This window comes from Coturnix japonica, chromosome 5 (assembly GCF_054131305.1).
Source record: "Coturnix japonica strain WE chromosome 5, WE-NBRP24, whole genome shotgun sequence".
NCBI classification, from domain to species: Eukaryota; Metazoa; Chordata; class Aves; order Galliformes; family Phasianidae; genus Coturnix; species Coturnix japonica.
Window position 1 is genome coordinate 42363477 of NC_140667.1, and position 465469 is coordinate 42828945.

At 39.6% G+C, this 465469-nt stretch overlaps 12 protein-coding genes and 1 long non-coding RNA gene across 69 annotated transcripts; 2 read left to right on the top strand and 11 right to left on the bottom strand.

Moving 5' to 3' along the window:
• Nucleotides 1-2063: 2063 nt before the first annotated feature.
• Nucleotides 2064-60027, bottom strand: RPS6KA5 (ribosomal protein S6 kinase A5). Of its 6 annotated transcripts, none has more exons than XM_085549353.1 (18): nucleotides 59465-60023; nucleotides 48994-49065; nucleotides 38568-38786; nucleotides 35929-36044; nucleotides 35346-35453; nucleotides 24351-24478; nucleotides 23577-23660; nucleotides 20945-21048; nucleotides 18929-19079; nucleotides 17354-17515; nucleotides 16224-16349; nucleotides 15501-15634; nucleotides 12161-12254; nucleotides 10702-10872; nucleotides 7857-8048; nucleotides 7096-7255; nucleotides 6038-6201; nucleotides 2064-5089 (listed from the first exon to the last, which is right to left on the bottom strand). In XM_085549353.1, exons 6-18 carry the CDS (start codon nucleotides 24441-24443, stop codon nucleotides 4850-4852), a joined length of 1875 nt encoding a protein of 624 aa, XP_085405479.1. In that variant the 5' UTR covers nucleotides 24444-24478; nucleotides 35346-35453; nucleotides 35929-36044; nucleotides 38568-38786; nucleotides 48994-49065; nucleotides 59465-60023; the 3' UTR covers nucleotides 2064-4849. The 6 variants fall into 6 exon arrangements, 5 of the variants coding, with proteins under 5 accessions (XP_085405479.1, XP_085405478.1, XP_015720763.1 ...); XM_085549352.1 differs by lacking the exon at nucleotides 24351-24478 and adding an exon at nucleotides 41957-42044 and having other exon boundaries at nucleotides 59465-59984; XM_015865277.3 differs by lacking the exon at nucleotides 24351-24478 and having other exon boundaries at nucleotides 59465-60027.
• Nucleotides 60028-60408: 381 nt separating this feature from the next.
• Nucleotides 60409-97974, top strand: DGLUCY (D-glutamate cyclase). Of its 20 annotated transcripts, XM_015865280.3 has the most exons (16): nucleotides 60409-60486; nucleotides 61244-61365; nucleotides 64672-64899; nucleotides 71521-71597; nucleotides 78240-78348; nucleotides 81643-81802; nucleotides 82357-82558; nucleotides 83669-83819; nucleotides 84961-85083; nucleotides 86450-86647; nucleotides 88441-88701; nucleotides 89122-89221; nucleotides 91265-91413; nucleotides 92674-92793; nucleotides 94374-94525; nucleotides 97570-97974. In XM_015865280.3, the coding sequence occupies exons 5-16, from the start codon at nucleotides 78249-78251 to the stop codon at nucleotides 97711-97713; spliced, it is 1860 nt and encodes a 619-aa protein (XP_015720766.1). In that variant the 5' UTR covers nucleotides 60409-60486; nucleotides 61244-61365; nucleotides 64672-64899; nucleotides 71521-71597; nucleotides 78240-78248; the 3' UTR covers nucleotides 97714-97974. The 20 variants fall into 20 exon arrangements, with proteins under 20 accessions (XP_015720766.1, XP_015720765.1, XP_085405487.1 ...); XM_015865279.3 differs by lacking the exon at nucleotides 64672-64899; XM_085549361.1 differs by lacking the exon at nucleotides 64672-64899 and having other exon boundaries at nucleotides 82357-82543.
• LOC146760779 (uncharacterized) lies at nucleotides 67049-71524 on the bottom strand. Of its 2 annotated transcripts, none has more exons than XR_014946770.1 (3): nucleotides 70003-71524; nucleotides 67884-67982; nucleotides 67049-67721 (listed from the first exon to the last, which is right to left on the bottom strand). It is a non-coding gene; the product is annotated as an uncharacterized LOC146760779 (long non-coding RNA). The 2 variants fall into 2 exon arrangements; XR_014946769.1 differs by having other exon boundaries at nucleotides 67513-67721; nucleotides 70795-70891.
• A 2103-nt stretch (nucleotides 97975-100077) lies between the features above and the next one.
• Nucleotides 100078-115134, bottom strand: GPR68 (G protein-coupled receptor 68). The gene is made up of 4 exons (XM_015865287.3): nucleotides 114950-115134; nucleotides 114067-114206; nucleotides 104149-104285; nucleotides 100078-102452 (listed from the first exon to the last, which is right to left on the bottom strand). The coding sequence occupies exon 4, from the start codon at nucleotides 102310-102312 to the stop codon at nucleotides 101236-101238; it is 1077 nt and encodes a 358-aa protein (XP_015720773.1). The 5' UTR covers nucleotides 102313-102452; nucleotides 104149-104285; nucleotides 114067-114206; nucleotides 114950-115134; the 3' UTR covers nucleotides 100078-101235.
• A 6264-nt stretch (nucleotides 115135-121398) lies between these two features.
• On the bottom strand, nucleotides 121399-200281 carry CCDC88C (coiled-coil and HOOK domain protein 88C). Of its 9 annotated transcripts, XM_085549376.1 has the most exons (32): nucleotides 199756-199844; nucleotides 199526-199626; nucleotides 193058-193166; nucleotides 177610-177728; nucleotides 169517-169586; nucleotides 163789-163847; nucleotides 162128-162211; nucleotides 160709-160849; nucleotides 159786-159970; nucleotides 159125-159206; nucleotides 158577-158735; nucleotides 153852-153998; nucleotides 153108-153252; nucleotides 151642-151823; nucleotides 148250-148387; nucleotides 145814-146884; nucleotides 143861-143988; nucleotides 142838-142979; nucleotides 141214-141402; nucleotides 140694-140855; nucleotides 139969-140246; nucleotides 136812-136955; nucleotides 135157-135343; nucleotides 134780-134925; nucleotides 133958-134047; nucleotides 132379-132620; nucleotides 128458-128637; nucleotides 127981-128049; nucleotides 127118-127186; nucleotides 126069-126370; nucleotides 124904-125119; nucleotides 121399-123680 (listed from the first exon to the last, which is right to left on the bottom strand). In XM_085549376.1, exons 5-32 carry the CDS (start codon nucleotides 169560-169562, stop codon nucleotides 122667-122669), a joined length of 5997 nt encoding a protein of 1998 aa, XP_085405502.1. In that variant the 5' UTR covers nucleotides 169563-169586; nucleotides 177610-177728; nucleotides 193058-193166; nucleotides 199526-199626; nucleotides 199756-199844; the 3' UTR covers nucleotides 121399-122666. The 9 variants fall into 9 exon arrangements, with proteins under 9 accessions (XP_085405502.1, XP_015720757.1, XP_085405499.1 ...); XM_015865271.3 differs by lacking the exon at nucleotides 177610-177728 and having other exon boundaries at nucleotides 199756-200281; XM_085549373.1 differs by lacking the exons at nucleotides 148250-148387; nucleotides 177610-177728 and having other exon boundaries at nucleotides 199756-200281.
• A 4885-nt stretch (nucleotides 200282-205166) lies between these two features.
• On the bottom strand, nucleotides 205167-239017 carry PPP4R3A (protein phosphatase 4 regulatory subunit 3A). The gene is made up of 15 exons (XM_015865275.3): nucleotides 237969-239017; nucleotides 231920-231975; nucleotides 224651-224749; nucleotides 221737-222354; nucleotides 214000-214077; nucleotides 213781-213897; nucleotides 213160-213276; nucleotides 212086-212217; nucleotides 211891-211993; nucleotides 210845-211003; nucleotides 210481-210650; nucleotides 209433-209575; nucleotides 208021-208211; nucleotides 207312-207538; nucleotides 205167-206075 (listed from the first exon to the last, which is right to left on the bottom strand). The coding sequence occupies exons 1-15, from the start codon at nucleotides 238108-238110 to the stop codon at nucleotides 205962-205964; spliced, it is 2466 nt and encodes an 821-aa protein (XP_015720761.2). The 5' UTR covers nucleotides 238111-239017; the 3' UTR covers nucleotides 205167-205961.
• Nucleotides 239018-239972: 955 nt separating this feature from the next.
• On the bottom strand, nucleotides 239973-264476 carry LOC107315265 (uncharacterized). The gene is made up of 6 exons (XM_085549827.1): nucleotides 264215-264476; nucleotides 262833-262924; nucleotides 260709-260781; nucleotides 251217-251335; nucleotides 249180-249282; nucleotides 239973-240106 (listed from the first exon to the last, which is right to left on the bottom strand). Exons 1-5 carry the CDS (start codon nucleotides 264474-264476, stop codon nucleotides 249220-249222), a joined length of 609 nt encoding a protein of 202 aa, XP_085405953.1. The 3' UTR covers nucleotides 239973-240106; nucleotides 249180-249219.
• Nucleotides 264477-278573: 14097 nt separating this feature from the next.
• On the bottom strand, nucleotides 278574-315294 carry TC2N (tandem C2 domains, nuclear). 11 transcript variants are annotated; one of them, XM_015865342.2, is made up of 12 exons: nucleotides 315168-315294; nucleotides 292615-292741; nucleotides 291727-291960; nucleotides 288432-288596; nucleotides 286884-286975; nucleotides 286188-286263; nucleotides 285107-285207; nucleotides 284201-284317; nucleotides 283408-283599; nucleotides 281787-281901; nucleotides 281137-281336; nucleotides 278574-278780 (listed from the first exon to the last, which is right to left on the bottom strand). In XM_015865342.2, exons 2-12 carry the CDS (start codon nucleotides 292679-292681, stop codon nucleotides 278670-278672), a joined length of 1470 nt encoding a protein of 489 aa, XP_015720828.1. In that variant the 5' UTR covers nucleotides 292682-292741; nucleotides 315168-315294; the 3' UTR covers nucleotides 278574-278669. The 11 variants fall into 11 exon arrangements, with proteins under 11 accessions (XP_015720828.1, XP_085405510.1, XP_015720827.1 ...); XM_085549384.1 differs by lacking the exon at nucleotides 315168-315294 and adding an exon at nucleotides 305105-305636 and having other exon boundaries at nucleotides 291727-291957; XM_015865341.3 differs by lacking the exon at nucleotides 315168-315294 and adding an exon at nucleotides 305105-305563.
• A 2559-nt stretch (nucleotides 315295-317853) lies between these two features.
• FBLN5 (fibulin 5) lies at nucleotides 317854-359137 on the bottom strand. The gene is made up of 11 exons (XM_015865344.3): nucleotides 358943-359137; nucleotides 356785-356839; nucleotides 355070-355121; nucleotides 353768-354010; nucleotides 333470-333592; nucleotides 330506-330622; nucleotides 329493-329612; nucleotides 326695-326817; nucleotides 326033-326159; nucleotides 323256-323451; nucleotides 317854-322004 (listed from the first exon to the last, which is right to left on the bottom strand). Exons 1-11 carry the CDS (start codon nucleotides 358957-358959, stop codon nucleotides 321843-321845), a joined length of 1335 nt encoding a protein of 444 aa, XP_015720830.1. The 5' UTR covers nucleotides 358960-359137; the 3' UTR covers nucleotides 317854-321842.
• Nucleotides 359138-371565: 12428 nt separating this feature from the next.
• TRIP11 (thyroid hormone receptor interactor 11) lies at nucleotides 371566-399546 on the bottom strand. Its single transcript, XM_015865259.2, has 21 exons — nucleotides 399170-399546; nucleotides 396984-397060; nucleotides 395792-395902; nucleotides 394679-394954; nucleotides 393908-393976; nucleotides 393050-393215; nucleotides 391103-391462; nucleotides 390127-390167; nucleotides 389561-389656; nucleotides 388945-389151; nucleotides 385003-388032; nucleotides 384020-384160; nucleotides 383300-383493; nucleotides 381856-382019; nucleotides 381417-381520; nucleotides 380524-380623; nucleotides 376783-376864; nucleotides 375920-376034; nucleotides 375245-375367; nucleotides 374388-374535; nucleotides 371566-373688 (listed from the first exon to the last, which is right to left on the bottom strand). Exons 1-21 carry the CDS (start codon nucleotides 399306-399308, stop codon nucleotides 373480-373482), a joined length of 5952 nt encoding a protein of 1983 aa, XP_015720745.2. The 5' UTR covers nucleotides 399309-399546; the 3' UTR covers nucleotides 371566-373479.
• Nucleotides 399547-400844: 1298 nt separating this feature from the next.
• On the bottom strand, nucleotides 400845-412741 carry ATXN3 (ataxin 3). 10 transcript variants are annotated; one of them, XM_015865262.3, is made up of 12 exons: nucleotides 412693-412741; nucleotides 410787-410951; nucleotides 410200-410244; nucleotides 409118-409203; nucleotides 408616-408682; nucleotides 408227-408262; nucleotides 406274-406361; nucleotides 405892-406024; nucleotides 404763-404938; nucleotides 404220-404343; nucleotides 403399-403487; nucleotides 400845-402994 (listed from the first exon to the last, which is right to left on the bottom strand). In XM_015865262.3, the coding sequence occupies exons 1-12, from the start codon at nucleotides 412714-412716 to the stop codon at nucleotides 402900-402902; spliced, it is 1128 nt and encodes a 375-aa protein (XP_015720748.2). In that variant the 5' UTR covers nucleotides 412717-412741; the 3' UTR covers nucleotides 400845-402899. The 10 variants fall into 10 exon arrangements, 7 of the variants coding, with proteins under 7 accessions (XP_015720748.2, XP_015720751.2, XP_015720749.2 ...); XM_015865265.3 differs by having other exon boundaries at nucleotides 412537-412741; XR_014946771.1 differs by having other exon boundaries at nucleotides 402867-402994; nucleotides 404182-404343; nucleotides 412537-412741.
• A 257-nt stretch (nucleotides 412742-412998) lies between these two features.
• Nucleotides 412999-414980, bottom strand: NDUFB1 (NADH:ubiquinone oxidoreductase subunit B1). 4 transcript variants are annotated; one of them, XM_015865268.3, is made up of 3 exons: nucleotides 414923-414980; nucleotides 414169-414310; nucleotides 412999-413337 (listed from the first exon to the last, which is right to left on the bottom strand). In XM_015865268.3, the coding sequence occupies exons 2-3, from the start codon at nucleotides 414306-414308 to the stop codon at nucleotides 413301-413303; spliced, it is 177 nt and encodes a 58-aa protein (XP_015720754.1). In that variant the 5' UTR covers nucleotides 414309-414310; nucleotides 414923-414980; the 3' UTR covers nucleotides 412999-413300. The 4 variants fall into 4 exon arrangements, with proteins under 4 accessions (XP_015720754.1, XP_015720753.1, XP_085405515.1 ...); XM_015865267.3 differs by having other exon boundaries at nucleotides 414169-414313; XM_085549389.1 differs by having other exon boundaries at nucleotides 414724-414980.
• A 122-nt stretch (nucleotides 414981-415102) lies between these two features.
• Nucleotides 415103-428920, top strand: CPSF2 (cleavage and polyadenylation specific factor 2). 2 transcript variants are annotated; one of them, XM_015865261.2, is made up of 15 exons: nucleotides 415103-415193; nucleotides 415668-415853; nucleotides 416760-416919; nucleotides 417006-417111; nucleotides 417521-417650; nucleotides 418939-419054; nucleotides 419205-419392; nucleotides 419819-420109; nucleotides 421158-421258; nucleotides 421579-421779; nucleotides 422461-422613; nucleotides 423129-423354; nucleotides 424921-425220; nucleotides 426053-426187; nucleotides 426293-428920. In XM_015865261.2, the coding sequence occupies exons 2-15, from the start codon at nucleotides 415705-415707 to the stop codon at nucleotides 426383-426385; spliced, it is 2349 nt and encodes a 782-aa protein (XP_015720747.1). In that variant the 5' UTR covers nucleotides 415103-415193; nucleotides 415668-415704; the 3' UTR covers nucleotides 426386-428920. The 2 variants fall into 2 exon arrangements, with proteins under 2 accessions (XP_015720747.1, XP_015720746.1); XM_015865260.2 differs by having other exon boundaries at nucleotides 415103-415189.
• Nucleotides 428921-465469: the final 36549 nt, after the last annotated feature.

Below are 465469 nucleotides of genomic sequence, written 5' to 3' on the forward strand. Positions count from 1 at the left end.
AATTGATGTAATATATTAAGTTTTGCAGTGTTTCATTCCTACTTCAAAATCAATCAATCCCTTTTATTATCAGTGTTCACCAAGATGTCTCAGCTAAGTTGATAGAACACAGGCTGGCTGAGAGGTGATAACACCTGAACCAGGAGAAGATCAGAGCTGGGAGCCAAAAGGATCAGAAACAGCCCTAGGGGGGACAGGAGGCTGTTTTATTCAAATTCATATAATTCCAGGTGGCTTACATTTCTCTGCTCTTGTTGCGTCCACCCACATCAGACAAGACTGCTCCCACTGGTTTAAGAAATTAAGAGCATCACTACTTCCTGCCCTAGTACACAGTACTGGAATCATCCTGATTTCTAGACCTTCCTTCCTATGCAGGTGCTCTGAACTCCCACTATGTACTGAAAAAGTGATAGATAAAAATGACAGAGAGTGGGCGAGAGTTAGCCAATAGCTCTCCACTGTCATCTTTTACAGACTCCAGTGCCCTGTGGATCAAAGGAGCTCACTCAAAAGTACTTCTGACAGGTAAACAAAGATCAAGACGCTTCTACAGCAAAAGCATCCCAAAGGAAAGGAATGCAATGCTCTGCAATGTAAAATTCAGCACAGTGAAAGACTGTTGTACATGGGGAAAAAGAATGAAAACAGCAAGATTTGTTATAAAAATACCTGGAATTACATCGAGTGAATAACAAAAATCATGTCACCTGAAGCTTCTCATTATTAATTTCCCTTAACCTTCTTCCTCTTCTGCAGAAGTCCCCTTGTCTGCTCCTCTGAATCTGTATGAGTCAAGAATTCACACAGTAAGTAAAGTTATGTAAAGGTTCTCTTAAAACAAAAGGCCTATTACTTTCAATGGAGGCCTAGACTTGTGCAATACAGCATGAATCTACACACACATACATAATACATGCGCATACTGAAAACGTAAGAGACTTCTACAACACGTCATCAGAACTAATAAAACATATAAGAGAATCATGTGATTATTTCCTTTTATTTTTCTTAACAAGACAGCATTCTGCTCCTGGATGAGCACCAGGGATCATGGCTGTGCAGGTATTGTTATTTTGTTCCAAAAAGCAGCCACGGAAAAGGGCAGAGAGGATACATACATCAGCAATTGCCAACTCACAAGTTTCAAATCATTCTGATGCAATACTGTATTTTTATGCTCTCTCTCAAAACTGTCAATATAGTATTTTAATGAAGATATTTTCTGTAGCAGAAAACAATACAAATGCCAGATGCACAGATCATTCTACTAAGAAACAAACATTTCATTTGCTTTTCCTTATAAAAAGGGTAGAAACTTCACCATGTCAGAGGAACAGTAAAAATATTACCTTGTTTGTATTCCTCTAACACCTTTCCCATTAATATCTGCATTTCAAGAAATACTACAGAGAAATAGCTTTACCAACATAGTAGCTAGTACATTTAAGATTAATATAAACATCTTTACTGATAAGAAATTTGATCTTTCAAAGAAATCTCACAACATTGCTGAATGTGTCAAATCTGATAATAGTAAAGAAAGATCATTACTAGACATTAAGGTTTTTTGACACATAGCAGCACCTTAAATGAAATTCGAGTATAAACAGTTTACAGTCTAACACCTCTTTAAGACGGCAATAAAAAGTATTTGAAGTAATAATCAAGCTTAGCTTGTATACCTCAGATTTGAAATACTGGTATGAATATTAAAAATCTGGTCCATGTTTATCATACCTGGAGTGCCAGGCTGAGCAAGAGATTAAGCTGAAGAAAAGAACATCTTTCTGCCATGAGTAAATAGCCTCCTGCATCTGAACAAAAAGTGAACCCACTCTTGAGCTGCCTAGATTGCAAATCCAGTTTTATTCAGTGTAAACAGAATTTGTTTATGTAAAGATGCCTATCTATAAACCCAAGCAGCTTAGCATCCAATACAAAAGATCTGTTACCCAGAGGCAGTAGAAAGTCAGAGGTGATAATATTTCAGCTATCCCAGGTAACTGGTTAAAAGCAAAAGCGAATCAACAGCTAGGACTACTTACCCAGACCAAAAAACATCCTGTTTTTAATCTTTTATTAAATAACTACTGTTAGAGCACAAAGAAGAAAGAGAAATATTATTGAGTAAAAGTTGTATTTGATGCAAGTGACCTACTCTAATCATTTTAGACTCAATCTCTCAAAACCTGTGTGGGGGAAAAAAAAAACCCAGCACCAGACAACACAGCCATCATCTGCAACATACAGTTTCTTGTATGAATCTTCTTTTTCTCGTTTCATCAGTTTGTCAGGCATCAGCTTAAATTTCCCGAGAGAAAAACAAATGTACGATGCTTCCAACTTTGAAAAAGTTATTACACAAGGGTCACAATATTCCAGAGCTATTTGGCATCTAAGAGATTCTTTGCTACGCTTGAAAGAAATCAAACCCAAAATTGCGTTTTTGTTTTTCTCACTATGAAGACAATAAATTCCAAGAAATCCTCAAGGTATAAAATTTAAGAACAACCTTCTCTCCCTCCCTCAATTTACTTGTACTGACTACACAATAAGTATTAATTGTGGATTGTTGTTTTCGTATTTACAGCAAGTTTATTGGGGAGAGGGAAAGTATTCTTTTACAAATGAGCCATTTTCACTATTGAGATCACTTCCAAAAAGAGCATTCAGAAAGCAAACCTGAATATATTACATTGACAATTATTTTTCAATATTTTAACATCAGCCACTTAAAATCGGTTGTGTTATTAGCACATATACTGATCTTTAAATATACTACCTCTACATAAACAGTGCAAATCTCAATATTCACATCAACCTGAAATTAATGCTGCAATTACTGTTGACATTCACATCAAGAAAGTAGTAAACTATTTCACATGAGCAATTCCAAAACCTCAGAATGCCATTATTAATATCAAAGAAACACAGAACAAACATGTTGGGCTTCAAAGCCTTGTTTTGATACACACAATCCCTGTAAACATGGATGTATTGTATTTGTCAATACTGATATCTGATGCAATTCTATAAATAAAACCACTGATATAAACAATTCCTATATCTTTTTTCTTTTCTTTTTTTTTCTTTTTGCATAGGGTTCGTATTAATTTACTTTAGAGTAGAACAATCTGTTAACAAATTCCTCCTGTCAATTATTCTACCATCACAGAAATTTAGGATTTAATTAACTTTACACAATGATTCAATCTAACTTTAGTGGAAACTTACACATCTAAGCATTTGCAAAACTGGAGTTGTCTCTAGACATGGAGAATACGAGCAATAAAAGAGCTCTCCATAAATTTATAAAATATGCTGATTTAAAAGTTTATGCTGATGTTTCTGTAAGTCACATTTATGATTCCAAACAGTTATGTACATACTATACTATCACAGTAGGAAATACTTCACTGTAGAACACCACAGTGAACAAGTTGTGAAGCACAGTGTTCAATATAATTTCCCTTTAGTATTCCCAGTGCATAAGTTGTTAACATCTACACTACACACAAGGTGCCCAGGTCTAGTATTTGTTATATACAATGTAAAAGCGGGATAGAAAGAGTTTTGCAGTTTTAAGTAAGGAATGGAAACAGCGGATAATATACAGGGATTCACACCTGCAAAGTACAGAATTCTCCTTCACAATGACCACAGCCACCACATAATGCGGATTTCAGGTCACTCGATCCAATAAAACAGTGCTCAGCACCTTGTAGGAAGAGAAATCTGAGTGCACTTTATTATAAAACATCTCATTTTGATGTTATAAAGTGCAAAGAAGAAAACATATATTCTAATATTTTACAGTCACTATTACACTGATGTATTTGCACAATGCAAAATTCAAATAACTTGGTATATATTTGTATGGACCCTATAATAACAAATGCTGAAACCGAAGTTTTTGCATCTTTAAAAAAATCTCAGTATTTTAAAGTATTTGTGTAAATATAAAAAGAAAATATAAATTATAGTTAACTCTTGGAATAGACATTTTAACGCGTGACCATTTTTCAAACATTCAATATGAAATTTCGCTTTCTGTAATATCATGTTTTAGAATCTGTAAAACACTTTAAAAGTTATTAACTTCAAAAAGTAGAAACAAAGATTACTGTATCACAGTATTTGACATGTCACCTTATCAGACATCTTTTACTCCAGATGTTTTCTAAAAAATTAAATAAATAAAAAAAATCTTAGACATATTCTCAATTGTTTAAAACAAGAGATATGGAACAACTTTTTAAAGCAACCTAAGAGTTGCACAACACTTCATTCTGTTCTCAAAATTCAAATAAATGTCATAGAATGTCATCACAAATTTAAGAGGCCTTTGAGTACTTCACTTCTTTGGTGGATTGTACCAATCATTCCTTAGGTACAGGAAGAATCAAATGCTATGAGATTTTTCGCATAGCTGGACATAAGCAGAAGATTCAAGAGTTCTATGTTTTACAGAGCTTTCCTTTCTTTTAACAGTGGAGAAGAAACTGGGAGGAAGATTCTGATGCTGAGAAACAGCTTTCCTCCAAGCTGTACCAAGGGCAGAATAGCTCCTTACTATGAGGAGCCTGACTGCAGACTAGTAATTTATCCCAAGTGAATACAATGTTGGTTGTCATATAGTATTATACCATATCCAGTGATACCAAACTTAATGCTAAAAAGAAATGTACTGAAATATGAAGCTAAAAAGGTATGACTGAAATACATTATTAAAGCGGCGGACATATTTCTGTAGCCTGTAAGCCACAGGGAGGAAGGGTGGGAGAAGACAAAGGTACTGCTCAGTTTATAACCACACAGATCTTCAAGACAAAATATTCTCTGCTTTTCAGTCAGAGAACTGGAAGATAGTTTCTGGGTTATTGCTGTCTGTAGGGTTTGTTGGTTGCAGTGTCTTTGTTGGTGTAGTTTTACCATGAGAATGAGAGGAAGAAGAATGTGAACTTTCACTGGAGCTGCTACGCGTCTCTGTGCTTGTACTCGTTTTTTTCATTTTCCTTCTCTTTGCAAGAGGTGCCTTGTCAACATTCTGGAGGCAAAATCCTTCCCTTTTGTACTTGTTAAAGGCCTGTTTTAAAACAAAAGGTAGTTCTAATGTTTTTAAGATACTGAAGACATTTTATGGCTAATAAAACAATTATTATTTTAGTTATACCAGCAATTTTCATAGCCTTTACATATACTTAAAGGACAATTAGTCATTATCCGTATTTGAGTTATATGTGATATATTAACTGGCATTTTCCCCTTCCTGTTCTTCTAAGTTCAGAGACTAGTTTTGAGACTTTAACTACATTAAGATTACATTTTCAGGAAGTACAATTAGTTAAATAAAACTCTTTTAAGTAAATAAAACTCTTTTCCTTCAGCTCAAATTATTTTGCATTATTGAGACATCTCAAAGTAACTTTTCTTTTTCTCTGCTTAGTTATAAGTGCATACAAGTACTTCAGCACAGAAATGCTCAATTTCAGTTCATTTTCTGTAAAAGGAATAATGACAGTCAATACTATGCTTGTACAATACAGCTGAAATTCAAACTTATTTAGTAAACAAATATTGGTAGATGAGCAAGTCTACTTAAAGTATCCATGATACTTAAAATACAAATACATAATGTACAGACATATATAATCTTGATTTCGTAACTATAAGAAGGATAAGAATTCCAGTGACTTAAGCAGAAACTTTCTTCTCCCTTCTACAAAAGCTAGAAGGTCTTTCAATATATTTTTCTAAGAAACAGAATAGTTTTACAGATATTTTATTAGCAGTTGCCTCTCAACCCAAAAAACCTCATTTATACAAAAAAGTGAAAATTCATTTTTGTCTCATCATTTTTATTTTCACTGTACTTACTCATAAACGTTTGGTGCAGATGGAAAAAAAAAGCAATTATAAGGAATCACTGAATTACAAGGACAAACACATTTTTATTTAAGAAGAAAACCTACAGAAATCTAGATTAGCAAATTACATGATTTACTACATAACAAAAGATTATTTTAGAACTTACATGAAAAGTGGCTTTGACATACGTATGAACTGCAGCACCTGAAGAGCCCAAGTTATCAGGAGTCATTAGAGGGTTAGATGACAGCTGGCTGCCATCCTGAAGCCATTCGTTGTATCTCAGACTGGACATCTTAATTCTTTTGTTTGGATCCACTGTCAGAAGCCCTAATAGAAATATATTACATTCTCTTCACTTGTGAACTATTTGCCCTCTTTTAAGAGACAACGCATTGCTTTGATAACTAAGTCATGACAATATTTATCCCACATAGGCCAATGTTTATTCTAAATAAAGCTCACACAATGTTATGCCATCATTCACTGTAGCAGAACCATTAAAACCAAGAAATTGTTACATGTTTGATAACTCATCTCTTTTCACATGAATTCTAAAATAACAGGATTCAGTCACTTAAAACCTGTCTAGAATGAAATCCAAGAAAGCAATCCCCAGATTCTCAGCACAGTCCACTAAAATCTGAATCTGGATATGCCTACACTTTTGGCATGAAGACTCCTCCTAAGCCGGATTCTACACAGATTCACAACTTCATATTAGAATGCCTTAATTCGATGCCTAAAATGGTTAAAGGAAACACAAAGCATAGCAAATGCAAACAGAACAGCTCAGAAATACAGCAGTCTTGGCACACTTGTACAAAGACACAGTTGAAGGGAAAAGACAGTAATGCATTTATTTTCTGATAAAGCTCTACTTTTAAAATATGTATCTCACCAACAAACCTGGCATTTTCACATAACCAAAATACAACTATTTTTATTCTTTTAAAATTATTTTCAACTTTTCAAAACCTCTTCAGTTATTTCCTACCCCAGGAAATGAAAACATTAACCTTCTATTAACATCTTACTACATTAGAAAGCTATGCCCAGCATATGTAGAATTCTGAACCTCATTTTGATATGTCCGACTGTGAGCAAAACTCGTAGCTCAAGTTGTGCATTCTACTCTGTCAGGTTAGACAGCATTCAGGTAGCAGATAGTGCTATAAATGATACCTTTGGAAATAGAAAAACAAAGTATTCATGGTTACTTACCTTGAATTAACTCTTTGGCCTCTTCAGAAACATTTTTCCAAGCTTCCCCTTCAAAGGAAAATTCTCCCTTTTTTATTTTTTTCATAATTTCCAAAGCACTAGTACATGTTAAACTTTTGTCTTGAGACTGAAATGGTACCTGTCCTGATAACATCGTATACTGTCACAAGAACAAAATAATATTAACAAACAACATATTTATTGAAAACTATACATAGGCAGTTACTGCTGTTTCTACAGCATCACCAGCAGTATAAAATAGAACACTGACTAGCACATTTTCAAAGCTATAGAAAGCGCTAAACACACAAGACTATCAATTGAGCCCTTATAAGAAAAAGTATTTGTAAGTTACAGAAACCTCAGTCAAAACATGATGGTATTTGTACCAAGCTTACTTCTCTTGAAAACAGTTTTCTGTATTTTGCAGTACAGGCTGGTTCCTACTCTGAACCAAAACTCTCAGAAGACTATATGGATGCCTGTACAATCTAACAAGAATGTTTCTTTTTAAGAACCAGACTGTATTGAGTGTTTTTTTCAACTCCCAAAAATACTGAATTAAATTTACTACTTAGGAAAAAAAAAAAAAATAATCTCCACTCCCAGAAAATAACTGTTTTTGGAATCTATTATTTGAGCAGCATTACTTGAATGTACCATCTACCCAATACAAATCCAAAACTGTGCTGAATTCTTTGCATTTTACTAAACAGTAAATACGTATAATAAAATTATAAATTAAAAACCCATTCACTTACCAGAATGACTCCCAAACTCCAGAGATCGCAGGATTCATCATAACCATTGTGATTAAAGAGCTCTGGGGCAGCATAATGCAGAGTAAAACATGGAGTCTTCAGAGGCTGATTGTCAGGTGGTTTTAAACGAGCAAAGCCAAAATCAATTATTTTTATTTCTGAATTATCAGTTTCATCTGTAAACAACAAATTCTGAAAAGCAAACAATATAATTATTAGCATTAATTAGAAAATTGTTCAGAACAGCCTACTAGGTATTCTTCTACATTTATTACTACAGAACAGAACATCAAACAAAAGTAATAAAACTTGATTTCAGCTGTTCCCGAGAATTTCAGCTTTACATATGGAATACAGCATTTCAGCTTTGAAGAAAGACAAGCTGTCATCAGTTCAGGAGAAGATTTAAGATAATCTATTCTTTTCTCTGTGTGCACTTCTCAAGGGATATACAAGAGTGAGGCTTATGAAAAGTAGCTGAGGCAGAGATTAATTATTACTGATTTCTACTTCTCCTTGAACTTTTGAGAGAGCAGAGGAGAGCAAAGCTCTGCTGTTACCTTCACTGTTTGATCTCTTCAATGCTAGGAAAGCCTACAGCCATAAGTATTTTTCTAATTCAAAAGATCAATGATTGAACATGAAATAATTATTTTCAAACTCATTAATAAGAGGAGAGAAAAAAAAATCAATTCCTAGACTGCAAGAAAATCAACAAGGAGAACCTGAGAGCATTCATCATGGATAAAAGATGATATATGCTACATGCACTGTGGAAATTTCAATTTTAACAATATTGGTTTATAAAGATCTCTCTTGAGCTGAAAGTGAAATTGCTTATGTACAGAAAGAAAGATACAGTCCTAAGTTGGGTTGAGATTCCTTTATTGACTAGGTAAATAAACTGTACTTCACCAAAACCCCAAAGCTGCAGTCAACAGCACTTGCAGCTCACTGTAAGGAGACTGCTTTAGGCAGGTGGTTGCACTGAATGAACTCTAGAGCTCCCTTCCAATTCCTATAATTTTGTGGTTATGTCTTGGTATATTTTTTCCTAATATCCTTAGAGCCCAGTTCACAGATTATTGATTACTTCATGGGAAAAAAAAAATCCCTAAATCCTCTACTGATAGGTTTCAAGTGGTCACATATGCTCCATTAATTCTTCTGTAATTTCTGATTATTATTATTTTTTTTAATTCAGTACATACCCTCTATTGTGCAAAGCAATATATGTGGTCTAATTACTGCTGCTTAAACAGAAGAACCTTCCAGTCCACACTAGTAAAAAGAAGCCCCATCTTTATTGACACATAACCAGTTCCATTTTTTAAAAGCAGATTTACTAGTAACAGTTCAGATGCCAAAGCTGAACATCAAAACAAATCTGACTGGAGTTGTTAGAGCATCAGAGTTTTCTATATATCTTTTTATAGAAAGGTGCACTAACCACATCTATATTGGGAAAACTGCATATCCCATACTAAGTTCATGCCTGAATCTAAAATAGTAACTCTCAAAACAAAAAGCAGGAAGGAGAGGAAGGAGACAGGTTGGTTAAGTTCAACTCTGTAAAGGAAATGCATTCTATAAATTGTTTGCTAACCCTTCATTACTTGCACTTTCATGGCTTCTCTTCTTGAATATGATATGGAACCAAAGACTGCTTTAACTTACAACACGGCTGAAAGAAGCCCAGCTTTACAGAGTCAGGCCTTTAGATTCAAGTTGGCAATAAGAATAAAACTGGGAGAAAAGGAAGTGAAAATGGATTTCTATTTTTTGTTACTTCAACAAGGACTTGTTTCAAAAGCTGTTTGATTTCCTTGATGGTACAAGCAGAAACTTTTTCAAAAGTCATATTCCTAACTGATATATTAGAATTTCACAATAGCTCTTCTTTATTTCACTGCTTTTTCAGTACAGAGATGCTTTCAAACATAGGTTTAGCACTTAAATACCAACATCTAGAAGTTTACACTTAGAATTCTAACTACTATAAAAGGGATGCATCTGTAGAGTATTGGAATGCATGTTACAAAAAGGTGAAATGACAGCAGGAACCACAGATCATTTTTAAATCCGGATACAAATGTCGTAGCTATTTAATGATATATGCTGACTGTAATCACCAATACAATATAATGTCCTTGCTGGACAAACTAACATGAAACTACACCATCCCTAGGAGAAATTAAAAGCAAACAAAACAAAACAAAAACCACTAGAAGGAACAAACATTGTCTCTGGGAAACAGAACAAAACCAGTGGTCATCTGCATTATAGTAAACAAAACTGTCTTGAAGGCAAGATGCTGCAGCACAATACTGTTAATACTCAGAGCAATAATTCCTTAAAAATACATATGAAATAATATGATTTTTTCCTCTTCAGAAACTACTTAAGTCACTGAACACAAATCACGCATCTCCATTAGTCAGCTGTGCTAGACTGTATTTCACTTTGTGCTTAACTGGAGAATACGATGGTATCAGGGTGTAGCAGTTGCTTTCAAAAGAAGCCCCAGCAAGTGAATTAAGGTAACTAAATGAACATGAAAATGCACAAAGTAAGCAAGCAGCCCAGCTCTACTTATGAAGTGCTTCATACAGCAAGTATACTTACCCTTAGTATAAACTGTTCCCCAAATAGGTAAAGAATGTTTTCAAACATGTTATAGTGTACTTTTTCTTTCTAACAACACTCAAAATCTTTCCCAACAGTTACTTTTACCTAATAACAGAGAAATGCCTGTGGAAGGGATACCATTTTATAAAAATTAAGAAACAACTGCAGAAAAATTTAAGAGCTTAATACTGAAACATGTATAAGGAAGTCACTATACCTCAGGTTTCAGATCTCTATGGACTACTCCTACATCATGCATGTGGCTCACTGCTGAAACAAGTCTGCGCATAATATGACTGGCTTCTGTCTCACTGAAATGCTGCTTCTTCTGAATACGTTCAAGCAATTCTCCTCCTTTCAGTAATTCCATTACCAGAAAAGTGTGAAGCTAAAAACCATAGAGAAAAAGATGGGATATTAGAAATATACACATTAGCACACAATGACTGCAATTCAAATGTCTTTCAATTGAACAAATGGTATGCTTCTCAGAAAGCTTTACTGGGACCAGAAAGTGAAATCAGCATTCTCAAAAGTCAATTGGTGTTGGCCTGTGATGGCTACGAGCACTTCCTTCCCCTGAAATACAGTACCAATGTAACATTTGAAAGCCAAGAAAAGTGTGTTCAAGGGAACAGGTCAAAAAATAAAAATAAAAATCAATTTCACAGAAATATACAGGAAAGGAAATTGCACATTATTTGCATATTAAGGAGCAGAAGGATGGCTGTGTGTACAGAAAGCAGCAAGACTCCCTCAGAAGCACAATGTGTCTATTAGTTCTATTGCTAGTAGTACTTCTCAGATATCCTTCCTTGCAGTTTTTCTTTATGCCTTGAGAACAGCCAAAAGTTAGAAAGAATAAGGGTATTTTCACTAGCAAACTTTCTGTGGCTCACTAAACATAACTAAGTAACACTCTAAGGCTGGATTACTAATAAAGAATTTGATCAAAGTGACAGATTAAGTTAAAAACTGGAGTTTCTTTAGACAATTTGCAGAAATGTCAAGACCAGAAAATTTCTGGTCTTCAGAATATTGTGTTCCCAAGTAGGAAAGAATAGATAGGAATCAGAGTCCAGCACCACACAGGACCACCCAAAATTCAGACCACATGTCACAGACCACTGTCCAGATACTTCTTGAATTCTGACAAGCTCAGTGCTACGACCACTTCCCTGGGGAGCCTGTTCCAGTGCCTGACCATGCTCTTAGTGAAGAACCTTTTCCTAAGATCCAATCCGAATCACAGAATCATATCATAGAACAGCTTGGGATAGAAGGGACCTCAAGGACCATCAAATTCAACCTCTCTGGAAAAGACAAGGCCACCAGACACTAGATTAAGTACCCCCATCTAACCTGGCCTTAAACACCCCCAGGGACTGGGCATCCACAACCTCCCTGGTCAACCTGTGCCTAACCACTCACGAAGAAAAGAGCTTCCCTCTGACATCTAAATTTCCCTTCCTTACTTTTAAAACCATTCCCCACTGTCCTATCACTATCTGTGTAAAAAGTTGATTTCCCTCATGTTTATAAACTTCTGTTTTAAAATTTGACAAAAGCCCTAGGAAATAAGTTGTCTATGCAATAATAGTAAGCTTAACTTCTAGACACATTTGGAAAACACAAAGTAATGTGTTTGGCAAATGCTGATTATAGCTTCAAAATACCTGGTCATGATAAACTTCATGCAACTTCACTACGTTGGGGTGTCCTTCGCAGAGTTTCAGAGCTGTTATTTCTCTCTGGGTGTTTGCTTCCATCCTGAAAAAAATTAAGAAAACATTTTCCACCAATTTTACCAAGCAAGTTGCACATTCAAAGTGTAACACCTATTTTTTTTTTTTTTAATTGTTGGCTATTCAGGTGTTTGCTTTTTTTTTGTTTTTTTGTTTTTTAACATTACAACCCCTTGAATAGAATTAAAACCACATTCAAAAGAAGCTGAGCAAAATTATCCATGTAACCCTGCAAGTTAGGGCATTTAGGAAATGCCACACCCAAATCAAATGACTTTTTTGATGCAACTGCAAATTACTACAGGAAAAGCAGAAAACGTTTTACAAAACAGTTTCTATCTAAAACAAACCTTTCCCTTAGACCAGGCCAATTTGATTTCCCCTCTGATCCTACAAATATCTTTAAGCCCAGCTTTATCCTGAAGACTCAAATTAGTGCCCCAACTCTTTCCATTCATATAGAAGATGAATACTGCCACTCCTGCGTAGAAATAATAAGCTCATACTAGAAAAAAAATAAAACCTGTAACATGGTCTGTATAGAAGCTACGCAATACAAAGGAAATCCTAAACAGATGACTATAAAAATATGAAATAGAAGAAATAAGAGTCTTGCTCCAAAGTAAAAAATGATCTCACAATTTCCTTTGAAGTTCTTAAGTATCCATAGTCAAAAAATTTCAGCATGTTGAACACTACAACAACCCACATGAATAGTGACTGCGGAGAACACCACTTTGTTTTCCTTTAAATAGACACAATGACAATTTTAGGGCAAAAAAAGACATGAATATTTTTGTCAAAACTCTCTCCTTCTGAGTAAGAAAGGTTGGTCCTGTACTAACTTAGGGAATGGCCGAATAGATAACACAGGTAGCATCTCTCTCACCACACATTCTGCATTTCTGGTTGCATAAATGGTTCTGTGTTGTTGTTGTTATTTAATTAGGGTCAGAACCACAATGAGAATTTTGTACAGAAAAATTCTGTCTTTCTGCAGGCTGCAGAAAATCAAGAAGTAAACTAAGCTGTTTCACTTGTATCTCTGTTGATTTTCTTGTTTAAACTGGAAGTGATTTCAGGTCCTTGGCAAATTCAAAAACCATCTTAGATAATCGTTCCCTCCTAGGAACTACTAGGAGAAGGTGGATCTAGGAAACAGGCTAAAAGGGCTCAATGTAAAGTAAACAAATCTTTGAAATATGTGCCTGGACTTTTCTGAGTGTTTCCTTTCTATAAATGGTTTGCATCTCAGTTTTGTAGACAGACAGCATTATGAAAAAGAAATGGAAGCTCTGAAACAGTAACTCAGGGAAGCTTACAGGACCCTGCTGTTTCACTGGGGTTCAAGACAAACAGAAAAAAACATTAAAATGTTGGATAGGTCCAGCTGTACTAACAAAGCATGACCACTGAGGAATTATTCATTTTAGCCTTCATCCCAAGTACCTTGAATAGATTTGCCTAGGTGTAGGATTCAGGTTGTGTGTATCTTTGATGGACAGGAGTATAAGACTGTCTGACTTTAAGGCAAAGAAGTTATTAGAAACCTACTACACTTCTATCAGCAAGAGCTACTGTGTTTTTGAGAGCAATGTTATTTACAGTTTAACAGTTTCTTTTTCAAGGCTGGTTTGTGTCTTGTCATTTGGAGAACAGATTCACTGCTACCTCTAGAAACTACATAAACATGCTCTGCATCTGCTCACAGACTGCAACCCTGAAAAATGTTTGTACACAGACCACTCCTTACCTTCATTTAGCCTGGTCCACCAAGATGAAGGAAAAAGAGCAAAAGAACCTGTGAGTAACATCATTTAGGGATGTCATTCCTAAAAGTCTAGGCCTATGTGAAAAGTCAGTACTGATTCGATCATTGTTATCCAAAATCAATACTTCCATTATTTTAGGTGGATTTTTCCTTAAGATTAAGGAAGTGCTTCCTTACGATTAAGGAAATACTTTCCTTCAGAAGTACTGATCAGCAGCTCTGCATGCACCACAGAAAAAAAATTCTAAGTGCAGATTTATGATAGAAATTCAGATTAAAATATCCAATCTAGGTGTCTACTGCACGTATGAAGTCCCAACGTATCAAGAGAAATTCTGGTTAATGAAGCTTTCAGGGTGAACTATCCCACTCCAAAATATGCACTTCAAACAGGATTCAGTTGCCAAAGCATAGGAGAGCCTGGAAGATATCTACATAAAGATAGCAGTCACAAGACTGACTCAAACTGGAGGACTCACAGGACACCATTAGATTCTAAAATGGCACTGCATCAATACCTGTGTTTAGGTAAATTAATTCCACAATTGCCACCTGGTCATTTGAATCTCTCTGTATAGACCCCATTAACAGTTTTGATGATGTCACCACTAATCATAGCAGACCTCAAAACTGGCCCTCTTACACTTATCCCATGCAAAAAGAATGTGATCAAATGCTTAAGTCTAGTGGACATTTAATTCTATTCTCTGGAAAAGCACAGGTACAGTCAAATGCAAAGGACAAATAGACCACAATGAACTATCAATCTGTGAGTGGAATATCTGCACATTTCCCTTGTCTTTTCTGCCAGCACTGTACACCATGCTGGAACATATTTAACAATGAATACTGAGCAAAATGAAGCTAAAAGTATAGTCAGCCCCCGAAGAACCCCTTACTTCCCTCTGGGCAGAAAATGCCAGAGGCATCTACTCTGGAAGAAGCTCAGATGGAATCCATGAGCAAAGTCAATCAGCTGTCTCCACTGAAATGCTGCCTTCAGAGCATCCAGGAAACAGATGTAAAGCAAAACTCTACATTCTAATTATATTTTACACAGATTCATATTCAAATTAATTAGACCTACATATACTGCACATACTTTACAAAAACAACATCCTAGGCAAATCAGTTGAGTTGTCTAAGAAAGGGAGCTACCATAAACCTACACTTAGTTCTCTTAGTTCTAAAGACTGGAGGACCTTATATCCTTATCTGGTTTGGAGCAAAATTAGGGGTAGAACATAAGTACGAACCAGGAAAAAGCCCTTCTTCTTGCGTCCTCCCCAACAACAACAATATTTTCTTTCCAAAAACTCTCAGAATTTTTTAAAGGTCATAAAGTTACTACACATTTCTGTAGATACTGCAGAGGTATGTCAAAGAGAAAATTATTTTCAAGTTAATTTTCCACCTTCAAAAACGTAGCGAGCATTATTCTAATCCATGGGTGACAGTAAGCAAAGAAAATATTTTTATTGTCTTATAGAATATTTATACCTTTTGCTAATTATTTTTACTGCATACTCCTGGCTAGTTTTCTTGTGTAAGCACTTTCGACAAATGGAAAAACTTCCTTCTCCCAATGGTTTCTCTTTCAGATCCAGTTCATAATGTTGAAAAAATGGAGAATCCTGTTAGGAAACTGTCTGTATTTAGTTCTGCAGAATACTTTTAGTATACAGTCAAAGACAAAGAGTAAAGTTTTGTGAGAATTGTTACAATTTTAAATGTAGATGAAAAGCTCTCTCTTTTTGATAAAATATAAATCTTAATTTCTATTTTATAAAATGCATAAACTTTATTTTAACAATCAAAGAGTAAATCCTACGTTATTAAAAAAAAACAGTCTTTAAATAAAGCATCACTACTACAGCAACAGCTTAAGGTACAAAAGGTTCAGACAAACAGGATCAAAGAAGCTCGTACATACATTTATTCACAAAACTGTGCTAGTTCGACAACATCACAATAGTGTGTGTTCATCTAAGGTTATTATACTTGGTCTTCTGGAAAACTAGACAATCATCTCATTTTTTCAGACTAAACTTTAACCACTTTTTATAGTACCACATGCAAATTATATGCTTGGATCATCTGAGGAGCCATTACAGAGAAAAGATACACGCATAATGATTATTTTATAATCTGTAGCACAGCTTGTGATCACTGATATGTGGTTCCAAGTCAACCAAATTAATTTAGTCTTGATATTATTATTACCTTCATCATAGCACTTCTGGCAATAGTTGTAGTTCCAGGCCGCTCATCCCCCACATAAAACTGAACAGGATCTACTGTAGCTGCATTGCGTTTAAACAAAATAGAAGGTGCAACGAAAGAATATCCCTATTAAATTAGAGACATCAGAAAAGGACAGATCTTGAAAGTGTTGCACACTATAATTCTGCATACAAAACATTACAAGTTTCTAAAGAATTTAAAAGAAAAATTAAAACATACATAATATGACAAAGAAACTGTTAATTGGCTAATTGATGAGTAGTTGTTACCACATGTGACATGAGATGTCCTTCTGAAAGTAGTTATATGATTCTCCAAGCTTGTAGATAAAATAGCAACAATACAAAAATTCAGGGAAATAATCCTAGATTCTGTCTGCTTAGATTATTCTGCAGTGGTGATAAAAGTTCATAACTCAAACTAGCTGGCTTCCCAGAACACCCATAAGTTAAAGAGTGAAACAGTTTTTATGTTGTGACATAAGCAACAGACAGTCCTAAATGGCAAAACAAAATAAGCTTCAGGTTAGTGATATGCCCCATCTAGCCATAAAAAGAACAGCTGTGACTTCCACTGCAGGATGAGTCAGATATTAATATGACGTAACAAAGGCTTTTCAATAGTCAGTACAAATCATACAACTTCCAAAATATGACCATGTATTCTTTTACACTGAGCATTAAGTTGCTCGTAATTGGGGGTGGAGAAAACAGTGAACTGCCGGTGACCTCTGCAGTTTGTGTTCCAAATTTGAGGCCGCTCTTGAGCTGTTGGCCCATTTGACATTCAGACTCTGTAGTACAAGTAAAGATCATTCTTTAGTAGCATGGAGAAGAAGGTAAAGAAACCTGTGTTATTGATCTGTGTGTGGTAGTCCAGTAATTAGAGCACTCAAAGTAATTGAAAGACCTACTTTCAATTCTGCAGTTAGCTCCCACTAATTTTGCAGTCACTGAACAAACAGACCTGGGAACTGGCACTGGAAATTACACGGACAACTCCCAGTAAAGCAGAAGGTGGGAAAACCAAATCCAGCTTTAAACTTGGAATTCCTCAAGACATGATTTTTTTTAATTTTTTTTTTAAATGAATGCGAGTCCTTAAAATACCTGAAATATTTTTTCTGAAGTCTGTGGGGTTGCTGCAGGAGAATATGTTGGATCCATTTCTGTAAACTCTTCTGCAAAGTTACTGACATCCAACTCATCTCTGATTACTGGTTTAAATGGAGCTGGCACTTTTTTGGCAGCTAAATCATCCCAGTTTATATTCTAAACAAAAATAAATAAATAAAAAAAAAAGGAGAATAAGCTTGAACGAAATGAAAATTTAACACAAGCTGATCTTACAGAAATATCCAGAACCATACAGCCCTACTCACTAATTTCCACAAGAAAAAACATTTTAAGTTATACCTGGCTAAACTCCTAGGATATACTGTTTATATCACAAACAAATCTTAGCATAAGATGCCAGAAGCAAAGTTTCAATATTTATCAATATATTTTGGCAAATTTCTCCTGGCAAAGTTTAGGACTGATCAAATGCATGTTTAAGTATCATAAAAAAAGAATATATACAACAATGGAGATGAGCCAAACAGGTAGTTTGACAACCTTGGAATTTCTTTCTCTATTTCATGGGAAACATCACTTATTTTTGCAAGCCATACTTCAAGTATGTGGTATCTTAAACTTTACATTGCCGATTCCTATACTTGTTTACAAATCTCAGCCATCACAGCCCTAAGATGATGGGCTTAGTTGAACGCATGGCTACAGGTGGGGGGCATGGATATGGTACTTATGAAAAAATGATCCTATCGCTGTAAATGAATGGAGCAGAAATGAAATCAAAATCAGGAAGTACTGTATGAAAAAAAATAGGTGTCTTCTAAAATGAATGCTGAATAAAGGATTTTAATGCTATGGAGATATTTGTCAGATTCTTCACAAAGAGAAGGAAATACAGAAGACACAAGACTAAATTCAAAAGTTAAAAAGCCAATATGCTCATGCTGAATGTTATAATTACACAGAATGGATTTACTTGAAATATCCGATTTATACTATCAACTTTAAATACTACAAAATTTATACTAGTTAGAGATATATTTAACTTCATAATTACCAGCAAAATATGTATTTTTCAAAGAAAACACAAAATTTTAGCAGCAGCATACGGAACAGTGCAACTCTTGTACATAAGCACATTCCTGCATCATTGCTTAATATCACACTAAAATCTGAATTGAATTAAAATCTACTGAACAAGACTGAAGGTTTAAATAGGAAAAGGAAAACACAGAATAGGAGGTCATCACTAATGGTGAATTCCACCAGTATTCAAATCCTCCAGCAGCATCAGCACAAACTCACTTTTTTCCAAACAAAACAACACAAAATGTATAATTTAAGAGTTATTCATTAAATCTCCTGGTTTGAGTAATGTGCCTTTTGGCTCTTCAAATAGCTGTTAGAAACAAACTCAGAAGAAATCAGAAAAGCCGTCATGCCCTTGCTGTAGTGTGTACAAAAATCATATATATAAGCACATGAGTATTCTTATTAACTTAAATGTAATTAACACACTTGCAAGCTACTCCGTTACCAAAACAATGTAATTTCTTTTAACTTAGAATTCAAAACATAGAATAATGTGGGGAAAACACTTTATTTCTTCACCTGGAAAAAGGGATGCTGTTTGATTTCATCAGCATCAGTTGGACCACAACCTAGTCTCTTCTTGGGGTCTTTCATCAAAAGGCGCTGGATTATATCCTTAGACAGTGCACTCATTTCTTGTGGGTAGGGTGGCTCACTTTTTAATATTCTCCTATAAAACAAGCAAAAGATGAGTACATAATGTGTTAAGTGTTAAATCAACGTGTTATCTTATTTATGGTAGTGTTATGTACCTAGAGACAGAAGAATGGTAAATCTGAACATTCTTTTTTGTTGGTTTTTTTGGTTGGTTTTTTTGGCCACACGCAGGAATAAAATTTCAATATAAAATATAAATAATAAAATATCTGCGATTATTTCCTACCTTGGTAAAATAAGAGAAAGATGTGGATTCATTTAGAACAAGACTTTTTTCCCTAAACCCAGAAAAATGAAAGACCATAAGAAGAAATAAGAGGGTACGAAGAAACTCAATTCTCTAAGTCTACACTTAGGCAATAACATTTTTGCTTAGAAAACTGCCACCAATAAAGAAGCTTCTAACAGCTTGTATCTCTGTGTCAGTGCCAGTCATTTCATCACTACTAGCAACTACAGATATCTGATGACATTATCTGCAACTCAGTTTTTCATAAGTTTCGAGAGGAAATGAAACTAGAAAGATCAAAGATATCCATGGAGAGAAGTTGTGCAGTATAAACAAATATGTAGTATATACATCAACCAGAAAAGAACAGATACCAAAGGACAACATTAATATGTGGTCAGAAAAAGGTAGTAAACTTGCCACAACTAACGTCAGGTCAGAGATCAGTTTATTAGCTATGGATGCCAGCAGCCTTGCAACTTTGACTTTAATCATAAATTATCAGAAAAACAAGATATTGAAGAAGTCATAAGGACCTTCCAAAACAGCTGAACCCTGCACAACAAGCACCTAAGAAGTTTTCTTGTTTTGTGAACAAATTATATTTGTAAAGTTTTAATCAAGGCACTCTTAAAATAAAAATATGAACTTGGACTTCCAAGTCTCATTGAGACAAAGCAGAAGTGAGAAATCAACCGAACTCTCACATTCACATTCTTCCCCACTTTTGGAGGTGATCATATGGGTTTTCTGCTCTGATAGTTACAGAACACAAAATGCATATCTGCTCCTTCCAATGAATTTTCTAAGTTTATAACAGAAGTTAATAAACCTACATGGCTGATGTAACTTCTCTTAGCCACTTCAACTTCAGACTTCTCAGTAGAGTGTCAGAATCAAAGTAATCATATTCAAATAAGAGAGCGACCTTTGTTAGTCTGGAATTCCAAATTGATCTTAACAACCATCATTAATTTGTGCAATTTTAGCCCTCACCTCCTTCTGCTCCAACAGTACGCTAGTAATAGGAAATGCTTCCTTCTGGGAGAAAATTCACTAAGGTTTTTGGCGCAACCTTACTGTACTGTATTTAAATGCTCCAGTGATTTTATACAGGTACAGATTACCAAACACGAGGAAGCTGACAGTTGGTCAGGAAAACTTGATGCATAAAATATATTACTGGTATAGGTTATTTCATTTCCATGTGTCATTTTCACTTCTTCTCGGAACTCTAAGTATGGCTTAATATGATCCTACTCTTTGTTTCATATTATACACTAACAAAATAAATACTACCCATGGGAAAAAGGTGTGAGTAGAGTTCATGCTGATAATTTAAAGCTCTAAATGCAATGGAAGAGTCTATGAAGACATGACAAAAATTTCCCTAGCTAAATATTTTTCATTATGTATCAAGATGTTGAATGTGATAATTCCATTCACATATAATTTAATGTTTCATTTTATTTCCCTTAAAACTGTAAATATGCAACAGGGCTGGACAGCCACAACTGTGGGCTGCACTGTAGCTTAAATAAAGCTTTCATAAAGGTCAATTTTAGTTTTTTAACCTCAGCAGATCACTGAAATGATTTATCTGCTTTCAGATGACATTCTGTCATAGAATATGCTGCTTTGAATCTTACCTAGAAATCTCAGCTTGAGAATTCTTCTCTCCATCAACAGTAAAGGGTGATGCTCCAGTTAGCAATTCATACATAAGAACACCAACACTCCACCAATCAACAGCCTACAGAACAGCAAGAATTAAATTAAGATGCAGCAAAGTAAAATCATTATCAAAAGGAGGAAGAAAGCAAGGTAGCCAAAAAACAGCTAGCAAAAAGGACAGCACACCTATCTCTAGGAAGACAAACTTGGGCACAATAAAGCTTAAAGGACAGCAGTAATGACTGGATGGGTTTTCCATGCCAAAATAACTTGTAGCTGAGCAGAAAGCTTTCAAAATCAATTAATTTCTCAAGTTAAATCTTTCATTGGCTAATAAACATTTGGTCTGTTTTTCACCAGAATTAGATTTAACAAATGTGAAATAAGAGAAATGAAAGTAACAGAGGAACCAAAGGCTTACTAAGAATTAGCGGAACCGGAGCTTTTAGGAACTTTTGAAAAGCACTCTTTTCAAACAGCAACGTCTCAGTCAACCGTTAGTCGGGACACCTGAAAACGCCATTGAATTTCACCTTTCCATGGTAACGTGATCTTTTGGCTTCATATGTAATTGTATTATCCACATCTTTGACACCACTGAGCTTGTTTTTTGTTGTTTTTTTGCTTGTTGGTTTGTTTTTGTTGCTGTTGTTTTGGTTTTTTAGAAGCTGCATTTTAAAAAACATCTTTGGATCTATAATGACCTCCATAGCAATATTGCATCTGATTTTTCCTATTGCAATACTTGGAGCAGGCTACATAGTTTCAAGGATAGACAGTTATCTGGCAGTAGAAAGCAAAGTCTTCTAAAAGGAAAGAATTTTTTGAGGTAAAATGCTCAAATTACCTCTGTGCTCTCACATCCACTGTTGCTTTTGAAATTTTAAAAAATATATTTTAAAAGTAATTTTTTGTTTTTCATAAAAAATTGCTTTTCCTCTTTTGTAAGAAATGGAAGATCCACAGAATTCGAATCAATCTTAAAAATACCAGAGCACGTTTTTAAAACAAAGATAGCTATCTATTGGAGATCACAAGCAAAACCACTGATTTATCAGAAGCAGAACATACCAACGCAATCTCATTTTCTCTTTAAACTGGGTTTTAATTAAGCAGTCAATACAAAGTACTCTAAAAAACTTCTAACACTGTGCCACATAAAACCACCAAGGATGAACCAAGAATTTATGACGTTAACAATTACCAGCACATTCACAACTGAAAAAAAAAAATAAAAAAATCACCCTTATTTAGCAGTGGGCAATAGTTTGCCAAACTGCTGAGCCATTTCTTATAGCACATTATAAGCTCTGCTCTGTATCTCTTGTAAGTATCAAGTAGAACTAATCAAAGACAACAGAACAGAGATGGCTTTTGTAAGCACTTGTGAAAAAAAATCACAACTCAAGAGTGACTACTGCACTGCAGAGGAGCTCTGAAATAAGCATGATCAAACCAAGGGGAAATACAGAGTGCAGGAAATGGGCCTTCAATTCACACATCTGAAAATTTGTATTTTTAATAATGATCAAGCAAGCAGTACTGCAGAAAAAGATGCAAAGGCAACAGTGGAACAAAAAGTAGGTGCAAGACAGTGACTAAATGTAATGATAAGTCATGTTTTATTTCATGTTTAATAAAAGAATCAAGGAGGCAATCAATCTACTGTACTTCAAACTGCCAACACTTTGCTGAAGTACTGTGCCCACTACAGTGCAAATGCAGATAACAAGAGATGTAGAATGAACAGAGAGAGAAGAAAGGACCTTCTAAGGCAAAGTCAAACTGAGTTCAGTAATTTAGGAGAAGGAAATAGAGGGTGATGTAAATTTTTCCAGTGCTTAAATGGTCTACTGTAAGAAGAACTGCGATCAACTGTATTCAAGGACACCCAACAGAAAACAAATCAATCTACCACAAAACATCAAAGATTAGATATTCTCAAAAAATTTTCAGTGCACCAAGTAATTGGAATAATTTATCCTGAAATACTGTAGAACTCTGTCTGTGGAGTAGGGTTGGTGAAGGTCTCGTTTCAGATATCATCTGTGAATAATGGTCATCTTAAGCTTCGCCATTAATTACTGGCACTGTAATTCATATTAAAACTTGTGCCTCGAGCTAAACTGCATTTTTTTTTGGATAACCCAAGATCACTTCCTGACCATACGTTAATAACTCCCTTGAGATCTCTTGAAAGATAACGGACTTACCTGATGTACAATTAAAAAGTGTATCAGAATTAGTCACAAAGCAGTTGTTTTTTTCCACTCTAAACAGTTCAAGTAAAAGGAAGTAAGTATGAGTCAAACTTTTTTTTTTTGTCCTACTGTATGTTTAGGATAAAATATGAAGAGAAAAAAAGAGCCTCCATAGCTTTAGAAATACACCTTTTACTTTGATTAAAAACTAACTTTAGAATAAAAATAATTATATTGATGCTGTTAAATAAAGGCAATAATTAATTAATATTAGGACAACTTGAAATAATGCATATTTTTAAGTGAGGCACCATCTCATTCTATATCAAAAATAACTTCAAAAAGAAAACAGCATCAGCATTGCCCTAATATTTAACTTCTAAGTTCGTTACAACAAAGAGCATACCTTATCATGTCCTGTATCTCCTCCTCTTACGATATCTGGAGCCATGTATTCTATTGTTCCACAGAAAGAATATGCTCTCTCATTCTATTTAAAAAAAAAAAAAAAAAAGGAAGTAAAATATGTATCAAATAGTAATATTGTACAAATCATATGGGACAAATATGGCTAATCTTCCAAGAAGCTGGCAGCAATTCTTCTCCACATAGCTCAGAACTGCTAGCTAAACAATACATAGAGCTATATAACACAACACTATGGAATATTTAATCTTCTACCAAAACAAAAAAAAAACAAAAAACAAAAAAACCAAAACCAAAAAAAAAAACCATTGTAATATAAGCACACAAAAAAGTAATACGTTGCTATTTTAAAAATATTCCTCTAAATGATCCCTTTCATTTCAAAGCATAATACGGATATGTATTCTGAAGGCTGCAATATCAATACTCTAACAACAAGCAAAACCTTTAAGTTGAGTAATTCACTGTAAGCTGTACGATGTGACTAAATTATATAAAAGATTCTTCATGTTTCTCTTTTTTAGGAATTTATTATGACTTCTAAAAAAGTAATTCCCTTCTGCAACACACACAAAAACCCACAATATTCTCTCAAGAAGAGAACTGTTGAGGTGAGAGACAAGAGAGAAAAAGTGAAAGACAGAAAGAGCTGTGACTTTAATTTTATCCTATACACTCTAATTATTGTTCTGATTATGCTCAAAACTAAGCTGCTTTCACAGGCATGTATAATCATTCCCTGTTAGTGATTTACCTTTGAGGTCAACATGAGGTCATGCTGTACCTTGCTAATGACGAAAGCACATGTGTTTGGGCCATGCAACTTTGTTCCTCCCTTATCCTTCATGCTTCTAGCATTTTGGGGAGAGATCCTGACAGGTCCTTTAAAGAAGAGTGTTCAAAAAAGCAAATATTTCAAAAGTCAGGTTTTACATCTGTAGACTCAGATTTGGAGTTTAAAACAGGTGCTATTCAATGTACTGCACTAATGAGAGCAAGCGTCTAAAAATAGGAATAGTGCTCAGTTTTATTGTGAGGCATTAAAAAAATATATAAAAATCAGTCAACCAGCATATTTTTATACTTTGTTTATTAAAATACATATACTGTGACTGCTGGGGGTGCTTTGCTAAAATTCTGAACTTAAAGTAGTTCTGGGCCTCATTTGGTTCAAATATTAACTTAATAGACTGAGACAAAGTCATAAAAATGATAAACTTTCCATGATACTTTCTTTTTCACATAAGTATTATTTCTCTTCTAATATCTTTCTCAGTACCTGTTACCAACAAGAAACACCCAGAAGTGAAAACAAACTAAAAAGTAAGAAAACTCAACCCCTCATCCCAGCAGCAGCCAACAGGAAGCTATTAACGTAAAGCTCTGTTCACTCTTCCTTATACTCTGGGAGGAGAGGAGGGAGGAAGGGAAGGAAGAAAAAGGAAGGAGACTAAAAAGACAAAATGAAACATTTCTTCAAGTGCTACCTATCCAAAGAATAAAGACAACACAGCCACACCGAGCTTAGTGAAAACAATTTGTAATGTTTATACTTCAAGTAAATTGATGATTGCTATATCATTGAGTTAGCTGCAAATTCAATAGCCTATTCTTCAAAAATAGGGTTTTGTCTCCAGCGTGCACAGTAAAACTAGGTTTTGAGTCCCTGTGATGACAAGAAAGAGATTGGGGATGTATATATAAACGTATACAGTGGTACAGCAGAATGCTTAGTATCTCTCCAGTCTCTAGCACTGGGATACTCCTTGTGCTGTTAAGAAGGCTCACTGAAAACATCTCAAAACATACTAAATTATTTTATTACTGGTACTTTTTGAAGAACAATTACAACCCATCAAATAACAAATCATGAACAGGACTTCCAATTATATTTATTTTTTAGCTTTTTGTGTTATTCAAAAATAAGATATGCATTATTAAATAGTTATTATTTAACAAAATTTATAATTCAAGATGAAATACTGAGTCGCAAGAACAACACTTGAAAATTAGTTACTTCCTTCTTAAATTATTGTATAAGTTTTTGGGGTTTTTTTGCAGTCCCTTGCAAAATTCAATTTCCCAAATTAATTTTGAATGCTTCGCTAAGTGTATCCTTGTAAATCTTTACTTATAATTCAATTTCAATGTAACAGTGTCATACTGGAAGGGACAAAGAGTTTATTATAAATCAAAAACACTCTGGGATAAACTTTTAATGAGGTTCATAAAAATCCCAACTTCTTTTTCCCATGTATGTAAGTGGTTTTATCCTTTATAACTTGATTCCTTCCCAGTTTAACAGCAGTCTCCTGCTAAAACTCCAAGGCTGAACAGAGCCAAGAAAAGGAAAGCAGATGTTTATTAGAAGCAGATTCTAAGCAAAAAATTAGATAGAAAATTGACAAAGTTAAGTAAGAAGAAAAAAAAAAAAACAGCCACTGAGTGTTTTCTTCATAGTCAGTATTGATTTGCCATTAAAAACACTAACTTTCATATGTCAGAACCCCCTTCTGGAAACACCTTTTGACTGTTAAAAGGAGACAAGAAAGAAATAAATTGATATCAACTAGTCATCATTTCTCAGTTAACCATACACACATAATAAAAAGAAACCAAACTAAACCAAGGTGAGGATGGTGAGACACTGGAAATGGTTGCCCAGAGAGGCAGCAGATGCCCCTTCACTGTAAGCATTCAAGGCCAGGCTGGACAGGGCTTTGAACAACCTGGTCCAGTGGGAGATGTCTCTGCCTACAGCAAGGGGGATGGAACTACACAATCTCAAAGGTCCCTCCCAATCCAAACCATTATATAATTTGTTTGCTTGTTTCTTTATTAAGTTCAGCAGCATAGGGCACATTCCCCTAATTTCCTTGCAATCATTCTGCCTAATTTGAGTGTCCTAGAGAAGCAATAAAGGACACACTTTTAGCACCACATCTCCATGACTTCTGCAACATTTGCACTGCACATTCTACCAGAATATGCCTTTCTGCATCCTGTTTCCATTTTCCCTGATCAAAACAAGAAATAGCATATTTGCCTTCCAAACAGGAAACAAGGATAGCACTGAGCCACATAGTAACCAAGGCTGCTGTCCTAAAGGATAGAGAATTGGAACCCTGTGATTGGTCAAGATGGAGGTGGAATATGGGTTATCATTTGACCTGGGAAAGTAACTACAATGAAGAAAAAAAAAAAACCTTAAGTGCCACCAGAAGAATAGAGACCTTGAAAGATCGTGCTCTTGCTGACCATCATTTGGCCCTACTTTAAAATCAAGGAACACTAGGCAGGCATTAAAACTGCAAAAAGATCCAGAAGAGACAAGCATAAACGTTCTTCCCTACAGAAGGAGGGCTTGTGGCCTTTGGAGTCCTGTGATAAGCTCTCCAATCAAGAGAAATGGCAAACATTAAATCTGGCAAAAGCAGGAGGAAGAAACTCCAGTTCCCCACAGAGAATAACTGAACTAACCACTTCTGTCAAAATATACTCTACAACTGGAGAGTTTCTGAAGGGTGGAGGTGTAGAAACAACTCAGGTGTCTTAAAATAGTCATTCTCAGTTGCAGATATGCTTTACAACGTGCATCACTGCTCTAATAGACGCTTAGATCCTACAGCCCTGTGGCTTACTTTATTCACAACAGCCTTTGTGCAAACATACTTCAGCCGAAGGATTGGCCAGATATTCAGTGAAGCCACTCTTTTCAGCATTTACAATAACGACCCACTTCTCCAGCTGCATGAAAGGTCACCTTTGACAGAAAAACACAACAACAAAAAAGCCAGAAAAACAGATTCCTTCTGTTCTCCAGCTATTTCATGTGCTTTGCTTATAGCCAAGATGGACTTCTACTCCAAACATCAGCTGTGACACATTCTGAAGGCATACTGCATTCCTATGAGATATGAAAACTGAGACCTTAAGTGAATTTTCCAGTGTTTGTTGTTTTGTTTGTTTTACAAGAAAGCTAGTCTTCTAGACTTCTCCAAATATTCTTTAACACTATATGCTTAGTAACATCTTGCTAATAAAAAAAACTATGCAAGGACAGAGATGAAAGAGTTCTGTGCACTTGGCCCTCACTAGTAGATCTGTATGTAAAGCACAAAACATGGGTTATAGCTTGATTGTGAAAGTGATGTCAGTACCCTCAAGATCTGGCAAAAGAGCTTAGCTGCTACAGGATAATAATTTAAAGCAAAGCCTGATAAATTTCATGTGAACTGTCCATGATATAAATAAAATACTGAATTTGGAGGAAAAATTTCAATTCTATTAAAAATACTTGAAAGGAAGGGGCATGGTAATTTTACAGCTGATAAAAAGAATATGCTAATGAAACAGCAAAGACTAAATGAAATTTCACAAAATATACTGTTCATAGAGAAAGAAAAGTATTGCTGTGCAATGTAGTGTTTTATGTACCAGTTCTGCAACTGAAATCTGTACCTGAATAACATCAAGCAGGAAGGTGCAACAGAAGGGAACAAAGTAGCCTAGAAAGAAGCCAGCTGAAGGCATTGTAGATTGCTCTCAAGACTGGCTCTATACAAGTTTATTTGTTTTTAAATCTCCGATCCAGACAAGAATTACGTGTTGAGTTGTCATATTTGTTCAGTGTAGAAATAATAGAATTGCCATGTCTGCTTTGGATGTGTTCTCCCACAGATTTCAGCAACATTCCAATAGAATTCCTTGTCTTGTCCAAACTCGTTAGTTGGCAAGCTAAAATGCTTTGTTCTGACTTCACCATTATAAAGGTTTCAAAATGCTATGACCCAGCAAGACAAGACAAATTGTTACTGCTGTTCGAAGTACTCTGAAATTGCATAGCAAGTTTAAACAAAGTTTTTGAGTCTGAAATAAATAGTCTTTCCACTAAAAGTGAAAGTCAATCTCAAGAGATCACAAGATTTCTCTTACCAAGTCGATGAAAAACCAAGGAGATGAAAACCACAGTTTAGCTAAAGCCCTTCATATCTTTAGCAATCGCTAAGCAGTCACCTAGCAGATTATATCTCAAGTGAATGCATATACAGGGTAAGTTGTATGAGCAACTACTCATGCAAGTTTCAAATTCTTTTAAATACTTAGGGTGGTAGATCAGTAAAATTCATCACTCTTCCATGAATGTCTCTCACCTACGATAACATGGTAGCTGTTTGCATGTAATACATGCAACGACATGATTTAAAGTTTCAGGCCCATCTTTTTTGGAATTGTTTAATTTATAATCAAAGCAAACACCTTGTTTTGACTTTGTTTAGTGAAAAATCATTCTAGAAAATGCAAACTTGTAATCTTGATTGTTACAAATTGTATCGTTTCCAAGTCAAGGGGACTCTGATACTGAAAAACTCCTATAGGGAAGATAACAATGTTTCATTTTTGCAGTCAAGTTTCCTAGGAAAGTCCACCAGCCTCCCCTGAAAGAACTGAGAGACAGTTTCTCCCTCCTGCAGTGAGACTGGAGCATAGCATATCTCCTGGCATAGAAAATACAATATTTCCTTGATGTACAGAAAGTTACAAAATTGAAGGTATTCAGAAGGCTTCATCAGTTTTTTTTATAATACAATAAAGGCAACTTAACACAGAAGATTCTTCACAAAGAACTGGCTTCAGATTCTTCACGAAGAACTGGCTTTTCTTGGCATTTCTGATGTTGGCAGAAAGGCTACTATGAAACACACTGAATAACTGAATATCATCAGCCTTTAACAGCACTAATAAGAACCTGCAGCGGTCCCAGCAGTCTTTGGACAAACACTTGTAATTAATACCTGGCTAGGACCAGGTTCAGCATCTGTACCTCAGCTAGCGGTGGACAAATAAACCCAAATCAAGTTTGCATGTTACATTTCCAAAGAAACATCTCACTGAAGAGGATAAGGCAGTGAAACAAACACTAATTCCAAACCAAAAAACAGCAACAAGAGGTAGTGGTACTGGAAACATGTTAAGCAGGCAGCAAATCCTCTTGAAGAACAATGGTAATGCATTTCTGTGATGTTTCTACAATCTTTGTGTGTGTGTGTTTATCAGTATCAGTTTTAAAATAGTTTCAACTACAGCAGTACGGCCAATGGCTCCTTGCATCTCAAAGTTTTACCAATTTCTCAGTTAATCAGAAAAACAAACAAACAAACAAAAAAACATTTCAGATGAGCTACACAAACTAAATTTAGAGTTCTGCTTTCAAATGAGACGTGGAACTAGACTAATGAATGTCTCAAGCAAGAACAAGATTTGTTTGCCAGCAACTGCCATCAGAACAGACACTTCTAAGAAGCAGAGCAAGAACAGCTAAACCTACCAGTGAAGGTTCCACAAGCCAGGTAAGAAGTGCATCTTGTACAGCTGTGGTCCCAACACACATCCTAGTGCAAAACTAAGCTCTTATCAAGGAAGTGCTTTCACAGGTTTAGACCACAGCTATACCCACTTCTGAAACGCAATGCAATTGCACTTATGCAAAGAAATCTTTAAGCCAGTCACTAATGATGGATCTGTAAAGCAAATAACCAAGAGAAAAGAAATAAAGAATCACATTCTTGCAGGTTCAAAGATATTCAGAAACAGCACCTTATTGCGTGGGAGGAATGCAAGTATGCACCACTTTCAGCCTTAATGAACATTTTGTTCTGGATTCTTCTCAAAATTCCTTGTTTTGGATAACTTGTTTTCTATAACATCATCTTTTAATAAGAGAGTAAGAGTACCACAAGAGAGAATAAGAGAGTTGAAAGCAAAATCTGAAAAGAAATCCCTCTTGCTTCAAACAGAAGTGCAGTTACAAGGTATAAAAGAGAATTCATTCTGCAAAGAGCTCTACTAGCTCACTGTAAAGCCTTTGACAATTTTGTAAAAAGAGAATATAAATAAAAAAGCATACAAAATGCCCAAGACACGCACCTTTATTTCCCCTGCAAAGCAAGAACAGAATATTTTCCAAAGTTGACTGCCAACGTATTATTCTAGTATGTGATAGATGACAACAGTATGTTTCACACACAAGTCAAAATCCTCCCTCCCCCCCCAAAAAAAGCATCATTTTTAAGTGACGTATTACGACATATAAAACCATACACTGTTAATAGCAATTTGAGATTTTGGCATAAAAACCTAGACAATATATTTTGTGCTCCAGTCCTCTGCTTTACTATTTCATGCTAGAAAAGCATCAATACTTATGTGACAAGGGACAAATAGTCATCCAATCACTGATTAACTGGTTCTGCAATTAAGTGAGTCTTACCCTGCAGTTATGCAATTTCAGAGTGTTTTATATGTTATTCTACAATTCCTTATGCCTAATCTAAACCTCCTCTGGTACAACATGTGGCCATTTCTTCAGGTCCTGTTTGTTGCTTGGGAGAAGAGGCCAAGCCATTCCTCATCACAACCTCCCTTCAGGAAGATGTAGAGTGCAATGAGGTCTCTCCTGAGCCTCTTCTCCTCCAGACTAAACAATCCCAGCTCCTTCAGCTGCCCCTCATAAGACTTGTGCTCCAGACCCCTCACCAAATTTGTTACCCTTCTCTGGACACATTCCAGGGCCTCAGTGTCTTTCTTATAATGAGGGGTCCAAAACTGAACACAATACTTGAGGTGCAGCCTCACCAGGCTGAGCACAGGGGGATGATTAACTCTCTGCTCCTGCTGGCCACGCTATTTCTAATGCGGACCAGGATGCTGTTGGCCTTCTTGCCCACCTGGGCACACTGTCGGTTTGTGTTCAGCCAAGCATCGACCAACACCCCCAGGTCCCTTTCCTCTTCACAGTCATCCAGCCACTCATCCCCAAGCCGATAGCATTGCATAGGGTTACTGTGGTCAAACTGCAGGACCTTGCACTTGGCCTTGTTGAACCTCATCCCATTCACCTAATCCCAGTGATCCAGCTTATCTAGATCCTTCTGAAGGGCCCCCCTACCCTCAGGCAGAGGGTTAACTCCATTAACCACTACAAGTTGGGCATGGCCCTCCAGCCAGTTCCTTACCCAAAGAGGGATATACTCGTCCAGGCCACAGGCAGCCAGAGACAGTGACAAAGGCTTTGCTGAAGTCCAGGTAGACTGCATCAACAGCCTTTCCCTCACCTACCAGTCTGGTCATCCAGTCTTAGAAAGAAATAGGGGTGGTCAAGCAGGACCTGCCCTTCATGAACCCCTGCTGACTGGGCCTGAGTCCCGGGATGCCACACACGTGCTGTGTGATCTCACCCAAGATGATTTGCTCCATAACTTTCCCTGGTACCAAGGTCAGGCTGATGGGCCTGTAGTTCCCTGGATCCTCCTTACAGCCCTTCTTGTAGATGGGAATCATGTTGGCAAGCCCCCAGTCCTCTGGGACCTCTCCAAATAACCAGGAACGCTGGTAGATGGCAGAGAACAGATCGGCAATCACTTCCACCAACTCCCTCAGTAGAACCAAAAATTTTTACCTAGCACTATTTCATACCCTTTTCCAGAATAACAGTAGTAACGATAGACTGTCCTGATAGGATCTATGACCTGTATTAACTTCTGGGGACTAACTTGAGTATTCATTCTTTTATACATTTTCCTTTTTCAAGAATCAGTGAATAACTCCTTAATCAAAACACAAGCAGATACAGCAACTCATCAGCAGTACAGATTTTAACTTGTTTTTGCAATGGAGTAGTCAAGGTTCAGAGCATTCACTCTTTCCATGATCAGACATCATCACTTCAATTGGACAATTATGAAGATTTTAAAAATGAAGTGTACAGCTGATTTACCAGGCCATTCAAGTGAGTTCATACAGCACTAAAAGAAAATCAAGTTGTAGTCAGTTTCCCCACCATTCTTGACTACATCTGCAGTGCTCTAAGAATGCATATGAATCATCTAACAAAATCCACAGGGAGCTAACAATCTTTTCATTCTTTTTCTTTTAATGAAGTCTTTTAAGACTACATACTACTTTTTCTTCCAGAACAAAGCATTCACTCAACCAGCTAATAACTGAAAACAGCAATTCAACAATGAAGAGCATCTAACAGTTGCAACTATGTTTGCAACTCTGATCAAAAGATTTTTGGATGAGAAAGCAACTGTATATCTAAACTACTCACAGAACTGTATTACTATTCACACTAAGAATTATAAACATAACTACACAGGTATCCAACTGCCAAAAACCAGACAATTCAATCATTCCTCACAGAAAATATCTACCTTAGTAATTACTGAAGTATTTGTATTCTATGTACTCTCAGATACACTGTTTGAAGATTGACAGCCTTCAGTACTTACTACACAATATCCTTCATCTTTATTAAGTAAACACAAAAATTACAAAACAAGACTAAGGTAATGCAGAAGATGTGTATCAACACAGCAGACTTGAGCATTCCACTGCATTCCAGATGAAAACCATTGTTACAGGATTTAATTAACAAGAAAAAAATGCTAATTATGATGCATGATCCAATAAATTGCTACCACAATAATTCAGTGAATGTGTTCAGATTAAGCATCTATATGCACATCATTCTAAAACACTACATTTAAGATAGTTATGGAAGTGAAACTGTCAGAAAAATTATTAAAAATAAATTAGCACTTCAACAATAAATATTAAAATGAAGTCCAAAGTCGATGAGTGGGCTAAACTGATATTAACCAAATCAAAATAATTCCAGCATATAAGTAGAACTGTTAAGACAAAAATATATCAAAATGACTAAAATGACTAAAATTACGGTCAGTCATCCTAAATATTGATATACTGCCCAAGAAATAGGATGTCAAGTAACAAATCTCAGCATTCTTTTTAAAATTATTTGTTATGTTTTAAAACCCATAACACCAACATGATTGTACCTAAGCAGTAAGAGCTGAAGACATTTCAATACAAAATCTATTTCTCTTATATATTTTTTTCCTCAAGATGAATGATTTATAATAGCACAATCTGCAAATAAATGCTATATCCCACTTAAACACAAACTTAAACTACGATGTATTGAAGCAGAAGGCTAAAGCGTTTTCCCCCCTTCCAACCTTAAATCATCATTGCAGCTAAGACTGTACCCAATACAAAGTTATCATTCATTCCAATTTCTCCAGCCCTTACCTAAGCCCATTTTGCACTTAGATTAATCAAATTGTTTGTGTTCATGAAATATTAAGTATTGTTTAGATATCAGGAATCACTTCACATCTAAATAACTTGCCATGCTGAGCAATAAAAATAACAATAATAATCAACTTTTATTCAACTACTTTATTCAGGCCAAGTTGTTTCTTCTTGCATGAAAACAGAATGGATTTCAGTCAGAGAACATTAAATGACCAAGCAGCAAGACCGTATTAATTTAAATAATGGAGAAAAAGGAATCAGATTCACAGTGTGAGGAAAAGCTGCCAGGTATCCCTGTTGCTTATCCAAATCTTCACTTCATAGAATGGCCTGGGTTGAAAAGGACCATAAAGATGATCCAGTTTCAACCCCCCTGCCATGGGCAGGGTCACCAACCACTTCACTTTTTCTTGCATTGTTTATAAAGAACATCCTAAAGGTGAGCACAGATGAGAAGAAATCTTCTTAAAGCCACCTGTTTTGAGACTTCTAAAGATTCTGACTCAATATAATACATTTTTATCATAGGAAAGATTTCCACCTCATTCAACGCCTAGAGGACAACATAGTGTATTCCATCTCCTACACCTACTATATAGTATCTCTCAACTCTGAGCAGGCCCTACTCTCTTCTGTCACACCTTTTACTTTACTGTCATTCTCTGCTGAAAACTCTCTCTTCTTATTCCCTTGCTGGAAGCACACTGGTCTGACAAACTGCTGCTGCTAACTCTTTGTTGTGCTACTTGATCCTCTTCTTGGCTTCACTCTATAATTTAAGGGGAATATACTGACAGTATTTGTACTACTACTCTGCTTCAGAAACTAACATTTTAAGTCTTTTAAAATGTTGCCATCCAAACCCCACCAGGCTCAATTAGGAATTAAAATATTCTAGAGGAAACTACCAGCTACCTATTTTTAGAAAACCCCTTTGTTGCATCTAACAAAGACTTTCAAATTTGCAGTCCCATATTTCAACATCTCTGACACCTAAAGTGAAAGCCAGAAAAAATCTATTTTAAAATTCTCTCAACAGCAAAATCCTATGCAACTTTGACTCTCTGAAATCTAAAAAGAGTATTTGGAGATAAAACCATACCTTACAAATAATTAATGCCAACAGACAGTGATCACTGTGTTAGGCACTATGTATTTAGGAGATAAGCTTTTAACCTAAAAAGCTTGCAATTAAGCTTATCAAAGGTGACATGTATGTGAGAAAAATACAAGATAATAATACAACAATTATCATTAGCCTAAGTAAGAGTCATAGCATACCATTTGCCTAGTCACTGCAAAGTATTAGCACAGACAAACATTTTAGAAAGGCATCTAAGAATGACAACCTAAATGGCTTTTCTGACTTCCACCGATCTCCTTCTGCACGTAAAGGGCAGCACAAGGGAGCATGAAGACATTTCAGGGAAAACTAGAACAGATTAACGTGTCTAGAAACATTGGTAAGCCAAATTGAAAGCTTAAAATCCTGTAAACTGAGACTACTAGATAATGTTCTTTAAAAGACAATGTGGAGAAGACAATGCTACCATGATTGCAGGGAGACTGAATCTGATTGTGGTCATGCTGGATTCTGTATTCAACAACTGGAAACTCAAATACTCACCTCATCAGTAAGAAACTCCTTACTCAGACCAAAGTCTGTCAGCACCACATGGCCATCAGAATCCAGGAGAATATTCTCAAGTTTTATATCACGATATATAATTCCCAACTGCAAACAGAATTTAAATATTTCCAAATAAGTGCAACCACATCAAAGAGACACTTAATGCAGTTAAAGGTTAAGTAAATGAAATTCCCATTTCATTTTTCATTCCCAAAGAGCTTTTTCACTGCATCAAAACAGGGAGAACTGAACAACAGCACAACGCAAACACTGATCATGCTTACCATAAATTAGGTTTCCTGACAAATTCAACCATTTTATAGAGATTATTAAAAATTAACCATAATTTGTCAATAATGATTCTTTACACATAGGCAAGAATGTGTAATCTTCATCTGGTGCACATGAATACACATTTTATTAGAAAGTATATTTAATTACTCAATTAATTTATCCCATTTGTAAAACGTCTTTGCATTTAAGACTAAACAAATTATCCTGACTTTATATGGTGTGAAAGAACACAGATGTAGCACAAAATCAGCCTGCAGTATCTACTAAGAGGATAAACTCACTTTACCTTGTGAAGATGTTCAAGCGCCAAAACAATTTCCCCAATGTAAATTTGCACCTCATTTTCTGAGAATCTCTCTCTTTGTGAAAGATGAGTAAACAGTTCTCCTCCATTTATATAGTCTAAAATGTAGAGCAAAGAACACATACATTCACTTTCTGACAACTTAATTTCCTTATTAAATAACTTAGAGCACCAATTAATAATGTACTAAGATGTGCTGGGATCAGATGATTTTATTGTACCATTTCAACTGCAGTATTTCATTGGGCTGTACTATCCATAATTTCCTTGAGTGATAGAATAGTGCCAACTTAAATAAGCAGCAAAGCCATAAACTGAACCTCAACTATCCATTAGTTATAAAGATCTGTCATTTAGTTTGCAGAAATCTGTTTTTCAGTTTTTCAGGAAAAAAACCAACAATAACAGTGATACCTGTGAATATTTGTAAACCCTTATGAAATATTTAAGTCCAGCAAGTCACACTGACATTATAAAAGGCAATTCAAAAGAACAGCTATTGGGTGAAATAGTCAGCTATGAAGGTTAAAATCTGTAATTGCCTATAAATGGAATGAGAATAGCAAAACTTATTCAAGGAGATTATTTCCACATATATTCTCATCTGGAAATCACACTTCCATTATCTGCAGGACATGATGGGGTGGGTTTTCCCCACTCAGGGAGGAGGAAACAAAAACAACAGTTCTTCACTGTAACTCAAACCCACTTTAGACATAAACTCACTAATTCTAGCAGAGCACATTAAAGTCATTCATCATTTATCAATGTTGATCTGTTAGAACAGGTCCAGAAGAGGGCCATGAAGATGGGCAAAAGGCTGGAGCGCCTCTCCTGCAAAGATAAACTGATGCAACTGGGTTTGTTCAGCTTGGAGAACAGAAGGCTCCAGGAGATCTCACTGTAGCCTTCTGGCACTTATAAACAGGAAAAAGACTTCTGATGTGGCCTGACAGGTGTTTAAACTACGGGAAGGAAAGATTTAGATTAGAAGTTGGGAAAATTTTCACTCAGAGGGTTCTGAGGCACTGGAACAACCTGCCCAGAGAAGCTGTGGATGCCCCAATCCCTGGTGGCATTCAAGGCTAGGTTGGATAGAGCCCTGGGCAGCCCACTCTGGTGGGGGGCAGCTCTGATCACAGCAGTGGGTTGGTACTACATGCGCTTTAAGGTCCCTTTCAACCTAAGCTATTCTGTGATCATACTAGCTTGAAGTTCATCTAAAGACTTAAATCAGCTCCAAACCCTGGTTCTGGAGTGCTGTTAGAAATGCAACTGTATGCCTGCAATTGATTCAGATTAAATGCACGTGCCCAGTTAGTGCTATCTACTACATGATGTTCTTCGAAACTACCATGCTCCTTCCAATTTGACTCTAATGAGCACATAATCCCAACTTTCTAATTTTCCTTTAAGATGTCCTCACTTTCTTCTCACAACTCTAATTTTTGGAGAAAAAAAATCATAAAGGATAATCTATAAATACCACAATAACTGAAAATGATACCCTGAATATTGAAGGTTGACATGAAAAACCACAATGCTATTGGTGCATTTCCAGTTTCTGCTTTGTCTCTAGCATCCTTCAGCCTCTGATAATATTTTATATACGCTTTGGGGTCCTTATCAAAGGAATCTGTCAAAACCATTCTCACACTTTTCAACAAGAACCTAGCGAATACCTCATTTAAACTGAAATTCCTCAGGCAACAGTTTTATCCCACTGTAATATATGAAACTGTGTTAAGTATATAGAACACCTTCCTAAGAACTGACAGCTAGTGGGAGAGGATTCATACAACAAGCTTGCAAATGCTAGACAAATAGATGTGGAAAGCAAAGCGGCAAGGACAGAAGATCATTCTAATAATCTAACAAAAATTGTTATTTCATTACCAAGCATCTCTTGTAAATGGGCATTTAGAAAAGTTAAAGTAATTTACCAAAACAAAGTATAACTGTACAAAAGCAAGTAACAGATCAGAGTTAAAAACAGAACAAACTGAAATATGCAGAATGTTTGAACCAAGACGGCCCCAAAAATAAAGACACATTCACTTGTGCCACCTTGCCAATAACCTCTGTACTACATACACAATGGCATGATACAGAGAGAATAAAAAAATCATTTTAATGTTCACAAAAACATTTTCATTTGTAGTAGCAATTGGAGATTTTGCAGCAAACTAAAGCATGCTATAGTGGTTTAAAAAAAAAAAAACAAAAACAAAACAAAAAAACACCTAGAAGATGCCACTTCTGTATGCAGCAAAGCGCAAGAAAATGGTACTTTTAGTAATCTCTGTTTTAAGCAGTGACCATACCAGTAACTTACATGCAACAAAACTAGCATAACGCTTTTATTTTCCCCCCCCTTAAGTCACAGCAGAGGACTGAAGTTCAAACAGGAAAACCACAAATAAAGGCACTGTTGAAGGCAAACGGTATTTTACTTCCTATGCCCTCCCATACAACCTCCAAATACACAGTACTTAAGTCCACATAAAAAAAAAAAAAACAACAACCTAAAACCATTAAGGAGATATAAGGATAGATTATATATTTGATCATCATACTTTATTTTTCATTAATAAAATAGTTCAGTCCTGAAAAGTACTTACCTAAAATGAGATGAAGCTTTGTATCTGTCTGGAAGGCATAATGCAGTGTGACTAAAAATGGTGACTGCCTAATGTGTTCCAATACTTGTCGTTCTGTCCTTGTGTGCTCAGTTGTTTTGGCTTTTTGAACTATCGTTGCTTTCTTCAGTACTTTCATGGCATACAGCTTTCCAGCATCGTGGCCACTTACTTTCCTTACTAGGAACACTTTTCCATATGCTTAAAAGAGAAGAGCGGGAAGAGAAACAGTTAGACTACAAATCTGGCAGATATCTTTATCTTACTGCTGATTATTAACGTTTCACAATATTTCTCATTTGGTCCTTATTTCAATTATTCTTTATTATGCCAGCACCAAATTACCAAAAGCTCATTTTCAAAAAGCCAACATAGTATTGAGAACATCAGAAATTTAAGTCTGTTCTGGACCTAAAGGAGAAGAAGCCAGGGGAATGCTTTCAAAATCAGTTTCCTGCACACAAGCAGGAAAAAAAGTCACCAGGATCAAAAGACAGTCATTACAGTCATTCCAGACTCCTAAAGCACTGAATCTAAGTGTTCTGTTCACATATTGGTTAAAAAGACACACTACACTGGAGTAACTAGGAAGCAGCAAATACGGAGTTGTTTGTTGTTGTTTTTAAATCAAAATGTTCTTATAGATCAATAAATTTGATGTCTCTACAACACAAAGCTGTAAGAGTAGCAATTCAATTTAGCGCAAACATGAACAAGATAATATGTTAAAGAATCAAGTTACATTTGAAGATGTAATTATTACTTCTATTAATAAATTGCTTAAAGGAATCCTGAAGAAAGGAGCATAATACACCTGACTTATCTAGGTTTCTAAAGTACGTATGTCTCCTTAATCTTAAAAATCTTAAATCTTAAAAACATTACACAATTGCAGTTCAAAGAGGGGGGCTTCCCATCAATTAAGAACACATCAGCAACCCAAAAAATATTAAAAAAAAATAAAAAGGTTAAAAGTAAATATTCAGCTTTTGAGATGAAAAGAGGACACCACAAGAATTTGTCCTGCATGATTCAGTCATATCTAAACTAGAGTGAGGAAGTTAGTGCTAAGTACTACCACAGATATCAAAACTGACTGCTAAAACGGCAGAAACAATATCAAAATAATAAGTAGCTGAATAATAGCGCGGCAGATAAAATTCCAAGCCAGTAAATTAGTAATCCATGTGAAGTAAGATAATCATCAATTGGACATACTTTTCTAACTGTTAAAAATTAAAACTGCCATTACTATAGACACTACAATGACAAACTAGACCTCAATGGCTAGTGATAAGCCTAATGGCAAATAGCATGGGAGACATTTAGCACAGTACATACAGTACTAAAGGGGGAAAACCACACAGCACAAAACCAGAACTCTCTTCTGCTGCAGTATGAAATCTTCATGCATTCCCATCTCCAGTAATGCACACTATTTCAGACCTACTTTCTTCTGCCCCCAGAAATAAAAAGTACAGAAGTTCAAGTTGCAGAGACAAATTACACAGATTATTCTAAGTACAAATAGAACCGAACACAGTCGTCTTATTCAGCCTGACAAAAGTAGAATACTGGAGACGCTAAAAAGTTAATCCAAAAACCTGCAAGAGGGTAAGCAAAGAACTATTTTTCATTATTTCTACAAATAAGTTAAAAAAAAAAAAAATCATCAGGTATCAAAACTAAGAATCACACAGCACAAATATTCAAATAAGCTTTGAAATCTCTGCCGCATCATGTTACAGATGCCAGAAGCGTAGATGACTTCAAAAAGATTATATAAATCCTCAATGGAGAGGAATTTACAGAAAGTATTGCAGAACACACACAGTCTCCAGCTCAGGCAGGCCCCAAGCTGCAGCCTGCTACAGGCGCATGAACAAACCATCACTGCATGCCTCTCCATGTTCTTCCAGAGTCACGAGAGACAGAGCCCTGAGCCAGCAGGGTGTTTGGCATAACCCTTGAGGGGCCATTATCATCACATCACATTCCCAAAGAGAGCCCTGAAGCATCTCAAAGCTATAAATGCACTACATAGAATACAGCGTCCTGATGGGAGACACTGATCTTTAACCATGCTGCATAGCAGATACAGCTCCAAAAACAAAAGTGTGCAAACCTAGTTTTTTCCTAGATAGGTAAAAGTACTGATTTACCAAAAGAAATACTTCATTTTTATCTCTACTTGTTAAGAACAGCAGGAAAAAAAACAGAATAGGTTAATTTAAAGCCTTATCTGATACAGGTGATGGATATGAGACAGCAGGACATTTCCTCTGCTCCCCCCCCCCTCCCCCGCCCCAAAGACATTCAGTATTACACAGCACTACCCAGCTTCTGCTGCAGTTCTTCTGTAGTGAGCCTGTAAGTTGGACTCAGCATCCAAAGCTGGTCATCAAGAAACAGGACCTATAAGACCACCACAGGAAAAAGGGTATGGGCCGTAAATCCTCTCATGATGTACAGGGACAAATGATTTGAATCGAAGTTGTACGTATCACTTCTCACGTTATTCACCTATTTTCCAATACTGAATGCTGAATTATTTTTAGCATCTGAAAAAACAGGTACTACAATTGATAGGATTGCTTTTAAAGAAAACCAAACCAAACCCCAAACCAACACAACTGCTTCCACAAATGCTATTTACGTCTGTTTGAGTTACTACTCAAAAAAAAAGAAAATTAAGATATTTTCTCAACATCCAAAATCCAGCATGAAGAATGGCTTTAGCTTGTTTCTCAACTGCTTAAGGGAACAGGCCCAACTCTCACTGATTTCCAGCTGGAGCAAGATCTTTAACTTCCTTCTGTCTCTTTAAAAAGCACAGGCTACAGCAGTGTGACACAGAAGCTTACCTATGTTCCCAGGATACAACAGGTCTACCAGAAATGTTGGAGAATGTTAGGTTACATGAAATTAATTGAAAGCCTCTGCATTTTAACAGTTAGCTATATTTACTGATTGTACCTTAATGCATCTCAAGCGGCAGCACACCAGTATTGTATTAACCACATGCTTCTACAGCTTTAAATAAAGCGTATAAGAAAATTATCCAGTAAACGTATGAGCTACACAGAAGTCCCTAAAAACTATACCAGTGTTAACTTAAAAGAATCTGCAATACAGAGCTTTACCATGGTATACATTTCTTCAGGAATCTGAAAATGACTGACAGCACAACGAAGCTTCTCAATAGTTTCATGAGGATAAACCTTAAGTAGCACTATTTTAATCAAATGACTCATGACATATTCAACACCAGTGCCACCATAAGAAACCTACTTAAAAAAGACAGCACTGTTGCAGCCATGTGAGTGGCAGCAAGGAGAAGGTATGTGAGCTTATGGCAAGAATGCTCTTACCTGGTAATCTTATTTCAGAAAAGCTTTTTATCTCTCTCAAAGGACCACATTTTGTTGTTCATCCTCATAAAAATACTCGAGACGTATACTAATTTAAGGCAGAAATAGTTAGTCAGCAATACAGTCCCCACAGGGAATCACACATATGCAGACACCAAATATTTGATCCCAAAATTAATTAAAAATGTATTAAATTAGAGAAGAACTAAAAGACTACATGAAGTATGCATAAATAAACTGTATAGGACTGATTCTTATGGTTTATTAAGTGGAGCAAGACAAGTAATGAAGGTGATGGCACATTGATATGGATATCAGCCCTTATACAAACAGGGGTTAAGACTTCTTTTGATAAATACCTTTTTCACAAGTACATAGTCATACATACTACTGTATGTAACAATTCAGCAAGTAATTAGAATATTCATTTATTGAAAGCCAATGAACTAGAAACATTTTTGTTTCTGTCATAAAGCCATTACATCACGCCAGCTAATTCTAACACCAAAAAAAGAAAAGGAGCAATTCCTACTGTTTATAGCACACAATTGTTTTTGTGCTCTTTTAAATCCACTAAAACTTGATATTCATATACAGAAAAGCTTAAAGTAGTATTTTTTAAGTGCTAACACAAGGAACGCTTCTTAAATTACATTTTTACTGTCAGTGTAAGAACAAACATGATACAGCAGTAGCAAAAGGCTCAGAGGAACAAGATATCTAATATATGAATACATTTCACTATTCCTGTATGAACACGTGCCTTATGACCAATTTCCTCTGAACTTCTTGTTGTTGACAGTGCATAAATTAATATAATTAAACAATTCTGAGGCAGAACTCCTACTGCACAGAAACTTGTCCTCAGGCATTGAAAATCAGGATTCAGCAAAGACAGAATGGCATCCTGCTCTAGCAACTAAAAAAAAACAAATTGTAAGAAAAACAACAAAACAATAAAGAGCCAAGCAAAAACCTCAAAGATTGGACAACAGCATTATGAAGAAGCATCCTCAGTTCTCACTGTCCACCACTAAATAACCAAAGACAATGCATTCTCTGCCATCTTTCCTTAAATATCAGACACACAACAGTCTGTAATGGACTTTTCTCAACAATATTAAAAACAAGTTCCTTGTTCCATTAAGCAGCCAAGGGAACCACAGTAAATACGAAAGGTGAAAAGCGGTAAAGAGGGTAAGCTGCACCTTAGGAAGTACTACCTACCAACATGTTGCTTCTGTGGCATGTTCTCTTTGGATTTATTCGCTTCACTTTGCTTAACTTTAAAAAACTAAATGCTGTTCTGCTAAACAGGCATTGCATACTATGCCTAACTTTTTAGCTTTAATTTTTAATTCCCTTTCAGAAAGTTCTGAAATGAAATCTCTCATTAGTCAGATAATCTACCAGTGGATAAACTTCCCTCATTTAGCACTGTTACCAAAACCGAATTATTTTTTCCAAACCTTCTTTGAAGGCACTGCATGCTCCTGGAGTCTGATCAATTAACTGATAGCTGCCTGGATCATTTTTATACTGCCTTCTTGAAAGCAGGACTGTATTTATTATTCTTCTCCAATTAGGCTGAATGACTTCTGACTCATTAGTTTCAGTACAAATCTTTGCTACTCATCTCCAATTTCACATCCCAGTTCTTTCAGAATTCTCTGATGGATGAATGGGATTAAGCTGTCCACGCATCAGGTTCTTTAAGTGAACACTGTTCCTTTTTTTCAGTCTGCTCTTTCAATACAGCAAAATTATTTCCTACTTCTAAACCTAGTCTCCAGTCAGCCATCCCACTTTTCATTCTATATACCTGATAGCTGTCTGAAGTAAAATATCACTTTTAGTTCAGAATTATTTGCAGGCATTCTCTGATTCGGGCTCATTCTTCTGCGTGCAATAAACCCACATCTTTCTTCCTCTTCCTTTTAACCTTATGGAAGAAGAATTTGTTACATTTTCTCCAATATGATTTGAAAGATCCAACTTAATTTCACAATCCTAGCTTCATCTGAACACTCAGACCTCTCAGATGGAACTACAGTATTCCTTTCTCTCTAACAAGGTAATGAGCTGATTATCAAAATCTAACACTGTTCCTACCAACTTATTTTGAATTTATCAGATTTTAAATATTCTCACCATGCAAGCCTGAGATTGAATTCTTTATTTAGATCTTTTGTTTTCCTGGAGAGGCTTTACATCTAGATTTTTTTTTTTTGCTTATCTATCCATTTATTTAAGCATTTTATAATATCAATCATGACTTATAAATGAAAATCTTTGTATTTTCATTGCACCTTTTTAACCAGCTCAGTCAATTTACAGTAGTTAATTCCCTTGAGTTCTTGAAATGAATTTGGATATGTATTAATGATTAGCTAATTTTTTATTTATAGTGTTTAGCCACATAAAATTAATACACTTAAATTCTCATATGTTAGCGATTTCCATATAAGCATTTAATTCCAGATGATTACACAAATAAATATTTTATGTATGACAATTTTATTCTCATTCATCTTCACTGGGAAACTGTAGCTCATACGGCACACCAGATTATTAGGGCTCATGCTCAGCAGCCACGTGCATTCTCCCTTAAGCACAACTGACAGCCTGATTGAGAGTGGCACTTATTGAAATCAGAAGCAGAAACAGTAGAGCAGAAAAGGAAGGAATAATTATGTGTAGAAAAATGTATGACCCTGAACAATGCATTTCTTATTATTACTCTTTCTAATAAACATTTTAGAATGAAGTAAATAAGCCAAGCAGAAATGCATAAACCACTGCAGCCACCTACTATTGTCCCCTTCAGGGCTTTTTGAATTTCTTAGATTAACCTGACAGTTAGATTCTATTGACTGGACAGTTTTCCATGTCACAGGGAAAAAAAAGCTTTTAACTAGATAGGAAGAAGAGCTGGAAACACTAATTCAGTTGGCAGGAAACATGAAAATTCCACATCAGCGAGGTTGTACAGAAACAGATGAAGAAAAGGATTTAAATTAGGACAAAAAAGAAGCTGGAGTATCAAAATGTATATATTACATAGAATAAAGACAAGGCAGAGAAGTCAAGTAAACAGTAATTTGCTCCCAGAGTAGCAAGCATATTATTAATAGTTATATTAACAAGCATATTTCTGTGTTTATTTTGTCCCACTGATGTAATAGGTTACTGATTTCTATTACAAGTTTATTGTCATGATAGCTATTTAACACAATATAAAGGACTCCAATTTTCATTACAGGGCTACTAACTCAGGTTTCCTTGAATTTTCCTATCAGACCGAGGTGAAAAGAGATGGATGTATATGATTTTCTTCTAACACCAAGAAGTAAACTATAACCAGCACACTGCCAATTGTGCATGCAGAAGAACAAAGAGGCACCCAGGAATGCAAAAAGAAAGAAATGCAAATTAAAGAGAAAGTGTGAGATTATCCTAAGCCATAGCATGAAGAAACACTATTTTAAAAATAATTTATTGTATTTTTAACAAATAAACTCTATAAAAAAAACTTAAAAATCAAGATAAATTAACCTTTATTGCCATCATCTGAGAAAACACCACACCAAACCTATGTATGAACTACCATAATTACACATGCTTAAGCCTAGTGTAATTTAGCATATTTTGAGTCTCATCTTTACTTATTACTGTTGCCTCACACCAAAACATTTTAAAATATTGTAATTAGTTAAAAATAATATCTACAGATAACACTTAATATGTCTGGGAGGTTTCAATATATAGCATATATTGAATACATAATACATCTACAACACAGAGTAGTACATCAGCTACTTGGAAAACAGTGCACTCCGCTTAACTCCATAGAGAACAATTTCAAAACAGAAACTCAGCTCTCTTTCAGTATTAACTGTATTGCAGTAATACCTCAAAGCTCACATCAGGATAAGGCTTTTCAACTGCCAGAATAAAGATAGCTCTCGCCTAAAAATAGAGCAACAAGTAAACAGAAGCCATGAGATGCCCCTCTTCTTTTTTCTCCAATTTGTTCCCAAACACACAATAGTAGCTCTTTTGTCACTATGAATCAATTTGTCTAGTGACATCAACAACCACGCATGTCTTCAACTCCATAGAACTTACAAGTAAAAGAATAGAGCAGTTCCCAGAACTTTTCCTTCTCCCCCCACCCCCAAACAAAACAAAACAGCTCTGCCATCTCATCCATATTTTCACAGTGGCAAGTCACTAATGGAAAGACAAGGGCTGCTTGGACAAGTGCTTAGGTCCCAAGAGCCACCCTGCCACCACAATCACCCCACACCACTTGAATAATTGAAACACTTCAAATTTCTGAAAACTATCATTTCTCATCACCTTTCCCCCAGAAGTTAAAAGCCATCTAAATAACACCTACAGCTTGCACCTCAGCCGACAGGCAGTTAATCTTAGCAGAATGGCATTTTAGCTTCACCAGAATTAGGATGCCAACACACAGATAAAACTTGAATATACATTGAAGAAAACATCCTCCATACTTATTCTCATGGAATAAAAACCACAGAACAAATTAATTCTGACTTACTTTTCAATACAAAAGCATACAAACACCCTCTGATGACCCCTGATGAGCAATCCTAAGGATGACAGCAGAAATGCAGACGAGTAGTTTTGGACAACAGAGGCCACATATTAATTGAGGCTGACTCTTTTAGGGTGTAATTTAATGCTAGTCTCCAAAGACAGACTGCCATTCCGAACACTCCTGAAATGTTGTGATTATAGATAGTTTTCTTCATGCTCTTTACCATTCCCTCAAGCAAGCACATATTCTGGTACAAAGAACTGAAGTAAGAGCAGTCCTATTCATTTCTTCAATCTCGATCCAAGTATGAGAACAAGAAATTACAGGCCTGAACAGGACCCTCACAACTCCCAGTACAACACAGTTAAGATCTTGCAGCAAAGTTTGAATGCAAACAGTTGTTTAGATTATTTTATTAATAACAGCTTTGATAAAATAATCTCTCTGCTACAGACACTGCAAGGGAAAAAAGCAACGCATGATGCACAGGAGAAAAATACGTTAAGTAAGACAGCTAAATATACTGACTGACTGCATATCCACGGATATTTCACATGCAGCAGATACTCTGCAAGATCTACCACATTTGGATTTCCATGCTTAAGATGGAGTGCTTGAACAGCGATTCTCCTTAATAATAAAGAAATTCTAGAACTGCCTTATTTAAAAAAAAAATAATGCAGAGGGTTACAAAGGGGGTTTTATGTTATTATAATAACAGGACCAGAGTAGACTTGTAAAAGTTCTTAGTAGTTCTGTAATAGTAGCCCTGATACTCCCAAAAAAACCCAAACCCTCACAGTAGAGCACTTCAAGATCATATTAGACAACTGGCCAATTTCATACTCCAGCTTGTTCTGCTCTATTAATTCAATAAAGAGGAGACAGACTTTTCTGACCGTAACAATCAGAATTATGTTGAAAACTGAGATAATGTTTTGTTGACAATATTTAAATATTTAAAATGTTTAAAGAATATTTAAATATATAAATATATAATAAATACAAATCCATATAAATATATAATAAAAATATTTAAAGAAATGCCTAGCACTGGTATATCCCATTGTGAAATAACACACCACCCATTCAGAAACCTGCAAGAATGAGAGCAATATTTGCTTATTGCAATTCCCAGAATGCTTCTCAATAGGAACTGAAACATCCTCAGCAAGAATGCCTAGGTTACAGAATCTGCCAAGAACGATGCAAGTATGACTGACAGTGTGTTGGGGCAAGCAGTGAAAGGACCTCTTCAAGGCCACTACAGCCCTATTCCCAGGGATTCCACACCACGCAAACACTGAAATTTCAGATGGTCATTTTCTAGACAAAGAGAACTTGCTCCCCTAACCCTGATGATCTTAATATTTCTTAAGGACATATCTCAAGCTACTACTAAAATTACATATTAAAACAATGCAACATGGATTTCCTAAATAAAACACAGTGCTTCCTACAGAACATCCCTTCAAGGTACTCAAGGTATCCTTGGCTTTCTGAAGGCTGCATAGATCTTTCAGTCAGTTCTTGGCATAATCTGAAGCCCACTCAGAGCATGTTTCTGGAGCAACCTGACTACTAGAGCATGACAAAGACAGACAGATGTGCTGCCTTTGTGTTCTTCACATACACAAATATTCAAGTTTTCTTGTCCCCTATCACCAACTACTGAAATTGAACAGCAAGAGTTCAGTTGTGAAGCTTTTTAAGTTAAAAAACGAACAAACAAACCTTCAGAAGTAGAAAAATACAATAAAAATACAATGTCAGTGATCTAATGGCATAATAAATTTATAAAGAATCTGCATAATTTAAGAGTGATCATCAAAAATCTTTGCTCCTTTTATAGCAGTAATTTGTGCAATTATAGTGTCACTGCTAGCTGCTAATATGTAAATATGCTAGAAATAATAAAAGCCATCACATTTAGTCTGCATGCATGCCTGTGAACATCCTTTCAACAAAGGGGAAACAAAGTTTTAGGGCTGTCAACATTGGACACGTTGCTTACTACAGAAAGTAATCAATCCTACAGCATCCTACCAATCTCCAACATCATACTAAAGACCACAGTAAAACAGTGAGCATTTTCAATCTTACAAACTACTGGAACCTGACTACAACAGTTAAAGACAAGTAGAATCCATGTTAAAGCATACAGTTGGACTAGAAAATTCTACTCTATAGAAATCCATCAAAACAGAGTTGGAAAATTTAATGAAATTATCAAGTTCGTGTCTTCACTTAGATCAGATTTTTCACAAAGTGTATTAAACCTTTACAAGTTATTATTATTTTGAAAGCATATCTTCGGCAGATACTTCAAGCTGCAGTATCTGACCTCTAACTTTGCTCTATGTTTGCTGGAAATCAAAGCATCTTCATAAAGAATGTTCCAGTTACCAAAAACTACACCTAAGAGTAACGCTCCCAACATTCAGTTTATAACAACAATGCATCTTACCCCCAGTTCCAAGGACTTTCAAGAGTTCAAAGTTCTCAATGCCAACTTTCTCCGCATGGCCTGTCAAATTTGCTGAAGGAAAAAAACAAAACAAAACCACACATCAGATATGCAATACATTGAAACATCATATTCTCATAAGCTTCAGTAAAAATAAGTTAGCAGCTGAATGCATTAAAAGGACATTCCAGCAGCACACTGTACTATAGTTTGGAAAGTAAGGAAGAACAATATTTTTTGTCCTCATAGAACTCTCACTGAAACCCATCTAGTTCAAACTTCTGCTCAGGTGCCCATTAACAGCTCCAGTGGCCAATATCCACAACCTCCACTGGGCAAGCTGTTCCAGGCATTCATCCACACCAACAAGAACGTATTCTTTCACTAATACATAATAGGCATTTCTCATGTTTCAGAGGGTACCCATTATTTTTCACCCTACCAACATGCACCACTGAGAAACAACCAGAACTGCTTTCTGTGTAATCTTTAACTGTATACTTCCAGAAAGCAATCATATCTTTCCTTAATCCTAACATCCTAAATATTATCATGATCCTGGATTACATGGCATTTAAGGTGATGTAAACAGAGCTCCAATGACAATTCATTTATTTAACACAGAATTATTAAATGTACAAAGACACTTTGCTATGACTGAAAGGGCAAGACCTTGAATGTACATGGCCAACACATTTGGAAAAACCTAAGCTGAAACAAAGGTTTTTCACTGCCTGGGGAGTCTGGGAAAAAAGACTGTTGTACTATGGAGTACATGTTTGTACTCCATACCACTGAGGATATTTTGTCTAACATTTTTCTTAGCAGGGAAACAAAGAGCCCTATTTTTATTTTTTCACTAAGCTGATGAAAGAAAGTCTGAAGTAGCTCCAATTCTTTCCATCTCTCATTCCTACCATAATATTAGCCATCCACTTCTATTAACATGATGGCAGCACATGCAATAAAGCTGCTCAGTGAAATTATACAGATTAAAAGTAGGAAGCCAGAAAAGTAAAGAAGTTTGATTTTCCAAGCCAAGTTCAGCTCATGATCCACTTTTTAACAAGCAGCTGCATAAACAGTTTTACTAGCACAATTAGGGATGCAGTATCAAGAACCAGAAGCTGCGTACATGTCATGACTGCTAAAAGAAAACCTCATAGTAACTAAAGGCTGGTTTTAGGGGAAAAAACTAAACTTCAGAAAGACATCTCTCTGCAAAGAACGAGCAAGCATGAAAAAAACACCACAATAAATGAAAAAGAAAACTCACGACTTATTCCAACAATCCTAGGAATCTGTAAACACACACAAATGCATCCATCGGGGATAGGCTAACAGGGCTCTCATACAAAGCACTGGTGAAATCTCATCTGAAATACCATTTTCAATTCCTAACATCCATTTTCACAAGGGATTAATCAAGCTTGGAATAAGCACAAAACGCTTAAAATTAACAGAAGATCAAAAAAAAGCCTGAAAACTTTCAGGATTTCCTCTCTTGCATGAGTAGAAGTACATGACAACTGCAGATGTGAGCACATCTACAAGCTACCCTAATATTACATGTAATAAGAAACAAATCATAGAGAAATTATTCTTGAACTGATCACAAAAGTAGCTATTAAAGTACAAAAATACATGTGGTAGGCAAGATTTAGTGCCAGAACCATTTACAAGTCAGTGGATTAACATGCACCACATGAACTGAACAGAAGCTTGCCATACTATTAGCAGCAAGTGCTACATTGCAGTAATTGCTGACGTCAGCAGTATGGATACTGTACCCATCTACCAAGAGTGAGGCAGACCCAGACTGAGTATATATCTACATAGGTTGCTCTGGAAGTCACTGAAGAAATTCAAGACAGAACTTCTCTAGACTCCAGCTAAATGAATGCTGAACTCAGAACAGTTAGAACTTTTTCACTTTACCATCCTGATTTCAAACTTCCACTATGCAGTATTCCAGAAAGCTTTCTACCATCTCATACACTTGTAGTGCTGTCAGCAGAAGGCTTTTCAATTAAACACTCTTCTAGAATCCACAAGAGTCATTTAACAATGCCGTGTTCTTGGAACCATGTAAGAAAACAGAATGGAACACAAAGAAACACTGCATCTCCAGTGACATGCTGATGATCTGTAATGCTGGCTATAGTCTTAGAAATGGATAAAGTCCCAAACTCTGTTCATTAATCTGAGTTATACCTTAAACTCATTTTAATTTCCATTCCATATTAAATAACAGTAGTGAAATGTTTTCCACTGCCATGACATTAGGCAGTAAATAGATGAATGATAACTCATTTATGTACTTGTTACAATGTGAACCATTGTTTTGCACTGTGAACCACAGTTCTGCACTCTCCACTTAATCCCATTTTACTTCCATTTTGGACATTTAGTTGCTTTAGAAAACTGATGAAATGTCTTGAAAGTTATTGTAATCTCACTTTTACAACAGAAGTGGAAAAGAATATGGTGAAAAATATGCTTATGTGTGATAAGAACCCCCTCTCATTCTGTTGGCATTATACTGAAGAAAAAGGACATCCCTCAAGACCAGGCAGCCAAAGGTGCTGCGTAACACATGGAGGCATGAGAGGACACTAGGAATGTAGAGATTCCGAGAATGACTCCCCATAATGAAGGCAGCAATACTGTCCTCAATCTAAAATAAATCGAAACACTAATAATACATCTTCAGAGGTGCAGAATAAGATCAGTTCCTAAAGCACTCCTCCCAACACTGTCATGTCTGGTAACAGCCTCAGTCCCTCTAAAGTCATTACCCAACAACTGCAAGCTGAAGAGCTTGTAGTGCCCATGACATTCTTTCCAATGACATCACTAAAACAGCTCTTTATCACCACTTCCTGAAAGAAGAAGATGCAGCACTTTTTGACACCGAGATGTGGTGCGGCTTCCTCCAAAACTACAACTGCTATTTGATATCTCCTTGAACTGCTCTGAGGAGCACTGCTCCCAAACATCAGTTCTAACATTCACCACCACTCCTAAGGAATCCAAGTGTCCACTGCTGAAGACTTTCCAGAAGAACTGCTTTCAGCAATTAAAAGATAACTGTTCCAAAGAGTTCAAGAGTCCTTAAAGGGCGGTGACAAGAAGGCCTTCATAATCAATGACAGAACGGTGAGAAACCCGTCCCATCCCCAACTCATTGCCACGCTAGCATTACTAAGAGAACATGACCCAACAACTACCTGTACAACCCATACAAAGGTAGGAGTACAACAGGATGTACAGTCATCAGTGAGGCTCCTTCCAGCTGCAGTATCACAGCATCTTAGCATGAGCAATGATGCCATTCAGACACGGAAGCTGCAAACACAGCTCAATTTAAGAGTAAGTACAAGAAAAGCAGCTTTGAAAACAGAATTATTTCTCCATGCCCTTTTTCTTCATTAGCAGATCAGCACAAAGATAGGGAATCAGACTTGGAGATAAAGAAAGTACTGCCCAAGTCAGCAGGACAGCAGTTCCCAACAAACACCATGAAGCTACACATAGCACAGCAGTACAAATGATGCAAGCACAACAGCAAAAAAAACAAAAACAAAAAACAGACACATAGTAAGCTCACACAATACATTGAAGGAAACAAGCTATCTGCATAGGTACCCAATCAGGAAAAGTTCCTATTGACACATTTCCTACAGTACATAATTGACAGTATCTAGCATTGGGTCAACACAGCAAGGAGAACACAGAGCTGAAGGTGATGGCAAAATGCAACACATCAATCTAGAAACAAGGAAACTGACTAGAAGGAGAGGCCAGACAAAGGCCATCCATGAAAAACAAAGAGGAAACAATGGTGTTGGTCTCAATTATCACCTTTGATAAACACAAATGTCTAGAAAGACATGCACTGAGAAGGCAAACCACATGCAGAGACACCAAAGCATGAAGCAGAATACATTCTATTCTCAGCTCCCAGAAGCAGAGCAGTCTATTTGATTCTGGAATCAGGACAAAATGCTTCTATTTGATGGAGTACCTCCAGATGACAAAGGAATTAGCACTATCACCTACATTGCACTTGAACTTTGAGATGGCCCAGCGTGAACTGCGTAAGATAGTAGAGCTGAATGACTACTGACTTACTCAGAGCGAACAGGGCTGTTTTTCCTTAAGGTTAAGCAAAACTTGCATACTATTGGCAGAGGAAGGAGGGGAGAACAAAAAAAAGCAACCAATAACACAGTACATAACATAAGCTTCACAACTGCTATTCATTAGATGATAATAAAAACACATCTAGGATACTGTACTAGTTTTCTGTTATACACACATATATATATGAAATTACACCTTGGTTTGTAACTCGTTTCAACAACTGAGATCTGCTGTGAAGACAAGTGATCCCACAGTCATTCCAATCTGAAAGACTATCACCAACTAATAATTATCAGGCCACTGAACAAAAGTTCCATCTAATCAGTACAAGGAACCATCTTATAAACTTAAGATCAAATTCTCAAAGGGCAGCTATGAAAAACAGTTCTTGAGGTGATTTAAAAAAAGCAAAAATAAGACACAGACACAGTACAAACTCATGTTGAAGAAGGAAAACTGCAGCTTATGCTACTCTGAGCTCTAGAATTACAACTGAGATAACTGTGGTAACAACCATTCATCCACTATAACATCAGGTGTTTAAGAGATCATCTGAGCTGAAAAGTATTCAGGTTTTGAAAGTTGTTGATCCCAGTCCAGTAGGCCTGGAAACCAAAGCTTTGCACAGCCAAAGATGACAAAGATCTTCTGAAGTATTAGCTAAGTGTCAAACAGCATGTGGAAATTCAGAAGTACAAAATACTGCAGGAAAGACAACAGAAAGCAATCACTGCCACTATTATCATAGATTGAAGCCATAGAACTCTGAGACAACATAGTTGCTATTTGTATATCAGAAGCTGAAATAAATAAATAAATAAATGCGTTGATAACTGAGATTAATGACCCAAACTCACAGTAGTTTGGGCTGGAAAATGTTCCATGTTAAAATCCATTTGCATTCATCAGCAGAAGCTATTACAGAAGTGATTTTGCTATGAGGTCTGTCATTACTGTACGATGAATCACTATGAGGTCACCAAGATTCAGACCAGAAGCATCTCACGGTGAGCAAGCTCAACGTGCAATAACAATATACACCATGTAACAGCTAAGGAAAAAAAGTTAGGTAACATGATTGTAGAAACCTTATTCATTAACAAATACCAGAGTTGGAACAGCCAGATCCAAGAGATATCTAAAGACGATGCATGCCTTTTTAAACCAGAGATGATAACCAAGAACAAGGTATGAATGAAATCTGGCCTTCTCTATCAACAGAGATCAGCACACCACTTAAAACAAACAAATAAAAACACTCACCATAGCCCATGACTGAAGTGGGAACTCTTGAGACAGCGTTCAAGTAATAACATAGGTTAAGTATTAACAAAAAAGTAACTGAAGTTTTGGTGGAAGGTGTTTACATACTGGCTTTGACAAAAGGCAGGAAAGCTCAAGAATTATCTTCAGAACAATCCTCTTTCAGGTGAAACTTTCATGACTTTCATGACTAACTGTTCAAGCCAGCATAAAACATGTAATCCCAACGGATCCCAAAACAAGTACGACAACTGTAGTATAAAACCTCCATGAAGCAGGTCATCTGCCTATGGACAGAGGATGTCAGAAGCATGATTGTCTTCTAAGTGATCACAGAAGAGTTTGTACCTCATCATTAGGACTACAGAATGATACAAATAAAGAATGTTTACCAGAAAACAAATTACACCAAGCAATGAAGGAGATCCAACCAGAATATTTACATCAAGATCTGCAATGAAGGAGATCCAACCAGAATATTTACATCAAGATCTGCAAAGATCTCACCTAAGGTATACAGGCTCTTACAGAAGATTAATCAGCTCTGTCGAGTGCTTTCTGAACTGTTTCTTAAATAAGATCCTAAAGCGCAGTGATTCCACAAAGAGTAAAATTCAACCTCTAAGTGGTATTAAGGAATATTCATCAACTTCCTCTGTAAAAACTGCCCTTGTGTTTCCCACAGTAACAGTGTTTATATTTTAGTTCTCTAGAAAAGTTGGACTAAAGTAAAAACAATCAGAACTTTGAAACACTCAGTTATTAATATCTCTTGATATCTAAACAGCTTTCAGAACTAATAATCATACAAAGGCAGTTTCTTAAACCAAGTATCATTTTAAAAGTATCTGTAAGCTTCTTTAGGAATGTTTTCTTCTAAAAATAATTAAGAAATAATACTGTGGAGGTGCCAGGTGTGATGCCACAGCAAAGGCTGAATTTAACTCATGATTTCATCTCCTTTTTTAGGCACAGGAATCTCTCTTTACAACGCAATACGAACAAACAATAAGCTATCTTACAGCTACGTATAAACTCATTCTTCTTCAAGTTCTTATTCAAGAGAACTAAGAATTTGTAATATTAAATCCTTCAAACTGTTCTAAGCCTTTCATAACTTACAATTTGGTGTGAAACTATTAGACTCAAGTGGAAACTCCAAATTGTTCTGCCACTAGAACCCTGCAGCCCTTTACTAAATTACTTGTAGGCTTTGCTCACCTTTTCCCTTGCAAGTACGAACTAATGCAAGTTCCTCAGTCCAAAGTTTGTGACAAAAACACTAAGAATCCAGTATCCCCTTCAAAACAGATCTGCCAGAATGAAGAGAACAATAGCTTAAAGCAAATATGTCTATTGCCTATTGCTCATAAGTTTGCCTCAATATCCCAGCTTTGCTCATTTTTGCCTCACACCAGGCAATACAGTATGGTGAGATAGGCAGCCTCCCAGCTAGACACATGCAACAGAGGTTCAGAATCCTTTCTTCTTTTTTTCTTCTTCCCACAAAAAAAAAAATTAAAAAAATTAAATTTTTAAATCAAGATTTAGGAAAGAAGAAAGCAAGAAGAGGAAAATTTCTGTTAGCAGTTTAACTCCTTCTTGCCTTCCTATGTCACAGGTCTTTCCTCTGCCCATACCCTTCCCTGTGTAAATTATTCTCTAACAGGCTCTGCCTGGGAACAGAAAACGTTAAGAGGCGATTGTAATACTTTTTCCACTGTAAATAATACAAAGCTTCTTAGGTCTCCAAAAGAGATGCAAAATTCTGCCAATTCCAAGGTTAGTCTTTACGAATACAGCCTTTCCCCTTACACGGTACAAGAAATGGATCATACTGAAAAATTCGTTTCCTTATTATTTCCACAGGAGAGCTGCAGAGAGTCAAAGACAGTCGCCACTTCCTATCAGTTGACCTTTGGTATGTTTTTTTTTCCTCCTGCTTCCTGTCAAGAGAAGGGGATTCCACTTTCCCCACAAGCTCACTTCCTTCCCAATATAAGGGAAAGAAGACGGCAACTATTCTCAGGTGGCTGAGCTTTGAGTTTCTGTTGGTTTGTGTAACAGCCTCTTCAAAAGAAAAAAAAGAATTGGTTGCCAAATACATTAGGAAAAATAAAAAATAAAAATCAACATTAATTCTGATGTGTTCTAAAAGTCACCACTGTGTCTACAAAACAGCCAACCAAAAGTAATAATCACTAAGTATACGCATGCATACAGTTTATCTAGTAGTAAGTGGAAAATCTGATTCTATGCATCATTAAAATTAAACATACACGCACAGAGCAGTGCCCAAGCATTGCAGCCTAGCAAAGAACACAGCACCTCACAGGCAACCGAGTGCCACAGTTCCTTCCCTATCACAAGAACCCATCTATGTGATGATATTATTTTCTGCAACTGCTTTTTGCTCAAGCAATGGAAAATGAGTCTCAGTGCCCTAAGAATATAGGATATAAAATTAAAATTGACACTAGATGGCAAAAGATGAGATTATAATTTCAAACTGAAAGTTTAAAAGAAGTCAATCCATGACACGATAAGGCTAACAAGTAACTGTTGCTTGGTGCTAAGAAGAACCTCTACAGTGTAGAGATAACACTAAATGCCCTCTAGTTGTGCGTTCTCAAACACCAGCATACTGGCTTGGAGGTAAAAAGCACCTGTTTTATTCTCAAAGACACTAGTTTCATCTTACACCCAAGTTCTATAGTACGTTCACTTACTGACTTGACTGCAGTCAGTTCCAGTCTCCAACCTACTTCATGTTTTTAGAGCAATTACATGACCCAAGTAATTGCAAAGTGCAACTAGAGGTTCACCTGCACTGAGCTGATTTGAATACACAATTCCTCCTACTTTGAATGAGTTTCTGTTATCAAGAGGTTCAAGCAACAACTTCCACTACATGAAAAGGAGACACTCCCTTCTCAAAGAAGCCACTAATTTCTACCATAATAATACACTCTTCCGAAGCACACTGGAGACTGACCTCTTTTTCATCTGCCAACTACTTTTGATATGATACTCTCTAAATCATTCAATTAGTCACAGCGCTAGAAACATCAAAGGAAACACAAAGAGGAAGGGAATCCGGAATCTAAACAAATCACACATTAAGAGGATATTCATGGCACACAACCTCAGTGTTTTAGAGCAACAAAGATTCTTACAGCTACAATTCCCGCTATTAGGAATGCCCTCACCCTCTTTCCCAAATTGAAGTGAAAATAAATGATCGTGCTGTGCATTTTAGAACTGTGGCGGGTTGACCCCAGGCAGCAGCTAAACACCCACACAGCCAGATCGAGGGCAAAAAGAACTAAGAAAAGCATCCCAAGTATCCTAGAGGTTATAAATTATACATTTCTACACAAAAGAGCTGAGGGCAATTTTTCTCCTCAAATTCCCCTATCTTCGTGCATTGCGCAGACACAAGTTCTGAGACGATCTCTATGCCATGCATAGCAATGACACTATTGACATCTTCAGGAGTAGGAGTCTCCCAGGAGTACATGACAGAGCAGCTCCCTCCTCCACCCTAATGTTCCAGAAATAGACGAGCCATTGCTAGAAAGCATTTTTCAAAAAGCAGAGTTTTCTAGATACTTAATAAGAGGGAAAGCAACTGACTCCCATTAAACTGCATTTCGAAAGCTTACAAAAACACAAACAAGCCTGATCTTTCCTTAATTAAAAGTATCAGCGCTTCCTGAATGCATACAGCTTAAAAACCAAGATCAAACCGTGTATTATGCTGTTAGACAGCTCTTTGTCTAGTGTCACTGAACACATTTATTCTTCAAAGTATCTCTAAGTGACTGTCCCACAGGGATATGTGCTGTCTCAATGTCTATAAAAGAAATCTTCAAAGCTAGAGTCCTACATGGAATAATCGCAATCCACGTCCTTTTCCCCTACTTCTTTCTCCCCCACATACTGAAATCTAGCAATAACTAATGAGACAAATATGTATTCCACCATTTCTTTTTCTTGTTGTTGTTTCTGTTCTTCAAAGAAGGAAACCACAGCTTCTTTGCTTTCTGCAGGAAGAGCTTTTTTATTTTTTTAAGCTGCAGTGATAGCTGTGCTCCACTGGGGTACATCCACAGAGCCCCTGGATCAGCGTGACACCGGGACGGGGAGCTGAGCGGTACCGAGGGGACTCCAGCAATAGCACCTGCTGATCCCGAGCGGTGCAGCACAGGACACCAGCTACTTGAGCTGGGGGATGCTCTGCTCAAACTTTTAGGGTGAAAAGCATCCTACAGTCGCTTTTACTTACGGAAAAAAAAGCGAAACGGACGATGAGAGAAAGGGTGGTGGGTTAATAGCTGCGTTACACTGTTAATAAACACAGAGGATACATAAGCCGACTATGCGCTACACACACTTCCGAATACACAGCAAGTCCTGGATTTACTGTAACGTTCAAGTTGCCTGGAAACTTCAGAGGAGCACGAAGCCGCTGTTACAAATACATCTCCCGACATCTCCCGCAGCGCCGCGTACCCGCGGGGTCGGACACGGCCGCGGCCACGTGCGGGGCCGCAGCTCGGGGCCGCAGGAAGGGCCGCGCGGGGCCGGGCCTCACACCGAGCTGTCACCGAAACTACCGCGCCGAGGGCAGCGGAGGGCAGCCCCCCCTCCACGCTGACATTGCCATAAAAGTCAAAAACGCGATTAAGGAAAATCGCGACCCTTATCTGCAAACCTTCACCTCCTTCCAAAGAGTGCAGGAGCAGCGGGGAAGCGGGACGGGAGAGCCCAGCGCGTACAAGTGCGGCCCTAACACTTCTTCAGAAATACCCCGCTGCCATCACGCCCCTCCCCGACACCCCCGGCCCGGCCCCGCCGCCATACCCCACTATACCCCACTATACCCCGCCATACCCCACTATACCCCACTACACCCCGCCATACCCCACTACACCCCGCCATACCCCACTATACCCGGCCATACCCTCACCATACCCTACTATACCCCCCATACTCCCACTATACCCCCGCCATACACCATTATACCCCCACTATACCCCGCCATACCCCCCCTGCTCACCGTTTTTCAGCTCGTGTGTGACGGTGAGCATTGGCCGCTCGCTGCCCTGCGCCGATCCCGAGGGCCCCTCCATGTTCTCCCGGGAGGGCGCTCCCCCGCCTCGGCCGCTCCCCGCGGGGTGTGTGTGTGTGTGTGTGTGCGTGGAGGCGGGGGGCGGCTCCCGGCCCCGGGCGGATTTTATTTCCCGGGGACGCTCCGAGGAACGGGAGCCATAGGAGCACGGCGAGGGAGGGAAGGGAGGGGACTGTGCTCCCTCCGCCTTGAGGTGGGGAAGAAGGGCGGGGGGGGGCAGCAAACAGTTAGTAAAATACGGGGCGGCACACACGTAGGCTGCCCTCCCCCGGCCCTCAGACCCGGCCCATGTCCTTGCGGCTCCCCTCCCCCCCGCTCAGCGGTAGGAACGGACTGGAGTGGCTCCGCTCCCGGGATAGGCTGGGGATAGGCTCGGGATAGGCTGAGGATAGGCTGCCGCTGCTGCTGCCGCTGCTGCTGCTGCTGCTGCTGCGGCCGCCGCTCCCTCAGCGCCCCGTCCCCGCCCGCCCCGCGGCTGTTGGGCACTGAACGCTCCTTGCGCCGCCCCCCGCCCTTCCGCCGAGCGCCGCCTCCTCTGATTGGCCCAACGGCTGCGCCAACCGCTGGCCCCGCCCCCCCCGCCATGGCGCTACTCCCTCATCTTGTTTGTAAACATTCCCTCCCGCCTCTACTGGGGGCGGGCCTTGCGTTGCCTAGCGACAAAAGGAGCGCGCTGATTTGTGCACGAGGCTGTCAATCGCCTCCCTGCGCTGCGGGCCGATCCCATCGTATTGAGACGGGAGGGATGTGCAACTTCTCACTCGTCATGGAGGCGGGGGGAGCCGAGCCGCGCTTGGAGGGGGAAGCGGCCTCCGGGCGGCAATGAGCGGGGAGAGGACGCAGGGGAGGGAGGGAGGAGAGGCGGAGGGGTTGGCCTTCCACAAGAAGGCGTGTGCGGGCCCACACGGCACGGCTCGGATGGAGTCATGTTCGCTGCCCACCTCACGCCGGTACGTCCCTGGCACGGCAGCCGGGAGGAGGCGGGAAGGAGGGATGCGGGACTGTGGGGCTGTGGGGTTGTGGGGCTGTGGGGTTGTGGGGCTGTGGGGCTGTGGGGTTGTGGGGTTGTGGGGCTGTGGGGTTGTGGGGCTGTGGGGTTGTGGGGCTGTGGGGCTGTGGGGCTGTGGGGTTGTGGGGCTGTGGGGCTGTGGGGCTGTGGGGTTGTGGGGCTGTGGGGTTGTGGGGCTGTGGGGTTGTGGGGCTGTGGGGTTGTGGGGCTGTGGGGCTGTGGGGCTGTGGGGCTGTGGGGTTGTGGGGTTGTGGGGCTGTGGGGCTGTGGGGCTGTGGGGTTGTGGGGATGTGGGGTTGGGCCCACTTAGTTGGTGTGAACGCTGTTTCCCGGCCTAGCAGGGTGCAAGTTTGTAATGTGGTGTCACTTATAACAGCAGCATTCACACGTGAAATCTTAATTCTGGAATGGCAGTCATCGGTGAAATAAAATATCTAATGCTGATCATTCATTCATATTCCAGTATTTTATATTTCTTGGGGTGTGTTTGTATACACGGACATCTAACACTTGTGTGCTTGTATGTAGCTGTACACTTCCTGAGGAGAGACTGCACTGAGCTGTTTGAAGTCCATAAGAGATTTCCGCTGTCTTTCCACTTTTAACATTCTTCGAGCACCAAGTCTTGGTTTTAATCTTGTTTAGGTGGGATTTTTCCTTGTGGTTGTGGGTTTATGTGTGTGCACGTGTGTTTTCAGACCAAAAGTACATCGATTCGCTAACTTCTGTCACTCGATGTCAGAAGTGACATTGCCACGCCTCCATTGCAGATAGCAACTGTTTCATCATCACTCCCCTTACAGAAGAGAAAATAATGAAGGTACCAAATAAATGGGTGAAGTAAATTGTTACATGTTTTGCATCTTTGTAACCAGTGGCTCCTTCTAGCAGAGTGTAGACTTTCAAAGAGGGTTAACAGCTGCTGGTTATTCTTTGTCCCAGCTGTCACATCTTAGGGACTGGCACAGTGTCCTGCAGCCACTCTGTGCTTCCCAGGGGCCCTGGCAACCTCAGCAGAGACTGAAACCTGACTCCCCTCTGTTCTTTGCTAGCACGAAGCTCAGGGAGCTGGCAATAAATGCCATAGTTGCAAATGGTTACAGGTTTTCACAGCTTTACAGACTTTATCTGCTTACTTTCCTCACACTGAGATATTCCTTATTTCCTTCTAAATTTCAGTTTAAATGATTTAGCAACTTCAAATGGTGAGGCGATAACCCTAACAAATCTAACCAAGGTTCATGATCCATTATGGTAGATGCTGACTGTGCTTATAGCAAGACACAGTATTTGCTCTGTATATTTAGGTTCAGTTCTGTCTGGGCTTGGAAAAGAGTATTTCATGAGCTGAAAGTTTGTTATTGTCACTGAGGGATTCTCTGATTTGCTTGCACTTTTGCTTGTGCTATTTTACACATCAACACATGGAGCTTTTTACATACGTAACGGTATCGCCAATGTTTATATATATATATATATATATATATATATATATATATATATATATAAAATTTATTTATTTTGCAATAGGATTCTCCCATTTTCACAAAAAGAGCAAAACTGCCCATGTGAATGTTTGGAAAGAATCCCACCTCTTGGCATATATTATGACAGAAGGACTATGCCGACACTGAAATACAAAACCTCTTGTCTATTGCAGAAGTAGAAGAGTATGCATAAGATTTCATTTGAACTGAACTTTTGGGAGTAAGAGATAATAAAACCTGGTCTAATGCCTTGTTTAAGGGTAGACATACCTTTGAATGGTCCAGGCATAGCATGCTAATTTAATTAGCACCATCCCTTTTGTCTTCAAAGCAGCGTCACATGGTTTTCTGGCTTATAAGGGTAGGTAGGATTCACAGTAAATATACAGACTTTATCTGTACCAGTAAATGAAGCAGAGCAGGATTTGTCATCCAGGTGTCAGTGCAAGTAGCATGACATAGCATGGTATAGTTTGCATGTATACAGCTAAATTATTTACCCTTCGAAACAGGGTGGCCTTTTCCATACTGCCTGCTGGATTTAGACAGACTGTAAAGTTACTGAGCCACGCTCGCCTCCAGCTTGTATGAGGACATTGACTCAGGGAGTACTACTCAGGGGCCCAACTGTGCCATACCAGCAGTCAGAAGTATGGGCAGTTGTGTGCCAGCCCTCAGATTCTGCCTTTGTTCCATTAAAATCACCAGCACAGAGTCAGATGAGGGATGAAATGAGCTTGAGCCTGCAGCTAAAGCAGGCATGTGAAAGTGCAGAAACAATGATGGGCTATAGACCCACAGGGAGTACAGAATGGGAAATATAGAAATATACAGAAATATAATAGATTTCTTTATAGTCTGAAGAACTAAAACCACCCTTGCTATGTAAACTGTGCTTTTAGAAATGCTGCTCTGAGTGCAATTTAACTGACTGAAAATGTTATTTGCATTTTAAATAACCATTTAGGTCTGTGCAATGATACTGAACAAAAAATACTACTTGGCATAACTGTGTGTTCAATACATTACCTCTCCAGTGTTCAAAGGCAAAGAAATATTTGATGTAAAGACAATTAAAGACTACAATATAATGAGGAGTATGGTGTAGAAGTATTTTTTTTTACACAGTATTTTCAAGCCAAGTTGATATTCTTGTGTACAATAAGAGCATCCTGACAGATCAATCATCCAACAGTTCAGTGTTTGGGCTGAGGATGTGCTGTGAGTTTGGGAACATGGAGTAATAGAGTTCTAAAGATAGATGTCCCTTCCCCACCCCACAACACAACTGTTCAGAAAATATGTATATTCACTTACCATTCCTAATTGCAAAAGGAGAGAGGAAAAAAAAAATGCTGTGGGAAATACCCACATCACACAAAGATATAAGTGAAGAGTTCTTTAGAAGTGTCACAACATTTCCTCTTTGGTTCTAAAAGAGGTGGTATGCCAAGCTGCTTTGAGAGCTGGGGTGAAGTCTTCTGAGAGGAAATGTGAGAGAAAAAGAGAAGAAAATAGGTGCCATATCTGCCTACTTCCATGTTGTCGCTGCTTTATGGTCAAAAGGTACTTGATTTACTTACTTTCTGAAGTGGAGCTTCATACAAAAATGGTTGCTTATATGATGCTAAGAAGGCATCCAGCACTTTCTTGTGGGCACTGAATTGTTACAAGTGTTAGTGCTATTTTCAAAGTGCAAATGGTGGAAAACTGGATATGAAGTACTTCCTTTAATCAGGCCACTGAGAATATTTGCACAGCAAGAGAAAAAGAGGATTAAATTTTGAAAAGCGAGAAATAAATTTAAGGAAGGACTCCTCAAGAAAGAGCCATAACATGAAAGAGACTTTGGGTGAAATTCTAATAAGGTAATAGTACTAATTTGTAGTTTTATCTGTATTTAAGTGCTCTGTTGCTGTGTTTTAAATCTGCAATTGAACTTTTGTGCTTGCTAACTCTCAAAAAGTAGAGAAGGTAAATTTGCTGTTTAAAGCATTTTTTGCATGAAACTGCTCTGGCCAACAGTTTTATGTAAAACCACTTAATGTCATACCATGAAAGGAGAAGTTATGCTAAGCATCCAGGCCCAATCTTTCTTGTAACGGAAGTGGTACAGCTTTGTCAGGAAATGGATTGTTTCTTTAAAGAGTGAATGATAAGTGATGAAGAGATGTCACTGATTCTAGGGTTATATCTTGGTATCAAAATGTATTTCTGTGTTTAAACTTAAGTCCTCCTTCAGTTAGCAGTCATTTCCCCACTGAAAATTCATTTATTTTTTTCTTCAATTACAACACATCTACTTTTCCTAGCAACAGTTTAAAAAATGTAATTGCTAAGAATGCTTGTGAAAGAGAAATAATTAAAAATGTTACATTATTTGCTTTCCGATGTGGAAAAGGAAACTGTTTAAAAATGCAATGCTACCTATTAAAACAGAAGTAGAAGGTTGTTTCAATTTCTGATCTGCTTAAATGCTTAAGCTAGATAGGGGTAGAATTTCTGGTTAATACAAAGAGTTGTTTTTTGGGTCATAATCCTCACTGACAATTTTAAATCATTTTCAAGTTTGTCGTTAAAAGCATTAAAACTCTGAGTAATAGTGACTGCAGCGTAATTAAACCCCAAATCTTTTTCAGAAGACTCATGTGTGAATTCTTATGACTTGGAGATAGGGACTTTAAAAAGGAGAAGCTAATCAACATGATCTGAAAGCTCCAGATGAGGAAATTAAAACTTGTAACTCAGCACAGAGACCACAAGTACATCTTGATAGTTGCAGAAGCCACGCATCTGCTCTCCACCCCCAAAAAAGGAAGCAAAAGCTTGAGGGGGGAAAATAAGAGAATAACAGGCAAAGCTTAAAGGTATGCACTGTAGTTCTTAAAGAGATCCTACCAAAAAGGAGATAATGAGGGTAACTACTGCTAAATGAAGAGGGAAAGGCAGTTTATGAAAAGCATAAATGAAAATTAATACTATAATTTCCACTTTTTTTTTTCCTACTTACATATTTGAGCGTATTACATCTGTTTAATTGCCATAGAACTAAAAAGCAATTAGCAAAGTGACTAACACTGCAGAGATTCCTTAGTTACTTTTTTCTTTACCTTGACAGAAGTTACATGGTTATCGATTCTGAAACTACTCCTTTAAAGAGCTGTGTCTTTTAATTGAAATAGCAGAGATGGCTAAATAAAGAGAACTGTATTCCAGTAGAACTATTGAGTTCTTCAGAAAAAAAAGTGAAAAGCCTCTACCAGTTTCAGGTATTGTACTAGATGACTGGAGAAAAGCTCTCAGCTTAGTGTAATATATTGCAGTATAATACAATATAATATAATATAAGATGAGCAGCATTACAGATAAAAAAAAAAAGAGAAATCTCTTCAAAAGACACAGGAAATTGCTTTGATGAAAGATTTGAGAGATTACCATTAATTTTAAACAATTACCAAAAAATTAACTTCACTACATAAACAGCTGATAGACATGATTCTAATTATACGCAGCAGGTACAAAATACTATGGTGAAAAATCAGCTGATAAAGCAAATATCTGTAATAATAAATCAGAAATTTTCAATAGCTTTTTAAAAATAAATCTAAATAATCTTTAGAAAGAGGGAGAGTGAAGAATTGTTACCTATTATTTCCAGCATGAAATGATGTCTTTTCTGTTGGATCTGCCACTATTTCACATTCAAACCCAGAATGTGAAGCACAAGTCTCCTCACTTCATATTGCTCAGGGAAATGCTTGCTATAGGCAGGGGACATGAAGTTCAGTTCAAACTAGCAGTTCTTTAAGTTTTCAATAATCCACGTGCAGCCACACTTGCATTTTTCTCAGGGAAATGCTGGTTACCTAGAGATGGTAGAACTGCCAGCTTCAGTCATAGAGTCACCAAGGTTGGAAAAGTCCTCCAAGATCATCCAGCCCAAATATCCACCCACCACCAGTATTTCCCAACTAAACCACATCCCTCAGTACAACATCTAAACACTTATTGAACACCCCCAGGGACAGTGACACAACCTTCTCCCTGAGAAGCCTGCTCTAGCACCTGAGTACCCTTTGAGAGAATAAATTCTTCCTTATATCCAACCCGAATCTCCCCTGGGCATCAAACCTGAACACCCGTCTTTTCTGATGTAAACTGAAACGGTCGTTTGAAAGGACATTGGAGTTCCTGTAGGGCAGAAAGCATTTTGGATTCTATTTGTAAAATCCTCAAGATTCAACATTTGTATTTTCTCTAAAGTATTAAAATTCTGTTCACAGAAATGTCCCTTTGAACAATTTTCCTTTAGCTGTCATTTAGAAATTGTGTCTAAGGGTGAGGTTTGGCATCTTCTCGCTTAAACCTGTAACATTCAAAGCTACTTTTTTGTTGTGACTGCCTGGTAGTGTATCGATAGGTAACATTATAGCTATACAGATTACTGACACTGTAAATAACTCTGAACTACTTAATTACCCTAACCTCCAAGCATTTTCAAAGAATTACTGAAGAGTTACACTAATACCAAGTCTCTCTCCATTTTCAAAAGAACACATTTCTATTTAATCAGATTTAATCACACAAAATCCAACTACATTATTACAGAAACTCTACAGTAAGTGATTTGTTTCTTATTAAACTCAGTGCTGCCTTCCTACAGCTCTCGTAGGACACAGTGGATGTTTGCATTTCAAAATGTGAAATCAAGTGAGACGACCCCCACCAACTTTTGGCATTTTATTATCTCTTATTCTGTTTGCAATAAGCAGTGAAGATAGAGTATAACCTGGACTTAATCACTCGTTCTCTGAGCAACATGGATTTGCAGTGTGCCCTTATGTTGTCTTCTCATCAAAACATTTCTTTTGAGCAGGTAGTGAGAGGCAGTATTTTCCAATTTTTTTATTTTTTTTTTTATAGTAAATTAGTAAAACTGTTCCCCTATGTGACAGTATTTCTCTTTAAATAACTATATAATTGAAGACAGTGCACAAGTATGAGATATTCATTTGCTTCATAAATTACACAGAAATGTTTTCTGATAGCAAGTGTTAACAGAACAGAATTATGAATTGAATTGGTTTGGACATGGGCCCACAGAATTCACTGCAGTCCTGGAGTGTTATACTTTGATTATGAAGGATAGCTCTTCAAAAATCATGAATCACAGATAGATTCACAGAATCCCTCCCTTTTGACAAACAGAATGTTAATCCCTTATTTAATCTTGTTTTTCAGGTCAAACCAGTGCTGTTCTTTCTGGAGCCTTTTATGTACCCTTTCTGACTTCATAGAGCCCATGAAAGAGCTATCCTTCCTTCTCAAAGGCAACAGTTACCTAATCTTTCCTCTGCCTCTTTTTCTCTGCATTCTCACCCCTCTGCATTCTCGCCCCACCTGCACAACCCCAGGGAAATAGTCTTATTCTCCTCCCACCCCCAGAGACTTCCTGCATCTGCTATCACAGCAGCAACATTTGTCTTCAATTGTAGATCCAAGGATGTTATTGTCATAGTTCCAGGTGATTCTGGACATCACCACTGTTTTATTCCTATTAATGCTACTACCTGCCTGAGTTGAAGCTTCGCAGTGCATCCATCCTCTTACTGTAGATGAAGCTTTGGACTACAGCAATCTGTTTCAGTCCTGGTTATTTGACTGGTCTGTGATTTTGTAAACTTCATTCCTGTTGAGATTATTAAAAGTGACAAATGGAGAAATCATACAGTGTTATTAAAACAGAGCCCTCCCATGAATAACAATAAACCCAAAATATTTAAAGAAAGTCTAGCAATCCATCTTACTTAAAATCCTACTACCACCTGTTGACAGAACATCAGTTGCTTACTGTTGGCCGTTTGCTTGAGAATGGCTTTCCTCTTCTTGTCTTGCATCTTGCTATTAAGTCCACAGATTCATGCAATAAATATCTCAGCATTCAAGTTACCTACAACATTCATAAGCAATACTCATAAACAAAGAAGACATGTATCTATTCACATTTACTTAAAAATCTAAAGAAATAATTCTAAATTTTATTTGCTGTATGGTATTATATGTCAGAGACTCCCTTTGATGAAATTTTTCAATCTACAATTGAAAATGTAAACTTAGGGTTGTAGTCACAGTTCAGTGAAGATAAGAGATTACATCACACTGCAATAATGCTGAAGAGCTCTAGCTGAAGAGCCCTACCTGTAGACTGGCAGTCCTTTGTGCTACATCAAAAAGATGTTTCCCCAAATTTCTCATTCATGTAATATGATGAAAGTACAACTGAAAACTGGGGAAATTGATTTTTTCACTGACTCTGGCAGTTATAAGGCCAAATACTGATTCTCCATCAAAAGTGAAAGTCTTTTAGGAACTAAATGGTCCATCTATAAGCATAGAATCATAGAATCACCAGGGTTGGAAAAGACATCCAATATCATCCAGTCCAACCATCCGCATATCACAGATATTTCCCACTAAACCATGTCCCTCAGTACAATAACTACACATTTCTTGAATACCCCCAGGGTTTCCACCACCTCCCCAGGCAGCCCATTCCAGTGCCTGACAACTCTTCTGTGGGATAAGTCTATATTACAGTTTATTTATAAGAAGGACAATTGAGATCTGTGGGTTCTGAATTCAAGGTGGCTGAATTGATATGCATCTTTGTTAATAATCTTAGTATTTTTAATATATATATAGATTATATCCTAAACAGTGCCTGCTTAATATACATTGTTTTGCACACTTTCTTTTATATATTTAGTAGCTGTAGAAATGTTGTACTATTCCTTGAACACTAAGATATCCATTTTAAAGTGCATTGAACTAGCACCTTTGAAATAACTCTCTTTAATTAAGAGCAGTTTGCTTTGATGCAATCAACCATGAAATGAATGCATACATACACATGTTTAAATACTCATGCACATACATATGTGTGCATACATATGCACATGTATGTATATATGTATAGATATATGCATTCAGACATTTTTCTGTTGAGAGTTCAAAACCAAGTACTGATAGTAGCAGTTTCCTCCTTCAAAAGGAGTGGAAAATATTCTGTAATATTTTCCAGACCAAGGCTGCACCTGCTCAGAATGCTTAGTGATTTTACTTTCTAGTAATTGAAAAGAAAATGCATATTTATTATTAGATTACGACACCACAGACTTGTTAACTTTTATATATGGACTCATATTCTTTTATACCTTTTGGTAAATTGCATTTTGTATGTAAAATGTGTATAATGTATGCTTCTTCAATACTAATTATAATTTTTTATCAAGTGTTTTATCTTGTCCCATACACATGCATTTATAAAAAATTATGTAATACATTGCATATGTCTTCTGTCTTTAAATTAACTTTTCTCCCCTGGCACATCTTTTTTTGACTCAAGTTTATGTATAGTATATGGCTTGTTCTCAAAATCTTACATAGATTAAATCCAGTACAGTAGATGCATAAGCACCTCTTCTGTCCTTGAACTGAATAGGACTACTTATCTTTATTACTTATATTCACAGAAGTAATATAGGTTTGAGTGCTTACACTATAAACTCAGATACAAGGTTTTATATGCATATAACCTTTCTCTAAATAAATAAACAAATAATAGTAGTAGCTTAAATTTTGTTTTGTCCTTCTGTAATAAATACAGAAACAAGTCTCTGTTAAAAGAATTGAATTTTGGAACTAGAACATAGTAAGAAAAAATGTCTATACTTCAGGTCTTTTAAAAATGTAAAATGAGGCTATAGATACATAAGACATTTTCAGCTCTTAGTTTCTTACTCTTTGGTAATGAGCATCAAAATGATGACATTAACATCTCTTTCAAGTCAGCTAAGTGGTACTGCAGCATTATGAATCATCTCTGTAACACCAAGCTGCTTTTTAAAAGCACAGTTTTGTGGTGATAAAAGGTTTGAAGGTGACAAGCCTGCAGATCTTATTCTACTTACCCACAGAACATAGGGAAAGCTTCACTTCAAAACCATCTTTCTCCTAGACAGTACTTTGTCAGTCAGGCTATGCACAGGTAGAATATAAGTGTGTCTGCAGGTTCCTGGCTGCACCAAACAGAACATTAAGGGCAGTTTCCAGATCACCATGGCACACATAGTTATGAAATAGTACCACAGCTGTCAGGAACGTAGTAACGAAAACATAAAAATGGGACCATAACTTGTCTGAAACACTGTGGAGCCTTTCCAGTTGGAATGGATGCTGAAGAACAAAGCTGTCCAGGCATCCTTGATAATGCAAACTGCCATCCAATATGTGGGCAGTGTAGATCCTCCAAGATAAAATGATAGATACAAGATAAAATGATAAATACGAGATAAATACGTGAAACAGCTGCTGACAGCACTTCACCTACAGTTCCTCCTGGAATCTCCCTTGATATATTCTTGTACAGCCTCCCACTTACTGACCTGGTTACCCAAATGATGCTGTTTAAGCCAAGAGTTCCACATGGGAAGTTATGCTTGGTTTGTTTTGTTTTTTTGTTTTTTGGTTCTTCACAATACTTCTTGGTCTAAGAGTTTAAGGAATCAAGTGAAACAAACAAACAGCGTCTGTATCTCTCCATCAGAAATATTTCTAGAGGCAAAAATATTTATGATTGGTAGCTTGGTGGAGGTGAAGTTAACCAGAGTTTCCCCAGATCTAGCCTACTTAGACACTCACATTTCAAAAAGGTTCCCTTAATGTGAATACCTTGGCTACAGCGATTCCTTTAGTCATCATACCTGAGAAGTTCTCGATGAGGAGCTAGAGTTGCAAGGACTTCACAGCTGCCAGTAGACATGTGTGAAATGGCATAATCCTTGGAGTAATATGAATGACCTGTACAGCACAAGCATAGCACTGTTGTTGTTTTTTCGGGAACATGATACTATTTCTAGGGTGTGTAGAGAGCAGAACATCACTCACCTACTTACACCAGGATGGAATTCCTGGGAAGGAACAGGCACCCTGTCAGTGCTGTGATCATGCATGACATGACTGGGTGTAACCAAGGTGGTGGCATACTTACTTATCAAGATAAGTGCCTATGACTGTTGCTTTACAAACAAAGTAGTACAAGTACAAGTCATTGTACTTTGCCCTATGGACTTCCATTTTCATTCCATGTGAGTAAAACTAGAAGAAAAATTTACCTCACCTCAGGATTTTTTACCCAGCCAATGCTCATCCATTGCCTTGCTTCCAACATGCAGCATTCTGCTGGTTAGGGGAGAAGCTGGGATGAAAGACTGGCTTTTATGGCTAGTGAGGACAGCCCTCCTGTGTCCTCAAGCTACCTCAGCACCAGAAGAAGCCTGGATGAGGTACTCATGACTAGACAGCCTGGAGAATTGTGGAGCAATTTTGAATCTCTTCTGTAGTTCAGTGTAAATTGTGCAACTGTATTTAAATTCCACCCTTACGTGTGTTTTTGTGTTTGTTTGTTTGTTTGTTTCCATTTCTTGAAGTTGAATGAGCACTTTGTGTCATCTTAAATGAAAACAACCTCTGGCAGATCATTTGCTCTCTCTTCTTACTGCAGCTGGTAAGTATTCCTGTGAGCAAAGTCAAAGGCATGAAAATGGTATAATTAAAGCTTGGTAAAGGTTCTTGACTTCTCTTATGTGCATGTTTTACCCTGCTAAAGCTGCAGATAAATGTTCCAATGCTTGTTGGTCTCGTGGTTATGTAGGATAATGCAGGAGGTATGAAGGAACTAGATATGATCCAAGGAGTTGGAAGAGTGTATGAAGCCATGAGGAGGATATAAAACACCTCTTAGAAGTATATAAAAGCCTAAACAACACCAATCTTGTGTAGATTGTGTCCATGAAGGGGTAGGGCCTGAACTCTAGCCCCATACAGTGCTGTCTGACATAGCTGCTTTGAAACTGGTGGTTGCTTTCTGTTGCTTGTTTTTAATTTACTGGGAGAAACTAAACATTGCATATCAAGGATGCATTGATTCTCTTACCTGTTGCTCATCTTGACACAATCTGCAGGATCATGAGTGTAGAATATCTGCTTTAGGCAGCAGAGAAAACACTAATGGAAACTCATTTAAATTTCTATTTGTGATGGTTATTTAAGGTTCCTAAACTTCAAAGCCAAATACCCCGTGTTTCAAATGTAAAGTTAAATCTTAATTTGCTAGATGAACCACTGTCTGAAAATACACAAAGTATTTCCTCTTTGAAACTGCACACAGAGCTCTTCTGTGCTTTGAAATGATTCAAAGCAGATGAGGAGCAAAAGGATCATTAACGGGTTCTTCAGATAAAGCATTACAAATATAACTGTGAGACCTGTTGGAAAATGAGATGAAATAAATTTTCAGAGGAGTGTGTATGCTTTTCACAGAAGTCTTTTGGCAGAATTTCAGAGGAACTTCTTAATTAAGCAGCAGGTCTTTATAAGCCATGTTTACATTGAGAAACCTGTGTAACCATACTCATACTAGGGCAAGGCACAGTACACAAAGGTTTTTCATAGGTTATAATTAGTTTAGGTTACTTTCCATTATGCATCAGCAAAGGCAGCCCATGTGCTGGCTCATGTTTCAAGTGACCCTGCTGTTGCTGTTCCTGCAGCAGTAGCTTTGGGTGAGTTACCTGCTTGACAATGTCTAAAAAACCTACCCAACAGTGCCAAGTAGTGATCTCTGCACTTTTGTGGTCAGAGAACCTGTACACATCATCACCCATTCTAGTTACCAAATTTTAAGTTGAAAATAGGATAAAAGCTAGAGGAAAAATGCAGGACTATGTTCTGTAAGAGGCTTTGGTTATTTACAAAGCAAATCTCTATGCTTTGAAAAATTACTGTATTAAACCATATTCCTATGTATACCAGTACCACCAAAAGAGCAGACCTGTAACATCAGAAACTGTTATAAACTACTTTCCAGTCTTCAGACTGACTCATATGTTACTGCTATCAGCAGCACATTTTACAGGCTGTTGATTCTCAGGTGATTCATTTTTAAAATTACAGAAATACTGTATGTATATTTTATTTCATAAATTTTCTTGACACTTGAGAAGACAAAACAGTCACTCTGATGCTTCTGAAGAATATATTAATATGAATATAAATATGGTAACACCAAAGGAATAATTTTTTATCTGGAGTAGCTTAGCACAGCTGTATGGACAAACCCACTACATCTCAAAACTGAATCTTTCTGGCACTTAAAAGATGTTTTGCAGTTTTCCTGGGTAATGAGTAATTTACAGTGCAAATCTTGAAAGAATCTATACTCATATTTAAATTTAATATCTGCAAAACTTACAGATTTGTTTTCTTATTTTGAAAACCCCATGGAAATATAAAATTCTTTGCTTAACATGCATCCTTCTTCAGGCTACCAAAAGTGATTATAGTTGACAGATTGTAAGAATGCTTTATAAACTACAGTCTGGTCAAGAATTTAATGTGAAGATACAGAACTTTGCAGGGATATTTGATTATTCTGCTGACAAAAATCAGTGAGATACAATTGAGGAAATAGAAATAAAGCTATGCTTAATCCAAACCTATCATCAATATTAAGACAGCATACATATGCATTTATATATACGTATATATATATATATATGTACTGATGCTGATACTGAGATTCAGTGGAGTCTGCATCTCAAAAGTGTACAAATGCATTAGTGTATTTATTGTGCTGTGTTGTTTGTTTTAATTTACAGAGTTATATTACAGCATTTCAGAACAAGAATGTGGAAAATAAGTTCTAAGGATGAAAACTGAGAGAGTTTGAGGAGCAGCCAAGAAATACGGAGGGATGTAAACTGATAAGAGCGAGTGAGAGAAGAGGAAGCACTGAAGTTCTGAAGTTACCAGAAGATGCAGTCAGATAGAGCAAAGGAGCAAGATCTAGGAGGGTCAGACCAGCTTAGAGTTGTGAGACAGAGGTCTGAGCTCAGGGAGGAAAAATGCAGACAGAGGAACATTGTAGACAAAAGAAACAGGGTGAAAATAAGAAAGCGTAGGATGTACATACACTGGGGTGGTACCAGGAGATCACTATGTCCATCAAACAGGCCATGTGAAAGACAAGACTACTTCACTATTAAATCCAGTCCAAAACTGCATTTTTCTTGCTTCATGTTGGGTTGGAAATTATTTGGCAGATATGTGGATGCTGGTAACTTTTTCCAAGCGTAGGTGTAGAATATTTAACTATTACCTTGGTAAACAGTAACTAACCTTGTTACTAGATAAAACTAGTGAAACACTAAGTGAGCTGTCAGGGAAGGATACTCTACTAGAGAACACTGAGGTTTTTACTGAGATAAATAACACCCCTCTTGACATGCCTTTTACTTGCCATGAGTTGTGAGATGCAAAGGAAAAAGAGCACATTCCTTAGAGTGAATGATAGAACCAATTCTACTACACTTAGAACCCATTCTAATCATGTCACAAAGATGAGCACCTCACATTGCTCACAGTCACCTGTACCCAACAAGGGTGCTAAAAACTACATGCAAAAATGGTTAATGGCTTAGTGTTTCACTTGGCAAGAATTGATCACAGATTCTGTACTCAAGAATATTTTTTAAATCTAGCCCTCCTGAAAAACATTTTTGCCTATGGAATTGGTGCAGTCTGTAAATCATTGGGGCCCAGATAATCAGGTTGTATTTGATTGCCCAGCTCCACTGAAGTGAGTGGTGCTATACAGATGTATACTTAATCATAGAATCATCAAGGTTGGAAAAGGTCTTCATCCTGTCCAGCCATCCACCTACCACCAGTATTTCCCCACTAAATGATATTTTACATTAAACTCAGTAAAACCTCATCCAAGTCCTGTTTAGAACTTTTACCAAACCACCCTGATTATCACTGTGATGGAAAAAGAAGTTTTTTTTCCTGTATCCATGTATATTTTTTTAAAAACAATGTCATTTAAATAACAACATGCTTTCTACCTTCCTTGTCAAGATACAGGAGCACAGCTCATAATGTGGCAGTGTCCCCACACCAATAGAGGCTGCCATTTTAATGGCTAAATACAACAAAACATTTTAATAGTCATTTAGGTTCAGTATATAAAGCTAAAAATACACATGAAATATGAAGTTGTACTTCTAATATGAAACCATGTTTAATAAAACTTGGTTATTTAAAAGTGATCGTGACACCTCAGCGTCCTGGAGAAACACTGCATAGGATTCCCTCAGGCACAAACAGGCATTTCATAGGCCACGTTAGGATCTTAAAGGCTTTTTAACAGTAATCCTGCACCTTGTCTTATCCATACCATGATCCATCACATCTCTATGTGGTACCTGGTACTGTTGCTTGAAACTATTTCAGAACAAAATAAAAGGATTTGAAAAAGCTGGTTCAAGGAACAAGTGCTGGTTACTGATTAACAGCCCTACCAGGCCATTTAGTTAGCGAGCTATTCACAAGCCTCACAAAGACAATCTACACTTGTTAGACATTCTGATGGGACAAAGAGGAGAAAGTGCTGTAAGACCAAAATAATCTTAGTACTTTTCCCTTGTCATCCCAAACAGGCCATGGTCATTTTGTCCTCAAGCTCTTTTCCAGGTGGTCTTGGAGACGGTTGGGGAATCTAAACTTAAGTGTGCCCCCTAGCATAGGGAAGCAACATATTAAGCAGAAATTAGCCATTCCTGAGGACGTCAGATAGCGAAAGCTTCATTTTTACTGTAAGAATCTGTCAATTTTTATTGTCTCTCCAAGTTCAGTGACAAATAAATAAACAGAAACATCATCTATTACTGACATTATAGAGCAAATACGGTGATTTAAGTTATAGTTCAAGATTTTATCTTATAGGAGACTTTTCCAATAGTTTACAAAATCAAGACAGGGACTTCAGTGATCACAAATGGTTGTAGGGTGTGTTTTCTGTCTCATCTGATATAGGTGAGTCATCCTGCTTTTATACAAAGGTAATGTTTAAATTACTCACTTCCTAACCAGTTCATCAACAATAAATCTTGCTGTTTAGCTAGGGGCAGTGTTCACAGATTGAAACTACAAGGTCAAGAGTTTTCCTAATGTATTTAGAGCCAGCATTTTGGCACTACTGATAGTCACAGTCAAAAAGCTTGCTATGCACATACACCTTTATGAATCCAAAAGTTTTAGGTGCCTGAATGTTTGCTAATAAAATCCCATGGGCATTTTGATTTCTGCTACTCAGCATAAATTCCGTGCATTAAGGATCAGGCTTTCCCAACCTCACACTAGGGAATTTGTGGCAAAATACTGAGCTGAAGACAGCTTTTGTCCCAAACTAGTTTACTGAACTTCAGACTCTTTCAAATTCAAGTAAACTAGTAATTCTTAAGTTCTTAACATGTTTTCAAAGATTCTTAGAAATAAAGGATCTCTTTAATTCAACTGGCTGAGTGCACAATTCCAGTCTGGTGTTAGAAATTCTCTTTGCAGTAAAAATATTACAGGCATTTATAGGCCTGGATCAGAACTCAGCCACATTTCTCTATTCACATTCCTGTTGTCTTAAAAATATGCACTTGGAATTGTTCACAATTTTGCAGTGAAGGCTATTGTTTATTGGCATATAGATTGATATATAAAAGCAGAGAAGATGGGATGAGTCAGAGAGCAGTAAGCTGGAGTTCAAGAAAAAAGTGCAAGCTTATTTCTTTTGGCTGACAATGTTATATAAACATTTCAGAATTAAGAATTAAAGGTTTCTGAAGTCCAGATACAAAGCTTACTTAGCCCAACTTAACCTCTCAGAATTCTGCAAGCTTTGGGAAATAATTTGGACAGACAATCTATTATAAGAGCTTAATTTCACATCACTGCTCTTTCTTCAAGTTAATTAAGTATGAGTATGAGTTACTCAGAGGTACACATTTTCATTGTGAAGTGGCTCGAATGCATTCAGCCCCACTATGGAGTGAAACCTGTAATCATAGTAAAGTACAAAAAAAAAAAAATATGTGGATCTTTAACAGCAAAGTTAAGTCTTGCTGGAAGGTTGTAACATCTCTTTGCATATTAATTTACTGTCACCTTTTTAAAAAGTAGCACATATTCTATCATAGAATCATCGTAAAATCAAAGAATTGATCAAGTCAGAAAAGACCTTAAAAAACATTAAGTCCAACTGCAACATAATCATACTACCCTAACTGTAACAACACTCTGCTAAATCATGTCCCTGAGCAAAAGGGAATAATCATTACTGCTTCTCATGACTGACGTCAAGAATGGCTTCTCCTGAATTGAAGAAAAAACGGAGGATGGTAGTTTAGTTGCTTGGAGGATTGTTCAGTTTCTTTACTTAGAGTGAGCACATGGTTAGATAAACAAACACATCATCTCTGAATCAGGTCATGAAAAGCAGCAAAGGTTAAAATCGTAAGAAGACAAATAATTATTTTACTCTGAAATACATTTTACTACTTCTTTACAGTGGTACGGAAAATGCTTTTTGATTCTGGATAGTTCCAGTTCAGAAAAAAAAAAAAACATTTCAACTTTATCAATAATGTAGAATTACACATTTTTAATCTCCAATATAAGTCAAAAGAGTAAGATACTGTAACTAAGATACTTATCCCTACTCCTTCTCCAGATTGAATAAAGTGTGACTTAAACTTCTACATGTTGGTTTTCCCAGTGGAAGAATAGCCACAGGAGTATTCACTTCTACATAATGAATGTTTGAAAAATATAATAGATGTGGAATATATCAAAATGAAATTTTCTGAACATAGTTCTCCATTTACCACAAGGTTGCATCACTAATTGTGTGACAGCATTTTCAACAGAGAAGTAATATTGTAGATTGTAGCTTGGTAAGTTAATCCGTTCATATTTTGGCAGTTCTAAGGACATAGCAAATTTTGGAAGAGTGAATAGTCCAGAAAACAAAGATCTGTTTCTTACGTTACAGGCTAGTAAAACTGGGCTTTTTATCCAGAGTGTTAATGTGCACAGCTCTGGCAAACTTACTGAAAGATTCAGTTTGCATTTAATCAGAAAATGTCAATGAAGTAACCTTTTAACTTTACCTGTTGGGGTATAACTAAGGATTTCTGAGTGGTAACAATCTTTGTCTGGGGCAACAGGAGGAAATTTAAATTTAGTTCTCCAGCAATTTAAAATGTAAAAAATATAAAGAAGTTTAAAAATGTGTAACTAACGTCTTTCCATTAAGGCTGAACAGATGCTTTTGACTGGAGGATTGAAATCTCTCCTTCCTCAAGCACGGAGAATAATTCATTGCAAGAGAGTTCGCATTAGTAACATTTCTGGCATGGCAAAAGGTAAGGCAACATCACAGCTCTTTGTGGAAAGAGATTCTGTTTTGGATTCACAGCAATATCTTTACATATATTTTTTCTTTTCCTGTTCATGATGTTTACGGAGGAAAGTAGGACTCTCAAAAGCAATGAAGGAAATGAGAAGAAATGTCAAGCTGACTTACAATCTTAACTTGCTTGGGTGTTTTTAAAATCACATTGTATTCACCTGACATTTTGTTCTTAAATCACAAAGCTTTATTTGAGAAAATGCATCATCCTACACATGTGAAGTACTTGGACCTTGTTTTCAAAGCTGTAGTATGTTCTTCAGCTCTCCGTTATGTCAGTGAGAAATTATGGATGCAGAAATATCTGAAAAAAACTAAATCTGGCTTTCCTTACACACATTATCATCACATTTTTTAAGTCACATGATGTGTTCATCACAGACCTTACTTTAATTAGTACATAGAGATGTATGGTCACAGAAGCATTTTTCTGCTTCATTTGTTGCACTATACTTCTAAAGTAACTATTGCTTGTTACCTTTGCTGTCACCCACAAAATACATTAAAAACTCTTTTAAAATTTCTCTGAACTGGGACAACAATATGCTGAATTTATGCCTTAATTGATCAGCATGTCCTGCTTAACTAACACTGTTCAGGAATGTATCTATAATGATGGATACATAATGCAAGTATATACTTCGGCTGATACAAGAAGTGGAAAAATACCTTTTCATTATAAAAATAAAAAAGTCAGGATAGTTATCAGGAGGAAGAATAAAGTTATCTAAGAGCTGGTTAAAAAAACCTTCCTGACTGGAGTATTCCTGGAAGTTGCCTACAGATTCATTCTGGCAGAAGTGAATAGCATTTCAAATGCAGTGCTCTTCAAGTTGAATTCACTGACTAAAGCCATAATTTTAAGAATCTGTGAATATAATCAGCACAGAAGAAAATGCCTGTAGGTTTCACATGGGCAGCAGGGAATGAGGCTGTAGGGTAACTCAATGTAGTCTTTTATTCTGTGGTATATTTAGTATGTTTATTTAACAAAAATGAATTTCTGTATTTAGAAGAAGCTAATTCTGTATTTAGAAACTTTCGTTAGTAATAAAATGAATTTTTGTGCTGAGTAGTCCCAAAGGAGCAGTTTGTGGTCATGTTCAGTATGCAAATACATGCTGGCCTCAATTTAAGCCTTACTTTTACATTTTTTCCATCAGGAACAGCGTTTTATCTTTTGCTTTCTCAGTTAGCTTTGGTCAAAATTAGGATTTGGTTGATCTCTACAGGTTTTAAAGAAGATCATTGATTTCAGCTGCCTCTTGGATGACAGACTACCATAGCCTTTAGGAAAGGGGGAGCTTCTGCACAACCTCTCACTGGTCTGTCTGCTGTCTGACACAGTAATAACTTCCCAAGACACACTGATACACGTTGCAAAAAAAAAAAAAAAAAAAAAAGTCTTTAGAACCAGTTGCATGGAAATGGTCAGCACCTTTTCAAGTCAAAGTTGATTCTAAGTGAAGAAAGTGTAGCAGTTCTGTCCGATTTTTTAATTTGTGTGTGTGTGTTTTTAATTATTAATTAACAATGCCTAAGATTCAGTGTGACAGGCAACAGATTATTCAGGAGCTGTCTTTCTCTCCTGTTTAACTGCAGCTCAAGGTAAAATTCCATAGCAAACAAACTCTAAGTCAGGCATGTCCAACCTGCAGCTTATGGCTGGCTTGACACAGCTTGCACTACGGCCTTCCCCAGTCTGTGCCATCATGGCAGCAGCTCTGCCCCAGGTGCACACCCATAGGAAACATAGGTACTTTTTTTTCCCAAGACAAATAGTATGGCACTATACTTAATTTGTAAGGAAATAGTATCAGTTTTAAAAGATTGCAATTTGAAAAGACATGATCTGCAAAAACATGCTGTTCGATGCATGTCAAGAAATGCTTCCTACAGACAAAATAGCAGAAATGAAAACAAGCCTGGCACCTCAGCAAAACTCTTTTTTAAAAGGTTTAAACTCAAAGGGACTCTGTTAGAAAAGCTATTTACATTGTAGCAAATGTTATAGGGGGTTGGGGGGAAGTACCATTTACTTATGTTGAGTTTGGAAATATGGCAGAACCAATGTGCCCTGATAAAAACCAGATTTTTCTAGAACTACTTTGTATCTCCAGACTGCAAACAGGCAAACTGAAGAAACAGGAAAATCTATCAAAAGAACTTAGGAGTGTAAAGCTGCTAATTTTGAATGTGCTTTGACTATAGATGAAAGTACTGATGTTACGCGTATGGCTCAACCTGCCATTTGCATTACAGGTATTGATGATGAATATAATTTCACGTAAGAAATGGCTCCTTTGGTGCCATTAAAAGACGCAACTAAATCTCTTGATTTGAATGAAGCAGTAAAAATTACACTAAAGTGGTTTTCTTTAACCCCTGTCAACGTATCTGGTATTGCTACTGATGGTGCCCCAGCAATGGTTGCTTAAAAAGAGGGACTTTAAAACTTAATAGAACATGATAAAATCACCACTGGCAGATCATGTTTGATGAAATATCACTGCATTGTACATCAAGAAAATTTATGTGTGAAAGCTTCAAAAATGGTTAATGTCACGCAAATCATCATCAAAGATGTGAAATGTCATGAAGTCCAATAAACTGAATCATCACCAGTTCCAGGAGTTACAGATACTGATTATGAGGTCAACATTTACTTTTCTGAAAAAAGGCCAGGATAAAATGCTATATATAAATACATTCAACTCCAAGAGGAATTTGATGAAAGTCTGGTAAAGAGACATAGTACGACCTGCCTTAGCAGAGAAAAAACACCCCATGCTTTATAATCATGCCTTATTCGTGTCATTGCCTTTTGGCAGCATGTACATTTGTGAACCAGTGATCTTAAGGATGAAATACAGGAGGAGTAATATTTCACCAAAAATCTCTGAGGAGCACCTTGAGAGCTCACTGAGAACTGCAGCCGCTTTCATTGAACAAGACACTGATGGATTATATTAATGAAAGCAAGGCCAAATATCCCACTAGTTTATGTTTTTATTGCTGTTTTTTTATGTTTTAATTGAAAAATACATTTTGTTATTTATATACATTAACTCTGTTACATATTTTCTATGCGGCCCAAGACAATTTCTCTTCACTAAACTCAGGGAAGCCAAAATGTCAGAAATGCTGTAAGAAATGGGCTGCATATGGACACTGTACCAGAAGATTATTATCTTAAGGGTCACAACTTGCAGCTTGGCATTAGATTTTAAAATGAATAACTCTACAGTTCCAGGCTATACTCAGGCCAGAGTCGTGCTTTTGCACAAGTCCCTGGCTGATGACTTTGAGAAGTTCTGCCATGCAAACAGTGGAGCACTGCCACTGCTGTACAGAAGTAAACCAGGGGAATGGAAGTGTACTTCTCTGAGTAGCAATTCTGATACCAGGTAAGTACAGACTGACTCTGTTTCTCAAAGTTCTGCAGCGAGCGCTGATGGTGATTAGGAAAAAACAGTGTTTCAGGGAATAACCTGCTTATGCTTCTATACAATTTAAATGAGTGCATTTTCTTGGAGTTACACCTTTAAGTGAAAACTGCATGAATATAACAGGATAGAATCAGCCTGATCATTTTGTGCTTGAGAAATATATTGTCATAATAATCCATACTGCAAGTATTACTCTAAAGCAAAAAGGAACTTATATGAAATTTCTTACAATTCTTCAGTCTGAGCAGAATTAAATTGTAATGTTTTACCTCTCTTTTCTTTAGTATTAACACAGACATAGTGGTCATATGATATTTCTGAGGGTGTCCTGTTGTAAATAGTATTTTTTTTCCCCACTCTTTCTCAGAAAGAAATGAAGTGGATAAAGTAAGCTCTATCCTGCAGCCTTATTGTGTCTTAAAGTGAATAATTTAATAAAAATTTTGGATGATTTTTGTCATACACGTTTTCAAAAAGCATGATAAAGCTGTGGTAACTTCTTATTTCACCAGAACTGACCATCTGCAGTACAGAAAGTATGAATATGGGGCTTTTACTGGATCCCTAGAAAGTCTAAATGATTACGCTGAACAACTGAAGGACATGGTGGCTTTCTATTTAGGCTGCTGCAGCTTTAATTTTGAAAAAGTACTCCAAGCTGCTGGCATTCCTGAAAGAAATACTGAACAAAAACGTAACGTAAGTGTGTATAAGGTAAGGATACACAGACAGATGTAACCTTTCCATTATTTGTCTGTATTCATATTATGTGCCTACACTGATCACTCAGAATTGGAAGTTTTTCAACTCTGCACAATAGCTTGAATCAGATACTAGTGTTGAGTACATGAAAATATCTGATTAAATACACCCAGCATCAAATCAGAGCTTTTCTCAACTTCCTGCAAGGCTGACTTGGTATTTTATTCTTTTTCAGTCAGATTTTTCTCCCTGTGTGCCATGGCATCCATTTCATGTGAATTTAGTCCTAGTTTCCTTCTCAGTTTCAACTGATGACCCATGTACTATGCTGTTGCTCAACTTTAGTACAAGTCCCACTCTCTACAGCAGTTCTAGTTAGCAGCAGTATTATTTGTTATGAACCATCATAGTAACAGTTTGTTCTGCAAGTAGGAAGGTCATGTTTTGGATTTTTCCTGTGGCTTTAGAACGTGAAAATAAAGAACTATACAGTGCATTTATTCAGTGGCAGATGTAATTGTTATTAAAAAATTAACAAACATTTTATATGCTGTTGCTGACAACATCTCTCACTTATTCAAATGCAATTTTATATATCAGACATTTACTTCTAGTGACCTTGGCTGCTTTATTTCTGATTAGGTGTTTCAGCATCCCAGTGAACAAGGACAGTGAAGTCCATAGATCATTCCTAGAGGCACAAAAGATGGCTTTAATATGAAGAACTGGCAAGCTGCTTCTGCAGTAAAGGAATGCCAGTTAGCAGCCCTGACCCTCACGTGTTATTGTACATCACAATTTCTCTGAATTTCAGCAGAGAGAATGGATTCAAACCAGATTGATTTCTCACTATGATACTTCGTTAGTTTTTCATTTTCTATGTAGGATGTACAAAATGGTTTTCTGGCAATATTCTGAATACTCTGAGCTCATGCTGTATGTTGCGTGTACTGAGGCAAAAAACAAGTGGTACAGAGCATTTAGTGGTCTATATGAAGAAGCTTAATGGTGGTAGATTTCACTTCTGAATCTTAAAAGAAAAAAAAAATTAAATACTATTTGAAATGAATATTATTATCTGGTATAATTCTTCCAATACTTTTGGTTCTTATTAACTGTCAGACAGCTGTACCATGCTACAGTATTTCTACTTTTTGCTGCAACTTACTTGTCACAATGAGACCAGTTCCTGAAAGCAAATTGGAAGCAGCTGTGCTTGCAACATCTGCATTAAAAGAAACTCAAGGAGCACCAGTTCACATGGGTAACCCTGGTCAGTACTTTCCTTATTTTGTTCCCTGTGGGCTTTATTATCAATTGAAAAAATTAAACTAAAAATGGTGGAAGGGAAGCCATGGGAAGTGTTAAGACTAAAGTACCTGCCCTGCTATATTTTTATGTTCTAATTACTTTAATGGCTACAAACCTCAATTAGAGAAGAAAAAAAAGAAAAAGATATTTTTTGACTGAGTGGATTACACAGAATTCTTGGATAATGGCAGTTATATATCAAGAGAGCTTTGGGTTAGAAGTGTAGTTGCGTTTTTCTAAAATGTATGCAGTTTCATTTATATTTGAATGCTTTCTTGTTGTCAGGGATTCCAGAGACAGGGTAGAAAAGAGATTGACGGCACAGGGAGAAGTATGTGTGGATGTGTGTGAATGACAGAAATTTGTCAGTCAGTGGGCTCAGGAGCTGCATACACAGCCAGATCACATTCCGTGGCACGGAGAGTGATGCCACTGGTAATGGTACACTGCAGTAATGTATTTGGTCTTAGTGCTTAAATCAGAGGAATGGGTGATAATTCATTACTTTGAGTAGAGATTGGGTGAGGGTCTCCCCTGTGTATTTATTTTTAAAACTAAAAATAATAATAAAAAGAAAAATAGGTAAATGAGTGACCTAGAATACTGTGAGTAGGTGTTAAAGGAAAAGACAACTTAGTGAAAGGTGGCTGAGAGTGAGATGTACTTATCCAATCCAGAGAGGTAAAAGAATTCACATTTCTTTAGCTAAATAATGCAGGAAGCTAAGGGATCAGGACTTGTGTTCTAGAAAAAGCCTGTTTTGCATTGCACTAATTTATTCCTGCTTGCCACCATTGTAATTCTTATGTTGAGAGAAAAGATGCATAATATCTTGGGAACTCAGCATGCACACCTTGTTCACATTTTTCTACTATAAATGAACTGAACACATTTTTACTGATGTCATGTACAAAAAGGAGAAACAAGACAGCTCAGGTTCTGAGAACATACACTCAGGGCAAACTAAGTATGCCACTTCAGTGGAACTTGCCACTGCCATTATTCTCTCAGTATTATTGGGTAGGATTTGGGGTTCTCCTCTCAGCTTCTGTAATATTACTGCTTCCTGAAATCTATGATGAGTTTCTATTGATCAATGACAGGTCTGTTGGGAATACAAGATCTTTCCAAGCCAGACTATGGAGATCCAGTTCGCCTTCACCCTGGTGATATCCCAGTGTTTTGGGCCTGCAGTGTAACAGGAATAGAAGCAGTCATCAACTGCAGTATGTACTGTCTTTGGAAGCTTTTAAAATGATCCTTCAGGTTTTTTTTTTTTTGTTTTTTGTTTTTTTTTTGTGTGTGTGTGTATGAGAGGGAGAGGAAGGGAGAGAGGGAGAAAGAGGGGAGGGAGGGAGAGTTCTTATCCTGCCCTTTACCCAATCATTTACAGCAGATGTGAGTTTGAAGGGCAAAAAAACTCAACTAAGCCATAGTGACAGCATTATATTACTCCAAGTCATTGATCTATCAAAATCTAAGTCATTGTTAGCTTCACAAATGCGTTGTCTAGTCACATGGTTTGGTGAGGCATATAGAATCATAGAATCACCAAGGCTGGAAAAGACCTAAAAGATCACCCAGTTCAACTGTTCCATGTATGAAACCTCAATGACCACATTCTCTATTTTCCTTTAAATTGCTGCCCACATATTCCCAAAAGATCCAGCACAGAGCAAGCACATACCTTCTCCCTCTCCACCATCCTAACGAAGTAATGTTTTGCTTGCTTAAATACGCCTGCAGTGATTTATCCAAAAACATGCCCATTTTAGCAAAAAGTATGATGTAAGCCAAGTATCAAGACTTCCAAAATTAATATAAAGATATATAGATTTTCAGATTAGGAAGGTAATATGCTGTCAGATCTGAATAAACTTATTGCTCACCAGGGTTTTAGTGTTTCTCAAATTCCCTCTTCTAGTTCTCTAGCAAAGGGAACTTTTGCCATCATTCCTTGCCTGTTTATAGCTACCCTCTCTAGGTGGACAAGATGCTGTGTGAAGATTCAATTCCCATTTTTTTTAATCAAAAACTACTTGCCAGCAGGTAGTAGTTAATACAGTTTTGTCCTATAACTATTAAAATTACATTCAGAGGAATAGAGAGACATGGCAACAGTCTAGAACGTGGACAATTAATTGATTTCTACAGAAACAACATCACCAACACACTATGAAAATTTCAGTGTTAACTTGTTCTTAGCTCACGCAGTTTTCAGACTTGCTAATTCCTGACTGGTTTCCTTGAAGGGTACCAGTTGTCAGTTCCTGAATTGCCTCAGGCAGATACCAGAGATGGTAGTGTAGAAAAACCTGATCTCAACAACCCACATGAGCTTTTCAGAAGTGAAAGCATTTTTGTGTGTATATATATATATATATGCACATATTTCTTTCCTCAAAGTGTTTTTATTGCTGCAATGTATCTTAAAATATCACCTGTTTTATAAGTTTCATCAGACAGTTATTCTGTGTTGTTAAATAGCTTCTGATATTATGATACATTGCAATAACAAAGCATTGTTTATTCGCATGTTTAAACTGAAGTTTGTGGGGGCTTTTTGTTTTTGTTTTGTTTTGTCTGTTTTAGGATCTCCATTGGCTTTTACTCATTCTTTTGGCTGCACGTTTATTACTGACCTCAAGAATGACAAATTTACACTCAGATCCTCAAGAGAAGTCCCACAAGTCCATTGCATTTCACAAGATCCTTTGCATTACAGTATGGTGTCAACAGAAGCAGCAAAAAAGATAAAGACTCTAGAGGGCCTAATTGGAATAGATCCAGGTGAAAACAAAAAATCTCTTCCTTTAACAGATTGGTTATGAAGTAGATATGAATGACACTGTTTGTATAGCTATCTACAGATTTAAAGAATGAAATAAGAACATAAAGACAACTTTAATCTTTAAATATATGTATATTCATATATTTGTTAATATAACTTGGTGTTTTAATTTTCATGGTAATATTTAATACAGAGTTTGACCTAAACCATTCAACTTTATTGGTAAAGGAACGTGTAAGTATGATTACTGTATGCTCTCAAAGTACACAGAAGCTTTTCTGTTTACAGCAGACTAGAGCATCCACAGGGAATAAGAAATGTTTACTGAATAAATCTGAAATTGATATGTGAAGTACAGGGCATCTCAACAAGCTCATAGTGCTATGTACGCATTCACTGTTAAGTAAACAACATGTTTCTTTAATATATTCATGACTAATGTTTTCTTACGGGGATATTCTAGTAGTTGCATGTGTTTTTCAAGTATCCCTCTCTGATGGGTGGAATTACACGAAGCTCTGCTGACATATTTGTCACTGAGCTCTCTGTGATGGACCAAAGTGACCTGATCTCGAGAATGTTGAAAGATAGGACTGTGTGCAAATAAAAGAAGAGAATAAAGGACTAAAAGCCAAACAGAATAGCATAGCCATTCCTAAAATATGTATTGAATTAGGCACTTCTTTCTGCTGTAAATTCTGACTTCAGTTTACCATGAATTTTCTGAAATCCTTTACAGGCAGCAGTGGAAAGCAGCTAACAGACTGTTCTCCCCAGCTCAGGGTTTGGCTGCGTGAATATATTTGGGTCTGTTTATTTTTACTCACAAAGCCTTTCCTTTTATCCACTCTGGAGTTCAGCATGGCACAATGCCACGCTCTGGAGAAACATGAAACCTAACTTCAGAGCTAGCTCATTTTGTTGCTAAAAGAGTGCCTACATTGCTATAGTACTTTATCTCACTTGAAACACCACACTTCTCAGAGGCTAATATATCCCTCCTTCTATCCAAGTCCTGTTGAGAACTTTCTTCTGTGTCTAGCATTTACATTTTATCTATATGTTGCCTATATATTATGTAGGAGGAATTAAGAGAAAATGACAGAGGAAACTGGGTTCAACGATAGGAAAGAAGGAAAAAAGGGTGAGAAAGATTAAGATAAGAGGAGACTAGAAAACAATAGTGAAGACTTGCCTCTCATTATCAGCTCATGAATATCATGATTTCACCAAGCTGAATTGATTTGGGAATTAACTCTTTCCTGAGGGAGTAGAGTTAAGCGGAGATAAAGAACCGGCTTACTCATCTGAGGTTTGCATTGAACCTTCTGTAAAACATGGGAAGCTAAGTATTAATCTAGCCTCATTAGTTAGACATGGTCTGGCACGACTATAACCGGAGGGAAGGAGAGGGTGAAAAGAAGGAAAATAATATTCAATAAACTCTTCTTGGGGGGGGGGGGGAAGTTATTTACACCAGTACCTAGAAATGCTAGCATAGTAGTTTCCAAAACCCAGTTAACTGAAATTCTTAACCTGGAAGCACAGCTCTCTCCCCATTACTCATATCCTACACTTTCTTAGGTTTCCTGAGGAAATCAGCCCAATTCCTGCCTTGACCAGAGGTTTTTCTTTTTCTTCTTCCTATTTTTTTTTTCCTTCCCTTTCTCCCCATATTATGTCATTAAAGTACACTGATCCATCCAGACAGAAACTTCCAAAAGAGAGCGATGTTACAGAAGTCTACTGCTCTCTGAAATAAATTAATAAGTCTCTAAAAATACTTTCCTAGGCAATCGGGGCATTGCTCATTTACTCCACCCCGGGGAGCTGCTGAAGGCCTGCCTGTCCCTGTCCCATGCTCGGTCCGTGTTGATAACCACCGGGTTTCCCACCCACTTCAATTATGAGCCGCCGGAAGAGAACGACGGGCCCCCAGGAGCCCTTGCTATTGCGGCCATGTTGCAGGCCTTGGAGAAAGATGTAGCCATAGTAACAGATCAGAGAGCCATGGATCTGAATAAAAAGATTATTGAAGAGGCTGTGCAAATAGGTAAGAGACATTTTTCCAGTTCTGTCTTGCTAATTTGAGCCAAGGTTCACTTCAGTTAATCTCATTGTAACTTACTTCAGGATTTTTTTTTTCCTCCAGAGAACAAGCAAGCATTCATCCTGTGAGCTCAGATCAGCAGTGATATGATGTTCAGTTAAAGGCAGCTGGAAGCAAATTAATACTCAGGCACCTGGGTGGTGAGCCTGGGAGAGCCGCTTGGGAAGAATTCTGGATGTCTCTTCTTATTCTATAGCTTTCTATCCTAAGATCCCATTTAACAGTCCTAACATGTAAATTAGTTTAATTTAAAGCAAGGATGTAGAAAGGTTATCAAGAACTACATAAACATGTTGAGCCCTAAATATTCCACTCTCCTTTAAAATAAAAGTAGCATCTGAATTCTATTTTGTTTTCCTCCAGGCATCCTGAAGGAACCTGTCCCCTTACTGAGTTATCAAAGGGAAAGTGCCGATTCAGCTCTAACATTTTTGTGTGAGAGTGGGAATCCCAGAAGACCTAGGTAGGTTCATTCAGTATTTGAGAATGGGTCACACCTCTAACTGCATGGAGTGATAATAAAAACAATAGCCATGATCTAAGAAGGTGGCATCTTCGCAAGCCCTTAAGAAGCAGAATGAATAGAGCAAAGTTTGAATCAGAACACTTGTACTGGAGCACACATGGAGTACAGAATTCCACATTATTCTGAGATTACACATTTCTGGAATACAGAAGGAAACAATACTTAGAATGTATTATTAATAGTTGTTTTTTTGTTTTTTTTCTTGGGAAAAACAATTAAAAGCTTTTCAGCTGTTATTCCACAACAACACACATAGGCATTTGAATACTATATATAATGTTCCCAGTTTTTGGATCAGTGAAAAAATTGGGATGCTGAGAGGTGGAGTCGGAGAATGACCAGGGAAAAGAATATTTCTGCTTTCTAGAGCTTTGGTTCAAGTCTAAGAACTGGAGAATCAAATGCAATTTCATAAATCCCAGGCATTCTTAGCACTGTGAAAGTGGCTGTCCTATTGCCTTTAGGCAGCCCACACCAAAGTTATAGAAGCATGCACCAACTTCTGAACATCGATTTGAACTGTTTGCATATGTAGTGTTCAGTGTATAAAGTTGGGCAGAAATTCAGATGTATACAAGTGTGTGATTGATGTTAATGCACTGGAGAATTTTGCTAAGTAGTTCTATACACATTTCATTACTTTGTAAGCAACTAACATTTCCTTTAGATAGGCATATGCTGTTCATTTTCTACTGATCTTTCCTTTTGCTGCATTTTAACCCTGTCACCTTCATTTTTTTCTTCTCAATAAAAAAATCTTTCATCCTCGTATTTAGTTCATCGGTTTGTTCAGTTTATTCACATCCTGTTTCATTCTAAATCTGCTGCAACTTGAGGCCAGTCCCTTCAGTCCTATCACCAGTTTCATAAGAGAAGATGCCAACTCCCACCTCACCACAATCTCCCTTTGGGGATCTGTAGAGTGATAAGGCTTCCCTGAGCCTATCCTAGTTCCAGCTCCCTCATAAAACTCACACTCCAGACCTCTCACAGCTTTGTTGCCCTTCCCTGAACACACTCCAGGGCCTCAGTGTCTCTCTTGCAGTGAGGTGCAGGCTTAGTGCGCACTACAATTTCAGCTTGATACTGTCTTCCATTTTTATGCGCTGCTTTAAAAGCATTTAATTTTTCTTTTTTTTATAGCCAAGCATAATTTAATTACAACCAGCTTCTACTTCAATTGATCACAAATTCCCCCAAACCCTGAAGTAAGCATTTCTTAGAAGTTGACAACTAAACTGTTTAAGGTCTCCTCTGTCACAGTAGATGCTCCCACACAAATCATTAAATAATTCAATGGAAACAGTAACCTCTTGACAGTAAAGCTGCAGAAGGAAACTAAATAATTTAATTATAATATTAAGAGGCAGAATTAAGTACTAAAACTCTGCTTAAAGCTTTGGACATCTGCAGTACATCTGTGTCCTTTCACAAGCCAAAAACTGACATAGACTTCAAATAAATAAATCCCTCAAACCCACAGCCCCAAGATATAAAACACAAACAAAAAACTCCCTGACCAGATACAAGTGAACAATTTTCAAGTAATGTTCCTTAAGCAGAGACTACGTTTTTACTAATGAGGACTTAAATAATCATCTAATGGACTCTTTTTTGTTTTGTTTGAGAAAATAAATACATGCATAATCATTACCCACTTTAACATGAAACAGAGCAAGCCCATATGACATGAAACAGGCTGGCCCAAAGAAATATTCATTTGGAAGAGTCCATGAAAGTCTCTGTTTATTGTTAACAGACATGGTTTGAGGAAGTTGCATTAAATCTACAGATAAACTAGATTAAGCTCTGAAATAAACTGTAGAAAACTACACAGAGAAATAACAAAACAGTATCCAAGTTTTACCTCACATCTCAAATGGTTGCAAAGCAGAACTCAACACAACAGGAGAAGCAGCCAACAAAAATGTTTTAGGTGAGAATCACAGCTTTGACAGCTCTCTTCCTTTGTCTAATCAGATTTGATCACCTGATAGCAATAGAGCGTGCTGGGATGGCTGCTGATGGCAATTACTACAATGCCAGGAAAGTGAATATTAAACACCTAGTGGATCCCATAGATGAACTATTCTTAACTGCACAAACCATTCCAGGAATAACAACAACAGGTATGTATATGTCTGTGTTACAGTCTCAGAAGCAAAAGAAGCACAAAACAGGAACTTGTACTTACTGGTAGCGAAGCAGATGAGGAGACAGGCACTGAATAGCCAGAGGGCTATTACTTATAGCTTGAGGGCTACAGCTGTTCATTTGTGTCGAATTTAAAGAGGCATTGTTAGAGGAAGAACTACAGGCTCCCCTGAAAAGGTCCTCATAGAGGAGTTGATTTCAGAGTTACTTAAAGACAAATAAGTGGTCTCAGGTGTGTGTATTATCATTATGTGGGCATTATACACATCTGAGCAGGCTTACATACAATCCCCTAAGTCTAGTTTCTGACACTGACTTCATTCTGTATTTTATAGGTGAAAAGCAGCAGAGAAAGCTACTGAATTTTGAATTATTGTAACCAATTTATGGTTGTTCTACCTGTATTAAAATAGCAGCCTAGATACAGTCATCATTTATATTGCAATTAACAGTACATTCTCCTGAGCAGAGACTGCATGTGCCCATCTGGTGTAATAGGTCCTTTTCTCTAAGAAAACCTGATATAATCATCTTGAAAGGAGTGCAGTGTCCTCAGTGCTGCTGAGAGATAACTTTGAGTTTTACTTACAGAAGTTTAGGATAGAGTTATGGGAGATATTTATGCAGCTAAATTTATTGATTTTCAGCACTTTAAGCATAAATTATAAATATTCTACTTCTGTAACACGTATTATGCATAAGTTACATTTGAAATTCAAATGCCGTACATTGCAGTGAGGATTTGGAGCTCTTTGCGGTTCTGGAAATGGATATTCTTTTTTGTAGACATTAACTAGCATAAATTTGGGGATATTCCATTTAAATGAACAGGTAAAAGATTTATTTCCACTTAATTAATTGAATTCCTTTTCATTTTTTTTTATATGTTGGAAAGAGACTAATAGCAGTTTTTAAGCTGATAATTTGTGTTGTCCTCATCTCCAGGTCTCTCAGTGACAACAGCAGTATTCTGACATTACATAAAATTACTGACACTCAGGATTTCTGGAATATAAATACACCATATTTCTGCTTGACCAACAAAAATAGAGACACTGTTCTCTAAATGCATACTTTAGAAAAATTATAGAAACTTTTGGTGAAAAGGGATAAATCATCTCAGGTGGAGCTTTGAACACTCACAGAAACTCTCAGTAAAGATTCTGGCTGTTTGATAAATGGGATGTTATATGTTGGATTCATACTCATTTGATCTTTTTCTCTTCTTGATAAAGGTGTTGGAGATGGAGGAAATGAATTAGGAATGGGCAAGGTAAAAGATGCTGTGAAGAAGCACATAAAAAATGGAGATGTTATAGCTTGTGATGTTGCAGCTGACTTTGCTGTTGTAGCTGGTAAGGGATTTGTTGAGTGTGGGAGAGCTGTTGATGTTGTGAAGAGAACTGGAAAGAAAACGCCTATCTTTCCAACTGATCTACTTCAGCCCTTTCTTTGTGTGATGGTAACCAGTCTCTGTGTTGTGTCCATCTTCTGAACAGTTAAGCAACGACTGTACATGTAGGAATGACTGCAAACTGAGGATACTAAATCAAAAGTGCATTTAATTAGAAACAACTGGGCAAACCCACAGTACTCTTGAGAAACCACCTTAAACAAAATAACAGGGAAGGGTGAGCTGAGAATTTGAAAAAAAAGTCTGTGTGTATATGAATTTTTGGGGGTAACTGGTGAACATCTGAGGTGTGACTGTGTCTGGACAAAATCATCTGCATTGCTCTTACACAAGGAGATACATTCTTTCAGCAGCCATGCTTGTGCACATCTTACTGTACAACAGAAGTTGAATGTTATAGCTTAAAATTCTCTTCTAATATAACATCTGAAGCACTGTTAAATAAATTCCTCTATGAAGAGACATGTTCAGCAAGGACAGTGTATGCACTGAATGGTCCATGCTGTACTTGAACTCATGTTTCTAACCTGAGTTGGAACACCTGTGTTTCCAACATTGCAGAGGCTAAAACAGCAATTTTAGAGGGGAGATGTTGGGGAAATCCTTGTGATTTTTACCCTTGTCACACCCAGATCCTAAAAGCAAGCAAGGGGAATGTTCAGACATTTGAGAGGATGCACTGAAACATTCACTGCACCCTCAATGCGTCACTATGTGAGCTGAAACAACCTCCACAGCTCCTGAAAATCCGGCTGTTCTGCATCTCGGGGGGAGGTGTCAGAGAGAACTTCTCACTGCAGGCTTCAGATCTAACATTCTCCAGTACAGCCCCAACAAAGGAGCTGTGTAGTGATTTAATCACAGCTTGCAGACAGCTTGTGGATATTAACTACATTTGAATTAATGTCTTCTTGCACATGACATTTAAACAAAAGACATATTGAGACACAGACAACCATCAGTTCCACCAGGCCTTTATATATCATGAAACCGCTGAACTCTTTAACCAGATGTCATCTGCGACCAAAAAGGGGCTCTCTAGAATGGTGCAACATTGCACTAAGAAATCTGACTTAGTGAAAATCTTCACAGCTTTACCTCATCAAAAATCATCTGCTTCAGTGTTGTTAAAAGCAAAATACACCGAGCTGTAACACTGTTCCTCAAAAGCTCATGGATTTCACATAAACCAAACAAAACTGTTTTACAGACCATGCCCAAGTGAGTTTTTCTCTTGCTGGAAGACAAACTAGAGAGTAAGGTAGGGGAAAACTTGCAGAAATTCAGTCTGAAATACAAAAGAAAGCATTTTAACATCTTATCCAATTGTATCTTTCTACAATATATTTTCCAAATCATTGTCAATAGTTAATTCACATCCCAGTTCCATTACAGCATCACTGTGCGACTCAGTCAAAGTGCCTAATGACTTCTGAGGCGTAGGTATGTTTACAGTAACTCTTGTTTAATGTATTGTTATTTTCAACAGTCTGGTTTTGTGGTGCTTCCTTTGTTTTGCAGGCGTCTCTAACTGGGGTGGCTATGCCATTGCTTGTGCTCTGTATATTCTCAGCACCTGTGAAATACACGATTGCTACCTGAGGAGAGCTGTTGGGTTTTCACAGTTACCAAAGAAGACTGTCTGGCTGTCGGCTCTTCCATCAGTTACAAAGGTAAAGGTAGTTCATGAAAAGGATGTAAAACTGAAACTGATCCCGACTTTCAGCATAGCTGTATTTGCTATCCTTTGACTTTTAACAAAGTGTAAGGCAGCTCCAACATTAAATTAAGTATTTTTCATGGTATGCTTTTTCCATTTTCACCTCCTCATTTTCCCTTGAAGTTAACATATCCCAAATCTACTGTGATCAGATTTTCTGGTAATGAGATACTGCGATTAAATGGGATACTGTATACAGGAAATCCTTTTTTGCTTTTATTTTACAATGCTGTGCTGCTGATTGTTATTGATAATAATCCAATAATGAGCTGTTGAAAGTTCAGCACAAAATCTATTGAGATAAAATTAATGGAAATGGTTTTGTGGGAAGAAAGAAAATGACAAATTGTCCGACAAGAGGAGATTGTATCTTTCATTATAAATCATGCAACAGTAAACAGTGCAGAAGATTTCCTGAGCCTGAACACATTATTGTTCACCAACTCCATTAGTACAAAATAAGTAAATAAATAAACAAATCAGACCATTTTCAGCTGCTCTTTGCCCAGTGGTTTCCTTTAATGCTGCAAAAATTCCCTATTAGGATAAAAAGCACCATTGGTACCACCTTAACATTAGTATTTGTGTACTTGCCTAAGCACCAAGCTGCCTGCTTATAATATTTCATTTTTATTCCAAAATGGCATTCCATGCATGAAGCCCACAGACCATAACAACTAAATGAAGATGACTTTCCTAGAACACGTGTTATTTCTCTGCAGCCTTATCAAATTGCTCAGTTTGGATAAGACCTTAGATCATCAAGTCCAACAGCAACCTGACCATACTACCCTGCCTCTAATAACCCACTCCTAAATTGTGTCTCTCATGTTAAAACAATATCACAACCGCAACAGAACTCAGAACTGCAGTGCTCTCTATTCCTGCTCAACAGAACGTGAAGGTTATTCTATATTACTCTTTACATATATTTTACTGAGGGAAGCATTTGTGGTTTGCTGAGAACTTTATCAGCTCAAAACATCTTGACCAATGCAGCTTTACTTACCTTCCATGATTGTGGAGTTGAGCAATTGACAAGAACTGCATAGTACCTCTTTCAGAATTGTGATCTGCATGATCATGAGCCATATATAAAGGTGTCATTTGCTTTACTGTTCTTTATCAGTCTTTTCATTCACAAGACAGTTTTTCCATGAATTAAATACAAACTAACAAGTTATTTCTCTATGAATTTGTTGGGTTTGGATTATGGTGGAGTTCTTTCATTTATTTTTGGTTACCTTACTCCCAGTGTAAACATTTACTGATCAGAGGACAGCGAGCAAACTGCACTTTACAGACCACACTGCATGATGTGTATGTTTCTTACAAGTTCAACAGTAACATTTGCTGATAGGATACTACACCAAGAATAGTTACATAATGTTAAGTAAGCAAGACCATTTCCCCTGCCTAAGCAGGTCAAGGAGCTGGAGCTTGTAAATATGTAGGAGAAACAATTTGAAATTACAATGAAATTTTGCTTAACCACTTCAGAGGTCTCTTTTGTGACATGAGAGTGATATAACAGCTGAATTATTTCCGTATGGCTTAGAGGTTTTTGTGGAAAGAAAGAACCAACCAACCAACCATTTAATGTGAGAATATGAGACATTTTAGCATTACACATTTTTGGTCATTCATATTTATTCAGGATATAAAAGACATTCCTAATGTTATTGCATGGGAATATCTCATAAGAAGTACGTCAACCTATAGAACTGTCAATGACAAGAGTAGGGCTTTGTTTGGTAGTAACAATTTCCCTCAAAGCAGAGTCTCACACAAATGGAAGTAAAACTAAACAGAAAAGGCCTTCACACAAGAAATAGGCATTCTCAAGGAATAAGATATATACACATGTGTGTGGCTACATCAAGGTATTATGTAAGTTACTGAGGAATGGGATGGAAGGAAGCTGAGATGTGATTAGGCTATTTATTCTCCTTATATTTTTTTATTAAGAAAAATTAGAGGAATAATTATCTTTACAAGAGATGCTGAGATGGTATATAAGATTTTAATGGGCATATCTCATGTCAAATGAAAAGCAGAGTAGCAAAAATAACTGTTTTTGAATGTCTCTGAAGTTCTCATAGGTTACTGAAACAACAGACAATTTTCACACTGCTGCCTTAAAGGGCTTCTTGTCACAACATCATGGTAAATCAAACATGTATACACAAGTCATCTGTATAGCCCCCAAGGAAGGAAGGCATATGCAGTCACATTACCTGTTTGTTTTTTGTCAGTGTTCCCTGCAATTGCAATTGAATCAATTGAATCCCTTCATTGAAATTCAAGAGGAAGTTCAAAATTTTTTAGGGCTGATTTCATCCCTTCTTTGCATCCCATGATGATAACTTACCCGTAGGTCACTATCAAGGATTTAGTTCCCTCTGTGTACTTCTAACAGCTCAGTTTGGAACATGCTACATATCTGCTTACATTACTGTCAAGCAAGAAAATAACCATTATAAACACAAAATAGAGTTGCAGTTCTAAACATACCAAGTTAAACATCATTTCAAAGAATTCCAGGAAAGAGAACTTCAGGATATTTCTTCTCCCCAGCCCTTTCTTAAGGGTCCAGGATTCTGAAAATCAACAGAAAAGGAGTTCAGGAAGCAAAAGGCGCATTGGCACCACCCAATATGCAAGAAAGGAGACGGATCAGGCAGCCGGCTTAGATTCTGTTTGTAAGCTTTTTCCCTGACATACCCTTTTCCTCCTCTGTACTTTTGGTTTAGAGATGCCCCTGCAGCTTGTTGCACAGTGAAAACTACAGCAGGTAGTTTGGGTGGAGGTTTCTCTGATTCTTATTTGTGCAGTACTATAATGCTCCTTGAAGGAGTGTAGAAAAGAAGAAAGATGTCCGTAAAATAAATCCAGAGGGTGAGGTCAGAGTCTCCCCTGGGTTTAAAATAAAGGCCTCAATGAATGTTTTTGCCTGATATGGGATTTTAATTGTATGGTATTCATTTCTCTTTAAAGGAAGAGAAGCTTCTGAAAGCACTGGTGCAGCTTGGGGTCCGCAGTGGAGCATCTGCCAGCCTGGAAATGGAGGTGGACGCACTGCCCTTCTACAACATCCATTCAGACATGATTGAAAAACTACTGCAGGAGGTGCAACACTGACTGCTCCCTGCTGATTTCTACATCAGAAAAAGACAAGTCCGTGTCTTTTAAGTACTGGACTTTCATGTCTGGTGTCTTGTCAATGCACAACTACGTATTATTGCCTTGACAAAATTTCTGTGAAATGGGAGGAGCTACCACAATGATTCAGTCTAGCTTTCTTCCATGTGATTGTATAATGGATATTAACAGATATCACACACTAAGCAGCGATCTGGATTTTACAAAGAAATCTTCTCATTAAAATGAAATACAATTGCATTGCTGTTCCTGTTTTGCTAACCTCCTCACTGCGACAGGAAGTAAGTCTTGTAGCAACTTGGATTTAAAAATACGCTGTGGTGGGGAGAACAGCTGCAGTGGTGTGCTCAAAACAAAACAAAAACCAGAACGTGTTATGGCAGTAAAAATGGTTAAACAGCCCCTCTAGCACTGTCTTGTCACGGCGGTAGAAATGTGATGAGGTGAGGAGAGGGCTTTAATGAGAGTAAGGGCAGCCTTGCAGGCTTTCTGTGTGAAGGGAAGGCTGTACTGATCGCCTCCTTTATGTTAGAAGTTCACCACTTGTGAATTTTGTCCCTTTCTGCACAGTACAGAAATACTGCAGATATTTTACTCTTAGCAGGATACCATAAAGGAGTTAAATACACAGTGATAAAATATTAATGCTTATTAAAGTGCAATCAGAAATTAAAGAACATCTGCATTCAGTTTAAAACAAAATTGTGTAAATGAGCATTTAGACCAATTCCAGCTATAGAAATACAGCTCTCAGCAAGACTGTTGGAAGAACAACTAAACTGCAACTCAAAGGCCTACAAATGCTGAAGCAGAACATGACAAACAGTTGTGCCTTACACCCGGCTTACATCATTTAAAGATGTACTGTTACTTAAACTCCAGGTAAGTGCCTGTGCTGAAGACCTGACAGAGGTCAGCCCCCCAGCAGACAGCACAGGCTGTGCTTTGCAGTGTACTCTCAGACACCGATGCTCTACCTGCCATAAAGAGATGCCAGCAGTACAAAATGAAAGTACTGAGCTATCGTGCTTCAGCAGGAGCAGGACGGTGGGTCTGTTTGGCCGCTGCTGTTTCCAAAGGACAGGGGTACTTCAGCAGGTAGCAGCATCCTCTACCTACTTTTGTGTTCCTCCTTTTATGTAAGACAAGCATGTAACTCTTTGAGAATGAACAAGATCATTTTGTGCCACAACCACCAGCATTCATTTTTTGAGCTCCCCAAAGATACACAGCCCTTCAAGGCTTACAGCAGTTGGACATATACGAGAGAAAGAAACCTTAGTGCCAGAATGCTGATACACATTCAGACTTGCTCCCAGTGGTTACTTTACAGTGCATTACATCAGCTTCATCAGAGGAACTTGATTTAATTAAAATCAATTAATTAATTTTAAAAAGTTTTTGCTTTTTTCTTTCTAAAATATAACAAATTTTGCTAATAGTCAACGTGTGTGTGTGTTTTTAAAATCCTTTCTTCTGTGCCATCCCAAGCCCCGTATTCAATCCAATGGCAGCGTGCAGCCAATCTCCAGCAAGCCTTACTCTCATCATGTTCAGGTTGGAATAGAAAGGATCTGAGGGTTACACTCCTCCCCTGGTGGTTACAATTCCACAGCCTAAGCCAAGCTGTTACAATGTAGAAAGACTTAGACTGCAGAATGAGGTACTGATTTCACTGTCAGGGAAAACCAAACCAAACCAACAGCCCTCCCCTCCCCGGTCAGCAGGTTAGATGCTGCAACTGCAGCAGAACTCTGGGCCATCACATAAGTTTCCATCTGATTTTAAACCACAGCAGCTGACCAGAAGTGGACCACAACAAAGTACCGACTCAAGTAAGCCTTAATCTGTTAGATGACAATTGCATGTAATAGGGCACGCTCTGTATTCCAGCTGGTTTAAACAACAAGGGCAGCCATAAAGAAGTAAAGCACAAACAGCAAAACAAATATTTTATCTTTGAACAAACCATGTGTGTGCCTTGCAGCATGTCAGGTCACGGGAATCTGAGTGTTGGAGCTCCTCTTAGCAACGTACAAGCACGGACTGCAGCAGCCAGGAGCCCAGCTGGCACAGACAGCAGGGACTGGGGGAAACATTCACAGAAAGCAAAGCTAAACAGCACTGATAGTAAGAAGAAAAGTGTGTGTAATAAGGTAATTAATCCAGCATGGAGAGTGGTCTAAGTATAAAGAAATGTAAAAGAATTAAACAAACCAAATGTTAATCTAAGCAAACCTAATCCCCTCCTGGGAGTAGGGACATGAATCCCTTCTGCAACAGTGGGGAGGAGAGGAGCTGTAGTATCATGAATACAATCTGTGAACAAATACAGGAAGAGAATAATAAAACACCATTATTTAATAAACATATCTCCTAATTACTTTTAATATTGCACTTTCGGGGTGATTTCCAGAAAATTCTTAGAACATATTACCTTTTAAAAACCAATAACAAAGCTCTGTACAGCGACATACCTGAGAAACCCAATGTAGAAGGTCTGTCCAGAGAACATCTTGAAATTAAATATAAGTATGCCTATATACACATATACAGCTACATTTTGTCAACTTCAGGCTGCAGAAACAGAGAAACATTCAAAGAAAGGCTTGAAACCAGAGGAGAAGTGAAAGGCTTCATGGTGTAACAGCTGTAGACACCAGAAAGCACGGTAAGGTCAGAAAGAAGAAACAAAACTCTCATTCTTTAATAATGAATAATAAAAAAACAAACAAATCAATAAAAACTAGAGGAGATGATTCTAGAAACAACTAATATAAAGCACAGCAACCCCATCTGTAACTGCCATTATCTCCAGTTACTCCTGTATCTTTTTCTATCTAACCCAAAAAGCCACAGAGATCACTCGTACATCACATTTCTGATACTCCATTTACTCAATAAGGAGCACACCTTAGCTGTCGTATCTACTGTTGAAAACAGAGTTAAAGCAGAATCTACTTAAGAGTTCCACTGACAAACACGTTGTTATTTAATTGTCTGAAAGGTCTGTGCTGCACAAAACACACTAATTTAGAAGGATGCAATCAAAATCTTAGCAAGGTTTGCTAGAATTTAGGTGCAACTAAATTCACCTTTAAACACAGTGAAGTAAACACATGAGATGAAAGTGCCTCGTGTATTATGACCCTCCTGTTCTTTTCCAAATCAACAGCTTGATTTATTTATCCTCATCTAAGCCAAGAGATCCCATACCTCTGGAAGTCAATAGAAACCTTATGAGGAGATTTGACAATCAATGCACAAATTGAAGCTCTCATCTGATGCCGAGTTTCTGTGTCTGTTGTCCCAGAACATTCCGCATTACTTCATCAGCAGGTTGGCTCCTGCAACGGTTCTGCTCACCTTGAAACTTGCTGGAGGAGTTATTTCAGAGAGTAACTTTGGGATGTAAAACACAGTCGTAATACACAGATAAATCCAGTGGATACAAACAGTTACACAAGAAAGATTTTACATAAGTGCCCTTTTTGATGAATGCTATAGATGGCCTGTCCTAGCTGAGGAAGAGTCCTTTGTTCCAGGATCGCCCTGTGATTCTTGCAATAACCTTGGCTGATGCTCTTGTTGAGGCCTGTTGGGAGTTTCTGGAGCATTCAGCTGATAGGATTCCTTTGTCTCAGTCCTTAGACATCCTAAATGCCTTAAGCAAGAGTCTCGCATCTTGATGAAGTTCAAGTAAGTGCTTTCACTGGAAAAACAGTATAGTACTGGGTCAGCAACACAGTTAAATGTAGTCAGCAGGAGAGAAGTATGGTAAATGTTAAATATTTTACTAGCAAATGAGCAGTTGCTCTCAAACACACTGCGAACTACAAGTAGGATGTGGTACGGTCCAAAGCAAACTAAAAAAATGAAGACAGTGCTGGAAACCAAACGTTTAATTTGGAGTTTCTTCTTCTTTTGAGTGCCATGACTCCTGTGGACAACTCGTAAAATGCCACAGTAAGAGAAGGCCAGCAGAAAGAAAGGGAAAAGGAAGCCAGCAGAGAAGCGGTAGTAATTGATACTGTGCTCCCATTCTTTGATGGGGTAATGCTCAAAGCACACCACGTGGCTCTCAGCATCCATACTGATCTCCCCATGCACAAAGACAAATGAGCACGTCACTACTTCTTTGGTCCAAATAATGGCACTCACAATCATAGCAGCCTTCATTGTCCGAAACTGATGAAACCGAAAAGGGTGCACTACTGCCAGATAGCGGTCAATGGAGATGCAGCAGAGGAAGCCCACACTGATATAGATATTCTCATACAAGAGGATGCCACAGATTTTGCACAGCAGTTCATCATAGGTCCAATTGTCATGCTGTAAAACATACTGGATCCAGAAGGGCAAAGAAAATATGTAAAAAAGGTCTGCTATGGTCAGATTGCAAAGGTAGATTCCCAACTCATTTTTAGCCTTGATCTGTAAATACCCGTAGTATAGAGAAAGGCAGTTAGCTGGGAATCCTACGATGAATACAAATATGTACACTACAGGGGACAATGTCTGGTGAATATTATGATCAATAATGCACTTTTCGGTTGCATTCTCTGTGAAATTCAGCATCTTCTGCCTCTTCACATATGCCACTAATCAGTGTCCCAAATGAACGGATGTAGAACTTAATTTCATCCAGTTTCACGTATCACTTTTCATCCACAAAAACCTCAGGCTGAAGAGATGCCTTGCCGCAGGATGTTAATAACCTGGTGGTAAAACATATGAAAACCTTGAGGACGAATATAATTACCAAACCATCAGTTTTCAGCCTGATGCCTTTTCTAAATTTTCTTACAGTGCTTACCAGAAGATAAAGCCTGTCTGGGAAATGGCGATGTGTATCAGTGAGCCCTACGAGTGGGTTCTCTCAAAGAATTCCAAAGCGATTTACAAACATTTGTCACCTTAGCTTTACGAGTATCTGAACAGTGAAGAAATGTCATCTCTGTTTTGCAGATGAAACACAAAAGCAGTAATCTGATGGGATCAAAATGCTGTGGCAGAGCTGCAGCTCACTCAGACTGCCTCAGAGGATGCAGGGTGCAACAAAACCGCTGCTTTCTTACTTTCCATCTCTGGACTTTCTCTTCGGGTACAAAATATCGTGGTAAATGTAGCTCAGCCCATCAGGATGATGAAAGTGGAATTTTTAGCAGCTGCATTTACATTTAAGTGTAAACAGCAAGCTGTCTGTAGGAAAGACACCATAAAAATCTGCCTTAATGTATCCATGTATACAGAATATGCCATTATAGACTTCTTATTTGCCATAGGCTCTGAAAGCCAATCATTATTATTGGTATGTGTGATACATTCATTTCATCAGTGCTGAAAACAAACACAATTATTTTCACCTGAAGAATCTTTTGTGGTCCGCACACATACCTGTGCAGACCCTTTCCATACTATAGTATTTCTGCCTAAGGCATCTTTATAACACAACTGCTGACAAGAGGTTAGCACTCGGTTTGGTCAGGATTAGCGTTCAGCCTTCAGCCTGTCAGCTGTGATTAAACCCCAGACCAAATCCCTCTATCACCTCACATGATATGTTCCATCACTTTGGCACAAGACTGTGCCCCATGTTTAGGGGGGTGCATGTTTTGTGTGATGATGCAGACCAGTAGGATTCTTTCTTTTAACCACTGCCAGAAAATACACAGTTGTAGTGTACACCTGGGTGAGGTTAGCAACTTGCATACTCTTTGCAGAACTTCAGTTAATACAGATTCAAAAGCAGACTGCACTGTCAGGAATAGAGAAAAGCCCTGCTGTTTGTTTCCCATTCACAATTCTCATCATTTTTGTAATCATCACCTGTCCTCTGTGGGAACTAACAATTTTTTCCAAGGCAATCCTTATAGAAACATGGCCATGGTACAGTAAAATTACTGTTATCGGCAGCATTTGAGGATGTTACTGTAGAATAAATTCTTTTGTAAGTGTTGTAGTTCTGGTTTTGCTTCTCTGTGTGTATCAGGTTTTGTTTTTTAAAATAATGGTGGGCTTCAGACTCATAGAAATTGGAAAGGAAATCAATTCATTTAGGCTTTAAGGACTGACCAAACCTGCAAAGATGGACAGTGTTCAGCCTCAGTCAGCGTACTACAGCCCCCTGGAAGTCACGGCAAACTTAAGGAAAGAAGTGTATACTTAATCATTATAACTCTCCTTTGTTCTTTTCTCTTTCCTCTTTTTCTTGCCAACAAAAAGAATATCACCATATCAGAATATGGTTTAGGTGGATGGATTCCTGGAGTCTCAGGTAGCTTCAACCGCAACACGAAGGCCAGGTTAAGTTCCTCTCCCTTAAAACTTCTAACTTCACTGTTGGACACTATCTGCCTTAGTGCAAGCTCTGCTTCCCTTGTCTTTATACAGCCACCTCAGTGGTGCACCTACCTCAGAATCACCCCCTCCTCCACAGATTACACAACTGTTACTGCAGCTTTACCAGGCACAGCAGCAGAAATGTGAGCCAGACACAGGTTGTCCTGGTTTAGCTTGATGTTTGCTCCAAGAGATCGCCATAACCCTCCCTGCAGAATAACAATGATAATGTGAGCATTATCACACACATGCAGCAGAAAACAATGTGCAGATTTCCTAAAGCACTGTTACGCAGGGAGCATCCTCACTGACACCATCCCATGCACTATGCTTGTCTCAATGGCTGCATGAGGGCTGTGTGGTTTCTCCACCTATAGGAGGTGTGGCTTCATGCCTGAGAACAATGCAAGGATCCAGAGATAGGTTTGAAAGCCTTACTGTCCCCCTTTCCTTTTCCAATCCAGGGCTCAGGACAAGTGCAGTTGTATTTGAGACTGTATTTGTTAGAATTTCTGTATGATAATCTGATGACTTTGATATGTAAGAGTTTGTCTGAACAGAACAACTGGCATGCAAATGTACAGTGAAAAGAGCCTAAACGTCTGCAAGTCCTTCATCTAATCTAGCAACTAGAAGCATCCAGTCAGTGCCCACCTCCTGCTGATAAGGCCAACTTACAATAACTTGAAAGCTGACAATAATCTTCTAAAGGCAAAACTGTCTTTATGAGTTCACATTTCTTGAGCTCAGGTTTTGTTCTGCATTACCCCATAGGCCAATATGGGCCACAGGATGAGATAAAGCAGATGTGCTCCACAGTTGCACTGTTGTTTGTTTTGTTTTGCTTTGAAAATGCTTCTTTTTCTGTAAGAACTCAAAATGTTTTTATTAAATTAGGTTTATGTCACAAAGAATATGACTGTAAAATTCATATCTGTTCAGCTTAAATGTCTTGCCACCATACAGAACGTGAAAAACACAGAAAAAGTCTCATTGATACGATATTGTCCTAATATAATACACACTTTTGATTACAGCGATGTTTCCTGCTCCTAGAAGAAGCACTGCAGTGTGCTGTTGCAGAGCCAGGAAGAGAAAGCCGCCTGTTACATAAACAGAAGTCCAGATTCTTGTTTGCACAATAGCTGTTTTATGCTGCTCCGTGGAAGAAGCGAGCCTGGAAAATTCCTCCCTTGTTTCAGCCTCCACAGCGTGCAGGCTCTGGGACACCGCTGTGCCTTCTGACCAGTGACCAGATGGGAAATACAGTTTGCCTTTCCCCTTTTTTTCCCCTCAGTCCAAGTATGCTAACACAGCTCTGCACTGGCCAGGGAATGGAACTGCAAGCTTTCTCAGGACTGGTACCAAAACACAGTGATTGTGACACTCATCAGGTGGTTCAGAAGAGTGATCTTTAAGATCACCCTGTTACTAAGAATATAATACACAGTACCTAAGCAATGGGAAGCTCTAGGAAAGGTGATGCTGGGTGACAAAGAGGAGACAAATAGCTCCTGCATTGCTTATTAAGCTAGCTTGGGTAGTAGGATGAGAAAAATAAAGAAGTTGCACTAAGAAAAACATCTGGGCTGCAGATAATCATTAAGCTGAGAGCAGCTATGGCTGAGAACATGCAGGCATTCCATTTAGACAGCTTTAATATGGAAATAGTGCAGCTGTGTGGTTTTCTTTTTAAGAGCTTAGTTCATGTAACACCTTCAGTATCACAAGTCTGCAGACATTTCCTAGGAAGACTTATCTCTTTCCTATGCCCACCTTGTTCCCATGAATGGGGAGGATAATACGGTTGTGTACCTTCATGTCACAGTAGATCTCTTGCTGTCCCTCCACCTGTCACACATCACTAACAGACCTGAATCACCTGGCCTTCATAGCAGTACTTGGACCATGCTGCACATTTCAGAACCAGAATCTGAGATTTGGTTCAGATCATTACCTGGATAAACACTGGCCTTTAGACTCCCACATCAAATGGGCAGAGTTTGGCTGGCCCACGCATGAAGGTTTGTGGCATGAGGTGGAATGGGTGTAAGAGCTGTAGTAACAAAGCTGCTGTAGGGTCTGAGAGCAGGAAAATTGCAAAGCGTACTAAACATTACTTCCTGTCATGGTTTTGTAATTTTGTAATAAACAGAACATAGCCGTGCTTTTAGGGCTATTTTAAAAGAAGTTTTCTGCCTCTTCCCACTTCCTCCACATCAAGGAAGAGCTCACAATGGGGTGATGATCTGGTAGAGAGAGGGGAAAGAAGGACCAACCATTCCTTTGTATCTCCTTTCTTTCTGAAGTCTACTGTTGTATCTCAGTACTTGAGATAGCTAGCACACTTAGTGAAAATGCCCCTAAAACTGTAGAACAAAGTGGAAATTGGGGGCATGACTAAGGATGACTAAGGAAGTGGCACAGAAATGCTTGGATTAAACCAGAGGATTTGTGTAAAAGGGTCACAAGTGGAAAGAGCCATGAAAGGCAATAAAGGATGTTTCTGTTCCTTATTGGATAGAAAATCCAATTCAAACTGGAATATTCAAATGCTTTCTTCCATGAAAAAAACAAAAGGAAAAACCCATGAAATGGTCTCACATAAATTTCCCACAATTTCTCCTTACATTGAATTCCTTCCTAAACTTCACTTAGGACTCCGCACAACTCATTTGTACTTGTTAGCGTGTGAAGGGACTCTTCCAACAGGAATGTCTTCATACAACAATAACTATTCCTCTGAGCATTTGTTTCAGTGGGAGGAAACCAGAGCAGTATTCTAATAATTACAAATCACTTCACTTTTGTTGTTATTGTATGACTTCATTTATAAAGCTATTGTCAAAAAAGGAAGCCAGCAACATTTTTTCAGAACCCACATAAACAAAAGACCAATTAGTCACCAGTGTCCAGTTCTTCCTAACATAGACATGCAATTATTCACACATTGGGTAAATCACTCAACTTGCTCAAACTTTGATATCTTGGGAATACGTCTCAACTTCTTAATTTCTGTTTGCCAGCAAACTTCTCCAAGGTCTGAAGTAAGGTAGTTGCATTTCATTTCCAAAACTCTGGATCTGAACCACAGTGGTGATGCAGTTCAGGGCTTCATGCCTGTAAATGTCAGTAGGAACTGACAGTGCAGATTTGAGTGGCAGCTTCATGTCAAAATCCTTGATTTGTAAATCTTTCCTTTTTCTTACAGTGAACTCAATGCTTGATGAGAGCACTAGATTGGACATCAAAAGTGTATGACATTTTTTTATACACAATATTCCATTACAAAAATGTCAAACTACAGTATGAAGTGGGGACGCTCAAACATTGCAACACATCAGAAAATGTTTATTCCTTGTTTCTCTGGTAGTTAGTCACATCCTCCTCTATCTCTAACGTTGCCACCTCACACAGTCTCCTCCTGGAGAACATTCTAATTGCTTCGTTTGCTGCCTTACAGAACATCAGGTGTGTCATTGAATATTCTATGAAACAGCTGAAAAATGTGACATGCGCAGCCTAGTGTAAGCAGTATGGGTGGACTGATGCAAGGCAGCTAGAAGCCAATGGAGATAGTCCCTGTATATTAGAAAACGAATTAATTAAATTACTTCAATGACCTCAAAATTTAGTTTTGAACTCACTTCCCAATAGCAGTGGCATGGCGATGTAGTATAATCTCGCCAGTGCTCTGGCCCACAGATCACAAGGCTTTGTAAGAAATAGCTGAATCACTATAGACAAGAATCCTGTGTGTTCTACATTCAGCTTAATTCATAAGTCAAACAAACTTTTAATTAAGCAGGGAGCCACTTAGAAGGAACAGGGCTGAGCACTTCTGAATGGTGGTGAGGGAGCCAAAGTATCACCAGTAGGAATTCATGGCAACACAGCGCCCACAGGCAACACTGGGAGAGGTCACAGGGATGGACTTGTTGAAACACAACATTTACATTCCTGGAAAATGGCAATATGTCAGAAAACAAAAGAATCCCAGAATACCTGAGCAGGTTATCAGCCTAACCTAACCTTTGTTTTTTTGATTATAACACCGAGAATTCCCCTTAATTGATGTGCAAACTGCTGTATATGAGATATTACATATTATATCTGAAATGAGAAGTCATTAGGAAGGCAAATGCTATCTTACAGCAGAACACTAGGAATGATGAAGGGACTGCAGTGATCATATACTGAGTTGGAGTCAGCATTTTTGTAAAAATACAAGAAAACAAAGCAAATCACCCTGGATGTGTCAGCAGCTGTGGGTGCTACCTCTCTATCCTAAGCATCGTCGCAAGGCATTACGGAGCTGCTGGCTGTGGTAGGGGAAATGCAGGGGAATGGTCACTGGTCTAGGACTGTTTAGTCTAAAGAAGACCATAATGATGGCAAACAGCAAAAACCTTCCAGCATGTTAAAGACTGTCACAAAGAGGAAAGTGTGCCTTCTGTGGAAGCCTGAATGAGAGACTCAATTAAACATTGCTAAAAACTTTCTACTGACAAAGGTAAGTGGGTCAGCACTGGGACAGATGGTGCATGGGACAGAGGTCTTCAAGGTGGAGGTGTTAAAGTCTGGCAAACATCCTGAAGATGGTTCAGTTGATGCCCCCTTGAAGGCAAAGAAATGTCTGGAGAAATCTCAGACCCTCAGACCCAGATGAAATGAACATTTCATTTCATTTCTTTGCACCTTTGGAGGCCTGCCCATGTAAAGGACAAACAGGGGCAAGGAAGGCAGAAGGGACGACAGATTGTCACATATCTGACACTGGTTCATCTTCTCTCTCTAGGTTTGGGGACTTTTTTTTTAACCAAATGTAAGGCCCAAACAACTGGCTGAGCACAGGGAAGTGCTGCAAAGAAACTACATTTTGGAAAATCCCTATTTATGGTAATAAGAAGTTCACACAGTGTGTATTTTTGGTCAAGCAGTCCAACTAAAGACGGGGCGATGAATCACACAACGGGAATTAGTCATGCCACAGTTGCCTCAAGGAGCTGGCTCATAACTTTTAAAAATGACCCTCATCTGCCCCCTCCTTCCTGCTGCTAATGAGCAGCCAGGTGGGTGACGTGGCCACCGGGATCTCAGAGTTGAGCTGGCTCCTGCTCACAGGTCAGCTCCCCGGGGCTCCTGCATGGCTCATTTGAGTCCATGGCTGGGAGTGGGAGAGAACTCCTCATCACACCACTTTCTGCAGAAACATTTTCTCTCTCTGTTCCTCAGAGAACAGCTTCAAACCTTCCTTTTGCCCCAGCCAACACCTCAGGCAGCTCAGCCTCTTTCTCCTGCACATCTCTTTAGCACACAAACCAAACCTCCAACCTGCCTCTACTGCACAAGAAGGTGTCAAACAGGTAATGAGGAACTGCAAGCAGGAGGGTGGCCGATAGCCCTCAGTTTGTGGGCTGATCCTCCCTTAAATCAGGCAAGAGAAGCCAACACTGAGTAAGTCCTAAGGATTAGGAGACACAAAAGTCACGATCAACATGTAGAAGAACCAGTAAGGAATGAGAACTGGAACAACTGTATTGTAGGCTTGGGACTGAGAAATAGGAACTTCTTTCTTCTGAAGTAAATGGGTTCTGATTCATTTTACCTTCTACAGCCTAAGAGAAAATCCCCTAACTATTCTGACTCATTTTCCCAGACTGTATCCCTGTCCCTGCTAAGGCTACAGCCTCCCTGTCACCAGGGTTAAAGTATCAGCAGCAGGCTCTCTGTACCAATGTGTTATCAAAGAAAGGGGGAGGGGGTGCCAGCAACATGCAAGTGGTCCCACTATTGAGCTTCCCCAGCATCACCTACTGGCCACAGGGGAAAACTTGCTCAAAAACTAAGTTTGAGGCCAAATTTCCTTTCTGCTGACATTTTTTGATAATGCTACTGCCTCCAGACAGAAGAAGGTATAATTAAACCTAAATATCAAACTGATCTCATTAACAGAAAGAAATTTGTAAAACGAATCCCACTTTCAGTAACCAAACATTCATCTGTGCAATTGTTCTCCTCCCTCACTGCTCACTCAGGAGCAGCACTGATTTGCCAGCACTGCTGACAAGCAGTGACTTGGACCAGCAATGATCAGTGTTTGACTAATAACATTTGGCAAATAGCAAAGGCTGTCTGAGAGAAAAATGCGACTTGCCAAGTCTGACTGAAAGGTAATTGGAGCTCCGCTGTGTCTAAAGAGATTGAACAGATCTCCTTTCAACATTTTCATTGTTCCACACATCAGCAAATAATGATACATTCAATAAAGTCATCTCTCTTTTAAATTCTATTTTCTGCATTTATGATTCAGTACGTGATTCATTTTGTACAGCAAAAGTTTTGAGACAAGGAAAAGTGAGAAGCCATGGACAACATTTGGAGATTTTCCCCTCCCTTCCCTCATTTTTCTTTAACTCCATTCTCATTCTTCTGTTTGGATTTATTTTAACCAGGGATAAAATTCGTCACAGGATATGAGCCCATTCAATTCAAGCACCTCGCATCGCGTGCACTGTCGCTATTTAGGAACTGGAATAATTCCTCTATGCCTTTGTACTGTGCTTGTGTTTCTGGCTTACACTGGTTCCATTGTGTTTTGGATGTTTCTGTTCTCAGTCCAGCTGTAACCTAGCACACCATCCACCCTTCCCTGCACTGCTCCTAAGCTGTGCTCATTTCCTTTTACTGCTCTGTATTTCTTGCTTGGATCTTGGTTTGGGGGTTGGGGTAAGAGGGTGGCGTGCCTACATCTGTGTGTGTCTTCCAATAGTCCCCACCTAGCCTGGAGAGATTTAACTCTTCTAACGAGCCTTTTGCACTGCCTTTAACTCAGCTTCCCCCCCCCCTTTTTTTACATCTTCTTGGAGATCAGCCTAGTTTCCAGAAGATCCAAGTCAATATCTTCACATAAGATTTGTTCTGCAATGTTAATTCTCAGACTCTGATGATTTTGTAGAAGCAGGGTACCTTGGAGAAGATTTCCTTCTTTGTTCTTGCCCTCACCCCCCAGACGACCACTGAATACTTCTTTTTGTTGTTGTTTTTTTTAGCTTGAAGATACAGCGCTCCAGTACCCCAGTCCCCAATGGATGTATTATTCTAAACAAAGCTCTGGCATCTGTATCTGCAGGCTTCCTTATGTTTTCATTTCCTGAATTTCCATTTCCTCAATTCCCTTAATTTTCAAGTAAAAAACTCTTTTTAGTACTCACATGATTTTAAGCACTTGTGTCTTCCTTTCATTAAGATGTAAACAAAGCCTGGCCTTCTATTCTATTCCATTACTCCTGAACATCCCTATTTTGTCATGTGCATAAACTCTTCCTCCCCCTCTATTTTCTGTCATACCTTGATACTGCCCCTCCACACCCCATGTGGACTTGCACAGGGTGCAAGAAGCCTTCCCCAGCACCGTGCTGATGAATCTCTGTGCTACAGCACCCTGACCATGCAAACAATTTCTGTGAGGAGGGCTCCATAAGGAGGAATAGAATCCTCTACACTTTTGGGTGAGGCCATTGCTCCATCTTTCATGAGCAGAGCACTCTGAACCTCCTATTTGGTCTTTTTTCAGACACACCAGCTAAAGTTTCCGGTGAAGTGACAAACCAGACCTGCCTTTGCTGCCCAGTGGACCAACAGAGTACAGAGCATGGCTCCTAGTGATGAAGGGATCCCCCTGGATGCATCCCTCAGAGGACAAACTGCAATGTTGTCCTTAGCTGCTGCCGATTACTAAAACCTTTACTGAAAATCGTTGGCCAGTTTCTTCTAAACATTAAAGCTGCTCCGTGTCTTCTCAAAACCAAGTGCCATCAGCTGTTGGGGACAGCAGCTCTGCAAATGCTTTGGCTGGCACAGAAATTCATAACAACTGCTACAAGCCACTCAAAATAGTCCTTACAAGAAAAACAAATCTCTCAGAGGAAGCATTCTGCTAATTGTAAGGTAATCAGCCTCACAAGGCGGCACATCTGCACTTCTATTTCCACAGTTCTTCATTTAAAATTAATTATCAAAGTTGTATGAATGCCCTCTGAGTCCCAAGTAACAGACCAGTCACTGCACTGATACAAGAGCAGTAAGCAGCAATAGAGCCCCAGCAAAATGCAAACATATCTTGGGGTTAGATCTGGTAGCGGTGGCAAGGAAAATCTTTTCTTCTCCACAAGCTGTTCATATAGATGTCCAGGAAGCAGGATCACCTGGTTAACTGAGTGACAGCACCAACAGTGCTGCTTAGGAGAGCAAAACTGACACGGCTGCTTACACCTGTGCACACTTCATCCCATGTGACTCTGCTCCAGCACTGCTACGAAGCTCACAGCCTCCTTGGCCTCTGGCAGGGGCCGTGTTGCAGGCTCACAGGATGGGATGGCAGCTGCTGTGATGACAGCTCCCTATAGCTGGCTCAGCTGGGATGCATATATCCCACTGGTCTCTGATTTCCCCCTATTTCCCTTCACTGTCTGGGACTCCTTAGAGCCCCCAGGTCCCAGAAGGAATAAAGTCATTTTTTTCTCTGCCAGACACAAAGTGAATTAAATAAGCTGTACTGCAAATGCCAAATGAGATGAGTTCTTTTGACTGAGATACTGGAATCACCACAGCTTTCTTCATTTAAAACTATGATATTCAAATTTCAATGCTGCGATGCAGACATCATCACCTCCCAGCAGTGCCCACTATCACAGAACAAAACATTGGTCTGATTTGATAAAGCCAACACTTTTTCACGGTGTGCTACCCTAAGGCTCCTAAAACTCTGGGGATTTGCCTTCTGTTTTATTGTCTAAATGACAGCTTCATACACCAAACAAGATCTGGAAAGAGCTACCTTTGCCTTTTCCTTCATTTAACAGAGCTTACAGAAGCAGCATGGTGTGGGAAACAGCAGAATACTGGCGACAACATGGGGAGGTGAGAAGGGTAGGGCTGAGGACAGTACATTTGTTGTCTTCTCAGAAAAGGAAGACAGGAGTGTGCTACAGTGCAGAGGACTGACTGGCTGCTTAGTGGCTTCTTGACTACCAAATGTAAAAGAAGAAGTGGTCAAATGTCATACTCTGCTGGAGTCAGTGTGAATACAGGATGTCAGCGTGGAAAAAGTCACACTGGGGGCTGATTAACCGACTGCTCAGAATGTCCTGTAGTGCTCACACTGGCCGTGTCACGTCTTATGAGCCCTTGTGTAGCCATTTTTCCTCATCTCACAAATAGACAGCTATCAGAGGCAACCTACGATAACAAACATCTTTAGTACTATTTAAAAACAAAAACCTAGCAGTCTATTTTCTGATAGAATTGATTTCATCTCTCTAAACCTTCACATTCCAAGTTTCCCAAGCTGGGCTCTGAACATCAAGCAGGAAAAAGTGGCTTACTGTTTGTTAAGTACGTCAGTGGAGGACTTTTGAGATAGGAACGTACCCAGCTGTACACAGAACACCTACACACCAAGGTATGTGGTTTAGCAGTTTCCTGCAGCTAGACACAACTTCTGGGTTGTATCCTCAGGGGAAGTAAATTACTTAAATTCCTAATTACGCACTTAAAGCACTCGCTTCTTTGTATCTAGACAACTGACACACACTTAGTAACTGCTTTGAAAATGACCAGCAGATTTTATCTACTCCCTATTCCCCTGCAAACAGGAGAGACAGATTCTTGGTTTATCTTAACAACTCCTTTTCATCAATACAAGCTCTCCTTGCACCTATTTGAAAGTCTAAAAGGCTTCTCTAGAACAGCTTCTATTCCAGATTTTCTATCAGTGGGAACCTGCCCTGGAAATTTAGTTTCAAGTCATGAATTTTCAGCCATGGCATTTTGGTTGAGTGCTTGGGACTGCCTCATTGTTTTACTTTGCTTCACTTCTAACAGCCTAACCCAAAACTTGTTCTGCCACCATTTTAGGAGTCACAAGCTAGTATAACCAACGATGGAAAATCAATTTGCTTTTAAGAATAGGTGAAAAATGAAACTCACCTGTGAGCAGAGTTCAGGTTAAGATGCTTTTTCTGCAGTATGAAGAGCGCAAACGTTCCTTTCTCCTTTCTCATAGCTTCTGCTCAGGCTGCTGGAGGCTGTCCTCCTCCCAGCTGGGAGCACGGCTTGTCGGTGAAACACTGTTGGGAGGGAGGAGGAGATTATGCTTCATCTCCTCTGCTCTTTATGGTACAACTGTGAAGGAATCGAGTCAGCCCAGCCCAGCCTTCTCCTCCCTCACCCACTCATTCATAAATAAAAGAGATGACAGTGCCAAAGGCAGACGCTAAGTACAGAGATGACAACACATGCCGAGCAGTGCTCACACCCCTACCTACTGTCACAGGCACAGCACTACCATTGCAGCAGCTGGTTCAAAGCCCAGAGGCTGCCGAACACACACGCAGATGTTGCCTTGTGCAGACTGTTTACTATTGCAGAGTACACAGAGCATTACAAAGCACACAGAGCCTTAGTGTCGTTATTGGTGTTATTTATGTTAAGTTCCTCGATCTCTCCAGCCCTTTATGATGTCTGAACTCAGAGCTGATCTGTGCGTGAGGAGCTGCTGCTTTGAATGTGCAAAAGCAGGGGCTGGAAGGTGCTTCTCCTTCCTCCCTCACAACATGAGGAGGGCTGAGACATAAACAAACTAAAGGGATGTCCAAGGGCATTCAAGAATATCACTGCACATCCAGGAGCCAACCTGCTGCTAACTCACACTACTGCTCTTATTCCTGAAGCAGAGAAAGCTGCACCACAGAACATATATTAACCTGTTCATCATTCAACTTGAAATGCACTGTTCTTATAGAAACAGAGATGAATTACATCACTAAGACTGGAAACAAAACTTGAGGTTGGGAGCTGACACAGTACTCACCTGGCACCATGTACTGCTGTGCTGCTGGAGGGACATCAGTGGCTCAGTGTGGTGCCCCTCACATGGCTCCTGCAGGGAACCATGGGCTGCAGATCTGGAAAGCGGAGTCTTGGGCTGGGTCCTCCAAATGTTCTCTATTTCTATGCTGGTGGAATGCACAGAGGAACATAAGCAATGAAATGTTTAAAAAAAAAAAAAGGAAAAAACAAGGAGAGGATACAGTGACATTTACACAGCTTGGATGTGCTCCAGGAGTACCCATGGCTCACGTCAGAACTAGCAGCAAAAATAACTTCTCACTGCAAACACGCACAGGGCTCTGCAAGGTATGAAAGGCTACCAGATGGCAGAAGCCTTCCTCTGCCAGGGCCTCCGACTGAGCTAAAATCATCTACAGGGTTAAGGACCTCGCCGAGTTTCTGAGCAAAAAAATATGAAATACTCAATTGTGGCCTAGAAAAGCCACAAATATAGCACAGAGCTGCCCTCAGCAAGGCTCATTGTGCTCCTCACAGACAGGGAGAGATGCAGACAGCAAACCTGGCTGTATGGGTGAGGCACAGGGCCTGGGAACACAACCAGGGGCCGAACCTGTGCAGTACTGAAGGATATGAAGGCTTGGTGTCAAACTTAGCAGCACTGCCCAGTGCTCTCCCTGACTTGCATTCAGCCTTCAGAAAATCACACGGATTGGGATCTTTCAGGAAGCAAAGAAAAAGTCTCTGCCGGCAGTAAACCACCTGTGCTGCAGCTCAGGTCATGCTGAAATGTGAACACGCTGAGCTGTGTGTTAGATGTTGGATGCAAGCACTCAGAATACCCTGAAAGCTGAGCCATGGCCATCAGGTGCAATATGTGCCTGAAAAGGCAACACTGCAGAGGCCCAGATGGTAAATCAGGCCTTGCAAAGGGAACAGAAACAGGCACTTCCATCAGCCTCCTTTTCAGAAAATTACAGAGCAAAACAAACTCCAGGGAAATCGTGGTTTGGTTTACTTTCATCCAGTCACTACATTCTTCTTTCTTTAGCATGCAGGTGCTGCAGGACAGATTGCTGAAGTAAAAGAATTCGGTCATCTCCTCCTCCCTTGCTTCCAGGGTAGCAGAAGTGCTGCAGGGCATGGCTTCATCACACACAGTAGCACCTGGGGATCTATACAACACTCTAAAAGTGAAGAGAAATGACTGCTATGTAGCCTTTTATCCCTATAAATTATACAGCAGCTATTAGAGCTGAGGGTTTGGAGCTGTGCAATCTGAGAGATGGCTTCCCTGCACCCTACAGCTCCCTGAGGAGGGGAAGCAAAGGGAGGTTCTGGGCTCTGCGCCTGGAACCAATGGCTGGATGGGAACAGCTCAAAGCTGCTGAAACAAGGACCTGCCTCTGCTCTTCCCTCTACTGTTCTGGTACTATCTGGAGCCCACACAAACCTGTCTCTGAGCTGCTGAGGGGTGGCTGTACCACAAAGCCCGACATGGCAGCCGCCCGTGCAAGTGGGAGCACTGCTCCATATTTAACTGCAGCCCACACATCCTGCTTTCCCTGTCCTCCTCCTGCATTCTCTTTTTTCTTTTCTTGTCCCAGCCATTGCTTCATAACATGTTATTTTTAATTTCTCCCACAGGTCTCAGTTTTTGCTTGGACAGTCCCTGCAGAGCAGACGCAGCCCTCAGGCACACACTCCAGCTGCTTTGGGAAGACGTGTGGAACAGAATCCTAGAGCTGATCCAAAGAATGTGCCAACATGGTGACCTCAGCTCCAAGATGTCCTGGCGGAAAATGCCATAGCCTGACATACACCTCACAAACAACAAACCAGCTCCATCATCCAGGCCCCATTTCTACCTCCAAGAGGGACTGAAGACTGAGGTGATACGAATCTCCCACTGGCAACCAGAGATCTGCATGTTCTGGTTCACAATGCTGAACAATGAAACGATAAAAGAGAACTGAGGATGCAAGAATTTCTATTAAGGGCCATCAGAATGAATAAAAATGTTTGCCAAAACCTAGGAGGCAGAGGCAGTGACATTGTTTGTAGTCCTCACAGCTGCTCCAGAGTCCAAGCTGGAGCATCTGTTCTTGCTTTCTGTAGGGAGGCTGATGTTTTTCCCCAGATCTTATGCCACTGAAGACACACTGGCGTTGACGGGTGACCTTTCAACTCCTGCTTTTGTGAAGGACCCATGGGTGATTGTGGATACACTGGAGTTACCAGCTCACCTCACCTGGAATGTACGAGCAAACTTTCATTCAGATACATGAAAGGAGGTTGGTAAGATGAGGTGTTCCATCTGCCATTGCCTCAATGCAGTGTTCCTGAACTGATATTCCAAGGGGAAAATAGCCTTGTCTTCAGTAACTGCAGTAGACAATTCAAGTATGAATGTATACAGTACTCCAAGGTAATGGCTTCTTGCTCTCTGCAAAACATTACTAGAAAGAGATAACACTACAACCAGGCTGGAGCCACTGAACTGGCTTAATTTTTGCTTTTCTTCTCGCATTCTGTTTTAGCTCGTTAGCATTCATTTTCGAGATAAATACTGCCTGTTAAAGTCCAACAGGCCAAATCTGCCTAACACAGGAAGGAACATTCCTCTTCATTTTAGTTGCAAATCTTTAAGTTGGTGAAATTTGATCCTAATGAAGTCCTATGAGTACCTATTATCATGTTTTTCCCCCAGTTATGTAACAACTTTGCCGGAGCTCCTTGTACAGGACAGGGTGGGAGATCAGGATCTCCTGAGTGGGATTCTGCTAACATTGGTATGTTTGCTTAAGTAAACAAGGAAATGGATCCTCGCTCATGGGAGCTACATGTGGAAAACAATCCAGGAAGCCAAAAGAAGCAACAAAATTCTAAAAACAATGAAAATTATGTGGAAAAGTGTATTGTTAAAAGTACCTAAGGCTCAATAGAGGTTACTGCCTCAATATGCAAAATATAGTCCTTGTAAAATGCACCTATCAACTCATTAATAGTTTTAAGAGCCAACAAATTCCCAAAGAATGTTAATGATTGAATGTATCTGCCAGCCCTAAAATGTCTGCTCGTTCAAAACTGTTGTAAGATCTTACATAAAAACCCTGCTACAGCTTGTAGAATTCTACATTTATCTTGATGAAGAAGTCTTCGAAATATAACTCAGTAACTACGAACAAGTAAACTCTGAAATTCAGAACCAAGAACTGAGAACTTGGCTCCAGACTTCGTGCAAATGAGCATCTTGTGCACCACAAATGCCCACAATCTTTTGTAGCAGAGACTTGGCTAACGCTTGTCATGAACACATGGTGAAAAAGAGCAGTAAAAGTGAGCTAAAGAAGGATGTGGGGAACAGACACTATGAGAGGGCTGTGACTGCATTGTGTCCTATAAAGGGATATGAGGGAAGAAAAGCCCCTGAAATTAATGGCTCTGCAGGAATAGCTGAGGGGAAAAAACAAAAAGCATGAAGCAGGAGAGAGAAGGGAATGTTTGCATCAGCAGTTGGACAGAGAAATAGCTAAGGAAGCATCAGAAAGCACTGAGAACAGAAAGTGGGGTAGGATCAGTAATAAATATTGACTTCAAGGCTTGAGAATGTGACTGAAGCCTGGCAAGGGTGAAAAAGAATGGCAAGAAAAGAACAGCAAGAAAGTGCTAATTTATCCTTACTGATAGACCATGGAATCATAGAATGGCTTTGGTTAGAACGGACCTTAAGGATCATCTAGTTCTGATCACTCTGCAGTGCATTGGTTGCCCCCACCATGTCAGGCTGCTCAGGGCCCCATCCAGCCTGGTCTTGAATGCCTTCAGGAATGGGGCATCCACAGCTTCTATGGGCAGCCTGTGCCACTGCCTCACTGCCCTCTTGAGTAAAACGTTTCTTCCTAACATCTCACCTAAAATCTGTAAGAAAACAGGGTATGAAAAGGTGAATTAAGGAGTAGGAAATAATTAACAATAACGATGAGGTGAAGAGTAGAAAGGTCTGTCATACTGGAGAGAAGTCATGATGGAAGGAACATCACAGAGAAGATGGGCTGAGCCAGCTTGCAGCAGCTGGTTGCACCGCCTCAGCTGCAGGACAGGATGTAGCAAGAGGGCTCCTATATTTGCAGGTGGCATGCAAAGGGTTTCCTGCTAGTACATGCGTGATTCTTGTTGGCAGAAGTGGTTATTAGGAGCACACAAAACCATTAAAAAGATACTGTTCCCCATCAGACACACATTTCCCACTTCCTTTGAGCCCTTGCTATTCAGGTGCAAAAAACACTACAAAAGCAAGAAGTGGCAACTGCAGAGATCCTCAACAGTAGAGACACCAGGGCTGCATTGCACTCCTCAGTGTACATATCTGTGTGTCCATCAGATGCTGATTTAATCCTGTTTTGACAAGAGTGATCAAAACTAACACAGTGGAGGAATATCTTTACCTGAGTCAGAAGGCCTCATAGATTCTTGTTCAGATAAAACTGCAATTCTAAAACAATCAACACAGAAGTTCCCAAGATTTTCCCCTCAAAATCAATTTCCCTGTTGTCAGTGTTTCACCCACAGATGGACAGAGGGGTCCTACAGGAGCATTCTCAACACTGATGGGAATTTTCTGCCTCCATAGAAAACAGAGCTGCTGCAGCTCAGTGTTGCTGGGTGATGAGCAGCACAAACTCATCTGTAGATCAGGTATTTTGTGGGCTCCCAGCACACGTGTTTTGGGTAACTAGAAGAAGAAAAAAAAAGGCTCTATCAAAGATGTATTTTCATGGGTTTCACAAGAAACAGAAAATTTTAGTCAGGGATATTTAAAGCAGCAAAGAAGCTTTTCATATCCCATAACCCTCTGAGCTCTCTGCAGAATGGTAAAGCAATCAGGTTAGAAGTGCTGCAAAATGCTCACTTTGGTCCTTCCCAGTCATATTTTCCTACTTCTTGCAGAAAAACTCCCACTTCCCTCCAATGCTGAGATGCCTCAGCAGGTCCACAGGGGAGTTGTGTGTCCCCATCTGGAATACCCTTTTTGACCTTTCATGCTTTCCCCTTAGCATCATGTTCCCAAACACCAAGTGCTTGGCTTGGTGAAGAACCTCTTACACTTCCAGACTGTATCAACTACTGGAAAAAGTAGCTGACCCAACCTCACCTTGGTGAGGTCATCGTTGCTTTACAAGGTTCAGGGATTTTCACACAGAGAAGGTACACACACTGTTCCCTGTGCAGCAGCCCAGCTCCATTTGGGCTCTGATGGAGCCAGTTCCTGATGTTGGAGAGTAAAGGAAGCCTTTCCAAATTTGCTTGATAATAGTAGTTTAGTTCTCCCATAAAATACCTCATACCACAAATTAAAAGCATTGAAGTACCATATTAGACTGATCTGTCTGACTCCATAATGGCCTACAGCAACAGATTCCACCTACTGCTTCATCTCTCTTATTTGTCTTCTGGCAGCTTCATGTTTGAATCCCAGTTAACTGAGGTCAGGAAAGCTCTATTTCCTTCTCAACCAGCTGAAGAACATCTGATAGGAAGGAGGTTTCTGTAACAAGGTTTCTCTATGAAGGACGTGGGTTTCAGATTCCTTGATAAGATACCTCAGAACATGAGATTCCCCCCAGTACTTCACACAGCAGCTGTTTCTCTTACTGCAGGCAGATTACTGTTGTCATGCAGCACACAGTTTATTTCCTCACATTAAAGAGACATGCTGACTTCAGAGAAGGGGGTATTGCCAACAGCACAGGCCCTGGCCTTTCTCAGAAAGCCATCCACTATTGGCTCCTGCCCGAGTGGGATCTCCTTCCAACATGCAACCTCTAGTAGAAAATAGGCTATACAGGCTGCATACGTGGGCTGAGATACTCCATTTCCAAACACCATTACTTGAATTGTTATACGCAGAACCATTTGTGGCACTACTCAGCACAGATGACCAGCAATCCCCAGCCAGCAGGTCAGCATCAGCCTTTCCATCCAGAGCTGGGGCAGCCTGGCATGCACAGCTTCAGGCTCCTGAGCAGAGGTGTCCCCACTTCCCAAAGCTCAGCACACCACAGTCACCATTTCACCATCATTCCCCTTTCCTTCTTTTTAAAGGAAGAAGCCTGTGGTGCCTGGGTAGATCTGCTTCTGCCACTTCTCTCTTCCAGAGAAGCCCCTTCCCAGCTGCTCCCATCATCTCACACTACCTGGGAGGCACCACATCTATCAAAGAACAGTTCAAAACTGTTCGTTACTGTGAGCCGACTGCAAAACAGCAGCAGTTGTCACAGCAGGACAGTCTCCTGCCACAAAACTTTATGCTCCTGGGAGCCACAAAGCCTCAACATCATGTGCTTCAAGGAGCCGGAGGTGGGGAGACATGAATCAGTGCTGAGGCTTACAGGAAACACTGCAAACAGAGCTCCATCCAACACTGTGATCCTGGTACATTTTCCAAGGAGAAAAACAGAACAGCATCAATCCATGTTATTCAAATCTTTATTACAAACAATGTTGTAGTTTCCAGAATGGGATCACTACAGACCAGATAACAAAAACATCCCAAGCTGAATCGATTTCAGTTTTCACTAGATTAAATCAGAATCAGAAAAAGAAATATTACTGGGGTGAAGGGGAGGATTTAGTCTATTCCAAGATAAACAGCTTTACAAACGTGAAACAGAATTCAAGATACGCACTTCATCATATATACATAAGCAACTGATGACACTCTGGACAGAAACAAGTATCTTTCCTGGGCATAAATAGATTTAAAAGTATATTTCTTACACGTAATATAAAATTATTTTGCTTTCTATTCTGAGCAAAGTTCTTGGAGACAAACAGATTTCTAAGATGGAATCCCACATTTCATTTAGGATGTGGGGTGCCACACACACAGATGTAATAATACAATTTACACAGCATTCCTATACAATACTTGAGCTCCTTATATACATACTTACAAGTCACTTTTGTACATGAGATGTCACTCATAGAATTCAAACGACATCTCCCCTGAAAAGGCTGCATTAGTTCCAGTGTTTGCATATAAATTTCCAAAGCAGCACCACTTGGCTTTCAGAGATAAGGATCCACTGAGCTGCAGATCTATAGGGAAGGCAGTGGGGTGGTAACACTAGCCCTTCTCTGTTTATGCAACCCCAGTGGGGAAGGTGAGGATACAATCCTTGAATTCTATATGTTACCTCTATAAAAATGTGGCTAGGAGAATTCATTTCAACAGACTCATGATTAAAGCCACACTTTTGTTCTTCAGCTTTCTCTTTAAGCTACATAAGCCAAGCATCTGGTTATGCCTTCTGGGACCTTTTCAGTGCAGTTTAAGCTATTTATCAAAAGCGGAGCTGGTCTCAGCACATATCTATTACCAGTGAAACTCTTCTTTAATGCAGGTAGGAGGGGTGCACAGTGCAGCAGTGACAGAGGATCCTGCTACGCTGCTCCTATAGATGCTCAGCGTTTGTGAGCATCAGTTCCCAAGCTTGCTGTAGGACTGGATCAAGCTTTCATTGCATTTCAGGCACAACAGTGTCAAAAGATGGGCTGGGAGTTTTTTCCTTGTTTTTCTTAATCATGTTTTGTTAGAAAACAGTACCTGGAGAACATTCAGATCAGCATTTAGAACAGCATGCAGGTGATGTCTTTTAAGACCTGGCACAGCACCTAGATAAGGACTACCCAACATCAGCAGTGCTGAACATATATACTATGAGCTGCACCCCAGGTTACACACAGCCATACTCATACCAAACTGTCTGCTGATCCCCCTGGGGGTCTGAAGACCCAGGAGTGCTGCTGGAGCTGCTTCCCCTCACAGGCTCCTCTAAAACCCCACAGCTGCCATCTGGCACCTTGCCCTGGCACTTGGTAGGCAGAACATCACCCTGGCTTTGCCCTAGAGAAGCATTTCCCTCGGTGCTGGTGGAAACAGCTCTGGCAGGGCCTCCTGTGGCCACCTCTCCAGTACGAGAGGCTGGCTTAGGCTTGGTTTTAGAGGGAGTGTGTGGTGTGGGTGAGTAGTGTTGCCCAGGGTTCACTCGTTCCTGTTGCTGCACATTCAGATTGCTGGTGGATGCAGTAGGTGAGGCAGAAAATTGGTGGAAGGAGAGTGGTCTCTCATCCTTTGGTGGTGCCAAGGACAGGCGCCTTGCATCAAGCTGCCGACAACGAGAATCAACACCTTGCAAGGAACCTGCTGCCTTTGCTGACTGGGGCCTCTCTCGTAAGGTTGCCTGGGAGCTTGTTGGTACAGAAGCTCTTGAAGACTGACAGACAGAATCCTTGCCCCCACGCAAGTCTCCTACTGACTTCTGAGGGCTCTCCTGTCTATACGCCTCGGGGCCGGTGGCTCTGAGCAGATCTGCAGATGCTAAGCTGAACGCCCTGCTCAGTGACGTACTCCTCCTGCCAACAGACGCAGGCTGCTGCGGCTGCGCTGTCTGCCGCATACCGCTGGTGGGCTGCTGCTGTGGCATATGAGGAGGCTTCAGGGGCCCCTGGGAATTTGCCAGAGGCTCAGGTTCGACTTGTCTGAGGTTTGGCTTCATGTAGTTTCCAGGTTTAGCTGTTCTTCCTTCTTCACCAGTGATGGCCATCTTTACAGCTGGAGCAACATGACCAGTGGGCATCCTGGTAGCCTCCTTTCTTGACGGTTGAACCAGTGGGTTCCCAGTAGCTGCAGGCTCATTTGCTTTCTTAAAATAATCACTCAGCAAATCGTCTCTGTTACTGGAGGTGTCCTGTGAAAAAATACACACGTGCTACATTAATGACAACACTTTCTGTGCAAAGAAACAAGAAGAGCTCTTCATTCAATCTTCCTTCCCACTTATTTCAAGAGACTCAAACCCCCAGATTTTATATTTAAGTGTGGAATGGAAGATACAAATGCTTACAATGGATATAAATTCAAATAAAGGGATAACATGCTCATCATAAGTAATCGCGACAGCCTAGTTTGCCAGGTTAATTGTCATAAATCTGAGGAATTTTCACCTCACTAGCAACCTGGGAGGCAGCTTTTTTTGCTTCCCTTCACATCAGCCACCATTATCACTGTAACATCACTACTGAAATGGATGAAATCACCCATTGGTTTCAGCAGATATCTGTGATGTTCTGTCATCTTCCAGACTACAGTTCCTCTGGGTAACACTTTAGCATAATATTATGGATATAAAAAGAAGAAAAAGCCTGGCTAGCAACAGAAGTTTCATCACTTCTGCCTTGATTTTCCTCACCTCTCCCAGTCAATACATCACATATGTTAAAAGGTGCACGTACAACATAATGAAAAGTGCATTACAGAATGGAAAAATGACTGCTTGTCCATACCTAACTTGCAAACTTGAAGTCAGACAATTAACCTGGCAGTAGAAGAAAATGAGTATTGAATATTTCATGGGGATGGTCCATGCAAATCTAAAATAGTCACGTTTGATCAGCTGTCACTGGGCTATTAGTATGAGGCATCCTCATAATAGTTAAAGCACATGCTGTCTTCATGAAATACGCACTGAAAGAAGCTCATGAAACCTACTTCTTCACTCTTCTCTAGGGAGCACGTTAAAGCTTAATCTATTCATTTAATTAAAGTTCCAACCATTTCTTCCAGTCACAAAACTCATCTGCTGGAAGTGAACATGATCAACAGTAATAGCAGTTGAAACGCATCTGGAAGATTTCTATACTCAACTAAATGTTATGGTGTTAAGGTTATTTTTACTTCACTTTGAACTGCTGTTATGCACATTAACATTACAGAATTACCCATTCTCCAAAAACATGTGTGTTTATGAACAAGCAGTGGAAATATTTTACGAGCAAGTAATGCAAGTAATCTGACAGCCTTAGTCTTTAAGTAACAGCTGAGAGTTACAATATGCTTTTATAGGTATTAATATGCTAGCAAAAGCTGTGGTAAGTTGGAAGCTGTTGCCTTCATAGCAAGAACAATGGATACCCTGGGGATATACAGTGAAGTGGATCTCCTATTTCCCCTGTCTGTTCTGTGCCTCATGCTGTCGGGACATGAATGAATGAGGAGTGATTCGAGTGACTGCGAAGGTTCGTGACGGAGGGAAGGACATAGGGTGTAGCAAGAGGGATACAGGGCATCAGCTTCTAACAGAAATTGGTGCAATGAAATCATTTCACTCTCATCTAAACTGCGTTGACGCTGAAAAGGAACAAGGATAACAGGGTGAAAACAGAGACGTGGTCACGCAGGTATAGACAACAAAAATCACATTTAAAACATGTCTAAAAGCTATGAAATTTATTATAACTGAAGAATAGGAGGAATATTTAAGTATTGCTCTGAAGCTTCAAGGGCAAGAAATTACTGATGCCACCGAACAGTACAGCTCTGCTGATTTCAGTACTGTTACCAAGGCATTCATTAAACAGAAACACCCGTTCACTTACATTACCAGGGAATTGCTCTTAAGATATTAACATGCTTAACACTGCACCACTTCACTACTGCACAGTGTATCTGAGCAGTAAACAAATGCCATTAAAAAAAACCAACAACCTTCCTTTCTGTCCAAGCACTTTGCAGCGTAGCATATTCGTGCAGTGGCTGAACCAACAGAACAGCATCAGCCAGCACACAAGCATGGTGTAGATACTGGAATTTCCTTCAGCAAGAAAAATATCATCAAACGCAATGCTGGCCTTTTCAGATCAGGAGACTATTTCGTAACTGCATACTCTACTGAAAACTAATGATAGATCTCATTTCCAATTAGATTAAACAGCTGAAAATCACAGCAAAGTATCCATTGACAGGGAAGAATAGCTGGAATTCAAAATTGATGACATAATACATAAACTCAACAAGCATTTCCTTTTAAAAAGCTCCAGTCTGATACACAATAGTTGCAGTGAGTTATCTGTCTTGCTTGCCACAGCCAACGCAGCAGAATAAATCAACAAGTGCTGCCTAAAATTAATCAATTAATTGTTATTAACCAGTTACTTTTCAAGTTTCAATACTCAAAAATGATAGTTTCTCTGGAAGTCTCACACACATACAAACAAGGATCTCCTGTTTCCTGGTTTTTCTATGCCCTTATGCCCCTCAATCAGCTTTGAGCAGTTTAGTGGCACCGAGAAGAACTTACACTTGGTGGAGATAGTCTGTTACTCTCCTCCAGGAACTCTTCCAAGGTTACCATCTCACTGCCAGGTGAGGCAGAGCGCTGCCTGCCCGCGTAAGCCTGAGATGGAGTACTCTTCTGAGATGTATCATGAGACACTGAACCATTTCTGTGGAAGGAGGACTCATATCTGTTGCTAGGGTCTATGATGGCAGAAGCAGAGTGAAAGGGGTAGCGGTCTCGGAGCAAGGCTGGCACCTCCCTGCTTGGCACCATATCTTCACTGCTGAGGCTTTCAGTTCTACCATGGATATGATCTAAGGAACCTGTGAAAAATCATTAGTATCATTAGAGACAATCTTTCCCTTTGTTCAACAGATTTAATGAGGCAGGAACATTGCAACATAGGGCTATTTCCACATAGACTAGGTAGCATTTCTGTCATTACTTTCCCTTCCCACACAACTCACAAAAAATCAGGATTAGTAAACATCTTACAGTATTTTCTTTGAGCCCCTATGCTAAACAAGCACAGCTACTTGCCCAAAGAACAGGAGTAATACAGTTAATCTGTGAGGCCTCTTTGCCATCTCTGCGCCCATTGATCTTTCAGTCAAGACTATGTGATCTGAGAGCCAAAACCTGGCAGTGGGAAAGCTGGAAGTGGAATTTTCCACAATACTTGATCTCATTTACCCTTCAAATACTCAGAATTTTAGCAAGTCTGGCTGCACTGATTACAGTACAAGCTGTGTAGAGGAAGAAGAGCAGAGTTTTGTTGCTGTAAAAAGAACATGAAGAGTAGCCTGTTACTTCCCACAATACGATGCCAGTCAGTCTGAGGCAAAACTAGACTGCCTGCCTTAAAAGTCACCACTTGCCAGAATCAGACTTAGAAAAATACTTCTTGCCAGCAGTGTTTTGATTCCCAAGACAGCCATGTCCAGATTGTATAGTCATTACAATTTCAAAACAACAGTCTCCAAGTTTAATTGGATGGAAAACAGCACTTTGCACACAACTTCAAGTCATTTCACTTCCTGTTTGCTAGAACTCAGCTGTAAAAGCTTTACCTTTCAAATTGAGTGGTGAACTACTGCTGGATGCATTTCTACTGCTCTCTAGACTGCTTGGCCTGGACACTGAAAAACATGAAACAAGCATTTAACAAACAGCTCTGAAGTTCTTTTGATTTTGTACAATAGCTGGCTGCAGCCTGCCTTCTGAAATAGGACTCGTACAACCGAGTCGCTTTGAAAACATTAACAGTGTGATATACAGAGGATGAACAATGTAGAAACCATTCCCATTTTTCAGGTCGAGATGCTCAGGATGATTTTATTTTTCTCACTTTTAATTTTAAACTTTTAAACTTAAACTCACTTTTAAACACCAAAAAATACACTTTTATAACAACTATAAATATACTGACACAAATATTGAATAAGTTCATATGGTAAGCCGTCCATCTCTCAGTTCATTTCTTTGGAGGGAGTAGGTAATAAGCCTGCAAATGAAGTCTTGTACATATCTTTGAGCAAGCAGTGCTGCTGTTAGACCACCATTCCCACCACGCATTCTCTCTTTCCCCTCAATATATATATTTTAATTTATTTTTTATCTACTTCCTAACAACATCGTTCAGAAAGATCAGCAACAAATATGTACAGCATGCATTAAAGAGTCTGCTGTTGAGGCAAGGCAATTTGTTTCAATGTCAACATTACTTCTGAAAATTAATTCCAGAAAAACATCCATTAAAAGCTTCTCAAGAGAAAAGAACAAATGTTTAGACCCCAAATCCTCAAGCAGTTTTGCCTTACTGCATTGATACTACAGTATTTAACTAAAATGTTTGAGGATAGCTCACATGGATGTAAATAAAAGAAGTCTTAACTTAGAGGTTTTAGAGCACTTCTACATGCTACAAGCTTACCATGCTGTCTGGTGCTTGCAAACTCTACCTCAGGGGACTGTTCACATAGATTATCTTCTGAATTAGAGCCTAAAAATAACACAAATTGGTCAGAACATGAAAGATAGAAAGTAGCATTAAACACAAGAAGATCAATCCTTTAGGTCAGTCTCCAACAGTTTCTAGCAAAGTAAAAAACTGAGATGATCAAGTGGGTTTTAGAGCCAGTATTGGAAGAGCAGCCAATTTCTAACCACTGCTATGAGTCACTGGGCAGAGAACCACGGTACAACTCACTAACAGCCAAATGCAGCCTGTGGAGTTGATGGCATTAGAAGAGTAAAAAAAATTCTGTGTATGATCAATTAAACAGATAAAGTTGCAGTGAAGGATCTGTGCTCTTTTCTACACGAACATCAAGAGAAGCCAAGATTTACTCAAGAACAAAAAAGTAGCCTGACTTGTACAAACAGCGAGTAGATCAAATGCAGCGCACACCTTTTGGCCTGCTCGGGAGCCTGGAGATGGGGGTGGAAGTGTGCAGGTAAATAGCTGAGGTTGAACAAGTCCTGGGACCCAGCTCCACACAAGAGTGTCTGGTCACAGAGTCTGCTGAGATTTCAACACTATCACTGCCGCTCACATGATGGGAATTCCTCTTTTGTTTCAGATCCATCACTGAGGGGGGAGAAAGAGAAATAAAACAAGCAATTGAAAAATAACATTAGGAGATGTGTACTTATCTTCCCATACAAACAAGACAAGCAGGCACAAAGAAATTGCACAACAGAGGAGCGACGTTTGCAAGCCTACCCATAACCAGTTCTGTACTGAACAGCAAATTTCTGCCACCGGTTTTTCAATCATGTGTGCTCTCTGTAAAGTGTGGGAGTGACAAGGGCTGCTTAGTGCCAGTGGGAGGGTTGGTATTATACATGCAGAAGTTACTGTGAAATGAGGAAGAAAAGGAGCAAAGACACGAATGCAGAAAAAATAACTGAGGTGTGAAATTCCCATAATGTTATTCCTTACAGGTATATTTTGTAAGCACCTCAGTAATAAAAGAGAACAAGGATGGAGGGACTTGCTCAAAAGGAAAACATATTGATTTGGAAATTAACTATCATGATTTGCACATTAAGCTAACTGCTTTCAGGTTTAGATCTTTACTGTAGTAGCAGCATGGTCTCTTCAAGGCTAAAACTGCTGCTCTTCAATGCTCTGCTGCAGTGCCCTGTAGGTGGAATTCATGGGATCTTAGCGTGAGAACAACAAAAATGACCTCCTAGAAAATTACTTAAATTCAGAAAGCTGGCGACATCTTCCCTAGTGATGAGGTAGGTCACTCCATTTCTTGTAACGCTTTAAGGCACCCATAAAACAGAACAAAATTTAAGGCATTAACTACAGGAAGTAGCTTTAATGAGATGCAAGGTTTGAGGTTCTCACACATTTTTAAGGAATATGTTCCTAACTGATTGTGATTAGAAGCCGAAAACAGCAGATTGCAGCGGTCAAAACAAACTGGCAGACAAGAGAGAGTTCAAAGCGCAGAGTAGCAGCAAAGCCGTATTAGAGAAAGCAGACCAAGTTACTGTCATATCAGATGACTCCTGGAAGCTCACTTCAGAAAAAAATGTTCTATCTGACAGTCTGTGTGGGCTCCTTAACACGGGTCTGCACTTTCTCTCAGAACTGAAGTTGATGACACTCTTACTGGGGTCACCACTGGCTAAAGCTTGGCGTGCAAAACCACATTTCTAATTGACTTTGAAAATGCACTTAATGCCTTTCACAGATGCCAGAATTATTAATTGCCCTTGACAAAGACACTATAAAATCCCTAATTGGGTAGCAAGAAGCTTCTGCATCAGTGCTCTTGGCTGTGTCACTTCTAGGAGTTCGAAATTAAATGAGAGACAGATCCTTTAGGTTTCTGCTTGTATCCCCATCTATCACAGCACATTGCCTGTGCTGCACACATCTCCCTTTCCTAACACAGAGCAGGGATGGAAGCCACAGGTTTGTTTCAGAAGCTACCAGCTAATGACTACCACGCAGTAAGAACTCTATGCAACAAATCCACGATGAAGGTTATTTCCAACATTATTAAGAGAACAAATTTACTTTTCCAAAAGATGGAAACAGCAAAGATTTAAACTTTCTGCTCCATTCAAGATTAATTTCATAGCTCTGTGGTCTCCCCAAATAGCAGATTGGGATGCAAACATCAAGACACTTTGTGGGAAGAATTTTCCCAGTAGCTTCCACTCTATATTCAAAGTTAGGCTACTTATAAGAAGACAATGATGTTAAAAAAAATGCTATTATTAACCATTAGTTGTGCAGAGCATTGGAAAACTCTCAAAGTTCTGAAACTGGTTACATATTACATTTGCATTTTAGTAGGACTGTGACGTTGCAGAAAGCAAAGCAGCAGCAAATCAGTTCAACACTTCAACTGGACACGATGCAAGTACGTGACTGCGAGGAAATATCCAAGCGCACAGCAACTTCACTTATAACATGCACCACAGCCAATATACATACGCAAACTGTACGCCATGAGGTCCCCTAAAATTGTGCTGCATTGAAGAAATGATCCAGTGTGCAACAGTGATTCATCTTCTACAGGAAAACTTAAGTCCATGTTCACTAATCTGTGCTTGTATTTAGAGTACTGTAAAGGCATGCTGAGTGTTTCTATCAAGGTGTGTGTTCTTTTAAGGCACGTGGGTTTAAATGTTTGTCAGTAGTAAATGAAGATAAATACTAAAGAAAAGGTGTTAGATATATCCCAGTTCCGAGAAAGAAAGAGGCTCATTAGGAGAGGGCGGGATGTCGGAAGAAGACCAGAACCGGAGCCGACTAGAGAGAGACTGGTGATTCGATGGAGACTTAGGAGACTTTTCTTTATCCTTGCTTTTGCTTCTCAAAAAGGCAATCTTTCTGTGCTGCGCAGCTAAATTGTTATCACCCAGGTATCCCAAAAAGAAGAAGAAAAAAAAAAAGTGAAAAAAGCCCATGTACACAAAGCTTAAGTGTCTTTAAAACAGATTAAACACTGCACAACCAGTAAGAAATGACAAAGGATAAACAAAGACTAACACATCTATTTAGAGGACTCAGATTAATGCATACTTAACCACAGTGAAACTGACTCATCCTAATGCACAGATTAAGAAATATACATAAAACATAATCAACTTCATTAAGAAATAACTGTTAGAACCCCCACAATGATTTAATTAAAGGACAAAAATAAAAAATCAGACAGGTCTGTGTGCTCCTTGGTGATTACATACTCAAATCTCCTTGATGTTTTCTAGGCTTTAATACTGGTGCTCATCATCTCAACACCAGCATGTTTCACTTAAAGTCTCTGGGGCTTCATTCTTGACTTTATCTCCAGCACTTGGTGAAGGCCTTTTTAGTGGAAATCCAAGCCCAGATTTCCGGGTTGAACTTTAGATGCACACCACATACTTGTAGCATTTCCCAGAACCACGTGGATGATTTGGATCGTGCACCTTTTAAAGTGAATCAAAGGTCTCCAAGAATGGAGAAGAGGAAAGATAAAATCCAATCAAAACAACTACCCAGCAGATACCTGTAGTAGTACTACCTAAAACAGCAACTATACTCCTTGTCTCACCCCCACTTCTGTCTTTTCCACTTTCCAGGAGTGATGCAGGATATACAATGTAAGAATTAAGTTCAAAACTGCTTCCAGGAGGACAAAAAACTGTACCACAGAAACTGATAAAAGTGATCTCAATAGAATAACTAAAACTTGTTTTTGTATTTTCTTCAATGAAGACTCCAGTGTATTTACTTTGAGGAGCTGTCTTCCTGTATTCCCTGTCACTAGGAATAGCTGATCTACTACACAGAGTAACTCTCCCAGAGAGATCATTCTGTCTTTCTTATTCCTTTTAATGTTTCAAGAATTATTTCATCCTTTTACATTAAGAAATTAATTTGATCCCATGTCAAATCATTGCATCATCCTCCAAAATAATAAGATTACCATAAAAAGGCATTTTCTATGTGATTTCTTTTGCATGTGCGCCACCTCCTGGCAGCAGCTGTAGGACCAGCCTTATCTACTTGAACAACAGATGTTAATAAATATGACCATAAAATTACATGGATCAGCTTTAAACTGCTCAGCTGCAAAGTCCCCGTGAACAATTTTTATCATCTTATTCAGTAAAACACAACATAGTTAGGTCAACAATGTAACTGTACAAAAGCTGAAGGGAACAGAAGTGGATAAAAAAACAAATCAAGCACCAGTTTACTAAAAAAAGAGGCTTAAAATAATGTGATGCAGTATCAATATATCATTTTAAAAAATAGTTTAAAAAAGCACCAAAAACCTGTTTGGCTCATAAATTTGGGCTGAGCATTGCGTACCTTTAGTTGCAGAACCTCCAGGGTTCTCTCTTTCTTCCACAGAGTTTGACCCTTGAGAGGTATTATCCTGAGATTCTTGTGGATGTTTCAGTTTTTGTGAGGCAGATGGAGAGTTTACTGTCTCTGGGGATTCAGAACACCATGGAGGACTCTCTGTTGCTGGCTTCAACCTCTCCCTTGCAGACTCCTTCTTTGGCTTGATTAGTTTGACTAAGGCCCTGGCTCCAATCCAGTGGTTTTTCCTGATAAAGGAGGTTTAGTGAGCAGGATTCAAAAAAACACTACACAAAGTTTACAGCTGTGCTAAAGCCATCAAGCTTCTTTCTCATTTTTTTGTTGTCACGAACTGGTTGGGAAGATGGAGCGTGAATTTTTAGGATTCTCTCTTAAGGTCTAATTGTTCTACAGAAATATTTTTTCAGTATGAGATGAAAAAATAAACTGTTTCCTCTGATAGAAATCTAAATTACACACATGGACCTATACATGACATTTCAACTGCGAGAGGAGCTCTACTACAGTAAAAAGACCAAGAAGAAAAGAAATGAAAACTACTTTTTCATTTTTTCCCCTTTGCTAAAAGTATCAGTTTGATCTATGTACAGTGGAATTAGCTCATGTCTGTTTTGTTGTTAAGCAAGTCCTTTCTCTCTGATGGACTGCTTACATTCTGTGAAATGGAAGCTCTTGAAACTTGTGCTGCTGCTCAGTTGTGCATACAGAGTCCCTGCACCTGTCTGGGTTACTAATCCAGTGCTGGTCATGAAGCAGTTTCAAAACAAAGGCAAGAGACTGTTTTGTGTAAAACTGTCCCCCAGCAGGAGCTACAAGATACATCACCAACCATCATTCATCAGGATCTCATATCTCCCATCAATTCAGAGCTGTTGTGGCAGCAAATTACATATTTTGAGGCTAAAGCAAGAACTTGACCACCAGCTCAGCACTGTTATAGCACTAGGACTGAATGATCAGTCAATACTAAAGCTTCTTAGTCTCTCCTGTAGTCTTTCCTCCCATTCTACAAAACCACAAGAAGGATATCTTCAGTACATCTGTGTACAGTATTTCACTTAAGTTTCATACACCACAGGTCTTGGAAAAACACATGCGTATTTCTGTTGGAATCATTTTCTGTATTAAGGGCACAGAAATTTGTACCTTCTAATACACTCTTGCTGCTTTTAGTTATGGGCTTAATTCATCATGGAGGTCCTTAATATAACTACTGTGCTGCCATGCAGATGTAAAACAAAACCATCTCAGAAGAAATTCTACCTTCTCAAAAGCAAAATGATGAACATCTGCTTCTCAAGGCCTGTGGTATTCAACAGGGCAGAGTCTCTTTTCCAGTTAATACTGTTTCAGATTCCAGTACTAAGAGACAGAACCCCAATGTGAGGCACTGTAATCTGGGAATGGTTTGCAGAGTGAATGCAAAGAGAGAAGTGGAAATTATATCTCATCCTCAATTCAGATTAAATTCCGATGAATTCCAGTTATTCTTGTTATGAAGAAGCCTTTCTCATCCTAGCAAATCTGTACATCAATGGCAAAACTGAACAAAAACAGGACTTACTTTTTTGGAGTAGGATCATAAAACTTGTACTGATCCATTATTTTCTCTTCAAGTTTTTCCTTATGTCTCTTTAAGGCGTTTAGTTTATCACTGTGATAGGAAAAAGCATATTCTGAATTATCTGTATGAAATCAAGCATAAAAGGCCAAAGAGAGCAAAGAAACTGAAATATCCTCATGTCACATAAGCTCCAGAGCTCATTTGCTATATAGAAAGGTACATAAGTCTGTGTAGATTGCTAGTGAGTGAGCGACGTTTGTGCAATAAGCACAAAAGGTGGAAGAGTAACAGTAGATTTATGTTAGATTCCTCAGTAAACAACTGAAGAAGCTTTTTTGGCCAGTGGATGTTAGGATTAATTTAATTTCTTTTAAATTTGTTTGCTGATTGTTCATTCTTATTAACATTCCACTGACAAATCACTCACAGACATAGCTTTACTTAGGAAACCGAAACACAAAGCTAATAAGAATAGACTCTTGCTGCAACTCAGCCCTTCTTCAGGTTCTTCAAATTTCTTTGAGAAGTACCAATGGGTTTAGCATCCCAACTTCTACAGCTAAGTTTTCCACGTGCATTCATTTGAACTATTTGAAAAGAGCTGTACTTGTACAGATACCTCCTGAGTACCCTTTTGTGTAAGGCAATACAAAGCAATTTTGTAGCATATTCCCATTATAGAAAATCTTCTGAATATTCCCTTCAATAAGTAGGCATAAAGTAGATCTATCAGACTTTTGCTCTCCCTTTTTCTACTGATAGATGATTAGTATTCTATGGTTGTCTAAAACACTTTCTCAGGGTTCACAACTTGTTTCTTACATGTATTGTTTCTGTTCTTCATGATACTGATCCTTGTTCTCCATGTTCTGCTCCAGTAACATCTGATTCTGCTGGTTCAGCATCTGAATCTGACTTAGAAGATGATGATTCTCTTCTTCCAGATTTCCCTTGAGACGTGACAGCAGCTGTTAAACAAGACAGACAGGTGAATTTCTTCCTTACACTTGGCTTCTCTGTAGCAACAACACAACCAAGCAAACACAACAGCAGAGCAACCTAGGATACAAACTGATCAACTCTAGAGTATATAACAGCATGCCCATATAACAACATAGCTTGACTTTCCATACATTTATCAGAAATTTCAAACAACAGATGCAGAAATCCAGCAAGCGTACCTACCTATTGCTACTCACCTCACAGTGGTTATCCAGCTTGGTTAGAGAGATATCCATGGACTGGTGCTGTTCTTTCAGCTCATCATAGCGAGCCTGCCAACGATTCAGCTCTAGCTGAGAGTTGTTCAAGGAAGTTTTCAGTTCTTTAGTGTGTGAATGCAGCCCTTCATATTCTGCCTTTAGTTGGCTGTGCAAGAAATTCACCCTAAACATGAAAAAAACCAACAGGCTTGTGAAGAATGCTTCGTACAAAATGCCTCACATTCAAAGACCACATTTGAAGTGTGCAGCTGTCATCAAATCAAACATTAAGTTCTAATGACCCCTAAAAATACTGTTATTCTTGTCACATAAAAACAACTTTAATTAAGTTGTAGTAGCATTATAAAATATTTTTAATCAGCTACATCTTCCTCTCTTTCAGCACTGTAAATACCATTTTGCAATGTACTCCCTCATTCCTAGAAAAACTGGATTGAAACCAGAAGGCTCAAGGAAACGACGTCTGCAGGACTCAGCAGTGTACTAGGGTAAATTAAACTCGGACAACATACAAAACTTTTGTGACTGAACTGAAGGTTTAATGCTTAAACATGATTCAATCTGATGCTGTTTGAACTTGAAACCTTGGAGTAACAAGCTTTTTCTCAACAGGCCTTTGAGCGGTGTCACTGAATTGATTCTAACACTCAGAATTGAACAGGAATTGTAGAATTACAGAATATCTCAAGTTGGAAGGGACCCATAGGGATCATCAAGTCCCAGCTCCAAAAATGACCACCCAAAAACTGGACCACAATACTGAGGATGTTGTCCAGCCACTTCTTGAACTCTGGCAGCTGGAGGCTGCCCAGGGGAGCCTGTTTTAAAGCTCAATCGCAGTCTCAATGAAGAAAATGGATAAGCCAATGCCTGTCTCTAGCGCCATCATGATCATTCTTCAGGGCTATAATCAGATCCCCGTTCTCAAAAGCATAGATTCTGAACACTCCAAATAAAAGTGTATCACTTAACATCAGAAGGTCTAGGACAAACAGTTGTTCATTCTACTGTTACATTATGTTAGTTTTGGATGCTACCTCAACCAGTGAGTTTGGTACAAGTTCACAATCATGCAGCGATCATGTGAATCACTAAGTCCATTATTAATAACAAGGATTAAGTTTTTCTAGACTACCAACAAATGGCAGCTTTCTTTTGGCTGCAGAAAAGAATTAGCTACATTAACTCCCAGAACTAAAGAAAACTGTATAAAAGACATAATGTAGTTTTTTCTACAGGGGAAATAAAAAAGAGTAGAGACCATTTCAAATAACTCTACAGAGAGCTGTGGGTATTTGCAGTTCTGCTTAAAAACAGGTGCTGGAAGCAACTCAGTACAGAGGGATTTGCGAACAGGACCACAAGTGGAAGCATATTTTGAACAAGCAAAAGTCCCAGAATCAGATCATATATGAAGCACCTTTTTTTTTTCACAGTATCCACGAAGCTGATAACCTAAAACAAGTTAAACAAAATGAACAAATTATAAGACCAAACTGAGAAAAAAAATAACAGATGTGTTAACAAGAGTATTTTGGAGTTACAATTAATACAAAGCAGCAGCCAAAACGTGTATTTTGCATTGCTGACTTTTCAATGACAGTTACAGGAGTTTAGTGAGGGAGCCATACCTGTCCAGTTCCTCTCTCAGCTTCTGATTTTCCCCAGCAGTTATTGCATTTGATCTCCTTTCTTCTTGCAGGACCTCCCTCTCAGTTTTCAGAGCTAGTTCCAGCTCTTCCAGTTCTGCCTTCTGTTTCATTAAACTGTTGTATCTATGAAAGGCAAATAGCAGCTCTCTTATGCATTTTTCTTCATCTATTTTAGGATTAGTTAATAGGCAGCACAGCAGAAATTAGTATTACCTGTCTGTTCAGTTTTGTACAAATGTGTGTGCTCGAAAATTTACCAAGGCTGAATAATTCCACAGTATGCATGGAAACAGCTTTGTCCATAAGTCTGCAAAATATCCATCTCTGGATCATGGAATAACTGAGCACGGCACAGCATGGATTAGGTGGGCTCAGCTTCCCTGGAGCTGCTAAGCTGCCTGCATTCAGGAAACACTGTGCAGAATTTGAGGTGGATTGAGACCACTTTGTACACCTGGAAGCTGTGAGTAAATTTTTTTCCTCTTGTGGCCACACATACACAAGCAGAAACCACTGGAGACACTGGTACAGTGGATGCCAAATTCACCAGCACATTTTACTGTGTTAACGAATACAGGATATTGCCCCAAAGTATCCCTGGCAGATACACCTGCATCAGGCACAGAGAATCACCACTTCTGCATTTTAAAAACAGCAACTGAGTGACAAAGCATTGATAAAGCAGTTCCTGAACAGGAGTGAACAAGCATCACCTGCATATGTCTCCTCTGCCACTGCTGACTCTCATCTCAGCAGAGCACAGTCACTCTGCAGCCACTAAATCTTCAAAACAAAAACAAAAGCAGCAGACAGCACCAAACACACCGATTCCTGCCAGCTTGTTTTTCTTTCAGGCTACTATTTTCTTCCTCCCAGAGTCAAATTACAGCCTGTCCCAAATTCCAGCCCCATTGAAGGGCCGCACAGAAAAGTACCTGTCTCTCACACAAAAGCTGCTTTAGACTATTCATTCCCAGTGGCAGCATTGGAGTTTAATTATCTTTATTTTTACTCTTCATTCATTCAGCCTCAGGACATTTCAAATTCAATGTCTGTACAACAAATGGAAGAACCTGAATGCAAAGGAAGTTTTCACACTGAGCTCCAAGACGGATTTAAGAAAGATCGTGTTCCAATCTAGAGCCTGAGAAGACAAACTCCACTCTCTGTCTCTTAGCAGAGATTACCCTATCCACCTCTGTACAGCCAGAACATATTAATACAAATCCCTGCAATATGTAACTTTGCACAGCAGGGATTCTGCATTTCCAGCAAGATGATTTTTTCCAGCATCTCTGTCAGTTTGTCAGTTTACAGTCCTCTCCAGAGTAAGCCACATAGAAAAGCTCAAGTGTCTGCCAATCAATTGTCAATACTAAGTTATTAAGTCCCTTTAGTAATGAGCAATATGTAAATTATCTTAAAAATGCAGGCAGAAGAGGTCCAGCCTTTCTGTGCTCACTGCAGAAGAAATTGGTACTACTGGTAAATGGTCCTAACATACTAACCTGACATACTAAAGATACTTTTCCTTCTAAATCAAACCTACATCTCCATGGTTTACTGGGCTACATCAGGCATTTTGCTGCAGCTGAGGAAGCTTTCAAGAAGTTTGCTCAGGTTCAGAAAATATTCTGACTGTGTCAAGTATGACCTACATATGTAACCTCAGTGACCTTGGCTGTACACGAAGGTAGGAGTCCCAAAGCAAACTGAAGCTGCTTGTTTCTTCTGACTGACAGTCAAATGGAGATGCAGGCTGTCCTTCGGACAACTCACCCTGACAAGCCTCTTTGCAAGCTGACCTGCTGAAAAGGACACTACACTCTTAAAACTGCCAAAACAAACCTGCTTTGAGTATACAGGAGGTCACCATCTGTCTCTCACTGACAGTCATATCTCAGTAATGGAGTCCAAGTGGTTTACATTTACAATGGTGATTTGATCACTTATTTCTAGAGATAGCCTATTTTTAGAAGGCTGCTCTTTTCCTTAGGTCAGGACTGTTTAATATTTGGTACTCATCAATAAACGCTGTCTAACAAACCGCCCCTACACACTGTATTGTGATAATAGCCTGTATCAAAGAGAATCATTAATCAGTCTGAGAGATTTGGTAAGCAGGAACAGTGTCTGTGTAATCATTTACAGCTCATTTAGTTGACATCCAAGCAGCTGTCCTGTCACACAACCCTGGTGGACACTTTAATCACAGTAGGTTTACTACGGTTCTACAATACTTCTTTATCAAAATCTATTGCACATTATATTGTCCAGATCTGCTATATTCAGGAAGAAGTTTAGCACCAGGTTTAAATCCATTCTGAAGGATCAACACTGACTTACTATGAACTCAACTTGTGCTCCTGCACAGAAACTGAGTGTGAATACAGTTATTTTGAGGGCAAAAATATATAAAATATATTCAATATTTTGAGGTAGAGAGGCATTTTTGTAGTACTACAGTATTTATATTGTTCAACCCACAGACAACTGTCAGAAAACTGACTGTAACTAGTGACTAAATAATGAAGAGAACATTCTGATTTCACAGTTCAGCTGAAGGGCCTGAAGCTGAAACCTTAGACTGTAGAGATAGATGAAAATAAATAATACATCACTATCTCAGAGCTACCTCAACACAGGTTCCTTCGGAGAGCCTCCCCTGTCACGAGGTTGAATGTACACATAGTCTTCAATTATTTATTCTGTTCGCCAAGATACATGTAATCAGGTAATTACCCAGCTGACTTATAGATATATCACTGTATGACTACAAAAGATACTACCTGCTAGAACTAGAAAAATCTTTTAAGGCAGAACGTTGTTATAGCAAAGATCCTTAGCTGAAGGAAAGTAATTTAAGCTACTTCTAATCAAGCATCCCCAAGACCCAAACTCAGGTATGCTAGATATCATCAGTCACCCATGGCCTGCCACCATCAGAGGCCTGAAATCTACAGCTTTGCATGTATCCTCATCTTATCTCCTAATAACAGCAAGAATAGGAAAGCTCATTTTCAAAGGAAAAAGTTACTCTAATGGAACAGTAATTTCTCTTTATAATTGGAAGCCAACAATTAAGACTAAGACTGTAGCATGGGTGTATCCTACCTCTCCTGCACAGTGAACATACCTCTCTCCAAGACCTTTGTGTTCTAGGTCCAGGTTTTTGTGCAAGGTTTTCAGGCAGCTGTGCTGGTTTATTAGCAATTCATATTCTGTGGACTGATGTTCATGTAATGAAGCAAGGTGTTCGTGGTCTTGAAGCAGTGATTCATATTCGGCTTTAAGTTGCTCCTTCTGCTTCAGCAGGTTTTCATTTTCGTTCTCCTTGGCTGTTTGCTGATTCTGGAGTAAAGCATTCTGGGCCATCAACGAAGCACTCTGGGAGCTGAGGGTTGAATTTTCTACCTAAAGTTTCTCAAACAAAAAGCAAGCGTTACTTACACCTACTGGAACATGCAATAGAATCTGCTTTCCACCAACAACTTCAACACATTATCTGAAGTCTAAAAATTACCATCAGAACCCATAGCTACAATGCCACCTGGAGATAAATTGTGCCCACTTCCCGTTCCTTCCAAGGTCTTCTTCACAGATATAGCATTAACAGGAAAACAGCATATATGCTTTTATTTTAGTACAACTTCTGAAATAACATTGGTATTTTGGTATTTTGCTGCATTGTTACTTTATTCTAGAAATTTCTAAGTAACAACATTTATAATAAAAATAAATCCAGATAGTAGCTATAGAGTTAATTTCCCTTCTAGCTTGGAGAAATTCAGGTCTCAATCTAAGCTCCACCTTCTGGAACTCATCTTTACATCTTGCATAGAAGTTCAAAGCTATTCTGACCTGCAGTTTGGCTGTCTGCGTCTGCAGGGCAGTATTGTGTTCCTGAAGGAACATGTTTTGCTTCTGTAGTGTCAAGATCTGATTGTTGAAGGAGACATTCTGTGTTTCCAAATGCTTCAGCTGTTCTTTAAGTAGCTGCTTCTCAGTATGCAGGGCTGCATTCTGAAAGAGAGATAGGATTGAAGGGGTGATAGGAAGAAACAAAACAGCTGGCCTGATCGCCTGAAAAGGATGAGAACTAATCAGCAAAGATCATTCTGCAATCAGATACCACTTTCCATAAATAAATGAAAGTATAACAGATGTCGATACCTGGGATTCATCCCTACAGAGACGTTATTCAGGACGTAAAAGTCCTATGTCTTGGGCTTTGAGAAATCCTGTGAGATACCAGAAAAATGTGGTAGAATCAGGTGCTCCAGAAAACCCACCAGATTCCTCTAAGTTCAAAACCCAGGTGCCAATAACCTACTCATTGTCACAAGGAAGTCTGAGGGGTAACAGGAAATAGAAAGCTTACATTCCTTTCCAATTCTATTGCCCTGTCTTTCAATTTCAGCAGCTCCATGGTAGCCTCTCGGTGTCCCGTGTCCAATTTCTCATTGATTTGGTGGTTGGGAATGAGCTTCTCTGTAGAATATTTCAGTGAATTCTGAGCTTGCTGCCCATCCTGATGCATCTGCTTAAGTGCATCGAAGTCCTTCTTTATCTTCAAAACAAATAATGAAATACCTTTACCACTGATTCAGTTGTGAGATTTCATATTAACAAATATATGGTATGCATTTCTTCTCTTTAACTTCAAAGGACTGAAGGACCATTTATCCTCACTTCACAGTCAGGGAAACTAAGAAACAGGTGGAGGAATCCATGTCTGTTTGCTAGCTGTAAGGTGCTTTCTGACTAAAACTCACTGTCACCTAACAGGCAGCCTGTTCTTGGGTGGGAAGTTCAAAATGCATTGTTCTTCAGACTACACTTTCATTAAACAAGACAGAAAAATAATACTATGGCAATAAAAAAAAACAACCTTGGGAAACAGATCTCCAAGCAGTCCTTACCTTAAATTTCTGCCACGGAACTCAGCCTAGTAATTTTCCTAAAATGTGATAACACCAAGTAAGGAAGGAATGTTGATATACCAGAGGGGAGAAAGGCACTACAGAAGGACCTGGATAGACTAGATCGATGGGCCAAGGCAAACTGCGTGAGTTTCAATAGGGTCAAGTGTCAGATCCTGCATTTTGGTCACAACCACCACAGGCAACCCTACAGGCTTGGGCAGGAGTGGCTGGAAAGCTGTCTGACAGAAAGGGACGTTGGTGTACTGATGATCAGTCAGCTGAATATGAGCCAGCAATGTGTCCAGGTGGCCAAGTAGGACAATAACATCCTGGCTTGAATCAGGAATAGTGTGGTGAGCAGGACCAGAGAAGTAATCCTGTCCCTGTACTCAGGGCTGGTGAGGCCCCACCTCAAGTACTGTGTTCAGTTATGGGCACCTCTATACATAAAGAACATTGAAGTGCTGGAGCAGGTTCAAAGAAGGGCAACAGGGTTTGTGAGGGGCTTGGAGAATATGTCATACAAGAAGAGACTGAAGGAACTGGGGCTGTTTAGTTTGGGGAAAAGGAGGCTGAGGGGAGACCTTATTGCTCTCTTACAATATCTGAAAGGTGATTGCAGTGAGAGCGGAGTTGATCTCTTCTCACTGGTGACAGGACAAGGGGAAATGGCCTCAAGTTGTGCCACAGGAGTTTTAGGCTGGTTATCAGGAAACACTTCTTTATAGAAAGGGCTGTTTAGCACTGGAGCAGACTCACCAGGGAGGAGGTTGAGTTACCATCCCTGAAAGTGTTTAAAAACTGTTTGGATGTGGTGTTCAGGGACATGATTAAGTGGAGGGTTGTTAGAGTAGTATGGTCAGGTTGCGGTTGGATTTGACTATCTTGAAAGTCTTTTCCAACCTTAGCAATTCTATGATTCTACAATTCTATGAAATTGGTGTCATTATGTATACTGATACAAGCAAAAGCAGTTATATCAGAAAAGTTTTTGCAAGATGTGTGAATGTTGTAGGAGAGAAAAATACATACAACTTGTTCTTGCTCACTTTTAAAATGAACATGCAGAACCACTCTTACCATATTTAGATCATTTTGTAACTGCTGGTTCAAGTTCAGAGTATCTTTCACTTGAGCTTCCAGTACTGCAATCTTTTCCTCTTTCACAGCTAGTGTTGTTTTCAGTGCTGATTCAGTTTTGCTTTCCAGAATCCTGTATTTTCTGAAAGACAAGAGAATAACTTCCTACTGGCTGTCAATAAGAAATGAGAAACCATCTATATAGAAGACTTTGTCTCATCGTAAGCTACACTGTACATTTCTATACTATATGTTCACTTGTTCCCCTACTGCTGCAGATCCCTCTGATATATTATAGCTGGGGAACTGACTTTAAGAAAATTCAGTCAATTTTAACAAGGACCACGCAAGCATAGCATAGTTCTAAGGAAATATCTAACAGCTACATAATTTAAAGTATTATTTTTTTTTGCCATAATTACATAATTTGCCATAATTACTCTATAAATTTCTTCTCATGTCTCTTTACAATTTAATTCAGAGAAAAATCTGCAATAAGCCCTAAAGTCTCCTGGAAGGTGAGTTTGCTTCTCTAACTAAGTCTTACCAAGAGGCCGGTATGCATTTCCTGTTGGGGTTTCTTTGTTCACAGCTACAGAACTTGCAATCTGGAGTTTCTTAGGAATAATGTGTGCTTATATTAAGAGCTGGTTGGATCACCTACTACTCAGTCATGGCACACACCATCTAATGGACACTTAAGCACTATTGTTACTTATAAAGAATACTAGGAGGAACATACACAGAGGATCACCAGAATATCTATCTAGCTGCTTGACAAAGGGGTTGGCTGGCATGGACAGCCATAATGGCACTTCCTCCATCCTCCCAAGAAGAGATTTTGCAAAACTTGCAGCATATTGCCAAGCATAATATAGAAAAACATGCTTTATGTGAGAAATATGGGTATGGATAACTGAAGAGAGACAAATGAGAACCAAAATGGAAGAGAGGACTTGGGAATTCAGCTGAGGAAAGGCCTTCGTAGTCAAAAGAATGATTAGAAGAACTCAGTTTCCTCACGTGTCATCATTGCCATTGTCATCCTGTAGCAGCAGCTCTTTGCTCAATCCTATCTTCTCCAGTTCCAGGCTCAATTTGTCGAGCTCACTAGACAACTGTTGACTTTTCAGCTTCTCCAGAACCAAATCCTGCAACAGTACTAAATAATTAGCTGCCGTGCAAAGGGTGGTGATCGCTATCCAGCACAATACAGTTTTTTTCAAGAACACCAGAAAAAAGTTGTTAGATAAAATCCTAGTCCCAAGCAGGTCAGCTAAAATTCTTCATCAGTGTCAGCCAAGTGCCGAATTAAACTGATAGCTTTTATTTATAGCTTACTCAGAATAAATCTGAAGAACTCTTCTTTTGACCTTGGTCTTGCTCACTGTACTGATTTACTACTGCCAGTGTTGGAATCCTGCCCGCCTGTTGAAAGAGGGGATGTGTGCAGGCCAGGAGACTCCTGCCTGCTGCCAGCAGAAGGGACTTGTGATGTGTGCAGCTCAGGGCACTCGGCACCACCAGAGGGAGTTCTCACCTCTCTGAGTCCAAACAGAAGTGAGGACAGTACCAGCCACACGTTTAATAAGGGCAAATCATTGCTGGTGCACTGCGAAGTTAAAATGTTCCTGACACTCAACATTTTCTGAAGTGCAAACCATACCACTGAAGACTGGAAAAAGCACAAAATTACTGAAGCAAATCAAGAAAGAAAAAAAAAAATGGAATCCCAAACAGAAGTAAGAATAAAACCGCAGTAACATATACATTGTTAAACACACGCAGGAATTCAGCAGTTCTGTGATGTGATAGATTTAGTCACATGCTTCAACAACAAAAGGAAAAAAATGTTAAGATCAATGTTAATCTACGCTTTGTAAACAGATCCCTTCTTCAACATGCAGGAACTCTTCTGCAGAAGGTAAATGGGAGAAGGAAAATAAGATATGTTTGTGCACGAACTGCATAACTGGAAGTTCACAGCTGTTTGACAACTGAAAGATTATAAAGGATTCTCTTCAGAAATGCCATTATTCTGTTTATTTTTATGGAAAGCAGGAAAGAGGCAACTTGTTTCTGATAAATATCTTTCATCCAGAAAATTACACTACTGCTTCAATAAAACCAAATCCCCAAAAAAGTAATTGCTTACTGCATTAGCCTTGCTAAACTTATTCATTTCACCAAGCTACTGTAACACTGACAGTTTTACTTTAAATGCTCTTTCACAGGAAATCCTGTTTCTGGCAGGATGACAGCAGCTGGAGCAGGCAATGACAGAAAGCTGCAATAGCCTGATTCAGCTCACAGACCATTTATAAGGTTTCCAGGCTCTGGCACACAAATTGTTGGTTTGCCAACGTGGTAATGCAAATGGTTTATATTTCAAAGATGACTACAGGCAAAAGTGTGAACACTGCATGCTGCACTGGACACAGGTACAGGAAGAGATCACTGCTGCTTATTAACAGAGCTGCTTAGGACTCTTTTGTTCAGTATGGAATCTTTTGGGGGAAAAACAATCCAGGAAGACCTAAAGCAAAGTTCAGTTCAGCTGTTAGTGAAAGGGCCAGGTTGGTTACCTGGGATGGTTCATGTCCCAGAGAAGCCTGTTTTAGAATGGGAATGTTAACATGTTCTTAACAAATGCTCTCATTTCCACGCTTAAGAGCTCATCTACTGGAACTTTCATGCAAGCAAACAATTTGGTAATCAGCCTTAGAGAAAGTATGAGTGACGTGGGAGCTGTGTTAGAACTACTCTGCATTAAGAATACTTCATTTGGAGACACTCTAATTTGTGGCTACGAAGTTTCTGGAAGGCTGCACCTTCCAACAACATTATGCAGTGCTTCCTAGCAAGCCTGTGAAGGTCTCTTATATAGTCATAAGCAGTCATAGGACAGATGGCCTCCTTTGCTACTTCACAGAGTTGAAATATAAAACAGTGTTGTATTATTACTATTTTTCTTACCTCTCTCAGTGTAGCTAGTGTTCTTTTATCAATTGTAACTTGCTTTATGAGATCTTTGTTGTCCTTTTCAAATTCTTTCAGCTTATTAGATGAATCTCTGAATTGAGCTATTTCCTTTTCTAGTGTCTTGTTTTCTTTCTCAGCAACTGCCAACTTTACTGTACTATCATCCAAAATAGCATCTTTCAGCTCCACTTGCTGCCAAAGCCGTTTTGTTTCTTTCTCCAGCAGTTTTTTGTCCTTCTCAAGCTGAGATATTTCTTGTTCTAGGGCCTTGTTCTCTTTTTCTAATCTTTCGAGTCTTTTGGCAGAAATCTTCAGCTCTTCAAGGTTTCTCTGAAGGACTTGATTTTCACTCTCTGTCGCCTGTACGTCTTTTTCTAGCTCCTGGATCTTTTTGTTGCTGTTCTCCAGCATTTGCTGAAGTCTCTGGTTTTCAGAGTTGATACTCTGATAACTTAGCTCCAGCCTTTCTGATTTCTTACTCAGCACTTTCAACATTTCCACATTCTTCCTTAAGTCCTCTTTTTCCCTCTCCAAATCTTTATTTTCTGCTTCTATTTGTGCCATTTTTGTGCTGGTAAATCTCATGGTCTCCACAACTCTTCTAAGCTCCAGGTTTTCTTCATCCAACTGCTTGTTGTCCCTTTCCAGGTCCCCAAGCCGGATGGAAACGTTCTGCAATGTGTCCAGGGATTTTCTGAGTTTCTTATTTTCCATTTCCAGATCCCAATTTTCCTGCTGAAGAACTTCAACTTTTTTTGACACTGTTTTCATTGCTGTTGCTTTCTTTGTGAGCTGTTCATTCTCCTTCTCCAGCCGGTGGAGCTCTTTCTCCATTTCTTCCACTCTTTCTACTTTTTCTTTAACCTGGTCAAAATCCTTTTGCAACTGTTTCTTCTCAAATTCTAGCTTGTTGACTTTGGAACTAGTTTCCGTAACTGTTTCATGAAGGATCTTGTTCTCTTTCTCAATATCTTTCACTCTTGCCTCACTGCTCACTTGAGATCTTTGTCTCAGGGATAAGACCACTTGATTCAGGTGATCATTTTCTTGTTTAAGGTCCTTTATCTACATAAACAAAATGAAAATAAGTCATGTGAGTGCTACACATTCACCATAATTTAGTTCTAAAGTAGCTGGCTCCTTGTTAATAAAAATATCCATTTAAGACAAGAGAAATTTCTGAGCTAAACCAACAACCAAAACTAATTAAAAAGTTGCTACCTCTGGTACTTGGTACTCTGATGAACTGAAAAATGCTGCTGTATTCTTCCTACCAGGAAAGGTCTAAGCAGGCAGAGAAAGGAAACAGAAGGCCTTTGGGGAACACCCTTGGAGAGGATGATTTGTTATCAATCATATGTTACCTTTTTGTTTAGGTTTACATCCCTGTGAGTTGAAGACCCAAATTTTCCCTGATAAGACTTCAGAAACCCTGAAAGTATGGAAAATTTGCAGCAGTGATGTATCTCACTAAAGATACACTTTCGGTAAATGCTGTATATTTAGGTAACTGGTTGGAATCCAGCTGAAGAAATTGCAACTTAGACTGCAATTTGCAATCCTTATCTAAAAAATAAACAAAAACTAAACAGGACTTGGGCCTGAAAAATCAGAATCTGTCCTCTTCTGGTGACTGACAATGCTGTTGTTTTTACTTCTTGTTCTACCTGTGTGCCATTCATTCGTTGTTACTGCAAAGAATCCATATGCAACCTAATTGAAACTCATGATTTCAGTGGTAAAGCGCGATTTCCCAGGCAGAAGCCTGCATAAGATTCCTTCAGTATGAAAAGCACCACACGAACAAGGCAATTTGTTATTTAACCTTCATCTCACAAATCTTGGAATGAATTCCAATACAAAAATATACACCCTGCCTTTCAATGATGTACTTATGTGTTTTCTTCATTGGTCTACTTAATACAGATGACGTCTGGCATGAGTCTGTAACAGAATGGCTTCATGGCACTGCATTTAAGTGCTGAGAGGCATTCAAAATACAAATCCAGAAGATGTAAATGTTTTCTCAGCATACTTTTAAAATACTAAGAGATTTAATAGAATAAATAAAGTCAAGACATCCAGCTGGCAGAAAACCAGTCTTCTACAACAATATGTAGTTTTATCTGCCTATCCTAAAGCCAGTCAGAGTCCATTTAGTAAAGTTCAGGGCTTTTTTCCTTAAAGAAGGAAGACAGGCTGTTGTAAGAACAGAAGATGTCCTTATGGCAACAGGAGAAGCAGTAGTATCAAAATACACTGAGCTTTTTTGCTCAAAGAAAACTTTTACCTACATTTGAACAAGTTAAATGTATGTATAATAGCTCTCAAATTGCCCTGTATCCCTGAGAGAACCAAACACTCTAAATGACATCAATAAATTCCCACTACTGAGCACACGCTTTTAGATTACATTCGTGAAGTCTGCACCTGTCTGTCTTTGTCAGCTTTCAGAGTCTCCATGACAACCTGTAGCTGTTCTTTCTCTTTTATCAGCTCTTCACTCAGTGTCTCCAGATCCTGATGACTTTGCTTCTCTTTTTCAATTTGATTTTGCAGCTTCTCAATCTGTTTGGAGAGAATTCAGCAAAACACATCAGCCACAGCCTGATATGATGACAGCCCACACTTAAAAGTACTCAACCAACGAATGAGATGACGACTATGGCTGTAGGATATAATCCTTCCCTTCTTGAAGGGCAGTTTGAAGACAGAGTTGAATTTTCTCATAGTGCTTATTAGGATAAGGCACACAGTGGTGAAAAATGACTCCCCTGCCTCAGTGCTATTTTGCTCCTGTCAGTGGCTACAATTTCTGATGCTTACTTTTCAGAGGGACTTGTCTCCTCCTGCTCTTCCCCATCATTGATGGCCTTGCTTAACCGGCAAATACCAAGAAGGTTCTTAGAACAGTTCAGTGAGCAAAAGAATTTTATAAAGCAATGAACAAAGGAAAACTGGTTTCCAAGTTTACCTTCTCTCTCCCTATGGTATGTTGGTCCTCTGTTTTCCCAGCAGGTGACTCTTGTGAACAAGAGCCCAGTCTTACAGTGAATGATGTCCTCTTACTACCCCCTTTCGAAAGCTATACTAATAATGAACTGGGCACTGTAAAGCAGCAGCTGTTTTGAAGCCAGAGATTCAAAGAGCCAGGATCTCCAGTTCAGGAAATATTCCTTTTTATCCTTCTAAAGTACTGTGAAACCCTACAGCTTAACTTTCTGTGGTGGTATTATGAACTTTGCCAACAGTGAAAACGTCAATGAGAATGTTATTAACGATTATTCTTACAAGTGGGAAATAGCCAGAGGCTGGGCTCTGCCTGTATCAACATCTGCCTCATTACAGGAAGTGTTTAAACAAGCAGAGGCTGCCCAGATCCGAGATAAGAAGGGCTTAACATTTAAAAATGTGACTGTGTTTAGAATCATTGGTCTCGAAGGAGCTGTTCAGAAAAGACTGGAACATGAGCTCATGAAGACAAGCTATTGCTGAGTTACTTAGCACTTCCGAGAACACTGGAGACAAGTAAGAAATTACAACTTGTTTCATTCAAAGAAGTTCAGAATGCAGGGAGAACAGACACTTACTGGGTCTGCTGCTACTAGACCACCAGAGAGGAGTTTTCTAGAACCAGTTCCCCTCAAAGAAAAAGATGTACAAGACTTTTCTTTCATACCACCCCCTCTAGTGCTACCTAAATAATCCCATTCCGGCTACGTGACCTTTCCAAGCAGTAGATCAGTAGACAGCCAAGCATACTCTGGTCACAGTTCTTGCTAACTCTCTTGCCAGTGGATGATGATAGTGAAATGACTTTACCACAGGTATCACAATAAGGATTTTTGGTTTGCTTTTAAAATCACACAGAATTGAAAGAAAACTTATTTCTTGTTCTTCGTTTGCATCTTTAACTGCTCTTTAGAATTGCTCTCTCCTCTTCATACTACAGGAAACACTCAGTAATTATGAGCAGAGACTTCCTCTGTTGACAATCATATCCTCTAATCAAGGAGATGTGTAAGAGTAATACAAAAGTAGGTTTAAGGAAGAAAGGATTAAAAAAATATCAACTCAACCACCACACATCAGGATTATTTTATATCAGATCTCCATATGCTGGAAGACAACAGACTATAGAGTACAGCTATGTTTATTCTTCATAGATATTCCTGAACAGGAGATGTGCAGCTAGGCAGCAACTCCCATCACACTTTGTGTTTCTCTGATAGAGCTCAATTTATACCCTTCCACACACTTGAGCTGTTCTTGAAAGTAGTTTTTTTAACTGCCATTTTCTCTCATTCTTGTTGGTTTAATATCTACAGTGGTCCCCTTCACACCACACAAGCATTCCCCATGACTGGCTATTATCTTACTACCAAACCTGTAGGTGACCCCACCATGTCAACACATTCACCATCACTGAAAACATCAGACTAATGCTGGAATCACAGCTGCCAGCACCAATACAGTGCAGCGCCATAACTGGTGGTGCCCACAGGAATGTGCCTGTGGCAAAGCCAAAGATTGACCACAGTTGTTCAAATGACTCAAATTGCTGCACACCACAGGTATCTGCTGAGTGCTTTATATTTCTTGATCTCAAATTTTAAGCATTTAAATTACGAGCTAGAGTGAATTACTCATACACAAAGGGTCATAAAAGTGTGCATGGAAGCAGGAGTAAACTGAATTTTTTCCATTTTCTTTGCACACAGAAGAAAGCCAAGAAGCAGAACTAGTCTCTCAACTTGGCAGCAAAGGAATCTCTGCAGAAGGTTGAGCAATCCAGTGACGGATCCTGGTTCCCCCTGGCAGAAAAGCTGACATGCTGATAGGTACAATCCACTAATTTATGATCAGCATTGCATATAAAAATTCTTCCTCACCTTGCCCTTCAAAGCATTGTTACCCCATATGCAGGTCAGAGGACTCCACGTATTAGTGTTGCACACATAATTTATAGCAGCAGTGGGCGAGAAGTGGAGTATGTTCTCTTGGTGATACGTCAAAGGTGGGAACGTGGAAAAAAATGATAGGGAGTTTGTTTTCAATATTCAGACTGGCAAGCATTCTCTTTTTCCCATTTGGCTCAACTCATCAGAGTTCAGAATAGTCAGACAAAAATGGGTCTATTAGTTGGAGGTGAACAGACCACTACATTTCACACAAAGGCTGAGCTGGCATTTGAGCTAAATGTAATAACAGTTAATAATACAGTATAATATAGACAAACACATGTAAAAAACAATGGCATGTTTGCTACCTGGGATTAAAAGAAACCAGATATTTGCAGGGAGGAAAATGTTGGAGCATCTTCATCTAGGGGCCAAAATGACAAGTTAAAGAGCTGATCCAGGACTATGGACAGCAAAGAAAAATAGACTAAGCTAACTTAAATTCTGGTTTTTTTGTTGTTTTTTTTTTAATATTTTCATGTAAGTCAAATCTTTCAAATGAAAATGAAATTTCAAAAGGGTTGTGGCATCGTCACCTGGTACACCAAATATTACTGACAGCCAGAAGATGAGAAAAAGGGACAAAATCAACAGTACAATCTGATTGGCAAATGAGCACTGTAAGGTTGCTTTTATGAAACAGCTGCTTTTGCTTGCAATGATTTACCTAAGTAGATGGAAAAGTAGAAGGCAATATAATACACTACTGTCAGAACAAGATTAATTAGAGGAGGCCAGAAACATGCCCAGTCTTACGGAGAGTATCAGTGAATCCCTCATCATTCAGGAATGCTGTAAAGGCCTGCGCACACTACGCTCAAAAACTAAAGAGCTCTGTTTGTTCCTCTAAGCAAGGATTACCTTTTTGCTAAGCTGTTGATTTTCCTTTTCCAGTTCCACAAACTTTAGGCTGCTCTCTCTGGAGGTCAAGGAGGCATCTCTCAGCTCTTGGATTGTGTTCTGCAAGCTCTGATTATCCTTCTCTAGCTTCAGTATGCGACTTGAAGCACATTCATTCAGCTCAAACACAAAAGACTTCCTAGCTGTTGAAACATGAGAATTAGAAGAAGGCTCTAATCAACTGATCAGTATCTTCCTTTCTAGGTCTTTAAGATTCACTTTTACAAAGACAATCATAGCCAAGAAGTTCTAGAGTTCCACTGCTAGAAAAACTGAAGAACAAAACTAGCATTGTTTCTTCTACTACATCATTAAATAAACCAAATCAGCAAGAGGCCAAAAGCAGCTACTTGAAACAAGGCAAAAAATCAGATAGTTTTACATTTTCCTGAAAAAAAGTTCAACAAAATTCCTAAGTTTTGAGGCAACAGTACTTTTCCCTTCACTATTTCTGTGACTAACAGCCTTGATTACAAGTAAGGAGGAATTGACTGCCATTCATTTTTAATGCTAAGGTGAACCTGCTCTGCATGATTATTTATTGAAAACAACAATTAAATAGACATTAATCACAAAAAGATAACTCGGATTTATTTCAGAAAACAAAATCATTCTTTTAAGTAGCTTTACTGAAAACAGACTATTTCCTTGCTCAAATGTATGCCTTTTGTCTTCAGTTAAATTATTCCTGATACACAAACACAAATATACCAGTTTTATCAGAATCGGGTGAATAAATCAATACAATCTGCATACCGAACTCCACAAAATATTCTGTATTTCCAAATTTCTCTTTAACGGTGCTGTTTAGGCTGGTATTATAAACAGCACAGATGTTAGACACAGCAAACAATGATAAAACCTGACTAGCAAAGGGAGTGTTAGTTGTGTTTGTGGTGGTTATGGAAATCAAATCAACCATTCAAAAAAAAATAGTCAGCCAGTTATTCTACCCATACACATTTTTCAGTATCTAGTAAAAATAAATGACTTCAGCATACACTACTTCCTGGGATTTAAAGCTAGCTAACTGTCTGCACTAATTGTACTGAAGAATACTAAAGATCACATGCTCCTCCCCGCCATTCAGTTAGAAGTATCTCGTATTCAGTGTGACATTTCTGCTGTGTCATATGCAAAGCTTTCTTTTGTTAATTTCTCTTTATCATTTTAGAGTCACTCTTGCAGTGACAACCAACACAAAAAGAAAGCATTTTAATAATTTCATAAGAAAAAGAAGTTTGAAGGAAGACATTTTAGAAGTTCCCAGTAACTAAGTTCAAAGTCAGGTGGCTCAGGAAGGGAAATACTCCAAATGAAGTTCCTAAGCTTGAACTCTTTTGTTCCCTTTGCAGTCAAGTGACCTCTGTATTATTTCAGAGGCCACAAACGGAAATACAACACCAACAACCCCAATTGGTACTCACTATCAGCAAGATCTGTGCTTTTAGACAGTTGTTCCAGTTCCCAGCCGAGGTGTGCAGATTCGTTCATGCTCTGCTTCTGTGCAATCTCCAAGACCATATTCTCCTCCAGAAGCTCTTCAATTCTCTTTTTGTCTGTGTCTCGGTCCTGTGCAAGGTGTGTGAATGAGAAAAAAAATATATATGCAGATGATCTCAGATTGTTCTGTCAGCTGAACTACTAAATGGAGCAATACACACTGAGGGCAGAATAGCCTCACTGAATGGTGGGAGCCTCTTCATTAAAATACATGCACAGCTTTAACTGTTTGCTGTAGCCCTAGTTATAGATAAGTCCATTATATATTTGAAATGAAGGTGACTGGAAGGAGATGATGCTTAGTAATGACAGGGCCAGTAAAAGCTAAGACTGGTAAGGCTATCTGAATTTGAGGTGTCTCCTCAGCTGATGTGGCTCTGGGCAGCCTTGTCTGGTCTGTGATGACTGGGCTTGAAACTAGATGATCATTGTGGTCCTTTTCAACCCAGGCCATTCTATGATTCTATTATTCTATGATCATGCACTGACTCTATAGAGACCATTGCAGAAATAACCTTGAATATTAGTAATGAGCTTCTTTAACTCATGTCATATGGATTAGCAAGTAGGTATTTGCCTCGTAACTTGGGGGGTTTCAACCATCCAAAAAACAAACCCAGAGAATGCAGTAAGAAAAAAAAACGTGTAATGAGAAAGTGAGTGCATACCAGCTCCACATCATGAAGTTTGGATTTCAACTGCAAATTCTCCTTCTCTATCTCATGCAGCTTATCAACACGAGCTCTTGCCATTGTTAGCTGTTCTTCTAACATTGCCTTTGTTTCAATTAATATGATGTTATCTTCTCTTAACTCCTAGAGAGGGAAAAATAATGTTGACTTCTTTCAGTGAAGTGACTTTACAAAGACCAAGTCACTTTCATAAAGTGACATGGTAAAAAACAAGAAAACAGCTGTCGACCTGATATTTAACAGGAAACAATTCTATGTTTGATTATCTCATATTCACTAATGAATGTAAATACAACGAATTCCTTATTGTTTTTCCCTGAATTTTAGACATGTGATGGACTTTTTCATCATACAGAGCTAGATCAAAAAGACCAGACACAAAATAAACACGAACATTAACTGCACAAGTCATGCCATTGATCAGCTAAAGCTTCTGAATCTGTTATTACCAAGAAAAAATTCAGCTTATACTGTAGCAGCCGTAGCTTTGGAAACTAAAGTTAATTACACAGCATTTAAGTACCTAATCTCCAGAAATACCATGTCCAAAGCATAAAATCTGGCGATGCATTCATGTTCATGTTCGACACAGTTATTAAATTACGTGTTATTTCAAGTTATAATATCTCACAGTTATCTTTTACTTTTAGATAAGTCTTCAATCATAGATATACCTTTCCACAGAAGGAACACATCAGCATTTAAACAGATTAAACAGATACAAGAAAAATTTTAGCACAGGTGAGTTACAATGGGGTAAGAGGCAGAATCTTTCTTTGCCTACTGTTCTCTTCCTCCACCTCCTTCCTCTGCTCCAATTAAATACACAAGAAAAGAAAATGCACATGCAGGAATGATGAACTGCTCGTTTCTAGAGAAGATCACTCCTGGACAACTGTATTCCAAATGTGAAGTCTGCTGACATCAGTGTCCAAGTCTGCTCTCTCCAACCACAAACATCCAAACCAAGGAGATTCCTGAGCGACCATTAGGCATGAGCAAATTGCTTTCACTTCCTCTACCAGCAACACCCTTCCCAGTTCTGGAAGGGAGAGTCTGCCTTAAAAAGCCTCGCATGGCTCAGATCTTACAGAAAAGAAAAAAGAAAAAAAAGAAAAAAAAAAAGAATCACAAAGTGCAAGTTAGTAATGTCTAATGGCAATCACTCCCCTCACTTTCTGGGCTCAGGGGGCCACGATTTTAGAGCCTCATATAGCAATCTTAATTGTTTGCTGCATTTTGACTGAAGATGGTATAGTATGGAAGTCCACCTTATGCACACACTACTGCCCTTGACGTCTCCTTGGGTCAGCTACCAACTTGCATCATACAAGAGGAATCAACTCCCCACTACAGCAGCACTAAAAGGACAGGACCGTCAGTGCTGGTGAAGTGCTTCAACCACCACAAGTGAAACGTCTGAGTAAGCAAGTAACTAAAATAATAATTATAATAAAACACTAATTTTATGGAAATGGCATTTTGGGCCAAGTCTGATGTAACTGGGTCACTTCAGGGTAGACAAAGCTAAAAAGACTGACACCTAACAGATGACAGACCAGAGGAAGTACGCAACACAAAACATGCTGAATGTTGTTTAAGCTGCCAGAATATCCATAAAAAAACAGCAATGTGAGTAGTTTACTCCGCTATATTGTCACACTCAATCCTGACTACAGCCCTAAAAAGGAAGGTTGTGTCTGACCTCAAAAACATGGTCTCAGAACTATGCCCAAAACTGCCTACCGAGCAGGAACCAGTTGTTATTTTAGAGACTCATAAAAAGTTCAGCTATGCGCCAAGTACATACATGTAATCCAGGCTCTGGTACAAACCACACAGCACTGTGAGCTGCAATATATGGAAGACCGGAATACTTTTCACTGAGCACCCAGGAGGAGCGGACATGTTGGTTCACAACAGCTCTGAAGACATCTTAAATTAATAACCTGGTGAAAATGCCAGCTATGGCAAGGCCAACACTGCTCATTGGTATACACATCCCATGATCTTAGGTTGCCTTAACACCGAGAAGTTCATGTAATTTAAATAATTACTCCGCGGGATCTTGCAGAGTTGTGCCTCAAAGCCTTAAAGGTAGAACTGCTCTAACTACAATGCATCAGCATTAATGCCTGAGAACTCACCACAGAAGACAGTCAGCCTAATAACACACTGAGCTACAAACCACTCCTGCTGGCCAGAAATTCAGCAGGTGGTCATGGTGTAGTGATGGTCCCATCAGAGATAAGTGTTTTTCTTTCACTGTGAGTTTATTTTTAAACTGAGCTTAATTTTAAGTCAGCAGCAATAATAGCTGGCTATGGGTTTGTTTGTTTATTTCTGAAAACATACTGAATGTAACAGACAAGAGATTCAACTTAAATTATGATGGTTTCATACCCATCATACATAAGCCTGATTTTGTAACTACATTTCTAAAACAACACACTGCCTTCTGATCGTGTATCACCGTGCCCTGAAGTAGCTTTAAGAATGGCATGGTGTGCTCATACGGTTACAGTTCAGTCCAGGAGTAAGTGGTTGCACAATCAGGGTGTGTTGCACCGTACTGAGAGACATTTTCAGTAACTAAAGTAGCAATCAGATTGTTTAAAACTAGAAAATTTGTATGCACATCCAGACCTAGTTATTAAACAGGGTTCAAACTCCACCCTTCTACAGTTCAGACTCTGCCCCTGCTGAGCCATGATAAACACCTTGTGACAGTCAATCCTTGCCTTAGTTAAGAGGTATGAAAACATAAAGATACTTTTGCATTTTTAAAATGTTCACAGAAATTTCTCCCAGCATCTTGTGCGGAAATGCAACCGCAACAAGAAGGAATTGGAATAGGCAAGACAGATTCCCTGGCCTCTGAAAATTATCTGATCTCCTGGAGCTGCACCAGGTTCCATGGAGAGGAATGCTGGAGGGGAAGCTTTATGCTGGAGAGAAGTCCTGCATTATGTCCAGGCCTCCAAACTCACACTTAGGACTTCACTAAGCTGTCTCTGCGGGAAGGTGTCTAAACACATTCATCCCTATATTCCTTTAAAGATGGTCAAATTGGAATGCTTTTTCAGAATAACTTTGTCAAAAAATACAGAGAAGGAAACCAACAAACATTCTTCCATGCATTAGGTTCACATACAGAAAAGACAAACTTGCTTCTTTAGCACTCCTGCAATAGTTCCTTAAATCTCTTCCTGCTGCCACAGCTGATTTGTATCAAATGCTTCCAGAAAATACTTACAATCTTGCTAACAATGCCTAAAGCTTGTCACAGTGTCATGCATAGAGCACCTTTCATGTTCTTTGCACAAACTGCCAAAGGTGTACATGAACAACATGAAGGAAAAGATTTTCAAACATCCACTTAGTAGCTTTCTGTACTGACACACAAAGCTGAAATCACTTTCCTCTTACTGATTTCACACCGCTTATTGACAACCTTGAGAAAGCCCTAGGAGCTTTAAGGTACCACAGAAATGCGGCTTACAGTGCACTTTATGCATCTACTTGCTCCTGAGCCTCTGTGAAATCAATCTGAGTCTTAAGTCTTGGAGCTCAGGTACAGCCTAGTGGTTAAAAACATGAACATACCTGCACAAATTTTACAACCTGTAACAGTGAGACAAACAGTTTTTGAAGAATTGGGAGGAATCTGAGCAGACACTGAACTCAGTCACAGCCTTTAGTCCTTTACTTGGGTATGTGCAGGATTTGAGATACTAAGAGAAAACTCCAAGGACTGAGGAGAGTTGGATACTGACTGCTATGAACAGCCTCTATGTTACTCCATGATGACAAAAAAAGACAGAAGAATGCCTTGTGGAATCCCCTGAATGTATCAGCATGAAACCAATGGAGTTTGACTAATTCTACCACTGTACAAATCTGCCACTTAATGGTTGTGCCAAGGTTTGATCAATAATGGAAAGTGGTGCTAAGAATGTGAAACATTCTGGCTATTCTAAAGAAAAGAACAGCTTGCAGACAGCTGTTCAATCCCATCACACATTAGAAAAGCTCAGCCTCTGTGGCAGCAACAACTTTTGCCAAAAACAAACACACAAAAAACCAACTGCTTAAGAAGTAAGGTATATCAAGCTGAAATACCACATGTTCTCATCCTAGCAAATGAGAGCTTCAACACTGCTCCTGTATCTCAGAATCAGGATTTTACTTAACCATTGCGAGGTGGTCGTTACAGAACTTCAGTGTGTTTAGTAAGTCTAGATCTTTATTTGACATTGGCAGACATATTACATAGATGTCTGATTGAGAGTTTAGGTAACAAAAGCTCAGAGCGCTGAAAGGAAAGAAAATAAGAGCAACCTGACCTCAATTTAGAGTCAGCAATGCTGTGAACGATCTATTTGTCTAGATGATCTTCAACGTCCCTTTCAACATGAAATTCAACTGCAGGATGGGCATAGCTGCAGGTAACTAAGATGAATAACTAATTATTATGGGAACAAAGGTATGCGTTTCTCATTGACATGCCCTATTCAAGGCAATAAGACAGATCCAGATTTTCTCTTTCTACTGCATGCAAGAGTTGCAAAAAGGCGTGTTAAAGAGTTTCCAGTTGCTCTCATGTTTTGCTACAGTCAGCTCAATGACAAATGACACACGAACTGGTAATACAACAAAAGCCAAACATTAAGGATTACTCAGCACTTCATTTTCACTTGCCTCCATGCGAGCTTTGTAAAAATCCACATCATGAAGTTTCTCTTTGCATCGAACAAGTTCCATCTCAAGTCTCTCCACGCGATTTGCCTTTTCTCTCAGGGAGTCCAGCTCATCTCTGTATGCTCGGGCAGAACGAGCATCTGAGGCCAGGTGGATATTCTAAGAGATAAGTGGATAGTCAGGGGGAAAAATCTAAGTTAAAAACACATTGAAAGCATACCCTTTAAGACTTTCTTTTTCTTAAGAGTAGGCAAATTACATTCTTCCCAGTGCAAGAGTAAGACGATACACCTACTAACCAGTAAATTTTCTACAAGATTAAGAGGTATAACAGCTTTGCAGGACTCACATTTGCAATGCCTGACATTGCATAAGCTTCAGGCATTACTAGACTATTTGCAAGCTGAACATTCTCACCGGTTAAGCAGAAAGTGCAGTATGCCACACTCATAACTGTCCAACAGCTTGAATTCTTCATTAAAAATACAGACTGGTATTTTTAGCTTTAGAATAAAGGAGTTATTTCCAGTGAAATGAGCCCACCTTACCTCTTGTTTTATTTTTTGCAGCTCTAGGGTGAGCTGCTCAACTTCATGTTTACAATCCACAAGCTGCTCGGATTTCTCTTCCCTGAAAAAGGATTAGAAAGAACTTAAAAAGAAAGATTTTTTTTTTTCTGAAACCATACTGAATACATGAACCCTGCTGAGAATCCAGAATAGCAAACAGAAGCCCTCCAGCATATTCTGAAAATGGAGTTTCCTTCATGGCATGATAAGTTCATAAAGTAAAGTGTATTTTCTTGTGAAATCACATATATCACAGTTGTGAAATTGTAACTTCATTTCTTTTGTATTATCTGTGTTTAAAAACTCATTGGCACTGCCACCACTGTAGCTAGCTCTGGACTTCCCACCAATAACTACTGGCACTTTAAAGAGAGGAAGAAAGAGATGACAGATGAAAAGAAAAAGCAGCTATCACTCTGTGTTTAAAGATAAATTTAAAAAAAAAAAAGGATGATGGATCATTCATTCTAGCTTCCTACTACTACAGATAATCTTTATCTGTATGTGTCATGTGAATGACATGATTTCATGAGAGCCCTCATGAAAGTCAATATGCTGAAGCTGACAGGCAACTGCACTTTCAGGATACAGAAGACTTAATACACAGTCTGCCTAGAAGCACAAGTCACTGGTGACTCACAGCTCCTGCCGAATCCTTCTCAGTTTAGCCTTCGTGTCTGCCAGCTCAACTGCAAGGTGCTGCTTGTCCTCATTAGAAAGTGGGTTGGCTGGGTTTGGAGAAGAATCTGGACTTGATGCCTTCAGAGTATTTGGTGGTTGCTGAGACTGTAGATAGTCCCTCTCTTGTGTGAGATCTACAATCACCTGGAAATACAGAAAAAGCACAGAGTCACAAGATAAGTAGTAATAATTACACACTGGTTTTGAAACATCTAAAAATGATGTATAAATGTAGAAAATTATTAAGTTGTTATCCTACAGAATTCAACTGATAGTAAGGTGGAAAGTTCAGACAAAGGAGAACAATCTCCACCGCGCTCAGACCATCAAAACATTTCCCTTCCAGTGCTCAAAGCAGCCAGTTTTTGGTTTTTTTTTAGAACTCATATAAACTGTAACTATTAACAGGTTTAACTAACACAATCACAAAGTGAAATGCATGACAGAAAATGAACAGATAAAAAGAAGTGGAGAAGCCTCCTGCAGAGATCTGAAGTGAGACGAACTGATTAGTCAGCAATAGAAAGGCCTGGTTTGACACAGGGAAAAAAGCAGACACTGGAACCCACCATGGTAAATATCACTGGAGAGTCAGGCAAGCAATCACTCTTAAAATAAAGAGCTAAGCAGACATGCAGAGACAAAAATCAAGACAAAGTCACAACTGCAAATATTTTGGTATATTCACTGTATGCACTTCTCTTACCAATCATTTCATCACACTTCAATGTTTATGTGAGAATGGGAAAGACAAAGTCTTTTTACAGGTTTTCTGATGTATAGAAGGAAGGCACAGAAGAAACAGAAACTCAGGGAACAAAATATAAGAGCTTTTTAACTAGTGCTCCACGTGAGCACTACATGGGAGAGAAGTCACTGTACCTCCGTGCACTCATCCCTCTCATCAATGAGCCTCTTGAGGTGGAACACCATATTCCTGGAGAGAGACTCCAGTTCTTCCGGGGCCATGTCTGGGAGCTCCAGCCACTGCAAGTCGAAGACATTCTCCTGGTTGTGAGTCACCTGGGAACAAGGGGAAGAAAAAAAAAGACTTTCCACCGGCTGACTCTTAAATGTGTTTGCTGCATCTGCTGTATCCTCTAGCTTCTTCTACTGATGTGCTAAGAAACATATCATGCCTCACCTAAAGCATGTAGAAATTAACAGTCACTGAGTAGCTGAACTGTAACACTACTCAGCCATTTCTGGTATTTAGATTTTTTAAAAATTATTACTGCTGATGATTTTTTAAATGATTGGATATGTGCAAGCACAATGCTGTTGATGATATGTTAGAAATTGTCTTAAGCAATGAAGTGATCACTACAGGAATTAGAAGGAACTGCTAAGACTCATAAGCCCTATTTTCAAAGAATTTGCAATCTGAGCTAATAAAGCTGAAAGGATCTGACTTCATTAGAAATCTCTCTGGCTCTTGCTGGCAGTGCTTCTTTTCACTGATACCCTACCCAGACTTATTTACTCTGATTCTGATATAGCAGAAGCATCGTGCAAGTGAAAAGATTCTCAAGCTCATTTAAATAATATTTCTGATTCTGAAGTGCTTGATTCATATTTTTTTTCCCCTCCCCTCCACATGTTACTGAAGAAGATCCTGTCTTAGACTTCCACAACTGGTTCCTTAAATCTCAGTGCACCATGCTTTTTGCACTTGCGGACACCAGGCCTCACCCAATGCCCCTTTTCCCAGTGAGGCACGTTCAACAGAGGGTATTTGCTCTGGGCTTCTCTTTGGATCTCCAAAGCAAGCTGGTTCCTAACAGTCACATGTAGTCCTTCCTTTTATAGAAACTTTAGAAGTCCAAGAAGATTCTTGTCATTGGATCACACTTCTCTTTAAAAACAAAGTACACATCTGATTTCAACTGCAGAGAACAACTTTCAAGACAGAATTAGGAACCCAGTGACCAAAGTGCACTGCTGGGGAGCCTATGACTCACCTGCCACAGGACTAAGGGAGCGTGTCTACGTCATTACAGCAAAGGGGTCTTCCGCTCCTAATCCATACACACTTTTTGAACTGTTTTACACACATATCCTTACAACATCATCATCCATACATTCTCAAAGCAGCAAGCAAGTTGCCACTGCAACTTTCTAACACAGAGGTGTTATAAAAAAAATGTCTACCATTTTACAAGCACATATTCAGAGAAAAATCATTTCTTCCTCTCAAGTTTATGATATACTATGAAATCTGAAGTACCAAATTTGAAAATGCTCACAGACTGAGTCAAGAAAAGTACAGAAAGTCAAAACAGCAAACAATGAGAGGCCTACCTCCTGAATGTGTGACACAATGGCAGCTTGGGTTTCAATATCCAGCTGTTTTATTCTTTCAATAAACTCTTCTTTTCTTTCGCACTGTTAAAAAAAAAAATAGTGAAACTCCTAAAACTTACTACAGCATTTTTCATACAATATATATATATACACACACACACGCGCATATATGTATCACTACATTGCTAACAATAAAATGTTCAAGATTTATACCTTTATTATGCTAGTTAGTATAGCACTTCACTCCTCCACATGGAGCAAGAACTGAATTATGCTGTAAATTATTTAAGTCTTTTAGTGCCCCTGCAAGCAAGGCTAAGATAAGTGGCAGGGTTTGTTCTTTAAAAACAAGTGGGGCAACAGCCAGAGGAAATAATCACAGCTTCACTAATGGAGTCACACAAACATAAACCAGGTGGGTACAAGACCTACATTTACATTACATCATCTAACCTATCTGCTTCTCTGTCTGCATTATGTGTGGCTTTGGCAATGATATAATATGCATCTCCTTAGATACAACTTTCACATCAATGACTAACTTTGCTTGTTGAACAAAATCAACATGTGCTTTAGATAAAAAATAGGGATGGAAAACATTCTAGATAAAAATGAGTGACAATTCAGACAAACAGGTTTTAGTAAATCTTTTACTAAAGGTTTTTGAGGAGTCAGACATCTGTTATCAATATACCAACAACTGTACACTAATACTGTAATGCACAGTCGTTACAGGAATACAAAAGAGAAGTTAAATACTTAGGGTTTCTTTAAACTGCCTTTTCTGCCATTTACTGTGGGGTCTCCTTCTGAGTCTTACCATTCATTTCACTGGGAAGGGCCTCAGCCCTGTAAATGGGTACTGAGGATAAACAACAGCTTGCCAACTCAGACCTTTATTCTTTGTGTTGCAATGCAGCTCAGAGATAAAGTTCAGAGCAGCCACACGAAGACAGCATTACCCTGACATAATTGACTTGACATAGCTGAGCAGAGTAAGTGTCCTAAGGCATGACAAAAACATTAGAGACCTACAAACAAGGTCAATTATAAGCAAAGGCCAGCCTGCAACACCCCTATTGTTTACCATCATGGATGTCTGGTGGGCAGAACACTGAGTGCATTATCTGGTAACTGTCATTTATTTCTGGGGAGTTTCCCATATACACTGCCTGTCCACTTATTTTAACAAACACATGAATATAGAATGTAGCTATTCTTTTTGGATTTTCCACACATATTTAATCAAATGATAACACAAATAAAATCAGTCTTCATTAAACAAATGTTTAGACTTTGCTTATTTTACTTGCTTTGTATCAAATATACAAAATACATCTGTAGTAGTGCACAAGACATAAACCAACAACAATCTAGATACCAAGCGCACTACCCAAACCTGCTTCTTGCACTCTGTTACAAGAGCACGTATTCTATGGCTGATTTAAGTACTGGAAACAAATTGTGGCACACAGTGTTTCTCCTTTCCCTGTGCTGCCTTCCCTCCTACAACCATTTCATTCATCTATTTTCACAGATTTACTTTCCAAGCTATCCTGACCTAGACATTTGTTCATGTAGCAATGATTGGATTTTCTCAGTCCAGAAATAACAGCAGATTCATAAAAAATATTTGTCAAGCCTTTAATGTGGTTCACCTGCACAGCACATCCCAGAACCAACAACAGCAGCTTCTTAATTTCTTCCATACTTTTACCTACAGAGGAAAAAATGATATTAGTACGTGTGTAACATAAAATAGGTACCTCTGAGTTATCATCTCCAAAACACCCTCCTCAAAACAGGAATACTCTCCTTTGAACAAGAGCCTGTTCATATACATATCCAGTGTATTGTTTCCACACTTTCCATGTAATAATACAGTTCTTATAGACTATTTAAAACTCAAAATCCAGAAAGATCATCTTCCTCACCTACATTTTCTGAGGTTTTCTTCTGACTAATGAAGTAGATGTTTTTTTTTTCTTTTTTCTCAGTGCTTGTCCCTCATTTTGTGATTACCAAGAGTGGAAAACAAGAATAAAGCAAGACACACCCTGAATAGGATCAAAGGATGGTTATGCTCACAGGACAAACTTGCCCTAAATTCTGCACCCGTAAAGTAGTTGCTGCTCAGCCTTCCCAAAACCTAATGCCATCCTGTGTGAACAGTCTCTTTAGCAGAGAGATGCATTAGCAGCTAGTTCTTCCTCTGTTCACTCTGTGAGGGGCAAACCCCATGTGCTAGGAGGGGTAACACCAAGTGCTGTTTCAGCATTCGCACTGGGGGAGAAGGAAAGAAACAGGCCTTGTACACTACTCCCATCCCTATGCAACTGCTTCCCAACACACAACCGTATGATAAACATTCCCACCTCATATCCTGCCACACTTGAGCGTTCCACTGCTCCTGTCACAGAGCAAGGCTGATCACCACATCCCTCCAGCAACGCACCATAGGGCTGACCGGGCAGTGGGTCAGAGGGCTGTGCAGAGCAAGCCAGGAGCTGGAACAATGCCCATGTGCAGCCCCACAGAGGCACACTGACCTACATCACGGTGGGCTGCTGGCAGCCCAGGAACCTCACCATGTGGCACGGAGGCAGCTTGTGAAATAGCCTGCTTGCTGCTTCCCTTCTGAAAACGAAACACCCTCACCAGTCTTCAGATTGATAACCAATTTTTCAGCAGTTTTTATGAATACCACTTCTTAAAATGTTTCAAGGCATCTACACAAATTATCAGCACACAAATCAATGCTGGAATTCTTTGAATTCAAGTCCTACATTATTTATCACCATGACGTTGCAGAGACAGACGTAATTAAAACATGCTAGTTCTCGCTTTACCTTGTAAATATGGTATCATTTATTTTCCTGTAGAACATTTAAAAGCTGCTTTTGAAAAGCATACAATCTCCCCTCCTATCTAGCAGCATGCCTAGCTCCCTTCGGAAAACTCACCATTTAACATAGTAACAACATTTCAGCCTGTGAAAACCTGCTGGTTCTGTACAATTCTTAATAACACAACATTCAGTGTAGCCACCAGCACAAAAAAAACAAACCACTGAACACCAACAAAAGCTCTGCTGCAATGTGAGCAGTTCCTGCATGGGCACTACTAGCCCAAGGAGACGCCTGAGCTCTCTCACAGGCAGGACAACCCAGGGGGTGCACAGCTTAGGGAGGGAAGACTTAACCAGAGTTATAGATAGCAGCAAGAAATCAAAAGATTTAAGGTAATAACAAGTTTATTAAACTGCTCCTGCTTCAAAGCTAACATTTGGCAGCCTTATTAGCTGAGCTTACCAAGAATACCCTCCTTACAACTTGGGACGTGAGCACTAAGGTCTGGGACAGGGCTCTTGGCAAACAGGTAGCCACAAGATGAAGCAGATGGACTGGATTCAAATTAGCACTTAAACAGAAAGGTGCTAGTAAAAAAACTGGGACATTTGCACCTTGTTGAGAATTCCAGGGCAGCTGCTCTCAGGCCATGTATTTGTGCCTGTGAGGGAGCCAGCACCTGGGGGATGTGCACAGACCATCTGCTCACACAGCGGGTCGGCTGGGAGGGGGAATCCCAACCACCACCTGCGGGTCAGGATCTGTCCTGGCTCACAGGAGACAAGACAGATGGCACAGGCCAGGGAGAAGGCGGCAAAGGGATTAGGGGGCACAACAAAAGGGGAGGATGGAGGTACAGGAATGGTACAGGAGACTTACAAATATAAGAGAGGGAGTAGGAGGAAAAGACATACGATAGAGTGAGCTCAAGTATGGGGGATTTTGAGCTTGTGCAGCTTCTCTACATACTTTTTTTGCTTTAATTTTCCTCCAGCAGAAGAGAAGGAATGCTGGTTTGTGCAGTGCCACAGGCAGCATGCAGTGAGGCTGTGGAGAGGCTGGGAAGTGGTGAGCACACTGGTGCTGTTTTTCCCAGCTGTAGCTACATCCTGAATGAGAAAAGCCTGACCTTCTAAATTTACACTGCTGAGGTTGTGTTTTGTTATTAACTTTATATTTTATGAACCTCAGTGTCTCTGGTGGATTATGAAACAAAACGAGGAAGGAAACTAGACGCGAAAAAGGACCCCAGTGAGAGCATGCATCTTTTAGGATTTTAATGAGAAACTGTTTCTATAGATATTTACCAGCAGGGATCCGGGTCTCACTCATTCATAAACTTTCCATGTAAACTGAAAAGGGAGTCTAAATAGCAAAGTTTTTGTTTGTTTGTTGTGAAGAGACAGAAACAGGCCTAACACAAAAGACACACCAGACCTTTCCAGACTTGTTCTGAGAAAACTTCAAGTCCCCTCTTCTCCAGCCCCTAAGGAATTATGACTGATGACAAATACTGATGATTTTCATACTGAACACCGAGGACTGGTGATGCAGTAGCAGAATTTACTGAAAAGACTAAGAAAACCCCTGGAGGAAGACAAAAACAGGCCAAGTTTTAATGGCAGTAGCTGACCACTGCATAGTGCAGTGAAGAGAGGCTAATAACGTCAGCTTTCTAAACCCTTTAAGTAAACTTTCAGGTTTCTTTTCAGTTCCTTGTATTCTAGAAAACAATCAAGGACATCATCTTCTCACATACTATTTTTGCAACTGTTACACTTGTGGCCAAATAAACCAAAGAAGATAAGCCTGCCGTGGCCTGGAACAAAATGATTTAGAGGATGTGAAAGCTCATGAAGTTCCTGAATCCAGAAGACTTGTACCGTACTCTATGAAAAAGCTCAACTCCTACAGCACTTTTAGTAGTAGCTCTGTATTCTCAACGGGCTTTTGTTCCATGTGCAGCTTGTAGAAGCCCTCACTAGCCCCAAAGGTTCAGTGCCAAATGGGAGCTAAACAGCAAGAACACCACTCTCAGCTTCAAAGCTGCTCGGTGTATCATTTAAAATACATAACACCACATTTGGCTGCATTTTAGAAGGACAAAGTACAATCTGCAAATTGTGCTGTAGAACAACTCTGAAAAAAATTACAAGGACTTGTTTCAAGGAAGAAGTCACTGCATTTGTTACAGAGCGAATCATACAGAAGGATCTAACAGATGTCTGGCTTGGGACCTATGGAGTTAATACAGTCAGTAGGAACTTTCCCAGCTCAAGCAGCACATAGCAACACATTATTTATTCCAGGAATGCAATCACGGGATCAATTTCTCTTCCTCTGGTTCAGGGAGGGGGAGTCCTTCACTCAGATACCTTATCGACAGGGGACAGACAACAAGAAGTGGGATGTGACCACTGCCTCCAAGATCCACCCTCCCTTTCTGACCACCTGCACGTCAGCCTCCAGCCCTGCCTGGGAGCCCCCACAGCCCTTAGTCCGGTGCTGCCTCTGCAGATGCCCCCTCCAGAACTCTCATCCTCCCTCCCAGTCTCTGTCCTGGTCTGGGCCACTGACTGAGAGGTTACTCCTCTACTACTGCCATTTTCAAACACCTGCCTCCAATAATTAATGTCTGCCTCATCTCTTCTCCCCATACTGCTGTCACGCCCAGCCTCCTCACTCCTCTGTCAGCTTTCCCTGGGGCTTCTCTGTATTCATGCCAAAAGCACCATTTCCCATGCTGATGGCTGCTTTGTCCTCATGTCTTTATTCAATCTGTAACCCTCCTTTAGCTCTCCCACTGACAGAGAATATCTCATTTCACTTTCCTTTCCTCTCATGTGTCACTGCCTTCTTCTCATTCTTCTCTGGAAAACACTCAGCAACACAGGTATCAATCCAGCAGCCACCTGTCCATCATTCACCTGAGCTGCACTCAGCTTTTTTTGTGATTTCCCTTCTATTGGTTGCAGCAACTTCTAACAACTTTCCTCTCTGCTGCCCCTTTTCAGGCTTCCCATCAGCTTTTAGCCAGGTCCCCAGTTCTGAAACCTCCCCTACTTGTTTGTTTCTTCAGCATATCCTACGTTAGATTCTGTCCTCAAAAAGCTCCAACTGGTTCTCAAAAGCAGTACTAAATATAGCCAAACAACTTCATGTTTTTTGTATGCATATATCCCATTATTTTCAGCCATCTAGTTGTCGCATTCTCACCTTCTTTATCTTCTCTCATATTATTGATTGACTTAAAGTGGAACAGATGTCTGTTTGTGCTTAAGAGAAGCTTGAAAATATCCTTCCCATAAGTCCTATCAGCTGATTTCTTCAAAGACTGACCTAAGGTACTGGCAAGCACCAAGGAAATAGTGGGAAGCTACACATAAACACATGACAGCTTTCAAGTGTGCAGCTTCCCCAGAAACCAATGCTTCAGTTACTGCATTATGAGCCTCCTACCAGCTGTCACTCAGCAACAGCCACAACAAGAAGCCAGTCTGCCTTTCCCATTGACATGGCCAGCAGAGAGCTCGCCTTGTTGGCACAGATATCTTTGTCAGGCTTTGCCCACTGTCCATATGACTGAAGACAGCAATAGCTCTTAAGTTTCTTTTCTTCTTCAGCCATAAGGTTAGCGTGTACAGAAGAATTAAGACCAGCACTACAGACTTTACTGTGTCTGTTGAAGAAGAGGATGCCTTACCCTCAAGCTTGATTTTACTGTAGAATTGTCAAGGCTATGGGTGTCTGTAACACAGTATCAATAAATGAATATTCTTTTCTGATATAACCCCTTTGTGTATGTACATACGCTACGGCTGCCAAGACCAACAAAATGAAAACTTCTGCCAAGGTTTTTGCTATTCGTTTGTTCTGGAGATTCTGGTTACCACTCCATCACTACAGACAGGGCTCATTATGTTTTCCTTCTTTGGTAAAAAAAGATAAATTCACCATCCTTGGCACCAGCATGGTGCTACAGCAGAATTGGCACATTAAAAAAGTAAATTAACTACAACAACAAAACCTCTTACTTCAGAAATACAGTTCCAAAGAGAAGTCAAACTAATTTTGCTCTGAAGGTCTGTCATTTTGTCCCACCAAAAACAGGAGACTGTGGACATTAGCTCATTAGCTTCCAATCACTTTTGATGCGCTATCTCTCTTTTGACAGATGCCCTTGTCCCCATCCTTATGTATTTTATTTCCTACACTTCATTTCCACTTCACACTTCAGGGCACCTTTGCAAAACTTCTCTGCATGCACAAATTGTCACAGCTGAACTGATTATACAGGAACACAGGACAGAAAACGAGGAGGAAAAACAACTTTCACAGAGCAGACTGTTCTCCATCACTTGCAGTAACAAGGTAAGGGACACGATTTTCAAGCAAGCAGCTGCTCTGGCTTTGGCAAGAGCAAATACAAATCTATATATGTATGATAGTAAGACATATCAGGTATTTTAAGTATATATTTAGGTAAATAATACATTCATACAGCACAGGGCGAGAAAGAATCCAACAATCTACTCACCAGAAAGAGGATCTTTGCCAATCATTAAAACATTTGGTAAATTCATTACAATCAGCTGCTGGAGGACCTCCTAAACAAAAGACAACAAGCAAAGGTCAGTGTGAAGGAATCCAAATCAATCATGCCACAAAGAATACAAAGCTCCATCGATTACAAAGCCTTTAACATCCTACTAGTTCAGAGGTCACAAGAGGAAGCCCCACTTGAGAGACAAATCACTATTTGAAGATGGCATCAGGTTGCACAGCTAATACACACTGATCATCTCTTTGAACAATTGCCAATAAAGAAGCTTAAGGGTCCCGCAGTACTAACCAAAATAACTGCCAGGCCAGGCACACCCTCCCGTCATGCCTTTACTTTACCCCAGGCATGACCTGCATTCATTTGATGTTTGACATACAGCTGCTGCTGTGTTCCAGTGTGTACACATGCAGTGGGTTCATCAAAGGCACCAAAGCCAGCCTGTAAAGTCTGTGTAATTCAAATAATTGGACCTATCATTCCATAGGCCTGAAATTCTACAGCTGGGCATGAGGGAAAAGCTATTGAACAGACAGCTTGAAATCTATTTTCTCAAAGCAGTGCAAGTTCCAGATTTGTTCGCATTGTTTTTAACAGAAAGAAAAATAGATTTGTTTAATTACATTGTGAACTAAATGCCCTTTTTTCTCTTGTGGGGGAGACCAGGGCAGGGAGATGTATTGTTTGGTCAGAAGCACTTTAACATCAGCTGCCTGAAGCTACTCTGAAATGACAGACAGGCTTTACTGAGGAAATGCTACAAGCCCCAGGGCAGGCAAATGTCCAGAGGTGGACAAATATCCTGCAGAGAGGACTCTGAATGGTAATGTGTTCGGCCATGCACTCAAGTCATTTTCTGTAACATACAGCGTGCAGGAATACAGTTCCAAGCTTCATCCCGCAGCAACTAATGCTCATTTGTGGTGATGTGAACAAAACATTATGCCTGCAAGTATTTGTTTCCCGTGAAAAGCTGGGGAGGAAAGCGGCTGTGTGATGAAAGTGCTGTGCTGGGATTCAGGAAACAAAGGTTCCGCTTAAGGCTCTACCCAGTGTTTGGCAGGTGCCCCTTCCCCGCTTGTCTCCACGCCCCAGGCTGCCCTGCGGCCATGGGAAGGGCTCACGCTTTAATTCTGGTGGAGCATTCAGCACCAGAGGAAAAAACACTGTAGTCGGGCATGGAGGGCAGTCACACATTTCCTAAAACAATCAGCTATTCACTAAAACACTTCCTCTCCAAGTTACTGGATTGTTATTCCACTGCTTTCAGAGTTACCATAGGAGGAAAAATTAAACCCGATTGTAAGAGGAAATATCCCACCGAGCCTGCAGCACCTGATAAGCAATCACAGTGGATACGGAATAGAAAAATACTGAGACATCACATATTTCATTTCTTCCCCTCCAACCCATGCTCAGAACACACTCCTAAGTAGTAACTGTCTGGATAAAGCAGAAATACTTCATGGCACAGCTGATGGGTTTTTGGTGCTGTTAAGAATGCAGGCTCCACAGATCTTAATGCAACAGAAAGTTTGGCTAATGCAGACCAGGCATTTGCTGAGTCACTGGCCAAATGTACTTTATAGTTTGTGCACTTCAGACATACTAAACAAAAGTTTGTTTGCACCTGTTAGCAAAACAGCTGCAAACCGTATTGCTTTTAACAGCACACGGCTGGACTGCAGTGTCTGCTATGACAATAGTGTGGCACTGAGACTTTAAACAAATTCAAAATTTGCATATGCCAAAGTATTGGGCTTTAACCAGTGATTTCCATGGCAAAAAAAAAGAAGAATTTTGTTTCCAGTCACCCGGTGCATGGAGTGGCACTGAGGCAGGAATGCATTAAGAATTCGCGTTGTCTTTGTGTAATCATCAGCTCGCCAGCTACTTACCCAGAGCCACAAAAGGCACCACAGCCAACCTTTCTGCTGTACTATTCCCATGCCCCCTCCACACAGTGCATGCACCACCCAGCACAGCCATGAGCACACACCCGCAAGAGCCCAAACTCCATGGCTGGCCAGGCCTGAAGCCACTGAGAGCACAGGGATAGGATCTGGAGCTGAGCAGTGATTGCATGGCTCAGACTGAAAAGTTCCAATTGTAAGAGGTGGTACTTTGGCCTGTTTATTCCTAAAATACACTATAACATATACATATAACATACATATACATGCATATAACTATTGTTCGAAATACCTACACCTGTGTGTGTTGCACATATTTGTGTTCAGTGATACTATTCAGTGGATTGTAAGAGGAGTCAAGACACCAAAACTCTAACACCCGTAACAGTTCAGAACTAACCTCACACCTGAAATGAGCCTACAGGTGGAGCATAAGCTCCTACACAGACCACTGGGTTAACCTGGGCACCCAGCTTGAGTCCAGAGAGCAAAATAAATAGGAGATAAAAACCTGACATCCCCCTAGGGCAAGCAGCACTGCGCTACATAATGGATGCAGCTCCACAAGGAACGCAGCAGAGCTGAGGCATTAAACAGAGGCAGGGATGATGCATGTTTGCTCTCTCTTAGGTGGATGCATGGCTAAGGGCAGGCAGGGGCTGCCGTAAAGCAGAGAGAGGCTTTCAAACGCTTCCAGTTGCCCACAAAATCCCACAGTACTCCAGGGAGCAACTGCAGAAGCAAGAATCCTAATTTTTCCTTGGAGAGACCACTTAAATGTTTTTACAGCACAAGTAAAGCTTGATTAAAACAGTAAAACATACAGCAATAACACATGGTAACCATTTCCCTAATTATTAAAACAATCAGGGTTTGAGTTGCCAGTTTCACACTAAGGCCATGAACCAACTCCATGATCAGTTTGGATACTGACTGCATGTCAGCATCAGCTCTCCCACAGTGCTTTTTTAGTTTTATTTATTTTATTTGTACTGCTGCTAATGAGATTTCCATGACAAAAGATTGATAACAGCAGTCTTATTTAAGGAATCTCATTTAGAACAGATCTCTGCAGGGCCTCAGTGCAGCTCCTGTAGGTGGCCTGCATTTCTCCTCTTCCAAAGAGGATATTTTGATCTTGAAACTTGTCCAAGACCTCAGCTCCTTTGTCAGCAGTGGTGGCTGCAAGAGCGGATGCCTCTGGTTAGGTCACTGCTTACCATCACAAAATACAAGCACCGGCAGCCAAGTTTCACATCACTTGAGCCAGATCCTCAAACCCAGCAGATAAAACCCATGAAGGTTCCCGCACACACCAGTACATGACTCCATCCTAGGGGGAATGCCTCCCTGGCAGAGGTGGAGGTGCCTGTTCAATGTTTGCTCCCAGCTGCGCCTGCCTACAAGAGGTGCAAAGCTGGAGACAACGTGCAGCTCTGAGCAACACATGAACATTGCCTGGGGCACAGCTCTGCTGAGAGCAGCTGGCCACTCCAGGCGGGCACCACAAGGATTCAAAGATACTTTCAATCTACCTAAAAGTCATGAGGTTAAACATAAATAAACGTAGTGCTCTCAGTAGTAGCCTTCTGGCATCTATGCCAGTGCATACCAAGGGCTGCACATTCACAGTCACTTTAAAACAGACAAAAAAAACCAAAATAAAACAAAAAAAAAAAAAACAAAAAACAGAAGGGAGCTTAAAGAAAAAAAAAAAAAACCACAACAGAATAATAAAGCCAAAATTCCCCTACACTAATTCCATCAGTCAAAGGCTTTAGGAAAAAATTAAGACACATACGAGATTGAGGATAAAATCCTCAGCACCGAGTTAAGCCCTCAGGCTTATAAGAGCATGAACAAACACAGACAGAGGGAATGTGGTTGCTGCACTGAGAGCTCCCAATTTGTTTCTGGAGTGCTGGGGCATGTTTTACTTGCGCTTTTTATCTTTCTAAGATCACACACGCAGGATGTTTGCTGTTTGCTGACTGCCCTGGGTCATCAGAGGAGATGCAGTGGAGGCTCTTGCACTCAAATCACCATGGTCATATATTAACACTTTGTTTACACGTAACAGGGTAAATGGGCCCCTTGTATTTCTGTAGGAACAAAGCCTCCTGGGCCCATACTACACATGCTTCAGTACACATTTGCTCCTTTAAAACCTGTGTCTAACAGCATGGAATAACACAGTCTTGAGGTATCCATCTTGGCTGGATTTTTAAATGCTAACAAGAGCGTGCCAATGGCTCCAGCAAAGAACATACTGCCAGGATAGGAGTATATGAAACTGTCCTTCCCACAGCTCTGGGACCAGGCAAACAAGCTTTACACAAACACTTCCCCCTGCACCACAGCACAGTGTTAATGTGAAGCAACTACTGGCTTCTCCTGTGGAATTAAATTAACCTCTACTTGAATTCTGAACAAGAAAGGAGTAGCAAATAAATTATGTAGGAAGAACAGCAGTCGACTGGCCATTGTAATTCAATGCTCAAGCCAAGCCATTCCATTTAAGTATATTGCTTGGCTATAAAATGCTAATTGCCCAGCTGACTGGGGGCCAAATGGTGCTCTCCTGCTTGAAAATGCCTATGAGGAAAAACCATCATCAGCTTTATTTATACCACTAAGACTGAACATTACCTGGCCAGAAGCTTGCAGTGCCACTGAACTCAGGCCCCTGAGAGGAAAAGCTCAGTAGAGTCCTATCTATGCAGTGTTGTCAACATTCTTCTCCAGCACCCTCAGTACTAATCTGCTCTCCCAAGCACCACCCCAAGCAGGACCCTACACACATGGATGAACTCCCCATTGCCCACTCAAAGCCTGGTGGAAGCAAGGCAGGTAAGTTAAGGCACTAGTGGGAACGTGGCTGGTGTGGTGCCTCCTGCACAGCATACTCCAAGTTGGGGATGGCTGAACTCAAGGTTTTCTTTTTCTTTTTCTTTTTGCACTCGAGCAAACAAGTATATTTTAACATTAAAATCTATTTTAAGGAACAAATTCAGACCTGTGGGGTTTCCAGCTTTGTATTTCTGTAATAAAGAAAGCAAGCTACTTTGCAGCTTACAACAAGGAAGTTAAGAAAAGAGGAATGTTTAGCAACTGATGCATACAAACATTATTTTGCTGCAGTCATCCGAGAAGTTATCGATGGCGTGAGGAAAACCATTTACAACAAGGTTCTGTAAACTGTACGCCAGGATCCCACAAAAGATGGGACGAGATGAAACAAGTTGTTGCAGGGTGATGACAAGGAAGCGAAACACAAGCAGATCTTTTACTGAGACATCCTCCACGCACTCCTTGCCATGCGAGCACACCTGACCACACCGAGTGACTCAGTACTCACTGTTTCTCTGCCAACATGTGACATACACTACAAAATTTGATTACAAGCCTTGCTCATCTCTGCGACAATTGGATTCATGAGGTGACAGACTAGAGGATCACCTGTTTTAAAAGAGGTGATTTTTTTTCCCCCTGAAAAACAGCAAACTACAAAGCAGGATCTAAAGATCCTTCAAGTGGAAATCCAAAAGCTGCTAAAATAACTGTTGCCACATCTGCTGAAAGTAATCAGTTCTGACAGTCATGGGCTGGGATCTCAGTGGGAGGGGATGTGATGGAATTAGACCTAGTCTGAACCCTCCCCAGCATGTGTGGGGTGCAGGTGGCTGGCTAACCAAATGATAGAAATATACTGAACAGAGGAATGAGACCAAGTTCTATTTAAGAAAAAACAACAAAACAAAAACAATCATCCACCCAATTCTTGAGATCAAGGACTGTTGTGGGTCAGGTTTTGGTACTTGTATTAGGGTACTGCAGAGATCCCGGCACAGAGTAAGACCTCCAGCACTGCAAGCTCTACCAGCACAGACAGCTCATCACATACCTGCAAAGGCAACAGGCCAATGAGAAAACAGTAACAAGCAAGGTAGGGAGAAAATGAAATTCCACAGTTATAACGTGATCCATTGTGCACTCTCACCGGTTATTAACTGGTTACATCACTCACACCAGAGTGACATAGAACAAAATCAGTCCATACATCAGAGAGTAAGGTGAGCCATGATAAAAACATCTGCTTCAAGATCAAACTGTTCATGGTGCACTTTTGTTATGGGATGTATGCAATAACAACAACAAAAAAGTTCTGAATATACTTAAATAAAGCTACTTGATGCAAAAAAAATATTTCAGGATGCATCTAGTTTTTCTATGGGTCTACTGGAATCAACAACAAGGAAGCTGCCCTCCCCCCCTCCATCCCCACACAGTATTTTCTTAAATCAAACTCAGTACAAAAATAAAACACAAAGCAAAACTTTGAGCAGCTACCTATCAGAATTCCCAGTCTGGTCCGACTGACCCCAAACTAAATCACTCATTTCAGTACAGCAATTGTGCCTAGCAGCATTATTGATTTGAGCAGAGAAAATTCAATTGCAACACACTGCGTCCCCCGGTTTCTATTACCAGCAGCACTTCTAATTTCCCTCCTTGAGGAAAATGAAAAGCTTATTGATTTATCCTCAACTACTCTCTCCAAATCATGTGCAAGTGGGTTCAGATGTTCATAATGGTGTTCAGACAAATTACTTCCAACGTGTATTTTATTCCACCCTCAAGTTGTCCTGGGGTGGTTTATGCAGTAACAGGGAATAAAGAATGTGTTGTGTTCAAAGCCTGTCACTTGACATTACTAATATAACCAGCTAAAATGCAACCCATCTGTTCAACACGCTTCCAGCTAATCTGTGGTGGTCTCCAAGGGCCATAATAATTTGGCCGAACACAAGTCATAAAGAAACATTGCAGACCATCAGAACAGACTTGAAGCATTTCTGAATTCTCTGAAATTCAGCACACCAAGCACAGTGACTTATATCAAAAGGAAAGCAGTTTCCCCAAGCACAGTCCAAACATATTTTGCTGGGACAATGAAGCCTAAAGTGCTTACATTTAAATCCAAAACTGAGCAAGTCTTTTTCACCACTTTTAACACTGAAGCCTGATAGTAAATTAAGTTAGCCATGCAGAGCTCTTGAGGATAAGCTCTGCTACACTTTCTTCGTTGAATGGAATGAAAAAAATTACAATACTAAAATGGAGCATGTCATCAAGAAACATCAGCCGGAAGGACTGCTGTGAAAGTTTGATGCAATGCCATTTCTACCACTTATGGCAGATATTTCTAAGTCCTGAATTTTTCAGTGTGTTTACAAGGAAGGGACACGTCAAACACCTAAGTGGGCACGTGACACTAGCTCACATAAAACACACCGAATCTCTTAATAGCATTTCTACTTCACAAAGAAAACCAAAACTGATTAACTTGAGACAAGCATATTGCAAGTTTGGGGTTCACTTAGAGGGTCGGAGCTACAGATCTGTAGTACACCTTCAGCTCTGCAATATGAGAAAAAGCACCAAAAACTCCGAATCAGCAGCTGATCACTGCACCATTGTTTTAACACAGAAGAGTTTATATTCAGTATCCTCCCACACTGTAGAGGTGAAAAGGCACATCAATTTCATGCGTGGCTTGCACAGTGTAACCGGAGCACTCTGTGAAAGAAAATATTCTCACGTCTACTGGGTCAATTGCTGGCTCCACCACCAAAGACAGCAGCAAACAAAACAGAAAATGGCAGAGTGAAGACAAGGGAACCCTGCTCCAAGAGGAGCTCTGGGCCCCTCCTCACACCCCTTCTGGATCTTCTGTGCTCAACAGCAAGTCTAGGGCCATCATGTCCCCTTTGGAGGGAAGAGCTACCTATGAGGAACAAATACACACTCGTGTGCACAGGCTATTCAGTTTCTTGCCAGTAAGCTGCATTTCAGCAAGAGCCGGGCTAGGCCTGCACTGCAGTGGCCTGGCTGTGCCATCAGCAGAGAACATTCAGCCATTCACCTTCCACACAAAATTAAGTCACCTTCAAAGCCCTATTTCACATATGCACAAGACAGAAAAACATTAGAAATTAACATCAAAAACTCACTAAGCCACAGCAATTCCACAACTGAAGCAACAGTTAATGTCACAGAACAACTAAGAACTGTGCAGCTGCGGAACGAGGGGATGTTGTGACTCAAGGAAAAAAAAGTAGCTAATTAAAAGAATAAGAGAAAGGTGAAAGTCACCTTCAGCAGCTGCCACAACTTCAGAGAATCATGGATCACTTGAGTTGGAAGGGACCCTTACAGGTCATCTGGTTATTTGTCATTCTAGTCATACAGGTCCTCATGGATATGAAAGTCACCTGTTGTGAAGCCAAACACGAACAGATCAGAGAAAGAAAGTCTGCTCTGAAGAATGTGAAATCTCAGTTTCCCAGACAAGCAAAATGTGGCAGAAAGAATTTCAGCAGCTGCAAAAAAAAAACTGAGATGCAAAGGATGTGTGAAGTAGTTTGAATGCAATTTCAAAGGGAAATCTATGGTAAAACAGACAACTGCTTCCACAAACACACTGAGCTGATCACAAAACCAGACCACCCTGCTTCTTCAGGAATTCAACAATAACAAAAACAAATAAAACAAAAATAGATTAACATCAAGATTTTTCATGCGATTGCATTAAAAACTATAAAAAAGACCTAGAATAATCCCAGACCAGCTGCCTTACCAAAGCTGAATACTGCATGTTAAAAATCACACTTCCTAAGCTTTCCAGTATAAGGAAATAATGCATATTCTGCCTGTGCAGACACAAGCTGCTTCTGACTGGGCTTAGCCCTGGCACATCACAAGGACAGAATTACACTAACACATTAACCTGTCAAGTGTGGCTGTACATGTATGTCCAGCTGCAAGCCAGTGGTCTGTAACTCAGTCTCACCCACCAACATGCAGAAGAGGATGGAGCCAGTGCTCAAAGCATCCTTGTGTAGGGCCAGCAGGCTAAGTTCACTTACTAGTGGTAATCCAGCCTGTGCATTCATACACACATGCGTATGCATGCTGCTAACACCCTCAAGAGAAGTCTTGCCAGTCCTTAACAGTGCTCTTTAGGTATCTGAAGAAACTGATTAGCCCCAGCTAATACAATCTGCACAATCTACTGCAAATTGGGCAGATAACTCCTAACAGTTATCATTACTTGGCTCTGCAGAGCTCTGCTCTTTTTACTCCCCCACCAGACCTCCAATGAGGGGCTCTTTCACAGCAGAACTAGCACAGGGCTCGGGTTGTGCTAAACAGAAATTGTTTCTGATGAAGAAAAACAAAGTAGCTCCTATGCCTTAATTTCTCACCTCACTTTTGACTTACCAGTAACTTCTTGTTACTGACCTAATTTGGCACACCGACCCAATGCATGCAATGCTCTGTGAGTACCCTTGATATCATGAGAAAATGCAAAGGGTGTGGACACATCTTAGAAGGTACAGTCTTTCTGCCATCTGTCATAGAGGCAGCAGGAAGCAGTGCCTCTATGTTGATATTAACATCCAGGGAATGCTTAAGACTGCTCCCACTAGGCCAGTCTTAAGGTTGCTGACTACTGAGTCTTCCATATCAACAAAACACGATTTCCTCTCAAGCTGCAATGTTAGGATTTCCCTGAAAAAACAGGCTCATACAACAGCTTCTATAATGGAAAGGAAACAGGGCTTTCAAGACTTACTGAGACAAAGCTGAAACACAATCAAAACACTTCAAAAAACAAATAACTCCTAAACACAGCACAAGGTACAAACAGAAAACGCAGAACAGAGCATATCAATATTCTATGTGTGCTGCCAAAGCCCTTTTGTATTACAGAGCCATTTTTCAATTGCCCTTCTTAATCTTCAGACTCCCCTAAAGCCACATCAAGGTGGCATGCATGCGTGTTTCCAGGCAATTCCCAAGCTCCCTCACATGTGGAGCCCTTATTTAAATCAGCAGAGCTCAGGTTTACTCTTAATCAACAGAAACACAAGATGATGGATCAAGTGACTGGTTGAGGGCAAATGCAAGACCACAAACAACAGAAATGCAGGCCTGATGGGCTGGCCTCTGCTTGGGAAAGAAAAAGGAGGTAAGCCCCTGAAAGAATGCTTCAGAGGCAAGAGTGACTCAGCCCCAGGCTGTGGAGAGCAAGAACATCTACCTTTGAGCACACTATGGTTATATTATACTGTAAGAGTTACTGGAAAATTAAGGCACAGATTACACTGAAGTTTATATTGCAGCAGATCTGAACTCAGCAGTATTCACAGTGTGCTGAAGCTCCTTGGGAAGCCCAGCTTCTAGAGGCAGCCTCAGATGAAATTCTAAGGAGCGCTAAATTCAGACCGGCAGCACAAGCAGAATTTCATCAGCACGGAGCAGGTTTACACCCTTCACCTGAGTGAAGCACAAAACTTCTTTGGCAAAAAGATTCACTGGTACAACAGAGAAATGAGCAACGCTGGGCCCATTTTGAACTCCAAAATGTTGACTATGTAAAGTGGTAGAGTAAGGATTCTTTTGTTCTGGCTTACAAGCAGCTTTTCACATAACTTAATAAAATTGCTCTGCATCATTGTTTAAATACACTTCAGCGAAGGCATTGAGTTACTTTGACAAACCTGTTTTTTGCTGAGAGCATCATGAATTGGTTGAGTGATGAATGGCTGCTTAGAAATTGGAGCTCTATGGGAATTAATGCAGCCACTCACCAGAAGAAATGCCACAGTAAAAAGATTTGCACTCTTCAACCTAAAGTAAGAGTTAATACTTCAGAGACAGGCATAGAAACTAGTATCTTGACTTCTCAGTGCACAGAAAACATGCAGGTGGTGCTAGTTTTAAAGGGAGAAAGCAGACGCTTACAGTCTGATGAACATAAAGAAAATCCAGTAATTATAGAGTGGTACCTGAACACAGACCCAGACACCCTGGCACCCTAGCAGCACCAGCTCAATTCACCATTCCTCTAAACTTCAGCATAAGCAGTAGCCATTCACCATCTCCTCAGCGGTAAGATGCATAGTAAATACAGGGTTCTACAATCAGGCACTGAAATCTGAACTTGTGACCCTCAGGGTAAGAGCTCTCTATGGATAGTGTAAATATGCACAAGATCTGCTGGGTCTACAAAATTTATTACTGAAAATTAATACACAATAATAAAAATACCGAATTTGCCCGGAATTCATCCAGTCACCACTGTCAATTTTTAAGCAGCACTACAAAAACAGGCATAAATGAAACCAAAACGTGCATTTGCTTCACTTTAGATCAGTAGATACACAATTCCTTGTGAATTCCTGACTGAACACCATTCTCATGACATACAGGCAGCAGTCCTTTTGAAGCCAGCTCTGCACAATGCAGGCAGGAACTAAGCAAACTTCTTCAAATGGTGCTGCCAACTCATTTCAGCTCCGAGCTGCACAACTCCTGCTGTTTCAAGCTCCTGCGAGCAGACTGCTGATGCCATCAGGTTGTATGGCAGGTTTTGGGTATGCGAGCAGGAATGCGAATGAAACCTGCCTGCTGATCACATTAAACAAAATCCACACCACAATGAAAGAAAAAGGCATTTGACCATCTACCCATTCCTTTGTCCATTAGAGAGGAAATATCTGCTAGTACAGGCTGACTGAAAGTGTATATTACAATACATGTTTCACTGAGCTCATATTCACAGCTTTACCTCTATTCTGGAGATTTGGATTAGCTGGGGAGAACAAACAAGCAGCTCAGAAGGTGTTTTTTTATTCTAACACAACACCCTGGTTTCACAATGTAAGAGTATAACCATGTAGTAGTTGTTGCTCTGCATTGACAGACAAGTACTGGAGTCCTTTAGGGTTAACTAAAACAAAGGTTCTGCTCTGAAAAGAAGCTGAGGGGATTGGTTTTGTGCATTTCTCTTTAAAAGAAAGACCAAGCTCCCCACATATTAGCACTTCCCAGTTTACACTGCTGTAATTCCACTGGCCAGGGATGCTAAACTCCTAAGAGGTATCTGTGAAATTCTTCATTACTTTTTCAGCAAAGGAAAAGGAAGCAAGGGCCACCATACCCAGCAGCAGCTAAGTCAGCATACACTTCACTCCACACATGCCTACTCTCAGGTGGCACACATGGGTGAAAGCAGGGTACATGGGGGACAAAGGAGCAGGAGAAAGCTTTGCACTGCCCCACAGTAGGTCTTATTAAATGCTTTAGGAGGCCTTTGTTGCACACAAGCACAGCCTCCTTGCAGCATCACAGATGCAAGTCCCCTAATTGCATCTTTGGTACGCAGAAGGTATGAAATGTTCACAAAAAGATGACATGAAAGGCTTGGCTTGTTGGTCATAAACACGGACATTAGTCTTTCCTTGGGGAATGGTCAGGACAGAAATCAGATGTTCAGAATATATTCCTGCTCATACAGTTCAAAGCAATGAATAATGCACTTTGGAAAAGAGCAACAAAAAGACAATAGTGCAGTAAAGCACACATCATATTAAGCAAGTAACAGGTGGTGACTAAAAATGCATCTTTAATGAGCACCTCTTTATGAATGCACACAATGCAAAGAGCTTTCCAAAGCTTTGAAACACACCACTCCTTAGTGCAGATTAAAGATGTCTCAGTTACACAGAACTAGATGTGTAAGCTCTTTAGTTTCTCTTCAGACACCTCATGGTTTTATTTAAGAAATAAATTTAGCAGACAAAGTTGAAATTCTGAACTCTTAATACTAACAGATTCTTTAATTAACACTAAGTAAATCTGTAGCTAATGCTTAAACACTTTGATGTGTGTATACATATGCTTCATCAGATGCGCTGTTCACACACATACAATTACGTGGAGGCAGCAGCCCAGTGGTTAGTGGAAGAGACAGTGTTTGAATCCCAAGGCCCAGACAGGCATGGACCATGGGTTCACAGCAGTTCTTTCAAGTGAATCACCGTGCTCCCAAGCTGCTCCTGAACTAGTCCACAGGAAATCCAGGGACAAGAGTCAGACACTGCTTTACAGCAGGAGATGTTCCAGTACCACAGAGTGCTGAAACAACTGGCAAGATATTTCACTACTGCTACCCATCCACTCCAGAGAAAGCTACAGAAGGTTAAAGAGAACAGTCACTCAAGATATTTAAAAAAGCAAGACTGGTTACTGGACTGTGCTACACAGAAGTCTTAGAGAAATTTCAGGCAGTAAATAGTCAGGAAATCAGACTTTTTATCAGAACTATAGGATTATCAAATATGCCCAGCACAACTGCATCCAGTTCTGTCTCAAAAGAGCCATATCTCAAGGACTGAAACTGAAGTTTAAGTGGTTACTCCAGTCTGAATCTTCCTGCATGAAGATCAGTATTACAGAACATGAAAATAAGTGTTTCTCATCTCTTCAGTGAGGCCGTCTTGTTAATCTCCAAGATGACATATTCCTCGTATTTCAGTCACCACTTTAAAGCCCTGATTCATACAGAGACTTAAGGGCACACAGCAGGTTATTACCTCAGCAGGTTGCTTGTTTCTACTATGCATAATACCCCTTGTAATTCTTAACTGCTTTCCCCCTTGAGGGCATACAGCATATGCTTTGGGATGAGAACTGGAACAGACTTGCTCTGAATCTCAAAGGAAAATTAATGACTTCTCATTAAAAAGGTGAGAGGTAGCAGTTCAACTCTTCCCTCTCCTATTCCATCCTTCAGGAAGATAATTCTTTTTCAAAAAATGGTGTTTTTTCCATTTAATAACTGTTTAGACAATATGTTTAAAAAAAAAAAAAAAAAGAGAGAGAGAGAGAGCGAGCTCATCTCTGCAGACATGATTTTAGGTCTCAATCACATTAGTCAGCCTGGTTCTGTTAACCACAAACTTCTTTGGCTTCTTAAGTGCCAGGAAACCAGTTCACTCAAGTCATCATATCTGATAGAGCAGCAGCATGTGCCAAAAAGGCAGAACTTAAAAGGGTCCATATCACAGAATAGATGGTAGTTAAACAGAGCGCTCAAGCTGTCACAAAAACCTTCCCCCTTCTCCCCATCCTCACAAATGTGTGTTTAGTGAGGAGATCTCAGCAAACACTTTAAGATCCAAATTCTACCTTTTCATGAACATGCAAATTCTGAAAGGCTTTAATATATGCAGTGAAGTATGAAAACCCTCCCCATCCTTACCTAATGTAAGGCAAGCAGGAGTATGTCTTACACTAACCTGCCAGATACCTATGGTATCTCTAGGGAGATTTTTCCCTTATATATGGGTGGTGTAGCACACAGCTGGTCAAAAACGCTGCGTGCAGTTCAGTTTGCACGTCACAGAAGCAGCCGCTTTTCACACAGCTGTGCCAGCTCAGCTCTCAGATGAGCACATTTCATACCAGCAGGATGGGCAGAAGCCTCCAAAGCCAAGACAGGATGGGACTTTCTGAAGGCATTCACATGGTTTCTATAAACAACACAAGTCTCCAAGTACTGATAAAGCGTGATGAAGCCCTTGACACCGGTAAGGGCTGTGATATGCTGTCAAGGAGAAGTGCCAAAACAAGCCATGGTCTGGCAGCCAGCTCTGATTTCACAACATCCAAGGGTATAAAAGCAAAACCACCAACCTTGCCATGCAAGGTGCTCAGCATCTCAGACTGCATAGTCAGTACTGCCTATAATCAGGTCCCACACCATGAAAAGGAAATGCAATTGCAAGTGAACTGAGGAGGTTTACAAAATGAGGCCAAAATGCTGCTGCATCTTATTTAGAAGTCTTCAGGCAAAATCGCCTTCCCAAGTCAAGATGCTGGCTCGGGCTACAAAGCAAACATGTACTGGAAGAAATGCAGAGCAGTTCACTCAAGCTTGAGAATTAAAACGGAGCACTCTGGTTGTGTTTCTTCTGCATGACTGGAATCCAGGAGCCAGAGTTAAGTGCCAGAGCACTGAAGTGTAAGCAAGGATTCTAATAAGGGCAGCTTTTGTGGTCCACCACTACCAGCTCCCACTTTCTGCATGTACAACTGTAAGGAGCAACCCACACGCTGCTCAGGGAAGCAATTGCCTCAAATCTCAAAAGCAAAGACAGAAAGCAATACTGACACATCACTTCTTCAAATTAAAATAAAAAACAAACAAACCACGCAGTGACTGTTCTTGTTTTTCTCTCTTCTTGAAAGAAAAAATAATATTCAGGAAGTAAAATAAAGATACATCTAATACTGACTGATCTGTATCTGGAGAAGCGATCCTTCTAATATACATAGCAACTCTGCATTTAGCATCAAAATTAAAGACAAATTCACCTCTTCCCAGTATATGATGGCAAATGTTTATCCTCCTCTGGGACTCCCACCACTCAGTTTTCCTGTTAACACAGCTGCTCCAAAATAAACCAAGCATTAACCTCAGTGCAACACTCCTCTTTTCCTTGAACACACCGCACACTAAACAAACAGGTAATTCTGCATAGCACATTGATGTTGGATTCCTTTATAGATACCTTTCCAGTGGATTTATTATATATGGGATCACATATTAAAAGTAACAACAACTCTAGGGTGCCACAAAGAACCTCTCTTGCTTCTAAACCTTAAAGCAAATAAATTAGACCTTCTTAGAATAAGTTCTTTAATACTGGATAACTAAATGGGAGACTTTTTAATAGATGAAGAACATCACCTCTGAATTTTTTTTTTCTTTAAATGTTAAATATGCCAAGATACTTAAATGGAATTAACACAAGACTGTCCTTTGTAGAGACCAGGAGTCTTCCCAACTGTCCCTAAGGAGAAGACGCCTGTCACTTCTTCGGTCATTTAACAGGCTCTAACGATGTCACTGAGCCTAAAAAAGAAAACAGCAAACATCTAGAGACTTTTAATAATGCTAACTATGAAAGAGGACAGTGACAGCTCCACAGGGACCTTCAGTCTGCTGAGCAGGTTTTCATTTAGGCACTTTGAGTGGTCATGTGAGAACCCAGCAGAATGTAAAAGCTTAACTCTCCTTCAGCTCCATCTCTTAATCATCATGTGAAATAGGAGAGGAACCAGCTCTCACACAGCTTACATTCAAACAGCCCACCTAAAAAAAACTGTGTAAAAAAATAAAAACCACAAACCAGCGCACACAATCTGCTTTATCTGCTCCTTAGAGAGTTTTCAAAGGAAGCATAAGGAACAGCATAACTTGCACAGGGAAGCTGCATGCATGCACTCAGTGACAGTATTTTAATGTCAGAGCATTCATGATCAAGTACCTTCCTTAATTTACATTGTCATAAAGGCTATATCCCGCATAAAGTATAAAAGGCACCCTTTGCTAAGGTTTGCCTTCAGAGAGGTAACAAGCAGGATAAAGCTGCCTCCTGCAGCCAGCTCTGCTCCTGCCTGGGAGCCAGGCATGCTCTCTGCAGGACAGACACAACCACTCCACACCTTCTCCTATGCCCTATAGCACACAACTGCCAGAAGTACAAGGGGTCAGAATAAAGATCCAGCAGAACTTTATGATGCAGCCCACATTTTGTTTTCAAAGTAAATACAACTGTGCACTTGGATTACGACGCTTGGGCAGTTTCAGAAATGAATGGGAGATCTCAATCACTCCTTCAAAGAGGCTGATAACTGCTGCTTTGGAAGATAACCCAAGCATCTGCCGCAGATTAAAACACTATGGGAGTATTGTTTACAGGCCTAAAATAAATAAATAAATAAAACTCATTACCAAAATCAGTGTGTGGGAATGTGAGTTTGTAACAACAGCTATTGAACACAAAGCTCAGGCCTGCCAGACAAGATGCACAGCAACAACCTCTGCTCATCTGGGTCAGAGACTCTCTCAAACCGACAGGAACAGCCCTCCACACCAAGCCACAAACGACACAATCCATTACAGAAACAAAAACAAAGTCATCCTGAATTTTCATTTATCATTCTTCGGCAAAAATGAACCTCAAACCTACTACCAGCTTTAAGTGGAATGCGGCCCATTTTCTAACACATCTGAAACCGGGGGCCTCTGCAAGAACTCAGTTATCTCCTCAGCTAACACAAATGGGACATTTGCCCAGAATTTAGTCAGAGGCCTCATAAACAGTGCTGTATGGGACCAAGTAACTACTCCACTGCAGAATTCTTACAGATGGCCTCTGCCCAACTCTGTCCCTGTGCTTACGCCTCTGCAATCATCAGTCCCAAAGCTGAGAGTCACCTTAATCTCCCTACAAGCCTGTAAAGATACATAAAAACCATGGGGAGCAAGACAAGAGGCAGCTTGTGCCAGTAGTTCACACCTTCCTTTCCCACCCAGCCTCCACTAACACATCTGCATTTTTGACACACAGCCTTTGATTAACAGCAACACTCCAAAGCCTAAACCTGAAGGAAGCCCTGCTGTTCTGACCAGTGCACACACACAGTTTTGTTTCAGGATGCTGCTCTTCTTCTGGCTGGGCTTCATTTACGCACACTGTGAACTCACACCAATCTAGCTTATTAGATAGAAACAAAGACAAAGCTGCACAGACACATGCCAGTCTGTTCTGCCCTTTCCCAAATTCTAGTTCCAGAAAATAGGCCTCAGATTGTTTGGCTGGTAGTTACAAGTCAGCTGTTCCAGCTTCTTTCTCACTGAAATGCCTATTAACATGCCTACAGGATGGATGCTGCTCCACCTCTGGAAGTGTTCAACACCAGGCTGCAGGAGGCCCTGGGCAATCTGGCCTAGTTCCAGTCCTGGAGATGGGTGGCCCTGTCTATGGCAGTGGGATTGGAGCTTGATCTTTAGGGTCCCTTCCAAGCCAAGCCATTCTATGACTCTATACATTAAATGATACCATCTTTCTGATTGTTCTGGTGTTCTGCCTGCAGAAGAGCAGCACCACTGTCCCCACATGAGGGCCACACCACTAGTTCATCACCCCAGAATGCCCATACCACAGCCAGCATCTCACTGACTGGCACCCATCACCCTGATAGCAGCACATCCTCACCTAACCAAAAGTATGGCACAGCTATGGCACTGCAGAGCCAAGGAGGCCTCTTAAAGTTAAGTACTGAATAAATACATACAGAAAGCCACTCTGGACCTATGGCGCATTCAAACCAACCAGTGAAATTCAGCAGGCGGTAGAAAGAAACATAAAGCTGATAACATCATACTCCAGGTATATTCCTGAGTAAGGCCCACAGCCTCATTGAGACACTGAGCATCTCTGTGATAGCATCTTAGTACTGACTTGCCTGTCACGCTAACTTACTGTACAGCTGTTGAAAAGAAAAAAAAAATAAAATAGCCTTAGCAGTTGATTAATGTGTTTCTACACACAGCTGCCAAAATCAGGCCACAAAACCTGTATGATACCTTTGGTAGGTTCAACAAGACAGTTCCCAACACAGAAATGGGTCAGGAGTCTGTATGAATACAGCTCATACAACCACACAGCAAAGGGAGAGAACACACACACACACAAGTGCATAAGACCAGTCAAGCATGCGAATTAGAAAGCGCTTATCTGTAGAAGCTTTTGATGTCTGGCTCTTGACACTGTGTTAATAATCTTGGAATTTAAAGCTCTAGATGATGAAAGGCTCCTCCCACCACTGCCACGCTGCTAAATTAAGAGTTCTAGGGAACAGGAATCAAAGAAAAGCAGCTATCCACACATATTGTATCTTGCTGTACCAATAGGCAATAACAGCAAAATAATAAGTTTAGTTCTATCATCTAACTCAGTAGGTTACTGTGTATGAATTTTCCCACCCCCCTCAGAGAGAGAAATGCTTTCCTACTTCTGAAAATGTACTTCTAAGTGTATTTCTAGCATTTTGGCGTTTACTTTGCCAAGGAGGGGATTTATAGGCCACTAGAATCAGCAAGCCTAGCAGGGAAAGATTTTAACATACAGAAAAGGACATTCTACTTCCAGAACTTTATTTACAGCTCAAATACAGTTGCCAGTTCACAACTTGTGCCCAAATCTGGAACTTGGAAGTTCAAATTCATGTGCACAGTCCAGCCAAGAGCTCCCAACCTGACTCAGTGCTCCAAATACAGAAGCAGGCGTTGTTTATCCATCCACCTGGAAGCCATTGGTATTGCAAGACCCCAGCTGAACCACAGCGAGAAGCAGCTTCAGCCCCAGCCTGAAGACAGAAGCCTCTCTCCTATGGAAGACCCAGTCTCAGAACTACTGCAGCCCCAGTGTCAGAGCTCACAATAGCAGCCAATTCACAGGCAGCTAACTCCTTTTAATTCATTAACACAATGACACTTAATTGATAAGAAGTCCTGCTGCTTGTACTTCTTCTACACCAATGTGGAGCAGACAAGTAAAAGCAGACTGAGAAACATGAAGGACACCCTGCTTTTCAAAGCATCCTTTTTCACCATTACCCGAGCTCAGCTGGGGCAGGTAGGAATTGAGGTGATAAAAGTCCTAGAAAGCTCAGTAAATAGCTCCATCTTTACTCCTCCACACCCTAACTTAAATAAAAATGCTAAGGAATGGGAGCCTTTTATTGCAACTGCACAAGCCACATAGTCGTAATTCACTTTAGAGCTCACATAAATAGACTTATTTTTTTTTAAATGAAAACATATTTCCATCTGTTTCAGAAATATGAGGTGATTTGCAAAGTATTCAGGGGCCACAGCTGAAGAACTACAGGCAAAACACAGTTATGACCACACTATGGCACTTCTTCCCACAGCACTGCTCATCCACATACTCCCAACGTGGCCACAGCACCCATGCTGAGACTAGCCAACAGATGACAACGTTCTTAATCCTCTCCAGCAACCACAAAATTTTACATAAGCTGTAGGAATTTTTGCCTAAGAATGCAGTGTATACAGCTGGAACGGTTAGTGGCATTATTAAAGGTTAAGAAACTAGCCGGCATCAAAACAAATCCTTTCATTAAATTACTTTTTTGGGGGTCGCTTTTGTTTGTTTTTAAATAAGCTGCTACCAAAGCAACCATTAGCTCCTTAAACTTCTGAATCCATCAACTGACAGGAGCAGAGGATGCACAAGGCCACTGTGACCCACCACCTGCCTTTAGCCCTTTCCAAGCCCCTCAGTCTGAGAGTGCTCTCCAAGCGCTGCAGAGATTTGGGCAGCTCTTCACACACGGTCATTTCACCTATAGGATTTATATACTCTCTATAGCACAGCAAAGCCATGTGTTTTATCTTCTCCCCTCCACCGATGGATACAATCAGAGGCTGTTGTAGCTTATAATGTTTTAAAAACAAACAAACCCTATCAACACACTCTGTCGCAGGCCACTGTGAAGACAGCTGCTACAGCTGGGATTAATCACCCCTCTGAAAAGAAACAGAAGGTGCCAGAGCAATTAAGGGCCATAACAACACACTATGAACCTTATGAACCTGGGTCAAGCATGTTTATTCCTGTGAAGTCAAACATTATTAGGTCTTCCGATACTTGCACCTGAACTGTTTTCAAACTAATTGGACTAGGGGCTGATCCCAAGTAAAGCTCACAACAGAAACATAACCAAGAGAAGAGTGTGTTCAGGAATAGCAAGATAAATTCACGCCTGTTACACTGGGCTATCCATTGCTGGCATGCAGACTGACATTCCCAACTGTGCCAACATGACAAGGCAGCAGACCACAGCTTGAGGTCAGCCAGACCCACGAACACTGGTTAACTGTAGAACATAGGGAAGATTTCACCCTTGGACAAGGATGCACAACATCAGCCCCAGTGAGAAGCAGGCAAGCATTCCATCCCCAGTACACTCCATTCTCTATCAATTCCTTTAATCAACATCCTCATTACAGCTATGCAGTGGCTCATTCTCACTGTACTGAGCTGCATCATACAAAACCATTGTAAATTTCAGTTTAAAGACAGCCAAGTCTATGAACTCAGTCTGAACAAGAGGAGACATTGTGTCATACAATGAGCAACAAACGCATTCTGCCTTGCTCAGCCCTTTGTTAAGAGATGGAACCAACTCCAGAAGTTTTATGACCCACCATTTCTCCAGCAGACTGGGGCTGAAACAGTTATTAAACACAGCTAATGACAGATTCCCTTGAATGCACAAGAAATCCCACAGCAAAATGAGTCATTTGCCTTGTTTCCAAAGCAGAGGCCCTCAGCCCAGGAACAGACCTGCAGAGGTGCAACTGCTCAGACAGCACGGAATGCACAAATGTCTGCCTGCTACCAGAAGTAACCACTCTTATGTCCTCAATTACTTATGTCATAAATAATATACAATTAAATATATATGTATCTATCTATCTCTATAAAAACTGTAGCAACATAAGGTGTCCCCATTTTAAGAGTCTAACTTATTTTTAGTAGCCTTTGAAGTCACCTCTCTCAGTAATGGATTTCCAGTAACACAAATCCATACCACATCCTTGACTGTTCCTGCATAACACACAGAGGGATTATTATTCTATCATACCAACTAGCATTAGTCTACAAAACATGAGAAGACTCAGCCTATCAAATCCAATAACTAAGCTATAACCTTGACTTGGGCCTATCGGGTGAAAGTGAATGTGAAGTGTCAAGACCAAGGCTGTATCTGTAGACCTTTAGTTTCCCTTGAGGAAATAACAGATTCACATTATCATTGTTCGTCAGGAACTTTCCCCTCCCACTGCCAGCCTGCAACCAAAATCCAGTCTGTGTGTTCGGTCAGTAGAACACTACCCTCACTTCAACTATCGTAACAGCACTGCTGCAAGCAGCACCTACAACTTCAAGCAACTTAAGACAAGCAAACAACAAAAAAAAACAATATCAATATAAGCAGCAGGCCTAGCGATACTTACAGAACAGCTGCTCAAAAAGCAGTGCCTGTTATTTTATTACATTGGCCCTCAACATCAGAGAGAGAGATCAGTGGCACAGAGGGCCTTGAAGATACAACTGCAACAAGGACAAATAAGTTTCCTATGCTACCATCACACAAAAAAAGTTACGATATGTTGTAACCACCTGTTTTCAGGACCAAATGCAAAGAATGATCAATTCCCATGACTGCTGTTTACATGCATTATATACATAGCCTTTAAGCAGCAAGATTTATTGTACTTGATGTTTCCTGGACTACAAGTGGAATACCATTCCTGAGCCTCCTGAGAGCCCCGACTACTGTTTTCTATTAAAAATTATGTGCTTTCATCTTATTCAGTGGTTCCTAGCTTTATTGGATTATGATTACACAGCTCAACAACTAGGGCAACAAGACATCAAAGAACATAGCACATGATTCTGAATCATTTCCTCTCCAAATCTGTTTTCTCTTTGCTTAGTATTAAAATAAAAAGGTCAGACTATCAGGACAAGCAGTTTGCTTGAAGAAAAAGCTTTAATTTCAACACCTTAAATACAGTCCATTTTCCTTGTAGACTCTGTGCATGCACCTATACTGCACTATGGATAACCAAGAAAGTACATACTTCAGCCTCCAGTTAAGACCAAATGGAATTCCCCCCTCACAAATCACAAGTCTTGGGAATGACATCACATTGTATCAGCTTCTCCCATTCTCAACCACAGAGACATAGGTCAGCTGCTTTCAGGAACACATCATGTCCTCCCACATTTCAAACCTAAAGTTACACCCTCAATTTTACTAATGCAGCTACGACTTGCTTATGGAAGCCAGAAGACATATGGATAACTTCTCCATGCATATCCAGAGTAAAGAATATGTGGCGTTAAATATGGAACAGAGCAGACAGCACTGGAAGATGACGGCAGTGAAAGACTCTATAATAATAGAGTTATAATTTAACTGCAGTTGCAATATTTAATTTCTCTGTATTTTGAGTACAAAGACAACACAGTCTCTCCTGTATGTACAAAAAAGTGAAGCGCCCAGGATCAAGGCATTCACAGTTTAGTTATTTTGTCCATTATATGAGTGAGCCATTTACAGGAGTATCTCAGTAGTTTTCAGACTAGTTTATGCTACATAACATTCACAGCTGGCAAAAAGCACACATAAAAGGAAACAGCAGAACAGTTACTTCTCTCAGCAAGCCTAAATATACACAACAGTGTGCATACTGAAAGTCTATTTACAGTAACTGAATTCACTCCAAGGGCTTTTCAGCAGAACCCAACATGTATTTAAGTCTGCAAAAGCATTCAGCTGTCACTGTCTTAGTAGAGGGACACAGACGGTCAGTTCAAGGATGTCACCTGAGAAGAGCACCATTTGTGAGAAGCTGCAGTCATCCCTGCGTTTAGGTCTGTTAGAGTAGAAGGCAGACAGATCTAACAATTTGCTTAACGCCTAAAAAACAGTTACATAGTGTTGGAAGCCTGTCTTCAATACAAGTAAAAGTTTGCTTTTCCTCGTTATTATGTAAACCTGTGCTTTTCATTTCTAGCAAACACAGTACTTCACAAGCGGTTTTGGTGGCAATCCCTTTAAGAGAAGGTTATTTGTTTTAAGCAAGTCTCACATCCAAAAGCACTGCACTGTCAGTAAGCTTCCCCTCCAAAACACAGAGCCATGACACTAGAGAAGGAATTATTTCTTAAGGAAAGCACAGTTGGAAGTACTTTTACACTAACACCATTTCCTCTCCATTTCCTGTAGTTTCCACCAGCTCCTGCATTAACTGCACACACAGTAGAACAATCACCACAGATTAGCAAAGAGCAGATCTTACCTGATAGTAAGTCTTAATGTTTCTGACTAAGATGGTCAGGTTTTGAACCCGAAGATAGACATCATTATTTACATGCTTGTTAACACGTTGGTTGGTTGGTCGAGGGTCTCTATGAACAGAGGAAAAAGAAAATTAATTATGTGTTTCCTTGGTGGTAGAACTTAACATCTCAATAACGTCCTACTAGGAAGGGCCTTAAAATATCTGTTCGTTAAGTTATTGACACAAGTATGTGCGATACATACACATTAATTCATGATACAATAAGCTTTGCACTTTTGTGTAACTAGGAGATCTCATTGCATGCCATCGAAGTTAGGTTAACCCACACAGCAATTCTGAGCAGCTTCCCTCCTTATTTTTATTTCCCTGAGGCACAGACCATATGTAGCTTGTGCAAACTGGACCAAAGGAGTCTTTGTTAATATGGGTTTTACCTCACTCAAACAAAGGCAAGCCTAGAGAAGACCCTGGCTTTAGGACTTCAAGTCCAGAGAAGAGTATTAACACTTGATCACCACACAAACTGGAAAAACTCAGATGAGTTATACACCCCAAGGAAGCAAAAGGAAAAGGGAGCACTGAACTTTTATTGCATCCAGCTACCAGTGGTAGTTAGATTATCCCTCCCTCTCATATACCCAGGGTATCATTAATTATCAGCTCTAATTCTACTGAGCTTCAAGACTTCATATGTTGATGCAATATTAAGACAAGTAGGCATATATTTTATCATGGAGGAAAAAACCTCTGTGAAAAGGTCAGGGAAAAGTCTAAAGCTTCTGTCTGATTTTAATGAAAGGAAACCAAATTGATACTTGAAGCAACTTTATTTCTCCCATTAAAAAAAAAAAAAAGCCCAAAAGCTGCTAATGATTAATATAGATATGTACTTTCACATTCTGTGTGTATCATAACATCTTGGCAAGAAAACCTAAAAACCTTTATCTACCAATACCATAGATCAAAGCCCAGCATTTCCCCTGTAATAAAAGCTCTTATCAGCAAACTCCTACACAATTCCAACACCTGCTTCCCAGAGCCCTGCTCTGGCTGTTAATTAAGCCATTCGCAGATCTTACAGTGCCAAATACTGAACTCCGGTGTTGACTAGGAGCTAAGAGAAAAAACTGATCCAGTGTTTATTTTTAAAGTGTATCTGCCAAAGCTTATGTACGTATACCAAATTTTTACTTTGCTTTTTTAAATGCACAATGATCCCAAAGCAACGCTCCAGACACGGAAACACGGCTGCCTTGGCAGCAGATAACATCAGGGACAGTGCTGAGGTGCCAGGGTTCAAACAAATTGATGCAGCAACCATCCAAACTGCCCTGACGCAAACCAGCAGGACTCCTCCCAGTCCTCACACCAGCAGTGGTTTTCACGTAGTGACCAGCACTGTGACACATTATGAAGGACAAAGAAGCAACCTTATCAAGCTTTTGGACTAGAACCTACATTAAAGTTTTGTACAGTTTCTGCTGCTCAGCACCCGAAGCGTGAACGACTTCCTTCGTTCAGACAGAACAACGTGGAAGCCACACACGCAGACATTGTTTGCCAGTAATGGGTCTTCAGCAAAACAGCAAGCAGTGGAAATGTAAATGGCTTGTACTCAGATTACCCTGCTTCCCGTACCCTGTGTCAACATCTGCTGTTTTATCCTGCAAGGAGCTGGATGCTTAGCCATTTTAGGCAAACTAGGAATCTAATGTGTGTGGGGGGGAAGGGGGGAAGGCTTTTAAAAGAGAGAAGCTGGCCAAGAAGAAGGGCCAAGCTGAACTTCCCCAATCCTGCATACAAGCTCTTGCTGTCACCACAGTCAGGCAGCGATGCTGGTCTGCAGCCAGGAAGAGAACCTCAGCTGTTTGGCAGCAGCTGCCATACTAAACAATAGGGGGAAAAAATATTGCTATGTTGTTCTGTGTTTCTTGTTGTTGTTTTGTTTTCACACATTAATCTGTTATAAAAAGAAAGTCTTACAGTTTCACGCTAATTCAACATCATACACATATTGGAGGCAGCACAAAGTCATTAGTGCTGAGTCTCCTCTCTCTAGCAGTGCCCGCAGCTCAACACCCCCTCAAGGTTTGCTTTCTCCTCCCCAGAAGCTTCCTGAGCCCTGAAACCCCTTCCTTGTTACCAAAACACTGCCCCCACCCTCTATATCCCCTGATCTTCCTTCCGCTCCTCAGATGCTGCAAAGTCAGACTTCTGCTCAGCCACCCCAACCACAACTCCGGCCCCACAGCACACCAAGCAGCACCACTGGAAGAACAGTATCTGGCTGAAAATCACACAGTAAGAGGTAAATTCTGTGCTGAAAGAAGCTTCTGCCTTAAAGTACACGGAGCTGTTGGCGCTGCGCTCTGCACACTAACACACTTGTTTGCTTGGTGACACTTCCACTAAGTGAGCTTCTCCCAGGATCACAATGAACACTGATGAGGGATATTTTTTAACACTGGTAACCACAGAAAGGGAAGAATCGGTGCCTGAACGCATCTGAAAAATCCCTGACAGCAGCCTCACAGACATCTGTTTTTCTGTTTGGTTGCTTTTTCTCCATTGGTGATGTTTGGTCTTTCCCTTACACACAAAGAGAAGCACAGTCTCCTGCTTGTTAAAAACCACCTACTCCTCCCAGTACCAAAGATGTTCTCTAAATAGGGCAGAGGCAGCGTGTCTGAGGGCAGCAAGTAAAAAAACACAAGAAGCTACTAGGAGGTCTTGGGCCTCACTGCACACACAAGCACTCAAGCCCTCCAATTTGTATGCCTTCCTCAGGCTTTTAATGGAGGCAAAGAGGAAACAAAGGGCAGGGAAGGCGAACCATGAAGTCAGGGCACGTGGAGCTGTCAGCAGCGCTACCTGAACATTCACCCCCTTAAGCCATCAATTAATGAAACCAAAACAACAAAGCAAAGGGTAAAACAATCTATTTTGCTTCTAAAATTCAAAAAGACAACCCTGCTTGAGCAATTTGGGACAAATAATCCAGATAAATGAGGAAGAAGCCCTCAAACTGGGCCCAAGGTTCATTAATATCAGAACACATCAGCAGCACAAGCACACCCACCTCTCTGAGGGGAGGCACAGAGTGCACTGGCCTTGGGTTAGCCCAGCTCTCCCATCATTCAGCTCTCTCCTCTTTACAGAGGGATGAACCTGCTGGATGGGTTTCTAAATTAACTGAAAAAGTGGTAAAAAGTGCACTTCAAAAGGCAGTTTTGTTAAACGGATGTGTATCGTATCAGCCTCCCACTCAGCACACTGCTTGCTGTAAACCACAGCAGCAGCAAGGCAGTTGGGCTGCTCCCATCACGTGGCCCAAGCTTAAGATGACAGTACCATATACTGGGGCAGCTGCTGAAATTCGGAAATCCATTACTGAGAACTTAGAGGCCTTAGTGCAAATGATTTAATCAGATGCACTCCTGAAACGCACTTCCGCTTCCTGAATGCTTTAGCAGAAAAGCAGAGTCTACCATCAGTCAGAAGGATTAGGACCAATCAGTACGAAAGCACTGATGTGTCTGCATGTATGAACTCCTGCATTGTGTCCCAGATAAAACTTTTAATAGGAGTTTGAACAGCAAAAATACTTGCTTGCACTCCTGGTGTCAGACCACAACTGCGGCACAACAGTGAGAGCAGTCTGTGCTGAGCCACGTGCTCATAGAGGAGCAATTGGAAACCATATAAAAAGGGTTAGATTTGTCCACAGAGAAGTTTATTTACTTGACACACATCAACGTGAGAGAAACACAGCAGCTCAGGACACAACAGCTGCACTCTGAAGATTAACATAAGCATTTTCAATAAAGACTATTAATTCGCTACAACAAACGTGCCATGTCAATATGTCCTCCACGCACGAGCAGGTTGGGGTATGCACAAGAAAAGGAAACCACTCAAAAACAACACAAAAATAACCTTGAAAAAAGAAGCCTTTAAGATGTAAGTGGAAAACCAAATGCTGTTATGCGCCTCTTCTGCTGGATTCATCTGCTGCAGCACCACAACTCAGAGTTAACAACCCTAGATCACCTTTTCAATAGGGGTCTCACTCCTTCAGGGGCTAAAAAAAGCCCCACAGCAGAACCAAACAGGCTGGAGGAAGATGGGGGAAGGCACAGCCCCCATCACCCATTCCAGGTAGCAAGTGGGGTCCTGACAGGCAGGAGGCACAGCAGAAGTCCCCCATCTCTCTGGTGACGTGGCCAATACAAACCCAGCATTGAGGAAATTGGATTTTTGCCTGCTCTGAGCTGGCAAAGAGCACTACAACCAAAGCCAGCTAGTGCTAGAAGCAGTGCCACTGGGCACCTCTAAGAGCTGCAGCCTTCCTTTCGCTCAGCAGTCTCACCTCAACAGGTCTATCTGGATTTCTGCAGAGACACCAGACTTTCCAGGCACACACTAAACATCAACTGGCTGCAGGATAGAAGCATTTTAGCTTCAATAAAGAAATTAAAAATAATTCTGCTTTTAGAACCTTTATCAAAAGAAATGTCATGCTCTGCAGCACACTGGTGTTGTGTTCTAAAAAGCAAGCAGAATTAAATCTGAAAAACTAAGAAGTGAACTAACACATGTAAGACAGCTATCCTAATTGGAAGCCCTCTGTTTTACTCCACTTTCCTGTACTCTGTGCACACGTGCTTTCAGGTAAGGGTTACTCACAGCACACCATATTCTATCAGACATCACCAAAGGCTCTCATCAATAACACTTGAAGAGGGCAAAAAATCTCAATCCAACCACCAAAATCATCCCTACAGCCCAAAGCTTGTGGAACTGATGAGAGCAGGCATTTTTAAAACATGTTTATTTTTCTATTCTGAAGGCTTGGAGGCAGAAACACCCCTTGAAAGGCTCCCTCAATTTATAGGCAAACAGTAATTGTAGCACAATTTCTAAAGGTTAAGACTGAAAAAGTGAAGGTCACAGACGACACCTCACTCGGTCAGGATACATCAACACAATCGTGATCTTTCTGCAGTCAAACAGCTCCAGGCTCTCAGTACAAATGTCTTAGTTTCAAGCTCCTGAGCCATCGCTAGAAATGCTGCCAAGGCTACATAAAAAGGGAGAATTATAGTGAATAATGGGACAGTTCCCTGCTCAGTGCTGCTTGGGCTTCCCCCAGGAACACTGCCTGCAACGCTGCTGGCAGAGATGGCTTTTGGAAGGAAAACTTATTTTCTTGACTGCTTGAGGCAAGTAAATATGCCAGGGTACTTCTCACCAACATGCAACTGAATGCCAAATGGTGTCACTGCGCCCTGCCAGCCTATACACTGCAATTCCTTATTTCAATGGGATCTCAATGTTCTCTCCCTGTCCCCACAGCAACATTAAGTTGCTCCACAGACCCGAACCATTTTACCTCTCCCTAGATATATTTCAATGGCCAATTACAAAATACTTAAGCTCCTTTATTATATACGTCAACTGATAAAGCACTTCTCAAATATATCACTCACTCAAGAACGTTACAGTCATTCAGGAACCACATAACTTCAGCCTATTCAGTAACCAGAACTGGGAGTGGCTGAGCATTAAGTTCTTTTTCATTGTTTTGAAATAATTAATTCTTCCACACATTAGATAAGCACGATAGTAGTTAGTTAAACCTGCAGCCAGACTCACAGCTGCCACAGCTCCATGAGAGTCTGGGTGGTTACCTCCATGCCAAACACAACGGTCACAGCACTAAACTGTGCTTCCCACATTTGGAACAGGTACAAGCCTGGATTTGAACTCATACTCAAGGCTGTAATTCACACACAGCTCTCTTTTAGAAGTGCAATTGTGTTTTAATAGATACCTTTCCAACGCTGCATTCAGTTTTATGCCACTACTGCACTACCCCCAGCTAGGCTGCCTGATCTAGATTCTCATCTGAACCACAAATCTTCACCTTTCAGTCCTCGTTACTAAGGTTTCAGTGCAGGATTTCCATCGCTAGCAATCCAAAGTACAGCCTGGGTTAGCTCTGCAGCGGGAGCTCCAGGGTTAACAGAGCTGCCAGCTGGGGCAGGTGGGATCTCACACTGCTGGAGGTTGTTTGCTTCTGTTTTTCAGTTCATTTTCCAAAGATGAGCACTTTTAAAGATAATAACACAACTCCCACGAGCAGCTGAGCTCGGCTCAGTACTGAACGCAGAGCTCACAACGGCACAAGGACACGTTTCAGATGCAACCGTCCCAGCAAAGCTTCATTCTCTAAAGTACTTTCATTTCCTTATTTATAACGCAACACGCCTCCCCCGAAGCACAAGAACGGCCAGAAAAGAGCCAACTGTTTTTAGAAAGGCACCAAACCACAACGCGGCCGAGCAGGCGATCAAACCGGATCGCCTCGAGTTTCCCTTTGTGCTCGGCAGTTTCCAGCAGCCATCAGGAAGCAGCCGCCGAATCGCTGCTCCCAGCCCCGCAGGGACCCCCCGCCCCACTCACATCTGCAGCATGATCCTGTTGAGCAGGACGCCGTCCGCCAGCTCCATGTACATGCCGAGCTTGTCCTCGCCGCCACCCCCCAGCGATCCGAAGGTTTTCACCTGCCGGGGAACGAAGGGCGGAGGCGCGTTGAGGGGGGGGGGGGGAAGGGGCTGGAGCGGCCCCCAACCCCGCGGCAGGTGGGGACCCGGCTCCCCCCGCCCCGAGTCGCGGACCCCTCGGGCACTCACCCAGGTCACCAGGGGGCTCTGCAGGAACAGCTCCAGCAGCTCGGAGATGGTCACGTCCATGTCGCCGGGGCAGGGCGGGCGGCGGGGCGGCTCAGTCGGCAGACAAAGGCTCCGAGCCCATGGCCCCGCTGCCCGGCAGCTGCCGCCTACAGCGCCGACCCCGCTCGGCCCATCGCCCTCCAGCCCGAGGGGCCGGACCGGCGCCGCTCCGCCTCCCCCAGAGCCGGCACCGGGCCGACACCCGGGCACGAGACCGCGGGGTCAGCGAGACGAGCCGTGGGGAGCGGAGAGACCGGCCGAGGGGCGACCCCGAGGAGAGGGAGCGGCGGCGGCACGGAGCGCGCAGCGGGTCCGCTCCGTTACACGCGGTGCTGCACAACACAGTACAGCACAGCGCGGTGCGGTACAGTGCGGTACAGCCCGGTACAGCCCGGCACAGCCCAGCACAGCCGCCCGGCTCCGCCCGCCCCGTCAGTCCCGCTCCGTCCGCCGCGCTACCTGTGGCTGGGCGCGCCCTCGCGCCGCCAATTAGAGCCGGGCCGCGGCCGCGCGGTGACGGGCAGCTCCCGCGGCCAATGGGCGCCGCCGAGCGGACAGCGCGCACCAATGGAACGGCCGCAAGGGCGGGAGGGGCGGGACGGCGCGGGGCCGCGGGGCGCTGCTCGGCCTCGGTCGCTGCCGCCTGGGTCACGGCAGCCCGCGGTGTGTGTTGGCCGTGCGCACCTGCGCGATCCGGAGCCCAACGCGGCTGCGGGGCGGAACCGCCCGGGCTGCAGCTCCGCGCTCGGCCGGGAGCGGCCGCAGCACGGCGGGCACGTGGCACCGCTCCGTAGCGCTGCCCCGGGGCGGGGTGCGCCGTGCTGACACCGCGCGTGGTGCTTCAGTTGGAAAAACTAACCCAGCGTTGTGTGCTCCTGCAGTCACAGCACACAGACTCAGAGCACAGCCACTGCCGGGGAGGAACTTGGCTGCACGCAGTTTAACACAGCTCGCCCTCGTGGTCCCGGAGCTGCTGGGCACACGGCCGGCACACACGGCGCTGCTGACAACAGTGACCCCGTCCGGGCACGGACAGCACGGACAGCACGGACAGCCAGCATTGCTCTGTGCCCGACTGGACCAGTGCTGAGATTTAACTCCTGCAGCCCCGTCATCTCCCGTCTCGGGAACGTATTTCATTAACTAAATCGCACGGCTGTTGTTATGGCGCTTACAGCGCGGGATGAACAGCCAAAAAGGGCTTACTGAGATCTGAAAAACGCAGAGCGCTCTGCAGGAAGTCAGAATACAAGTGCACTTTCCTGCTCCTCACAGCCTGGATATCACCTGTTAGCAGCAGTGTGTGCAGCACTCACACCGTCGGACGAGCCCCACGGATCCAAGCACGGGGCCGCTCATCCCCGCCCGGCTCAGCCCTGACCGCCCGCCGCAGCTCCGGCTCCCCCCGCCGGCCGCCGCGGGCGCTGCAGTGTAGCCCCGGTACCGAGCGGCGCGTTGCCCGCAGCCGTCCCTTAGCAACACGGCCAACAAAGCAAATGCAAATAGCAACAAACGAAGCTGTGCGTAACCAGAACAGAACTAGGAGCGCTGCTCCAAAGGTAACGCCTCCTATGTTGTTGTGTTGCCCTACGACAACAGAGGCGGATGGTGGTGGTAGGGCAGCAGAACCTTCCCACCGATATTCTGTTCTGCTTTGTAGCCGAGAGGCAGATGGCAGCAGAGGGACACCGATAAGCACAAGCAAATACTTCACAAGCAGCTTTGGAAAGCAGGTTAGCTAGAGATGAGAAGTGAACTCAAGGGCAAGGAATACTTGAAGCAAAGCTAACCTAATACCATAAACGATGCTAGCACAGATGAACTCACTACTGACTGCCTCTGAACTCCTTTAGGTGGGCAGAGCAGATACAACATCTTTGTACATGTCACTTAGAGTTGTTTACAAGCGGAGTACCAAAATCCATATTATTCAGCCCAAATCACCCCAAGTCTGTATGTAAAGGGATTCATAGTTAGTGAGTGTAATTCCACCTTAATGCTGAGTAACTCCAGGTCTGAGCCCAAAATCAGAGTTGTGTGCATAGAGTTGTGTCAGAAAATCCCTGTGGGAGACCAACACCTCTGGGAGAACAAATAGAGAACGTTCATGTACATAACTTACCTTTAAAAACTTCACTTGCTGGTAACTTCTTACTCAGTTTTACATTGATGCTGTGGGTGAACCAAAGCAGAAACTCGTGTGTCCTTTTGCTTTCACATCTGACCCGACTCTTCCTCAAACCAGTGGACCTGTGGTACCTCTAGCATAGACACATTACAGATAGGTGTGTTCTATAGGCAACTTACTGCAAGACATTCCAGCTTTCAGATCTTTCCACTCTTACGATATAGGAGATCGATCTGGCATTGGGCACTGTTGCCCAAGAATAGCTCTCCTCTGTGTACAGCAGAAGAAAATCTGGAAACCTTGGATTACTTCCATTAGTGTAAGGGTATGTTTCACTGGGGGAGAGGTACTCTGTGTTTGAAATTCATCAGAGAAACTTCTGCAGCCTCAAGGGAAGGATCTCGTGCAACAAACTTAGACAAAGAAGCTGAAACAGAACATCTCCATGAGTCAGCATGGCTCAACCTGATCACCAGTAGGAAAAAATTAATACAAGAACCAAGCTGAAACAGCACTTGCCACCGGAACACAGTAAGCTGCATCCATAAGCAGTGAACTCTGCTGGAAATCATTCAAGTGGCCTTGGCAAGTAGGTTTATCCACAGACATTTCTGCTAGAGAAAAGAAGGATCTGTGGTCAGTAGTCATTCATTTTGATCAGCGCAGAGACGTGCCCCTTCAAGGTCAAGATGCTGAGAACATCTTTTGTCTGGCACCCCAGTAAACCTAGGCTCAAAGCTGGGAAGCGTACATGAGAGCAATCAGCACTGAGTCTCAGCCACAGCAAAGACACTGCTCCATCTTCAGTCTAGGACAGCTAAGGAAGGAATCTAAGAGCCCAAGGGGGCCTGTTGTCAGGTGAAGCTGTCAGGAAATGGCATGTGAATCATCTTTATAAATACATCCAATAAAGTCTCCAGGTTCAACTGCAATGTCATGTACAACATCCATGTACATGTGTGTATAATTTAAGTTATATAGCAGCCTTTATCACTCAGGGACACACAAACTCTCCAAAATATTAAGTGCATGTAAGTTTCTAGTTACCTTACAAAAGACAACACGTTCTTAACTATTTCATACAATACTTTTTGAGAAGCTGCTGAATATACTATTATTCCTTCCTCTCCATCTCATTCATGTTCAAAGCACTTAATGACTTTTCCTTCAAAAGAAATGTAAAACACTCCATATAGTGCTTTGGGCTTATCCTGTAAACCATACCATGGTTACAGTTCAAATGCAATTAAGACGACTGAGCCATTTTTAATACAATGTACACAAGGCTCTCTTGCAATGTGGGCAAATGTTATTAAGAATAAAAAGCACTGACCAAGGGAGGGATCCCATTATTTCTGTTTTCTGAAATACCTCTAGATCTTTATAAATAAAGAAGTGAAAGTCGCTGAGCAAGATCATACCCACTACTGCTCCCAACTCACTTCCCAACTACTTACATCTTCCTTGAGTACATCATGTAAATGTAGACACGTCCTGTCAGGCTGCATTCACTATGTAAACTGGAACAACCAACTGTCCGAATGCAAGTTAGACAGCATTAGTAGACATGCAGCTGTGTATTTTATCAGTACTTTAGAGCTTCATAAAAACATAACGTTCAGAAATACTCCTATTATTCTTTTGACCATGAACAGTAATTTACCAGTAGCACTTCTGCTAAATACAGTGACTGAGGTCCAAAACCCAAGATCCCTACAAATACTATGAAAGCACCTAACATATTAAAAGACTGCAGCATCGTACAACACAAGATGAAGCACTGAAAAGCTGAAGGAACATTAAAACAAAATCAACAAGAACAGCTCCTTTATCACTACTACTTATAAGAACAACTTTCTGGGCCTAGAAGACATGAAGATGAACTACATGGGCAAAAATATGAGTATAATGCTCATGTGAAGGCAAACAAATTGGGGAGGATTTAAATTCAGACTAATTAGGAAAACCTTCAGATTTCCCTGTTACTATTCCTGCTATGACACCAACGTTGCAAAAATGATGTTTCAGACAGACTATGAAGACATCATGGGCACCCTGATACTGCAGCAGATTGTACCCAGTCTTTTAGTGACCTATTTTGCTGAGAACTGCCCTGTCACATTCCAATCTCACTGCAAAAACTTGCCCTTTGAGTGTGATTTAATAGGAACTTTCTGAGGAAAAGATGACTAATTCTTTTTCCCTAATTCATACTTCCATTTAAGTCTGAAATTACTAAAATATATTAATAAAGTTTGAGCAGAAAAGCTTTGGCATTTGTAGTTAGCACAGAATCTTCCATGCAATGCTCAGTAATATTCAAGAACAAACTGCTAACCTGAGATTCTGAGTGTTGTCAACTATTATCCAGCTCTGGACTTTGGTTTTTATTACTTCTATTTGTACTTGATGCATTAATGTCTTTAACATCCTGATTTTTGCAACACTGGTGCTTTGATTGTTGAAAAGTAAAATCAATGCTTGGAAGTATCCAAGAAGGGTTTTCTTGTTCGCTGGGGAACTGAGTAAGCTCTCGTCTATGGAAACACTGCCATCCAATCAAAGCCATCTGTGAACTGTAAGCAAAAACACTTAGCTTCAATTACTAATTAATATTAGATTTTGGAAAAAGGGGGAAAAAATGTAGCCACGGAGTTGGATCCAAAGTTTAATTGCTGTATTTTAATCGAGTATTATAATAAATTTCAAAAGATGGTATCCTTGTAAAGCATTTATTTTGCAACCATCTTTGATTCACTAGAACTGGTATTCCAAAGGAAGCCAGAAGTTAAAAACCAAAACAAAAAAACCAACCACTAATGCCATTTTCCTTCAGATTTAATTCTTCTTCTTTTTTTAACTTCTATTAAGTCAAATAAGTCATTAAATTGGTATTCCTAAATCATCCACCTTCCATTTTGATGAGTTAGTCTACCACCATTGCTAAGAAATTTCCAAGTCTCTTTGAAATACTAATTTCATGTTTATAGGTATCTATTTTTTTAACTCCATCCTATTTTCCCTGAATTTTTTTTTTTTTTTGCAGGACATCTGCTGATGTAAAATTTCATATAAAATATTTAGTCACAAAATAGTATTGCTTTTTTATGCACACTGCGGTAAGATTAAGGATTTTTTATCCAATAAAAACTATACCATCTTCCGTAAAATCCTAAACACATTAAGAACTGTGATGCAGAACAAAATTCCACAGGGTGAAACAGGTACCAGCACAACAGTGAGATTATATTACATCAAAAAATTTTAATGGTCCCAAATATATACTCAACAACTAAGCATACACTCAGGGGGTCAAAAAAAATTATGACACAAAAGTGACCACATCTAGAATTCCACTCAATCTTTAATCAGAAAGGGACAAACAAATCCCCCACCTCCAAAAAAAAAATAAAATCTGCAGTTTAAAGGGCAAAGGGAACAGATTTTAAAAAAAAAAAAAAAAAGAAGAAGAAGAAAAAAAAAGAAAAAAAAAAAAACAGGAAAAAAAGGAAACTTGATATTCAGCCCCTCCCCCACAGAGGTTTTTAAAACCTGTTGTAGCTTGACTAAAATGTTCAGAATGTACGATTTTCAAAGGCAGGTCTCTTTTATACAAAGAAACTGCTGGCATTCTTAACTAGTGAAGAATTATGGCAAAAACCGCCTTTTCTTCAGAAGTCTCATGTATGGTCCAAGAAAGCATACTCTGATTGTAGCAACTGACCAGCCAATCCAGAGTTCCACTAACAAAACTCCTGCCCTGTTGGCTTTTTTGTTTTTGTTTTCCATTTCCTTCCCTGAGAAAAGGGCAACACGTGGTCCAAGCTGGAGAGCTCAAAGGCGTAAGTCTTTCCCCTAAACGAAGTATTTCCCCTTCTTCTGCTCCTTTCAATTGGCACTTGATTGGCAGAAATCCATTTGTATAGGTTGGTCTGTGTTACACACAGTAATTCACAAAAGATTGCTGCTTTGTTGTGGGTTTGTTTTCTATGGAAAAAATATCCTTCCCCCAAATGGTAATGTTCTTCAGCAGTTGCCATTATGATGACTCAAGCTTTGCTTTCTTTGACAAAGGTAAAGTTTCCTCCTTATCTTCATCTTCATCATCCTCTTCATCATCATCAGGATAATCCACAAGCCCAACGAGGCCTCCCTACAAAGACAGGCACAGCTACTTTAATTAAGAAAATAGTTTGCACTTCATGTTTCTATTAGAAAATGACTTTTGCACAACATTTTGCCGTAAGGATATCGATTAATCACGTTCTGGATATAATCGAGCAGAACAAAAGGTATGAATGGAGATTATATTGTCTGAAAAATATTTAAATGAATAAAGACAAAATGGGGTTTTAAGTACCCCACTGGGTAGAGATACAGCAGAAAGAAAATCCCAAAATCTACTTCGTTTTGCTAAATATACACCACAGCTCAGTCTGTAAAAGTGCAAATTTCTCCCACCGAGCAGAGCTGACTGCAGCACCAAGCAATCTGGAAGCACTTCAGAAATAAATACAGAACACCCTGAGTTTGAATTTCCAACTGGGACACTTTTATAGCAACAGTCTGTCTTCACAAAAGCCAGTTTAAGTGTTCAGCAATTAAATTTAAATTCTCTTGTTCTGCATATAACCACAAATCCGGGATTAGAACCCACAAAGAGGTGACACCATCTTTAAAAACTTTAACTACTGTACGTCACAATTTCTGAAGCTTAACAAGGACTTAACTATGATGACAGATGCTGGTTCTTTACTTAAGGATCATGTTATTTAAACAGATGATGGGCACTTAAAATAGAAAATTTCAGCTAACTGTTCAGTACCAAGATGCATGCATTAAATTGTACTTCTATTAAATTGCACACATTTTGTACCATCACATGTAGCACAACACTGAATATACAAGAGGATCAAACAGTTATTGAAGTACTTAATTACAACGTTTCTAGTTTGTGAATGCAGCACCTTTATAAGCAATGCATGTTACACTGAAAAAAAAAAGGAATTAATGCTTGAATTTATTAGTTTTTTCAGTGCACTGCATATTCAGTGTAGTCTGAACATTCCTTGTTCTATCATCATTGAAAATGTGAAGTTAATAGTGAATGCATATATTCCATATGTAAAGACTCCATTCCATACTTAAAGAATTGTACCACCTGAGAGACATGGTACAAAAATTATGTATTTGGGCATAAACAGAGCTTTTATTTTTTCTTTTTATATATAGGAGATCTGGAAAATACTAAACATTAGACAAAAAGCATGCACAAACCATACAGTCCACAACTGCTTAGTATGTCAGAATCCCCACCAACTTCAGAAACATGCTAAAGAAAATTCCCAGTCTATAACAATGAAGTCAGACTACTTCTGTTGAAAATTACCTTAGTTGTAATAGCTGCCATCTGAGATGTGCTTTTAGAAACGGACCCCGGAGACCCAGGGGATCCTGGAGATCCGGGAGAACCTGGGGATCCAGGCAGATTACTTGCAGATGACTGACTGCTAAGATTAGATTTTGTCCCGCTGGAAAAGGAAAGCTTGAAACTTGGGCTCTGACGACCTGAAAGGTTTGTTTTCAGAAGAACTTCCTTTTCTTCACTCTCTTTTACTGCACAGGAAACACGAAAACAAAAACCAATGCAACATTATTGAACAAATAATGACATATCATTTTTCTGTGTGGGAAAATACTTCATGCACAACTTGATAAGAGCGATAATAGATTTTCTTCCTGCTCCTATACTACACCTGGCTGCTGTTGTCACTGGCCAGGAACAAACACTTATTTATTCCACCAAAAACATCACAAGGAACGTGGAAAGTTCTGAATAAATCTGAATAGACCTTGGAAAAGCCTGACTATCAGCCAGTATCATCACTTAGATGCTTTAAGAAGTAAACACGCTTTTGCATCACTTGGTTTTTAGAGATAATAAAACTTATTTGAAGTGGTTGTTCAACAGCTCAGTGTCAATTCCTAAATCTGTGACCTTCAATAAAAAAAGGAATAAAAAGCTTCACTTCAGTATGACCACAGAATACAAATTACATTTTCTGTACAGGCCATACGTCATTCTTTTCATCACTTACATTTTTTCCTCTCCATGAATTTACTTATAGGGTCCATAATATCTTCATCATTTTTAGTTTTGTCAGAAGGGGGTACCACTGCCTCTCCATCTTCCATATCATCTTCATCAGTATTAAACCACATTTCCTCCTCATCCTCCAGGGTTCTTGCATCCCTCCTGTATCTGTGGTTTCTCAAAATGGAGCGCATACTGAAGAACAGTAAGTTTTAAAAACTATGATTCAACAATCAGCTCGCATCAATAACAAAACACCTACTTGACATTTACATGGACATTTTATGGATGCAAATACTGTAGTCAGTATCTTTAGTACAGCAAATCATTTGCAAATGTGCAACTTCAATTTGTATTTTCAATGCAAATAACATTAAAAACATTTCTTCTGTAGCATTACATGACTTACAGTTCTAGTAAGAATATTCAGACCAACTGTACAAAATTCTGTAGTTTACTAACAGCACAATTAGATGTTATTTCAAATCAATGTCTGTGCTGCATTCAGACTTGGAGTCATTTGCAGTGGTAAATAAAAGGTTGTAAAAAGAAGTTTAGAAACCACTGACATTTCTTCTTATTGCACTTAATATAACCCATCAGCATTTAAGGTCAAATACATTTTTTAAAAAGTAGGTATATTAAAAAGACAGTCGTCTCTTCCTGCTGCATCTGCCATTTTTGTTTGGTATCAGTATTTTCTATTTTTAAGGGCCTCAGATACCACATGCTACTTTTACCACTCCCTTTGATTATTTATTAAGTGTGGGTCTATCTTTGCTCCACCACCTTTTTCCCTAGGAGAGGCAGCAGGATGCTAAAACTATTTTAACTTGCCAACATTATAACCTGGATCTATGTGATATACAGCATTTTAAACTGCATTTATATTAAAGTTTTGCTCCTACTGGAAAACTATTACTTCTATTATTACTTAAGTGGCAGTTTCCAAATATGTTAATGCCAATGTTGGCCTCCTTACTGACTGATGAACTATTCTTTGTTAAAATGTGTAGGCAAATTATTATGATTATTGCATTTTTATATCTGTTTATTTCACTTAGGACATGGTCTGTGACAAGACTTGCAAAGCCACACACAAGGTGTAAGAATAAAATAAAAGCTGAGTCTGGCTATGGTATGAATATGTATTTCTTGAAGCTGAAATGGATGAACAGCATTACTTCTTTACAGGAAGGGAAGGGAGGGAATGTGTCTGCCTTCAGCAAATATGTTACCTTAAAGTTGATCAAGAGTTTGAAGTAATACATCTGGAAATCACACTATCAATCAATTAAATTCAACAGCAGATGAGATACAATCAAGTTGAAATTATTTACTCTTCCTGTTATTGCAGAAAAACCCATCATTATTCCCAAAACAGAAATCATAGTAAAATAATTTAGAGCCCGTTACCTATCAAGTTTTGGATTATCTTGTCTTTCCCTTTGTTGCTCAAATCGTAGTTTCAGTCCTTTGAATGTCTGCACATAATCTACGTCTTCCAGTGCTTTCCAATAATTTTCAATCACATGAGCCGTTAAAGATTTTATATCTTCCTACAGAATGGAACAAACACAAAGTGACTTATTTTGCTTCAAGTGAATCTATTTCTAAATGCAACATAAAAAGGAATGGAGACACTATTTTTTAAATATTCAATAGAAAACATAATTATTAGCTTATGACAAAAAACACCACCACATATAGTTTAGAGCTTCAAATATATGATTAGAGAAGCAGACATAAGAGTAGTAATCTTCTAAGAATATATGCTTCAAATTATATGAGTGTTATATGAGAATCTAAAATTCCAGTAGAAAACAATTCTAAAACCAACTCTGACAAGTATGTCCTGCTGCAAATTGTAAATATTTGTATACTGATAGATTAACTATTATCTGTTGTAATTACTAAACAAAAAAAAACCAAAACCAATATAAGCTTTTTTTTTTTTTTTTGTGGCCACACAGTGCCAGACAAGCTCCTCTACAAAAAACCTAACTTTGTTTGCTATTCCAACTGAATGCTGTGCTCTCTTTACTGAAGAGGGTGGTGAGGCGCTGGCACAGGCTGCCCTGAGAAGCTGTGGGTGCCCCATCCCTGAAGGCATTTAAGACCTGGTTGGATTGGACCCTGATCTTGTGGGTGGCAATCCTGCCTATGACAGAGAGGCTGGAACTAAACCAATGTCCCTTCCAAACTCAGCCATTCTATGACTCTGTAAATACATTGAGTTCTGAGTGAATTTAATTTTCACACCATCATACCACTCAAACATAAGAAAGAATAAATATGTTAACACTGAGAACAAAAAAGACAGTTCATTTAAACAGTGTCATGTGGGCATATCACGCCATACCATGATAACATAATGTCACAAACATATGGCACAAATAACAAGTCTACTTGAGCTAGAAGGTGAAGCAAGTAGTTATTAACTTCAGCATATAACATCACTCACCACTCTGATAAACTCAAACATCTCTATTATGGCAGAGTTCATCAAATTATAACGGGAACCATTATTCAGAAATGCTTTGACCACAGGTTCAAACAAAAAACTTTTCATTATGTAGCGGTTGTAGAATTCATCCTTTAGTCCAATTATTTTTCTCTTGAAACGAAGGGCACCTGAAACAGAAACGTTATTATTTACTAATTCTGATATCTGTAAATCTGTTTAAGAAACACGGAGGAAAACAGCAGAATTTCTATGTTCAGTAACAAACTGTCTCATCTGTGAGAAGTTTTCTTCCAGAAGAATGAAGATTCACAGCAATTCACACTCACAAAATACTGGTTTATTCTTCAGCGTTTGAACTTACACAGTGCCAAGAAAGCATGCTTTGAGGCCATGAGAACAAGCACCCTTCGCAGGATATCTTTGTTGATGATGTAGTTCTTTATGTGGTAAGTATGATGTTCTACACAGAAAGTTAGCAATTCCAGTATTAATGCCAAGAGTTGGGCTGTCTGAAAATCATCTATAACAAAACCAAAACAAAACCAATTAAGTAGGATGTCACCACCAGAAGTTTACTTCAAATATCCAACACAGTCTGGTAAACATCTACAGTTTCCTGTATTTTCCCACGGATGCCTTAGGGAATATGATGGAAGGTATATTTAGTTGTTAAAATAGAAACTGAACTAGATTGTAATGGACTGGATATTTTCTAATTGTACAGCTCTGGCAGGAAACCCTCTTAGAAGTAGCATGGAAGAAACAGAGCCTCTTTTAATATTTCTAGGACACAGTCACAGCAGTGTACTAATAAAGGTGACTCATGTTTTGTTTTTAAGCAGACAGAAACAATGAAGACATTCGAATGAATCATTTTTTAAAGGCTGTACTTTTTAGGAATACTGCTAGATTACTGATCACTGTAGAACACAAGCATTTGGAGTAGAAAAAATCTCACTTCAAAACCATCTGGAGGCGAGCTGAGATCCAACAGATCAATTAAACTAATTCCTTGGAAATTTACACAGTTAATTAAGATGTTTATTTATGTACATCATTTCACATTCATTTTGGATGTGCTTTAATACTAATAAATAGTACCGCTGCTAGCAGCCAGCAAGGACAGTCACTTTATTACTCTCATGATTGGCTTACTCTGATGTACAACCAACATCCTTATTTTCTGCAAAGTACTGTGGCGCCACACATGATCTCTGCAGCATTTTTGGACCCTCTCTGGTATAAACATATATCTGGTGTGCAAACATGATACTTTAAATCATTTATCATAGTCTCAGGTACTCTTATAAGACAAAATATATCCTTTGACATTTACTCTATTCTAAACCTAAGTGTCTGTCTAAATTTAACAGCCCCTGATTTAACCAACATCCAGCGCAGCATTACCTTTGCTAGGCTTGTCCTCTGTAGTATTGGCCAATAAAGGGGCTGTCAGAACATGCATACAGTGTTTGTAGAAGAAACCCAAGAACTCTGTCTTTTCCGTTTTCTACAGGATTGAAATAAAATAAAACAAAAAATTACATATGTAACATACCACCAAACATCCAACTGAAATTTTATTTGAAGGTATTTACTTACATTGGCAGTGGCGAGCATATTTTCTGGATCAACTAAGGTACGAAGCAAACCCATTAGTAGCACTGCCCCTCCAAGTTCTGGATCTGTGTCACAAATCATGTGCTCTATTATGAGGTTGATGAGTAGTATATCCTAACAGGAAAAAGAAAGGAACAAAAACTCATCTAAAAACCAATTCTAACACTATTCTCCACCAAAAAGAAAAACCCTAGGAGAAGCAAGTTAACTCTGTGTTCTGGTGACACATTTTGGGCGGTTGTTCCACAGCAAGAAGACAAGCAGCAAAGAATCTTTCAAAGCTACTAAAAATGGTTTTGAAGTTAAGAATCTTTAGAATTCGCTCTGAAGGGAAGCTCCAGAAATAACAAAGTAGGACACATAATTAACAGTCTGAAAATTCAACTGATTTTTGGAAGTGTTTTCAGAGTTCACAAGTTTAAATCTTAACACATACTAGCGTTCCATTTCCATAAACATATAACTCTAAATTTTGCTGTGCTATGAAACTTGATGAAAGAATTTTCACCTCAAAATAATCCCTATGTGCGCATGCAGAAAACCAGAACAACATGTGAGAACACAAAATAATATTTCTATTTATCAAACCCTGCACTGAAGTTGTTCAGTCACTGCTGTCCCTCACAAAAGAGGACAGTCACCCAGCGCAAGTGGCTGGAACCAACACCCGCATTTCCAGCATCCTGGCTGCACTTCCAGCAGTTGGAAGTCCAGCTACCCCATTTTTTCTCTTCCAGTACAGAAAGAACAGCACGAGTAGCATCCATTCCTCTGCCACGCTTTTGGCAGATTTAAGAAAACATTCATTATCTCCTCTGCAGAAATGGCAGAATGTTTTTCTCCACTGAAAACCACTCTGAACTACCTTTTTTTACTACTAGTTGTACACTACCATCCTGTATTAATCAGTCACCAAGGATCTCCAAGAAACATAAACAAACCCCTGTACAAAAATGTACTGAAACATTTCTGTTTTAACCAGTTACCAAGGATCTCCAGGAAACGCAAACCTCAATAAAAAACAGAAACCCGCGTTTACGGCGACCCTCTACTTACATCATCATTCTGCTGAGCTTCCTGCATGACAAACTCTCGTACCATGGATGGGTTGTATTCAACTAAATATGAGAATATATCTGTGGCTGCACTTCGTACTTGTGCATCATCCATACCCTGGAAGATCAGATATAATCATTTTTTTCCTTAAAATAAAGGTTTCAAAAGAATGAAGATCAGAAACCATATAGCTTTTAGTTATTATCCACTAGACATCATATCTAACTGTTATTAAAACTGTATTCTAAAACTGAATTATCTTTTTATTGTATATTTGATAGCTACTGGGTAAAATACATTTTATGTTTTCATTGCCATTTGGTCTACTCCCTTTCTTTCTTACTTACTTATACACCAAGGAGCACATAAAGATGAGAATGTGAATGGAAAAAAATATACAAAAATATCAGAATGCTCAGGGCATTTACCAGTGTCATGCTGGAACTGCTTTTGAAGTTAAAAAAATAATTACAAGGTGCTGAATTTCAAGCTGAGACAAGATGAATGAAGCAAATGCTTCAGAAAATCACATGACTGGAGTCTGTCATACCTATTTAAAAAAGAACAACAACTCTGGAGATAGAAGAAGTTGTTACCACAAAGAAAACGGGGCTGACTTACCAGTATGACTTCTAGTGCCGGCAGTATGCCCATATTTGATAGGGTTTTGAAAAACGCATCTCGGTTTTGAGGTTGCAGTGTTTGAGAGAATGCACAAAACTCTTTCAGAAAATTTACCTGAAACACAACACCACACAGCAGTCAGTAATTCAACAAAGCAGCTGTGTTTAACACTTTGCAGTAGCTGTCCGTTTCATAAGTATTTTAGGGATTTCTTACCAATTCCTGTCTTTTCTCCTCATCTGTGGCTTCATCTGTTAGTTGTGCAAACAAGTCTGTCAGAAATTTTTCATCTTCCTACAAATGCAAAACAATACCATTTGTTTATTTGACAATACCAAAAGGCATCCAAGTGTAAAATAAATTTCTTCTAAACCATGCCTCCTGCAGTTAAAAGAGAACACACAGTTGTATACAGTATTTAATCATACCAACAAGAGTTTTCTATTTCATTTTCCAAACAAATTACTATCTTTTGTCTTTGCTTCCACAACTTTTACCGTCAGTTTTACTCTCAGTTACAATACGCCTTACATTACCTTTCAGCTGTCTTCTTTTAGTCTTCTACTGACATTGTTATTTTGTCTATGATTCTCTACCTTCTCCCTTGTCCAACATCCTTCCCACCAAACCACACAGTACACTTGCTTCAAATGTTTGTGCATTTGATACACGCAACACTCAACCTTATACACACATACCACTGTGGAATGTTAGAGATGTCTGCAGCAGAACAAGATGTGATGAAGGTTCTTAACATCAGGAATGAGGTGAGATTCCATCTCCCTGCTGTTACAAAAAGGCTAAATACTGAAAGCCAAATCAAAATAACTGCTCCTATTGCACACACCATTCATTGGAAGTTGGTTGGCAGCAATCAAAATCCAGTCAATTTTCATGCAGTTACTTTAACAGCAGCCAGCATGTCAAAGACTTGTATCGACTGGAGGAAATAGTAGCACTTAGCTCCCTATCAGCTTTACAATCTTAATAACCAGAAGGTTAATAAAACAGAAATTACCCTCCCCCTGTCCTTTCCTTAATCTTATACAGTAACAGAGAGCACTTGCTTGCAATTGATACCTTTGCATGAGATCCAAAGAGATTTTTTATAAAGCTGCCAAAATGCAGCTTCTTATGAAGTCAGTAACGCCACACACTGTTTTCTTCATCCCCAAACCACAGCCATAGAAACCCAAGTTGCCTTGCTTATGCTTACATAAAAACAATTCAGAACCATGGAAGTACTTCATTTCCAAGGGCATGCCATGCTAGTGCAGCTGTAGGGCCTTCACAAATCAACCCAAGCTCCCCGCATGGTACCACATATAAATCCAAAATAGGCTGGCTTGAGCTATAACCCTACAGGGCATTTCATCACACTCCACCAAAACCTGTATTTGGAAAATGCCATGTGTCTCATCTTGCTTTGATGCTGTGCCTTTCTTCTAATGTAACCCAACAGTACAATGACAATAAAAGATAATGATTTCCGGACATAATTTAAGGTGCTACTGCTGTGACTGCTCCAAAACCCAAACTAAAAGAGATGAGAAAGGCTTCCCTCTGGAAGATCAAGCATAGGAAATCTAAGGTCTGACTTTCAGACTTTAACAGACATACACGTTCAGAATGACTGATTCCAGCAGTTATGAAGGAATACAAGGATGTCGGTCTACCTGCTGTCCAGCCATCACATGGTTTCAGACATACTCTAATATTTAACTAATTGGACATTACAGCAAATATAATTAAGGTACAGTAGAGGCATCAGGTATTTACACAAATCAAAAAATAACAAAAAGCAGGGCATACAACCATTTCTTTCGAGGAACATGCAAGTTCTCCATGTTCAGCAGTACATTTAAAAACACTGCTGTTTTGAGGTGATATAAAACCGATCTCATCTATCAAAAGTATCAACAAGATGCTTGCTCATCCCCAGCTGGACACTGGAATCCCTGTTTCCATTCTTACTGTGGAAGAAAACTTTTGTCTCTTCCATAAAACCTGGAAGTACATTCAAGTCAATACCACAATAATATCTCAGAATGATCACTGGGAGGGGGGAAATTTGGCTTTTAGATACATCAGAGCCATGTTGAGCGTACTTCTACAGAACAAAAGAAAGTACAGAGTATTAGCCTAAGTACCAAATGATTTGAGACAGAATGTGTAAAGAGGACACGTTCCCCAATCCCTGCAGGTGGAACCCGACAGGTGGAACCAGACTGAAGCCCCAGCACAGCTCTGAGTCCCACCTCCCACCATGGCCACCCAATGCAGGGGCAGCCCCTGTACCCTGTGCCCAGCCTTGCAAACAGCTGCAACTTGCAACCTGGCACTTCTGAACACTGGTGCCTTCACCTCAAGTGGACAATACGCATTAAGTGATGGCTACTCCAAGAAAACAAAAACAACCCGTTACTAACTTTGTGGAAACGTCCTAGCCCTGAAATGCATTCAGATGCAGCTTCATTCCAGATGCTTAATTAACGGTAGACATGTCCTTACTGATGTGAAGACTTGTGAACACGAGGAACATTCAAAACACATGATTCTTGAGCTGTAAGATTGCTGATGAGAGTAACGTATCTGAAGTTAGATTTCTGAGTAACCCAACAGCCTAAGGAAAAGCACAATGTGGAAGCAGAGTTCCTACTTTAGAAGTCACAAAGAGCCCACACTGAATGCTAGAATTACACAAGTGTGTATGTTTTCTGGCTTTCATTTTTTCCAACTTGGAAAAATCCTTCAAAAACACATTTCTGAAGTAAACACAGAGTACATGCATAACTCTTTGCAGTATGTGGCCTCTTAGCAGACAAATATCAAACCTATTAGGATATATATCAGAAGCTGTGGAAGTCATCAGTGTTTTCTAAGAAAGACTAAAGCTGCAAAAGATAGTTTGCATGGTAATTATACAATCTAGCTACATTTCTCCCTATGCACATGAATTATTACATATGCAATACTTAAACTATCCATATGCCAAACACTAAGAATATTCACTTATGCTTCTGCAGGATCTGAGCAGATGCTCCTAGGATTTTATATGCTTTGTGAAGATAAATGAAGCCAGGTCATGTACCCAGTCAGTCATTTCTCAGTTTCAAAAAGAAGAAAAACCCCAGATGAAGGAAGATGCTCGAGAAAGCCCTATAGATATTTGTGAACAAACTTTCAAAGAAATCCTTGTCCTCCAAAGGTCACTTCAAAAAGCATTAACAATCATAGTCTGAAGTATAGTTAATTTTCAGTTAGCAGACACTTCATGCCTGAGATTACACATAAATTATGAAACCCATTCCTTTCTCAGAACATAAAATAATACAAAAACCCAAGAAACTCAGCAAAACCTAAGCTGAAGAAAGTGTATAATTTCCACCCCCCTTCCCATCTCTGTACTCATTCTTAGTACTTCAGCCCAGAAAGTTTAAGTTTGATAAAATACTACCAGCAAACTGAAAATTACAGTTTCCAACGTACACTCCCTTCCTGCAGCCACACCAGAAGACTTCACAGTTTAAAATGTTCCAATCTCCTTTATCTCACGCTGTCTTCCCACACATGCCTTCACTCACTATCAATGAGCTATTTCTGCTCGAGTCAATGTGCTGAAATAGCAGCAGGAGCCACCCAACCACCTCTGGAGTTTCTGCACAGATCAACAATCATTTTCTTCAATGAAGTTAAACTCAGAAATCATTCGCACGCACCAAAGGCAAACCTTTTCCCTTCAGTCATTTCCCACAGTAGGTGGCATTCTTTCACACTGTACTGCAAGAAAATTTCTCTGTGAAGCAAATCTCCAGAGTTAGTCCTGAGAAGCTGCAGTTAACTGCTGTAAAACAGCTGACCTGCACATATTCCCATCCTCACACATTTAGGCAGCACTGCCCGCATGCACTGACACCGCTCTTCCTCCACAACACCTGCAGACTATTCATTTACGTCCCCGGGTTTCTGCCAAGAATAAGCAGCTCTCTGCAAACAACCATTATATGCCAGCTTATTATCACAGGCACCTAATAAAGCATAGAGATATACCTACATGTCTTCAACCCCTTAGTTAATGAAAAGGGTGTGGGACTGTCAGTAATGCCATTTTTGTAATTACAGAAGCTGATTTACCAGTACTGTCCTGTGATGGCCATTCAGCTAGGCACGTGAATTAGTTTAACAGGTACCAAATCTTCCCTTTCCACTCCCCAGTCCCCTAAAAAGAAAAGACCGCAGTCTGAACAACCACAAAGTGCACCTAACAGTCTGTATTCTGGAATTAAAAACACCATAGGATCTTGCTGGCAAAGAGAACAGGCCATTGAGAAAAGGGGGGAGAGAATGGAAGGAAATAGTGTTTGCTCACTCTATGGCGCAGTTTTGCAAGTTTTTGTTTTGTTTTTTAAGAACTAGTTAATAATACAAAGGGAAAGGAACTGGTGACCTCCAGTATGAACATTAGGATGTATTCTTATTGCAAAAGAGCGTCATATAAAGTAAGAAACACCACACACCTGTCCCACCCCTACTCTCAACAATTGATGTGCCCCACGTTTCAGCAATGTTGGCTATGACATCAAGACTAGAACAGGCTGCACCCCAAGCACTGAATGCATATTAGGAGGAGCTGAAATTGGAAAATAAAGTTATATACCTCTTTCATACCTTATGTATCTTAAAACCTGTAACTGTGTAGGTAATAGCAGCTAATTCTGAAGACTGGAAATGCTGGTATCATGGGTTTATCATCATAATCAACAAGTGACATCTTGACTCGAAATGATGAATATTAAGATGATTACATCACAAATAAACTAACCTCTATTTCTACTAAGAGCCCACCATGGTAAGTGTTTGTATAAAGATAATGGCAAAACTAACTTTAATGAAGAAGGAGGAATTCAGTTCATAAGCCCAAGTACCAAAGGTGACCAATTCTCTGTACTTAGTTTTACCGCAGGATGCACAAAAGTCATTTACCAGAGAAAGCCAAAGGAAGCAAGCAGGTGTCTTCATGGAATTAACAAATTATAGTTGAAAAGCTGACCTTAAATGAAGCCCTATTTGGATACCAAATGCCTTAAGCAGAACACTGATCAATTCAGAATAAAGTCAAATGGCCTGTCAAAAAGCACAGGACACAAACTGCACCACCTAGTTCAAATGTCTTGTCACCTTTCTGTAAGCAAGGTATGCTTGAGTATACTTCAGTTACCATGCAGTCTGATGCAAAGGAGGCTCTTTCACAGCTTCTCTTTTCATGGTGGAACTAATAGTTTTCCTTCTCCCTTCCTTCAGCGAAATGAATAGAACACAAAGCAATCCAGTCGCATACACAGCAGCGGCAACATGGCACAGGCTATAAATGATTCATGGAGAAGGGTTTACTTCTAATGTGAGACATAAAACTTACTGAAGACAAAGACATCTCCTTAGTCACCGACTCAGTCCTGAACAGCCAATTTAAAGTCAACAGCAGAAGCACACCAACCTTGTATGACACATCAACTAAGGACTTAAGATTCATTTGCGTCTCCCAATAAACCACCATGATGCATTCCAGAAACATCTCAAATAATCATGAGTTACAAAATAAACAACTTTTTATGTACATACATATGGTCAGTGAGCATTAGGATGTCCCACGTGTAAAACTGAGAATGCCAGGAACTCCAGTGGCCAGAATGTAGACGAAGATAATTTTACATCTTCCATAAATTAAGGCCCTCATCAAAGTATTGTGATATAAACAGCTACAGAAGTGCACACTAAACCATACACTAAAAGAAGAAATACCTTAAAAATTAGTTACAGAAGCTAAATGAATAAAAACAGTCTTTTAATTCTTATCTCAGAGTAGTATTTATCTATTATCCTATTTATAAATAAAGAACCAATATACATTTTTATACAGGGACTGAGCGTGGGGGATGGAGAAAGGGAAGAAAGAGAAAAGTGCAACTCAACATGCTGCTCCATAAGCAAATGAATAAAGAAATGCCAGGTAACAGGTTTAAACCATGACTTACAGCTACACTACAAGAATAGAAAAAATCAATAAAGCCTTTTAATCTCTTGGAAATGTGATGTTCTTATAATTTGTGATATTCTCTTTTAGTTCCTTCAACAAGAATTATCAGCAACATTTCTGTCAAACAGATTCTTATTTATGTACTAGAGTTCCCTCTCAATGTTTTAAGAGGAGTATTAAAGAAGGACCAGGAAATACAATATACCACGGGTATATCTTATGCCTTGTGTGGTACCACTCAGGCTCCCACAAGCTGTAGAAAGCACCTGAACAACTTGAAATATCTATCTTACTTTTAAAGTTTTGCAATGCTAATTCTTCTGCTCTACAACAAAGAGCACACAGTTCATTCTCAAATAACAGTAGAAGATAAGGTTCAGAAATTTGCAGTCAAACAAATCAAAATCAGACTCAAATCACTACTTCATCTATAAACTGCAACTGACAAGTTTTGCAACCACACTGAATCTTTGTATGTTAACCCAAGCTTATCTTCCATGTTTCAAACATGGGACAGATTTTAAGAGAGACAAAACCAACAAACAAATCAGTCACTATGTCAAGTTACCCTCAGTTTTTCCCAGTAAGTAAGCATGCCCTTCTGATTTTACAGCATCAGGTCCCCCTTCTAGCTCCCTGTTTCCTTTTCAACATAGCAAAGCCAGTAGCAGCCACTGACATGACACCCAGAATAATTACTCTCCTTCTCAAGCATCATCCTCAGGACTTTGCTTTAGCAATTCTTGCAAGGACGTAAAAGTATTACAGAGACACATGTCACACTGGATACTCAGGAGGAAACAACTGAATCTTTTTCAGCAATCCCAATGTCAAGTTTGGATGTTTTCACAAACCAACGACCACAAGATGACAGAGGCTTTCTGAGTGTTTTAGTCAGGTGCATGTTGTGTTTTTGTTCATTGAACACACATACAGATATGAAGAAGCCTAGTAATATTCAAGATGTCCTTGGTGCTCTATCTGTCTTCTCAACCAAGTGACAGTCCTTCCACAAGGCATGTGCCTCAGCTGCCAGGCCTGGGCGCCTGTACCTGGCTGCTTACCAAATACTCTGTGGGTGGACACAACAGATTCAGGTTCAAGCAACTGGGTTCAATAAGATCAGCATTCTGATAACTATGTGAGGTGGGTGGAAAAGCAGGACTAGTTTTGACACTGATTTGCAACATGAGCTATCAAATGTATTTTTCACTCTTTTTCTCTTGTATTTTTCAGGAAACAAAACAAGGCACACACTGAGATTCAACTGAAGATTAAAATGATTCACATAACCAGCAGCATCTCGCATTTTGTCCACTGCTCCAGATCAGAAAGCCCCTACAAAGAATTTTTGTTCTTTAAAAGTTAGGAGAAATGTGATGCTGATAATTAATTTTACAAACCAAATACATGAGCCGTGACAATTTAAAGAAGTTTTCTTTAAAACTGTAGGAAGCTCCCAGTATAAAGATGTGCCACCTATTCACAGTTGAGGAATTTCATGGGCCGGTGCAGAATACTTCAAATGTGTAGGTAAGAAACCTAAAGCACTGGTTACACATAATCTCTTCATACTTGCACTAACACATCATGGAAAACTGGTCGTCTCATGCAGTCTTATTTAGGGACTTTAAATGCAAACAGAACTATTTACTCCAACCAAGTCTGCTGGGAACTCTACATATGTTTGCTTCATTTAAATCACTGGTTAAAAAGAACACAGCCTAAAATCTGCATGTTAAAAATGTATACCTAACAGCTTGGTATTCAAATTCCACATCTTTTCTTCACATAGCATTTGAAAATGACTTTCAGAATAACTGAAGGTTTCGCTGAAGCAACTCAGCCTTTCCAGGAAATATTAACCAACTTTCTCTGTCCAAGGTCAAACAAAGAGACAGTGAAATTCTTACACTTACCTGTAACATACCAACTATTTCCACTTTATTAAAAAAGATGAAAGAATGAAGCGTTGATAGCATATTTTCCTCAAAAACTGAGGGAGTGGGTAGGACCATATCTTGAATATACTGCACTCTGTATGTCTGATGTATTTTTTGCTTCAATTCTGGATCAGATATAGGAATCACCTCTTTAAATTTTGCTGTTTTAGTCAGAAATTCCCTGTGTTTTCGTGACTGTGATAAAGACGGATCATATTCTAGGCATCCAATTACGTCCATTATACATTCCTCGGAAAACATGACTTCGAAAAGTGCAGTTCTGTTCAAAAGGAAGATTCCCTTGATAATTTCATATAAGTGGTGTAGTCCTTCAATGTTCTCCAAGTCTTCACACACGTGAAAAATTTCTAAGAGCTTCTTAATGTAGCCCTCATTTTCCAGTGCTAGCGCCAGCTTTTCACGGCGTAACGGTGAAGGCAGTGAAGACGCCACAAGTTCTGCAATTTCTTCTAGTCGACTTAATTCACAAGATGGTAATTCAAGACCCGGGGATGACATGTCATCAAAACGTTCTTCCTCAGACTCATCGACAAGGTCCTGAGTAATATCGACAGAGGGGTCTTTGCCTTGAACCTATAAAACAACAGGCTTTCAAAAAATGAAGTTTTATATTTCCTACCATTACAATGTTTTTCTTCAAAAAATACCATTTCAAACATCACGTGCCTTTTATTTGTATACTCGAAGCAGAAGTGCACATGTATGTTTCACATTGAGTATAGCTGGTTGGAAGGCAAGAAACAATTAAAAGATTTCTTCATACAGAATACTTTACAAAAATCAGAGTATTCCAAATACAGAAGGATATTCATAATGACTAACAGGGACCACAACATTTCTATAGATGACTGTGCTAGGCTATTTACTTCTATTCATTATTCTCTGTGGATAAGTTTTCACATACAGACCAGTATAACATTATTGCAGTGACAGTTGTTAATATTCAACTAAGGTTGTTTATCTGCTCTTAATGCTTCTCATCGCTTCTGCAAGCTCAGAGTAGGCAGGCCAGTCTTGTTAACATTTTCAGGACAAGAGAACAAGCCTCAAGTCAAAGTCTGTTATCATGCACTCCCCAAACACTCAACAGAGGCAAAGAATCCAAAGTAAAATCTACAAAGCCCTTAAAAACACAAAACCCCAAACCAACATTTACTAATGAGTAGTAAAAATCTGGAGCTCTCAGAAGAAGAAAACAAGGGAGACAGTAAGAGAGATCTCTAAAGACACAGTCACAAAACTGTAAAGTACAAGTTAGTAAAAAAAACTAAGACAGATGCTTGGGCATCAGAGTGTTTCAGCTTTAACTACATCTTAACTGTAGCATCCACATGTCAAATCTAGAAATGTAGATACATAAAAGGGCAGAAGGTGCAGTTCTTTTTAAACCTGCACATCAGGAAAATAAATAAATAAATAAATAAATAAATAAATAAATGAAAATCTGGGAGAAATAACAATCCATGGCTAACAAGCCTATACATGGATTAAAACCCAGAGTACAGTTAAAGGCCACTTATTCTTCTGCTTCTTCATCATCAACCACTTACAGTGTAAGTGGTATCAAAGTTTTCCTTTTAGAAAAAGCTGTAACAACTGAGGAAACGTAAGATCTTGAAAGTACACAAGACAAAAATACATCCTGTTTTGAGACCACGCTATTGTAAAGAGACTGGATTCTTACAAAAATACTAGCTCTTTATTTAGAGGCTGAGGAAGCTGGGTTTCTTATCTGGGTGTTTCCCAAGAACACAATTTCCCCTCTCCCCCATTTTGTTTCTGCCCCCAACTTTTGGTCCTTTAACTGCTGAGGTTCTTAAAAATGCTTCCATACTTACTTACAAAGCTGGAAAAGCATTGAAAAGATTCAGGAGTTAAAAAGGGGACCCAGCCACAAGCAGTTATGAAACCTGATTTCATTTGCTTTATTTCTGAAATCAGTGAAAATAAGCTACAGGTGGACAAGAAGGGTGCACATGAGGAAGGAGTTATTAGGAAAAATCAGAGAAATTCCACCTAATGTAGCATAGCAATTAAGAAAAGTTGCAAGGCTTGGAATTAATAAAAATTAAAAAAAAAAACAATAAAACCAACAAATGACAAACTGAACCACTATCAGTGAATATACTGACTACATTCTTTTGGGTCAGTCAGTAAGAAACAACTGAGCACATTGTTCCATAACAGTACTATTTCTATGACCATATAGTCAGAAACTTAGTGGTAAAACACAGTAAGTTAATTAGTACATGTTAAAATACCTGCATGCTACATATGAACTGCCTGATTCTTTAAAGCCTAAGAATTATAGCTCTGTGGTGATAACACAGAGAGACAGAGCTGTCTCCTACTTCAACTACAAAATCACTCTTTCACAACCTGACAGTCAACAGAAGCAATGTCATGTACATGGGTTTCTCTTGAGAAACTCAATATTGCCCTCATATGAACTAGAAGGACAAGAGAGACAGAAGAAAGAAAAATGGATAAAAATAAAAATTACAGTCAAATTCATAGGAAATACATTACAAAATCAACTAAGAACTTGTACATTCTTCTCGCTACGAAAAAGTTAACATTGTGATTGTTAGGAAACTTGCTGAACACTCAGTTTGGTGCTCAACCTCCTTGGGAGGTAAAAGATCTATAAAGTTATGTTGAACAAAACGACCTTAAAAAGCTCTAAAAAAATCATAGTTTTTATCAGATTTCTGGGAGAAAGTTTTTTAACTTAAACATCCAAGGTGGAAAAGATGGCAGTTTTGTTTTCAATTCCTATCTACTCTGTGCACATTCACATTCTTAGAAGAGGCTACAAATTTTGAACACAGAATGATTCTGGTGTCTCAGCCTTTCATCTCCAACTTACCTGACAGATCTTTTCCCATATTTCATCGCATCCTGCTTTTTCTTGAAAGCTAAGTGCCAAATCATAGTTTTCAGCTTCAGACCACACAATCAAGGTATCCTGTAAAGAGAGGAGGTGATTTTTCATTTCAGGCAATTTGTGTTTGATTTTCCAAGATAACGCTTAAAGAGTAAAATCTTCAAATAAGTATATCTTGACACTTACTTACCACAGGATGGTATTGCAGAGCAAATGAGAACATCCTACTTCCCTTCTTAGGATTAAAGACATTTCTTCATAAATCAGAATAAGTACCTTCTAAAATAACTTTGAAAGTCTTAGTTCACTATTCATACAATCATAAAATTGCTAATCTCAAAAGGTTTATCTATAACACCTATGTTTAGCTCAATGTATCCTCTGATAAGATACAGTAATACTAATACTGCTTTTTTCTTTTTTTTTTAAATGCTGCTTCAACTGGACCAAACAAAACTGTAATCTTTTGTAAGATGAAAGTGAAAATCGCTGTCTTGATCTTTTTTTTATCAAGCCCCAGGAAACACTGTGCTAATGCAGAGAGCGGCTGCTTGAAGGAACTACAAAATACCTCAAGTGTTAAGCGAAAACAGACCTTTGAACACACACATACACAGAGTTAAATGTCTGAGAGTTTGCTTACATGTGATGCTGAACCACGCACATCATTCCAAACTGCACTTCTGAAAGGAAGTTTCATTCTAGATTTGTAGAAGTTAGTTGGCAGTGTGCTTAGTTAGACTGACTACCCAGAAACATAAGCTCCCATCTACTTATTTACTTATTTGAATAGACAAGGAGTTTATCAGAGCCATCAAATTGCATGTAAAACTGGCATACAGAAAGGGAAAGCTGACCCTGCAGTAAGATAAGTTTACCAAACAGTTTACAAAAACCCACAAAGTAGATCCGAATCTGCATTATATACTGAACCAAATTTTATTTTTAAAGTCTTCTTGTCCTCCTGTAAGAGCTACCTGAAATATGGCCACATTAAATACACACAGCCTCAAGAAATGGCGTCATTTCACTTAAGGCTAAAATGTATGTTTACTCACTAGCAAAAAAGAGACATCACATTTCATTGAGAATCACAGAATAGACTTATAGCTTCATTATGCATAGGTTTTCCTTATGGTGATAATTCCTAGAGGAATTAACCTTAAATACTGGCAAAAGCACTATAATTTGCCACGCGTGTATAATGTTTAAGACTAATTATTGTTCAGGCTTAATACAATTCAAATATTTAAACAAATAGTGAAGAGAGATCTTACATTTGGATTTCCATATTCACCTACAAGAAAACTCTTGAAATTAATCACAGCTGAGCAGCATGATCACCTGGCTCCATCAGGACTCAGTCAAGCAACACAACATAATCAATTTGCCATTACCAGAGCAGCTGTACTACCACGGAGCACTGAAAGGTTTACCTGGCAAATGGCAAATAGTTCACCTTTCCATTTCCAAAGGGCTGAGGAGGAGGTGGTACACAGAAGAAAGGGATTTAGGAAGACCACCTCCAAAATATGAAAGGCACAGTTAATAGTTTATTCTCTGCAAGGCAGCTCATGGTGCAAATACTCTGGTAATGACAGATTGACAACATCAAGTCCTGCTGACACATAATGGGTATAGGAAATAGTTTACAAAAATGTTGGGAGTGAAGGCCCAAAAGGAAAAAAAAAACAACAAAGCAATGACCAACTGCTGCGGATATCTCAGCTATGGGACAGGACTACACTGCTTCTAAACACCAAACGTTGTCTTGCTACTTCAAAAGCATCCATCTGAAATTACTTAAGACTTCTTAAGAAAGATGGGAAGATGCTTCTTCCATCCCAAGAACCAAGAGCATGCCTAAATGCCCTTAACATTAGCTACTGGTTAGAGATCTAAAGAGATGAGCTCCACACATTACCTCCTATAAACATTAAAACCCCAATCTTAGATTGCTCAGAAAACCGTTAGGGCTCAATCTGGTCACAAATATTACATCTTCTCCATAATGCAGAAAAAAATGGGTACATTTAAGACAAGGAAGTGAGTGGGAAAACTAAAATGAACGTTCGGAAATTTGTTTTTATGTCTTGTCATCAAACACAATTTAAATGTGGAACTGCAATGTTAAACCCCAGATACATTGTGTCAGTCAAGTCATGGGCAAAAGACACACGTTTTATCATCAAAACGTTTAATATTGAGCACTATCAAAGAATCCCAGTCTTCTTATTCCTCACATCTTTCAAGATGCAATAGAGCACTTGGCAAGATTTCTGAAAGATACTGTGACTACTGGGAAACTTCTTATGTATGGTTGTATGGTTCAATGTGCTGTTCCAAGTATGAAAATCATTTGCTGCTTTACAAAAATATTTTGACAATGGTGCCAGCTGGATGTGTCACCATTACCTTAGCACAGAGAAAAAATGTTGTTGCCTTCAAACAGTTTACAGCAATTCATCCTCACTTTCGCATCATTGCTCATTATGATTGCTTAAAAATAATCCGCAATTGTAAATCTTAGGCAAGAATTCTCAACGTGGGCTCTTTTTAGCAGACGTACACTCAAGATTCTCATAAAGAGGTCCCAGAGGAGTTTCATTTTTTGGTGCTCCTGTAAACATACAGTCTACGTCAAAACTTCTGAAATACAACTTGGCATTTTGCTGTTGCTCCTTTATGGGCTCTGGTGAGTTAGAAAAACAGGATGCTGGGTTTTCAAAGAGCCGCTACTATGAGCTGCATCTTCACCTGAGATTTCATTCCTGAAAAGCTCATCTTCAAAAACATTCTGCAATAGGTTAAGTCAGCAAACAGTGGTAATTTATTTATATGGACAGGGCTTAATATCTGCCAAATGATTTATTTTTGAAATAAGTTCCCAAAAGCTTGTTTTCCTTAATAGAAAGGTGATTGGATGCACACCACCAGTTTCGCATTCCCCCCATTACATTAATCAGCAGACATGCTTTCATTAGACTTCAAAAAAGTTTTATTTAATTGTTAGCAGGCTGACTAGTATATATGTCGTACTACATTCCTGTATTCTCCAAAGCAAGCCCCGGAATTCCATAGAGGAATTCAAGAGTAACTAGTACCTTTGATTTTAGATCTCCTTCCTAATGCAATAAGGATCAAGAAAACTTATTTCTCCTCTGCAGCTCTTTTTCGTGAGCGCTGAAAATATATATAAAACAAAAGGTAAACGCTTACTCATCTATTACTCATTCCCATGGGACTGAGGCTACTATCTAGAAGCAACAGCACTCCAAATTGGATAGCCTTACATCATTTATTTGTTTAAAAAGAGTGAACAAATCCCTTCCTACAGCCAACTGAAAGTTCAGAGTAAGGCTTTTTCTATCCTCCTGGCTAGCCTGATGGCCAGCCTGCCTTATCTTCTGAGCCTGGACATGGCCTATATTTTAAATGGCATGACAAACCAGTTCTTAGAATCTTGTTACTCAACTTGCAATCAGAAGTACAGTCCCTAACTTATTTCTTATAAAATAAACTAGTGGCACTATCCAGGTTCGTTGAGTTACACATACATAGCTATCATGGCAGACTACAGCAAAGCGTTCAGGTTAAAAAAGTCTCACCTCATTAATGTAATGCAAAGCTAATTCAGAATTTGGTTTTATGTGCTTCTTCATGCAGAACCTGGTTATCTGCATGTGCTAACTGATTAGCTCCAAAACTGGAATAACACATCAAGGCCACATTTAGTCTTCTGACAAAAAGTTTTCTGTTGGCTTCTATGAGAGCCTTTAACAGTCATACCTGACTTCCCCAGTTTGCTGCTTCACAGCTGCATATTCATGTAATTGACCCGTGGAAAAAGTCAATTTACTCATATAACAGAGCCTCAATCCACTGGCCTAGCAGCCATAGCCAGCAGAAAAAAGGAGTTCATGAGAAAATTTGTCAAGATAAAGAAATTTGAGCATCCACTTAAAATAAACCAACCACAAGCAGTCACACCCCTCTCTCTTTTCTTCCCACCCCACAAAGAACACACACTTCCTTACTATCTTAGCTACAATAAGCACAAACTTTATTGAAAGTTCCACTGCTGGTTCAGTTGCTTCTGACAGCAAGCATCACAAGTTCATCTTCTCGAGCATTCTAATAGTGCATCTTCGGTTTTTTTCAAAAGCATCTTTGTGACGAACAAGTTTGATCTTCATCATCCAGGGGTAGATACTTTCCAGCTACACAGCTAGTAAAAATACTCCAGATGAATCTAAGCTTTGTATTCTTGGGGGGGAACTGAAAAGACAACTGCCAAAGCAGAGGACACAAGATGCCAAAGTCTGCAGTACAAAGGCAAGACTACATGGATATAAGCTGTAAGGTACTGAAGTTTTGTTTCAGGCACAGGAAGGATGCAACACGTACTTCATCACTGGGCTACAAAATGTACATGGATGATACAAATCTTCACTGTTCTACTGCTGAAGCTCTGTCAAAGTGCATTAAAATGCATTCCCAACTTCACACTTCTATCAGCTTTCTGTCCACTTACTAAACAGAACTTGCTTTTAAGCTGTGGGCTATAGAACTAAATCCGGTATATTTCATAAAGTTGTACCATTGTATGTTTTGTTGGTTTCTCATAATAAAATGATAATGTACAGGAACACAAGTGGTTGCTCTGATGCACTTTTTTTTTTTTGAGTTTTGACTTGAAGTTCACATGATTCTCATAGTCTCCAAGGATGTTTTACATGCCAAGAGACAGGAGGGAGCAAAGCAAACTTCTGCTCAGGTCTTCATCATTATTTTTACAAATAAAGATCTGAGCTGGGCAGTTACCATAGAACATGCGTATGTAAGCCCTGATTACAGAACTTGTAATGCTTGAAATTAAAAAGGCAACCTGTTCCATGCTGCTGAAATTTCTGCAGGACAGGTAGAAGGTGTTCATGCTAGTGGAAAAAAAAGAACAACCAAACTTCACTGTTTATTACAAAGGGTGTTCATAATCATGTTGAAGGACTCAGAACAAGACATAGGAAGCACCCCCCAAATACTTATTTATCACACCTCTTATTCCTTCTAACCACAAATCAAATTGAAGACTTTCTTCTTCCAAGCTTCACGTCAGCCTGGATGACAGTCAGAACATACCCCTTCATTCCATCAGATACCAAAATGCCACATGCTAAGGGTGCCATGATAAAAACAATTTCAATGCATAGTTGTGCTCTCCTTTAAAAGGGCAGGTTTATCCTCACAATAAGAATTTGCAATAGAAGTATGGTAAGAACATCTCGCTGAAAAGTTACTCTGAAGATTGAAGTCCTGAGTTCCTACAATATTTTACTGAAATTGTCAGAGAGCAACTGAGAACTGCAAGTAAACTCAGAATTCTTCTACTGTACAGTTCCATCAGTGTGTGGGTCTGTCCACTGACATGCAGAGAAAACCAGTTTAGAAAAATGTGTCTGGAGTACTACAGTTGATTTTTGTTTATTTTTAGTGAGTTTAGACCATTCAGAATTGTGAGAAATGCAGCTGGAAAGAAGCAGCTCATTTCAGTATCCACGTTCCAACTTTAGCTTAGATGGAATCATGTTTGAATTATGAACTTGGCTTTTATTGAGCAAAAGGATGAGTATACCTTACCTAAAAAAATAATGTGCTGCAAAGTAGGGTTACTACGCACACCAAGAAAGATTTGGTATTTCTAAGGCTCAGAGAAGAGCCCTGAGTTCAATTAAAGGCTGCACTCCTTAAATAATGAAAACAATCTTTCTATAAATTTCTGTCTACATAGCGTTTGCAGGCTTTAGGACTGGCACTTTCCAACCTCCGGCAAATAAAGTGCTGTTCTAATAGGTCAGATTCATGTTCAATATTTTTATTTCTCTAACCATGTTTTTGCAATCATCAGCATCATATTTGCTCAGCTCTAGGTTACAATACACACTCAGCCCCAACTAGCAACAAGCAGAAGTATGTACTGCTGTTGTACTGACAGACAGGGGTAGTGGTTTACATTGATCTTACAATTTTATGCCTACTTCGAGGAGGCTGCACACTTGATCTGACAGAAAGTCTGTTGACACAAAGCCCCTCAAAGCTCTACGAGCAGATCTGAAACAGCAAAACGAGTTTACTTGAGATCAGCACTCTACGCCACAAAGATGTGAGACATTCTACATTATTTTACATGTCCTAATGCTGGAGCTACTGTCACAGAACCATGACCTCCAGCCAGGGTGGATTACAACTAAGAGCTATTTTTGCTTAGCATTTTTGCTGGTTTTGTCCTTCCTTACACCCTGCAATTGATTCTCCACTTCACACTGCCCTTATCAGTTGTTCAGTACTGACTGTTTATACAGTGTGTGATGAATTATATCAAAGGGCAAATACAGAGTAAACTCAAAATATTTCCAAGATGTTTTTAACCCAGACTGGTTCTACTCATTTTCAGCATGTGAGCCTACAAACAGCTGTAGCCAGTGAACTGCTGCAACTGCCTGCCAGCAAAACTGAACTGCACCCATGCTTCTAAGGAAATACTCCTCAGTCTTCAGCTTGAACAGTTTAATACATTCAGTGCACCTGGCAGGATTTTAGCAGTCTGAAATGACCAGATGTGCAACAAAATACAATTTGGTTCAGCAGTTTTAGTCCCTAAGAGTACTTTGCAGCATCCATCACAGTAAGACCAGCAAGCGAAATGCAAGAGTTACAGTCTGCTTCTCCTCATCCACCTTCAGAGCATTCTTTGGGAGCCTCACAATGTGCGGCTTAAATAATTGAGGTGAGGTGCAGGCTACAGCTGGGAAGTTACTTTGATGCATATGATATGCTTTGAAGCAGTATTAACCCAAATCCATCTTTCAAGTAAAAGCCAAAAGAAAGGTATACATATAGTTTTAAAGAATTCTAGTCTTCACTTTCAGAAATTACATTGAAAGCTGCAGTATCAGAAAGACTAAGAAAAAAGCCAGACGGCATTAAGTTTCAGATCCTACAATCCTTCAGAACCTCAGCTAATCAGTGATTGTCACAACTGTGCTTTGTCTGTTTCACACACAGAATCTTTTTGCATGTTTGTGTGCAAGGAGAACAGGTAACTCCAAAAAAAAAAAAAGCTCGAAATGCTGAGCACTACTTTGTTTCCTATTGCAGATAGTCAAACATACAATATTGATTGCAATTGAGAGAAATCTATTTCTGATGTTAAGCAACTGCCATTAAAAGTGAAGAAAAAAAGAGTATGTTTACCTGTTGCTTCTGGTACGCTGTATTCGGGTTAATTTTGGACTCCAAAAGAAGAGAACCTAGAAAGAAAAGTTCCACTTATTTACATGTGCACTAAAATTTCAATCCAAACATGATTTTTCTGAATGCTCTTCCTTCCCTCAGGTGGGTATTAACATCTTCCCTCCCAGCAATAGACAGACTTAATCCATACTCTACAACTTTGTCTTTCATTTTTCCCCTGGAAGATGTTTTCCACATAACACAGAACATTCAGGAGCCATCTGAGGACTGGATTCTCAAACTCTGCCGCACTCTGAAATTCAATCTCCTGTATAAGCACCAATGTTAACATAAGTCTGGCTTAGCTTAGAGGACTGACCTTGCTAGGAAAACAACAAAAAATTAGAACTGCTTTTGTCTGTGGGCACATCACACCCCTCATCCACCTTACTGTTCAGCTGCCAGCACGTGAGGGACTGTGACAACCACAACTTTGGCACAGGCATCTGCAGGGCTTCATTCAACATACATGACAAACACACAGACAGATTAACTTTGCACTGTCTGTAGCTGAAGTGTAAGGCCTCAGGCATCCCTTAGAGACAGTTTCCCATTCATTTACCAGTTTACATTTATTCTTTAATAGAAATTCAAACTATCAATTGCTTAGTTACGTAACAGTTCTAAGGTAGTTTTGTATTTGTTACTAGAACATTTGCCAACGGAAGCAATCTTAAGTAGTCTCCCAAAAATCTCAATAAAAGAAATAATGACATGCTTCAACCACTTCAAATAGAGAATCACAAGTATCTGAAGGTATGACAAAGATATTACTTGGATTTGAAGAACATACTTGGATCTGGAAACAGTATTTCCAAATAACACAGTAGAATCAACTTGTTGAACAGATCACAGCTCAGTAGGTTTTACTATTTGAATGCACACCCATTCATAAATCCACATCAAAAATACCCCCAAACTAACGTTTGCTGACCAAGTGTCACCACATTAAACCCTGTAAGTTACGTTTACAAATCAATTACTCCACTCTTGTGAAATTGCTGCTAACTAATGGAAAATGTTATGTTGGAAGAGGTGAAGGCAGAGAGACTGATGAATCTGTTCACGGAATTCCACTCATTGAAACAGAGGACCGTTAAAAAACAGCAAATATCAGAAGAGTTCCCTGTCTGCAGGACAATAAAGGTTATTACTTACTGAACTTGAAGCTTTAACAAGAACTTCAGTGTTCACTGTAGAATTGTAAGGCTCAGATTTGATTTTATTTTTTTTTACTTACCTGTGACTGCTGCTTCTACCTGATTTCTTAGGAAGAACTGCAGAGCAACAGCCTTCAGAAACCACACTGGCTTAAGGAGATGCCCCACGCTGCCCTTAAAAGAACAGCTGCTTACAAATCCAGATACAATCAAACAACAAAACTGAGTTAAATGGCCCTCAAGGAAAAACAAAAGACACCATGATTAAAAACAAACAAAAAACCTACCTCAAGGATGAGCTGTAGTGGTGAAGCCAATACACATACAATACTCAGGCTACAGTTTCAGGCTTCAAACCTTGGATTACACACAACGCCTCCCTTTGCTGTTACCACCATCAGCTCAAAGCACTAAGCATTTCCCTGCCATCTTTCAAATTCCCAGCTTCAACTACAGTTTTAGAATGCTATCTCATGCTACTAACTTCATTGACTGTCTTCTAGAAAGTCTTCTGTCTAGAAATAGCAGCAAACATGAATGAGAATCCTGTAAGAATTACAAGCAATTGATATTTCAACACCATTCTTAGTCCTGAAAAAGCACATGGACATGGAAATCCTGAAATTAGCATAAAGTAAGAGGATTCAAATTCCATGTTTGACATGATACCATTTAAAGTCTTGAAGACAACTCAAACCAGACAGTACATCCATCTTCCAGGCTGGAAGCAAATGTCAGAACATGGCTTCTTTACTGGACTGGCCACAAAGAAGCACTTCTTCCCTTCCAAACCTGATGCCTGCAGGAAATACAGTCAAGCCTTATAAGGCTTGACTAGCTCCTCACTCCCACATGATTCTACTTATTCCTCACCACTCTGGACAACTAAAAAATCTGAACTCAGAAATGTACTATTCTTTCACTTGTCAGAAACAATTATTTTCCTGTTGGTAATATCCTAGAATATATCAGGGCTATCCAAACTACTTCATACGAACAAAACTTCATCTCATTTCCCAGTGACTTCATTCAAAGAGAATAAAGACCTGAAAAATCACCTAAATATAAGCAATGTTTTGAAATAAATCACCCCACAATTATACAGATCCACTTGTTCTCTGAATCACAACCTCAGGTGATCACAACCTTTGCAAAGGTAACCGCAAAAGAAAGTAACACCTGAAACCACCGTTGACTGGCAGAATTCTCTTATTTGCCACTGCAGTGTAATATAGCACAGCTATATTCATTTAGCTGATTTTTGTTAGTGTAACAAAGCCATTCTGCGATGTGACTTTGTGCATAGCGAATGGTTTGCTCAAAAGAAAACATAACCAATGCTATTTTATAAGACACTTAAAGAACATCAAATGTCCCATAGCAGTATTTTTCAGTAGACCTCAGTGACAGAACTGCAGAATTGTTTTCATACATGGACATGGAGGAGACCTGCAGGTAAGAAATACTGCTCTTCTCCCATGAAAATTACTTGGATTTTCAAAGGAAGTAGAGGAAAAGACAGGAAGATTGTCACTCATTTCCTTTCATCAGAATCAAATTTTTTTTTATGCTGAAAGAATTTCTAAACTTTTGTTGGTTTTCCCCTTATAGGAAGCATCTTCAATTAACGCTGTACTTCCAATTGGGAAGAGGAAAGAGATATTTTGCCTGTTTTTGGTTGCTGTTCTAGAATGTGTAAAAAAGCAATACTCTTCCGGGAAAGGACTATTGCAGGAGACTTCTATTCAAAAATAGAGCTGCTTCCCTGAACAAGAGTCCAAGCAGCTTACTGTCACACAGCAGCATTACTGGCTTAGGGCTCAGCATTAGAGCAGTAACCCTAGAAGCAATAGCAGCACGTGTGTGCAACAAGAATACAAGAAAACAAACAAACAAAACCACCCAGGAAAGGTGTAAGATGCTCCTGATCAAGTGCTACCAGTTTCTGTGCTGTTTTCCTTAAAGAAAAATAAAACTGAAAATAAAAATGAAAGCAACTAGAAGATGGCAAGGCCACATGGCCTCCAATAAGGGAGCTCATTCTGGCTTGTCAAAGTGGGGTTTCTGGACTGGTCAGCATTTCTTAAAAGTTGAAGCTTTCAAACTGCCCTAAGTTAGTTGAACAGAAGTTCACTCTAAGGGTCACCCTCAGTTATCTGGGTCAGAACATAAAGGGATCTGAAACCACACCATGAGTACACAGGCATTTCAAGAACCAGTCAGGCCACAGCAGTCTGAAAAAAAAAGTTTAAGAAACCTGTGTAAGAGATCACTTCAAATTCCCTGCAATGACTCCAGCAGTGCCTGGGAACATGACAAACACCTCAGTAACACAAACTGCTCATCTGCTCTAAACTCAAATAAGTCTACGTTAAAAACAACAAAAACCTTACAGATAAGAAGTGAGTAGAACTGCAGCTTCTTTATTACTCCAATTCAGCACGCTAGCTTACCTTGGACTTGGCATAATGACTCCAACTCTTATCTGAATACCCTGACCCTGCCATAAAAACCCAACTACCTGTAAAGCAGCCATGGAGCTGCACAACTGGAAGCCTGAAGGATGTGCCAGCCTACCCAGCCAGCCACATGAGATCAGCTGTTCACGGCCTGCAGACAGTGGAACCAGAGTGGGGAATTTCCAGCATGGAGGGAAACCGCTGTTCACAGCCCCCACTCAGGAAGCAGAGCCCTCAGCTTTGGTCAGATCCCAGCTTCCCAGCCAGCTTCCTGGAGCACATCAGCAAGAACAAGCAACGTGCACAGGATGGATCTCAGCACAAATGCTAGGAAAAGCTAGTTTATAAAAGGAGGAAGGAAGAATTTCATTGTGGAATGAGGAGGAGCTGACGAAGAGACAATACAAGAACAAAATGGAAACATAGAAGTAGTGGTATATAGGTCAGGTTCCTAGTGCTTGCACAACTTTGGGAACCAGAAGCTACTGAGTTTTAGCTAAAAAAGCACATGAGGGAACACAAACTGCACAGTACCTGAAACACTTGGTTTTATGTTTAACATCGCCTTTTCCCAAATAATTTGCTCATATTTAACAATGATAGCATTTGCTTTCATTAATCCACAAATCAGATTTTGTGAGGTGTTTACACAAGTTAGAAAAAAACCTGGCCTATTAATAGAGCACACACTTATCCAGGCCGGACAGATACTACTGACTAAATTAAGAACCTACACACTGCACGTTACTTGCTGCTCTTGAAGCATGTGCAGAGACAAGAGCGATGTGTGGTGTGTGCTATTGGGTGCATTGCTGAGCACTAAGAGCAATTAGCACGTGTGAGCACACTGTCCTGATCAAAGTGCCTTAGTTACACAGCACAAAGTAAAGACTTCATGTCTGTATTAGAATCCTTTACAGCAAGTTATGCTTTCCATCTGACAGACTGTTCACTTACAACAAAGCTGGCAGCAACAGCCCAACTGTGGCTCCAATCAGTCTTACCACTCAAAGCCAATGAAGAGATCTCAGTATGAATGGACTATTTCTTCACAAGAAACTCACACACTGCACTCCTTTTGCTTTCTTTCCCAAGAGGAACAAAAAATAAGTAAATTAGAAAATTGATTAGCACGTGACAGACAGGACAGTTTTGAACCATCGCTAACAGATCTCCTGTGCACAGCAAGGGCCGTATCCACAACAAAATACATGGCAACACAAGGTCTGCCTGAAAGTACAGTGAGAATCTCCTCACCTCCCTCATGTTCAAATTAAACAAAGTCTCTTTCCATTCTGAGTGTTTTCTCTCACACTGGAAAGCTGGCCAGACTAAGAAAGCAGCTTCTTCACTGTAAAAAAAAAACCAGAACCTCAAATTCATATAATGGCTTGATTGAAAGGGGCCTTGAATATCACCTAGTTCCAACCCACAAAATTATCACCTATTTAATTCTTTCAAGTATAATTAAGAAACTACAAACCCCTGAGATTCATGGTTAATCAGCAGATCAAACATCAAAAACCTGCTCAGATTCAAGTTCATTCCTCCACATCAGCTTATGATCTGTTCGCTGCACAGATTTTGGTAGCTTGAAAGAACTTTAGCAAATACTGAGAATCAGTGATGCTCAACACGCTTCTCATCCTAGTTTCTACAATGGAAAAAAAAAATATGGAAGAAGAATGAAAGGTCATCTGTTAGTAGTCTCAATCCACTAGACACAGCTATTGTAGACACTACTGCTTGGCCTGGAGTAAATTTTGTCATAAGAAGCAAGGGAAGTGGATAATGCATCATTCTACTTACGGTGAGATCTAGAGCTGGTCAAGAACTGAAAGATACCACTTCATGAGGAGAAAAAAAGAAGTGCCATTCTGTCCATTGTCTTTGCTACTACAGCTGTGCTTTGCTAACTGTTGATAGATGCTGGAATGTTTTAATTCGTAGAAGAAATGAGAGAGTGCAAGAGAGCAAAGAAATGGATATTAGACTCATTTTTTAATAAGTCATCAGGTGGCCAAAAACCACGATTCAAGTCTGAGCATTTCTTCCACGTGGGGTTATTTCCAGAAACACCTGAGGCCAGGTAGATCACGGCGATCAGTTTTGAAGCCGGGGCACGCCGGGCACCTGGACATGGATCACGAGATGCCCACGCCCGCACAAGGCTTGTAACCAGACCTGACCGCGTTTGTACCAAGCGCCGTGTTCACCGTGAACCCGCTGCCTACTACGCCCGCACTCCATGGCGGCGAACTACGCCTGGAGCCTGCTTGCTTGTAGGAACCGCGTTTGAATTACACTGCGAAACACTCAGGCAGAGGAACACACAAAGCTAAGCCCGTGGCTTTGCAGGGCGGCACGAGGCCGCAGACGGCGCGCACTCACCATCGCTCTCCGCCCTGACTAGCAGGGACATGCCCTTCAGCCGCTCCACGTAGCAGGAGGACACATGCCCCGTGCCTCGGTCGTCCCATTGCCGGTCCTCGTTCAGCGTGTAAACCTTCACCCTGCGCCGGGTGTCAGTCATCGTGCCGCCGGCACCGCGGCCACCGCGCCGCTTCGCGAAGGCCGAGGGAGCGTGAAGGCGGCCGGGGGCCGGGCCCCCTCACGGGGGGAACGGGAAGGAGGGTGGCGGCCCCACGCGGACGCGCCAGGAGAGCTCCTCGTCCCGCTGCTCAGCGCTCCGACCAGATCCTCATGGCCACGGAGGCGGAGTGCCGAGGAGCGGGGAACGACGGAGAGAAGCGCTGCTCCGGGTCCGGCCGACAAAAGGCGGGCAGAGCTCCACGGGGAGAGGCGGCGGGGAACGGAACGCGGACAAGATGCGGATCCGGAGCAGTGGAAGCGGCGTCCGGCCCGGGCTGAGAGCGGCGGGCGGCCCGGCGGGCAGGGCCCGAGCGGGAAGCGCCGAGGCCGGGCTGAGGCGGGCGGGAAAGGCGGGCGGGAGCGGGACCGCCCGGCCCGGCCCGAGCGCGGCTCTTTGTGCGGCGGCCGCCCAGGCCCGGAGCCCCTCACTCGTGTCCGTCACGGCAGCGCAGCGCGGAGCCGCCCTCTTTCCGCGGGGCCGGGACCGGCGGGCGCTGCTGGCCCGGGGCGGGATGAGGCGGGCGGGGGCACTCAGCGCCCCGGCTCCCCCATGGGCTCCGGTCGCAGGCGGCGGCTTCGCTCTCAGCCCGACACCGCCGCCATGTTCTTCTTCTTCCTCCTCCTCCTCTTCCTCCTCCCGGTGCGGCTGTGGCGGCTCGGTCCCGGCTCCTTAGCGCGCCCCGCGGCGTGGCCGCGCTCCCGGCACCCGGTGGCGGAGAAGCGCTCGGCCCGACGCTGCCGAGGGGGCGAGCGGCAGCGGCGCGACGCGGCCCGTCCAGCCCCGCTCCCTCCGCCTCTGTCTCCGCCTCAGTCACTGCACGGCCGCCATCTTGGTTTCACCTCTCACTGGAGGCGCGGGGTCTCCCAGCCAGCAGCGGCACGGGCCGCCGGCCGGCATTTAAAGGGCCAGCAGCCCCGAGCGGGCAGCGAGACGGGGCTGAGTTCTGGCACGGGGATCCGCGCCGCGCCTGCACGGCGGCACCTCTACAGCCCTACCGTGCAGCCCTTACCGTGCAGCCCTTACCGTGCAGCCCTACAGTGCAGCCCTACAGTGCAGCCCTACAGTGCAGCCCTACAGTGCAGCCCTACAGTGCAGCCCTGCCGCACTCCCCGCCCCGCCGGGATTGCTGTCGGCGCCTGGCCCGGTCCGGACGTGGGAGACGCGTGTGTGTGTGCGGGTGGAAAAGCGCTGCTCGGTCCCACTCCTCGGGAGCAGCTTTAACCCCTCGCTGCACTGTGACCCCGTATCATGGTTCCGTGGAACACACGGACACGGCTTCCTGAAAAGCTTTTATTGTTATGATCTTTCTTTTTTTTTCTCTTTTTCCCTACTCCAGTATAGCTGAAAAGCAAGAGTTAAACAGCTGCTGGCTGAGCGGCTGTTGGACCTCTACCGGCAGGGATAGGCTGTAACCATTGCAATAACAAACAGAAGCCGTTGAGCCCCTGGTTCTGCTGTTGCTCGCAGCGCCCAAACGCGTGTCTGACAGGCTGCCCTGCGAAGGGCGTGCGAGGCTGGCAGGGTGTGCAAACAGGAGGGCAATTTGGGCCCTGCTGACATACCTCTGCATTGGAGCCCATTTAAGATAGTGTGTTGGGTGTGATACGTACAATGCCCCTCTCTTGAGGGTATGGAGTCCTTGCAGAGGGATCTTGACACATTGCAGGACTGGGTAGTCAACAGCCACATGAAGTTTAACAAGAACCAGTGCCAGGCTCTGCACCTGGGATGGGCCTGTCCTGGCAGACTGAAGGATATGAGGCTGGAAAAGTCATTAGATGGAAGCTGAGCATGAGCCAGCAGTGTGCCTTTGCAGCTATAGGGCCAACTGTACCCTGGGGTGCACCAGGCTCTGCCAGCGGGTGAGAGGAGGGGTTGTACCATCCTGCTCTGCTCTGTGCAGCCTCACCTCCCGCTCTGGATGCAGTTCTGGGTGCTACGATGTAAGAAACACATAAAAGTACTAGTGTCCAAATGAGGGCTATGAAAATGGGTAAGATATATGAAGAGTGGCTGTGTGTTTAACCCAGAGCAAAGGAGTTGAGGGGAGGCCTCATGGTGGCTGCAGCTCCTCTGTAGGCTGAGTATCCAATACATCTTCCCATCCTAGAAGGCAGATGCAAAAGAAAAAAACATGTCTTTTTGTTTGTTTGTTTGTTTTCTTAGGGTCATGATTTAAAAGGCAAAAACGTGCCAGGTTATGTCTCAATTCTTTCTCCATTTCCAGAGATCTGAAGGATTGTGAAATATCTTTAGGGATGGCGAGAGGTCATTAACTGAGTTGAAAGATCAGGCTCCATCAGTTCAAGGACCTTGTCTTCACAGAGACTTTGGCTCACCAGGAACTCAGTAACATACAAGGAAACAGAGGACTGAATACAGATTTAAACTTACCATATCTATAGAAAAATAAATTCATGTGGATCAGTATGCTAAGAAATAAGTCTAAGAGGAGTTTTACAATGAGGGCTACTTGCATGTCAGTCAGGACTAAAGAACACATTTCAACACTTGCTAGTCGTTTTGGCATGGAAAATTACATTGTTATTTTGAGGAACTTCAGACACATAACTTGGAGCTAAGCAGTAAAAGATTATTGGAGCTCTTAAAACTCATAGCTCATAATTTGAAAAAAGGAATGAAGAAATGAAGAAAAAAAAATGTCCTATTGGAGAAATTTACAACTTCAGGCTTTATTTTTATTATTATTATTGGTAAAGATGAAGTAATCACCAGCCTGAAGGAGTTTGCCTAAGCATATAGATAACACACAAGTGGATGGATACTGGTGATGCCTTGCTCCTAAAGCATGTATTTTGGCTTGTTCCCGTCAAAGCTGCAGAAAATGAATGACTAAGAGGAAAAACTAGATAGAAAAAAACGTGTCAAAAGTAGGGGGAGTAAAAATGAAGTTGAGTGATTTGATTGAAGATATTGTCATGAAGAAAGACATTCAGCAAAATGCATTTCTAGTTTTGTGGGGAAGAAAATACAGCAGTCCGAAATAAAGATGTACAAAAGACTGCAATCATCATAAGAAAAGTTATAAAGCATAGAAAAATGGATGAGAACAAGTGTTATTGGTAGTTTTAGGAATAACTCCAGTTTTCTAAGTTCTAACAGTATTGCAGGCCAATGTATCTAAATAGATACAGATAACAGTTTTATCTTATCATTGAAAAAACTTATGATGGACTTACAGAATATCAAAATGACTGAGTACTTTCCTCATTGTTATTAGTATGGGCACTGAACAACATTACTTAAAGAGGAACATTCTAAAGTATGTAAGCCCTAAAGAACTTCAATTTGAGGGTATTAAAGAAGCTTGCGTATGGTCTCCTGGGAAGTATGAAATCATATATATTTTTAATAAAGCTGTAATTATTGCAGGAATTCTGTAGGTCATGAAAACTGGCTGTAAGTATTAAACTTGGACAACTGAAGACACAGATAATAAAAGACTAATTTATCTGTTATGAATAAAACCAACAACAAATGCTGATACAGGGCATAAGAAGTTATGAGATGGGAGTACAACAGTAGCAGCTGATGTGACTATATAGAAAAAGAACTTGTCAAGTGTATTTTATTTCTTAAAATTAAATTAAAACGGTGCTCATGCAGAGGATGGTGCAGGTATAATATAATAGGATTGTTCTCAGATACCTTTCCTGAAGCTTGGATGTGTAAGAAGGCTCACACTGCATGGGACTGAAATGTGGAGACAGGCACAGCTCCAACGGAATCACCAGTCAGAGGAGATGATTGTTGACGACCACACGGAAACCAAAAGTAGGACTGCTGCTATTTAGGATTTGTTATAATGATTAAAAATTCAATGCGATATCTCTTTGAATAAAAACTATAACGCAGAGAACCTGAAAGAGTTACAAATACTGTTCAGGACCAAGTGGTCAGAAACAGACCAGTTGGCCTACTGAATGCTGTCACCACTGTATTTTTAAGGAAAGCAGTGGCACTATGCCTTAAAACTCAGAGCAGTAGACAGACTCAAGAGCTGATGGATGAGCTGTGGTCAGTTAGGGATATCTTGGATATGCTGTGATCTACACCTTCTAAATAGGACCATTCAGATAGTAAATATGAGCTCACGTCTACAGGTAGACATGCAAAGGCAGCTCTGAAAGAAGCTGGGCTGCACAGTGAAGAAGCAACCCAAAGCAAACTTCCTACATCATGCTATGTGCGTAAGGTCTAGTACTCTTCAGGTATATTGTAAGCTTGCAAGCTGTGCAAGAACATAACATCAGGACTACAAATAGTTCCAATGTCACACTCTTTAATTCTGATGTCTCCGCTGTTAAAAGATCTGGAGAAATTTTGGAAAAAGAATCAGTATAAGTAACTTCATTACTTTGCAGATCCAGGGCTAGCTCGCTGCAACATCTCAGATTCCTGCAGTACGCACCGTTTTGCAGCACACCCTATGAATCATGTCTCAGATGCTACTGCTCAGTTTTCACATCCCTCCACCGACCCCATGGAAGCAGGAGCCCTGTTTTTGTGTCTGAACCACATACTGAGCCTACGTATGTCCACAGTTAACATCCTGTAATTATTGCTCCTGCATCACGTGTGTATGAATCCCCACAATCATCTCACAATCACAAACATCATCTCTTTTCTTTCAACCCCTACTAACATCTTAATTTTCACATTGCTGGAAAGGCCCCGATCTTGCAAACAGTTTCCTTTTAAGAGTTCCGTGCAACTGCATAGTCATGCAAAGGCTGTATTTGTTTTGAATTCTTGCACATCCCTCTGGAAAAATGCTACACTTATCTAAATACGTAGGCCTGATCATCAAAGGCTGAAGAATTTCAAAGCACTGCTGAAGCTGTTGGATGCAGAGGAGGTGGTCATTTGTTTATCCAGTCGTGCAAATCCCCCTTTTTCTGATGGGGGAATGTAAACATCTGAGTTATCTGTTTCTATGCAGTACACTGTTCAGCGTTTGTGTTTATTATTGTGCTTTTTGGCTGTATTTCTAACCCTCATTACTCATTAGTAAGATCCTATGGCATATTTTTTTTTCCTTTTTCTGTGGCAGACTCTTATTGCTCACTTTGCTCCCACGCACACCTCATATTTTTTTTGTACAAGATTTCCACTACTTTATACGTAACCCAAACTACAGCAGTTGATTGGACTACAACTCTTAGACTTGACAGCTGGTGGCCTTTTGAGAAAATGATGGATAGAGTGGCAGAAATATGAGATCACAGAATCATAAACTTACAGAATCATTGGGGCTGAAAAGGGACCGGTGAAGATCATCTAGTCCAACCCCACTGCTAATGACCTATGCCATAAAACGTGTTCCCATGAAACTCTGAAAGTCCACCAGAAAAAAAAAAGTCTCTCTTTTCTTATTATCTACCTCCTTCATCACCTAAAAAATTAGTAATTAGTGCAATATAAAAAAAAAAAATAGAATAACTTTTTATTAAAATAACTTCCTCATTCCCATCCTGGAACAGGAGCGGGAATTGTTGAAACTCTTTCCAGTTTACATGAAGAAGAAATACATAAGTGAATCTGGAGCAAAAGGAAGAAAGTGGAAGAGAAGGAACATAGAATCATAGAGTCACAAGGTTGGAAAGGACCTACAAGATCATCTAGTTCAACCGTCCTCCCATTACCATTGCTACCACAATGCCAACACATGGTCAGAGCAAGAGAGAGATACATGGACAGAGGCACACAGACAGTTGTGTGTAAACATGCTACCAAGCAGAGGTGAGAACCAGGCACCCAGCTCTGTAATCTGTGGATGAGCTCTGCAGTAACAGAGGCTGGTATTTAGGGCAGGACATGCACACTGCCTTCATACTGCATCTCTTCTCTAGACAAAAGTGAAGATAATTAGGCAAAATGGAAAAACAGAGTTTTGCTTTTATTGTGACCTAGAAATAACAATCCAAGCTGTTTTGGCATGCCTCAATAGTAACACTGCAGTTCTCCTGACCATACACGGTCCCCGCCTCTTCCCTGATTTTCTGTACACACTGACTCCCTTATGGCTCCTGCTGGGGATAGGATGTGGCAGACATCCATAACATGACAAGCGTCATCAAGGGTCAATCGCTAAATGTCTTCTCCAGTACTTGAATGGAGGAACAATAATTCCAGCTGGAGAGCTGTGTGGTTTAAGTCTTCATACCTCCTTAAAGGACTCTGCTGCAAGGGGACAAGGATGCAGAAGTCAAACATACCAGTCCTATGCGCCAATCCACTATCAGGCTCTCTGAAGTGAGCATGAGTAACTTCAAAGCAAAAGTCAGTCTGAGACCTTCTGTGACTAATGGGTAAAGGCATTACTGGCATAGTGCACATTAATAGGAATAGGAGTGCAAATGAACACTTGGACATTGTTACCAAAGACAGTGTGGATGTAATTAGAAGTGCACACCATTTCAATTAATCATCACTGCAGTTTATCACAGTAGAGAAACTGCTTAATAATTATTAAATAGTTAGTCACAATTGTTTGAGCTAATTGATATGCAGGATTTATTTATAAGATTTTACGGTTTTAATTGGAGATTGAAGCTGAGAAAATAATCAGAGAATCCATAAGACCATACTCCAGTCCTATCTCTTTACTACCACGTGTTTATTACTGACTAGAAGCAGTTCAGATGAGAATTCTTTACATTTTCTGTTACCATCTGCATAAAAGATCTTGTAAACACTACCTGGAATTTCAAAACCAGTTTCAAAATTATAACTAAGATCTAATGGAAAAAAATGCACACATTAAAACCTGAGAAGATTAGTAATTAGCCATTGAAAAATCAGGAGTTAGTTTTAAAATAACATAAGGCACCTGTAAGAGGTTCCATATACATGCAGGGAAAGAAGCCTATCATTTGGGTAGCTTCTTGTACTTCATTTGAAAGCACTGCTCCTCCAGGTGGGCAGAAATAGCAGTTGCAGTATTCATAATTTATAATGGTGATATTGCGTTCATCCTCCTGAATTTATATTTCTTTGTTCTATAGGCTTCCACTATCAAGTTGTCTCAGAAATGCTGTGAAGATAATAGTCCCTACAGTAAAAAAAATACCAATGATCCAACATAAGTTGTTCCCAAAGGAATGGAGTACTTCCAACACACATCTGAAAGCATTTGAAATATCTGTTAGTACTGAGGCTTTATATCAAAGTTTCAAAGCTTTGAATGTATTATTTCTAATGCAAATTTAAATGATTCTCAGCACAGAAGCAGAAGAGCACAGTCATTTTCTCTTGGAAACAATCTGGGGACTCAGCAGAAATTTTTCTCATTTCTATGTTTCAGATCAAAATAAACAGGTTACAAGCTGGAAGGTGGATAGTCATCAAAAGGGAAGTAATTTCAACTATGGAATTTCAAGAAAGATATTTTCACATAGTAGATATCAATTATGTTATGGCAACATAGTATTTTGTAAATAAAAAGCTGGGCTAGAAGGAGTTCCCTATTTTATCTTTTCTGTTTTCTTTGTCCACAGGTATTTTGGGGCCACAGACCAGAATAGTGCATTTTTTAAGAGAATTAGGAAGCCCCAAACCACAGTTTGCACTTTCACGTGAGAAACAAAAGTAATGATAGCAACCTTTTTTTATAGCACTTTGTGTCTGTGTTCTAACTACCAACAAGCAACATCTTAACAAATATTCCATGCTGATGAAGGTTCCCTGCCTGCAGATCTCTGTGAGGTTAAAAGTGTCACAGGCCAGCAGCACCTTATAGTGGAATCTCCTCTCACATGGTGAATGTAGTGTATTAACAGCAGCAGGAGTGTCAGATGCATTCTTCACATTTGTTGAGCAGAACACGGAAGATGCGCGAGCCTAATTTTTCCACACGTTTAAGTTTCACTGATTTCAATCTATTCTCTAGTATTTCAAATATGTTTTACTACAGCCAGTTTAGTGCCTATAAATGAGGCAAACAGAATTGCCTGCTACAAATGAGCGTTTGTTGGAGACACTGTCACCTTAGAGAACTGGTCACCTAGAGATCTCACAGTATGTAGCAGGCTTATAAGAACTCTAGGGCAACTGAAAACAAAGGCAAGCAGGACTAATTCCAGTCAGTAAAGCTGCAGCCTTGATCTCTTCTTGATTTCTTCTGTTCCTCTCACTTCTACGCCCAATACTTAGGGATGCTTTCCTATTAACTTCGATATATCATATGAATCAGCACTAAATCCTTTCCCTGATCTTGTCACCAAGGAAACAATGGATCCAAAGATGAGCACCTCCCCCCTCCACTTATGCAGTTTCCTCTTTTCTCACTTTACTTCATTTTCCCCAATTCGACTCAGCACAAACAAATTAGGTTACGTTCTCACCTGTCATTCTGCTTGTTCCCACCACTTGTCTCAATTTTCTGCTATACTGTTCTCCTGCTCTAGGACTAAAATACACCTGCAAGGTCCTACACAACTTGTTTGCCTCCTCAAGCCAAATGCTTTCTCAGTGTTCTCTTTTGTGGCTGGATGTGGGGACAGAGACACAGAAGCTTCACATCACTGCAATGAGCAAGTCCTGACAGCTTCTAGCTATTCTATTGAAGTGTATTCCCTAAACTAAGTAATTTGTCTATTTGTTTACTATTTGATTCAGCATAATAATTATTTTAGAAGCACTAATTATCATTATCATGGTATTTTCCATGACATTTCTCATGTATAATATCACATTTTTGTCTATACTGAGGTTACAGCATCATCCACTGTGAGTAGGAATCTTGGAACCTTGTACAAAGCAGATGCATATGAGATGATCACCCTGTATGACCTTCTAAGATCGTCTTACCTGATTTCACTGAAATCACTGGGTTTTGTCATAGACTGTCAGAATTGTTCTATAATATCAAATTTACCTTCTCCTGATCTGTCCCATGATTGACTTCAGTAACTGGGACAGAATAAGCAGATGTTAGATTTTTAATAAGCTTGAAATAGTAAGTGTGAGTTTGATTGGAAACATTACAACTGAACGCTTCGTTTGTGGAACCTGAAATGTAACATGTAATTACAAGGATGCATTTAAAGGAAAAACTGAGCTAGTTATTTCAGATGTTCATTGAGCTGTTCAAGCCTTGTAAATGATGGTCTGGAATGTCCAATTAAAGCACTTTTTTTTTGTGTGTGGTTCTTTCTCAAATAGTGGTTGGGTACCCAGGTAGGTACCAGAATTTAAAATACAAGCATTTTGATACTTTGGCTTTATTTCTTACCTTCTCTATACAGTCTGAGAAAGCTGACATTGAAAACATTCTCTCAGCCGGGGTGCAGCTGCATTCAGCTCAAGACGACTTGTTAGCACGCTCTTTGTAAAGCTTAAGAAACTGTGGAAAAAGCTGTGATAGCTGATTCTAGCTCAGTTTCCTCACTGAATTCTGAATACGAAACTTTCCAGAAGAAGCTAAGAGTAAACTAATGACTCTCCTTACATGGTACAGGGGAATTCAAGGCAATATTTGCTATGAGTCATACCAGGCCTAAAGTTAGGATTGTTGTCTCAAAGTACACTGCAAGAGACGGGAATTTTATTTCATTTCTGATATTCAGGAAAAAAAAAAAAAAGACATTTTCAGGCTTATTAAAAAATTCTTTTGTTAAGATACAAAAACTCATCTGTGTTTTATCATTACCACTAATATATTTCTATGTCCCAAAATTCAGACCTTTAGAAATTTCAGCAATTCTCTGTAAAAGCCCTGACAGCATTCTTGGCTTTGACAAGACAGCATTATCCAGTGGAAAACTGTTCCACTATCGAAGAAAAATTACCTGTTTGAAATTCCTGAAATACTCTATGGAATAAAACAAAACCCAGCACTGGAGGGACACAACTTCACTGCCCAGACCATCAAAAGTGAAGGATGTACAAAGGGAATGGGAGAAATAAAGATTAATTGCCATCTTCCTGCATTTAATTTCTGGAGAGAATAAATTTACTCGCATGAGCCTTTCCTTTCAACAGCATGGAAGCAGGAATAAAGGTAGATACACACTTGGGCCAAGTGAGTTCAGATCCAAGGAACTAAAGGAGCTTTCTGGGGAGGATGATTCTTGGGGAAGTACCTCTGCTGCCTTTATGAGTTTCTGACCCAAGCAACTTTCTTTTGCGCTTAGGCCTAAGTGACCCAACTGCTCAGCCAACAATTCCTTTGGTCAGTCCCAGCTGATTTCATAGAATCATGGAATCACCAAGGTTGGAAAAGACCTAAAAGATCATCCAGTCCAACTGTTCACCTATTACTAATAGCTCCCACTAAACCATGTCCCTTAACACAACATCCAGTCTTTCTTTGAACACCCCCACCTCATAGCCTAAGTTCCTAATTCTTTAGACTCAGAATATGGTGAAATATATTTTAAAATCCCTGATTAAAACAATCTTTCCCCCCCCCCCCCTCCCACATGTTTTGCAATTTCAGAATGATCACAACTGGCACTATAGCAGATATTTTAACAACGGTGTTTTCAAAGGGAAAGAGGTAGGTGTAAAGATATCCCCTCTTGCCTTTCTATTTTAACTCATGACATCTTATCAGTACTTCTGGCAGCCGTGATAAGAATAGATTTGAAGTGGAAACTCTGACACAGGTGCTTTCCTCATTAATGACTATGATTTAAATGTTTACTTTGAAGCTACTTGATTTTATAATTTAATTCCTGATCTGTCTCACTGTCTGTATCTCCATTAACATAATATTCAGATTTTTACATCAACCCATCATTCAGAACTTGATATAAAAATACATATCCCCTAATGACGTGTAACCAGAAGGTTGTAATTGAAAGAAAGTAGGCTCCAGTAAACATGCCATTGAACAGTCCTGTCTGTACAGTTTGCTTTTCAAAACACTGATAATTAAAGTAAGTTACAGGAAAACAAAGACAAACGTGTATGAAATAAATGATGCTATATTAATTCATTTTAAAGTATGTTCAGCAACCATGGAATGATTACAGAAGACTTACTCTTAAATCCTTAGGATAACGTAGTTTGCCAGGATCTGTATTAGAAATTTTCACAGAATAAACCATCATCTCCTCTCCCTTCAGATGGAGGTTTGTAGTTTACCTGCATACAAATACACCATAAAATAAAGGGATGTAGATTATCATCCTTTCTGCACAATTAATGTGAACTTAAAGTTATTCTTAGTGTTAGGATAATACAGAAGAAATACTATGTATTTAGAAAAAGAGCATGCAAAGGAAAGCAATTCATTCATCTGTACTAAATTTTCCAGTTCACATTCCCAGAGAGTCCTTTAGAGAAAATGAATGATCTTCCCCCCTCTCCCCCCAACCCCATTCTTAGCCATCACTTCAGCAGTGATAACTGAGCCAGAAATGTTTACTACTTATATGGATTATGTGATTTAATATTTGGCCATGATTTCTTGGCTGGATCTTTTAGTCTCAGACTTTGTGGCAATCTCTCCCTATATGCCACTGCTCAGACACCATGATCAGAAGGTATCAGTAGCTTTCAGTCCACTGTGATGGAAATTTAGAGATCTTTAGCATGCGTGCTAGTTTTACAGGCTCATGTTAAGTTTTAATCAGAGACAAACGGAGTGTATGCCTTATTTAGGTAAATATCCTCAGAAATATGAGTTTAATATTAGATACAAGTTCTGTTGTTCAGTGGCATTTTAAACACAGCACAAGTTATGCCATATTATAGTAGTTTAAACTCAAGTTCACACATTTCATGTAATGAAACAAAACTTGTCAACCAATGAAATCTGCAGTCCTTTAAACATTAGGAGTAAACAGAATGGCAATGAAATGATACTTTTGTAACAGTGATGCAGTGAATAGCCCTTTCATAGAAGCGCAACACTGTAATGATAAATAAAAGCCCCAGAAGGTCAAGATATTACATGGAAAATAGTAGTTTAATTTATTCAGTCTAAATAACACAAGTCTCATTTTAACATATGCAAAAAGTATACTCATTTTACGCACTTTTTCAGTCTAGCATCCAATTTAGTGCACAGCACACTCTCACCAGTATGAAACTGGTCATGAACCAGCAGACTGTCATTGACTGCTTTCTCAGCTAAATGAGTATACCCATGCTCCTGCTGACTCTGCAAATGTGAATGTGCAAGGTAGAAAGCGACTCTTTCTCTGTACCAATTCTTGGCACCACCTAATGGCTTCTTCGCTTTCTTAGCAGCAATTGCTTTAGAAGAGGAAAAATAATAATAAAAAAAAATCTTATCCATTGCTTGTGTCTCCTGATATCCAGAGTTCCTCAGTCCTTGGAACTGGAGGAATGAACTGAATTGATTTCCCGCATATGCTGCCAGTTTTCAGTGTTACAATAAATGCTGAATTATCACAAATACACGATGCTTGTGGGATAGTCACAGCTATCATAGATCTACTCTACAGATACATTGTGAAAATAAACTAGTTGTTTCAAAACAAAAACAGCCATATAAATAAATGCAGTAAGCATGTTTAGACACATCTGTAAGTTTACTCCTCCTACCTACTAACTTAATGCAAGGAGAAAAAAGGGTAGTTTTAATTTGTATAGCCTGGAATTGCTTGTTTCAAAACTGGCCTTATCTCTTTGTAAAGCTTTTACACTAATAACCAGGAGACCATTTAATTGATCTCCCTTTTCATTATGTGCGAACTCATAAGAGAATGTATTTAGTGAGGCATCTTTGAAGACCTGAGAGTCTACTTTTCATCTAACAAAGCCTGACTGTGCTGGTTCTCAGTATTTGTGACACTGCCATACAGTTACCAGAGTACTTGAAGGGAGCAACTGTAAATTACGATCTGGTAAAATGGATTAACAGAAGTGATGTGTACAACTATGGTACAAGTGTATCACTGTCACACATAATTGGTCCTGATGTTATTTACGGCCCTGTGTATTTTTAGCTGTTGGCATGCTTGCCACAGTGGAGAGGGGTGGTAGATAAAAATGGAAAGAATACTTTGAAAAGGGTGTTATTTTTACACTGAACTTCTCATGTTGCTCACCTGATGTTGTCTCAGCATGACACCAAACGCCCTCAAAGAAAATGTTTCACCAAAAGACTGTAAGAACTGGTCAGACCAAAGGTCCATCTGTTTCAGCAGGGTGACCACTAGTGACTGTTCTGAGGAGTGCAAGAAAAAGGATGATAAAAATCATCTGTTAAAGGGTTTTAGATCACTGAATCCAATGGCAAAAATGGACACTTTCCTCAAATATTTGTGTAATCCCTTTTAACATCTCTCTCTAATTTGGTTTCCAAAGCTCCCTCCAGTGAGTTCAGCAATTCAACTAAGCAACATGCAAAAAAAAAAAGTGCTTCCTTGGTTTATTTCCAATTACTGTACAAGCTTTTGCACTTCTGAGAAACAATGAATCACCATCTTTGTACTACTAATTTTATGCTATATTCACCTTTAATAATGTTCTTTGAAAGAAGGCAAGTCTCATTCCATTTCTCCTGTATGGAAACCGTTACTTGCTTTCATCACTATTATTCACCCTCTCTGTGTTTTCTCTAGTACAACTGCATTAGTCTTCAAATTGAATTACCACAAATACATCTATTTGAGATTTAAGCTTTGTGAATTAGCATTACCATGTTTTTCTGGTTTGTTCTCTACTTATAAGATAATAATTGTAATATTCAATTTGTCTCTTCTTGTCACAGACGATGAAGATTTCTACACAAATTGCTCCTAAATCTTTTTTTTGATTAGCAACAACTTAAAGTTCTCTGCTGTGTATTTTCCTTTCAGGAAACCTCCAGAGGTTTTATTTCCTAGCTGCTCAGCACTGGATAAAATTTCCTTGTTTCCCTTCCTATCTGCTTCAGTTGCAATTTTGCTGGGTAGATTTTTATCTTCTGAGAGCTTTCCTGCCTCAGTATTTACTTCCTTTTCATTATCATTTGTGACTAGTTTGTACACTTGGATTTGGATCTCTGTAGATCCAGTAGGACCTCACTGACTAAAAACCGATAATTTACTTGGATCTCATGACCAGTTGCTAGCCCATGGATGACATTCACATTGGCTGACAGTTTAGCTTCTTTTAGAGCTTTCAGTAAGGCAACTTGCACAAAGCATTTTACAAGACCAAACATTTTATACTTGTTCTCGCCATATTTGTCACACAAGTTCCAATCAGTTGGCCACTTTGGGTTTTTTAGTTGCTCAGATAATACCAACATTCATTAAGAAAAAAATGAACAAAACCAAAAAAACCACAATGATATAAATATCATCTTCTGCTGTCCTTTCATTTTCTCCGACTACATCTTGTGATGTTTATAATTAAATGAAGACAAATATGAAATCAAATAGGTGAAGGGCTCTGAATTCAGAAGGTTCTGAAAGAAACTATCCTTTGAGAGGATGATATAAAAGAATTATAAAAAGTAGTAATAAATAAACAAGGTGAACCAGAAACAGAAGATGAAGGATACTCTTACCTGAATTTTCATATCATAGCATTACTTATTTTTGAACAAGGTTCATTATGTAAAGGAATGCTCTTTTTTTGGCTTACATGAATGCTCTATCCAAAGACTAAGAAAAGGTGATTAGGAAACATCAGTAGAATTTTATATAATTATATCTCCCACTATATAAATCAATCATTACATTTGCAGCATATAGAAACAAGTGGCAGCAGCAGAGTTGCATATTTTCCCTTTGAGAGGATGAAAAGTCAGAGTTACCACAGAAACTTATAACTGAACTCAAAACTGATAAATTGCCTATTAGGAATTTAGCATTCCTAGAGAGTGTGCATACTTTTTCTGTCAAAGAAATTCCTTCTGAAACTATTCCCAGCGGAGTCAGCCATTAATCTTAACACCAGATGGTTGTTTGCTCAGCCTAGGATGAAGTACTGCAGTGTCAAGAACAGTGCAAATCCCCTGGATTCCTTTCCGTCTCCCCAGATAGGCAAGTGTCGCTCAGGTCATGCCAGAGGCACAGGGCAGGACTCTGCCTTCCCTCTACAGCTGAGAGTTGAGATTTTCAGACATGCCTTGTGGGTTTAGGATTTTAAATGTGTCTAATTTCCTAAAAGGAACTGCATTTTAAATGCTACATTTCTAATAGATTGCATCTTTGAAGTGTTTTGTCCTTATGAATTATATGTTAAATTCTTATCTAGAGACTGTTTTTGTTAAAGGTTTGAAAAGCACCAATGACACTTCTATATGTTTATAGTTTCAGTGATTATTTAGTCAAGGTAAACTCCAACTTCAGCTATCCAACATCAGCAATTACAGAATTATCCTTCTCAAGTCCAAGTCACATGTATAATTCAATTAAACAACTGTAAAGTAGCCCACCTCCCAAATTAACTTTGAGACAAGGAGTCAAAATTCCAGATGAACCTATAAACATTACATTTAGATCTCATTTTATTGCTTTAAATTAGCATTGAATCAAAGTGCTTTCATTTTTCAGTAGAAATATCAAGAGAGAATCTGCTAAGATTCACCTTTCACTGAATACAAGCATTTAGAATAGTTTTCCATGAAACAGATTTGAAAATAAGGAAGAAATACTTAATAGACATATAAGGTTTGCATTTGCTTAGATTATTGAGCTGTGCAAAGCAACACAACCTAGCTAACAGCCAATTTACGTATCACATACAAAGTATATGCTTAAATAAAGAACTAAATGTCACTTACCTGTATTTGGAAGATCACTCTGAATCTGAAAATATAGGTTTCATTCAGATGCAAGTATATAATACTATTCTTTGGTAAATAAATATAGTCTTGTAACAAATACCTGCATTCTGATACTGCCAGGTCCCATTTCTTTTTTTTGATTTATAGTGTCAAAGTCATGCATGAACCATTGCCTAGATGCAAATGTCCTATTGAAAAGCACCTTATCAGGCACGGCAGGATCTGCTATAGCAGGTTCACACTTCGGAATTCTTGTGATTAGGAAGCTGCTGCTTTGGACTTTGGTATTTCGTACGTGTAAATGAACCAGTACAGACCTGCAGTGGATAAGAACTCATAACAAACTCAAAAAATATTGAGCCTGGTAAAGAAATACTATTAGTTAAGCAGTAAGTGGAAGGAAAAAAAAGAAAAAACCAAAAACCTCCTTAGAAAAGACTGACAAGTAAACAGAACAGGATGTTTTCTCCTAAGGTATTATGTCTACAACATCCTGTACTGGTCATTGTTACTTATGTCTAATAGGAACAGAGGGCTTTTAGCCTGTATAGCTCTTTACAGAAGTGGAAAACTTAGGCCAAAGTCAAACTGATTTCCATAATCTTACATCTTGCTAAAATATCATGTCATGTTTCCTCCGCTGAAATGCATGCAAGTACATTCAACTTGTTAACTTTCTTTGCATGTTACTGGAGCAGTGAGCAAACTGGATTTTGATTTTCACAGGACTGGCACAACTAAACATCAGTTTCTCTTCCTTTGTGGCAAAGCACAGTACAAAAATGTTCAACTAAAACCAGTGGCTCTAACCAGTCTGTACTGTTGAGCTGCTGCTATATCACAAAGAAAATGACTTTTAAAAGAGTAATCTACATAGGCTTTCTTTGTTATTGTTGTTGTTTTGGTTTTTTTTTAACCAAATGAGTAGATTATTAGGAAGGCAGCTAAATTATAGAACTACTTCCTTGAAATCACAGATATAAGACAAATTTATCCTAGTATGCTATTCATATCACTCTTCAGCAAACAGAAAAGGAGTAAGGACAGCCAACGTGTTACAAATCGATCTGTACAATGACAATATAAGAGCTATTTACTCACAGTCATTTGCATACTGCAGCAGATGAAAAAGGAACATATGGCACGTCTGACTGGCTTGCTACATCCTTTGAAAGCCTCCTAGCAAGTAATGAAGCATGACTCCTCATGCTTACCACAATCACATACTACACTCCCCTTCTTCGACTTCGCGCATATCTATTGTAGCACTGTGCTTGAAGTCAACTGCTATTCACCTAGTACAAGCTTGACTCCTCATAAGATACAAGTAATAACAGTATCACTACTTTGGACAAATTCTGTATTCCTTTCAACTATACCAACTAACCTGGCATTTCACTAATAATTTATTAACAGAAGTATTAATAGTTTGTTTAACTGTAAAATGTCATTAATATGGAAGATCTGTTAATGTAGAATCATTTTCATGTAGCTGTCCAAAACTCCACAATGATTTATTCAAGTATTGAATCTTTACTTGCATGGAAATTAGCATTCATTTTAAACCAGAGTAAACTTTAACCACTCATTTGGTATCAGATGAGTGAAAGTTAACTAGGCTTTCCTATATGTATCACAATTTCTTTTTTTGATAAAGAATTTCAAACTGTGGATCATGGATCTCCATCTAATATATCACTTGCAACCGTCAGGTATATTGTACCATACAGTATTATGTTGAAGTCAGTGTAAACCCTCTATTTAGTTACCATTCTCTGCATCTTGTGTTTGTTGAATGTGAGACTAATGACATTCTCTAGCACACGGTGACAATAACGAAAAGATGGTAGTAAATACCCAAAAGGTTGTTTACAGGAAAAACTCACCCGTATGGAAGCCTTCAATCTTCTGGGAACCGCTGAGGCAATCTCCACCGAGAAGCAATCTCAGAGAGATGCTGCCTTAGTGGTGGTCAGCCCTAAAATGAGGTCTAGAGGAGGTGGAGTCAAGCTCCACCCCTTCTGGGAGTACAGCTAAATTACTCTCACCTGTGCTCCCACAGCTGACCCAACACTTGCCTCAGCTGATTAATCAGAGGTTGAGGCTGTGATTACCAATTTCCCATACATCTAGGAAAAATGAAATCTTGATTAATATATAGATTAATATACAGAAACATTGTAGATTGCGTTCTAAGTTATTTTTAAAAGTATCTTTATCAGATTGTATAACTGATTTTATACATGAATACTAACCATACAGTTTCTATATGCAAAAGAAGTCTTGCTTTCTTATGTGTTTCTGGGCAGTTAAGAGGGAATATTAGGACCCTTATGGTATTTCAGTGTAAGAGAAAACAAAAAACAACCAACCAAAAAAACCCCAATGCCTTAAGGAATGAATTGTACCTTTCTGAACATGAGCAAATGGAGAAAGCACTAGGATATACACAGAATGACCCATGTAGTCTTTGCTACAGTGGTTGAGCGGCTTCTATAGAAGAGATACAGATCACTTGCATTTATGAAAGGTATGAATTTGTTGCCTTTGAATTTGCCTAAGGTACTTCCCTTTACACGTTTTTAATCTGTTGTCTGTTGAGCTTCTCTTCTTGTTCATTGAGAAGTTACCCAGAGCTTTTCCAGTACTGGCCTGATTTGTGTCTTTTTCCTGATTATCTCTTCCATGAGACAAGGTTTATTCAAAGGCATTAGCATATGGCATAGGAATAATTTCATTCAACATGCTCTATAGTGCATGGACAGAGACATGCAGCCTCTGCAAATGGGATTTCTCAATAGACTTCATTGATGCTTTGGGCAACAACTTGAATGATATTATTTTCTCATATATTACTTCCAATCTGTACTGCAAAAGTATCTGCTTTAAATTCAAATAACGATGCAAAACAATATTAAGATTCAGGAAACAAGCACCAATGTTTAAACATCTTATCTTGCTTTTCCAAAATGCATACAAAGGATGGGTGACAAAAGTATCTTGTTTCTCATGCACTTTTGCAATGAGCTCAGGTAGATTTATCTCAGTAGTTCAAAGCTCCTCAGCAGTCACTTTGCATTATTATAATACTAAATGCTTTTTGCTTTCTGCGCACAAGGTGGTGCTCTTCACAACACACTGTAGGCAAGAACAGGAGAGCAAGATGCCTTACTGCTTTGCAGAATCTCATTAGGAAGCACGTGATTCTTTCCACCTAGTTTGACAGAACACTTAATGAGATTTCAAAAATCATAGGATCCCATTCCTTTCTCCAGATACAATGAGAGATGGAAGATCTATTACAAAAATGATAACATTTAAGAGATTAAATAGCTCTAAAATTAAAGGATACTGGAATTGAACTGAGATGTTCACGTGACCAGGCAGTTTGGTCTCCAAATTCTATGCAAGTTTATTGCATAGGAATTCCTTCACAATTTTGAGATAGAGAAATGAGCAAAATTCACTCTTCATTGTGCTTTATTATGATCTTTTCCTCTCCTAAATTTAAGGTATTTCACCTTCTCTGTTAGCTAGACATTGTTGATGATACCATACACCTGCATGGAAATAATCATTCTACTAAAAATAAAAATAAATAAAACAGTAAGATAATTGCATCTCTTTTGACAACAAACAATCAAAACAACCCTATACACATTATAAATAACACTAGTATAATTTCAATAATATACAGGCAAAAAAGAATTATACATTGTATTTAAATATAGCTATGTTACCTAAATCCTCACTGATTTCCAGATAAGAAAGTAGGAATCTTTGATGGAGGAACTCCATGGAAATAACATGTGGTTTATTTTCCTAGCGAGGGATGTGAAATACCTGATAATAAGCAAGCAACAACAGCAGTATCACCAACTGAAGATCTTATTTTTATTACACAAATAAAAAAAAGTTTTGTTTGGTCCAACTCTTTAAATGCACCCTTCTGCATTCTTAAGAGAATACCTATGGCAACATCCTAGCCAAATTCAAGTTGTTACAACTGAACAGTAAAGTTACAATCCAAAGTTGCATATTTCTAGTATCTTGGCTTACCCTAAAACGTCTCTGAGTTAAGACATTAAGTAGTCGAACTGTTTTGTCTTTAAGAGTGCAAATACTTTCAAATAAATACTCACTGATATGAAAAGATTTGCAACCATGAACACCGAAAAGAGATTATAATTCCAGGTTTCTTACCATTTCAAAGCCATTGAGCCTCACTTTAGAGAGCCAGGGAAAGAAAAGGATACGTACAATGAAGACAACTTTAATCACTACCTTCAATACCACAGTCTTTTACTGAGAGATTAAAAACATCTTCACAAAATTAAAGAAGAAAAATGAACATATACAGTGTCATACCTACAGAAAATAGTTACAGTTTTTTACTGTCTACCACCAAATCTTGCAAAACTGGGTTTTAAAAAAACAAACAAACAAACACTCTTCCATGTTTCTTACTTCAAGGATTATCCCAGTAGGATGGCATGGGTCTTCACTGATAAGCACGCTCATATACGTGAGGACAACTGAATATTTATTAGTTAAGATTATACTTGCAAATGACCGGTCACCATAGACAAAGCAAAAGGGAAAAAAAAAAAAAAAAAAAAGGACAAAATGAAGAGTTCACACATAAAATAGCATCCCTAGATTTTATCTTATAATACCACATAAAAGCACAGGAGTTCCCATCAAAACTAGAGTCAAAGTTCACACAATCAACTTGCAGAGTAACCCATGAATTAAACTATACAACTATGCACACTCCTTGGATAATACAGTATTCACACATTGTATGCTTGATGCAAAATGTTAAGATATGTCTCAAGTACAGCTTACTACAGTGTTTAAGGATCTAACTTAATTGCTTCTACAGGGTTTAAGCTTAGATCTACAGGATCTAAGCTAAATTGCTTGCCCTGTCAAATATAAAAAAGCGTACAATTTCTCCACAATCAGAAATAATCAAAAATCTCTATTCCACGTAAATACATAGAGAACACAATATTCTTCACACAGTAACCCAGATGCTTTCATACAGAGAATATGGATGAAATCAAACAATCACTACTAACCAAATAAATACATATACCTTTTTCTGTATCTCTCCCCTGAAGTGCTTTGTTCAGTAATACCTCTATCTACACTTAATCCTCCTAAAGCTTTAATCTGTCACGCGCTATTATTTGAATAGAATCATACACATCCTCACATCCACAAGATCAAAGTTTCATCCACACACTAGTTGCAATAAGAACTGGATAAAAAGACAATACTTACTTAAACCTCTACTGTTACAACATTAAACAGCAAGTTAAAATGTTTTATTTTTCTGTTGTTCTTCCATTTACCATTAGATGGAAGCAGTCACTTTCATCAGTGTTGCAGACTCTGAAGTCTGCGTAACGTTTCAGGAAATCATTGAATGTTATGCACAATGGGTTTGCTAAATATTAAAGTTGTATGTACCAATAAAGAAAAGAATTATCACATAAAAAGACAGATGCCTCTAAATAGCATTCATAAACAAGAAGTTTCGTGGGATGAGAGACTTATGTTGTGAATCTCATGTGTAGTGTTTACTAAAGGATAAGCACAGGCTGTTACTTCTCCCTCACTAGAATATGAATAGACTCATTTTTTAAACAAGCTATTTATTTTCTAAAACTGATAGAAACATAATGTACATAAGTAGCTCTGAAAGCAATGCCTCAGTCATTCCCATGGAAACTACAATAGATACAAAAAGCACAAGAACACTAAGTAATAGAGCAAATTCTCAGCTACAAAAGACTACCAAGACTACAAAAGATAGCAGGGGAAGACAGACAGAGACAACGCAAGCACTTTCTCTGAAAAAACTCTACAGCCTATCTTATTATAAAGGTAACATGGAATGGTCATTCTGAGTTCCTCCAGCATTATGATTCATTTGACCATTCTACTTGTCACATGACTGAGTTACAAACCCTTTGTCTTCAGTAATGCCTCATCACGTACATCTTTTTTCCTAGATCACTTTAAAACCTTCATAGTAAAGTCAATTGAACACACGTTGTATTGTGAGCCTTCTCTCCTGGACCTGGATAAGGGTCAACACAAACTCAGAGGCAGACATCTTGTTAAGAGATTGGAATAACTTCTAATCCAATCAAAGAGTTTAGGCAATAATCTGGGAATAATGCCTGTACATAAACAAATTCAGATATGAATTCCACTTAAGGGAACAAGAAGTAAACCTAAGGTCAGGTCTGCATAAAAACTTACAGGCATTTGGAAGAGAAAAAAGTAGCACATCATAAGCACAAGGAGATTTTGACACTGTGATATTTGTTACATGAAGTATTATAGCCTCAAGGTCTTCAGAAAAGTCTTTTCACAAATACTGATTTTGTGGAAGGACTCTGTAATACACTAACATAGATTTAAAAGAAAGCACTTTATAAAAACAAACAAAAAAACCCAATCACTTGTGCATCAGGAATTTTTGCCTGCTCCTCCTTCTTAGCTCTCAAAGAAGCTCTCTGTTCAGCCAGCTTCCTCTTCTTCCCTGCTGGCTCAGCTTTGGGTACATTGGAATGTCCTGGTTCTTCACTTTTAAGATTCATTCTTGAAGAATATCCAACCTTCCCAAACACCTTTACCTTTCAAAACTTCCTCCCAAAGGACTCTGTTAACCAGGTCTCTAAAGAAACCAAAGTCTGCCTTCTGGCCATCCTGGACATCTTCATGATAACTCTGTCCTGGATGGCCTCTGCCATCATACCACCCATGCACCCTCCCCTGTTTATATAAAAATTACATTTCTCACCATTTTTAATATAAAGGAAGTTGTAACTCACCTCAAATTTAAGGTGCTCCAAAATGCTTTGTAAAACAGCATCCTGAAAGAGGAAGGATAAATTTAACTATTGTGTCTCAGAAGTGATTCCGTACCATCACTTGTCCTGCTTAATCAAGAAATTAACTGAACTGAAAACTCATTACGATCAACTTACCTGTTTTATTATGTGCAACTCCTGAAGACAGCAGAAATACATTTAAAACTGTGCAATTGTGATATCTAACATCAGCGATTCCATCTGTTACAACAAATTTTCCAGAGCTGATAATCTGAAACAACAGACTTTTTACCAGCTCTATGTGAGGGTATTCCACAACACCTTGCTTTTGGAACTGAGATCTTCTGGATTTCACTCAGACACCTTATTCACAGAATTGTTTGAGTTGGAATGGACCCTTACAGGTTATCTAGTCCCTGCAATGAACAGGGGACACCACAGCTAGGTCAGGTTGCTCAGACCCCCATCCAGCCTGACCTCGCATGTCTCCATTGACTGCCATCAAGTAGGACAGCTGTTTTAACACCAGTGTTCCCTACATAACACTGCTTCACACTGCTACATTCTTACAGTAAGACAAGGAGGGAGCAGGAAGCGATAACAGTCAGCAGATGAGAACAGGGGTTCAGTTAGTGTTTACAGCCTTTGGGCAACCTCAGGCAAGCCATTGGCCATTTATCACATACTCCACATCCAGCTTGGGAAATACCAGGAGAGATTCTACTTAATCAAGCACTTTAATGTCTAGGCAAGAAAGTGCAGAGCAAATGTCAAGTCAGAGGTTCTATCCCCTTTACTGACTCCTCATTTACACATTTATTAATATTTCTAACCCCCTCACTTCAGCTTTATTCCTGTTATTCTTTGTACTTAAGGCATTACCCCCTTCTTTCTACCACAGCTGTAACAGGCAGCTAGGATGGATGGTTTCTTTTTCCTGAACATACCTGGTCAAGTCTCTCTGTCACCTTTTGCATGCTGGGCTGATGGGGGCCATGACTGCTGTCCTTTCCAGTGCTTCAGGGAAGCAGCTGCCACAAAGCCTTCCAAGAGGCCAAACTGAAGGCTGTCAACTATATTTCCCTTTGCCCTTGCAGACAGCAATCTTGTCTCCTTGCTGCCAGCTGCCACAGAGATTGTGCTCACCTGTGCTGTCCTTCTGACCCTGCAAAGACCAGCAGGAGTGGGCTGGTGACTGTCTCAGTAGCTTAAAAATCTTGACAGCCAGTGTTGCCTAGCATGAGTTCTGGCTGCAGTGGATTAGCACCTTCCACTCCATACAGCCAGTTACTGCAAGCAAATAGGAAGGGACTAGGAATGGCTAGAACAGCCTATATACATCTGTTTGCAATCAACTGATCATACTGTTAATTAGTATGAACTACATTATTTAATTTGAGCTACGTACAACAGACTTCTAATACAGACCAGGTGTAGCAATAAGCTACAAGATACCGTTTCTTTCATAAGTACTCATATTTATTTCTCTACAGGCAGTGAGTAAAGATCACAATGTGAGCCTGGGAAATCAGTTTAGGAGGTGATCGTAAGCTCAGCACTTCTAATTTTCTTTTTGTTCTTTGAGAACTCACAGAGACGAGCATGGATGCAAACTGCTGTGCCATGAAAATGCCATGTAAGTGCAACAACTTACTACTGGAATGACTGTATTCAGTTTTACTAACTGACCAAGGGCAAAAACATAGTAAAAGTTTATTCACAGGTGATGGGGTCAATATATTTCTCCACTGACACAGCCAAGAAAGGACATTCAATTTCAGATGTTAAATTTCTATCCAATGAGGTAATCTGTACAAAGATTTCTTTGTAATACAGAAGTTGTTGGGCCAATATCTTAAAAATAAGATGATGTTGTTAGCAGAATGTCATTAAGTTATCAGTATAGGACAGCAACAGTTGCCAAATGTGGGGAAGAAAAAAAAGTAGGCCAGTGGAATAAGATAATTAAAATAAGCAGTGGAAAGTAATGACAACCGCTGCTTAAAATAAAGAAAAATAGTATTTGTATAGTGACAATAATGGAAAGATGGTAGTTGTAAATACCCAAAAGGTTATTTACAGGAAAAACTCACCCATATGGAAGCCCTCGGCCTGCTGGAAACCACTGAGGCAATCTCCACCAATGAGTAATCACCAAGAGATGCTGCCTTTGTGGTGGTCAGTCCTTAAATGGAGATGGAGTCAAACTCCACCCCTTCTGGGAGTACAGCTAAACTACTCTCACCTGTGCTCCCACAGCTGACCCAACACTTGCCTCAGCTGATTAATCAGAGGTTCAGGCTGTGATTACCAATTTCCCATACAGTATTTAAAGAGAAAACAACAACAAAACAAAACAAGGCAAGTCTTATATTAGAAAATTTAAATTCAAATGAAAGAAGTAATTGTGTATCATATTGTTTTGCTAAGTTCAGTTCTCACCAGAAAGTCAATTATGAAAACACAAAAACCACTGGGAATGCTAGAGAAGGTTGTAAGGAGTGCATGCTGACAAGTCCATTTCTCTTAATCTCAAGGAAGCTGTGAGAGCATTCCAAATAATTACTGTAAATAGTACACTTGCTTCCCATCACGGTGTAGCTAAAGGCCAGCGGTGTCACTGAATCTAATTGCTGTGATTTTCCACAGACAAGGTTTTGCTTTTTAATTTCCAAATTTCTTGCTACTACTGCGTGTTCTGTTTAATTTCTGAGACCTGAGCTTTTTAGCATCAAAGTAGTGCAGCACAGGAACAACATGTTGTCTGCAAACCTAATCTAAAGGACCTGCAGCTGATGGACAAAAGTTTATACTGTTTGGTACCTATGATAAAGCAGCGTGTTCTCATATCACTGCAGACTTTCAAGAAATTCACATTTATTCACTGTGAAATGGATAACACCTAACAAATATAACCAGATACAAATATGTCATTGCTATTTTCACCATTTTTGTTTGCTTGGGACTGATGATCTAACAGCAAAAGGCTGATCGCTCATTAACAAACTCATCAGCTATCCAGCCCCCTACTCTACTTGCAAAGCATGGAAAACATCTGTAATATTTAGGACATCTGTGTTTAAAGAAGGCTTTGGCTTTCTCTCAACATAGTTTTTCATCATACTTGACCCTGCAGTAAATCTGTAGCAGCAAATCTCATTTTGCAAACACAGAACATAAGATCACTGTAGACTGCCAAACAAAGGTTAAAGAGATACATTGCTATTCAAATGCACTTAGTTCCAGAATTAGCAAAGGAAACACAGAAAGTGCTTGACTGAAAATATATCTATTTACCAACGTTCCTTCTAGTGCTAATGGCCTCTCCCAGCAAATGGTGGAACATCAGTCATGAGATGGTGCAGAAAAAACTTTCAGGATGTCCCAGACAAACAGCATTGGCACAGCTGTATTAAAACAGCAGCATTTTTTGCTATGAAGTTGCAAACAACGTGCTGTGCTGAAATCACCAAACCAACCTGGGAAGTCCCATTTCTCTTAGGATGTAACACTACTTCCTTAGTTACTGGACTTGCTTCTGTTGGTCTACAAATCTCCCTTCTGATCTGCCTATTAGGCACAAGGATGTCATACGGGTTTCTGGCTGTTCTCCACAATAGCCACTGTGTGGCAGAACGGATCCAGGCTATGAATTTTCTTAGGCGGACAGTGAGAGAAGGGCGCAACCCTCGGGTGGGGCAGGCACCATCTTGTCCGGGATCTCGGCTGTTGGTCATTCTAGGAGATGTGTATTTCAGCAGTCCACATCTCAGGCCAACGTGCTTCCTTTGATGAGGAACTGCTACTCAAGTTGCTTTTCAGATTTCATTTTGCTGAAGGTTAATTTGTTTCCTGGTGTGAATCTTTTCAGTAGCACCAGGTTTGAAGTTGAACCGTACGTTTGAGTCGGCGCATCGAGCAGGAGCTGTGGGACCCGGTCTACATGCTGAGCAGCTTTTTCCTGCAGACTCATAAACATCTTCCCCAGTAGACACATTCCAGCCCGTTTCCATGCTAAGCTTTCTCACTGTCTTTTTATAGGAATATCTTCCAACTTCAGTGTAATACATAATATTGTTAGCAACATCTGTCCATTCCCTGTGTTGTATCTGAGATACTAAACTTCTGACTAATTAGAACTGTTGGATTGGTAGTTAAATATGCACTTTGCTGAGAATTGTAGAACAGTTATCATCTGCTTCAGGTGAAATTCTGAATAATTCCTTTGGTGTGTGCCTTCAGGAGATGGAATTAAGATCCCATTTGCCTCTTAAGTACAAAGGTTTGAGAGCTTAGTAACTCTGCTAAGGATCTGAACACTAGCATGTACTTATAAAATAAATGAAAACCTAAAATTCCTGGGGGAATGACCAAGAATCATAATTTCTCTTCCTGTATATATTGCTCAATGTCAAAATGGATAAATACAGTTAGTACTCTAGAAAGCCATTAAGCATTCAGTAAGCATGAGAAATCTTCATTGAACAGATGTGCTGTTATGAATATAGCATTTATCAGTCTACTGATGATAGTTTACTGTAAGTCTCCTCTTTCAAAATGAAACCATATGTTGAATGGGAAAGAGTGTACGAGTGTAAATGGAGATAAGGCTGTTTATTAATCTATGCTGAAGGGCATTTTGTAGATGAACTTTCTTTGACAATATTGTTAGGAGCTATATAAATTCTGATTGTTACACACAAACAAATGTACAGACACCAAGTATGAAATGATTTCAGTTAACTGTCAGTTGACAGTTCTGGAAGACAGCGGGTCCTGTACGACCAGGCGCAAAACACCTACCACATCCAAACTTTCTGTAGGTTCCATGTTCAGATATATGCACAATAGTAATTTCTAAGGAGGGAGAGAACTTGACTGTAATTCTTTTCTCCACGGCTCTTGGAAATTTAATGCTACAGAAAGCATGTTGAATCTTGAGACACATAGGGAAGTCATGTTTCTGGCTATTCCCTAAGGATTCTGAAAGTTTAAGTCTAGAGAATATCATCCTGATAAGTCTTCTGAGCTGTAAGTCATAGTGCAGGTTTGGCTTGTGACTATGCCTCTCAGTCTCCTGTCTTGTTGATTGTCTCCTTGAAGCTTGTTAGAGTCTTGTTAAAGCGAGCAAATCCTAACATAGCACAACTAGGCACTTGAGCTGCAACACACAAGGGACTTAGGGGAGCATTTCCAAGGTGAAGCTTTTCAGCTTTTGGCTGAAAGAACAGTTCTGAGTATTTAGTTGGTTAATTTAAATGAAAACAAGGTTCTCCCCAGAAAGCAAGCTTTTTGTTTAAAAATGTGCGTTTAATAAAAATCTAATTTTCCTGTTTCAACCAATGCTGGGAATTATATTCCCTGACAAAACTACTTGAAAATGGATTTCATAACGTAGTGTAAAATCCAGACAATTTTTTCCAGATGACTTTAGTGATGTTATTATTTCTAAGCTAAACACGATAAACCTAGGAAACTCAGAATTAAGGTTAATGAAAATCCAGCACATTGGAGATAGTGCAAATACACTGCTTGAGCATGAAAAAAGACTTTAGCCTCTGCCGTCTCATGCTGCAACTTGAGAGTTATGAAAGAAGTTATATTACTTTGATTTACTCCAGAGCATCTTAAAGCAGCCAGAGCCCACTGAATAACCAAATAGTTTTCAAAAATACTTGGTATTGCCAGAGTAGCAAAAGTGTCCAGCCAAGCTCAGCTCAGCTGCATGTGTGTCAGCTTCCAGCTACCTTCTGTGCTTCTTTTCCCTATCCCCTACTCTATACACAACTGTCTTGCAGTCCTTTTACCAGGTTGTTATACAGACCCTTTAGTTACCTGCATCTCTGCATGCATAAAGCAAGCGTTCAAACTCACACACAGATCACAGATATACATGAATAGGTAAGTTTTTACTGCCCTATATCCACCTGGGCATGGCTTTTTCTTAAGTGTGCTATTTTTGGTTGTTGTTGTTTATTTTTTTTCTTACTGATTTCTTCTTTGTGTAATTAACTGAGTACAATGTTGATAAACTATTTTTATAGTTTATCAAGAGTGTACAAGAAATTAATGCTACTTCTGTAATTTCATAATACAAATGGCTGTCAGTCTTGAAGAGGGCCACCTCCCTCAGTCTCATTGTCAGAGTACGATAGATTTCTTTTACATCTGGCATTAATTTTGATCAAAGTGCTGTCTAGGATGCCTGGAGTTGGAAGCTATTTTCAAAGAGGGAGGGCAGTCCTACAGAAGTTTGGATTTACTGTGAAATGTGGAGAAACAAACATTCAACTACAACGTTTTTCAGTCTGTCTCTTGGATTGGTTTTAAATCCCTGACCCCATCTCCAGTGATTGAATGTGGTAAGAAGTAGTTAACAATTTCTGCCTGAATCTCTCCATATTAATTTTTTTTTTTTTCTGGCCTTTGTCCAGAGCATGCAATTTCTAGTAGTTATATATTCAGATACCAAAAAGTCTTCTCTGTTCATAGAACAAGAACAAAACTTTAATGGAAGTTGGTAACTAAAGACAGAAAGGGCACATGGGGTTTTATAGCAGAATTCTCACTGAAAGTGATTAAAGTTTCCATTCTACCCCGTGAGAGTATCCGGGGTTATTCTTGAGGCAGGTACTCAAATGACGTCACAGTTAATGTTTAGCATCATTTTTTTCATAGGCCAAATCCTTTCACACCCTTTTTAAACAAAACGTTGGCACTGGACCACACGATACTGTAAAAGAAATCAAGATTATATGCCATTGACACAATGTCACATTGCCAACAGGAAGCTCAATAAGAGAAAAAAAAGAAGTTTAATTGTGTTAATTGAGTATAATAAAATCAAAAAATCAACATGAGACATGGTAAGCCCAGTCCTGTTATACATGGGCTTGTTTGGGAATCAGCAAAGAGGTGCCCATGTGTCAGCCTGACAAACAGGAGTGGTAACAGATGGGCTTTGAAATTCAAAACACAATCAGTTACATCTGAAAATACGGACTATCCTGTAAATGTGAGTTGGCTGGGATTGATCTGTAAGCAGATTAATTAATAACTCCAGTTCCCAACTGGACGTTTCAGTAATTTTAGAGAAGATCTAGCAAAATCTGTGCTATTAAACTTTACTTCGTGACTGTGTCTCATTCATGCAGAACTTTTTATTATTATTATTTATTTGAAGAGGTTACCTTTTGCAATTTAATCACATTCAAGTTGAAAGCAGCCACCAGTTCACTAATTTAAAGCATCTACAGCTTAATACAAAAAGAATTCCTTTTGTTGTTGCTGGTGTTTTGTTCTCTATTATTAGTGTAGCTCTTCACTGTGACTAAATCCATGCAGCCTCTCTGGGCAGAAGTATCAGAATCCTGCTGTTAAGTCAGAAAGAAAACGATGCTACTATGGGATGAAACTTAAAAGGAAAATAAAATAACTAAAAGCATTTCCACAGATTTTGGTACCATCCTGCTTGTTTCCAGGAGAGAGAATGGAATGAAGTCTATCCTGTTTGTATACCACCGTGATATTTAGTGGAAGGATCTTTATCCTATTGCATTAAATGTCACCGTGATCAGCTAAGTGGATGAAGAAAGGCATGAACAGTGAAAATCACTGAGGGAACCTCCAAAATGGGATCAAAACAGCACTTAATAAACCTTTTCACTTACTAATCTTACGGTACTTTGTAAGCCTGTATTTCTGGCTGCTTAGCACACCCCTTGAAATAAAGGGTGCCCAAGGGCATATGGTGACCTCACATATTCCATGGCTGAGGCCCATGACTGAGGAATTCAATGAGCCTTTGTTTTAGCTTCTTGCTCATGCTTGAGGTAGTGGAAAGTTTTTAGAAAGCAGTGCCTATGGAGTAGAACAGACAGTGAGAGTTAATGCATTGAATACAGAATGGAGATGCTGTGACTACTGAAGGCTGTGGTAGTATTAACATTGTATTTTGCAACATGAAGGTTTGATTCTGAGAAAAGGCAAACTTTCTTAAAATAATATAAAAGCCAAATGAAAAAGAGGCTGTGTTTCACTGAGAACTTTTCATGTGTCATTTTCTGACTGCTTTGAATTCTTTTTTTCTGTAGGCCAGCAAACTAAGTATGTTAAGAAAACCACCTTTTCACTCGTCTTCAGCAACAGACAAACTTTAAGGCTCATAAGGTTCCATCTGAGCACATTCTTGCTTTGATATGTTATGGAGATGTTGAAGAAACAGATGCAGCATTTCCCAGGTGAAGCTTCTTTGTCAGCTGGGTTCAGGTGAGTGAGTAAGCAGCTCATCCCTAGTAGACACAGAGAACAATACTTCCCTGTCTTTTTTCAACACTTTGACAAACTAGAATTTTATTTCTGTGCCTTCTCTTTGCCAGATTAAACAGCTCAGGACTTTCAGTTCTTACGGGTCAGGTTTTGTTGTTCATAACATTGTTTCTTCCTCTGTGCTTTGTCTTGAAAGATGATGACCACAGCTGGACATCATCCTCCAACCGAGGCTTTCCCAGCACCAAGTGCAGCTATTTGTACTTGTGCCTTCTGCACAAAACCCTTAACTATTGTCTCAGTGTGGCATTTCCTTTTTCTGTAACAGTATTTTATTGTTAAATATCTTTGTTCCCAAGCACAAAATACCAGTTTTGCATTCAGTACGTGCAGTGTGTCAATTTCTACCGTCATTATGAACGTTTGAGATTATTGTACTATAGTTTTACCTTTACTACCTCCTTCCCGTACATTCGAACAGCATACTGATTTATTACCGACATCGGGATACATGCTATTACTTATAAAGTAAATATAATTTGAGAGGCCTGCAATCAGCTTGGATAAACAGCAATTAAGCAATTTATTTCAACACCCCAGAATATTGTTTCTGACACAACTATGCACTCAAAAATCAAAAGAAAAAAAATAAATAAATACCTGAATTTTATCATTCTCTTGTGATTGGGATAGTGGTACCAAGACCTACTTTCTTTCAGTCTGGTAATTAGAATGCTCTGTGGTGTGGCAGTAGCTGACATTACAAACATAATACTATTTTATTTCTACTATTCTATTTCATACTATTTCTGTAATATAGCTTCATAGCCAACGTAAATTAATCTTCACTAAATAGAAGGTAGATGCCCATTAGAAGGCAGTCAAAGCTGCAAGCCCCAGACTGCCAGGAGTGCTCTCAGGAGGCTGCAGGCTTCCAGGATTTCCAGACTCCTGGTTCCCCAGGCATGATGTGAAATGGCTGCAACCTGTATATGTTGCAGATTCAGAGCCTTTCAGATTGTGGGTAGATAAATAGTTTTTAATGTTTCAAATTTTCAGAATTCCAGTCTTGGAAATAACATGTGCTGCACAGCTGTTCTTGGCTGTGTACTCGTAGTACCTGCAAGGCCATGAGTTGAGAACTCTTTACATCTCAGCAGGTTGCTGGATTGAGGGTTCAACAGATGATTTTCCAAGCATGCACTGTTGGCGCTCCTGTAAAATACTGAGGATCATAGGAACTAGAGATCTGAAACACAAAAGCAGTTTATCAGATTATTTGCAAACATACTATGAAATATTATATATTGTGATCAAGTCCCATGTCCTGCAACAGACCTAGCAAGCAAAGTCCTATGATTTGACACAAAATTCATGCAACATGGGTAGCAGACATTCACCATCTGATACTTCACCACTTTGTCTCAAGACTGTTCCAAAAAGCCCACGGTTGAGGAGTTTTCCCACCTGTATGGCTAATTTCATTCTTGTTTTTTCACTGTTTAATTTAACAGTGGAGAGAAGACACCCTTGGATATAAAGCATTGCATTGTTTCGCAAAGATTGTTGAACGACCTCAAGCACTACTTTCGGGGATATACAAGGGTTATATTTGAACTTGTTAGAACTACAACTTGGTAATCAGTTCTGCACGCTTCAGGCCCTACCCTTCCTATAAATGTTTTTCACCTTTGATTCTGATAACCCATATAAATTTAATTTGCCATACCGTAGATAAACAGGCACTGAAATACTGAATTGAATCAAAAATTTACATTTTAGATAAAATTTGGTTAACAGAAAAGTTATTAAACATCCTCCACAGTTAAACAGTTACTGAACAAATACTGCATGAAGGAAATTCAATCTCACTCGAAGTAAATATGGGCAATCTATTTACCCTTATCTAATAAATATAGACATTGCCCACAGTCAGAAATAAGTCAGAAATGCAGGAGCTCAAATGAAAAAAAAACAAATGTTGGGGAAAAATCATTGCCGTTTTATACATCTGGAGGCATTTAATAACATAGATGAGGTTGTATAAGCAACTCAGTACCTTAACTTTTCCTGTTAGAGTAGAGATAGCTTCCTACTTGCATCTTGCATTGAAATATGAAAGCAGTGGAGCACTGACAGAGGACAGTGACAGTGAATATACTTTACCTCTGCCTCACCCTTCACTGTCGCATGGAGAATTGCTATCTAGCAAGACAGATGCTAACTGATATGACTTATTAGCTGATCATGAAGTCATATTTTCACAAGGAAGAACTGAAATGGAGAAAGCACCTCATGGATCCATAGGACTGTGAAAGACTATGCAGAATAACTCTGCCATCAGTCCATTTCCCATTTTCCCATTTTCATACGAGCTGCTAAAAGTGTATTTCCAGCCATAAACACTTGTTTCTGAGACCCTGGTGCAACCTACGGAAGTTTTCCAAGGGATGAACAGCAACAGTCACAGTCTTCTTACTTTGGAGTAGAAAGCTGTAGTTTCTGTGGCTTGTGTGTCCAGACAGAGGTGAGCTGGCACAGTTCTACCAACACACAGCCCAGTTTGCATCTCAGCAGCTTTGGGCCTGTGCCAGGACCTTGGACTCATGGCTTGCTCTGCCAGAATTCCAGCTGCAGTTGGCATGGTTGTTACTCTCGTTGCTTTCGGGGACCAAGCTAATGCTTTGATCTCTTTATATGGATGGACATTTGCAAACAGATTTGACAAATGTTTCTAAAACACAGGAGAAAGTTGTCGTTCTGATGATCTTCCAGTGGCTGATGAAAGGAAGTAAAACAGCTGGATGTGTTTGACTATGCTTTGTCTCTTAGGCAACTAAAAGGGGTGCAGGCAGGGAAAGGGAATGAAGTGCTGATGAAATAAAGTAGCTGAGAACAAGTGAATGCCATAAATACCCCTCAGCTGGACAAGAATAGCAGTACCTGCTGTCTTTTGGAAAAAGAGTATTTACACATGTATTTTTTTTTCCACTCTTAAGGCAAGGAGCAGTGTTGCTTGATAGAGAATATGGAATCCATACTGATGTCAGATTTGGTCCTCTGTGAACTTTGGCGTTAGCGTGCAGACTTAGTACCAGAAATCCTTTTGTGATATACCTCTGAATCCATCACACTTAAAGCTATAATTTATACACACAGTACAGTTTGTCCACAATAAAATATGGTAGTAAGCATGGTTGCATTTGGTCTACAAAACGTCTAGCATGGAGAGACAGCCAAGTCTCACAACTTATAGCAAAGAACTGGAGCCTCAGAGAACCTCTTCTGTTCCCAGATCTGCTTTACCTTAGCACAGGAGCTTCAGTGAAGTGTCCTAGTATCTAGGGCTCTATTTCCTAGCTTTTGAAATTCCTCACTTCTCCTTCTTGGACATTCTGACCCACTCCTTTCCACACAGGTCTTGAAAGACACTTGTGTTAGAGACAAACTCAGATTTGACCATCAGCTTCATCCAAAATTCCAGGGCTTACTTGTCCTGTTCTTAAAACAAAACAACAACCCTAAACCAAAAAAAAAAAAAAATCCTAAACTTTTGATATTCAAGTAATTTAAGTTTCAAGAGGAACTGACACCATCGAATCACCCAGTTTGTGCAGTAAATGTAGATCCACAAACTCACATTCTCAATATGACGTGCTTCAAAAGCATGTCAAGCTACCTGGTGGAAAATCCCAACCCCTCCTGCCAGGGCTCATCACTCTGGGTATCAGTGCTCTGCTGGTGGAACATTGGGTTTCCAGCCTCAGTGCTGTGCTAAATGTAGAAAGGCTAGGGTGTTAAAAAAAAAAAAAAAAAAAGGCATTATCAGTGCCTCAGAGCTTTAATGGATTCCTAATTATTTACATATGCTGATGAACAGAGGAGGATCTGATGTCTGCTACTACTGGTTGTTTTATTACCTAAAAATGAAGCTTTAAGAGCATTTCTTCATACTAAATTTCTGCTTCTCCTTTTATTAAATGGTGATTTCAAGGTAAATTAAAATTGTCTTCAGCCAGGAGATGATTAAAACAGCACTACTGTGGAAATGTAGCAAGTGATCAGCTTGAGAGCATACTGCTCCAAAATACTTTAAAAAGCTCATTTAAAGAGCTCATTTTTCATTAGAAATCAGAGAATCTGTCTGGGAGACTGACTTTGTTAGTTCCTGAATTGCAGGAAGAAGATTCACTATCTTCTACTCTATTTGATGCTGAAGTCAATTAGCCATGAGGAACTATCTATTGGCAATCAGGCTTAATTAGGTTGGGAGCTCAAAGGTCAATGAGCTCATCAGAATGAAGCTTTATTTAACTACATAGAAGATGAATTCAGTCTCATACCAGGGAAGTACTGACAGAACATAAGCAAATATCTACATGCGTAATCAACTATGTAAGTCACGTCAAATGAAAGCTTTGTCAATAGTTACAGGCACGTTACATTGTTTTTCAAAACAAAACTGCTTTTATTCCACCTCCTTCACTACCTCCCTTTAACAATCACTTAGCCAACCTGTCTTGCTTCACTAAGAGCAACAGATAAGCACAAAAAATATTTGAAAACTAATAGGTGCTAATGCAGGGGTGACCCAGCCCTGCTTTGGGCGTAACGTGCCATTTTCTTCTTTTGCTCTGTATCACAAACAAAGAGCACTTTCTTCTCTATGACAAGTGACAAAGGCTGGCTAGATTTAGAACTAATATTCCTTTAACTGTTATTTTTCAATGGCTCCTAAGCTAACTCAGTGTTCTGCTTCTTAGAAACATGTCAGCTATAGGAATTCCCTATCTAGCAACTTCATAGCTCCAGAGAGTTTCTCAAGGGAAAGGTATAAAGTCGAACATGACTGTGCCTCCTGTTGGCATTTGGCAGTCCAGTCCCCAGGTAACAGGTGTATCCCAGGTCATACACACAGGAGGAGGCACAGGCCTCTCTCCATCTGGAGCTACAGATGTCATCACACTTCCTCCTTGCATAACATCACAGATAAAGGCACTTGACCCACCTGATTGTCAGCTAAGGTCAGCTTGCTCCTCCTCTTCTTGCCATTCAAAATGATTTCCTAAGGTAAATTTTTGAGGAAGAAAAATTCTAGCAGAGACACAAGAGGTTACAGCTGATTTAACCCATTATTGTATTCAGTGGCGGTAGACCATACAGAACTCAGCGAGCTTCAAAAGAACCATACCATCCAAGCTGCAGCCAAATGTAGCTCAGGAATGCTGAGCATCAGACATGATCCAAGTCCAAGGATTGAAAGCCTTATGCTTTTAGCAAGTCCTTTAAACTTCAAAAGAAAGGAAGAAGTGCTGCCGGTCCCAGTACCAGCTAAAGAAGGGAAATATTACTGGATAATCAGAATGTTAGTTGCAGAAGTAGACATCATTTGAAAACCTATTTATGCATATAGAGCAAGAAGAGCATTGCACTGGCAAATAAAAGAAGTGGCACAGTTAGACCAATAGCAGAATAATCAGTATAGAGGATTTGTTTGAAAGCCACTGAAATCTATGGAAAGAATGGCATTACACATAAGAGATGCAAATCCATTCTCAGTGATGCTAAATTTCTAGAGAAACATCACAAACAGATTTTTTAGCTCTTTTTAAAATGTTAAAAAATTTAAGCTGTCTGTGACCTTTTGGAAGATAAATCATACCATCACAATGCTGAAATAACCAAAATCAACCTTGAAGACCAGTTGCTTCTGCTGAATGCAATGGGATTTCTGCCATAGACTGTGAGAGACCATGGATTCTCCCTCAGCATAAGCTGGACTGAAGAATATAAATCTGCTGGAGCAATGTTTGTGGAACATGGTGCTGATTTTAGTGATGGTTTTTTCCATACACCAAGCATGAGATCATGTACAGGGCTCTGTTTACATGGTGATGTAATTTTACAGCAGAAGCTGGAAAAACAAGGAGGGTATATCATGTCCAACGTGATTTATGCCAAACTTTCCACAACTATGCAGCCTCCCTCCCATGTCATACATATTTTGGCAGGACGAAATTAAGGAATGGAACAGCCCTGCCCCCAGTTTCTAGACAACCTTATGCTTTGGCTGCAAAAGTAACTCATAACTCAAAAGCAGTCTCCATTGGGCAGACAGTCTTTAAGTCAAACAACACATGTGTTTAACTGAATGGCAAAATTGCCTTTTGTTTTATACAAATGTCCTCCCAACATAAGGATGATCCAGGGCTGTCTAATTGATTTAGCAGGATGGCACTATCTGCATTGTGATCACAAAAGATGCTCGAATACAGTTCATTTCCAACTAACGTCTTATGGCATTGTGGTTTACAAACTGTTACACCCACTCATCATTTGAGGTAGAATCTTGCATTTTTTTTCCTTAAAAGGAACGCCATGTCATGCCACTGAGATGTAAAGACTTGAAAAATAAATGTGTTGGTCTTGTTTGCATACAGAATGCTCTTGATTATAAACAAATAAACTTAAAACAGAATTGTTTAATTTACTCGTGCAATTATATACACACATTCTGAAAAATCTGATTAAGTTTAGTCTAAGGGTGGTTTCTAAGTGGACATAGATCTCTCTATGAATAACATATAACACAAGATCATAACTATTCAAACTAACGTACACTCATTTTGTGTGGATTTAAATAAAACCGATGCAGCTTCTGAACCTCTACTATTTTCTAGAAGCTAAGTGAGTCCCTAAATAGAAGCAACAGCAAATCTAACTATAAACCATGAGTACTTGATATCTACAAACTATGTGACAGCTTTCACAGTAGTATTTTTTCAATGTCAGTAATCCTGGATATAATCTATAATGAAAAGAGTAGCTGAACATGCATTCAAGGGACAATGTAGAGCTGTTGCTCCTAGAAGAGTGCTCTGAGACATCTATTTTCCTACTTTTGCATGTATCCTCGATTTCATAAGCATCTTTGCTAATTTATATTTTCAAGCAATGCTTTTCTCTCCAGGAAGACTTCGTACTAAATGTTTACTTTCTCCTAAATCTTCAACAGCAGCATTGGAACCATACCTGTAGAGAGGCAAGAGAAGAAAGATCCTTTTTCCTGAAGAAGGAGTTTCACACTAACTGAGTAACTTCAGGTCTGATGAGCAATGGAACGAACATTTTTCTTTTCCAAACTATTAGGAATTCATGGAATTACGACACAGATATACAGCAGTTCCCAACAACTGGGAATGAATGGACACAGGATGAAGCAGACCTGAGAGTACATTGTTCACAGTGCTATAGGACCTGTGTGCACCTTACAGAAGAAGCCATATATACCCATGAGGTGTTAGCTATCAACACCTACACATACACCACTACATCAAAAATTGTTCCATCCTCAGCATTTTCTGAGAGAAAAAAGGTAAGACTTGAACTTTGAATTTGTTACGCTGGTAAGCACTAGTATACACAAGTAAAAGAGAAAAAAAGATGGACCATTTTGTGTTTATAACTTCTATTATAAACACACAGATTAAATATTAACATAGAAAAAAATGAGACATTACTAGTTGGGCCTCCAAAAGCTCAGCATCCTAGCGCAGCCAACAAAGTCCATTTTACACAATATCCACCAAGCTGGCAATCACTGCAGAGCCACTTCTGTGGTAACTGAAACCTCCAAAACATTGGAATAATCCCTGTCCTCTCTTTCAAACAGAACAGCATTTTGCATAAGGAAACAGTTAGTTCTCACTTTTGTTTACTGCAATACAGCCACAATGAATAGAAAGATCTCTGTATTCAAGTAGAGACACTCCAAGAACATCAGCTTAGTCCAATTCCCTTTTTTATTTTACCCAGCAGGCCAGGCTCATCTCAAGTACTGCAACTGGATGGACACTGACATCTCCCTGCACATAACAGGGAAGTTGAAACTAGATGATCATCGTGGTCCTTTTTAACCCAGGCCATTCTATGATTCTATGATCTCACATCCAGTTCCACTGGGCCAACTGGGAGCTCTGCAAGGAGCAACTGTCAAAGCAAAAGCCAACGTCTATTCTCCAGATAACATGCAAAAATCATTTCAGTTCATATGTAAGAACGAGTCCAAAATAAGACCATGTATGACCCAGGGAAAACCCTTTTGTTGGCCCCTTTCAAAAATCATTAAAAAATAAATAAAAATCTAGATGGCTGAAATTTTAAAAGCTCTAATTAATAACTTTTTAAAAAAAAAAAAAAAAGAAAGAAACTGAAGAGATTCCATTTCTTTTCTTGGCCTTTATTTTGAAGTTGGAAAGGCCAAAATAAAGAAGCTTTGAGCGCTCTGCTTAAAAACAACATGCCTTCCTGTTTCAGTGCTTTCTCTGCCCCCCACTGTTCCTTTGCCTTCAAGCAGTGAGTGCTCTCACCACCACTCCAGTTCTTGTGTCAGATGTTTGAATGGGTTCCAAGTTATAAAAAAGATACTGTTATTCAGTGTCTACACAAACACATATTTGAGCAGCTCAGACAGCCAGCATTAGATGTGTGATGGATTTAATGGAATATGTTTTTGATCAATCCAGTAGTTAATGTAGTGCAAAGGCGTCTTTGCTTTTAGATGCACATATTATCTATTACATAATCAGTATTTTTTCCCCCCTTAAAAATCACTATGAATAGACTCCTGAAAATACGAGGTCTAGTAGAATAATAATATTAGGATTTTGTGGGAAAAATATCATTTGCAATAAAAATATGTTAATCTCTTCTTGTTTGAAAAAATAAGAAATATATACTTCATCAGTAAATATTTGCTTACTCCTTAAAAGCATTAGTCTGGCTTTTAGTAAAGTAAGCAAATGGTCAAACAATGTTGATTAGATAGGAAGTCATTTACATGTAAGAATTATGCATAATAAACTTATATATATATATATATATATATATATTAAAAAAAACAGGATTTGATCCTAAGCAAAGCTGATACCTGTGTAACAGTATTCTCCTTATTCCTTCCAGCAGCCACAAAACAGTGAGGCTGGAGGGTCCCACTTGAGAATATTACAAATAGTCAAAGACACTTTTATCTTTCAGTTCCTCTGTTTAGAACACAGGGAGAAGGATGGGTGAAAACCAAAGATAGTAGTATGTCGGTGCTCTTCACCAGAGGCAGAGATTAGAAAAGCCTTTGGGTGCTGCATCACTGTACAGTTCCCTTTAGGCCTCCTCCTACAGCTTTCCCACCTGCTGAGGCACACATTACTCTAGCTGAATTTGTCAATACAGGTGTGGCATAAGGCTCAAAGGTACCTAGGATCAAGCCGCCGACCAGACTGGTTCCCCATGGGCTGTGAAGACTGCCAAAATCATGACTGCAGATGCAAAGATGAAGTCTGTAACTAGTGCAAATGACATTGATTCACACACTTTCTCTCCAGTCCTGGATTTCTATACTCTTACAGAGCCTGAAAGGGGAAAAAGAGGTGGACTTTTTAAAACCAAACAAGTGCTCTTCCCATTTCCTGAGTCTTCCTCTTAACAGTATTTAGGCAGTAACTCTCTTCAGGAAATCGAGTTTTTCCAGTTAACATGGAGGCATGATAGAGTAGATTCCTTTTGAACAGTTTGTGTAGACAATATTTTTCTTTTTATTTCTATTATTTTAAACAGCACAAGAATATCTTAGTGAAAAAAAGAGTCCTCATTTTCATATCCAGTCTTCAAGATGGACCAAGGCTGTACCACTTAATAACAACTTTTTCAGGGTTAGCAATAGTATCTTCCCACTGCTCTATTGCTTCACTGTTATTGCTGTCAGAACTTATCCAGACCTGCAAGGAGAAAAAAGAAACAAAATGAAGTTTACCTGATGTAACACAGAAGTCCAGCCTATGTTAGCTCCAAATAAAGTCCATCAAAGTACAGAATGAGATGTGACACATAGACTGCGACCAAAGCATTAGCAACAAATACAGTTCTGTTAGGACTAACATAACTTGGCTTCCAGCTGGGAACACAGGGAGTCTGGGTTTATATTTAGTCTCTAAACAAATAGGAGTTTAGAGAGCTCACTACACACTAATGTTTTGTTAGTTAACAAAATGTTTTAAGTCAAGCATTCTTTGCTTCATTCAAATTCATGTGCTGGGGTCAAGGGCCCATGAGGGCAGCAATGACTCTGGACCATGCAGTCAAACTCCAGTTGGCTGCAAGCCACCTGGCACCCAGATTTAGCCATCCAGCTTTTTCATAAGCATTTAAAATCACACACTCCAACAGACAGGGCCAAACCTGCATTCCACAGGGGTTACTAACGTGCCTGTAGCACACACAGTCACGCAGTAAGAGTCCATCTCTTCACAATATTAAACTAATGGATAGAAGCCATTAAACAAGGAAATGAAGTACAAGAAGGAAGTTTCCCCCTAAAAATTATCACCAGCTTCAACTGCCAAAAGAATGCTGACTATGTAAGTAGGTATCATCATTTATGGGACTCCATTTCCTCCACTCTTCCAAGAATGAGTCCTTTTAATACTTCTCAGAAACCTTCACCATGAAGTACATTTAGCACACACTGCTGAGGCATGATTCCCCAAGTGAGAATAATGTCTTCCAGAATACCACAGGCAGCGGATGTTTCATCCACAGAGATTCAGTATACATCTTGCTCATGATTAAAGACATGCACATAAATGCAACCTAATCAAAGTGTTGTCTGCTACAGAACAGCATCCAATTAATCATCATTCACTGAAGAAAGAAGTTAAATAGATCTAGCCATATTCATCTTTTTCCAGCTACCCAGCCAATTGTTCCAAGTACGCTTTTCCCTGAGCCGTATTTTATGTCTTCATGTGTTATGTGGCAACGTCTGCCTGAAACAACCTTTTCCAAATAACTGAAGAGCAGAAGTAGTTCATTTGCTCCCCATAAAAATAAGATCCATGATTACATGCAACTCATCAGATTGAGATGACCTCACATACAGCTGACTGCAAAATCATACCCAATTAGTTTTGCCCCAAGGTATTAAAACTAAGAAGAACAATTTCTTTTTTTTTTTTTCTTTCCCCATTCCAAATCTAATTCTACTAATAGGAAACACAGAAAGATGGAATACATGGGACATTATACTCAATAAAATTGAGGAAGATCACATAACTCTTGCTGGCACATTATTTCTACAGCAGGTCAGCATCTCCTAAATTGCATGCGCCCAACATGCACAAAGTACATTGCCAGAATGGGAAACTATCATTTTCTGTAGCCAAGGACAGAGTCATCCATCCTTCAGTTAAGCAAAAGACTTTACAGTTGGAATCTCAAAATCATTCCGCATTATTAATTTATGAATATATTAAAATTCTCTTAGTACATGTATGCAGATCAGGGAACACACTGAGCATCAAGAACATCTAAGAAGGAAAAGTAGAGAAAGAACAGGCAGGATGATGGTAAGATAGGGCAACTAGGATATGAAGACAGAGAATAAAAAGCAATCAGACTACCAAGTTTTATAAAGTATGGTGATTAAATAAATATGGTCACAGAAATGCTTTTGAATAGATACTACAGAGGTTCCAGCTCTTACAACAAAAAACCCATTCAGCTTAAAAATTGTCTTCTGTCTGTTCACAGTATAACTCGATCATACACATTCAGAATACTGTGCTGACTACGTCTGCCTTGCTCAGAAAGGAAATCTGCTGTTGTTGCTGTTGCTGTGTGTGTCCTTCTACACACACCTGTCTGTGAGCATACTGCTACACACCCTCTTTTTGTAGAGGACACTGTAGGTCATGGAGCTGCTGTGAATGCGGTGTTTGTTTTCTTTAGAAAGCCTAGAGGCAAGGACAATGTCATACATCTGTTCATAAGGAGAATTTTTTCATGTTATAACTTTCCACACAAAAAAGACTTAAGGACTTCCTTTGTGAAGGAAAATCAAATGCTAACTTCCATTCTGATGCTCATGAAGTTCAACAGCTCACTGCCATTTTTTCTTGGTTATATTGAGAAGATTATTAGAATTCAGTATTTCCCTATACACCATCTTACTTAAGGGTGTTATTATTTTATTCTTTTGTATGAGTTAAAAAACAACAACAAACAAACCCAAAAACTCAACCCTGCAACTGGATTTTAAGAATATCAAGAATATCATGTTAGTTAGCAGAAACCAACCTGTCCTAGGAAATGCTTTCTTCTCACTGAGCTTCTGCTGTAGAGTTTGATGAGAAAACTAATTCCTTGTTCAGCTTGGCTAACTGGAAAAATCATCATTTCTCTCCACTTCACTTGGCCATTAGTGGACTTCACAAGACGGGTCTTCTTCTTATAGATCAGCCCTTCTGTACTAAACATTCCAACTTTCACAAAGAAACCTTACAGAAAGTAAAAACAAAAACAAACAAACAAACCCAAACAAATAAAAAAGAGGGAAGAAAAAAGGCATAAGACACAAAGGGTTACTCACAAACACACCCAAAGAGGAACTGACATGTATGGTTCAACAATAATTTCTCAAAAGCCTGGCCAAACGAATTGGACGATAGCTTTCCTGAGTAGTCACACTAACTGAGCATGTTCACAAATGCTGAACTGATTCTATGTCAGGATTAATACTGGGATAAAATCTCCCAGAATACATAATGAGTAGCTTCAAACAAAACGAAATGTAATCAAATGAGACATCTATGGAAACAAGCCTTGGCAATGGAAACCTACTGTACAATATGATAGTTTGAGGTTTGTAAGGAATGCTATGAATTGCCAACCCATTTCACCAGCATTTTACCTACTACAAATGGTTTTAGACAGCTGATGTAACTTACTTAAAGACAGCGGTGTAGATGAAATTGGAAGATTTTGTGCTTCAAGAATCTGTAACTGAATCCTCCTGTTTATTGCTTGAAAACAAGTTCCTATTTGAAGTTCTGTGCGGCACACCTACAAGCAGAAGAATGTTGCCATAACATCTGGCTTAAGTTGCTTATAAACTCAGGAAATGCAGGAATTCTGTTATATGTTGGGCTCACTTGTTCCTATCTGGGATTTCCTGGACAGAAATATAAGTATGTGTTGTATATACAACCTGCAGATGCACAGTAAGTAAATGCATCTTGCACTTGTCACAGCTGCTGTACATGTGCTCCACTGACGCACTGCTTATGTGCAATGCACGTATGGCCCTAATGGGCTGCAGCCAAAGATACTGGAAAAATAATCGAGTCCTCAAGTTTCACCTGGGAAAGATTCCTCAGTGGTAAGAGTGGACACGTACAGGGAAAACCAGACATGCAGTAGCAGCTCTACTGAATCTGGGTGTGAAAGTGAGAGAATGGGCATGCTCTACTAATAGAAAATAACTGTGTAATTCTCCTTCCCCTCTTTTACATTTTGCAATCTGAAGATATAAACAACAATATACAAAGATATGGATTCATTTCACTTCAGTTCAGAGACCCAAATTCTCTTCAGAGCTCAGTCACACACATTCTGTGTAAACCTGAGAGGGAGCCACTAACTCATCTCTGTTGGGAACTAAGAGAAAACTGCTGCCTCGCAGGGCAATTATTGCAGCATCTGAAGAGCTCTCAGATACAATGGTGAGAAAAGCCAACATGGACAGATTCAGGAATCTATGCTAGGATGAAGTGGCATCTGAACCAGCTGTATCTTCTACTGTCTTTGTAGAAAGTTACTGCTTTTGAAGCAATGCTTGTTAAAAGTACAGACATAAAGTGTAACTTATGTTAGGAATCAAGAGTGTCGCTCATATTACTTCGACATATTTAGATAAAATTTGCTTTAGAATTGCCAATTCAAGTTTAATCTGTTAAAAATACAAATGTCTAGACACAATCTGTAGAAGAAACAAACAAAGCGGGAGTAGGGGGAAAGGCATCCCACTGTGAAAATGGCACTTGACAACCACCTGTTTCTTATTACTCTAATGGAAATGAACTGTCTGAATTATTACTTCACAGCATGTAATCTGAACATTAATAATATGTATGTATGTATGTGCAGTTTAAAGCCACTGAAGATCTTAGTATTTTCTTCCATAATAAAAGCAAATTCCAATTGCTGTGAGCTCTTGCTGTGAGTCCTAAAGATTTTCTAATGCTTTTATGGTAGGAAAAGGCCATTTACTTGGTGTCCTGGAAAGTCTTCCTGGAATGTCCCTCCCTCCAACCATAGGGCATGTTGTTGAAAAGCTAGTTCTAGATTTTTTTTCCTAGAAGCAGCTGTAGTTTATGACCATAGCAGGGATGAGTACAGTTCGGAACTGCCTTCTTTTTTCTTCATCTAATGTGCCCCATCCAAGAAAGCAGGAAAAAGAAACAACTACTTTGTTGTAAACAATGAACTACTACCAAATTCTTTTACTTCCATTTCCAACAGCATTGTCTAGATCATACAATAACATGTGTTTATGGTATCGGCACTTACAGGTGCTTTGGAAGGAGGAGATATATCCAGCCAATGATTTGACTCCTCTGAGCTGAGCTCACGCAATGACAAAGAGCATTCCCCAATTGTTCTTTTCCTAGGAGTCTGTGTCTGGATTTTAAATACCAGTCTGACAGCCTGAACACTCTGCAGCTTAATGGCAAATACAAAAGTTTCCATAAATTCAATATCCTAAAAAGAAAAACACAGGTAACATGATTTCAGTAAGAGTCTACATTCAGTCTTCAGTTAGATCCTGAACTTAGAAACAAAGGCTTCGGAGTCCTATGGCCACTGATTGTGGATACCATTTTAAGCTGTCATGAAGAGATGTACTATTACAGTGGGTAAGCTCATGTAGACTTTCCATCTCACTGTCACACCCCAGCAAGGGACAAGGCTCTGGAATCTTGTTCAGTACCAAAACAAGCTGACATCTCTTCTGCAGGTTTACAACAGCATGCACACATTGCCATAGAAAGTTGTCCTGAGGCCTTTCGTTTCAGTATCTCTGCTCATTTTACATTCTTTCATCTTTGACTTGTAATATGGATTGTATATATTGCTTCCCTGGAGGGTAAATGGGGAAGGAATTGGAAGAAGGCTTGTAAAGGGATTTTGAGAAGTTGGAAATGGGGGGTGGGGGGGGTTGGGAAATAAGAGAGAAAAAGGGAAAAAGTAACTAGAACTTAGACAATTACTATGGCAAATATGATACAGAACTGGGTGTTGGTCCATTATTTTTAGGGGGAAGAAGAAAAATTTCTAGATGGTTCTTCCTGCTTCTACTTACATTGCAGCCTTCCTTGGCAGAGGATTTGAACTGCACAGGCTTGGGCAGCGTGAGAATTCCCTTGACATAGATACGAGGATTTTCCCCACAGCCAGAAGGCCAGCTCAGCCCTTTGCACTAAAACATTGAAAACAGAGTCAGTGGAGATAATGCAAGCCACCAGCTTTCAGACAACTCAGAAACATAAGGTCTTCTACACTGCCCAAGAGTTAGACATAATTCCTGTAATACTGAATGCAAGTCAGAGCCAGGGTAATGACTGTGTCACTTCAGAACATTTAATAATTTGCTTCCACGGCACAGAGTAAAAGTGTTTCAGCAGATTTTAATTATTTCACTATGTGGAAGTTCAACAGCAGATAAATCATGAAATTCCTTACGTAATCTTGCAAATTTATCATTTGGTATAGTTACAAGGTTTCTGAGTAATAGAAGTTCCATTGCCTAAAAATTATTCACAATTCCTGGAAATGTATGAAGCAGCCAGATCCACAGCATCACATCACTTAACAAAAAACCCACGAGAACTGAGAATACATCCTCAAAGTTCTGCCCTGAAAGAACTATTAGATTTGGGCAGTTAAATGGTGCCTCTAAATTTGCTTCCAATTACTGTCTCCAAATTTCCACTGGAAAGTTTCTACAGCAGGACCAAGAGGGGTGACCTGCTCAGCTTCTTTATCCACATCCAACAGTTTCTCATCCCCAAACAGGAACATCTGACTGAACTGTGCTTATATTAATACTTGAAGGTATTATCATAGTTTTTCTCCTCAAAGTATTCCTTAATTCTCATTATTCTTGTTAAATCTGATTCTCTGGTACTTAAACAAAAAGCATAGTAGAATAGCCATTTGAGTAAATAATCATCTGGTTATTAATATTTGCTTATTTATATTTACTGACTTGTAAAACTGTGATCCAGATCTGCTCCACAGAAGGAACATAACACAACTTTACATTCAGTCTTCCAAAGTCTCGTTCATCACCTGATAATGTAATGGTATCTGTGGGGGGAAAAAAAGGCCAATCAGTGTTTCTAGAAGCAATGCAGTATGATAAAAATTCATTCCAAGAATAAAGGAACTTATTAGTAGGTGGACTGCTTATCTTTCCACATTTCTCAGAACAGATGCTTGAGATATCCTAACACAAAAACTTTAAGGATAAAATATCCATGAAGTCCTGTTTCTTGATCTGCATTTTAACTCTGCGGTTTACCAGTTATCTCTACTGAAGTCAATAACATGTATTGCGCTCAAATACCTTTCAGAAACAAAAAGAGCACATTCCTAAGACATCTAAAATACATTAAAAAGAAAAAAAAAATATTGATCATTTCCAGTGTTAAATTAATAAGCTGGCCTGCTATTTGCCTTAAAACCAACCAGCCTAAGAAATCTTTCACTGTTGCCTTTTCTCTGAGAGTCACTTAATACCCAGAGTTTCTTTGTTGTGTTGAGGAGACCGGATGAAATTCTGACTTGTACTAGGGAGCCTTTAATGGGGACTTGATTTTTAAGGTTTATTTTCCACTTCTTCAGCATTTCTCTTTAACTAAACATACAGGGTTTACATGCTGTTTTCTTGCATAATTCTTAATGTAACAGAGGTATTGGATTCCAAATACCTACCACAGAAAAACACTGATAAATGAAAAAAGAGTTGTGATCAAGGTGCCATTTTCTAATCTAAAAGAAAATCTGTAATTTCTTCTTTCATTGGGGTGGTAAATCCAGGGGTTAATTTTCCAAAAGCACAAAAACTTGCATTCTTGAAAGACCCATTTGGCTCAGACTCCTGACAGCGTGAAGGCACAAGGCCGAAACTCTTAATTTCAAATTGCAACGTATTCCCCATTGACTTGCCAATCAGATTTATCTTAAAAATAAGCAGATACATAAAATAAAAATCAACGTTAGAGACAGCTTGGTATTGCATGTGCAAAGGAGATAATGCATTAGAAGATAAACAAACAAAACATCACCCAGACTCCTGTTACTGCCGTGTGAGTCCTTTCTGGAGGAGGTGCTGCTAGGTACACTGGAGACTGAATCATATCTCTGCAGAGGGAAAAACAGCAAAACATGCCCCTTGTATGATCAACAGATGCAGAAAGTCATAGAAATTCTATCATCAGACAAGACATGATGAAAACAAAACAGGAAATTTTAAATCTTTAACCCGTTCCCTACTAATGGTCCAGCATGGAGTTACTGTCTTGATGCAAAGAACAAATACACGGACACATTAGACCAACAGATTTTTACAGTCACTGGTATGTATGCAAGTTCATGTCATGTAACAGATGATTATTTGGGAACAAGTAAATAAATAAACAAAATGTAGCATCATTTTTTGCATAAATGCAGACTTCTAATGTTTGTCTTTTTAAGTGATAGGGGGGAAAAAAAATCACGAGATGATAAACCACAGACTCTTATCCTATCCTAACTAGAAGCCTACTCAAGTTTCTCAGCTACTTTGTTGGACATGAATAGCAGTAATCAGAGGAGGCATCAGCATAATAAGCACTTGAAGTCAGCAAAGACATTGAACTTTTCCCTTTAGCCCTTCCAGTGTGCAGGACAATGCCCTTCAGTGTTTCCTCTGAAACAGTGTAACTGAAACATACTGTTTTCAGTACAATCAAAGTGACAGCTAAAGCATGAGAAATACTCACCTTCATGAATCGATGAGGTGGGCTTCTAAGATCAAACATTGAATGACTTAAATCAAGTGATCCAGGCAAAGCACTGGTTCTTAAATCACTAACTAAAAAGACAAAAAGAATAGTATGCACTGTGTCATTGCTAGAAAAAACATACTAAGAAGACTTTAAAATTTAAGAAGACTCATGGCAGAAATAAAACCTTACTAAATGATAACTAAGGGTTTTCCTTGCCTCCCATTCTCAAAACACTCTCCTGAAACAACAAAACGGTGAGAATAAGCCAGCAGAGCATTCCATTTTTGAAACAGTCAGACCTGTTCACATTGGCAGCACTGGTAGAATGGGCAGCCTGCCTCAAAGTTACTTCCACAACGGAAATGGTGTTTTCAGTAGATGCTTGAGCCCTTGTCTTTAGTCAAGTCTTTACTCTAGACACATTTGAGTGACCTTTCTCCTGTTTAAGCTCACTAAAACAAACTAACGAAGTATTTACTTAGCTTAAACAAACAAACAGATGATGAACTGAAGGGAAAATGTTCAAGACAATCTTATAAAACCCAGTGGGCTCCCCCCACAGTTGCTTGCAAAAGTCCTGCAAAACTGTATGTGTTAAAAGCTACTTAAGTTATATGTGTTTCACTCTCTTAAAAAAAATATATGGTCTTTCAATTTAGTTTCTATGGCAATTCACATTTATTTTTAAAACAGAGCACTGATTGAAACATTTTCCCCAACTGTAAAAGAAACATGCAATACCTCCCTGACAAACATATCTTTAGAAATGCATGCTGCTGCCAGCATCCGTCTTGATGAACAGATATGTTCATTTCTTTGAGTGTACGAGATTTCTGAATGGTTTTCCATAGCAAACTTAGAGTGTGCAACACACTCATCTACTTCACTGTAAGCAGCATGCATTATACAAGATACATACACCAATGAACAGTACAGAAGGTTTCCCTAGGCAGCCAAACACTTGCATCTAAGCTTCTACTGATACTGCGTCATAGCCCTCCCTTGTAACTAAACATAATTAAGCAGTGAGAAGTGGGAACATTTCTAGAACTCAAATAGCAAACTACATAAAAGCTGGCACATGGCATAGCTTCCTGTTTTTAACTTGTTCTCATATTCTGCTCCTGAATGTTTTTAGAGCTTGTTTCCCTCTCCACATACACACTCCCCAGGCATTCCTCCAATCAACAAACCACCCTATTTCCTTGTTCATTCTACCTCAAATACTGGTAGCTAGAATCTCCAGGACTGCACCTTCTTATGGATCAGAGGCAGATACCCTAGCTTGCTTTGCCTTTCTGTCTACTGTCATGTGATGCATGCTAGCCTTGTTAAGCCCCTAAAAGATAGACTGTACCAGCACAGCTGGATATCAAGCAGATCCAGCTCCCACATCAATTCACTTACCAGGAAGTGCCTGTAGTGGAAGTGCCAGTTTGAGAATTGCTGTAGTCAAACATCTTCTGTACAGTAATAGCTTTAACTCTTACCTACAGACCTTGGAAAAGGGAGAAAGACAGAAGAGTGTGCAGTTCTTCTCACCTGATCCATATAATTTCCTATGATCTGATTTGGCTTGGAAGCGCCTAATCTGGTCTGGTGAAACATGATGCTCCAAGTAGAATGGGTTGTACACATCATAGCGGGGCCACTGGTACACACCGCACAGTTCTGCTTTCCGGTCCCCAAAAGAAGCTCTAGCAGATTCTGTGAAGCACAAGTAAACATCATATGCAAGAGCTCCAGACATAACACATGCTGCCTGGCTTCATAAGGCAGGCTGAGTGCCTTCAGGGCAAAGGACAAAATATTTCATTATTATCTGCTTCAGTGAAAGGAAAAAAAAATGAAAAGAAAAAGAAAACAGACACATACATTATGTCACATTTCAAGAGCATTCTAGGAAATACTGGGATGAAATTGGTCATAAAAATACATGCATGCCATGTCATGGTGTTCCATAATAAATGCCCAACCATTCAAATACAGATGATTTTAAAGAGACCAAGATGGAAAGGTAGGTCCATGAATAAAGAAAATCTCTAACTTAACTAAGTGATCCCAGGACATTCCCACTTGACTACTGAGTCCCCAGATCTTCAAGAGGATCTTGTAAGGAAAGATAATGCAACTTGTGACTGTAATCTCTTTGTCATCCAATTTTCATAGGAAGTCTTTCAGTGGCAAAGTCACTGATCCAAAATGACTTGAATCGTTGGCCAAGACACGAGGAGACAGACTTGAGAAAGCCTGAATCCCAGCCATTTGCTCAGTCCATTATGGCACAGCTGCCCAACTATTCTCTCCTTCATAGTTTTTTTTCAGAGAATGCACACACTTCCTGGTCAGCAGGACAGTAAAGAACACTGCTCTAGTCCTTCACTTTATCCGGAGCTGAAAGAAGCCTTGTGTAGCAGTCCAGAAAAGAAAGGAGACAGGGTGACCTGGACTCTTCTGAGCTCTGAAATTTGCTTCCTTCACTTCACCTCCCCAGATTTCTGCTTCCTTATGAAATAGCTCTTTACCCCACTATAACAAGGTTTCAATTCTGCACACATTGTGCCATAAGAGGCAAAATATTGCTGTGTATATATAGTTGCAGTAACCACCTTTCTTCCAGGTTAAAAATAACAGTGACTTGGAATGTAAGAGTTTGAAGTGAAGAATTCAAGTATAGTGGGCTTGAGTAGAACCTATGTTAGACTGAACATTAAAAGTGAAGCTGTAAAGAATTGCTACACAGTAGGTGACAGTAAAATCAGTGTTCCAGCCCAGGAGCACTCTCCCTTCTGCTAACTTACTTCTGTGAGAGCAGGGGACATGCTGAAGTGAATACTGAGAAGTCCTGCCAGAACTTAATTGATTTCAGAAAGGATGCCAAGAGCTTACACTGAGCATGTCCTGTTTCAATAAAGGAAAATGGTCAGACATGCAAAGAAAATGGAGTGGAAATGAGATTAGACCTTGGGCTTCTGTGGATGTTTAACAATGGTCTAAGAAACAAATACTCTAAATATAATTTTTTAATACGCTTTGCACTTTGGCAAATGCAAAAAAGGAATGACAACACACTTCCCTGTATTTAGTATATCTCTCTAAAAAGTAAACTCTGCATTTTTAAACAGCTTTAGCGAGGCTTAAAGAGTTGTATTTCTGAATATAAATACTTATTTTATTAAAGGAAATGGAAGCTGCCTACTTGACATAAGATCCACTTTTCAAATATTTATGCAAGAATTTAAAATATTTGCTCAAGAGAAGCAATTACAAGCAGCTTAGCCATCCTGCCAGATTATCTTCTGATTTTATAGCCCAAGGGCCGCTCTGTTCACTAGGTCCTTCAGAAAGGCTGAAGCATAACTCCCAATGAAGATAAGTCACTGGTTTATAAGACCCGGTAGAATAGCACGAACAAAGAAAACATTTATATAAAGTTTGTTAAACATCTCTTTCATCTCACTGGAAAACTCTGGTGCCTCAGAGTCCTTTACGTACAGTATCATAAGGATGAGGTGGGAACAAGGAAGACAGAGTCTGAATGCAAACCTTGTGACAAAAGGGATTTACCAGCAGCATATCTTGCATGCCCATACCTTGTTCAAGTACTCCTTACAAGAACTAGCTACTGAAGTATGCATATATAGATTACTCCAAAAGTAATGCCTCCTGCTTATTATTTCCATGGAAACTACAACAGACACATGCAGCACAATAACACTATTTGATAAAGCAAATCCTCAGCTACAAAATACAATTTTTCAACATAATCATATGTGTGCCATGTTTTCCACACAGGAGAGAATTCAGTGACACACCTTTGCTTCATAATCACTACCAGGTCAGACCACATTTTGTTTGACAGCCCCTCTGCTGCCATCTGACACACGGCAAGAAAATGTAATGGAATACTGGTGGGAAGGTTCAACCTCTACTGCTACACCAGCAACATCCACCTCTGATGTTGTGAGCCAACATAACAAAATAGGAGGCATTAACTTTCAGAGCAGCCATCACATAAAAAAGGCAATCCCTCCATGCAGCAGCCAGGCTCTGCTAGGTGGGAGGCAGAGAACAGCTTGCTTCTGCTGGCTATCTGCAGGGAAACCTGAAGGGGATCAGGCACAAAGACAAGGAAGGTCTTAAAACCATCTTCCAAGTAGTATCATGTACTTCCTATTGTTGAAATTTGAAAAGGAGTATTAATGTTAGTATGCTGAAAGTATTGACAGAATAAACATAAAAACCAGACCACTCTTCTTAAGTGATCTGGATGTTTTTGATACATTTGCACTTTCCTTGACTCCAATAAATTCCTTACTAGAGCTCTGGTTTCTTCAATGTCTTCCATTACATTGAGCCTAAGCATTAGTGTGCAGTCCCTGCTTTTAATTTCATTCATGCAGGATCACAGAGCTTCACACTGGAGTCACATCCTTACAAAAAGCTCTCCCAGTATCCAGAGAGAAAGGACACAAGACCTTGCTTCTAGGGAAGTTTTACAGACACATGCTTTCAGTAGGAGTACTGAACTGCTTTCACCTATTTCTGTGACAACTGACAAACTAGATTAAACACAAATACATACCCCTGTAGCCTTCCTCCAAATTTCTAGAAGCTAAAAGTAAACACACTTAATAGATAAGAAGGAAGAAAAAGGCGGGGAGAGACTGTTTTGCTCTTATATGTGAAGTAAGCGATTTCTGTCACCAAAATAAAGTTTCTTTGGCTTTGGTTAGAAAGTGACACTGGTTAACACACCTAATGAAGTACTGTCATTTTTGTTCAAGTTTTCCCAACTGAAACTCATACTATTTCAGCAACACTCTTTATATTTTACCTTGAATCCGTCCAGCATGTGAGGTATTAGGAAGGTTTTTTGGCTGCACATAAGCCAGTTTGAATGGTGGGACCACAAATGGTACCTCCTGCCCATCCAGGGGCAGTTTAGAAAGCAGATAATCCTCTGAACAGCCAACTTGCCGCTTCACTGACACCGAAGACAATGGAGGTTGCTCTACAATAGTTGGCTTCCTTGCGGGTACAGCTTCAGATTCCTGCGCCATGGAAACTGCTAAAAATAAAAAGTGAGAAAAACAGACAGTCTACATGTGCATTAAGTTTGGAGCAATACTCTGAACAGATCTCTTTTATTTAATAGAATCCGTGCTTGATACATTACTGTTGCTAGCATTCATTTTTACCAGCATTCAGGACAAGTACCTGGAAAAGATATTTATCCTCATGTCTGTACTAAAACAAATTCTGCTGCCTGAGGCTGTATATTTATAGCTATCTTGCCCTAAAGTCGATTTTACAAGAGGAATTCTATATATTTGTATCAGAGAACAATTGTACAAACAACTAAGACACCAAATAAAATTCTGGGGGGCGGGGGGGAGGGAATGCTCTCTTTTAGACAGTTTGCAAGATACAAGACTTTTACATGACCTTAGGCTGTTTTTTGAGGGGTTTTTTTTTGGATTTTTGGACAGCATTCCAGGCAAGGAGCAGACTTCAGACAAGTTATTTTTCAGTTCCAGTTCCAATTTATAACACTAACAAGCATGTGTCCAATTTCCAAGTGGAGGCACGGAAAGAATTTTGGATGCGTAAAAGAATTCAAGTTTATCAAGGGTGACAAAGTCATTTTATTAATGGGAAATCTCATAATTAATGAGGCCAGAATAGCAAAACCTTTAGTCAATGTGATTATGTTGAAACTCACCATTGCTTTTTTCTTTTTCCACATAAAAACACCATTTACAGCAGTTTTTAATATATTCATTTGCCATTGTTTTCAGTGCTGCAACTTAGAGGAAACTGCAATCAGTGATCCACTGCAGCTCTCAAACCTGAAGAACACAACAAAGGGAAGTATATTAGACAAGAACAATTAAAATAAAAATGCAATATTTAGTGTGTGATTTTTAGTTGGACTCAGCCCCAGTGTCAACACCATTGATGTCATTCATAAAAGCATCAGAGCATTCAGAAGCACTAAAATTCTCCTTACATTTGTGCTGGTCACTGGGCTTTGGAATTCACTCAGCTCTGTATCTGTTTTGATATGCTCTGGTAAGATATTAATAAGATGTGGCTTTTAGTTTGTTTCCCTTAATCACGTTTCTTATTCTCTGTCACTCATGGAGGATCATAACATATGTACACATTTACATCTTTGACTCTGCACACTCCATGTTTTACATTTGAAAGCACTCTTTATGAATGACACTAAGATTGCCTCCTTTGACAATTCTTTGAGGAATTACTGCTTTCTCATAACTGTATAAACACAAAACCAAAGACCTGCTTTATTATATAATTGTCTGCTTTGTGTACAGAAATAGGGAAAACCGGCTTCCAATAAAATGAGAAGCATACACTCTACTGAAGAATGAGATCAAGACTGCAACAGCTGGTTAACATTAAAATAGCTTTATGACAATAGTAACTGGCCTTATTTAACTGTCTTTATTCATATGCTTATGTTCTCTTTTCAGAGGGACACAGACAGCTGTGTTGCCTCCTTTCCAAAGCTTTGTCTATGTTTAGTCATTTTATATGTACCTAAAGTACACAAGGTTCTTTGTAGAACATACTCAAGATATGATTCCAGCTCCATGGAAGTTAAAGAAAGTCACCAAACAGAATATGAATGTAAGCAAGGATGGGGAGAAGAAGCAGCTAGAAAGAGAAAGGGGGACAGCAAAGAGAGATGACAGCTACACAAAACAGGACAGGTCTGCTTGGTTATCTTGGTCACAGGAAATTAGTGAAAGTTCCCATGCTCCAGCATGGAAGTTACTCCCATCTGCAGCTTTAACACTGCAGTCATTTTGTTTGTATGCATATTAAAAGACAGCTAGGAAACCACAAAACACTGATAAACAGAAATAATACTCATGTCCAAAGTATCAACCTAAACTTTTTCTTTCCTTAAAAGTCTTTTCTCCCTTCTCCCAGATTCATACAGATACCAAACGGAGATATTAATCTATAGACACTTCATCTATCTTAGAAAACATGCCTTCCTACATTAACATCACTTATCACCATGGATAGGCACAACTCAGTGTTGTCATCAGATGTGCAAATAATGACCAACCACAGCGAACACCTACTGCCCATCCTTTGGGACTGTACCAGTATGCCTCTGAATTGCTACATGCATTTTAAGCTATGGGTTTTGAAAGGTCACTGAGGTTTCATGCATAATGCCTGAATTAACTTGTTATCTTTAAAATATGACTTTGAAATATAATGAAGTTTTGTTATTGTAACTACATAACTGTTTCCAGAATTATTCTTCATTACTTCCTTTAATTGCATACTTTACACAAAATCAGGCACAAGAATCCCTCAAAATTCTCCATATTTCCACAGACTGTCACTCCTCCCTCTGAAGTGTACTCACAATAGTTACCCATGCTATACAATTCAAGGTTTGCTTACAGGTTCCCATGCAGTGATTTCCCTTCCCAGCTGTTATCAATGCACAGCTGGAGTTAATATGCTTTACTCTTGTTCATCGTGTTTAAACTAGGCTGAAACAGCTGCTTCATTCGCTCTCAGCTTTGCAACAATAGTATCTAAGCTTCGGTAGCAGTTCGCTCTGGCAAAACAATCTTTTATCTCAAAATACCCGGACTACCGGTAGCGAAGGAAGGAAAATGTTAGTAACCACCCAGCTCTCCAGCTACATAAAGTGGAAAAATCAGTTGTTTACAACAGAGAAAACTCATGTCATTGTAGTACTTTCTTTCCACAGAATTTCTTAGCTATAGCCATTAATGTAAGCCAGCAAATAAATACAAATCATCATTCACAAACAGTCGCCTTTCCATCACTGGGTGAATGCCTAACTTACAAAGAAAGGTGATATTGTTGTTGATCTAAGAGTTATACTGTTATACTGTACATTTTTAAAAGTTGTGATTCTCAGAACATAATATTCCCTTCCCACTGAGAAGCAAGGAAACATTCATAATTTCCTTTCTATCTGTAGACAAACACAAAAGCAATTCACCACGGCCTCTTGTACAGAAGAGTACACTGCAGTATTGCTGTTCCAGATTGCAGCTTTGTAGGTGAGCGATATTGGTAAATAATGGTAAAGTCTACAAATCCAGTGTTTGGGGTTTCCAGTTCCCTTTGAGCTTAAATACAGCACTTTAAAAAGAAAGACAGTTTCATTTATCTGTATTTTTCCAAGCTGCCATTGACTTGGCTACAATTTTCACTGTATGTTAAAGTCTTAGCCACACGGGACAGAAATTTAACAGATTCTCTTCTCGCTGGTCTTGTAGAAGATGAAACAAATACCTGCTGATCTTAACAGAAACAAACACTTCTATTGAAGGTCAGACGTCTCCCATATATCACAACCTTTTGTTAATGTCAGCTACCCAAAAATCTTCAGTGTAACACTTGAGAGTTGTTAAAAGGTTTTACTAATGTACATCTGTGTGGGAATACATTTACCAATAGAACCAGAACTGTACAGACATGAATTAGGTATGCCACTGAATTCCAGAGAAGTATCAACCTCCTGCCAATGCCAGCCTTGTTAACAAGGAAGCAGGATTCTGATCCTAACTCTAACTCTTTGGGTCAGTTTTTGTAGCCAATTCATTTACATCAAAGATTTTGTTCATTGTGAAGATAGTAGACTGAGAAAAGGACAGGAGGAAAAGGAAAATTATTTCTGATTTTCAGGCAAAAATAGAAGAGGGAGAGAAATCAAATCACTTGCAGCAGAAGGCATTGTATCCAGATCTCATTATCGTCTCAGATTCTCTCTCTTGGTGTTCTTCACTATGATTTCAGTGAGTTTTTTTTCATTTCTCCCTTCCCAATATGAAGCCAAAATAAGATGATCAAATTTAACTCAGCAATCATCCTTCCACACTAATGTAGAAAGCCAATATTATTGGAACATACTGGAAACAAAGTATAAAAGCAAACCACACGCATACTCAGAGTCCAGAGAATTACAGTCAGTATTATTTTAATGGGTTTAGATGGAGAACATAAATTATCTTAACGACTTCCAGATTCCTCTGATAGAAGTTTTGAATGAGCTAAATCAGATAAACAGTATTGAAAACTTCAGTTCCAGATGCCACCAGAATGACTACAAGACGAGATGTGTGGAGAAAAAGGCAAATATTTTCAACAACTCATTAAATCAAAAGAACACGATAGGAAATGCATCACTGTGATATTAAACATTAAAAGCTGAAAGAAGTCTCAGAAGATATGTCAGGTCTTTGCTCCCTTATGATGAAGGGGTAAATTTTGCAGCAAGTTTACAGGCTGCATTTAGTCAGAGCTCTGCTGATCAGGTAACACATTTTGAACTACGCAACAAAGGTGAAGTATCTGATCCCAAGCTGGGAAAGCTGGCTAAACCAGAGATTTCAATCATTGTGAGATTTATTGCCAGCCATAAACTTATAAAACACATTCTCACATCTGTGTTCCAGAAACACGTCACAGCGGCATTTCTAGTAGCTTCAAGTCCTCACAAAGCAAGAGGTGTAAAAGAAAATGTCCGGAAATAGGGATGATTGGTTGTTCTTACACATTTGGGACAGATCCTTGAATGACATAAGTGTCTGCAGCTCCAGTAGCCCCAGAGGAACAACAGCTGAAGAACTTCCCTATGGAGAAAGCAAGCTCAAGGTTGCAGTTTCGCACCCCAGCCAAACACCACATTTATGCTACCTCTGCCTGTCTGTGTTTCAGACCCACGAGATGCAGTTGATCCCAATTGCAAAATTCCTTCAAAGAGATTAACAACATCACTGTTGTCTCCAGATGATTAAAGAAACAGAGCACAGCAACAGCTGCTCCTGCTGCAGGTCAGATGGGCTCTAATGGCTTAGATTCTACAAATGGTTCAACTTCCAGGGCCAGTTGCTTAGTAGTTCTGCTGCTGGAGGATAAGATCTGCGAGCTGTATGCTGACCTGAACAGGGCTCTTCATTTGAAGAGGGGTTAGGGTCAGTGTGTCTAGAAACAGGTGAACTCTGGTAAAACACAGTAAAACTGCGTAAACAGTTCTGAGAAATTTGCCCTCAGGTACTTTGCTACTGTGTGAGCAAGGATGGTGCACACACATCACACATACACACACACACATCACACACACACACCCTAATCACCTGCACAGACTGCAGCTCAACAAAGTTTAAAACATATTCATTTTTTGGAAAGGGTGCTTATAAGCAGGTCTGGTCTGTCATATCCATAAAGGACACAGAGGCACTTCAAGAAGGTTTGAAAGTGTGAGAAGGCAGGACAATGCATTTTTGTTGTTGTTCATCATAAAACTTGGCAGTAGTACATTGTCTGGGAGGAGAGAAAGAAATAAACGTCAGGCCAACACACACCTGCAAAGTGCATGATAAGAAGCTCATAGCTACACCTGTTTTAGGAAAACCCTCTAACACTGATATCTGGAGTAAATACTGGTTGTGTGAACACACCTACAGGGCTTCCTTCTCCTCCACTTTTAACTGTAACTCATGGAAATTCATGAATTTGAAGACTGATTATTGAGTTCTCCAAATGCAAAATGAAGAAAAAGTGTAACTACAAATTTAAAGCTGAAATAATATTAAAGAAAAAAAAAGACTATGCATGGCTAGTATGATAACATATGATAACTTGATAACATTGATTTTGTGATGGGTTGCATAGGTTTCCTGGGGCAAAGAGCCTAGCAGCATTTTTACATACTTACACAAATTGGTGTGGTAACAGAAAAAAGACAGTAAGAAGTTGTTGGGCAAAGTGCTGTGCTCCACAATACAAACACCCCTCTTCTCTAACCTCCTTTTTCCGGGCTGATACTATAACTGAACCATACAGTTCAGGTTAAACAATGTCACAAGATAATCTAAGGTGATAATATATTTCATTAAGTAACACTTGTAAGGAGAAGATCACTCCCATTTTGACCAAGTGGAAGCATGGGAGGTGACTATAAAGAGCATGCCCTGCGCCCTCTGATGCCTGCCAAAGCTTTCAGACAGGAAACTGTCAGCTGGGCACTCGTAGAGGTAACAGTGGTATGCATGGCTTAAAACCCTTGCCATCAGCAGGAGTCCTCAACATATCACCACTAGCAGTCAGGATTTGACAACTGCGCAAAAATATTATTAATTTATTATTTTTATTTTATATTAGTACTTATTCACTTGGAACAGGCTTCTCCTGAGGCAAAGAACACCACCTCAGAAGTCAGTTCTTAGCTAAGTTTTTGTCACAACCAAAGAAGAAGAGCTTACTGCAATCCCACTGGCTTTACACATTCTCACGCTGTAACGGTCCATAAGTGAACCAGTGCAGAAGCTTCACATGAACAGCCATTTTTCCTACGTGCAATTGTGATAGACTTTGCCTTGTTCCACTGCGACTCTCACTTCTCAGCTTTTCTGCCCTGATGGAGATGAGCTAATACATGCCTCCCTTCACACAGGCCCTGAGCTGAACTCTGCAGAAAGAGCACTTGTGCAATCTAGCTGTGGTCTCCTTGAGCTCAGCAGCTACTTCTTCCAAGGGCTTCAGGCTGGAGGAGGCCAAAAAGCCTGCAGTGCATCCACAGCTCTAGCTCAGACCACCAAACTTAAAGTCATGAAGCGGAAATAATTGCTATCGCCTACTTCCCTGAAGAGAAATAAAGCTGAGCAGGTGCGTGTCTGAGCTATTGCGCTACAAAACAATTGCCTCCACTCTTTAGACACCCCCTGGAGAAGGGGAACAAGTGCTGGCAGGAGCACACGATCAGAAGTTGCTCCTCTCACACAGCCCTCAGGGACACGCTGACTCTCAGCATTATAGCCTTGCACCTGCAGCTCTTAAATGGAGCCGCAATCCAAGTCTGCCCCAGTACGCGGGAGATTAATAATAGTACAAGGGCCAAAAGCACAATTTTCTTATATCTGAGCCAGTTTTTCTCATGAGAGATTTATGTTTGAATTAAGAAGAGAATGTTATAAATCTCTCCCATGATAAAGCTTAAAACTTGGAATTTTAATATGCTGAATCCCCTATGCACTGGGCTGTAAAAGTTGATAGAGATAGTACTTCTTCCTAATGTTGCATTAGGCAAGCAACCAGTTCATCCAATTACTGAACTGACAACACTGTTCCTGTGAACTGTAGATAAATTCACTGACTTGGACAAGGATGTACAATATGGTATGTATTGGGGCAGTAAACATGAAGGAATAAATCTATTTTTTTGGACTGCAGATCACTTTGGACTCAGATGGAAAACAGCAAAACAAGAGTTGAAATCAGGACACGAGAAAAGAAAACGCAGAGACTGAAATCTCTGTTAAAAAAAAAAAGAACTTGGCTTTTGACAAGAACTAGGAAAGAATTCAATTCAAGATAAGTTCTTTGCTCTAAGCAGATTAGGAAAAAATCACGACAATCACCAATGGTTACTTTATAATCTAACTTAATGCTCAAGACTTCATGTATTCTGTGTCAGTTTTTAATCCAATATTTTTTCTCCTGCAGCAATGCCAGCAAGCAATAAAAATAGAGCTGTCAGCAATCCCTGTCTATAGCCCTGATACCAAAAAGAACTGGAAACATCTGGATGTGTTGCGTTTTTTTTTTCTCTCTCAACAGGACAGCCAAGAAGGTATTTAGGCAAGAGCATCTGTCTGTGCACTGGGTTTCCCTAGCATGGCTAAACGTGTCCAGCTCTGAAATGACGGCCTTCAGATACCAGATTAATGTAACGCTGAATGGCATCCAGAAAGTCTCAGCTATCTGCCATGACCACAGAGCCACGTGGAGAAAACATGGATAGACATACAGTATCCAGACAACTAATGAAAAATAGCTCCTACTGTATATATGAAAAAATGAAGAAAACCCAAACAATCTTGCATGGAAAAATACTGTTTCTTCACCACTAACACTATTTTAGAGGAACTCTGATGACCTGAAAGAATTAAGTTGGAGTATTTCTTTATAACTGCAAACACACATCCAGTATTTTGTTTAGGTGAAACAGTTTCTCATTTGTTATTTTACATTAGGTATGTAATAATTACTTTAGATATTATTATTATTCTATTTCATGATTAAAATAAAAACTTTGAATCACAGAGCTTCCATGTGATGGAAATCCTGTTCAGTACTTCTGCTCCTCATTGTCACAGCCTTTATTTAACCAGTTACAACAGTGTGGTGAGAGGAAGGAAATACGTAAATGGTATAAATCAAGATTAAAATGCTGTGGCTGGAATTAAGAAAGTAAACAGAGGACTCTAGTACATATCATACATGAAAATAGGTCAAATGGATGATGAGAGAAGAGGAAATGGGAATGGATCTTAATTCAAATTCAAACCAGACTAGGTGTATGGCTCTACAGGGCACACACACTGAGCTCAGGCTGCCTAACCACACTTAAAAGTCTAGGAGGATCCTGACTTTATAAAGTTTATTATTATTTGCTTTAAATCCACCCACACCAGTGGCTCACAACCACTTTTAACAGCCCCAGCAGTGCCTCTCAAGAGATGTGAACAGGCTGGAGTAGTTGGCAGCTGCCCAGGAAGATGAGTGGTAACCAGACACTGCATAGAGGAGGTGTTTTAGAATAACTTTACACAGACATTGGAAGAAGCCAGTAGAGATCAGAGTTGTTGCAATCTTATGGGAGCACCCAGCATCTCAATTATTGTTGGCCAAATGCTGCTACAATAATGGGGCCCTTGCCACTGGGGACAGAGGTCCTGAGAGCAGGAGCTGGCAACATTCCCCTTCCCTCTCTCAAGACAAGGTGCACAATGGCTACACCATTGATGTACTTTTTTTTTTTTTAATGCTCTTGAGTTTAAATCAACACCCTTCACAAGAGATTCAAACCTATCACTTCAAACATTGGTGAAACAAGGTCTGGAAGTAAACACACCACTGCGCTGAACAAAAGCCAGGCTGATTCACAGGGAGATGTTCCGGGTTTGGTCAAGGTTTGCAGAAGGAAGATTTTTAGCTATCCCAGTCACTGCCGAGCAGACAGTGAACTTCAACTGAAGATTAAAGATTTTTTATTTTGAAAAATCCCATTTTTCAAAATAAATTGGAAAATAGCTAAGAACACTTGAATTCTCTACATCTGGGAGCTGGATATGGTCTTGAAAATGTTTTGTTGTCACCTGGCCATTAGATTCTAAATACAGTACCCTTCCTAAATTTAGTAATCTCTTAGAAACAGGAAGAACCATTTGTTTTTGCACCAGTTCATCATGAACCACAGAAGCACTGACAGGTAGAGCTACCTTTAAAACCTCCTTCCCTTGAAGGGAAGGTTGACACTGCCCTCAGCACAATACATATATACAAGATAGACTGGCTGTCTGCATTTGGCTGAGAGCCTATCCAGTCCCCTTTCATCCTCCCCTGCCAAGCTCTGGGCGAGAGTTTGGCCATCTTCTGGCTGTACGAACCATCCTGCTATGCATGTGGGCCCATCTTCAACAAACAGCGCTCACAAAGCCATCTCTACCACTTGGTCCGGAGGTACAAAGGCTCCATGGGATAGAGGGGCTGTACTTCTGCAGGTAGGATGAAATCCTCAGTACTCTGGAGACCACGGTGTCACAAAGGCAAGCACTCTTCTTCCTGTCTGTGCTTTAGATGTAACTGTGGAGCTATTTGTGTGCACCAATGTACCCAGAGCACACTGGCTTCGGAGGCCACTGGAGTCAGGCTTCCCTTCACCTTGCAGCACCAGGTATTTGCTCCCCAAGGTGCCAACACACCATACAACCCACATCTGAGTTTCTGACTTCCAAGCTGAGGTGCCAAAATAGCTTAAGCACCTAATAGGTTTTGAGGCCACTTGGGTACAATCTTTCTGGATTGCTTTCTTAGGCTTTGAAGCTGTTTTAATCATCAATGGCACCTCTCTAGTTCTTGCTCTGAGGCCCAGATCCAAAGCTTACTGCCATGACTACAAGAACTCCTCACACACCAGAGATGTTATTTTAGGGCCGAATGGTATGTCCCTTCCAGTTTAAGTGTGGCTATTAGGTAACTGAGAAACAAAGCTTCGAAACAGAATCACCAGGGTACAATTTACAGGAAAGATAAGCATCAGATTTCTGACATAGTTTTTTTTTGGCACAGAAATAATGTAAACTTCAGCTGTGATGACAGGCAAGCAAACATTCACTCATACTAAGCTTCAGAGAAGTGTCCTCACTAATTCTGCATGGCTTGATGTATTAAAGTGATTAAAGGATATGATGCAATACAGATGAGTTGAAATCAAATCCAAGATTTGAACCTCTTCCCAGACGAGGTTCTTCAGTTTAGGTATGAAGAATTATCCCTTCGGAAAGGGATCAATAGAATTTTTTCTCTATGCAAAGAACCTTCAGAAGGCCAAATTGTATTTCTAACCAGAATGACAACACAGCTTAGCCTAAACTCAGCTTTTCCTACCTAAAGTCAAAGCTCACTTTGCCTCTCGCTTCAAAGAGATATCTTAAGCTCTCTGCTGACAGATACTGGGTGTTGTCCTACTTAGACTGGAGAGAGAATACTTACTAGATTTAAGCTATCTCAGGAGAGACAATTCAGAGTAAACAAAGTAGTTGTTTTGCAAAATTTAAAAGAAGAACAAGGGAATGGTGGGTTTGGAAATGCACCACACAAAATGCACTACCATACGTGGGGAGAGCAAAGGGGCTGCTGGCTGCTACTGAGAGGGGCAGTTATGCTCTCCAGTGCCAACAACCATTCACGCTGGATCCAGTAAATACACAGCTGCTTGAAGAGTTGGCCCAGTTAACTGATTAGATGGAAACATAAACCACCAAAATAAACAAAATATGCTTAAAAATATAGAAAAAAAATGTTTTCCAATAGTTGATTGCACAAGACTGGAGTTAGAATGCTCCATTGGGAAAACAGGCAGCCAGAGCAGGACAGCCCTCTCCAAAGCCAACCCACTACTCTGGGGTAAACTAAATCTGAAACTTAAACACCTATGAGTAAGACAAACTCGGGCTGCGTGAAAATGAAAATCAGCTGGTAGGAAAGAGAAGTGCTGGAACAAACAAGTGAGGTGACTGAACCACGTGAGTAGGGGAAAGAAGAGGACATCAAAGGCAGAGCTTTTTTTTTTTTTTTTTGTCAACATAATTAATTAATAGCACACATGACTGACTGAACAATTCCATCAATGTTCACTCTTTCCATTACGTAGGAAGACAGAGGATTCATCACCTGTGGATTCAGCACCAGGAATTTAAATGCAGGAAAGGACTGGGGAGTTAACAGGACTTCTATGGGGTCCAACATACCTTTTTGGATGTAGCGTTTTTAGGAGGTGTAATTTCTACACATACTTTGAAGAACCAAAGGACACTTTAATAAAAATATATATTTTTCTTGAAATTCAATATTGCTCAACCATATGTATTCCACAAAAGAATGTAATATTCAGCATATAGATGGAAAAGGGACTAGAAATGAAACCGCCCCACTACTGGACTCGTGCCCTTACCACAGAGTTATAGGATCACAGCTCACCTAATTCTGCACTGAAAACAAGGGAAAACTGTTTCATAAGTAAGGAGGGGGGAAAAATAAAGACACGGTGGTATACTCCCCGGCAGGTATTGGATGTGAGCGCCAATCATCTAAGTGTAATCTAAAAACACTTGATCTCTATGAGAACAACTTGTCAAGGAATGCCTTGTGGGTTCCAGAATAGCTTAAGCATCTAACTAATCAACATTAACAAAACTCAAGGCACAGCAAGAGGCAGATCTCAGCACATTCAGCAAACGTTACTGAGGAAAACCCGAGCCTACGCAGATCAGAGAGCGAGAGTTAGAATGGCACATGTCTATCCATACAGAGCAGCTACCCACAGGGTCATTAGATGCCCAGGTGCTTCACAGGTTTGTCCCAGCATACTGCTGTTGGGAACTTGTCCTCTTTCTGCACAATCACAACTGTGCTGTCTGGAAATGTGAACTTAAGGAACGACCATGATATCTACCTCTCCATTCTTATCTAGAAAAATGCATCACACTTAACACTGGGCACACTTACACACTGAAGGAAAGTTACAAGACCAGTTTGCTGCAAGATGATTTCCATTTAAGCTTTGGCTAACCTGCGACTGATTACCTGAAGCATACCTGCAGAAGGTGACCTAGGTAGTTATTTCTTGCCTGGTATAACAACAATTAAGATGTTAATTTACAAAGAACGTTTTGAATGCACAAGTACATTTACTTATAGCACTACCAGTCTGAGACTGTTTTAAGTATAATCTAATATTGGACCTAATTTATATGAAAAATTAATTCTATAATAGTTGAACAAGATTACTGTTTTTCTACCTACCTCCATTTCTCAAAGTCTACCACTCGTTAGAAGATACAGTTCCAAGCCTAGTCTTGGAAGCAGGCTGTCAAGCTAATACTCATAAAGTCTTAAAGAGGCCAACCCCACACACTGGGAGGTCTTCTCTTCCAAGCCGCCACTGGCAGGATGGGGAGATGGCAAGGCAATGCAGGTGTGCAGCGTCACACTACCCAATAGCACCGCCTTTGACAACTCATGTTCTGCAAGCACAAACCGTGGATCAGAATTCTTTAAGGAACATAGCATATTGGTTTTAAGAACACACACTCCCATTCAACATAACTGTTGGTATACACCAGGTTTACAAAATCTACCATTAGAGCAGTTTTGTGTCCCAGGAGTAACACGCATGGTGAGAAAATCATCATTTACAAACTGCAAAACCATCACTGTATGTTTGCACTGAAACGTTCTAAACAACGATACTCAAAACAGTTACGTGATATGCAACCACACAAGTTGGGGTCATCTCAGCAGGACAGCCTGACCCACACCAACTTTTGCTCCTGTTAATCCTTACTCACAGCCCGAGGTGTGCCGCGAACTGCAGAGGACGCCCACAGTACAACGGTTCTCCTGGAAGCCTGAAGCCCGACCTCACATTTCAGACGAGCAAAGAAGTCGCACCATCTCCGCACCGACCCGTCTACAGCCAGGCGAGACCTCACCGCGCTCCCTCCGCCGCCCCGCAACGAGCCTCCGGTGCTTCCCGTGGCCGCAGCCGCCCGTCCCGCTCCGCTCCGCCGCCCGGTCTCACCTCCCAGCCCCGCCGCCAAGCTCCGCTCCGCCGCCCGCACCTGCCGTCGCCGTGCGCCGCCTCCTGCAGCCCGGCCCGTAGGGGCGGCCCCGCCGCTCGGTACCTGCGAAGGGGACGCCGGCTGCGTCCCTGCCGGCCGCCCAGGTGTGCGGCAGGGCGCTTAGTCACCGATCCCTATCGCGGAGAGGGCATTTCCCTGCTCGCTGCTTCTCCGCCTCTGCGAAACTACGCGCGAGGTCACTTATCCGCAAGCAGCTGCCAGGGGCTTTTCTTTGTCTCTTGCTGGGCTGTTCCGCTGGCAAAATCAGGGCTAAAGCTGTCCCATGCTTTGCTAAAGCACGACTGGGCCTGTCTCTCAGAGATAAAAGCAAAGCTTTAGTTTGTATGCCGTTCTATTAAATAGCATTTCTAGCTGAGATGCTGGTCCCTGTCAGGTAAGACCGTGCACAGGTATGCGAGAGAAAGCCCCTGCCACAGGCTATTTGTAGGTGCATTTAGCAACCGTAGGTGGTGGCGTGGCTCAGAAATCTGCAGGAAACAAAAGCTCTGGGAGGCTCCAGGTGGCTGCATGTGGCCTCTGTGCTCTGATTGAGGCAGATGTAAAGGGGGAAGTGGGGATGCATTGGTGGGAAAAAGGAGGAGCGTTTCCTCCAGGAAGTTCCATGTACTTCCTGTGTGCTTTCCAATTTCAGGTATGCAAGCAAGGTTTTGCATGCTCATCCTGACTGCTCTTGAGCTACAGCCATTCAGAGATCCCACATCCACTGAGAGTGCAGTTTTCCTATGATTATTACTATTTTTTTTTTTTTTTTAGTTTAATAGCAATAGGGACCTGCTGCTAACTATAAGTTTTGTCATCTTGCACCATAACGTGACTACTTCAAACCCCAGTTGCTGTGAGGGGAGAGCCTTTGCAGAAAGCACACACAGAGTATCTGAACTAACAAAGAGCCTCTGTGAGTCCCTGCGCAGTATGTGGGATATCACAGAGCAAAGTGGTTCTGATTCCTGCTAAGGGAGCTGATGTGATTATGTGTGGTCACTCCATTCAAGCAATACAAGTAACTGGTAAGCCTCCAAAATTATCTCAGTTTCTTTGAGGTATGCATTAAGCACACATCTCAAGGCATCTCACTTACGTGAATGAGTTATGTGAACCAGCTATCTTTCACTGTTCATAAAAGCACGTTGTTTAACTACTGATACAGTCCCCATGTGCACTTGCCTCTATCAGGTTACCATGTTGAAGCTGAAGGGCTGTTCAGGCTCGGCAGTGATTTGCAGCCCTGCCTGAGTGGCTCTCCAGCTGCTGGAGCCAGCAGCTGCCAGGAATGCAGCTCACGTCACTGGTGGAGGAAGGGACATAAAAACCATATTTCTGATGAGGAAGTTATAGGGGAAAAATACTGTTTGCCAGAATATCTTCCTTCTTCCTCAAGGCACAGAAAAGGCCAGCCCCTGTGAATGGAGAGGCCTCTTCTCACATTCCTGGGGCTAGTTGGATGGTTAAGGACACACCTTCCATTCTTCTTTAAGCTGCCTGAAAATTGGACAGTTTGTTTCAATAAATACAAAGTTCAGCTGCACATGGCAAGGGACGTGGCTGACCTGATTTTGCATGGAGTGAAAGAACATTTGCATGGAGGCAGAGAACATAATTGTGATATATACTTTTTTAGTTGCAATAGTCAATGAACCTTCCCCTCCCTTAAAGATTTTTGTCCCAGTGAAATCAAGCATGAAGATAAGCAATGAAACCAATTTACCCCTGTTTTTTGCTGCCAGCTGCAGATATATTCCTGCCTCTTGCCAGCACACAGTGCCTCACGCACTGCTTGGGTGGCTGCTAATCTTTCTGCAACTAAACCTCACTTGAGAGACCTGGTGCTGTTCCCATGCCTTAAGAGCTCAGCCCCTCTTTCCACATTTCCATCCCAGGACCATTAGTGCAGCCACCCAACCTGCCTATCTCCTGGAGCTGCACAGCCGCTCTGTCCTTCTCGCTACCTCACCTAAGGCACCCCAGGGCTAAGACTGAACAAATAAACCAGGCTGGTCATGGCCAAACCACAACACAGAGCTCCACAAGTGCTGAGACACTTGAGCAGCGCCATGCATAGCCAGCAGAGGAGAATTGATTAGTCTGGACTACAGTTTACCTCACACATCCCCCAGCGAGGCCCATCTCATCTGTTTTCAACCTCTGCACAGCACACTACTCATTTGTTACTGAATCTGTTTATGCTATTGAATTACAACTTCCCGGTGTTTTTTTCGGTGAAAAAAGGAGTAGCCAGAGGAGAGGACTGCAGCAAGGAGCTACAAGCAGGAGAGAGCTGTATCCTCTTTGGCCTCAACCTTTTAGGAAGTAGGCGTGAAACAGTAAAAAGCCCTTGTGTAAATACTGACACAAGTGCTCTTGAGTACTTCTTCATGTCTGTAAAAGCTTTCAAGCAGACTCTGACCCTCTTTCTTAACTGCACAAATACGCCAGTGAATGAGTTTGTGAGCAGGAATGCTCACAGATGTTTCAAGCCTGAGCTCTCCCCAGTGATCCTTTGCGTCAGAAATCCAACCCCATCACTTGTGCACAGTCCATGAATCATGCCAACTTTGATTTGAAATATCAAGCAGTTCAGAGGCTGAATCATGTTTGCACAGAGCACATCAGAACCTTTCAAGCAAAAAAGTGCACGTCTGTGGAAAACATCATTAGTAGATGGTTCTTGCCTTGTTCAAAACATATCAAATGCAATGAAGCAGCTGAAGGGAGTCCTTCAGATCTAGTAAGCATTTAACACCGCTGCATCTGAAATATTTTGATTTCAGAAACTGACATGACAGGATATATTCTGCAACAGCCAAGCAATGAGCTCAGCAGTCCGGACATAAAAGCAGACTGTTATCAGGACAAGGCCAGCACACAGCACATGGTGTCTCACAGCCAAAATCCCAGTGCAACCACTAAGTAAAAGTTTTGCATGCAGAGGCTTCTTGTGAGAAAAAAAATAATGTTTCTGCAACTCATATTTCAGTGAAATGTCAGTTCTTTTCAGCTGAAGTCTATAAGCTGTTAACACACCTTTGTTATAAACAACAACTGCATCCAGAGGCTTTTACTACCATGGAAGTTTTTGCAGCAGTAAGCTTTATTCCCTGAGGTTTTGCTGGGAGAAACATTAAACTGTATTCCTCATCCTCCCTGTCCTACTCTCAGCTGGAGACTGGCTTTTTTCATTCCCATTACAACCTCTGGGTTCAACAGACACCTTCCTTCCTTTTCAACAGATGCTGGGTGGGGTCTACGCACTTTGTTATAGAAAGCTGCTATCATTTAATTCAGTCTGTGTCTATTATGCTTTTTCTCCTTTTTCTTTTTTCCTACTGTCCCTTTAACGTCATGTTTCCCTGACATAACCCACTGGAATTCTGTCTACCAACTGAAACTGCAGCCAGTTGCCTCCTCCCACAGCACTGTAGAAGAACAGATTTATTGTACCATGTCTAGTGTCTTTTGAAAGCGCTGCTAGGATGTCTAGAGAAAAAATTACAGGCAAATACTTTGTTTACCAAATTAAACTCTCTCTCCTTTAGATCAGATATACTGTAAATTTGAAAAGAGATTTGCTGGCCTGTGGTGTCTTGCCTTATGCTGTAAGGCAGCTTGTCCTCGTGCACAAACACATCATTAATACACTGTGAGAATAAGTCCAAGGTGGACTCATCCTTCATGTGCCAGAACACTTTGGATCTGTCTCTCCACAGACAGTGAGACGCACAGGGGTTTAGCTGGTTTAGCTATGACGTCTGCATAGGCAGCAACAAGTGCTTCTCAGCTACCTGTCAATCTCTGATGTTGTTAATGGCTGCCAGCCCCAGACTAGCACAAGGCAAGGTGAGGATCCCAGCTGGCTAACCAGTGAGGGAAGGGGTGCTGTCCTAGTCCTGAACTGGAGTTTTCCTGCCATCAACTATAGGCCACAGTGACAAGCAGAATCCCATTTATGCAGAAGAGAAAGGTTCAGCTTCCTCCTTGGGAGCCATTTCTTTCTGCTGCTACTGTCTAGGAATCTGAGATGGTGAACCCAACAAACTTAGGAGACATTATAAACCATAATGTACAGCTGACAATAGGATGAGCAGAGCCAAGACTCTCATTTCTCAATTGCATCCTTTTCTTGCCCTGGCTTCATTAAAAGCCAGCTGCTCTTAGTCCAGGCACTGGCCCCACATGTTTGTGAGAACACTGTCACATCTACTGACAAAGATAGTGGAAATACATTATCAACATATTAACCTTCAGATAACTTACAGAACACTTGTACCTGAAGGTTGTAGGCAGACAGTACAACCTTGGCTTTAAATGAGCACATTACATGCAAATAACACTTAACATTTCAAATCTGCTATTTGAATCCAAGAAATTGCAAATAGTTTCCTAGTTGATCTGGTGATTTAAGCTGATACACTTAGAATTTGTTTAGATCCATACAGTCTGCTGTTGAATTTTTAGGGTAAAGGATAAAAGAAAAAGGAAGAACCTTATCAGCAGCCAATTTCAGGAAGGATTTGAAATCTGAGATATCTCTGACTTCCTGTCTACCTCTCAGCAGTTGGACTTGGCTCAGCCACAGGGTTTCAGATTGTTCCCTAAACCTTATTGTTAGGGGACAAAAACAAAACAGGAAAGACCTGTTTCAGGAAGGGCTGTCGTATCTCTGAAAACGGCCCTGTGGGGCACCTGACTCTGAAACACACTTATTTATTATAAATAATTTCCATGGCGTCACATTAACAAACAGAAAAGGTCACGAACTCCTGTATTTGAAGCAAATGTGTTTGACATCTGGGTTCTGGCAGAGGTTTCTCCTGTGGGATAGATTGTTTGTGCAGAGCTTTATTGAAGAATAATATTAAGAATGAATTACGAAATATTAGTGTAACCTAGTAAGAAATTATTGTATTTTACAAGCCAGAGACTTAATAGATCTCACAGAACTATTTTTGTTCCTTGGATTCAAAGGCACATCAGGGAGTGATAGCTGCGACCAGCTAGAAGAGAAAACCTGTGGTTTTTCAGTACTGCACTTGGAAACGAGTTGGAAAGAAAGGTCCAGGCGCAGGCAAGAGTCTAACGGCACGTATGTATTTTTGCTACGTGCCTGCTCTGAGGGGAGGCAGAGGGAGCTGGCAGTGAGCACTGCATGTGGGCTGCCAGGGCCTGAGGGGAGCCAGGCTGCCCCGGGCCACTCCAGCACCTCTGCGGGGACAAAACAGCACAACACTGTGGGCAGCTGGAGGCCATCAGTCCTACAGTCTCTCCTCCTCAGTCCTCTCTGGCTGAAGTCAGTGAAACCTCAGAAGGGCAGCCATTTCCAGTACAAATACTGATGGAGGGCTGTTTGAGTCCCATTCACCCCAGGAGGTGCTCTCCCACCAGACTGGGAGGATGCCACCTCCTGGCATTCATGGTGCCTCCCCAAACACCATTCCAGTGTTGCTTGCTTATCACATTGCCCAAAACCTCCTGTATCAAAACGGAAAAGGGGACCAGAGGCAGCTCACTATATAGCCTGATATAGGCTAGAAACAGGTCACCAACAGAAACTGGAAGGCTGCTCCTCCAGTGCGTTGGAGCACACACTGACCTTCTAGCTAGAGCTTTGGCCACATCTCTCAGGGAGAGGCAAGGACATAAAAACAGGACAGTCTGGCTTAAAACCACTTAGGCACTAACACAAGCAGAACCAGAAGTTACCAGCACATTTTACTCTACTTTTAACACTTAAACCCAGCTGCAGGGAGTTTGGACATGTTCCCAGGCAGGCACACCAGTATGCAGTATCTTTAAGACACGTGAAATAAGGCAAAGCCAACTACTGCCTGCCTTTTTGGCTGTCACCTTCCAGGCCCTTGTACAGCACTGGCTGGTCCTCACTCAGCAACCTCCAAATAATGGAAAAGAAAACATGCTTAGCCAACTCTCACCCATATCACCACAGATTTTAGGGTGAGAGTAAAAATACACTCACTCTCTGTCTGAAGAAGAGGATTCCATGTATTTAATTTGTTTGGTTCTATGCATAGATGTCCAGTGAGATAAGAATATGCAGTTCCTTCAGTGACTGCTGTACTGAGCAAACAGAGATGGGTTGTACCTTCTTGGTACAACTTGTTCTTACATCTAAGCTGAATGCCACAGGTACCGCAAACCTTTGTTTTAACTGAAAGTTAAATAGCAGCAAACTGCAGGACATCAGTTCTTCACAGTATTTTCCTGACATTATTTTTGAGACTCCTGAGTCAGCAGTAGTAACAGTAGGTGCAGTTATTCCTTTGCAGGACACGGTAGCTCTGCTATGTTATTTACCTTTGCTTCCCAAGACAAAAAAGCACATGCATGTACAACTAAGATCTTCTGTGGTGAGCAAATATACATGTGCCTGAAGTATTTTCAGCTGTCGCTACTGCTTTAACGTTCAGCTCCATAAGAACTAGATCATATGGTAGCAAGGAATTCAAGGGTGAAAGGTTAATCATTTCACTGCAGTTCAGGGATTAACTTCCCATTAAAAACACGTGCATTTGTATCCAAGTGACATAATGAAAAATGTGGTGGGACATGAAAGGTGCACTCATTCAAGCTAGCAGGGATTTACTGAACTAGTTCCTCAAGATCTTAGAAAACCTAACCAAACATTTCTCAAGATTAAAAAAAAAAAAAAAAAAAGCACATTTAATGCCACAAATGTGCTGTTAAAGATCAGTATATCAGTCTGCATCTGGGACAGCCCTTAGGAAGAGTAGTACAGACTACAGTGGTGCTGTGCAGTGGTTGCGAATGAGCCGTGGATTATATATGCTAACGAGTAACTGGTGCAAGAAAATGTCCACCTATATGAGATACACAGCTCCTGATTCTGGTTCATTGTCATAGCCACAAAGGATTTGCTTTTCCTATCATCAATGTGGCTGTGTTCTGGCAGGCGTGGAGAGCTATTTTATAGCATTCAGCAGCAACTTCACGCCTAAGGAGTAATCAGTACCACCAAAAATAGGGAAGAATAAACTAGGAGTTCTGGTGCACACAAAAAAGCCTATAGGACTGCTCCAGCCAATACATACCTAGCCCTACTGGAAGTGCAGCAGGAGTTTGAATTCATGCAGGTTATCAGTTGCACAGTCCAATCAAACTCCATCTCTCTGGTGACCTGGCTGAACAGCACTGACAGAGAAAGCACAGCCTCCTCCTTCTGTGCATACTTTCAAGTCACCTCTAAAGATACCATTGCCTTACCCAGCCATCTCTCATTTGCTCCACAGTAGGAGCTTTTGCTGAATGGAAACATCCTCAGCTTTGTGGATAGTGTAGGAGCATATTATTTTTGTACTGTGAAAAAGGTATATATAGTAAGAAGAGAACCTGGAAAAAAAAAAACCAACAACTTTCAACAGCTGTAGAGAAAAGGATGCAGAAGCTCAGATCTGGAGAATGAGATCACTAGAGCTGAATGCCAACAGCTGAATCTGAATAACTCCGTTTTGTAGTGTCCATTTTCTATCAAAGTGAGTGGAAGGCCTGTCAGTTTCATGGCATGACTGGTTCTTCCTTCTACCAAGGCACCCCAGTGAGGACTGAAGAGCCAGACTTGGTTATGGATCACAGATCCACTTTCTCATTTTACTTGAACAATTCTAGAGTCTTCAATCCAGAGTTCCTGCACTCAGCTACTCCTCTTTTGTTCTGCATATAAGCCTGCTTTTTTTCAGTGTAATTTTTATTGAGTGTGTGATTCAGAATTAATACGTTTGCAGTACAATGAGGGGAACTGAAGTGTCCTTTTGTAACTGTAAATGAGCCTCAGCTGTTCATTTAAGTTCAAAATAGCTAAACAGATCTTTATCAGCTTTCTGAGAGGCTTGTAAATCATCTCAGGCTCTGAGAATGTTGTTACCTACCTCATCTCTGCAGTCAGCTGTGTGATGGGAATGAGCAAGATCAACTGTGTGACGTAAACTCCTTCACTTCCCACATAGCAAACCTGGTTCAGGCTCAGCTACCCTTGCAATTTGATGGAAAAGAACATTTGATTGAAATACCAGCCAACACCCATCAATGTCCATTATGCATGGATCATTGAGTATTGTGTGGGTGGAAAAAAATTTCTTGTACTGAAATCACAAGCTATGTACTGCAGGTGGGAATGCGAATGAGCTACTTGTTAATAATTTATGAATAAGGAAACTAGCTCAGTCCAAATTACCTTATATTAATGCTGCTTGTTAAGGAGACAAGCTTACTCTGCAAAGCTCAGTCAAATTCTGCCCAAAGGCAGATCCCTGCCTCCACTCACCTGGGTTGCCTCCAGAACCCAGGACAGCTGGGAGAAGATGTTGGCATTTTGTTGGGCTGGGAGGTGAGGTCATCTCCTGGGATCCTCCAGAAACACCTCCAGGGCCGCAGCACACAGCCTCAATGTGCCCTCCAAAACATCTGCTAGATGAGGCATGGCTGGATGGTACCTGGGGAGCCTGACAAGGGAGACCCCCCCACCCCAGTGTGCAGTTCCAAGAGAAGAAAGTGCCTAGAATACCTCAAGCTCCACGTACAGATAGATAAAGTACTCTTAAAGCAAAATCTAACTTATATGAGCCTTATCACGAACAAGCCCAATAAGAAACAAAGGCTAAAACACATGCACATACCTCCAGGTATGGGAAAGATTACAACATTAAATATTTGAAAGAAAATTAACATTTTACTAATTAATTGTGTTCTGCATTGAAGTTTCCTCTGCAACTGTGTACATATTATAGCATTTATGACCAACAGATTTAATAATATCATCGATCCTCATTCAACTTGCTTTGCAAAGAGGTACATGATCCTGACAAGAATGCTTTCACTGATAATTAACAATTAACTTCAAACCAGAAAATGACCAAAACAGACTAGAATTCAATTATAATTCTTTGTTAGCAATTTTTTTAAAGTTACTTTAAAAACTTATTAATCTCAACAGACTGCAAATAGGGTGAAAGAAATGACTACTTAGGCAAGAGGTCTTTCGAAGCATTCATCAAGGTGGGCAGTGAATCCTTCTCCCTGCACCTGCACTTGTTATTGGAGAAACTGGTAGTATAAGGTGATGCTTTATGTTCTATATGTTACACTACACTTACAGGCTTCTTTTGTTTGGTGCATCTCATTGGGTTACAGTTTGGCCGTGTCAGCACAGCTTTCTGAAAACTGGTGCTGCACTCAAACAGATGAATTCTGTCTTCCTTTTCTAACTGAAAAGACCACAAAAACTTTTCTATCTCTCAAAGGCCAGAGCAAAGCTAAAATGCTTCACATACAGCAAAGGAGAGACTTGTCTCAGAAACCCTGAACGCTGAAACCATTCCTTAGTACTTCTGACCACGACTGCTGCTTCCTTAGCCCATACATCAGCTTGCCACATAGTCTGTATACTGATAGGCTGATCTACATTTAATCCTTCTGGTAGGAAGATTTCAAGGAGTTAATCCTTCCTTTTTCAGACTCCACATATAATGTCTTCATTCTATAACCGCTTATGGAATACTTCAGCCCTTATCTTTCTAATGAGAAGCTCCTTTTCAGTATTTTGGGTTTCTGGTTGATTATTTTTGTCCACAGCAATGACATCATAGCCAAAACAGTGGAGAATGATTAAAAACGGAGCTCTTTTTTACTGACTTTCTGGTTGAGTTGCAATTTTATCCCCTATTTATTTATTTATTTTTAAAATCTATGGGAGTGAGTACTGCTACAATTGCCTCACTATTACAAAACATTGAATAAGAGTAGGCAATTCCAAGGGAGCCCAGCCCTGAGGAATGGCAGGGAGATACACTAGAGCTTGCTACAAGTAGAGTGAATATTGTAGGCAAGAGCTTGGGAATAGCATTTAAAGTTTTCCACACAGATATAAACACAATGAGAAATCATACATGCATTTGTAATGTGATGGAAAGTGCAGCAATAACAGAAGCACAGCAAGGCCCCAGGCTGCAGCAAGTGAGGATTTGCTCAAACACAGGAGCCATGTGCACAGAAATATAGGAAAGAAACCTCCTACCTTCAGAAGGCCTCAGACAACAGGAATCTCTAAGTGAAACAGCTTTGCTTCCACTGCCAATCCTTAAATAAAGTCTGGGGAGGGGTGGATCCAGGCTCCATCCCTTCTGGTCACGCAGCTGTACTGCATACACCGAGCTCCCCAGGGTTGGCTCTGCCTTCCCACCTGGTGTTCAATCACTGTTTCAAGCCATGACTCAGCGTTTCTGCTACAACATAATTAGTAAATCTCTATTTGACATCATTAAAAAGTCAGTGAAGGTCTCTCTCTTCCAGATGAGGGTGACAGAACACCGTGATTCTGAGAACCAGTCTTTATGAGTTTTGTTCCTCATTCACTTGCACCCGCACCTGGGTGCAGACTAGAGCTGGCAAGTCTTTCTGGTTGCTGCAGGGGTCCCTGCATCTCTGCAGAGCACCTGCATTTCTTTAGGAAGGAGTCAGTGTTTCTGTCCCTGTTTCCCTACCTGGGTGACATCAGATGTCAAAGTACAAAGGAGTGTTATTAAATGATGAACTAGATTCAAGTTTTCCTAGGGATACTGATTCAAATAACAAATCAGTGTAATCTTGGCAGGCCTTCTACCTCCTTGTTTGTGCATTATCTACAAAATGAGTTCATTGGCTGAAATAATTATTAGGAACAATGATTTCTGCTGCATACTAGTGCTGGACTTTTGAATTGTGTTTGTATAATACATAAGCAGACAGGAAAAACACTCACCACCATGTGTTTTGAGGATTTTGTCAAAACTAACCTTCATAGCCACAGTTTCACATGTCAAATGCAGAACATTTGTGGGAATTTGATGATGAACAATCTCCAGACCAATGTCTCAGTCTTGGAAAACACATGTGCACGCAGAGGAAGCACGTGCACCTCAAGGAAGTCAGCATGGTCCCTCACAGATTACAGAGATAACTGTAGGAACAATTTCTCTGAAGAAGGTGTGAGCTGTGAATCTGTGAAGGCTTTAATGGAGTTTGATAGTTCAAAAAATGTGTCAAGTGACTGTGTTGGCCTTCAAAACTGGGGGCAAGGAATCATTCATGGAAACACATCAGTGAATGGCCTGAAATACCAGAGAAAATCCTGAAGTACCAAGGGCTGTCTCAGAAAATATTGAAGTACCCAAAGAAAGAGGTAGTGCAGTCATACTACTGTTTATTTGCTGGAAACAATCTTTCAAGTCTACTGTCAAAATAATACATATCTGTTTACATATATACCACTGACACTGAGATTCAAGACTTAAAATAAAACTGGGCTAAATCCAGACCTGATGTTGGGGTAGCAATCACTGACTTCAGCACAGTCACAATCACATTGCACTGTCTCTGGCTGGGACAGTTAGTGTTTGGAAACTGAGAAAACCTCATCTGAAATGTGAAGAGTCTAAAGAAGATGTATTCCACAAGCATGTCCTTACGGGACTTCTGGAAAAGCTTTGTGACTCTCAAGACAGCATGATACAGACCCAATTTCAGGAAATGTGACTCATCAGGACTTAAGAGAGCTTCTGATACCTTCAAAATTGTGGAATGGCTATTTTTTTCTCAAATGCTTTTTGTGAAATGAGGTTCTGACAGCAGGCAGGGCAATTCTTTCAACTCTCCACTTTGCTGTAAGCATGCCTAATGGCACTACAGAGAGCAGGGTGCAAAAGCAGCAGGTGGGCCAGCACTGTGTCTGCATTTCCAGCAAAGCATGAAGAACTTGCTCTTATGCTGGGAGCAGAGCAACCTGGCAGGGAAATAAAGAGTCTGTCTTGGCTGTAAGAAAAGTAACAGAGGTCAGTTAGGACATAAAAGAGATGCAAAGCCTACAACTCATATCCAAAAAACAGAATGAAAAATGTTGGGTAATGCTACAGAAAAGGTGGAGCTCCTTCATCATGCATTTGCAGTGCCTGACCATAATGAGGTCACTTGTTCAGGACAAATGCACAAAGGAGAAATGAGAACCAGTAGAGAGCTGAAAGAGACTGAATATTTGTGGAGATTTTGGTTGCTGAAGTGTTTTCTAAGGATTCCTTTGCTACTCAGCATCATTATTTGCTTACCAGTGTAAAAGCGTATCTGCCTCATGTGATTTTACTGGTATTACTTGAGTTACACTTGAGTTTCATTTGGCCAGTGGAAACCACTACAGGGATCTCAGAGGTCTGAACAAATAAAACCTGTAGTTGGTGAGGTTTCCACCTCTGATATGCAGACTTAGAAACATCAGATGTGCCCTGCAGTGAAACAGATGAGGAAAAGGACACCTACAGGATCTGAGACAACCTCTGGGCCATTACACTCTCTATTACACAGATCTTGAGTGTAGGTTGCCTTTCTGGGCAGACATTCTAAAGGAAGTCTTGTTATAATTATCAACTTCAGATTTCATGCATGGCACCTGCTTCTGGGTTAAGCTAGTCAGAAATGGTTCAAAGGCATAAAGCAACAGAAAGTGATGTGTTTAAGTCACTTGTAAATGCTCATGTCAGAGGAGGATACACAGTTTGTCATCTTATAACTCTTTAGCTTCCAAATGCAAAGCCACACTACTATTAGTCTTAGTTTCCATAAATTCTCCTTTGTATACAAATACATCACAGTGCTTTATACACACACAGGGAAGATCTTCAGTATACTTTTTCTCTTTCCATTGAAGAGCAGCAGTCATGCAAATTAACACCAGCTGAGGGTTTTTCCATCCAGATTTATTTCAACAATGGTGCCTTTCAGGCTTAAATAATGCTAGGGCATATTTTTATTTATTTTTTTATTATTTTTGAAACACCTTTCTGCTATGAAATTTTTATTAGCTTCTAACACAGCTAAATGCTGCAGAAAAGATCCAGTAGCACTCTGTGAATGAGCCAGACTGGATGAATTGAATGACCACAAAATGTATCGATTATTTTGCTCTGCTTGTTCTATGTAGAGATAGTGAATGCACGTGTTATGCTAACCTAAAGACCATGTTTCTGAGATGATGAAAGCTGACTCTTGTAAAGTCTGAAGCAAGAAAATATGGGCACAGGCTCCCCAATTGAAAAGGTGAAAGTTGTTGGTTCTGCGTGAACAGCACAGGATGCTACCTCCGCGGTGGTGGGTGCGCAGGCTCTTGTAGCTCAGCTGTTTCCACCAAAGCTATTGTGGTCAGAGAAGCAGAAGTTGAAAAGTGATTCTGTGGGATCCAGCAAACTCCTAAGTGAGATAACATTTTGTTGTCTGTGTTAACAAAAATCCTGTCACCTAAAAATATTTCAAAGACAAATACGTCAGGTAGGACCCATCCAGCTCTATAGCACCGGATCCTGTAAAACCCTGACGTGCATATTCCTTTTTCCTTTTTATTTGGCACAATTTGCTGTAATACATGAGCCTGTAACAATCTATTGGAAACAGACTTTTGAATAGGAAATGGAGAGTTTAGATGTTACAAACTGCGAGTAAGTTATTGTTTTGAGATTGGCATATATTTTGGCAAAGTTAAAGTTGGCTGGAGCGATAGTGAGTGATGAAAGATGTTATGGCGATTGAGAAGTGGCTGAATTCCTTTGTTTCCAGACTTTTCACTTTTTTTTTTCTAAGGCACAAAATGTTTACATAGAAAGTGTAATATTGTTTTATGAATATTTGTTGCTAAAACCAGGCATTTGAGCCTTATCCTTTTAACAAAGTGTTTAGTAATGGAATTCCTCTGTTATTTCTTTAATATTTCTTAATTAGGGTTAAACTGGTTTGGTATGCAGTGACCATGGGAGAACAGCCCAAAAGTGAGGAACTGTCTGATATCTAACAGAGTGCACTTCCTCTCCAGGTGATGTGACAGCAGGAGGAGAAAGGACTCCACTGGGCACGAAAAAGTGATAACATGGAGGCACAACGGGGGTGAAGAACGGCTTTTATGTTCTGGAAAAACTCAGCACATTGAGTTTAACATCTTTCATTTAAGACACTGCCTGCCCCATATCTGTGTCCTGGGCTACCAGAGCCTCATTTCCTATGTCTGCCTTCCATCACCTGGGACCCGTGAGTTGTAAACTAGTTCATGGTTATAAACTAGCATTCCTCCTTCTTGATCATTTCTATTTTCCCCTTCATGGCTGGCATCTGGTGAGCCTCAATACACTTGGAAAGCATATTCCTGATATTTCCCTGATATTTCTTTGTCCCTGCAGGTTTCCTCTACATTTGTACCCTCCAGTTGGCTACTCACAAAACTCATTGGCTTCCTGCCCTCTGCTTAGCCCCCTAAAGCCTGGAGTCAATCTCAAGTTGGTCTGTTTCCATAGTAAAAGACAGCCTGCATGCAGAGCTCTGAGCCACAGGAGCCTAGTGTGTTGCAGCATCAATGAGAAAACTTTATTAAGAAGTGGAAGCTGCTAAAGCACACTCAACTCAGCATTTAGCTGTTGTAGGCCATTGCATCAGGACTTTCTCAAGCTAAGTGCCAGTAAAAAGAGCAGTCACTTCTATACCTACAGAAAAAACTACCCCAGATAAACTTGTAGAGCTTATTGAGCACAAGAGTCAGCTGATGCAAGAGCGCCAGGCAGCCTGAGCTGTGATAACTTTTCTGAGCCTGTGTTCTCCCATTTGATACTTGACTTGAATGAAGCCCCCCATATGAGAATAAAAGCCTTCAACTCTCCTCCAGTCTACTCATGCTATAATCCTTATAAACTCCCTTTCCCAAGTAGCATTAAACAATTCCTGTCCTCAAAAAGACTCAGGAAAGGTTATCTGTTTTGTGCTAGCAATCCTTGAGAGCAAATAAGAGAATAAGGAAAAAGAAAGGGGAAAAAGCAAGTAGTTTCTTCAGAGAAATATAGAACAAAGCGTTTGAAGCCTTGTCCTTAGTAAATAAAACTCTGAACTGCCAGTGACTTTAACAACATGAGGACAATACCTCCAAACTATACAATTAATTTTATTTTCAAACACCTAAATATATATATATATATATATTTAGTCTAGCACTGTGAGGCCTCAGCTGGAATACTTTTCACAGTTTTGGGCAATGCACTTTGAGAAAGATGTGAACCAACTGGAGAGGATCCAGATGAGAGCAACAGGAATGATCAAAGGTCCAGAAAATGTGATGTATGAGGAAAGACCAAAAGAATCGGGTTTGTTTAGACTAGAGAGGAACAGTCTGAGGGGAGACGTGACAACAGTCTTCAGACACGTTAAAGACTGTTGCAATGGAGAAGATAAACTGCTCTCTATTTCTACTGCAAGTATGCTAAAAAGCAATAGTCTTACATTACAACAGGGGAAACTCAGGTTAGACTTTAGGAAAAACTTTATATTGATTACAGCAGTTATACCTGAGAAGACATTACCTATGGAAACTGTGGGATCCCATCATTTGAGGTCTGGGTACTGGCATAGGTGGGTCTGCTTTGTGGCAGAGGCATGAATGACATGGCTATTTCAAGTCCTTTTCAGCTTGTTTTCCCTAATTTCAGGAATGTAGGAGAGAGATTCTGTGCAAACAGAATAGTTATTATTTCCTTTCCTAAAGGAATTTGGACATATTTGAACTGAGTGCTTGTTGAACAAGAGATTAGTTGCAGCCTTTGCTGAAAAGTTAGAATTGCTACCTTACAACCATTATAAACTGTTTGCAACCATTGCACTGAGAAAGAGCGAAAAATTCTGATTCTCACCTGCTTTGAAGTCCCTGGACATTAAGTACTGGAATAGGCTCCCCAGGAAGGTGGTTGAGTCACCATCCCTGGATGTGTTTAAGAGCCATTTGGATGTGGTGCTCAGAGATATGATTTAGCAGAGGGTTGTTAGAGTTAGGGTACTATGGTTAGGCTGTGGTTGGACTTGATGATCTTCAAGGTCTTTTCCAACCTGGGTAATTCTATGACACAATTCTGGCAGTGGAGACCTGTGTCAAAGAGCCTGGCTGTAACTAAGAATAACACCCTAATCAGTGTAAAACATGCCATCCAGTGATGGATTTCTGTGAGCTCTGTTGTACAGAACGATTTAATACAGGAAGGAACCCAAAGATGTGACATGATGTTAGAAAGTAGAAGATTACATAATACAGCAAATATTTTGGAATGAATTTACAATGAATTTTAAGTACAAAACAGAATCAAAGAAAATCAGGTGAAAGTAAGACAAATGCAGAGTGAATTGAAACAAAGTGCTCGACTGATAATTTCAAAGTTAACTGCAAATGTAAATTTGCACTTCTGAGATCCCTTGTTTCAATAGGTGACTTTTTTTTTAGTTTTCACTTGTTTGTCAGCTTTCCATTCATAATGAGAAAAAAAAATGCAAGATTGCAAAAGCCAGCTTTTTCTGCAGTTTCTGTGGTGCTTTTTGCTAAGCAGCCTTGGAGCTACAAAGGTTTCACAGTCTTTGAAACATAGACTCATACCCTAGAAATGTTTACAGTGGATAAAAAGAGTCCTTAAAATACATGACCACATAAGAGAATCATATGGGATCTGCTGCCGATACACCTTCAGAGGTCTGCATCCTGGTAGGGGTGTGCATGAAGAGGCCCCTCTCCTCAGACAGGCATAGGTCACTGGGTCTGTGGAAATACTGACTTGGTTTTGAGCTGCTATACGTACTGGCTTCTGAGGAGAGAGTTCTGCAGAGGAGGAACCGTGTCTTTGTTTTTAATGTTTACAGGGCACCAACTCAAGGTTTAGAATGAGTACTGTGATACAAATATCCTCAGCCGGATGACAGAGCTTCCTCTGAAGTTGATGACGGTGTTGACAGTGATCATTTCCAAGTCCAACTGAACAGTGCGAGGCCCTTTCACAGGACGGGTCATCACCAGCGTAGCACTGATGGGTCCTGTTTGCTGTGCACAGAACAAGAGGAAGCAAGTGAGATTTTCAAAAGCAGTTCCTGAAAACTGTAATCTCAGGTGAGACCACACGATGTGCACGAGCTTTCACTTCATTTCAGTGTTTGGCTCCAGCTCACTGTTTTGTGCAAACCATTGCCTTCTACACTTTTAAAGCCTTTGAGAGCCTGGCACATAAAGGAAGCTATTGTGCAAAGAAATCATCTGAACGGGGAAAAATAAAAAGTGGATTTAGAGCATGCATAAAAAATGTCACTTGTTTTTTGAGGGAGTCATATATTATTTAGTTTGATGTAAAAAACACTATTACTTTGAAGCAGCAAACTCCAGGAAGGGGTTATGTTACTGGGGCTTTGAAAACAGATGTTCCTACGTGAGTGGAACCAGGGTTTGCTGTAAAATTGCATATGTTAACATTGCAAAACCTCACCCTCTGAAGAGAGCTTTAAAGATGTGAAGGCATGTTAGAACATTTGTCTTTTACTAAGTAGAAGCAGAGCTTTGAAACGTCTGTCCGGAACAGCAGACTATGAGTATTTAAAGATCAGTTTCTGAGGTTGAAACTAAATGCAGTTTGTTTTCCAGCAGTAGCTGATATACATAAAGTGGGACCTGCTTTCCTATGAAAAGGAGCATTTACATTACCTCTGATAAGAGAGGCCTAAGAAGCGTTGAGAAGGAGCTGCCTGGAGAACCAGCAGCATCCCAAGCACTGTGTATCCCATGCCCTCAGCTCTGCCCACTCCTGCTGGGTGCAGAGCAAGGAACAGGCACCACCTGCTGGCTACACACCCGCACGGGAATGTGCTGCCAGGGAAGGAAAAAGACAGCTTGTGCCAGCAAAGTACTTCAGGTGACAAATGGATGGCTATGTGATAATTGAATACAAGGAGAAAGCAGTCTTGGGCAACGGTGCTCATCGATGCAGCCTTAGCAATTGCCAGTTTGACCCAGACTAGTGGGATTAGTAATGACTTTACAACAGGAAAGAGTTCATGGGATATCCATGATCACTCCTGGACCAGTAAAATGAGTGTATTTGCTTTGAGTAAGTTAACTTCATGAAAAAAAGAAAGACAGCAAAAAACAAATGCAGCTCCCACAGGCCAGTTTGTTGCTCTGCAAGTCTGAGTGTAAAAAATATCTCATACTGAAGGTTTAAATGGCACTCAATAAAAGTACAGTCCTTCTGTCAGAAAGAAACGCAGCTACTCCAGTTTTTTTCCCAGCCAGTGCCAGACTTACCCGCATGTAGAATTCCCTGCCCTCGTTCCCTGATTTGATTTGGAAGATGTAATAGGCTCCAGGGTAGCGAGTTGTTGCTTGCATCTGAAAGATGTCAGAAGGCACTGAACGCCCAGACAGAACATCCATGACTCTGTACAGGATGGTGAATGGTTGATCTCTGCAGCCGGGGTTTTCAGCTGGACACATACAGCGGCTAACAGAGAGACAGGACTGTCATCAGTGGTTACAAATCCCTGTAACACTTCATTCTTTACATTCTAATACAGCTGCAAATAATCAGGTGATCAACCAATGAATCAAGTTGCCAACAGCTAAAATGATCAATTTTGCTTGTAATGAATTTTCTCTCTGATACTGTTCTCTGCACTGCTACTCCAGTTTGCCTTCATCCCTGCTTTCTTTTTCTTGTCTTCCAGGTTTTGCCAAGGTATCTTGGCGTCACATTTGTCATTAGATCACTGAAAATTCAATACTTTCTTTAAGGAAGATCTGCAGGTGTAGAATGCCTTGTGTGTGTTTGTTCTGATAGTAATTTAAACTGGTAATTATTGGATCATTTCAGTAACAGTGTGACATAAATACTGTATTAGTGGTTTAATAAAAACAAACAGTGAGACTTCCTGGATTGGAACCAAAGCTCATAGATCAATCACAAAGCTCTAAAGAGGAGCAGAACAGCAAGTCAGGCATATGACATCTCCACCAGCAGCCTCCAATCATCTGCAACCTCAGGAAACCCTTGAAACAAAGATGTCTTCTGTATATTTGCCTTCCCTCAATGTATTTCTTACCCACTGACATGTTCAACTTCCCCTTACACCTCCATGACACCTTGCTGCCAATAGCTCCAAAGTCCCTCCCTGCGTGCCCACCTCCCTCCCTGCACTGCCCCTTGCTGACTTTGATCCTCTCAGCTCTTGAGAGCACACCCAATCCCTGCTCATTCTCCACATGCAGCTCATAGCTTCATATTTGACTTTCTTTATGGCTGGAGAATCCTAACCTTGATGCTTCTTACAAGGAACCGGTTCCCTACTCTTGATGGTCTTTGTCACCCTTCATGAATCTTTGTCTGGTCATATCACAGGTAACAAAACTGGTGACAATCTTGAAGATATAGGTACACAGTTGTACTTAGTACTACAGATCATGGAACCATCTGGAACAATCTTTAAACCTCACTTTGGAGGGACTATGATCAGGTCATTACTTTTTATTTTATTTAACTTGTGAAACTCGGATTGTTTTTCTACTTTACATTAATATACACTGAATTTGAATTTAACATGATCGTTGAGGCTCCTTCTGCAATTCTCTTCTCATCTTTCAACCTCTTATTCATCTGTGCCAGGTATTTCTTACTTACGGCTGCTTAATTTCCATAGAAGCCTGAAGTAGGGCTCTTTTCAGAAACCTTTGGAAACCCAAGCAGACCACATCAACCCATGTCCCTTAGCCACAAGCTGCTAATTTTTTCAGAGACCTCCAATAAAATGCAGGATATCCCTTTATAAAAGCCATGTTGGGGAATTTACTGGATGGAAAATAAGGCTTTTCTGTCTATTTTTTTAAATTTTTTCTATAACCTCCATCATTGACACCAGCTTCAGACAGTTCCTCTGGCACATTCTACATAAAACAGTTCCTGGCATTATTAACACCCCATTCCTTCCACAGAGAACACAGATGCAATGAATTTGCTTGACTTTTATACTGACCACTTCTAGACATATGCCACAAATTAAATGCAGTCACATCTAGATAGGAGCCAAAGCCACCAAATACAAAGCTTGGAGATCAAGAACTTTGGTGCAAGCTGATTTGTAAATACTCCACAGTTAGGCTCTGAGGCATTTAGATACAGAGGCTTTAGACATTTCAAGACCTAGTTTAAGATTTCAACTCCTCTGAAGGTACATAGACCCAGAACTGGCTGAACAAAACTTGTCTGCTCCTCAGCTGCCTAGCTCAGAAAGCAATGTATGGACACAAGTGCATTGTCATGGGATGCACTAAATTCTTCATCTCTTTCTTTTGTATAAAATGCATAGGCTACCAAGTAATTTCAAGAAATTGGATTTAGAACAAACATGGATTAAATTCTATGACTTGCACCACACAGAGATCTATCTGAGGCTGAAATATTTTAAGCTCCAGGCAAGTACCTACAAAAATGTAAAAGAACTGAGCACTACTTAGAAATGTGTATTGCACCACCGTCCCTCCTCCCTGGCAAAATGTATTTGCTCAGATGATTCTGAGTTTAGACACTAACAGCTAATTGTCCCATTCAGAATTACCCAGTTTTCAGACTGTGCAAATCACTCTGTGGACTGCTGTTTTTCCACACATCTAACCCTTGAGCAGTAGGAATCTACTTGTGTTCTGCTATAACTAGCATCTAATGTTTTTAAAGCACTTCCTGGACATGAGCTAGTTAGTATTTACAGGAAATATTCACATTAACAAACAGGCTGCATTTAAGCATATATGAAGTCAGTAACATAATTAAAGTGTCTTTAGTACATTACAAACCTTGCTGTTTCCTCTACTCACTGATAAAGTGTTTTTCCAGTCTAACTTCCCACACATCTGAGTATCTTATCATATCCCACCTGGTGACCTGGTAAGGAATTGCAATTTATTATTTGTATAAAGCTTACTAATGGTAAACTCTCCAGACATACTTCATGGCTCTGTTGCAAAAAGCAGCTTAGTTGGCTCACCAGGTATGCTTTATGCAGTTAGAATTTGTGGCTGTGGGTATTACTTACTTCTCATTAATCTGGATATAAGGTTCCTCACATCTTACTGGATCTAAACATTTATAATCTCCTGGGATATTGTAACATGTTTGCTGTAGAGTGCAGGTGAAGTTTCTAATTTCACATTCATTGATATCTAAAATACAAAAAAGCAAGAGAAAAGATAAAATAGCTTAAGACACTGCTATTCAGCTATTTCTGTCCAATGTCCATTGTAAGGAATTGACCAAAAATTTACTCTTGCACCATAAGAAGTGGCTTTTGATAACTGGTCCCACTTTTAAGATTAGTTTTCACCCCATTAATTTCCCCTGGTTGGAGTCCTCCCCTATGCAAAATGCTATAGAAGTAAAAAAGAAACTGCTGCTCAAGCTCTCTAAGCTTAGAAAAAAGTGAAAACTAAATAGAGACGTGCAGCAGAGAGGAGAGCATCTGAGGGCTTTACTGTGTAGCTGGTTATTAGTAGAGCCCTCCTTAGACCATCACACCAATTGACCTCATTGGGACTGCTCATGTGATGACGTTCTCACCAGAATCACATAATTGGCCCCTATGAGTATGTCACTATGCAATGCCAAGACTAAGAAACTGAGTCCTTGAAAACCACTTTCCAGATACTGGACTTATTTTCTAGTCCCTCTGGGTTTTAATCAGTGCTGCAATGCTCTTACCTTGGCAGCTTCTGCTATCATCAAGCAGGTTATAGCCCGAAGGACAGACACAGTAGTAAGAACCAGGCCCATTCACACATTCATGCTGGCAGAGGAACTCTGAGAAGCTGCATTCATCCATGTCTGTGGTGGTAAAACAAAGTTTAGAATCTTTGGCTTCACAGTTAAAAGCATAGTCCCACAAGCAGGTGGCCATCCAGACGTGCCTATCATCCCAGCTGGAGGCTGGCATCATCCAATTCCCTGGAGCTCTGAGGCAGCCTGGCAAAATGCTGTTAAACAAGATCTTGGCTAAATTCTTTATTATTTTATTTTATTTTATTTTATTTTATTATTATTTTAACCAAAGCTTCTGCTCAGCAAGATGCATGACTCTTACTTATTTTTCTTTCTGAATACCTGTCATCAGTTGGCCATATTTTCTGTTCTGTTTTACGTCAGAGATAGAGGTGCTCCAACTACAAAGCTACAACTGTAATTTGTAAGGAGAGACTTGATGGTATTTTTTTACTTTTTAATTTTTTTTCTTTTTTCTTTCTTTTTTTTCTTTTTTTTTTTTTTTTTTCCTGGAGAGTGTACTTCCCTTTCCCAGAGCCTTATGGGTCCCAGTAGAAATCCTGTAGCCAGCCCTGGCTGTTTTATGTTACTTAGCCTCTAGCCAGTTACTTGTAATGCATTATAGCAAGACTTCAGAGCTCATCCCAGCTTGGGTCAAACTTACTGGAAGGCCCAGTGATCTCCCACATACCAAGGAAGCTAAGCAGTCTGTCCAGTCTCGGACTAAAATCAGTTTATGATCTCTTTTCCCCTTTTACTCATGAACTGAAAAGAAATCTTATACTGTGGAACCATTTTCAAATGGGAAAGATGCACTTCGGAGCTGCAATGGAAGCATGGCTGACTGAGAGGAAAACACATGCAAAGGCGCTAGAATGAGGGAGGCTGCTGTTAATCATTTCCTTCTTTTTCTGTGCAGGGGAAGAGAGAAACAAAGGCCAGAGTCCCAGCCAGGAACTCCCAAGTTCGAATTCCCAGCTCTAACATTGACCCTCAGAGCAAATCACTTTTACTCTTCAGACTGAATTTCCCTTTCTTTTAAATTGGACTCCGTCCATTTATCCACTTCTGGTGTTTCGTACAGATGTACTGGAGAGTGTTTGAAGTCCAAATACACTAAAATAGCTTTATGTCCACAACTACATTATCAAAAGAGATGAAGGGAACTCTATACCTGCACACTCCTGTTATGTCACTTGCTTCAACGAGTTCTCTGAAAAAGTCACCTTCCTGACAAAACATGGACCAGGGGCTGCCTCCATAAAGAGACTAAGACATTGCCCAGCTCTCTAAGCCTTCTAGCCCAGCCTTCCAGCACCATCAGATTCATAGACTCTGTGCCCAGCTGATGTCAAATGATGGAGATAAAGGCACAAGGGCCATATGTTTCTGTTTATGAGTGACACAGGGCAGATACCTTTGCTATTTCTAAACCCTTCTGCAGTACTACCAACTATGCTCACTGGAACTGCTTCCTTGGTGAGCTTCAGTGATGTCTAGCAATTGCTTGTGAAGTGAAGGAAGTTTATCCAGAGGAATACGATCTGCTTGTGACAAGTGTTTTCTGGCATAGAAGGGTTAAAGGAAGGTTTTCTGCCCTAAATCTGGGTGTTGGAAAATCCTTATTGCTGGCTTAACTTTCATCCATAAATGAAGTTCAGTCACAACCTTTACTGCTGCTATTCTGTTCAGGCAGTGTTTCTGTGGCTCTAGTTTAGGGTTAGGTTTAGACACCCAGATAGCTCAGAAGCATGGACAAGGGCACAGGAGTCTAACTTAGAAGAAGAAATTTCATTAGAAAGCAGAAATCTTAAGTTATGTGCTTCAGCTTTAAATATATATATACACACACATATATAAATACTAAATAAATATAAATATATAAATATGTATAATATGACCCTTTAGAGATTTCAGTCTTTGTACTTTCCTTCAGAATAAGGAGATTTGCATGAAAGAATAGCTTTGGGAACTCTAGTCCATACACATACTGCATATCACGTCTTCTCCCTCAGAAACAGCATGTTACATCTGTTTACTGTGAATTAAAAAACAAGTATTTTCCAGTGTTTTTTCTTCCAAAAAAATACTGGCCATGTTCTCTAATTTTCTCAAGCTGTGGGAACATTAAGCACAGAAATACATTTCATCTTCAATTAAAAAAAAAAAAAAAAAGGAATAAAATAAAAACAAAAACAAGAGAGGAAAAAGTAGAGTGACATAAGCAGTTTCATCTGCTATGAGATGAACAGATCGGCAATAACTGCTAAGAAATGGTACATGATTTCTGAAGTGCAGACAGAGCCATGCAGGGGAAAAAATGTGTGAAATTATAAGAGCAAAAAGAATACATACATTCCACAAATGGAAAAGTGCTTTATGCAAGAGTATTTCTTTAATTGTGGAAAAATGTTCTAGGACTGTCCCTGGTTTACTTGCTTTAGTACGATTCCCATTCAGCACTGGAAACCATTTCCTTATGTTCTGCTGTTATCTTGGAGCTTTTTAATATTTAGCTTAGTTCTTTACAACCTTTTGCAGCCCTCCTCCACTGCACTTTTCTTGGTATTTGCTGCATACCGTAACTGGAAGGAAGATCACATTAGTTGCAGTTATTCTGCTGCTAACTATAAACCAAATCAGAAGACTTCTTAGAAAAGCATATGCAAAACAGGACACTGGAAAAAGAAAGCATAATTGAATTAAAGAAAACAAAACAATAAATAACTGAAGACAGTTACCACTGCAGTTAACTCCGTCAGCTTCCAGTTCGTAACCAGGTTCACAGCGGCAGAGAAAAGAACCATAGGTATTGACACAAGTCTGAGAGCAAGGGTTTTCTCCCGTACATTCATTCACATCTACAGGAAGACAATACGCTGCATCAGTAACTTCTCTCCAAACTCTACTTTCAGTTCATTACTGTAAAGAATTTCAAGGAGATTACCTTTATAGTAAAAGTAATTTGTTCTGAAAAATATAACAAAGTCAGTATTATTTATTGAGGTAACAGATGATGCCAGAAAGAATGTGTTGGAAACAACACACATGGAAACAAAGCATTTTGGCAATGTCTAAAAAGAAAATAACATGAAAGATAGGGTGAAATATTTATTATGAATACTTGTCTCTTTATCTTGTAACATTAAAATCATGGAAAAGATTTTGTCATAACCAATCTGACACAAGATGCAGTAGGATACACCTTAGGGTGATAACACAATGAGGAATAACCCTTATGGGAACTTTGGCTGTGCCAAAACCATTTTTAAATTCATTTATGACATTAACAACTTCTGGAAAGTCTATAATCATTGTCATAGATCATCTTACAGAGAGGTTGTGTTGACTGTGATTCAGGTAGCACATCACAGCAAAAGCTGGTCTGATGGTCAAGACCCTCATCTGGAGCTTAGGTGACTCGGAGCTAATTTGGTGATCTGGCAGAAGTTTTCTGTCTTAGGTAAAAGAGCTTCAGTGCCCAGTTCTTGGTAATTTCAGTACGAATCTAGGGGGGTTGGACCTCCTTGTTTATGTCTATGGATACACTGCTCAGGTTGCATCTGTACCCCTCCTATGTGCTGTGGTGGCAAACAAATGTTCACAAGGGAGCTATAGAAGTATCTCAGAGAAACCTATCAACATTTTCAAAGCAATGCAGGGACATTTACCTGTATGTTAAGAGCTAAACAGATTTTAAAAGCATTGCTTGTTGGTACCAAAGATTTAAATCATGGTTAAGAATGCAACATACCTTGGCATGATCTTCCATCATCGTTAAGGGTAAAGCCTGGGTTGCACGTACAGGAGTAAGAACCAGGCACGTTGGCGCACAGCTGCTGGCAGTAGCCATAACGGCACTCATCTATATCTATGAATGGGAAAGAGGAAAAGCAGAGCGGTCAGCGTTTTCACATGGAAATACAAAGCATCAAACACACTGAATGAATGAATGGCATCAACAACAGAGAAGTAACACAGTGAGGTGGCTTCAGTCAAACTTTCAGGTGTTCAGACTGAATTGCAGTTAAAATGTATTTTTGCTTGAAAGAATGTAGCACTGCATTTTTCTCCAAGTCAGGCATCTGACTACAGATCCTATGAAATGACTGCCATTGCTGTAATGTTGAGCCCAATGCTATGTCATCAGGAGGACCAGAGTCCTTTAGGCACCACCTGGAACTCCACCTGACAGCTGGTACTGCCCATCAATGCAAGCACAGACAGCCCAAAGCTTTGTCAGAATCAAGGGAGAAGAATGTTTTAGTTCAATGTATACCAAAGCTACTCATGAAAAACAGCAAGTATTTCAATTCCAGACAGGATGTTCTCTGAAGAATTGTTTTTCAATAGTCACATTTGCATTTTACATAAATCTTTAAGAGAGAAATTACAAGAACAAAAATGTAAACAATAAATTTGCTGCCAAAATGAAATAGCAGTTTGGACTTAAATGAAGCATTAGAAATAGATGCAGTCTACTGTTATAAGTCAAAGAAAATGCTGTAAATTATGTGTGATGGAAGTGCTAGAGGAATTTTGTTCCTGGCCTAGGAACTGTAGTAGCTGTCACCTTCAATGCTTTACATTCCCTTTAGTATCAATTGCCTTTTGATTTATGGAGGTTTTTTTTAGTGGCTGCTCTCAAAGCTTTGCAGCTTTGCAGCCTTCTAGTGATGTACTAAACATCAAATTCCTGTTCAGATTCCTCTTATGGGCAATTAGAATAAGATTAGAGCAAGTCTTACCCCTCATTCAACATCTATCATTGTTAGCCTCATGGCAGTACTTTCCCTATGGTTCTCATGCATATGATTACATCTACATGAATTCCAGCAGTCCATCACTTGTTAGCTAAATGCTTCCTGTTTTGGTGCAATATATTAAGACTGCTCTGGGAAAATGAATTGTTGAATGACTTTAACTTTTACATGATGTGGTAATACTATAAAAACAGCAACATTTTGAATCTGATGTATAAGTAGCTACATCCTGCAATTCAGCTCTATGTTGTTTCTATGCCATACAAAGTCTTGTGAAGGCATGCTGAAAATATCAGTGCTTTGGAAATACTCTCACTGTGTAAAATAACAAGAACATTGACATTTAGCTTTACCCTCGCTTGCTTTCATTTCCCACTGCATTTCAAACAGCAGGATAACCCAGGCCAGGCTCAGCTATAGCTATGGTACGTACAATAGTGCTAGGCCTGGCCCAAACTCTGCAAAAAGTAACACTGGTTTTAAGTAAATTAATATCTCATTTCGCCGACACATTGCATTACTTTAAATACAAGCACTGGATTTTGTGGAACTGTTATCACAGAATTGTAGGGGTTGGAAGGGGCCTTCAGAGATCAGTATGGAAAAGAGGCTTTTTGGAAGAAAAAAAAAAGATTCTAAACAAAACTTGCTTCTAGTTCTTTGCATTGCCTTGAAATAATCCACCCGATGTATACATAAAGTGGGCAACAGTAGAATGTTATTGCTTATTTTAAATAGCATAAGCAGATTCTCAAATCAGTTCAGCAAAGCAGTCACTTCAGCTTTCTGGGATATCCATCAAGCAGCGAAGTGCTTTAGATCCATATCCAAGACCTGAATGATGCACACAGTCCTTAAGTTTGGGCTGTAACTCAGAGAAGTAAATTATTAATACAAAAGACAACACAGACCAAAATCCCCCTTTTGTCCTCTCTCACTCCTTCCCCACCACATATACCTGCTCTAACCTGGCAGAACGACTCCTTTTTGATAGCCTGTTTTATTTATTTAATAATGTATTTTAGCATGTATTCTGTGATTCTATTATTTTCCACATCAGTTTGCAGTAGTTAGAAAAGCAGCTGCATGACAGTATTAGACCAGAACTGGGACTTGGGAGAAGAAATTTGGAAAACATCTGGAGAAGCTCCAGGACAGAATGGGCAGGGAAGCCCCATTCTTCTTCCAGCTGAGGTGTTGTGACAGAATGGTCCAGCTCTGGAGAGCTGGCAGGCAAACAGCCCACACCCAGGGAAAGAAGTTACAGAGCAAATGTTAAGAAAGCTGTTGTGTCCTATCTCCTTTGGAGAGCTGTACCTAACATCAGCATCTCCTTCACCATCCCATGGGCATGTCAGATGACATCCAGGTCTGGGGAGAGTGGAAAGCTTTCCTGTGCTGTTTGTTGAGGGATGTTTTTTCAGCAAGGCTGAGCTAAAAGGATGAACTGGGCATTGCTGCAAGAAAAATAATCAAATCAAAATAAAACTGCTTGAAAGCTGCAGGATAAGATAACTCCCAGATATTATTATTTTTTCTTTTATTCTTACCCCCAAAAAGGTTGGTTGAATATAGGGATTTATGAGATTGTTTCTTGGTATTGAATAGTTATCCCTCCTGGTCTGGACTGCAACTGTGTGAGAAGGACATGTCTGTTTGGGAAGAAGTCTTTTTGTACACATCCTCTTAGATGACTGTTACAAAAGGGAATATAGAAATCACACATGTGACATAGCTGCTGTCATATGGCACTTACATCTACATTTTGTACCATCAGGGAATCCCTCTGCCAAGCGTACTGTTGGCACTTGGAAAGATGAAAGACATTAGTTTCTGCACAGCCATAGCCTTCACTCCGTACTTGACAAAGACACTCAGTGAAATTAGTTCAGCCATTCACAGGTACAGATACACAAACACAGATATGCAAATCTCATAAGGCAAGAGGTCTTTACCTAAACACTGGCCTTCTAGCAGCCAGTAGCCTTCAGTGCAGGAACAGGTATATCCCCCCTCAGTATTGATGCAGATCTGGGTGGGGTTACACTGGTGAGAATCGGAAGCACATTCGTCAATATCTGCAACACAGAAATACAGCAATTAATAATAGAAATGGGAACAAAAGGTTTGTCCAACAGTGTGGGGAGTCGTAGTGTGTACACCAGGCCTGTGTGAGAAGACAGTGTACAGTGAACTAGAGAGGATGACTGTAACCTGAAGTAAATTCATACAAATAAATGTCAGAGAGCAGCGAGAACTAAGTGTGCCCATCAAATCTCTTGCTTCTGCAGATGACCCAGTGTGTCACAGAGAGCCGTGGGGAGGGCACACTTTTCATTACTTCCACATTCATTTTGTCACTGCGCTGGGATTTCCGTGTTCAGCCCTGGGCAATGGCTGCTGAAAGGGCTAGGTAACTCAACTGCTCAGTAAGAGCTGAGCAGTGGCTCAAGAGATACACAAACACAGCCATCATGAGGCTCAAACGTATACAAAATATTACTTCTTACCTCCACCAACACATAATATCTCACTGCAAATTTTCAGACAGAAAGTTCAACCAATATCAACCTTTACCTGAGAAAAAAAAAAATGTATACTTCTCTAGAATCAATTTCCTGAAAATAGAACTATTTCTTATTTATTTTTTACCATCCCTATTGTTTTTAATGTATTTGGCTTTTTATTACAACCCCTTAGGGTTTTGGGTTTTTTTCCTCTTTTGCAGAGGAGGTGAATAACATTCCTACATTTATATAAGCCAGGACACTGGAACCTAACTGATTAAACATGCCTTTCAGAGTCATAAGTTCAATTTGAATCAGTCTTTTTCCCCGGTGTTTCTGGCATTGGGTTTGTCTCTAGACGTCAGAAGTGGAAATATCACAAGATAAATTGTGTCATTTTTTCTGCCAACTCGGATTTCTATGTTTTATTTATTGATAACTAAAAGAAATTTTTATTCCAGAATACCATGCACTGGCCTTTGCTGAAGTCCAATGTCATCTGAGCAACGTTACTCCCTTTATCACTCCCTGACTCTCATTAACCCAGACTTTTGTTGGGTCATGACTGAGAGTATCTCACAAATGCATTGGGCTGGATCAGGTGGAAGAGGGCAGGAATTATAAGTCAATGAGCTGCAAAATTCTAGCAAACATGAAATAACTGATCCAGTCTACCACAACAGAATATCTAACACGTTCTGATATATAAATAAATACCTATATACTTCACAAATGCAGAGTGTCTGGAGTTCTTATCTTGAAAAAATCTGTATCAGCAATTTATGGTGAGTTAAAGCTGTTAAGATAACAAGATTAGCACAGTTAGAGGTAATTAACGATGTCAGAAATCTGTTCCCACAGCTTTATTGGCTAGAGAGAAGGCTGGCAAAATGGTGGGGGAAGTGGGAATGCAGTAAGATAAGAAGTCTAGACTATAAGGATACATAAATATGTTATGCATCTGTTGCTTCTATGATTGGGCTAAAATTCTGGATCCTCCCTTCATACAACATATCACACATAATTGGTACTATTTGAACACAGATATTATCTAACCATAAATTTCGTAAGAATCGCATTAATGTTTCCTAAATGAAAAAAACCTTTCTATTTGTCATGCTTACTTATTGTTTCAAGAGTGGGCCCTTGGGATCTAGCCAACCCTGCTTTTTCTAGCCTCTCCTGAACTTACATACAGAGATGCTAATTTTCTGTGTTCACTGCTTCCAGTGTTACTAATAGGTGAAACCCAAGGGAGACAAAACGAGGCTCATGGTCTTCCTGCCATGTACTGAAAACTGCAGATCCTCCACTTGGCTGTGGTGCATTTTGCTTGCGGAGAAAGCAATGGGTGGCTGTGCAATCAGTTTTGTTCCTAAAGCCATCTTTGTAGTGGTTGCATGATCAACAGTCACTCAGGGGAAAGAAGGCATCACTCCTCTTTTCTCCTTCCTCAGAAACACTCAGAAGCCTTATGGACACATTTCTGAGCAAGAGGCTCTAGGTAGCCATGCTTGAGCATGTTAGACCAGATGACCTCCATAGGTCCCTTCCAACCTTCGACTATATTTTGTCTTTGTGATTTGATTCCTTGCTCAGCCCCACTTTTCACCTTCCACAATGGTCTTGGAGATGCATTTCCATTTTGAATGCAAATTTTTTTACAATGAAGGATACCTTTGGAGTTCCTGCTGCCTCAGGAAAACCTGATCAGCCTGAAGTTTCCCTTTAAAAATGCCTTGTTTCCCTTCATTGAGGGGAAATACTTCACTGACTTCATTATTGAAGTTTTATGCAATAGGTATAAACAGCATTACTGGTATCTTACTGAAATCTCTGTCTCATCCTGAATGCATACAATGGTTTGATATTACACATCTCTGTCTTTCTCTAAGATTGCTCCTTACAGTGATATGCCATTAAACTCTGACAGGCCCAGCCAATGCAACCAGGTCAATAGTTTTGGGAGCTATTTACATTATATCGGCTCACAACGTGAAACTGATATCTGCACTGTGAGAAAAATGTCAGTGCAACAATTTGTTAACCATTAGGTACCCTCTTGGAGAATACTTGAGCTGCAACTCTGTGTCTTGCTCAGGCTATTTACAATGAAAAATTGGTGTGGTTAATAAAATCAAAATTAGACATTCAACAGGGAGAGAAAAAGAAGTTATTTCATCTGGAGAGAAAACTAGCCAGCTCTGGCCCTGACTTGGCTTTGGTTATGCTGTTGTATGCTATCAAATTAGCAGTCAGCTCTGTTCTCTCATCTGACCTTCTCGTCGTTGCATTGGTATTACTGGTCCCACAGCTAGTTACAGGGCAGAAGTCCAGACTGAAATTAAAATTTGACCTGAAGTGGGAACAGTTTGCATTGTTCCTTCCCAACTGAATACTGAGAGCAACCACACAGCCCATCCAGAGCACAGATCTCTTCCTCTATAAAATACCATCTAGAACAAACACTGAGCACCACAGCTTGAACCCATGAGCTTAAAAGATCTTTGGTTTGCTGACTGAACAGGTAGGGTTTGCTGACTGAACTGGTAGGGAGAACAGATAGGAGGAATCTCTACACACGCTTGTCAAAAGACTTTCTGCAAGAGCCTGAGCCCAAATACTCCATCATTCACCAACATTCATCCCTCTCTTTTAGCTCAGAATGTCTGTCTGAAGAATTTATGTTAGTGGTGGTTTGGTCTAGCAACCCCAGTCTGTGATGTTTTGTTTACTTGACATTTGGACAGAGGTGGGATGGCTGGGGCACTGGAGGTTCCTTTAGGGACTGGAAGGGTGGAGAGTGTGTTTTTTACCTTTCTGATTGACTGGCTGTTTTTCTGTGGGATGTGATGTGTTGATGCTTTGTTTTTATTGGGACAGACAGTATTTTAATGGGTTGCAAGATGCCCAGTGACTGGATAGATATCACTTACAGTGTCAAAATAAATAAATGAACTAATTGTGTGTAGCATGCAAATTACTAGCTTTGTGTTTTATAATCTGTAAAAGCTAGCAGTAATCTTCACAGATTCTTTTGAATTTAGCCATATCATAGAACAATTAAAGAAATCTTTCACTCATTGTCTGGAAATAACTGTAAGTTTAAAGCCAATGGTATAAAAAACATGGCAGTGGGAAAGAAAATCTAGATATCAAACTGCAAGATAATACCACATTTCACCAGGGAGGCTAGCACACAGTGACCTTTTATACTGACTCAATAACAATACAAGAAATCACAGCATAAAAAGTAAAACAATACATCAGCCTACTGAATTAAAACCAGACATATTCAATGCTGGCCATACAAGAGAGTCTAAAACTAGAAGACTAGAAAACTCATAATGTGAGTGTCTACAAGATATAGAAGATTTGGTTTTGGTCCAGTTTTTTCCACATTTAGGATAAAATGCAGAGAATGACAAGTTGGTGGAGTTAAGAACTAAAAAAAGGAACAGTAAAGATAATTTGCTAGATATGGTGCGTACATTTGAAAATTCATTTCAAGGCAGACAAATGTAAGGTCATATCAAGAATAAAAAATGTTAGTAATGAAAATGACTCTGGAGTCATAAAAGATAACCATTTGAACATGAACTTTTCATGACACAGCACTGCAACTACAAACATAAACATGAGAATGTTGAGTAGACACAGGAAATTGTTCTTACCACTGTATATCACATTAGTAAAATAATTACTGAAATACATTGCTGGTGTCAGCACTTCAAATAGTGATATTGCAAAGAGATCAGGAAATCTCCAAAGAGTACTTCCAAGTCACAAAATCCTGTCTCACAGCAAGATAATGCTCCATTTATTAATCTATTCTTAAAAAGGTTCATAGCATATTTGACAGTGATCTAAAAAATTCTACATGGAAGCAAAGTTTTTAGATGGTCACTTAAGCCAGCAAAAGATAATGAGCTGTAATGCTTACACATTTAGAAGACAAAATAAACATAAGGCACAAACTTTAGCATTACTACTGACTAACCACTTGAAAAACATAGCAGAACACATGGTGGACGCTCCATTTCTTTAGGGCCTTATACCTGAACAGTTCTCCTTCTCCAAAATGTGCAGTAGAAAAAAAATCATGCACTTGAAACACCAATTTGTGCCTAAGATTGTATGGCCACAATTACTGAAAAAGGGAGTAGGAATTTGTAAAGTTCTTCCAAGTTACTTTTCCTTTGCAAGAGAGAAAAATTCTCACTCTTAAAATTACCCAAGTTCAACTTTCAATCATATTTTTAAATTGCAATTTCATTAATAAATTTAATTTTTAGTGAGAAGCATTATACGTCTCAGTGGAAAAAACCACTGAGATCAACTAGACTAACTGTGAACCCATCACCACCACGCCCACTGAACGACATCACTCAGTGCCACATCTACCTTTCTCTTGAACACTATCAGGGATGGTGAGTCTACCAACTTCCTGAGAAGCCTGTTACAGAAAATGATTTGCACCTCTCACTACAGGAACCAGGAAGACCTTATCTAACCACCTGTGCTGAAAGCGGTGGGCAGTAAGTAGACATATCTCTCCACAGGTGAGGTCCATGCTCACAGTGCCATAACAGTCATTCTTTGTGACTGTCCCTTTCTGTGCTGGCTGGCAAGGTGCTAATGGCCCTAGCAGAGACCTATCAGAAAAGGACATGGACTTACTGCTGAACTAGAACTAGATTATTGGAGACTTTGGCGATTAGAATAGAAACTTTGCTTGGACACTGTACTCAAGAGGCAAGCCAATGTGGACAGAAGATTTCCAAGACGATATGCTTTTGGCAATGTGCACTGTTTCACAGATGGACTGTTACATTTTGTTCTATTTGGAACATATTTAGCATGCATGACTTCCTTTCTTAAGTAATGAATTCTGGTAATAATGCCACAAATTTCTGTGGGTCACACTGGTAGCTATGGTTGTACTTCATCCTTTTGACCAACCATTGACAAAAGTGGCCAAGTTTTTACCATCATAATTATTTGAGAGCAATTAGCATGGAAAGGTTTGATGCAGTAAAGCTGAACAGGTCTTGCAGAGAACATCCTGATGGAAGCTTTTCTTCACCTTCTACCAGGAGATATTGTTGTTTTGGATGCCATACTTCCTTATTTTATTCCATTTTTATTTTAGTCTTGCCAATGAAACAACACCAACACAACCCCAGGAGTTCACACTACTCTTGAGATACGAATTTCTTGCAGAGAGACACAAAATTGTGTGCTCATTCCAGAACCTCTGTCTGCTGAAACACTGAAGCTCATTCAGTCATTTATAACCCCCAGGGCTCCTTTTTAAAATAATTCAAAGTTTGGATGTCTATGTTTTGTAGGAGTAATTACAGGCCAGGACTAAACATCCGAGCTCAGCAACGTGAGTTTCAGTTCCAAAATTACTTGGAACAGAGAACTTTCCCCAAACTTCTCCCCCACTCCTTATTTGGACACAGAGAAATAATTTCCTCAGTAGTAGATTTTTACTTGGTGAAATCACGTTTTCTCAACAGTTTTTTTTTTCTTTTTTTTCTTTTTTTTTTTTTTCTCAAGATAATTATTTTTGATAAGAAAAGGGAAGAAATAACAATGCCGCATTCCTAATGTGCAGACCAGAGCCAAATTCAAATTGCTGCTGCGTGGGGTCAGTGGCTCTTTCCAAGGACAACTGACCCTGCTGAGTTTGGTCATGATCCAAGATCAACTCCCTAAACACCTGTTTAATTGCATATTTCAGTGTCTGAGGACTTGGACGTAGGTTGTTGAATTAATTTTCTGTTTGCATCCCACATGCATTAATGTTATTGCTTGACTTCTAAAGAAGGATTAAAATGCTTTTTTCACATAGATGGTCAGTCTGGAAGGGGATACTAATATGAGCCACAAATGTGTACTCCTGCCTGGTATGAAAGTTGCTCAACATGTGTCACAGGTTCTAGATCTCCTGCCAGCTATTGGAGCATTTCCGTAGCTAGCACACTTTTAACATTGCTCAAAGATAATAAACATCAGCTTAACTGTGAAAGGACTTTGCTCTCTGAGCACAGCTCCAGTCCTGCCTTTGTGACTGAAGTTTGTAGGACAGCAATTCATATAAAGTATATTACAAGGGCATGGAGGAGTGGTAGCATCTTTCTCTTTTTCTGAAAAAAGTGCTGTGCGTGGTTCAGTCTCAGCATCACCTTGCACGATCATAACTCCTCACTCTCAGCAATTTCTAAGGTCACAGCTGGTTGTACGGATTGTTCCCATGAAAACCTCTGCATGAAAGGACAGTCTGCATGTTAACTTTGGAACTGGAAATAAGCAAAACTAGTACTTTTAGTCAAGAGCTTTGCTTAAACTTGAGAAGCCCATGGATTGGGATATAACTGTGTTATGCCCATGATTTCCCAGTCAGCATTCTGCCCAACTAATGAAATCCATGCTTGATGCATGTTATTTGGGAATCTCTGTTATTTCCATGTTGCACTTAATGCTATTGCAAGTAGCTGTGGTACAGCAGAACCAGAGTGACCAGGATATCCTACAGGAGCAGGGTCAAGAATTGCTAGCATTCCAACGCAATGGCTATGCTGAACCTGCTGAATTAGGAGGTACCAAGCTGCTGCTGCTCACAACAGTGGTTTCATCTTCATTGGCAGCAAGCATTATTTTCAGCTGTATAAATGGAACGTTACTGTTGTATTATCCCTTTCTCAGAATGACCTATTTCTTATGATCATCTGCTACACTGGGATCTGCTCATATGGTGGTGAGAGCATTTACTGAGACTAATCCCAGCTGCTGGGAGGTTATGTAAGTGACACTTTGTATTGCAGTGGAAGAGAAAAAGACGTGCAGTCAGAGCCAGCAAATACACAGGCAACTGAGACATGAAGGCGTCCTTCTAGCAAAAGGACCTTGCACTCATCCTTTTACTGCATTACTTGAAACAGTCTCATAGATGAACCTCTAGAAAAGGCTTGCAAAATTTCACAGAAGTCAAACCATTCAAACCAAAGTAGTTATTTGTTTCTATGGCTAAATTGTATATTTTTTTCTGCAGTTCTTTCAGACAGTTTTAAAAGACCCTGTCAGAAGGAATATACTAAAAGTACAGGAGTTTAAAACAGTATTTATAAAGCTTTTAAACATATCTGTAAAACGCTATTGGCTTCTCCTCCAACAAATTCTTTTAAAGACTTTTCTGTTAGGAAACAGAGCATGAGAGAACTAAAAGAAGAGAACTGCTATTCCTGCTTGCACTCCCCAGGGAGCTCTGAGAAATCACTAGCACAAATAGTCCAGCCAGCTGGTTTAGCCAATTGGTGGTCAGTTTACATTTCCTCTAATAAGTGAACTTCTTGAACGTACATTTTAACTGAGTCATTAAGCACTCCTTTTCCAAATGTTTTGGCAGGCTGAATAGGTCTGAGACTGTGAGTATACCACAATAACCAGTAAAGAGAACAGCCCTACTTATAACATAGCAGGAGGAATTGATCCAAATGGAGACAGAAATTAAAGTCACTGTGAAAACAAAGAGATGCAAATCCCCACCTGTGGGGCAGGCAGAAACTTTTACTGTAAGGACTGTTTTTTTCCATCAAAATGCAGCTTCTTCTGACATACAACATGACAAAAGTTTTAACCACTGCTCAAGCATGTTGAGCAGGCAGCTGTGGAAGTTAAATACTGCAGACCTGAAAATGCAAGGGGTCTCCATTATGGGGATCATGAATAGTGATAAGAGATTGATTACTAATTGATCTCACATAAATCTTCAGCAATCATCACCATCATTTCATTTGGGAATGGACTGGATTCAAAGCAGTTTGACTTAGGAACGTGGGGAGATTCCTGCTGGAAGAGACATGGCTGTAGGTTGTCTCATGTCACTTAAACTATTTGAGTTAAAAGCACACAAAACAAAGACTGTGTTTTGTCTTTCTTGAGAAATCAAAGGCTTTGCCCCTTGAACCCAGCTGACCAAACCATGAAAAATAACCTGGCACAATGAGTGCTAACAAAACGTGCCCATGGACAACAGAAAGGTTTTGTCTTGGCTTTAGGAGCTCTGTAGAGCTGATCAATTATATCTGACTCAAGTAACATAGCTGTCTGCCCAGACTTGGACATGAGCTATGCAGACAATTTGAAGCTGTGAACTACTTGGGATAGGAGAGCTTCACACCATGGCCCACAGCAGCAACCCTTGCCAGTTGCTCTAGGAGACGGTGTGACTGACTACAAAAAGAAGTGTTGTGATTGGCACTAAGGCAGTGAGCAGCTTATCAGGGGAGAAATTTGTTTTTCATATTTCATCTGAGTTTCAAATCTGTCCATGTGACAACATGCTTTGTAACCATCTCAAAAGTACCACAAAGCCGAGGTAATTCTTGTATAAATGTTAGGGCCTTTTGGGCTCTTTTGTAAGCAAAGACTGGGTAGTGGACAAAAGCCAATGGAGAATAAAAATCCTTGAGAATTATCCTTTGCAAATACTGGCTTCCAAGCTCAGACAGCTGTGTTCTCATTACTGCTAATAGCAAAGAGCTATGCATGTTGGGCAACATTCCCTTTGAGTGTATACATAGCAAGTAATCTATTTATTTATTTCTGTAGTGGTGATCATTGGAAAATGCCTATAATCCCTGCTCAAGTAACTGGCTTTAACTCAGATTTGGCTGTTTTATAATGATTGAGCCACATTTGCTTGGAATTCTTCCTTGCAGTGTTCCAAATTTGCTGCCGTCCAACTGGGTTGCAATTCTTCCCAGATAAGTGAAAATTGTGTGGATATGGGAGGTTTGGTTTCCTCTAGTTAGTGTGTGATGTGGATGTCTACTGGCAATTCTCCTGCCTTCCTTACTCTCTGTTCATGGCTCCCTAGAAAAAGATGTTTCATCTGAAAGAGCTTTTCCCCTTCCTCTTTCTGTCCTTGTTTTTAATCCTATTCAACTACCTTGAAAACATAAGCTAGAACAGAAACTTCCAGCATGTATGAAATCCCAGGGAAAGAGCTCAAAGCAGATGTGCCCAGCCATTAGGGACAGACAGCTGTGTTTCGTTTGGTTCCAAGAACTGCCAGGGTTGAGCAGGAGCATGACAGGTTCTGGATGGCTGTGAAACACCCAGGCAGGCTAAAATGTGGGGCTAAAATATCCCCTTAAGCTACCTCACACTTGCAGGAGCTCTGGCCCCCACCTGTCAGTCAGTAAATTGAAGAAGACGCAAACAGATATTCTTCCTCTCTACTGATTTTGCCACAAATCCAATGTGTTGATCTGGGTGGCCTTGACTGAATTTGCACTCAGTGAAATAAATGAATTCTCACTTTGCTGAGAATAAAGCCCTTCCCTTCTCATTATTCCTTGTACTTCACTCTACCATCTTCCATTCAAAGATCTTAACAGCAGTTTAAAATCAGCACTAGACCTCAAAGTCTCTTCTAAATCAATGCTAAAAGTCAAAGGGTGTTTGAGACACAGATAAACTAATGGCTACCTCCAATAACAGACACAGGCTCCTGCACTTCAGGCACTGAAGTCACAGAATTGCACAAGGCATATCAGGGTGACCTAAAGAAGCCACCTGGCCCAAAGCTCCTCTTAATTCAGGAGTAATTCACTCAGGCTGCTCAGGGCCTTCTCCAGCTACGTTTTCAATTTCTCCAAGGATACAGCCTTTAGCCACAAGCTTTATGAGCCGCTCTTCCAGCTCCAGCCTCTCATCATGTGCACAATGATAATGCTTCCCCTTACACATAAAAAGAATTTCCTGTATTGCAAATTTTGCCCATTCATGCCCATGAGCACGTTTGAAATGAATCTGGCTTCCCCCACACCTTGCATTAGACAGTTGAAGATAGCAAGAAGTAATGTCCCCTTGCCAGCCTTACCTTCTCAGAGCAAACCGACCCCAGAATCCTGAGAAGACTCATGGCTTCAGACAAGCATCTTAGTTTAACCAGGGTGCAGTGCTACATTCTTTTTTGTTTTTACCATAACAAAAGCTTTAGCTCTAAAAATCCAAATTCTACTATCAACTGAAGTCAAAGTTCATTTTCCGCAAGTTTTTGCTTCCAGCAAATTCTAGAGAACTTCTGATTTGATCTTAGTATAAACATATTTAACTTTGATGTCAGAATGCTTGTACTCAGATTGGTTGTAAACCTTGTTATCAGCGTGGTTCACTTTGGCAATATTTTGTGAATCTCTGCTTAAATTACTGGAAACTGTTAAGGTGGTCTCCCACCAACTGAACCATTTCATTGGATGTACTTTCCTACTCACACAGATCCGAATGCTTTTGTCCCCAAAACTCCAAGGATAGTTCAACCTCTTTGCCCAGAATTCAGAAATGCACAACTAGTGCCACAGGCTGAATGCGTGGCTGATCATATCACAGATGTCACAGGAAGTCCCATCAGCTCTCACAGACCCCATGAAAGCTCAGAAAGATGCGTGTTCACACTGAAGTTTCTCAAGCCAAAATGATTCAATTCCAAGTGGCCTGGCCTGAAAAAACATGTTCTTTTCATATATATATTTTTTAAATGAAGTAAATAAATAAACAAAAAAGTCAATGTTCTCAACCAGCTGGAACATTTAAAGGCTGTGGTTATTCCTGGAGCAAATTTCTCCTCTTACTCTGAGTTTCCCATCATGTGGACCTGCTCCAGCAAAAAGCTTTCCTTTATCACAATACTTTCCCTTTATTAGCCACTTACTACCAAAAGGCACATTTTAGAAGGCCCAACCTTTAGCACAGGCCATGTCTAGAAAGCTGTTAGCACAATTAGAGCCTTACTATTCACAGTATTTCTTATCGTCCCTAATCACATACAGCATACAGTGCTCAGTTCTGCATTTCAAGGCCTTCCCTGGGTCAGAGGGAATGATCAATCAATGGATCATGCATTTCTAAAACAGTTTTATGTCCCAAGCTTCTAGAGGCAAGCTTGAGATTTTAATGGAGTAGTGTGTGATGGTATTTCATATCTTGTGATGATAGACATCTTCATCAGTTTCAGAGCATACTTATTTCACTTAGAATTCTGCCCCCAAATGCAGCTTTCTGGGTGAGGAAAATGGAACAGCTTTGTACTGCAGCTTCACATAGACCTTCCTTCATGGGGAAAAATACCTTCTTCCTAAAGCTGGCATTCTACAGTCTTTTGAGAAGACTGCATGAAACTAACAGTTCACTATCAGTATAGGCTATCACATCTCAGAGTCAGCTCTGCTTTTCATTAAAATAATTTCAGTCTGCTTCTGGGTTAAACTCCAGATACAATACTTAGTGATTTGCTGGCAACAAGTTTAGTAGGTGTTGTTGCTTTTGAAATAAATGAGAGATCCAAGGCTGCTCCAGCCTATGCCTGGTTTGGGATTCCCCAAAGGGGTTGCAATAGCAGCAAACCAGCAGTGTGCTTCAGCTTTTGGACCACACCTCTTCTCCCTGGCCTGGTTCCTGCTCCAGGAGTAAGGAGTGGCAGTCTGGCAAACTGACCCTGTGCTGCTCCAAGATCCCTCCTTCTGAAGGAGAGCCCTAGGCTGCTCAGCTAAGCTATCTCAGCTTTGCATTCCTTCACCACAGTGACAATAACTGTTATTTAATGGGTGGAGGCTGTTACCCATGATAATGAACTTTACAGTGCTAGATAAAGCTAAGACTTCTCTTCTGCACCTCCATACACACTGTAAGCTGGAAATATGTCAAAAATACATAAAAATATGACTTAAGTTTACTTATTAATATCTGTCTTACCCTCAAATGTTCAAGATTCTTTTCTCACTATTTTTTTTCAAGCAGTATTTCAATCTTTTTGCTGACACATTCAGTATTACTCTACCACCATAGCATATGCTATGTCCGTGTAACCTGACACATCACAGTGTCCAGAGGGATTTTACTACGTTCAGTCTGAAAGTAATTTTCCCTCACTTTAGTAAATTATACCTTACTCAGGAATAAACACTTTCATACCACCCATAAACAACTGTTTCTCTGACATCTGAAGGTCCACCTCACCCTCAGCTTTACCATGCACTTAACGGTCTAAATCAAAATCACCCTTTTAGCGCTCCCCAATTTACTGCTGCTCTATACTGAGATTTCTATAAACTGATCTACATTTATCTGGTAGCAAAGTAATCAGTAGATGGGGTGGTTCTCAGCAGAATCATTTCAAAGAACTATTCCCTCTGTGTTCAATTCAGCTGCTCAATGCTAACTGCTCCCAGTAATACAGCCTTCTACTTTTCCTCTGCCAGCACAGAGCCATGAGTTTGATTAACTTTTCACCTACTGCTGGGTTTCCAGTCCCTTAATTTCCTGACCACAATGGTCGCTTTTCTGAACTCTTGTGTATTCAGTCTTCCTGTTTTCTTGTCACCTACAGGTATGTTGGGCTTGGACCACAAAACCAGTTAATGCCTTTGATCCAACCAGCAATTTACTGGCACACCAGCTAAGGTTTCATTTGTGCAGTAGAGTATGGGTTCCTTTCGACTCTGTATATTTGTGAGGCTCCCCCTCCTCCTAAGCTCTCTCTTTTTAGCTGAAGAATCTCTTGCACTTCCAGCTTCTGAACACCTCATGAAGATGAGCGGATTTATTCTCACTGTAGTAGCACATCAGTGATGTAGAGATGAGCTAAGGAAATTTGTCAGAAGGCATTGTGCTTTTGTACATATACACTGCTAGGTACCCAAATGAAGACACCATATGCACCCTGAGTTTCAGAAAGTGCTGAATGCTTCTGCCTGAAGGCCTGGATCCCACCAGAGTTTTCAGCTGGATGCTCAGACACTGAATTCATCAGACAAATGGTCCATAATGAAAACGGCATTGTGAAAAAATGTAGGAGGTTGTATTAGCAGCCAGTAGCAAAGGGCTGCAGGACAAACCAAAGGGCATTTGCATGTTAAACTTCCACTAGGAATGGAGGTCAGTGAGAGCAAGGGGTTTAACAAAGCCCTGAGAACCCAGCTGTCCCATGACCTATGCTTCCAACCTAACAACTGGACCATCTTCAAACTGCAACACAGCCTTATAGCACTGGGCACCTGCAAACATAACTCATGGCTGAGATGAACTAAAAGCAGAGAGGGTTTTGCTGGTGTTAGAACTGAAGATGGACTTCAGTGGATTTCATCATCTTCAATTGTCAGCATGCCCCAGGCAAGAGGCAGAGCACTGAAACTGCTCCCCTGAACTGGACCTGTGATGTGTAACTCCCATTCATCTCCTGGTAGCTTTATTTTGTTTGAGAAATTCTCTTATTTCATTGAAGTACTAAAATGGGAAACCAGTCAATTGGCAGATGGAGTGGTCAGAACACGCTAAACTCCACACACCGTCCAGCAGCACTTACATTTCTGCATGGCACCTCTGCCATGGGTCCAGTGTCCACAGGACAAGACAAGGGAACAGTGCCAGCACATTACCTCTGCCTATAGAATCTGGCAAAACATACTTCTCATGTGGCTGATTTATACTGGTAAAGGAGCCAATTCATATTTTCTATATATTTTGGCTTAACATCTTGATTGTGACATACAGCCATGGCCAATTTCAGGCTGGAACCAAGAAAAAAGAAACAAAGCTCACCCAAGAAATATAAGTGAAAAGCCAAGACAAACGATGACTTTTAAGTCATTGAGAACACTGCCATCTCTAGGTACTGTGGGTGCTGCAAATACATGCAGAGATTAACACGGGCCTGAGCAGAGTGCTCATGCTATTAACAGCACTGAAAATAAATAAGCCTTCCTGTTAATGAATGTCACTCTATTCTATCATTCTGCACTGAATGCGGCACATCATTCTCCAGGGATGTAGAGAAGGAAGCACTCACACAACCCTGAGGCTCCCAGCAGAATGCTAGGCATGGACCATCACCCACAGCCAAAACAGACACCACAGGAAAGCAAGAGGAGTGCAAGCCACAAAGCCAACAGACTGAGGAAGGGTACTTGTGAAGTCTGTCAATCTTCCAGGACTGTTAAGTGACTTATTTTCTTTTAAGTCCTGTAATTGTGGGCCGGCTTGGCATGACAGCTATCCCACAAAGGAAAGCTCTCACTCAAACTGCTCCAAAGCAGACAGAGCTAATCAGTACATTGTGGCTGTAACTGATCTAGCACTGCTGGAATCCCTGGAAGTCAAGACATAATAATGGCAAAGCAGCCACAAGGCCCCACATATCAACCTCTTTCAGCACCAAGTCTAAGGAATCCAGCACTGAGTATAAGGAATCACATGGGGCTGGAGCCCAGTGCTGGCCAACACATGCCTGAGGACATGGCAGGCTGGGCACAAGTACTGCTCCACTGAAATGAATCACATGCAACATCCTGCCAACAAGCTCTTGCTGACAGCTAAAGTCTGTGTATTATCTGGCTTAGAGCCCAGTTGACCAATAACCTCACAGTTCAGACACCAAGCTTAACAAAGGCTATCAAACCAGCTGCAGCCCAGTGAATAGGTTAAATCTCTTGAATTCTCTTTCCCTCTACAGTCCTCAGTGCAAGTGAGACAAGATTCCTGTGTTCTTGCTGCCTTGTCACCAAAGATATCTTGCAACTCCAAGGAAAAGAGAAAGCCAGAGCACATGAAATAGCACAGACATAGACTACAGAGATGCCAGCCTTCCTGAACCTGAGCTGCTGACTATAAAGCAATTTAACCAGTATGACTGGAGTTCAGTCATGTTCAGTTGTGGCTATAATATAGACATGTTTATTTTATTTTCCTTTCTCACAGCACTGTGCGGTAATACAGACCATCAGTGATGCCTGATAGGTACTGACATGCAGAGTGATGGACTTATACCTACTATTAGGCTTTGCCATACCCAGGAGCATCCTATTTTTCACTCCAGTACAAAGAAGTGCCAGCTTTCTTAATAGCATACCAGCTTTCTTGGCTTATGTATTTCTTAGTTCAATTTTACTCAACTCTATGTGCGTACTAGAAGCTTCACAAATAAATGAACCATTTTCCTGTGTTTTAACCACCAGACCATACTCCTTCCATGCTGCATTTAGCCAGGAATGAAGGAAATAATCCAAGCCACAGAAGGTTCAGTTTAACCTACAGAGACATACAGCAACCTTCCCTATCAAGTGAACCCCTCCACCACAAATGGTCACACTTCAGTGAAAAGCAACATTTGCACGTTTATTCCCCTTCTAAATTCTGCTGGGTAGGATATGTTTATCAGTGCAAGTCTCTGTAGGAGTGGCTCTCCTAAGAGGGAACTAGCTGACTCTTGCCTTTCCTCATCCCCAGCCCATCCTCTGCACTGCTGCAATTGTTTCTTGAGGGAGGAAGGAGCTCTGAGTGGTTTCAGATGTACCTTTCCATTCATTAATATTTTATGGCAGCCCCAACAATGGAGATACTCGAGGTCAGGCTGGATGGGGCCTCACTTTGAGCTTCACTGTTTCAGGATTATTAAACAAGGCCTTTTTTCACCTGTTTACATTTGTTTTTTAAAGATAGTTGCCAGGAATCTACCTCAGCAGCTATCATCCATTGTGAAATTATTCACAACCCTAAGAATTATTTCAGTTCAAACAGAATGACCCAGAGCCCCAACATATACAGCATATTTGTCAGCAACCAAATGCCAAATCCTCCAGCCCAAGTCTTAATCATCAACTACAGCTTCTTGTGATTTTTAGAGGCAACTTTTCTATTGCAATGGTAGTATGAGGTCCTTGTTTGTGTTCCTCCATGCAATAGCTGTCAGAAAAACCACAACACAAAACATCTTAGGAAAAAAGGCTAAGCATCATGGCCCTTAATTTAATCAGGAAACATAATCAATTAAGTAACTTTTCAGGAGGCTGCCATGAACCTCTTGCAGAATCTATTCTCATGCAATCTTTCTGTTTCTAGTTAATGTGGACACGATTGCAGGGCTGCCTAACAGGCATAATGCACAGCCTTCAAGAACTGGCCTCTGAAATAGCAAGATTAACTAGCTGGACTAATTAGGGTTAAAGAAGACAATAGCAGGAGTTGATTCCATTTGTATTTCCTTTACACAACTCCTTCCAGAGTACCATCTTCTTGCTGCAGTTTCTTCCTGTTTCTAACACTGAAGAGGTCACCGTAGAAACATTACTATTAGGAGACAGCCTGGCTTAATGGTTAAGGCTTTGGATAAGGAAATCTGGGCTCCAGTCCCAGCACAGCCATGGCCCCACTGTAAGACCAGAGCACCTCATTTCACTTTTCAATATCTTCATTTTCCTCCTCTCCCCCAGATACACACATATGGTTCTGTAGTGTTGCTTGAAAACACATCTAGGCATAGGCTGTTCTTAATGAGATTGTGCACAAGTCAGCTCAGCATGATTGCAGGCTTGGATGTGGGTTTTAGGTATGCTCACAATAATATAAATGATAACGATGTAAAATCCATCTGTGCAAAGGTAATTTTTTGAAGGAAGTAGTTTCACTCTATGAATGTAGGGCCAGGCATCTGTAGGTGGGGAATGTAGGAGGTCTTGGCAGTCTGAGAAATGAGGAAAGGTGAAGCAATGACTACTGCACAGGGAGACCTTGAAGAACAATACTCACTTATTCCTGGAAATAGCATCTTTCAATTTCCCTGTTGTTTTTTGTTTTTGTTTTGAAGATGATGCTTCCCCCACACTTTTTATTTTTTTAATTACCTCCTTCCCCTGTTTTCTCTTCATTCCATCTCTAGGTCATACTCATCTTGCCTCACACTTACATCTTTCCAAACATGGACTTCCATGTATTTACAGTCTGCTTGCTCTAATTCCAGCACTCAACTGTCTTAAGATACCTTCCCACCTATAAGATCTCCTCACACTGTCGATGTTATTAGTCCACCCATTGCAGTTCTTTCCACAATGCCCTGAAGGATCTGTGTTTGAGGCATGTTTTAAAGATTATTGTAAATCAGGAAACAGTGAGGTGGAGTAAAGGGAAACTGGAAAGAACTCTGGGCTTACCAATGCGTAATGCACGAACATGGGCCCTCACTCCAGCGTAATCTTGCCAACAGTTATGAGATCAAGTGCCACGAATGAAAAATCATTATAAAGACTAAACATTCAGTATTTATAGAAAAGTAGCATTAGAAGACAAATAGTTCAAGCAGTGCTCTTGCATTAGATGTTCATTGCTTTTTCATGTATGTGGTCTTTTATTCCAACATTACTTATGGCTGTAAATCATTCCTGACTACCTTTGGAATAAATTTACATGTACTTCATGCGGTTGAAAACACAGTACACTTATACGTACAAGGCATGAGGCCTTCAGCATGTTCAGGAGTAAAAGTAACAAGCTCATAGCAGATTTAAAATGAAATTATCATCTAAGTATTTCTCTGCCATTTGCAGTAATGGCTACAGCTGATTCTGCACCATGCAGAGGAGAATAAGGTGGGCAAAGCAGGACCGACAGGTGTCACTGAGAAGCACTTGTGCAAAGAAAGATCTAGGGGTAAGTGAAAAGATTATTGGTAAGAGTGAGCAGCAAACAGGATGGCAAAGGAATGTGGACACCCAGCCCCTGTCTGTGACCATACATCTCAGAAAGGAGGAGGCCAAATAGGTGGAAAGGGAGAAAAAATGTTTGTATTTCTTTTTTGCTATGTTGGAATATATCAGCCCCCATGAGGGGGAATGTTATTTGAACCCCCTGTGGTGCACATTCTTCACAGAGGCAGGCAGGCCAGGTGCCAGGCAGGGACAGAGTGACCTTCTCACAAAAAAAAAAAAGGGGGGGGGGGGGAAATAAAGACCTTGGTGAGTCTTACATTGCTTTTAGATCAAATTTTTATCCTGTTTCCCTTTGGAAGCCTCTTGAACAAGTTCTGTGTTTCAAAGCTGTGGCTGCAAATCTCCCAAGGAAGATACTTGTGTTTAATAAATTGTTTTGACTGGAATTCAAAGAGAAAGTAAAGATTTCTGTTGGCCTAGCAGTAGAAAATGTGGCCCAGACCTGTAACCTCATATCTGACCAGACGAAAATGTGCACTCTGTTAAAAACTGGATATTTCTCAGAAACATTGGCATTAGAATAATTCTGCTTCTCCTAAAGCCAACAGCGAAAAGCCTCATCATCTTTAATGGAAATACCTGTGACTAATTTTTTATTTGGAAAGAAGGTCCTGAAAGGAGATGCCAGAACACCAGCATAACAAACTTGTAAGCCATATCGTCGTTCTGCTACTGGGTAGAATATCTTCCACTTTACTCCCTTCAACCTTTCCAACACAACATTAACCCCTGAAGTGCTTTATACCCTAACAGCATGCTGAATGCTGATGAGCAGGGAAGTAATAAGCAAACAAAATACCATTAGCATAGGCAGTGCTTATTGCTTGCTTACTGTAAGACATAGCCATGACTCAGTGATTAAGACTTCCCTGAATGATGTGGGTGAAGTTTCAGTGCTGGCTGGGGACAAGGTTCCCTGGTGCCTCATTTCCATGGCTTTCACATCACTCTCATTAACTGCACCAAAATCCTGCTAAGAGGGGATAAGGCCTTTCTGCCACCTCTGCATTGAGGCATATAGTACTTCATACATTTCTCTTGAACCTATGCTTTCCATTTGGTGGCACGGGGGTACAAAAGTAGAGACTGCATTAACACAATAAATATCTCCACAAGATTCCTCTAAATGAAGAATGAAAACACAGCTCAGCAGAGGCACATTCCATCTGCCAGGTCTCGTTTTCTTTAAGTTTCATTTTCCTTCCTCTAACACAAATATGATCTATCATCTGCCCAAATTCAAACCTCATGTAGGCCTTCACAAATTTCCTCCAGCTAACTGTGATACTCAAATGGCAGTCTGTCTTTTCCAGTCTGTGCTTACTAATATCTCTATTCCTCAAACTTTCCCTCACAATTAAATTGCCATATTTGAAAGTTAAAGCGACAGAAGTGAATGGACCTGACTGAAGGCTGAAGCTCTCACATTTCTGCTAGCATGAACAGGAACACACATGACCTTTATAGGCAGGAAGTTGCATTATAAAAGTTTCCAAAATCCACCTGTTTTGATTTGTATGGCTTTGTATGCAGCAAGCCAGCCAGAGTTTAATACAGAGGTTTCATTTCCCCTTTGATTTCAGCACTTCTTTTCTATTAACTGTCCCATTTCCTGACTCATCTACATCAAAGATACCAAAATGAAAACACTCCTGGAAGCCCACAAATCAATAGACAACATAACTTAGGACGATCACTTTGTTATGATCAGAAGGTCTATTTTTAAAGGGCTGAATAGCGTGTATGTTTATTTTTATAGCAAACACACCAGTTACCCCAGGATTTTAAAACTCCTTGTGTAAAAAAACAAAACCTTTTCCAAGTATAGAAAGATTAGCCTAAAAGAAACTGAATTTGAGTCTACAGTCCAACATCTCCCATCGTGCACTGTGGTCTCCACACAAGGGAAGCCAATGAGGAACACTATCTGAAACCAAGTCCTGACAGAAATTCCTGAGAATAGGGCAGAGTCTGCCCAAAAGACAAGTCAGTTTTATCTGTGTTGTTACAAATTAGCTACAACAAGTTAACTACATGCACAAACAAGTTTAAATAACACACCTTATCATTAGGACAACTAAGACACAGAAATAAGCAATGAACTGTATCGCCAGCGTTAACCCTGAGCAGTCACCAGAGATTGGTGTAATGTAAACAGTGTAAATAAAAATACAAAATAAAGATTACTGCTACTCACCAGCACACTGATTGTTTTCATCCAACTGGTAACCAAATCGACAAATCAGAGGTCTTGTAACAGTAGGGTAGTTAGGAACAGGGCCTGGCGCTGGGGGTGGTGGGTAAACGTTTGAATAAGGATTCAGATATGGTGATCGATACACTGGGTTTGTCCGTGGTACACATAAATAGCCACCATTCTGGTTGACACACACCATGTCTCCTCTACAGGCCTCAGGAATAGTCCGACATTCATCAATATCTGGAATGAAAATGGTAAAAGTTAAATGAATGATTCTTTCTTCCTGAAACCTATAAAAAAAAATTGTTAGCACATTTTTTCCTCAAGACTTTGCTAAAAATGTACTTCTCTGAACAGAAGAGCTAATCTTTCCTTGTGAAGTCTTGCTTTGAAGTTAGATCATACTAAAACTGGAAACATCCCATACAATCAACATATCCTGTGTTCTACTTGTTTTAATTCAATATTAGAGGAAAGGGGGGGAGAGGAAAGCCTGCCTTGTTATCTTATAAATGTTTGGTTTAAACTCTCATTTACACATGGCTGCAGCATGATACTGCCTGTTCCTGCTTGTGGGTGTCTCCAAACCACAACATGCAGATCAGAATTTCAAACACTGGTGGTTTGGTTTGCCCAGCTGTGAAACTTGGATCCTGATTTGGAACTCCTGGGCTCCCTCCCATAGAAAAAGTTAGGGATGTTCAATCTGGAGACATGAGTTAGGCCTCTTCCCTGTTCCAATTGAGATTGTTGTTGAATCAAATTTAGAAATTTACAATTAGTTTACCCAAACCAAACATCTTTTTGGTTCTTGGAGCAAAGATGCATTTGGCTGCTGCTACGGAGCAACTGTCTATTGCTGTGATTCCCTCTAATTGTCTTCATGAAGAAAAAGCTGCCCTATATACTAGAAGCTTCCTACAATTGCCTCAATGACTGACCTAAAGTTTCAACATGGAGCAGCATTAGACTTCATCTGTGGCCTCCAGGTGCAGGCTGCCAACAAAATCAGCAAATATATGGTTTGGAGAAGAAAGAAAAGGAGCATGTACAACCCTTGCCATTGGGAGCTGGACTGAGCTCCCCATCTTAGTGCATTACAGCTATTTGAGAAGCCCTGAGCCAATTACTATCCCTAGTTATCTAAGTTAAATATATACTCGGGCTGTGCAAACAAACACACACACACATCAAACAGAGAGAACTTTTCAGCTAAAGCACACCAAAAGCAGAACAATTTTAACAAAGTTAACATTTCTGAACCCCAATTTAAATTCATTTATTTAATTTAAGTCCTACCTAAGCATTGCCCAGAGGCACGGTCCAGGTCAAACCCATTAGTGCATTGTTGCTAAAATGGGGGAAAAAAAAAAGAGGGTTTCAGAGTCAAATGCTCATCTGCATTACACTTAGTACAGTTGTTCAGTACCACACCACAAAGTTCTGTACACCAAAATAAAAGGGGAGACAGCAAGGCATAAACCCAAGACCTACAACACATGTGACATCCCCTTAAGTAAGAAGGTAATTCCTACAGGTGGTGACCACTTAGATTGTTACTCTGCTGGAATAACCAACACCTGATGTGCTACTCACTCCATACCATTCACTTTTGCAGTCTTGTTTTTGCTAGAACAAAGGAGCTCAGTTTAAAGGCATTAGCTACCTTTCCTAACGCACTCTAGAACTCCATGTGGGGACAATTCATTACTCACTTCTCAACAAGGAAGCCATATGTAAAACATAACAAACTTTAAAAAAAGTAAGGCTTTTAGTTCACACCAAACCTTTAAATTTTCAAAGGATAATTCTTTATACAACATGTGTTCTATGCATGCAAGGTTACTGGAAACCTTATTGCTTCCTGTTCTATGCTACTGGTTGTCATCAGGGCTGGAACTTGTAGCACCTCATCACTGTCCTTCAGCATTTCTAAAACAGCAACAGTAATGGTGACCTTTGTCAAAACCCATTAAAAAGATCCTTTGCTCTCCTTTGTTTTTGACTGGGCCTCCAGCAATTTAGCAGTGGGCCACACAGCTGGAACAAGTGGATCCTTCCAGTAAAATAGGTTTATGCTGAGGAAGGTGGGCAGGAGGCATCCAGAGAACAGGAAGCACTGATGTAACCAGAAGGCACAGGGACAGAGTCTATTCAAGATTCCTATTTTATTTTATTTTATTTTATTTTATTTTATTTTATTTTATTATTTTATTTTCCGCAGAAATATCAGTAAAGATGCCATGTGCAGGAAATCTTTTGTGTAACAGAAGAAAACCTGCAACTACATTTCAAAGACTTTTGGCAGGAGTATTTAGAAATACAGCTCTGGACATTGAACGTATCTGGATTATCAACTAGGAATCCAAACTTAACATGCCTTTGGGAACTGCTTTTCCTAATTTAAAATCCACTTGGAGCCCAAGAACACAAAGAACTACAAAGTACTAATGTTTCTGCTATTTCAAGAACTGGACTGCTATACTTCCACTCACCCTCAAAAACTCTGCATCTTGAACAAAGATGGCTTTGGGCAGAAATTAAAGTGAAGACCTGGGATGCAGTCATTCAGGCTCATAGTCCAAAAATAAAGTCTTAAGGCAAGAGTCTGCCAGACTTCTATGCACAGAACATGCCTGTTTACACGACTAAGTTTTCCAAACATGGGTGTTCCCCACCACAGAACTGAGCTATCCTTGCTCTCTTGGGATGGCTTTTATTTTGTTTTCCAGAAGTGTTCAGTTCAGAAGCAGAATCAGGTTTTTAGTGAGGTCCAGGTTCCTGTAGAGATATTTTGCTGAGCTGGCAAGGATGAGTCAATAAGCTCAGTCCATGTTCAACTCCAGAATCCTGTTGGCTCCCAGTCCTCCCTCTAAACCCTTAGACCACACAGCTTCCTTTTCATGTAAACCCCAGACCACAGAGCTTCCTATCCACCTGCTAGCCAGTTAAGTCTCATGCCATATAGTGCTTCAGTATATAACAGTGCATAGATCTCTCTGTACACCTCTCACCTGTGCTTTTCCAGGACTCGAAAGGCAGATGGTCAGTGTGAAAGCAGTCAGTATCCTGTAATGTGCACAGAAAATAGGCTGAAAACCTTCTGATAACCAGGCTCATTACACAGAATTAATTACACACAGAGAAACTAATCTCTAGTGACACTTCAGTGCATTCCAGAGTTTTTTGGCCTCTGGAGAGAGAGTAATATGATTGTGGGCCACATTCAGATCTCAGTCAGTAGTTTTACTTTGGTTTTATAAAACTACGACTAAAATCAGCCTGTACTGATTTTATGTGTCAACTAACTAATCTGTTTTATATGATGTTCCATGGAGAAGCTGTTTGCTGAGGAAGTGCATAATATTCAGCAGAGCATTGTTGCCCCTGTCTGTGGCACCTTTCTTTTGACAATATCAAAGTTTTTCATGCACATTATTTGCATTTTACAGGTGGGTAAACCAGAGAACAGACCATGCCTAAGCTCATCGTGCAACTCATTGGCAGGGCTGCAGAGATGACATGCAGGAGGTCCTGAATCCAAGCCAGTTGCACTAACCGCTAAACCGCACTTCATCCCCAGGAGACTATATTTGAGATTAATCCATTTTCTTTAGGTCAGATTTTGTCCTTCTCCCCAGCTCTCAGTGATACATTGCCCTGTGTGTACACAGACTATGACAGGACATCAGATACTGGAAGCTGCTGTCCTTAGTGGAGATCTCCTGTGTTATACCACCTACTGGGGCTTGCTGAGTCTCTTTGCTGCAACTGACAGAAGAGGGTCCCCAATAACAGAGCTCTGTGGCTATACATGGGACTCTCCAGTCACCTAACCTGCACCCCCATGTATTTATTCACTGACAGAAAACCAGGACAGGACAGCAAGAATTGATTTTTCTCTATGTACTGTGGGTTTCACTGTTTTGCCTCTTCCTTACATCAAATTTCTTTTCAATGCAGTTAAACCTGAATCTTGCATAGCTTGGATTTTAGTTCTGAATGGCAGTAGTGTATGTTTCCCACAAACCAGCACAGAAATCACAAGATATTTTAGATAGTCTTAGTTCTGCTACTCCAGTGAGCTGCCAACTTTCTCTTTTAGAGCTGTCTCTGATTTCCAGTGTGAAGTGAGCTGCTGAACAAGACCTAGAAATGCACCAGACAAAACCAAGCACAGAGACTGACACACCTGAACACGTTTGCTTTGAGTGTGGAGACAGACACAAACTCTGAAAAGTAAACACAAACTCTAAAATGGTCGTTCGTAGTGCTGTGGAGATAGATAGGCTGTGCCTGTTGGCAGCTTCTGAGTGACAAGGAGAAGCAAATTCTACACAGACTTTTCCTTGACACAAAGCATTCAAAGTACAGCATTATCCACCTACACTTGCATTTCAATTTTGATTACTTAAACCTTTTTGAAGTCATTTTAAAGTAGCACAGAATACAGAGACTGTACCCTCAGTTTGCATATGGCAGTAACAGCACTAGAGGGAAGTACAGCAGGTTGTAGCTGAACACTAACACACCTAGCTGCCTCGCATACCTAGGGCTGCACTTCACATTATTGCATGCTAACAATACCCACTGTAAAATCAGTCAGACACAATTCATATTTTTCTAGACAGTCTTTCCGTTGTTGCAGGGTAATACATGCTTCCCTGCCGGCATGGAGAGTGACCTTATTGCCTCATACGTGTTCTGTCTGCAGCCACCATCACAATTTGCTCGTTACTGAGCTCTCTTATCCCCTCCAGAGTTATTAACAGACATGCAGCACACCCTATCACTGCTATATTCAACTGGTCACAGTAGCTTGTCTGGCAGGCAGAGTATTTTGAAGTAGTAATTAACTTCTGCAGTAGTAACTAATTAGCTTCAAATTAATCACTGCAGTCAGGGGACCCATTCGCTGTTGCAATTCAGCACTCCCACAGATGCTGGGATTCTTAAAGTGCAGAATATAAGTGCAGATCAAGAAGAAAATTGTCATAGATAGTTCAGCTTTAATAACAGACAGATCGTCTTTCCCCACCTCTGACCACTGAGATCCCGTCTCCGTGCAAATGGCTTCAGCAAGTGGATTGGCATATTGAATCCTCTCCACAGATATTTTCCACACGTAGGTTTCCCTTCAGTAAGCACAGAAGTTTCATGCATAGCTCTTACCTTTTTAATCCTTGCATGTCCAAAACCGTTGGGAAAAGGTGGAAAAAAAACAGAGCTCGTGCTGATGAATAACTAGAAAGTGTTTCCAAACATTACCCTCTGCTAGCACTTCAGTTCCTCAGTCATTTATAGTCCAAAGAATGAAAGAGCAAGTAACGGAGAAGATCGGGAGCAGTCCGTACCTCCTCAGACACTGGAGAGAATACAGAGAAAGCACCTGGTTTTGCTTAGTTCTCTTCTGTAATTCAGCATTAAACCAATTGGAGGAGGAATGTTAAAAATGAACACTTCATTTTCTAAGTATGTTAAACAATGCAAATGGGGGCCTCAGCCTGGGACAGCTGGTTTAGATTACAAAGCTCACCAACTGGCTAGACTCCTCACAACAATCTCGAGGAGCCTGCCAGGATAAAACACTAACAGCTTGAAGGAAAGCCTCTCCCGCTGCAAACTTCTCAGTTAAATGTGCCTCAGAGCACAGAGCACCGTTATTGGACAGAAACTCTTATCAGGGGACTGGAGAAGGGAAGGGATTGTTTTCCTTGTTCTGAGAACAAAAAAAAAAGTCAGACTTTTTTGAGGCCCTCTAGCCGGTGTCTCGGACGATGAATATGCAACACCCATAGCTTCGTGCCAACGGCATAGCGATGAAAGTTCTGACCCTCTGGGAGGTGAATAACTTGAATTCATGACAATCACAGCTACAGGAACTATATTGCTTGGGGATTATTTGAAAACAGGAATAAACAAATTAAACGTTCAAAGGAGAGCAAATGGTTTGTCTACAAACACTGGTCCTTTTTAGGCTGACCCCGTGCTTAAGGGAGAAGTTTTGAAATGAAATTTCTCAGGAAAGACATATCTTGCAGATCTCCAGTTTTGACTGAAGAGGAAGGAAATATGGTCCCTTTTCAGGTGTTTTGCAACTCTGCCCAAGGCACAACTTCGGCAGGTCAAGCAGAACATTTACGAGATGTGAGAGGTAAGCAATCAGATGCTGCAGAGATTATGCTAGACCCAAAACGAACATAGAAATGAAATGCAGACATAAAAATAAAACGAATACTTTGAACTTCTGTAGTGCCCCCATCTGGGAAAACCTTTCATTTCCAAGGAACTGGAAGGTCTGATGAGATCAAATCTCTGTCACATCTCTCCATCGTTATGGGGAAACAGTTAGAACAGATTTTCCTAGAACTGGCCTCAAAGTGTGGATACACAGCATAAGAAACTGATTCAGCTGCTTCAGGGCTGCTGAGCACCCAGAAGTCACATTGGAGCTGATGGGATAAGAGTTCCATTATCCACATGATTAACGAAATGACAGCACCAGAAGCTCAGTGCTGCTTTTGACAGCTTGTTTCTCAGTGACTTCCTTACATCACTTGCATTGCATGGAAATGTAAACTCTCCCCTGGGGTGTCAATATATTTGCAGACCAATTAGAACCAATTAATTTATTTAAAATAAACTTCTCCAGGGCTTAAGAAAAACACACACATAAGAATTCTGGCAAAGCTGGTCGTGTTTTTTTCATGGATCAAAAAACTAGCAAAAACTGGGTGAGTTTTCATTTAGGCAAAAGTTAACAGTCAGTAGTGTTGTCATTCCATCATAGGACCAGTGTTGCTCAATGATCTGGAGAGCCAGCAAGATTACAAGTCACCATGCGTGTTATATTCTAAGTGCACGATCTACTGAAGCTATTAGAAATATCTCTACAGCAAAGCAGATGCTCTGATGATCCATACTTGTGGATGAACTGGTTTCATATACTTCTTAATACTTCATTTGCTGTTCCGTGGAAGTTTTCTTGCTTTCCATGGCAAAATCTTTAATGCATGCCAGAATCTCGGCATGGGTGCAGCACAAGTCTGTTCCTGGCTCAGACTGAAGAGCTCTGATTCATCAGCCATCTGGAAGAGGTGCTCCAGCGCTGCAAACGGGAGGTGAATCCAGCCTCGATCAGCTAAGCGGCTCCCTTAAGAAGGGATACTGTACAAATGTTTTGGTTTTTCCTGTCTCCATCAGGCAGCTGGAGTGGATAAAATCCAGAGTATAAAAAGGGCACCAAACCACATCTTGGGTTAGTTTGTAACGTGGTGATTTTTTTATTCCTAAATAAAAGGAATGTAATTCCTAAATTAAAGGATTGTTATGGCTAAGTGATTTTTTTGCAGTTCCTTTTGGTAACTACTACCTGCCAGACTCACATCTTTCTTTGGTAAGAAGAGTTGCATAAAGAAAAGCATTTTTGGTACACAAAAACTCTTTTGTTTACCCTGTAAAAATTCAGAGTATCTTTCAACACCACCTACTGACACTTATGTGCAGGATGGTGGTGAGACTTCAGTTGGAGCAGCTCACTTACTTCAATGGTCAAATGGTTTCCTCGTGTTCTAAAATCCACTAGTTTAGATTACCTTGACTTTGTCTTCTTGAGGAGGTGTAGAACAGTTCACAGTACAGAATGGGGTTCTGTTAAGTAATTGGATTTGGTCTTGAAAACTTGCTTTGCACATAGAGCTAGTGTTGAAATTACAGCTCTAATTATGTTTAAGACTTACATTTAGAAAATTATGTAATGTATGAACATAAAGGGCACATAAGCTATGTAGCATCCCCTTAACTCTACCCTCCTTGGATGAGAAAGCATCCAAATTCATCCAAAATTCATGAATCCAAAAGGATGAATTGTGCCATGCTCCCGTAGGTAATGCAGAACTCTGCAATAACAGTGATCCTCAGCACCAGAGAACGTAACATAACAGCTTCTGAATGCACAGACAAAAGCTGTATGTAGGTCACAGTACCCAGGGAGAGTTAATTACACTCAGCATTCCTGAACAAAAAAGTCTGCTTCACCAATACAAGTCTTATTCTACTTTTACTACATTTCATCTCATTTTAAAGTTCTGTTATTGCATTTACTCCTCTAGAACTGTATCAGCCAAAAATGTTTCTTAGCTCTTGTAAATTTTTTAGAGTTCACCCTCTCTGAACATTCCCAAAGACACTTTCAAACTGTGAGCACAGTCAAATTGCACAGATACGTGTGGTGATAGGTGTGCAAGCCCAAATGTACTGAAAGTGACAAGTCATAGACATCTTTTACCGTCCGGCAGACCTGAATTCAGTAAAGGACTTTGCCAGTAAGTGACACTTTAAGGGCCTGTGTCCAAATGTTAGATGGCTAAAACATTTGGTTTTTTTTTTCTTTACAAAACCTCTTGGGACCAAATTTCCTACCAGAAAAACTGGTAAAACACTTAAAGCATGACTGCTGGGCATTTGCAGAAACAATTGCATTTAGACATCAGCCAAGCACCAATGAGATTCACAGGCTGGGAACAGTTTGACTTTGGAGGTTGATTAAAGCATTCAAGGAGATAGCTAAATAAGAAAGTTTCTGATATTGCTTTGTATCAATATAACACGTGACAGGCAGCGATCTGAAATGCGCACATCTTCCCTAATGCTGAGCACATGGAAAACTTGATCTCAAGCCCTCATTGTGCATGAAAGGTGTCAGGCTTGTTCCTTCCACCTCTCAGCACAGAATTCCAATTGCACACTTTTGGTGTTTGGGGAGTCTTCCCTCTCCTTTTCAAAGATGGATTATGTTGTGCTATCAGCTGAGGTCAGCTTCACCCAGTGTCTGAAATACAAGTATAAATGCTGTCTCATAACACGAATAACATAATAACCTGTTCCAGATGGCTCAGACCAGAAGCTCAGAAGCATATTTCCCTGCGTATTTTCCTTTCCTAGCCAAATACAACAAAAGCTATAATTAACAGTGAAAATTAACTTAATACGTAACTTTAAAAGCATGTCTGGTGCTAACTAGAACGTATTGAGTCTCTGAAATATCCCATCATGTTGTACTGATCTGCAGGTTACACTCCTGTCATTAGGAAGGAGATGATGTAACAATTCCTGATGTACTCTCATCTCTGTGGGTACAGTTGTCTCTATATAGTAAAGTTACCAGCTGTGCTCCATTCTGCAATGTAGCAACATGAAATGTGGTTAATCAGCCCATGAAATAAGGAATCGTAGGATCTAGTAGGTATGTACCGAAACCCAAACAGCTTAAACCAATGCCCAATTAACTAGATAAGCTGTAGGAGAAAACTACTTCAGGTATATTACCTTTAATAAGACCAGGCTTGTGTTCACTTATGTTCTTTCAAAGCAATTTTGGTGCGTGTGACAACCCCCAGCAGGTTCCTCAGTGTTACTGTTCATTTCTATCAACATACAATATTCAGTCCTTACATTCTTCATTTTTTTGATCTTTAAATGACCTTTAAACCCACATTTCTATTAAAAAGCACATAGAGCATCATCCTGTTTGCAACGACAGAATATCTCCTTCAGAACTGGCAGCTCTCAGGCCTATGTTTTAGTATTGGGATATGCCCACTTTTTTTCTTTAGAATCTCATGTTTGAGTACAGCTCTGGAAACTGCAGTTCACATTTTGCCTGAAACTAGACAGACGTATCAATTTGTTATTTGTTTTATAAGATTGGCATGTAGATTATCTAGGCTGTAGTCTTCACTGCATTTCTGTCAGATGCTCTGGACACTGTGGTTGAAAACAATGCTCTTTAATCTTGTGATGTTTGCCAGCCCCCTTTAGAAGCAAGCATGAATTCTTTATGACAAATATCAGCTGAGAATGACCTCCCATAAATAAAAACATAAAACTGCAAATACCTCTGGACCAGGACTAAAGTCTGCTCTTCTCTATGAGCATGCCAACATCCCATCTTTGCAAAATGCCTGTAATACACAGGCCATTAGTCTCCGGTTATGATCAGGCAATTAGAAATATGTACTACGTCTCCCTTAGAAATATTCAGGACCAATTTATTTTATGTTAAAATGCCTTAAGACTGCACTGTTTTTTTGCAGTTTCTCAATTTCTTTCCTAACTTATGCCCAGTATGTTTGCTGTGGTGCACATCTGTTCCCAACAGCAACATGCTTTGCATCAGGACAGCCAGCTTGACACAGGAGCTCACCATTCAACAATCCTGGAAGCATTCCCTGCCTGATGGGACATGTATGCTGGTAAAGCATCAGATTCACCTGTGCTCCTTCCTCTCCCAGGTACATTATTTCCATCACATGAAATTAACATTTTTGGTTTTTTTCCCCCAGATTTAGCTGAGCATCCTTTCTCCTTTTTATTTTTTGATATTTGTTTTAGTTTGCTTAGCAATTCATTTTATCCAGAGCAAGACATTATCCTCTATGGCATCAAGCACTTACTGCATTTTCCACTAAAACACTTCAGGTTCAAAGCAAACTCAAGCAAGTCTGTGGAAATGCCATCTCCCAAAGGGGGTGTTTGAGTGTTCTCAAGCATGTGAACTATTTTGGTAAGGGCACCTGCCAGAACCCTGCTGATGAACCCAGAGCAGAAAATATTTGACATCATACCTCTCTTCCAGAGCTCGTCTCTTTCCAGGTAGTGGAAAACATTCCCCTTTTAAGCACATTTCATGCTTATAGATGTACCTATAAGCAAGGAATTCTGTTTTATTAATTCCAATAAAAAGATCAACAAGGGTGCCTACACTTTTTGGTTCTTTTCCTTATCTAATGTTTTAATGTGTTAGAGAACTATTATCACTGTTTTAGACAAACACAGAACTGGCAGAACATTTCTGTGTGAGGAAAGGGCTAATTCTGACTCACTTCTGTACTTACAAATTGTGTCTTTTTTTCTTTAAACTTACCTATTCACAAAGCAGGGTTTATGCCATTTAGTAATTTACCTGTTAAATTGCAGTTTCATGAGCTAAACCATTTGGAAACGAACTGGTTATGAAACTGAGCATTACCTAATTGTTTTCAAGCTCATTATTTGCCACCATGCAGCAATCAGGACTCCTAAACTGAAGGAATTCAGAGTTCTGCAGGTGCCACTTCTGCAAGGAATCCCACTGAGCAGGGAACGCTCCCACTCTTTGCTACTTCTGCTGTGTATGTGCTGCAAACACCAAGTCTTGCAAAAGGACACAATTTACTGCACACATTGTTTCTTTTCTTTATCCACTGTCCTTTGCTTTCACTTGTGCTGGTTATCAGAGCACAACTTACTCAGCAGGACTGGCATTACTCCCCACAGAAGCAACGTAGCTGTTTTGAGACTCCATCGTGGAACCTCAGGTAGCCATGCAAAAAAATGGCGGAACCAGAGCTTTCACTTTACTGAGGTGCATGCATGGCTAACAGACCCCACTGCTGGATCCTGATAAAGCAATCAGTCCCATTTCATCCACTGCTTCAGAGCAAAAATCAAGAAGCTGGATTTGTGCCGCGTGAAAATTGAAAGAAACAAAAACACTGACAGATTGAATGTAAAAGGCATGGAAAAGCAGGTCAGTAAAGTTTGAGAAACAAATTGTAAGGGACATAAAAGCTAATAATAAATTATTTTTCAGACACACCAAGAGCAGGAAAACTGCCAAAGAGTCTGCAAAGCCAGCAGATGAACAAGGCATAAAAATAGTACTTAGGAAAGATAAAATCAAAGAAGAAAATTAAGTGACTTTTCTTTATCGGTGTTTGCTAGAGATATCTCAAGAGGTTCCTGTTGTGGAATGAAAAAATAGAAAGAAAAAAGAGATGATACTTTGGAGAACCTACATAAATTGGAGCGCAAGTAGAAGAGACTGAAGAAGAAATCAACAAAATGAAGACTAACAATTCATCAGAGCTCACTTGAACTTAGAAATTAAGTGCTGTAACAGATCTGTATGTACGTAAGCACTGGATTGCCTGCCATCAGTGTAACACTCATTAAAGCTCCCCCATACCACAAGAACAAAAGATACCAAGTAAAATATTGTATTCAACAGGCTTCCATGAAGTGCTTAATAAAATACAGAATGGTAAATCCACTGCATCGGTCATATTGGCACTGAATTATAAAAAGTATTGAACACAAGCCCATGTATGCTGAGTGACGATTAGCTTAGATTAGTGACTTAGCCCATGTATGCTAAGTCTTTGTGACGATTGTAATTGGAAGCCACATTTCACACATCCCATGGACCTGTCTGAAACAGTTGATGAGTAAACAGGTGGGATATTGAGCCCATACAATTTACTGAGATTTCCACAGGACATTCCAGAACTCCTTGTCAGATGATGCTAAAGAAACCACACTGCAGTTTAATTAAAAGGTATCACATAAACACATGCTGAGTCTACAACAACCTTGAGTTTAGAAGAACAACGCAGCCAGAGTGCCAGGGATGCCATGATTCCCCAGTTCAGGGAGCAGATTTGAGGCAGCAGCACACCATAATCACTGCTCTGTCACAATACATTGAAGACAGAGGCACCATCTTCAAGGTCTTTGCCTACAAGTGGCACTCTGCAGGTCCTTGGTCCAGAGTACTGTGCAGACAGTGTACTATTTGGAGTCTAGGTTTGGGTCCAGGCAGATCTGGCAAGCCGAGCTATGACTCATTCATTTTATTTAGAACCTTGTGCTCAATTTTTCTTTTCTAGCTTCATAATACGCCTCCCCTGAGTTCACTGAAAACTGCTAAACACATCTATCCCTGCTCCTGTTGTCAAAAATAAGGCAATCTTCTGTTTGCCCACATTTTTATTGGCACACATTACTTCAGTGTACAGAGCAAAGCACTGTCTAAATATTTTCCAATTCTATTTCCAGAAAAAGCTTCAGTTTTGGTACTTTTCAGTGCTCTAATCTACCATTCAAGCCACTTTCACTATTATATTCTTACTCCTGGTACATTTTAGTGTTAGTTCTGTGGTATGGCATGTAAATTGAAACATACGTATGAATCAGAAACAACTCATTGTTTTGCTTGTGATTCTGGAAACACTCATTACAAAACAGAAGATTGACTCAAAACACAGAAATTTAATACCTTATAAAATTAAAGAAAACTGCTATCGGAGACAGTCAAATATCTCTAATAAAACTTAGTTTTACAACTAATATTTCACGTGGTTCACTCCTCTTGTGATTAAGTGAAGGCTGATTCCTTCATTCCCCTTCCTATAAGCACCAGAAAACATTCAGGATCACTCCATTACTCTCCTGAGAAATAACGTCTACAAATCTCATCTGTTCTAGATATTTCCACTTAAGAACTAACATTCTTATCCAACTGGACTTACCTGCTCAAAACTTCTATTTTCTCTTGCTGTGCTACTAGTTATACCCAGTTGCTCAAGCTAGAAGTAATTTCATTGGTATTACTGTTCAGGAGCCATGTGGATTCAGGGTACCTAAGCTGTATAAATCAGGATACGTTTATTTAGTTGTATTAATCCAGCTGCATCTGGCAAGTTTAACATTGGCTTCTGCAGCACTGCTCCCTGAACTGTCTCTCTAGACAACACACAAAGGTTGAGTTCTCAAAGCCTTAGGGAGCACGAAGCTAAGTGCATGCTAACTTACAAAGGCTTAGATTTGAAGCATTATTATTCTCAGCTTCCTGTTCTCAGAGGGTTATATTTAATAGTTTCCCATTCTAGGGAGTGAGGAGCTAATTCTAGTCTGCTTTTATTAGGTCAGGATCAACCACCTGACTTTACTCACTTGATAGAACAGCCTCCACAAGAAGCTGCTGAACAATAAAACACACACCATTTTTAGCCTGTTATATGCTGCTTTTCCCTGACTCCTTGAACTACTAAATATTCCATCAAGAAACATCAGATATGACGTGGCTCTTCAAGAGTGATGGATAACATTAAAGAAACATTAGCTATCTGCCTCAGATCTGTAAAACCTCTTTGGTTTATGCACCAAACCAGGCAATGTTGCAATTCAGTCTATCTTACGTCTCCTTCATGCAGTAAAGTGTAGTGAAATACAATGTCTATATTACAAATGAACAACTTAGAGCTGACAGCACCAAAGTACAACAAGAATTCCCCTTACCTTGATGACATGAGTTGCCATTTGAAGCCTACCCAGACAGCAATTGTAATATTTTGCATTAATCAGACTAATGCTTTTTTAGGTGTTCTCTCTCATTAACATAAATGGTTAATTGCAAGCATTAAAAGCCAGGCTAAGTCGTGGGGAAAATCAACTTCTAGTCTATTCTCTTTCAAACACTTCCGCAGGTATAGAAATGCAAACAAATTATTTCACCGCAGTCCCCACCTGAAACACACTCAATCATCCCTGCTGCTGCCAGGGCCTGCAGACATGTGAAGCACCAAGGCTGAACTGAACACTGCTTTCTTGGTAGAAAAAAAATGGTCTTCTCAGAGCCTGAGAAATGTTACCAGGCATTTAAAAAGCAAGTATTTATTCTCTAGCTGCATTTCTCTGCAGATAGCAGCACAGCAGCCCATCTCGCATGCTTCAGCAGCAGCAAATGCACCGACCAGATGTACGCAGATATTTCTGTTTGAGTACAGCTGTATGCATGCTGAATGACAGCGCATAGATGTGCCTTTGAAGAACCTAGGAACAGATGGGACATGGAGTACAGCCCTTCCATGATTTCCTTACAATCCAGACAAGAATTTCACCTTTTGTATTCTAGAACATTATCACAAACAAGCCTTCTGGGACCATGTTACCACCTTCACTGTGTTATAATTTTCTAGTCCAACTGCTAAATAACAACAGAAAAGCAGCAAAAAGAGCAAGCTGTGATGACTCATTTCCCTCCTTTTTTCCCCTTGTATTCTCAACTTGGTGTGAATCCTCCTCCCTCTAGCTTCTAGCTATTTCAGGTGTCACACCACCTTCAGCCCTGAACTGCACATCTACATGTGAGCATCTGAGAGACAATTAGTTGATATGGAAGCATTCACACTTGGTTTCTGGAGCCACAAGAGTCACATCAACTGCTGTAGCATTAGAATATTGCTAAGAATTTACAGCTATGAAGAATGTAAATTCTCGTTGATGGGAATAGGAATGAAACAGAACTGGCAGAAATGGGATTTCAAAAGAGGCATTTTCAAGGGTAATACTCCATATACATGGGAGCTATGAGCAGCAAGGCAGATACATCACATTTCATCAGAGGAGGAAACATTTGTGTATGCTTCCCAATGAGAAAAACAAATAAAAAACAACAGCGTAGAAGATCTCAAATCAAAACAGCTTCAAACAGAGAAGGGCGTCTCAGCTTCCTTCGTTAGGAGGCCTGGGAAGTGGTGGTTTGTTTTCTTCATGTGAGTGTGAACATTCATGCTAATCCTTATTAGCTGACCATCACAGACCCAGAGACAGTAACCCTTCCAAAGGCAGTTCTGGAGCTGCCAGAAACTTGAGTGCAAATGATATCCATTATAAAATCTGTGAGAAGATGTCTAATGGGAATCTTAACACAAGGGTGGAGAAAAGATTAATTTACTGCCAAAGATCAAGGATGATGTACAACATCTGTGAACGCTTAACAGAAATCAGATTTAACCAGCAACAACACCAGCTCAGTAAGAAGGGACAAAGTGACCCCAAATTACTTGGTATGGGCTCCTAGCGGATGATAAATGCCCTTTTTTAAGTAAGAAATAATTAACAGTTATCTTCTCATTACTATTTCCGACAAGGAAAATAAGCCTTTAATTACATGGTTCATTTTCTTCTACTTGGCAAGATGTCTGAGACTTTAAGCAGCATGGCTGTACTTAAGACGTGGAACAAATTAATCTAAATTAGCCCTGCAACAGATCTAATACAGTCAGCAAACAGCAGGCATCTCTCGCACACTTAACGCTGATAATGTCCTCTATTACTTGCTATAAAATGTATTACACTGAATTTTAGAACACCATGCTGCTCTACAAGCTTGAGACAAATGTTGAGAGCTCAAGACTCATCGTTGCTACTGCTGTAAACAATGTGCTGTACACAAATTATTTGTTCCTACTTAAGGAGCCAACAGTCATCACAGAATCACAGAATTACTCAGGTTGGAAAAGACCTCAAAGATCAAGTCCAACCGCAGCCTAACAATAGTACTCTAACTCTAACAACCCTCTGCTAAATCATATCTACCTGAAAGTCATGCACGTATAAGGAAACAAACTATACATTTTACTGGAAGGGGGAAACAGAGCAGAAGTAAAACTCCAACAATACTTTTAATTCCTTAAGCTTTACTGCTAGACACAACGGCTGCTTTAGTTTTCATGTATAGCTATCTCAAAGATCTCTGAAAGAATGAGTGAAGCTGTTATCCCTGTTACTCCTGCAGTACACTGATGTCTCTCCGTATTAAGCTAAAAGTTGTTTGCTCTTCCAGTAGATGGCAAATTTAACTTAATTCCAGTTATAACTGCTCCCAGATTACAATTCAATTTACTATTATGTCAGATTAAGCTAATTGAAAAATTCTTCTTGAGCTTTTACAATCAAGTCATCAAAACTGTCAGTAATGGGACATTAAAGCTTAACATTGTGAAGCTTTCATGAGGCACTTGACAATGCGAAATACTTACAAGTACCTTCTGTTCAGTCTCTTCAGCTTTGTCTCTCAATCATGTCTATATTTTCCAGGTAGACTGTCTTATAAGTAACTATTAATGCAAAGCATTTCAAGAATATGAATAAGGAATAAGAAAATGCAGGCTGGAAACTCACGCTTGATAAAAAACAACACATATTCTTCCTGTATTTATCACATAACGTCACAAATCATGTGCCGTATGACTGTGACAAACTGGTATAATGCAAGAAATTTTAACTTAAACAAAATGTGTTTTTCTACAGTAATAATGACAAAGCCCAACCAGCTACATCCTTTTCTTGGCATGGAATGCATGACACAGGATGACCTGCGTTCAAGAAACTAGAGAAGAACCCTTATTTTTTTCCTTGCAGCAAGTTTGCTTTATCTATTCTTATTATTCTTATCTGTTTCTTTACCACTAAAGTTTAGCAACAGCCTGTTAGACCAAATACAGAAGGTCCACCCTCCTTTCTCTCTGCAAAAAACGAGATGAAAGCACTTGAGTTGAAGAAGATTTTCAACTACTGTAATTGCTCAAGTTCTAAAGGGATTTCTTCTCCCCCACCCCCTGTGCTGTGCGAAAGACCTACACAATTAACAGGATAGACTACATGAGTCACACGCTTACATGCAGGAAACTGGTAAAGTGAGTGTGTACAAAACAGTTGTGAAGCACAAAGCAAACTGAGAAGGAAAAAATCAGAGGAGAAAAAATATTTTCACAAATCTTTCAATAAAAACAAATAATGAAAGTTAATTATAGCAGTGGATGAAACCATTTAAGAAACAGAACCAAGGCAATGTATTTGCTCTTCACTTTTCAGTGGGAAAGCACTGGCTGGAACACAGAACACATTTTATCTCCAAAAAAGAACAAAACCCACTAATGTAAATTTAGAATAAGTCCTAGAACAGAAATTTCTGACCCATGGAAGATTTTTGCTACAGTTCAACAGATCTCCTAGTATTTAAGGACCAAAGCCTCTTACATCCCCCCCCCCTCCTCCAGAGGACTTTCTCCTTCTCTCCAAAGGACCTTAATGAAGAATTCTGAAGTCCTTCAGTACTTTTGCTTGGTTTTATATTTCCCTCCTCAAGGTATTTTGTCTTACTGTAGAAATGAAGCTGATTTACAGCATCCTGAAACAAATGGTGTCACCATGCTTTATTGGCATTTATAAAGTCTCCTGGAAGAGAAACAGAGATGTTAACTTCTCTATCATCGAAGAAAGAAAATTATGCTGAAGATCTGCTTAGGTTATATATTCCATTTGTAATATGTAACATACACGATCTTACAAACATTTATTTGTGCTCTGACTCACCCAAAGGCAATTTTATTATGGAGCAGTTGTGCATCTTCAAATGAACATGATTACAAGAACAAGGAGGACTGCATATAAGACACCCAATATCAGTTTTCTTTATATTTGTTATAGAAAAAGAAATTACCTATTCCAGTTCAGTAGTTTAAATAAAGATGTACATTTGAGGTACCAAACTGAAATGTTTCCAGAAGAGATAATTTTAAATTCTCATTTCATTTCTTACATAATGCAGAATTTACTTTGGTACAACATCCGTGGCTGCCATTCTGTCCGAAGTCAGACAGCCAATAGACCTTGTCTATTAAGGGAGTAAAAAACGTAGAATAAAAACCCAATGTGGTCAATGGAGAAAAGGGACTCAAGTTCTCAAGGTAAATACAGTTATTAAAATAAACTTTGCTAGATTTCAAGGCAACAAGAGAAATTCACTACTTGACCTCTACATAAATAAATGCAAAGAGTTCTTGCATTATTTTGGTTGATTCTGTACACGTTTCTGATTAATTTTATTTAAATATAACTTTTACAACAATTTAATCCAGGATCTTAATGAAAGTGAGAAGGTTGACAGTTCTAATATAGAACCTGCACAACAGTTATCTTTCAACACTGACTAAACAAACAACGGGATATAAAAAGGTTTAGAAATTACACACTTTAAAGTGAAGATGTTTTACCTTGATTAGCTGTTGCTACAAGATGAATTTCTCCCTTTATTATGCAACACCATTTCTTACTTGGCAACAATGCGTACGAATTATCACAGCAAAATTTACAGAAAAAATTGACTTTGGCCTCGGTCTTACAAAGACCTATTTACATATTTGGGATAAGTAAGCATGTTCTTCCCTTTAAATTCTGTACATATGTTAAAGCTTTAAGCCTATATTTGAATCTACAAAATACAGCAAGATAAAAAGTCTGTCAAATATACATCTTAGACCATTACAATACAGCGTCTTTACATACACGAACTTATTTTTTGCTCAGTTATCACTCTTCATCACATGAGCACCTCTAAAAATGGAGCACTCCCACAGTTAACTCCTGGGTGCTGATGGGTTTGACTGCTGAAAGCAGTTATTAGGTGGGGAAAAGAGGATCAAATCCGTGTGCAAAAGAGATTAATACACCCCAAATTGCTCCCCAAAACGAATAACCCTGTAAATAAAGAGATACATATCTTAATACAACTAAGCATAATGAATCCCCTGTGGGGAAAAGTACAGCTACTCAATAATCACGCTCCCACTTACTCAATTTTTCATTCTTTGGAATTTATATCATTAATTCAACACCTCAAATAAGTTCAATTTTGGCGAGGTGTTTCTATTCATTTATATTTACATTTTGATTCTCAAAGCTCTGCTGCCACTGGCAGATCATTTTCACAAAGAAAAGGACCTCAACACCAAAGAATTAATGTTGTATATGCATAACTGAAAGGACTCAAGAGTAAAACTAGTGTTTAGACGTCCTTCAAACTGTCTTGTGACAATTCAGCAACAAAATCTAACCTCTGTCCCAAATGAATACTTGCTACAAAGAAGGCAACTGTGCATGCAATCATTTAAATTTACATTAGTTTGTAACTGAAAGAAAAACAAGATACAATTGCAAACAAGTATACAACTTTATACAGAAGGCCTCACTGTGGTAAATTATTTATAGCATAGTGTTCTTGTTTTACTTAAAGTGCTATCAATATCATACTGGTTCAGGGTCATCTACTGTTTTAGGAGGTCTTTTAGTACAGCACCAGCGCTGGCATCAGGGGACACTGGCAGTGGTGTAAAAGTAGGCAAAGCATCTGAAATAGGTTTCATAAGCAGATGTCCTGAACTAGAAGCAGGTGTTATGAGAGGCACTGCTGCAGATCGAGGTGCTATAAATGGGTTTGTATCTGGTCTTCTGCTCATTCCCAAGACTCCAGAATCTGAAACATAAAACAAACAAGAAGCTCCACTTTGTTGGAAAGTTTCCGTAATCCTATCCAATTTTAGAGCATTTGCCCTGAAACAAATGTTACAACTGCGTATTACTTTTGCAATACAAGAATTCCACCTGCTTGCCACAGACTGCAGACTCTCTTACAGACTTATTTCTGTCTTCTCTCATATTGGATGTTACCTGCCCCATTGCTTCTTTTGATCAACAATTCCTGTGTCTACACTAAAAGTCAGCAGTTAAAAATCATGGCACTTCTAGGACATGTCCAACCACATTGTGTTTGTTGGCATGAAATTCAGTAGACACTCATGATATGCAATAAAATCTATGCATTTTTGTGACATGGAACATGAACACCCTATGCAAAGGTTCACTTCACCTATGCGACATCAAACACAAAGTATCTGCACATTGACTCCAGCACTAAGCAAAGACATAAGGGTCCATTCACATGCACTAACACACAGCACTCAGGTAATGCTTCCTATCCTATGCATTACTGGGGCAGCAGCCACAGGGTCTGTTTCAAGCAAACTCACGTAAATAAAGATCACTGACAGTGAGTCACACCTAAATCTTGAGTCCTCATGTTAGCACACTGGTCAAATTATTACAACAAATAAATGTATTTGTAGTGAATATTTATTTGTTCTCAGCGTAACTTCTAATTTTCTTTAACTGTTACCTGATAATTGACTGCTGCTTGGAGTACTGCTAGTTTTACCAGTTCCCGCTGCTCCTAATGGTTTCATATCGTGAACAGAAAGCTTGGGCGGAGGAAGGCTTGGGCAAGACTCTGTTTCAAGGAATTTCACAAACAGTTCTGAAAAAGACTACAAAAAGCTGCGAGTTATTAAATTTTACATGCTTTTCAAAGGAACATCAGTAGCTTAAAAATAAATACTTTTGTTTTGTTTTTTTTTAAAGCAGCTGTCAGCAAGCCATGAAGAAAAAGAGTTTTCGTTGTCTCAGTGAGCAACATTTATGTAAAACTGATGAACTCTGAAGATAACACATACACTTCCACCATGCTTTGGAAGACTAAACTATCAACTTTATATGCTGTACATAAGAGACACTAACTGCAGCAGCTGAGAAAGATTTACAAGTAAAATTTAAAGGACAAATGGGAAATACTGTCATGAAAATATGGTATTATGGTCTTTTCTCTTGTTGAGTATTGCAGTCTTTCAGACTCCCACATGTATTCATGTATTTAACCTCTGACACTGTCAGTTTGAAGTATCAAGTTCATACTGGAAGAAGTCAGTGGTCCCAGGAGCCAGTGGAACAGTAAGCAGTTTTGCATTAGCCCAACATTTACAGTTGTGCAATTGTCTCCAATACCTATACATTTATTTAGTCAGAAGGGAACAACACGTCCCAAAAACAAAACATGCCAGAGCAGCTGCACAGAACATATAAATAACATAAGATACAGTAGAATTGAAAAATTGACCTCAATATACTTATGAGCCAAACAAAAGCACTAATATGCAATGGCTCCAGTTTTCCCACACAAAATACATGATTAATTCTTACACTATTAAAACCAGTCTGGTGAGTTGGTCGTAAAGGTGTGCTCGGGACGCTCTTTGATCCTGTTCCTCCACCAAGCCATCCAGTCACCCATCTTGTAACTCCTCTCTGCTCTTCAGTGAGTAACTGGAAGGTTTTAAAAAAAAAAAAAGTTAGGAAACAAATTAAAGCAGCAGATGAAAAACCTTCAGCACTGTGCTCGCTGTATCACTGTAAGTCACGTGGGAATTCCACAGAATCCTATAGGGAACTTTAACTGCTACCAAAACCTTATTCTTCCCCTCCTGAAAACTGGCAGTCTAAAATCCTACCTCTTTGCTTAAAAATGTAAAAGTCACATTCTTCTCAATACTTAGTGGTACCCATAACGTTGGATGATTTTTCTTTCATTGACATTTTAGAGCTATTATATACAACAATACAAACTGCACAAAGTTAAATGTTTTCCTTTCTGCATTTACACTCCTCAGTAAGATGAAATCTCTAGTATCAAGTAAAGTTATCGTAAGATTTCACTAACATTCAGCATTTCCACATAAAAAATGAATTCAGGTAAGAACAAAAAGCATAAATTTCACCCCACAACTAGAAGTGCCAGGACAATCACATTTAGTTTAGCAGCAAGTCATTGTATTTTCAGGAAAGGATACTGCAAATGAATTAGAATCATAGAATTACCTGATCAAGTTCCTCCTTTTTCATACCCAAGATACTTCCCATTAACCTTAACACTTCATTACGCTTATTTTTTGGAGTATGAAAATGTCCAACGAAGAGATTCCTCATCAGGAGCCTGCAGAACAAAGACTGTTATCCTGTCTGCTCCTAGACAGCAGGTGATAGGGAAATTCTAATGCATTTAATTCCTTATATTTTTGCTTAATTTACAATAACCCAAATAAACAAACCAGTATAGGAAGTAAAAGGAAATCTCATGAATTTCCTTCCCGTCTAAGTTAAAGCACTTCTTAAACAATGAACTGCAATTTGGACAGTATTATACGTATTGTATGCAGTAACATGAAACTTAATTGTATGCTACCAACTTCTGATACAAGTGACAAAATGCAGGAAAGTATTATTCCAAGATCTTTACTCAAGAGAACCTTTAAACTGTCCCAAACCAAGACCAAAGGAATGAGCAGGGGAACCCATGTGCCTATCTTGGTTTCAGTTCTAACACAGGAAGATAGAAGATGATAATGACTAAGGAAGAGATCAAATCCAAACAGCATCCAGGTGATGCCATCCAAACCTTAGATGCATCATAACACATGATCAGTAAGAACTTATCTCTCTATAACTCACGCCAGTGAAGGGTAATTCTACTTAAACATATAATCTAAATTTTGATACACACTGGTTTTAATCAAGACTAATATTTACAATCACCGATTGAGAAACGTCAAAATAATCAGAGTATAATTTCAAGATTACACAGAGAAGCTCAGTTCTGTGCTGCTCTTGCAACTATTAGTATCACATCTGTACATTGCAAAGAAGGATAAAGAACAAAAATGTACACCAATATAATAACTTACTTGTCCACTTTTCCTTCTGTGCTGTTGATGAGATTCATTAGCTTGTTTTGTACATCTTCTAACATTTCTCTTCTGATCTCACCTATAAAATGTTATGTCAAAGCAAATAAAAATCCCAGACTTTGTTTCAATGGGTTGTTAACAATATGTATCTTTAAAAATAAAGACCAGCTAATATATATATTTATCTAGAACAGTATCAGCACAATTCCTCATAAAAAGTATCAACTTAGTTTGATGGCAGTCAACTGCAGGTCTGATGAACCGCTCAGTTCAATCTAGATTGCACAGAACAGGAAAGAAGTTCTTTATCATGTTGTTACTGGGTCTTTGGATCTCAGTATTTAAGTATATTCACTCTCATCCAGTAATTTCATAGCACGAATTTTGCTACAATTCTAAAATTTCAGAAATGCAAATTATTTGTTAAATTTAGAATACACCCGATTAGCCCATCCTGTGCCAGGAACTCTGGCTTACTCTGACCTCTCATAAACTGAAGCTCACCATAAAGAAAAAGAATTCCCATAAGGTTTCACCAGCTAAAATATTTTACAGCATTCTGACTCCAAGGATACAAAGCTCAAAGTTTTATCTTTATAAAACTCGGCTATTTTAAAAATTGGATAAAAATATCTTACGCCCAGGTCTACACCAGTTTATGCAAAAAGCACCAAGTAAAATGTGATAAAAAAACTCATGTCCCCAAACACATGACTTACAAATGCTAACAAACTTATCTGAGAAGAAAACAAACAGCTACAAGGTATCCAAACTGCTCTTAAACACATCCAGGGACAGTGACTCAATCACCTCCCTGGGGAGCATATTCCAGTGTTTAACTACGCTTTCTGAAAAGAAGTGACTACCCTTTCTGTAAAGAAATAAAGAAAGAATACTGCACAACTTTCCATAAACACAAACACAGATTTTGGAAGATAAAGAGCAGAACAAACTAATTAGCGTCATGCTGGGAACATAACCTAAAATTGTGGTTCTTTGCAAGTGTCCTTAAAACAGGACCCCCAAATTGGAATGAAACTGCAGGCGCATCATGGAAGCTGAGCGGTTATTTAGGTGTCCATAGAATAAAAAAGAATTAAAAAAAAATGTTAAGCTACTAATTTTGACTTAAAAAAGAGAAACAACATCTTAAAATAAGGCTTAAGTATTTTCAAGATGTTGCTTTTGCTCTACATGGTGAGATAATAGCAAGCTTCCTTCTTACATTTTAAAAGCAAACCAATTAATGGTCTTTGAAGTGAAACATTACTTCTGTTTTCTACTTTTTCCTGAGAAAGTTTTTATATCATAGGATCAGCTTTTAAGGACAGCTACATTCATTCACAGTGATTACACAGCTCTACCCTTGGCCATACTTTTAAATGGAATATTTCCTTCTAAAATGGAACCTTACAGATGAAGAGGACGTAAGCATGTACCCTGTGTGTACAAAAAGACTGAATAACAAAAAAGATCTGAGCCAAAATTCAGCACGGACTGCTGTAAACCAGACATTTACAGCAGACTCCAATAATTTGTTAACCATTTATGGCAATCCCCAAAACTGCATCTGGTACATCTTATACTTTTCCATTAAAATCATTTCTCCTGCCAAAAAAAATCCATAAAGAAATCCATCAAAGGATCTGGCCAACAAAACTGTGTCTGGGAATGTATTTGGCTAATTTTCAATAAGACATTATATGTTTTCTTGTATAAACAGAGAAAATAGAATGGTCTCTTTTTCAATAAAAATTATGATTTATCCTACAACAACAATGAATTGCTGCTTCCTTTATAAAACAATTTCTTTTCAATTTATAACAAGTAAATTTCTTGCCACAACAACAAAGTTTGATAAAACACTGAGACCCAGTTTTCTCTCACAGTTCAAATCCATTAACACATTATTCCTTCTGCTTTCAGGAAGCTTAGCTATCAAAATTAACCAGTAGCATAAGAGCTCTCTAAATAATAGTGCCAAATTTGCCTATATCAAAGTTATTTTCAATCTTTGAACATTTCCACTGTGATGTCTCTTGTAAGAGCGATATAAAGAACAGGCAATTAAAAATATATATATCTACTGAATTAATAGTAGATTGATGCAGAAGAAAACTTCATTCAGTTTTTAAAGTTCATACGTGAACTCAGAACAATGCTATGGTTCCCACTGGATATAAAATACATTTAAATAACACATAGTTGAGCTTTTTTGAGGAGTTCTTTCTGAAACTGAAGGGCTTTAAAAGGACTGTTCTCACCACTTTCAAGATCACAAGCAGGTCTGCTTTAAGAAAATATTATATATTCCAAGAGGAAAACAAATCACAATTTAAGAATGAATAGCAATAATTAGAACAATGTGGTCAGAGTTGGAAGAGTTACCATTGCATCCAGTAGAGATGATTTTGCAAGCACCTTCCTATAGCAAGCCTTAACTAAAATACTTCACCCCCAGATCTGAAGGTACAAGATCACAGAACGTGAGCAAGTCTCTGCCCTTCAAACTCTCCTTTGAGAGCTCCCTCCAGGGAGCAATCAGAAATTTTCCTCTTGCTTCATATTTATCTCACATATACTCCTGAAAGTCAGGCTGTAACAAAGGATGCTGCAGTAAAAGCAAAATATGGTAGCCCACAGAAAAAAAGAAAAAAAAAAAAAAAAGGAAAGAAAAAGCAGAACTCAGCTGGAAAATTGAAGAGAAAAAGACAAATAACACGAATAAGAGTGATTAAAGAAAAAAAGATGTTAATACTCCCTCAATAGTTGGTTCTGTTTATCACTAATGTGAGAACTGTCACACCGTTAGACCACTTCCCCTTGTGGCTCAAGGAAACACTGAAGAAGAAATTATATGTCAGGGCTGAGATTTAAGGACAGAAATCCAACCAAATTACTATTAGTTCTTAGTTATGCTTTACCTAATGATATAACTCCTTTCTCATGAAAGCTGATATTTATGAAGAAAAAACACCACAGTGATCTTATGTTATTCATATAGCTATTGCATCATCTCTAATTGAGTCTGAGCTTGTAAAATCTTACTGATGTCTGGCATTCGAATACATTGTACAGCAATCACTTAGTTTTTTCTATTTAACTGAAATAAAATTTGAGACCACAAAGCAGAGATGCATAAAAACGGTACTAGTTTTCCTACTAGTTTCCAAGGTATTCTGCTTGTACAGCTTTAATGCTTGAAGTGCTTACAAAAGAGAAGGCTGTGTACCCATCACAGATTTTTCATTCCAGTGATGTCGCTGAGAGGAAAAGACCCATCTCCAAGCCATTCACAGAAACAGAATCTTTTATGTTGGAAAAGACTGCCTTAGGTCACCCAGTCCAATAACCCCCCAGTTCAAGAAGGGTCAGCTAGAGCAGGCTGTCCTGAACTGCATGCAAATGGGTTTTGAGTATCTCCATGGATGGACACACCGCTCTGAGCAAACTATTCTTTGACCACACTCCTGTGAATACTCTTCCTTTTCAAAACTGTTTCTCCAGGCAAAATCCTTTACCTCACAGTAACTTTGTCTATGTGAAATATGGTAGTTAATTTGAAAAAAAATGTGACAGCATCTGATATTTCACAAACTTTGTAGGAGATACAGAACTAAAGCTGATTCAAGGGCTTTGGTATCTAAAGAAGAAAACTTGAAGGCATTTCTTAGAGAAAGACACCTAATAGAAGGTACATGTACTTTAGAAATGTTTAATTGGCGAAAAATACGTTACCTTCTTTTTTAAGCTCTTCAATCTGCTCCTCTTTAACATCAAGTTGCTCAGTAAGCCTTGATGCTGCATCCAGCGCAGCATTTGCCTCTTCTAAATTTTCCTGAAGAGAGGGCAGGAAAAGGACAAAAAGGGAAGTACAGGAGTTCACTTACAATTATGCTAATGCAACACAGATCAAACATAGCAAACATTTGTACTTTATAATAACTTGGTTGGAAGCATTCCCAGAAGAGCACATGCTATCTTGCTGGACTTTTAGGCTCAGCCTGGCCCCATCCCTGATCTGAAGAAGAAAGAATTATCTAACTTGATCTAGAATCATAGAATCCTCAGAGTTGGAAGGGACCTCTGAAAGCCATCTAGTCCAACTCCCCTGCAATGAACAAGGACACCACAGCTGGATCAGGCTGCCCAGAGCCCAGTTCAGCCTCACCCTGAAAGCTTCCAGGGATGGTACATCAATCACACCACTGGACAACCTGTTCCAGTGCCTCACCACCCCCACATAAAAGATTTTTCCTTATATCTAACCTAAATCTACTCTCTTTGAGCTTGAAAGCATTTCCTCTTGTTCTATCACAAACGACCTTGCTAAAGAGTCTGCCCCTGCTTTCCTGTAGCTTCCCTTTAGACACTGAAAGGCCACTATCATGTCACCTCACAGCCTATTCTTCTTCAGCCTGAAGAGTCCCAGCTCAATCTGTCCTTATACAGGCTACCCTTATACAGTAACAGACAATTAACACTTCACACAGCAGTTTTTATATATATATATATATATATATATATATATATATATATATATATATATATATATATATATATATATACATATATATATATAACTAATTTGCATGCAGCTTCATTGGGTTCAACTTCATTATTCAGCCTACCTGTAGTGATACAACTTTTCCTTCTAAACTTTCAGCTTTTTTTTTCCATTCTGCAGTCTCTTTTTGGTGCTTTTCCAGCTCTGCTGAATACATGGCTTTTTCTTCTGTTGAGTTAAAAATACAAAAAGAAAAGAAAATCTCTATTCATAATACATAATTTTCTTTTTGAAGATACACAGTTGCAAAATCTCAGCATTATCACATCTGGCATTTGTGAGGCAGAATTCTAATAGTAAATAGTGTAATAAATAGTATATAAATAAATAGTCATTATTATAGTCATAAATAACGGCCAACAGTTTTCATAACTCTTAAAAGATGAAAGATTTTAAAATTCAAGCTATCAAAATGAAGATCAAGTAACTACGTATTTCAAAAGCACCAAAATTCAGCAATTATCTCATCTGAAGAATGCTTGTTGTGACTGATACTTGCTTACCCTGTTGGAATTGCTCTAGTACCATCTGCAGGTTGGCCAGTGACAATGCATACTGTTTCACTTGGTCCTGTGAGATGGCGAGCTGTATTACTGTTTCATCTCTCTGCTTGGAAACCAGGTTTAATTGCTCTTGCAAGGATTCAACCTGCAGATTAGCCTGATGACTTAAATGAGTATGAAATAAATTATTTAGGACAATGACAAAAATCAAAGAGAAAAATTAAACTACAACAAAATGAAGACATTCCCATCCACCCCCTGAATTCCTCTTAAAAACAAACACAAAAATCTCCTAAGAACACATTTTAAATAAGCCTGCTAATAACATTTTTGCAATCCAAGAACTTTTGTTTGAAGTGCCCTGCTTCAATTACTAAATGAATCAACAAGTCTTTCTACCAACTTTTACTGTTAAAGGCAATCACCAATAACTTGGTATAGCCTGCTCCATACTGACCACTAAATATCCATTTAATTTCCCATTATACAGAAGTATTATGAACCTGATAACCTATGAACCTACATTAGTGGGTGCCTGTCAAAAAATAAGTTGTATTTCTTGAAGGACATTTGACAAGTTCCTACAAAGCAAAAATACTGTGCCAGTTTTTACACAGCCTTCTCTTAACTCTTCAAATTTCTGCAATGTTTTCTGCAACATATTCTGCTCAACTCAGAAATCTCTTTGCTGAGAATGTTACAAGCAGGAAAGGCTGCAGCTGCATATACAGATATATATATATATGTGTGTGTGTGTGTGTGTGTGTGTGTATTGTACATCACATATATATATATATATATATATATATATATATATATATATATATATCTTTATATAATGTTTTAAAATTAAAATATTTGTTCATCTGGACAACTGTGGCAAAACTAAATCTTTTGCTTGAAGTAACAAACATGTCTATATTAAAGACAAGCCTTGAGTAATTTTAATACTCTGATTTTCCTTGTTCTGAGAAATATAACAAAAAAATATATACATGCATACAGTACTATACACCCTTCTGTGCTAAAGTATGAAGATGTGTAATCATATTGAAAACAATATGAAAGTACCACAAACACACGTGTTTTGAACTGTGCTCTTTCCAAGTGAATGAAACCTTGATTTTGAAGACAATTAAGATATTGCTTCGTCCTTCCACATGCAATTAAATTGATGGGTTGAGGAATTTTTGTTGTTTCTAGTTCTAAGCAGTCAAAGATCTGAGATACCTATAGCTGCTATAAAAAGGACAAAATATAGTTCGTGACAGCTATCAAGGTTATTTCATATTGCCTCTCTGAATCAGAATAACACTAATTTGCATATTTTTTGTTTTCTCAAGTGCCTAGAATGCTTTAGAATGCTAATTCAATAGAATCAGTATCCTCCAGCTGCGTGCAATATTCACAGACAACGGCACTGCTGGATAAATGAAAAGATTACCTGGCGTTCTCCACTGCAGTGGATGAAGACACAAGCTTTTCTTCCAAAACTGAAACTTTTTTTCTTAGTTTGGCCTCTCTGTCTTCTGCAGCTAAGGCTTCTCGTGTATAGGAGTCCTCCATTTCTATAAGGTGGTTACGCAGCCTCTCCAGTTCCTGATTTAGGCGTTGCTCCTTCTCACGCAAATGCTGTATCTGTGTAGAACACACCTTAAGTTGCTTGTATTACCAACTTCCACAGAGGAAAGTAAGCAAAGAAAATGTACTTGGAAATATACTGCTTTTGTAATGATTTTGAGCCCTTTTACAAGATATTACTGACAAAAATTATGCAGAAAATATCATAGATGCAATTTCTTATCATAGAATCATAAAATCACAGAATGGCCTGGGTTGAAAAGGACTATAATGATCATCTAGTTTCAACCCCCCTGATATATGCAGGGCCGCCAACCACTAGACCAGGCCACCCAGAGCCACATCCAGCCTGGCCTTGAATGCCTCCAGGGATGGGGCATCCACAAACTCCCTGGGCAATCTGTTCCAGTGTGCCACCACCCTCTGCGTGAAAAACTTTCTCCTAATCTCTAACCTAAACCTCCCCTGTCTAAGTTTAAAATCATTCCCCCTTTTCCTATTACTATTCACTCTCATAAACAGGGTGACATTCGTAAACCTTCTTTTTTTATTTCTTACAACTCTAAGTCATGTGGTGACATACCTCACTCTGTAGGGCACTGCTCTCCATTTGCTTCTGTTTGAGTGCTACCATAACTTGGTCTCTCTCTTGCTGAAAAGTAACAGCCTTTTCCTGCATCGATTTAACCTCATTCAGCAGTTGATTCAGTTCCCCCGTTTTGCCCTGTGGAAGACATAAAAAAGCATGTCAAACACAGCAGGTTTTTTACACAGGAAATGCAGTCTTGGTAAATGTAAAGACAGTACTAACTTAACAAGGAAATGGGCAAGACACACATGGCCCTTCTGCACAGGAAAACATTCAGGGAAAACATCATTCTGAAGCTTTTTCACTCATCACTAAAAGATGAAATACAAGTTATTCCTAAAGGACGCTACACAGTCGCTGCTTTAATTAACTGCTGTGAGTAGATACCTCTTCAAAGAAACTTTTTGTTTCTTTAAAAAAGATTCTCCTCAAATTACTTCCACAGTAATTAATAAGCTACTGCAACCTTTCTCTGGATGTACACTGAAACAAACCTACTTTTCCATATGTTTAATTGTGAGGAGAAAACATTACTTTTATTTTTTTTCCTCCAGTGAAGCTTCTTCAGCTATAAAAAGATGCGTGAACCTGTTTATCTCCTACAGATGCTGTGAAGCAGCCACATTGGAATGACTGGAGGTTGAGGAAAGAATACGGAGAAATTAGTCCTCCTTGCCACCTCTGCAAGTTTTATAAAATAAATATAATGTAGTTAATGCAGAATAGGCAAAAGCAAAATACTAAGCAGCTCTTCAGTAAATTAGTACTTTCCAAATGAATGAAAAATGTGGTTTATAGATACAAAATTAACAGATGAAATCATTAAGCCACTCACCCACTGATTTTTCATTTTTTATGCTGTAATGTGATGCAGTAAGGAGTCATCAACTTCAGGCAAACACATGATGTGTACATATCCATGAAAATATATTACGATGAAGCTTATTTCAAAAGAGAATAAACACGAACACACGTACCTGTTCTTTCTCTTTCAATAGCTTCTCAAAAGCTAAAGCTTTCTCCTTCATTGAATGGGACTCAAACTCTTTCTCTTTCAGCATCATTGAAAACTGCATATTAGTTTCCTGAAGCGCTCGGAATTCTGTTTCTTTTTCTCTACTCCTTGCAACTATCTTTTCATTTTCTTCTTTCAGTTTTCGAATATCCATTTCTAATATTAAATTCCTTTCTTTGAGATTAGTCACAGCTTGTTTTAAAAGCTCATTTTCATTTTCTTTGTTACTGAGATTTTCACTCACAGAAAGTAACTGATCGCTTTTAGATTTAATCAGTATGTCTTTTTCTCTAAGAGATTTCTGTAAGACATCATGTTTTTCTCTGATCTGCCTCATCTCTGAATCAGTCTCTTCTTGACTCCTTCTTTCAAACTCTGATGCTGTAGCCACAGAATCAGATAATCGCTGATTGTTTTCCTGAAGAGTCCTAATAGTTGAATCCTTTTCTTGCAGCTTTTTTTTCAGTTGTTCCAGTTCCTTTTGAAGGAGTTTAGATTCCTCACTGAGTACTTCAGGAGCACTGCTTTGCATGACTGCAGGTTGTGAAATGAGAGAAGCCATTGTTGCAGATGGTGTTACCAAATCAAGTTTACCCAGGAGAAGATCTTTGGTATTATGAAGCTGTCCTATGGTGTGCTGAACTTGTGCTAATTCTTGACTAAAACTTCTCAGCTTTTTCTCATTTTGTTCATAACTCTGTATCAAGCCATTATAATCTACCTGCAATTTTGAATTACTATCACTTTCAACTGAAATCTGTGCTTGAAGCTTTTGTAGCTCTTCTTGGAGATGAGCTGACTCATGCTGCATGTTCTGAACTGTGGTTATTACCTGCTGCTTCCACTCTTCCATCTTCTTTACTTGCTGTTTTAATTTATCACGTTCTTGTAAAAGTTCCTCAAACTGGTTATTGTTAACACCTCCTGAACCATTATCAGTACCCGCACTGGATGTCTGCAAGACAGTCAATAAGGTTTGGCATTTTTGACTTAGAGCATCTATTTCAATATCTTTTTCTCGAATTATACGGGATAAATTCTGAATAGTTTCTCTGAACATGTCTTGACTACTATTTTCAAATCTATTTGATAATTTTTGATTCTCTTCTTGCAACCTTACCAAAGCTGCTTCTTTAGCAGCCACCATATCCATGATCTTATGATACTCAGTTTTCAATTGACTGTTCTCTCTTGTCTTTTCACTTAGAACTGCTAGTACTTGTTCCCTTTCCACGACATAAGCTTGCAGCTGCTGCTGAAGACCAAGAATATCCTGTCGATAGGAAGCCGAGGAAACTCTAGCACTGAGAGCTTGTATTTCTAAGTCTTTCTCTTGAATGATTCGAGTAAGTTTACCAACTTCATCTTTAGACAACTGATCGATTTGTTGACTCAGAGAAACATTCTTTTCATTTAGAAGCTTAATCTCCATCTCCCTTTCTTTGATACCTTTTACTAGTCTTTCAATTTCAGCTTTAGATAAGTCATGCTTTTCATTCCCATTTTCTCCATTAAGTGTCTGAACTTTTGTTTCCTGAAAAAGATCGGTGGAATCAGTCTGAATAACCTGCCTCTCCTTGTGCAACTGAGTTTTAATCTGCTCAATTGTTTTCTGTAAATTTTTAATTTCCTCATCTTTCTCTAAGGATAGTCTTTCATGTGTGACATTCATTTGTTCACACTGAAATTTAGACTCATCTATTTCTTTTCTTTGCTCCTGCAAGGACTGCTGAAGCTGCGCTGTTTTTTGATTCTGGTCTTCTATTGTTTTTTTGTGGACTTCTATTTCTTCTTCAAGATTATTCTTTATCACTTTTAATTGTGTCACCTCACTTTCAAGTTCAATAATAATATCTAGAGTTTTAGGCTCAACCACAGGTGTAGCTCGACTTTGCTGATCCTTAAGACGTTCGATTTCTTCTTTCAAATGATTGTTTTCTTCCTTCATGATAGCAAGACTTTTGTCTTTCTCCTCTACATTTTGTTTTAAGACATCCTGCTTTTTTGAAACTTCCATATATTCCTCAAGTTCTTGCTTCACCTGTGAGGCTTGATTTTTAAGTTTTTCAATAAATTCCTCTTTTTCTTTTAGGAGCTCAGTCAACTGCTTTTGTCCTCCTAAGCTAGTAGTCAACATCTCTTTTGTTTCTTGATGGTCAGCTTCCATTTGCTCCATGCTCCTTTTGAGTTCTGCAATCTTAAAATCTTTCTCCTGATTGAGTTTAACTAGACGCTCATGTTCACGCTGCAATGCAGTGGTATCCATACTACGTGCATTTGATAGTTCCTTAATAGTTTGCTCATACTTCTGTGCTTGTTCAAACAGTCGTTTTTCAGTCTGGTTTAATTCTGTTTCTAAATTCCTTTTTTCCAATTTCAAAGCTTCCACAACTGTGTCTTTCTCTAAGCAAACTTTATTCTTCTCAGAGATGTTATCGTTTAACTCCTGTTTTAGCTCTTCAAGGGCTGCTATTAGCTTTCCATTTTCTGTTTTGAGATCAGAGACAGATTTCTCTAAGTCTTCATTTAGTTGCTTATTTTCCAGTTGTTTATTCTGTAGTTTTACAATTTCTATTTCTCTTTCTTTCAGAATCAGATCTTGACTACTGTGGCTAGATTCTTGTTTAATATTTTCTGTTAATTTGCTCAAGGATAGAGAAAGTTCCTCTTCTCTTTCTTTCAGTCTTTGCTGCAATTCTCTAATTTCTTTTTTATTATGCAAGTTACAGTCCTGGGCCTTCTTCAATTGTTCCTGAAGGTTTCTAACATTATCTTGAAGTTGCTGCTTACTTATATGCAAATCATTAAGTGCATAGGAACACTGACTTAGTTTTTCTTTCTGAGTATCCAGCTCCTTAAGAGTTTCCATCTTCTCCATTTCTAATTTTGCTACTTTCTTTCTTTCAATATCTATGTCCAATTTCAGCTGTTTGGTGATGCTGTCAGTTTCTACGTGTTGTCTTGACAGCTTCTCTTTCAGCGTAATCATATGCTGAAATGAAGACAAGAATTTGTTAGGAAAAGGGGAGAATCAGCAGACCTATGTGTTTGATTTTCATCCTCTGAACAATTAAAAATTTGCCTGGAAACAAAAATTCTTCCTACTTAAAAAAAAATCAACTTGACAAATACTATCAAGTAGTTGATGCTAAGTGACCAACTGCTATTTACACAGGAGAAGAGGCTGACTACCACCTTGCTACAACCACCTTTCAGGGTATTGAAGTGAACAATAAGGTCTACCCTGAGCCTCCTCTTCTCTACACTAGAAAATCCCTGTTCCCAAGACTTGGGCTCCAGACCACTTCACAGCTTCACTGCCAGTCTCTGGACATGCACCAAGGCCTTGATGTGCTGCTTCTTGTACAGAGAGGCCTAAAACTGAACACAGTACTCTAGATGCAGCCACTCAAATGATGACTGACTATAATGGTCAATATAACAGAATAGTGACATAAAGGTATCATTTTAATTTCATTATAGATAAAATGACTTTCTTTGCTCCACAAATGTTCATATTATGAAGAAGTTGTGATGCAGTAGAATAACTATTCAACAAAATTAAGAATAATGAGAGGAAAAGACAAAAAGGTTTTATAAATCATTCACCCTAATTTAACTATCATAAGAAAGTGTTAATAGGACAAAAACCTCTGAACTACATATAAACATAAATTATGTGGTATTTATCTGGACTTTAGAAATTAATACGCATTATGGCCAGCTGACATCATATGTCTTTGTAACAAGCAAGTTTCTTACTCTTCATAATTTCACATCAAGATAGTGAAACACTGGCCACAGACATAAGTTATCTCTGTGCAAAGGTCAACTTAAAAGATAAACATGCACAAATATAAACATACATTTTTGAAACACAACAAGTAATTTGAATGTTTGTTACCTGAGTAGCTTCTTGATTCTGCTTGTCTAGTTCTTCCAATTCTGCTATTAATGTGTCTCTTTCAGCAATACTTTCATTTAATTCATGTTCTTTCCTTTCCAAATCTTGCTTCAACAGTCTTAATTCTGAATTCTGATCCTCAGTACATGCAGAAATAATACTCTCATTTTTATGTTGTGCATTTAGCAGTTCCTTCTCAAGTTCCTCCTTAAGTCAAAAAAACAAATCTAAATATTAGCCTTTCTCTTGATAAAACTTGTAATGTCCCACTGTGAAATGCTTTCTTTTTTCCTCTCATGCAGAGCATGCATTTTTATGTTGACATCTCTGAGTATATATGAACATTATCCCAATTAGAAATTCTTTATTACAATGTATTCATCTTTAACACTCATATATACACATTTTTTTCATTACGTCTTTCACAATGCTCATTGGTGTACTTCACAAAGTTCTTCCCCAAAAGCCATAGTCTGACAAGGACATTTATATCCACCACTGTAATATAAAATATAGTATTAGAGGACTACATGGAAGAAAAATAAACCAATGTTTACCGCTATGTAGAAAAAAAAAAACATGTAAACAACACAGTTCAGAAATCTGACACACATACCTTTTCATTCCTAAGTTTAAGATTTTCTTCTTTAAGAACTTGGAGATCTAGCGTCAATGCCTCAACATCTTTTGCCATGTAAGCGGGGTTGTCAGCCTACAAAAACAGTATTTAAATAGCGAAATACTTAAGGTAAGGATCCAGAGCATTTAAAAAGCATCACCTGTACTAACTCTTTACCAATAAATATCAGTGGAGGAACAAGGAAGAATAAACACCTGATATGAATACAGCTGTTTATTGTCTAAAATATTGTTTTTCTATTAATTTAAAGGGAAGTTATCTACAATACTTTAAGAATGTATATTACAGTTGCCTAAGTAAAGAGGGCTAAGTGGAACTCCACGTTTTCTTTAACAGAGTATACCATGGAGTTTCACAAACCAAAACTGCTCCTTTGACCACCATGTATAATTATAAAAATAATCTAAAACTCCTTCCTTGGTTACAAGGTTATTTACGCACAGTGTGAATGCTCCAAGAATGTACACTACCAAGAACATGTATTTTCCCACAAGTTACTGCTGTTGCTGCTTTTGGTTAGCTTAATTCAGAAATTGCCTTACCTGGTTTAAACTTGAAAGCCTTGCTATTTCTCTTTCTGCTTCTATAATGGAAAACAAAATGAAGTTTTACCACTTTCAAAAAACAAACGAACAAACAAACCAACCAACCCAAATCATCCTCCCACCTTGTCCAGCCAAACTCTGCTACTTAAAAGAAAATAGTTTCATACCATTGTAATAACTTTTTTTTTTTTTTTTTTTAAGGAATTGGTGCTGTAAACAATTTAAAGGCATGCATTAGAAAGTAAAAGTTCACTTTTTCAACTGAATCCACAGCACGACAAATTTAGTACCAAACTCTATCACAGAAAAAGCGTACTTTTACAATTTAAATACAGCTTCTACCTAAGCTTACTTCAAAAGGTAAAAACGCTATTGAACAGTTGACACATGACAACTACCAGAATCAGAAACCTCAACATTTATCATTCCACGCTTAACTGCATCCTCTTGCTCTTGCCTCAGCAGACAACCTTAATTTAAAGCAGTAGCTTTTAAAGGCCCAAAGTTGAATATTCAGTTCCAAATTCTTAAATTATAGCGGCCTTCCAGTGCCTAAAGGAGGCCCTAAGTAAAAGCTGGAGAGAGACTCCTTATCAGAGAGGGTAGTAACAGAACAAGGGGGAATCATTTCAAACTAAAAGAAGTGAGATTTAGACCAGATGTTAGAAGAGAATTTTTTAACATTACAGTGGTGAGGCTGTAGCACAAACTGCCCAGAGAAGCTGTGGGTGCCCCATCCTCAGAGGTGTTCAAGACCAGGATGGATAGGGCAGGGCCCTGGGCAGCCTGGTCTGGCAGGAGGTATCCATGCTCAAAGCAGGAGGTTGGAACTAAATGATCTTTTAATGTCCCTTCCAACATAAACCACTCTATCGTTCTATAAGAGCAAATTCTAAGCATTAAAAATGGAAGTATGTGACAACATATTATTAAAAATCAAAAACAGTAAAATAAACCCACATCATCTTTGTACCTAACAGTGCTTGTTGTAGACTGACAACATCTTCTGGTACCGGTGTCTTGGATTGAGACTTCTGTTCTTTCAAGAGAGCATCTTGCTCTGTGACAGAACTTTGAAGCACACTGAAGTCAGATTTTAGACTTTCATATTCCTGGGTTAGTTGGATTTTTTGTACCTTTAGCAATTCTTGCTCTTTCAGAAGTATTTTGTTTTCTTCTTCGGCAGAAGATAATTTCTGATTTAATTTTCTTATTTCATCCTCTAGGTCCTTTATAATTTGCAAGTCTTCTGCTTTCCCTCCTTCTAGATTCTGAGCAATCTTTTTCTGTTCACTAATTTTAGAGTCAACCATGGCATCAGTGCTTGCACCATCTAAAAAGCAAAACAGATCGAGTTTGCAATACTAACCAAAACCAGAATGGTAGATCTTTTGTTTAAAAGTCTCTTTCATCCCTTCTCCTGACAGAGGAATAATCTAAAACAAAAACATGAAAATCAACAGAAAACTAATGTAAACAGAATTAATATTTTAAGCAATGTCATGCATATGACTCATTTGATAAACAGTTTTTTAAATACTTAGATCTCCTTTGCTCTAATAAGTTTCAAAAGGTGTTGCAAGGTGCACATTGTTGAAGATTTCATTAACACATTCTTGATGAGGAAGAGTGGGAAAGATGAAAGAAGCCAATTTATCAGGACACATAATCTGCCCATTTTCTAAGACTGATTTAACAAAACCCATCCAATTCGGTCTGATACAAAAACACTGTTTATAATTTAATGTCGAAGAGCTGCTGAATGGCAGTCACAGAGTGCAATACTTTGTATATGCAACTCATTTTTCTAGTAAATCTTAATGACAAAATTATATTTTGTCAGTTGATAAGTTGCTGCAAAAAGTACAAACTACTTGATAAGCTCATTTGCCAAATGGTGCACCAGGTTTTTCACCTAAAGACCTCATTTTGCAGATGTGTTTTTACAGACCAACCATATTGTTATTACATAGTTTGCACAATCCTAATAATGCAATTTCCACATAAGTTACAGAGTATAAAAAAGCAGAAAAAAAATACACGGAAGAAAAATGAAAACACACTGAATGAGAACTCAAGTGTAAGCTCAGACAGCTTTACCCTCCCCTCAGTCCATATAACATTCTCAAGCAGAACCAACAAAATATCAGATACATTCTACAATTATTTGAAAGCTGAGAGTAGCACTTGTTTTACAGATGACTTGTAAAGGAAAGATCTGATTCCTGCCTTTAACTTTAACAAATGTACCCTACTGGTATGTGTAAGTGCAATGTACATAAAAGACAGCTACCATTTTAAGAGGCATCTGATTCTGAAAAACAGATTACCTGTATTGCCTTAAAAGTTATAAGCCTGCAAAAATATGTCCTCTCTTTATTGCTATCTCTCACCAAAAGCAGAATTTATAATCTTCAGAAGCCAGAGTTTTAACAGATTAAACAAAGGCTTAGAGGCAGATCTTACACACTTATGCAAAGAAGCTCCTAGAGGAGCTCCTCATTGACATTAACTTCTTAAGGAATATGAAGTACCTTCAAGGTATAACAAAGGCTTCTTCTGATAGCTACTGAGCTTCTTCAACACTCTATTCATGTCACAGACACACATGTGGTTCTTATGGCAACCTCAAAGTTTCAATCTAGTAACCCAAATAGCACATGGTACTTTTTATTATTTTTGTGCTGAGATTTTCTAACCTTGCTATAATTCAGATGTTCAACCCAACACAGTGAACAAATGATAAGAGGACATGTGCCTGTCTTGAACATGAAACTGAATTAAGAGTTGAAATTCAAATTCCTAAATTGATCTACTTCCTATTTATTACACTGTGCATAACATAGCATTTACACTTTAACCCAAATTCACTGCATATTAAATCAGAAAGGAACCTGAACAATATGCATGCAGTAAAGACCTTGCTGTAACTGATTCTCGAGTTCTTCAATTCGCTCTTCATATTCACTCAGCTCCTCTCGATGTCGACGACTTATCTCTACTAACTTTTGTCTGTGTGCATCTTGCAGCACTGAAAGTTCATGTTGATGTTCGTCTATTTCTCGACTTAAATTCTGTTTCAGCTCCTAAAAACATTGTCAGAGAAACAGAATGGTAAAACACAGCACAAAGGCTTAAGAAAGAATAGAAAAGAAACAATTTTTTTCCCTCATAAAATCAAAGGATTTATTAAAGGATTTTGCATAGAAAAGGTCAGGTTTTTTAAACATTTAAAAAGACACTCCTTTAAATATATACTTACACAAACAATATATTATGTGAATAATAAAAATATAAAATATTTATTATAGATTAAAACTGTTTCCAAATGAAGCAGTTATATTAGGACATTTCTAACAACTTTCAGGAATCCATCCAAATTTGTATTATGCACTTTCAATGAAAAAAAGGCCAAGATGATTAAGGAGGAAAAAAAAAACCTTACTTTGAGTATCTAAATTCATTCTTAAGTCTACAACAGCTTCTGAAAGTAATTTGCTCTCATAAATGCTGATGGCATTCTTTTAAGCTTAGGTGCTAAGTTTAGCAAATTACAGAAACAACTCACTTCCTCAGAACACTTGGCTGTTTTGTAATCTAGCACCACATTTCATTCAATGGTACATACAACTACGTTACATGATCACATGCATTTTTAACAGAGAAAACATGTTAGTGTTATAAATATACTTAACTTTATTCCCATCATGTGACAATACACAAAATCATTAAGAATAATGCATAAGATAGGACAAGTCTGTCAAAGTCGTCATCTTACCTTAATGATATTTTGAAGTTTGCATATTTCACTTTGTTCAGCATCATTTGTTCCTTGCACTTTGGAAGACTGAGAAAAGAAATATCACACCTCTGAGTGAAAATTGTGATAAATACAAATAATCGCTTCCTTTTTTTTTTAACATGCAAGTATGTAACAGTTGGGAGGGCTGGCCATTATTGCACCTTGTAAAGTAACAGGGTTGCTTAATTTTCCTTCAGTATTTCCATATAAAGAAGTATCTCTGAAATTGGGCTATAGCTTGAGGAATGATGATTCATATCAACAATGGCCTGAAAGATTATATTTTTTCTTGTCTCAGCAGATCATAAATTACAACTGACATATCAAGTACTGACTGAAAAGTAGGTAAAAACAGTATGCGATATCCAACTATCACTTATGATAGCATTTTGTTGTAAGTAGTTGATAGCACAGATAGGCAGAAGTGTTCTTTAAAGGCTGAATAAAAATGAAACCCTTAATCAGTATGAATATTCTACATGAATGTATGTAACACTCTCTTCCTAACTTGACAAACCATAGATAAAAGCATCATGAAAGGGCACTGGGAAAATAATCAGTGAATGTGTCTCTAGCCGCACAATGGAAAAAAAAACAAAAGAAGACTAAAACATTATTAAGCTTCAGCTTCCACCACGTCATGTCATTTCTGTGAATTTTACAACATGAATGTTGAAGACTCACTCCAAAAATGGTCAGTACAATTCAAACAGTATTTTGGAGGGGAGACAGAAGAAAATCACTCACCTGTGCAATCTGCTTCCAGTGGTCAACCTCAGACTCAAGTCTAGAAACTTCATTGGACAACCTGTTTATTTCTTGTTGAGACCAGATTATATCCCCAAAATCCATGTCATCACCTTGGAAACCTGAGGAATGTCTAACCACAGGAACAAAGGAGGCTGATGTAGTGGCTGGCTGTGAAACACCACCTCCTAACTGTGCTGACTGAGCAGCGGTCTGAACTTTCTGCAACTGCTCCTGTAACGCATTCTGTCGAGCTTTTAGATGGCTGATTTCCACCTGAACATACAGAATACAAGGCACTGTTTCAGTAAGAATATTAAAATATACCCTATTTGTACTTTTACAAAAGAATAATGAAATTCAGCTCCCTCCCAGCATAAAACAATGGTCACTTCCACAATAAAGTGAAGGATAAAAATTATAAATGCTTTTCTGAATAAGAAAAGCAGTCATAATTACAAAGTATCTCACACAAGACTAAAGGCGTTAATACTCTTGTGGTTAAGTATTACTACATATACTTCAGTGGAAGTTTCTGCTGACTTTTCAGTACTGAGATACCTGTGTACTTACGCTGTTTCCTCTTGTTCACCCATGCATTTACAAATAAAGCTGAAATAAAATTAATTTTACATAATATTCTAGGGATACTTACACCCTTCTTCATTTACAAGGCTATGAAATACCACATTACACAGTGGGTGATAAAACTGGAATGTTTCTATCAAAGGGACACACTCCCAATTACAAAAGGTAGCTCTGTTTCCTTTAATTTTACACTTTGAGAAAAACAACTACAATATCCACAGACTGCTTATCTGAGAGTTTGCTACCTTTGCACCTTCAGAAGAGAACTGAACTAGAAATACAGAGCAGTTAGTCTATAATTTCTCAGTGATTACAGAAATTCTGACACACTGTTTGTATTATGAGACTCGATTAAAAAGTCATGTTTTAGTCAGGTTCTATATTCATGAACAACCAAAACATAGCACTGTTTCAGAACTGTGACTAGTAGTTCACCCAGAAAGGGCACAGATACTGTAACTCAACAACAAGGAAAGCAATGCAACACATTGTAGTTGTACTTACATCATTTACTCTGTATCATACCTCTTTCTGTTGCAGCTGATTTCGGTACTCCACAGATAACTGTTTAATTTGAAGCTCTGCTGCTTCGTGCTTTTCTTCTAAGTCACTACAAACTTTTTTCAGTCTCTCATTCTAGGAAAAAATGAGAAATGGGTATAAGCAAATTCTGAATAGTTATGGAACTGGAAAAACATAAGTTTGATGAACACTTAAAAAAACCAAACAAAAAAAAACCAACAAAACAAAAAACAATCCCAACCCACAGTTGCTGAAGTAGTGCAGATTTCTCACATTATTTCACCCAAAACACACAGTAACTATAACTCCTAAGTGTGGCCCCAGAATCAAGTTCATACCCAATCTTTCCAGTTTTACATAGTGTGGTATTTTGTGGTGACCAGAGGTAAAGACCAGGAAGAAAAATTCAATGCTGAGTTACATGTGGAACTTAAAAATAGCCACACAGTGTAAATTGGAGTGAATATCCCTAACAGCCCAGTATTTCAACACTGGTCAACAACTGTCACCAGCCATGAAGAAAAAGCAGCAGGAACTGTCATCTCTCCAAAACACTGTCTAATTGTTCAGTGCTCTCAAGAGCAGATGATATACGCGAAGGTGGTTGCTTTACAGACATAATGTCACAAGACCAGCAAGCCCTTTGTAAAAATACAGAGATCGCTTTCTGCAAGGGCATATGGGATTTGTGAGAGACACCAGAAGAGTACAAGCATCTGTAGCTATGTCAAAAGGAGCATCAAGTGGGGCAACAGGAGAACTGCTTCAATTCAGACAGACACCCACTCATCTTCAGTGTCTGTAGCAAAAGACATGCTGCCACACATGGTTAGGCATTGCACATATACAAAACACTATGAACCAATTCAATCTTTACCAACCAAAATTTACCAAAACTTAACACGAAGTTTGTATTTGCAAGCTCTTTACAACCTGTCTACCACTGCAAATCAGTAGGAACAGCTGCACAAAGCACTAGTTAGCACAGGATGAAAACATGCACCACATACATACTCTGGTAAATAAATGTGCCCCTCACCATGATGGCAGCTAGTCACCAAAGGAAAGAGGCACATTCTAATACTACTATTACCCTTGTTTCTAGATTTTCACAAGGCTGAACAACTCTTACGCAAGATTTCATCTTTACCAGAAACAATTTTTATTTGTATTTTCAATTACAGTAATTTCTTACTTCGGACTTCTGTGCTGCATTAATACTTTCTATTTCTCTGAGTCTGGAATTGGACACATGTAGCTCTGTTGCTGCATCTGAAAGAAAAGTGAAAAATTTCAGTTTTATTAGCTTTATTATTAACTTTTATCAACTGCTGAGCAGATATTAGTTTAGACCACAGTTATTACTAAGTATCTTTTCTTCAGACCGCTTTAACATTTGTTTGCCTATAAAAACAAGAAGTTGCCTTTATCAGAATGCTGTTGTAATTATTTTTCAGGCCAGAATCTTTCTGGACTTAATTTAATTCTCTCACATCAAGTCCTTAAGTCAGATCACAAAACCAATGGAAAAAGCATGAAATTAAGCTTTAAAATAAGTGTAACAGTAGTTTTCACTGGGCTGTTACGTGTCACTGAGTCAGTTTTTTCATGCAGGACTTTGTCCCTGACATAACTGTTGCATGTGATTATTTCTCAATTTCATGTGAAGGTTCAGAACAAGGATTAGATCCCTAAAATACAGACAGTGGTGACTAAATTTAGTCAGGAAAACAAACAAAAAACAACAGCTAAAAATCCCACACAACAGAACACTAATCCTGTCCCTTATGTGAGAGGGCACAAACCCTTTAAGACTCGTCATTTACAAAGGCAATGCAGTTTGACCACAGCAGTTTATCTAACACAAAAGTGTGCGTTGTTCTCCCCTTGCCTCTTATCCCTTTAAAGATTAATTTTCCTTAAATGATCTATGTTTACTTCTCCCTTTTCCCAGTTTTAGTGGGTATATATACAGCACTTCTCTTTACTAACAAGGAATCACAAATACATGGGCATTTTTTCAAAACTTGAAATAAACACAAACGTGCAGCTAAATGCTGCATTTTATAGTTTCCTATATGCTGTTTAAAACCAGCATTGCTGCAATACAGCCATTAAAACGAAGCTGTTGTGGTCTGCTATCCACCAACACCATCATGAGTTAGGCCAACAGTCAAAACAGAGAATAACATTAAAAGTCAGGGTAAACAAACCATAGAATCATTAAGGTTGGAAAGATCACTAACATCACCCAATCCAACCACCAGCCCATACCTGAGACTGCTCTAGACCCCATCACTCAGTGTGATATCCTACACTGTTCGTTAACACCTCTAGGGATGGTAGGGATCCTCCAGCTCCTGGGGTAGCCTGTGTTCTTAAGTACATGGTACGTGCAGGCCTTTAGTGATCAGAGCAGCACTTAGGTGATGTTGGAGTTACACCCCAGGTCAGTAAGCCTAGGATCCCATACAAATGCACTGCTCCAAAACTGGTAGGAAATGAAAGCTGTTCTGTCAGCAGCGCTAGCAGTCAGGTACAACTGGAAGCAACTGCTGACCATCAGCTCTCTCTCACATAAACCAAAGCACAAACCTGTGAAGCAGAATCCATATTTATACTCTACTAGCCAACTAACCTGGCAGATGACTGCACAGCTTGGCAGCACAAGGTAAGTTTCTAAATGAAGCCAATACAGAATTTAGGATATTAAATAATTCAGTGCATATCCTTCAGAAAAATGAGGAAGATTCCTTCTCAGAATAGAGATCTCTCTTCTTAGCATTTTACACACCAAAAGCCTCATCTGCATCAGAGCTCCAGCATCAGCTTGCTAACATGATTTAAGCACCATGAATGCATTGCTTCACAGCTGCAGACAAGGTATGGTAGTTGAAATCCGCACTCTACAGTGAGAAGCACGAGCAGCTCCGTGTCGTTGCTATTCATTATGGTCACTGCAGAACGTTCTCAGCCCCGCCGAAAGATCCGCAACGAAACCAAAACACGGGACCTCGGTCTGAGTGACACGTCAGAGCCGATAACACCGCTGCTCTGCAGCCCTATGAGCTCACTGCCAAAGCAGCTCATCAAACCGGGTCTGACACAAACGAGGCCCACGCAAAGAAACAACGTCGTGTACTTCCACGACGGACAGCCCAACACTTCATGCAATTCAGAAACTACATAATAACCAACAGAGCACTGGTTGGCCTCTCATACAGCAGCCTGGAAATGCGTTTGTTCATTCCCCCGATCCCGAGCCCAGAGGGACAGAACAAAACCCAGAGCAAAGCGGGCAAGGGCAATAGGTGCGGGGTGAGCCCGGCACGGGTTTCCCTGCCCAGCAGCCTGACAGGCCCGCGGAGCAGCCCCTCTTACCGCCCACTTCCTCTGCGCCCTCCAGCAGGATGTCCTTGGTGAAGCTGGAGATCTGCCCGGTGAGGGAGGACAGGCTGCCCCCCACCTGCCCCAGGGACTGCCCGAGCCCCGAGCCCAGCCCGCCCAGCCACGACGCCATGGCTCGGCCGGCCAGGGGGCCTCCGCGCTCAGAAGCTCCTCGCCGGGCGGCACCGGCAGCACGAAGAGGCCGGGCGCCTCCTCTCTTCTCCTCGCAGGGGAGATGGAAGCTCTCACACGGGCTCAGCACAGCGCTCCCGCCGAGCCCGCCGCCACAGCCACGCGCATCCCCGGCTCAGCGGCTCCGCCCGGCAGCGCCAGCCGCTGCCACCTCGACGGCCGCCATGACACCGCCAGCCGGCGAACCATCGACAGCGGCCGCGACCGGCTAGAGCGCCCCGCGGCGGCTGGAGGGCAGCGGAGGATGCCGGGATCGTGGCGGAACCATGGGGGCGGGCCGGGGGGAGCCGAGCCCGGCAGCGCTTCTTTGCGCTCCAGGACCGAGTCGTGCAGGGCGTAACATCATTTTCACTGCTCCTTCTGAGAAGCATCTTCTGCAACCATATACATCTGTGCCTAGTTAGGCACCACTGTGACAATATCAAACAGCGCTGCCGTTTTCCATTCAAAATAACGACAAAGGTGGGTGCGTTTTTGTTCTGTTGTCAGCACGGTTCAAGCACAATGAGAAGTGTGTGTCATTGAACGATGCACACAGAGAAAACAAGATCAGCTTTTTATTGACAACAGGCCCACACACTTTGAGCTTTGGAACTGAGTCAAAAAATAGGTTAAGTTTGAGTGCAGACCTCCATGCTGTAGGGATTATAAAAAGCACGTAGAGGTCAGTGCTGGGGCCCATCCTATTTAATATCTTATCATTTGGATGAGGGAACTGAACGTACCATCAGTGTGTACCAAGTTAAGGGTAGGAACTGAACTACTTGAGAGTAGGAAGGCCCTACAGAGGGACCTGGTCAGGCTGGAGGGCTGGGCTGAGGTCAATGGGATGGTGTGCAACAAACCCTAAGTGCTGGGTGCTGCACTTTGATCACAACCCCATGCAACACTACAGGCTACAAAGCTGCACAGAGGAAAAGGAGCTGGAGTGTTGGTTGATGCTCAGCTGAACATTAACCAGGAGGAGGCTCAGGGGAACATGTTGTCTCTGCAACTGACTGAAAGGAGGCTGTGGTGAAGTTGGGGTTGGCATCTTCTCTCAGGTAACAGCAGCAGGATGAGAGGAACGGCCTCAAATTGTGCCAGGGGACGGTCAGATTAAATAACAAGAATTTATTCTTAGAAAGTGGGGAGACATTCGAACAGGTTACTCAGGGAAGTGGTGGAATCACCGTCCCTGAAGGTGTTAAGAGAAAGGGTAGATGTAGCACTGAGGGACATGGTTCAGTGGGCAGTAGTGGTGGTAGGTGGATGGACTAGATGATCTTTGAAGGTTGTTTTTTTTTTTACGAGCTTTATGATTCTATGATGTAATTGTCACAGATAAGTTAATGCAATTCAAGGGATTTTTTTTAATGTTTAAATATAGGACCGCTACATTATGTAGCTACAGAAATGATATTTTTATGATATTCTTGTAACAGAAAATAAAAGGTTCAATTTCAAGTATTAGTATCAAGTAAATATTAACAAGCTCTGCCAGCCTAAACCTATTTATTAAAAGGAGAGAAGTTTCAAGGTCAGTTTATGGCACAACAAAGGAAGGAAAATTAAAGTTGTGGATAATTTGCAAACAAGCAAAGAAATAACTCACTGCTTTACATATTTCTGTTTGCAGTTTCATATAAACTTCAATCAGAAATCTACATCCTGAAAAATATAGCATTTCAAAGTGGCGTTTGCACACATGACTTCTCAATGCCATTGCTTGGCTGTATTACTTCAGCACATTACAGAGATGACATGTGCACAACAGGATTATATACAAAACAAAATCTTAATTTTTAAAAAGTAGTGCTGTCATGTCAAAATTCACGTCATACTACACATACCAGCAGTGGAAATTCAGGGAACAGAATTCAGACTATATGTATAATGTAACACTCTAACCTATCAAGAAACCATCGCTGTAAACAAATATTTACTGAGAGGTAAGAGCCCTTTCAAGTGAGTACTACTTGATGTTGAATGCATACTTTCAACTAACTACCATCCAGTTCATGCTAATTTTCAATGTCACTATTGTGCAATGATACTACATTAGGATATTTTGATAAAGAAATTTGGGTTTATTTTCAAAAGATATTCTTAGAATGCCTGTGATGTTAATGCATTGAATACGGCTTACATACTGTATCTATAACATATCTCCATATAATTTATATGTAAACAGAATTGTATTTCAAGCACCATTTAGTAAAACGAAACATCAATTTTTGCACTAAGTTGGAAGTCAAGTTCGTTCACCCCATCACACACTCATTCTGGGTATCAAAACAAATGTGTTACAATGAATAGAACAACCTATCTCCCATCCTTTGCTCCCTGTTTTCTTCGTTTTTTTTTCCTCAGCATCAGAAACAGCATGATAAAAAATTTTAAGGTGCATGAATAAAGGCCATTCCTGAAAAAGCTACAACATTCTGACAGACAGTCAAAAAGCATTTCAGAAGGAGCACCCACACAGACATAAATATTCATTCTTAGAAGAGCTACTTGCACAGAGGTCATTGCAGAATGCAGGAATGCAACTTACGGATGTGGCACTGATTTTATGGCACCCAGATCTTCCCCATTTTCCTTTCTCCTAGACTCAGTTACAGCTCTATGATACTGAAAGGCCAGAATTAAGGGTTGAGTTTGCAGAGGAAAAGATAACAAAGTAGAAATATAAAAGAAAACCTGTTTAACCCATCGTGATACTTTTATGATAAAAACAGTGGTATAACCAGAAGGAGTATAAAAAAAAAAAAAAAAACACAAACCTAACATTAAAAAGAAATTAAAAAGTTATTTACCAAAAGACAAAATGGCAAAGCAAAAATCCTACCTCAAACATGAACTTGGAAACTACAAGTAAAACTAAAAGTAAAACCAAAAAGTGTTAGAACGTCAGAAGTACTCTGGAATCTTTCAGTGAAAGTCATGATCTACTGTACACTGGAGATTTTAATTGCCAAGCAATACATTTACAGATTTAGGTTTCTCCTGCAGGATGGGCCATTTCAAAAGCAGACCAGCAGGACTAAAAAGTTGACATCAAGTCATTCGAAGATTGAATCATAAAACAGGTTACCTAAGATAAACAGAATGTAGGGTATTTTTTCCCCTATCTGAAGTGTTTTCTTATATCTAGCAACCTATGAATACAATTTATTAGTTCTATCTATTTTTGTATTAGTATGGGAAAAAACTGGTTGACAGCAGTTTTTGGCACCTTTTGTGTTCTTCATAGGATTTTTCAAAACGATTTTTTTTTTAAAATGCAAGTTACAGCTGCTAGATGTGTATGTTTGATGACGAGTAATTTCAGTAACTTCAATACTGTTACTCTTGTAGTAGGAGTGCTGTGGTTTTTTAGATTAGCGCCAATTTTTCGGTATTTGAAGATTCCCCCAAAACTTTGAGCTCCAGCCAACCTTTCATTCCTGCTTCCACAACTCTGAAATGAACCCAGTTTGTGCAACATCCACACAGTAAAATGGTAACAGAGACGTAGTGTTTTGACAATAGAGGGGAAAAAATCATGATGTCATTTATTCTCTTCCGTACTCAAGTGGTTTCTAGCAGATTCCAGAGACATATTCATAGCTGCTTGAAGCATGTCTTCCTCACTCATATCACCTCCTAAAGGAAACAGATGTATATAAATTGTAATAAATGCACAGATTCAGTTCTTAACCATAATTAAATGCTTTAATTGCTCCTTTTGATCAGGCCTACACTTTCCCAGTCAAACTAAATAACAAAAAGCAAAGCCAGAGCTCAGTCTAATAGCTCGCCCTGGAACAAAGTACTGACATGCACAATAAAACAAACTTTTCAAGAAAGTGGTCCTTTCCTTCACTGCCAAAAAGAGCAATGGCTGTGATGCACAGTCTGAACTGCTGCTGGGCTGAGAAATAAAGCAGGTAAGGAAAGTGAGGAAGAAGAGCACAAAACAAAGGAAAATAAACTATACTGAGGTCTGTCTATTTACAAACGTAAATAAAATATATTTCAGTGTTGGAAATAAGTTTAAAAAACAGTACCTGGATCAGCTTCCAGAGTGCTTGAGTTTATAGTTGGTTTATCATGTAGGTTCAGGGTCAGATCCTGCTGCTGTAGCTGTTGTTGCTGCCTGAAATAATTATACATTTATTAGGAAGAATAACATCAGTGTGACTCCTATATCAAGTCTATTTCTTTGTTAAGGAAGGCCTAGTGTTAGATGTATAAGCTGCCATTTGAAATATTAACCCACCACACCTCCTGAAACCTCTTCAATTGTTTCCTCTGCTAAGCTTCATGTTGGGATATCTGAAATTACAAATTACAGGCCTGTTTCCCCAGAATTCAGGCATCCTGCATTAGTATCCTCTCATGCAATATCTGTCACCTCCTTTCTGCAGCATTTCTCCCTTATCTAAATTTCCTCCATCACTGGGAAGTAGAGACAAGCAAAGACTAGAATAAAACCACAAATATGTATTAAGGCAGCACTCCAGAAAAGAGGAATTAAGTATCATCTAGAAATTTTCTGTGTGATGTTCACTAGAGACATAATTACCAGGAGTCTTAGAGAACAGGTATTCTGCAGGAAAATTATTATTACAGTAGCAGAAATACTCTAACATATTTCTTTGCTTTCCTTCCTAAGACTAATGGTACACTACTAACAGCTCCCCTCTTATTTACAGGCTTCATTTCTAAAGAATGCATGGGAATAGCAAAATTGTAGCACTGCCATGAAAACAGGTTGAGGGTTAAATCAAGCTGGATCTCAGACAGAAATCCACCCACAGCCCCAAAGCACTGAACAATAAGACATTTACTTCCAAATGCAGTTTTAGTTTTCTATTGGCTACTTTACTTTTCAAAATATGCTTGTCTTCTACTGCGCAGATCTTCTGAAGAAGGAGAGTCTGTCTGACTGGTGTGTGGTGGCTGAGAAGCATTTTGTGGTAATGAGTTTGAGAACTCACTTTGACGATTACCTAAAATCAGAATGAGACATGTCCATCCTACAGTAAAATTATAGCTTTTTTCCTTAATATAAAGACAAACAACACAAAACCCAAACACATCATTCTTCAGATTCGATGGAAACAGATCTGTTAATGAAATAAGCACCTAGGCTAATTTCATAGTCACCTTCTCACCCCAGAACTGGTTCCCTTCTGCCACCTTTTGCCTACTTGTTCTTGCCTCCTAAAAATCCAGCGCTAATATTAAAGTTGTAACTTTTCAAACAGCAGAAAGGAGACACTAGAAAGTCTGGATTATCCTTCTGTGTCTCAAAGCCAGTCTTTTCAGAACCTGAAGCATTTTGAAAGCAGCTGTCTGCAGCTGGTTTCAGTAGCTGCTAAAGCATAAGCAACAAGAACACTGCAAGAGATTTAAAAAAGCACCGTACCTTGCATGCTGAGTTGAATGGCTCTACGAAGATCAGCTTCTTCATCTTCCATATCAATTTCCTGCCTACTTAGAGCCAGAGCTCTTTGAAAATTCTCCTCATCTTCATCTAACATGCTTGTCCCATCAAAAGGATGGCTAACTTCTATCGCTTGGTCCACATCACTTCTGGGTAGCCTGTGAAGTTGATGAGATTTATAACATTCAAACCACAATAATTATTTCTTCTACTGAGAGATTTAAAGTAGTTTGTGCTGATTTAACTCTTTTTTTAAAAAAAAACTTTGGCAAAAAGTGACAATTATGATAATCAGAAATATTTTATTCCTATGTAAAAGAAAATAGCATGAAAGAACTGCAAGTACTTTTCAGCTACAAGAATGAAAATATCGATACTATCGAAACATATGCTTACATGTTGATGAGAATCTGCTTTACAGAAGAAACTTCAAAAGCGCTATTAAACAAATATTCAACTCATTTGAACCTATTTCAAGACAGTTACACCCACAGATAAAAGTGCACATGGTCTCTTCCTCAGGAATCTTTGATGATAACACTACAGCAAAACATCTTCTGTAAACTATACGTAATTTTGCAGCACTTCCAAGTAGCTCACTATTTTTATTAGATCTGTTTACAACACCATGGTTTACTTTATGAAGTGTTAGAAATAACAATGTATTCATTCCTCAAAATTAATTCCTCTGAATTCTTCTGTCATATGATATGTAATATTCCTTTGGCCTGTTTGGATCAGCTAACCTCGTTCTGTCTCCTCCCAGCTCCTTGTGCTTCTCCCCCAGCACTTCACTGGCAAGTCAGAATGAGAAGCTGAAACATTCTTGGCTTTGTGCAGCACAGCTCAGCCACAATTAAAACATCAGTGCATTGTCAACACTGTTCTACTCCCAAAGCCAAAACATAACATCATACTATACACTATGAAGAAAATAACTCTGTTCCAGTTGAAACTAGGTCATCAACTGATTTGGCTTTATAGTGTGCAATAGAACACATTGATCTTGAGGTACTTCTAATTACATCTTAAAGTGGTTGTTTTCATGTTCTCACTAATCATGGAAACAAATCTTACTGAACATTATTAAAAGGAAGTCTGTTTACCTTACCTCTGGTCTCTTGATTGTGCAGTCTCTTCTCCAATGAGTTTTGGTCTCTGCACTTGCTGAACTCGAATCATCTGCAACAGTTGATCAGCCTCACAGTCTGGCAGGTCACCTTTTACTACAAATATGGAATAACCTGAAAAATAGAAACCGTAGGTCTACAGCATTAGGCTGCACACATAAATTATCTGAAATGCACACTTACATGGAATACAATGATGTGCAGTCTATTAAAATATAAGGCTCAAACTCTCATTGCAAGAATTTGGGTTATTTCACTATTTCAATAACAAAACTAAGGCTAGTTAACTGAATAGATAAGTTCTAATAAATAATGATTACCTGCTTTAATTAAGGAGATTAAACATCTGCAAACTACTATTACCTTCCTGTTGTAATTGCGCCAAGAAAAGTGCAAGATATGTATCTGATATTAGTTCTGGACCCATCAAGAGAGAGTTCAAGTTAAACCACTGCAATTAAGAAAAAAAAGTTTGAGAAAATAAATTAGCATAAACATGACTCAATAATCCATTTCTGTACATTGCGGTCGTTTTCTAAAATCAAATCATCAAATAAAATAAATCAGCAAATTAAAAGTCTACTGAAGCACAGTACCTACACTGCTCAAAGCTTCCCTTCAAAAACTCTTCAGCTAACAGATGTGAAACATGTAAGTGACTGCATGCTCTATCCCCTTCCTGAACACAGGCAGCAGGCAAACAGATCAAAACACAAACCTAAAGATGGCAGAAGAATCACTTCAGGCATAGTTTCAAAATACTGCTTGATCTTTCTTTTAAAACTGCTCAGAGATACATGAAGAAAGAAGCCCTTCAAAAGTTAACACTGTATCTCAATATATTTGTAGGTACAGGAAACAGAAATTGAATTCACTCTATTCTATTAATTAAACATGCTGCCTTTAATAGATGATGATACTACAAACTACTGTTTACAACTCTGGGAGATAACTGTTGAACTTAAAAATTTAGAAAAATGAACTTAAATTTAATGTGCTACTTATACAGCATTACATTACAATGTGAGTCAATCGAGATTAATACATATGCAGGTTACTTTCAGATGCCTGAAAACAATCCATTATATATAATATTTCCACTAGGGGGAAAATATACTCAATAAGTATGGCAAAATGAACTACCTGGTGTATTCCATTTTTATAGCAATCAATTTAAAGAATATTTTTATATTCCATAGCCATTCAACATTAGCCAATTTGAATGAGAATGCACCATTTCAGACAGAAAAGTCCTATCTCTATTGACACAAAAATGCATTTGTCTGCCCAAACTACTGCATATGAAATTCTACACTTGCAGCCAGGGCTAAACTGTAATTCACCTGGCAAATTCAAAGTCAACTATCTACCATTCTTAAATTGTCAGTCAAAAGCACCTTGTCCACTAAGATAAGGTAAAGAAAACAAACTGCATAAGAATGGGGAAAGAATTAAAAGGTTATGCAAAGATAGACAGATTACTGACAAACTATAAGAAGTACAGAGGACAGAGGTTTAGACAACTAACTGTGCTTTAACTGTAACAGAAAAGCAGCAGGTGAAAGCAAAAGTCAGGCTGTTTTGTCTTTCCCTTCTCATTACTCTCTAGATAACAGAACCTTGTGTTTTCTTTCTTTGGCTACAAACCACATGAGAAAACAAAATGCATACCCCATCCAATTAAACATGTTGTAAGCTACAACAGTATCTCAAACAAATTTCAGCTGATGTGGCTGTAATTCTACCAGGGAGCTTATCCAACCCTTTAAAAGGCCATTCAGCCTTTTCAATTTCAAGCACACCAAAAAAATGCCTGTAAACAATAATCAGCCAATCTCTGAAACTGCACCAGAACTGTAGAGTTTAGTCTGCTTATTTGCAGGCTAAATTATACTACTTTACACTGGATGACAACATAAGTAATCTCCAATTGGAAAATCAAATGGGCAGGAAGACTTTTGCATGCTCTTTTCTAATTTAAAAGGCTTTTGTGTTTTGTTTTTTTAATGGGACACTTTCCATGACCAGAAAAACCCAGTAACAACAAAAAAAATATCAAACACAAAGAAAATCAACCCCAAAACACCACACCAAACCAACTAATTTATGTTGTATAAGAGCTTTGCAGTACAATCCAGAACAATGGCTGGCTACTTAAAGACAGACTGCACTGACATTATAAGAGATCTGTGTGTGATTTGTGTTATTATACAGATACTACACATGTGTATGGCCATAACCTTTAATAGTTATTTCCTGCTAATAATCCAGCTGCTTCAGATAGATTTATACAATAGTGGAAATTTTTGACTCTACCTTGCTCTGCCTTATCCCTTGGATACCCTTAAATACCTGCAATTATTAATATTTATTAGTGCAACGGAACTTTGCAATCATATTTTTTTTCTGTTATTTCACACACAGAAAGAACTAGAGAACGTAAGAGCTCACAAGGGCTGCCTCAGCTACAGTTTCCTACAGGGCAGGTTCACAAGCAAATTGATCCTGGGATGTTTCCCTAAGGAAAAATGCAGGGGAAGCTTCCTGGCATTTCTGATATAGCAAACATTTACTCATTTATTTATATCTACTATTAAATCAAATAGCAGAAAAAGCCTGCAAATGGCCAACACATGGTCTACTTGAAACCACTTCTTCCACCCCCAATCTGAAGTCAGTTTTTAAATAAAGAAAGACAGTGTCACCTGTTTTCCTAACTTTCGAACTGTAAACCAGTGTTCCTTATAATTACAAATAAATGATTTTTCATTTCTGTAAAAAGAAAAACAAAAGGTATAGATAAAATTAAATAATATTGGAGTGCATATTAATGTTTTAAGTTCTTTGCCACCAGTAATTTAAACTTACAAAACAAACTTTCAGTAGTAAAACTGGTGATTTGGTGCTACAGAGGTACGCATACTGCTTTCATAACTTATGGTTATATCATTTCATCACATCAACATTACTGAAATCTCAAACTTGATGCTACAGACATTGAGATGTCACAAAGGCACAAAGGAGAGGTGCTTATATACACCCTCAAAAGAAGAAAAAACATCAAAGGGTCAGGGTGTAAGAAAATAAACACCAGAACACAACAGAGCTTAAATACTGATTTTAAAGAAACAAGTAACTGTTTTTCAGTATTTTTCCTAAAATTAAAGGAAACTGTGCTTAAAAAACGATGATAACAAAAAGTCTTACATAGGGTCGATCCCAAGCCTCTGATACTCTGGGCTGTTGAAGAGGATTAGTTCTAAACCCCAAACTTTCAAGGCATTGCTTATAACCTGTCAGAACAAACAAATGAACAGAAAAACCAACAACACCTTTTATGAGTCAAACCTATCCAATCCAACTTGAGCAAGAGCAACCGCTTTAGCTACTATAAACACTTATATTATTCTCATTAAGCTTTGATCTTAAAATCCTGCAGGGAAAATTAGGAATCACATTATTCAAAATGCCACCATCATCAATCTATGTGCAAATATAACATGCCTACCAAATCTAAGGGGGAGTATCAAAGTTGTGATTTAACTAAGACACGTTAATAAACTCACTGCTCCACTCAAAGCTGTAATTTCACCTCCCACAACTACTGCTTAAGTTGTCATCTCGTTGTTCTCCAGGTACCTCTCCTGTCTGCCCTCTCCTTGTAGTGCAATGTCATCAGCTTGGTGTTCAATACCACTGTTTTGGTTTGGTTAACGTATTTCCTATTAATTATTTTCCCATTACATTCCTTTAAAAGCAAAACAAAAAAAAACGAACAGAAAAACCCACAATTCAAAGTGCCCTGAAAGAACTGTAAAAACTGGATCACAGATACTGCAGCTTCTCTCATTCTGCAAATCATGGCAATAATTCTGTAACCTCTGCCAAAGACTTCACAGTCTATAATTTGAGAAGACAATCTCGAGTCTCTTTTTTTCACCTGTAGCCCATAAAAAGCGATTTGGAAAGCAAGCTTATTGCTAGCAGGTATGAGGGAGTCTATGCTTTGACTCTTTATTTAAAGACCCATAAACTGAATTATAGAACTGCTCAGATTGGAAATGACCTTCAAGATCATCAAGTCCAACTGCAACCAAGCCATACTACCCTAAAGAACAAACACAAGTCACCACTGCTCTTAATGTAATTCAAGATTCAAGTCTAACCATTAATGTCATTAAGCCTATAAAACAGAAACTAGATAATAGGTCAATGTCATTTAAATTGTATGACAACACATACACTCCATAAAGAAGAAAAAAAACCTGCCAGTCTAGAGCACAGCTTACTTGAATTGAGAAGAATCCACTGTCATCCATGTTTACAGAAGGCTGCTGCTCAGCATATGAGGTTGGAGGAAGGAAAAGTTAAAAGTTGTGTCAGCATAAAAGTTCAGAAACAATTTCACTTAAAAATAATAATATGACTGTACATACATAAAACAACAATGAAATGTATTTTACTCTGTATGCTGATTACAACACCAACATTTGCATTTTTGTTAATAACTCAAACTTTTAAGCTGCAAATACTTACTGCTTAAAGGACAGACATGTACAGGAAATTCTGTTACCGTCTCTACCCCTGGCTTACTAAAACAAACAGTCAATCTCTTAGTCTTCTCCTTGCCATGCCTGACCATCTTACCCTTAAGATGAGGAGATAAGGTAACATGGCCCCCTGTAGAAGCACTATAAAGCTGTACAAATAACACTAAAAACCTCAAACCTGAAATGCCTGAATGAAAATATCAGCAAACTTCCAAAACATCAGCACTAGAAAATGAACCTTCTGTAATGATGACGGCATAGCAGGCCTTTGCTATACAATATTAGATTTTAAGAAGACATCATGCAATGTCAAGTTAAGATTTTACCTGTAAAAATGTTCTATATTCTTCGCTAGACACTCCTCCCTCTGCCATTCTCATTCTTTCTTCCTCATCCAACTGCTGTGCAATGGAGGATAGCTCTACCGGACTGAAGTACTCTCCTTGTAGCAAATTATTCAGACAGTGTTGAGCACATAATGAGCCTTCTTGCTAATATTAGGAAAGGAAAAAAACACCACTATGTCAAAAGCAATAACATATAGATGTTAATGATGCACTCTGCAGAAACATTCAATGATTTCATTCCAGCCCCCACTTCCCAGAATACTGTATTTTTTTCCATTTTTATTACAGTGTGAGCTGTAGAATACATTCCTGTGTTCCATTAATCTGACGATGGAAAAGAAAACAAACATATTTCCTGGAAGAAAATAAATTCTAAGTGAAAATGTTTTGGGAAACAGGGTAAAAATCACCTACAGTTTGTCCAAGTCACACAAGTACTTTGCAACCATCAGGAGAATCGATTCCGCTCCCTTCAAATCATCACTGTATGAAATAAGAAACTCATTCTTTTCTTTTTTTAATCTCTAATTCCCAGTAACAAATATTCTCCACAAGGGACACTCTTTTTCTTTGTTAAACTTGTGTTCCCTATGAGGTTTGGGAAATATCTGCTTTCCACATGTGGCTAAAGAAAAACAGAGCATTGAGACTTTGCAAAAAGAGGAATTACAGTTTCCCATGAAAAACAATCTCTCTCTAAAAAATAACAGGCGAGTTAGTTAACCTACGAGTGCAAGACAAGTTTAACATCAGCTATAAAAAGCAGCTTTCCTCTTTGCATCAATGCTCGTTTATATTAACATTAAGAATGTGCATTAGGACAAATGTGTTTGAAACAAAACAAAATCGTCAAAGAATTAAAACTCCACAGAAAGTAAAGAATAGAAGAGCATGCCTTGTAAGAATGTTATTTAAATGTCCACTCTTCCATCATACAAGTCAGCTGCACAAATCTCCCTTGGTCTCCCTCACAGCAGGATCCCTGAAACTTCATAGATTACAATACCTTCTGAAGGTACCACCACTCAATTGAATATTGAGTTCAAGCTGGACAGGCTGTACAGCCTAAGTACAATGGAATTCAAAAGCCTCATCTTTCACAGCTTCTCCAGCTTGTTTATCCCACAAAATGAAACTCCAGACTAAACAGCAACTCCTGCCCTGCTGGAAGCACATTCCTGCTGCTGGCCCCATGACACAGCTAAGACCTGCCAATGGTCACAGATTGTTTCCACCAGAAGCATATGAAATAATTAGGAACAAATCAAGCCTGGGATAACTTTGTTAAAATGAGTCATATTACAAGTTTAGGCTCTAATTTCTTTGAAAGGGCCCTTCTGTACTGATGTAATAACTTATTAAAAGCAACAACAAAAACCCACAGAACTGTACAGCTAACTCTGTTTATCTGTTAACTAAACCAACTACTACGCATAAGAACAACGGATAGAAACCAGTATCACCTAAACAGATCCCACAAAACGATACAAAAATATAAGCAAAGCTGCAGAGTGACCGGCAAAGCAGATAAAGGGCACTGTAGTGTAACAACAGAGGTCGCAGGCAGCTGCTACGTGTGAGCCCTGACACAGCACAGCAGTTTCCAGAAGCATTTGTTCTCCCAACAGGAAGCTCAGCTCAGCTCAGCACTCGATGCCGTCCCTCACAGCGCCGCACACCCACAGCGGGCAGCTTTGGTGTCCGAGCTCACAGAACCCGCCCCACGTACCGCTGCTCGCCTTCCTGCTCGGCCACAGACGAGCAGCAGCCCCACCGGAGATGGGGCAGGGGAACAGGGCAGCCCCAGAGCAGCGCAAGGCCGGGAGATACAACTGCCGCCTCCCCAGAGCGCAGCCCCATTCCCGCCCCACAACATCTCACTCACCCGCTCGTGGAAGATCGACTCCATGTTTATTATCAACGGCACGGCCTCCGCCTCACATGACCCGCGCAGCCAATCGCAGCTCGCCTCGCCGTGCCGCAGCAGCGCCCCCTGGCGGCTGGAGGTCCCGGCAGCTCGGCCGCACGACGCGCTTGCGCGGTTCTGGAGCAGCCGGAAACGTGCGGTCCTTCCTTCCGTGTGGCGGTGAGTTAATAAAGCGTCATGTGCGAGGTACCGCCTCGGTTAGCTCATAAACCTCCTATAAACGCATTAACTCCACACCACACAGACTAAGAAAAAAGGAAATTATTTTTGCATAGTTTTGGTTTTTTTTTTTCTTTATTACATGAAGTCTTTTCTCCCCCAACTCCAGAGCGGAACCTCTGGGGGCAGATATTTCTCAATTCCAGGGGCTTCACAGAATCAAAACAGCTTTATAATATATCACCTTCCATAAAGTAACAATAGGAATTAAAGTAGCAGTGACAAACTGTAGGCGTTCTATTCTGTAGCTTGGTAGGGTCTCGAGAGAAAAAACATAACCATATTGTTTCAATGCATGAGATCAGGTGATGAACAGAGCAGAAAGTTTCCCCATTCATTAGCAGCCTTTATTTCCAGGTCTTTTCTTCGCCGGGTCTCAGCTCCCTGTGTGGGAAGAAAACAAAGGGTGGAGGCTGAAATTAGGATAGATGGTGTGGGATAATTAACAAGCATTTAAAATTAGTCTAGAGTCACAGAATCACACAGAATCACAGAATGACCCAGGTTGGAAGGGACCTCAAGGATCATGTAGTTCCAACCCCCCTGCCTGGCAGGGCCACCAAACATACACCTTTACTAGATCAGGTTGCCCAGGGCCCCGTCCAACCTGGCCTTGAACACCTCCAAGGACGGGGCATCCACAACCTCCCTGGGCAGCCTGTTCCAGGGCCTAACCACTCTCCTAGTGAAGAACTTCCCCCTAACATCCAACCTAAATCTTCCCTCTTTTAACTTAAACCATTTCCCCATGTCCTGCTATTGTCAGCCCTTTCGAAGAGTTTACTCCCCTCCTGGGAGTAAGTTCCCTTCAGGTATTGAAAGGCTGCAATGAGGTCACCCCGCAACCTTCTCTTCTCCAGGCTGAACAAACCCAACTCCCTCAGCCTGTCCTCATAGGGGAGGTGCTCCAGCCCCCACCCTCCTAAACTTTTACTTTACGACCCAAAGCTTCAAAGGATTGAGTCCTACCATTAATTATAAATAAACCTCTGCTGAGTTAACAGATGGTGTTTCTTACATGAGACCCCAAAGGCAAAAATCTAACTCCTTCCAATCCAAAAATCCATTGCTTTAGTGGGAAGACAAATAGAGGCGAAAGTGGAAAGCGCTTAGGAGATATGGTTGAGTGGTTTGTTGTAAAGAAGTACTTTTAAAAGTCTATCTGGGAAAACAACCTATAATACATATAATGTTAAAAGGCAGGACCAAGCAGACCTCCTGTACAATAAGCTCTTGTTTCGGAAGGCTGAGAGCTTCTCATCGTTCCATCTGTCCAGGTAGCATCCAACCACAAATCCCAAGGGAACCAGGATGTGAACCCAGTGGTCACGCACAGCTTGGGCAAAATTCACCATGGCTGCTAGAAAGAAAAAGTACAACAGTAAGAGTTGGTAATAAATCTGTACGTGGAAGCTGGAACATTTAATCACACTTAGTGATTACCCTGGGATAATATGTATACAGGCCATTAAACACATCCAATGCAGGCTGAACAGACTCAGGGCTCTCAGCCTGGTCTCAAAAGCACATACAAGTCTCTCAGAAACAGCCTTAAACAACGGTCAGGTCTTAGAAATGGGATTTTAACCTAAAATGGGAGAGGAACGCCTCTTTTACGGCATTAGAGGTGAAATGTATGTTCAAAGCAACCTAGATCAATATACTCATTAAAATAACTCAATTATACATCAGCTTGTTGCTTTACAAAACATCAGAAACGCATTCAATAATGCACCATCTCACAGATGTAGGTGTTATTATCACAGACACCCAACTCGAGCACAGCCCCACACCGGCGTCCTGCAGGAAGGTCCGGCGGACAGCGAGGAGCTGGGCTGTCAGAGGGCAGACACAAGCCCCGCCCGAGCCGAGCTCCCAAGGCGCCCCCTGGGCCTACCCTCCCGGTACCGACCCTCGGGAAGGCGGCTGCCAGCGCACCAACAACACGAGACGCCACCCCGTCACCTACCGAGACCCGCAAACACTCCGCACCGCACCAGGCCCCACGCAGCGGCCACCCCAAGGACAACAGGCGGCGCGAGCAGCTCGGGAGAGCTCACGAGCTGGGGGAGCTGGGGGAGCCGCCTTCCCCCCCCGGGAATGGTGCCGTCCGTTCGCCTCTCCCCTTCCTCCTCCTTCTCCCCGCCCTGCGCAAGATGGCGGCGAGCGGCGCCGGTGCCGGCGGTGATGGGCGCGCGCCGCGGTGCGCGTAGTGAGGCCGAACGGGCGGCTCGAGGCAGGTAGCGGCGGGAGGACACACCGCTGTGGAGCGGCCCCTCCGCGGGAGGCGAGGAGTGAAGGGTCTGAGCGGTGCCCGTCCGTCTTGTGTTCCTCCCCTTGCTCGTTCGTTCTGGGCCGGGGGCGAACGGCTGGTCCTGGCCGGGCGCTGGAGCCGCCCTGTTGGGGCCGGGTTGCCCTCGGCCTGGAGGGCCACGGCTATCTGCGTGTGTACCGCACCGCCTCCCGTCATGTGTTAACGTTCGTCTCTAATAAGTTCCGAATCCCTTTCTAATCACCAAAGGCCCCCAAGTGTTACCATCTGAAACTTATCGATAGGTATCCAGCTGCTGTAGTCAACATCGTGCACCTTAGTTGTGTGCATCCTCAGAAACGTTAGCAGAAATAGCTCTACCTTTAATTTATTGGATTTTTTTCTAAATAAATAGCCTTATTATTGTTTATTACTCAGTAACACGTTGTCTTCCCCTGCTCAGATCAGTTCTTTAGGAAATCAGACACTTGGACAGAAGGATGACGTCCATCATTAAGCTGACCACACTCTCTGGAGTGCAGGAGGAGTCTGCCCTGTGCTACCTGCTGCAAGTGGATGAGTTTCGGTTTCTGTTGGACTGTGGCTGGGATGAGAACTTTTCTATGGATATTATTGATTCCCTAAAGAAGTAAGTACTTGGTGTGTATGGGAGGCTAACCTTGGCTCTAAAATAATTCAGCAAGTTTTAAGTAAAGGAGGCCTTGTTTAGCATTGACTCTCTTGTAGCATTTGAAGTTGTTTAACTGAGGATTATTGTGGACTGGCTTCTAAGATGTTTCAGGTGTCTTACCTGAGAAGCAGTTAAACATAATCCCTGTTTTAATAATAGCTGCCAAGAAGAATGTGTGCTCCAGTCACTTTGTAAGGAACCAAAAAATTTTGAGTCTTTCAGCCCAACTTGTGTTTTCACTTGTTGCATTTGTTTTAGTCCCTTATGTTATTGAATAATGATAGCTAGTCTTTGCCCCAAGTTCTTAAGTTATACCACAATTCTCAAGAAAAAGCAACCTGTGTTTTTATCTATATAAATTAATTTTTAAAATGAAGCCAAAGCTCACCCTTATTTTTAACCCAAATGTAATTTGATTTGATTGGCTTTTGCATCCTGTTATTTGAACTTTCTCATTTGAAGAAAAGTTGTGATGCATTTTAGGCATTTAGATACATAAGCAGTAATATGTCTGGACTGACAATACCTTTGGATTTTCAGTTAATGAACTTTCTGCTATCCAAATATATGCTAAAGTCTTTCTAATGAAGAGTATAGTACAGAACTTTTGGAAGTTCATGTATCACCCGGTCCTCGATCTTACGTTTTGTGATCTCAGATATTTAAGTTTTTATTTTATTTGAGATTGTTTGAAAATAACCATAACTTTTGATTCATGTTTAGAACAGTGTTTTAAAAGACATAAAGGACTTTGGTTCTCATGTTTGGTGTTCATACTGCGCAGTTATCTCAAGACACTTGTGGTAGGAAGTGTGTCATACCATATACAATTCATCACCATCTTCTGCTGTCCTTCTTTTGTAGACATGTACACCAAGTTGATGCTGTTCTTCTTTCTCATCCTGACCCTCTACACCTTGGTGCTCTTCCATATGCAGTTGGAAAAATGGGATTGAATTGTGCCATTTATGCAACTATTCCTGTGTATAAAATGGGACAGATGTTCATGTATGATCTCTATCAGGTATTTTTTAGATTCACATCTTCGGCATCTTTGACAAGGAAGTGGGCTCAAGTTTTTGAACATTCTTTGCTTCTTCTTTGTTTTAGTCTCGCCATAATACTGAAGATTTCACACTCTTTACATTGGATGATGTAGATGCAGCGTTTGATAAGATACAGCAGCTGAAGTTTTCTCAGATTGTCAACTTGAAAGGTAAAGTTCTGTCAGCAGAAGTTTTGATCATCAGTGATTCTGTTCCTTTTCATTGACAGTTTAGGTAACTTTTTAAAAGGAATATGTTCTTCAAATGTTGTGCATTTCACAGGTCTGAATTCAGAAGCATGGTGTCACTCTACATCAGCAAAATGTTTGCCTCAGAAATGCAACAGTCAGTAGGGTTTCCATTTAACGTGGAGAAGGTTATGGCAAAGTTGGTGGGTTTTACTGCATAGATAGGAAGGAGAGAGATGTTACTGGTTTTCCTACCTCATATGACTTCTTTCCAGATGATAGCTATGGAATTTAGCTACTTACTTACTTATTATTTAGAGTAATAGATTTTCATACATGTGGATCTAACTGAAATATTGAGAGATATCTATGAGGCCATTCTTTTTTGTAGGCAAAGGACACGGTCTGTCCATCACCCCATTGCCTGCAGGTCACATGATAGGAGGCACAATTTGGAAGATTGTCAAAGATGGAGAGGAAGAAATTGTTTATGCAGTTGACTTCAACCACAAGAGGGAGATGTAAGTTCATTGTAAATAACTATATTTCTCTGATGCATTAGGTGTGCATAATTTGTGTGATAAATAAGTATGGAAGTAGCAGTGCCTTTCCAGATATAAGATGACCGCTAATACTGCTTGCATTCATATCAGTGAATTTAAAATGAGCTTTAGCCTTGGGATTCTTCATTCTGTTGTGATTTATTTTAGACTGAAGCAGGAAACATTCAGAAAGCATTTGTATTGTGCAATTTTGAAAAGCTTCTCTTGTAATTTTAAGGAGGAAAATAACACACAGTTTTGTCATGTAGAAAACAGTTACTGCAAACTCTGTTTTCTGATTCTCAGAATCTCACTTGACTCAGAAGGAAGAGGAACTCTTAAAGTGCAGAAACTCAGCCTATCAAGATGGAATTTGCAGTATAACCATACAGTGTAATTGTTTTTAGGGCTGGGATACACAATGTTTAGTTTTTGAAAAAAAATCTTGGAGGCTGCAGAGCAAGTGGATGAGTGATTCTTAAAAATTACTGCATGGTTACTGGATAGTTAAGATTTAAGAAAGTTTATGGTTTTGAAATTCCTGGAAAATGGTAAAAAAGAATGCGTGTTTTCTTCTGCCTTAGAAAGCTGACAGAATATTTCTCATGTCCTGTCTTCCTCCTATGAAATGCTTATGTGGGAGAGGAAAAAAGGCAAGAAAATGAGAATTAAGTTATGTATGTTGGTATTTGTTACTATGGTTTTAAATGTGCATCTTACCCAATTTAAGCATAAAAACAGAATCGGAGAAGATCCAGAGTAGGAAGGGTCCCACGGGCATCATGGAATCCAAACACTGGCTCCACACTGGATCACCCAGCATTCAAGCCCTATGTCTGAGAGCTTGTCCAAATGTTCCTTGAACCCTGGCAGGCTTGGTGTTGTGACTGCAGCCTTGGGGAGCCTATTCCTGGCTTAACTGAAGTTACGCTAAAGAAACTTTCAGGGAGTAAGAAAAGAGGAAGGAAGAAAAATGAACTCAATTGAAACTGGCTTTGCTAGTAATTGTAAATATTTATTACCAATTGTAAATATTTATACTATTTTAACCTCCTCGGAATTACTTATTTAATCAGACTTTGTCTCTTGGACATCTTATTCTCAGCCTGAACTATTTTCTTTAAGCAGCTCTTTGATTTGCTTATATGTGATACCCTTTTTTTCTACTGTTACGATGTACATGCAATACTCTGTATATTTTTTCTGTCATATTTTTTCCTTGTAAAATATAAACACTGACAGTGAGTTTTGGCTTTTTTTTCCACAGCCATCTGAATGGATGTTCATTGGAAATGTTGAGCAGGCCTTCATTGCTTATTACAGATTCATTTAATGCTACTTATGTGCAACCCAGGAGGAAGCAAAGGGATGAACAGCTGCTAAGTACGTATTCTGTTTGGGGCTTAAGATAGCAGTAGCAGTGTGACTTATTAGTCACTGTAAATTGTTTTCTTGTAAGAAGTTTACTAACATCTAAATTAAGAATCTTTATTCAAATTTAACAAATTTTCAATTGCTTTTTGCTCTTCTTAGCTAATGTTTTGGAGACATTACGAGGTGATGGAAATGTGTTGATAGCTGTGGATACAGCTGGCAGAGTTCTGGAACTTGCTCAACTTCTTGATCAGATCTGGAGAACGAAAGATGCAGGATTAGGAGTTTACTCTCTAGCGCTTTTGAATAATGTCAGCTACAATGTAGTGGAGTTCTCTAAATCACAGGTTTGTTTTCATTTTGCAATGCAATTGTGCGGGGGGTAACAGGATGTGTATTCAAGAGGTTTTTGGGTTTTTCTTTCTTCTTTTAAACAGTAAAAAGTGGCTGAAAACTCAGTATTTTCCTTATTCTAGAGTGGCTGTTTCTCTCAGGCAAATATTCTTCTTTTTAATCAAGTTACACGAAGTCCAGTCATGGCTGCTGCCATACTTCTTGATATTCATTTTATCACAAAACTTGCTAAAATAGATTATAGCTATTAAAAACGTGTATTTAAGGTTTTCCTTTGTGTTGTTTACCTTGCATTATTTCTACATATACTGAGAAACTTTGTAATTGTGAGTATTTCATTCCTCTGCTTTATGTCAGGTTGTATGTTTTTATATAGCTTGTATTACTGTTGATAAATTTGTCTAAATATTATATTTCAGGTGGAATGGATGAGTGACAAATTGATGAGGTGCTTTGAAGACAAGAGAAACAACCCTTTCCAGTTCCGCCATCTCTCCTTATGTCATAGTCTGTCGGATTTAGCTCGAGTGCCCAGTCCAAAAGTTGTCCTTGCCAGCCAACCTGATTTAGAGTGTGGGTTTTCGAGAGATCTGTTCATTCAGTGGTGCCAGGATTCCAAGAACTCTATAATTTTAACTTACCGTACCACACCTGGAACATTAGCACGATTCCTGATTGATAATCCTTCTGAAAAAGTTATAGATATTGAGGTAAAAATTGCCTGCATATCTTAAAGTTTTTGTGGTGGGCTATCTGGGGGAATATAAGTAAAATTGAATTTAGTTCTTTTTTTACCTGCTGAAAGTGCTTCTAGTGGCAGAAGAAAGTCTGAAATGAGTATGTTGCATATATAAAGTGTTAGAGATAAATTTGTATAAAACAGGTCTTAGTAGGAAGTGCAAAATATTTTTTGTTGATGCAGTTGAATTAGCATCTAATGAGGTGAGCATTATGTTGCTTTTAAATATTTATCTTCAGACAGTGTTTTTTATGTCCTCATGTTAGAAAAATCTCTGCTTACAGTTTAGGTGCAGATCCAGCTATGGATGGATTATTCTTTCTGGAAACTACTTTGGTTTTAGATTAGGGGAGAATCAAGTCAAATGAATACAGAGTATTCTACCAAAGTAAGATAAGTGAAATTTATCAATTAAAAGAATACAATTTTTTGTTAGTTATGCTGTCAGATTATATTCAAATAGTTTACTTGTGTTACTTCACTCCAGTAAATAGTGGTAATTTCTTGGAGTCCTTTGTGATTCCAGTAATCAGTTCAGTCCTGATGACACAACTTGCTTTCAGTTTTAGGTTGGATTGGCTCAGTGTTACTAGAATTGAACATTATCAGATGTGACCTGTAGTCTAATCTGTCCTGCAAATTAGCAAGAAACAAGGCCTGATGTTGCTTTGCCTGCTAATGTGTGTTTTTGCCTGGTTCTTCTGTTCACATTAGTGACACAAAGGTCAAAAAATAGTTTCTTGCCTTGGTATTTGCATTTAGTTATTGAAGGGAGATGTTTTCTTGATTTTAATACTTTACATAAGAACATGAAATTAATTCTAGTCTGTACTAATTGATAACGCTGTCATGATGTTGGCATATGAAGGTGCCACGTGTTTATGTAAGTTGTTACAGAAAGGACAAGATGGTATTTGTCCATGGTACTTAAATATAAATATTATCTTACCAGCAGTGTGTAGGAGATGTATTAAAACAAGTCAGACACTCACAGAAATTCTTATTTATTTATTTGTAAGTTGAGAAGACGTGTCAAGTTGGAAGGAAAAGAACTTGAAGAATACCTAGAAAAGGAGAAACTAAAGAAAGAGGCAGCTAAGAAGTTAGAGCAGTCTAAAGAGTAAGTATATTAGCTGTTGTGTTCTGCTGTTGTCAGAATTGAAATGCATGTTCAGCCTGATGTTTCAGCTGCTTACAAGGATAAGTGAAAGTAATAGTTTTGGTAGGTTTGTCTGACTGCATCGAGGAGTCGGAATGGTTGTCTTTAATCTGTTGTTACTATAAACTCGTTTTGTCTGAACTTTGTGAACAGTTTCTTGGCTACGTCAACTGTCCTTTCCCTTAGTCTTAACTTGTTCTGTCCAGTCAGTGTGTTTTTGTAATATTAAATGTGAAGAAAAAAGAAAAGAAAATGTTATTGTTCTTGGAATACCGTTTCAGGGCAGATATCGATTCCAGTGATGAGAGTGATGCGGAAGAAGATATTGATCAGCCAACTGTGCATAAGACCAAACATGATTTGATGATGAAAGGTGAAGGTAGCCGGAAAGGAAGCTTCTTCAAACAGGCCAAGAAATCTTATCCAATGTTTCCAGCCCCTGAAGAAAGAATTAAATGGGATGAATATGGCGAGATTATCAAGTATGTGGGGAGAGCAGTGGTGATGCTTAGCAATGTGTAATAACCATTAAATAGTTCAAGAATAGAATAGAAATAGTATTGTCTCTCTTTTGCTATGCTGTTGATTGCTCTTCCAAACACTCTTAAGTGGCTTCTGAAAGATGATTCCAGCTGAGTTTCACAGGAAGCTGATGATGGGATTGAAGCTGCAAAGTATTCATCTCAGGTCTGATTTCACATTTATTAGGAAGCGATTCCAGTCCAGGTTTTTGTTTTGATGTTTGCTTCATTTTTTTCTTTTTATGAGAGAAAAGATTAAGAACTTCTTTTAAATTTGGCATTTTTCTGCTTTATATTCCACATAATTTTGAAAAATTTATAGAGCTTCATTAAGGAGCATCATTCAACCTAGAAAAACCTGGCAATATTTGTCCTATTTTTATGACACATACATGGTAGGAAACCCTTAACTTAGTAGTATTCGGCAAGATATCAAAGTTCTTTTTTTAAGATACGGAGGTAACATTTTCCAAATGAGCTCTGTTCATATGGGAAGTTATTTAAGGAAAAAGTGATTAAATTGTTAACGTTAAATTTTTTAAAATAACTCAGTGATTATGTCAGCACTGCTTGTTTCTGTACTGTGCAGTGCTTTGGATTTACTATAAGACTATTAAAAGCAAAATGCTTTTCCTCCTTTAGACCTGAAGACTTTCTAGTTCCAGAACTTCAGGCAACAGAAGAAGAAAAAAGCAAATTAGAATCTGGTTTGACAAATGGAGAGGAGCCAATGGACCAGGATTTATCAGATGTTCCTACCAAATGTATTTCAGCAACAGAATCCATGGAAATTAAGTGAGTGGCTTCGTTCTTGTTTTCAGTAATTTCATAGCTAAGAGAAGGAAGGAAGGAAAGTATATATATGTATATTTTTTTAAAACGTTCTGAGACTAGATAGTGGGTTGCCATATTTTTCTCTCTACACAAGTGTGTTCTGTAGAAGCATTAATAAGGAATCTATGCGATTCTAGTATCGGGCTGTTAATAATGCACATATTTCACATTCTGTTTTGTTCTGTTTGTTACCTGTGTCATATAAAAGAGATTGTGGGTGAATTCCAGTACTGCACGTCTCTTGAATCCTTCCTCCAAAGTCTCAGCTGTTTGAGGATTATTTGGATACGTGTGTACATGTTGGTATTGTACAAATCTGTATTTTACTAATCTATAATGTACCTTTTGCTGACATTTTATTCTGATATAGAGTAATTTTTTGCAATGTTTTCCATTTTTAAATTAAATCTCAAAAATACTTAATCTTTAAAATATGTGGTTTTGCTTATTTGCGTTTTTGTTTGTGTTTTTTGTAGAGCCAGGGTTACATATATCGACTATGAAGGGCGCTCAGATGGGGACTCAATTAAAAAAATCATTAACCAAATGAAACCAAGACAACTAATCATTGTCCATGGACCACCTGAAGCCAGCCAGGACCTTGCAGAATGTTGCAGAGCTTTTGGTGGAAAAGATATTAAAGTGTACATGCCAAAACTACATGAAACTGTAGATGCAACCAGTGAAACTCATATCTACCAGGTAAGCTGCTGGAATTTGTTACTTGTATGTAAAAGTACTGAGAACTGTAGAAGAGCTGAAGTGGCAGACTTTCTTACTTAATCCTCAGTTTTTTGGTAGAGGTGATGCAAAACTTTTCATGTGTATGTTTGATTTTGACATTAAGAGCGGTTTCTTTTATGTGTAAGTATTCTCCTATGCTCTAGTGAGTATTTCTCATAAGAAGTGTTTAAATCAAAACTTGATTGTGAGGTAAGTGTTCTTTAATTTGTATTGCAGAAGGCCATGCTTATACCTATGGGAGCATCAGTTTGTTTGACTCAAGTCTTAATAGCTTTATTGTGTTTATATTTGAAGTACACCCATATATGACTTGAAATTCAAGATTCTTTTTGGAATATCAAGAGGAATCTTAGGAAAAAAAAAAATCATATATTGGACTCTTTGTACCCAAATAGTTTAGAGGAAAGCATTTTGCATGCAGTTTAGACATCAGTCCTTTATTCCTTTTATCCTTTTAAAATTAATCTAAAAGCATCATTGGAATTGTTGAAAGAGGTATTTTTGATGCTTTCCAAAGAACAATCACAGAATCACAGAATTGGAAGTAAAAAGTTCCAGTTACTCAAAATTTCCTTGTACTGACAGTAAGACAGCAGAATTTTGTGTTGGCTTTTTTTTTAAAGGGTCATGACTGTGTAAGAAATGACAGATTTCTGATTTTTCACAAAGTATTTATCTGAATAAAACTATAATAGCTCTGTATTTCATTTCAATTTTGTGGTTATTCGTAAAGGTGAAATCAATATTTCTAGATTTGTGGATTTTTAATATAGTTTGTTTTGGTTTTTTTCTTGGTGAAACAACTGAACAGATGGAGTGCTCTGGAGACACTGAATTAGAAGATAATAGATGAGAGATGGATATAAAAATCCTGATGTCTTTTGGTTGGATTGTGCTGTAGATAGTTAATTGCAATTTCATTTGTACAGTTGCAGCCTTGATTCCTCTATTGTGATAGTGCATCATCTCATTTGCATAGAAGTCTTTCAGGGTAGGGCTTACTTAATTAGTTCATGTCTTGGAATGTGCCGAAGAAATCAAAGTCATATTTTGATAACATAAAGTCTGAAATTGTCAACATCTTCTTTTGCTGTAAAATACATTTTTTAAGAAGGTTGAAATTTGGAGCAGTTGTTTAGTAATCAGAATATATTTTTAGACATTTCCCTTAAATCTGTTAAGGCCAACTGAAGAACCCCTTGGCCACAAAAAAATAAGTTGTTTTAAATGGCAATGATTGTTTCTCCTGTGAGTCTGACTTATTTTGCAGTAACATTGGTTCTTTTTTTTAATCAAGATAGAAAAAGATATAGTTCTCTTCTACTGTTGAAGTTGACTTCTGAAATGAGATAATACAAATTGTATTTCTTAAATGTAGGATTTCTTCCTTCTTCAAAAGACTATGAGCCAAACCTATACAGAGAGAGATTGGAAGAAAAACTGCTTTTAAAAGCATGAAGTAAGAATCTGTTTGGTTTTTTTTTCCCATGAAACCAATACTGCTTTTATTTTTGTGCACCCCAGGTCAGGTTAAAAGATTCTCTTGTCAGCTCACTTCAGTTCTGTAAAGCCAAGGATGCTGAGTTGGCATGGATAGATGGTGTCCTGGACATGCGGGTTTCGAAAGTGGATACGGGAGTTATTTTGGAAGAGGGAGAGCTGAGGGAAGATGAAGAGTTAGAGATGCAGGTGGATGTGCCCTCTTCAGACTCTAGTGTCATTGCTCAACAAAAGGCCATGAAAAGTCTCTTTGGTGACGATGATAAGGAGATGTGTGAGGAGAGTGAAATCATTCCTACTTTGGAACCACTGCCACCTCATGAGGTACAGAAACTTTCCTGGTTTAGACTAATTCTGTTTGTTTTTTTTTCCTGAGTTCCGTATTCTAATACTGTTACTGTTGTTTCAGATTTTAAGCTTTTCAGCAAGCACTATTGCATCCAGTAATGGTGCCTAGAGTACAGTTACCTATTGGAGTACAGTTATCTATTGGTTAATATTAGATTGCTGTGTTCCATATTTGTAATTAATACCTGTGGTTTTTTAAATCAGTTGATATTTAGTTTTTCTTGGGTTCCATTATGTTTTGTCGATGCCATGGGAAGTATATAATGTACCTAAGTAGACATATGTCTGAAATTCTTACATCTCTGCCTCTGAGTGATCTGAAAGCTCATTAATTTTTTCATAATATTACTCTTAAATGAAAATACTTGCACGTGTGAATAGAGAATTTCATTTGTTCAGTTAATGAAGTACTTCCTACTCCTAGAATTACTTAAGGTACTATTGAAGAGTCTTGAATGTAGTCTTGTTCTAAGAGCTAGATAAACATGAGACAACTCCTAAGTCTCTTCAGATTCATGACAACTAGTATGGAAGCATGTACTGATCAGCAGTGCAGCTTACTGCAGCTCTGTCCCTGGCATAACTTGGCTCAAAAGAGTCTTCAATATGTGAGCTCAGAAAGAAGTCTCTTGCTTGACAGGTGACTTCTGAGGCTTTCCATCTCGGAATTGTCTTGCCAGTTTTCTCCTTTGTAGTCCTGTAGCCTATCCATAGGCCCCGCTGCTGCCAACACAATAAGGAGATGATCTTTGGAAAAATGAAAGGCAATAAGTAGCAGAAGTTTTAAAACTGTTTACATTGTTTAAAGGTTCCTGGACATCAGTCTGTGTTTATGAATGAGCCAAGACTGTCTGACTTCAAGCAAGTTCTCTTGCGAGAAGGAATTCAAGCCGAGTTCGTAGGAGGAGTGCTTGTGTGCAACAATATGGTGGCTGTTCGCAGGGTAGGTGATCTGTGTCTTAAAACTCTTTGCCAAATAACATTCTAAATGAATATTAAGCTTCTTGTTAATTTAAAAATATTAAATTAAAATGTCTTTTTGTTTCAGACTGAAACGGGGCGCATTGGATTGGAAGGCTGTCTCTGTCAGGACTTCTATAGGATAAGAGAACTTTTATACAAGCAATATGCTATTGTCTAAAGGAAGCTCTTAAAGGTGTTTTGCTTGAACTTCTGAACGTGTGGAGGATTTCTCTCTGGACTTTTTGTAATTTTCTAATTTATACAAGGAAAAAGTAATTCATAAAGATCAGTTAAGTACCCTGGATGTGTAAATAATGGCCATTGTTGCTCTTCATAAATTTGTTGGTATGTTCCATGTTCTTGACTTTCAAACTGTTATGACTCATCTCCCACATAATGTGTTAGAAATGAGTTTATGACCACGAACTGTTTCTCAGGAAGGCTTCACATTGATAGAATGTGTTTTGATTTGTTAGATTCCCTGCCAAAGACTACAAAATAGATATAAGTCATTCTTCTGTTCTCAGATAAGTTTATCTAGGGAGTTGTGGTTTCTTGTTTTTCTCTTTTTTTTTTTTTTTTTTTTTGTTAGTTTTATGTTATTTCAACAAGTTTGATTGATAGAAGATTGTCTTGAGTTGTCTTGGTTTTTTGTTTGTTTGTTTTTGGTTTTTTTTTACATTTTAAATGGGGTCTAGTTAAAATATATTTTTAACAGCCCACTTAAAGCTGTCTACCGGTATGTTCCACCAGTGTTAATCTGGCTGCATCTTAATTTTGTTGCTTGTCTCCTCTTAATGACTTGTTCCAGTACAGCATTTCATATTCTATATGAAGTATTAATCTGCAGGATCAAAATATTACTTTGAAAAGGTAAGTTAAGAAGACTGGAGAAGATCCTCAAGCAGCTAAAAATCTAGCAATTATGTCCTTCAGAGTAACTTTGGTACAAACTTAATGAATTTGTACCTTCTAGCTTTTGCAAAGTTGTGCCAACTATCAATTATTTTAAATTCTGATTTTTGATACCGTGGAAAACTAAAGCCTTTATGTACGCACTGCTGTTTGTTCAGAGTGCCATGAATCAAGTTCAGCATCTTCTAACTTGAAATCTAAGTTCATGTGATACATCTAATGCTTTTGTGCCACATTGCATTTTAGTTGCATGTTTTGACAGTGGGATTTATTCTAGCTGATGATGCTAGAAATGGAACTTACTTTTTAGGTGAAGATGAGCAGTTCTGTCTGATTTAGTTTCTCAGAAATTAATTTACGCATACAAATAGCCTCTTGAGAGTTTCTTTAATCCCATTTCCCCCAGTCCACGTATACACCACCAGTTTTAGTAGTGAAAGGTCACCTGCTTGTTCTTACATACAACAGCAATGTAATATGTGCTTTCTGTCTAATGCTTAAATAAAATATTTTGGCAAAGTGGCAAAAAAAAAAAAAAACAGCCCTGTGGGCTATCAGTGGAAAGATAATTTGCCTTCTAATTCGTTCTTTGGGCTAATAGTTTCTTATCTGATCTACAGAATATTTATTCTGTTTAAAATAGGAACTTGAAATTCAAGTCTGCATTTTAAACAGGAAAAAAGCAAACTACAGAATACCCAAACTGCTAGAACTAGATAAAATGTAAAACACTTGAAAATGTTAAGTGAGAATGTACTTCGTTACATGGAACTTCCTGTCTAGAACTGATTAAAAGCTCAACACTTCTTTGGCAACAGTATAGAAAAATGTTTTCAGTTATATTGACAGCCAGAACTACTTAGAGATGCTTTGGTTTTTTAGCTGTTTTGTAGCAATGCTATGTAAATCTACGTGATTTGGGATGCTTGCTGGTTAATACTATTGTATTACTATTGTTGATACTAATACTTTTATAAAGTGCATTACTTTGTACATAATAACACTGGCCTTAGAACTTTTAACCTTGGGTCTTGGGTGGGCAGAGGTCCCTGAAGACTGATGGGAATACCATAATAAGTAATTTTTTTTAATTACAAACTTAGGAAATGGGAATCAAACTAAAAATAATGCTGTTCCTGAGGAAGAGATAAAGAAAAGACAGCATGATCACAAATCTATTTTAACTGGATGAGTGCACAGTCATATCAGATAAAGAAAGTTATCCAGGGAACAGAATTGTAGATCTTAGGTATCTAAAAACTATAAGTAACTGATGGCATTTAAAGCTGGATTCATTTTGTAGATGCAGCTCACTGTTGTGTATGCCTCATTACCTGTAAATACAGGAGAGTTAGTTATGTCAATGTGAGAAGTGTAAGTCTGAAAGAATGAATACATTTATTCTCTCTTCTTTTATAATACAAGTTTACTTAAAAAATCGCCTCCCAAGAAGTTTGCTGGCAGGGTACATTTCTCACTGAATGTTTTGTCTAGTCTAACATTTCACCCTCCCTGCATTTTAAACAGCGTACATTATGAACTCTTGTTATACATCACGCTGCTCTACCAGCGTTAATGTAAGCACGAAAGAGTGTGTTGTTTTGGATCTATCTAAATTACTGATAACATTTTACTGATTTAATTAATTCCTTGTCCTAAAGGATGTGTGGATGTGTTTCTGGCAGAGAAATCCTGCTGAAGAGTGGTTGCACTTCAGTGGTATGTGAGCCGATCAGTATTTCCAGCTCTATAAGGCTCACTGTGGAAAAGAAATATAAAAGCGATATTTAAATATTAATGACTTGACAAATGTGTTTTCTTATGCGTAGTGAGATTGCGAGAGTTTGATAAATATGGGTGGTATCAAGATATGGGAGAACTATATTATTTCACAAAGTGCACTGCAAATTATATTCTCCTTGATAGGTTATAAAATTATCACTGCGATACACAATAAAATAAATTACAGCGTTTCTGAGTAGAACTTGCAATAAGCCACGTATCTGTTTTCCCTGAATGAAAGATCACTAGAAGCTCAAAATGTTATGAAGAAGCAAGTTCGGCATATGAGCTTTAGCAGTAATAACCTGCCTGTTGTTGCATAATCCTCTTAGATGGTGCAAGCTGGATCTGTGGTTCAGCAGCTGAATGATAATGAGCTAAGCATCTGCCAAGAAGTATAGTCTGCAACTGCAATCTGGTGTTCATAAATTTTAGTAATGAGCAAATAATTGATTTTGGTAGTATAAAATTTTCTTACGTGGTTCTCATTTTTAGCACAGGTTTTCTGAAGTGCTGCAAACTTCTCTAAGAAGTGTTTCTGACGGACAGTTCTGAAGCAATTTGGAAAGCTGGTTGCTTAAAAATCAAACACTTTCTGTCCAACCCTGTTTATTAAAACTCGCTTGTCAAATAATACCGTCATAACATTTGTAGCAAAATAACTGCATCCTATGTCCAACGTAGAAAGAACTTTTTAAAAATACAATCAAAGTTTTTTGGGTTTTTTTCCTCTATGGCCAATGAGTACAGGGATCTTTTATATGTTAACTAGAAATAGACCAAGACTGAGCTTCAAAACACAGATATTAAGTGATGGCACTTGAAGCCACTAACTTCAGAAACCAATTGCTCCATCAGTGCCTTCTTAGAGTTAACTCGGTTGCCTTTTCTGCAGGGAGCCTGGTTTAGCCCTAAACTGTAAAACTGTGACACAGGACAGTGGTTTTCTTGTCTGCTTTACAGCTGCGTAAATCCAAACAAGAGCCCTAGAGTGAGCCAGCTTAAATCACTGGGAAATGAGTTCCTGCTAATAAAAAATGATTAATGGCTTAAAAGTTGAAAGCCAATTGCTTATAAAGGTTTGTTTAAAGTTGTACTTTTATATAATGATATTGCTGTTAATCTAATCTGGAGAAATTACTGCTTCCTCTCCTGATCTTTCTAGTTTAGTCAAAAGACCAATTGGCTTCAGAAGTTCCAATCCAAGTATCAGAGATAATACCTCAAAATATAATTTTATAGTCATTGCTTCCAATTTGACCTTTTTCTTTCTTTTAAATCCGTCTGGATAAGCTGTAAAGTGGTCTTGTCTCAGCTGTGATTTACCCCACAGTGTTTCTCAGAAATAATTGTGAAGAAGGCTGTGTAATCTCTTGTTATCAGTAGTAGTACTCAAATAGTGCAAATCACTGTATGAAGGATTTTGAAAGATTTTTAAAGAAGTGGAATGCAGAAGGACATCACGGGATTCAAATATCATCCATTTCATTTTTCTGTCAGTAGTGCGTAGTAGTTGTAGAAACAGGTGTATAAAGGTATGCTTTTTGATGGCATAGTGCCAGCTATTCGGGTTTAAAATCATAATAACCACAAATAATTGTGCCTGGCTAATTGGTTTGTTACCAGCTGCTTCAGGATGTGAACCTGAGTGTTTTCATACGATAGCCTCTCTCAGTGGATGGGTGGTAGTACATTAGACAGTGCTGCCCTCTGTTCTGCAGTTTTACAATTCTAGCTGTCCAAATCAATCCTGATGTGAATAATCATGTCTTCTTTTGTTTTCAAGTAACGTGTTTAGCTGCCAGGGGAGGGCGAACCCAGTGCATGATGTGATCAAAACTTTGTAAATCATTGGCAGCTCCTATGCAAGCCATAGTTATGATCTGTCTATAAAAATCATTAGGGACTCGGTTTTTGCCATGTTGCTGCTCCTGAAGAAGCTGCACAGCTGGCAGAGCATATTGCCCATCACCTTGCCAGACTCGGCATTTGAAAGTCTGCCAGATTGTTTTGTGCTATTGTGCTAGCCATATATCAGCAGTATGGGACAGAATGGGGATAGGAAGCATTTTATGTTTTGCCCTCTGTGGGATCACAAGGATTAAAGTTGCATTTAAGAAGTCCAGTCTGCTTTCTGAACCTACTAGATACTTCTTTGTGTTGCCTCCAGGGCATAGGTTAGCCAGGTTAGCCCCTATGCTGCAGGAATCTATACAGACATTTTGTTCTTGATATATTCCAGTATCATTTCTACTAATATCAGTGTTTGGAGTTAGTCTGTATAGACAGCTTTTCATGTTTTATGTAATTTTATTATGCTTCAGTGTTTCTTTCATAATCTCCCTGATTTTACTAATGCACAATATTGCAAATGCAGTATAAAACTAGTCAACAGACTTTAAATCATTTGTGCATCTCTAAACCTCTTATGCTGATTAAAAGTGTTAAGGCTATTAGTATTTTTTATGTAACCTGGTCTAAATTTAGTCTCTGTTACAGTCAAAAAACACTCTGATATTGCAAACCAAGATCCAAATCTGCTTCCTGTGGAGTTGGTGGCAGCAATTCTTCAGCTGAGCTTTTGTGTTTGTGTCAGTTGATAACTTGAATAGATAATTTGTTGTGTTTATCGCAGGAATTCATGACTTTTCATAGTTCTGATTTCTTTTCCAGAAGTGTGTGTGTGTGTGGGGGGGGGGGGAGGGGGGTGCTGTTGACATTGATGTTAAATTCTTGTGCAGAGCAGGTAAAAGGAAGTGACTGGAGCAAATCGAAATCATGTATAGTGAATACCTTCCAAACTGAATAGCTGTAAAGTACCAGAATAATGGCCTCATCCTGCAAAAATCCATCTGTTGGTTCATTCTGTTTAGTCTATTCTTGTTATTTTAACACATTAATCTGCTATATGGCTGTTTCATAACGCCATTGTATATTAATGACATTACTCCCTTCAATATTGTGCATTGCCTTTGGTCAGTCAAGACCCAGAGTATTAATTTCATATGTTCTGTTTCTATGGTGGATAGAAGACTATCATGTGAGAAGATGATGATAAGATCAGGTTAGGTCTATAACAAGCAGCAGAAGGAGTTCTGGATAAAGCAGCAGAGCCTCTAGGTTCAGGTTGGAAGGCTACAAGAAGTTTGTGAAATGTTTGGAGCTGGGTGGTTCGGCTTAATTTGATCTATAATTTAGATTATGGCTAAAAGCAGGATTAATTTTGTTCAGTTTTGTGGTGGGGGAAGCTAGAATGGTGCCTGATACTGATGAATACAATTGATGTAGAGACCTGTAGGCAAATTGTGGGTGTTGTTGGCAACTTATGCACTACTTCTTCCAATAACTGCATTGCTCAGTTGATACCAACAACTAGAAGTTACAAGACCCTATTTTCTCATATGTTCATAAACCTTTAATACATGTGGCACTCCATTTGCTGTCAGCCCCTTTCTTGCTGCACAGAGCCTTGACTTCCTTCGCGTGACTTATGAGAAATGCTGAAGTACAATACTGGGTATGTCATTTGGAAAAATGTCAAGTCAACTTCTTGGCTTTGACTCCCACGTCTTTTGTCATTGTCTAGTAAATTCCTAGCCCTGCAGCAGGTAACTAACTTAGGACTCTGTGTGGACAGCTGAGACTGATCCAGCAAGGCATCTTTAATGTCTAGTATGGTAGGACATGTCTGCGCTGACAGAATGGTGTGCTTCAGGGAAGATGTGGGGGAGAAGATGAAACTGATGGGGACAGGCAGATTCCTATTTAATTCTCTAATATTTCTGTGCAGTGTGCCAAAGGATTACTTTCTGGATCATCAAATTCACACTATTTGTGATTTATACTTTTAATACTCAGTCTGCCTCCTCAAACACGGGGCCTTCATTTCTGTGCAGCATCTCTTCTCTTTTAGATCTGTTTTACTGCTTGGAGAGAAGGAAGTTCTTTGCACACCTTTTATATTAACATTTTCTTAGATTTCTGTCTTTGCATATGCAAAAACTGTATTAATTTCAGTTTAGTGAAGGCAGATGCACGTGTCCGCATAATGAGCCTTAAAGATCATTAGGGAGACAAGTGATTTGTATAGCGAGGTTATTTTTAGAAGGCCTCTAGGTACCAAAGGTTCCATAGCCTTTTAGAAGTCTCTTTTGAAGCAATGGTATTTTTGTGTTAGGACAAACTGCCCTCACAGTCTTCAAGTAGCTTAAAACCTTTCATTTCTGGTAACTCACTCAAAGGGTAATTGTTATTTCTCCTTTTTAACTTAACTTCATGCAGATACTTGGAACTTCCTGTTGAAAATGCTAACTTACTTTCAATATGTTTATTTTAAAGCATGAATTCCTTAACAAGTTTTGTAGCCTTTGAAACAAAAGCAGCTATAAAAGGAACTGGGATGAGGCAATTTGCATAGCAGCAGCCACCCATTCATTGTATGTATGCTAAAACAAATGGAGGTTTGCAGGGGAAAATAAGATATCCCAAATCTAGAAGACAGAAACAAATGTGAAAGAAATTACAAGAAGATTTTCCACACTTTCAAGTCAAAGACTGCTGAAGGCACTGTTCTGCTTGAACATTACTTCAATAATTTGGCTTATCCAGTGGTATAAAACTAAAAGCAGACCAGGATTCCTCTTTATTTTAGTAGTTTAGCTGTAACAGTTTTAGGCTGTGTGAGATTATCACTTCATGGCAGCTGGGCTCTGCCAAAGGTTGGGTGCTGAATTAGCAGCACTAGGGCTGCACTGCCCTTCTCCTCATGGTGAGAGCTGGGCCTCTGCCAGATGTGGATGTAGAAAACTTAGAAGTGGGGAAAAGAGCTGCTTGTGTGCATTGGTTCTTTCATTTCATTTTTCTCAGTACTCACATCAGAGGTTGTTAATTGGCAATAAATCAGAGAACCTCTCCAGGTCTAGGTCAGTGTCACCTCAACCCTGGGTGGATGTGGCCCTGCAGGCCTGCTGACCACTCAGTGGTAGAGTGCAGCTTTGTGTCAGTGTCTGAAACAGTGTCTGCAGTTTGTGGTTAGTAACATTACAGCCCTCATTGTACACTGTGTTTGCTATGGAACCTTCAAGAGTATTTGCAGCATGAGATATTTTTCTTTTCTGCAGAGAAGGAAATAGGAACATGGAATTTTTTCGAACCAAACGGCTGTTTATTTAGTCATGGTGCTTGTGCTGTGGTAAGGCAGGCGTGAGCCAGATAGCATCAAGAGTAGCTTGTCATTTAAGAACAGACACTAACAAAGATGGGAGCTGCAACCATATGTGGAACAAGCATCTTTCCTGTGAGGTCCCTTCCAACCCAAACCATTCTAAGGTTGTGTGTCAGGTGTGACTGCTATTTGCTCTTGTTGAGCTGTGCATAGCAGTGCAGTGTGTGCTTTGGAGGAGGTGTACAGATTCTGGCTGCAATTAGGGCAAAGAGAAGGAACTGGGAAGGAAACACCCCCAAGTTCTGTAGACAGCAGTGTTCATGATAGAAGTAGGTAGTCTCAGGCATTGAGGATCTAGCTATGTTTCTCTGTGAGAATATCTTTGGCTGGTGCAAGTTCTCTGTATGATGGTGTATCACTGCTTATTCCAAACTGCATTTCTAACTGTATTCTTAAACATCAGGAGGCTACATTACCTGCTGTTTTTCCCCACAAGGTTTTCAAATCAGGTATCCATTCTGATGGAGCAAACTTTGTTGCAGTGACTGTGTAGCAAATCACTTGGTGAGGACCAACATGTCTGAGTTACAGTGAGGTCTGAGCATAAGAGTTTTCCCTTATTCCTACTGCTACAGCAGGGAACTAAGATCAGGTTTGGTGAGTAAGCTCCTTTGTCAAAGATGTCTCATGGCTACAGCCAAACATGCAGAAGACGTGATGAATAGTAACAGAAATAGGACTGAGAGCATGAGCCTTTTCCCTGATATGTCGTTATCTTATGGCTCATGTGGCATAAGCTATTTCATCTTAATTACATGTTAATGTGTGTAAAAATTTGGTAGAGTTTTGTTGTTGTTGTTTGTGGTGTGTTTCCACATCCAAGAGATGCTGCCATAGTGGTGGTCAGCCCTTAAATGAGGTCTAGAGGAGGTGGAGTCAAGCTCCACCCCTGCCAGGAGCACAGCTAAATTACTCTCACCTGTGCTGCCACAGCTGACTCTTGTCTCAGCTGATTAATCAGAGGTTCAGGCTGTGATTACCAATTTCCCATACAAGTATTAAGAAGTATTTCTTCTCTCAATGAGCAGAACAGGCTGCCCAGGGAGGTGTCTGAGTCACGGACCCTGGAGGTGTTTAAGGAAAGCGTAGATGTAGAACTAAGGAATGTGGTTTAGTGGGCAATATTGGTGGTAGGTGGATGGTTGGACTGGATGATCTTAGAGGTCTTTTCCAACCTTTAAGATTCTGTAATTCTGAGATGGAGGGGTGGGGGAGAGGGAACAGTGAACAAAAAAGTCACTTTCCTCAGCTCTGAACTGAGAAGCTTTAAATTCAGATGGCTGTACAAGAGCACTGATATCAGAGTATTTCCTCAGCAGAAAGCAACAGTTGTCCATTCACCCCTTGGGGAACAGGGGAAGTTATTGGGGAAAAACAAAGAAATCATAAAAAATTGAAAAACAAGTCTGCGCAGTGTGTAGAGACTGGACTTAATTGGTTGCATTGGGAAATCATCCAGAAAAGTCCCTTTTTCTTAGTTGACTCATTCCAGACTGCCTTTCTCAAGTTGTCACTTGCTGGTATGTGTGGTGGAGTGAATGGCATCTGTTCCGTTTTGCTGTAGAAGTGTGCCTGAGCATATCAAGTGAAGGGTTTGGTTGATTGCATTTCTTTTCTAGCACACGGTCTCCAGGGGACCTTCCAATAAAAACTGAAAAGCACTCCTGTTAGGTATAAAAGCAGGGCCCTTGAAATCAAATGAAGCTTACATGTAATTATAAAAACCCACACGGAGATGGAAAACCAAATCCAATTAGCAAATAGTATCATTCCCTCTCTCTGGGAATTCATCTTACAGTCTCCACTCTTTGTTAATGCTAAATGTAAATATAGATTAGATCATCAGTAGCACTGTCCTGTTTTACCATAGGAAATATAACACGGCATCATGCTTCCATGTGCCAATCCAGGAAGTGTGACAAAGCATCTTCTGCTCCCTTTTGTTTTTAGGGTTTGTTAAGAGATCTCATGCTAGCGTTCATCTAAAGGTGGCAGTAGCCTGTTGCAATTGGAGTTTCATTGAGTGATAGGAAATGCAGATAGCAGGAAGCTCTCGACTAATCCAACGCTTACCATTAATCCCAAACAAACCATCATTAGTATCTGGTATTATCCCGCTAAGTCTGTACTGGATCGTGAATTATGTAACCTGTGTTTTATTAACATGTAATGGAAGCTCGTTATCAGGTTGGTTGCTTCAGAAAATGGGAGTGTAAAAAATGCTCATTTGCTGCTTTCTGATCTCTGGTTTTGTTCGAGGAATTTCTAAGGTTTTCATGAAGAAGTCAGTGGATAGCTCCATAAATCACAGATCATTCCATAAATAAACTTCTATCTCACTGAGGAATTGCCTGGCAGAAAGCAGCTGTTTGGAATACTACACAGTCCCTTTTTGTTTAACGGGTAGATAATGTTGATAGACATTACTTAGAAAAGGACCACAAAACCTTTTCTTTGCTAAGGAAGAGTGAGTGGAGGCAGGTCAAGAGCCTGGTCTGACATTCAGGTGCAATAATACACACCTCAACATCTTCGCAATGAACTGCTGTTCGTGTGCCCTCGTGTTGTTGCAGTGATGTATTGGGTGAACAGGAAAAGATACCGACACACGCAGTGTGCCTCGTGCTCCAGGTTCTGATCTGGAGGGGAGGAACAGCTACTGCAGTTGTGAGAGGAAGTCACCAGGTGGGTGCAGCAGAGAGAGCAAAGGGCTTTGAAGCTAAAGATGTAAGTGCCCAGTAGCTGAGGATGTTTGGATTTTGACGTGTGGTGATGCTGTATTTCAGTGACTGGTGAGCAAATAATTTCAGAGCTGTTATCTGAGCTAAATCAGCATAAACACTGACTAGAAGTTTTGTAACCCATGATGGAAACATATATATGCTGAGTGGCAAACCTGCGGTAGATCGTCTGAGTGATTTTAACTCATAGTGTACATGACAAGAGAGTGTATTTTGTTCCATTTGCCAGATATTTACTTTACATCTATTGTTCCTTTTCCCCAAACGATAACAAATCCTTGCCAAATTGTCGATATTTGCTCAATATTGATAAAACTTGGGAGATGTCCCAGCAGGCTGAATATTTCCAAATATTTCCAATTGTTGAATGTTTTTGGTTAGGAAGAAATATATTTAAGGAGGCCTAGAAAATAGAGCATTCAGCAGAGAGAATAACTTACCCCCTCCCTCCCTCCCAATATTACATGTGATTCTCAGATTAGTGAGTCAAGTAATTGTTTCTGCAAGTAATTAATTCTGATGTGACTAAAAACATGCTGGGAAAATTATAATGATCATTTCTTATCCTTTGAAACACATCAGGATACCTTATTAGTTCCTTTGAGCAATTTCCTAGCTATTTAAATACTGCTTTTCTCATGTGCGTATCCTTCCCTGTTCTGGCCCCTGGTGTGTTTGGGTTTTCAGACACGCAGAATCACACACACTCCATCTTGTTGTGCTGTTGTTAAATGGTGCTGGGGGAAAAGCGGAGATGTTGTTGTGTGCTCAGGACAAAGTAGTGTCAGTGAGAGGCTGGAGTATCAAGAGCCCTTCAGGGCCTGCTTGACTCTGCTGTTGACTTATTTAAATTTCAGCCATATCCTTTTTTCCTCTTTATCTGCTGGGGAACAGGAAAGCAAGAGCAATAAAAATATGGTTAGCTCAGAGGGAAGGTTAAGTGATAATTTATTCAGCTAATAAACATCCGCATCGTGACACTGCTAATAAAGTGTGCTTGGCTTGGCAGTTGAAGGGATGATAATAGCCCATCATCTCTTGGAAATGAAATAACACTGGAGGTAAGACACAAAACGTTAACAGCGAAGGTAATTAACAACTGAGTGCAATAGCAGTTGACAGGGTAGTTTTCCCACTGCGTTGAATTTTAAATTGAATTGCAATATTGCAGAATATCTTGCAAAGGATTGTTGCACCTCAAACTCCTGAGTCTTCCAAGCAGTGGATTTAAAACTTGAAAAACTCTTCTTTTTCTGGTGTACATGGTTAAGGGGAAGAAGTATGATGTATATAGAACATTAACAGTTAAATCTTTGCATCAGAGCAGTGACTGACTTCTGATCAGATAATTCAGAAAGATTTAAGGTATTAAGGCACCAAGACATGGTTGATTCTGGAGCAAAAGTGAGAAATAGTGCACTGAGGATATCAGTAGAGCTAAGTTCTCCAATAAAGACCTGCTGTCAGTAAACTTGGATTCACTTTGGGTGCCAGGCTGTTTCCAGCAGGTGGAGTTGGTGCCATCAGCATGTTGAAATGGCAGTGAGCTTTGAGCTGCTGGCGGTGAGCGGCACTCTTACATGCATATGGGTGAAAAAAGTACTGTCTCATGCCAAGTCTCTGCATGCCAGTGTTCTGGCATCCTCAAAAATGGGGGGATTTATTTCATTTTAAACACTTTGCTGTCAGTAGAAAATGTGCTAAAATATGGCTTTTATTCCTGCTGCTTTCCCCTGCCCTGTTGCTATACGGATTGCAATATTGGAGAAAATGGTCCTATAAAATTCAGAATTCTCTTCCTAGTATATATTTTGCCCTTAGCGTGTGATCTTCCAGGCAGAAGTTCAGCAAATGAAACTCATTGTCTTGTATGCTCACAGGTGGAGTTTCAATAGGTGTCATCTCTGTTATGTTATGTTATGTGGGAGTTGTGCCATGCTGTTTTTTACTTTCTGTCCTAACCATTAAGTGTTCTCTGTGCCATGTTTGACAAGCTGAGATAGTGCTTCATCTGGACAGCATCCCAAGGTAAAATACTTAGGAGGGGTGGAGAGCAGTGGCAGCTTCCTCTGCGCCAATGATGTGTGTGGGCTGTGCTGGGCAGGGGGAAGAGGCAGCAATGGGGCAGCCCTGCAGCTGCTGTCAGTGGGATGGGTGAAGCTATTTGGAGATCTGTACTGAGCAACGAATGCACGTGAAGGAGCAGGTGGTTGTCTTAGCCAAGTTAAGAAAGATGTGCCTGGGCACATTAAATCCAGCTCGAATAATCTTCTTCAGTGAGGACAGCAGATTTATGTTCCTATGAACAGGCTGTGTCTGAAATAGCGGACAAGGGATTTTCACAGGCTTTGGCAGGCGGCCTCTGGAGGGATTTTCACTGGGTGGGTGTTCCTGGAACAGATCGTACACATTATTTTAAGGGAAAATTAAGAAATGAAAGTGTTTCCTCTCCACTCCAACACTTGGCCAAGTGTGAAGCTGTTTCTTATCAAGTTTCTGCTCCACTGACCTGACTACAAGATGCCCCACAAGTGTAGAGGAGGCTAGAAAAAGCTCTACGGTCTAATGCTGGCTGTCCCTGCATAGGTGTCCAGGGACTGTGCCGCTTCTATTTGCTGATGTATGGGCCCAGTATGACTGAACTGCACAGCCTTTGCAAAGGGAGAAACAAACCAGCAGAGGCAGTATGCCCAGAAGCAGCAGAAAGGGAGGGTATCTGTCCTGAGTGAACACCGGGGCTTCTGTTCCACTCCATCTTTTAGCAAGATGTTTTACCCATTTAAGTCCTGATCAGATGCTTGCAGAGTAGTGACAGACCATCACATGGTACCACCCGCTGATGTGGTTTCTCGCAGCAGTGTTATGACCCATCCATTACAGGACCTAGATCACTGCTACTGAAGTGAAATTAGCTTTAAACCCACTGCAGAACACAGAATGCCTCTGAGTAATCAGATAAAATAAACAAACTGTCAGGCTTCTGAGGCTTGACTCAAAGTTTCTCATAACAGTGGTTTTCTAAAGCTTCCAGCTTTGTGCCTGCACTCTAACCAAAATGATACTCAAGTTCTTCTTTAGCTTAAATTTTAAGTTGTTTTCCTGTGTTGTGATCTTTTTGCCTATTTGGCTCTAATATTTATTGGTTTGTGTCTTCTAACAAATGTGTGCCCCAAGGAAATGTACTGGACAGGCCAGGATCTGTCTGAATGATGCTATCTAAAGTAGGATTGTGTGTGCTTTAATTTGCATGGTAGAGGCCTGATTCCCATTGTACTGAAATAATATAAGTCCGTAGGTAATTGGTCTTGTAGTCTGATATCTATACTAGAAGACTTCTTCAACATATCTGCAAACTTATCAGTAAATGACACTTTGGATTTGTATTTTAAGAACACTGGACTTGAAAATGTGACTGACTTTCTTGAACATATCAGGTACCATAAGAGATCCATCACAGCTGCAGTACTATGGAACTTAGTCCTATATAAATTCAGCAAGAATGATTCCCTGAGTAACATGGAGCTCCTGTGAAATCCCCTCCACTCTACAGAACTGTGTAGAAAAGTAAGGCTCTGGGCTATATAATGGAATCACCAGCATAACAATGTTGATCAAATCTGACACCTCCCATCTGTTTCTATATGTAGTGTGTTCAGCATAAATCATAAGCAGATGGTGTCATGTTGTCAGTGTCTCACAAGTCATGCTGCAGTCATTGGGTGTCAGCTAGGGCTCAGCTGATGCCTAACTTTGCCACTTTACCCTTAATTGTTGAGTGTTTCATCCATAGAAATAACCTTTTATCCATCTGAAGCCAACTGCTTGCTGGTTTCCATGGTGTGGGTGCCCAGAAAACAGGTTTTTGTACAAGCCAAGCTGTTCATCTTCCAAAGCTGCCTGGGTGCACTACCAGTGTCAACAAGTTTGGCAGAATATCAGGGGTTGGTAATGCATACCAACTCCCCCCAACTCATTCCCCATCCCTTGCTGCCCCCAGAGTTATCTGGGCTCTCAGAGCAGTACATGCTTTTGTTCTCTCATTCTACCAATTTGTTAGCTAGGGTAGCTTGTCATCTTGCTTTACTCCACTTGATCTCACAGGTTAGGCAGGACAGTGGAAGAATGGCCTACCTTCACATATAAAGCCTCCCATTAGTCAAGGATTTTGAAGGATTGGATAATGGTGATAGAGAGCTTAACCCTTATTATTTGTGACTACTGTTGAACATCTGGCATTTTAATAGGAGTTGTTTCTGGCTCAAAAATCCAATCAGCTATATTCTTTCTCTCTGACGTTTCCCTGAAGTTGCAGCTGAGTATATTCAGCTGCATTTGAATGGATGAATTTCATTTGTCTCCTTTGCGGTTTCCACTTTGGCTGTATCAGGACTGAAACTGAAATTCAGTCTCTCTACCGCTGTGCTTTAGAGCCCAATAAGCAAAACTGGAGGAAGCCCCAGTGTTCATTAATTCTCCTTGAGTTTGCTGAAATCCAGTCTTGGCTGTACCAGGTTCAGAGAGAGATTGCTGATTCAAAGCTTGGATGTAAGCCTGCACCCAAATGGCTGGGAATCATCTGCACCTTGATTTAGATGAGACTTCTGTCAGACAACTGGGCAGCCACTTTGGCAATGCAACTGCGACTCTGATGCTAAGTGATGTTCACAATTGGCAGCTCTGGCCTAGAGCCCATGGCATGGGAGGGACTTAGTCTAACACGAAATGCTGAAGACGTGAAAGGCAAGAAACTTCATCAGTTCCCCACCTCAGCAACAGCTTCATCTTGTAGGTTTCTTCACAGCCTATGAGAAACACACCCTGTGAGTGTCAACGCCTGCCTGTCTTGAAAATCAGAATAGCCAAAGTTCTGCTGCTGTCTTCTCACTTTGACATGCACGTCAGTATGCTCAGAAGTGAGATACCACATCAGTGATTTATTTCAAATAAAGCATCAGCAGACAAAACTCCAAAGCAATTTTCAGCCTGAGTAATCACTGCAAATTTGCTCCAAATGTTGAACAGATGGAATCTGTATATGACTTCTCTGAGTATAAACACAGGCACCCTGTCATATTTCAATTGCTGATGTAACAACACAATGTGGCTCTTTCTAAAGGGAAAGTGCATGGATTTGGGGGTCTGATTATTTGTTTTCTCAGTGCAGAGAGAGATCTGGTGTGTTCACTTGCAAATAACACATGACGATTGCCAATTCATTTCACTCCATTCAAATATTTGCTCAGCAAAATGGTGAGTTCTCTGCAAAAGGTGTATCCTTGATATTAACAATTTATACTTAATTTGGCTCTGCTGTTGCCACATCTGATCACTTCCTATATGCAGATGGGCAAGAAAACCTGCTGTGGAAGTGGCAGGGGGGTGTATGTGTGTCTGAGTTCTCACCTCCCTCGTTACTGAGCGGGAAAGTGGTCCTAAAGCTGGGCTCTGCTCCTGTCTCCTCACTTGCTTTGTTGACCTTAGAAAAGCCAGCTGCTAATTTGTGTCTGTATGCGTAAGCTGGGAATGGGTGATTACCTTCCTTCCATAAAATGTTTTATGGTTTGGCGATGAAAAACACAAGTTGATATTTATACTGTTACAGAAATGGCAGATGAGGGGAGAGGGGCTCTGCTCTTTCTCAGCCACCTGTGTTCATGAGTTCGGATGAACACTACTGTAGCAAAAGGAGGAGATGTAATGCCTTCCTGTTACTTGAAGGAACAACCAGAGGTCATGCAGGCTTTGGGCAGCTTGTATGGGAGAGGTTGACCTGCTCCTTCATGGCTGCTTCCCAGGAAGGATCTGTGCCTTCCTCACTTTGCTTATGAATATGGAGAAACTTCATCTCCAGTTTTTTTCATCTCCTTTTTAGTCTAGCTTTGATCTCTCCTATTTCCCCATGACTCTGAAGAAGAAGCTGGTCTATTCCTTCTGCTTTCTTCTCTTCCACTGATGGGGGTTTCCTAGTACTGTGTTCACGTCCTGCATGCCTGGCATCGCTACTGCTTTCCCCCTTCCCTTTCTGTATGCTCAAAACCTCAGTGATGGGAACCATCTGAAGAACAGTCCCTCGCTGTATTGCAGGTGTACCAGGACCATCCCTCTGAAAACTTACATTGTTGCAGACAAATGCCTTGAGATTTCCCTTACACCTTTTTTCAAGTTTGTTATGTCCAAAAGCCATCCTGAGTGGAAGAGAGGCCAAGCAGTCTGATGATTGCTGTTGCTGATTGCAGCATCTGCTAGAGCCTCATTAGTATTTTAGCTTTCTGATGTAGTTGCAGGATAGATTTGCTAGCTTCATTTACTTCCAGCAAAAGCTGCTTTAGGCTTACACACGTAACCACGCACCCTGAAGGAGGATTTAATATGGCAGGCCTATGTGTTAAAGTTTTACATAATGTTTAATAAGAAAGCCAGCTGTCATTTGCTCATTTGTCTGACTGGGTCTTCAGCAGTTTTAAATACTTACAGCAAACTTCTTTGCTGCTGGAGATGCTAAAAGTGTCAAAACCTCTTGTACACTGTAGAGTTTGGGAATATATGATCCTTTGAAATGCGTGCAGAAACTTTCAGCTTCCTCTTCTTTTTGGATCCTGCTAATATCATCTATATAAACGTACAGACATGCAAACTTTCACACTTCTCTGTGTTAGCCTCCTTCTCTCCTTGTTAATAGATGCCTTAAAACTCTTTGCTGTTGGCAGTTTCTCATCATCAGCCTCCACTCTGGATCCAGTTTTATCTGCCTGTTTGGTGTTTTTTTTTTTTTACTTTTCCACTTGTTTCCCTCCACTAGAAAAAGAGAGAAGGGGGAGGAGGGCAAGAGCAGAGTCTGCAATACAGCTCCAGCTAGAATCTCTCTGCTTGGACATCACTGTTATCAGGTGCAAAAGTTAGTCCACAAACTTCCCGTAGTTGTTACTTGCTAACTCTGCCTCCAGGTCTGTGAGCTCTGGGTGATCTGACATTTATGACAGGGACTTGCTGTTTCCCCTTTGAAATTTATCATACCAAAGAGATGTCAAATATATATAAGCAATAACAGAACTAAGAAATGTATAGTCTTGGTGTTATGTCAACAATTTGCAATACTTCTGCTATTCTACATTCCAAGTTTGTCCTAAGCATGTGTCCCCTGTGACGTGTGAGCAGTTAATTTGAAACACTCACATCCAATCGGGCTTTTGTTGCTCTGTTTTTTTTTCCTTTTTGCTTTTCTGCTTTGCAGTGACGGCTGTTGTGTCATGGCTCCTAAGTCACAGGATGGCCTCTTGATTCTCACATGATAAAGTAAAGGAAATTGAGTTTAGTGCCCCAAAGACTATGTCAATCTCTGTCATTTTTCAGTTATGGTCTGAGTGGGTGTATGAAGCTTTGTAGGCCATCTTACGGCTGTGCTTCCACATCCTTTAAATGGAACCTTGAGTTCCTAACTACTCTTTCATCTTTGCTGATTATTTCCATTTGACATGCTTGCATCAGAAACAGTGTTGCCAGAAGAAGCAAAGAGGTGATTGTTCCCCTGTACTCAGTGCTGATGAGGCCACATCTTGAGTACTGGGTCCAGTTTTGGGCTCCTCCCTGCAAGAAAGAGATTGAGGCCCTGGAACATGTTCAGAGGAGGGCAACAAAGCTGGTGAGGGGTCTGGAGCACAGGCCATATGAGGAGAGGCTGAAGGAACTGGGAATGTTCAACCTGGAGAAGAGGTGGCTCAGGGGAGACCTTATAGCTCTCTATAACTTCCTGAAGGGAGGCTGTAGGGAGCTGGGGGTCGGCCTCTTCTCTCGTGTCGTTAGTGATAGGACCAGAGGGAATGGTTTCAAACTGCAGCAGGGGAGGTTCAGACTGGACATTAGGAAATAGTAATTCTCAGAAAGAGTGGTCGGGCACTGGAACAGACTGCCTAGGGAGGTGGCGGAGTCAGTGACCCTGGGGGTGTTCAAGGAATGACTGGATGTTGTATTGAGGGACATGGTTTAGTGGGAGCTATTGGTAATAGGTGAATGGTTGGACTGGATGATCTTTTAGGTCTTTTCCAACCTTGGTGATTCTATGATTCTGTGACATGGGGCTGCTTTGAGCTGCTGAGTTTCATCCCACTGTCATTGTTGACTACATGTGAAAATGCTTTGCAACTTTGACATGGCACCTTCCCAATGATAAGCTAGGCAATTCTTTGCAAAGTGCTGTGTATAAGAATTAAATGAAAGCACACTAAAAGGCATAGTTATATTCTAAGTGGCAGAAAAGGGTGGTGGTGTTTTTGTTCACTGTTTGATAGGGAAAGCCACAACAGAAAAAAAAAATGCAGAATTTGGAAAACAAGGGTGGTAAATCTTATGGAAAAACTATCATTGGTATATTCTGGTCTATACTTTAATCTTGCACCTTGTGCCATGAGCTCCATAGGGAAGGTAACCCAAAATACTACTGCTCTGATGCTGTTTTAGAGCTTTATCCCTCAATATCTCTGACCAGTGGGACTCTCTGATATGACAGATCTAACTCACACTGCTTGCAACAGGAGCAGGCTGTTTGCCACTTTTCCTCTCACAGTTTGGTATCAGATGGAAGATGCTTAACCAAAGAAAGAACAAGGAAGGGCATGGCCCCGTGGACCTGACCTCACTCTGGATGTGACACTGTAAATGATGCTGAAAGAGAGCCTGACCACTTGAAAGATCATGAGATTTTTGTGATCTTTTATAAGTTAGCTGCTCATTCATTCACATGAAACGTAGGTAGAAAGGTCATGCTGCATTTGATTGTATCATTCTCCCAAGCTCACAGCATAGTTTTCTAAACCATGTAAGTTGCTCTGCTTATGTTTTGTCATCCAAACAGTATTTAGCACCATCAACACTTTTAAATTTTCAACATATTTTAAACTGCTGCAAAATTTGAAACCTTTTCTCTTTCATGTAGGTTTCACTGTTTGAATCCTTGGGGAAAAAAAAAAAAAAAAAAAAAAAGAAAAAAAAAAGAAAGAAAGAATATTCTTGTACTTACACTTTTGAGAGATGAAGCTGTGCCAGTTTGCCTTCACAGATCCTCAAAACGGTAATTACAGAAATGGAAATTGCATGTATGCACCAGGAACCTGGGGAGCTGCAGTGCTTCAATCTGCAAATAGATGCAAAGGCACATAGGAAATCTGGGCCACAGCAAGTGCTTTTCCTCCTTTTCTCATGTTATTGCTTTTTTCAGTATTACTTTTTGTCACATATGGTTTTTTAGAAGAAAACCCCTACTTAGTCTCACTGGCATCTACTTTCCACAAGTTTGTTTGACAGTCTTGGTTGCGGAAGGAGAAGAGGGGATGTAGTGGGGAGAACAGAACCAGAAGGCTTCTGGATAAGTGCTACAGGTGTTACTGGAGCATCTCTCCTGTACTGTGTACCTCCCATGCCTGTGTGCTGTATCTCTAAAGCTGTGGAATCTATCTGCCTAAGAGATGAAAACATAACGTCCAGACATCAGCTCAGGCTGAGCTGTACTTGATGGAGGAGTTGGCCATGCATGGGGGAGGCCCACCACAGCTCTCATGACTCCCAGAGTGCTGGAGTTCTCTTGGTGAGTTTAAAGCAGCTGTGGTGCTGCTCTGCCTTGGCCCAGCTCATGATGTCCCCCAGCAGCATGCTTACGCTGGTTGATCTCTCCAGGGGCTCTTTTGCGAGCATGTTTTCCCTGTGGGGATTGTACTTTGGGCATTAGCAGCTCTAAGAGTTCATCTCACTTCTCGACACTACCTGGAGATTTTCCCATGCACAGACAATGTGTACTGCTTCTGGGCAGAGGCTTATGTTTTTTTCGTGTTGGTGCAGATGTGCTCAGGTACTGCTTTGGTGGTCAGGATTCAGCTTAGGGGACCTAGTGAGAGAGTCATGAGGTCAGCTTCTCTCTTTAGTGGGGAATTCATATTAATGCTCGTATTTTCATCCAGTGTGTGTCTTAGAATGAAAGGATGCCTTCAGCTTACAGTGTCCAGAAAAACAATCCAGTCTTTGTTGAGTTGGAAGGTCACTGGTGATGAAGGTCTTGCGTTGCTCATCTTATGCTAATCTTTGAATAGATGAGCAGATCCTGTAACACGCACAATGAAAGCACATTTCTGAATGTTCAGAAACAAATTTAGTAGCTTGATATTTTTCCTGGAAAATGAAGAATTGTGATAATTAAAGCAATTATTTTTCTCTCTTCCCCCAACATCTTGCTGTAAATCATTCCATTAATCCGTCACTAGTCTATTGAAAGTGTTAGGTGAAAATCTAAAAGTCCATTGCACCCAAAACTCTGCTCTGCCTTTCTGACTGCTCTCAGCCATCAGCTTCACAGTGCCCCAGTTCTGCAGTGATGGCCTCTGTAAGAACAACATCAAAAAGGTAGCAGGGAACAGCCACACGTATTATTTGCTGTTAATAGCAACACCCTCTCTTGGCCTTTTTAAAGGTGACATCAGGTGAAGAGATCTGTGACAACCTGCAACGGAGCAACCTACTTAGCCCTGCTTTGAGGTGGGCATGTTCGTAAGTAAAGGGCTGCTCAAAACTTTTTGCAAACTCTATACAGCAACTTCTTTATATATATCTTCTCTCACAGAGAAAGCATTGGGTTTTGTAAGGGCCTGCAATTGCTAATAGTGTTTCAGATTATGAAAAGTGGAATTGTGTGAGAAAGTCATTTTCTGTTCTCTGATTGCCTTTTACATTTCGCCTGGAAAAGAAATGTGTTTCTTTTGTTGGGCTACACGCAGTGGCACACCGTGTCTGGCATGCTGCTGGTTCTGCTACCATTCAGCTATGACCCTTCTCAGAAAAACAACCTGAAAAGATCATTTCAGATGCAAAAATCAGCCGTCCTTCAGTTCTGGATAAATCTTTTTCCATCTAACCTGATGGAAGTTTTAGGCGGATCTTACAAAGGTGTGTTGCATTCCCTTCATTAGCAGCAGAAGGCCAGGTCTGATTGTGCTCCTGCCTTGTTTGACTCAGTCACATGGTTGAAGTGTGGTGGAGTGAATCCAGGTTACCACTTCATGCTGTTTGGGTATCTTTTGTTATTCACAGTAGAGTTTGCAGCTTTATTTCCTGTTCACTCTTCAAGTTCCCCCTGAAAGCAGAAGTAGTGTCTTCTGGGCAGGTTTTCTCATGGTTCTTACTGTCCTCTCCATACTCTGTGGACTGCAGTGAACTGATGGCTCTGTCCCTAAGTGATGAGGGGTTCCTATTACCCTGCTTTTGCTGATAAGAAATTGAGGAGAGGAGAAAGTAGGGTTAAAAATCTCCATGAGCTTTGGGCTCTTCAGGAAATAAGGTTTTCTGCACTTCTTGAGCTCTTCCATCTTTTGCTGAGATATGGGTGCATTTAGTGGAAGTGTTTGGGTATGAGGCTCGCTGTCCATACAGCCAAATAAAACAGTCTCTACTAGTGGGCTTAATTACTGGATAGTAATTGTCTTTATCACTTGATTGGCAGCTTCCTCCCAGCTATGGCTAAGCTACACTGGTTGGCAGCCTATGTGACTAAGGGATGATGCTCCAGGTACTATCAATAGCAAGATGGATAGAAGATGCTGCACAGCATCTGGCTCTATCCTCAGTCCTCTGACCTGCTCTAACATGCCCTGCTTCCTCAAACATTCCTTCATGCCCTCACACCATGCTGGCTGACATATGCCTTTGCTCTAAAATTATCACTGCTGAAATAACATAAGTCCCATGATTTAAAATATTTTGAATTAAACACAACTCCCTGTCCTAACATCCTCTTAAGACTACCAAGTATTGCACAGAATAGGCCTGCTGACTTGTGAAAGGGCTGCATGAATCATATGCCTTATTTTAGGTGTCCAAAAGATCCTTAGATCTCGGTGAAGCAAAGTACACCCTGAAAGCAGGTAGACCACTATACTTGAATGCATGGCTCTCCCCTTTGTGCTAAGGCTTCTGGGGAAAGTTAACAGCCTGAGCCTGATTTCAGTTCTATTTGGTACCAAAATTAAATGCAGCGTAAGTTACTTCTGTTAATTATTACTGATTATTTTCTTTTATGTAACTCTGCAAGGACAGAAAATGGGAAGTACTTACTGCTTACTACCCCCTCTGTAAATTCAGTGGTTTTTGCTTCTTATAACCACAGATATTCACATGCAACAAATAGTTACTGCTTTCTGTTGTTATTTTTAGAGCCAAAATATAAGTGGTGCAATAAATGTAGAGGAGGAAAAGGCAACCTAAGTGCTTAAGCCCTGCACTGTTTGGAAATCAGCTTCTGAGGCTCATGCACAGAACTCCTGCAGTACCAGCAGGAAGTGGGTGCTTGAGCTTTGCCTGCTTTGCAGGGAGCCAGCGGCGGCTCTCAGCTGACAGGTCTTTCAAATGAACCAGACATGACATCTGTAAAACACAACAGTACCGGAACCCAATGGATTCATATCACATGGCTCACAAGGAGGCACATCTGATATTGTCAGTAGTAAGCCGTTTGCCTTAGGCTCTACTAGCTGGAGATAATGGAGTCTCTTATCTTAATGAATGCAAAGTTGGGCAATCAGCAGATCCTGAATGCTAATCCTTTATTCTTGTCTCTACCACTGCAGTTCTGGGTAGCAGTGTATGTCCTTCCCTATCTGATTTACCTTTTGCAACTCGATTTCCTTTTCTCCAAAATGAGACAGAGGGTGATGCTGTTTGCAGAAGAGATTAACTGATGGGAAGATCCAGATAACATTCTGGGAGAAGAGGTGTTTGCCCACATGCTGAGCAAGCCTTTCCTTGTTCTTATTTTGTAATAGCTTGCTTGTCCTTTCCTTCACATTACATGTGGTATTCATCTAGAGGAAACTAAATGGGAAGGGCCATAAGAGACAACTTTGATCACGTCTGTATTCCTGTACTGAGCATCATCTGTTGGCTGATTATAAGTGGGTTTCCACTTAGTCCTATGGTAGGCTCAATATATCCCTGTTTGGATGTGCCTTGCTCTCTTCATTGTCTAGATACAGCAGTTTAGTCCTTCAGAATCATAGAACCACAAGGCTGGAAAGGACCCACAAGATCATCTAGTCCAACCATCCTCCCTTTACCATACCTACAGGATATAGTCCACAACAGTAAAGGAACAGCCATTGGCATTACTGTATTTGTTTCATGGAAGTTGAATGAGAATAATGTTTGTGACTTTCGTTCATAAACTGAATCCTTCTAGGTTCTCTCAGATGTGCCATTGGCATTGCTCAATTTTAGCAACTTCTGACTGAACCTCAAGACTGTAATGAAACCTGAAACTGAGCAATGCATAAATGAGATGCATCCTTCAGGAGCACAGAAAGTAATAGCTTTTCATCTCACCCGTAAAGAGGAATTAAATTTCATTTTTAGTTAGACATTTGCACATTCACATCCTTCCTCTCAAGGGAACTTGATTTCCTAATAGCTACAAAGCTTTTCAAACACACAGAAAGAAGGCAGAAAAGAATATAACAAGCAGAGGCTTCCACATCAGGTTATCTATATAATGAGACACTGCCCAACTGTAGCCCATGCTCTGTGCCAAACCTCATGGCCAGCAGTGCTGCCTGACATCACAGAGGCCTTGGACTGAGCTGGGTCTGCTTCCCTCCCACCAGTTCAGGGCATGGCAAATGAGGCTGAGCAAAACTCATCTACTTCTTCACTTCGTTCTGGCACCATTTCTGAGGTTCACTTGCTAGAATCTCTGTGCAACTACGCTAGCAAATGCCAGTGTGTGATGTATTAATGCATTAATGCAAGCATCTACTAACAAGTAAGCACTGCAAGAGTGATGTAGGGTCAAGACTCAGAGAGAAGCCCTGTTTCCAACCTGCAGGAATGGAGTGCGTCTCCTTTTTCTCTTCCTGCTAAGTTCTTTCTTAACCTCGGAGGTTAACCTCCACAGGTACCGCATCTGTTACAAAGATATTCTACATAAGCCTTCAAAATATATTTTTGCTAGGGCTAAACCGGAAAATTGCTGTGTTTATGTGACAGGCTGTACTGGGATGGAATTAATTTTCTCCATGGCAGCCCATATGGTGCTGCTATGAAAACCAGATTGCTCAGAGGCTTGCTCTAGTGGTGCATTGAGTGTAGGTGGCAAGAGTTCTGTACTGGGGAGTCTGCAGAGGTGGCCTCTGTGAGCAGAGTTTGGGGTTTCCCCTATGCTGAACATAAACTGCTGCAGCTGGCTCTGTGATGGATTCACTGTGTGACACAGGTGAGCCCATCAGCCAAGCTGGTCACACCTATGTGAAAACACACTTAAGAAAGGGAAGAAAGCCTCACATAGAGGAAGAGGAAACAACAAGGTTAAGGGAAGTTCTTCAAGCTCTGGAACAGATATCACTGCTGCTAATGGAGAATTCACACCAGAGTAGAGGAGAAGTGTGAGATGAGCAACAGAGAAACTCCCCAGCACTGCTCAGGGTAAGGGTAGAAGTCTGGAGTGAAATGGTGAATCTAGGTCTGGGAAATGAGGAAGGAAAAATGCAGGCTTAATATCTGTCTCCATTCTCACTACCTAAATGAGTAAATAAACATCTATTGTAACTACTATCATATTACATATTTTTCCTCCACGTCAAGTATATTTTTCCCATTGTGGTAAGTGATCTCCCTGTATTTATCTCACCCCATACACTGTATTGTTCTTTCTGTTTTGATGTGGGGTTTTTTTTGGTTTTTTTTTGTTTGTTTGTTTGTTTTTGTTTTTTTGTTCTCCCCCCCCACACACAATTTTCTACATCTTCTCATGGTGGGTAGAGGAAGAGAGTAAGCAAGCAGATGGTGGAAGTTCAACTGTTGGGCACTGCTAACCCACCAGAGGCAGCATCCTTGGAGCATCTACAGAACAGGTTTTCCTCTGCCTAGAAGGACTCAAATTCTTACTTCTGTACTCTGTTGGCGATGTACTAGTTTGACTTTATAGCCTGCATTGGAGCAGGGATCGGGATTTTGGGGATTTCCTGATCTATCTGTGCAATGGATCTCCTCAGCAAGCCACAGAGTTGTCCTCCCATTTTCTCTCATGGGGTATATAACAGCCTTTGAGGGTTAATAAGACAGGGAAAGTATTTAGTGATAAAGGATTCTGTCTTCAAGGGACTAGAATTTCTCCTACACTGTCTTTGATACATAGAAAGGCTGCAGACCTTGAAGAAATCAAGAAGTTCAAGTTCTCACCCCAAATCAGCCAAAGTGGTTGTTTGAAATTATTCAACTATTCAGATGGATAATTGTTTCTTTCTGGCTTTAAATAGCCAATCTCAAAAATGAGCTCCTGCTGTGGTTTCTGACCAGATATAACTACTTGCTCTTCTTGTTCACCTTCCCTGTTGATTGTGCTCAGACAGCCTTTTGCTTGGTTTCCCCATTTCCTATGAACCCAGTTCTACTTTCTGCAGCCCTGTGGCATTATATGGGGCTCCCCCACCGCTCTCCCCAGGACTGTGAGGTCTGTCTGCTGCTGACTAATTGACCAATCAGTTCCCCTTTGAATTTAGTCCTTAGGTTAAAGTATCCAATTCATCTTCCTTGTGATTTACCTTCGGCTTAAAAACAGGTCTCTAGAAAGATTAATATGTTGTATTGTTCAACTTTCTTAGCACTTACTTTCTTTACGCTGGGGCAGGCTGGAAACTGACACTTCTGAGTTAACAGACCTGATACAAACTTTTGCAGAGACATAAGAGCATCCTCAGTGTTCTCTCCAGAATCCGCTTTCTGTGCTAATCTCAACACAATCTCTTGTGTGTAAAACTCAGGAGGGTTATGTTCCTCTTAATTCCAGCAAGACACTGCTGGCCATGCTGCTGCATGTTCAGTACTCTGGGCAATTGTCCGCTTGTGGAGAAAATACAAGTTTCTCTTGTTTGATCAGGAGTCCTGGAAAATAAAGCACGTGAGTTCCAGTAATAAACTAGTTTTGCTATAGAAGAAAATATCTTCATTTAATTAGCTCAGTAGATTATAAAATTTACTTGAAATCACCCACGGAGAAGCATTTGAGTTCAGGAAAATGCTGTGTGTTTGTGGATGGCTTAAACTGAATCAGTTCTTCCTGCAGAGTAAACAGATGTGATTGTTTTCCTCTTCAGGCAAACAAATCTAGCTGTAACCTTACGAGGGTATAAATCACTGCGAAGACTCCAGGAAACTCACCAGTGTAGGTTGATATGGCTTCAACTTCATCTGTCTTTTATCAGCCATGAAGTCAAGTCTAGTGAGGATATGGTCTTGTGGTACCCTATGAATTTGTTAGAGATTTTTGGCTAATTTTTTTACTCCTTGTCTCTTGCTTCCCGTTTCCTAAGTAAAATTTAGTTTTGACTGTAGACCATTGAAGTATTAAGCATCTGTTTTCTGTGTGCTTCTTCTGAGTCACAAGGAGTTGGATAGTAAGGCAGCCTGTACTAGAAAGAAATAAGAGTTCCAGCCTTGTCAGGTTATTTTTTATAGTTGTCTTTTCAGACATTACCTGTTACTCAGACAGTAGCAAAGTCTATAACACATGTCTTAAATTACTGGGTTTTCCATTCTTTCTGCAGTCTTGGCTCTCTATGTACAGGAAAAACCAGGAAGACTGGGTGAAAACCAGTGCAAACAAGAAAGTTACTTTTCTGGTGACTGAAGAGCAAAAACATATTGTCCATCTCTGCTATCAGTCTTCATCAGTAATTTATCTGACTAAAATCGTTGTTCTCAAGTTTTGTGTATGGCTTGAGACTCTCTGGGAATCTGCAGCACTGAAAATGCAACTGATTTCCATGTAATGAAAAACAAAGGCTGTCCTGATGTTGCATGTATCCGTTCTGTGGTCACTATGCCCTTTCACTTGACTCTGGTTAGGCACATGTGCTGTTCCATAATGATCAACAAATATGCTTCTTCTGGACCAAAGGTCCAAACCTGTGGTTTTTTCCCTTTAATTTCAGTATCTGGAAGAAAAACAAAACCTCTGCAACATTGACTTGGTGAGTACTTTTGTTAAGGTTGAGTTAATTTGAAAGACAGGAGTAGGCTGGAGATGAAGGATGAAGCCTCACAGCTGAGATGCTTGAATTGTATCTATATTTCTGTGCTATGTTTTGAGGGTAACTTTAGACCCACTGCCTCTTTAGTTGACACTCGGATAGTAGCAGCCAATGCTATGGAAATGTGAATCTGATACATATGCTAGTAATATTTCTCTTCCATCTTTTCCATCTTGGTTAAGAACTTCTGTTATTGCCCTGAAAGTGTCAGATGATTTTAAATGAAAAGAAAAATTATTTGGCACATCCCAGTGTGTGGAGGATGTTTACTGCTCCTCAGGCTGTAACAGTAATTACACATCAAATGGCAGAGTGAACCCTCTGGAGGCTGGAATTTCCTCTAAAATATGAAGCCTGTGGCAATGCTGTCCCATGTTCTAATTGCGTATGTACATATAAACTTCTCCCTAATTTTATTTGGCTATTTAAAAGATAATTTGTATTAAATCTTGTTTTGATATAAGTATTAGTTCTTAAATGCTACTTCTGGTTGTCAGTGATACAACTATCACCAAACAAGGAAATGCTTTTAACCCAAAGTACAGATGGGAAGGCTGCAGCTGAGAGCTGCTGTGTGGGGGAGGACTTGGTGAATAAGAGGCAGAGAAAGGCCATGTAGGTTTGGAGCTGTGCTGGACCCATCTACATAAGCAAAGCTAATGAGTTTTGAATAGAGGTTTTGTGGAATCACTGTTCCTATATGACTTGAAGCAGGGGGGCCTTCACTCTGCTCTTTTACTCTGTCTTGCAAATACAGCTTGAGAGCCTGGACAGTGCAGTGTTAGGGTGATTAAAATTCATTATTTAGACAAATGCAGTTACTATATAATTGAGTCTCAATGAAACTGTTTACTTGTAAACATCCATCTGAAACATTACCCTTAATCAAACACCGAGAGAAAAGAAGCCTTCAAGTTTTCATTGAGCTCCATTGTTTCATTGGATCTCACTGTAACTAACAGTATCGTTATCTTGTTTTCTTTACATTGAACCTGAGATCAAAGCACTAACTCCAATAAAGAATAGCATTGTAATCAATTTAATAAGCAGCAAAGGAAGTGCTTTGACTAAATGAAAAGCTTTCAGCCACATCTCTGCCTACCAGTCTGCATATGCTGGTACTGCTCTGCTCAGCATCTCAACTCCACTTGGCCCCTGCTCACTCCATCCCTTGGCAGCTCAGGCAGTGCCTGTCCTGCTGTGCTGCTGCCATCCACCTGCTTTTCCCACTCTGGGAGTGTGAGCAGCTTTAGTCTATTCTGCTCGTGTGAGACAGGTCTGAGTAATTACACCTTGGAGACTTTCCTGGAGCTCAGGATAAGTATCAGGAAAGCAGAGGTTTATTTACTCCTAACCTAAGCAGAATTTACCCAGTTCTTGGTACCTAGCATGGAACGTTTTAGTTTATGAGTTTTTTTGCTTATTATTGCCCAGTCCAAAAGCAAGTAACAAGTTAGTGCTCAGGCCATTTCTCCTTGGGGATTACAAATACTAGGGATGCATTTCTGGAACTCATGTACTTTAGTACATAGAGCTCCAGTTAGCTACAAGTTTCTGATGTCATCTATGCTGCAAGTATCAAACTTTACTTTTTACAGAACAGTTGGGGTAACAGAATCATAGAACAGCATAATATCCTGTGTTGGAATGGACCCACAAAGATCACCAAGTCCAAACCCTGAGGCAGAGCTCAGCGCTGCCTCTCTGCTCCCTGTGAGAAGTTGCAGCCACCGTGAGGCCTCCCCTCAGCCTGCTGTGCTCTGTGCTGTGCAAACCAAGGAGCTACAACAGCTTCTTATATGTCTTGGTCTCTAGATCTTTTATTGCTTTCATAGCCCTCTTATGGATTCTCTTTAATGCATTTATGTCCTTCTTAAATATAAGAAGACATCCACACCTGCACCTGATCAAGGTGAAGCTGCACTGAGCAGATCAGTATAGGACAACCCCTCCCCTCACCCACTGGCAGTGGTAGGCCTGGTGCACCCCAGGGTACAGTTGGCCCTATGGTTGCAAAGGCACACTGCTGGCTCATGCTCAGCTCCAACTAACAGAATGACCAGATCACTTTTCCAGTCTCATATCCCCCAGCCTGTACATATGGCCAGGACTGTTCCGTCCCTGGCACGGAATTCATCACTTGCTCTTGTTAAACTTCATGTGGTTTGTGATTGCCTAGCCCTTTAATTCATTAACATCTCCTTGTGATGCTTCTCTACCCTCAAGGGAGTCAACAGCTTCTCCCAGTTTACTGTCATCCACAGACTTACTTAAGTATGCCCGCAAGTCTTTTATCCAGTGCATTATGAAAGCATTAAAGAGAACTGGCTCTGAGGAATCCCATAAGTGACTGGACAAGATATTGCTCTTGCAAGGCAGACTGCAGTTCAACAAATTAATTTTCTGTTTAAATTGTGCTGCTGATCCAAAATGCCATTGATGTAGGCAATTACATGGGCATTGCCTTCAGGATTGGGAAGCAGTCTGTGCTGACTGGTTCTGCCAGTTCTCTATGAAAGGCTGTATCTGGTATGTACAGGGCTGTAGAGAGGACTAGGACAGAAAGAGTGGGAAGAGAAAAATAAATACATAATACAAAGGTTACAGCATCAGAAGACCATCATCTGCTGTAATTGTGATTCAGATGAAGTTGTATGGGATCTTTTAATGGAACTGATGATGCTGTCTGATTTCCTCTCTTTCTTTTCCTGCTCTCATCTTCTGTTAGGAAAGAGGAAGGAATGTAGTGTGACCCTGCTTATGCTCTTCTTTCCCATTACCTGAAGCAGTTCATAGTGCTGAATATAAAGGGAAGTAGGAAGATGAGTTAAGTCTCACGGGGGGCAGCCTTTTGATATCTCACAGGTAACAACCCCTGTGCCATGGAAGGACAGACACATGGACGGAGTGGAACTGTATTGCTGAAGTTTTCTTTCCGGTTGTTCTGAGATTAACTCTGCAATTATGAGTGGTCTAGCAGCAATATATCTACAGGATAGAAAGTCAAAAGAGCAGGTGGGAGAAGGTGTGAAATGTAACTTCCCAAGTTCAAACACACATGTGACCATCCTGGTGTGATGCTGTTGGGCTGAAGCTGCTTGTTCCAAAGTTCTGTGCAGGTTGTGCAGAGCACCTTCACAGCACTGCAGACCGATGCATTCTCTGCAATAGCCAATGCAAATTGTGTGCCAGTGCATGTAGCCTGGTTACACAGGTAGAAATATACCTGAAAATTATGATCATTTTTATTCCACAGCCTCAGAATCCCTGATAGAAGACTCCTCTCAAAACTATTTCAGAATTCCAATCTCACTGATGTCAGCAGTGAGTGAAAACAAAACAAAACCAACAACAACAACAAAAAAAAAAACCCCAGTCTGGATTCTTTTAAATTAGAACAGCGTTTATCAGTCCTTAGGTATCTTTGGTACACAAGCACTATCTTAACTGTTTTATGACGATAAACTATGACAAATACGCTGTAGAAAATGTCATTATTGTATTTTCTCCTGCAGTCTTAAGAGCACACCTGAGAATGGTTATAATGATCTATGGAGCTTGTACTAAAACTTAAAGCCAATAAATGAAATTCTTGAGCAGTAAGCAAGACAGCATTGTATCCTCGAAGGAGGCCACAGAATTGTTTAAATGCTGTCAATAAGAGTTGTAATCCCCTTGGGACTTTGTTAGTGCTTGCATATTTTGTAAGATTTAAATACTACTGTGATGAGCAGCAAGATAAAAACACTAATAAAGTAGTAATAGCTACTGCTGTAATTGCTGAATTTGGGTCAAGGACTAAGTCCATTTGTTAGAGATAAATTAGTAACAGTTTACACTCACCTGGACTTATTTGATCTAACAGACTTCTGTGGTGTGCTCTGCCAGTAAGGTTAGCTCTCAGAAAATGTTAATGCAGAGTCTGTGGGTTGCTTCATCAGTGAGGTCATCTTCCAGTTACAAGGAGGGTTGTGGTCTATATATATTTCCATTGCACAAACAGACCCTCACAAGAAGCAAGAGGCTTGCAAAAGTTTTTTGGTACATTACTTAGAAGTCACCCTTCAAAAAAGTATATAAATAACCAACAGAGTATATTGAAGGGGTAGGTTGTAATGGTCCTAATTCCTACCTCTTAGTCTTCTTATTTAAGAAGTATCTGTTACCCCCAAGGTGAATTGAGAACAGCCATCCTTTAAGAGCTCCTTAATTACATATTTAACTATGAGGCTGGAACCTTTCCGTCTCTTGGATGATAAACCTGCCTAAAGCACATATTGACAGAAGATACAGTCTCTTAAGTAAATAAAAGACAGCTTAGAAATTTCCTCATTGGATATTTGCCATTGAGACCAGAATAACGCCCAGGGGTATCACAGAGAACATAGCAATAACATGGAAGATTTGACAAAAGGAGAAATGAATGCAGGAAATAGAATGATCTTTATTAAAGGGTCTGATCCAGTTGTGCTTAATGAAGGAAAGTGTGGATGTTGCTCACCTTGATTTCATTAAAGCTTTTGGCATGGTCTCCCAAAAGATCCTTATGGAGATGGTGATGGGATGGATGAGTAGACAGTACAGTGAATTACAAACTGGCTGAATAGCCAGGCCCAAAGAGAGCTAGTTGGATGCAGTAACTAAAGGTGTAGGTCAGTACTGGGTCTAATCCCACTCAACATCTTCATTAACAGTCTTGATAATGGGGCAGAGTTTACCCCCAGAAAGTTGTGGATGACACAAAACTGGGAGGAGTGTCTGATACACCAGGGCGCTGTGCTGCATCCAGAGGCACCTCAACAGGAAGAAGAATTGGGCTTACAGGAAACTCATAAAGTTCAGCCAAGTAAGTGCAAAGTCCTGCACCTGGGGAGGAACAACTCCTGGCACTAGTACAGTTTTTCAGAGAAAGACCCAGATGTTCTCAGGGGCACCACATTGAATAGGAGCCTGTAATGTGCAGTTACCAGCAAGACAGCTAATGGTATCCTGGGCTGCATCAGAAGGAATGTTGCCAGCAGATCTAGGGAGGTGATTCTTCCCTTCTACTCAGCACTGGTGAGGCCACACCTTCAGTACTGTGTCCGGTTCTCCCTAGTACAAAACACAGACCTAAAAGAGTTCACAAAGGATCACTTAGGTAGTAGAGGATTGGAGCATCTCTCCTATTAGGAAGGGCTGAAAGAGCTGGGACTGTTCAGCCTGGAGAAGAGAGGGCTCGGGAGAAATCTTATCAGTGTCTATAAAGACCTGAAGGAAGGTTGCAAAGAGAACAGAGACAGATTCCTTTCAGTGATGCCCAGTGACAGGACAAGAACCAATGGACACACAGAAACACAGGAAGATGTCTGAATATCAGGAATGACTTTTGTGCTGTGAGGATAGTGAAACAGTAGGACAGGTTGACCAGAGAAGGTTGTAGATTCTCCACAGAGACATTTGGAGGTATCCAAAAGCTGACCAAACACAGTCCTGAACAGCTGGCTCTAGTTGATGCTGCTTGAGCATAGGACTTGGGTAAGATGACCTCTAGAGATCCCTTCCACCCCAATCATTCTGAATTCTGTGAATGTTTCCTGTAAACTGACTGTGAAAGCAGAAGATGAGCTTATTACTTGATTCAAACTTAAAACTGAATCTCTTTGCTGTAGATAATTCAGTGTAGAAGAACAATTTCTTGGTGCATTTTTTTTTCTCCCAGATCAAATAGTTTGAACTGGAGCCTGTTAGAGGAAACACTTACCTGAGACCTTTGGGAGTGAAGGAGCCACCTGCAGGAAGAAGACTGCCTATAATTAGATGTGGCAGATGAACATAAGCATATCTGGGTGCCAGATTACATGTTATGCAATCATGCTCATCCTTTGCCACCCACGACTTCCCCTGGAAGTATACCTTGGCTTGGGCAATATGAGAACAGCACGGGGGATCTTGCATTTTTTTTATTATTATTACTTTTCCCCCCAAATGAAAATGTTTAAAGCAATTCAGCAAAAGGTGAACCTTAGCTGACACTTGGGGAGGTCCTGTGATGCAAGACTGTGGGACAGTCTTACAAAAGGCAAGAGCTGTGCACAGACACCAGGTAGTCCTGTACAACATTACAGCACTTCATGCTATGGCACTTGGACTGTCTTTTACAAAGTACACTCTCCACAATAACATATTTCATGCAAAGCAGTGTGGAGCTTTAGTATAGGATTGTTATCAATCACTACTGTATTTTCTGATGTTTGCTAGTAATTAGCCGAGACCTGTATTTAATATGAAACCTGCAAATACCTGCGTCATTTCTACATTGGATTGGCACAAAATAACCAGAAAAAAAAAAATCTTACATTGTTCATTTATCTTTAGTTCGTCTAAATGCTCCAGTGTAGGCTGTGAATTCTTTCACTTATGAAGCATTCTTCCTTTTGAAAACAGAGTATCCTGCATGTCTTCCCTTTTAAATCGCTTTACTATGACATGGTTAGTAACATTAAGCAAATAAGCATAATATTGTAGGAATCAAGTGAATACTATTTAAAATTTACTTTCAGGTTCTTAGCAATATCAGGGATTTATTTTCTCCATTTGATAATGCACACCTTGCTGATGAGCTTGGCACTAAATAAGGAACCCTGCATATAGGATTCCCTAGTGACAATTAATGAACAAAGGTTTGGGGAATGATTAACAATGAAGGCTAAAGATAACAGTTGACTTTGGATCTATCTGACCTTTACCAGAATGCATTTGGTTACAAAGACATGAAGTAACCCCTGTAATCCTTTAAGTGAGGTTACTCCAATCATAAAGAGATCTTAAAAATAGCCCTCGAAATTTAAGAGGTTTATTTAAGCACTGTCGATGAGGTGTTCTAAAGAAACATCAAAGAAAAATATTCACTACACATAAAGAGTATAGGCTATTTAATACCTGCAGCACAGCCTTCAAGCTGGGGAAAATGCACTTCTTTTTCCTGTCTTCTACACAACCTAATACAACTTAGTTCTGTCTCTCCCTTCTCTTCAATACAAACAAGAGATCTTCTCTTATACAACATTAAGCTTTGACTTTTCCCACATTCTTTTCTTTCCCATGTATTGTTGCATTCCACTGCAAATATGGCCAGCCGTGCATTTTCACCTTGTTCTGCTTTAGCTATATGCAATCCTAAAGCATATTCTATTTTGGGAGCAACCTAGATTTTGGCATCCAGTCCTCAGTAAACTGGAAGTAGAGTGATGGTTAGTGTCCAAGGCTGCAAATCAGCTTAGCTTGGTTGCAGAGAGATATGTGAGAAACATGTTGCAATTTTCTCTTGCCAGGACATTTTAAAGGGGAGAAATTAAAATCTTACTATATCCCATTGAAAATCTCTCTCATACAGGGTATCTGTGTCTTCTAAGTATTCCATGATTGCTGATGTAGAAAGAATGGGAAGAACAATTTAAACCTTATTGCAATAGAGCAAATTGGATTGTGGCTGTTAAGTTCAAGTGAAAGCTTCTTGTATATGAAGAGCTTACAACTATTTGGCTGGCAGAAAGCCATACAATCTTATAATTAGAAGGGGAATTCTAGATACTGGCAGTTTCTACTGTTCTGCTGGCTGCGTGTATGCAGGTGCAGAATCACAGAGGTACTGCAATGAATAGTGAAGCATGAGCAGCAAGAATGGAAGGCAGCATGCCTCTGCTCAGTTGTCAGTGCTGCCACTGGCTCCCTATGCAACAATTTTTTACTGTAATTTCCATTCTTGTTTATGACCTTGATGCCAAAGGTCCAAAAGTGATAGGCTAGGTTCTCAGTGCAGTGGGTACTTTGCAAGCACAGAGCAAAAGGCAATTTTTGAACCCAAACTCGATCTTGCCATCAAATAGTACAGTAAGATCCAAAAGTATGCAGACATATCAATAGGAATACAAGGGATCCCATGGAAACATTCTGCATACTATCAGAGGCATGAGGCTCTGGCTACCAGCAGCCTAACATTTAGGTAACATCATGACAAAAGGGAATTTAAATATGTCTGTGGAACTTCATGGAGCTGCTGTCTTTTGTGAGGGACAAGATACAGAGAGACAATGAGTACTGGGGCTTCAAGTGGATCCTGACATGCAATCTGATCAAAAGGATGTGTGTTGAGCCCTCTGAGAATGAATGAAAGAGCTAGGATGAGATTTAAAGCTGAAGAGCTGAAGTTAAAAGATGAGAAAGAGAAGACATTCACGCAACACAAGAGGAAAAGAAAATGAAGTATCTAGGCAGCAGCAAAGGAAAATTGTTTTTAAGAAGGAATTTGAATTAGACAAGTAGCTAGCAGTGATACTAATAAAAACAGCCTGTCAGGCTAAGGCGTAGCCTGGGCATGAAGACAAAAGTGATACTCAGAGTAGCGGGGTTAGGTAAGTTTATCTCAACTAAACTGAAGAAGAGGAAAAAGATGTAAGAAAAACTGCAGTCGTGTCAACTTTGGGTTAGTAATCACAGATAATTTAAGTAGGTACCACTGAGAGAGATGGATTTGCACTCAGACCCAGGTGGGACAGAGTAATATATCTGACAAATTTTTACATAAAGACAGCAAATGACTTGGGTTGGCTAGTGACTGAGGAGATTACCTGGGAAAAAGAATTCAGGGAGAGTAGACCAGGAAGGAGTGGGCTCAGTTAGCATTAGTTAGCATTAATTGATCAGTATGAGTTTTAACAGAAGCATGTACAGAGCTTAGAAACTGGTGCATGATCCTGTTCTGTAAGTGCAAAATATCATTCCCAGTTTCCATAAGTTTTTTCGTTAACTAGAGATTTTTCCATTTCCTGATTCCTGATGTTGTTTCATTACAGGTAAAAAAGATAAAACTAGCTCCATGGAACTGAAGAAACTTTGCTAGTCTAAGGGAATAGTCTGAAGACCATGAGGCTGTGGGAGGATGAATGTCTCTTCAGTGTTCTAAAAGGCACCTGAATCTAGAAAAACTTCTCACATACATCAAGCCAAAAGACTTTCAGTGGTTTCCCAGGTTACAGTTCATTAGTGTCTGTATCACAGAGAACCAGGAAGCATACTAAAATAAGGACACTGCAGATTTCATTGTTGCATGGTGCTAACAGAGAACTTGCTTCTTGTATAGACAGTTAGACAGACCATGGTACTTCAAGTATTTTTAACTTTTAGAAATAGGTGAGCTGACAAAAAGGATCAGACATAATTCCACAGCTCAAGGCATGAGGTGCTGTTCTTCCAAGCTGATGGCATCTAACAGCCACTGTAATATATATGATACCCACAGGTGGGGAGGATTCACTTGCTCAACACCCTGCTGAGTTCCTCTTTCTAGAATCTCCATGACGTTAAGTTTTCTGACTGCAGAAGAGATGGCTTGAGGCCTTAGGAACTGTTGAAAAGCTGGCACTGTGGACTAAGATATCTACAAAAACCTGGTGACAAAAAATGAATGCCTTTAGTATCCCCACCTCACCCCAAGAACACATCTAATTCAGCTACACAGCAAACTTAATGCGCTAGTTAAAGGTCACAATGAGAATGAGGAGATTTTCTATATTCTCATGAATTCTGAGGACCAAATCCTGAGAGTTGCTTCTGGAGTGGAGACCACAGAACCTGCAGCCGGGTCGAGCAGTCTCAGTGACCATCTTGTAGATACAGAGATTCTGGCACAAAGAACATCCTCCAAGGACCAGGTTCACTAATAACCAGTCTATGTGGCCATTCATCCGCTGAAATCAGTGCTTGTCATACTGCTTAGTGCTACTTCCCATGTCCTTGTACTGTCCTCCCTGGATGTATCTCACCATCTGTCTTGTTCTCCTCAGTCTCTTTGGGTATATTTGTTTAGCAAATATAGGCTAGGTAGCCTGAGTCTGACTTCAAAGGCAAAAAGGTGATCCTGGGAAATGAAAAGAGGCTTTCTCAACCCATTTTCCAGTTGCAAGAGGAGGAAGGGGATTTTGAAAGAAAGCAGAGTATATAACCTCACCAAAGAAGTTATCGGTACATTCAAACATCAGTTACCTAAGTTTACTATTACTTGAATCTGTGGGCTAATTAACTCTTTCATCAGTAGTTACCGGTGGGCAGAAGTTCTTTACTGCTGATGGTCTCTGTGAAACAACTGTGTTGAACACATGAAAAGCTATTGCCAGTAGCAAATTATCATCACAGAGAACTACATGAGTATAAATCTCACAGAAAAAGTAGCATGCTCTTCATTTTGTGGCATTTATTTTAACAGTCGCTCCTTGCTCCATGTGCAGCATCTTCCTGATTCACCCCTTTGGTTTCTTGGTGGGACCCCACACAGTTCTTGGTGCTGGGAGAGGCTTGCATGTCCTGCATGTTTACCACCTGAGACAGCTTTCTCTACCTAAAAACTCCTTATCCTTCCTCAGTCTGATTTTCCTGTCATGACTCATATTACCTCTGAGCCAAACACCCAGATATAATGCCAGCATTTTAAGCAACATTAATGTCACTGCGTGTTCTCAGTACAGTCACCGCCCGCCGAAAGGATTTGTGCTGCACTCATCTCTGAAGTAGCAGAGTTGCTGTGTACCCCAGGCACAAACTACTTTTCAGAGGCAAAAAAGGAAGTCATGACAGGAAGAGTAACTAACTCTGAATAAATCTAACTCAAAAAAACTGACCATCAGCCATTAGCATGAATAAGTCCTGCATGAAGTTGGCACTGGAGCCTTGAATAGCAGCTTGAGAGATCTAGGATTCTGACTGAGAGAAGGGAACTTGAAGATATTTTCACATTTTGTTGTCCAGCTGCACTGTGAGCCCTTCAGCTGTCCCAGAGGATTTGATTTAATGTGTTTTAATTCCAGTGTAAGCTGTTCTTTCATACACCTGCTTGTGGACTGTCTTGGTGGCTGAAGGAGATATCCTTGCTTTGCTCCACAGAGTGCCAGCCATAATCACGGAAAGCCTCAACAGAGTCACAGGCCCTCCACCTTGGCAAGGTACTTCTGCTCCATGTTGCTAACCTGAGTTTCATTTGAGTGGTAGCTTCAACCCTCTAATGGATAAAGGTGAGCAAGTCCTTGGATGTGGGATTGGAGAAACTTTAACTCCTGTCTGGTTTACCAGGCTGGATGGGTGTGTGCAGCAGAGTAGAAACGATGCTTGAATTCATGCAAATGAAGAGTAACAGCACTGAGTAAGGTAGGTTTGGTTAAAACTGTTAACATCAACTTCAGATGGGATTATATTTGCTACTCAGCTTAGGGGAAATGTGACGAAAAAGCCAGATGCCACCAAAAGACACTTTCAGGCAGTATTATTTGAAAGGACACAGTAATTGAAGAAAGGACAAGCCAGCCTCCTGCATGGCTTGAGATGTCTCTCTAAATACTGAACAGCACAAAGTAAGAGAAGCAAAATAAAATAAATAATCAAAGAAATCTAATTATAACAACACCATACATTTTCTAACCCAGCAGGCATGGATTTACGGGAGGATCAATTTAGCAACTCTGCTGTGTAGGTAAAATACAAATCAGAGTAAGATCAGCCATACCATAAGATGCATT

Coding starts and splice junctions, on each gene's coding strand:
- RPS6KA5 (XM_015865277.3), bottom strand. CDS start 59,537: ATGGAGGGGCCCTCGGGATCGGCGCAGGGCAGCGAGCGGCCAATGCTC. Junction 49,066..59,464: donor CACACACGAGCTGAAAAACG/GTGAGCAGGGGG, acceptor TTTTTCCTTCAG/CAAATTTGACAGGCCATGCG. Junction 5,090..6,037: donor ATGTCAAAGCCACTTTTCAT/GTAAGTTCTAAA, acceptor GTTTTAAAACAG/GCCTTTAACAAGTACAAAAG.
- DGLUCY (XM_085549355.1), top strand. CDS start 60,463: ATGTTCGCTGCCCACCTCACGCCG. Junction 92,794..94,373: donor TGACTTTGCTGTTGTAGCTG/GTAAGGGATTTG, acceptor TTTGTTTTGCAG/GCGTCTCTAACTGGGGTGGC. Junction 94,526..97,569: donor CTCTTCCATCAGTTACAAAG/GTAAAGGTAGTT, acceptor TTCTCTTTAAAG/GAAGAGAAGCTTCTGAAAGC.
- GPR68 (XM_015865287.3), bottom strand. CDS start 102,312: ATGCTGAATTTCACAGAGAATGCAACCGAAAAGTGCATTATTGATCAT.
- CCDC88C (XM_015865271.3), bottom strand. CDS start 199,815: ATGGACGTGACCATCTCCGAGCTGCTGGAGCTGTTCCTGCAGAGCCCC. Junction 158,736..159,124: donor TGCAAAAAATAAAACAAGAG/GTAAGGTGGGCT, acceptor CTTATCTCTTAG/AATATCCACCTGGCCTCAGA. Junction 136,956..139,968: donor CACAAAGGTCTTGGAGAGAG/GTATGTTCACTG, acceptor TGCCTTTCATAG/ATACAACAGTTTAATGAAAC.
- PPP4R3A (XM_015865275.3), bottom strand. CDS start 238,110: ATGACTGACACCCGGCGCAGGGTGAAGGTTTACACGCTGAACGAGGAC. Junction 211,994..212,085: donor ATATGCTCGCCACTGCCAAT/GTAAGTAAATAC, acceptor TCAATCCTGTAG/AAAACGGAAAAGACAGAGTT. Junction 210,651..210,844: donor GCATGCTTTCTTGGCACTGT/GTAAGTTCAAAC, acceptor TTTCTGTTTCAG/GTGCCCTTCGTTTCAAGAGA.
- LOC107315265 (XM_085549827.1), bottom strand. CDS start 264,476: ATGACCAACAGCCGAGATCCCGGACAAGATGGTGCCTGCCCCACCCGA. Junction 262,925..264,214: donor AAATGGGACTTCCCAGGTTG/GTTTGGTGATTT, acceptor TCTCCATTTAAG/GACTGACCACCACAAAGGCA. Junction 251,336..260,708: donor CTTCCTTTATATTAAAAATG/GTGAGAAATGTA, acceptor TGCACTCCTCAG/AACAGTCACTAGTGGTCACC.
- TC2N (XM_015865342.2), bottom strand. CDS start 292,681: ATGGCAAATGAATATATTAAAAACTGCTGTAAATGGTGTTTTTATGTG. Junction 288,597..291,726: donor ACATGCTGGACGGATTCAAG/GTAAAATATAAA, acceptor TGTGCTTCACAG/AATCTGCTAGAGCTTCTTTT. Junction 285,208..286,187: donor CGGCAGTAACAGGAGTCTGG/GTGATGTTTTGT, acceptor TTCCCCCCACAG/ATACCATTACATTATCAGGT.
- FBLN5 (XM_015865344.3), bottom strand. Junction 330,623..333,469: donor GCTAGAAGGCCAGTGTTTAG/GTAAAGACCTCT, acceptor TCCCATTCATAG/ATATAGATGAGTGCCGTTAT. Junction 323,452..326,032: donor TATATCCAGATTAATGAGAA/GTAAGTAATACC, acceptor TCTCTCTGTTAG/CCGCTGTATGTGTCCAGCTG.
- TRIP11 (XM_015865259.2), bottom strand. CDS start 399,308: ATGGCGTCGTGGCTGGGCGGGCTGGGCTCGGGGCTCGGGCAGTCCCTG. Junction 394,955..395,791: donor ATCAGCTGCAACAGAAAGAG/GTATGATACAGA, acceptor CTGTATGTTCAG/GTGGAAATCAGCCATCTAAA. Junction 375,368..375,919: donor AAAAGGAGGAACTTGATCAG/GTAATTCTATGA, acceptor AAAACCTTCCAG/TTACTCACTGAAGAGCAGAG.
- ATXN3 (XM_015865265.3), bottom strand. CDS start 412,716: ATGGAGTCGATCTTCCACGAGCGGGTGAGTGAGATGTTGTGGGGCGGG. Junction 408,263..408,615: donor TTCGAAAGTTAGGAAAACAG/GTGACACTGTCT, acceptor TAATAATTGCAG/GTATTTAAGGGTATCCAAGG. Junction 404,939..405,891: donor GCACAATCAAGAGACCAGAG/GTAAGGTAAACA, acceptor TCAACTTCACAG/GCTACCCAGAAGTGATGTGG.
- NDUFB1 (XM_015865268.3), bottom strand. CDS start 414,308: ATGGTGAATTTTGCCCAAGCTGTGCGTGACCACTGGGTTCACATCCTG. Junction 413,338..414,168: donor AAGAGCTTATTGTACAGGAG/GTCTGCTTGGTC, acceptor CTTCCCACACAG/GGAGCTGAGACCCGGCGAAG.
- CPSF2 (XM_015865261.2), top strand. CDS start 415,705: ATGACGTCCATCATTAAGCTGACCACACTCTCTGGAGTGCAGGAGGAG. Junction 417,112..417,520: donor TCAGATTGTCAACTTGAAAG/GTAAAGTTCTGT, acceptor TCTTTTTTGTAG/GCAAAGGACACGGTCTGTCC. Junction 417,651..418,938: donor TTCAACCACAAGAGGGAGAT/GTAAGTTCATTG, acceptor TTTTTTCCACAG/CCATCTGAATGGATGTTCAT.